The sequence below is a fragment of the Lynx rufus genome, unplaced genomic scaffold (assembly GCF_022079265.1).
Source record: "Lynx rufus isolate CCGP_SWC_20201006 ecotype Redwood Valley unplaced genomic scaffold, mLynRuf1.p SCAF_9, whole genome shotgun sequence".
NCBI classification, from domain to species: domain Eukaryota; kingdom Metazoa; phylum Chordata; class Mammalia; order Carnivora; family Felidae; genus Lynx; species Lynx rufus.
Window position 1 is genome coordinate 113739841 of NW_025814897.1, and position 417062 is coordinate 114156902.

The 417062-nt window shown below is 61.9% G+C and overlaps 4 protein-coding genes across 12 annotated transcripts; 2 read left to right on the plus strand and 2 right to left on the minus strand.

The window, feature by feature from the left end:
- The first annotated feature begins 10008 nt into the window (after positions 1-10008).
- PHLDA2 (pleckstrin homology like domain family A member 2) lies at positions 10009-10883 on the plus strand. Its single transcript, XM_047071615.1, has 2 exons — positions 10009-10427; positions 10611-10883. The coding sequence occupies exon 1, from the start codon at positions 10015-10017 to the stop codon at positions 10408-10410; it is 396 nt and encodes a 131-aa protein (XP_046927571.1). The 5' UTR covers positions 10009-10014; the 3' UTR covers positions 10411-10427; positions 10611-10883.
- A 1943-nt stretch (positions 10884-12826) lies between these two features.
- SLC22A18 (solute carrier family 22 member 18) lies at positions 12827-30395 on the minus strand. Of its 2 annotated transcripts, XM_047072239.1 has the most exons (10): positions 30252-30395; positions 27830-27927; positions 26909-27069; positions 26431-26563; positions 19156-19264; positions 18359-18485; positions 17480-17580; positions 15236-15337; positions 14914-15034; positions 12827-13005 (listed from the first exon to the last, which is right to left on the minus strand). In XM_047072239.1, the coding sequence occupies exons 1-10, from the start codon at positions 30393-30395 to the stop codon at positions 12827-12829; spliced, it is 1275 nt and encodes a 424-aa protein (XP_046928195.1). The 2 variants fall into 2 exon arrangements, with proteins under 2 accessions (XP_046928195.1, XP_046928196.1); XM_047072240.1 differs by lacking the exons at positions 26431-26563; positions 26909-27069.
- Positions 30396-44413: 14018 nt separating this feature from the next.
- Positions 44414-46127, plus strand: CDKN1C (cyclin dependent kinase inhibitor 1C). The gene is made up of 3 exons (XM_047072105.1): positions 44414-44540; positions 44764-45443; positions 45994-46127. Exons 2-3 carry the CDS (start codon positions 44774-44776, stop codon positions 46125-46127), a joined length of 804 nt encoding a protein of 267 aa, XP_046928061.1. The 5' UTR covers positions 44414-44540; positions 44764-44773.
- A 32931-nt stretch (positions 46128-79058) lies between these two features.
- Positions 79059-401166, minus strand: KCNQ1 (potassium voltage-gated channel subfamily Q member 1). Of its 8 annotated transcripts, XM_047070503.1 has the most exons (17): positions 400739-401160; positions 356151-356241; positions 321598-321724; positions 321281-321359; positions 320735-320831; positions 320141-320279; positions 316299-316300; positions 311720-311830; positions 310934-311029; positions 308713-308835; positions 307751-307895; positions 260814-260931; positions 159223-159298; positions 154490-154584; positions 153522-153568; positions 152424-152485; positions 79059-80197 (listed from the first exon to the last, which is right to left on the minus strand). In XM_047070503.1, the coding sequence occupies exons 1-17, from the start codon at positions 401104-401106 to the stop codon at positions 79976-79978; spliced, it is 1998 nt and encodes a 665-aa protein (XP_046926459.1). In that variant the 5' UTR covers positions 401107-401160; the 3' UTR covers positions 79059-79975. The 8 variants fall into 8 exon arrangements, with proteins under 8 accessions (XP_046926459.1, XP_046926453.1, XP_046926452.1 ...); XM_047070496.1 differs by lacking the exon at positions 316299-316300 and having other exon boundaries at positions 79901-80197; positions 320138-320279; positions 400739-401159; XM_047070497.1 differs by lacking the exons at positions 260814-260931; positions 316299-316300 and having other exon boundaries at positions 320138-320279; positions 400739-401161.
- Between the last annotated feature and the right edge of the window lie 15896 nt (positions 401167-417062).

The window sequence follows — 417062 nt, forward strand, 5'->3', positions numbered from 1 at the left end:
GGGCCCCGGCTGGGAGCGCCCCTGGAGGTCGGGCCCCGGCTGGGAGCGCCCCTGGAGATCGGGCCCACGGCTGGGAGCGCCCCTGGAGGACGGGGCCCTGGCTGGGAGCGCCCCTGGAGGACGGGGCCCCGGCTGGGAGAGCCCCTGGGGGACGGGCCCCGGCTGGGAGAACCCCTGGGGGACGGGCCCCGGCTGGGAGAACCCCTGGAGGACGGGCCCCGGCTGGGAGAGCCCCTGGGGGACGGGGCCCTGGCTGGGAGCGCCCCTGGGGGACGGGCCCCTGGCTGGGAGCGCCCCTGGGGGACGGGCCCCGGCTGGGAGCGCCCCTGGAGGACGGGGCCCCGGCTGGGAGAGCCCATGGAGGACGGGGCCCCGGCTGGGAGCGCCCCTGGGGGACGGGGCCCTGGCTGGGAGCGCCCCTGGGGGACGGGCACCCCGCTGGGAGCGCCCCTGGAGGACGGGGCCCCGGCTGGGAGCGCCCCTGGAGGACGGGGCCCCGGCTGGGAGCGCCCCTGGAGGACGGGGCCCCGGCTGGGAGCGCCCCTGGAGGACGGGCCCCCGGCTGGGAGCGCCCCTGGAGGACGGGCCCCGGCTGGGAGAGCCCCTGGAGGACGGACCCCGGCTGGGAGAGCCCCTGGAGGTCGGGGCCCTGGCTGGGAGCGCCCCTGGGGGACAGGCACCCCGCTGGGAGAGCCCATGGAGGACGGGGCCCCGGCTGGGAGAGCCCATGGAGGACGGGGCCCCGGCTGGGAGTGCCCCTGGGGGACAGGCCCCCGGCTGGGAGCGCCCCTGGAGGACGGGCCCCGGCTGGGAGCGCCCCTGCGGGACGGGCCCCTGGCTGGGAGCGCCCCTGGAGGACGGGCCCCGGCTGGGAGCGCCCCTGGAGGACGGGGCCCTGGCTGGGAGCGCCCCTGGAGGTCAGGCCCCAGCTGGGAGCGCCCCTGGAGATCGGGCCCCCGGCTGGGAGCGCCCCTGGAGGACGGGGCCCTGGCTGGGAGCGCCCCTGGAGGACGGGGCCCCGGCTGGGAGAACCCCTGGGGGACGGGCCCCAGCTGGGAGAACCCCTGGGGGACGGGCCCCGGCTGGGAGAACCCCTGGAGGACGGGCCCCGGCTGGGAGAGCCCCTGGGGGACAGGCCGCCCCTGGAGGTCGGGCTCCCGGCTGAGAGCACCCCCTGCGGGACGGGCCCCCGGCTGGGAGCGCCCCTGGAGGACGGGCCCCCGGCTGGGAGCGCCCCTGGGGGACGGGCCCCCGGCTGGGAGAGCCCCTGGGGGACAGGCCGCCCCTGGAGGTCGGGCTCCCGGCTGAGAGCACCCCTGCGGGACGGGCCCCCGGCTGGGAGAACCCCTGGAAGACGGGCCCCCGGCTGGGAGCGCCCCTGCGGGACGGGCCCCGGCTGGGAACGCCCCTGGAGGACAGGGCCCCGGACCTCTGCGGCAGCTGCTGTCCCCGCAGATCCCGCCTGGCACATTCCCCTGGAGCATTCAGAATGAACCCGTTTACAAACCTGTGGCTTCGAGTAACCGCGGGATCAGGAACGACCGTGTGCCCGGGTGATGTGCAGGAGGTTCACAGGGACGGACACGGCTCTGTGAGCATTGGTCCCACTGGCCCAGGGCTCACTGCGAGCGTGACCTTTCAGAGGGGAAGCCTCCCTCCTGCCGGCCCCTGGCGGACCCACGCCCGCTAGGAGCCGCAGCACCGCTCAGCCTGGCGGCTGCCGGGCCTCACTGAAGAAACGCAGGTCACGTGGGAAGGGTCTTCGAAGGGCACAGCTCCGCGGGCGGGGGGCGGCCCCGTCCGAGGACCCCCCCGCCCGGCGGTTCCGAGGCCTTCAAAAAAGTAGGTGTGCGTCACGGGCGGGAGTCCGCACCCGGCGTGTGTGCAGAGCGCGTGTGTGCAGAGCTCCGTCCCTTCGGAGACCGGCCGAGTCCACGCGTGGCCACCAAGAACGGACGTCCGTGTGGGTGCACGCCTGTGCGTGCGTGTTCACAGGGGTTACCTTCGGGGTCTGAGCTGAACGGGGAGCTGGAGAGGGCGGCTGGGCCCCGGGCGCGGTGGGACGGGACTCCGGGCCTGCTGGCTGGCCGTGGTGAGTCGCGGTGCGGGCCGTAGCGGGCGTGGGTGTCAGAGTTTGTGCCCGGTGCACGGACGGGCAGCGGGAGGGACGTTTGGATGCCGGCCGTCCCCGGAGACGCTGGCTTTCATTTCCCTGCGGGAAGAAGAGTGCGCGAGCTCCACGGAGCTGGGTCCCCGCGGCCTCAGGCTGGCGCTGGTTGTTCCAAACATATTCGGACGGCAAGATGCAGCTCGAAGCCCCGAGAAGCCGTGCCTTCCCCAACCGTCCACGGCGGCCCTGCCTCCTGGCCTGTCGGCGCAGCTGCTCCCTGACCTCACCCCTGCACGGTCACAGGAAGGGGAAGGCGGGGCCTCTGCCGGCCGGCCCTCAGCACCTCGGGGAACCTGCAGACGCTCCCTTGCCGCTTGCTCCCGAAAGTTCCAGAGCAGCCGGGAGACAGCAGCTCTGGGGGCTGGCCGGCTCTGCAGGGGCTGGGCTGCCGCCGCCTCGGGGCCCCAGGGCTGCCCGCCTGTCTGCTCTTTGACCTCTGTCTCCACTGACCCCCTGAACCGCTTGGAGCCGGGCCCACCCGGCCCCTCTTTGGGACCCTCACGGGCGGGGCCGTCACGATGCTTCTTTGAGAGGGTCCTCACGGCCTCTGCTGCCCACGCCCTGCCTCCCTCCCTAGACCGTTCCCTTTGAGGCCACGGGGCCGGAGTCTCAGAATCGAGTGGCTGCCGTCTCTGAGCTCCGTCCTGCCCCGGCCTCTGTGTCCCGGCCCCTGGGCGGCTCGGCTCTGCCCTGGGCCGTTCCAGGGTTTCCACAGACGCCTGGAGTTCAAGGTGGGGTCCCAGCGGGGGGGCCTTGGAAGCAGGGACTGAGCGAAGCCAGCCAGACACAAGGGAGGGCGTGCAGGTGACGCGGTGGCCTCTGGAGGCTGTGCGCGGACTGTGGTCACTGGGGAGCGGGCGCGGGGGCGGCCAGGGTACCTCCGGGCGGTGGAAACTCGTGGAAACCCCTCAGTGAGCGCGCTCGGCTGTGTGTGCAAACCGTACCTCGGGGAACCCGCGTTGTCAGAAGTGCTCCCAAGTCGGGGTCCGTCCACTTGAAATCCTGGTTCTCCCCCATGATGGGTTGGGAATTGTGGCCACCCGGGGCGGGGGCGGGGGCGGGTCGCCCACGCCCCTGTCCACGCCTACGGGTGAGGGCTCCACAGCGTGCCCGCAGCGCCCGCAGCTCTGTGGCGGCCAGTCTGCCGGATGGGCTCCTGGCCCTGTCCCGTGGGGCCGGGGGCCGAGCAGAGGCCTGACGCACCCCCTCCGGAGCCAGGCCGAGTCGGCCGGATGGCTCCCGCTCCCACTCCCGCTCCCGGAGGGCTCCTTGGCCCCGGCCCAGCCTTCAGGCACCCCTGGACTTTGGCCCCTGGACACATCCTTCCCGCTCCGGCCTCAGCGCCTGGCCACCTGGACACAGGGGCCGACCAGCCGTTCGGTCTCCCGTCCGCCGGGAGGTAGTGGCAGGCAGAACCCCCCGACAGCAGGGGCCCCAGGACCGTCCTCCGCTGGCCCCGGCCGAACCCTCCGTTCTTCAGAATTTGCAGGCACCTCGTCTGCCTGGGACCCTCCTGGGAGCCCCTGAGGCTCGGAGGGCAGGAGCCGGCACCCCCGAGGGCACGGTGGCCGGCAGAAGCTTGCATTCCCACCAAATACTGACCCCGGCCACCGGGAGGGTGAGGCCCGGGCACACCCTGAGGCCAAGTCCTCTCGGGGCACCTGGGCGGGGCCCCTGCCCGCCCCCAAGATGCCAGGCTGACTCAGCGCAGGGAGGGCGGCGGCCGGATGTTACTTTCCCTGACGACCAGACAGGCGTGCCTGGCCCAGCCGGGGCTCCGGGCCTCTTGGGGTCTGCGACCCGGGACCTTGTGCGGCAGGCCCCACACACACGTCCTGCACCGGCTGCTTCCTCCCCCGCCGGGCCGGGCTGGGGGCTTCCGGAAGGCTGGCTTGGCGGAAATGTCCATCAGGTCTCTGAACCTCCTTGGGTCTCAGCCCGCCCCCGTTTCTGGGGGGTCTGGAAGGTACCAGTAGGGCTGCCCTCCCTGAGGGGTTGCACCAGCTCTGCGGTGGGGGTGGGGGTGGGGGTGGGGGAGGGGGGCCGTGAGAGGCGTCCCAGGCCAGGGGAGCACAGAACACCGAATGTCCCTCTCCCGTGCCCTTGCCTTGGGACGGCCTTGTGATGTGGAGAACCGCTCGTCCTCGAAACCCCAGCTCAGAAGTCACCAGCTAATGCCATCACTCTGGTCCTCATCTGCCACCGGACTGTGTGGCAGGCCAAGGAAGGGCTGACACCAGACCACCTGGGGGCTGCATTCCGGTCCAGGGTGGTTGTGACGAATGACCACCGACTGGGAGGCTTCGCACGGAAGTCTGTGCCTATTTGGGTTCCGGAGGCCAGGTGTGGGCGGGGCCGGGCTCAGGGGGAGGGTCCCTCCTGCCTCCATTTCCGGGGCCCCCAGCATCCCCTCAACCTCTGCCTCCGTGGTCATGTGCCCCCACCCCTCCCCGTGTGTCTGGGAAGGACACCGTGATGGCATTCAGGCCCACCGGGGTGACCCGGGATGCCACGAGCTCCAAGTCCTGAATCGCATCTTTTGTCGTGTTAGGTGACACTCTCACCACATAAAGTCACATTCGCTGACCCCATGGAGACGACACCCCGGGTTTTGGTCCCCGGACTGGGGAAAAGGGACACAAATGCAGACTGCCCGTTGGAGGGCCAGCTGTAGGGGCACGGGCGCCCGGCACGCGCAGGTGGGACTGCAAACCGGCCGGCAGACGGTCTTGCCAGAGCTCTCACGCCCTTAACACGACAGTTCTGCATCCAGCCGTGAGTCCCAGTGAAGTTCAGGGACGTTCACACGACATCGCGATAATCGCAGCAGCCTGAGTGTTATGGGAGGTGATGAAATCCCAGAGTCCTTCCCGGGAAGGGAGGCAGATGCGTGGGGAACACCCAGGACACACAGAACAATGCACATGCACACATTGTGTTTCTCTTCTGCGAAACCCAGAAGGTCCTATCTGGACCTGCGTGTGTGTGCGTGTGTGTGTGTGTGTGCGCGCGTGTGTGTGTGGATACAGTTCTTACATTGTGGCAAAGTACACGTGACATTACGTTACCATCAACCATTTTCAGGTGCACAGCTCGGTGGCATGGAACACATTCACAGTTCACACCGTTGTGCGCCCATCCCCACCCTCCGTCTCCAGAGCTTTCCATCTTCCCAAATGGAAACCGTCCCTGTGAAACACTGACCCCTACCAGCCCGGGCGCCCACCGTCCGCTCTCCGTCTCCGGGAACCTGGAGACTCCAGGGGCCTCGTGTGAGGGGATCACACGTGAGCATCACGGTCCCCGGGTCCATCCACGTGGTGGCAGGTGTCAGAACGTCCGTCCTCGTCAGGCTGAGGGACCGTCCAGGGAGCGGACGGACCACATCCATCCATCCGTCCGTCGGTGGACACGGGGTCGCTTCCCGATCGCAGGACCAGTCCTTCTGCCTGGGGGCAGGTGGGGGCGTCCCCCAGGCAGGCTCCGCGTGAATCCTGGATGCAACCCTCGGGTCAGCATCAGTCCACCTCTGGGCGGCTTTCACGTTTGGGGATGGACCCAGACGTGGGACTCCTGGGTCACATGGTAATTCGATTTTTAATTTTGGGGGAAATGCCTCTTTTTTTCAATTTTTTTTTAACGTTTATCTTTTGAGACAGAGACAGAGCATGAATAGGGGAGGGGCAGAGAGAGAGGGAGACACAGAATCCGAAGCAGGTTCCAGGCTCTGAGCTGTCAGCACAGAGCCCGACGCGGGGCTCGAACTCATACCGCGAGATCATGACCTGAGCCGAAGTCGCACGCTTAACCGACTGAGCCACCCAGGCGCCCCGGGAAATGCCTCTTAACAAGGATGAAAGTTCACTCAAGACAGCAAGAGTGGCCCAGGGTGGCAACATAAGGACACTCTGGAATCGTTTCAGCCTTTATTACTTTTATGCCAACAACTGGTTACTATGTTGGCAATTTTTTCTTTTTTAAAGTTTACGTATTTTTTACTTTGAGAGAGAAAGATAGAGAGTGAGCAGGGGAGGGGCAGGGGGGGGGGGGAGAGAGAGAATTCCAAGCAGGCTCCACGCCGTCAGCGCGGAGCCCGACGCGGGCTCGAACCCACGAACCGTGAGATCACGACGGGAGCCGAAACCCAGAGTGGGACGTGTAGCTGACTGAACCACCCAGGCGCCCTAATTTTGGAAAATTTTTAAAGTAGGAAGGGGCTTGATCAAAATGTGCACGACGGGGCCCTGCCCCGCACCCGCTGCGTGAGAGGCGCGGGACGTGGGGGGGGCAGCCCGGCCCCCCATGTGTCCCCGTGCGGACACCGCCCGGGGGCTGCGAGGACTGACCGCCGTCCACAGGGTGGCAGCCAAGCCTCGCCCACCTCGTCTCCCTCCGTTCCCTTCATATTCATGCTTTCATTCAGGCCTCCGGAGACGTCCCGTGTCCCGGGGGCTGAGCCCTGGGCCGTCTTCGGCCACGTGACATGACGGGAATGCCCAGGGGCTCCCCCTCCCCGCTCCCACCCCAGACCCCGCGCCTGCCCTTCTGGTTCTGCGGCCTCCACACAGGCGGATGCTCTAATCGCATCTCTTGGTCGGTGAGGCAGGTGCCTTTTCGGGCCACTGGTTTCCAAAAACATTCCCCAAGGGCCTGGGCTGGGCCCTGGCGGCCCCGACACTGAGACACTGTCCCTGCATTCCAGGAGCTGATAGTGACCTCTGAACAAGGTAGTGCGGGCTGGATAGGGAGCTCGCCAGGGGCCAAGGGGGAGAAAGGCGTTCTGGGCCCTTTCTCTTTGGATCCTTGGTGTCTTAGGAGGCAGGCCCCCCACCTGTGAGACTCCAGCCAAGGGGCTCAGAGGACCAGACGGGGGGACGAGAGACACAGGTCCCAGGGGCCGAAGCCAGGCTGGCGGTGCAAGCCTGAAACAGCCTCCTGCCCTGGGGCCTCTCGATTTTCCCAGGCTGGAGCAGTAAGGAGAGGGACGCAGGGCAGGGCTGAGTCAGTCACAGGCCGCGACCTCTGGTGCCGTGACTCCAGGCAGCGTGGGCCTCCCCGCCCTCCTGAGGTTCGCGCCGGAGCATCTGCGGGACCCCCGAGGCCCAGCAGTCACAAAGCTGGTGGGAGCAGTCCTGAGGGCATGCCCCTCCCGGCAACCCGGGGGGCTTCCCGGAGGAGGCCAGAGGAGCGGAGGAGAGGGTCTCCCGGGCAAGGGAAGCAGGGAACCCCATGCCGGGCTGTCCCTGAGCACGGCCTCCCACAGGAAGAGGGTAGTATCGAGCCCCAGGCACATGGGCCAGCTGTGACGCACGGCTTCCTCACACACAGGCTGCTGTTCCCAGGGCTGGTTGGGCAAGAGCGTCCGGGCCCAGCCTCTCACCGCTGTGGGCATGACCTCACGAGGGGCCTTTCAGAGAGGTGCCCTCATTCCGTCTGGGCCCAGCCGGACAGGACAGCCAGTGGCCTGGGCCGGAAGTTTGGAGACCAGTCTGTCTGCCCCCGGGGGAAGAAGGGGGTGTCCCCCCGGGGCAGGCCCTGCGTGAATCCCAGAGGCGACCCTTGGATAAACATTAGTAAACTTGGCTCTGACCCACAGTCTGACGCCACAGACAGAGGCGAGGCCCAGCACGGCCCCACCCCCTTCACTTGGGCGGGGCCGCTTCCTGCCCCCAGGCCTTGGGGCGCAGGAGGAGGGACTGGGTGTGAACCCCTCCGGCTGGCAGTGTGACCTCAGCCGAGTCCCTAACTTCTCTGAGACCCCCACTCCGCTCCCCGCGGATCCAAGAGAGCAACCCCAACAGCCCCCACCTCGTCGAGGGACCATCAGGGACATAGAGGGCACTGGGGCCCCGTCTCTCCAGCCTGCGGCACCCGCCCGGCCTAGAAGCCTGGGGAGGCCCCAGCGCCCCTGAGGTGCAGCCCAAATCCACACCGGGGTCCCCAGTGCCCGGCGGGAAGCCGTCCTGGTGGCTGTCCGATGGCCCAAAGCAGGCTCCCCCTGAAAGGTCTTCCCTTGGGGGTGTTGGCTCAGTGTTTTGCTCCCTGGTCATCCCTCCCAGCCCCCTTCCCCAGCGGCTCCCCCAGATGGGCCTGTTGGGGGTGGGGGGGGCACAGGGCCCCCTCCCGGCTCCAGGCTTAAGCTGCGGGGAGGGTAGCAGAGGCCGGCAGGCTCCCCACGGGGCGTCTGGGGGCTGCGGGTCTCAGGCCCCAGGCCAGGGGCTGTTGGCGGTGGAGATGCCTGGGTGGGCCGGGCCCCCGGCCCCCAACCCTCCGGAATCCCCAGCCTGATTCCCACCCACCCAGGCTGTCCCGCCCCAGGTCTCCCTGCCAAGGTCGGAGCCAGGACTCTCCACCTGCCCTCCCAGCTCTGCCTGACGCACACCTGTCAGAGCACCCCCCCCCACCCCGGGGTCCCTGACCCGTCAACGCTCCCCAGAGAGCCCCCCCCCCAGTGGCGGCCAAAGACAGGAGCGCTGGACCGGCGGGAGGCGGCCTTACCCGGCCTCACCTACTCCCTCTCACTCGCCCTGCCCTTCCGCACCCCCGGCCACACCGGTGGGGACCGCTGGGCAGCTGACACCTGACGCCATTTGCACAGGCCTGGCCCAAGCCCTCGTGTGAGCTGGCGGTGTCCTCCTTCCTCGCCGGGAGCCTGAAGGGCCGCCCTCTGAGAGCTTAGGGGACTTGCCAAGGCCACAGAGCCGGGGGTGGGGGGTGGGGGCAGCCTCACAGACCTGCACCTAGAAGGTCCTGCCTTCGGTTCTATGCTCCACTGTCATTGGCTTGAAACCTGGGAACCTGGTTTTCATTTGTACCGCCCCACAGGTGTGCCGCCTGGAGTGCTGGTCACCGCCCCCAGGGGGCTCCGTCCCTCCCTGTTCTGTGCGCAGTCTCCGCCCCTCCCGCCCCGCCCCGCCCCCACAGCTGGGTTGGGGGGCTGGGGGGCGCCGGAAGGTGGGTGCTCTGGAGCGGTCCCCGCCCCCAGAGACCCCTTCTGAGGAGCCTGGAGCGGGCACCGTCACTCCTGCTCCCGTAAACCCTTTAGAGGAAGGGAGGACATACCCATGACTCAGCCGCCCCGCCGCCCCTCTCCAGGCCGACCCTCCAGCACCCACAGCGCCTAGGGCCGAGCCCCATGGGGCTGTGCAGGCGATGGGAGTCCTCTGCCCAGACGCCAGGAGGACTCAGGGAGGAGGACAGGCCCCCTCGGGGTGCTGTTCCAGCACTTGCCACGTGCTCCCCAATCTAACGAAAGTGTTACTGTCCCCATGTCACAGAAGAGAAAGCCGGCCCGGAGCACCTGCTCTCCGGGTAGGCCCGGCCCAGGTGGGCGAGCGAAGGTTCCCGCCAGGCGCGGCCCGCAGGAGGGTGGGGGGTGAGGGGCAGGTGGGAGACAAGGCCGGCCGGGCAGGGCCATCGGACGGTGTCCCCAGGAAGGGTCCCCAAGGCGCGGGGGGCGTCCGCCGCGAGCCCTCGAGCGGCGGGACTAGCCGCCGGAGCGCCGGGAGGGTGGGCGTCCTGGGCCGGCTCCGTCCCCGGGTGCTTCCCGGGGCTCCGGGCCGTGAGTCACCGCGGGCAGGGCCGGCCGCAGCGCATTCCTCCGCGGGGCCGGCGTCCGGGGCGGGGTTGGCGGGGCGGGGGGCGAGACCACAAGTCACCCCACGGGGCCGGGGGGCCGGGGCGGCCGGCACCGGCGAGCTGACAGCCCCCGGCGGTCCTGGACGGCAGGGGGCGTGGCCTCCGGTGGGGCGGGGCCCGGGGGCGGGGCCGGGCGCAGGCGGGGCCGCCTTAAAGCGTCGCCGGGCCGGCCGGGGCGCATCGCCAGCGCCGCCGCCGCCGCCGCCATGAGGACGCCCGGCGAGGTGCTGCGCGAGGGCGAGCTGGAGAAGCGCAGCGACAGCCTGTTCCAGCTGTGGAAGAAGAAGCGCGGCGTGCTCACCCCCGACCGCCTGCGCCTGTTCCCCGCCGGGCCGGGCGCGCGCGCCAAGGAGCTGCGCTTCCACTCCATCCTCAAGGTGGACTGCGTGGAGCGCACCGGCAAGTACGTCTACTTCACCATCGTCACCACCGACCGCAAGGAGATCGACTTCCGCTGCGCGGGCGAGAGCTGCTGGAACGCGGCCATCACGCTGGCGCTCATCGACTTCCAGAACCGCCGCGCCCTGCAGGACTTCCGCAGCCGCCAGGAGCGCGCCGCGCCCTCCGCGCCCCCCGAGTCCCGGCCGGCCCGCGCGCCCTGAGCGCCGCCGCCGCCGCGGTGAGTGCGGGGACGCCGTCCGGGGGGGCGCCGCGCCGTCGAGGGGTCCCTGGGGCGCGCGGGCCGGGGCTGTCGCTCGCTCCTCCCGCGTCTGGGGCCTGCGGGGGGGGGCGGGGAGAAGGGGGGCCCACAGGCCGGACGCCGAGCCGCCAGCTCCCTAACCCTCCTCCTTCCCCCCTACAGGAGCCACTCACTCGACGACGAGTCGGGGGCCGCCCTCCCGCCGCCCACAGTGAGGACAGAGGCCGAGAGCCATGTCCCTGTCCCACAGAGAAGGACCTTCCCGTGCGGAGCCGCCGAGCCTCGGCCCGCTGAGCGGGCGCGTTAAATTATCAGACTATCTATGTATTTATTTTGATGGTTATTCGTCGTGGAACCGTCTGTCTTCATATGTAGTGTTTGCATCAGTATGTTCATTCCAAATAAACCGCCTGACCCGTTCCCTTTTCTACCAGCCGCTGTGGTGCCGTGTGACCTTACTGCGGGAGGGTTGGCGGCCCTTTCGGTGGGGGTGGGGGTGGGGAGAGCTGCCACCCTGGCGTCGGAAGGGCCGGGAAGCCAGGGCACTTTGAATGAACGCAGTGTCATCCGCTGGGCCGGGTCCACACCCTCCTTGCCAAGCAGCCTCTCCAGAGGCTGGGAAGTGCCCTGAGGTTTGGCCCTGGCTGACTTCTGCTCCTGGGCGTGTGTCCGGAAGGACGGGGCCTGGTTTCGCTCAGGGAGGTCACTCCCAAACTGCCCCGCTGAGGTCAGGGCACCCCCTGCACCTGAGCTGCCCCTGCTCGCAGCGGGTGCCGGCCCCACCTGCCCCCCACCGCCCACATGCCACCTGTGCCCCCAGCCCCCCCCCCCCCGTTAGGGAGCCCTCAGCCCTCCGGCCGCGCGCCCCCTGTGCTCCCCTTGACCCCAGCCCTGCTGGGGCCGGGGCAGCTCCCTGCAGCCCCCACCAGGCCCCGCTGGCCCGCACCCACGGTGCTGGAGCGGGGAGGCGGCGGGGCCTCCGGGCAAGTGGGGGGAGGCCGGGGCCTCATACTCCTGAGGGTTGGCAGCTGGCGAGCCCTCCCTGTCCGGCCGGGTCCCCGTCCTCCGGAAGTCAGGCCGGCCGCCACCGTCAGTCCAGCACCGCCCGATGGGAGGACACCGGAGGCGCGTTCCCGCGAGGAAAGGTGCGCTGGCAGTGACCAAGCCGGAGCGCGGAGGGGGACCCTGATCGCCGGCCGTTGAGGGGGCCTGCATTTCGGGGACCCTTCTGGCTGGAAGGGCGATGCCACGTGGGGGAGGCAGCGGCGTCGGGAGCGAACGACCAAACATCGGGCCCTGATGTCTGTCCCTCACACCCTCACATGGGACCGGCGGAGCCTCCGCGCCGGGTCCCAGGGCTCAGACTGGGGAGGGGCTGTCCCTTTGCTGCGAAGCCCAAGGAAACCATTTCCTGCAAGGAATTTTCTCCCGAAGGGAACAGCACTCCTTACGACGTCCCTGAGCCAGTGGGGGACTGCACTGGCCCCCGACGGACCCCTGTCCTGCCCCTCCCTGGAGACCTGCCCAGACCCTCATTGGGACAAAGGGTGAAAGTCAAGGTGAGACCCCGCCCCCCCCCTCCCCAGTGAGGTTCACAAGCAAGCTGGTCTGGTCTGAGCTCTCGGGCCGGAGGGTGGACGGACCTCTGCTCTCTGAGGCCCTGCTGGTTGGACCATGGAATTCTGGGGTTGGGGGTCCCGAGTTGTGAACTAGCTTCTTTTACAGGCAGCCCGTGGAGAGGTGGGGAGTGGCCTTCATGGTCTCAGGGTCACCTGCCGACCCCACTGGCATTGTTGTGTCCACACTGGTCACGCTGGCCCCCCTGTGCCCCGGTGCCTTTCTCCCTACAGCTGGGTTGAGGGCTGGGGAGGGGGAGGGGGTGGGGCTCCCCGGGCCTGGGTCCGCTGGCGGGCCATTTCCCCGGGCCTCTCTGCAAGCCTCAAACTCCTCATCTTTGAAAACAACCTGTTTCCATTCACGTGAGGTGACTGACAAGGGCAAACAAGCAGGCAGCGCGCTCGGCCCCGAGGCCAAGCCGTGGAGGACTGGGGGCGGGTGGACAGCTCCGGTCTCGGGGGGTTTGAGCAGAGCTGTCTGGGCGGCAACAGGGGGGCCTCCTAGCTGGGGACGGGCTCCTCGTGGGACGGGCTCCAGGCGGGGGAGGGCCTGCTGCACAAGGACAACTTGGGTGATCAGGCTCTCTCCAGAGCCCTGGGGCCCGGCTGCACGCCCCCTCTTCCAGGAAGCTCTCCGGCATCTGACCCTCCGTCCCTCCGTGGCTCACCCCCAGGTCCCCTGTTTAACCAATGGGAATTTGCAGGACTCGGGCTGGAAGAGTTTATTGCCAGTCTGTGCCCTGGGGCCACTGGTCACCGGACTCAGTCCTTCTTCCGGGGCACAGGCTGTCTCCAGAGCACGAGGAGGACAAGGAGGTTGATGGCAAACTGCACGTGGCCGAAGACGGGGACCCCAAAGCTGCGGTACAGGAGGCCGCCCAGGGTGGGCCCCAGGGTCTGAGTCAACGGCTGCACGGTGGCACAGAGGCCCAGCACGGTCCCTGAGGGGTGGGGGTGGGCAGCAAGTCAGGCTGCCCTGGCCACCCGCTTCCCAGACGCAGCCCAGGCCTCCCGTGTTCACTGCCCCCAACCCTGTCCGCTCTCTGCTTCCCCAGGTCCCTCCACCCAGACTGCGCTTTTCGCTTTTCGGACCACCCAGCCACTCAGGGGCCACACGGGTGCCTGCACCCTGCCCCGGAAAGTTCCCAAGCCCAGGAGGAGCCCCGGAGTGGAGCCACAGGTCACGGGCCAGGCCCCGCCCTCTCAGGCCGGTTGAGCCCGGAGAGAGCCTCCCTGACCTGGGGACGGCGGGCTTGGGGGGAGCTCCTCCTGAGCCACAGAGTGAGGGCTGGGGCTGGGGTGCAAGGCAGGGTCCCCACAGCCGCCACCACCCTCGTACCGACTGGAAGATGCCCTCCGAAGGACCGGGGCGGGGTCCTGGGGGCCCTCGCGGGGCGGCCCGCCCGCCCGCCTCTCTGCACCCACGTCCTCCCCGGGCTCACCTGGCCGCCTCTGCCCCCAGCTACCTGACTCCCCCGTCACTAGGCCCCTCCGGGCAGCTGTGTCCTGTGTGTGCGTGCGTGTATTGTCAAGACATGTGCCCAGAGGGTCCCCAGCTCCAGGGGCTCAGGGCCCCGCTCCGCTCGGGTTGCTGGAGAGCCCGCCCGCCGGGTGAGCTGGGAGCGGCCTGGTCCGGCCCCGCCTGGGCCCAGGGCCCGGCGTGGGGGAAATTTAAGAGCGGCTTCTCCCATCGCCCACACGCCCCGCAGACACCGGGAGCAATTACCGCCCCCTCTGTGGTCTCGGGTTCCCAGGCTGGCTCTGGGAACCAGCTCCCCGGTCCCTCCGAGCCTAGGGGCAGGGCCTCAGGTGCGGCCCCGCCCCCCTCCCTGCCGGGCCCTGCCCCCATCTCTCCACGCTTCGTCCCCGGCGTCCTCCTGGCCGCTCCTGGGGGCCGGTCCAGCGCTCCAGGCAGCCCTCCGGGCCCTGCCTGGCCTCCCCGGACCAGAAGCAGCCCTGAGATGCGACCTTGCAACCATCGGCCATCGGGTTCCCATCCCGGCCTCTAGAGCTCAGCCTGCCCCTCCGCCCTTGGCAGACAGGCGGCTAGAGCTGGAGCGAGGGGTGGAGGGGTGGCCGGTCGGGTGGGCGCTCTAGCCTGCTGGGATGTTCTTCAACCCCAAGCGGCCACAGGAGCCCATGGGGCCACCTGCACCATTGTCCCCGGGGGCAGGGCAGGGGCAGGGAGCTGAGTCTGGACAGGAGGCTTGTAGGCCTCTGGAAGGAACGCTGGGCGCAGAGTGAGGGCTGGGGGATCCCCTGTCTGGGGACACCCGTGTCCTACGGGAGGGGGGGCGCTGGGGGCTTTCTGGGTTTAACCGGCTGCGTGCCTTCCCCCGCTCGCTCAGGGAGCACGTGCACCCCCGACCCACCCCGTGCTGGAGGGGGGACCCCGCCTCCCGGCCTGGCAGCCCCCTGTGCTGACCACGCTCGGCCCCACTGGGCTGTCTTCCTAACTGGCCTCTTCAGGAGCCTTTCAGTTCCAACCCCCTCCACACCTCGCCGAGCCGGGTCCCGGCCTGGAATGTTCCAATCTTCCCCTTCCCCTTTTATAGGGAAATCCTGCCCCTGCTTCAGAGCCCAGCCAGACAGCAGCTCCGAGCAGCCCCCTTTCCACCCCCCAGGCCCAGCCCAGCCTGGTGGCGGCCAGAATTCTCACCTGAGCCATCTTGCAGCCCCCCCCCCCTCCCGCCACTTGGACCCCGCGCCACCCACCCCACTCAGTACTCACTGGGTCTGGGCAGACCCAGCCTGAAATCGGGGAGGCGGGGGAGCTGCTCCATCCGAAACTGCCCAGAGAGCTTCCCAGAGAGGAGGCCCCGGGGGTCCCCTGCCCCTCACTGGCTCACCCGTGTCTGCGGCTGACACGGCCTTAGTCAGCATGCTGTCGGTGACCACGTTGAGGGCACACAGGCTGAAGACCAGGCCAGGCATCAGGACGCAGAAGTGGAGGACGTCGGACATCGGTGCCTGGCACGGGACAGGGAGGCCACGGGATTGCGGGGGCCACGCAGGACCAGGGTGGAAGGGCCCATCCCCGGAGCCCCATAGAGCCGGCCCCGGGGGGAGGGGGCCCTGGGGCTCACAAGCAGCCTGGGATGTGCAGACGGCTGGGGTGATGGGCCCGGGACCCCGCAGTCAGTGGGGTGCGGCCCCGAGGAAAGTGCTCACCATGGCCAGTCCCACCAGGACGAAGCCCAGCACGCTGGCCCGGAGCAGCGCCCTCTCCGAGAAGCGACGGCTCAGCCGCCCGATGACCAGGCCCTGAATGACCTGGGGAGACAGAGCGAGAGGCCGGCTGGGAGGGGTCTGGCCGGGGGCGGCCCCCCCACAGCTGGGGACCCCCTCCCAGCCCTAGCAGCCACCCGGCCGGAGGAGAAGGGCGGGTCCCGAAGCGGCCAGGTCCTCGGGAGGCGGGGTGGCCTGGGCACCGCACGTCGGCACCCATACACCCGGACAGTCATCTCCAAAACGAACCCCGTGTCCTTTATTTCCAGCGTGGTGAACACATTTTCATCAAGCGAAGGCCGACTAACTGCTCACAGGCGGCTTCGGGGGAGGGCAACGGCTTCCTCTGCGTGGACCCTCTCCACAGCCCCCACCCCAGTCTGAGTAAATCCAGGTCCTTCCTGGCCCTGCGGACCCCCCGACATGTCCTCCGAGCCCAGTCTGCTGCCTCAGCCAGCTCGGCAGCTGGCGTGCTCCCCACCCCAGGGCCTTTGCACTTGCAGCCCCTCCGACCCCCACCCCCCCAACCGACTGTCCCATCTAAAATTGCACCTCTGCCCTTCTGAGGACCCTTATTCTCCTCTGACAGCTCATCATGCCTGCTACATGAGATGAGGGTGGTCGGGGGCTTATCTCTGTCTCCCCCCAGCCCTGTACGATGGACGCTTCCCACCACTGTGGTGGCACCGTGCCTGGGGCGGACGTGAGGGCCACGTGGGGGCTCTCGCAGGACGGCCTGCGACAGACGGGGGTCTGCAAGTCCGCTGGGGTGGTGACGCCATCCCTCAGGACCGTCTGGGCTGCCACTCCCCCCCCCCCCGCCCCCAACCCCGACGCCCCCCACGGGGAGGGGGATGCCGTGGTCCCCTTGGGGTCAGGCTGCAGCCGACACGCTTCGGGGTGGGGCAGGAAATGGTTTGCGGAGGGAGGCAGCAGGTGGGAGCCCAGCTGTGGGGGCGCCCAGGCTGCCTCTTGAGACCCTCGGTGACGGGCCCTACCCCGTGGGGCTGGGGGCTGGGAGGTGACTGGCAGAGGGGGCCTCAGGCCTCTCCCTGTAGACACAGAACCCCACCCTCTGCCCGCAGAGGTTGCAGACGCAGCTGGGGCCTCAGCTGCCCCCGGGGGTCGCCCGCCATCCTTAGGGGTGCTGGAGCCCCAGGCCCGTCTCGGGCGGGGTCGCCATCGGGCACCTTGCCCCGGGCCAGGCCGGAACTACCCGCGTCTGTCCCTGAGGGTCTTAGGGGGTCTCTTGGCTTTCGCAGAGGTGCATGCCTGGTCTCCTGGGTCTGGGGGTCTCCAGGGCAGGGCCCAGGCGGGCTGGAGCGGCCATTTAGAACCCACGGCCCCCAGCTCTGGAGAATTATCATTGTTTCCAGTCTGTGGCCCGCCAGCCGGGCGGCAGCAGCCCCGAGGCCTTCCTGCCCTTGTGGCTGCTATTCTCGCACCGGGGGTGAGACCCGTCCTGGGCCCAGAGGCGTGGGGAGCAGATGCCCAGGAGGAGCTGGGAATGTCACACGCTTCCCTCCCCTTCAGACGGTCCCAGAATAGCCCCTCCCGCACTCCGGCTGTCGCCACCTGTCCCTGCGCCCCGGGCCCTGGTGCAGATGCCCAGGAGGAGCTGGGGCCTGGAGACGGGCCGCCCCGTACCACCGGAAGGCGGCTGCCCGTCTCAGGGCGCCTCGCAAGGACCTAGTGACCGTCACTTGGGTGGGGCTTCCTCCTCTTCTAAGAGCTTTGCCGGGTTAGCTCACCTCATCTGCCCAGCCACCCCACAAGGGTCACTCGCTTGATGGGCAAGGAGACCGGGGCTCCAAGGGCCCGAGGAACTTGCCCGCATCTTGTCATGTGCCCTACCACCGGCTCTCTCCCGCCCTGTCCTTCTGCTGGGGGCGCCCGGCTGCACACTCGGAGGACCGTGCACCCTCGCGTGCTTCCAGACAGGAGGCCGGGGGCTCGCCGGCCTCCTCTGGGTACCAGCTCCCTCCCTCCCCTCTCCGGGGCAGACGAGTGTGCAAACCTGGCGCAGGCCCGTTGGTGGCTGCCTCGGGCAGGGAGGGCACACTCCCCCGGGGACAGGAGGGCAGCCGGAAGCTAACGGTACAGAACAGCGATGGCAGGCGCTCAGGGCAGCGCCCTGCAGGGCCCGTTGCGTCCGACACGCGCCCCGCGAGCCCGGCACCCACTCACCATCTGGAGAAGCCCGAAGAAGGACATGAGGTAGCCGGCCTGGGCGGCATCCAGCTGGAAGAAGTCCATGGAGATGATGGGGAACATGACCATGAAGAGCCCTGGGAGGGGGGTTCAGGGAGGGCGGGTGACTGTGGGGCCCTGGCGGCCTTCCCTGCGATTTGGTGGCTCTCTGGCACGGGAAGCGGGGCCCCAGGGACCGATGTAGCCCGTGCGCAGGAAGGTGCCGGAAGCTACCCCGTGGCTGGGCGGGAGCCCAGGGCATCCTGTGCGAAGGCGGTCGGGAGGTGGGGGGCCCGGGGCTGACCGTGTGAGAGGATTTGACCCCGGACCCACTGGTGGCCCCCGAAGGCCCCTTCGACTGAAGTCGGACCGGAGTCTCCAGGCGCTGGCCCAGCCAGGCGGTCCCCTGACTCAGCCTTCAACCCCGCTGCCCCGACCCCGAGATTTGCAGCACAGTTTTGCAAGAAGCCCCTGCGGGTGAGGGATTAGCCCTGGAGCACCAGCACGAAGCCTCGCTAGTTTGTTCTCTGCGCTGCCCCCAAGGAGAGGACCCCGGACGGGGGCTGGAGGTGGGTGCTGGGCACCCCTGAGGGTTCGTCTCAGACGCACCGCCTCCCCTGCTCTCGGACGGACCCCGGGGGGCTTGCCAAGCACAGGGCACTTCGGACCGTGCGTGAGGGGGGCCTTGCGGGGCTGCAGGGAATGGGGCACTGCTTTCCCCTCCTCCCTCCCTCCACTCGGGCCGCCCCTTCTCCAGGACATGTGTGAAGGGGAAAGCGTGCGGCCCGGGATACAGGGCGGAGAAGGGGGACGCCCTGACCGCAGGCCCCCTCCCCACGGCCCCGAGCTCTCAGCTGCACCGGGTCTGGGACTCACCGAAGGGGAGGCTGGACGCCACCTTGATGAGGAACACGGGCAGGACCCCCGATTGCAGCAGCAGGCGGGTGATGGCCTTCAGGTCAAACACGTTGGCCTGGGGTCCGCCTGGGGGGACCCGGAGAGGCTGGGCAGGCCTCAGCCCATTTCCGGCTCCCTGACCCGGTCTCGGCCGGGCTGCAGGGTCCGGGAAAGCACCCCGCACCCATGCCGGCACCTGCTCTCAGCAGATACTCCTCCCTCTGGCCGTGGCACCTGCTCGTGGGCTCGGGAGCCCACAGGCCCCGGCACCCCCCTTCGCTGGCCCCTTTGGGGGCACCGGGCAGCTCGTCACGCTCCTAGGGCTGAGCCCTCTGCCCCCACTGACCCTGGAGCCCCCGAATTCTAGGAGGCGCTCCGGAAACACAGTGCCTCTGCTGTCGGGTGACCTGGCCTGGCCCTGGCTCCCCCAGCCCATGTGACCCAGGCAGTGGCTCGTGGGCACCATGGCACCTGGCGATTTGGGACTCAGGATCCTGGCTAACCCTGCCCCGTGGTCCTTCCCGTCCTCCCCGGGCCTCCCCTACATCTCTCCTGCCTTCAGCCTCTCTGATGCCCCTCCCTCCCCCCCCACCGCCAGCAGACAGGATGCCGCTGTCGTGCATCTTGGCCTTGGCCGACTCTCCCTGCAGGGAGGCCCGGGGTGCTGGCTGGGGAGGCGGAGGGCTCAGGCCTCATACCCGCCCGGCGTCCAGGTACCGCGTCCCTGAGGGGGCCGGCCTGGCGGGGCGTCCCAGGCGGGGCTTACCTGCGGGGACCGCCCGGTCGTGGGCACTGGCCCCTTTCGTGCTAACGGGGATAAAGGTGAAGCTGAGGACGGCTCCCACGAGGTTGGCCACCAGAGCCACAGTCGCGGGGCACTGCATCCTGGGGGCGACAGTAGTGGTCACACAGGACGCGGGTCCCAGACTGTGGGCACCACACGCGGCCCTACCGGCCCCTTCAGCCACAATGAGGTCTCAGCGGCTGAGAACCGCTCAAAGCCCCCCAGCCATGTCCCCACGGCCTGTGACCTGGAGGGAGGGGACGGGACCCTCAGGGCGCATTCTTTAGGTGACAGAATGACGGGGCCGACGAAGCCGTCACCGTGTCCGACGGTCACACTGCAGCGGCAGCTTTCGGCAGCCACAGCACGTGGGCCCCGGTCCCCGAGCGCGAGCCCGGGAGGTGAGCCCCGGAGGGCTGGGCGGGGGTTCTCCCAGGAGGTGTCGAGGGGTGGGAAGACCCCCAGGGGCCGACCCGGTGCACCTGCTGCGCCCAGCCGGGGCAGGGGCGTTGGACACCCGGGGGCCCGCGCCTCAGCCCCGGGCGGTGTCTGGACGGGGATCTCCCTGCACAGCCCTGGACGGAGGAGCAAACGGGTTCCCAGAGGAAGGGCCCTGCCTCCCTCTGCGGGGACTGGACGGGCCTCCCGGGGTGGGGGACGGCTCGACTGTCCCTGTAGGTGACGCTTCTCTGTCCCTGGGGGCTGATGATGAGACACACGCCAGGCGGCACTGGGGCCGGGGCGCCGGGAGGGGGTGCCGGCGACCCCGAGGTGCAGGGGCGGGCCGGGGCTCGGGTCTGCATCTCAGCCCCACCTGCACGAAGACCACGGGACCCCGCGCGGCCTCCTCTGTGTCGTGGAGACCGGCACGCCTCCTTCCCTTCCCTCCTGGGGAGCGCTCCTGTTCCCCCTCGACCTGGGGGGCGGGACATTCCGGGCTGGGGGAGGGGCTTTGGGCACCACCCTCAGGATGCCCTCCCTCCTGCCCGCCCGCACCGAGGACCCGGACTCGGGAGGGCCCCTCAGCTTCCGAGAAAACCCTTCCGGGCTGTGGGTCATCAGGTGGAAACTCAGGCCCTGACCCCTCCGGTGACCCCACATCACCTGACAACGCTGGCCCCGGGGCCAGCCCTGGTGACCGTCCCCGTTTCCTCCTGCGGGCCAACCGCCCCCTCCGGGGTGGGGGACGGAGGGAGGAACACGTGGGAGCCTCTTACTGAGCAAGGCTGCTCGGCCCTTCCAGACTGGTGCCTGGCCAGAGAGCCCTTCCCCTCAGCGGCAGCGGGAGCTCCTATGCACCCTGCAGGAGCCCTTCTCCGTGCGCCCCGGCAGTCCTCCCCAGGGGCACTCTGTCCTCTGAGAGGGGCTCGCTCCTTCAGACACACGGTGCCTGGCCCTGAGGACGACTGAGCCTGGGCGGGACCCCGAGCCAAGACCGCGGAACAGGTGAGAGCCGTTCACCCGCACGCAGCCCTGACGCCCACCTGAGCGGAGCTCCCGCTCAGGGCCGCACAGCATGGGACGAGAGGGGGGTGGGTGTCCCCTGCCTCTCCGAGCGAGGCCAGCCACAAGCTGAGTGCCCCCGCCCCGCCCCCCACGGCTGCACGTGTGCACACGCAGACGAGCAAGTCACACACACACACACACACACACACACACAGGGGTGCACACACACAGGGCTCCTGTGGGCAACCACAGCCAGGAGAGGCCCTGTTCCCCGTGGGGTCAGCGAGGCGTGGGGGCGGGGCCGCCCCGTGTCCCCGGCCGGGACCTGCCCAGGCGCACACGGTTGGTCCAGCCTGCACGTGCTGTGGACCCCCCCCCCAATGGCCCACGTCAGGGCCCCCGGCCGACTCCCAGTGCCGGGGATGGTGGGCGCTCGGGCTTTCTGGGCACCAGGCTTCCAAATGAACGGGCATTCCCACGGACTGACGCCCCGGGGAGGGACGAGGCCAGCACGGACCAAAGCCCCCTCCTCCGCTGGCAGGAACTGATCTGTGACGTGGGCAGGGACACCCCGGGCCCGGTGGCTGTCCCCAGAGAGAAGGGCCCTTTCTTCAGGACCCGCATGTCACTGCGCAGGGCCTGGGGGGCAGGGACAGAGCCTGCTTTCTTTGCCAGATGCCCCGGAAATTCGTGGGAGCAGAGGCGGCCACTTAGGTGGCTATTCTGGGAGACTGGTGACAAGTGTGGGCTGGGTGGCAAGGAGCCAGGCCCCTTCTTGTGGGCTCTCACCCCCCCCACCACCCCGGCGTGCTAGCTGGTAAACCGAAGGAAACACAAGGACTCTGGAGGCCCAGGAGGGAGTCGAGGGGCCACAGCTCCCCAGGGGACGTCGGAGGGAGGGAGTGTCCTTCCTCCACCCACCCCCGCCACAGGCCCCCTTCCAGCTCCCCCAGGACAAAATGCCGGAAAGACCTCATGCCTCTGAGTGGAGGGACTTCTCAGCCCTTTCTGGCCTTGTGCCCCCACCGGGTAGGCGGGCGGGCACTGCTCTGCCCTCCCGGACGAGACTCGACGCCCCTCCCCAGGGACCTTCGGGTCAGTGCGCCCCTGAGCACGAGGCAGAATCAGCTCCCTTGCTGGGGGCCTCCTGCTTCCTTTGTGCAGGATCACGTGGGGCGTCTGCGAGCCGTGGTTGTTGGCTCATTGGACGGACGGGAGGCTGGAGGGATGAAGGCCGGGAAAGGACTCCGGGCAGGACTCTGGGCACCAGTCTTTTGTCCCTTTGCCCTTCCCGGTGGCGACCTTGCTGGGTGACTTCCTTTCCTCAGATGCAAATGAGGGCCACCCTCCCCGGGGACACCCTGTCCCCATCCCCCACGGGCTGCACGGGTCCCCGGGGGCCGCCTGGCCGTCCTGGAGCCCAGCCCACCGGCCTCCGTTCGTCACGGCTGGTTGCCCGCGCTGGTCAAACGGTGCAGGCTGCAAACGCCACCTCTCACCTCTATCTCGAGGGCCTGGAGTTTGCCAAGCCGACAGAATCAGGAGGGCGGTCGGCTGGGCCATTGGCCCACCCTATGTGGACTGGCCACAGGGTGACGGTACTCGGGAAGCCTGGGCCACCCTCCCTCCTGCTCTGTGGCTGCCCTGGCCCAGGGGACGCAGGGCCTCCCGGGTGGCACCGCCCTCTCCTATCCAACCTGGACGGCAGGCTGGGGTCAGCTGGGGCCCAGCCTCATGTGACACTTGGCTGTGAGGGTCTCCAGAGAGTCACTGGACGTCCAGCCTGGGGCTTGGGGTGAAGTCCCCCTGCCGTGCCCCATCCACATCCCATGATGTTGTGGCAAGAACAATGTCTGAAAATGGGAGTCTTTGTGGGGCCACTCCTGATTCAGCCTCCCTCTGGCTTCTGGGTCCCAGAAAAAAGGCCTAAAAGCCTTGTCTGGCCTAACACTTTGTAGCCCTCTGTGTTCCCAGAGCACCTGATCCCTCCAGTCCCAGCCACACAGGCCTCCGAACAAGCCCCAGGCCTTTTCCTGCCCCAGGGCCTTTGCACAGGCTCCCCCTCTGCCTGGAACACTGTCTGTGCCAGCCCCACCTTCAGTAGCTGCCTTCTCTCTCACTTCTCGGGTCTAAGCTGAGCTCGCTCTTGGCCAGGTGGGCCCTGTGCTGTGTGTACTTCCCGCTGCCCGGAAAACCCAGGGTCTCTGGGTCAGGTCTCTGTGTCCCCCTGCAGTGGGGAGGCCGCACACCGGGCTGGCCCCGCACGGCCTCAATGAGCCATCGTGAGCACCGAGTGGGGCAGGCCGCCTGGCTGACCCATGAGTCACTCCTGTCCCAGTGTGTTTACTCATTAACTTCCAGGGGAAGCGGCCGTGTCACCCGGGCAGAAACCCTCTGTCAGCAGGATGAGGGCTTCCTATTCCCCGGCCAGAACAAAGGCTGAGACGGAGTCCCCAGTCTTCAGGGCTGCAGATAAGGAGTATAATAAATCCCCTCGGAGTCGCCGAGCGCCCCTGGGCAAAGCTCGCCCTGGGGCCAGAGCGGGGCCCCTCTCCCGCGTTAGCGCCCAGGAGGGCCTCCAGTGACGGTGACACCATTGGCACCATGTCAGTTTGCCTGACCCAGCCCCCAGCCGGGCCCAAATCCCCCCCGAGCCGAAAGGAATTGCTACCCTCGGGGGCATCTGTCCAAATCCCGACCCCTTCCAGGGGACGGAGCCCAAGCCTCGCACTCGGCGGGGGAAGCCTGTCCACGCTGACTCCAGCCATCAGGCCTGGGGGCTGGCTCGACGTCCGACGGGGACCCCCGGACCCCCCCCCCCCCCACCCCGGGGACCTGACTCAGCTGGGCTCTGCGGGCTGGTGCTGCCTACCGCCGAGGCCCAGGGCGCACTTGTGGGAAGGGCGTGATAGAGGCCTCCCCAGGCTGTGAGGCGCTGGGCTCAGGGCCATGAGTCACTGAGCGGCCCCCACCTGCTAAGTGACTCAGGGCCTGGGCCCTGGGTAGGAGAGCTCCAGGCTGAGCCGAAACCAGTTCTACTGGTGCCCGCCCCACACCCGCAGGCTGCCAAGGGCACTTCCTCTCCCCTCACCTGCTCCCGGAGGTGGGGGACACGGCTGATGCCTTTTGGGGGAGGGGTCACCGGGGCACGGGAGGCAGGAAGATGGCAGCCAGGGAGCCCTCACAAGGAAGGCGGGATGTGGCCCTCGCCACGGGGCTTCGGGGTCCGGGAGCCCGCCTCCCCCGAGCCTTGGATGGGGAGGCTCGCTCTCTCCGGGGCCTCCGTTTTCCCATCAAAGGATGCATAGGGTTATAAAGCACCTTCGATCTCGGGATGAAAGAAGGCAGGGAATTGAATGGATATTTCCGGAACACGAGGGCAGGGGCGCAGGCAATCTTGGGGGAGGCCCAGGGGAGAGGACAGTGAGTGGTGTCTTCTGGGTCAGCAGCTGGGACGGAAAAAAGGAAGGTGACGACAAGAGGGGATGTGGGGGGGGGACTGGGGGGGTGGTCCTAGGCAGGGCACAGTGGCAGGCCCCACAGCAAGCGAGGGTGGGCCCATTTCACGGGTGAGAGCACCTGTCAAGGTGACCACGGTAACAGGCGCCTGGTTGTGAGTCCAGGTGGGTGGGGCAGCGTGGGGGCGGGGAGGCTCCTCCCGGCCCTGCCTCTGCCTCTCCCGCACACTCTTCACGCCCTGACGTCCCCCCCCCACCCCGCCGGTACACCCTCCCGACCCTCCTCCTTTTCTCCCCGGAGTGCAGAGGCTCTCCTCCTCTCGCTCCTGGTCTAGCGACTGAGGCTCCCATCACCCCCAGCGGCTCATGCACAGGCAGAACCCATGGTCACTGCCGCCCCTCGGAGCGCCAAGGGTCCTCCCCTCCTTGACCTGCACACCTCTCGGCTTCCGGACGTTCTCCTGGATCTCCTTCCCTTCTTGCCCTCACTGTACCTCCTCCTTGACCCCCGCTTCTAACGTGAAGTGCCGGGTTGGGGCTCGGGGCTTGGGGCTCAACCTGAACCCGTTCCTGGGGCTTAAAAACCACCCGCCTGAGGACACAGCCCTGCTCTGCTCACTATAGGTCCCCTCACTCAGCTGCCCGATCCATAGCTGCCTGGAGGGCCTAATGGGCACCAGACTCAGCCCAACGGAGACCCAGCTGCCACGGGCATGGCGGATGGCTCAGACCTCAGCAAGGTTCACGGCTCCCCCCAAGGCCGGCCCCAGAGTCCAGGCGTGGCCTTGAGTTCACATCTACATCCCAGCCTTCAGCAAATCCGAGGCAGACCCCGCCTCCCGCCCACCTCTGCTCCCTGCCCTCCCTGCTCCCCACTCCATCCACACCGGCCTCCCCGGTCGTCCTGCCGCCCCCCTCACCTCCTGCAGGTGACACCCTGGTGACCACCCGTCTGTCTGGCCCCCGATCGCGCTGTATTACTTCTCACACCAGGCAGTTCACCCCGACACTTTAGAAATACGTATCATTTTCATTTCATCCGAGGACCCGGCCTGTCCTAGCCACCACGGTATCCCAGAACCTGGAATCCCAGGGCACCTAGTAGCTGCTCAATAAATCCCGGTGAGGAAGCAGATGAAAGGAATTCTGCCTTCCCCCCCTGCAGCCTCCTGGCTGAGGTGCTCCGTGGAGACAGACATCTGCACCCCAGACTCTGATGAAAATCCTGGGGTGGGGAGCTGGTGGAGCCGGTCACGGTACCCTCCCCTTCCCCCGTCCCTGCGGATCAGCCATCACCCGCTGCATCTACCACTGTTGGGGGCTGTCTGGGGGCACTGGGGGAGCCTGGGGAGACCGATGCCCCCAGAGGCCCAGGGGCCAGCACAGGCTCATCCGAGATCAGAAGGAGGGCTGTCAACAGAGGTGCCTGTGTGTGTTCCTCTGTGTGCGTGTGTGACTTCAGAGACCAGCAAGGTTCCTGTCCTGAATAACGCCCCAGGGCAACTCCCTAAGGCCGGCAACGGGTGGGTCCCCAGCTGGCACAGGGCCTCCCATCCACAGCTGGGCACCCACATTCCAGACCAAAAGCAAAGACTTGAGTCGAAGGAAGGCAAGGAGCAAGGTCCACTCCTATGAAAGAAGCCGATTTTGAGTGGGTGTTGGGGCTGCTGGGGAGAGGGAGGAGGAATGGGGGTGGGGCAGCGGAAGTGACATTCCCCGCCCACGCCTGGCAGGGCCTGTCCAGGGCTCGGTGTCCCGGGTTCAAGGTTCCTCTCTTCTCCCGGGGGGCACTCCAAGGACTGCTGGTGCAGACGGCTCTGTGCAGTTACGGAACCGCCCACACGCTGCCCTCGAGTCCTCCTGCCCGCAGCACCCCCATCGCAGGATGCCCGCTGGTCGTCCGGGGACCCCGCCTCCAGGGCCTGCCGTCCAATTTCTTCAGGTCCGGCCTGGTTTTCATGTGACCCGGGCCAGCCGCGTGCGTCCCCCTAGCCTGGGACCTCCTGGTGCCCTCCGTGCTGCCCTGGCGCGCACCCTGCGGGACTGCACGGGCCGCGCCACCTGCTTGGGTCGGCTCCCGTCCCTGCCCTGTTCATCCTGCCAGCCCCGCCCACCCGCTCGCCGCGCCCCTCCGGCCCCGCCCGCTCACTAGCCACGCCCCCTCCAGCCCCGCCCACCGCGTGGGTCCCTGCTGACCGTCCCACACCGGACCCAAGGCGTTCAACGTGCAGACGGAGAAACCGAGGCCCGGCGAGGTGGTCGGCCTGGGCCCACCCAGTGTCGGCCATCCCGACCAGCACCCGCACCCCGCTTCCTGGCCCGCCCCCCCACCTCCCGGCCTGGTTCCAGCCTCGGCCACTCACCCGCACGTGGCGCTCAGGGTCCCGCCGAGCAGTGAGCCAAAGATCATGCCGACCCCGAAACACAGGCCGAGGCGGCCCAGGGCCTCGGGCAGCTCCTGGGGCTCAGACAGGTCCGCGATGGTCATCTGCGCGACTGGGTGCGGGGCGGGGACTGAGCCGTGAGGCCCCCTCGCGGAGCCCCGAGCGGCCTAGGCCCGGACCGCGCCCCACCCCGCACCCTGAGGGTGCCCCGCGCAAGGCCGCCTCGTCCACACCCCCCAGGACCTACTCCGCACCTGCACAGGCCACGCCCCCCACCCTCAGCCACCTGCCCCCCAGGCCACGTCCCCAGTCACCCCCCCCACCTCGGTCCTGCTCTCTGGCCTAGACTGGTACCCAGTGGAGACCCGCGCCCCGCACCTCCCTCAGGTCGTGACCTCAGCCCCCACCCCCACCCGCAGTCCTCCCGCAGCCCCAGCGGGCCCCCGCCTGGCCCTACCTGGCATCCCCTGCATGAACGCGACAGGCAAGGGCGTGGCGTAGAGCAAGGCCACGCCGGGCAGGGCCGGGCTGCAGGCGGCCGCCAGGAGCAGGTAGAAGGCAGAGGACGCCAGGAAGGTGAGCGTGAACGCAGCGCGGGCGCCGCGCCGGTCGGCGAACCTGGGGGAACCGAACCTGTGATCCTCACAGATACCAAGCGGGCCCTGCCAGCTCTGCCCCTGACGCCCGCCCCCTGGGGCTGCCGAGGAGCTAGGCCGCAGGGGTCTCGTCTCGGAGCCTCAGTGTCGCCATCCTTCCAGTGGGTCAGCTTCCGGCGACCTGGGGGTGTCTGGCCCGGCAGGGCCCTCCTGCTCCCTCTGAGAACACCTTGCGGGCTCCAAAGGGAGCAAGGTGCGTGTGTGTTGTGCAGAAAGCGTCTCCAGGCTCCTGCCCTGTCTCCACCCGGCCTCCGAGCAGGGCCGTGAAACCCTGGGGAGCCCTGCTCGGTCCGACTTTACCGCCTCTGGAGCCCCTTTTCTGGACAGTTCCCCCGAAATCTGACGCCTGCCACGTGGATCTCCACCCCAGGGTTTGCGGGAGGAGGATGTCTGCCCTCACGTCCCTGAGCCCGAGGCCCCAGCAGCGCTGAGGCCGGTGGAGGTGTGGGGGTCCAGGGGCGTCGCTGGTGGGACCCCCAGCTCGGCAATGCTGGACGTTTCCAGCCACGACAGCCCTGCCAGGACAATCCCCTCTTTGGCCACAAACCAGAATTTGTGGAAGAGGCGGGCAGGGCCCCGGGGAGCAGGGGTCCCCGGCATGAAAGGGGCTATTGTGCCCAGTGTCGGTCTGAGAGGCTGGCACGACCCAGCCCCTGACCTCCGAGGGGCAGGCCCGGGTCATCGTTGGGGGGAGGGCCCCCAGACTCCCTGCCCCACGGTACCTGCCCAACACGGGCCCGCCCAGCAGCTGAAGCGCGCCAAAGGTGGTCTGCAGGTGGCCGAAGGCGACGGAGTCCAGGCCCAGCCTCCGGGTCAGGTACTGCAGACACAGGGGGGCCCATGGGAAGGGTCAGGGTCTGGATCCAGGGTCCCCGGAGGGTGAGGAGGGGGAGAGGTGGCCCCGGGCTGGGCGGGAGGGAGCTGCTCTGACCAGTCTGCGGTGGGTCTGGGAGGGGCCTGGGGCCTGGGACTCAGCTGCGTCTCCCACAGCGAGGAGACCACGGGGCCTCTGGGGCCAGGCTCTAACAGGCAGCGGCTGGCCCTCCTTCCCCTCTGCGGGGCGCACCTCAGACAGGTGGGGGGGCCCCCAGCCCCCACCGGTTTAGCCTCGTTCGCTCAAAGCTGCCCCGTGGACTGCAGTATCTTCCCTGAACGACACAGGCCTCCTCTCTGTGGGTTCCAGCCTCTCCTGGCCCCTCTGGAGCCATGCCCACCTGGGGAGGTAAAGGCAGCGACCAGTGTCTCTCCAGAGCCCTGGAGGCGCTCGCCCTCCTGCCTGAGCCTTCCTGCTGCTCTGCGCCTGTCACTCCAGGGAGCCTCGCTCGGTCCCCAGGACAGCTGCTGTCCCGGGACCTCTCTCCTGAACTGCCCCCGGCTCTCCACTCGATGTCCAGAAGCATCTGGAATGCAGCACATCCAGAACGGACTCCCCATGGCCTCCCCCCAGGACCGGCCCCTCTGCTCCCCTGCTGACACCCCCCCCCCCCCGCACCCCGGCAAGGGTTCAGGTCCAAACCCCGGTGTCTTCCCTGAACCCCTCTTTTCTTGCACCGCCACATTCTTTTTTTTTAAAAAAATGTTTATTTATTTTTGAGAGAGAGAAAGTGGGGGAGGGGCAGAGAGCGAGGGAGACGGAGAATCCCCAGCAGGCTCCACGCTGTCAGCACAGAGCCTGATGCGGGGCTCGAAATCACGAACCGTTGCACAGCCACATTCAATACTCGGCAGCTCCTGGGCTCACCCTTCACAGACCTTGAGGGCAGCGGGGCCTTCCCCGCGGCCAGCCTCCTCCTGGAGTGCTGGCAGCCTCTCTCTCTGGCCTTCCCTCCTTCTCCCCTCCGCTCACTCCTCTCTAGCTGCACTGTTCTCACTACTGCCCCAGGGCCTTTGCACTAGCCAGGCTTGCTCTTTGTTTCCTTTAAGCCCGCCTTCTCAGGAAGGCTTTCCTGATCCCAAAGCCGCCACACGTCTGTGGGCAGCCCCAGCACCCCCCGCACGCCTCATGATCTTACGCACAGCACAGTCTAAGGATGGTTTAGTCCCTGCCCGCTCTATTCCAAGCTCTGAGAACAGGGTGCACACAGTAGGTGCTCGATGGGCATTTGTTGAACGATACGTACAACATCCACGGGAGAGCCGCCCTTGCTCTGTGCCTTTAACTGTTCTCTCGTCGCTCCCTGCACCAACCCTTCCAGGGAGGGACATCGTGACCCATTTCATGATGGGACCTCAAGGCGTCCGCCCCGGCCACCTGGCCGCTAAGGAAGGGAGTCAGGGCTTGGACCGGGCTGTCTGGTAGAAGTGAAATGGGCTTTGGGGCAGGGGTTAGGGTTCGCCACCTGGCTGGGGGCTCCTGCCATGCCCACAGCGGCCCCCTCCCAGCCAGATCCCCAGGCACAAGTCCGCTCACGGGAATCCCCTGGGGGGCTTTAGTGGCTGTGCCATGGCCCCGCCCAGACCAGACAGAGAAGGGGCGCTGGGACGTTTCAAGCCCCCCGGGTGCTGCTGCCCTGAGAGGGTGGGAGCCCGGCCAGCCCCACACGGGTCTGTTGAATGAATTAAGCAAGGGTGCAAAGGTGGGATCAATGAAAAGTGGGCGGGCGGGCCCTGAGTGCTGACCATGGCGCTTAACCAACCGCCTGCCCGCTCCAGGCAGCGCTCCAGGCCGGGGGGTGGGGGCAGCAGAGGAGGTGATGCGTCAAGCCCCGCCCTCTCGGTCCTGGTCGGGGAGACATGCGGCAGGATGTGGGGTGCGGACATCGGGCAGGAGGGCCGGCCAAGCAGGACCTGGACAGAGGGTCCGGGCAGGGGTTGGGAGGGGAGGCTCGCTGCGGAGAAGGCCTGAGCGGAGGCCCGAGCACAGGAAGGACGGGAGCCGAGCAGGTGTCCCGGCGGGTGGATCTATAGGGCAATGGGGCCGGAGCCAGGCCGGCCGGGGGGAGGGGCACTGCCACGGGGCAGGGCTGGCTGTGCACCAGGGCACGGGAAGCACGGTCCCCGGGTCCCTCAACCTGTTCAGCTCCGTGTGGTGGGTGGCTCGGGCAGCACCGGCCCCACCCCCGGGGCCCCGCTGTTGCGCCGACGGAAGCCGAGGGGGACAGTGCGGCCGTGCTGGCGGCCAGGCTGCTGAGGGCGGGCACTCACCGGCATGATGGAAAACCGCATGAAGAGGCAGGCGAGCCCCAGGGTCACCAGCGCGTAGGTGAGTAGTATGACCCCGGGACGGCCCAGAGCGCCCATCTCCCCGGAGTAGGGGCCCCGGCGCCTGGGGGCTCCGGCTCCCTGCATCCTGGGCAGGTGCGGCGGGAGAGCCTGGACGGATCGGGACAGGAGGCCGGCACGGTGCGCAGGGGGCAAAGGTCCTGTGGTGCCCGGCGAGGGTGCTGAGTCACGGGGCGGGAGGCGGGCGGCGCTCACCTCTGGGACAGGGCCTGTGGGAGAGGCCAGTGCTGCAGGACCCCCGGGGAGGGCTTCCGGCCGCTTGCCGTGTGACCTTAGGCGCCTCCCCAGCCAGCTCTGGGGCTCTGGGCACGCAGCTCCCCGGAACCTAGCCTGAGTCAAGCTGGGGGACCCACGTGCCGCACGCAGGAAGGCACCAGCACCCCATTTTAAGAGGGAGGCCCCATTTTAGAGGCCCGGACGGGTGCTGACTGCAGTTCAGGTAGGTGCCCCCTGCATGTAGGGGGCTGATGGTTTTGGGTCCCCGTCGTCGGGCGAGGGGCGCCTCAGGCCCACGGTGGACCCCTCACCACTAGGGGCGGCGTCCAGAGGCAGGCTTGACACCCTTCGCCCAGCCCAAGGGGGCTTCTGGGGTGGCCGGAGGGTGGGGCGGGGCACAGAGCGAGGCCTCGTGTGCCCTCTGGCCCCCGACTGGCAGAAACTAGACTTTGTAGGGCCAGGGAGGCCTCTACAAAGTGTCACCAAATTAACACCCGCCTGTCAGCTGGGCCCCGGGGGTGGCCCTCAGAGCCTGGGGCCCAGGGGTGGGGGTGGGCTGGGCGGCAGCAGGAGGAAACCCGGGGTGGCCCTTCCGGCACCCGCCCCCGCCCGCTTCGGGGAGGCTGGGGGGTGGAGGCTGGAGGCCGAGAGCCGCGGCTCAGGCTCCACACCGCAAGGGGTCCTGGTCAGGGGCGTCCCCTCCACAGTGAGCTCCGGTGCCTGCCCGGCCCTAGGGCACCGCTCCAGCGGGGTGAGCCCTCCGGGGGAAGCTCCGGCCTGGCCCTTCCAGTGCTGGGCTCGGGCACCTGAGGTGTCCCGGTGACCTGAGGCCCTGGCCTTCCTGGGGTGACCCGGGGCACCCACCCTCCCTGGGGAGCCCCAGCCTCACCTCCACTTACAGGCCCAGGGGCGTAGCAGCCTGCCCCCCGCCCCGCCACTTCCCACACAGCCCCTGCTCTCACTCGGGTGGGGCGGCAGGAACTCTGACTTTTAGAGCAGTCGGGGCATGGGGTGGGCAGAGGGACGGGAGCCAGGGGCTGGAAAGGAGAGGAGGGGAGAGGGGTGGAGGGAGGGAAAGGAACGCAGGGCTCATTGTCTGGCCTGCCCCCTCCCTGGGGTCGGCACAGAGACCCAGAGGAGGGCTGGGGGCGGGGGGGGGGACAGGAACATTTCTGGAAACGGCTCCTGGGCCGTCTCCCCACCTCCCCTGCAGATCAGGGGACGCTGGTCCTCGTTTCGCACCTGCAGCAACTGTACCCCCTTGGCCGGGCCGCCAGAGACCCGGATGCAGGTACGCCTGGCTCCGAGCCGTCTGACTGTGGGGCTTGCAGGGGGGCTTACGGTCCCCAGGATTCCCTGCTGGAATCCTCGGGAGCACACGCACTCGGCCTCGGGGTCAGACACAGTACCCCAGGTAAGGCACCGGGCCAGGACTGTGCTTCTTGTCCCCCAGAGCCAGACCATAGGCCCAGGTGTGAAGTCCCCTCTGCCTGCGTTAACTGTAGCTGAGCAGAGCGGGAAGCCGCCGGGCACCAGGCTCTTGGGCCAGGTCCTCCCGCGGTGCCCGGCGAGGGCTGGGAGGCGGGGACCAAAGTCCGGCTGTTCGGGGCAGAGCCGGGGAGCCCGCGGCCTGCGGTCGGGGCCTTGCAGGGCAGAGGCTAGTGGGGCCCGGGGCAGCGGGGGGAGCGGCTCACCCCCCCCCCCCACAGTGGGCCTGGGTTTGAGGAAGAGCTCAGTCCGGACAGTGCAAACGGGGGGGGGGGGGGACGTGTTTGTATCTGAGGACAGTGTCCCCTGTTCTCTGTCAGGCTCAGGAGTTGTGCTGAGAGCCCCGAGCTGGGGCAGGTGCACCCGCAGGGCTTTTCCGCAAGAAATGCACAGAAAGGCCGGCCTGGGAAGTAGGGGGACGCGGTGTCTTAGACTCAACAGCCCTGGGAAGAGGACTGGAGTTCAGGTGGTTCTGTGCTCTGTGGGGGTGGGGGTGGGGGGTGGGACTGTCCCCAGGAGGTTCACCTGCCCCTCCCAACCCCAGGGCGGAATTGTGGGTAAAGAGGCAGGAGAGGGTGGGGTGGGAGTCCCCACTCTGCCCCAGGGCAGGTCGGGGAGGCTGAGGGGACCGAGCAGCACGCGGGGTGGGCAGGAAGGGGCTGGTTACTCACCCCTCCCTTCCTCCTGCTTCTGGCAGGACGTTTGGAGGCTGGGAACTGGTCGGGGCCGAAGGGATCGGGGCTGCCGGAGGGTCTGTCGTGAGCTGGCTCAGTGTGGGCGGGGCGCTTCCTGGTCCCGGAGTGTGGGAAAACTGCCCTCTGGGCTGGGCGAGGAGAGAGGAGCACCCGTAACCCTGGAATCCCCGGCCCAGTCGTCCTTCTCCAGAGCAGCCAACCCCCCTCGCTTAGCCACTCAACAAACGCTCTGCACTTCCCCCCGGGACACACTCCGGCCCCGGGGCCAACCCTCTCCCAGAAACAGGCTGCAGGGTGAGGCTGATCCAGGCCCACTGGAGGAATCAGGGCTGGGGTTAGGGAGGAGGGCTTCTCGGAGGAGGTGATGCCTCCAAGGAGTCTTAAGGATGAGCGAAGATGGGCCAGGGGCGGGCAGGGCCAGCCAGGCTGAACAGAGGCAGAGGGGTGAGCCAGGCTCGGGGTGTATACTGAGAGCCCGTGTCAGCGTGTGTGGGGCAAGAGTAGATTCTGGAGAGCAGGGGTGAGGCCAGCTCTCGGTAGAGGGGGGTCCCTGGGGAGCTCCAGAGGGCTGGGCGGGGGAGGCACAGGGTGAGGGGGCCGCGGACTTGGGGTGGGGGGTGGGGAGCTGCTCACCCCCGGGGGGCGGTCCTGATGGACTGGGCGTGGCCGGGGGAGCGCCCTTAGTGAGAGCCCCGGGAGCCGAGAGGGTTTCTCAAGGGAGAACGTGCTGGAACTCTGCGCTCGGGTGGGCGGAAACGTGGGTCAGCGGGCAGGTGCAGGAGAGTGTGGTCCGGGGCTGTGGCCCGAGCCGGGGCTTTGACAGGGGGCTTCGTCCTGGGCGGATGAGCCCCTTCGTGGGTTGAGTGTTTCTTACTCTATTTCCCGAGGGCCCACCTCAAACGTTACCTCTTCGGGGATGCCCACAGGGTTTTGGGCAGTTTAGGACCAAGACCAGGGGGCGGGGTGGGGGGGGGGTCTCCACCGAGGCGCAGCTTTGGGCCTCGACCAGCAGGGCGCCCAGACCCCCACAGCGGCGTCCGTGCTGGGGACTCAGGGGGCCCCTCCCAGCCGGGAGAGGGTGCCGGATGCCGACTCCCACTTGGTGACTTGTTGGAGTCATAGCCTTACAAGGGGCACCCCGGCCGGCTGTGGTCATCGGGGGCCCGGCCGCGGCTTGTCAGCTCCATCCCAGAGGCCACCTGGTTAAGGGTCTCAGAGGGCCAAGTCCCTCTGCAGGTGCCATAGGAGGGGCTGGGCTGGCAGGTGCCACGGAATGTTCTAGAGCTGGAGTCTGTGAGTAGGCTCCTGGGGTTGGGGCCTGGGAGGGGCTGGCCCGTGTCCAAAGCGGGGTCTCTTGAGCTGAGAGCCAGGTCAGTTTTGACTCACCCTGCGCGTGGGTTCAGGGGACTGAGCCTTGGGTTAAAGGGGAGGTTCTGCCAGCTACCGGGGGCTTCTCCACGGGCCTCTAGTGATGCAGGGACCGCAGAGTCAGGGGGAAGGAGGGAGTAGCTTGCTCGGGGGCAGAGGCCTGGGATGGACGAGCTCACGCCTTGCATGCACTGAGCCCTGCTCTGCCCCTGGCTGTGTGCTGGGACGCAGGGTCCCTCATGCTGCGGCGGGGGTCCCTCATGACAGCCAGTGGAGGATGCTGGAGGCGCCCATGGCAGGAGGCTCGCAGACTGGAGACCTGGGGTCCCCCCGTGACGGGTGGGATACAGTCTGGGAAGGTTATGTCCCCTTCCTCCCGCCAGAGCAGAGGAGGAACAGGGGACCCTGTCTGGGGAAACTCAGGCTCGGCGTGAGGCACCCGCTGCCCCAGCTTGCCCGGGACTGAGGCGCTTCTGGGACATGGGGCTTTCCAGGGAAAAACCCGGAGAGTTCTAGACAAACCAGGATGGCTGGCCACTCTCCCTTTATGGGTCCCTGCAGGCCAGACAGACTCATGCTGGAGGTTGGCCCAGAGGAAGGAGGGAAGGCGCTGGGGTAGGGGTAGCGGCATGGAGATGGGAACACAGGGTCATGGGCGCCCTACCTCCAGCCCCCCAGAGGGACGCCTTGCCCTGACCTCCGTGCTCAGGAGAAAAACAGCTTCGAAGGAGGGCTGTCCAACCAGGGGAGGCTGGAGCGGAAGTGGCCAGGAGCTGTGGTCTGGCCTGGCAAGGGCCTCCGAGGGGGTGTGAGAGGGCAGAAGGGCAGCCTGGAATCAGGGAGAGGCAGGCCTCTGAACCGTCCAGGAGAGCAGGACTCAGAGCAGCTGGGGCTGGGGCCCCACACCTGCTCACCAGGCTGCGGTGGGGAAACTGAGGCAGAATAAGTGGCCGGAACACGCTCCTGTTCGTGTGCTCCCGGTGCTCTGCCCCCCCCCCGCCCCCCCCACAGGCACAAGCCCGAGGGGCCTGGAGTGTGCCCGCCTCTTAGGTCCCCCCGGCACGGCCTCCTCTGTCCTGCTGCCTCGTCCCCCGGCTGGAGGGAACGATGCCATGTTCTGACCATCCTGTGTCTTCCAGAACCTCTGCCCGCTGGGAACTTCATGGAGAAGCCATCCAGGAGGAAGCAGGAAGGACCTCCAGGGAGCCAGAAGAGAAGTCACTAACCCACACAGCCTCCTACCCTAGAGAGCCCCCCGGCTGTCCCGCGGTCACTTCCGCCTGCCTGGATGGCGCTTAGGGAGCCTGGGTATTTGGTCTGTGCTGGGGACGGCCACACACAGTAGCCTGTCTTCCGTGCTCTGGGAGCCCTGGAACCTGGCTGGGCCGGACTCTAGGGGTCCCCTGCTCAGCTCCAGTGACAGCTGGGCATTGCACACGTTTGATAAACTGCAGATGAGCGAGACCCCAGCATCTCAGCCCCTTCCCCCCACGGGACTCACCCTGAGAACCCTCCCTGGAGCCGGTTTCATCAGGCCGTGGACCCCGCCCTGGTTTATTCACCTATTTCTGACTCCACCCACCAGCCTGGAAGCCCCTGGAGGGGAGGCCCCCCGCCCCCCCCCCAGGCCCCAGGGAAACACTCCCGGTCTGGATCCCGACTGGACGTTCGGGGAGGAGGGCCTGTTCAAGGACCCACGGCCAACAGTGGGCTTTCAGGCTACCGTGGCTGATGTCCAACCCAAGGCGGCCACTCGCTCCACTGTTTGCCCCAAGTCAGAATCCAGAGCATCTGGGGGAGGGGCTCAGCAGGGAGGCCCCATCTGTAGGACCCAGCAGCCAGTGCGCTCAGGATGGATGGAGCCCGGGGGGGGGGGCTGCAGTCAGCCCCAGCAGGCTGGCATCTCCGGGACTTACCAGCTCTTGACAAGGGGCTCGTCCTCTTGACAGAGTTTCCCCATCTGTGAAATGGTCTGGGCGGATTCGGTGAGATAACGCACGGGGCTGCCTGGCACAGAGAGGGTGTGCCGACGGCAGCTGCGTACCGACCAGCGTCCAGCCGGGGCTGGCCGAGGACATTGCTGAGCGCCGGGCAGAGTCGCGGGGACCTGTGCCCCACGGACCCCCAGGGCTCTGGAGGGCTTGGTGGCACTGTCCACGCTGCCCAGCGTGTGAACACTATTCCACCGTGCCCTACGGGTTATTAGGGAACGGCACGTGATGGGGGTGTCGGGGTCTGAGTCTCCCCACCAGCCCACGGCCCTGCACTCAGAGCAAATGTCCAGCCTACGTGACAGTGGCAGCTGGAGGGGCCGCTGGTGTTGCGCCGTGCTCGGCCACCCCTCTAGGCGTGCGGAGACAGTGGCCACGGGGAGGGTGCTGGCCACCGCGCCAGGCACGTGTGGACACGGCCCCCGAGACTCTTCAGGAGCCTTGCAGGGGAGAAAGCAGAGGCACGGAGAGGTTAAGCGACTTGTCCGTGGTCACACAGCTCCAGTAAGAGGCAGTTGCCGTGCCTGACTCCAAAGCCCAAAGCTTCGTGGCTTAGCCAGGCAGTGCCCCCTACCTTGTCCCCTGCCCCAACCCCTGTGCATGCTGCCGGCATTAGAGTGGCCAGACAGGGAAGAGCCACCAAGTGGCCACCAGCAGGAACCGGAGGTGGGGGGGTTGCCGTGGACTGTGGCCACGCCCCCCATCTGCCCAGCAAAGGCCTGCTGCCCCCTTCATCACGCCCCCCACATCCCAGGGTCCCAGCGCCCTCTGGCCTCATCCCTCCGGGGTCCCCAGCCCCTGCCCTGGCCTGGGACACCATCGTTTCCCAGCCGCCTGACTTCAGCCATTCCTCAGCCCCCCTCCCAGCCTCTGCTCGAGGCCCCTGCGTCCTCCGTTAAACCTCAGGACCCCGGACCCTCAGCTGGAAGCCTCCGAGGCTCCTCGGTGCCTTCTCGAGGTCGCCGGCTCCTGGGCTGGACTCCAGGCCCTGCACACCGGGCCCCTGAAGTCCTCTCCGGAAATCTGGTTCGCTCTGGGCTCACTCTCGGTACCAGCCGTGACGGGCGAGGGCCTGGGACTGGCCCCGTCCCCGCCTGGGACCCCCACCCTTGCCGGGATCCCCCTCCTCATCCCAGACCTGGGGGGGGGCTCTGCTGGGGGTTCCCGCTGTACCCCACGTCCCGCCATCCTGGCACGGACCGCCCCTGTAGTGGAGGACGCTCAGGGCTTGGTGGGGGCAGCTTGGAGGTAGGCCCAGGCCTTCCCTGGCAGCCCCCAGGGTCCCCTTTAGTCGCAGGCTCATCTCTGGGGGGCCAGCAGACGTTGTGGGGCGCTCGCTCTGCAGGCCTGCTTTCTTGGATGCCGCTCCCCTGGCAGGGCCCCAGCTCCCAGCGCAGAGGTGCACTTAGGGTTACTGGTTTGGTGGGTGTTGTGAGAGGTGGACGGACTCGTGACAGCGTCCACAGGCAGCCGGCAGGCCCCGAGGCAGGGACAGGCCTAACCGGTGGGGGGGCCCGGGCCTGTCACAGAGCCCTGCACTGCCCGGGGCTTCGATCAGCAGCACTAGTGGAGGGAGAGGAGGCAGAGGGTGAAGGGGCGATGGGGGCGGAGGAGATGGGGGGGCAGGAAGAGGAGGAGCTGAGGGTGGGGGGCACGGGGAGGGGGCTGAGGGGCACCAGAGGGAATGGCCAGCTCTCAACGTTGCGTCTTTAGCCTGGCTGACCCTCCCCTTCCTCTCCCTGCTCCTTGGCCCCCTGGCTCCCTGCCCCCCTACCCATGTGTAGGGAGAAAGGAGAAGGCCATGTGTTATTTCCCAGTGATGTGTGAGTGACAGCCCCCCCCATCCCGCCCAAACATCTAGGGGTGATGGGGTACTTTTTGAAAACGAGGCTTCCCCCCTGCACGGCCCTGGCGGGCCACGTTAGGCCGACCCCCCCATTTAGACTCGAGGAGACTTGTGGGCCCAGGGAGCCAGGCCCTTGCCCAGATTCCCCACCAGGTGAGGGATGACTACGGCACCCCCCCCCCCCCCACCCCAGGGCTGCGCTGGGGTCCACCTGGGCTCTCCTTCCCAGTCGCCAGTGCGCGGGCAGGTGGGCGGGCCCGGGGGGGCGGGCTCCTGCCCGCAGTGCCATCGGCGGACACCAGGGGGCAGCAAGCGCCCAGCTTTGGGCCTCAGGGCGGGCGGCCCGCAGCCCCGGGTCTCGGGAGCTGTCACCTCCGGCACCTCAGCAGCTTTCCAAACTGTGTCCGGGCCCTCGAGGGAGGGAGGGGACGGGCACCCATTCTGCTGAGCCCCTACTCCGTGCGGCCTGCGGGGCTCCCGGCCTCTGTCCTGACCTCCCACCGCTCACCTTTGAGACCCAGCTGGGTGCCGGGGGTTAGGAAATGTAGTGAAAAACTGCACAGATGAGATGCTGAGGGCCTCCCCCTCCCCTGGCCTTGGGGGGCCCGACTTGCTCTGGGAGCCTGCTCAGGGTGTCACGGGAGCAGGGAGCTTACACGCTGCCCGGCCCAGTACGTGCTCCGTGGCCCCGGGGCCCGGGTGGGCTCGCTCCTCTGCGGGGCCGGGGCAGGGCTGGGGCCCTCAGGTCTCCTCCGCGGCTTTCGGGCTTCTCTGAGCGCCGCCTGGGTGTGCTGGAAGCAGGGTGGGGGCTGGCGGCCCTGGTGAACCCTCTGGACAGAAGATTCTGACTCCTAGGGGTCCCCTCTAGCTCAAGAAGACCGGACAGGAAGCCGGGGGCTCGGCGGAACGAGACCCAGGACGGGGCATCTGCTCACCCAGATTCGTTTTTCCTGCTCTTTCCAGGCGGGAGGCCTGGTGGGGCTCAGGGCCAGCCGCAGACCCTCCTCCTTGCCTGCCCCCGACCCTGGGAGCCCTCCCCAGCCCCGCAGAGGTCTGTGGGGGGCTAGGATAAGCAGTGTTCCAGGGCCTCCCGGGATGGCCAGTGCGGAGCCCGGAGCAGTAGTGGGCCAGCTGGGCACTCGGAGAGGAAGCCGTGCCTGGCCCGCCTGGCCGGCCGTGCGGATGGGGCAAGGGAGCCCTCACGTCCAGGGCTGCTCCGGCTTCCTCCACACCTCCCCCCACGGCCCGCCCAGCCCCTCCTGCTAATTCCCGGGGAGCGAGGACCCCCGGCCCAGCCGGGGCCGGAGCACAAGGCAGCCCCTGTAATCCGAGCTTCGGATTCGCGTTGTGCGGCATGTGGACGCGTCACCGGAGGGAGGCCGGCACCTGTGGAGGACGTGCCTGGCAGCCGCCCCGAGAACAGCCCGTCCTGGGGGGGCTGGGGGCGGGGCCGGCAGAGCGCGGGAAGTCGGTGCGGGGAGGAAGGTTCTGGCTGTGCCGGCGCTGGGCCCCGGGCCAAGTGTGCTAGGAAACCCCCCTCCCCGCCAGCCCCAGCTCCGAGCTGGGCTGGCTGCCTGTCGCTGGAGGCTAGCTAGTTAATCTGTAACTCTCCATACTCCTCGGGGCCTCCAGGCCTCATCTTGTGGAGGAGAAGGTGAGGCTGCGAGGGGCAGCGTCCTCCCCGAGGGGTCTGGCCAGGCCGGTTCAGGGCCACTGCTGGGTGAAGTGGCTCGGGGCCAAAGGTCTGGCCCTTCCCGGGGGCTGTGGGCAGGGGGGCGGGGACGGACGGGGCCGTGGGGCTCTGCCCCGGTGGGCCCCGTCTGAGCCAGGCAAGAGCTGGCTCACCTCCCTGGTGGGAGGCACACGGGGGAGGCTCAGTCCCCCCAGGACAGGGCCACAGCCCGCCTCCCCCAGCCCGGATGCCCAGCTCCGGCTCTAGGCTTGGGCGGGGGGCGGGGGGGGGCAGTCAGGGGGTTCTTGCTTTCTTTCCTCTCCTGCTTTCGTGCTCGCCAGCCCCTCATAGAAGTCCCGGGAGGGGCTCCGGGCTGGAGAAAGGCACGCATCTGTGGCCACAGAGCTCTGAGTAGGTTGCTTAACCTCTCTGGGCGTCTGGTTCCTCCCTTGCAAAAACAGGCATCAAAATGCCTCCCTGTCCAGGTTCTTGGAAGGATTAAAGGAGGCCAGGGGCCGAGCCTGGGTGCAGGGCAGGCTCCTGGAATCTGGTGCTGTCATCATTTGTAACATCCCTCCGCGCCCCTCACGCCGCCGTCTGTCCGGGAGAAGTTGTCTTCTCACACACACACACACACACACACCCCTCGCAGGGGCCTGGGGAGCACACTGGGGGCGGGCCCTCCTGGGCTTCCAGAAACAGGTCCGTGTGGCTCCCCAGGAGGCGGGAGCTCGGGGACGCGGGCGGGGAGTCAGCCAGCAGGCGGCAGCATGTGGCCAAAGACGGCGCTCCCCGGCCCGCCCAGCTCTGCCGCTCGCGCGCGTGCAAGAGTGGCTCCCTCCGAGCCTCAGTTTCCTCAGCTGCAAAAGGGGCCCACTCCCTGGGCCGACCACGGCGGGCGCCGTGGGGAGAAATAGCCCCATGAGGTCTTGGGTTAGTGGGTTAGCTGCCGTAACCACTCGAGCGGGGCCGAGTAAGTCCTTCGATCTGCCCGGGCCTGTCTCCTCCTCCAGAAAAGTGACACCTCAAACAGGCCGGTGCCACACAGGTGACTCCAGCTGGGGAGGGCTGGCTGCTCTAACAGACACCCCCCCTCCCCCCCCACCAGCTCTTACCGGCTTAAAACACGATAAACCTTTATTTTTCACTCCTATCTCGGTCAGGTCGCTGTGCAGAGGGTGCTGTGGGGGTGGTGGCTCTGCTCCCTGGGTCATTCAGGGCTGCAGTCCCCCCCCCCCGCCCCCCAATCTGGCTGGCAGAGCGGTGGGGGGGGGGTGGCAGAGGGCAGAAGAGCTAGGTTGGTCTGGACGGGCCTCGGCCTGGAGGCAGCGTAGGCCATTTCTGCTCCTGTCTGTGGCCCAAACTGGTGGCGTGCCCCCCCCCCACCCCCCCAGCTGCAGAGGGGCTGGGGACGTGGTCCTTGCTCTGTTCGTTTGGAGGAGGAAGAGGCGAACAGGGCTGGGCCGGGTAAGAAGGACAGAGATGCGCACTGGAGATGCCAGCGGGGGCCCCGGTGCTTACGACCCCCTCACCCTGCACACGGGCTCCCCCACTATCACGTGTGCAGGATTTAGGGGTGCTGGAGCGTCCCGGGAGCCTGTCCTTGCTGTTCCCCAGGGGCCAGCACCCCCCCCCCCCCCTCTGGTTCTGTTATCTGCAGCCACCCAGAGTACAAACATTGTTCCTTTTGTTTTCTTTTCTCCTTCGGATACACTTTTAATTGCAAAAGTGGAGCTTGGTTATTGTACTCAGGCAGATGTTTGCAAGCTTGGGGGCCCCTCGGGGTGGAGGACTGGGCCTTCTCTCAGACTTCCAGGCCCCCAGCTGTCCTCCCCCAGGTCTGTCCCTGGCTCGGGGGAAGGGCCCCAGCCCCGCTCTTGGGACTGGCAGGTCAGTGAGCCAATGGGTACCCCCCTTGACCAAATTCAGAGTCACATACTCAGAGGAGGTCACCTCCCTGCCCTAACAAAGCCAAGAGGGGAGATGTCCCCATGGCCTTTGGAGAATGCAAGGAAGGACGGGAAGCCCAGAGGGAAAGCAAAGAGAAAGGCCGGCAGCTGGAGGAGGGGCAGCCCGACTCCGCTCCCGCCCCATGGTGCTCCCGCTAGAGTTCCATTCCCACAACAGGTGAGGCCCCACCAAGGGGAGGCATAAAGCCATCAGGACGGCCCTTGGCGCGAGCGAAGGGTGGCCACTGTTGCCGCACCGCGTGATGTGAGTTGTGTGGGACCGCCACTCCCAGTGCTCGGAGGCAGGACTCGATGTCACATGCTGTCAGTCTTGTCACGGAGACAGGGGGGTGGGGTGCCGGGACCCAACTGTCTGAACTCAGCTGGCACCGAAGGCAGTGGGAACGGCCCTCTAAGCCCACCCCAGCCCAGGACAGTGCGTGGGGAGGACTGGGTCATTTACTCCTGCTCATTTACTGAGCACCTACTAGGTCCCCTGCCCTTAGGGGGCCGAGGGCAGACAGCTATTCATAGCACCCGGCAGTTCCCGCTGGGGAGGAGAGCTCAGGCCCCCTGAGTGTCCAGAGCGGGGCTGGGCGCGGGATGCCTTCCTTCCTGGAGGAAGGGAGACCACCTGGAGGCTGAATCCGGGGTCGGGTGGGCTACTTCCCAGCCTGCCCTCCAGGACAGCTGGAGCCAGGGCATCTGGACCTCTTGGGAAATCCAAGAGGAATCCACCCGGTTCCACATTTTGTGGTCACTACCCGCTGTGGCACTGGGGAAGCCAGTGTGACCAGGGCACCAGGGCTGGGCAAGGCCCTGCCTCCTTTTAGCCCCAGGCCAGGTGATGACCCCGTATAAGCGGTCCACAGAGCTTCAGAAAACTTCAGCAGCTTTTTTTTTATTTTCCTGAAGATAAAAAATTGTAGCATCTACGCCTGTGGGAATTTTGGGATACAGTATACAGAACAGAATAAAAACTAACCGCGAGTCACCGCCTTTGGTCCGTCTTTCAAGAGCCCAGCACCTCGCCCTGTCCCTCACCCCGCGCCGATGCCCTCTCCTGTTCGTCTCATGCCCTCACTTCAAACTTGGCCTCCCTGCGACCCGGGGCCCAGGATACCTCCTCCGGGACACATCGGCACGTTATCACAGCATCCCATCCCTGGGGTGTCCTGGAGCCCACCTGACCCTGTGGCGGAGGGGCAGGGGGGGAGTCTGGTCGCGGTTGGGTCAGCCTTAATTCTCTCGCTGGGCTTCCGGGCTCACCGGGGACAGGGGCTGACAGCTCAGGCCTCTGCCGGATCCTCCTGCAGGTGCCTGACCCTCCCCACCCCCAGCCCAGGGCGGCTCTTATCTCGTGGACTGGTCTGGAGGCATTTCCTGGGCTCCCAGCCCCCAAACAGGCTGCACCAAAGGGAAAGCAGCAGAAAGTAATGGTCTCCCATGGCCTGGCCCAGCTGGGACGAGAGCCACCTGGGAGAACCTGGGGCCGTACCAAGGCACGGCGGGTCGGGGAGAAGGGGTTTGGGCCCTGGCAGGCCTCCTCCCCGACGCCTCTAGGAGGGGCCCTCTGGCTCGCCTGCCCAGTCACTCTTAGGGCTGTCGTTTCTCCGCAGCCATCAATATTTACTGGGCACAGTGAGGGGTGCTAACCTTCCGGGACAGTGGGACAGGTACTCCAGCTAGAGCAGGGCTGCCTGGGCACCTGCTGCCCACCGGTGGCCCCACCTCCCACCTCCCACCTGGGGGTTCCCTGTGTGATGGGGGGGATAAAGCTGGTTCAGAGAACCAATGTACACAGTCAAGGGCCCCAGGGAGGCAGGGCCAGGCCCACCCCAGTGGAGGAGGCTCCCGCACCCCGTCCAGGACCCCAGCCAGAGCAACGACCCCAGCCGCTCTGGACAGCGGGACCTTGTGTGGCCCAAGCCCAGAGTGGCCCGGCCAAAGCCTGAGAGGTGCTGGGCACCTGGTCCATGACATGGTGGGCATAGCCTAGGAGGGGCTCCGGTCTCCCGCCCGCTGAGCAGGGCTGGGCAAGGGGCTAAAGGGTCGGCTCTCAAGGTGCCCCTTCCGGGGAAAGAGTGGAGCTGCCTGCCCTCTCGCTCCGAGGGCCCTAGGGCCAGCAGGTGTGTTAGGGCGCCAGGTGCGCGGAACCCTGCCAGGGACGCAGCCCCGGGCACAGCAGGCCGCGCGGGGGCAGCCGAAGACCCCGCCTCGCTAGGGACGAGACGCCCTCGGCGGGTTCAAGCCCCGTCAGCCGGCGCTGGAGGCCCAATGGTGAGCGCGGGCGGCTGGGCCGGCGCCCCCGGGGGGCGAGTCGGAACTGGCCGGACGCCGGGCCCCGCCGCGCCGAGGAGGGCGCGCCGGCCGAGGGGGCGCCCGCGCCACCGCCGCCGCCGCCGCCGCCGCCGCCGCCTCGCAGCCCCCGCCGGCAGACAAAGGAGCCGGAGGGGGGCGGGAGTGGGGGTGGCGGTGGTGCTGGTGGGGGGGGGGGGATGGGGCGAGGGGGCGGGGCGCCGCGGTGTCACGTTACCGCCCGCAGCGCCCTTTAACTCGGGCCCCGCCCCTCTCACCGCCCCCCGCCCGCCGCCGCGCGCGGCCCGCGCCCCGCCAATCGGCCCGCGCGCCCCGCCCCGCCCTCGGGTGGGTGTGTGCACGCGGCCAATGGGCGGCACGCGGGGGCCGGGCCCGCCAGCGGGGCGGGGGCAGAGCGGCGCGGGCCAATCGCCGCCGTGTTGTTGAAACTGAAAATACTACATTATGCTAATCGCGGCGGGGCCCCCGCGCGGGGGGGGTTGGGACCCTCGCGTATAAAGGGGCGCGCGAGGGCTGGGCGTTCCACAGGCCAAGTGCTCTGCGCTCGGTGGGTGCCAGCCAGGCCCGAGCGAGCCGAGCGGGCGAGGACAGGCACCGAGGGGGCGCGGCCGCCGGCCGGACGACACCGCAAGCGACACGCAGGAGCAGCCCGAGGCCCGACCGCCAGGTAGCCGCCGCGCCCGCCCTCCCGCCGCGTCCCTTTGCAAATGCAGACTCCGACTGCGCGGGGTCTCACTTGCGCCCGGCCTCCGCCCTCCTCTCCTTCTCCTTCTCCTCCTCCTCCTCCTCCTCCTCCTCCTCCTCCTCCTCCTCCTCCTCTTCCTCTCCTCTCCTCTCCCGCGGCCCCGGCCCGCGCAGCCCCGGGCCAGGCTCGACGTGTGTCTCTGCAGCACATTGGCAATGGAGCGCCTGGTCGCCCGCCGCACCTTCCCCCTGTTCGCGCGCACTAGCGCCTGCCGCAGCCTCTTCGGGCCGGTGGACCACGAGGAGCTGAGCCGCGAGCTGCAGATCCGCCTGGCCGAGCTGAGCGCCGAGGACCAGCGCCGCTGGGACTACAACTTCCAGCAGGACGTGCCGCTGCGGGGCCCCGGGCGCCTGCAGTGGACCGAGGTGGACAGCGACTCCGTGCCCGCCTTCTACCGCGAGACGGTGCAGGTGGGGCGCTGCCGCCTGCTCCTGGCGCCCCGGCCCCGCCCGGAGGGCGCAGGCGATAGCCCGCCCCCCGCGCCGCCGGCCGATGAGCCCCTCGACGGCCTCGGGGAGGCGCCGGCGCCGCCGTCCGGCGGCCCGGCGGTGGCTCCCGCCCCGGCCCCAGCCGCGGCGCCGCAGGAGAGCGATGAGCAGGAGGCGGTCCCGCCGCCGCGCAGCCAGGAGCCCCTAGCCGAGCCGCTGCACTCAGGGATTTCGGGGCGCCCCGCGCCGGGCACTGCCGCTGCCGCTGGCGCCGCCGCCGCCGCCGCCGCCGCCACCAATGCCGCCGCCGCCGCCGCCGCCGCCGCCGCGGCTGTTGCCACCACCGCTGCCGCGGGAGGCGCCGCGATCAAGAAGCTGCCGGGGCCTCTCATCTCCGGTGAGTCCCGCGCGGCCCCGCCCCGGCCCGGCCCGGCCCTGCTTTGTCCGGCCGGCCGGGCTCCCCCGGCCTCGGGGGCCTCACTCGGTCCCCGCCTCCTCCCGTGGCATTAAAGGGCCAGCGGCGCGCAGGGCGCGGCTGCGCCCGCACCCCGGCCCGCCCCGCTGTTGTGCTCGCGAGCGGCGGGGCGCGGGAGGGATGGGAGAGCGCGCGCCTGGCCTCCCCCCGCCCCCCGCCCCCGGGCGCGCCGTCCCCGCTCCGGCCGCCGGAGCCCCTCCCCGGGCGCGGCGGGCGCGGCGATCGCGGCGCGGAGGGGGTTAAGCGCGGCGGCGGCCCCGGGGGGCTTGGCCGCGGGACAAGGAGAAATGCTTACACAGCACATTGCGCGGCGACGTAAACAAAGCTGACCCGCCGCGGACCTCGGCGCGGGCGGGGACGGCGCCCCCACCCTGGCCGGCCGGCCGCCCGCCCGCTCCCCCGTCCCGGCCCCCGCTCGGGTTCCCCGGCCGACCCCGCCCTGACCGGCTGCGCGCGCGCCTGCCGCCCGCAGATTTCTTCGCCAAGCGCAAGAGACCCGCGCCCGAGGCCAAGGCGTCGAACGAGGTCCCCGCGGGATGCGCCGCCCCTGGCGCCGCTCCGGCCGTGGGCTCGGCGGAGCAGACCCCGCGCAAGCGGCTGCGATGAGGTGGGCGCGGCAGGGGCGCGCGGGGCGGGGAGGGCCGGCCCCGCGGGGTCGTGGCGGTCGCCCTGTGTGCTGTCGCTCACCGAGCCTCTCTCCCCCGCAGCCTCGCGCCCAAAGAGCCCCGAGGGAGCCCGCTGGGCAGCGGACAGGACAGGAGCGCTGGGCCTCGGCTGGGACCGTCCATGTAGCAGCAACCGGCCGGCAGCTGCCACCGAGCAGCGTTCGGTTTTATGTTTAAAATTTAAAAAAAAAAAACAACTGTGCAATGTATTAATAACGTCTTTTATATCTAAATGTATTCTGCACGAGGAGTACACTGGTCCCAAGGTGTAAAGCTTTAAGAGTCATTTATATAAAGTGTTTAATCTCTGCTGAAACTCAGTGCAAAAAAAAAAAAAATGAAAAAAGAAAAAAAAAGGAAAAAAGAAAAAACATGTATATTTGTACAAAAAGTTTTTAAAGTTATACTAACTTATATTTTCTATTTATGCCGAGGCGCGGGCCGCTTTGCCGCGCGATAGCTCGGTTACTGGTTCCGCCAAAGGCACGTCACCCGCATCTGGTTATCGACAAATGTAAATTTATTTTTATAGCGGACTCTGGGGGGGGAGGGGTCGCTCACAAGCTGTAGCTGCCGAACAAGCCCAGCTAGTTAGCAGTTCTCTTCGCGCTTTCTCTGTCTCTTTTATTATTATGGCTATTTTAAACTGGAAGACAAATCTGTTAACATGGTTCCTGAGCCGTCTGCAGCACCGCCCCGGCCCCTCGTCCGCCGGGTTCCAAATAAAGAGGCCGAAAAACGCCGCAGGTCAGCTCCGTGTGTCCTTGTACCCTGCCTCCCAGTTTTCTTCTCTGGCGCCCCCACAAGTTAGGGAGATAGGACACTGGACAGAGGGGGCGGCCAGGCTACGCTGTAGGCCATCCACTCCAAAGGGAGAGGGACTTTCTCCTGGCAGGACTGGCTAAAGGCCACCTGCTCTAGGCCCCTAACTTAGGGATGAGCGGCCCCGCCCTCGCTCTGCTACACACAACCCCCCCCCCACCGCCCCCCGCCGCCCCTCGAGGCGCGCGGGGCTGTGCGCCGAGACTCTCTGGGGCTCCGTGCGTCCCTTGCTCCAAGGAAACCACCCACACCCCAGCCGCGCTGGGCTGAGCCCCCATGGGGCTCAGGTGGGCACTCGCAGGGGCTGGGCCATGGCCCATCCCCCCTCCTGACTACTGCGGCGCCGGCACGGCACTCGGGGTGGAGCCCCGACGGCTCCCGGGTCCCCAGCTTGGTGGGGCCGGGGTCCCCCACGGGTCGGGCCAGGGGAGCCCTGACATGTTGCTGGCCGGTACGCGCCAGCAGTGGGGGAGGGGCGGCCTGAAGGCCTGCGGGGGGGGGGGGGGACTGGGGAAGGGGAGGCGCCTGGGGCCAGGTGGGGGTGGGGAGGGGTGCGGAGGGGTGGGCTGCCGCCGTGGAGCAACTCGGAGTCGAGGAACTCGAAGTCGGATACACCCGCGTGCACCCACCAGTCTTCTGGTTTCCAAGTACTCTCTTTTAGTCGAAAAGAGGAGGTTTATTTTATTTAATTTTTTTATAGCTGACCTATAAACCTCTGAAAATTATGGCTTACAATGGAAAGGGTGACGTAAAGCGGCACAAACCGACGGCTGGCAGGATTTGTGCTGGTGCCCTGGACCCGGAAAAGCGGAACCGGCGGTGTATTTAAGTTAACCGTTTTGGGGCCGGGTGCGGCACCGACGTCCCCCACGGGTCAGGGACAAAGGCTGGGCCCAACCTTCCATTTGGAAGATGCATCTAGACTCATAATTAACCTGCCCCCAAGTGCCTAAACGGGCCTGGAGGAGGGAGATGGGGCTGGCCGGAGCACTCCGAGATGCGCGGGCAGTGAAAGCAGGGGGGCCCCCCCCGCGACGTTCAGCTGATGGCATCATGGGCCCGATCGCAACCTGGGAATCAGGCCTGCGGGGGCCCGGCTTCGAGGGGGCCTTCCCCACACCCACCCGTGTGACCACAGCCTGGTGGAGGAGACGTCCATGGGGGCTGCTGGGTCGCGCACCTGGCGGAGAGCATCCCCCCACCGATCTACCCATGACCGAATCTGGTGGGGGAGGGACCCCTGGAAGCCCCCAAGCAGACTGCTTCGGAGACCTGCCACCCTGCTCCGCACGCAGCCCTGGCCTGCTACCCAGGAGTGCGGCCCACCTGACCCCCGCTCCCGCTCCCTGGCTTTCTCAAACGCATGGTGCTGGGAGGACCAACAATAATACTGTTTCTGGGGACGGTCCCCCACCACCTCCGGGGGAGATGGTAACGGATACCTGGAGGTTGTCCTCCACGGGGAGCAAGCATGGGATTTTGAGCCACACGCGTGACCCTGGGCACACGTGGCCGGAGGCAAGCCCTTCCATCCCTCGGTGGGCCTCAGTTTCCTGCCTTTGGCGCCCTGTGACCCTCATGTGAGGATCTTAGGGAAACAATAGCATTGGATGGTTGGCCCCAGATCTCTTTTCTCATCTGTGCTCCTGACGGGGAGCATGAGTATGTACCCTACTCTCAGGATGGGCCCTTTCCTCTCCGGACCCCCAGGCCCTGCCCAAGCCCAGAGCACCCGGGGAGCGGGTCGGCGGTCAGCACACATGTGGGATGGGTCTGTCCTCAGTCAGGGCCTGATCCCAGTTCCCCTGGGGATCCCTGATAATAACAATAATAATCCTAACAGCCACCACTCATGACGTCGGTCTCGGGGCCCTAATGGCAGGGGCTGAGCACGGTTCTTCCTCAGCGAGACCCTCCCAATGTGGCCCCACCCCACTGTCTGTTTGTCGAAGGAGGAAACCGAGGCACGGGGCAACCTGCGGGAGGACAGATCACTGACCTCGGCGGGGCTGAGGGACTTGGGACTGCTCCGTTGTCCTGTCCTGTGCCTTGGAAGGCAGGCGCACGGCGGGGAGGGGAGCCAGGCCCCAGGACCGCAGGAGAGGAGTTCGGGCTCACACACGCAAAGCGTGCCGTGCCGTGGCGTGCGCCGTGCCCGGCACACGCAGTCGGTGTGCAGTGCGTGTAGGGGCTCGGACCGTGCGTCTCCTGCAGGCTCCCACTGGTCCTGCCTGACTCTAGCCACACGGTAGCTTCCTACAGACCAGGCCGGGAAGACAGGCTGTGGAGCTTTAAGCTGGAGGCCCACCGGGCAGAGGCTGAGAAGGGACTGGCCCGGGCAGTGGCGGGCAGGGAGCGTCAGCCGCACACTCAGGGAAGCTGAAGGGGGGGGGGGGCGCCGTGTGCTCAGCTGGGACGGGGTCTGGAGGCCAGGGGAGGACAGAGGTCGTGAAGAAGGCCCGGTGAGCGTGTGTCAGCCGGAGGGTCCGGATGAGGCGGGAGAGCGGGGCCTGGAGGCGGTGTGGGGGTCTCTGGCCTGGGCCGGCCTGGCCTGCTGCTGGGTGTTGGGCCCACACATGGGTCAGACGTTATTCCGCGTAAGAGTGCCTTCTGGGGCGTGCCTGCCAGGCCTCCCCACTCCCTGTCCTTTTCCTCTGGTCTTCGGGGCCTTCCTGGGTCTGCTGGGCTGGGGTCAAAGGTTAGGTTTGTCTGTGGGCAGTGGAGGGCCCTGGGCTGACAACAGCGGAGGCAATATATTATATTAATTATTTTATTTCATTTTATTTCATATATATGGGGCAGGCAGGGAGAGGGGCAGAGGGGGAGGGAGGGAGGGAGAGAGAGAGAGAGAGAGAGAGAGAGAGAGAGAGAATCTTAAGCAGCCTCCACGCCTGGACTCAGGCTCTATCTCACGACCCTGGGATCCTGACCTGAGCTGAAATCAACAGTCAGTCGCTCATCTGACTGAACCACCCAGACGCCCCCAAGGCAATTTTATTATTTTATTATTTTATTATTTTATTTTATTTTATTTTATCATTTTATTAAATAAATAAATAAATGAGAGAGAGAGAGAGAGAGAGAGAGAGAGAGGGGCAGAGGGGACAAAGAGAGAATCTCAAGCAGGTGTCGTGCCCAGTGCGAACCAGACACGGACTCTGACCTGAGCCGAAATCCAGAGTCGGTGACTCAACCTCAGCTGTGCCACCCCTGGGGGCAGTTTTGTGAGGCCTGCGGAGGCCGCTGGGGGGAGAGGCAAGCGGGGGTGGGGGAGGGGCTACCGCGGCCATCCGGGCAGAGGTACTGGGTGGGCAGGCGCCCCAAGTCCCCCCAGCCTGCTACACACCGCTCGGGGCCCCAGCCCCACAGCAGTGACTGGGAGGGACAGAGGCCCTGCTGGCGGGAGCTGCCTCTGCAGGGGGAGGCCGTGTGCTCAGACGCGGTAGGTGAGCCACAGTGGAGGCGGTTAGGGCCACCAGCAGGTGAGGCTGGGCCCGTGTGCCAGGGCAGAGGGCAAGGGGCTACCGTTCGGTTGTTTGTTTTAACGGAGCATTTTATTTTTTATGCAATGTAAGATGGAATCTTCACTTTTCCTTCCTTTTTAACATTTCAATGTTAGTTAACGCACAGAGCGTTAGGGTTTCAGGAGAATTCCGTGATTCATCACTTACCGTTTAAAGCAGGCCGTGCCAGGAAGCCCCCCTGCGGCCCCCCAGCAGGTGATGTCTGAGCTTGACAGAGGTGAGGGGCACGAGCCGTGAGGATTAACTGGGAGAGGAGTTCCAGGCAGAGGGAACGGCCAGGGCAAAGGCCCAGAGGCCTGGAGTGGTGATGGAATAATGGGCCGCAGGGGCTGGGGTGCGAGGGTGGGGTCGAGAGAGCGGAGCTGGACTGGCAGGGAGGGACGGCGGGTGGGCAAGGGGGACACAGGTGGGGGAGGCGTCTGTGGTTTCCGGTTCCTGTAAGTGCACACGTGGGTCATTCTCAGAGCTGAGGAAGCCTCTTCAGAGAAGGGGGAGCAGAGTCTGTCATTCCCTGCCCTGATTCCCGGTCTCAGCCAGGCCCCGCGGACACGGGTTTGGTTTTCTCAACAGCCCTGCCAAGGGGGTGTTAGCACTCACGTGACAGGTGAAGACGGCAGGTTCAGAGAAGCGAAGCAAAGGGCCTGGGGTCACCAGCCAGGATGCGGCTCAGCACTGGCGACCCCACAGCCCCGGCCGCTCGCCCCCATGCTTGAGAGGACTGATTCTTTCTTGTGGGTTTGTTTTTAAACTTTTTAATGTTTATTTATTTTTTGAGAGACAGAAACAGAGGAAGAGCGGGGGGGGGCAGAGAGAGAGGGAGACACAATCCGAAGCGGGCTCCAGGCTCCGAGCTGTCAGCACAGAGCCCGACATGGGGCTCGAACCCATGAACCGTGAGATCATGACCTGAGCCAAAGTCGGACGCCCAACTGAGTCCCCAAGGCGCCCCAAGAGCACTGTTTCTTAAAAAAAAAAAAAGGTATATGTCATTATTAACTAAAGTCTATGTTTTTCTATGACTTCACTCTCGGGGGTGCGCGTTCTGTGGGTTCGGACAAACGCGTGACCACGCATACCCACCACTGCGGTGTCACGAGGAGTCGTTTCCCTGCCCCCAAATCCTCTGGGCTCAGCCTGCTTATGCCTCCCTTCCGTCCAAACCCCGACAGCCACCGATCCCTGTACTGCCTCCCCAGCTCTGCCTTTTCCGGAACGTCACAGAGTCGGAATCCTACGTTGTTGTGTAGCCTTTTCAGACCAGCTTCTGTCACTTGGTAACACGCGTTTGCGTTTCGTCCGGGTCTTCTCGCGTCTTGGGAGCCCACCTCTTTTCAGCGCTGAATAACATTCCGCTGTCCGGATGGACCACACTCCATTTGCCCACACGCCTCCTAAAACTTCTTGGTTGCTTCCGACTTTGGACAGTTATGCGTGACGCCGTGCAGGTTTTTGGCGTGGACCTCAATTCTTAGCTCCACCGGGGACATACCAAGGAGCGTGGCTCCTGGATGGTGCGGCGAGAGTGTGTGGAGTTTTGCACGGAACGGACGAACTGTCTTCCAGAGTGGCTGCACCGTCTTGCATTCCCACCAGCAGCGAAGGGTCTCTGTCCCGGACCCCGTTTTAAAACCTTCTTCCCCGTGTGGACCACAGTTTTTAGGTGAATTAAAAAAAACAAACAAACGTAAAACTTTGCTACAATTTAGATGCAGCGAGGACGAAGCATAGTGGAAAATGAACACGGACGGCCGTGGCTGGAAGCGGGCCCCTCGCTGGCTTGACCTGGCTGGGTTGGGGAGCCTGAGCTCGGTCAGTTCCTCATCCGGTCGGCTCTGGTGGATTACGTTCTTGTCCAAATATTTGCTGCCCTGCCTCGCGGGGGGATTTGACTTTTCCCGCAGGTTGAGACCAGGCGTGGCCGTGTGACTTGCCGTGGCCAGTGCGACGCCACCGTTTTCTCTCTCCACCGGGAGACCTGCGGGGCCCCGACAGAGGACGTGCGGCCCAGCCACAGCCACCAGGGTGGGACTGTCACGGCGAGAGAGAAATTCTCTCTGCAGGCGGTGAAAGCCGCCGAGACGTTCGTTACGCAGCGTGAAGTGCCCCGCGCTGACAGAGACAGTTCTTTTGAAGACCCCAGTGCCCTGTTCTAGGACTCCGGGAAGGACACGAGGGCCTGGTGGCATCGTGTCAGGTTGTCCGGTGGTTCTGCAGACTCCTCTCCGGGCACCGCATTCGGTGTCCCCCGGGGGCTGGCCCGGTACTGTCTCATTTAAGGGCTGGGAGTCTGGGTCTTTCAGCAAGGCAAGGTCCCTGTCCTCTCCGGTCTTCTGTTCGGTGGCCTGTGTGCTTCGAAAGGCATCCGCTGGTGAGGCAGGGAGCATCCGGGCAGGTGGGCGAGCGGCACAGAGCAGTGGAAGACCCCGGGGCCAGACGGAGCCCTTCCGCGTGGCTAGCCTGACAGCGACCCAGCTGCTGACTGCATCATTGCACGTGACGGCCATGTGTTCATCCCCACCGTGGGGATCGGTCACCCTGAGCTTTCTTGAGGCAGGAGAACCGATACCGAGCTTCTCAAGAACGAGCCCCATGCAGCTTCCTCGGCCCCTCCCCCCCTCCCCCCCCCCCCCCCCCCCCGCCACTGTCTGGGGCCCGGGCTCTGGAAGCAAGGCTCACGTCCACGAGCCACAGCGTGGACCGCACGTGCACGTGGTGGGACGAAGGCATCGACCGACCTCTGTAGGAGGCTTGGCGGCTGATGGCTCAGATGGGCGTGTCTCCGGGGCTCGCTCTCAGCGGCCAGAGTCACGATCCCTTCCCACAGGTGGCCCCCCTCCAGTGACCGGTGGGCGCGGGGGACAAAGCCCGGCCCCTTGCCTTGAACAGAGCGCTCTGAGGGGCCGTCCCAGCTCCAGGGCTTCTGGGGCGATGGGCTGAGAAGTGTGTCTGAGTTGCACCTTAGCTCCCCTTCCCATCCTCCCAACCTGTCCCTTCCCTCCAGAAGGGTGTGTCCAGGAGCTTCCTTGATGAGGCATCGCACACGCGCGCGCGCGCACACACACACACACGGACACGCAGGGACGTGCACGCGGATAGAGACGCCCACGCACGCACGCAGGGACACGCAGGGACGCGCACGCGGACAGAGACGCCCGCGCACGCACGCAGGGACACGCAGGGACGCGCACGCGGACAGAGACGCCCGCGCACGCACGCAGGGACACGCAGGGACGCGCACGCGGACAGAGACGCCCACGCACGCACGCAGGGACACGCAGGGACGCGCACGCGGATAGAGACGCCCACGCACGCACGCAGGGACACGCAGGGACGCGCACGCGGACAGAGACGCCCGCGCACGCACGCAGGGACACGCAGGGACGCGCACGCGGACAGAGACGCACACAGACGCGCAGAGGGACACATGTAGACAGACACACGTGTCTGGCAATTCTTAATTTTGTCGTTGACGGTGGAGGACACACGTCAAGACTGGGGGACCCGTCTCAGACTCCAGGGCTGAGCCGCGTGCCCGCACACCTACGAAGGCCCGGTCGCTTATTCCGAAAATGAAAGACGGCGTTATTTAGGCCTTGAAGTGAGTGGTCCGGGGGAAGTCGAGACCAGATTTTATGGCTGAGATGCGCTCTCTGAGATACGGGATAGAAAGGCCCCCGGTGGCCCGAGTGGCGTCTGCTGTGACCTCAGCTGTCGTCCGCAGGCCCTCGCGGCGGGCTCCTCCTCGGGGCCGGCGGCTTCAGCGTGTTTGCCTCCCAGCCCCGGAGCGTGACCGCGAGCGCGCCGTGCGGTGCCAGGGGCGTGAAGTCAGGTGAGCGCCGAGAACACCTGTTCCAACGACCTCCTGCCAAGTAAAACCCATCCCGGCGCTTTGTGGTTCGAAACAACGGTTTTGTTTACCCCTGTGATGAGTCAGGAATTTGGGAAGTGCCGGCGGGTAGTTTGGCTCCGTTTTATGGGGCGTCAGCGGGGGTGGCGGGATGGGGGTTGGGGGCCGGGTGGCTCCCGTGCCCGGCCTCGCGGACCGCCGGCCGCCGGCTGGGGGCCTCTGTGCCTGCCCCTCGGGCTTCCCCACGGTGTGGCCGCCGGATTCTGCCACCCGCCGGGCGGGAGCGTGGCCTGCACCAGCCCAGCCTGCCGTCGCTTCTGCCTCATCCAGTTGAGCGGCCCGGGATGCGAGGGCGGGTGCCCCAGCCCTGCTTCTCCAGAGAGCTGTGGCCGCCTTGGCCGCAGCACCCTTCCTAGAGCCACTGGTGCTCGGTCCGTACCCAGCACGTGCTGGGGGCTTTACTCCAGGACTCAGGACACAGGGACTGCTTAGCTTGAGAGCAACGCCGTCTTCCTTCGGCGTGGGTTTCCAGTAACACGCAGAAAAACGGGTCGTTGGGTACGCCTGGTTTTGAACACACAGCACACCAGCAGTGGGGTTTTGCTCGGACCCCAGAGCTGGGGCTAGTCCCGAGGCAGAGCTGGGAGCGCTTGCACGGGACAGCGTGGACCCCTCCTCTCCAAGACCCCTGAGATGGTCCCACGACGACGCCTGAGAAGTCCTTGCCGCCTTCCTCTATTGGACGTGCGCGCGTTTACGCAAGTGTGCGTATATATATAAATACACGTACGTAGTATTCGTGATGAACGCATACATAGAGGTGGCGTGTTTATATGGCGCACAGAACACACACGTACATTTACATAATTTCTCTTTTTCGTGAACTGTGTAGCCGGTTGAAAATGTTTTTAAGAAGTCATTTATTGGGGCGCCTCGGTGGCTCAGTTGGCTAAGCGTCCGACTTCGGCTCAGGTCGTGATCCCACAGCTTGTGAGTTCGATCCCCACGTCGGGCTCTGTGCGGACAGCTCGGAGCCTGGAGCTGCTTCGGATTCTGCGTCTCCCTCTCTCTCTGCCCCTCCCCCGCTCATGCTCTGTGTCTCTCTGTCTTTCAAAAGTGAATACACATAAAAAAAAAAAAAAAAAGAGTTGCGTGCTCTTGCGACTGAGTCAGCCAGGTGCCCCTGGATCTTTTGTGTTTGCACGGGGTCCCGGAGCCCGTGTCCCCCCACGGGCAAACCGCTCCTTGTAATGGGAGCAGCGTCGTTCCTGCAGGTACGGCGGGGACCCACGGTGCCGAGGCGGAGGCGGACCCTTCCCTGCCAGCTTCATCTCAGACGCGTGCCTTTCCCCTCCTTCCAGAAGGACACTGTTGGCTTCCGAGGAAGGCCCTTACCGCTGACCTCACGCGTGCCGGGTGTCCCGAGACCCTCCCTGCGCAGGGGACCCGTCCAGTGACGTCACCACCACCCGGAGGGCCTCACGCCTCTCTGCTGCTTCTGTGGCACATGGCGGACAGTCCACGCTAGAGGTCATCCCGCGGCTGCCCTGGGCTCTCGGCCTGGCACCACGTTGCTGCTTTTCTGAACCTCTTTTGAGCCACCGGTCCGTTTTTGGTGACCGCACTCGTAGTAAACAATGGAACGGCCACACAGGCCGTCACACGCAGACGGCGGGAGGCACGTCCGCGGACAACTGGTGGCCGACGGCTCGGCCACGCCAGTGGGCCCTCAGGAGCACAGTGGGGTCGTGTTAGCGGTCCGTGTGTGGACACAGATCGTCCCTGTGCCCACTTCCCACAGGAGCTCGTGGGGGGCACCGAGGCATCGTCAGGTGGCCTTGAGGACCCGTGGACAGGGCTGGGGTCACGGCGGCTGGCTCCTGGCTGATGTGGAGAACAGGCCCCGAGTTTTCTAACCCCACCTCAGGGACCCCAGGGGCCCAGCCCGACTCACTGGGGGTGGGGAGTGGGGGCAGGGAAGCAGCAGGGGTGGGGTGGGGTCGTGCCCAGCACTGGGCCGTCTTCCTGACTATTTTCCGTGCCGGGCTTCCCCCTCTCTGCTGGTCTTTCCCTGGGGTGGGGCCCCTCCATGGTGAGGGAAGCAAGACACGAGCCCCCTCCCCGTTCTGAGCCTCGGTCTCCCCTCTAGGAGAGAAGAGTGAGGCTCCTGAGGGCCTGTCTGGCTCGACGTTCCTTGGGTCTGTGGAGCCCAAGGTGGTTTGGAATCTCCATCCCTTGGCTGCTGGTGCTGACCCCACCCGGTGGCCCTCCCGGACCCAGGCTCGGGAGACCTAACCGGCCCCTCTGGTGGGAGGGACCCCCCCCCCTCACGGCTTGGGGGTTTCTGCTTTGATGGTCACGTGGGTTTTATTACCCGACCCGGCCCTTCACTCTGGTCCTGAAAACTGGTGGTGGTGTCAGAGCCAGGACTCCGGGGGCCAGAGGGCGTCCACCTGTCAGCTGCCGGCCTGGGACTGCGTCGGGTGGGTCAGGTGTCCTCCCGGGAAGCGCTCCCCGCAGGCAGGGACTCTGGCAGGCCGGCCCACGGGTTGCCTGGCTCCAGTCCCCGTGGGAGTCTAGCCGTGGGCTGAGACAAAGGCCAGTGTCTGTCCCCTCTGTCTTCCTGCGCACACCTCCCTCAGCCATTGCCCTCCTGAGCCAGGAGATCCCTTTTCGGTCTCTCACACCCCGAAGGGGCACGGGCAGTGACCTGCGTGACAGCACCTGGTTCCCGGCCTGACCTGAAAAATATTGTCATTTGTTCTGACGGTGCTTTGGGTCCAGAGCCGTGTGCCTGAGCAAGGAGGGAGGGAAGGAAGGGGGGAGAGAGAAAGGAAGGAGGGAAGGAAGGGGGGAGGGAGGAAGAAAGGAAAGGAGGAGGAAGGGAGGGAGGTGGGGAGGGAGAAAGGAAGGAGGGAAGGCAGGGAGGGGGAAAGAGGGAGGAGGAAGGAAATAAGGAAGGGAGGGAGGAGGAAGAAGGAAGGAAGGAGGGAAGGGAGGGAGGGAGGAGGAAGGAAAGAAGGAGGGAGGACAGAGGGATGGAGGGAGGATGGAGGGAGGAGGAAAGGAAGGAGGGAGGGGGAGGGGGACGGAGGGGAGGAGGGATGAGGAAGAATGGGAGGGGGAGGCAGGAGGGAAGGAGAGGAGGAGGAGGGAGGAGGGAGGGATGTGGGAAGGAGGAGGGAGGGAGGTAAGAAGGAGGAGGAGGGGAGGTAGGAGAGAGGAGGGAGGGAAGGAGGGAAGGAGGGAGGGAGAGGGAGGGGAGGAGGGAGGGGAGGAGGGAGGGAAGAGGAAAGGGAAGAGGAAAGGAGGAGGGAGGGAGGTAGGAGAGAGGAGGGAGAGAGGAGGGAAGGAAGGAGGGAGGAGGAGGGGGAGGGAGAAGGAGGGGAGGGAAGGGAGGAAGGAGGAGGGAGGGAAGAGGGAAGGAGGAGGGAAGAGGGAAGGAGGAGGGAGGGAGGTAGGAGAGAGGAGGGAGGGAGGAGGAGGGAGGAGGAGGGAGAGGGAAGGGGAGGGAGAGGAGGAGAGGGAGGGGAGGGAGGGAGGAGGGAAGGAGGAGGGAGGGAGGTGGGAGAGGGAAGGGAGGGAGGAGGAGGGAGAGGGAGGGGAGGAGGGAGAGGGAGGGGAGGGAGGAGGAGGGAGGGAAGAGGGAAGGAGGAGGGAAGAGGGAAGGAGGAGGGAGGGAGGTAGGAGAGAGGAGGGAGGGAGGAGGAGGGAGGAGGAGGGAGAGGGAAGGGAGGGAGGAGGAGGGAGAGGAGGGGAGGGAGGGAGGAGGGAAGGAGGAGGGAGGGAGGTGGGAGAGGGAAGGGAGGGAGGAGGAGGGAGAGGGAGGGGAGGGAGGAGGAGGGAGGGAAGAGGGAAGGAGGAGGGAGGGAGGTGGGAGAGAGGAGGGAGGGAGGAGGAGGGAGAGAGAGGAAGGAGGGAGGGAGGAGGGAGGGAGGTGGGAGAGAGGAGGGTGGGAGAGAGGAGGGAGGGAGGAGGAGGGAGAGGGAGGAAGGAGGGAGGGAGGAGGGAGAGGGAGGGGAGGGAGGGAAGAGGGAAGGAGGAGGGAGGGAGGGAGGAGAGAGGAGGGAGGGAAGGAGGGAGGAAGGAGGGAGGGAGGAGGGAGAGGGAGGGGAGGGAGGAGGGAGAGGGAGGGGAGGGAGGGAAGAGGGAAGGAGGAGGGAGGGAGGGAGGAGAGAGGAGGGAGGGAAGGAGGGAGGGAGGAGGGAGGGAAGGAGGGAGGGAGGAGGGAGGGAAGGAGGGAGGGAAGGAGGGAGAGGGAGGGGGAGGGAGGGAAGAGGGAAGGAGGAGGGAGGGAGGGAGGAGGGAGGAGGGAGGGAAGGAGGGAGGGAGGAGGGAGGGAAGGAGGGAGGAGGAGGAGAGGAGGGAGGAGGAGCAGGAGGAGGGAAGGAAGAGGGAAGGAAGGAGAGGAGGAGGGAGAGGGAGGGGAGGAAGGAGGGAAGAGGAGGGAGAGGGAAGGGAGGGAGGAGGAGGGAGAAGGAGGGGAGGAAGAGGAGGGGAGGAGGGAGGAGGGAGGGAAGGAAGGAGGGAGGGAGGAGGGAGGGAGGAGGAGGAAGGAAGGAGGGAGGGAGGAGGGAGAGGGAAGGAGGTGGGAGGGTGGAGGGAGAGAGAGGGGAGGGAGGGAAGAGGGAAGGAGGAGGGGAGGGAGGTGGGAGAGAGGAGGGAGGGGAGGAGGGGAGAGGGAGGGGAGGGAGGAGCAGGGAGGAGGAAGGGAAGAGGGAAGGAGGAGAGAGGGAGGTGGGAGAGAGGAGGGAGGGAGGAGGGAGGGAGGAGGGAGGAAGGAGAAAGGCACGCTTCAGTTGTTTGTTTTTTCGTCTTTGTTTTTCTCTTGGTGGCTCCTTTCGGGGATATTCGTTGTCAGTTGTCACCTGCCGCTCTGGGGGCTCACGGAGCCCCTTAGGGAACCCCTCCGGCCCCCCACCCGCCGGCTCCCCGGGCTCCCCTCTGGTGCCCAGCAGCCCGCCCTGCGAGGGAGGCGAGACGTGAGCGGGAGCAGGTGGCCCAAAGGGGAAGAAGGTCGCCCAGACGAGGCACGTGGGTCTCGGGGAAGCGAATCTGTGGGAGACTCTGGGGGCAGACAGGCGTCCCGGGGACCCCCCCCCCCGGGGCTGGGGCCTGGAGGCCCTGGGAGAAGGTGGGGAAGGTGGGGGGACGCCCGAGCCTCAGCCTGGCCGCGCACGGGAGGAAGGAGAGCCGGCGTCGGGGGCGGGGCGCGCGCGGCGACCAAGCAGCAGCCGGGCCGGTTGAAGTCACTCGAGGTCAGAAATGCCCCAAGCAGAAATGAGATGCAACTTGTAAGAGACATCAAAGGAAATGGAGAAACGTTCTCCTGACGCGTCCTGGAGAAGGGAGGGATGGGGAGGACGTGGCCCTTCACTGGGGAGGGGACGGCCTCACAGGATGAAAAGGCGCCGAGCCGGGCGCCCGACCTGCGCGGCGGCAGCGAGCGCCTCCCCGCAGCCGGGCGGCCCTCGCGATGCGCGGGCCGCCCGGCTGCCCGAGCCACCTCCGCCCGCGACTCCAGGGCGGGGACGCTTCACGGCTGGGGGCGCGCACTTGCCGGCCACCCGCAGCGCGGGGCTGGCGCTGCCACAGACCCGGTAGCTGAACGCACGCCCCTTCCTGGAAGGAAGCACCGGCTGGTCTCGTGCGCCAAGAGCACTGTGGTGCCCAGACGCGTCCGGGAGCCCTCGCCCAGCCCCCTCCGTGGAGAGAGAGGGGCAGCGCCCGTCCACCCGGGGGGAGGCGGGGGGGGGGGGCAGAGCCGCCACAGAGGGAGTCCACAGCCAGGAGGTACCCCTGCCTCTCCCCCCACCCCTCCCGACATGCCGGTGGCGGCCCATCTCCGTGACCGCCTGAGGCTGGCCGTCTGGAGCAGGGCCCGGCTCCCGGGCCCTGTGGACTGTGACCCAGGTGAGCCTGCGCTGCTGCCCCGTCTGGGTGCACTCCAGGTGGGAACAGGGCCCCTGTAGTAACCCTTGGCCCCTTTCTGCCTACCCTGGCCGTGGCTTCCGCCTCCCAAGGGAAGAGATTTGCGGCCGCCACAGATATTTAATGGATCATGGGGGGAGATACGAGGCTGCGTCAGGTTAAGGGGAGGAATCGATGCTCAAAGCCCCCACCCCCGAGGCCTGGGCTCCACGAGTGTGTGTTTTGGAAAAAGCTTGCCCCACCTCCCCTTTGCTCGGGGGTCCACGCAGGTGACCAGGGGCTACAAGCCGATCGTCTTCCTTGTCCCGGGGAGTTGATGGCGGGCTCACACAAGCGGCGGGAGGCAGGAGCTGTGAAGTCAGGTTCCCCAGCGTGGAGCCCTCAGCCCCATCTCTGAAAGCGGAGGCGGCCAGGAGGCGCGGGGGGCGGGGGCCTGGCCCCCAGGACGTGGCTGCTGGGTGCGGCAGGCCCTGGGAGAGTGTCAGTCCCTGCGTTTAAGGGCTGGTAGGTCCCGGACCGGCTGGGCCTCATTTGGCGAAGTGGGGCTGAGAACGGCAGCCCGGCAGGAGTGGGGGGGGGGGCAGCGAGGAGCCTGGCGCTCCCCAGAAGGTGCTTTCCTGGGCGCCGACGCTACGAACAGACTGCGGGGGTTCAAAAGGTCAAGGATTTGGTTCCAAGGCACCCTGAGCCGGGCGGGCCAGCAGCCGTCTGGCGGGCGCGCGGATGCCTGGGAGCCCTGCAGGCGGGGACCGGGCGGGAGGGTGCCGGCCACCTGAGGGGCCGGCGGCCCTGGGACGCAGGTCTCTACGGAGGGGCCGGAGGGAGCGCCGCGGGGCCGGGCTGACGGCGGACGCGGAGCGGCAGGCGGAGCCTCCCCCTCCGGCCGCGGCCGCTCGGCTCGCGGGGTCCGCGGGGAGGGGCGGGAAGGCAGCTGGACGCGGCGACGATTTATGGGCCTTTCAGGCGAGCAGGTGCCTCCTCAGGCCGCCCATTGTCTCGCCGGCCTCACAATGGGGCCGCCGCAGCCGCAGAGCCGGCCCCCGCCGCGGCCCGAGCCCTGCACGGGCGCGATGGTACCCGGCGCCGCGGGCCGGCGGTCCGTGCGCCGTCGGTGCGTCCGTCCGCGCGCCCGCCGCGCGCCTGGCGTTGGGAGCCCGGCCCGTGCGCCCCGGCGGCGGCGTCTGTGCGGGCGCACGACCCGCCTGCCAGGCCCGCCGGGACCCCGCGCGCCGACGGTGCGCCCTTGGCCGTGGCGCCCGCTCCTCCTGCGCCGTCGGGCACCCGGCTCGCCTGGCTGGCACGGCCCGCGCCGCCGCGTCCCGGGCGCACACACAGGGGCCCATTCTTCCCGGCTCCGCGCAACCATATGGCAAATCCGCGTCGACACAGCAGCACCCGCTCATTCAGGCGCAGAATGTCCCGCAACAGGGAACAATCACAACTCTGTTCGCGTCTATTATGGATGCGAACGGGCGAGAAAAAAAAAAATCATTTAACTCCAAGAGATAGCCAGCTAATTACCAACCATATGTGAGCCCGGATTCAAAGCGATGCCGAGGAGTTCATTCTGAATCGGGGCGACTTTATTAGGTACAGAAGACAGATGTCCGGACAGCACACGCATCACAGAAAATCGTGTCAGGGAGTTCTTGAAATGTCCGGGAGAGCTCTTTAAATATTAAAGACCCAGCCTTGCTGATGGGCTGGGCCGGGGTCCTCTGGGAGCCCTGGGCCCGGGAACGGGACTTAGCAGCAGCTACTGTGGCAGACGCTGGCCCCGCCGGCCCGGGGAGGGGTCTGTCCTCCTCTGCCCCCTCCGCTGCGTGTCTGAGGCCTGGTCTCAGGTGCTCGGGGTGGGGGGGGGGGGCCCAGGGGAGTGCAAAGGGACTGAACTTGCCGCGACGCCCATCTTTTTTGGATGGTACCTCCAAGGGCCAAGGGCTGGCTCTGTGGGGACGCGGGCTCCCCACCCCCCCCAGGGAGCTAGAAGGAAGCTGCGCTTGGGGTGTCTGGTCACCCCAGCCCAGCCAGAGCCTGGAGGACACGGTAGGTCTTCCCCTGGAGATTACTGAGCAAGTGAATGAATGAATCAATGAGCCCGTGGCAGCCAAGACAGCCATGAAAATCCCTTGGGGAGGGGTGGGCGTGGGGACAATCCCGGAGGAAAAACCTCCTGATTTCTTCACCAAGAAAATAGCCTGTGGTCATGAGCCTTGTCCTTTGAGGAAGGAAAGGAGAAAGGGCATTTGAGAGAGAGAGGGAGAGAGAGGGAGAAATCTTTCTCTGTTTTCCATGCAATGCAATTATGTTCCAGCTTTTCCTCCTTGTTATTCTTTTAAGCCAAATGTCTGAATGAAAGGATTATTCCCCCGCCCCCCCAGGGCCGTGGGGGCCACTGCTGGCTAGATTAACCGCCCCCACGGCTTCCGCATTTCTTCTATGAAAGTAAGTGAGGTCAGCTGCCATTCAATGTTGCAGCATATATATTTGAAAATTTAAATATTTGAATCAAAGGAAAAAGGGGGATTTGCATTTCTACCCAATGCGACAAGCCCGTTCTGCGCACCCCGGACAATGGAAACGTTTCAATCGGAATGAATTGTCTCCTCGCAGGAGGATTCTGGATAAAGGCAGCTAGTGCTTTTCCCTTTGTTTCTTCTGCTTTTGTTTTGTGTTGTGTTTTTCTTTCCTCTTACCCACTCCAGTCCAGGGGGCTGTTTTCTGAAACTTGGTGGCTGACTTTGGTTTCGAGGACATAAAGAAGCATGGAAAACTCCCAAGAAACGTGCACATCAGAGGCCTCGCTGGCACAAAAGCGAAATTTAATTGAACATGTGCGGGTGGAAAAAGAGATATGGGGGGCTCCCAGGACCGCTCCGATGCGCTAATCGGCTGACTCCAGCTGGACTGGACGCTGCGGTTAATGAGCCCCCGGCGAGCTGGAGGGAGGGCGCCGTCCTGCGTCCCCCAGCCGGGCCCTGATTCTCTGGGGCGCCAAGCCTCCCAGCCGGCCGGCCAGACCCCAGTTCCCACTGTCCCCAGTTAGCGGTAGGGGCACACGGCCGTCGGCTCCGCACGTGGCTTTTTTTTTTTTCTTTTTTTGTCTTGGCCTTGGAAGATGGCATTTTGGGGGGACTCCCCCGTTTCCTGATGCGTCCCTGGGTGTTGAGACGGGGCTTCTGAAGTAAAGCAGCCCGAGACGCGGCGTAAGGCCCTGAGTCAGGAAAGGTGCGGAAGCGGGGTGGGGGTGGGGGTTTCTGCGGGAGGCCCGGGGTGTGGTCTCTTTGTCCCCCCCCACTGGCCGCATGGGTCGGACTGGTGTCGTCCCCTCTGCCCGGCTGGGGTTCTGTGGACGCTGGATCGATTCGTGTCGCTGCTACGACGAAGTCCCACGCGCCAGGTGGCTTCCAGAGCAGACCGGAGGCTGGAGCCCCAGGTCCAGGCGTGGGCAGGGCCGGGGCCTCCCGAGACCTCTCGCCTGCGTGCGGACGGCCGTCCTCCCTCTGTGTCCTCACCGGTCGCCCCTCTGTGCGTGTCTGTGTCTTGATCCCCACTTCTTACAAGGACCCCGGTCACACGGGATGAGGGCCCACCCCGGTGACCACATTTTAACCTAATTTGCTCTTTAAAGGCCCTCTCTCTAAATAAGGTCACATCCTGAGACATGGCTGGTAGGACCCCAACACAGAACCCTGGGGGGACACCTCCCGTGTGCAACACTGGGCCTCCACGTTGGGCCTCCTGCCCCGAGACCGGGGGCGCCCAGTGGTGAGCTGCTCTGTCCGGCGGCCTGCTTCCGTCCGAGAGCCGGGGCGGGGGTTGGCCTGGTGATTGGGGCTCAGGACTAATGCGGGCTCCAAGTATTCCTGCATTTCAGAGAGGCCTCGAGTGGCATCTGGGGCCGCCCCTCCTCTCAGGTCCCTCCCCCCCTGCCCTGGACCGGATATTCTCCTTCAGGTGCCGTCTCACCACCCCCCCGTGCCCCCGTGCCCCCACGCACACTGAGAATCGGGGCCCAGGGCTCCTTTGGAACCCAGGCCTGGCCCCCTGCGCGGCCGCCCTGCCAGGCCCGTACCCGGGGAGTCGGCCCTCCTCGCTTCTAGCTCTTGTGCATGGCTCTGCTTCTCCTCTCCTTTTTCCGTTACCGCACTCCTGCTTTTTCTTCTCTTTCCCCACTCCACCTCTGCCATCCCTAAATCCAAATAAAAGCCCAGCGGGGCCAGAGCTCACAGCTCTGCAAGATGACCTGGTCCTGTGGCCCCGGTCAGCCTCCCTTCCCTCCCTGCCCCCGCCGCTTTGTGGCTCTGTGTTGCTGTGTGACCCGGCGGGTTTTTTGGACCTCTCTGAGCCTTGGCCAGTCTGCTTCACGGCAAGCAAAATGCCGGCCTGTCTCGCAGGCCGAGGGGCAGGGAGCTAATGAAAATGGCTGAAAAAACACTCCAGGCATTTAAAAAATGTCACGTAATTGCAAAATAGTCCCTGACAACAACAATATACTTTGGAATTTTGCTGGAACCGAGGGCAGGCCCGAGTGGGATGTGGCACATAGTGGGCCTGCCCTGGTGTCTGTCCAAGGGGCTTTAGTTACTGAGGCGCCCCCCAGGACTCAGGTGGTCCTGCCGCCGGACCCCCGTGCAGGGCTGGGGCTCCCCCACTGGTGGGGCCAGCCCGCAGCCTGGTGCTTTTTACTTTTTCAACTTCCAAAATGAAAATAGCTTTGTGTTTTCCCTGATTGTAGAAATACACGTTCATTGTAAAAAAACAACAAAAAAAACAACAAAAACCCCAATATGGAAACAATATTGTATATTGTATATAAAAAAGTAAAGTTTCCTTCAGACAGATTCTCCCACCTGAAGAGAACCGTGGAGGAGACAGTTTGGGGCTTGACCCAAGTTTGGGACCCCCATTCACTCTTTAGGTCCCACGTATGTATTTTAGCACATATTTTAAAGCTTTAGAGTGAATCTAGGTGGGCACCCGTATTTTATTTTAATTTCAAAATATGAACCATGATGAGAGGTTACAGAGACCCATAATATGACTGGGGGGAGCGCAGGGGCAGATGAACTTTCCGGAGAAGGGCTTCCTTGCGGCTGGTGACTGTCCAAGACTGGCTTACGTCTCAGCAAGTGAGGAGAGGGCTGCATGCGTCCAGGTTCCGGGTTTGGGGGGATGCTGCTGTTGCACACTGGCAGCAGGAACTGGGAACAGGAGGCCCCAGAGTGCAGACTGAGCGAGCAAAGGCCGTGGGTCCCAGTGGCTGGTGAGCGGGGCAGGCTGCAGGTCCCAGGACACTGCCGGGGGGGGGGGGGGGGCTCAGCCGGCCAGGCTCTTGCTGGATCCCAGGAGCAAGATGGAAGTCTCTGGTTAATGACGGGACTACAGGGGGTTAGGACCAAACCATGTTTGTCTGGAAGGGTTATTAAAATCCTGTTTGAACTGTTTCCTGGAAAGAAAATAGAGGGGAAGTCTGAGGAGGGCAGCTGTTATTTCCACACTGGTAGGAAACGGTTTCCATCTCATGACCATGGAAACTTCCACGGTGCATCCTGGCTGTGCGTTTCCCACGGCCCGCCCCCTGCCCACGGCTCATCATTGTGTTGGCACAGATCCTTGGCCGTCGGGACAGATATCAAGGGGCAGGGGGTGAGCCCTCTGGCCCCAGCCTGTCAGCAGGAGACCTTGTAACGTCCCCCAGAGGGCCAGACCCTGTGCAGGTGAAGCGGGCGGGGTGGGGGTGGGCCTCCCCTGAGGAGCCAGGTGTGGAAGATGCCTGGGGACGGTTTGGGAAGAGAAGCCCCTGAGAAGCCCGAGGCATCTAGGAGGGAGTGCAGGTGGAGGAGGGCTGGGGGGAAGGGACTCCGGGCAGGGGCCTCAGCGGGGGGGGGGGGGGGGGGAGCGCTAGGAATGGGCCGGTGGCAGCTGGACCAGCTCACCGTGCTGGCCGGCTGCGGACCCGGCCGACAGAGCGTCCCTTGGCCTGAACAGGTTACAAAAACCCAACAGCAAAGCGGAGGAACAAACGGGAGTCGTTTCTCTCTGATGGTGGCTCTGGGTCCACTTTGTTTCATGGCTGCCGGTGGGGCAAACCCATCGCCCGCCGAAGCACAGGCTTTTTCTGGTTGTGGTTAAAACACTAGAAGGTCACAAAGGGACCTGCCCCATCATCCTGTCATTCATTCATTCTCTCACTGGCCGGTTCATTCTGTCCACTCTCCCAAGTCCCAGAGTCCCGCTGGGCTCTGTGTAGTCAGGCCAGAGCTGGCTCTGGGCACAGAGGTGCCCGGTGTGGGGAGCTGGGCATCCAAGGGGTCTCCGGCCTGCACACGGGGGTGGAGACAGTGCAGGAGGCCAGGCTGACCCCCAGCGGGTGTGTGGGGCCATGGCCTGCCCGGATCTTGGGTCCTGCCGGCCCTTTTCTGGCTTGAAACCCAGGGAGGGGCGTCCCTGGCTTTCCGGTTGCTCGAAGTGGGCCTGGGAGCCGTGGCTGCAGCGAAGAGTCCCCGTGTCTGCCCGGACTTCCCAGGCCGCCCCCAAGTGCCCCCTGGGGGCCGGGGCCCTGGGGAGGGACGGCCCTCCCGCGGGCAGGGGTCCCGCTGCCACCCCGCCGGCCCCTCCCCCGCGCCGGCAGCCCCCACCGCCCCCGCGCGTCTGTTTGGAGAAGAAAGCGGACCAATTTGTTTTCATTCAGAATCACTTAAGATCCCATTTTGGAGAAATGAAAAGGGAAAAGCGCGCTCCCCGCGCCCGGCCCGCTGGGTGCCCCGCTCGTGCCCGGCTGCGCGCTGGGGGGGGGGGGCCGCCCCTCCCCCTCTTCCTCGGGCCCCCTCCCCCTCCTGCCTCCCCCCCCTCCCCCGCACCCGGGCCGCGGCTCCCGGCCCCAGGGCAGCCGGCCTGCAGGCCCCCGGCGGCCAGGCCGCGCTCATCTGCATGGAGCGCACACTCGCGGCCCATCTGCAAAGGCGCAATTAAACGCGGGGGGCGGGGGGCGCCCGAAATTAGCATTTCCGCGGCCATCTGGCGCGAGGAGCGGGCGCGGCCGGACAAAGGGCGCCGGGCGAGGGGAGAGGCGAGTGTGCCGCGGCATTGACCTGCAAATGAGGCTTTGTCAACGCATTAAAGCTGGCCGGACCCCCGACCCCGCTCCCGCCCCCGCCGCCCGGCCCGCGCGGCCCCTCGCGGCCCAGGCCTCGGCCTGGCACCGGGAGGCTTGGGGCGGCCTGGGCCGCTCTGGGTCTGCGCGGGAGGCAGGCTGGGCGCCCCGGAGCCCCCCTGTCCGGGCCGGGCCCTACCGCCACGAGCCCCGGAGACCCCGCGCTTGCCCCCATAATTGCCCCTCAGGCCTTTTATTGCTGAGTCTACCGCCCGGGCAGGGTTTTCTGGGAATTCTGCTAGATCCTTTCTAGAATCCCGGCCGGTGGGCTGGGTGGGCGTGGATGGTGGGGGCCAGGTGTGGGAAGTTCTACATTGCAGAGATACTAAAAGCTGGCCTAGTGGCCACCTGGACAAGTTTTTGGAATTTTCCCCATGGTATTTAATGCCTGGAATATTTTTTTTAATGTTTATTTGGTGGGGGGGGGGGGGGGAGAGGCAGAGGGGCAGAGAGAGAGAGAGAGAGAGAGAGAGAGAATCCCAAGCAGGCTCCAGCGCGGCATGGAGACTGACGCGGGTCTCGATCCCTCCACAGCAAGGTCATGACCTAAGCCGGTGCCAAGAGTTGGATGCTTAAGGGACCGAGCCACCCAGGCGCCCCAATGCCCCGAATCTCTGATAAGCGTGACTTACAGATGCTTTACAGGCCTTAAAAGTCAGGGGCCACCTTTGGCAATGACTCGTTGCTTTCGAAATTGGGGATCTGGGGTCCGGAGGCCAGCCACTGCTCATAATCTTTCTTTCCTTGCCCCGACCAAACCCTCAGGAACTCAGAAATGTGTGAGAGGGTGCCTGAGGGGCATGGGCAGAGAGACGAGGTGGGCGCCCCGTGGCCCGAGGGAGCCTGCAGAGAGGCCCGGGTCACCTGGTGCCCCTCGAGGTCTCTTGTGCTTTGACAGCATTGCTCAGACTCTGGTACCCCCAGAGGCCCAGGGATGGGATGAGGCACAGAGGACACTGTGTGGCTGTCTCTGGGCCTCGGTTTCCCCAGGCGGACCAACAGAATTCTTGGTGATCCTGTCCATCTGGGACTACTGTCCTTCTTCCCCATCGGCACCTGCTCCCAGCGTGTGGAGGGGGCCCCTGGCCCAGCCTGAGGGTGGTGGGGGGGCATCCTGAAGGAGGCAGGACTGGGGCCGAGGGAGGGGGGAGAGGGGCGCTTGTCCATCCTGGGGTCAGCTGGGCGGGGCTCGGGCCTAGGATCCTGGTCGGGGTGTATGAGGAAGACGCTGGGAAGGGCTGGGTCCTAACGCTGTGAGTACTAGATGGCATCATGACTTTGGGGGACCCTCACGTATCTCCCTTAGTGGCCGGAATGTCCTTAACCCCAGGGTCAGATCCGGTCTCCTTCAGACCTTCCTGCTGGGGCGCCAACACCAGCTTAAAAGCGCAAGCTTTAAGTCGAGCGGCCAGCGACACTCCAGAGGAAATTAGTCTGCCGACACCTTTTCTTGGAAACTGGGGGTCCAGGGACCAGTGTTGGAACACTGAGTCTCTTAGACGGGGCAGGCAGACTGGGAGGGTGTGGGTGTGCAGGGGCATCCCGCGTCGTACATCCCGCTGCCAGGCGGCAGGAGTGGGGGCTCTGGCTGACATCCGCCCCGAGGACCAGGGGTTCTCCCATCTGCGATGTGACTGAGTGACCCTCGTCCTGGTCTGTGGGCCACACAGGTGGGGGGGGGGGAGGCACAGGTCCCTGGGAGTGTGGGCGTGTGAGACTGGGTGGGGCATTTCTACACCCGGGTCTTGCATTTTTGCCGTGAAAATGGGCTAGGGTAACCCCTTCCTGCCCTCATCACGAGGGTGCCGGGAGGTACGATGCCTGGGACGTGGTAGCACCCGGCATTCAGATCTTCTTCGGAAGCTGGAACAAGGCTCATCGGACAAGGTGCGAGGTGCCCCACAAAGCAAAGTCAAGTCAGTCATGATGATGGTGAGGACGGGGCCCCGTCTGTGCTGGGTCTGTGCCTGGGGCCTGGGGCACAGTGCCTTGTTCCCCCAAATCTCTGGGGGCGTGTCCATGGAGGATGGGGGTAGAGAGAATTTAAGAAATCGCTCTCCTGATGCTGCCTTCAAAATTCTCCGGATGTGGGAGGTGAGTAGGGGGGCTTTTGGGGCTGGGGAGGCACATGGGGTGGAACCCTAGGGGCTCCGGGTATGGTTCCTAATGGGCGTCTTCCATTCTCCGAGGTCAGGTCCGAGCCATCAGCAAACACTGGAGCCTGGCACCCAACGTTGTGAATGGCCACATTCCCTGCTCTTGTCCTCAGGAGCTCCCGGGCCCAGCTGAGCTGGCCTCCTGCGAATTGGAAGTTTCTAGACAAATGCCCGACGACCCTCTCGGTTATGTCATGCAACCCCCACCCCCCCACCCCCCAGAACTCACTGAGGGGGCGCTGCTGTCTGTAGGGGACACAGAAGCAGTGCTCACCGGGAGCTATGAGGGGGAGCCCGGGCCACGTTTGGTTGGCCCTTCAGAAAGGCTTCATGGAGGAGGGGCCCCAGACCCTGGGCTGTGTCGAGTGAGTAGGAGTTTGGTAAATGGAGAAGGGGAGGAGGGGCCGATCCGGAGGGTAGTGGAGGTGGTGGTGGCCGCACCGGGGGCACGTGGGAGCAGCTGGGACAGCGGTGCATAGATGGGGGGGGGGGAGAATGGGGCTCCTCCTGCCCTGGGCTTCTAGTCTCTGCTTCCTGCAATGGGTTGAGCCGATATTCATGCCTCTAGCTACAGGACGCTCTTTTCAGCGTGACCAGCCGGGCGGAAGAGCTGAGAGGCAACTCGTGGCCCTGCGTCCGGAGAGCGGGACTGTCTCTGGGCCGAGCCCTGGCCGGGACTGGATGCCGGAGCGGGAACCCGGGCGGCCTGGGGGGCGTGCTGGAACCCGGGTCCTCGCCGTGGAACCTGAGTGCCCCCAGCGGCTGTGCGGCCCGGCCGCCCGGGAGGGCAGGACGCACGGGTATGGCTCCGTTTCCCTGCTCGCTCGGTCCCTCGCTTCCTTCCTGGCCCACACGCGGCCGACCGGACAGAAGACAGAGCTGCTGGAGACCCTTACTGGAAGAGAGACGACCTCCTTCTGCTTGGGGGTCAGCCGGGCCTGGGGCCGGCACCTGCGAGGTCGCAGGCCGCACCCAAACGCAGGGGCCAGGGCTGAGGGTGGGGAGAAGGCGATAAGAGACAGACCCCAAGTCACGCTGGGCCTGTCCCGCAGCAGAGGGAGGGCAGGGGTGAGCGCCTTCTCTCCTTGACGCAGCTTGTGTGTTGACCTTCTGCCCGGACTGCCCGTCCCCCCGCCGCTGGCCCACGTGTGACGCGGGCACGGGAGTCTGTGTCCAGGGCGGCAGGCCGGGTCCCGCAGCCCTTGGCCCTCTCCCGCCCACCCACCCACACCGTTCCCTCCAGCGTCTCACCCTCCCGTAGCGGCTGCTCGGGCCGGTCCCCTTCAGGCCGCCGCCTCCTGCCGCTCGTCCACGGGGGACCCCGAGGCAGGGCGAGGGCGGGGGGCGGGTCTGGGGAGTCAGACACACCCCGTGCCACCCAGTCCTCTCCTCACCTGGGCAGAAACCTGGGCAGGCAGGTCACGTGTCTTGGCCTCAGGCTCCTCATCTATAAAATGGGGGCAGGAAGACTTGCCTGTTGTGTTGGGCCCAGGCAGGAGGCCCGTGTCCTTTAACGGTCAGCGTGGAGGGTCCCCGGGGTCGCTCTGGGCTGCCCGCTCTGTGTGAGGCCCCAGAGGTGGGCAGGGTCTTGCCTGCTCGTCCACCTGCCCTCACACCTACCCTGGGTCCCCGTGTCCCCAGGCGTGGTCCCCTGAGCAGGCAGTCTGAGCAGCACCGGCTCCTGGAGGCCGGGGCCTGGGCGTGGGAGGGCCCAGGCGGGGGTGGCGGCCACCAGGTCGGGCCAGGCGGGCTCGGCACGGGCTGAATGGCGCTCTGTCCTGCCGCCCGCGCCTGTCGTCTGCCGCGGGCATTCGCTTTCCTGGAGCTAGTCCTGCTGCAGGTAAGTGCTGTGAGGCCGGGTGACCTCGGGGCCCGGAGCGCGGGCGTCTCGGAGCCAGGCGGGGGTTGGGGGGGGGGGTAAACAATGAGGCCTTTTCCCAGGGGAACAGGGGGAAAGCAATCTGCCCGCGCCCCCGGCCTCGAGGGCTGCTGGCAGGGAGAGGGGCTGCTGGGGTGGTGCCGCCAGGCCTTGGCAGGGCTGGAGGGAGGCTGGGCCAGCCGGGCGCCGGGTAACCGAAGCCGCTCGGACGCACGCGGGGTATTGTGGAGCGTTCTCAGGGCATGGCTCCGCCTGCTTCACCTTGAGGCTGGTGGCAGGGGGACGGCCGGGGGGGGGGGGCGGAGGAGAGGACTCTGCTGGCGCGTGCCGGGGGGGGCGGGGGGGGGGGGCTGTGACCGGCCACCTGCTGGCCTCTGGCCTCCCCTGGCAGCTGGAGTTCCGCGGGAGGTGAGGGCAGGGCTGGCTCTTTCTTGCTCGCTTCGTGGGAGGCAGGGTGGCGAGGAGGTTCAGGGCTGCCTGGCGGTAATGAGTCAGGACGGGGGTGCCTGCTTCCCCCAACAGGGGGCCCGCGTTCAGAAGTGTCTCCAGCCGACTCACGCGATCGTTTGCTCATTCGGCCGTCCCACAGCCACCCACTGCGCGTGCCCACCTGGCCGCCTGCTGGCCCAGCCAGCTGGGTCCGACCCCGACAGGAGGTGCCCTGTGCGTTGCAGCTGCTTCCTGTGAGCCTGCAGCGTCTTTTGGGGGCACCAGGGCTGCCCCGCCCCGCGGGCCGACCAGGAGCTGAGCCAGGACTGCCGGGTGGCGCTCGGGAGAGCGAGTCCGGCTCCCGCGGGCCGGGTGGGCCCGGGCGCCCCCAGTCGTGCCCTGTAGTGGGGGGTGCGGGCTGGGTTCGGGCAGGTGCACCATGGAGGCTCCCCGGTGGCCCCATGGCCGAGGGGTGGTGACCCGGGGCCCCAGGTACACGTGAGCTTGGACACGGGGGCTGCACCTGCTGCACACCTGCCTGGAGGAGTGTGCCGCCCCGTGGCCTCCTGGCGGGAAGAGGGAGGTGGGGTGATGGCTGAGGGGACTGTCCCTTTCCAGACTGTGGACTCGGGGTGTTTGGAGACACGCGGTGACAATGTGTGTGTGTCTTTACCTCGAGCAGAGGGTCAAAGGGAAAACGGGGGGTTCTGAAAGACGCTGACGGGACCTCAGGGCGCTGTGGGCCTGAGAAGCCACCACAGAACATTCAGGAAGCACCTACCCTGTGGCCTCGCTCACAGCCGATGCAACTCCGTGGGATGGGACGTGGTCTCACGCACACGTGACCGATGGGGAAACTGAGGTACGGAGGCCTTGTGCTCCTGGCCCGCGTTCACAGGCTTCAGAAGCTCTGAAACCGTTCCCCCAACATTGGACAAGGGCCTGAGCCTCGGTTTCCCTTTTGGTAAGTGGTGGTTCTCAGTGGCTGTGGTGTCTCTGAGGTCTCTCCCGGGGGTGGTGGGGAGGGAGCCGTGCCCCCACGGACCTGTCCCTGAACGGGGCTGCTTGGGATCGCCCCGAGGCCCAGGGAGCCCAGCCTCGGGTCAGGCGCTGAGGCGTAGGTGGGGCAGGAGCCCACAGGCCCCGCGCGCAGGGCCGGCCAGTCAAGTGGAAGGCCCAAGTTGATTGTTGCGGCCTCCTTTTCCTTTCCAAAGGCCTTTTGACGCGGTCCTGTGGACGGGAGAGGGGATTTGATTAAGACCCTTTGAAATTACTTAATGACATTACCCACCGTCCCGACAACTCCCCTCAGAAAGCCTTTCTCGAACGGCCTCCCGCCCGCCCCCCCCCCCCCCCTTCCAGGATGGCCCTTCTCGCAGGCAATGCTGTGGTCCCCGCGGCCGGCCCAGGACCCAGCCCATCATCGGCCAGGGCCTCTGCATCACCTCCCGCTCAAGTGCCTGGGGCAGCCCTACCCCAGCCGGCCTCTCCCAGCACGAGCCTCCTCTCCCTGAGCCCGCGATCCATCTCCGACCTGTCACCCCCATTGTCCTTGGCAGAGGGGCCGCGGCCCCGCCTTCTCGGGAGTGGGCTTAGGGCTCCCTGTGCGCCTGCCCCAGGCCCCTGGGGCCGGTCCTCTGGCCTCAGGGGGTGTCCCGTGAGCAGTCACCTGAGGCTTTTGAGGCCAGCGCTGGCCTTGCCGCGAGGGGCTGCTCCTCCCTGGGCCCCTGCCGGCTTCCTTTGGCCGTTCCAGAAGAACCCGGGTGGAGAGTAATGAGGCCCTTGCCTAGCATTAGGCCAGGTGCCGCCCCACAGCTTTCCTGCTCAAGGAAAGTGTGCTGCGGACGCTTCTGTCCAGCGATGGTTCCGTGTCACTGCGGTTCGGGGACACGCGCCCCCCCCCGAGCTCCACGGGCTCTGTCGCCGGCGCCTGGTCGTGAGGCCACTGTGGCTTTTGTGCCGCCTTACTTTTCTGCCTGGCATCCTGCCGGCCGCTCTGTGGGGCTGGGGCCACCGCGGCCAGCTGAAGTCCCCGGACGCTGGGTGCCCTGCCCAAGGACGCGTGGCGAGAGAGTGCGGAGCTAGGATGGGAACAGGACGATCCCCGGCTTCTACCCCTAGTTTCTCCCGCATCCCCGCTGCCTTCCCTCACGTTCCCAGGGGAGGCCATTCTTGCGCCGTGTGCCTGTGTTTAGGGGGTGGTGGGGGAGGAATAAAAGTGAGGAATAACCAAAATGAATTCAGTGGGGGTTGGTCGATTGAATCAGCAGTTAGGCCTGCACCAGTGTCTTGAGGCTCTGTGGGGGAGCTTGGGATGTTCTTGCGTGGCAGGAGCAATGGCAGCCTTGTTGGAACCGGTGAGCATGCCTCGACGGACCACCGGCACTTGGCCGTTGGGCGGGTGGTAGTGCTTCCTGGCTTCTTGGCCGACGCGGACCAGCAGAGAAGCTGTGTTCAACCCACGCGCAAACTGGGAATTTTCTACATCTTGTCCTCGGATCTGGTCTCTCTGGTCTTTTAATCTCATCTGAGAAGGTCAGCCCCTGCTTTCGCTGCCCTCCAGCTTCCTAGCCTGGCCACAGACTTCTGTACCACTGAAGTCCTGTCTCTTCTCTGAGGCTTTTCCGGTGCAGATTCACGCAGACAAGTGCCACGTGGGGCCGGCTGTGCCCTGGGCCTCGGTTTCCCCAGCTGCCCCAGGTGGGGTGGGCCCGTGTGCCCGGAGGCTTCTCTGTTCCAAGTGTCTCCCTCCCCCAGCACGGTCCGTGCTCCCCCCGAGCACCCCGGGTGTGGTGTTCCCTCGCGGTGTGTTTTACCGTTTCCTACCCGCTTCCTGGGGCAGCGGGCCCGGCAGGAAGATGGGGCCGCGGGCGTGATTGATCCAAGCGGCTCTCGTCTCCTGCTTTGATGTTACTCACAAAGATCACACGCTTCCTAGAGGCTAGAGACCAGGGGGAAGTTTTCGCCGAGCAGGGTAGGGAGGGGGCGGGGGCGGGAGAGGAGGTGGGGGCGGGGGTTTCAGAGTCGTGGGCAGGTGGGGGTCCTGGACACGGTGCTGTCCGAGCAACAGGCTCTCAGCTCAGTCTCCACACCCCTGCTCCTGCAACCTGGGTCCCCACGCAGGAAGCAGGAGGAGGCCAGGCTCCCGACAGACACGGGGGTGGGCCCTCCTCAGGGTGAGGGGCCACTGCCCAGACACGTGTGAACCTGGGCCTGGGGACAGGTGGGGGGGCGGGTGGGTGTAGCTGTGCCTGCAGGGCGGGCTCGGGGACAGAGGCTCCGAGTGAGAGGAAGGGAGGGTCTGAGCATTCTCTGGTGTCCCTCACCTTCTGCCTCACTAAGGTGCCTGGGGTGCTGGGGACTGCTGGAGGGGGTAAGGATGTGGGGAGACCTCAAGCACCCCCACAGCACCCCTGGTGCCTCACAGGGGTGCTGCCGGGAGGGCCGAACGACAGAATCAAGCCCAGGAGGTCATGGAAGGACCCGCTGAGAGAGCAGGATCCTGGGTTCAGAGTGGACCCCTCCCCCTTGCCACACAGCTGGCACCTGAGGAACGGGCAGGGAAGGGTGGTGCCCTGGCCGCAGGGACCTTGGGATGGGGCAGGACGGTGGCCCCTGCTCTGGTGCTAGAGAAGATCCTTTTTCAGGCCGCTGACTCTGCCCCCCACCCCACCCCCGTCCCAGGAGCCCCGGCCACATCTGCCTCTAGCCACCCATCCCCCGCCCCAGCTGTCCGGCCACGTCAGTCAAAACACCTGCCTGATCCCCTCCTTCAGGGCACAGGGCGGCGGACTCCCCAGATGGCACGGCCCGGTGGAGCCGTGCCCACGTCCGGGCATGTCTGCAGCCCCCTGGTGCCACCAGCCTCTTTCCAAACCCTCATTGTATCCCTTAATTTAACTGGCACTTCCTGAGTACCCAGCGCCCGGCCATCATCCTTGTGGTCTCAAAGTCCCAGGAAAGCCTCTTCTCCAGTGGCACGTCGTGGGCACGGCTCCTGACCCCAGCCCGGCGGGGGTGCTGTGCCCGCTGGCGGCTCGGGGCCCGGTACAGGGATAAGTGGGGGCCGGCCTGGCCGGAGACTCGGGGGCTCCGGGGCGGGGGGGGGGGGGAAGTGCCATGTGGCTCACAGGGCCTCTGGGGCTGGCTTGGGCAGGACGGGAGCGGCCTGGGGCATAGGACGGCTCTCTCTGGCTTCCGCCAGCGGCCTGGGGGGGTGAGGCTGGATGCGGGAGGGGCCGAGACATTGCTCCGGGGGGTCACGCGGGCCTGGCAGGAGGGGTGCATCCAGGAGGTCGAGCCCAGCACCCAGGAATCTCCCGGGCAGTCTGTCTGGCTGCCTTTATTAAGCACCGACTGTGTGCCAGATGTGGGCCCAGTGCCTACATGTCTTTGCTCCATCAGCCCCTCCCCCCCACCCTTTTGAGGGGCACCTTCACGGTTCCCATTTCACAGACACTCGGTGGCAGGCCAACCCTCCCCCCCACCCCGCCCCCAGACTGGGCGACCCTCGGGTGGGGCCCGCACGGGCCTCGGAGCCCGGCCCCCGTGGCCGAGCCCAGCGTCTGCGAGGTGCCACCCGCCCGGCTCCAGAGGGCACACCGTGGGGGAGGGGGACCCAGCCCGGGGACGGGGGGCCCCGGGGAGCGGCCGCCCCCACCCTGCCACCCCAGCAGATGCTCCCAGCACCCATCGGACGCTGAGGGGCTCGAGAAGGGAGCCCAATTTGGAGACAAAGGCCGGGGGCTGCGGACGAATATCCGTGGGCATTGTCGGCGGCGAGAGCCAGGCAGCCGCGTGCTCGAGGTCCACAAAGGGGTGGGGGAGGGGCCGCCGGTGGGCCTGGGCTGCACATGCCACCGTTGCCCGGGCGACGGCCCTCTCCCGGAGAGGTCTGCTGGGCCATTGTCCGGGGCACACAGGATGTGTCACACACCAGATGGCCGTGTGCTGTCTAAGTCAGTTATCGGGGGACAGAGTGAAGGAATGCGGCCGGCGCGGCGGGCCGGGGCGCCATCTGTTCCCCCAGACCGCGGGCACCGGGCGGGCATTGAGCGCCCGGCCGGCCGGGCCCAGCCTCCACCGCGGGCTTTAATTAGCTAATTCCATAATTGGGCTTTATTTCAGGTAAATTGCATTTCACACCCGAGAGGGCCGCAATGGCCCGTCCAGGAGTGAAGCACTCAGGCACTTTGTGTTCAGTCGATAATACGGAAAACAAAGCCGGGCTGGGTGCAGGGGCCGTGCCCTGCCCAGATGGGCGGCCCCGCCACAGCACACCGAGGGCCGGGGGGCCGGGGGGCCGGGGGGCCGGGGTGCCGGGGGGCCTGGGGCGCCGCGGAGGGCCCTGCTCTCCAGCCGGCCGCTTCCTGGGGTTTCCACAAATGTTTACCCAACAAGGAAACAACAGCTTTTGCCTTTCCAGTAATTGTTGTTCCCGCCCCTCCCCCGGTGGGTGCAGGGGTTGGGGGGGGCGGAGGACACGGGCCCTGCGCCGCCCCTCCTGTCCTCCCCCGCCCTGGCCCGCGCTGGTCAGGCCAGATGCCGAGTCCCCACGGTGGGAGCCCCCCAGGGGGCACCGGCCCATTGGGGCGCAGCAAGGCGGGGACCCGGGGCCCTCCCTTCCCACAGGGGCCCGAGCTTCCCCTCCATCGGAAGCCTGGGCCGCCTGTCCCGACACTGGCCTCCAGCGGCTTCCAGAGACCCGACTCTCAGCCGCCCCCAGCCCGCTGGCCTGGGAACGTGGGTGGGCTCTGGAAGGAGAACAGGAGGGCACAGCCGTCCCAGACGATGGAGGAACAGGTGTGTGGAGCGGACTCACCCCCCACCCCGGCCGAGGGTGACCGCTTGGGGGGCCACGCAGAGTGCCGTGGGCGCCCCTGGGGTGGGGCGAGGGCGGGCTGGGGCTCCCCTGGCACATGCCCCCAGCCTGCTTGACTCTGGACAGGCCCGAGGGAGCCCCTTGTTACTGATGGGGAAGTCAAGGCCTAGAGGGGGATAGGCATGTCTGTGCAGGGGCCCTGCACCCCGCCCCCTGCCGTGGGGATCCAGTCTCTGCTCCTTGACCTCCTTAAAGGGAGGGTGGGCCCAGACGTGCCCACTGCCGTGGTGGAGCTCGGCCCAGGGCCGGCCTGCCTGGGGCGGACAGACGAGTGTTCCCCTGGGTGGCTCTGCCCCCCTCACCCCGCATCCACAGCTCCGACCAGGCCTGGATTGAGTGTTGGGTCCTACCAAGGTGCCTGCCTTCCCCAGGGGCTCAGGGGCTGCTGGGAGACAGGCCGTGACCACATCTTGGCCACGCCAGGCGCCCACAACAGCCCCAGTCAGGAGCCATGCCAACCAAGGCTGCAGCCTTTGACGGGATCCACAGCTTCTGGGAGCTCTCTCAACACCGGCCCCCTCCTCTGTGACACAGACCGTGAGTTCCTATTTAGCAGTCACCTGGGCACCTACCTGTAAGGGGACTGGGGGGATCCTGTCCACCGGGCAGGAGGCGAAGACAGCTGGGCCGGGAGGTGGGGTGGCCCAGGTAGGCGCGCAGGGGAGGGCTGGGCGCTGTCCTGTCCACACCAAGCCTTGTGGCCCGAGAAATGACAGTGCGGCTGGTGTGTGGGCCGTGGGCCTGGAGGACACGGTCCCTGAGCTCCAACCCTGTGCGTGTCTGAGGACAATGACCTCACCCATCACCCCTGTCCCTTGGAGGAGTCACAAGGCCTGGAGGGGCTGCTTCCCATGAGGGGCTTCCAGAGAGAGCAGGAGGGGGCTCTGAGCTGGGCCCCGGACCGAAGAAGCGATTTCAATACAAGGAGGTGAGGGTGGGAAGAACATTCCGGCAAAGGTGCCAACAGGGGCAAGGCCTGGATGGCAGGCCATGTTTCCTTCCCTCTGCTCAGCTCGTGTGGACAAAGCTGGCCTCGGTGCTGGCTACGGGGACGGGGCAGCAATGGCCTGGCCTCAAGGTGCCTGTGGGTCACTGGGAGGGGCCCTCCTGCCAGCGGGCTGGCTCCGGGCCTCTTCTCCTGCCCTGGGGCAGGGCAGACGGGCCCAGGGTGCTCCCCAGGAGGACAGGCGTGTTCCAAGGATGGGTCGCTCCCTCGGGAATCCAGGCGAGCGCAGGGCCCAGACAGATTTCGTGAGTCCACGTTTATTAGGAAAAGCGTCACAATTAAGAGTCAAAATCATACTGTGAAACTCATTAAAACACAGATTCCAAATCACCTTAAATTATTCTGATTTCTGTGAGACGTGACGCCCGGGAGGAGCCCCCTGTCCCATGCAGGGACCGTGACAGCCTCACGCAACTCCTTGCCCAGCAGCCGTCCAGGGGACACGACGGCTCTGTGCCTCTTTCCAGCTGATCGGACCTGGCGGGGAGCTGAGGCGGGGGCCGCACGCGGGGCGGGGAGTGAGCGGGAGAAGCTGCCAGTCCAAAGTGGGGGACATTCCACCCCCAGGGGAGCACTCTGGGGACCGCGGTGGGCTGGTCCCTCCTGCCGGAAGCCGTGGCCCAGGCCTGGGGCCTGCTGAGCGGGGCTCCGGGGCCTCCGTCATGGGCATCCTTGAGTTGGCACGGGCTGGGCCTGCCCTGCCCTGCCTGCCTTCTCCAGGGGTCCTGGGTTCGAGTCTGAGGGTGTGGTACCCCCAGACCCTGTCCAGGCTGCCCCTCTGTCTCCTCTCAGGAAGCCCCCTAGGGCCTACCAGGGTGGGCCTGCACTCCCTGTGCTGTCTCTTGGCCGTACGTGGGACGGACCAAGTGCCTCGGGTGTCCAGCCTGCGCCCTGCCACCGTGTCCCAACTGCCACACGAGTGATGTGGGGTCCACGGTGTGGTCTCAGAGCCGAGAGGGGCCCCCGAACCCAGCCGAGTTCTAGTACCCGCCGGCTGGGGAGAGGCGGCCTCAGGGACCCTTTGAGAGCAGGCTCTCAGGGCAGCATGGCTCACGGGGGGGTCTGGGGCCTGGGAGGGAGGGGCCAGTGACCCAGGGGGCCCGGCCGCCCGGGGCTCCTCCGGGCCTTCCCTCGAGGGCCTGGGGCCCCGAGCCCCCATCAGGACCCCTCCTCGGGGCCCCTGCGGGGCACAGTCAGCTGCTCGTAGGTGGGCAGGGCGTTGCCTGGCAGGAGGAGCTCAGGGTTGGTGGGGCCGCAGGGCTGCACCTGAGCCCCGCCCCCGCTGGGGGGGCGGCTCCCCGGGGGGCCGCCGTGGTGCAGGGACAGCAGCTGCTGAAGCATGTCCGTGATGAGCACCAGCCTCTGGTCCAGCTGCACCACCTGCGGAGACGGGAGCAGAGGTGAGGCCGGCGGGGGCAGCCCAGGTGTGCACGTGGCCTCGGGGGCCCCGGGGCTCCGAGAAGCCCGGGGGCGGGAGGTGCCTTCGTGCAAATGCGAGCCGCGCCCGGCCCCGGTCATGCCTGTGTGCGCGCGGAACGAGCACACGTGTGTCCGGCCCCCCCCCCCCCCCCCCGCCCCGTGTGTCCGCACTTGTGCGAGAGGCCCCTCCCGCCCCTTCTCCCGAAAGTGGAGCCCTGGGAAGGGCTCGAGGGTCACGGGGTGGGGTCTGCCCTCTGCCTGACCCCTCTGCCCCCCTACCAGCGGCACCACCGTCTTCCCGCTGAGCCAGAAAATCAGGACCCCGTGTGCACCGACCCCCCCAGGGGTCAGGCCAGGGTCCCCGGCGCTCTCTCTGGCCACGTGGCCCGACACTCTGTTTCAACAGTCTGTCCTGCTCTGGGCACTGGGGCTGCCCCTGGTGGACAAGACAGGGCCACCCCGTGAAACGCGAAGCAAATGCGGGCGCAGCACGGCCCGGGGCCAGCGAGCGCTTCCCCGCCAGGGGCTGCTGGGTAGCCAGCCAGGAGTGCAGGGTCGGGGGCCAGCCTGGGGCGGCGCAGGGAGTCCCGGTGGGCCCTGGGTTGGGTCCTGCCCGCAGGGAGGAGGCCAGGAGGCGTGCCGAGCCGGTGAGCCGTGGGCCCGTGGGGTCCGGGTGTGGGCCAGGGTCTGGGGTCGCGGTGCCCTTGAGGGTGATTCCTTCCCGGTGCTCCATCAGAGAAGAAATCAGGCCTTCCTTCCGCTGCCTGGGGTACCGGGAGCCCCGGAAGGACTGGGAGCGGTGGGGACGGGAGAGGAGGAGCGCAGTTCTACCTGAGGGCTCCGTCCTGGGCCGCCCCGGGGCCCACTTCCCCGGGACCAGGCAGAGCCGGGTGCTGGCTGGCCGGCCCCGGGGAAGATGGCTGCGGGGCGAAGTGGCCTTAAACCCCCGAGGGCTGGAGACCCAGGAGCCGGTCCCCAGGGCGGCCGGCTTCCGAGGTGGTGTGGCCGCCCGCCCCCCTCCTGCCCACCCTAGACCCGGAGCTGGAGGGGAGGCGGGGGGAGGGAGGGGCCGGTCGAAACAAGATGCAGAGGGGGTCCCTCCTGAGGAGCTGAAGCAGTCCCTTCACCTGAGACCCTGTACCAGGTAGGCCAAGATGGGGGCCAGAAGGAGAAACCCCCGTCCCAGCAGCGGCCCCCCTCCATCAGAAGGCTGTGCGAGGGGCCCTGCCCCTTCCCCAGAGGCAAAACCCAGGCGCCCCGTCTCCCAGCTCTGTGGGGCTGAGGCCGGTGCCTCCCTCAGATGGAGCTGGGTCTGAGACGTAACCTGTGTAAGGTCCCCGGACAGGGGCCTGATCCTCTCTTCTCCCGGATAAATCTGGTGCAGCAGCCCCGGCTGTAGAGGGAAGGGGAAGGGGAAGGGGAGTGGGCTTCTCTGGCTCAGCTGGGGTGGGGCCTGGGGCCGCTCCGCTCATCCACCCCCTGAACACCCCCCAGATGACTGTCCAACACCCTCGTTCTCTGTAGAGCCGTTTGGAGGCCACTGACCGAGGCCCCAAGAAGAGGACTTGCTCACGGCCACCGGCCGGGACCCCCGCCTCTCCCATTTCACCCCTGCGGCCCCCACCCCTGGGCTTCTGTGCTGGGAAGACACGCATGTCAGGCAGGGAGGGGTCAGGGCAGAAGCAGCCGGTCCTGGGAAGGGGTGACAGCAGGGGTCTGGGCTGAGCTCAGAAGGCTGAGTGGACACTCACAGTGACCGGGACAGAAGGCGACGCGGCGGGGGGGCTTGCTCGCCGTCACAGCCAAACCCCACCTCCCTCCCTGGCCCGAGACTCCCGGGGCCCCTCAGTTCCACTTCCTGCGGGCGCCCTGGGAGGCCCAGCGGAAGTCACCTGGGCTCCCCGAGGCCTGCACACCAGTGGCTTTGAACAAGGCACATCCGGGCGTGGCCCAGTGGCACTTAACTGGCCGCAGCTCGGGTATCGATCGGTTTGGCATTAATTAAAGCACCAAGTACATTACAGAAGAGGATCTGTGGTTTCATAAGCTTTCACCCTGCGGCACGTGCACATCTGTCGAAGCCCCCGGGTGCGCATGTGGGTGTGGAAGCCTTTACAGGGTGTTCTGGGGCAAAGAGGAAACAGAGGTGTGGCAGGGATGCGGGAGGGGCGGGGGAGGCCGGGGCCTCTCCTGGCCGCCTGGGCACCGTCCTGCGGTCCGTGCTGGGGCCGGCAGGGGTGCGGTGAACGGTGGGGGGGGGGTGGTGGGTGGGCCAAGCCTTCCAGAGCCCTCCCGGCCCCTTCCCCCGGAGCCGTGCCCCTCCTGGAGCTCAGTGGCTGGCCTTGGTGCCACTCCCTGCCCCCAGGGCTACCTTGCGCTCAGCTGCTGGCTCTGAGCACCCCAAGTCTGCCCTGTACTCCCCAGCCCCTAGGCCCTGCCCCTCAAGGCTGATGGAGTCCGACACTCTTGTGCTTGGGGGCAGGGCATCAGGGTGGTCCCGGGACTCATGCAGCAGCCCCTTGGCAGGGGCCTTACTCGCCCGGGCCGGTGGGCTCCGGAGGGCCCGAGCTGGGGTGACGGGCGGGTAGCTCCTGTCTGGCCCTGGGCCTGACTCTGTCACTTCCCAGAGGGATGGTCCCTGAGGTGGCCTTGTCCTGCGCTCTGTCTTCTCCACTTGGGCACAGGTGACTTTGTCCCGCTTACACGGTGGAAGGTGACGCGATGAGCACTCAGAGGGCCGGGGTAGCTGCCATGGGCCACAGAGGTGCGTCCACCTGGCGGGTGCCCAGGGGAAGGCTGCCGCGCTCGGGCCCCGGAGCCGCTGGGGCAGATGGGTTTTGGGGATCTGGGACCTCATCCTTCCTTGCAATCTGATAGGGACTGAAAGACTAAGGCCGACAAAAGCGCCCTTGTTCCTGGTCTCAACTCAGCAGACGATGCACGCGGCCCTCGCAGGAGAAAAAAGCAGTTAGAGTAACAGCTAGCGAGAGGGCCCCGGGCGGCTGGTGATCAAACCCGAGGCGACAGGGTTCCTGTGTGATGTGGTTATGAATTTGTTTTCAAAAGAAAATCTTGAAAAAGAGTCTTTCAAGGGAAATTTTTGCAGAACCTGCCTGGCCTTGATCCCAGCCCCAGATCTGCTGATGGCCCTGGCCGCACTGGTGGGAGACAGCCAAGGGGTGGTGGTGGGGGGGGGGGGGACACCAAGGCCTGGGGCTCGAGGGAGGGAGCCCCCTGCTCTGGGAGGCAGCTCGCGGTGCCCTGGGGCCACGGGCGGTCAGGGTCTCAAGGTGGGACAGGACCTGCTCTCGGGACATCTGAGAGCCGTCTGTAGGGTCCCGGGACGAAGGTCACTTGGGCCCTCCTGTTTGCAGACTGTCCAGGACCCGTGTGGGCTGCAGGGAGTTGGGGGTCCGAGGCTCAAGGCACGCAGGAGTCTGGGGCCCCGGCTGGCTCCACGCTGGCTCGCGCGCCAGGGACACGCACGGGGACGTGGCTGCCATGACTCAGCCCGTCTGCATAACCTCGCCTTTCACCTGCCCTCCATCCGTCCTGCAGGCCCCCAGCTCTTCCCCTCCCATGTCACAGATACCAGGGAGGTGCGGGAGTGAAGGCCCAAGGAACGTGGGGGCCCTGGGGCTGCCGCCGGCCGTCTTCTCCCCCGCCCCTCCCCCCCCCCCCGGCTGCAGACCTGAGACACCTGCACGGTCCCCGTTCTCCCGGCCCCACGACTGCCGAGCCCATTAGACGGCGAAGCGGCTGCGGTCCAGGTGCACCTCCAGTCCCTGGAGGCTTCCTGGAGGAAGGGGTGTGGCTGGCCCACAGCTGGGGGCAGGGCTAGGAGGGACTCGGGGTAGGGGTACCTTCCCCCAGCCAGGAGGGAGCCCTGTGCTGGAAAGCTCAGGGCAGAAGCCCGCCTTGCCTGTCCAGGGCCCCAGGGCCCCAGCAGCACCCCAAAGTCTCACCCCAAAGTCTCCCGCCACCCTTTCCAAACACACAGGGCTCATGCGAAGCCCCCAACACAGGGTGGGACACGGGGTCTGAGGAGTGAATTCCGACCGGCCCGCCCCATGACACAGCCCGGCCACGCCGAGCGGGACCACGGGCCCTGCTGGACGCAGGAAGGACCGAGGGGGTGACACCCCACCTGGGGCCGTGGGGCCACCGAGCAGGTGGTCCCGTCCCCACTCCGGGACTTTTGGGGCCTCTATCCCTGTAGACTGCCACGCCTGTGCCCTGCTCCTGTGGGCGTGGCCCCTGGCCCTCGCTCAGAAAGCCGCTGCATGGTCAGGGAGGGCGGCGGGGGTCACGGGGACCTATGACTTTTGCCCCCTGTGCCCTCCCGCACATGCCGGGCACCCGTGTCCACGCGGAGGTGTTGGCTCCATCTGGGGTCTGCCTGCCCAGAGCTCTCCCCACTGACTGTGCCAGCAGGAGGGCCCCCTGATGCGACAGCCGTGGTCCGCTGCCCTCTGGATCTGGAGCGCGCCAGGCTCGGGCGGGGGACACACACCGGCACGTGCACACTGCGAGCACACGGCGTCCTGCACTCCCATCTAGGCCTTTCCACCTCTCTGGGCCCGGCCCGTCCCTTCCGCGGTTTCCTCGCCTCAGGAGAAGGTTGCAAATCTCGGCGTCAGGCCCAGCATCGTGTCTGTCGGTGGAGCCGAGGAGAGCCCTGCCCCCCCCCCCCCCCCGGCACGGCCCAGCCCAGGCTAGGCCGCCATGCTCCCTGGCTGGGACGGTTGCAGTAGCCTGTCAGCCAGCTTTCCCCTGCAACGAGCTCCACCTCAGTCCCAGAAGCCGCGTCCCTGCTGTGGTCCCCTGGCACGTCCCCCTTGGCTTTCTGGCCTCCCCTCCTTCTTCCCTCTTTATTCACTCCACTCCAGACCTCCGGGCCGGTCCGTAAACATGGTGGCCTGTGTCGGGGACGCTCGTGCTGTCGGCACCAGCCACTCCCACCCTTAGGTCTTACCAACATCACCGACCCAGCTCGCCGCCCTCCCGATCCCCCTGAGCAGCGCCAAACCTCTTTCCCCCGAGACGCCCAGTGTGGGTTTGTGTCGCTCATCAGAATTAGGCTCCACGCGCCCGGGACCCCTGCCCTTCCTCGCCAGCGCTGGGGGGCTCCGGGGAACGCTGGCAGAATCAACGTAGCGGGTGCTACGGGGCCCAGCCCCCCGGGGACCCTCGGGCCAAGGGGAAGGGGGGAGGCGCGAGGTGTCCCAGCCCGGCGGGCGGCCCGGCCGGCCCCGAGCGCGCATGTGGCCTGCGCTGGGCCCCCGACTCCTCGGGGCTCGGGAGCCCCCTCCCCCACGGCAAGCCGTTGACAACAGCACCCGTAAATCACCCTCTCGGGAGGGCCCGTGGGGCCGGGCCGTCTTACAGAGCTGGGTATGAGTGGGAATAGATCACAGCACTTCGTAGCGTCCTAATTTATGGCAGGAGACGGTGTAATTGCGTTTATGGCTTTGTTTTAGTGCTTTCGCTCTTGGAGGAAGACCGACCGTGTTTCTAGCTGCTGGGGTTTACTGCCAGTCCCCGGGGCAGCCGCTCGGCTGGGCCTTTCCGCCCTGCGGCCAGCGGGCGTGCACCCAGCCGCCCCGGGGGGCGTGCAGGGGAGCCGCGGGAGGCTGGGAGGGGGTGGCTGTGTGCCTACAGGTGTGCCGCAAAAGCGCGGGGTCCGGGTGCGAGGGGAGGGCTGGGCACCGGACAGGCCGCCTGGGTTCGGGTCCCAGCGGGGTGGGCTGGGGTGGGTCGCTGCCTGAGCCCGCTTCTCCGGGCGATGGCACGAGCCCCCTCGGCGGGAAGCTGCAGGGATTGAAAGGGTTCACGCTCGGGACCCCGGAACCAGGGCCCGGCACCCGCTGAACTCCGACGAAGGGTCCCGCTGGCTCGAGACCAGTGATTCCTGAGAGCGCGTGTTCAGGCGTGCACGTGTGCTGTGCGGACTGAGGCTGAGCCAGGATTCCGGCGCAGGCCGGTCGGCGCGTGTGTGGGCACACGCGTGTGCACGCACACCCACACCGGGCTTTACAGAGCACGGGAGACTGTGTCGGGGGATGCGTGGGCCGCTCGGGTGTGATTTTACACAGTTTGCCGCCCACCAAATCGTCCCCTGAGCTGCCGAGGGTGTGAGTGTGTCTAGCGGGACCTCGAGGCCCCTGGGCCTTTGCACGTGCCAAGGAGGTGAGCGCCGGTCCACAGCCGGCGGTGCTGCTGGGACAGCGCGACACAGGCGGTGAACAGCAGGGGCCCCACTCGGCGGGGGGCTCTGCGAGGTGCCAGGTGTCTTCCAACAGGGACTCGTGGCCACCAACACGCGTCGTGTCCTTCCGCCGTCTCCCAGGCCTTCTGCTTGGGTGAACACCGGCCCAGAGAGGCAGGAGACACGGCAGCCACTGCGTCTCGGCCCCAGCACCGGTGTCACGGGGGGCTCGATGGGTGGGCACTTTGCTAAGGTGAGTGTTTTGGAGGCCGCGGACCAGGGCCCCTGCCCCAGCCCCCGTCCCTTGCGTCGCCTGCTGTGCCGTTCGCGCTGCAGGGCGGATGGAGGAGGCCGCGCACATGGAGGAGGCAGGTGGCCTGAGCCGGGTCTCGGCCGGGTCCTTGGCGTACCGTGACCGGACGGCTGAGGGCCTGGTCAGTGCCACTCCCCAGGCCCCTTCCGGAGGCCTGCCTGGGCCTGGCTGGCCCTCGCTGAGCACGCCGCAGGAGCACGGGTCGCCTGCCTCTGAGAAAGTCCTTCTCCCCGCCCACAGACACGTGCTTGCCTGGGGGCGGGAGAAGGGGGGACCCCCAGCACCGCCGGGCTCCGGGCCGTGCGCCGACGGGGGCCTCAGGATCATGGCGCAACCCTGCACACCCAGCCCCAGGGCATCCCTCTGCACAGACACCCCCAACTCCAGGCCCCAGCTCCGTGCTCCCCGCAGGGACTCCAGGACCTCGCCTCCGCCGGCACACGGGTCTCACGGGGTCTCGGCCCAGCAGGTCCCAGAGGGCACTCGGGCTCCAGCCTGCCCCCAGCCCTGTCCTCCCAGCTCAGACATTCACACAGTACAGGACTCAGTACCTCCCACCCGCTGGGGCCCTGAATCCAACCCCTGGCCTCTCCTTCTCCCACACCCCAGCCTGGCCGGCCGCGTCGCTGGATGGGACTGTCATAGCCACTTGTCACCCACGGGCTGGGCCGTCTCCCTTTCGCCCTAGACAGCTGCCAGGCCGAGCTTCCCCCCGCGGACCTGCGCTACCGCCCCCCACGGAATTCCCGGAGTGAAAGCGAATCTTCTGCAGCCCCCTCACCCAGTCCTCCCTGATCCTCTTCTCTCAGACCCTGAGCACATACGCCCCTGTTGGTCCTGCCCCAGGGCCTTTGAACGTGCTATTCGCTCTGCCACCACGTCGTATAACCTCAGCTCCAATGTTGAGAGCAGACTTCCCCGACCTTTCCAGCCAGGAGCCTCCTGATCTCACTGCTCACAGTTCCGTTTGCACCTCTCCCCGCTCCGCAAAATGTCCTAGTGTGTTGATTTACGTGCTCGTGGCCCCTTCCACCAACCGAAGGCTCCTGAGGCCAGGCCTTCGACCACGCTGTCACTGTTGTATCCCCAGAGGGCCTCCCAGAGCCTGGCATGTAGTAGGTGCCGGGTAGATACACGTGGGATAAAGTTGGTGCCTCACAAATACTGCTGGCTGAGCAAACGAGGCCCCCTGACATTCTCTGGGGGCCCCAGTGCCAGGCAGGAGGGACAGAGGTCCCCCAAACCCAGGGCTTGCCCTGTCTCTGGAGCAGGGGCCAGGAGCACTGCCGCCACTGCTCTCAGGCCTTTTCATTGTCATTGATTTACAAGGGCTCTTTGTATATTAAGGAAGTCTGTCCTTTGACACGTACATCCCGACCGGTTTTCCCTAGTGTGCTATTTGCGTCGTGAATCAGTTTGTGGCAATCGTGAATATTATGTTTTGTCTTGCCGTACAAAAGTCTTATTTACCTGTTTGCTTTTTCACGCAGTGGGCGTTATCCCTCTTCCCCTTTCTGGCTTCTAGATTTCTGTGCACACTTGGGTGGCCCTTTCTTCCTGGCGCTTTTTTGGATGTGTGCTTTACCCGCAAATCTTTGATTTGCACGGGACTTAGTTTGAACTAGGGTTTCGGCGCCGATCCTATCGATGCACCCAACTTTACTGAGTGGCCTCCCTTTTCCCCTCTGCACGCGAAGGCCCTTTTTACACACGACGTTCGGTACGCCCCAACCTACCTTGCCATCTGCGCGAAGACCCTAATAATGGCGGCCTAACGACGCGCTTCGCTCTGGGTCCTTCCTACACGGCAGGGCTGTTCTTTCTGGAGGTGGGGAGCCTCGGTAGCTCCGTCCCCGGGCCCAGCGGAAGAGGCCTCGAGGGGAGCGGGGACCAGCTCACCGGGACAAGGCCAGTGCGCTCTGCCCTTGGCCCCCGCGGCCCGAGGGATGCGTTCTTCTGCTCCCACCCGGGCGAAGCCTGTCCTCTGTCCCACTGTGTGGTCCGAGCCCATCGCCCGCCCTGCCGGCCCCGGCCTCGGAGCCCCCTGTCTGGCCCCGCTCCCGCCCCCTCCCCCCGGCCGTGAAGAACATTCTCCTGGGACCCCACGTGGCTCGCGCCCTCAGCTCGTCCACGTTCTGCCATCTCCTCCACGAAGCCTCCCTGGGTTCTGTCCTGCATGCAGAGAACGGCCCCCCAGGCCCCGGCCCCCGTCTACCTTTCCTTTCCTCCAGAACTCATGCCCACACCACCGGCCTGTTTCTCATGGGTTTTACTTCCTGTCCCCCCCCGCCCCCCCCCCCCCCGGATGAAAAGCCCTGCAGAGTCTGTGGGCGCTGTGTTGTTCGTGGACACAGTCCGTCCTCCCGGACACGCAGTCCCCTGCCCTCCCCCGCGCCTTCGTCGGGGACGACACGTCCACGGCCCCAGCAAGCCCCACTGAGGCCTCCGCGACCGGCTTACAGCAACGCTTCAGGGAGGAGAAGGAAGGCTCCCGGCACAGAGGGGGTCGGGGCAGAGTCAGGGGGACCCGGAAGGGGGGCCTGGGCGGTGGGCTGGGGGACACCCCGGGTGGGGCTCGGGCCTCCCTGCCGGGCCGGCCAGCCCCCAGCGGGGCCTCCGGGGGGTCCCGGCAGCGGAGGCCAAGCAGGGGCCGCCGCCCGCCCTGCCCACGTCCGGCAGCCCTGGGCCGGGCCGACGGAGCCGCCCTGCTCGGGGGCCGGGCAAGCGGGAATGTAGGGCAGGCTGGAAACGGGGGCTGGAAGCGAGAGGCCGTGTTTATGTTGGCGGTGCAAACGCCCCACCTGCGTTTGATTCTCCCCCGCCTCCCCCCTGCGCTGCCCCTCTGACGAGCCTCAGAGTCCAAGAAGCCAGGGGGACGCCGGGCAGGACACTTTGTACCTGGAGCCAGCGGCGGGGCGGGGGGGGGTGCCTCGGCCGAACCCCAGGCCGGCGGGAGGGTGATACCCCGCCCGGCGACGGCTGGCAGGTGGGCAGGGGCTGCCGGTGGCTCTGCTGGCCGTGTGCTTTCTGCCACCGGCTGCTTCTGGTCAGGCCCGGCCACCCCCACGCCCCCACCCGGGGGGGGCCCTCGGCCGGGGCCTGGCGACGGGAGCCCTAAGCCCGCCAGCCTCCGGGCCACCTAGCGGTGCCCCCTCCAGGCTCGGCTCACCCTCCCTGCAGGTCTCCATGGCCAACAGACCTCGCCTCCGTCCTCACAGCCCATCTTGGCCCTAAGCGCAGCCCCTGGAGGTCTCCCTACTGCCCTCGGAATGGAGACACGGCCCCGCCTTGGCCACAGGGCCCCTCACGGTCTGGGCCCTGTACCCACCTCAGTCCCTGCCCCTTCATGCCCCAGGCTGGCTTCTTCCGGTTCCTTGGATGCGCCACAACCCTCCCTGCCTCAGGACCTTTGCACCAGCCGGTCCCACTTCCTGGAATAGTCCACCCCTCCGCAGAGCCCACGGATCCTTCTCCTTCTTCTGCCCCGGGCACCGCTGGCATTGTTTGCTTCCTCAACATCTGCCTCCCCGAAAGCAGGGACAGGCCATCCCTGACCCCTCACCGGCCGGCTGACTCTGGGCCCAACGGGGAGGGGACAGCTGCGTGGGGCAGCTGAAGGGGCCCGTCTGACAATGGAGGTCCCGCGTATGTGGTTGGGTCTCCTGGGGGGCAGGGTCTGGCTCCCCTGGACAGTCCCTCAGGCCCATGAAAGAAGGAGAAGGCCCCAGCGTGTCCCCCAGGTTCCCAGCACCTCACAGCTGCCTCTGACCAGTTCCCTGTCCCCCAGCTCCGGCCACACCCACGGCCCGGAGCGTTTTCTCTGCACCCCTCTCTCAGGCCGCGCTCTCTGTCCCACAGGCTGGGGCCCGTGCACCCAACCCCACCTGCCCGGCCCCGCCGGCCGAGCCCCCTCCCCAGTCCACGGCCCGGCCCGGCTGGGGGTTCTCGTGGTCTCGTTTTCCGGCCGGCCCGCTCGCAAGGTGCGCGTGGTCTAAGTGCTGCCCCCAAACGCGAAGACGTTTCAGAGAGTTGTCCCCTTGGACCGGCCGCCTCACCCGGCTCCTGTCCCCTCCCAGGTCGCCTGGCTTTTCCCCCTGCGGCTGTACTCGAAGGCACCGACGTCTGCACGTGGACAGACTCCCTCCGCGGCAGGTCTTAGCATAAATGGTAACGGGAGACGCTGCGGCTCTCCAGTGGCTTGTTTTTATTCCACACAGGTCTTGGGGTTGTCTTGTGGAAACATGTCCACGGAGCCTGCTCCTGGGGGCGGCCGCGCAGGGAGCCTGTTCGTGGGGCTCTGGGAGAGTCACGTGGCCGGTGGCGGGGAGGCTGAGGGCTCAGAGGACAACCCCCCCCCCCGCCTCCATCCCCCAGCCGTGCAGGCTCCGAGGGACTCAGGGGAGGGGGCTCTGCTCCGGGAAGTGGCCTTCTGGGGGCCGTGGCCAAGGCTGTGCTCTGCAGTGGCCCTTCCACGTGGCCCCTGCACCTGCCTTTCTGCTCCCACTGGCCCCTCCTTGGCCCGGGGCTCACAGTCAAGCCTTGAGGACGACCCTCCCCTCTTGCTAAAGGGTTCTTCCTCCTTTATTCTGGGGACTGGGCTGCCCCGCAGGTGGGGTGGGCCTCCTGTGACCCCGCCTCCGACATGCCCTCGACCCCAGAGACCACTGGCCCCCGACAGAGCACTTTGTGTCCTTCGGCCGTCTCTCACCTTCCCCACCCCCTTGCCACCAGGAAGGATCGCTTCTGCCCGACGCCTGTCCCCCTGGCCGCTTGGCTAAGCCACACGCTGTGTCCCCTGCTCCCCGGCCGCTGCAGACCCGGGACGGTCCGCCCGCATCCGGCCCGGGGGTCCCCCAGAACGCTGCCGGCTTGCACCCTGCTGGCCCACTCACCTCCCACGGTCTGCCGCCTCCCCCAGAGCTCTGCGCGCCCTTCTCCGTCTGCACCTCGAGGACCCGGGGGAGAGGGGTCCTCTGCCCTGGCCTGTCCTCGGGCTGTCCAGCCGCTGTCCGAGGCCGCCCCGCGGAGAACACCAGCCAGCTTAGCTCTCTCCCCTCTCCCCAGGTCACCGGCATGCCCCTCCCTCCACCAGCAGACTCCCCATCACGAACAAGCAAAACGAACGAAGCCCTCCCTTGACTTCGCCCCGTGGCCACAGCCCCCCCGTCTCTCCTGGGAGGTGCTGTCCCCTGTCCTCTGGGCCCAGGCCGGGCAGCACCTGCGTCCAGCACCACGCACGGGCCTCCTGCCTGCTGGGCCGCCTCTGCCAGGCGTCAAGGCGTCCGGGACTCAGTGAGTCCTCTCTGGGCCCGACGTCTCTCCCAGCCTGCTCCTGTCCGAGATCCCTGCTTAGGTAAGGGGTCAGGTCAGAAATCCCGGGGCCTCCCGGCTCTTTGCTCTCGGATCTCTCATGTGAACCAACCCCAGAGGCACCAGCATGGTCAAGGCTGGACACATTCGGGGCCCAGCAAATCGATCTCGAATCTGAGCCTCCCTCCTGCCCGCCATAGCCGTTGCCCTGGGCTGAGCCACCAGCAACCCACCGCGTGCCACGGCCGCCTCTCACCTGCGGCCCCATAGCCACTCTTAGACCTCAGGAGAAGGGCTTAATATAAGGGCTCCCCGCGCCCTCAGCGCCAAGGCCAGGGTCACCGTCATGGCCCTGATGCCCATCACAATCCGGTCACGTCTTCCTTGCTGCCCCTGCTTGATCGGCTCTGTCTTATGGGCCTTCTGTGCAGGCTCAGTCCTGCCACGGGGCCTTTGCACCTGCTGCCTGTGAGGCAGGCTCTCCGCTCTGTGAGCTTCAGGCTGCCTCTGCCGTCCTTAAGCATTTACATAAGTGCCCTTCTCAGGTACCACCCCCATCCCGGCATGCCTGTGACCTATCCGCTGCCCTGTCCTCGGTCCCTATCACCGTTTTGCGTCTCTGTCCACTGCAGATGGTCAGCTCCTTGAGGGTGGGGCTCGTCGCAGCCGCTAGGCCAGGGCCGGGCGCATAGTAGGTGCTTCGTGAAGACTCGCGCAGAAGGGGCCACCAGAGGCCGGAACTGTTCAGGTCGGCTCCAGGGAGGGCGACCAGCAGAGGGGCTGAGGGGCTCGGCCCGCGTGTGTGCTCGTGCACGCGCGCGTGCACGGGTGCACACACACGAGCTTCCGCCAGAGCTGTGCCGAGGGCCACGCCGGCTGCGGGTGAAAGCTGGGAGCTGGCGCCGGCGGGACTCAGGGGTGGCGGCCGGGACGGGGGTGCGGGAGGGCTAAGGTACAGGCCGGCCCCCCGCGGTCCCCGGGGGCCCTGCCTGCTCTCGAGGTGCCGGGGTGTCGGGTCTCACTGCCTCTCCCGCCTTGGTCCTGGCCCGGAGACAGCAGCCCCATGACTCAGCAGCCCGGCGCAGGCTGCAGCTGTGGCTGAACTAGACGGGCAGGCAGCCCCCGGCCCCCCGGCCCCCCGGCCCCCCGGCCCCCGGGCCCCTGGGCTGGGACCCAGCCCGCGGCTGCTCCCCCACCCCCCACTTCCTGCTCAAGCTCCTAGGACAGGATTCCCTGAATTCGCCGCCCCCTGAGGCTGGAACCAGGTTGCAGGCTGGGCCCGAGGGCTCTGGGCTGGGGTCCCAGAGGGGGGCCGGGGTGGCCGGGCCTGGAGTCTGGCATCCAGCCCCTTTCCTGGCACCTGCAAGAGCCTGTGGGGAGGGAGGCGTGGGACGTGCCCGACGGCAGGGCCGGAGCCCCCTTCCGGAACCTGCCTTCCTAGGGAAGTCGCAGGGGTTTCCTCCCCTGTGGGCTCAAGCCCAGTGTCCTGCCTGGAATGTGAGGCCTTGCTGGGAGCTTGGGGTGTGCCTTCCCCACGTCGTGGAAGTAACAACGCCCTCCCAAGGCTGTTCCCTCGTGGCTCGTGAGGCCCAGGGCCCTGAGCCAGAAGCCCCCCCAGCCTGTCCTTCCTCTGCCCGACACTGTCTGCCTCTTACACAGCCCTCGGGACGGGGAGCTCAGTATCTCATGGGTAAGCCCAGCATGCTCGCTCTGTCTGGGTGTTGGGGCAGACCCCTCCACGAAGCACGAACCCCAGCCCCGGCAGAACGGGCAGATGGGCCTCCGGGAGGCTCGGGCTGGGGCGGGAGCGCACAGGCAGCTCTCAGAGGCCTCCCACAGCAACTTCTGGTCCTCCGGCCATCAGAACAGCGAGGGGCCCTCCAGGCTCGCCTGTCCTCTCCGCCCCCCCCAACCGCCCCCTCCCTGGCACCTCGGTGCTGCGCCCGGCACCCTGCCCTGTGCCTTGCCCGCGCTCTGCCCACTGCCCCCCTCCAAGTCCCTCGCGCTTCACGGCTCAGCTTGGGGTGGTTCCCACCTCGCCGGGTCTGGGCGCCTCCCCGGGACCCACCTCCCGGGGACGTGTGGCCCCGGGGAGGCCTGTGCTCTCACCTGGCCACGGCCAGGCACAGCAGGTGCTCGGTGTCATGTGTGGGGGCGGACCCGAGCCTCTGTCCCCCCGCCGCCCCGGCCCGGGTGCCCAGGCCCTGGCCACGCTCCCCGTGGCTAAACAGGGCGTTGCTGCAACCCCTCCCCCCACCCCCCCCACCCTCCCACCCCCCACCGAGACCGACTCTCTGGGAAGCGGGTGAGGGGGTGGGGGAGCAGGGTGGGCGGGCAGGAAGTTGCCGGGGCTCCAGGCCAGGCCCCGAGTGCTCCAGCCCCATCTGGACAGAATTGGCCGGTCCCGCGCCCTCTCTGCTCCCAGCACCCCTCCTTCCCAGGCAGGCGGACGTTCCCGGCCCCTGCCCTCCGTCCCCGTTCCCTGGCCCACCTTCCCTACTGTTGCCTGAGGTCCCTCCCTGGGGCCCCTGCCCTTGGGGTTCTCGCTGGCTCCCCCGTTCTGCTGGCTGGGTGTGGCCGACCGCCTGGTCAACAGCCCGACCCCCACCACCTGCCAGCACGGGCCCTGGCCTTCGGTCACCTCTCCTGGCTTTTGTCGTGGCCTCTGTTAGCCACGCGTGGGAGGGGCGCTCTGAGAGGCGGTGGCGGGGTGGGTCTGCCCGTCCGGGGCCTGGGCCAGTCTCTCGACCCCCTGCCCTGCAGTCTCGTCCCGGTCACGGGGGCAGGTGGTGGTCAAGTCATTCACAGTCACTGACGGATGACAAAGTGCCATGGCCGGGGAGGGCAGGGGCCCAGGGCAGACCCGGAAGGTCGTGGCCGTGCCCGGGGGCCCATCCTGCGGCACGGGTGACCCACGGATCAAGGTGGTCTTTACACAGGTGCCGGGAGAGGGCACAAATCCCCAGAGTTCCGGGCTCCTGGTTGGGGCGGTGTCCCGGGAGGGGAGCCCGGGGGGCAGGTGGGGGGCCTGGCTCTCAGGCTCTGCCTCGCCCCTCCTCCCCCAGCCTGGACGGACACCGGGAGGGCTGCGGCGAAGGTGGGGCCCCCCAGGCCAAGAGAGACCGTCTCTGGACACAGGGGCCTCCCCTAGTCGAGTTCCCCGGGGTTCCGGGGTCCCACCCTACCCGGGGCGGGCACTGCAAGGCACTGGCCCCGGTTCCGTCACTTTTGGGCCTCGATCCGCTGGCTTCTCCGGAAGCCCACGGGCCGCCCGCCATTTGGGGAAGGGAGGAGGGGCCGGGGCCGGTGGCAGGCCCTCCACATGCCACCTGCCCGCGGCGGGGAAGGGAGGCCTGTGCTACCCCAGGGCGTCCACCCACCCTCGGCAGAGGAGTCTGCATGGGGGCCGGGTCAAAACGGAAAAGAAAGGGACTTCTCCGCATCCTCACGGCCCCCTGGCCGGGCCACCCACGGCCCCTGTGAAAGTGACAGAGCCACTTTTGTCCCCCTGCACTCTTGTCCCCACCTCAGTCCAGTCTCCACACCAAAGCTGTGACCTCAGGAAGCCCGGCTCTGACCCTGAAGTGTGTGGCCACAGGGCCGGGGGCACTGGCGGGGAGAGATTCGGGGTGTCCTCGGGAGGCCGGAGCGGAGTGGCGGGGGTTCCCAGGAAAGCCCACAATGCTCGGAAGGTGAGTGGAAGGGTGGGGGAGGCGTCCACCCAGGAGGGAGGTGGGGGGGCTGGCCGGGGGCCCGTCTGGCCTAGGCTGACCTGGGAGCTGATGAGAAATTCAGGCCCCAGCCTGCGGCTCCCAGCCCGCCCTTCCTGCTCCTGAGGCCGGAAGGAAGAGCTCTTGGGGACACCGGGGCTGGGTGGGGGGGACCCACACTGGCCAGACCGGGTGTGGTCTGCAGGCCTCTGGGAGGACGTGGGTGGCCCACTGTCACAGCCTGCAGGTTCCCCATTCGTGCCCAGATCCAGGGGCCTTGGAGACCATCCTTGGTATCACTTGGGTCACATCTCAGCAGAAGCCCCGTGCCTCTGTCAGCCTGAGTTAAAGGCGGGGAGGGCGTCCCCATTAGTGAGCCCTTCTCTCTCATTGCTGTCCCCTCCCACCGAGCCCCAGCCCCCGGCTCCCGTCCAGGGACCTGTCAGCTCCAAGTCTGCACATGTGGCTTGAAGTGCCTGCCTCCTTACCTGCTCTCCTGCTCTTCTCAGACCTGGCAACACACCCTCACCTTCCCCCTCTGAGCCCCTGCCCTCTGCTGACCAAGCCCTCTTCCTCCTCCTTCCCCTCCTCCCCAGGAGGAGATCGTCAGGTCTTCCAGTCTCCCGCACCATCGCTCCCTGCCTCCGTTAGGGAGTTTTCTCACCGTCAGCAAGCGAGGCCACTTGATGAGCTCCTGAGGGTGCTATATCCCCCATCCCTAATTCGACCCCAGACGCAGCCCTTCAGCCTTCTCAGCTGTCTCGTCACTTGACCCTGGTATTTCTAAATCAATGCTTATATTACGATTCCTTGCTTTTGCAGTTTTAGATGTTATCTAGCAACTGCCTAACATGGAAGACGAGAGATCACGATTTCATTTTCACAACCACTGCTCCTACCACTCCCCTATCCTCTCAATAGAGTTATATTGCAGTTCCAGGCTAAGTAAGTATTTACTGTTTGTGTTTTATGTAAAAATCATGCAACTTTATATGCCTACATAAATGAGGTTTTTACTTGAGTCATGTGGTCTTCTATGATTACGACTTTTTGTTTTGCCTGGGGTTAAGAGTTGCCTTCATGTTTTGTTTAACATTTTTAAAAAGATTTTAAGTAATCTCTACATCCAACATGGGATTCAGACCTACAACCCCAAGATCAAGAGTTGCGTGCTCTACTGACTGAGCCACACAGGTGCCCCTGTTTTGCTGAATTTTTAATGCATCTGTCACTAATTCATTCTTAAACTTTCTGCCAGAATCGTAAAGCTTCTATTCATTCAGTTGAGAACACTAGCAATCTATCAGCTTCATAATGTTTTTTTCCTGGAAGTTTCTTCCTGGAGTCCTTGAAAGACTGGTTGTTCTCCAGGCCTGCTGAACAACTGTAATATCTAGAACTTCTTTCCCTCTCATGTTGGGAATTTCCTTGGCCAGTTGGTCTATCTTTAATTATCTATCTATCTATCTATCTATCAATCAATCATCATCTATTTTTTGGTGTTGGATTCTCCTGGTTCTTGGAGCCTATGCCTTTCTTTTTTGGTTTTCTCTTCATTTTGCTGGAGCATATCCTCAAGTGACTTTCTGAGAAAAGGCACGTGGTAGGTAAAACTTTTGACTGTGCGTGTCTGAAAACGTCTTTAATCTACTTTCATACCTGAGACTTTGAGTGTAGAATTCTAGATTGGAAATATTTTTGCCCTCAGAAGTTTAAAGGCATTTCTGCATTATGTGCTAGTTTTCCACATTGCTGTTGAAAAGTCTGATGACACTGTGATTCACTACACTGTGTATGTGACCCACGTCTTCTCTCTGGAAACCTAGGACGTCCACTTTATTGCCGGTGTCAATGAAATCACAACCTGGGGCCCTGATGAGGACACTTGGGGAATTAAGGAGGAAAGAGTAGAAGTCTTACTTCTCAGCATAAAAGCGTTCACTGAGTCCCGCTTGTCTTTATCGCGATGGCTCACTCTCCACCCCACCTGCTCCTGGTGTCCCCATATTCAGAACCTCTCAGAGCCAGCTTCTCCAGGGGCTAAGCCTCCTGTCTCTGGCTGGACTGGGGGACAGGCAGTACCCGGCTTCACGGGCTGGGAGCATGTATGGCCGGGGCAGTGTCTGCTGCTCGGACCATCTCCAGTAAACATCCTGTCTTCAGTCCCCTCTGGCAGTTTGGAGGCTCCCTGGGGCACCTGACCGCGAGCCGGCCCGGGGTTCTGGGCTGGGAGCCTGTCCACTCTCGGTGGCTCTTACTCCTGCAGGGCATAGTGCCAACACTCCGGGTCTCCAGAGGTCCTTCTGCCTCCCCATCTCTACACTTTTGTCTCTCTTTTCTTCCCTTCTGATCACGTAAGCCCTGTTGATTTATATTTTAGAACACTTAAATGTCTTTACTGTCGTTTTAATGGGGTTTGGAGGGAGCAGAAATAAACACACGTGTTAATTTGCTGCATTTAACCAGAGGGTGTAGAGTGACTTCTCGGCCGTCTTCATCTGGCTTGTGGTCCCTGGCACCCACCGCTCTGGTTACCAGTGGCCTCCCAGTGGCCAACTCACCCTGTCTTCTGCCCTGACTTCTCAGAGTTTTCCTCTGGGGGAGGGCGGGTCCCCCCACTGAAGCCCTCCAGCTCCCGGGACGCCACTCCCCTGGGTTCTCTCTTCCAAGCCCCCCCCCGGGGCCCCCTTTCTCTGCTGGCCATCGCCCAGTGGCTGCCTCACTCTGCCCCTGTCTCCGGCCTCCCCACGTCCGCACGTTGGTGGTTCCTGGTTCCTCAGGGCCAACCACGCCGTGGAGCCCCAGCCCTGGCCTCGCCACTTTGGTGTCTCGGGGGCATCCCGAACCGATACGTCCTGTCCTCCTTGTTCTCTTCATCCTAGGAGGTGGCGGTGCCACACAGCCGTCTGCTCCACTGCCGTGTCCCCTCCCCTTTCCTCACCGGCAACGTCCGGTTCCCACCTGAGTTCCGTCTGGGCTCCAGACACATGTAGGATTTGTCCTGGACAGAGATGTCAAGCGGTCCCCACGGCCGTTCTCTCTCTCTCCCTCTCTCTCTCCCTCTCTCACTTTCTCACTCTTTCTCTCTTTACTAACAGAACCAGGAATTAAAGTCGTTGTATGCCCGCCTGGAGTAGAGGTTTGGTTTCTCAGGGGCCCTTGTAGCGACTTGAGGCGTATGTTACATCCCGGTCAGTGGACGTAAGAGAAGCTCATATAGGTGGCCTCTGTGCAGGGTCTTGTCCCTCCTTCCTGCTGCTGGAATGCAGATGTGATGGCGACTGTGGGAGCAGCCACTGGGGGCCATGAGGCGGAAGATGTGTGTTCTGGACCAGGAAGCAGGCAGAGAGCAGAGTCCTGGGCTTCCTGTGGTGCGACCCCGGGGGTGGCAGCGTGCTCTCTGGATTAGGTTACCACTGGTGTTGTTGTCTTAGTGACAGCCGGGACCAGTCCCCTGCCCTGAACCCGGTCGGTCCCCTCTGGTGTCCCCGCCCCATTCAGCACAGAGCTCAGCAGCATGTAAGCCAGCGCAGGTCCCCTCCGGTCTTACAGCTTCAAACCGTCCTGCGACTTCCCACCAAAGTCCGAACTCCTTACGGGGGTGCTGCCGGACCCCGATCCGTGCTGCCAGCGCTCCGCCCTCCCCCGTCCCACTGGCCTGGGTGCCACCGTCCCCTGAACGACCAGGCTCTCACCCCAGGACCTCAGGACTGATGTCCCTGGCCCCCGAGTAAAGGTTGGTTGAACGACGTAGGGAAGAGTTGAGCAAGTGACATAGTGCAGCCTCTGCTCTCAGAAAGCGCAGGAAGCTTCCAGGGCTCTGGCTGGGGTCAGAGCCTGGCCGTCAGCACCACGAGGTGCCGTCAGGGCCAAGGGCGGCTGTGGCAGCCCTGCCTCGCTCCTGGATGCCTGTGCGGCTCACGGGCCCCTCATCTCGTGTCTGCCACAAGCACCCCGCTGCTCACTCGCTGTGCGCCCCTCTCCCTCCCCCGGTCCTCGCTGCTCCGCAACCTTGCGCCTACCGGGGCGCCTGCGGGCTCCTTGCCCGTTTCTCCCTGGACCGAGCTTCCCGAGACGCGGTTTTGTGCAGCCCCCCCCCCCAGCACCTGGCACCGCGCCTGGCACGCGGGAGGCGCCCGACTCATGGGTCGGTGGACCCGGGGTGGATACAGTTGCCCTGCACCCCTCTCCGTTCTCCCGGGGACCCGCTGGTGGCGGGCCGGGCGGGCCCCCCGCCCCCCGCCCCCCCCCGCCATCTGCACCCTGTGGGCACCTGGCCGCAGATCGTGGGAGCAGAGGCAGGAAGGGCTCAGAGGCCAGGCCTGGCTCAGCCTCCAACACGGCCGTCCTCCGGAGTTTCCGTGACTGTCTGTGCGTAACCGCACGGCGGTTTCCATCCACGTTGCCAAGTGGCAGCCGCCGGGCCTGGCCACGGGTTCTGATCCCCAACAAGCCTGCTCTCCGTCAGGCGGCCCTGGGAAGCTGGGGAGCACCGGGGGCCCGAAGGGTTAAGCCGCCCTCCACCACCCCGGTCTCGAAGGCCGGGCCCTCTTTCCTTCCAAGTCACAGCTGACGTGAAATGGAGCCTTAAAATGCAGCTGACACGGAAAACAATAGCGCTCCCTCGGAGAGGTTCTGCTGTGGGCTGGATGGCCCCCCGCCCCCCAATAATTACTCAAGACATTGGCATGAGCCAGGCCTGGTTAGGTAACAGGCTGCTTGCTCTGGAGACTTATAACTCACAGACAGTACACATGATCTCCGCAGACAACAAAATCGTTTCCAGGATGGCGGGGAGGGCGAGGCCTCAGGGAGAGGGTATGGGGGCAGGAGGAGCCCAGACCGGGCCCGGTGGGGGTGGGCCCGAGGGAGGGCCTCCGGGGGGCCCCAGGGATGCAGCCTGGGAACTTGGGAGCTGGGGAAGCTTCTGTGGGGAAGGCACCGCCCTGACCCTCGCCGCTCTGACCCCCCGCCTGCACCCCAGTCCCTGGGGCGTGAGGCCACCCCGGTCCGGTCCTCTACCCAGCAAAGCGCGGGGGACGCTCATTCATACTGAAGTGTGAAGGTCCAACTGTGTTGGGAGAATTCCCTCCTTCTCTGCAGAAGATCGTTAATTGTCCGTCTACTGTCCGCGGCCCCCATGCACATTACTCCCTCAAGGGCAGGTCCACATACTTTCCCCCGGGTTCCCAGCGCCTAGTACATAGCAGACATTCAGAAAATATTTGTCGAAGACGACATCTAACCCGAAGAAGGAAGGGCCAATGGCGTAACTTCAGGCACATGGGGAGGGGCCTCCTGGCAGCAAGTGCCAAAGGGACTCTGGCAAGCGGATGCCTGTGGACGCTCCTGCTGCCCTCAGCGCCTCTTTCGGACACCTGGGCCTCCGGAGTGCTCCCGCAGGAAATGCCCGTTTCCCTGGAAGGATGCTGGGCCGCGGCGGGCGGAGGACTCAGAACGTGTGGGCTGGGAAGGCCCTGCCTCGGCCTCCCCTCCCCGCCGTCCAGGTCTGCCCAGCAGCCCGGCCGCAGGCCCACGCCTGGGGACCCATGTCCGGGGCTGCGGACGGAGGGAGGCTCCTGCGCGGGCCGGGCCTCGGACGCGGCTTGGGGGAGCAGCGCCTCCCGCCCTCTCCGGACCCGTTTTCCCCTGCGACCGGCTCTGGGCCCTAGGACACCCCTCCCCAGGTCCCTCTGACCTCCGCTCGGGCCCAGGCTGGGGTCCGGCCCGCCACCCCTCCTGCACTGTCCCCAGCCAACGTGTGGACGCGGCACGGACCCACGGCTCCCCTCGCCGGGCCCCTCTGCCGGGCAGAGCCGGCCTCTGTGGACTCCGGCTGTCCCCGCCCCGAGCGCCTGCCACCTCGCTCCGACACTCGGGCCCCAAGAATTTAGGGGGCGCCTACGATGCAGCAGCAGGGGGGGGCTGGTCACCCCGGTGATGTGATTTACATCCCTGACCAGCGCAGTGTCCAGAGAGGTCAGACTGGAGTCAGACCAAATGTGGATCCCGCGGCTCTGTGTGGCCCGGGCCCGGCTTGCTCTCCTCCCCTGCAGTCCCCTTGCAATCCCCTGGCTGGCGACCTCGTCCAGAAGGGTGACAGCCTTCTTCAGGTACCAGCCCTACGCTCGCCCCTCTCCAGCATCTGATTTCAGCTCGGACCTCTCTGGGCCTCACACGCTGACTGCCGCAGGCAGGTGCCCCCAGGCAGCAGCTGAGGGACGTCACGTCCTCCTCTCTCAGGCCGTGGCCCTGCCTGGGAATCACAGCCTCCTCCTCTCTCGGGCTGTGTGGCCAACCGGAGCCTGGTGGGGGGCGGGGGGTGCCTTTCCTGCTGACGGCCCTGCCCCACCCCCTGACCCAACCCCTCCCCAGGAATGTGTTTGCCATGAGGTTTCTTCATTTAATTGACTTTAGACACGTTTCCTTGTTGGGGAGTGACGACTGAGCTCTCACACCATTTACGATTCTCGAGCCTCTGATTTTCCGGTACAGCTTCACCATTATTTTGATTCGGTCCACAGCGGTCTGTGCCCAAGGCTTAGTCCCCTTAGAGCCAAAAGGTCCGTGGTTCCCCACCCTGTGTTCTGGTAAAACCTTTATCAGCGTGACCCTCAGCTGTCAGATGCCCCGAGGCCCCAGGTCACCTTCTGAGCTCACCCCACTCATTCTCCTGGGAGGCCTCCCCAGCCGCCGCTGTCCCCCGTTCGCACCCAGGCTGGGGCCACCCCACCTTCTCCCTGCCCACCTCCGGGGCCTCCTCTGTCCTGGTTTCTCCCACATTTTGCTGGGGCACACTCTCCATAAATTCGTTATTTTTAAAAAATGTGCATTTATTTTTGAGACAGAGAGAGACAGAGCATGAGCAGAGGAGGGGCAGAGAGAGAGGGAGACACAGAATCGGAAGCAGGCTCCAGGCTCTGAGCTGTCAGCACAGAGCCCGACGCGGGGCCTGAACCCGCGAACCACGAGATCATGACCTGAGCCAAAATCGGACGCTTAACCGACTGAGACACCTAAGTGCTTCCATTCTCCGTCACTTTCTGAAACAAGGTGCAGGAAGTAAATTTTATGAACTCTCGGGGCCTGAAAACGCCTTCATGGGATGTCGCCCTTAATGGATACTTTGGCTGGGTATAGAATGGTATTTTCCTTCACAAGTTTGAAAGCGTTTCTGTAAGTCTCTACTGAAGACCAGCCTGCAGTTTGGTAGGTCGCCCACCCGCTGGTTCTTTAAGAAGATTTCCGGGAGTTCCAGGGTGGAAGGGGGTGAGCACACCACAGCTCCCCCCAGGTTCTAGGTGCGTTCCTCCTCCCATTCACATTTCCCCCCTCGGCCGTCTCCCACCCCTTCCTGGAAGGTCTGGGAGTTGGGTGGTAGGCAGCCTTGGATTGAGTCGCCGTGCTTCCTGGCTATTCCCACATCTCTGTCTTTATTTCACTTTCTGGGACATTTAATTCAACCATTTACCAAGCTTTTAAATATTTTCATTAATTTTTTTTAAAGTTTATTTACTTGAGGGAGGGAGAGCAAGAGAGCAAGCAGGGGAGGGGCAGAGAGAGAGGGAGAGAGAGGGAATCCCAAGCAGGCTCCACAAGTCAGCGCAGAGCCCAGCATAGGGCTCAGCCACACGAACCGTGAGATCGTGACCAGAGTCAGATGCTTAGTGGACTGAGCTACTCCGGTGCCCTCATTTGCCAGGTTTTTAAAAAGTCCAACAGCATCTTTTACATTTCCAAGAGCTCTTTCTGGTTTCTATCTGTTTCTCTTTCATAGCATCCTGTTCTGGATTCATGATTACATTATCTTCGGGTATTTCAGAGAGATCTCATAAATGCAGATGTGTTTCATATAGCTTCACTGCCTTACGTCCTTTGGGGTGCCCTGCCGTCCTCACTCTGAGTGGCCCCCCCCCCAGGGTGTAGCCCCATCTGGCGCCTCATCTCCCTCACCCCACTCTCTCCTTTGGCCTGTGCTCAGCCCTCTACTTCCACTCAGATCCACAAGTCAGGCTTGTTGCCTCTGCCTCGGGGCCTTTGCACATGCCACCCCCCATCTGCATCCCCCTGTGTAGTCTCATTTCTGCACACGCTTTGTGTTTAGATCACAGGGTGCTTCTGAGACAGGTTGTGTGCCCCACCCCCAGCCCTCTTTACAGCACTCAGCATGGTTCTAAAGACATGGCCGTCCCCACCCTCCCCCACCTCCTGGAGGACAATGCTCACGGAGGCAGGGTCTGGTCCACCTTGTCTGCTGCTCGTGTCAGCGTCCTATTGCTGCTGTGATGAGTCACCACACACTTCGGGGGCACACACCGGCTATCTTGCAGCTCTGGAGGCCAGGAGCTCACGGGGCCAAAGCCAAGGGGTCACCGGAGCTGTCCAGGGGCCAACCTGTTTCCTGTCTTTTCCAGTTTCTAGAGGTGCCGCTTCCTTGGCTCCCAGCCCCGTCCTCTGCCTTCACAGCCAGCAGCCTGTCATCTTATTTCCTCTCGGACCTTTGCCTCCGTCATCACACCCCCTCCTGTGACCTGACTCTGACCTGCGTCCCTCTTGTAAGGACCCCTGTGATGCCTCTGGGCCCACCTGGATAAGCCCAGGTAATTCCCAGCTCGAGATCCCTTCCTCGGTTGCATCTGCAAAGTCTCTTTGCCATTCGAGGTGCCAGGGAGGACAGGGACATCCTGGGGGCCGTCATGTGACCACAGTGGTCATATGCACTCACAGAGAAAGGACACGGTGCCAGTGTAAGGTAACAGATCTCCTGGAGGGGACACCTCCAGGATCAGCCAGGTAAGTGGGGGAGAGATTAAGGTGAGCAAGAAGGCGGCACCGGGGGGACATTGAGAGGAGGGGGTCAGGGCCCACCTCAAAGCCCCAGAGGCCCTGTGAAGAGGCCAGAACTAACAGGAAGGGCAGGGGACACGGTTGGTGGCCATGGGGCTCAGCGTGATCCTGCCCTCACAGGGCTCTTCTGCTGGCCACTCCTCCTAGGTGTCCTGAGGTTCTCCACCTGTCCTTTCCTCTGGCCCGGCTCTGATCACCTCCCATCCCCTCTGAGCCAGCCTGGCCAGCCCCACAGGGGTGAGCTCACGTCCGAGGAGGGCAAGCCGAATCAGGCTTCAGATTAGAGCTGATGTCCTCGGGGAGGCTGAGGGACTGGGCGTCTGCGGCCGGCACAGAATCAAAGCCCCGGCAGTGGAGGTGGCCGCAGAGCAGGGGGAGGACCCCAAGGCTGAGGTTCCAGAGGGAGACAGGGTGAGGGGCAGAGCTGGTGGGGAGCAGGGCGCGTTGTACAGATCTGCGGGAGGGCACACGTGTGCGCAGAGTGCGGAGCAGGAAAGACCAAACAGAACCAACACGTCCAGGAACCCGCGACACCGTTGGCGACTTCAGCACCTCGTCAGAGGCTGACGTATCACAGTGGGAAAAACCAACCAACAGAGTAAGGGTGTAGAGGAAGCAAACAGCTCCGCTAACAAGTTTAAGTCGATCGGCAGAACAGCCTTGGCTGCCTCCACACGTGCACAGAAAGGTCACAGAGGCAACCTCCTCAGACCCCAAAGGAAAAGTCCACGCATTCTCAAAAGGCCGTGCCCTGAAGTAAAATGGGAAATCAGCAACAAAAAGGGAGAGACGAAACCGATACACAGGGAGGCTTACAAAATACAGCTCTAAACGACGCTTTGGTTAAAGAGGAAACAAAAAAGCAATTCGATTCAACTAGAAAGATCCGCGATGGGAGTTATAACATATAGAAACCCCGGGGGATGCTTCCAAAGGCGTATTCAGAGGAACAGTGATAGCAGCTTTGGAAAATCAGAAAGGTTAAGGATAAACGTGCCAAGCGTTCAACTCAAGAAGCCAGAGGAAGTACGTGAAAATAAAGGCAAAGAATGAGCAGGAAAGGATAAAGGAAGTTATTAGCGGAACAGAAACATTTTTACGAAAGCAGAGTTGACCGAAAAACCGAATGCTGGCTGTTTGTGAAGCGTCGGTGACACACGTAAGCTTTAAGCAAGGAGCAGAGGAAGAATGGGGAACGGGAGGGAGGAACGGTTACAGGTGCAGACTGAACTGAGGATGTTATGGCCCACAAAACTAAAAACTTGATGCGGTGATAACCTCTTAAGGGAAAAATGACCCAAAGTGGCTCACGAAGGAGAAAATCTCATTACACAAAAGCCCGTTGGAAGAGTTGAAATGATAGTCACGTGCACTCCTCCAGCCAGTTTCACGCCCGGTGTTTTGGGGGTGATTTCTACCATATCTCCGAGGAGCGGGAAACCACGATCCCACACAAAGCGTCCCGGTGCCCAGGAAAGATGGGGGGCGTCGCCTAATGTACGAGGCAAAACCAGGCACCAAACCCAGGCAAAGCCAGCTGCCCACATAGAACCTCACCCTGCCCCGTGACCCCGGGATGCAAGGGACAGACGGACGGGTGCACGGAATGTGGCAGACGGGACCGGTCTCCCCGCTCCAGTCAGCTCTTGTTGATGGGAGCTGGGGGTCCCCAGGATCTGGAGGCCCAGGGGTCTGGGTGTTCCCGAGTTGAGCCAGCCAGACACAGGTTTGTGTTCAGGTGGGTTCTTGGGCCTCTCAGGGCACAGAGAACCCAGGCCTCTGGCAAAAGAAGGCCGGAGCCGCTTCACTGGGAGCCCCCGCCAAATGCCTTCCCCACGTACCCAAGCATCTGCTGGCCCAGCGGGACCCACAGCCCCAAGCACCCCTGGGCCGTGCCCCCTGCAGCAGCAGTCCTGTGCGGGCACCCGGCCGGCCCTCAGGGAAGATGCTTGGAGCGAGGCCGGAAAGAGGCATGTTCCACAAGGAGCTGGGGGCTTCTCTGGGGAAAGGCCCCGGGCCCCGCGTTCCTACCCAGGGCTTTTGAACTGGCTCTTTCCTCTGCTCTCCGCCAGGCCGTCTGCCTCTTGCCATCTGGGTCTCAGCCGCTGAGAGACCCCCTCTGGCCCCCGCAGGGCCCTCTGTCACAGCCCCCACGTTCTTCCTGTTGTCACAAGGCCGTCCTGCTCACTTTTGTTTCCCTGATTCCTGCATGTCTCCCCGACGGGTCACGGCCCCTGGGGGGCCAGGATGGCACCCACCACTGCGGCCTGGAGCACAGGAGCATGTGGTACACGCTCGTCGAATGAACGAGTGAGTACGTGAACGAGTGACCCTCCTGGACCCGCTGGGCAGAAACTCCCTGGCTGGTCTTCTGGAATGGGCGGGAGAGGCCCGACCCAGTCCAGGCCGGAATGGGGAGCCTCACAAGGTGGGGGTCCCGCGGGGCTGGGGCAGGGGCTACGGGCTCTGCCGAAGGCTGGGCCCCTCCTGCCTCCTGAAGTGCCAAGCGGCCTGCCCCCACCCCCACCCCCACCCCCACGGTCCTGCTGGCCTGGCAGCCGTGGGGGGAGATGTCTGTCGGGGAGGGTGTGGCGGGGGCCGTGCTGGCAGCTGAGAGCAGGGCCTGGCGGGCTGGGGGGAAGGCCTGGGGAGGGGGACCGTGGGCAGCTGGCGCGGAGGGCCGGTGGCCTGACAGGTGAGCCGGGGTGGGGGCCAGGCAGCTGGGCTGGCGACAGCTGGAGCCAGGGTGGGCCCCCCCCCCCGGGGCCGCGTCACGGTGCCTGAGCTATGTGTGCATGGGGGGGGGGGCACCCAGTGCAGGAGCACAGACGGTGGGGGTCCGTCTGGGCCCCTCGCCACAGTGGCGACGTCCTGTGACGGCCCCCAGCCTCGGGCTCAGACGTGCCTCAGGTGTCTCCATCGGAGAAAGGCCTCCGTTCACCTTTCTGAGCACTTCTTAGCGGCCCTGGGAGGTGCGCTGAGGGATGTGCGAGTGAGTCAGGCGAAAGCAAGTCTGGGGGCCCCGAGAGGCTGGGTTCCTTCCGCGTGGGACACGTGGGGTGGCGATGGGGACGGGTGACCGCGTGTTTTGGGGGACAGTCCTGCAACTTCCCTGACAAGATAATCGCTTAGTTGTTAATGTGTATGCGCCAGAAAAAACCCACAGGTTTTGTAGATAATATAGTTGGGGAACAGCCGGGTTACACAAAATTAGCTTCTTTACCAGCAGGCCTTCTCAGGGCCTTTAATACGCAGATAAGCCTCCTCTGCACAAAGCCGAGGGAGTGGAGTGGAAGGGAAGGTGTCTCTGGAAGGTTCCTGAAACTCTTCCGACCGCGAACCCAGGACCCACGGTCAGAACTCTGAGCAGTGCATCCCGAGGACTCGAGTCTCCTTCAGTCCAGCCCCAGACCCTGTGTGGGAAGGGCCGGCCCTGAGCCTGGCCGTGCCACCGTGTCCCCACCAGCGGTGGCTCCCGTGGGCTTTGTGGAGCTGGGACAGCCCCGAGTTGATGCCCTGGGCTCTGCCCCGCACCCACCCACCCCTGGCTGAGCCTTCTGAAGGCACCGGGAAGTCAAACTGGGGAGCGTGTTCTTCCCTGGGGGGCGGAGGGAGCGCAGGGAGGGCCGGTGGGCCCAGCTCAGGCCCCTCAAGGGCCCCGCCGGCCCGGCCAGCTTCACTCCGGGGCCACCGAAGTCTGTGCAGAGCTGGGGGCGCCGACACGGCCCTGGTCCTGGGGTATGACGGGGGTTCAAGGTAGCGCTCAGAAACTGGCCGAAGCCACGGAAAGAGGCGTCGTGGGTTCTGTCCAATGTAGTTAAAAACATCTGACTGTGACCACAAAAATGCTGGCATCCGGGCCTGCTGCAAAAACATTTTCATGTGAAATGCAAACGGGCCGGTGCCTGAGGAGCCCCCGCGTTAACCCTTGGAAGGGAACGCGCTCGGCCGGGGCCGCGGCCTGGGTCCTCCCCGGAGGGACCTCCGGGCGCAGGCTCAGGACGCGCGGGACGCTGCCGGCCTCCACTGTCCGAGGGCGCGTCCTCGTCCTCCCGGGCTGGGGGCATCTAGGTCTTGGGGGCCACCTCCCGGGGGTCAGGCTGTGGCTCCCGGACACGCGGGGACCCTGAGGGGGCACCAGTGTGTGGGGGTCTGCACGCGGGTGCCAGGCCGGCAGGGAAAACCACGTGGCATTCAGCGGCCGGCTTGTGGTCGGGGGCAGAGACGTGACGAGCAGGCACCCAGAATGGCAGGTGGCAGGTGGCAGGTGGGGGTCCCTGGAGGCCTCTGTGAGCCGGGCACGCTGGAGGGAGGTGCGCTCCGGGCCAAGGCCCTTCCGTGGCCGAGGGCAGCGTGTGCCCCGAGCCACAGAGCTCCCCCCGCCGCGTGAAGCTCCCCTCCGCGTGAAGCCCCCCCCCCCCCCAGCAATGCCTCTTCCCCGTCACCAACACACCGGCCAGCGCCCCACAGTGGTCGCATGGCCCCGGGGCCCGCCGGTCACCCGGGTCTCGCACTCTGGGACGGATTCTCTGAGGGGTGATCACGGGGCCAAGGAGCACCACGTCCGTGCTGCTGGCCGGCCCTTTGCCAACGGCCGGAGACACTGTCCCCGGGCAGGTAGGACAGCCCCGTGTCCCCTCATCGTCACCAGCACTGAGCACCATTCTCCTCGTCAATTTTCTCCACTCCGCCTCTTACAGCCCGCCTTCCCAGACCCGGATCCCCAGGCTTGAGGCCTGCCGTCTGGCTCGGTCGCAGTGGGACCTTCTCGGGCCGCGGCGAGGTCAGCGTATGCCCGCGCCGCGTCCGGTAACCCTTTCCCGCCACGCACGGGACGGAGAGCCTCCCCCACCCAGGGAGACTTCGTCCCATCCACAGAAACAGGACACGAAGGCCTTTGGGCCTCCAGTTTCTGTCCTTTCCTCAGGGGCTTCTCGCTATCTCGGGGCCGGGCGGCCAGCTGTCCGTATTCATCTCGCGTAGGCGACCCTCACCCAGGGCTGTGTGCACACCCGGGGCCCCCGGTGCCAGGGGCCGCCTGCCAGGGAATGCATCCAGCTGGTCCGGCCCCCCGGTCCCACCACCCCCCGCCCCCAACAGGTGCGGGGTGACTCAGCAGTGCCCAATTTCTCGGCACAGGCAGCTGTTGGGTGCAGTCTGGAGACCCCTGAGCGCCTGCCCGGGCTGAGGGTGGGGCCCCCGAGTTCCGGGGGGTTCTGGCAGGAAGGGGTGGGGGTGGCTCAGCTCAGCGCCTCTGGTGCCCCTTCTCGTCCCTGTGCTCGTCCCCCCAGCACCTCCCACTCATCTTCTGCTTGCACAGGGGTAGGGGGGCTCTCCAGGGGGGGTCTCGGGCCTCCCTTTGGTTTGTGCCAGCCTGGGGCTGAGGGTGGTGACGGTGCCAGTGCCACGTGGCTCTACCGTCAGGCCAGGTGTCCTGGGCGCCCTGCCTCTCTTGGGCTTGGCAACGGTAACGGGATTCTCTGTCCCCGCTCCCAAAGGCTCTGGAAGGGGTGGGGACCGGAGTCGGCACCAGCTGTCTGGACGCCCAGAGAAGTAGGGGCTCTAGGACCTCCTTTGACTCCATGGGGCAGGACAGGGGCCCCAGCATGTCCCTTCAGAGCCCAGAGATGCCCACAGAGCCCCCTCCCTGAGCCCAGGGCCCCAGGCGCCCCTACGTGGGTGTGTGCGAGGCCTGCGTGGGCCTCTAGGGAAGAGAGTGGATGTAGCTGCAGACTAGACACACACTTTCTCACAAGCCCCCCGGCCAGCCCCGGAGGCAGGGGGCCAGGCAGGCCAGGAAGCAGATGGGGAGCACTCCTCATAAGCAGGGAAGAGTCCCAAAGGGAAATGCCTCCATACTCAGGGCTTGGCAGTGTGACAGACTTGTTTGCTCGGAGGCAAATGGAACAGGAAGGGACGCCAGCCCTGAGAGCTTGGGGCCCACGCGTTCCTTCTCTGAGGAGTCCTTGCTGAGGTCCTTCCTCTACTCCACCTTCGCTTGTGAGCTCACTCTCTACCTCCTTTCCACCTGTCCATCGGCCACTCCGTCCATCCACCATTCTTTCATCCACCCATCACCCACCATCTATCCATCCATCCATCCATCCACTCATCCATCTATCCACCCACCCAACTACACCCATCATCCATCCATCCACCATTCATTCATTCATTCATTCATTCATACATTCATCCACCCATCTATCCATCCATCTACCCATCCATCAACCCATCCACCCATCCATCCACCATTCATTCATTCATTCACCCATCCATCCACCCACCCACCCTACACCCATCATCCATCCATCCACCATTCATTCACCCATCCATCCATCCATTCATCCATCCACCCACCCAACTACACCCATCATCCATCCATCCACTATTCACTTATTCACTCATTCATCCACCTATCCATCCATCCATCCATCCATCCATCCATCCATCCACCATTCATTCATTCACCCATCCATCCATCCATCCACCCACCCAACTACACCCATCATCCATCCATCCACCATTCATTCATTCATTCATTCATCCACCCATCCATCCATCCATCAACCCATCCATCAACCCATCCACCCATCCATCCACCATTCATTCATTCATTCACCCATCCATCCACCCACCCACCCAACTACACCCATCATCCATCCATCCATTCATTCATTCATTCATCCACCCATCCATCCATCCATCTACCCATCCACCCATCTATCCATCCACCATTCATTCATTCACCCATCCATCCATCACCCATCATCTACCCATCCATCCATCTACCCACTCGTCCATCTACCCACCCACCCAACTACACCCATCATCCATCCATCCACTATTCATTCATTCATTCATTCATCCACCCACCCATCCACCCATCTATCCATCCACAATTCATTCATTCATTCATTCATTCATTCACTCACCATCCATCCATCACCCATCATTTATCCATCCATTCACCCATCCATCCATCTACCCATTCACACATCTATCCATCCACCATTCACTCATGCATCCATCCACCCACCACCCATCACCCATCCATCCATCTACCTATCCACTATCTATCCACTATTCATTCATTCATTCATTCATTCGTCCATCTACCACCCATCATCCATCTATCCATCCATCCATCCATCCATCTATCCATCCATCCATCCACCCATCTATCCATCCACCATTCTTTAATTCATCCATCCATTCACCTACCCACCCAACCACTCATTCATCCTTCCACCCACTATCCATCATCCATCTATCCAGCTACCCACCCGTCCATCCATCCATCCACCCATTCATCTATCCACCCATCCACCCATCCCTCCATCCTTCCACCATCCATTTCCCCATCCATCCATCCACCCATCCTCCATCCATCCACCATTCCATTCCGTATATAGCCACCATCCATCTCTCCCTCCCTTTTCTTCATTCCCTTCCTTTTCCTTTTCACCCTTCCATCCAGCCCTCTCTCCATCTCTCCGCCCACCCACTGCCCACCCATATTTATTCACACCGCCCCGCCTCCGCCCCCACCCCAGGCCTGTGGGCCTGCTTTCATTCTCTCCACAAGCGTTAGCAGCTGCCTCCTGTGTATCTTGCAGCAATGACAAGAAGATCAAAAGGCATTGATGACGCAGTCACTGGCCTCTGGAGTGACAGCCTGCCACCAACTAAAAATAGACCAGGATCAAGATGCTGGCCTTCTCTCTATTCCTTCTCTGTCTCTTGAGTCCCTGCCCCTCTCAACAGGGGACGCGCTCCATGTAGCCGAGTGGTCCCGGATCAAAGGGGATCATGGGCACAGGCACTGGGGCGCTGTCAGGGCTTGGTTACCTGGTGTGGGCTTGATGAAGGGGGTGGCTGTCAGGGTTTTGGCTGATGTTGTGGATGGGAGCCGTTGCTGAGACAGCAAGCACCCACGGAAGTCAGGCTTGGGGGAGCAAGAGGAGGTCCCAGCTGAGTGTGCCACACAGGGACACACGGGTGTGGGCTGGGCCAGCGTTGGGGTCCTGGGACCATGTGGCCTTGAAATGGACCCTGGGCACTTACGTGGCCATCAGAGCACCCATCGAACTGCCCCGGCACTCGGGAGCTGGGACAGACGCCCTCCGACTCCTGCCTGTCCCTTTGACATGCGCCAAGAGGGAGGTGAAGGCTCAGCTTGGCCTTTGTTCACGGCTAATTTGTTCGGGCAGCCCGGCCACCGCAGGGCTTGTCGGGCACTTACTCCATGCCAGGCTGTGTTCCAGGCACAGGGCTTTGGTGGGGACAGCCCCTGACCAGCCATTCCTGTGGGGGAGCCAGACACCCCAGCCAGCTTTACAGTCGGATGGTGATGAGGGACTGGGGGCACTGGAGGCTTCCCAGCTAGGGCTCTGGGGGCAGAGACCCGAAGGCCTGTCAGGTGGGGGAGGAGCAGGAGCGGCCCCGGGGGTGGCCGTGCGGCTGGCCCCCGGCTCCGGGCCACCCTTCACACAGGCCCAGAGGCTCTGACGAGGGACCCCAGGAAGGCTGGCGGGCCAAACAGAAGCTTCAGGCAGGTAAGGCTAGGAGGGAGGCGTGGGGTTGCAGGGCCCACGGGCCGACGAAGGGCGCCTGGACTGCATTCCAGGGAAAGGGGCTTTAGGCAGGGAGCTCGTGGTCTGGTTTATGTTTGAAACATCCCTCTGGCCACTGTGTGGAGACAGGAATGTAGTGGGGAGAGGGAAAGCCGGGCGCCCCTTGGGACGGGCTGGCCTTCATCTTTAGGAAGGAACGCTGCGTGCTTGCATGCTGTTCCCGTCTGCGGAAATGCCCTTCCGCCCCTGGCAGAAGCTGCGGAGGAGAGAGGCTGTGTTTCTAGTCCGTCTCCCCGTTACTCACGCCCCGTGCCCTGGGCGCACTGCTCCCCTCTCTCCACACCTCGGTTTTCTCAGCTACAAACGGCCTTAGTAAACATACCCGTGGGGCCGATTGGCCTCGGGGCCCACCCCTTCTGGGCAGCCCTCCCTGAGTGCCCACGGCTCAGGTGGTTTCCTCCTCCTGGAAGTCTCGGGAGCACCGGGCACGCCGTAGCCCCTCACCTGTGCGGACGGCTAGCCCGAGACACGAGGAGATCCCTGTGTGGGGGCGCTAGGCCTCGGCTCCTGCCGGGTCCCCCAGCTGAGCAGAAGGCCGGATGCCTGCGGGCCACTCCACAGGACACTGACAGTGGTGGCCCGGGACAGAGCCCCCCAGTGCCCCGGCCTCGCCAGTCAGGGACTCCGGACCCCTCTGGGTGTGTGTGGGGTCTTCGGTCTGACAGTCCGAGCCCCGTGAGCCAGCGGGGCCCGTGTCTGCTGATGGGACGGTGGCATATGTCCCACTGTGCCATCCAGCCAGGCAGGCAGCAAGGAGCTGGGGCCTGGTCCTGCTGGCAGGGTGGGGCTGGGAACAGAATCCTCCTCCCTGTTCCAGATCACCAGGAGGGAAAAGGAGAAGGAGGGAGGGAGGGAGGGGGAAGGAAGTCGGTTCACGCTCATTCAGACGTCGGCAGACGGCCCACCCTCCAGCATCCCAGCGTACGATGTATGGTATGGTCCTCTCTGCTCTAGTCCTGGGAGGTGGGGACACCAGAGGCAGGGACAAGGCTCAGAGGGGTTTGGAGACCCTCTCGAATAGGGGTGATGGAGAACTGCAGGATGCCCAGCGAAAAATCACAATTTTAGATAAACAGGCTTTTTTTTTTTTTTAGCATAAAATGTCATATGAAATATTTGGGACAGACTGACACCCAAAAAGTCTTCATTTTAGGCATCCTGTGCTGTTTTTTCTTTTTTTTTTTGCTAAAACTGGCGACCTTCTGGAAGCCTTGCGGCTTGGGAGCGGCTTCCAGATGTAGGAGTCCCCAGCTCGCCCTGGGCTGTGAGGCCGGCTTCTGGGGTACGGCCCCGTCTCCCTGCTGGTGGGAGTCGCCTGGCCTTTGGGCCCCCTGCCAGCGCTGCCCCGGGACGGCGGCTCCACGGCCGTCCCGGGGAAGCTGGCCCGGCAGAGGTGAGCTGAGGCTCCTCGCTGCCCTCTGCCATTCTCAGGTCCCACAGAGCCCACTGGGTCAGAAAGTTGCAGCCCCTCGGCCCCCACTGGTGGCCGGCAAGGTGGGCCTTCTGTCCCGTCTTGGGCAGGCACGCCCCAGGGAGGAATTCTCACTGCACCCCTCCTGCCTGCGACCCTGGAAGTCATGCACAGCCCCGCTCAGGAAGCAGCCCAGCGGATCGGGCCTGCCACCCAATGTGACCCGTGGGAGGGGGTACGTCTGGGCTGTCGAGAGCCATTTGCCCCCTCCCGGACGGAGGGCACCCAACCCGGAGCAGGGGGACGCCGCTCCTGCCCTCCGGGCCCTGAATCCAGGCGTTCCTGAAGCTGCCTCCTCTCGGACTTTACGGGAGTCAACACGTTTCCTTCTTTGTGCAGGCGGTTCTGGGGGGAGTTTCTCTTTCTTGAAATGGAAAGTGGGATTTCAAGACCTGATTTCTGGGGGCCTGCTGGATAAAGCTGGGGCTGAGGGCTCAGTGCAGGGGTGTGGCTTCCCAGAGAAGGGGCCCCGAGGGGCAGGCTGAGGGGCAGCAGGGAGGGCAGAGCCGGGGAAGGAGCTCGGTGGGCTCGTGGTGCCGGCGGGGTGGGGGGGTCTGCCCGGGGCAGGGCCTGTGCGGCTGCTGGGCCTTGCGCAGCGAGGGCTCCGAGGGGCCATCCACACCCGCCGTCGCCCACGGGAAGGCACGCACAGGCCCTTCCCACCCCCGCCCCCGCCACAACCGCGGAGCAGAGACTTGGAACCGCTCGTCCCCACTCTGCTAAGGAAGTCGAGGCTCAGAAACCCCCACCCGCCTGGGGTCACACCGCAGGTCAGGGGCAGGGCTGGGGCCTGAACCCACGCGTGTCGCCGGCTGACGGCCCTCCGGAGTCGGGCCTGGGAGCTTCGGGGCGGGGCTGGGGTCTGAGAGGCGGGAGGGGCAGCGAGACGGAGGAATGACTCTGAGCCCCTGGGGGAAGGAGTGGACGTCTCGGCCACCGTTCTGAGAATGCGCCGGGCCCGCCCTCTGGCCCGCAGGGACGAGGCGCTGACCCGCTGGACGTCCACACTGCCCGGCCGACCCCCGGTATGCCGTAGGCGCCCGAGTGAACCGCGGCGTAAGGTGTCGAGACGGGATGGTTGCCCGGCCCAGCTGGCTTCCGCCCGGGCGCGGGCCCCGAACAGCCGTGCCCTCTGTTCCCCCAGCTACCTTAAACGCGGAATTACGCTCCCAGTGACGCGACTTCCCCACACTGCAGGCCGTGGGGTGCCGGTGCTCCGACGGCCTGCTGCCCGTCTCGCTGGGCAGGGCACCCCTGCACCCGTCACCCTGCTCCACCTGCCGGGGCTGGAGGGAGGCGGCGGCCCAGGGACGGCTGTCAGCCCCGCGGCAGGAGGTCCCGTGCTGGTCCCGCTCGCCCACCGTGAGGCGGGAAGCTGGCAGTCAGGCTCAGTGAGGCCCGGGGCCGGGGGAGGGGACACAGGTGCCCCTCCTGGTCCTCAAAGGAGACCTGCCGGTCCAGTTAGCAGAAGGGGAGACTGGTACTCAGGGAGGTGTAACGCCTGTGTGGCCCCGCGGACGACGACAATACTGGAGGTGGCCGCCTGAGCTCAGACTCTGTTGGAAGGGCTTTGCCAAGGAGTCTCCTTACTCCTCGCTGCCCCGCTGGCGTCTGGGCAGGTGTCCCCGGGACCAGATCCTGCCAGCTGTCCAGACTACTGAGCCCGGGGCGGCCGGAGGCCACTTCGATGGGGATCCTTGGGACGGTGGGGTGAGTGCCTCGGGCTGACTCCCCCGGAGGGAGGAGGGGCCAGGATCTTGCCTGCCACCCCTCCCCAGCGGCTCTTCTGGCCCTGGGGAGGGGGGCTGAGGCAGCTGCCCCCCTGCAGGGAGGGATCTGCACCCTGGGGAAGGGAGGGCCATCAAGCTCAGGCCAGAGACGGAGGCCCCCTCCCCTCCCCCTCCCCTGGCGAATTCATGCTCTCATGGCTGCTGGACGGAGAGCCCGCCCCACCTCGAGAGACCAGTGGGGGAGTGCTGCTTGCTGGTATCCATTTCCGGGGCCAGCGCTGGCCTGCAACGGGGCTGTCCCTGGGCCCCTTCCTTGCTGGCCTCTGCCCTTCCCACCTGGGCTTGCTCAGCGGCCAAGCCCCCACCACCATGCCATCCCTCGCGATGTCCATCCTGCCCACACCACCTGCTGTCCTCTGGACGGCGGTCCGTCAACCCCCTGGCACTGCACTTGTCCAGGACACCCCCACACCATGACCCTTCACCCCTCTGCTCAGCCGGTGGGTCCGCCTGGGCAGCTCTGACCCTCCGTGTCCCTGTTCCCTACCTGGTGGCACTAGAAGCCATGTGCCTCAGAGTGGCCCTGGGGGCCGTAGGCACAACCTCACGCCCGCCCTTCTAGGCCTTATGGAAAGCTCAGCTATTGCTTAACTGACTTGCATACAGGTTCAGGAGGACATTCCGGAAACACGCACGGAGCAGCAACAGTACCAAGGAGCTGCGCTTGGGGACGCAGAGAGGGACCCAGATGACTCCCAACCTCGAGAGGGTTCAGTCTTGGGGGCTCCAACCAGATGGAATGCGGGGAGTTTGGGCTCTGGTGCAGACAGTGAGCCAGGGCGCCAGGAAGAGTGCAGGGGCTTCATGAGGGAGGACACCGTGGCAGGCTGTGCAGGAGGGTGGCCGGGCGTGACAGCAAGGGGCTCCCCTGCCCGGGATGGGGCACCACCAAAACGTGCAGTATGGGAGTGGAGATGTGCCGGGGACCGTGCCTGTCCTGGTGACCTGGGGCTGTGACAGTACTGAGGCCAGCCCGGCTGAATGCCATGCCAGGAAGTTGCCCACAGCACCAAGAGGGTAGAGTGGATGGAGGGCCGGGCATGAGGATCTCATCCTGTCCCTCTGCCACACCGGCGTTTCCTCCTGGTGGGCTCCCAGCCACCAGCCCTGTGCCTCCAGGCAACACTTGGAAGCAATGCCCTAAGCACTCTGACATGTGGGGACCCTCCGTGCTGTGACTGGCACCCCACCCAATCCCGGCCAACAGCAACCTAAATGCCAGCAAGCCCATCCATACTTAGATCCCAAGCAAATATCTAAAAATGTTTGGAACCTGAAAGAGAGGCCAGGCTGACCAAACAGAAACAGAAGATCAGGAAGCGAGGTAATCTCCAGATATGAAAATGTATCTGGAGTTCCCAGAAAGACTCCAGGGGCTGTTACACCCATCAGGGAAGGGCAGGACATCGCCACAGATGCTAGAAAACAAGGAGACAGGAAGTTGAAGGCAGGGTTGCTAGTAGAATTTCATGGAAGGGGATAAAGTCGATGACATAATCCTACAAATCAAATAGAGAGAAAAGAGACATTGAAGTTTCATTTAAAATGTCTTGAATCTGATTAAAAGGAGTTCTAGAGAGAGGCAACAGAGATGATGTCATGAAAGGAATGGTCAGAAATAATAAAGATAACTTTCCAGAGCTCAAGGACTCAAGTCTCCAAATCTCCAAGTCTCCCTACCAGATATTCAGCACTATCAATGAACGAAGTCAGCCGCAAAGGAACCTGACCAGGAACCCCCTCCAAGGCTAGAATGTAGATACCAAAAAATTCCAGGAAACAAAAAAAGGGGAGAGCGCTAAGGAAGGCTTGAGGTTAAGGCAAGCATGAGATTTCCCCTCAGCAAGTCAGGAGGAGGCCAGAAGACCTCGGGACAGGCCTGCACGATTCTGAAGGAAAACCTGAAATTCTATACCCAGTTAAACTATCACCAGGGCATGACGGTTGAATGAAAACATTTTAAGATGTTCTGAGGGCTCAGAATGCTTACCTTCCACGCACCTCTTCCTAGGAAGGCACTGGAGGTTTTTCCAAAAAACAGAGGAAACAAAAAGTAAAGACAAGGACAGTAAGTCCAACCTAGATAATCATAACAGCAAGTTCTAGAATGATGCTAGGCTGGGGGCCTCAAGGGAAAAAAAAATCCAGATTGGAGCAGGAAGAAGGAGGGTTCCAGAGGGACTGTGGGCAGGACACAGGGGTTTGAGAGACAAGGCACCAGCCTGGATCTGGGCAGGTGGAGGGGTTAATGATGGAAGACAGCACATGGGAGGAAGGACAGCATGAAGGGGCAAGAACTACAGGACCTTCCAGAAGCAGTCGCTTGAGGAAGAAGTTCATCTAATCAGCAGATAAGTAACCCAAATAGAACTGAAGAAGTGAGAAGTGGGAAGCAAGGTGAGCCCTAAGTCTACCTTAATGCAGAACCAAGGTAAACAGACAATGGGAAATAGGGCCTCCGATCTGCTTGCACATGCTAGAGGCCTGACCAACATCAGAACAACACCAACAGGACTAACTCTTACTGGGAGGCAGAAAGGAGGGTGGGCAGGATTGCAGCACCATTCAGTGCCACATGAAGTTGAAAGAAGACCGCGAAAACCCACAATGACCCCAACTTCCCAATTTCACAATATTTTCTCCCCCTGAACCTGAAAGTGACATTTAGAAATGAACTTCTCCTTTGGTGAAGAAATGTTATCTAAATTCAGCATTTTTTGTTCCACTTTTTTTTGTTAAGAAAAATTAATAAGTCTAAAGTAGCCTTATCATATTAATAATAATTTCTGGTGGTATGTCTGTTTATTTGTCCATCCATCTGTCCGTCTGTCTGTCCGTCCATCCATCCATCCATCCATCCAACCTTCCACCCACCCATCTATCCATCTATCCATCCATTCATCCATCCATCCATCCATCCATCCATCCATCCATCCAACCTTCCACCCACCCATCTATCCATCTATCCATCCATTCATCCATCCATCCATCCATCCATCCATCCATTCTTCTGCTAGCCACTCATCTACCCATCCATCCACTCAGTCATTCATCCATCCATCCATACACCCACTCATCTATCCATCCATCCATCCACCCACCCACCCAGCCACCCACTCATCCACCCATCCATCCACTCAGTCATCCATCCATTCATCCATCCATCCATCCATCCTTCCACCCACCCATCTATCCATCCATCCATCCACCCATCCATCCACTCACCCATCTGTCCATCCATCCATCCATCCATCCATCCACCCACCCACCCACCCAGGCACTCACTCATTCACCCATCCATCCACTTAGTCATTCATCCATTCATTGATCCATCCATCCTTCCACCCACCCACCCATCCATCCACCCGCCCAGCCACCCACTCATCCACCCATCCATCCACTCAGTCATCCATCCATCCATCCATCCATCCATCCATCCTTCCACCCACCCATCTATCCATCCATCCATCCATCCATCCATCCACCCACCCACTCATCCACCCATCCATCCACCCACCCAGGCACTCACTCATTCACCCATCCATCCACTTAGTCATTCATCCATTCATTGATCCATCCATCCTTCCACCCACCCACCCATCCATCCACCCACCCAGCCACCCACTCATCCACCCATCCATCCACTCAGTCATCCATCCATCCATCCATCCATCCATCCATCCATCCTTCCACCCACCCATCTATCCATCCATCCATCCATCCATCCATCCATCCATCCATCCACCCACCCACTCATCCATCCATCCACCCACCCACCCAGCCACTCACTCATCTACCCATCCATCCACTTAGTCATTCATCCATTCATTGATCCATCCATCCTTCCACCCACTCACCCATCCATCCATCCACCCAGCCAACCACCCACCCAGTCATCCACCCATCCATCCAGTCAGCCAGCCATCCATCCATCCATCCATCCATCCATCCATCCACCCACCCACCTACCCACCCACTCAGTCATCTATCCGTCCACCCATCCCACAACCCCATTTATCTCTTCACTTATCCGCCTGTCTATCCACTCGTCCTTTTTTCCGTGCAACAAGCAGTGCAATGTCCAGAATGTTCTCACATTAAAGATGGGTATTTCTGGGATAATAAGGGAGATCCCTGGGGAGAGAAGGGAAGCCCTGGAGGCTTTTACTTTTGTTTTCCAACCTTTCTGTACTGCTTGAGTTTTCTAGAAGTTCAAGCAGAACGAAAACATCTATCTAAACACTTCCACTGAAAAGCATTAATGACAGCCATCTATGGAGAAATTAGAGTCCTCTGTTTGTTTTCTCCTCTGGACAGCTCAGCTCCGCACCAAAGCCTATTAATAGCACCCTGAGGGCTATTTTCAGATACCCCTCCTTCGGAGGTCTTCCCTCGCCCTCGGGTCCCCTCTGTCACAGTGCGCTGCTCTGCTCCTGCACAGCCACCGTCCAGCTCTGCGATTACACGGTGTACTTTTGATCGGGGCCAGCTCCGTAATGCCAGCAGCGCTATCTTGTCCCTGCGGCACCCCCAGTACATGCCCGCTGTCTGGGACATGGTAGGAGCTCGGGCGGGTGCTGTGGGGAGTGGACGCGGGGTCAGCCCGGTGGCATTTACTTCGAGCCGCAGCCCACCGGGCTCTCGGTGCCCCGGGCAGATGGTGTCAAATCCCCGTCTGGTGCTTGGCAGTGGGCGGGGAAGACAAACCCACAGCAGTGCCCACAGTGGTGCCCACAAGAGGGGGTGGGAACCAAGAACTTCCACCTTGCCACGCGCCGGGCGCCAGGCCAGGTGCTCAACAGACAGGGCTCCAGGTAATCCTGGCCAGGGGCCCAGAGTTAGTGTCCCTGACTCCTCCTTACGGACGCAGAAACCGAGCCTCCCAGGGGCCGGGAGGGGTGCCTGGGGTGGCACAGCCAGGAAGTGGGAAGGCAAGGGTCCGAGCTCAGCTTTCCCCGCCGTCAATGCTACTCCTGTCACTGACAGGAGAGACCACAGGAGCTGTGGGGAGCCGGTGAGGCAAGGGAAGGGGGGCTTCTGGAGGGTGACAGGGGAGGTGCTGGGCTGGGGCAGAGGCGAGGCGGGGAAGGAGAGAAGTGGGTGGCGGCCGGGCAGAGAGTCAGGGTTAAGGCAGGCTCCCGAGAGGGCGCAGAGGAGCAAGGAGGGGGTGACGGCAGGGGGACAGAGCCGGGCCCAGAGTGCCACGCCATCTGCCTGTCCCTCCGCGTGGGCCGGACCACCCCGTATATCCCTCGGCTGCTGGCTCCCGGGGTCTGCCTGGGATGGGCAGGGTGCCGGCCTCAGTCCCCCGTCCTGGCCAAGATAGCTCTGGAGCGGAGCCGGCGCCTCCCGCACAGGATGCTGTGACCCCGGACAGGCCCTGGGCAGGCCAGGCTGAGCTGCCTTCTGGGCTCCCGACGGCAGGGCCACCGTCCCCCGGGCCTACGGGAGGCAGGCGGTCGCACAGAGACAGAGCCGGGCGGGACGGTGGGGGTGGTCTGTCCGCCCGCGGCCCGAGATGTGAGCTGCAGACTGGTTACCCCCAACCCTGGTGTGCCCCCACCCCAGCTGGGCGCCCCCTGAGGACCAAGCTCGGAGGCAGGGAAAGGGGGCGGAGAGAGGTCACTGAGGCCAGCATGTGGGGATGTCGGGGAAGAGGGCAGGGGAGGGAGGGGTGGGGCGGCCGGCACAGAGGCGGGTCTGGGCCGCGCTGGACCGCGTGGTGCCTACCTCGAGGCACAGGACCCCGTGCCCGGTGCCGAGCAGGGAGGCCCCGCCAGGCAGTGGCCGGCCCAAGGAGAGCCGCGGGCCCGCGGGGAGTGTTCCAAGGAGAGATTTATTAGTGAAACAAAGGCATATTTTTTCAGGCAGGACTGTTTGTGCAGCTACCTCATGACATCGCCTTGGCCTGGGGCCCAGAGCGGGCGGCGGGGAGGCCTCGCGGGCAGACCCACTCCCCGCGCCGGTCCCCGCCGACGTCCTTATCTGGTCCCGGACATCAAAGCGGGGGCTTTTCATAAGCGAATTAAAACAGCACACAAACAGCACAGGGCCAGGCAGACCCCGGGCCAATTAGCTGCGAGGCGGGCAGGAGGCCTTTCAGAGGGAGGCCACCGTCTTCAGGAGCCACCGCAGTGTCGCATTTGATGAAATATTTTGCCCAAAGCTCATTATAATAATGAACCTGCATTTCTTTCCCCAAGAGAATAATTAGCAGACTTCCAAATGGCTTAAAGCGGCAATTTAAAATCTGCACCCCCCCCCCGCCCTTAACTGTCCCATTGACTTCATTTTGTGACAAGGAAATGTTGGCGCCTTTGGAAAGAGCCGAGACTCTCCCGCGCCCGCCCCGAGCGGCCACTCGGCTCTGTCCCTCTGGCCCTGGGCCCCTTGCCCCATCGAAACGGGGGACCAGTATGGAGGCTGGAGGCACCTGAGGCCTGGGGGGGGGTTGGGGCAGGGGCCCGGCCCTACTTCAGGGGAGGGTGTCAGTCTCTGGGGCCGCAGGGTGGGTCCCACCCACTACACAGACCCCCAGTCGGGGGAGTCACCTCAAACGGGGACCTGATTCTCGATGTCCTCATGGCAGCCACCTGATGATGGCCGCCCCGTGGAGGGAGTGGGCTGGGGCACGCGGCTGGCAGGTGGGGAGCAGGTCGGGCGGGCGAGCCCGGGAAGGTGCCCGCCCCACCCTACACAAGGCCCCAGGTGACCCCAATGGCTCTCAGCGAGCAGAGCAGAGAGGTCCCCGGGCCTGGCCCGTTGGCCCAACCTGGGCGTGGCCCAGCTTGCGGTCCCCCCCGCCGCTCCCAGACCAGGCGCTTCTGCAGGGGAGCCCCTCAAAGCCTCCTCCCCTCCACATTTATTGCTCACTGTTTCCCACTCGTTGAAACCAAAACGGCTCAGGACAAAATTTTGGAAAGTACAGGAAAAGCTCTTCATGCGTGCATCTGGGAGCCCACCCTCCAGAGACAGAGAGCGGGAACAGCCCACTTTCCTGTAAGGCGCTGTTTTCTACACACACACACACACACACACACACACACACGCCCTCGCCAGCTCGGGTCACGCTGCTCCCCGTCCGTCTCCGAGTCACCTTGTACACTAGGCATTTTCCCAGGTCACTAGAAGCTACATAACGATCCCCGGTGCTCAAATGTTGGCCGTGCTGTGTCTAATTTCTCGCTGTTAAAACTAAGACTGCCATTAGCTGGTTTGCACGTTACTCTTGGGGGCACCCCTGACTCGTTCTTCAGGGTCGATTGCCGGAAGGGGGACGAAAGGGCCACAGGGAGAGGAGCAGGTTTTCATGGTCTTGACACATTTCCTCGAGGCACTTTCTGGAAGGGGAGACCAGTTTCCAGGCCCAATTCATCCCTGCGTTGCCAGCACAGAATTTACATCCAGTCTTGTGTCTCCCCATCTAAGTTCTTAGGACAAGGGTTTGCAAATTTCTCTGTAAAGGGTCAGGGGGTAGATATTTTAGGCGTCGAGGTCCGCGTGGTCTCTGTTACAACCCCTCAACTCTGCCATTGCAACGAGAGGGCGGTCAGACATCCATCCTACACGAGTGGGCGTGGCTGTGTTCTAATAAAACTTTATTTACAGGAACAGGCTGAGGGCCGGATCAGACCCCTGGGCCGTGGCTGACCAGCCCTGTCTCTGAGGACAGAAGGGGTGAGGCATCTTTTCAGTCTCCGTGACCCTTCTTTTGTGAACTGTCTTTCCAGTTCCTTGCCCACCCTTAGTGCCTTTCTACTAAGGAGTGTCTCTCTCCATTGTCACCTGCGGTTTTCTCCCCGGCCCGCCGCCCGGCGGGGAGGGGGCCTCGTGAGACCGCAGCCCCGCTCCCCGTTTCCAGCTCTCAGCCCTGCCGCAGAGGCTGGCTCAGCCTGAGCCACCGAGGTGGAGGTCACCTCTGCCTGCTGCCTGCGGCTGGCTACTCACACACCCTTCCTGGTTGTGCCTTTTAAATGGCTTCAAGGTGACATCCATGGCCCTACACCTACAGTGTCTGTAAGCTGGCAGGGACACACTAGCTTAACTTTCCCCCTCCACAGCTGGTGCTCTCGACGTACTGTCCGGTTTGTGATGCTCCTGCCTCTCCCCTACCAGAAACGTTATCCTGGGTCCCGGGGGATGGGCAGTGGGTTGGAGACGAGTCCCTCCCGAGCCTCGAGGCTGTGCGCCCAGGCCTCCGCCTCCTCAAACACGCGTAAGGCCAGCAGCGCCCGCCGCACGGGAGGCAGCACGCGCTGGGGCGTGGACCGCGGGGCTGGTCTTTCACGCCTACGAGCCGTGCACGTGTCAGACGGTGGCCTGTCCCTCGGCACTGGGAAGACAAACCCCAAGCACTGGTTGTTTCCCCCCCCCCCCCCGAAACACGCTTTCCGTCCTACTCTTAAGCGAGCGCTCGGCACCATTTCGTCAGGTCACAAATGCCCCCCGTGCTTTGGTTCGGGGTGGCCCGAGGCTGCGCCCCGACCTTCTGCCGGGGGCACGCCCACCCTGCCGTGCCTGCCAGCGCGTTCTGCTTCTGCTCCGGGCAGCGGTGCGCTGGTCAGCCCACGGGCCGCTAACGAGCTGGGTGACCAGTGGTGCCTGAGTGCTCTGAGCCTCCGTTTCCCTCTTGCAAAGTGACATCATGGGGGCCCGCGCCTGAGAGGAGGCGCATCTGGGTGGCGAGCCGGCGCTAGGCATGCTGGGAACAGGGCACTCCCCACCCCCCATTACCCTCTAACTGGCCACTGGCTTTCCCGGAGGACTGTGTGATCCCCTGACACACCTCGAATTTAAGATGCGGAAACAGCTCCTGGTTCTTTCCACACTCGAGAGCACACGCACTCCCACGGAGGGCACGACGCCGGCCCCCTCTGCACAGCCCTGTGGCCCTGCCCAGCTCCACGGGCTACCGCCATGCACTTCTCCGGGCTTGGCATGAACGGGACCCGCCAGGTGGCTGCAGAGGTGACCCGAGGTGGCTCCACCCCCTGGGCTGGGCTGAACTCCACTGACGTCGGGGCTGTGGGATTGGCAGCCAGCGTGGGGCACAGAGCGGCCAGCGTGCGCACGGCAAGGTAGCCAGCAGGGTGGGAGCTGGTGGGGCTGGGCTGGGGGCCAGAGGGCATGAGAGAGGCCAGGAGAGGAGCAGGGACCGCGGCCTAGAGGACAGGAGAAAGGAGGGCCCTGGGAGTTCCCCGGGCAGGCCTGGGCAGGTGGCAGCCCCGGGCATTTGGGGGGCAGGCTGCGGGCGGGCACCGGCCCCCGAGCTGCGTTCTGGGCAGGTTGGAGCAGGCAGGGAGGAAGGGGCCGGCAGCAGAGCTCCAGAGGGCACAGGCCCAGGCAGGCTGCTCTGAAACCCCTCCCCGAACCCGGCGCGCGGACCCTCCCCCCGCATGCCCACCCCCTCCCCAGCCCTGCCCGGGATCAGCACGCCTGCAGGGGTGAGGTCAGGTGGCGCACCAGCTCTGGCTCCCAACCACAGCACGGGACACCTCAAGAGTTCCCGGGGACGTAGATGCATCCTCCAGGGTAGGGGGGACAGCGTCCCCCCCCACTCTGGCTCGGGGACATATTTTTATCTGCGCCCCAAGACCTCCGCAGACAACCCCCCAAGCACACAGTTGGGCTCCCCTCTCCCCGCCCTGCCTTCAGGGCTTTCAGGCCAGGCTCCCACCCCGGCCCATCCCTGCCTTGGCTGGGGCTGACCCTTGGCCGGGAGCATCTTTCCCTCGCCAAGCCCTAGCTCCGTGCAGGCGAACGCGGCCCCTCGGAGGCCCTGCTGGACTCGCGGACACCATTCATTTCTCTGCGATCGGCTCAGACAAGCCCGGAATCCTCCTACAAGGCCACGCTGGTCCCTGGGTGTGTCCAGTGCGGGGCCCTGGCTGGGGTCCTGAGCTGCCGGGCCCCCCGGCCTTCTTACCCTCCAGGTTTACGGGTGCCACACCGGCAGGTGCCCCAGTGCCTGGCTGACGCTGGGATTTGCGCTGCCTGCCTGTCTTCTGCTCGTGGGGAGTGGCCGGGGCAGGCCTTGTCCCGGGGGTCTCATGGTGGGGGGGGGGGGCCCAGGGGTCGTTTCATGGAGCAGACGAGCCCAGAGCGCGGCCTAACCCACCCGCCGGTCGCATCCACGGGCAGCCGGGCGGACACAGGCAGTGCTGAGGGACTGGTGGGATGGCTGGGGACCCCTGGCCCTGCTGCCCGGGCCCAAGGGCGTGGGCTTGGGTGACGGTGGCTCCCTGGCCTAGGGCGTGAAGCGCTGGGGGACTGGCAGCGGCTTTGCTGTTTCCAGCCCGTGGTGTCGAGCGGACGACCCCCTCCCTGCCCCCCTCCCTCTGTGATCCCCGACTCCCTGGACCCGGAGCCTCCAACGTGGCCATGCAGGAGGTGCCCGGTGCCCCTCTGTCCTCTGCAAAGTGCCAGGCGGGGGGCTGGCCGGGTGAAGTAGCTTCTGCCAGGCCTGTCCTCATTCCTGGGGACTCTGGGGGCATAGGGCTGCCCTACGGGAGTGGCCACCAGAGCCACCGTCGAGGCCTGAAAGAGAGAGCACTGAGCTGAGCCGCGAGCCCTGAAGGGGTGGTGAGGCCGGGGTAAACTGTGACCCTGCTCTGCCGTGGCCGGGGTCTCTGGCGGGATTAACGAACGGGTCTTAGGGGGTCCATCAAGAGGCCGCCAGCGTCCAAGGGGGAGCACATTCCAGGGCCGGCCCCTCGAGATGATGGTCGGTATTGACACGGTCTGGGAGGCTGCGCCGTGTCCCTAGTCCCACTGGCCAGGGACAGGGAAAGGGCCAGGATCTGAGTCCACTGTCTTGCTGTCCTCCCCCTCAGCAGACTAGGCAGTCTAGAAGGTTCCACACAGCCTTCTCCACGGCCAGGGAGTGGTTTAGCTGACCTCTTGGGTCCCTGGTCACAGGGCCACCCCCCAGTCCCAGCTGAACTCCTCCCTTGTGGCAGTAATGGCAAAAACCCTCCCCGAGGGAGCCCGCCCTACAGCGGAATTCCTCCTCAATCTCCTGCTTCTTCTGAGTTGGGGCCTCTCGTCATCCCCGTCGTACAGGTGGGAAAATGGAGGCTCAGAGCAGACGCGTGAACTGTCCACGTCACCAGGCTACCCCTGGGCCTGTCTGGGGGTCTGGAGATGGCAGGAAGGAGGAGCTGAGAGCTAAGACACCAACCCCCCCCCCCCCCCCCGCCCAGGCCCCAGTGCTGAACAGGGCTCTGGGGGCTCTGCCCCACCCCTCCCCGAGAGGGGCGGAGGTCGGGCCCGTGCTGGTGTGAAGCTAGGTAGGGCGCGGGACGTCTGTGCTGTTTGCGGTGGCCTCGTGTGGCATTCCTTCCTTGCAAAGCCTGAGCTTCCTCCCCAACGGGAAGGATGTGTGGGCTGCGTGGGCAGCAGGGGACCCTCAGGGGCTCGGCAGAGTGGCCTGTAGGCTTTGACACGGCAGGGCGTGGGCGGCTGGGCGGCTCTGGCGTTCCAGGGTCTGGAGCGGGGCAGTGCCACGCACACCTTCGCTTCAGAGTTTACACGGCACTGGGGCGCCCTGTCCAGGCTACGCGACAGGCTTTGTGTGCCCGGCACGTCCCCAGCGGCTCTCGCGGTCCCCGCACGGTCAGCACACAGACCTCAGGGCAGCGGGGCGGGGCGGGGCCATCCTGGGTCTCCAGCGAGGACGAGCGGGCTCAGGGAGGCCAGCCGGGCCCGAGGCCCCGCAGCTCGTACGCAGTAGGTCGGGGTCCGACGCCCGACCCCGAAGCCGCCCGCTTCCTGACCACCGAGGCAGAACCAGGGCCTGCACCCTGCCGCGGGCTCCTCTGTTACCCGCGTGGGGCCCGGGGCCCGTGCTGCTGGGGGAGGTGGCGGTCACGAGGAGCCCCACGGACCCGGGTCCCCTCACCGCGCAGAGGGGCTGCGCTGTGCTACCCTGACCTGGCCAATGGGTGTGGCCCTAAGAGGCAAGGGCTCTCTCCCTCTCCAGCTTCCCGCTTGGTGCCCCTACACTTCGCTTGTGGGGGGGGGAGGGGAGGAGCCTGGGGCGACCCTGGGCTCCCCCTCGGGCCCTCCGGCGGCGGACGGGTGTTATGGACACCCGATTCTGTCCTCTACCCCTTGGGTCCGGTCCCACGGTCAGAGTCTCGTGAGCACCGGCCGAGCCGCCCTCTCCTCCCGTTCTGCCTCCGCCCCTTCTCTGCTGCCCACCACAGCCGAATGACTCCGTAACCTGGAAAACCACGCTCGCCCGTCCTCCCTGGGGAGCGCTACGTGCCAGCTCTGGGTGTGCGACACGGCACATCCCCAATCCCCAAACAGCCTGGTGGCTGTTCCCGTCCGTCCCCCACATCAGGGCTCAGGAAACTGAGGCACACAGAAGCCGTGCAACGTGCCTAGTTGCACGAATGCTAAGCAGGGTGTTGGTTCCAGCAGCCCTCACCCTGCACCTGCCTGCCCCACCAGCCTCCACCATAGGCGGTGGGGGGGGGGGCAGTGGGCACGTCCACCGCGGCCCCTCCTCGCCACCTTGCTGGGCCAAAGATGGCCGCTGAGCACTGGTCGCACTCCTCCCTCCTAACTTGCCCTCCAGCCGCCTTGGGCAGGGCACCTGCACACCTTCGCACACAAGGCTCCCGGCGACCACCCCTTGTCTGAGGGCTTCTCTCCTGCACGGCCCCTCTCTCGCTTTGCTGCAGCCCCTTCGGCCTCCTGTCTGTCCCAGACTCAGCCCTGCCCCAGGACCTTTGGTCATACCGCCCTCTGCGTGGAGCCCTCCTCCCAGTTACCTGAGGGCCCAGTATAGGCTGTGAGGTCAGGGAAGGGCGGTCCCCTCCGCCATCGGCTCCTTCATCTGGGTCTCCTCCTCCCTCCCTCCTCTCCTCGTCCCTGCCCCGCTCTCGGTCCCTCTGATCCCTCCCCTACCGCCACCCCAATAATCGCCCAAACCGGCCCCAGATCAGGCAAACGCAAGCTCGCACGCTCACCCAGCCCCCGGCGGCCACAGAGGCGAGAGTTCAGACAACGCGACCAATTTACAAACAATTTTCTCCGTGACGATTAAGTTACATTTTCCCCAATAGCTGCTTAATTTTCTTGTCAAAAATGCACAGTTCTCACATTTGTCTTGCTGCAAGGCTAATTAATTTCCAGACCATAAGTAAGAACTTAATATGATACCTGCAAGGATTATAAACTATTTCAAGCTGTTGTTTACATGAAATCAAGAAAGATTCGTTCTGTTTGCAATTATGTTAATGAGGAAATAGAGCGGGTCTTTCCCTTTCTTTCTTTCTTTCTTTCTTTCTTTCTTTCTTTCTTTCTCTCTTTCTTTCTTTCGGAACTCGGCGTCATTTTGCTGTTACCAATAAATTAGTCTGAAAGGGTCCCCTGCCACCGCAGACCCCCCCCCCCCACCCCACGGCTGTTTTTAAGGTGACCCTGGCTGGCATCGGGGCCGGGTGGGCGCTGGGGACTGGCCTGTCCCCAGGTTGTCTGGCCTGCAGGTGGGACTGAGGAGCCTTCTCCAGGCCCCTTTCTGACGGAAGTAGGAAAGACGGAGGGTGGGCAGGGCACGTGCCCCAGCCCCCTTGGGTGTCTGTGTCCCCCTCCCCCCGCCCCCTGCCATTCGCGCCGTGCGCGCCCACAGAGGCGGTCTGGGATGGGGCACAGCACAGGCAGAGGCTGGGTGTGAAAGGGCCCCACGGCCCAGGAACGGGGCTGGAGCAGGGGAAGCATGGAGGGGGGGCGAGGAGGATATGGAGCTGAGCCCCACAGAGAAGGAGAGGAGAGCCTTCGAGACACGGCCAAGGGCGGTCAGATGTGCGCAGGGGAGGATGCCGGGGACCCGGAGCGAGGGCTGAGGGGGGCGGGCGGGGAGGAGTCTGCAGGGCCCTGGGTGCTCTGGGGGGCTTTGGGGGACACAGAAGGCAGGAGCTGGCGTCGGATGTCGGGGAAGCCCAGGGAAGATGGTCCCCGGAGCGCAGCGTGCTCTGCCCCCTGCCTGCCAGTGGGGGACGGGGACACAGGTGAAGGGGGACGTCACTAGGGAGGTACCCGGCTTCCGGCTCCGTCCTCTTCCTCGCGGGGCCTCCTGCCTGGCACCGCCTGTCTCGGGGCTGTGGGCACAGTCCTCTTAAGTCCCAGGATGCTGTGCCCCCAGCCACGGGTGGCACTCTCTCCTGTGGGTCCGGCTTGACCTCAACGGCCCTTTAGGGCGAGGTCCGGGACAGGCACAGGCTCCCTCTGCACAGAAACCAGCCGTGACCGGATGAAAGTCAGCTGTGTCAGCACCTGCCCGACGTCCCGCTACCATCACACCTGTCGGGTGCTGCGGGCAGGGACGGTGTAGCAACGGGCTCGGGTGGGGACAAGGACAGGCCCTCAACAGGGAGAACAGCACAAAGCGTCTGGCTCTGTGGGGGAACCCGAGGGGCCTCCCTGCTGCCCTGGGCCTCCGTGTGCCCATGACGGGGGTCCCAGCACTGAGGCCGGGGGCCGTGCGGCTCCCGCCAGGTTTACGGGGCTGAAAAACAAGCTGGTTTTCCTCGCAAAGGGGCTCTGGGGCTGGCGGGTGGGGGGTTGCCGGGCGTCGCTGTGCTGAGGTAACGGAAAGCCTAGGGCCAGCAGGAGCGGCGAGGGGACGAGACGGACTCCGGATGGCCGAACCGCAGGTGAGCGCAGGGGTGGCGGCCAAGGGTCTGCCTGAGGCAGGGAGGGAGCCGGCCTGGCGCAAAAGCAGTTCAGCGGTGCCCACCCGTGCCCACAGGTCACCGTTCCGTCAGCTCCGGCCGGCCCTGGGTGGGGGGCGCGGGCAGGCTGTTTGGGGGCGCCGCTCCAGTCTTAGGAACGGAGGGGGATGGGGTTGCGGGTGGGGTCCCCAGACAGGGGTGCCCCCCGACAGCTGCTGGCCCAGGAACGGCAGGACCTCCCTGCTGGGAAGGACACGGAGCCTCCCCAGCTGTTCCGGGTGCTTCCGCCCGACCCACGCAGCACCCACGGGGCAGGGAGACGAGGCAGGGAGACCGAGGCAGAGAACGGTAAGCTGACTTGCGTGCCGGTGAGCTGAGCGGACTTGGGAACGGGGAGTGACCGCAAACTCGCGTCCTGGGACCTGCCTGGGACCTGCCTGGCCCTGCCCTCCTGCCCTCTGCGACTTTGCAGGGTGTGATGAGCCACATCCTCCCAGGGCCTTCTGCCCGCCCACGGGCATCTTTTTGTCCTCAAAGGACAGCGATCCGTGGGCTTCCCCATTTCCACCTACCAGGAGAGAGGAGCCTGGAAGGGACAGGCACGGGACAGGGGGTGGCGGCCGCAGAACCGTCTCACTTGCCTGCTCTCAGCCTCAGATGGCTTTGCCCCCCTTCCGCCTGTGCCCCAGGGCCTTTGCACAGGCTGCTGACCCGGATACTCCTCCACCCCACGACAGCCTCCGCCTCATTCCTTCCCGGCTGGCCCCAGGCCCCCGCCCGCCCCGTGCACCCTCTTTTCCATACTGGGAACTAGGGAGTTACGGGTCACTGGGTGCATCCCCTCTCCTGCCTCTCGGACCGTGTGTTCCGAGGGAGAGAGACCAGCCCGTCCCATTCCTGGGGCGACCCCCGCGTGTGGTTGGTACTCGACGGACATAAGATGACTGAATGCTTGTGCGCACGCGGGCAGTACTTTAGGGGAACCCTTTCCTGGTCGCTTTACTTTCCGCTCCCATGACTTGTGGTCCCTCTGCCGAGACCAGAGGGGCCTCAATTTCTAGGACACCCGTGGGTTCTGGAGAAGTATGGGGTTGAGACGAGACTCTCAGGTCCCTGCCAACGCAGTTTCCACCCTATGGGTACGTGGGACACGACACCTCTTATAAAAAGGTGGTGTCATGAAGCCGCAAAGCCGAGACCCCACCCAGGACGGGACCACAGACACCCTGCCGGGCCCCATGGCTCGGCCAGGTGACAGGGGTCGCCCGGATGTCAGGACCTCGGGCCAGGGCCTCACGGCACCCTGAGGATCTTCTGCCAAGGGGGTGGGTGCCGGTGGTCCAACAGGGTGTCCACAGGCCCCTCCGGGGAGGCCCCGCTGGATAGAGTGTCCCTGTGCGGGCGGCAGGCTGGCCGGCCACCTCACTGCCCACACAGATGGCTCTTTATGTGAGAGGCCTGACCTGTGGCTCCTGGCCGGCTGGGAACAGAGTGGGGCTGTGCACGCTGACCAGCCTGCGTCGCGGGGTGGGGGTGGGGGCAGTGGGCGCGGGGCACGGGCAGGAGGGGTACACGCTGGCCCCGCGAGGTCCCCCCTGCGGCCGTACCTCCCTGCATTCCGTCGGTTCTCAACCTGCCAGTGTAGCGCGGTCAGATCTCTGCCCTCCTCGGCCCTGAAGATCCCCACCTCTGTCCAGCGAAGCCTCCAGCTTCCGGTGGCCCTACAAGGCCTGATGCTCTGCCCGGCCCTTTACCCGTCTGCCCCTGACCTCCAGGCTCCTCCTCAGCCCGTGGCTCCCGCCACGCTGCCGCCTGCCCGCCGCTCACGTGAGCCCGGCCCGGCCCCGCCTCAGGGCCTTTGCACCGGCTGTGCCCTCTGCCCGGGGACATCATCCTCGCAGATATCCACAGGCCTTGCTCCCCTGCCCCTAGAGACGTCTCCTGCAGACCAGCGGACCCTCCGGTCCTGCCGAGACACAGAGGGCTTCTTCTGAGTGGGAGGGCGCGCCCCTCACGCTCCCCCGGTGCCTGTGGGCCTGCCTGCGAGCAGGACCTGTGACGGGCCTCGTGTCCCCAGCGTTTTCCTGGAGCTGCACCCACAGGCACGCCCCACACACTGCTTGCCTTGTCTGTACAATGGCTCCCGTTTCACAGACGAGGATCCGGAGGTCAGAGGGGGCCCCGGCCTGCAAAGGGCCCCAAGGAGCAGGCCGTCCCACTCGGTCTCCCCTCGTCCTGCGGCCTCTCCCAAACTTGGGGAGGGGTCCGAGGCTACCTCCTCTGGGCCAGCAGGGCCGGCCCCCGCCCGGCCCGGGGAAGCGAGGGAGGGCACGGAGGGCTGGGGGGGGGGAAGGGGGAGGGCACCCCGAGCGGAGGCATGAATGGATGCTCCGGTGACGAGGGCGGGGGCAGCGGATGAGGGACGGGGTGGGGAGGGAGCCCGCTGCCAACCCAAACAGCCCAGCGCGCCTCAGCTCCGTGTTCAATCCACAAAAATTTCCATCTGCCTCTGGAGCGCTCGGAACCCGGGCAACGAAAAGGCCGTGCGCTCGGCAAAATAAACAGCAGGTCCGCACGGCGACTCCCCTGCGTGCGCCGCCCCAGCCCGGACGACGGCGTCAGCCATTTTGTGGACGCAGGCGGCCCAGGAGGAGGACGGTCCCCGGCCTGCGGATCTGGAGGCCCCGGGCAGGGTGGGGGCCGCCCGCGGCTTTGCGGGCGGGGACCTGCCGGCATCCACCTGCCACGCGCCACGGACAGGCAGGGGCTGCGCTCGGGCCCCCCCCCCCCCAGTCGGGCCTGGGCCGCCAAGGCCGCCACCCCCGTTCCCGGCCCCAGAGGCTCCCGGACGTTCGGATCCTGTCCCTGGCCTGGCTCTGGGGACCCCGGGGGAGGCGGCCCCCCGCGTGGCCGGGCCACGGGCTCCCCGCTGCCCACCTTCGGGGGCCGCTCGGCCAGGGCCTGGGCCGGTGGCCCCCTCCCCGGGGGGGTGGGACGGCCCGGCCTCGGGGCCGGGACGTCTATTTTTGGAGGTGACCAAGCCACTGCTTAATATGCAGGACTGGCCGGGGGCGGGCTGTGCCCTGACCCGCAGGGTGACAAGTTTAAAAAAGGGCCCATTTTGATCAAAATACATGTTTTCCTGAGGTCGGCCAAGGCGGCTGGGCAGGGTTCGCCTCAAAGACAAGGCTCCGGGCCGCCCTCATGCCTGGGCCCCCGCAGCCGGCCTGCCCGCTGCGGCTCTCCCGGTCCAGGCCGCCGATCGCGCACCGGCCTTGGCGCACCGCGGAGGACCCACGGCTACGGTGCTCTGCACGCCCGCCGGGCACGCGCCCTCGCCTGCCGCCATTCTCCGCTCCTGCGTCTCTCGGTCGACCCACAGAAGTTCACATGGACTTGAGCTACATTTTTCAAAAAATGTAAATTTCCTTTCTGGCCAGTATTTGCAGCCTATAAATAGAGTCATTCAGGGAGGCCTAGCTGGGCGGGGGTTGGGGGGGGGGGTATCGTCTCTGGGCAGACCGAAAGGGAAACGCCCAGGAAAGGGGAAGGGAGGCGCGGGGGTGCAGGGAGGGGGCGGGAAGAACAATTCTCTGGGACTGTCGAAGGCACGAGAAGCGGGAGGCCATGGTGCGGCTGGGGAAACTGAGGCTCAGGCTTGGAAGGCCTGTCCGTGGCCACGCAGCGAGTGGGGTCAGGGCAGCGCTTGAACTTCCCGGCTAGTCCCTGAACCCCACCCCCGGCCCAGTGGCCAGCCCACCCTCGCGACTCCTTCTGAGCTCTGCAATCAGAAACCCAGGTAGGTCTCTTGGCTCTGGAGCTTGCTGTATCTCTCCGTGCCACAGGGCCTTTGCATGTGAGGTCCCTCGGGCCTGGATGTGGATCAGCTCAGGAATTCTCCACAGCATTCGGCCCAGTAGCACTACCGTCACCCTCAGTGACTCACGGGGTCACTGAGGCCCCGAGGTGACTCATGGGTTCTCATGGCTAGCGAGCCAAGGGGGCGGGGCTTGAACCCAGCTGTTGGCTGCACAAAGGCAAAGGGAAGGCTGGCTTTTGTCTTCTGTAAAATGGGAAGGGGCGACAGGAAGGCCCCTTGGGAGCCACGTATGAGCGGGAGGCCTAGAAGCCACACGTGTGCAACCTGAGAACACACGGGCACGGGAGCCACGATGCCCAGGGCCCAGATCCTGGCCCTGCCTCCACCGAGGCACGACCTCAGGAAGGGACGAGGCTCCGGGCCCATAAGTTGGGTGAAAAGGGTCGGCCCTGGAGGCACCTGTGGGCCCAGCTGTTGGCAACCCTCTGGGCAGGCTCTGGTCCTGCTGGGCATCGGGGGCCACGGGATACCGGGCCAGCTTGAGTGGCCCCGAACGCACACGCACACCTCTCTCCTTCCCACCTCCCTGCCTGGGTTACAGGGGACACTGAGGCTCAGAGAGCGGGGAGCACTGGCTGTCTCCCCACGGGCTCCCCCAGGCCCCGCTCAGCCACAGCGGCTCAAGGTCCCAGAGGTGGGGGCCCACTGCCGGGTGGGGTGCTATCCTCAGGATCGGTGCCATTCACCAAACAGCCCCAGCCCCGGGGCCCGGGCCAGAAGGTGGCTCGGAGGGACCTGCAGACCTTCTAGGCCTTTCCACCCCATCAAGGGAGAGCCTCTCAGGCCCCCGTGGGGCCCTTCAGGCCAGAAACAGGCTGCAAAAACTGGCACTCACACTCCCTCCTGGGAAGGCGAGCGGGTGGTGCCACTAAGCGGCGAGGCCGTCACCATGGGGCACCTGTTGCGTCTGGCCAGGAGGGAGTGGGCTGGGCAGCGGTAAAGGGCAAGCCACGAGGTCAGCCTCTGCCCTCGCACGTGGAGAGGCCCGGGACTGCGCTCCGGCCAGCAGGCTGCCCCCGGGCGTCAGCCCGGCTAGAGGCTCCAGCTCTCAGCTCTGGGCCAGCCGTGGCTCTGACTTCCATCCCACAACCGTGGCCTCTTGGTGGCCAACCCCTCTAGATGCCACAGGGACCTAAGGGTCTCACCTTTGATGGGACGGAAAGGTCTGGAACACCTACAGGTCCCTCAAAGGCCCCCTGACCAACGCTCTCATGTCAGTGAGGGACACGGACTCTCTGGACTGGGAGGGACTGTATCACCTCCCGCAGGAACTCAGACCCACAGAGGTGATTGGGCCTCTCTGCCGCTGGGCCACCCCGGTACCCCCAGGCGTGACGGGTCGCTGACTTCTTGGACCTCAGCACAGGGGCTCCTGACACGTGTGGTTCAGCCCCTCAGGCGGGGATTCCTGCTCTGGCCCCGTCACCCGGACCACGGGGGACAAGGGCGAAGGGAGGAGGGCTCGGACGGCGGATGGACCCCACAGCTGACCACAGCCCCTCCCGCCGCCCTCTCTTGTCCCTTCCACGCAAGTGTGCACGACTGCTGGGTGCCGGCCTGTGCTGGACGGACGGATGGCCAGACACGGGCGCTCCTCCCAGGCCTCCCCCCCGGGGGCACCCGACCAATAGAACCAAGCCCGGCACGGAGGCCCCTCGGGCGCCAACGGGGAATGATGCGTGTGTCACTTCTGGGAAGGGGCCTGGCCCCCACAGACAGCACCCCCCGTCTTTGCACGGACAGGGGAAGGAGGCTCAGACCTTCCCGAGCCCTAGACAGGGTGCTGGGTGAGCTGAGAACCCCGCAGAGGGGCCCCCGGGGGAGTGACCGCAGGGCGGGGGCCAGTCCCAGTCCCGGTGGGAGCGGTCCTGGTGGGAGAGCAGCCCCAGCTGACCGAGGGCCACGCACCAGAGCAGGAGGCTGGCGGGGAAGGGCGGCTGCCTGGCCTCTGACGTACCTGTCACACCTGGGAACGCGCGTACGGACTGTGAGGGGCGTCTCGACCCGAGACCAACAAGAACCAGGTGTCTCCAAGGCGTGCGGTCCCCGCGTCACGGCCCTCCCCGCGCCCGCCTTGGGCCGCACGCCTTCCTTACCCGCTTCTGGACAGCTTGGGGTCCCTACTCCCCAGGAAGCTGCCCTCCTGCAGCCGCGGGCTCCTCCCCAACCCCAAGCGGGCGGCTCCGCTTTCTTGCTCCTACAGACGGGGTGCGGCCAGCGCCCCCCCTGTGCATGCCCCACCCCCGTACTTTGCTGTCGTGGGAGTGGAGACGTTAGAGCCGAGGGCACGTGTTTTTCACCATCCGCACACGCTGCTAGACCCCGTCCCGGAGCTCGTCCCACCAGCGAGGCACGAGCGCGTCCGTCTCCCCGCGTGCGTGCCAGCCCCGGGTATTGTGTCTTCTTACATTCTGACGTCCGTGTGTGCCCCCCGCCCCCCCGGCCACCGCTGGGGGTGGGCATCTTGCCACAGGAGACCGTTGGCCGGAGCTGGTGTTCTACCGAAGGAAGCCTCCCGAGACCGGTTCCGGGCACAGCCTGCGGGGGCTGCCCCGGCCGCGAGGATGCTGGGCCCGGCTTCCCCGGGGCCCCACGCGGCCCCGGCTCGGAGTGCCCGTTCTCCTGGGCTCGTGGGGCCTGGGGACTCCCCGGCAGGCCCGCCCACCTCTGCCCAGGAATGGGGGCGGTGGCACTCAGCGTCAACTGATGCTTTCATTACAGGTTTATCTTTGAGACCCCAGACAAAACAGGGCTTGTGTGGTTTGACTGAAGAGCCAAGACCTCAGGACCTCGCCATCCACTAAGACGGCTCCTCAGGAAAGAAAAAATACACTAACCTTAAAATAACCAGTTCCCAGAATAGCAGCTAATGAAGGCTTCTGAAGGGGGCCCTTTGATCAACCAGAGCCCACGCCTTCGCCTATTTACGGCCACGTCACTCAAGAACAGCTCACCAGCACAGAGAGCGGTGTCGGGGGAAGGCCAGAGGCGGGGGGGGGGTGGTGGCAGGGCTGTCCTTGGAGCCCCCCACCCCTGCCCGACTTCCTGATGGGACCAGCCTGAGCCGCTGGCGAGGGACAGGACGGAACCAAGGTAGCGTGGACCCTGGAAACGCAGCCTCGCGCAGGGAGCGCTGCTCCTGACCGACTCCTGAGAGCAGAAGTGGGGGGAAGCCTGGCCGGTGGGAGACGGAGGAGGCGGAAGAACCAGGATCCCAGGCAGACGGTGGGCAGAGAGGCGTGGGTCGTGGGCTCTGGGGGCTCGAGGGAGGGAATCCGGGGAAGATTCTGTGCGGCGGGGGCCGAGGAGGGGTCTGCAGAGACAAGCCCCCTGTGGGGGCGTCAGAGCTTCTAAGAAGCCGCTCTCCTGCCCGCCGCCCCGCGTCCGCCCCGCGTCAGGCACCCTCTCCGCACGTCGCTGTCCACCGGGCCCCTCCCTGGGTCCAGCCTGGGTTGGATGCCGGGGGAAGGCACCAGAGCGGCCTTGCCCAATCACCTCAGCCCCACTTGGAGGTGCTTGAATGTGGCTCACGAAACGGGGGAAGTGAATTTGACTTGGATTTAGATTGAGCACATTCACCTTTAAGTTTAAACACAGGTCCCCGATTCAGCTACTGGAAAACTTTACGCTTAGAATGACCTAGGTGGGAGAATCAATCTCCTTTTTAACTGTACATTTTATGTCTAAGTGCAGACCACGTAGTTCTTACGAAAACACACCCTCTTCCCTTTCCCCGTTGGTATTGTAAACGTCAAACGTACGTCAGCTTTTGAAGAGTGTTGATCGCCCCAGTAAGTTTTTGCATTTATTGTCTACTGAAGCGATAATATTCTCAATCTATTGGGTTAAATAAAAAAAATTATTACAATGAATTTAATCCGTCTCTTTTTGTCTCTTAAAACATGGCTATTAGAGGGGCTCCCGGGTGGCTCAGTCCGTTAAGCATCCGACTTCGGCTCAGGTCATGATCTCACAGTTTGTGGGTTCGAGCCCCGCGTTGGGCTGCGTGCTGACAGCTCAGAGCCAGGAGCCTGCTTCGGATTCTGCATCTCCCTCTCTCTCTCTGCCCCTTCCCTGCTCGTGCTCTGCTTCTCAAAAACGAATAAACGTTAAGAAAAAAAAAACCTTTAAAATATGGCTATTGGAAAAATTTAAGTTATATCTGTGGCTCCTGATTCGATTTCTCTTGGACAACACTGGCCTCGGCTTGGGGTCAGCCAAGTTCTTGAAAGAGGCCAGACAGCAAATGTCCTAAGTGTTGTGGATCACATTCTGTCTCTGTCTTCTGTTTTAAATGTGCAACATTCGTTATTACTTGTTATTATTATTGTTTTAAACGTGAAAATAGGACAGGACTGAGATTTGGAGGCTGAATTAGGCCAGGAGGTCTCTGTACAAGTCAGTGGAGATTCCTTCCTCTCTGAGGCGAAGAGAGACTGCAGGAGTGTGTCCCTCTCTGTCCAGCCTGCTGAAGGCTGGTGGACCAACCCAGACCCCCTGGGGTTCCAGCATGAGACCCACTTATGACTAAGACCCCAGGGGCTGGCACGAACCGCACTTATCACCACTGCCCAGCAGCTCCCAGGATCGTGGGGGAATAGAAATTAGCAGAGTCAGGAAGCGGTACAGGGACCTGGGACACAGCAGGCGTGAGGCCCAGGCTTCCCAGAAAAATCCCATCTTCAAAATCCCGATTCTGTCCCCTGTACGAGGACAAGAGCTTGTCTGATCACGTGTCGGAGCGAGACTCACTGGCCTTGATGAGCTCGCCGGGAAGTAAGGGAGGTCAGAGTCTGAAAGTGCAGACAGTAGAACCCACAGAGGCAAGAGTTGCCCTGAAGGCGCCTGATGAGCCAAGCAAACATGAGCTCCAGCGGTGACGGATGGCATCCAAGCCCAGGCCTGCCCCAGGTGGGGAGTCTCGCGGCATGGCCCTACACGTCGACTTTCAAAGGATTCGACGCTCAGTGTGAGGGTCAATGAGAAATAACCCACTTCCCAGAAAGACTGTAAAGAAGGTTGCCTTGCTGCTAAGGGGAGTGGAATAGCATTTGCTCTGAGACATCACATCCACACTCAGCTCGGAGGCCCAAATGCACGCTACCTGGGTGGGCTGGAGAACTTGAGCCTAGAATTCAAAGTCCAGGGTGGCGGCACTCCCACCTGTATAGCAGAGGAAGAGGTAACCGTGGAACCTCCCTGAGACCCTCAACTCCCCTAGGCCTCAAAAATTCCCACAGATAAACTTTAAGATGTAGGAAGCGAAGACTTAAAAAGAAGAAAACCCTCAAAGGGACTGAAATGCCATGGATGAGAACCAGCAAGGAAAAAATAAAAAATCAAAAAATGAAAAAGACTGGAGAAGCAGACTCACAAAGATTTGAGATACCAGAATTAAGAGAAACTAAATACGACACGGCCACATTCGATACACTCCAAGATTTTTTAAAGTTTGGAAGTTCAAGTGAAGAAAAAGAGACTCTAAACATGATCTATCAAGCATGCATAAGAGCCACGTAGAGTTTTCTCATAAATAGAAAAAGAATCGGGAAATTACTGGAAAGATTCATCGGACGGGTTTAACAGCAGATTAGACGCAGTTGAAGAAACAGTTGGTGAATCGGAAGACGTTATCCAGAATACAATATAGGGAAACAATCTGATTTTAGAACAAGGGAGAGTAAGAAGCCTGGTGGGGAGTGAGATGGTCTGCCCACGTCTAATGAAATCTGAAGACGTAATGACTGAGAGCAATCCAGAAAGGATGCCTGACACCATTGAGGAAACTCACCGAATTCCAAGACGGACAAACAGAAGAGACTCCACGAAGATACTGCAGTGAAAATGCAGAACACTAGAACCACAGCAGTGACCTCTGAGGACGCCACAGAGAAGAGACGCTCTGTCTTCCAAGGAGCAAGATCTCGTCCTCACCTTTGTCCTCAAGACTGACCACGGAAGCCAGAGAATAGTTGGATAATATTTTCAAGGTGCCGAGAGAAAACCATTTTGGCAACGGGGGGCCTAGAATTTTCTTCCCAGTGGAAATATATATATATTTTTAAGAAGAACAGTAAAAGAAGTCGTTAAAAAGTAAAATAAAATCTGGCAGGTTCTGATTTTCACTGAAGGAAATCCTCATAAATACTTCACGTGGTAAAAAGTGATCCCAGATGTACGATCTGAGATGAAAAATAAATGATGAATGACAGAAGAGACAGATAGGTGGGTAAACTTAAATACATATCGATATTGGAAAACACTGTTATTTGTGAACCATTGGGTTAAAAGATAAACATGGCTGAACTAAAATACACGACAACAAAGAATATGAATCAGCAGGAGAATGATTGAATCAAAAGTGTTCTAATGTCCTTCTATTTTGCAGATGTGGGTAAAAGTAGCAATTAGCCCTGCTACAGATCCATTTAAAATATCCTAGGTTAACATCTACAAGAATGACAATAGAATATATAACTTCAAAGCCAACAGAAGGAAAAGCAGAACAAGAAATGGCCATCAATCCGACCAAAGGAGCAAAATAAGCATGAAAAGTGTAGTAAAGGGAACATTAAAAATTTAGTACAGGGGCGCCCGGGTGGCGCAGTCGGTTAAGCGTCCGACTACAGCCAGGTCACGATCTCGCGGTCCGTGAGTTCGAGCCCCGCATCGGGCTCTGGGCTGATGGCTCAGAGCCTGGAGCCTGTTTCCGACTCTGTGTCTCCCTCTCTCTCTGCCCCTCCCCCGTTCATGCTCTGTCTCTCTCTGTCCCAAAAATAAATAAACGTTGAAAAAAAATTTAAAAAAAATAAAAATTTAGTACAAATGGAAAGCACAAAATACATTGCTCAACCCAATCTATTAGAACTCAACCCAAATCTATTAGAAATTACATTAAGTATAAATGTGCTAAATGATTAAAAAAAAAAACCACGAACTCTCAGCCAAAGGGGTGCCTGGGTAGCTCAGTCTGTTGAGTGTCTAACTTCTGACTTCAGCTGGGGTCATCATCACACGGTTCATGAGTTTGAGCCCCACATAGGGCCCTGCACCGACAGTGTGGAGCCTGCTTGGGATTCTCTCCGCCCCCCCCCCCTCCGACTTGTGCTCTCTCTCCTTCTCAAAATAAATAAATAAAACAAAAAACCCTCAGCTATTAAGTTTACCAAAAGCATCCAAAATGTGTATGTAGGATTAAAAAGAAAAGAATTTAAACACCTGACACCAAAATTAGAAAAAATCACAAGAAAACTGCAGATCAATATCCTTTATGAATACAGATACATTCTTAACAAAATTTAACCCACTAAATATGGCAACATACAAAAGAGATTATGAACCGTGACCAAGTGGGAAATGCAAGGTTGGTTCAACACGCCAAAAGTGATTAATATATCACACCGTATTAATAGCGTGAGGGATAAAAACCATGTGACCATCTCAAAAGGTGCGGAATGGACGTTTGAGAAAATCCAACACCCATTCATGATAAGAGCTCTGAACATGCTGCTAGGAATAGAAGGAAAAACCCTCAAGATGGTAAAGAGCATCTATGGAAAACCTCCAGCTAACATCACACTTCATAGTGAACAACTGAATGCTGTACTTGATCGATTTTATCAGGCTACTTCTAGTCAACATTTTACTGGAAGTTCAAATCGGTGTAAAGAGGCAAAAAGAGAAATTAAAGGCATACCGATTGGAAGGAAGTAAAACTGCCTTTATTCGCATGGCATGATCCTATATGTAGGAAATCCCAAGGAACCAACAACAATAACAATAACCTTGACTAAAGTTAATAACAACAAAGTCACAGTTTATAAGTTTGATATAAAAAGCTAATGGTATTTTTATACACTAGTAATACACGATTCAAAAATGAAATGAAGGAAGCAATTCCATTGACAATAGCACCAAAAATAATAAAATATTCAGAGGTAAGTTTAACAAAAGATGTGTAAGAATTGTACACCCAAAATGACATCACTGGAAGAAACTAGAGTAGATCAAATGAGTGGAAGGATATACCATGCTCCTGAATTAGGAGACACTATATTAAGATGATAGTTTTTACCAAATGGGTCCACAGATTCGACAATCCCTATCAAAATGCCAGTGGGCTTGCTTTCTTGCTTTCTTTCTTTCTTTCTCTCTCTCTCTTTCTCTCTTTCTCTTTCTTTCTTTCTTTCTTTCTTTCTTTCTTTCTTTTTCTTTCTTTCTCTCTCTCTCTCTTTCTCTCTTTCTTTCTCTCTCTCTTTCTCTTTCTCTCTCTCTCTCTTTCTTTCTCTCTCTCTCTCTCTTTCTCTTTCTTTCTTTCTTTCTTTCTTTCTTTCTTTCTTTCTTTTTCTTTCTTTCTCTCTCTCTCTCTTTCTCTCTTTCTTTCTCTCTCTCTCTCTTTCTCTTTCTCTCTCTTTCTTTCTTTCTTCTCTTTCTTTCTTTCTCTCTCTCTTTCTCTCTTTCTCTTTCTTTCTTTCTTTCTTTCTTTCTTTTTCTTTCTTTCTCTCTCTCTCTCTTTCTCTCTTTCTTTCTCTCTCTCTCTCTTTCTCTCTTTTTCTTTCTTTCTTTCTTTCTTTCTTTCTTTCTTTCTTTCTTTCTTTCTTTCTTTCATTAATGTGGTAGAAACTGACAAGCTGATTCTAAAATTTGTAGAAAAATTCGTAGAGCTTAGAATGGGCAAAACAATTTGAGGGAGAAGAAAAAACTTGGAGGAATTATGCTATCTGGGTTCAAAACATACTGCAAAGCTACAATAACCAAGACAGTGGGATGTGGATTTAAGGACAGGCATATGGATCAAGAGAACAGAATTGAGAATCCAGAAATAAGCCCACATGTTTATGCTCAATTGATTTCTGACAATATAATTTCTGTCTGACAACACAGTAGGAAAAACAGTCTTTTCAATAAAAGAGGCTGAGGTAATTGGATTTCTATAAGGGAAAAAAAAGAAATAAAAAGAGGAACTTAACTTAGACTTGACCTCACACCACACCCCAAAATTAACTGAAAATAAATTATAGACCTGAATGTAACAGTTAAACCCATACAACTTCGAGAAGAAAACAGAAGAAAATGTTCATGGCCTTGGGTACACCACCAAAATCATGAGCTCTGCAAGAAACATACATTGGACTTCATTAAAATTTACAACTTTTGTTTTTAAAAGAAATGATTAGAAAAGCCGCAGAGGGGAGAAAATATTTGTAAGTCATATATCTCATAGAGTACTTGTATCTGGAACATATAAACCACTCTTACAACTCAATAACAGAATAAACTGCTTAGTTAGAAAACAGGCAGGAGAGTTGAATAAACATTTCACCAAACACGACTATGAATGTCCAACAGGCCCATGAAAGGTTGCTCGACGTCATTAGTGATTAGGGAAATGCAAATCAAACCCGCAATGGGATACAATTACATACTCACCAGGTTGGCTAAAATAAAAAAGACCAACCCTACGGTGTATTTGTAAGGATACAGGGAAAGTGCAACCTCTGGACATTACTCGTGGGAAATCAAAATGGTCCAGACCCCTTTGGGAAACAGGTTAGAAGTTTGTTAGAAAGGTGAAAAGAGTCTTACCATAAAAGCCATCAGTTCCGCTCTTACGAACCTAACTAAGAGAAAGGACAACATGTGTCCATACAAAGACTTACAGATAACGGTTCACGGCAGCATTACATATAATACCCCCAAACTGGAAACTATTCACATGTCCATCAACTGGCAAAAGGATAAACAAAATGCGGTCTAGCCATACAACGGAATACTAGTGAGCATTAACAAGGAAAGAAATAGACGGCACGACACAGAGGAATCTCAGGAACGTTACGTTATGTAAAAAAAGCCACACTCAGAACACCACAAGTTGGATGGCTCCGTTTGTATGAGACACTTACAAAAGGCACATTTCTAGCCGTATGGAAACTTAAGGATACGAAGACCGAAAGCTGATCAGGTTTTGACTATGGTTGGGGTGGGAAATGGCAATGATTGCAAATGGAATTGGGAGAATTGGGGAGATGTTGAAAATGTTCTCAAGCTTAATTTTTGTTCTTTAGAGGAAATCTTTTTTGTTTTAATATGAAATTTATTGTCAAATTGGTTTCCATACAATAGCCAGTGCTCATCCCAACAGATGCCCTCCTCAATGCCCATCACCCACCCCCCCCACCCCCCATCAACCCTCAGTTTATTCTCAGTTTTTAAGAGTCTCTTACGGTTTGCCTCCCTCCCTCTCTAACTTTTTTTTTCCCTCCCTTCCCCTCCCCCATGGTCTTCCATTAAGTTTCTCAGGGTTAAGAGTGAAAACATATGGTATCTGTCTTTCTCTGCCTGACTTATTTCACTTAGCATAATACCCTCCAGTTCCATCCACGTTGCTGCAAATGGCCAGATTTCATTCTTTCTCGTTGCCACGTAGTATTCCATTGTGTATATAAACCACAATTTCTTTATTCATTCAGCAGTTGGTGGACATTTAGGCTCTTTCCATAATTTGGCTATTGTTGAAAGTGCCGCTATAAACATTGGGGTACGATTGCCCCTATGCATCGGCACTCCTGTATCCCGTGGGTAAATTCCTAGCAGTGCTATTGCCGGGTCATAGGGTGGATCTATTTTTAATTTTTTGAGGAACCTCCACACTGCTTTCCAGGGCGGCTGCACCAGTTTGCGTTCCCACCAACAGTGCAATATGGCCAGCTAATCTTTGACAAAGCAGGAAAGAATATCCAATGGAAAAAAGACAGTCTCTTTAACAAATGTGCTGGGAGAACTGGACAGCAACACGCAGAAGGATGAAATTAGACCACTTTCTTACACCATTCACAAAAACAAACTCAAAATGGATAAAGGACCTGAATGTGAGACAGGAAACCATCAAAACCCTAGAGGAGAAAGCAGGAAAAAACCTCTCTGACCTCAGCCGCAGCAATTTCTTACTCGACACCTCTCCAAAGGCAAGGGAATTAAAAGCAAAAATGAACTACTGGGACCTCATGAAGATAAAAACCTTCTGCACGGCAAAGGAGACAATCAACACAACTAAAAGGCAAATTTTAGGAATGGGAAAAGGTATTTGCAAATGACATATCAGACAAAGGGCTAGTATCCAAAATCTATAAAGAACTCGCCAAACTCCACACCCGAAAAACAAATAATCCAGTGAAGAAATGGGCAGAAAACATGAATAGACACTTCTCTAAAGAAGACATCCGGATGGCCAACAGGCACACGAGAAGATGCTCAACGTCGCTCCTCATCAGGGAAATACAAATCAAAACCACACTCAGATATCACCTCACGCCGGTCAGAGTGGCCAAAATGAACAAATCAGGAGACTCTAGATGCTGGCGAGGATGTGGAGGAAATCTTTTTTAAAAAACTTTTTGTTATTATTTTTGAGAAAGAGAGAGAGAAGGGGGGAAGGGCAGAGAGAGAGGAGACAGAGGATCAAAGCAGGTTTCACACTGAGAGCAGAGAGCTGGATGTGGGGCTCGAACCCATGAACCATGAGATCATGGCCTGAGCCCAAGTTGGATGCTTAACCGACTGAGCCACGCACGCGCTCCTCAAGCTGAGTTTTGACAATGGCTGCACATCGAACAAGAAGTTTACTAAAATTTGTTGTGCATTTACACTGCATGAATTTTATGGCATGCAAATTACACCTCAATTAAAGCTCCAAAAAAAAAAAGATGTGCAAATAAAAGTAAGTTTGTATAGCAATGATAATATACTTCAAGGGCAAGCAAAACACTACTTGATATAAAGAGGATGCTATGTGAGTATAAAACACTGAATCCAACAGTGACCATATAAAAAGTTGGATATATGCATCTAATCATAAGATCTAAAAACATATAAAGCAAAAGCTGACAGAAATGTAAGGAACACTAAATTCTCCACAACAGTCGGAATTTTGTTGTATTTCTTGGGAGTGATGGATTGGGTAGATAACAATATTCCAGTGAGAATATAGATTTCAAGAAAACGATTAGCCGGCTTGTCCTAATGGACATAAATATAACCCTGCACCCGACAACGTCAGGAGACACATGGCATTCAAGTACAGAAGGTCCAGTTAGAAGAATGGGCGACTTATTGTACCACAAAACACGTGTCACAGTATTTCAAAGGACTGATGTCACCCAATCACTTTCTCTGACAAGTGAGATTAGAAAGCTCCCACAATTCTACCAATGACAAAGGTCAGGCTGTAAATAGCTGCTGGGGCAGATAAGGGGTCATGATGGAGATCAGAAAAACATAAGGGAATGAACATTAAATTTAAACGCTATATATCAAAATTGGTTGATGCACTTTAAGTGGTATTCAGAGGAAAATGTATAACCTTAAATTCACATCTTAGAAATCTAGAAAGCCTGAAAATTAGTAACTATCCACCTAAGAAGAGAATGAGCCATGTTAAGGCCATGTAAATAGGAGGAAGCAAATGAAACGAAATGGAAACCTACAATAGTAAGGATCAACAAGGTCAAAAGTTTTTTATTTTTTTCACTAATATTAATGAATTTATTATCGACAAATAGTTGGCAAGCTCAACCAATGGGAAAAAACGTGAAGGCAAAATAAACGATATTGGCAATTAAGAAAGGTTCCTAGTTACTGAGGATACAGGCATTAGCATGATAATGCCAGGGGGCACCTGGGGGGCTCAGTCGGTCAAGCTTCCGACTCTTGATTTCAGCTCAGGTCACGATCTCACGGTTCGTGAGTCTGAGCCCCGTGTCGGGCTCTGCACCGACAGAGCGGAGCCTCCTTGGGATTCTCTCTCTCCCTCTCTTTGCTCCTCCCCCACTCACACACTCTCTCTCTCAAAATAATTAAGTAAAAAGTCAAAAAATAAAACGATAATGGCAGTAAGTTGGAAAACTGAGAAGAAATGTACACATTTCTAGAACGTACAACTCAACAAAACTGACACAAGAAGAGATGGAAAACCTGTGTCCTACAACCGTTGAGGCCACTGACTTAGAACGTGAGGTCTTCCCGCAAAGAAAGCACCAGGCCTAGCTGGCTTTACCTTTAAACGTCACTAAACATTCAAGGGAGAAAAAAAAATCCTAATTCTAAGTAAAATATTCTAGAATACAGGAAAAGAGGGAACACCTCTCGGCCCACTCAGCGAGGCTCACGTAAATTTCATACCAGAACCTGCCGAAGACAGCACAGATAAAGGACAGTTAGGTTGTGTGTGTATCTCGCACATAAATGCCAACGCACAACTCCTGAAGCAAATGCTAGCCAGCGGGTTTCAGCAGCGCCTGGGAAATGATGCACAATGTGAGGTGGGGGTGGGTGAGGCCGGAGACCAAACGGCCGGCCGGACGATCACCTAGTGGGAGAGGACAAACACCTAGAGGCTGTGGGGAGGCCGTGGTGAGCAGCAGGGCAGGGCATCAAGGCGGCTCCTGGAGGTGAGCGGGGAGGGGGTTGCTGGGAGGACGGGGCCTCAGGCCAGCTGGCGGCTGGGGGGATTAGGCCAGAGCAAGGGAGCCGAGTCTGGTGCAGACTTCAAGGCCTGGGTAGCCGGGCTTATCTGATCCGAGGGGAGGGGGCCAGGGCAGCTGTGGCGGGGGGCTTTCGTGTCCAGGAGAAAGGTATGCCTGGCCAGGGCCTGGGACGGGAGCCTGCGGAAGGAGGGTCAGGTGTTGGGGGGCCCCTTCCCACCCACACCCTCTGAACCGGGGCCTGCAAACCCAGGCCTTCCAGGCTTTAAGCCATGGACGTTTCCGGCAGAAACAGAGAAGAAAGAAATGCTCCCGGCCCCAGCCCACCGTGTTCCTCGTATCAGCAAAAGCAGCACGAACTGAACTTGCAAAATAAACAGGGCTCAACATAAACGGTGCGGCGGGTCCTGAGGACCGAGCTAAGAATACACACGGGGAGGAAGGTTGGAGCAGTCTTCCCCAGGGAGTCCCCAGGGAGCCAAGGGCACGCCTGTCCTCTGAGCAGCCCTGGAAGAGCCAGGAGCCGGGGGCCGGGCAGGGGCCGTGTTCTCAGGACTCGTGTTCCGGGGCCTGTCTGAATCTGTGCCGCTCCCCTGGGCGGCTCGGCCTCCGGACCTTACTGCTTGCCCCCCGCTCCCCAGCCCCAGCCTGCCCCCCGCTTGGCCCTCCACGCTTATACCCGGCCTCTCCTCCAACAGACCCCTCATATTTCCGTGTTTCTGAAGCACTTTCTGGCTCCCTCTGTCTCTGCACCTCAGCTCCCCGACCCCTCTGTGGCCTCCGCTGGGACCGGTTCTTCACCTAGCCAGCTGTGTGACCCTGGGCAAGCGCTCCACCTCTCCGGGCCTCAGTTTCCCCACCCGTAAGAAAGGATTGGCTTGGCCACATACAAGTCCTTTCCGGAATACAGGCAGCACGGAGGAGCACGGGGTGGCTTTTTAAACAGAAGCGGGCAAAGAGCGGTTCACACCGTTTGCTTTCACTACTGAAGGGAGGCCGGGATGGGGGGCAGGTTCCCGGCCGTCTGCAGGGGGAGGCCCATGGGGGCACAGGCCGTGGGGTGGGAATGCTCGGCAGCCAGGGGCGGGAACAGACGGGTGGGGGCTCTGAGCTGGGGGAAGCCTCCACTGCCACGCACGAGCCGTGACGAGGGCTCGGGCAGTGAGTACATGGGCCCTTCTGTCCCATGTGGCCCCCTGGCCTGGACATAAGGAAAGGGGGCTCTTTGCAGGGAAATTGAGCCCCCCCCCCCGCCCCGGACAAGCTGAGCTAGCTTTCCCTGCAAGTGGACACCCCAGACCCCTGGTCTTTGGAACCGATCCGTTCCCGAGAATGGGGGCCAGCAGCCGTGCAGCCCAGACGCCCCTCTCCCCCTCCTCCTCCAGCCTCTGGCCTGCAGCTCCGAGAGCCCGCCCGGGACGGGGCACCCGGACCGCTGAGGCCCGAGGGCCGGCCCGGTGGCGGTGGGGTTAGGGAAGGCCCAGGGATTTCCTGCCCCCGGCTTCCTGCAGTCAGCAGGATTGCTCGGGGGGGTTGTTTATAGTCCCGATGGGCCCAGTGATAACTGTGATAATGCGGGGCCCGGGACGTGCCACTCTGCCCTCTGGACCTGGCGAGGCCCTTTCCCAGGGCCTGTCCCCCGAGGGGGCGTGGGCCGGCGGTGGGGGAGGGCCGGGGCAGGCCGAGGGGTGGCCTCTGCCCAGGGCAGCCCATCTCCAGCAGCGCCTTGAGGGATGACAGTGGGGCTGAGGCTGGGCGGGGAGCACGGCCTGCCCGGGACTGTGGCGACCCCGAGCAGATGAGGCCACCTCTCAGCCCGAGCCGGTCCCCACAGCAGGAGGGGGTGGAGACCGCCCAGAACCGGCCTCCCGAATCGCCGCCCGTGTGGACGTCCGAGTCTTACCGCCCAGCCACGGCCCCTCTCCCGGGCGCCGAGGCCGCTGGGGGCGTTGTTCGCAAACCTTGTCGCCAGGGATCAGGGACTCCGGAAAACACTTCTTTGTTGTTCAGATCTGAAGAAACGCGGGCACGTAGCTCTGTTTCCCCAAGGCCAGCGCTGGCTGCACCTCAGCCAACCACGGTTCTGCGTCCTGGTCCTCAGGCCCCGCAGACTGCTGGATGCCGTTGCTCCAGCCTGGGGAGGGGGCGCTGCTCCCCGAGACCCTGTCTCCTACCCACTGTCGCCCCCAGAGGACACCCGGCTCAGTCTGAGTTTAAAGGGGTGGCCTGTCCTGAGACCTGGCGGGCAGAGCTGTGAGAAAGGCCGAGAACAGCAGGGCAGAGGGTCAAGGAGAGGCGAGCACATCTGGAAGCTGGCGGAACAGGGGCCACTCCCGGGGCCGTCGGGGGCAGGAAGGCTCACGCACCCACGGGCCGCCATAATTCCTGTCGGCTGTGGGGGCCGGGGTTCCAGGGCTGGGTGCGGAGGTCGGGGAGAGGGGCCTGGGTCTATCCCTTGCTCGAGCTCTGCTTCCTTGGGCGTCTAGAAGCCCCCACACAGATGCCTGGCCTGCTGCACTGAGTGTGGCCACCAGCTGCTTCTAGAAGGGCATGGCAGCCCCGAGCCCCTGGCCCCACGCACAAAGAAGAGAGAGTGCCAAGGATACACCTTGTTCACTGCAGTGGCGAAGCCCAGGGTCCCTGGGCCTCTGGTACCTCCCGACTGGTCCCGTCCTGCCAGGCAGGGCTGTCTGCCACCGGGTGAGAGCAGGCCAGGTACCCGCCCGCCTCGGGCCTGCACTGGCCAGAGGGCCAGGCCCCGCGGCAGGGTCAAATGTGTCAGCTGGCCAGGCCCGGAGTGAGGGTCCCTGTGGCACCTGGACAGTGCTCCCCCCCGGCCCCCGCCTGGTCCCACACTGTGTCACGGCCCAGCTGCCAGCCCGGGCCGGGGGCAGATGGAGCAGGTGGGGAGGTGGTGACGCTGCGGACCGGCGCCCGGGTGGGAACACGGAGCTGCACCCCTGCCCGCCCACTCAGCTGCGGCGGGCTGAAAGCGGGCCAGAGCCCGGCGTTGCCGGGGAAACCGAGCGGCAGACACAGGCCCTGCCCAGCAGAAATTCCTCTATTTTTAGCCTCCCAGCTACTTTCAGATAAAGCCCGTGTAGACGGACGAGCTGTCGGGCAAGATAACAGCCCGCTCCAGACCACAGAGATTTCACAGGGTGGGCCTGAGCCTGAGAAAGGCCCTCCCACTCCCCAGAGCCTCCCTCGGCCCCCAGGGCACCCCGGGAAGAGGCCCCCCGGGCTGAGAGGCCCGCAAGGCTGCTGGGGGAGTGGGGGCATCCTGGGGGGCCGAGCGCCCTGTGCCTGGGGCAGAGGGAGCACGGGTTTTGCGGCACAGAATTGGAATCCCGGGCCCGGGGTCCCACCTGGCCGCCCAGCAGGGCCTTGGCCGGCCCGGCCACCATCTCCGTCAGAACCCTACAGCCGCGGGTCCTCGAGCGCGCCGCCCTTCCTCCCTGCCCACGCACGATGATGCCCCTGCGAGCCACGGTCAGCACCTCTGATGTTCCCCCAGACGGCACTGCCCGCCCCCCGCGCGCATCGGGAGGGGCCCGTGGGCACCGGCTGCCGCTGGTCAGTAAAGAAGCCCCTTGCCAGAGGTCTACAAACCAGGCGCCAGGGGACCGACGCCCAGCTTCATCCAGGGGGGGTGGATGTGAGCCGGATCTCGGGGAGCTCCCGGGGCCGTGCGAACCGCACTGAGCACAGGAGGAGGGGGCAGGGAGGCCCGCAGCCCCCTAGCACCCCCGGAATCCCGCACGGCAGCTCAGGACGGATGTGGGAGAGCGAACGGCCACCGCGGGTGCCAGCCCCCGGGGCGGTGACCGGCAGAGCCGGTGGGGGGCCGGGCCCCTCCCGCCTACCTTGTCTTCTACCCGGTTGAGGCGGGCCCCAATGGTGTTGCTGCCCCGGTCCTTGCTCTTTTCTGTGGGGTAGAGCACCAGAATCAGGGACGCGTGTTGGCACCGGGGCAGGGCCTCAGAGAGCAGGGTGACGGGGGTGGGGGGCTCACCTGGGAGGACATCTCTGCGAGCTCTTCCCTGCTGGGAGCCCCAGACGTGGGCTGGGCAGGGAGCCCCGTGGCCGACTGCCTCTTCAGGTCTGTGGCCACCCAGGCGCCCCCACAACTCAGTCATTCTTGCACTATTTCAAACGTTTTTTTTATTACTCTTACATTTGTTTTGGTTTTGGTGATCTGTCATCAGTGACGGGACTCGCTGAGAGCCCAGATGACGGTTTGCACTTCTGAGCAACAAAGTTCTTTTTAATTAAGGCGTGCACGTTGGTTTTGCAGACCTATGCCGTCGCACACAGTAGACTACAATATGATGTAAACGTAACTTTTACGTGCACTGCGAAACCCTAAAATCCTTCGGCTCACTTTATTGCGATATTTGCTTTATCGCCGTGGTCTGGGAACGTACGTGGACCTTCTGTGCCCCCTGTCCCCCGCCCCAGGCTGCACTAGCTCTGCCCAGGCCGAGCTGCCCTGCCTTCTGGCCCCTGTGTGAGCCACGGCTCCCGCTTGAACTTGGGCTAGGCCGATCCCAAGGAACTTCCTAGTGTGACCGTAGCCCCGCTCCAGAGGACACGAGGAGTCAGAGCTGGAGAATGGCATCCCCCTCACTGCTGCTGATGGTCCCTCGGGCTCTGGGTTGGCTACTCACCCCCCGAGCCCCCTTCCCCGGGGCTCCTCCTTCATAGGATACGGGTCACGTTTCTACCTCTAGATCTTTGATGGCCCAGGAGGCCTGCTGTTTAAAGGGACCCACGTGGTTCCTTGCACTAACTGAAACTTTCTTTGTAGGGCGCGAAATTCCGGGGCACTTGGCTCAGGGTTGGGTCCACCTGGTCCCCTCTGGCGTGTTGAGTGTCCTGTACCTCTGAGGCCCTGGTGGCCTATTCTGGTGGGGAGAGGCAGGTGAAGGTGCTGGCCACCCTACGTTGACGTGGGAACCCACCTGAGACAGAGATGAAAAGGGACGGCTTCCCGATGGACTGGTCCAGCCTGGGAGGGAGACAGACGGGGACGAGCTCGTGCTGGGCCTGGGCACCGCGCATGCACTCAGCCCACTGGTGGGTGGACAGGCAAGGTGCCCAGCAGCGCGACAAGCCACCCACCCCTTTCGGGGGCACCCACAAAGCTGCCGGGGGCTTTCCAGGCCCCAGAGGCTGTACTACTAGGGGCAGGGGGCTCAGAGGTGGGGAGCAGTGGCTGGAAAGCCCCTTAGACGTACCCCCTGGGCAGCGCAGGGCCTCAGGACTGCCCAGTGTCCTGTCATTGTCTTGTAAGCGGCCCAGGCCAGGTGCCTCAGCCACACTCAGAGAGAACGTCCCGCGAGTGAGCCCTTCCAGAGCGAGGCCAGGTTGCCGAGATGGGTGGGCTTCATATCCCTAGGGCGGGTTAGCCATGGGGCTGGGCGGGGTGGGGAGCAGCCCGAGGACAGGCACGGTGTCCCAGCCATACCCTGTGACACAGGCCGTTGGGTTCCCAGGCTAGCCCGCGGTAGAGGCACAGCCGGCCTGAGCCTGCGCAGGGCCCAAGGACCATGCTGCCTCCATGGGAACGAGGGCTCCGGGCTCGAAGCCAGAGCCTGGAACACGGTGGCCCCCAGTACTTAGGGTTCGCGGCTCCAGGTCTAGGACTGGGACAGCCCAGGGTGCAGACCCGGGGGGGCGGGGCTTTGCCCCTGGCAGTCTCCCAGGCTGTGGGCGTGTCCTGGGGCGGGGCCTGGCCCTTGCCTGCAAGTGGGGGGTAGGGGGCCCGTGCTGTGGGTCGGGCGGTGGGAAGGGCTGCCCAGGGTCGCGCGGGGGAGCGGTGGGGGGGGGGGGTGTGGAGCAGGGGCCGCCAGGCCGGTGCGGGCGGGAGGGGGCCCCACCCCCCACCCCGCCGACCTCCCTGTCCTGCGATCCCGGCAGCAGCGCCCACCTTCTCTGCAGCTCTTTGATGCGCACCATGAGGTTGAGGTGGCCCTGGGAGTACTGCTCGATGACGTCCCGCACGTCGTAGGGCTTCCGTGCTTGCTGCAGGGCGGAAAGATGCGTCACCCCGGGGCCCTGCGGGCAACTCGCAGAGAAGCCGCCCGCCTCCAGGGGCCCCTTGTGGGTTTAAGGAGGTTACCCCTGGGGCCCAACAGGGCAGTGCTGGCCCAGCACGCCCTCTCCAGTGGCTCGGCTGCTCCAGTCTTGGTCACTGGGGCTGGGTGATCCTGGGCCGGCGCTTGGCCTCTCTGGGCCTTAGCTTCCGGCTCACTCACCGCAGGGGCCTCCCTGCTTTCCCTTTCCTGGTTACCAGCCTCTTCTTGGGAAGAGCTGGTCCTGCTGATGGGCACACACAGCTCTGTGCAGCCACTGTCCCCCTGGCCCCAAGCTGAGCCTGGACACACTCGCGGACAGGTGCGCCCACCGTTCTCAGGGAGGCGGCGGGGGGGGGGGCGCTCTGCCCTCTTCCCAGGTAGTCTCCGCGGCAGGTGGAGGTGGCCTCAGGTGACAGCCTCAGCCAGCCGTGCCTGCTCTCTGGCACAGGCCGCCTGCCGGGCTTCTGAGGCCGCCAGGGCGGAGGGGCTGTTTGCACAGCAAGCCTGGGGCCGCGCAGGGCAGGGCAGCTGACCCCAAGGCACCTGGGCTTGGTGCCAGCTCTGAGCCCGTAAATGCACGTGGGGCTCAGGTGAAATCACCAGAAACCACAACAGAGAGAATGAGGCTTCTTATGATGCCAGTGAAACCTCAAGCCGCATTTATGGCCCCGTTCCCAGGAGCCCGTGGGCTGAGGGTCTCCCCCAGGTAGCAGCAGGCCGGCTGGATGGGGGTTCGACGGCCCAGGAGGCCCTTCACCCACACAAGCCAGCCAGAGCCGCGTGGGGACATAGAGCCCGCCTACCCAAGGGCCCAGGGTCCTCGTTAGCACTGAAGAATCCACGTTAGCAATGAGTTTGGGGGTGCTGCCTCTTGCTGAGGAGGGCAAAGGCCCGGACATCTTGGTGCAGCAGGCCGGCTGGGTCAGAGGCCAAGAAGGAATGAGGTGCAGATACCCCACCCGATGTCAGGGCCGGCTCTCGAGCCTGGGGGCCCCTGGGGACATGTCCCCCTGCCCACCTGAGGCCTCCCCTCCTTGGGGTGCCCTCTCCCCCCGAGACTGGGGCTACCCTAGTCTGAGGGCGTGGCCACCCCTGCTTTCCCAGAAAGACGGGCCCCCCTGAGGGCACCTCCTTCAGATCCCTGGGTACCCTTCTGACATGCCCAGGGGCCCTGCACTCAACACGGGCACCCTGGCATTATGCTTGCCAGGTCCAAGGAGGTCCAAGGAGAGGTCCAAGGCAGAGGCCTCCCCCTCCCAGGGGCCCAGGGGGTTCCTGCGCCCCACACGATCTACCGGGGGGGCCCTCACAGGCAACATACAGTCCTTCTCCGGGCCCCGAGTCAGGACCCTGAGATTGGCGGGACTGGGATTGCCCTGATCTTCTCCAAACCAAAGCTGTGCCCCCAACAGAAGGACCTGCAACCGTGCGGGGCCCCAGAACTACCCGTGTCACCTTGTGGGCCGCATGCCAGGCCTGTCCCGACATCACAGGGTCGGTCACGGGCTGGGACCCCAGGCCATCCACACTGAGCTGAGTGACGGTCATCAAAACAACACTTGGGTACGGGCTAGTGCTAATGTCCCCAGATCTTGGTTTTTCCTTCTGTGCGATGGGGGATGCTGATCCCTGACCGTCCCTCCTGCAAGATGGGAATGGGAATGTCTGCTCGTCCCTTCTGTAAGAGTCTGAGCTCTTCCTTGGTGCACGCTGAAGGCGGCCCTGAGTCACGACAGCCTGCTGTGGGCCAAAACGCTTTGTGAGGCATGTGGCACCTACAGGCATGCGGTGAGGTCTGGGGCAGGCTGGGGCACCGGCTGGCTTCAGAGTTCAAGGCGGTGCAGGCCTGGCCTGGGGTGGGGCACATCCCTGTGCCGGGCTCCCAGACAGGCTGGAGGTCGTGGAGGGTGGCGTGTAGGGAGACCTGGGCACCTGAGCGTGTTGGGACTTTGGTGGGCACAAATGTGCCTTTGGGCAGGCACGGGAGTGCGGGAGCGTGTACGCCCGCAGAGGAGGGGGCGGCTCTCTGGGCGTGGCTCGGGGTGAGGCTGCTGGGCACGGCCCCGCCCACCTCACCTTGGTCAGAGCGTAGACCACAGAGGGGTCAGTGACGCCGGCTGAGACCCAGGGCCCGTGGCCCAGTGGGGCCCCAGGCCCTCTGAGACTTCTCTTAGTACGGATGAGCCCCCCAGGGTCTGGTCCCCACCCCTGGAGGCCTCTGTCAAAGGGGCTGCCTGGGGCCCAGCTGCAGAAACCATCTCAGCTTTCTCTCCAGAGCTAGTTTCCTCCAGCCGCAGCAGCCGGAGCCTGAGATGAGCTGAGATAATGCAGGGCCGACCAGACTGACCGACGGTGGACACGGGAGTTCAAGGCAAACTCGGAGGCCTACGAGGCTCTGGCTCCTCTGGCCAGACACAGGGGCGGCCCGCCGGGCACTTATCGGCCAGCCAGCGAGGCAGGCGGGGGGCCACCGGCCACGTCTGCGGCCCCTGAGGCTGGGGGCGGGGCGGGGTGCGGGCGCAGGCAGACAGACAGACAGGCTGTTGTGGGGGGAAGGGAAGGCATCCCTGACAGCTGGGCCTGGGCCGGAGCCCTGCAGAGCTCCTCCCTGCCAGGGGCTCCCCCCTCCCCCCCACCGCTACCTTGTGGGTCCCTTCCCCCCGTCCCTGTCCCTCCCTGGCAACAAGGGCCAGCTGGTGAGGCTGAGGCCGCCCCTGTCCCCGCCTTGCCTGAGAGCCCGTGTACCCCGCAAGAACAAATCGCGAGGCTCTCAGAGCCTCTCCATTCAAAGGGCCCCACCTGCTTTACTCGAGGCCCCCAAGGGTCCTGTGCACAGGGGTGCGTCAGAGAGCAGGGAAGGTGGGGCTGCCCGGCCTGCTTCTGGGGGCCTCCCAGGCCACTTGCAGGGCCCTGGCCCGTGTCGTGCGGCAGGCAAGGGGAACCCCAGCCTGGAAGGAAGTACAGGGCCCCTACTGCCCCTACTGATGCGAGCGGGTAGTTTTCTCGCCTGCATGTCAGGGACAGGGTGCTCCCCGAGTCAGCTCCAGCCCCTGAACCCCGTCTGCCAGGGACAAACTTTGTCCTGAGCGGGAAGCTGCCCGCGTTACCCCCGACCGGGGCCTGCCAGAAACCCCCAGTTTCTGCCTGCCGTGCTGGGTGTGCTTAAATCCTGGCAACAGCACCCCCCCCCCGGAAGCCCGCTGTCCACCCTGGCACAGCCGACCCCCACCACTGTTCCTGCTGTGCTCAGGCGGTAGGCCCGGCCCTGGAGCCTCAGGGGCCTGGCTTCTCGGGCTGGGGGCCATCCCCATCCTGGAAGATGCCCCACGGAGCCCTCTGCTCCACCAGGCTGATGTCTGGTGTTCCCGGGGTCCCCTTGGTCCTGCCCAGACCGGACCCCTGGAGGGGGTTCCCGCAGCTGCACGCCGCTCGTTAGTGGGGGGCGGGAGGCTCGCCGAGGGGCGCTCCTGGGGCTCGGATCAGTGGTGGTCGTCTCTGGGGAAGATGCTCCCCAAAAGCCGGCCGCGTGTGACGGCCGTGTGCGGGACGTGAGGACGCCGTCTCACGCCAATCTCTTGGGCTCTTGGTTCCCGTTACGGACGGGGAAGAACCGCCGTGGACCTGCCTCCAGAACCCCCCACCGAGTCGGGCTCCGTGGCCCAGGTGGGTGTGGGCTCTGCCGAAGGGGCCGCGTGGAATCCGCAGCCGGGAGCCGGACACAGGGGCGCGGGTTCTCGCCCCAGCCCTGCGGGGTCCGCGCTGGGGGAAGTGAGCAGGTCGGCCCCCGCCCTTCCCTGCTTGGGGCTCTGGACGCTGCCACTGCTCTGGGTGGCCCCCAACCCCCATTCCAGCGGGCAGTCACTTTTTAAAGGCGCTGGTGGCCAAGCCTTCTGGAAAGAGAATGAGCAGCCCCGCGGGTCCCCGTGTCTGAAGTCTACATGCTCTCAGAGTGAGGGCTGAGCCCGAGACCTCCTCAGACCAAGGACTGTCCCCACAGCAGGAGGAAGGAGCTGTGCCTGCTACCAGCTGGCTTTCTTCTGGGGGCCCCGGAAGACCCAGCCCTGGACGGACAGCTGATGGGGGACGGGAGCCCTCGGGCTCCAGCCCCACCAGCCGAGGAGCCCCCCACCTCTCCCTGTAAAGGTGGGCCACCCCCCTGGGGCAGGCAGGGCCGGGCTTCCCTTCCGTTCTCCTGACTCACGTGGGGGGTGGTGGAGAAGAGGGCCAGGAGCACTGACTGCGTGGGATGGGGCTCCAGGGTCTAGGGGACCCCACTTCCTGCCCAGGTGACGTGGGGCGGGCTTGGCACACTGTATGTCATTGCCATCATCAGTCAGTCACCTAGGGGAGGGCTGCGTGAGCCCTGAGGCTCTGTGTGCATCCGGCTCTAGGCTGGACCCTAGGGCAGTGTCCTCCCAGGGGCCCGCTGTCTTAGGGGTGGAGAATGACATTGTTTCAGGGTATCTGATGGGTGAAGGGTCAGGTCTAGGCTGTGGTAGGTATGGAGGCCTCGTAGTCTTGGCCGAGGGTGGACGAGCGGCTGCCGGGGCTGGCCAAGGGCAGGAGGGCTGAGCGTAGGACTCACCTGGAATTTCTTCTTGGCCACAAAATACTGCATACGCCGGATGACCTTGATGGTGGCCCGATGGTGCTCCCGCAGCCTGTGGCAGAGAATGGAGAAGAGGCATGAGTGGCCCCCCTGGGACGGTCATCCTGCGCCCGGCGCTCTCAGCGTCTCGGCGTCTTCCCAAGTGCCTCCTGCGTGCAGGCTGGGCCCTTCCAGAAACGCGGAGGATGTTCACCCCACGGGATGGAGGTCTTCGAGACTCCATCCTGGCAGGGGAAGAGGGCAGGCCAGAGGCGAGAAGCTTTTAGCCAGCAGGATGAGCCCAGAGGGACCCTTGCCTCGTCTGTTGCTTGGAAATGGTGCGGGAGTCAGAGCCCTGGGTTCATACGGGCTGTGCCCCTAACTCACAGCAGAACCACAGAAGCTTCTTTCCACCCTTGGGCCTTCAGGCTCCTCACCAGTATAATGGGGAAGGAGTACAGCGGGTGCCTGAAGCCCCTCTCCGCTGGGACGTTCCCTGTCGCCACACATGGGCACGTGCTCGGAAAATGTAAGGGCTACAGGAGGAACAAGCCAGAGGCAGTCACTGCCTGAGCCACTGTGTCAGGAGATTGTATTGTCTCCCCTGTCAAGTCCCTTCTAGAAACAAAGATCCTTCCAGAAACATGGCTGATGGTGTGCATAGAAAGACGTCTAGAAGGAAATACACCTGCACGGAAGCCGTGCGGCTTCGGCCACGCAGCCCGCGTGTGACCCGACCTCTGCCAAGAACCCCCACGAGATGAAGGAACAAACCAGCACAGTGGTGTGACGGCTGTGGGGCGACACAGCGATGTGAAGGGTTGAGATCCCGGAAAAGAGACCGACCACACGGGCCGTGCGTGTGGCCGCACGTCTCCTCCTTTGAGCACTGATGCATTTGTCGTGTAGCACACAGAGCTAGGCTCGTCGGGCTGGGGAGACAGACAGGGGAGTCCAGGGCCACAAAGACACCCAGGACTTGGGGGGGACGGGAGCCCCTGAGCCGTGAGCTCCCTTTCACAGGATGTCCCCTTGAAGCATTTGTGGATTAAGCTGCACAGGTGTGGGGTAAGATTCTAGGAGGGTAAAAAGCTAAGCAGACAACTTGCAGGCTTATGTCACTGCGGAGAGGAGCACTGGGGTTCAGGGTCTACCCAGGAGATGGGACCCTGGGACTCCCCAAGCTTTCAGTCGAGACCCCTATGGCCTCAAATCATTTCAGTCTCCACCCGGAGCAAAGCGCCCTGCCCTGTGCCCTTTCCACACTGGAGGAAGACCAGATCATCTGCGGGGAGACAGCAGGGAGCCTGTACGTGGTTTTTTACGCTCAAAAGACCGACAACCAAGGGAGAAAACAGACCACAGAAACAGATCTAAGGATGTGGCACAGGCTCTGCTCTTCCCACTCTGTGAGTTTGGGGGAACCTGATGCCTGTTCTGACAAAAAAATGCTGGGAAGCCACGCTGTGTAAAGCTGATGCGTTCCTGGAACGCGGCCGCGTGAACCCGTCTGAGCCGGCTGGCCGGGGCAGCCGCACGGAGGAGAGCGGGGACCCCCAGTCAAGAGCCAGCATCAAGTGACACACACACGAGCGAGGCCGCCCCTGACCATCCAGCCGCGGTTAAGCCGCCAGATGGCCGCACCCGCACGAACACGCACACGAAGCCGGCGGAACGACCGCCCAGCCGAGCTGACCCCAAATTGCTGAGCCACAGAATCGTGAGCAAGAAAACGGGTGTGGTCTTTTTAAATTTTTTATTTTTATTTATCTTATTTTCTATTTTGAGAGAGAGAGTGAGCAAGCATGTGCACGCACAAGCGGGGTCGGGGGGTGGAGAGAGGGAGAGAGAGAACCCCAAGCAGGCTCCGCACGCAGTGCGGAGCCCCATGCGGGGCTGGACCCCACGACCCTGGGATCATGACCCGAGCCGAAATCAAGAGTCAGACGCTCTACCGAGTGAGCCACGCAGGTGCCCCGAGACCCTCAAACACACGGTTCTGGTTTGGGGACCGGGCATTGGACAAAGGCAGGAAACAAGGGCGGATGCCGTCACTCATCACATGAGACTCTGACGTGTCCTGTAGGGGTGAGTGAACCTTGTGCTGGGACTTATGGCCCGACGACAGCCTGTTGCGGACTGAAGACGGGTCAAGATCTTCTGTAGTTCTCCCAAGCAAGAGGTGAGGTCCCCCGTGGTGGGAGAGGGCCGTGAGTCTGAGCCGTGATCTCGAGACCTCGCAGCTCCCACCGTCATCCCGTTGGAACGCTGCTGCCCCACGGATGTGTCTGAGCGAGGCTGCTGCCGGGCTGCCAGCCGGGCAGCTCCGGACACGTGTGGCTGGAGGAGACCACCCAGTCCTGCCCAGCCGAGCCCAAGGGAGACCACCGGATGAGCAGCCCAAATGCTGACCCACGGACGCATGAGCAAACAGACAGCTATGGTTTGCTTCAGAGCTTTTAGATGAGGACTTTAACCACGGCAGGGGCACCTGGGTGGCTCAGTCGGTTAGATGTCCGACGCTCGATCTCACCACTGGTGGGATCGAACCCCGAGTCAGGCTCTGCGCTGACAGGAAGGAGCCTGCGTGGGATTCTCTCTCTCTCTGCCCCTCCGCTGCTTGTGCGCACATGCACGCGCCCTGCCTCTCTCTCAAAATAAATAAATAAGCTTAAAAAAAATCAAGATCATGGGTTCAAGAAGATAGAAGGAGAATTTCACCAGACTGCCTCTCTCTCAAAATAAATAAATAAGCTTAAAAAAAAATCAAGATCATGGGTTCAAGAAGATAGAAGGGGAATTTCACCAGAGAGATGAAACCTGCGGTGAAAATAATAGAGTGGAAATTCTAGAACCGGAAGGACAAGGAAGGAGGGGAAGAATGCAGCAGATGAATTTGACGGCAGCGTGGGCACGCGAGAACTGGAAGGGCACAGGCAGGTGGGAGCACGGGGACACAGCAGAATTAAGCACACACAAAAAGGTAAGACGAGGGACAGCTGGTTACAAGTTCGTGTACGTGTGGAGTCCCAGAAGGAGAGGGGACAAGTGGAGACTCGGCGGCTGAGAATTTTCCAGAAACGATGGAACACATCAGGCCGCAGATTCAGACAGCTCTTTAGATCCTTGGGCTTATGAGAGCGATGCCACTGAGCAACAGGGAAGGTCACGGGAGCAGTGGAGGAGGGGATGGCCCATTATCCCGATGACTGGACGAAAGTTGGGTGACATCTTTAAAGTGCACAGGGAAGCATTCGAGACCCATCAAATATACCCTGAAATATGAAGATGAAAGTTGGGGCGCCTGAGTGTTAGGCGTCCGGCTTCGGCTCAGGTCATGATGTCGTGGGTTCGAGCCCCGCGTCGGGCTCTGTGCTGACGGCTCGGAGCCTGGAGCCTGCTTCGGATCCTGTGTCTCCCTCTCTCTCTGCCCCTCCCCTGCTCACGCTCTGTCTCTCTGTCTCTGTCTCTCTCTCTCTCTCTCTCTCTATCTCTCTCCCAATCTGCTCCCCCACCAAGGGCTTGCTCACTCTCTCTCTTTCAAACAAATAAATAAGTAAATGCATATCCTAAATATATAAAGGATATTTACAAAACAAATATCTATTTAGAAAGTAACAGAAATCATCATGGGGCGCCTGGGTGGCTCAGTAGGTTGGGCATCTGACTTCAGCTCAGGTCATGATCTCGCGGTCTGTGAGTTCGAGCCCCGCGTCGGGCTCTGTGCTGACAGCTCGGAGCCTGGAGCCTGCTTCGGATCCTGTGTCTCCCTCTCTCTCTGCCCCTCCCCTGCTCACGCTCTGTCTCTCTGTCTCTCTGTCTCTCTCTCTCTCTCTCTCTCAGAAGTAAATAAACATTTTAAAAAATTAAAAAAATATGAAGACAAAAGTAAAGTAAGCAAATCCTATAGGATTCTACTCAGATGAGGTCCCTAGAGGAGTCAGATTCATAGAGACAGACAGCAGGACGGTGGGATCCAGGGGCTAGGGGAGACGGATGACAGTTGGTGTTTAATGGGGACAGAGTTTCCATTTCACAACATGAAAAAGTCCTGGAGATGGATGGTGAGGACAACTGCATGACACGTGAATGTGCTCAATGCCCCTGAGCTGTACACAAAAATGGTTAAGATGCCACATTTTATGTTATGTATATTTTACTACCAAAAAGAAAAAGAAAAAAAGAAAGAAAGGAAGAAAGAAAGAAGAAAGGGAGGAGAGAAGGAAGGAAGGAAGGAAGGAAGGAAGGAAGGAAGGAAGGAAGGAAGGAGAGAAGGAAGGAAGGAAGAAGAAGGAAGGAAGGAAGGAAGGAAGGAAGGAAGGAAGGAAGGAAGGAAGGAAAACCAAAACCAAGAGAATTCACTGCTAGGAGACCCGCATTGGAAGAATGACTCAGGGGACTCCCCGGGCAGAGCAAAATGATCCCAGAAGGAAGCATGGGAATACAGGAAGGAATCAAGGACACAAAAAGTCAGATTTATGAGAAAGTTTAAATTTGTATTGACTTAAATAGTGAGGTTTCATGAGGTTTAAACATCACTAGAGATCAAGAGGGATATTTTATAATTGAAGAAAAAAAAAGGTCAGTTTGGTAGAAAGATATCAATCCTAAATCTGCATGCAGTTAAAAATGGGATACACACATGTATCTGTATAGCATAGCTGAAATGTGTGATAAAAATAGCATAAAAGGCAGAGGGTGTTGATGGAGTCACACAGCTGTGAGCACCTTGTGCTGTCAGGGAAGTGGCAAAAGTGCTAATTTGAGGTCAACCCTGATGAGTCAAGATGTCGACCACTGATGGAATAATACAAATGTGTAAATGCAACAAGCTAACAGAGAATACAAATTAAATAGTATCAATATTTGATTAACCCAGAAGCAGGAAAGGAGATGAGAAAGAAGTGAGGGGACAAAGGGGGGATGAGTGGAAGGCAGCAGAGTGCGTGCACTGCAACAGGACAAAGCATTCCAATTAAAGGACCAACACTGGCAGACGGGGCTAAAAATATAAAGATGTAGAAAGCGTGACAGCAAAAGGACAGAAAAAGAGATGTCGTGGTGTAGCCAAAAGGGAGCTGGTATAGGTAAACTCTATCACACAAAGTAAACTTTAAATATAACCAGAGATAAAGAGGGATATTTCATAATTTAAAAGGTCATCACTCTGGTAAGAAGATATCAATTCTAAATCTGTATGCACCTAAAAACATAATCTTAAAATACATAAAGCAAAACTGGCAGAACTAAAAGGTAAAAGAGAACATGCACCATCATGGGGGGAGATTTGAATACACCTCTGTCGGCAACTGATAAAAAGCAGTCAAACCATAGACAGAGAGATGAATTTAGACAACATGAGTGGCAACCTGACCTAGTCAATATTTACAGAGCACTGCTCTCAATGGCTGAACAGCACATAAGCTTTCCAAGTGCACACGGAACACTTACCCAGACTATATACACGGCTCTAAAAGCATGTTCTAACAAATTTCAAAAAAAAATTCAATCACACAGGTGGGTTCTCTGACCACAGTGAAATTAAGTTAAAATCAATAAGGAAAAGATAACCAGAAATTCTGAAGTGTCTTAGAAATTAAATGATACAAGGTCAAATAAAAAAATCTACTAAGAATCAGAAAGTATTTTGAACTGAATAATGATAAAAATGCCACATATCACAGCTAAATGAATGGCTGAGGTACCATGAATAAGTCTTAGAGAAAAACTGATGACCTTTAATGTATATATTAGAGAAGAGGGAGGCTGACCTCTGTTTTAAGAAGTTTAAAAAAAAATTAAACCCAAAGAAAGTTGATAGAAAGAGAGAATACAGAGTATAACTCAATGAAATAAAAAATGAACCTTACGTTAAAAACATCAGCAAAGCCAAATTTTGATTCCCTGAAGAAACTAATGACATTGACAAACTTTTGGCAAGAGTGACCGGGGAACCTGGGGCTGCAAATCACCAACGGATCAAAAATTGAACATCTTTATAGACCTCGAGGATCAAAAACTCTACTCAGAGGATATTATGTACAAACATAATTTTGATAGCTTAGTTAAAATATATCAATTCCTTAAACATAATATATAAAAACAGACACAAGACATAAAAACTTCAAAGTTCCCAGTATGAATTACATAAGTTACATTTGGAATTTTAATCATCTTTGCACAAAATAAACAAACAAGGGACACCTGGGTGGCTCAGTCGGTGAAGCATCCGACTTGGGCTCAGGTCATGATCTCGCGGTTCGTGAGTTCGAGCCCCGCATCAGGCTCTGTGCTGACAGCTCGGAGCCTGGAGTCTGCTTCAGATTCTGTGTCTCCCTCTCTCTGTCCCTCCCCTGCTTGCACTCTGTCTGTCTGTCTGTCTCTCTCTCTCTCAAAAATAAACATTAAAAATTTAAAAAAATAAACAAAACTTTAAATCTAGGTGATTTTATTAGTAGATTCTTCTAAACATTTAAGGAAGAAATAACACCAGTTTTATACAAACCTTTTGGAGGATTTTTATGAAGCAGAAGGCAGATCACAGGCCAATCTTTCCTAACTGTAGGTGCAAATGTCCTGCCCATAATAGCAAGAATCTGAACCCAACGCTGTCTATAAAGACATACGCTAGATGAGGTCTGATCCACTCATCCAAGGTTGCATTAGCATCCAAAAACCAACCCACAGAATAAGCCACAGAATGAGTAAGAATAAATTACATTTATTTTATAATCACAGAATAAAATCAACAATCAACAGAATAAGCGTAAGAAAAGACATGTGATCAATTCAAAAGATCAGAGAAACATTTGATGAAACTCAAGACCCACTCACAGTCAGAAACGTGACTGAGAAGCAACCAGGAACAGAGGGAAGCTGTGTTATGTAGAAAGCAAATCCATGCGGGAAACCGGACAAAACCCGGTAGAGTGAACATCATACTCCACAGTGAGACATTAGACACCTTCCTTCTGAGACAGCGAGCCAGGCAGGGTCGTCCGCTCTCACCATTTCTACTCGACATCATCCTGAAAGCCTCGGCCAGCGCGTCAAGGGAAGAAAAAGGAAACAAAAGACAGAAGAACAGGATGGGAAAAAAAGTAAAACCGTCATTACTTGCAAATGATGTAATCAGAGATGTTTAAAAAAAAATCTCCAGAATCTTCAGACAAACCATTCTATTGCCCAATGAATTTAGCAAGAGCACTGGTTTTAAAGACAACATGCAAAAACCAAGGGCATTTCTATATGCTAGTGGCAATCAGAAAAAAAAAATAAAGAGGTTCCAATTACAGCGGCATCTAAACCATAAAATGCCTCAGAATAAATCTATCGGAGATGAGCGAGGTCTCTACACAGAAACATTAGTGAAAAACAGGAAAGAAGCCATGAATTAATTCAGGATACAAGGTTTACGAGCTGGAAGATACCGTATCTGTAAGGTGCTAATTTTGAGGTACAGATTCGATGTGACTCCAATCAGTCTCTGAATGCTTTTATTTGTTAATATTTTGGGGGGAAATTTCAAGCAGATTCTAAAATATTTACAGAGACGCAAGGAGCCCCAAGCAGGCAAAACAGTTTTGAAGAACAACGAGCTCGGCAGATTCACACGACGGAGCTCAAGCCTCACCGCCAAGCGTCAGGGAGGAACGGAGGGTATCGGTGGAGGCAGTCTTAGGTCGCACTGTTAGGTAGCATTAGATTCGATCGACGACTATCTCAGCGGAACAGCCCGGAGCATACAGAGGTACAAACACACCCATGCGATCACTTGGCTTGGAACCAAGGCACGGTTTCAGTCCAGCGGGGAAAGAATGTTCTTTTCGATAAATGGTCCCGGGACAAAGCGGGTATCCACATGGAAAAGCGCGAGTCGTGCTTCCTGCTACACAGTTATAAAAGTAATTCTGGCGAGGCTGGACACCTGAACGGGACGGCGAAGACCATCCCGGAGAACACGACAGCAGGATGTGGCTGCGGGACCTCGGGAACGGCCGAGATCTAACCCAACACAAAAGCACCGACAATAAAAGGCAAATATTTGACCACTCGGGCTTCCTTAAAGTCAAGAGCTTCTCTATACGGAAAGACATCATCGAGAGAATGAACAGACCGTGTAAGGCTGGTGGAGGACTTGTATCCAGAAAGTATCAAGAATGCCTACAGGTCGGTGAGGAAAAGACCGCATGATTTAAAAAAAAAAAACAGACCAAAGGTTGGAACGGGAGCTTCCCCGACGCAGGCGTCCACCTGCCAACGCGCCCACGAACCGGCGCTCGACGCCACGACTGGTCGGGGGAACACTGATCGACGCCCCAATGAGGTGTCTCGTGCACTGCTAAAATGGCCGGAACGAGGAAGACGGACGACGTCAGGCGTCAGCGACGACGTGGCGCGACAGGCCCGCGGGTGCTGCCACCCGGGGACAGTGGCGCACACGTCCCCCGAAAAGCACCATCGGAACCGAAGGCGGCTTCACTCGGCGTCCGTGAAGCTCCGAGTGACAAACGTCGACCTGCAGCAGCACAGGTAGCCAGAGGGTGTCGTGTGCCTCCAGGGACACCAAAGAACGCGCTGCTGACAGCTCGGGGCGCCGTGCGAGACGGCCACGCGCGGAAGAGGCAAGTGGCGCACGCGGCCGCGGGACAAATCTCAGAAACGTGGTGTTCCCAGAAGGGAGCCGGCCACACAGTGTGTGTGTGTGTGTGTGTGTGTGTGTGTGTGTGTCCGTCCATGCAGGCTCGGGACAGGCAAGGCTGGCCGCGGCGAGGGACGTCGGAGCACCTGTGAACTCTGGGAGGGGGCGGGGCTCACCGGGACGGGGAGGGAGGGGGCTCCCGGTGTGACAGAAACGCCCCACGTCTTGATCCGGCTGTTTCCGGGTAGTGTCTACGTTTGTAGAACTAAGCTGATCTGTTCATTTCAGATCTGCGTGCTTTGTTTATTACAAAGCGTATATATTATATATTATTATATTATACTAAGCTTTATAATAAATACATCACACCACGTTTTTTTTTTTTTAAATTTTTTTTTTCAACGTTTATTCATTTTTGGGACAGAGAGAGACAGAGCATGAACGGGGGAGGGGCAGAGAGAGAGGGAGACACAGAATCGGAAACAGGCTCCAGGCTCCGAGCCATCAGCCCAGAGCCTGATGCGGGGCTCGAACTCCCGGACTGTGAGATCATGACCTGGCTGAAGTCGGATGCTCAACCGACTGCGCCACCCAGGCGCCCCCACGTTTTTTTTTTTTAAAGGCTTTCAAGAGGGGCAGCTTTCGGGGAGCCTGAGTGGCTTGGTCGGTTACCCGGCAGACTCTTGATTTCAGCCCGGGTCACGGTCTTGCAGTTCGTGGGATCGAGCCCCGTGCCGGGCTCTGCGCTGACAGTGCACAGAGACTGCTTCTGATTCTCTCTCTCCATTCCCTGCTCGTGCTCACTCTCTCTCAAAATAAATGAGTAAACTCAGAAAAAAAATTACAAAACAAAAATAAAGTTCTCGGGGAGAAGCAGATTCCGCTTGGCTCAGGGTCGCTGCCGGAAGAGGGCAGTCAGGTCAGCTCCCCCACACCTGAGCCTCCCTGAGCACGTCCTCTCGTGTGAGCACCTGCGGCCCCTGCATGCAGCTCGCAGACCTGAGCCCACCTGCTCACCCGTGCGTGCCGTGCTCACGCCTGTGCGTGACAGCCATGGCCATTCTCTGCCCGACGCTCGTCCGTTCCTGGCCCCCCGCCAGACACACAGAACCCCGCCCTGGCCACCTGAGCTAGCCTGTAAGCACCTGGGGGGGGGGGTGCACGCCTGGTGACGGCCAAGGGCACATGTGGCCGGGGAAGGACCCGCCACGGGCGCCAGCTGGGAAAGGAGCCCTGCAGTCGTGTGCCCTCGGCAGAGAGAAGGCGTCACCGCACGGGCAGGAGAGGACGCCCGGCTGAGGGCTCGGCCCAGGCTCTCAGCTCCACCCTGGCCGTCAGGCTGGCCAGCCCCCAGCCAGGCCCGCGGGTGGCTCCAGTTCCAAAATGGGGGACCTCAGGGCAACAGAAGGCCTCACTGCTCCAGGGAGGCTGGGGCGATGCAGGGATGAGGGTGAGGAGGGGCGCCTGGGTGGCGCAGCCGGTTAAGCGTCCGACTTCAGCCAGGTCACGATCTCGCGGTCCGTGAGTTCGAGCCCCTGTTTCCGATTCTGTGTCTCCCTCTCTCTCTGCCCCTCCCCCGTTCATGCTCTGTCTCTCTCTGTCCCAAAAATAAATAAACGTTGGGATGAGGGTGAGGAATCTCCCTGGAGGCACGGGAGAAGGCTGGCCATTTCCTAGGGCAGTTCAGGTGCGGGCCCTGTGGAGACTGAGGGCGGCTCAGATGCACGCGGGGACTCTGTCCCTCCCTCTCTCCTCCTGGAGCGTCTTCCAGCCCCTACAGGGCGCAGGGCCCATGCTCAGCTGCCCAGCCAGCAGGTGGAGGGACCAGCCGACCAGGCCAGCGGGCGATGTCTCCTCCTCCGTGCTGCTGATGAGACAGTAGGGAGAGGACAGGCGTGGGGCCGCTCCGGGGGACCTTTGGGATCCGAGGGGACCCCAGCCTCACCTGGGCATGTGGGCAGACAGGTGGAGCGTGAGCGAGGTACTCCCAGCCGCCAGCTCCCCACCCCACCCCTCGCCCCCCCGCCCAGGGCAAGACAGCTGCCCTGACGGAGGCTACAATAGGACACTGGGGTGGCATAGGCTTGGGTGCGGGGCCAGCCGGGGCTGAGCCCAGATACGGACGCCCCGGCCTCCCCGGCTTCCGGCCCAGGCCACCGAGGGAGCTCTCCATGACAGAGCGGGAGAACCCGGAGGCAGCGGGACAGGGAGGGGAGGACGCAGGGGCCGGGGTCCAGAGCACACCCCGCGCAGGAGGGGGACGCCGCACACGAACTCACATGCGCACTGACACGCGCACACATTCCCCATCGGGGGACCGGAGGCGGAGCTGGGAGCAGACCGGGGAGGCCCCACGACGCAGAGATCGCTCTTCTAGGGTGGGATCTCAGCCCCTCAGCCAGGCCAGAGACACGGGAGGGGTCGCCACCCCGGCCTCCCGTCCCCGACTTTCTAATCACCTCCAATGACGTGGGAGCAGGCGGAAGGCTGGGGCTTTCTGGACACCTTGGTGTGAAGGGCCCCCCTCCGGCCGTGATGGCCCAGCCTGGACACGGCCTGAGGTCCGGGGAGAAGAATGCTCAGAGCTCCCGAGATCCTGCCTTGCTCAAACAAAGGACCACGGCCGGCGACCACGTCAGTGGCTTCTCGAAGCTGCCGCCTGACGCCCTCACTAGCTCTGTAGAACAAAGCCTTGGCCTTTGCCAACAGGCAGCACCGGCCAGGCTGACAGAAAGCCGGGGCTGGGACGTCAGGACCTGGCCCAGCTCCGCTCGGGCCTACCGTGGGGACAGCCCTGCCCGCCGGCCCCCCTCTGCTGCGGGCAAAGGACTCCGCGGTCTGCAAGGAAAGGGCCCGTCTGGCTCCGTTCCAGGTGGGGTTTCTCTTCTCTCTGGGCTGGGTTTGGCCTGGGAAGGTGGTGGCCCAGTGCCCTTTTCTGGTGGCTCTGACACAGGAACAGGCAGGTGGGACGGGTGACAGGATGGAGGCCTGGGGCACGCTGACCCCTGCAGGAGACCCCTGGAGCCTGACCACCTTGAGGTGCTGAGGCTGGAGGGTGGGTGGCCACCCTGCCTGGGCGAGGCCACCCTCCGGGTCTTCCCCATCTGCTGACGGGGAGGGTGGACCCACCAGGCCACCCCCCCCCCCCGCCCCCCGGCTTGGGGAAGGCAAGAAGGGCTGGGCCTTGCAGGGGTAGTGATGCCACACATCTGCTCCTCGCGGCCCGGAGAAAGGGGACCCCCCGCCCCCGTGAGACAAGGGTTGGGTGGGTGCTGGATTTTGTCAAATTTTGCAGTATTTGACAGGGTACGATGCTTCTTCTTTCCCCCACCGATGTGACGGCTTATGTTAATTTGTTTTGAGAGAGAGACAGCATGAGCAGGGGAGAGGGGCAGAGGGAGAGAGAACGAATCCCAAGCAGGCCCCACCCTCAGCACAGAGCCTGACGTGGGTCTCGATCCCACGACCCTGGGATCATGGATGACCTGAGCCGAAATCAAGCAGATGTTCAAGTGACTGAGCCCCCCCAGGCACCCCCATTAGTTGACTTTTGAATGTCGAATGGGCTTGACTTCTCCAGAATAAACCTCATTTGGCTGTGGAGTTTCATTTTTCACACACTGTTGCATACTTAGTTGGGGTTTGTTAATAATATTGAAAAGACCCAGGAAACCCACCACGCCAAAGAAAAGCTTGGCCCCGACAGCCCTCACCCCTACCGTCCTCCAGCTTCCCCACCCTGGGTGACCACCACCCCAAACCCGTGTTGCTCACATCCTTGCTTTCCTCTTGACTCATCTTATCCCATCTATACGTAGCCCCCCGCCCAAGGCACGTAGTTTTTTATTTTAGTGATTTAGACTTTACAAAAGCGCGTAATGGTTTTCCTGGGTGTTTCGTTGCCCAGACCTACCCAGACGGTCATGTGCCGCTCTGGTTCGTTTGTTTTGACGGGTAGAAAATACTCCTTTGTGTAGATACTCCCAGTCCCTCCCTCTCTTCCTGCGACGCGCGTGTGGCCGACAGCCAGAGGACGCCACGGCGTTCTGCTGCCTGCTTGGGCGTCCCCCCCCCCCCCCGGGCCCCTGACGGCTGCGTCACTGGGTGTGTGAGTTCGAACCTCGGCCGAGATGCTGCGCTGCCCTCCAGAGCGGTGGTCTGGCCGTGCCCGCCCCCCAGCAGTGCGGGAGACCCCGGGCCCCACAGCCCCGCCTGCACGCCCACAAAGTGAGTGTGAACTGTGCCTTCACACTCCAAGTGGCCCCAGATGCTTCCTCCGCTGGGGAGGCTGAGCGAGTCTCTGGGCCATTGTTCTGTTTGGCTACTTGGGCTCTTGCTGTCTCTCTAACATCTACCTAACCCACCTGGCTCCCCGTTCTTGGTCGGTTTGTGTTGGGCGCCCCGGAAGATGCCCTAATCCCAGAACCCGTGAATATGTCACCTTAGAAGGCAAAGGGGACTTTACACGTGTGATTAAGATCATGCACCCTGAGATGGGGTGATTTCCCTGGATTCTCTGGGCAGGCCCGAGTAGACACCGGAGTCCTTAAAGGCGAAGAAGCCTCCCCAGCTGTGGTCAGAGGGAGCTGTGACTGCGGGGGAAAGGCCGGAGAGTGACAGCGTCCCGGCTGTGAGCGTCCCCTCCCGACAGTGTCCCTGAGGCCAGGGCGGCGAGCCGATGGCGTCCCCAAAGCCAGAAGAGGCCAGGCAGCGAATGGTTTCCTTGCTCGAGCCTGCGGGGGGAACCAGCCCCGTGCCCCCTTGCAGACCCGTCAGACCGCGTCACATTTAATCTGCGGGACCCAGAGATAATCAGTGTGTGTTGTTCTAAGCCACTCGGTTTGAGGTAATTTGTTGCAGCAAACACCAGAAAATGAATGAATATCCCAGCGTGCAAATCACCTCCCTTTCCTTCAGGTGCCTTTTGAGGAACAGGAACTCTAATTTTATAGAAACAACTCTATCAGTGTTTCTCGGTCACAGTCGATGCTTTCGGGTCTTGTATAAGAAATAGTTCCAGATGCTAAGGTTCAAAAGATACTAACTAACCCACGTGGTTCTTTTTTTTTTTTAATTTTAATTTTAATTTTAATTTTAATTTTAATTAAGTTTAATTTTAAACTTTTTTATTTAAGAGAGAAAGAGAGGGAGAGAAAGAGAGAGAACTCGAGCAGGAGAGCTGCAGACAGACAGGGAGAGAGAGAGAATCCCAGCACAGAGCCTAATGTGGGACTCGAACTCATAAACCCTGAGATCATGACCTGAGCTGAAATCAAGAGTCAGATGTTTCAACGATTGAGCCACCCAGGTGCCCCTAACCCCCCTAACCCGTGTGTTCAAAGAGTTGTAAGGATCGTATCTGACATTTAATTCCTCGTCCCAGTGCTGTCAGCACACCCCAGAGCCTCCCACTTGGGCTCCCCGCTCTACGCCCTGGCTGAGTGTTGACCTCATAACCCCAAATCAGCCTCACACCAAGCCCTGATACCTGCCTTCTTTTTAAAAAAAAAAAAATTTAATGTTTATTTTTATTTTTGAGAGAGAGAGAGAGAGAGAGAGAGTGTGTGTGAGTGGGGGAGGGATAGACAGTGAGGGAGACACAGAATCGGAAGCAGGCTCCAGGGTCTGAGCTGTCAGCACAGAGCCTGACATGGGGCTTAAACCCACAAACTGGGAGTTCATGACCTGAGCCGAAGTCAGACTCTTAACTGACTGAGCCACCCAGGCACCTCCTCCTCCCCCCCGCCCCCACTGACATCTGTGTTCTAGAGAAGGTCTTTGCTAGTCTCAACTCTGTTCTCGCCACAGACATTTTAGACTCAGGATAGTAGGTCTTATGAAAAAAACCTGTTGGTTTTTTTTCTCTGGAATTACAGTAAATCTATTTCTCAACCAGGAAGAAATGAATTGACATCTTTAGAATGTGGAATGTCTTATCTAGAGTACAGTATCTCTTTGCCCTTCACGAAAGTCTTACTTGAAAATCTCTAAATAAAGTAAAACTTGGTTCTTTAAAAAAGCCAACAAAACAGACAAGGCTCTGGCAAGACTGAGACAAGATGCGAATAAAAATATTACAAAAGAAAATTAGGAAATACTACAAATCGGGATAAAACGGACAACAGAAGAACATTCTCAACAACTATATGCCAACAACTTTGGAAAACCTAGACAGAATTGGGCACATTCTTAGAAAAAATGCTAACTCCCTGCAACTGACTGAGGAGTGGACAAACTTTCTGAATAAGCTTGCACCTCCTAAAGGTATCAAAGGGGTGTTAAAGATCTTCCCACAAGAACACACCAGGCCCAGGTGGCCTTACCCCAAATTCTACCACACTTTGGTGGGGCAGTTAATCCCTGCTGTACGCAGACATCTGAAACAACAAAAAATGAAAACACAGTACAGCCAAAGTTAAGGGATGCAGCTAACGCGGTTCTCAGAGGGAAATTTATAGCATTCCATGATTACACTAACAGAAAGGGAAGGCCTCAAACCAATGGTCTCAGTTTCGACCCCAAGAAACTAGAAAAAGAAGACCAAATTAAACCCAAAGTAAGTGGGTGTGCGGGAGGAACAGCACCATAAGCAGAAATGATTGGAACAGAGGGCAGAGGACCACCCTAATCTTGAGACGGGGCTGCTGTTCTTAGTGTGGCCTGAGACCCAGCCCCATGACACCTGTCCCTGAAGGTCCGCACCCTGAGACCCAGCCCCGTGACACCCGTCCCCGAAGGTCCGCACCCTGAGACCCAGCCCCGTGACACCCGTCCCCGAAGGTCCGCACCCTGAGACCCAGCCCCGTGACACCCGTCCCCGAAGGTCCGCACCCTGAGACCCAGCCCCGTGACACCCGTCCCCGAAGGTCCGCACCCTGAGACCCAGCCCCGTGACACCCGTCCCCGAAGGTCTGCGCCCTGAGACCCAGCCCCGTGACACCCATCCCCGAAGGTCTGCACCCTGAGACCCAGCCCTGTGACACCCGTCCCCGAAGGTCCGCTCCCTGAAACCCAGCCCCGTGACACCCGTCCCCGAAGGTCTGCACCCTGAGACCTACCCCTGTGACACCCATCCCCAAAGGTCCACTCCCTGAGACCCAGCCCCGTGACACCCATCCCCAAAGGTCCGCACCCTGAGACCCACCCCCGTGACACCCGTCCCCGAAGGTCTGCACCCTGAGACCCACCCCCGTGACACCCGTCCCCAAAGGTCCGCTCCCTGAGACCCAGCCCCGTGACACCCGTCCCCGAAGGTCCGTGCCCTGAGACCCAGCCCCATGACACCTGTCCCCGAAGTCTGCACCCAGGACCCCTCCCTGAGGCCGTGGGAGTGTCTCCCAGGATCCTTGCTCTCCCACTCCCAAAAAGTGGCTGACTCCAGGGACTCCCTCTTTTAGGTCTGTCCAAAGGAAGCGGTTTGGGAATGGTGTGGGGAGACCCAGGCTGCTGTCACCTCCCCTCCAGAGGCCTGAGGGGTGTGGGAGGAGGACCCCTCAGTTCAAGCTCTAAAACCACCTGCCTCGCTGGTCAGTAACGTCTGGCACCGTGTTTGCTCCCGGGTGCCAGCTCTGATGGGAAGGCAGGGTGTCCCCGCCTGGCCCGGGGAGGTGGGCGGAGCCTCGTGTCCCAGCCTCCCTGCGGGACTGAAGGCAGGGCCTGTGGGTCCCGGGGGCACGTCCCTGGAACCACCCGGAGGCTGGTGGTGCCAGATCACTGACGGAAACGTCCCACACGAGCCTGGGGACGGGACTCGGAGGGACAGTTCTCTCTATTCTCTCTACGTCCCATTATCCCCATTTCTAACACGTTCCGGTCGGCCCAAAGGAGTTTCCTTCTTCAGGAAATAACGCCTGGGCATCCGGCTTCGCCTGTCCCCCTCAGTCCCCCGCCCTCCACGGCCTGCCTCTCGTTCCCAGGCCAGAAGGCCTCCCACCATCTGGGACTCCCAGGGGAGCCCCCATCACAGCTCAGGCTGCTGGGGGAACCTGTCCCCATGAGAGGTCACCCTCCAGCCTGGGCTCAGGTTCCCATCAGTGTGTGTGTGTGTGTGTGTGTGTGTGTGCAGGGGGGGGGCGGTCTCCAGGCCTCCCCCCGCCCGTGCTGGGCTCCACGTCTACATCCTGCCCAGTGGGCCCCACAGTCCCCCCCCCCACCCCCACCCCAGCCTCGAGTTGCCTCCCGGGGCCGCTCCAGCTCCGGCCTGCGGCTCCAGGTACATTTGGGAAAGTCCACAGCCGAGTCAGGCAACTTCGCAAATGGTGCCCCGCGGGCCCGCGTTGCGAAATCCCAGTAATTGGAACCAGCACCCTCCCCCGCACGGCCCCGCCTAGGTCAGAGAAGCCACTGTGCTCTGAGGTCAGGTGAAACAGGGGGCAATGGTGACCCTGCACCTGTCTCCTGCTGCCCCTGAGCTGACCCGTGGTGGCTGCGGGCTAGAGCGGCTGGAGGAGAGGCCCCGCCAGGTGGAGGCTGGCTGCTGAGCTCTCTCTCTGCAGACCCCTTCCCACAGACCCCTGCCGGGCCAGGGGCCGTGTGGGTGCCCCTCACCCTCCTCCTGGCCCGAGCCCACCGCGTGTTCACGTCACAGCACAGCCCGCAGCACCGGGCGCCGACTGCAAATGTCACCGCGTGTGATTCGCCTCCGGTGCTGGGGCCGAGGCTGTGTGGCCCATACTCTTCCCCACGTCCGGCTCGGCGCGGGCCCAGAGGCAGAGCCTGGGGGCGGAAGCAGGTGACGAGCGTCCGGTCTGAGAGCCCTCGGAGCCCCCGCGGCCCCCGCGGCCGGGGTGGAAAAACCTAAAGACGTGCCTCACCTCCCCACAGGCCGAGGAAGCCTGGCGTAGGGCTCTGGCCCGGAAACTCGGGTCCAGATCGGGAGCGGGGACCCGCAGGGATTAGGACCCTCCCTGTCACGGTCCCCGAACGACCGCGGGGATGGGGTCGTCAAGCTGGGACGCAGGCTCGGCCCACAGCCTTGGGACAGAGCCGCATCTCTCCGAGCAGGGGTGGCTCGCCGTTGCCGGCCGTGCTGGCTTTGGGACTGCGGTTGGTTTCATGTCACCTCCTCTCCTGCCCACGGCCCTATTCCTTTGGCGGGAGGCACAGTCAGTCCCCCGCCACGGCCCGGTTCATGCCACCACACAGGTGGCCTCAGAACCGTCTCACTAAGTGAAAGGAGCCAGAAAGGACACATATTGCGTGATTCCATTCAGAATATGCGAAACCATGGAGACAGGAAGCAGATGAATGTTTTCTCCCCGGGGGCTGAGGGAGCAGGGAGGGGGCGGTGACTGCTCGGGGGTGCAGGGCTGCGTCCGGGGGTGCCGGGAATGTTCTAAAACCAGGTAGTGTTGGTGGGCGCTCAGGTGGCTCCTGAGAGCGGGAGCTGGGAGAGAGGCACGCGAGGTGTTGGGTGGTGCTTTGGGACACAGGGCAGGCTTTGGAGGACAGGGAAGGAGGGGGACACCCGGGCCCTCCCAGCTCTGCCCAGGGCACAGGCATCTTGGGGGAAGAACCCTTTCCTCGGGCAGGGGAGGGTGCTCAGGGACCTGGGCAGGTAGAGGGGACTCCCCACTCCCCGGTGTGGCCCAGCCTCCCCCTTCCAACACACCCACCACAGCGTGGCTGCCGGAGGGGGCTTTCTGGGCCAAGAGACAAACCGTGGATCCACGACCCTCCCTCCCCCCACCCACAAATCCCGCCATGGCTCCCTATTGCCTGCCCAGTGACATCCAGACTCTGAGGGTGGCCTGCTCGGCCCTTCACAACGTGCCCGAACAAATAAAACATGAGCGGCAGGTGCTCGGGGCGGGGCCTGACGTGACACACGTTCCCTTCCCCTCAAACTGGCGTGTCACGTGTCACATTAAATGTGTATGGCTCTGAGGTCTTTGTAAGATTTTTTTCATACCAACGATCCATAAATCAGAGCCATCCCGTGCTGGCCCCCCGAGCCTGGGCCAGCCGGAGCAGACCTCCCTGGTTGGCAGCGAAATTCTTTGAGGACCTCGGGACAGGTGACCGAAACAGATAGGAACTCGTTTCAGCATATCCCAGAACCAAGGGAAAGGAACGAATTCTCTCTGTTTTCCCAAGACGGGGGGGTCCCCGTAGGGAGCCCCCGGACACAGGTCAGACCAACAAGCTACTCACTGCAACCCCCCAAGTTCAAGTTGACCTGGCTCAACGTCACTTACATCACGTCCACTCCGCTCGCACAGCTTGCTTCACACGACCCCAGTTGGGCCAGACGGGAAACTCGGTTCCCTCTGGTTCTGTTCAGGCAACCACGGCAACTCAACGCACCTCCGCTCAGGTGCCCACACTCCTGCTAAGAGCACGGCCTTGCGGTAGAAGCAGGGGTGAGTAAGGAAGACCAGGCCCTCCTTACATGGCCTCTCAGCTCGTGGGGAGGGCGGTGCAGTATACGGTGCCCCAGGGAGGTGCCGTGGTGGCAGTCGCGTCCGAGGAACAGAGTAGCCCCAGAGCAGCACGAAACCCCCACGTGAGCGCCGTCCTGGGCCACCCACCTCGTCCCCGGGGGTGCTAAGAAGGGAGGCGAGTGGGGGCGGCGGTCGTGGGGAGAAGCTGGCACCGGAGGGCTTTCTGGGGAGCTGAAACCAGCTGGGCAGGGGAGTGACCGCTGCGGGGGACGGGGCCCCTGGCCCAAGCCACCTTTGCCAGACAAGCCACGGGGATGGAGAGTCCAGTGTGGCGATCCCCGAGACAGTGAGGAGAGACACAGCCGGGGAAGGCCTCCCGGGAAGTGGCATCACGCAGGGGTGAGGAGAGGAGGAGGGTGGCGGCCAGCAAGGAGGCCCGCACGCACAAGGCCTGGGCAGGGGAGGCAGTAACAGACAGCTCGGTGTGGCTGGTGGCCCGAGTGAGGGCAGCAAAGGACGCACGGGGGTGGCTAGGACGCGGACAGTGCTGTCCGTGGTCCCTCCAAAAAGGGGCACCATCAGACCTCAGTGATGACCGTGACTGCGGCTGGCGGCCACCGGCGGAGCCAGGAACTGAGCCTAAGGTTCCGCGAACCAGCCTCACGCTGGCGTTGTGACCGGTCTCGTTCGCGGGGGAGGAACTAAGCTCCGCGGGGCTCAGTGCTTTGCCGTGGTGACCTTCGTCCTCACCCGCAGTCACCCCTGCCTCCCCCAGCTCTCCGCTCCTGCTCTCCCTCTGCCCGGCCGGCTCCACGGGGGAGCGGCACACAGAGGCGGCTTCTACTCAGACGCTGCGGGTGACCCCGGCCGGGGGCGGCCAGGCGCCATGTCCCCCGTGCAAGGGCCCGTGAGCTGTGAGAGGGGCCGCGCCGACCGTGACCCTGGACGAGCGGCCCTGGCAGTGTGTGTGCTGCCCCTCCCCCACCGCCCCCCAAGACAACGGGCGAGACCCCAGTCCCTTCATGGGGAAGGGCTTCCTGGCGGTGGGACCCTCGACTGCCGCCCACGTTGGCCATCTGGCTCAGTGCTCCCTTCTCCTCTGCCCATGGAGACCCCTGCTCCGGGACCCGGTCCTCTCCCGAATGTTGGGGTCCACTTCCTCCCGAGCGCCTGGGGCTCCCCTTGGAAGCAGGGGACAGGAGATGCGAGCTTGGGCAAGGGCTTGAGAGAACCCCAGGTGGATTCCCGTGCTGGGGCCTCAGGTGGTTCCAGAAAACCCCCCAGAGCTTTGGAGGCCTCAGGAGCTGGAGGCCCTGCAAAGACAGAGTGGACCAGGTCCCGTCACAACAAGGACGTGGCCTCGGAGGCACGCAGGGCCCCGGGGCCAGCACAGCCACACGGCTCGCGGCTTTGGTGGCTCTGAGCCTCAAGAAGGCGGCGTGGCCAGGCTCTGGCCTCTCTGGGGTGGGGAGAGGCGTCCTTGTGCCCCGAACGGGACGACGGCCTGAAAGCCTGAGGCAAGAAACGCACGTCTGTGCCGCCTCTGTCCCCGGGAGGGGCTGGGCGCGCAGACAGAGGGGAGGTTGGGTGTGCGCAGGCGGCCGGGAGGACCCCATTTAAATCCCGGGGAGATTATGAGGACAGTAGTTGCAGCCTGTCAGCCCTCATTAAGTTAATGGAACTGGCGAGTTGGCATGCTTCCAGCGCGCTGGAGAAAGAAAACAAGAAAAGTGTTTTCAGCGAAAGAGCCAGGGGTCCCGTTTTGCCCGCAGCCCCGGGAGATTATGGGCCGTCGGTAATGGCCTCGCTGGAATGACTTACTGGGGACTCGTTGATTACAACAAGGGGAGGAAACCCCTGGTGTCTAAGAAGAATTACATGGGCTTCTCACTGATTTTCTTCTAGAAAAGCGACTCGTGCGCACTTCCTTCCAAAAGCCTTGTCCCCGGCCAGCGCCTCTACGGCCACCTGGGTTCCCGGCAGGACGGAAAGGCGCAAAAGTAAAGCGAGGGATGGATGGCGGGCTAGGTGAGCCCCGGGGGTCAGAAGCCAGGCCCCCTGGGGCACGTCAGGAGGGGCAGGGGAGGCCCCCGCCCTTTGCTCTCAGGAGCAGAAAGCAAGCAGAGTCACCCCCGAGGGCGTGTGGTCCTCGCAGGGCCCGCGGATGCCCTTCCCAGCCCGTCAGCGCCGTGACAGCGGGCTCGGGGGGTCTGCCGCGGGGCTCTGGTGGTGGCAGTCCTGTGTCTGGAGGCAGAGCCTTTTCCGGAAGGCCCTGTTAAGTGTCCCTCCACCCCTCTCCTCCACCCTGAGATTCCCCGACGTGCCAGGCCACCCGCAAGCCCCACACTGCACCCCGACCTCCCATGACCACGGTCCTGGGCCGAGGGCCCCACCCTTCCCCAGAGACCCGGAGCCTGGACCCACCAAACCTTGGGGAGGGCCCCCAGCATCCCAGCAAGATGCCCGACACCAGGCATGCATCAACCCTTCCTGCCAGGGCGCTCAGCATTTGGGCCCCCACCTCGGGGGTGAAGCAGATAGGCTGGGGGTCTCCGCACCGCCCGGCTGGGCCCCGAGCCTGCTTCCTCCCAGAGCCCCCTTCGTGCCAACTGGGCAGCCATGGGGTTGCTCTGGATCCCGGGAGGGGCAGCGGGGACCTGCTTGGCACGGCCCACGCCCCTCTCCCTGCCCTGGGGGCCTCCCCCCACCGCCTGGCCAAAGAGCTGGGGCCTGAGGCAGCACAGAGGGCCGAGGGCCGGCCCTTCAGCCCACAGCTGACCTCGGGGACAGAGCGACAGCTGTAAAGAGAGGTGGTGGGTGCTCCGGGGGCCGGGGGTGCGATGCGTACGCAGCCCCCAGACAAGAGGCACGGACTCCGGCCAGAGCTCGGCCCCCTGAAGCTCACCGCCAAGGCGAGGAAGGCCTAGTGTGTCCTTCTCACGTGACAGGTGACCTGTAGGCCCAGACAGCGACGTACCGGCCGGGGCTTCGGGTGATGCAGGGACAGACGGTGGCCCCCAGACCCGTGAGGCCTCCAGTCCAGCCCCCGACTCACCTGGGCTCATTCCCTCCAGGATGCCGCAGGGCCCACTTGGGGAAGGCCCCTGGGGCGGGGGGGCGCCCAGCCCTGCCCGCCACACCCCCTCCACACACACACAAACCCTCTCCCTGGACGAACAGGGCAGGGAAATCCCCGGGATCCGCACCCAGAAGCAGGCTTCGTGGGGCCGGTCGTGGGGGCCGGCGCTGGCTCAGCCTGCGTCCCAAGGGGCACTTTCTTCTCCCCTCCCTGCTGGTCTAGGGACACGAGGAGGCCGCCCCCCATCCTGCTTTCCTCGGGGGGCTGGGGGTCGGGGCCAGGGCCTTCCCTGTCTAGTTCCGCAACCACCGCCCCCCCGACCCGGGGGCCGAGTGTGGGGCGGGGGTGGGGGTGGGGTGGGGTGCAGATTTCTGCAGATCAGATACTGTGTTCAGTGCCCCAGGCCGGAGTGGCCTTCCTGGAGAGCCCTCCTGTCGGGGCGGGGAAGCAGCCGGTCCGGTTCTGAGAGGGCTGGCTGGGAGCTGAGGGACTGTTTTGGAATGTGAACTGTTATCACTGTTATCTGCTGAAGCCTGGGGTGGCCGCCTCCCCGGGTGGGGAGCCTCACCTGCCTGCGGCCCGGCCCCGGCCTGCACTCTCTGGTCCCGGGGCCTCCACCAAGCCCACCGGCCTGGACACTGTGCCCCCCCCCCCCCAGGTCCCCGTGTCCTTCTGCCGGTCCTGCCCTCTCCGGCCTCTTGCCCTCACCTCCCCGGAGCTCTGCCCCTTTCTGCCGGGGCACCCCCGTGGGGCCCTGTTTTTCTCATGGCTACATTCCCGGCGCCTGACACATGGCCAGTGCCCGGCCCACGAGAACGAGGCCACGGGTGCCGGGCCGCTCCAGCCCAGGCCGGCAGGGACAGGGTGCCGCCGCCCGGGAGGGGGGGCTGGGCTGCCGCCGGTCAGGCGTGCTGGGCCGGTCTCTCCCGGGGCCACCACTCGGCCCTCCGCCTTTCCCTCCCCCCAAAGGAAAGGAGAGGTTAATAAACCAATTACTTTGGGCAACGAAGCAAAATAAGTCCCATTAAAGTAATTAACGTCCTTTGCACAGCCCCCATTGGAGAAGACTAATAAATTGGGGCTTTGTCACCATCCGGTAATTTCTTGCTAGGGCGTTTCTTCATCCCCATCCAACAGCACAGTTTAAGGCTCTGTTAATACTTTTAAGACGGGCTCGATGCCAGGCTAATTAGGTTTGCATTTCCACCATGGGCCAGGCGAGGCTCGGATGTGCCCAATGAAAGAGGCCCGAGGACCCCGCAGGGGCCCCAGGGACAGCACCCGCCTTTGAGAAGGGGCCATGTGCGGATTCCCACGTCTGGCCTGACACTCCGTCTGCCCGGCCAGCCTCCCCGCCCCCGCACACCAGGGCACGGCTCCGATCCGAGCCAAGGCCAGGCCTCCTTCTCCAGAGGGTCCCTTCCCGAGTCTGCCCACCCCGGGGCTCACAGGGGCCAACCGGACGACCCAGGACCCCACGGCCAAACCCCGGCGGGTCCGAACGGGCAACAGGAGAGAGGGAAGAGCTCGAGCAGGTAGCGGAGACACCCGAGGGGCGCCACCCCGGCCAGGCGGTCAAGCTCAGCGTCACAGGGACGGGACATGTCATGACACGTTGTTCACATTTCATGTCGATAGCACGTGCCCTTGTCATGAGGGACGAGGAGGACAGTTCCCCTGGGTCCCCCTCCCAAACCCCAGTTTAACCGTGAGAAAAGCCGCAGACCAGCCTGTCGAGGGACGTCCCGCAAAACACCCAACATGTCCTCAAAACCGCTGAGGTCATCAAGCATCAGGAGAGTCTGAAAGTGGCAGAGCCCACAGGAGCCCAAGAAGACGAGACAACGAGACGTCAGGTGGCGTCTTGGACGGGGTCCCGGGACAGGACGGCAGGGGGACAGGAGCTCTGAATGAAGTATGGACTTTGGTTAACGACGGCCGGTTTGTTCGCCGTGACAAACGCACAGTCCTCACGTGAGATGTTAACGGTGGGGAGCTGTGGGTGAGGGGCGGGGGGCACATGGGAGCTCTCTGCACACGTTCCTGACAATTCCGTGATTCCCAAACCGTTCTAAATCTCCCCCCACCTCTGCCTCCCCCTCCCCCTCTGCGTGGGGGCACTGTCACCTGGTCTGGAGGCTACCGCAGGACCGCCATGAGCTCAGGGGGCACCACGACCAGGCCGGGCTGGGAGAGACGTGCGGGGGAGACGGTGCGAGCCACCGAGGGCCAAGGGCTGGCGTCCTGACCGCGTCAGCTGGGATCTGTCTGGGCGCTGTATAGATGCCAGGCCTCCAAGCAGGTCACGGCCCAAAGTGGGGGGGATGGCGAGGTGCCGGGGAGGGGGGTGTTGGGGGAGGTGGAAATGGCCGATAGATGGGCTCTGAGAGCCGGGACGGGGCCTTGGGACGAGAGCGTGCACGCCCCGCACGCTGCGGCTGGGGTCGGAAGGGGTGAGGACGGGGGCTGGGGGCCGGCGACCGGGGCTTGGAACATTACAACTCGGACCTCGGACGGCTTTTTAGTGCCTCAGCCCTAAAAGCCCGAGCTCAACGGGCCGTACGAAAATAGGAGGCAGGTCATGGTTTACAACCCCTGTTGGTACACAAAGCATTTGGCCAAGTTCAAACGTTCTTAGAGCAAAAAGTTACATTAAAATTTCTGTTAAATGGGACTGGAAAGGAGCTTCCCTCACTTGGTAAGGTTAGCCAAGAGCGAGAGCCAACAGTCCCAGGAGCGCAGGAAACATTTCTATCGGTGCCATTAATCTGTTAATTGATGGAGAACGCATTTCTACGAAGTGCTGACATAAGACAAGAACGGCCGGGACCCCACGCTCTCATAGTCACGCAGATCCCGCTTAATGCAAAAGGAAAGAGAGAACTAGGCGCGAAGGTTGGGAGAGAGGAAAGGGTCGTTATTTGCAGCTGATAAGATCATCTACTTAAGAAATTATCAAGGCTAATGACAAGCGACGAGAGGCCACCAGGGACGCCAGACAGAGGACCGAGCCGTGTAGGTCCATGGTGCTTTCTACCCCAGCAAGAGGCCCCCAGCTCTAGGGAGGGTGCCTTGTCGGGCGTAATAAAGTCACCCCTCCCCCCATGAGAGGAGTCCCCTAAGAATGCTCCCAGACCCCAGGGGGGGACTCCGAAGACGGCCCGAGGCGCTCAGAGAGAGCCCTCGCTCTTGGACGAGACGGCCTAAGTCAGAATTTCCATTTCCCCCAAAGCCAGCCGGCAAATCCAGTGCACCCCCAAGCAAGCTTCCCATTACAATTAAGAAACTTAATAAGGTTGACGTGGAAAAACAAATGTCCCGAAGAGGTAAGTCAAACTTTAACAGAGATCACCTGCGGGGCAGAGAGGGGGTGAGCGTGTGCCCGCGTTAGCACCTATTTGCAAAGCGGGTCTGCGTCGTGCTGGTGGATCCTCCTGAGAGCAGATCCCCGGTGAGGAGGAGGGACCCAGGCCACACGCCTTGTGCACTTGGGGACAGGGCTGACCACAAAGGATGACACTGGCGCCTGGCAGGGGCGGGCTGGGGAGGCGGGAGGCAAGGCCCCCCTCCTGCGCGGAGGAAAACGAGGCCGGACCCCGGGCTGTCCCCTGGAAGCGATAAAGGCCTACGTGAGGGGCAAACTGTAACTGATGGAAGGAAATGCAGGGTGGTATCTCCCGGAGCCACGCGTGACGAGGCCACAGGAGCACGCATTTGGTGGGTCAGAGCTTAGAACTCCCGCTCACGGAGGGACACTGGGCCGGCGGGGCTGTTCAGCTCCTCTCCGGGGCCCTGTCCTTGCCCCCATCCGTTGCCCCGCCAAAACCCCACTTCTCTTTACGGACATTCCTTCTTCCCTGCCGCCTCCCCGGAAAAATCCTACGCTCTGTGGGCGGGACTTTGTCTCTCTTGTTGACTTTCATATCTCCGGGGTCTAGGACCACGTCTGGCACACAGGGGTTCAGGGAACAGCGGTGATAGGCTGGCACAGTGGCAGAGGGACGACCGCAGGCACACGGGCTCCACACCGGCCAGCTCTGTACCCAGGAGCGGCTCCCGCAGAGTCTCCACTCTGCCCGGCCTGGGCCCCCTCTGGAGCGCCCCGAACAGGTGCACCGCGTCCCCTGCAGGTGTCAGATGCTCTTTGGGACTGGAGTGGGCAAGAGACGCATCCTCGGCTCCTAGGGTCCAGAGGCGTGAGCAGCTCCCCAGCTGATGGTCCGGCTTGGTGTCTGCCTGGCCCAGAAACCTCTCTCGAGTCCTATGTTCACACGTCTGGAGGAAACACGCACGTGGACCCACGGCGTCCCAAGCAGGCGGTGGCGGCCTGGAGACCCTCCTTGCTGGCTGCACCAGGTGCCGTGAAAATGCATGGTGACAGACCCGTCCCCCACACACCCTTGAGCAAAGAGCTTGGATCTCGATCCCTCAGTTTCCCATTCCTTGTCCCCCCTGCCCGACCCCAGGGCTCCAAAGAGAAGCCTTCCGTGAGCAGTGAGCACGGTGGGGGATGCACTCAACAGCCTTAGGCTCCCCGGCGGGTGAGGGCGGGGCAGCTGGGGAAGGTGTGACCCTAGGGGCCCCAGAAGTGCCCCCCACACACCGGGCTCAAGGCTTGGGGGAGCGGTAGTGTGTCCCAGGAGGGGATCAACAAAGGTGCTTCAGGCACCGGCAACAGGGTGGCTGACGTCCCCAGCCACATGGAGGTGGGTGGTCACCGGGGCCTGGAGCCCAGGCTTGGGCTCAGGGGAGCCCGGATCGGGTGAGAACACACACAAGTGGGCCCGCAGGCCGGCACCCCTGCCCCCTGGCCTACCTGATGTCTTGTGAGGACGCCTGCGTGATTTCCCCCTAAAACATCCTGCCCTGCTGGGAGGACCGGCCAGGGGTAACATTCCTTCCCCGAGGCGGTTCGTAGCCTGCACTGGTGTCCCGTGCCATTGCTGGGGGCCACGGGCCTGTAAAGCCGTGCACTTGGGCAGTCGGTGGCAGATGGTCGAAAAGGCCGGTTGCAAAACCCGAAGTGGTGAGTTTGATACACGGCCACCTCCGACATGTTGTCCTAACCCCAGACTCCCTAACCCTGCAAAGCAGACCAAAGTCCTGTCTGCACCACCACACCCGAGAGTATCCAGGTTTTCTAGGCTTTTTCTTTCCAGTGGAAAGAGAACATAAAGGCACTTACGGGGCAAGCTGAGCACGAAACTCTCGCGGAATCTCCTACGACACTCTTCTGTTCTGTTTTGTTTTCTTTTAGCTGTTTGACCCGACACACCTCAACAGAATCTTCCTGAACTTTCCTGTTATGTTTTCACAGAAATCTGAAATCCGTGTCTGTGCACACGCACTGGGGCACATGAACTTTAACCATTCACGACCACACAACCCACCGGGCTGAGTCAGCAGGTGCCCCGATGGGGGCACGGGTGGGCTCCAACAGGGCATCCAGGCCACAAGTCGTGATAGTTTTCTAATGTGGCTAAACTAATAACATTATTGTATTACACATTTTACTTACGATGTATTTTCCTATGAACTTACAATGAGTTATTACAAACACTGTTTAGTATCATCAATAAAATGAAATTGTTTAAAACAGAATAGAATCAACTAGAATGGGATATATTACAACGCCGTGGTGGGGGGGGGGGCCCCACGTTTGTGTATACTTGTGTGTGTCTGGTCCACCAGGAAGAAGCGCGTCTGGGCTGTGGCCTAGTGTGCTGGGCACGCTCGCCCAGGGCATCAGGGAGAGGGCCTCTGGGTGAACATGTGGGCAGGGGGATGTCGGGTATGAGTACTCCAGGTCTGTCCCCCTCCGGCACCACGGGCACACGCAGAGCCCTGTGGCCCAGCCATGCAGGCGGCAAAAGAGGGCCAGGTAAGGCTGCTCTCCTCTGGGTCCGTCCCTCCCCTCCCTGCTGACACCTTCTCTGGGAGCCAAGAGAGGGGAGTCGGGGGGCGGCTGCGACAGAAATGACAGCAAGGGCCCCGACATCTCAGGCCTGAGCCGGGTTATTTCCAGCCCCAAAGTCCACCCCCGACAGAGGATGAGAGAGGGCAGGTGCTGGAGGGAAGGGGCTGGAATAACACTTCAAAAGGAGGGAAGGAAGGTGACCCGTGGCCCCAGACCTCCCCCACTTGAGGAGCACAGAGTCCTGGGGCGGGGAGACCCTTGGCGACAAAGATCGGTCCCCACACGGCGAGCATGGCCCTGGGGAAGCACAGGGGGTCGTTAGGGTGCCTGTGAGTCCCAGTTCGCTGGGGCGTCCGGGCCACACCAGCAGCCCCCGAGTCACTGTTAAAAACGTCTGCCTCCCTCCCAAACCTCATAGCCGGGGTCTCCTGGTTCAGGTTCGATTCACAGAGAATCTGTTTCCGTGCTACAGAGGGCTGTGTGGCCCCCCTGAGAATTCGAGAACCCCACCTGCAGGTCTGGGAGAGGAGGAAGGAACACCCACCCCTGGGCGCCTGAGGGCCGGCCTGTCACGGTGGCCCGTCAAGCGTCTTCTGTCTGGCCTTGCTGGGTGGCTTCCACACCCAAACCCAGAGGTCTCGGACCTCTGGGCTTCCTGCACCCACCCCCTCGGGGCCCCTAGGCTTTTTGCTTGCATTGACTCAGACGGGAGGCCCCGATGGCCCCCTGGAGGGGAGGCCTCCTTCCCTCCCGGGGCTCTTGTTTGCAAAGCTCCCAGAGGACCCGGCAGGACAGAGCCTGGACAAACACAGAGCATCGTTGGCCACAGAAAAGCCAAATCAGTAAACACCCCCCCACCATGGCGTTTCTGCCTCTGATTGATTCAGCTGCAAAGTGCAAACTGCCCCCTAGAAAGGGCGGGGTGGGGGCCTGAGCCCCCTGGACCCGCATTCAAGCGAATCCTTCGTGTGAGGCAGTACAGCTGGGCGGGCAGGCGCCCTACTGGACAGAGGGCCCCCGCCGCAGCACCCGAGTTCAGTGGCCAGATGGCCCTGGGCTCCGAGACAGGCGGCAAACGGGCGCCACCAGGCCCAGCCCCTCGGCGGGAACCGTCGGGCCCCAAGGCCACCGGCCACCTCCCGTGGCAGCCACCTCCCGCGGCGTCTACACTCCAGGCACCAGGCAGCCCCTGGATCCGGACCCTTCCGCCCATCTCGTACGGCTGCTTCCAGCCAGTGTGAGTCCTGTCTGGGGTCCAAGCCACCTCCTGGGGGAGGGGGGCGGCCAGAGAGGACAGCCCCTCTGCGCAAAGCCTCTGCAGGCCAGGGCAGGAGAGCCTGGCGTGTTTTTACAACTTAATTTTCTTCCTTTCACCTTTTAATGTAGAAAGATCTTACGACGGCACATGCCCGGCAGAGTGACCTACAACAACCAATACCACTGAACAAACTGGAGACCCGAGAGTGCGGGGGGCGGGGGCCTCTGGGGGCTCCTGCAGGCGTTCACCCAGCCTGGACCTGCCTGGGGAGCTGACGAGAGGGGCTCGGCAGGCAGGCGGGATGGGTCACTGGAAGAGGACCCGGCCCCAGCTGCTGGTGTGCCCAAAGCTAGCTGCCCCTTCGAGGAGCCTGGAGTGTTCTACGGCCCAGGACCTCCACTCACAGTGACGGGGTGACGACTGCCGGCAAAGCGCAGCAGAATGTTCTAGAACGTTGCATGGCTAACAGATGAAGCTAAAGGGAGGAGGTCGGGGACCAGCATAAAGGAAGGCACGCTGGGAGGGCTAGGACATGGCAGGGAGCAGCCCCGTCCCCCTTAGCTCCCAGGGGACCTGGCCGATGTCTGAGTCCTGCCCTCACACGCCCTGGTCCCCAGCCTCCCAAGACACCCTTCGGTTCCCATTTGAGGCAGGATAGCCCAAGGCGTCCCATGGGGGGCTGCAGTGGGACCCAGGGCACCGTGGTGAGCAGAACAATGGCCCCCAAAGACACCCATGTCCTGTCCCCTGGAGCCCAGGGACAAATTCCGCTCTGCAGCAGAGGGGGAAAGGCTGTGGATGGAATGAAGTTTGCCAAGCAGGTGACCTCGCCGTGGGAGATTGCCCTGGATTATCTGTGGTCACGAGGATCCTCGCAGGGCAAGAGGCAGGAGGGGCAGAGTCAGAGGGGGAGAGGTGGCTCCGCAGAAGGTCAGATGGGTGCTGGGTGAGGAGGGTCCGCCGGCCGTGGCTGCCTGTGCAGCCAGCGAACGTGGGTGGCTTCCTTCCGGAAGCCCCCAGAGCTGGCAGAAAGGAACCCCGCCCGGCCACACCTTGATTTTAGTCCAGGGAGACTGTTCCAACCTCCAGGACTGTAAGATGAAAAATCTGTATTGTTTCCAGCTACCGAAGTCAGGTCATGTGCCACTGGGGACCGGCCCGGGCCTCCAACAGGACCGCAGGGTGGAAATAGCCTGTGTCGGGAGCCAGAACCGCTGGGTTTAATCCCACGTAACCTTGGGTGACCTTGGGCCCGCCACCCACCTCCCAGAGCCTCAGCAGGAAGGCGTGTGCAGCATGGGCGCCCAGCACGTCGCACCACGGAGGCTGGGGCAGCCCGTCCAGCCTGGGGAGGCGCCCTGCTGTGCCCGTGGCCTGTCCCTCCACCCTGGGCGTGCACGAGGTGCCAGCCTGACATCCTCACGGTCCCCCCCCCCACCCCCACCCGGGGGTCGGGCCAGCGTCCTCCCTGCTTCTCAGGGAAATGGAGGCTGCGGGGAAGCCCTTGCTGGAGGTTGCGTGCCGGGCCGGCTCGTGAGTGACAGGCGGTGCTGTGCCCGCCCACCTGGCCGTGGGCGCCCACACTGCACCTGCAACAACAGAGGTGGCCTGGCGTCCGATTACAGCCCACTGAGCGGGCTGCTCCGAATTCCTGCGGCAGATCCGAGTGCAGAAGCCAGGCCGGGGGGGAGGGCGGTCCCGTCCGACGTGTGTGCCTGGTGCCCAGCGTGCGGTCTGCCAAGAGGACCCTGGCCCAGCCGGGGCCGCCGCCCCCCCCCCGGGAAAGTCAGACACCCGCACGCACACCTGGAGGCCACAGAGGCCCCTTCCAGGCCAAGCCCCGCGGCCTCCCGAGCGACCTGGGGACCCTGCTGGGCTGGGGTGAGCGTAGGCTGGCCTCCTCTGGCCCCCAAAGGTACCCGGCTCCGGGCCCACCCCGCGGCTCTGGCTGGGTCTCTGCCCCCAGGAGGGTGAGCAGAGGCCCGGGGAACACCCAGAGCAGACAGGCTGGGCGTCAGGGGCCCCGCCTCCTACCACATTTCACTCTGCTCTTCAGGCTGCAAGCAGGGACTCTCTGCCCCTCTTGTCACACTCAGTCAAATGTCACCTCCTCAGGGCGTCCTCCCTGATCACCCTGGCCTCGTGACCACGCTGCTGCCCACCCCTTGGCCTAGGAGCCTATCGTGACCCACCCTGCATGGGGGGGCTCACTCCTTCCCGCTGTCTGCAGGTTTCCTTGTTCACCTTCTCCAAATTGCGTTTCCCCTACTGACCACGGGCCATTGGTCATGGCCAGGCCAGGATGCTCTCCCCTGTCATCGGTTCTCCCCGAACCCCAAGAAGGGTCCAGAACGTCCTTCCTCTGGATGCTGAGTGCTGACCCCGCCCCCAGGCAGCTCCCACGTGGCCCCACTTGTGCATACCTATGTCGGCCCAGCCGGTCCTCATATCTGACACCCACCGGCTCCCCTCGAGGCCCGGCCTCTGCCCCCGGGTGGTGAGGGGGACGCAGAGCAGGAGAGGCTTCCCGGTGACTGGAGCCCTCCAGCTCTGACCCTCTGGCTGCGTTTCGCGGTCTGTGAGGGCTGAGTCAGGACGAGGGCTTCCCGGCCTCTTACACAAAGGTTTTTCACCAGAGCGGAGTCGAATGGATTCACGTTGGGATCATAAACATAATTGGGATATTTTTATTTTCAAGTAGCACTTCTGAAATCTATAAAGTTAAGCTAATATACTGATTTTTAAAACCAGAACTTTATGGCTCTGTGAGTCGGTTTGCCAGGCCACACGGCTGGGAGTCAGCTCCTGGTTCTCAGGCGCCCAGCAGCCCCCCGGGAGGCCGAGCGGTGGAGACGCTGGGCGAGCGGTGACCTCTTCTTCCCTTTCCCACCTCCACCCACGTGGTGGCCGGCTCGGGGGCCAACTGCTCCCCTTCACGCCTCACCTGGACTCACCCCCTGCGCCCCGCCTGGGGGCCAGAGACCCTGCCTGGGGACCTGCCTCCAGCATCTCGTTTCCACCCAGTTCCCATCCTATGGCCCCACCCCACCCGGTGCCTGCACACAGCCCGGAGGGCCGGGCTCACGAGCCCACCAAGGCAGCCTCCCGCTCTTTGCTCCCTGCCACGCCCGCGTCGGGCAGCAGCCCTTGCCGCACTGGGTTTGCCCTGGAGGAGGTCACAAAGGGACACCTGGAAGGGGCTGGGGTGGGGGCCAGGAGACAGCCTGAGCCCACCCCCCGTGGCTGGGACTTTACGCTGACCCCTCCCTCCCGGGGCCAAGCCAGGGGCCTCCTCTCCGGGGAACTGGCTCCCACCGTCCCCACCCCGGAACCCACGCTGCCCCCGCACCCCCAGTACAGCAGGCGGCCTCTGACCCCCGAGGCTCCCCAGGCCCATCATTCTCGCGGGCCCCAGTGACTCCACGGACCCCCGAGGCCTCTCAGGCTCCGACGCTCACAGGCCCCGGATCTGGGCTGTCCAACCCTAGATGCTCAGGGATCTTGCGACTCAGGGCCCAGATACTATCCAGGTTCCCAATACTCACAAGTACCCAGTACCCTCCAAACTCAGTGCTCCTCAATCCCATGTCTTCTCAAGACTAGAATGGAGTGTAGACCTGTCCCAATCCCAGCAGCCCTAGGACAGTGGTCGGGGCACTGGAGAAGCCCCGAGGGCAGGCGGGCCGGCCGGGCCGGCCAGTGGGGGGCGGCCCTCCGGCATCTCAGGCAGCCCCCCTTCCCTGCGCCTCCTTGCCTCCGGTTGTCCTTTAGACGCTGAAGAAATCGGGGAGGCCTCGTCCCACTCACGCCATCCTGCCTCAGAAGGTGACTGTATCTGGCGATGGGCTTTTAGAGAGAAAATTAAGGTAACACGGGGTCACCGGGGTGGGCCTTGATCCCGTGTGACCGGGGTCCTTGTAAGAAGAGGGGATCGGGACACAGACACGCACGGAGGGACGACCCCGCGAGGACACAGGGGGAGGACGGCCGGCCACACACAGGAGAGGGGCCTCGGGAGCCCCGGCCCCGCCCACGCCCGGACCTCGGGCTCCGGCCTCAGGGACCGGGAGACGGTGACCGCCTATGGTGTTTGTTACAAAAGCCCTCCCTGGTGGGCACAGCCATCGAGCTCCCCAGAAGCGCTGAGAGGAAACTCACGAGGAGGGAGGGCAGGACAGGCCAGCCCTTGGAACGCAGGTGGGATCACCAGGCCCTCCTCGGCCGCCCCTGCCCAGCACGTCTCGCACCGGGGCTCAGGCCTGACTGAGTCACTTGCAGGTTCTGAAACTCACCAGCCGTCTCTTGCTCAGGCCTGCGTGAGTTTTCATTCATTTGCTCCGCACGTGTCTTAAGCACCTTTCGCACACACATCCGGGGCCACCAGGACCAGAGCAGTGACGTCCCTTGCCAGGCACCCGAGCTCCCAACCTTCAGGGAGAGACAGGCAGGCCCCCTGCCTCCGTCCTCTGCCTCCGGCGGGTTTGTGGGTGGGGCTAACCGAGCTGCCACCGGTCAGGGGAGAGACAGCAGCACCCATCCCTGCCCCTCCCCACGGGGCTCCCGCACCCCGTGTCCCTTCCCTGCCGCGCCCCCCTCCCCCGCCAAGGTCTCCGGGCTCTCCTTCCCAGGGGTGCTGCCTGGAAGCTGGGATACTGCCCTGCCCTGTGCGGGCCTGATGGCCCGCCCACGCCCTTGAACCAGTACGGATCCGCTGACCTGGGGGTCAGCCACAATCTCCGGGCACGGGGGAAGGAGCCTGGATCTGCCTGCCAGGTGGAGGAAGGAGGCAAGCGAACTGATGGGGGCTGAGGGAGAGCAAGGGTCAGGGGGCCACAGAGTTGCGGGGGGGGGGGCGTGCACCAGAGAGGCCCCTGTGCTGAGCACGGCTGGGAGTGCCCGCCACTCGGGGCGTCCCCAGGGAGGGGCCGGGAAGCCCCAGGCGTCCAGGCCATCCCTTCCCTCCTGGTACTTATTGCAGGATTGGGGGACAAGCAGCCCAGAGCAGCACCGGGAGCAGAGACCCGGGCGGGCAGGAGGGCGCTCCCCAGGCCGGCCGGAGCCATGCTGGTGACACTCCCCATCTCACCGAGGAGGGACCTGAGCCCAGGGAGGTGAGGGCTGGCTCAGGTGTGGCTGTCCCTGAGGCCCCTCCTCCCACGTCACAGGCTCCCGGAGGGATTGCCAGCAGCCACTGGGGGCTGGTGGGGGTGGGGGGGTGGGTGGAGACTGGAGCCACCCCGCCTGGGGCATGACGGGGCTGGGGCCTGCAGGGCAGGGGACCCGGGGGGGGGGGGAAGACCGCCGGGGCAGGGGTCCCCTCCCTGGGCCCCGGTGGGTGGGACAGAGGCCCCCGGGCTCCGGCTGTGAGGCGAGGCCCTCCGTGGCGGCCACAATAAATATGTTTGTTCAAGGGAAGCCAGGCTGGGAGCTGTGTGCGCTGGCCTGGTGAGGAAGAAAAGGCCGCTTGTGCCTTGCACACTGGGGCGATTGTTCACGCTCACGCAACTGCTGCCCCGTGGCCGGAAAGGTCAGACGCCCCTCGGGCCCCGTCGGAAGCAACTGGGGCCTCGGGCCCCTCTGCTCGCTCTCAGCTGTAACAGCCGTCCATCCACATCACCTCTGGGCCCTGGCACGGGAGTGAAGGTGCCAGACAAGGTCTGCAAGGCGGCCCCCGCGGAGGCAGAGGGAAGAGGAGCTAGGAGTCCGCCTGGCCGGCCGGGGCAGGCGTCCTGAGCCAGGCACAGAGCCCGGGAGGCACTCTGGGCACGAGGGGCTTCACTGTGGGGGCAGTGCCGGCCCGAGTCTGATGTCAGGGAGCGCCAGGGCGAGGCTATGGAGAGACCCGGAAGCCGGCGGATGGCAGCCGTGACCCCCCCCTCCCCAGCAGAATCCCTGCCGGAGGCTTCTAGAAAGGTGCCGGGACACACAGCTGTGGCCAGACATCTTTGGGGTGAGCGCACCCCAGACTCTTGGCTTGCCCTGATCTCGAAACCCTAAAGGGAAACCATCCCGAAGCCAAGCCTGGTCTCCGTTCCCGCGATGGGGGAGGAGGAATACAGAGCCCACAACGTGCCAGCCTCAGGGGCCGAACCCCGAGTCACCTCCCCACGGTAGCCCTCTGGATGCTTCCAGTTCTCTCCCGGGGGGGGGGGTAAGCCCCCCAGAGACAGTGCTGTGCGGGGGGTGGGGCCTCGGCCACGAGCCAGAGGCAGGGAGAGGGGCCCGCTTCCCCCCCCCCCCCACGCACACGCACACACTCCCGAGGGCCAGACGGCTGAGGAAGGGACATTCGAGGGAAGGTGCTGCAGGCTGACCTCCCAGCTCTGGCGCTGAGGGGTCGAGGCAAACTGCCAACCTGGGGGTAGGAGCTAGGCAAAAGAGGTGACTCACCATCCGTGACAGGTTGTCACAGTGGCCCAGGAACCTACTTTTGCTGAGTGAGTCCCCCCAAAACCGCACTTCCATCAGAGGACCCGGGACTGAGAGGTGGCCAAGAGAGGCCCATGGGAAGAGCTTCTAGAAGGTTCCAAAGAGATGGCGCCTCTGTAGGGCACCCGGGCTCGCAAGCCAGCCCTCTGCCCCAGCTTGTTACAGAGACACTCCTGTGGTCCGCCCTCTGTGCACTGCCCAGGGCCAGCCGAGGACCCTGACAACCAGGACTGCTCATCCCCGGGCAGCCGGGCTGCCTGGGCCTTGACAAGGCCCTGTTTGGGTTGTTGAGGGGTTTGCCTAGAGCTGAGGACGGGACCAGGACGAGGGAGGACAAGCATTTAGTGCCGCACATCCCGCCGGGGGACGTGGCCTCGCTGGACGTCCTGGGTCCTCGTGCCCAGCCCCGAGGTGGGTGTGGTGGGAGGCCGTTCCAGGGACTCTCCCGCTGACACACAGCTGGAATGTGCTGGACTCACCCGGGCCTGATTCCCGAGGGGCCGGGCATTCCGACTGGAGGACGAGGGCATCTGGTTATTGTCCTCTCCACGCGACCCTGGGGACCACGGGTGACGACATCCCACAGAACCGACCCCGGCCTCGGGGAGCTCGGCCGCCTTCAAGCTGGGGAGCCGTGGGCTTCCCCTCGGGGAGGCCCCCGCCCTCTGCCCGGCTGGGCCTCGTACGGGGCTGAGGTTCTGGCAGGGGGAGTCCAGGCAGTGGGGGGGCGGCTCCACCAGGCCCCAGGACCTCCGTCTGGCTCTATATATGGCCGTGAGCCCAGTGGTAGGCGTTCGCTCACAACACAAGGTAACAACGCCTCTTCCCTTTTCCGTGAGCGAGACTGACCTTCCGGAGCCACGAGGGACCTGGCCCAGGTCCCACCGGGGCGAGCGCTGGTCCGTCCGGCCGAGAGCCCAGCCCAGCTCCTGTCCACGGCCTCCTAGGCCTGGCCCCGGCCCCCTCTCCCTCTCCTCTGCCCGTTCGAGCCACCACGGCCGCACGCCTGCAGCCGGGGCCCTGATCCGCCTCCACCGCAGACAAGGGCAGGGGCAGGGAGGCTGTGGCCATAGCAAGACTCATCCCTGCACGCACTGCCCGGGGCCTTCCAGACCCTGCCCCGCCTCGCTGCCTCCCTTCCGGCTTTTCCAACGCATCCTCACGGGGAAAGAGGGAGACAGGAGCAGGAGAGAAGAGGTAGGCGAAGTCTGAGCACCATGAGGAAGGGGCCACGAGCCAGGGAACGCGGGCACCTCCAGCAGCTGGGAAGGGCAAGGAAAGGAACGGATCCCCCTAGAGCCTCCGGAAAGGAACGCAGCCTGCTGGCACCTTGACCTTAGCCCTGTGAGACCCACTGTGGACTTAGGACCTGCAGAACCAGTAGGCAATAAATCCGTGCTGTTTAAAGCCACTAAGTCTGTGGTCATTTGTTATAGCAGCCGCAGGACACGGCCACCTCCCTTCCCCGGGCCCGGCCCGGCCCAGCCACCGCCCCCTCTCGCCTGCACACCCAGGTCTCCCAGGCCCGCCCCGGCCCCTCAGTGGTTGCAGCCTGCTCAGAGTGAAAGCCGGTGTCCCCGTGAGACTCCTGGAGTCCGGCTACATCGCCTCCTCCGGCGGGCCCTCGTCCGCAGCCTTGTTTGCCCTGATGACCAGAAGCTCACCATCCCCAGGCTTTGACCTAGCACCCTCCCTGTGAGACGTCCGCCCCCCGCCCCGACCTAGGACGGGCCCCTTCCGTGCACCAGCCTCGTCTGCCTTCTCAGTGCGTTTGCTTACGGGTCCCGTGACTGTCCGTCCCCCCCCCGCCCCCCACTTTGGAACGTCGGCCCCTCCGCTCTGCACTGGCTTTGAGTCAGGTTGTGTCAATTCTGCAACCCCACGTGGTCGTGGCCGCCCCACACCTGGAGCAGGTGTTCTGTGGAATAAATGCACACCTGTCTCTCCTTGAGGGCTTTGCTACTTGGTCTAACTTCACGGGCCGGCGGCCCCCTGGGGTGGACGCTGCAGTATCCCATTTTGCAGGTACAGCTACTGAGGCCGGGCGGGGGGGCGGTGTCACCCGCAGTGTGCCCCCACCCCCCCCGGGGGGAGCCCGAGGGAGGAGGAGCACAGGGGGCCCTGGGCGGCCTCCCCGCAGAGAATGGGCTCCCGGGTTCCGGCCCGCGCGCCCTCTCCGCCCGTCCGCGGCGGGCGGGGGGCGGGCGGGGCGCTGGATAAACGGGCTATTGTTGGGCGAGCACATTGCCAGCCCGGCCGCACAGCAGCCCCTGTGTCTGCAGCGGCTCCCAGAACCAATCAACACCTTATCGCCAGCATTAATCACCCCGCTATCGGCCCCGAATCAGGCAAACACTTCTGGGGAGTTCAAACCCCTGACTTCACAGAAGTTTCTGTGTAATAATAGATTAAGTTTCTGGCGGTTCAACAGCATCCACGGAGGCCAGCCCTCTGGGGTGGCGAGGGGTCTGCCAAGGGCAGACAGACACTGCTCCACAGGGCCCTCCTGGATGCCCCCCGCCGGCCTGAGCCCTCGGGGACCGGACTGGCCATCTTACTGGCCATCCGTCTGCCCCGGGCCGGGCTCTGGGACGATGCCGCGTGTCCTGCTCTCGTCCTTTCCAAGGCCCGGCTCTGCAGATGGGCGGCCTCAGGGTGGTTTTAGAACCTCTGGGAGCAAGAGTCCTGCCCCAGGCTCAGAGGTGGGAGGAGGCACCATGCCCTGGGGGGAGGGGCTGTGAGGAGCCACGGTCAGAGTCAAAGCAGAAAAGAGGAGGAGGAGGGGACAGGAGAGGCTGGGAGAAGGGCAGTGCCATCGTGAGACCTGGAGGGGATCCTGTGCAAAGGTCCTGGGGCAGGCACGTGCTGGAAGGGGCTGAGGAACAGGGAGAAGCCAGAGCGCCTGGGTGCAACGAGGGGCTGTGGGGAGCGGGAACTGGCCATGTCACGTCGGCTGTGCGAGAGTCATGAGAGGGTGGGGCAGGACCCATGTCAGACATGCCCGTGTCCCCGCCCCTTCACGGCGTGGGCGCACGAGTGCATGCTTCCCGCTGGTGCTGTCCGTTCACCCTCCAGACCACGCAGCCCTCCCCCACCGGCCCCCACTTCGGGTCTGTGCTCCTCTGCTCAAGGCCGGCTGCAGCCTTCCCTCTCCAGGGCTCTGGGGCCACGCGCACCCCCGTCCTCCGGGTCCAGGCTGGATCTGCCGGGACAGTGGCCGCAGGTTCCCGAGGGGAGCCTGGCTGCTCCCAGTACCTCACCCACACGCAGATGGTCCCCAGGAGCTACCTGCTGTCTGTAGGGTCCTGCCCCACACGCTGAGCTTTCCTTTATTATCTGTTTTACAGACAAGGAGACGGGACCTTGGAGAGGCTGTGAGCTGTCCCCGATCTCGGCAGGCCAGGATTTGGGTCCCCGTGTGTCTGCCCCAGAACGCCCACTAAGCTGCATGCTTGTCGCTGGAAAGTGCTGCTGCTCCCCCAGAACCCCCCCCCTCTGCTCCCACCCCAATCTGGGGCTGTGCTTCCCAGACTGCAGGGTGCATCTCGCTCCAACTGTGCGGTCGTGGGACCGGAGCTCAGGAGCTGAAGGACACTGATGCCGAAAGCAGGCATAGACTTTCCTGCCGGGATACATCAGGGGCGGTTCCGGGTCCCCAAGACCCTTTTGGGGGTGGGGAGCTAGGAATGGGGCTCCAAAGTCCTCTGACCCCTGCTGACCTCCTCGCCCAGGGCCTCAAGCAGGGGGGCAGAGCGAGAGGGGCCCCTGCACAGGGGCGAACGGAACAGGTTCCGTCTCTCTTTTTTTTTTTTTTTTTTTCAACGTTTATTTTTTGGGACAGAGAGAGACAGAGCATGAACGGGGGAGGGGCAGAGAGAGAGGGAGACACAGAATCGGAAACATGCTCCAGGCTCTGAGCCATCAGCCCAGAGCCCGACGCGGGGCTCGAACTCACGGACCGCGAGATCGGGACCTGGCCGAAGTCGGACGCCTAACCGACTGCGCCACCCAGGCGCCCCAGGTTCCGTCTCTCTTTAAGGAGATGGCCGTCCGCTGGAAGCTGCTGGGCAAGGGCCTGAGTGTGTTTCCCGAGCCTCTGGAAGGGCACGTCCCCTCCCTGTCGGGAATGGGCCTTGCCCACCTCTGTGGCCTCAGTGTCCTGGCTTGTCACCGCAGTCCCGCACCCTCTGGGCTCCTGGCCGCTGCCCCGTCACATACACCACGGTGGGCAAGGGTGCGGAGATCCAGGACCTCGAGGGGGTCACTTCTCCACCCTGGGCCTCAGTTTCCCCAGCTCCTGGAGCGCAGCTATTGCCCCCGCGTTACGTCTGGGCCCTTGGCCCTCTGAAACCCTGAGGCTTGCCTCCAGGAAGGCCCTGTCTCTCGCTCAGAGGCACTGCCGTCCCTGGCCCGAGGACACTGGCAGATCCCTGCAACTCCATCCGGGGACCCCAGGGTCGCCAGGCCAGGAGCCTGGGCCCGTGAGCCTCCGCACGAACCCCGCCCAAGCTGGCCACGTCTGCATACACGTCACGTGAGCAGGCACAGCCTGGTCTGAGCCGCCGCCCGGGGCCCGCCCTCGGCCTTTGCTGCCCAGGCCAGCTGGAAGCAATCTCTGAGGAGCGGGCAGGTGGTCGTCCAGAGCGGCCCCTGCGAGGCCGTCCCCGGCCCCGCACCCACGGCTGCCTCGGGCCCCTTCCCTGCCGGAATGAACCAAGCGCTCTGGAATTCGTGAAGAAATCAGGGGTCTTCGGCCTGCTGTTTTTCTTGGCGAGACCTTATCACAAATTAGTGGGGAAGCCCGAAGGTTAGGGTTTCGGTTAGTTCAGCAGAATCTGAGAAGCAGGGAGTTGGCCTCCTGCCTCTCCTTGACCTGCAGGGCCCCGGGATGATTAACCAGGCAGGTGACCCGCGCTCCGGGCAGGGGGGAGACAGCGTTTGCACAAGCTGGCAGGTTTCAGAAAGCCCAGCACCCCTGCCTTCCTTAGGTCCCCGACAGCTGGAAAGGGAGCCTTGGCCGCGGAGCCGGTCCTGAGCCAGGGGCTCCGGGCGCTGCAGGGACAGGGGCACTCGGCCTGTGTGATGGGCTTGTCCAGGCCAGCCGGACTGGGGTTCTGGGGCGCAAGCCCGTGTTCGCGGGGAGCCTCTGGTGAAGCTGCTTGCTCAACCACAGGTAAACGCGAGGCCTCAACTTTGACCCAGGGAGGTCAGGGACCCCCCGCAGACGAACGGCAGGGCGTCTCAGCCGTGAAAGCCATTCTGTGGACACAAAGGTGGGTTGAGCGGCCTCTCCTGCCCGCGCGGCGCAGGGCTGGGGGTGCCCGGAGCCCCGAGCGCCAAGGACTGCCTCCCGCCATCGCGCCAGGAAGGGGAGACCCCTGTGTCCCCCGGGGGCGGCCTTCGCCCCAGGGCACTTCGCTCCTGTCTCCGGTTCACAACCTCCGACTGCCCTGCCTGGGGGGCTCCCCAGAGCTGAAATGAGGGCAGCGGACGGGTCTAGCCCCGGTTCAAGGCGTGTATTCAGAGCCACGTCGGTCGGTCTCGGGCAAATTGCACACCTGACCGCCGGGCTCGGGCTGTGCGCGAGCAGACCGGGCGCCTGGTGACGTTGGGCTCAGTGTGCTGGTTCCCGATGGACGGCCCCTGAGCCCTGGTGCTGCCCTTGGTATCTGGTTAGGGTTACTGGATCAGGTGTGACAGAAACCACTGTGCCCCCACTTGACAGCTAAGGACACTGAGGCCCAGGCCCGTAAGGGTCTTGTTCAAGACCACACGGCTGGAGAGCAGCAGGGCAACATAAAGCCGGCTCTGTGCTGAGGCCAAAGCTTGATCCTAGAGGCCCCCCTCCGGGTGGGGCAGGTGATCCGAAGCCCTATCCTGACTCCTGGCTCTACTGGCCCCTCTGTCTCCCCAGGCAAGTCCCCACGTCCTCGTCTAGGAGCCCGGGATAGTCATGGCATCGCCTCCTGGGGGTGTGAGGGGGGAGGGCAGAGCACGAGGCTGGCACTCACCCCCCCACCCCACCCCGGCTCCTCTGCCCTCCTCCTCCAGGCCTGCCAAGGGTGCCGCGTGCAGGTGCAGGGGGGCCACCGATGTGCACCCCACCCGTGGGTGACGAGGCTCCAGCCCCGCAGGGCATCCTGACCCTCCTGCTCACTCCCCACCTTCCCTGCTCTGAGGGCGACCGTAGCCCCGGTCCCCAGTCCCCGACGGGCACCTGCCGGGGCCCCTGGCGGCCAGTGTTGGCCCGTCCCGCACGACGCAGTCCGGGCGGGGCGACGGCTGCTGCTCCCGAGGATGTAGGCCCGTCACCTGGCAGAGCGAGGACTGTCCGCCCTGACAGAGTGAGTGGCTCCACGCGGAAAGGTGACCCCACGAAGCGATCCTGAGCCGGCGGGAGACTGTGGGTTATCTGAGCCTGTCTTTCCTTCCCGGGCTCCTTCTCGGGGGCTCCCTGGTGACCCTACTGGAGGGCCCAGGTCCAGATGTGGTTTTCTGTCGGGAGGTTGGGGCCCCTTGGCCGGGCCCCAGGGGTCAGGGTGCAGAGGTGGTGGTGGAGGGGGCAGGTGGATGGAGGGCGGGCTCCGGGTCAGGAGCGGGGAGCCAGGCTTGCGTTTCTGCTCTGCCTGGTGAAGAGAGCAAACTCCTTCACACCTGCAGCTGCTCCCGAAGGCCACCACCCTCTCCCCTCCCCACCCCCTGCCCGTGACGTGCCCTGGCCACCGAGTCAGGAGCACGGCTGAACTTGTGCATTGGGCCGTCCTCTCTTACTGCCGGGAACCCTGGGGCCGCCACCGTGTGAACCACCCCAGCGAGCTGGCTGGAGAGGCCCCAGGCACCGGCCGAGGGCCTGACCTGCGAGTGAGGCCATCCGAGACCACCCAGCCCCCGCTCGTACCAGTCCGCCCGCTCGACAGACCCATGGAAGTGTGAGCCGCTCGGTTCGGGGAAGGTTTGCTGCTTCGAGCTGCTAGGTTTGGGGACGGTTTGTTTCAGAGCAAAGCTAACGGACACGTTGCTGTTTCGAGCCTCAGCATCGTCCTTGACTAGCTGTCCCTGCTTCCAGGCACCGCTGTCACAGCAGGGACACGTCCACGGACCGGACCTGGCCTGGGACTGTCTTCACGGGGCCTCGACATGCCGGGAACGTAGAAAGTACCACACGGCCTCACCTACGTGCCTCTCCCCGCCTCGCCCCAAATCCACCGAGGAGGGTACCATACTCCCCCGACAGACGAGGACACCGAGGCACAGAGAGGGAGGGGCTTGCTGGGGGTCTCGAGGGCCCCAGCCAGGATCCTGGTCTGCATGGGTTCGCGTAACTTCTAGTGCACCATGAGGCCCACATGCCCGGTGTCCCTAGGGAGGCTACCCAGAGAGGTTACCCTACAGAGTCTGTGACCCCCCCCCCATTTGTCCCATGGTAAATGGGGACAGTACTGCTAGCTCCACAACCCTGGGGCGGGGACGTCCTGTGTCACAGGCACACGGGGCTCCAAGCTCGGCCGGAGGCCGCGTCTGCCCCTGGCAGGATGGGACGGGGGTGCACCCGGAGCCCGGCTCTGCCTACCGTCACCCCCTCTCTCACGGCCTCCGAGGGCACCGTGGCCCTCAGACCCTGGCCCCAGGACCCCCCCAGACTGCACTCGCATCCCCGCACGGCCGGCCGCCCTCAGTCCCGCCCGACTGTCACCCCCTTGGGGAAGCCATCACCCCGGGCCGAAGAATCACACCCAGCCCCACCCCAGCCGCCCGCACCCGTTCCCGCCCTCACCCAGCCTGTGTTTCTTCACCTGTCAGCCTGATGTGATGTCACGTCACCTGTGAGCTCCAGGGACAGGGTGTGCTGGCTCTGTGGCTCCCCGCCACCCCTCCCCCCCACGCCCTGACTCGCCCTGGCCGGCCCACAAGGGGATCTCGGGAATCAGCCCTGTTACGAGGGGGTGTGGGGCTTCCTTGCGACCTGTGCCAGGCGGGACCCCGGCAGGCCGTCTGTGTGCTCCCTGCACGCGGCAAGGCGGTCCACGCGAGACGCTGGCCCCGTGGGGGCCCGTGGAAGCTGGAAGTGACGGGAAGCTTGGTGCACGTGTCCCGGGGGGGCGGGTGGTGACAAGGACACAGCAGGACCTTCTGGGCTGAGAGTGACGGTGTCCCGAGGGGCGGACAGAGGAACGACTCCGGGTGAGTGGTGCTGCCGGCCGGGCCGGGGGCGGCCACCCGGCCACTTTGGGGGAGGGGGTGGCAAACAGCCACACAGTGGCCGCCTCACGCCGTTCGCTGCATCCCGACCTGCCGAGTGGAGTGGTCCTCCTAAAGGCTCCGTGGGATGGAGGAGGGTGACCCCCCAAGGCCCGCCCCTGCCTCCCCCTGGCCAGCTCTGCGGGGCGCCTCCCACCCCTGCACGCAGGAGAAAAGCCACGAGAAGGCTCTTGACCACCGGAATGTAAATCCCTAGAAATATTTCTTGATAGTCTGCTAATTCCACTCACACCATGGACGGGGGAAATGCTGGGCACACCCCCGGCTGCTGGGGCTGGAGCGCTGGAAAAGGGGCAGCCGCCGGGCTGGGACTGGAGGCCTCAGGCCCTCAAAGCGCCCAGCAGGAGTCAGCTTATTAGCGGCCTCGAACAAAAGCTGTGGAGGCTTGGGGTCCCCTTGCACGCAGACCCCTGCAGGGAGCCTTTCAACCCCCAAAGCACTGCCTTTTAACTCAGCCTCCTCTGCAGGACAAACAGGGGAAGAAATTAGTCGTGGATGCTGCTGGATGTTTTGTAACTTGTCTCCCTGGAGTTGGTCTGGCCCAGGCAGCTCGTCTCTTGACATTCAGAAAGGGTAACCTGAAGCAGCCCCTGCCGGCCCCCTCGCTGCCTTTTTAACTCTTCACAAGAGTCCACAGACAAAACCCCTTTCTTGCATCCGGGCCGGGCCTCCGCGAGTGCCAGGGGCCCTCGTGCCTGGAAAGCTGGGGAGGACAGGATGGCAGTGCCCGGCGTGGCCCCTGGGATGCGGAAACCCGGGAGAACCTCTCCCTTCTCCCTCGGGACCGAGCCCCGGCGGCCTTGGGGTCTGTGCTGGCCTCCGGCTCCCAGCAAGGCCGCTCCCCCGCCGCACCCTGCTTAACGGGGCAAATGAGGGACAATCCCGCCGGTGCTCCGAGGGCCTGACTTCCCGTGGGCCGCGGGAGACACAGCGAGAACTCCCCAGGAGGCACGGGGCCGCCAGCTTCTGGAAGCCCAGCCCGCCAAAATGGGGCGGCTATGGCCCTGCTTGAGCTTCAACTCCCGTCTTCCGCGGCCAAGGAGAAGTCACTCTTGGGCCCCCGGCACCCAGGGCGGGGTCCCCAACGTAGGGCGCTCCGAGAAGGCCCCCGCAGGCGCCTGGAGCTCCGGCAGGCAGGGGTTAACCAGACACTGCCGGTGCTGGCCAGCCCTGGGTCCCACTCCCCTTGCAGGGAACGGCCCGGTGACCTTCGAGGGGGCTGCCTCTGCTCTGGGAGCCTCTCCCAAGGCCAGTGGCCTCCTCCTGGCCTTCAGCTGTCCCCGCACAAGGCCAGCGTGGGCTTGGCCTGAAGGAGGCCTGACCTCAGCCTGGCCCCGGAAGGCAACTGAGCCAGGGAGCGCGTGCCTGCGTGTGCACATCACCGGCCGCGGCCGGCCGCCGACGCACGCGAGCCTTTCGGGATATCGTCGATACTTTGCAGGATAATAAATGGCGGGGACGGCGGCTCTGTCCTGAGCCTCTAAACCTCACACATGTGATCAATTTGGAAGCGCCCTGTGCCATCTAAGGTCCTAGGAGTGTCTCCTCACCAGCCTCCGCCAGCCCCACGGCTCTCGGCGGGAGCCACGCCACGGTGGAGGGACGCAGGGAGTTTCCGGAGCCGGTCCTGGAAGACCGTGAGGGTCCGCGTGTTGGTGACGGAGTGCCCCCCCCATCCCCGCTCCGAGGGGCGCAAGAGGGGTCAGGCACGTGTATGTGGCACACATGTGCGACCTGGTCACACATTTACAATAGGAGAGTTTGACCTGGGCTCCTCTCTGTCTTTCCGGAAGTGAAGGTTAGAGAAAATTAGGATGTGCCTCCGGAGGTCACGGCTGAGGCGGGGCCGTTTCTCTGAGACCACACGACGTACGGCCTGAGGTGCTGTCCCTGGCCGCCCCGGTTACCAGTGGGCCCCGGGCACTGAGGTCACCAGACACGGCTTGCCACGCTGCAGGCCACGTCTGGGCCGAGGGCCGGCGAAGCTGTGACAATCCTCCAGACTCACCCCTCACCCCGGCCCGTGTTCTCTAAGCGCTGGGGACCCGTGTGCCGGGCGTGTCGCCTCTCGAGAAGGTAAATCTGTGTGTTCCTAACCTCGCGTGTGGGATCACGAAGCCCAGGGATGCACGTCCACCCCGGGAGGCACGGACCTGGAGACCCTCTGCGTGCCTGAGAGCCCTCAGCTGGAGGGGCCGTGACGAAGCCCGCAGCCACGGGGCCTCCCGCCCCCGGCATGTACCCAGGGAGCGGTGACGAGGCAGACGGCACCTACAGATGACCCTACCGGGTGGGCGTCAACACCTTAGCGTGCTCCGAGCTGCAGCCGTCCTTCCCGTGACAAATTACGGTGGCACCGAACGGGGCCCCCGCCGTGCTCGTGCTGCAAGGAGCTTCGGTTTGGGGTCCTAGCTCTCCTTGACGGCTCCTAATTGTCGGCCTCGCGGTCGCTGGAGGCCAGCTCCTGGAGCCAGCACCTACCCCCCTTGCTTCCTTTGCATCCACACCCCGGGAGCTGCACCCCAGAGAGCTTGTGGTGGCCGTAGGTCCGTGCGTGGAACCTCAGAGACGGGGAGGGGGCCCCTCCCGGAGGCAGGGAGGCTAAGCGTGGGGTCGGCCAGGGGCTCGGGCAGCTGGTGCCCGGCTCCAGACTGCACGCGTGAGGCTGGGGGCATGTGAGAGGGGGGCGGCGGTCAGAAGGGGCTGGGGGCTGGACCCCTGTCCTGAAACTCGACCCTGTAGGCTGGGGCAGTCCTCAAGGGGTTTATCCAGGCCAGGCGTGTCAGCCTGTCGACCTAGAGCCCGGAGGAAGGGATCAGCCTCAAGCCAGGAACTGCCAGGGCACCAGACTACACCCTTCCAACACAACACAACACAACACAACACAGCACAACACAACACAACACAACACAGCACGAAATGCTTGAACAGCAGCCTTCCCGGCCCCAGGGGGGCAGAGTTTAGTTCTTTCCCTGTGACCCTAGAAGTACCCTGATGGGGAGTTACTACTCTGGGGTACTCAGGCCCTGAGGTCCTGGGGTGGGGTCCTCTGGCCCCAAGCCTGCAGACAGGCTCTCCTTCCCTCTCCCTGGCTCTCAAGGGCAGTTTTCCTGCTCCCCGCCTCCTCCCGCACCCCCTCCCCCCCCAGTGCTGTCCCCAGGGACCTTTGCTTCTGCTCTCCTGAGAGCTTGCGGTTAGAACAAAATAAGAAGCCAGCGAGCGGGGCCTGCGGAACTTTCCTGAATACAGGGTGGGGGGAGGGCCGTGACTTCCTGGAGCTCCCCTCCCCCAGCACCAGTCTCCTCCTAGCCCAGGCGGTGGGGCCCGGTGGGGCTGTGGGGCCCAGAGGGGGCTGGTGGGGCCCAGAGGGGGCCGGCATAGGTAATGGCTCTCGAGAGGGACAAGGAAAAGGCCGGAAAGCCTGGAGGGAGGGAGAACTCTACCGTGGCCACCTCAAAGTCTCCTTTCTGTTGGCTTTTGAATACTGAGTGTTTTGGAGAAACTGTGAGTGGCGTTCAGGGCCAGCTGCTGACCCTCCCGCTCTGGGCGATCCACAAGGTGATTTCCAACCCCCTCCCCCCAGACGGCCTTGAATATTGCCAAGGGCGGGGGCGGGGTGCCGCAGGGGAGCAACCCCACCACCTCACCCCTGCGTGTTCGCCTTGTTGGGGGTGAGAGGGAAGGGAGGGCACGCCGCTCAGGACCCCTCCTCCCCGCCCCTGCAGGACCGCCTGTGCGGGGTGGGGGGGGACCCGGCTGACCGTTAATTTTCCAGGCCCAGGTGCTGGAGTATGCGCACCTGGCGGCCGAGTGCACTTGGCACCTGGATGATAACACAACCCCCACGGTGCGTATTTCTCACTTGCTGGGAACAGCGGTAGCACCTGACGGGCGTGAGTCTCAGTGAAGTTCACACGCAGCCCCGCAAGGAGGATCTCGTGCCCCCCAAGCTGCCCCTCGGCGAGACGAAGCGTCCGGCCTGTGGGTCGGGGGGCAGGAGGAGAACCCAGGGCTCTCCACAGGGAGCGGCGTGTAAAAGGGGTCCGGGCTGGAGGCCGGCTCCGTGTCGTGCCGGGGCCCCGATGGTCAGGGCTAGCGCGCTTCTAGAAAGCCAGCCTCAGTCCTGATCAGGACTGCTCCCTGATCCCCAAACTCTGATGAGAGAAGAGACCCCCCCCCCAAACACTCCTCCCCTCAGCCCTCCTTTTCCTGCTGGTGCCGTAAGCAGGCCTCTTGTGCAGACCCCCTGGCCGGCCCGAGTGGGACAGCAGCTCGAGAGGGAAGGAAAGCTGCGGGGCTGTCTGTTACTCAGCAGGTCCTTGGTCATCCTGACTGGTCCAGGGCTCACGGACTACCGTGCACCTGACATCAGACCGGGGCCCCTCCGGCAGCTGTGTGTTGATCTCCTCCTGAGCTCCCGGCCTGAGGCCGGGAGTGATCCCTGTAAGTTCCTATCCAGGACCCCGTTCCCACGGGCTCCTGGCTGCCCACAGCTCCCCCCAGAAGCAGAAACAGAAATAACGCTGTGGAGCCAATACACCCGTGCGCTGCCCCGTTTGATGTCGGCCGCCCGATCCCCGCCACCCCCCCCCCACTGCCCCCCGGGAGAAGCGCCACACCGCCCACGCCTTCTCAGCTCCCTTTCTCGGCGGGACTCTTGCGTCTCGGGCCAGCTGTGGCCCGGCCGTGGCTGGGAGGCGGGGAGTGGAAATCCGGCAGGCCTCGCAGAACGGAGACCGTGTGTGTGTGGACGCCACGAGGCAGGCCAAGCCCTGGAAGCCGGGCGGGCAGGCACGTGCCCAGGAAGCCCGAGGTCCACGCTGGAGGCCGGGGACAAGGCTGTCGGAGGAGGAGACACAGCAGTGCTCCTAGGCGGCTGCCACGTGGGCACGTGTCTGACCACGGGGCTGCCTCCTTCCACGGTGGCTGCGCCCGCTAGCCAGTAGCTCCGGCCCCTGAGACCGTCCCTTCGGGGGACCCAGAGGAGCCCTGGCCTGTCTGAGGATGCTGAGGGGCCCCTGGCTTCTCTCCGTGGCCCCGAGTGGGTACGCACTGCCGTGAGGCCACTTATGACCACAAATGTGGAAAATGTGAAAAACTGTAAGTGATACAAATAGCAATTAACATGGGCCCAGCAACCAAGGCGAACGAGGTGGATGAGAGACAGGGGGTCTGGCCTCCCCGTCGGAGCCTGTCCTGCCACTCCCAGAGCAGCCGAGGTCAAAGGCAGGGCACAGCCCCTGGGTGGCTCACGCCCTCTGGAACGGGCTTTTACGGGAGGGAATTCATCCGAAAGCTGCAGGTCTGAGGTTGTCAGGAAATCCCTGTTTTATCTCAGGTAGTCAGGTCCAAAATTTGTCCCCTGGGCGGAGGGCGGCCTCTCCCTGCCGTCCGTCACAGCGGGCCAGCCGGGGGCGGGGGGTTGACGGAGACCCCGGGGGATGGTTTTATGGCTTGCGTCAGCATGGTTTCCGACCTGGCTGCCCCCTGCCCGCTCAGTCACCAGAGCTCAGGCTCACATGGCCGTTCCCCCGCCCCAGAAGGCCAGGTGGCACGCAGGTCGACACGGGGCTCCCGAGAGCAGGAGGCCACGCTGGCCGGTCCACCCTCACAGGCACGGCCAGGGACAGACGGGAGTCTCCTCCGAGAGAACCTGGACGGTGGGAGGGAGGAGACCTGGGCTTTCTCAGGTGTGGTGGTCCCCATCCACCCCCATCCACTCCTACAGCTGGAAACCAAGGCCCCTGGCCATCCCCCCCTCCCTGGGCCGTCACAGTCCCCAGGGCTCTGGTCTCCTCCTCTCTGTCACATGAGCCCTGCCTCGGCCTGGTCACGGCACCTTCTGCCTGGGCGGCTGCAGGAGGGTCCTCCCTGGACCCCCTCCCTCCCCTGCTGGCCACCAAGGGGACCTGGGCGACAGGCACAGGCCGCCCCGCCCCACCTCCCTGGCTCCTCTGGGATACGACCTTTAAGACATGGGCTCCCCTGAGAGCTCAGACCCAAGAGAGGCACAGGTCCAAGCTGCTGGCTGCTTTCCGGGCTGGGAATACAGGTGTGTATGTGGGGGGGGGGGGGGCGGTGAATGTCTCTGTAAGTCGGGGCTGGTGCCCTGGAGTGCCCTTGCCGACAGCTCCCCAGGATATCCCTGAGCGCTGGGCTGGCCCAGCCACCCCACGACCTCTCCCCTGCGGCAACGATGGGTGCGGCCACGGTCTGCTACGCCTCGCGGCCGGACGTGCAGCACCGCCCCGGGGTCCCCGCTGCGGCATCCGGGCCAGGCACTGACAAGCTGGAGACACGCGTGTGAGGGGCCAGGACTCAGGTCCCAGGACCTGGACTTCGGGGAACGAGAGCCCATCTGTCCGCATCGCCTCCTTGCTCAAGAAGGGAATGCTTCCGTTTGAGCGATGGCGGTGGGGCTCCATAGCTGGCCTCTGAGGTCTCCTCCCACCTGACGGTGCCCTGGCCTTGATCCCTGTGCCGTCTTTCGCCCGCCACGCCTCTGCCTGTGCGGGGTCCGCCCGGCGTGCCGTCTCCTCCTCGAGGGATCGGACTTTACGAAGCCTCGGCCGACCCTCCGCCCCCCACCTTTCTGCCAAACACCACCCCACGTGGGGTCGGGGCCCCGTGCCCAGCCCGGCAGAGGCACAGACCAGGTCTCTGATGACTGCCCCACCCAGAGCGCGCTCAGGCCGACCAGAGGAGCGAAAGGAGGAGGCCTAGAGTCCACGGTCCGGCAGAAGGCACAGTCAGAGCTCACGCACTGCCTCACTGGGGCCGGGCGGGGCCTTGGGGGGCGGGGTGGGCTGTGCGAGGGGAGTGGGCCGAGAGGGCGAGGGGATCTGACCCACGCCAGTCGGGTGTAGAATGCTAGAAGGCTCCTGTCTGAGCCAGCCCCGACGTGAGGGCAGACAAGCGGGACTCTGCCAGCCCAGGCACCGGTGGGGCCGGGACCTTGCCACGGCGGCAACAGGCCCCGGGAAGAGGCCTTGGCGGCCCACGGCTCGGGCCTGGAGACGCTCGGTTTCCCGCGCCCTTCTCTCTCTCCAGAGACTCTTGTGGGGCTGGGGACCACAGGCCTGGCACCCCCCCCCCCCCGAGTGATCGGGGACAGAACAAAGGCACGGTGGCGGGCAGCACGCTGGGCCGTAGCTTTGGCGAGGGCCGGGATCTGAGTGGGTGTTTGCCCATCTGGAAGCAATATTGCAGTAATGTAAGACGGCCAGAGTACGGGATATTCTCTGAATACGTGAACTCAGTGAGGAATATGGATTTAATGGGTAATCTTACCAGCAGCCAAAAGAACCCAGATTCCTCCCCAGGCCTTCACCCTGCACTTGGCTCCCACCGCAGCCCAGCCCGGCCAGGGGCCAGCAGCGCCTGTGGCCGTGGCCTCCAGAAACAGGGCTGACCCGGGATCTGAGCTCACTTTTTTCTCGCCCTGGATGGGAGTGGGGGTTGGGGGGGAAGCAGAGACCTGTTCCAGCTCCCGTCCTTGAGACGCCCATTTACAGTGAGAAGGACAACGCTGGAGAAAACGCAAGTGTGTATGTGTGTGTGTGTGGTGGGGGGGGGGGAGGGGGCGGGGAGGAAGGCAGGGAGGGTGATGAATTAAAATCTACCATGGCTACGACTTGTTCTGGAATCTGGGGGAGAAAAAACCATTTCTGTAGCTCTTGCCGACTTAATATAGCTGGAATAATAAAATAAAACAATAAAAACCACAGCGGAAAAGATGACCGGAGCGTTTTTATGGCAAACAGCAGAGGAAGAGCCCAGAAGGCCCGACCGAGCGCAGCGAACAATGTGATTCAGGGAACGCTTCCAGAAGGCGGGAGGAGGAGTGGAATGCAGGTCCGGCTGGCCTGGGGCGCCGGGAGGAGTGGGGGCTCCCCACGCTCAATCCACGGAAGCTGCGTCTCAGGCAGGGTCCTGGCTACTCTCGGATCTCATTTCGGAGGCTCGTCAATCCCTCCCTAACGTAAAATCCCCAAACGCTTCGTGACGTGGTTAATATCACAGGGGGCTTCAGCTGGCTGCACCCCGGGTGCTCTTGTGTCGGTGGGGGGACCGCGCCGGTGGGGCCTCCGGTTCCTCATCCCTACCAGGATCCCCCAGCCCACCCCCATTTACAACCAGGGGGCTGGCCTCACTCTGATAACAGGCTCGCGGGGGTGCAGGGGCGGGCATCCTTCCGTGTCGCCCACAACCTCCTCCCCACGGCCAGCCGAAGCCTGTCCAGGGGACAACGTGCGCACCCCACGCCAGGAGGCTGCAAGGGAGTCATGTGCATAGAAGGCACGGGAGCTCAGCCCCTCCGGCTTCCTGGCCACAGGGTACGGCTGCTGAGGGCACAGAAGGCCTCAGGCTGTGCTGGCCATGGGGCGGGGGGGGGCTCCCACTAAAGGCCTCTGTCTAACCCATTTGCACATTCCAAGAGGGACAGAAGCCCTCAGAGCTCCTTGACCTACCGCCATCTTCTGAGGTGGGGGCGAGCCTCCGAGAGTCTGGCAGCCAGCCCTCCGGACTCCGTGCAGTGTGCTTTTGGCTGGCCCGTAATCCGGCCTAGCACCCTGGGGGAGGCCGGTGGGAAGGGAGGAGCCCTTTTCTCTGCCCCACAACACCTCGCTGTGACTACGGGGGGCCCGGCTCTGAGCCTCTCTACGGCTCTGGGGTGCTGCCATCCCCCTTCCGGCCTGGGCCCTGGTGAGCCTGTAATGATATCCCTGAGGCCAGGCAGCCCGGACCTCTCTGGCATCAGCGAACGTGCAACCATACCACACTGCAGCCGTCACACCTAGCCGAGGGCTGGTGCGCAGAGGTGCTCCATAAACGCACAGTCCATGGGTGAGTGGGAAGGAGCCATACTCGGACTTTGAATGAGATGATGCCTGCACAAAGCCCCTCCCCAGGACCCCAAAGGACATAAGCCACCACCTCCTTGGACCTGGTCCCCTCTCTGGCTTTCTGGGGGAGGGGGGCAGGGAATACAGGGAGCATTTCCCTCTTTCCCCAACGGGGAGGGAGACCCAGTGAGCCTGGGGCGTACCAGCTGTCAGTGATCCAACCTGCTCCAGACGGTCTGACCCAGCCCTGACCAAAGGCCCCACACAGGTGAGCAGTGGAACAGCCCCAGCCACCTGTCACTGGCTCCAGGTGAGCTCACCACGAGCCGATTCTGCCTCCCCTCAAAGGCACCCTCCCCAGAAGCAGTGCCAGGACCCTTCCCTCAAGGACTACGCGCCAGATCTGGGACCCTGGAGTTGAAAGGAAATCCAAAAACTCAAATTCCTTTTGCAAGCTGTCAAAGTCCTGTTTCCCTGGTGGTGAGGCCCTAAGATGCCTCGCTTGGTATTAAGGACTCTCTCTCGATTGGGGCAGGCACTGCCATAAAGCTACTCGTCCGGGAAACAGTTTAGTTATTCCTATAGACCTTCCTGGGGTTTCCACACCTCGTACGTAGTCTTGGGGTGAGAGTAGGTGAGACCGTAGAGCCATCCTAGCTTCCGGGAGCCACAGTCTGGGGGTAGTGATCACACTCAGGGAGGGACAACCAAGCCATGAGTAGAGGCGTGAGAGGGTATGAGGGGCAACTTGTGAGCCCACTGGGACACGAGGATACTCCCAGAGAGGGGAGGGGAGGGTATGTGCCCCAGGCAGGGGTGTGAAAAGATCTGGGTCAGAGCAACACTTTGTGCTGTGCACTAAGCTGGGCCCAACGAGGCATCGCCAGAGCCCGGAGGAAGGGGCTCAGGGCTGGGAGGAGCGTGGAGACCCTGGGGAGTTATGGGTCTGGAGGCTGGGCAGGACCAGTGGGTGGGAAGGAAGGACAGCTGCTGGTCCCTGCTGCCCCGAACCCCACAGCATCAGGTCCATAAACACACAGTAGCCCCTCCCCAGGACCTAAGACGATCTAAACCGAACGGAAAGATGGCTCACGTTCACGGACGGAAGACTTCACATTGTTGAGATGCCGATACTCCCCAAAACGATCCACAGGTTGATGGCAATCCCTCTTAGAATTCCACCTGGCTTCTTTGCAGAAATGGACGAGCGGCTCCAAAATTTGTATGGACGCTCGAGGGACCCGGGACAGCGAAACAATCTTGAAAAAAGAACAAAGCTGGAAGACCCAGTCTGGTTCGCGTGGTTTGGCCCAGCCCGGCTGCGGGGACAGACACAGGTGAGCAGCTCACCTGTCAAGGCTGCAGGACTCACACTTCCTAATTTCAAAAGTTGCTGCAAAGCTACCGTAACCAAGACGGTGGGGTGCTGGCATAAGGACAGACGTACAGATCAATGGAATAGAATGGAAAACCCAGAAACAAGCCCTCACATTTACCGTCAGTCGGTTTTTGACATGGGTGCCGAGAGCGTTCAGTGGGGAAAAGACGGTCTCTTCAGTAAGTGGTGCGAGGGTAACTGGATCTTTGTATCCAGAGAACGAAGCCAGGCTCCTGCCTCACTCCGTCCACAAAAGTTAACTCGAATGGATCAAAAATCGAGATGTAAGAGCTGAGGCTAACTTAGAAGAAACACTTAGAAGAAAACAGGAATACATCTTTGTGGCCTCGGATTTGCACGATGCTTCTTAGTTTACAACACTAAACGCACAACCATCAAGAGAACACAGTAGTTTGCTTGGGCTTCATCAAAATTAAGAATTATCGTGAGCCAGAGGAAACCATCAAAGAAAGTGAAAAGACAACCCACAAAACGGAGGGGGACACGTCTGAGAGAGGACTGGCATCCAAAATATATAAAGAACTCGAACCGCTCAATAATAACATGATACGTAATAGACACTGGGCGGAGGGGCTAACTAGACATTCCGTAAAGATGAAGAACAAATAGCCAATGAACACACGAAAAAGACGCCCGACCTCGTCAGCCATCAGGGAGATGCAAGTCAAAACCGCAACGAGGTATTTCTTCACCCCCACCAGGATCCCTAACGTGAAAACGACCCAGGGCAGCAGGTGTGGGCGAGGACGTGGCGGCGTCGGAGGCGTCACATGAAGCCGGGAGGAAGGCAAGGAGCTGCAGCCACCTTGGGAAACCCGTCGGGTGGTTCCTTACGAGGTTAGACGTCAAGCTCCCCCGTGACCCGCCGATTCTGCGACTTGGGGCAGACCCCAGACGAATGAAAATACGTGTTCACAAAAAGCTCGCACGGTAACGTTCACGGCAACATGCTTCGCAAGCGCTGAAAAGGGGAAACAGCCCCAGATATCCATCCACGGACGAAAGGACAGACCAAACGGGGTGTAGCCACACGGCGGGGTACCGCTTGGCAGTGATGCCCCCACAAGGGATGGGGGGACCTTGAGGACAACCGTGGCAAGCGAGGAGGCAGCCACAAGAGGCCACGTGCTGTGTGATTCTCCGTCTATGAGATGTCCACAGCAGGCAAATCCATCCAGACAGAGAGCAGATTTGTGGCTTCCTGGGATTGGGAGGTGGGAGGGGGAGTGAGAAGCGACTGCACCCGGGCACAGGGTTTCTTTTAGGGGTGCTGAAAACGTTCTGGAACCAGACAGCGGTGGCGGTTGCACAACGCCGAAACACTGAAAGCCATCGGCTCGCACACTTTCAATGGGTGAATTGTACGGTATGCGAGTGATATCTGAATAAAGCTATTGCGAAAACAAAAACAAGAACTGAAAAGCACAGAACAAACAGACCTGCGGGACCAGGGCGCCCCGGCCGGCCCCGAGGGCAGCCCCCGACTCTGGGCTGCCCCTGCTGAGCGTGGGGGCCCGGAGGGCCGAGCTCCTACCCACGTCTTGCTACGCGGCCCCCAGGCTGGACGTTTCTCGCCCAGCAACAGGGAGACCAGAAGTCCTCTGCAGCTGGGGTGGGGGGGGGGGGCCCTGGGGGGGGCCTGGGAGCCGTGCAGCAGACATGGAAGCTCCCACGCTCCGGGGCCAAGCTGACGTGGCTAACGCTAAACAGACCCCATGCCACAACGGGGTGACAGCTAATTCTGGGCAGCGCGCTGAGCCCCTCGCCAGGGATGGCAGCCGCGGGGAGGGGCGGCGGGGCAGGCAGCCCCAAAGGTAATTTGCACACGGAGTTTATAAGGCCCCTCAGCTCTTTTAAACATATGCTTCTCTGATTATAAACAGCTGATGGCTCACAAGATTCAGATTTTCCAGCAAGGCTTCCAAAAAAAGATTACACTCCAAGCAGAGAAAGGTGACGGGGTGCTTTGCTGTGGACGTAAATCCAACCACGTTCTCCAGCAGCTGGAGCCGCCCCTGTTGCCAGGCTCGGAGCATGTCACATCTGTAAAATGTTTGCTGCCATCGACATGTCCCGAGGAGGACTCTGGCCCCAGCCCCGTGGGCCTGGGGAGGGAACGGGGTGAAGGAGGCTGACCCGCCCCCCCCCCATCGGACACCGAATCCCTGCCTCCCTCGAGCCGAGGCTTTGTAAAGCCCTCGCCTCCCGCATGTAGAAGCGGGTCGAGGGCTGAGGTTTGGGGCCACTGCGCACCCCCGGAGGCCTCGCCTATGCTGACTCCCTGTCCCACCTCCCCACGCTCCTCAGAGATTTGGGGTGCACCAAAGGGAAGCTACAAAGAAAGAGGAGGAACGTGGGCAAATTAGAGACAATGGCAAGGGCCCACGGCACAAACGAAACCCTGGTTCACCGCCTTGCCCAGTCCTGCCTGGCCGTGCTGGGGGTCGGGGGCCGGGCTGCAGACCCCAGAAAGGAGGGGACTCTGCCAAGAAGGTGTTCAAGTCCGCCATGCGGCTGCCGCGGAGCGAGTTTGGGCCGGGGGGAGTCGCGCTCTCCCTGCTGAGGGGACCCTCCGAGGCGTCCCCGGCCACGTTAGAGAGGAACGTCACGTTCACGTGGAACGATTCGGGAGCAGGGGTCCCCGCCTGTTTGTCTGCTGGAGGCGACCTGAGGAGCAGGGGCACACCCCGAGGGGCCTGGTACGTCTGGGGGTGCGGCTGCCCGCACGTCCTCCCCCGCTGGGCACACAAACTCTAGGGAAGGCGGGCTGGTGCTCGCGGGGTCTCCGCCCTCCCCGGCAAATGTGGGCAAGAGTCACCAGTGAACCCTGTGTCCGCACCGGGACCTCCCAGGCAAGTGGCAGGGCTGCTGTGTGAGCAGAGCCCGTGTCCCTCACACCGAGGCCGCGTGGCAGAGGGAAGGACGGACAGACGGAGCCTGGTCCTGGGACGCCCATGAGCAAAGCCCGGCTTTAGTACCTGCTGGTCATGTGATGCCTGGCGTTACCGGCCTCAGTCTCCCCATCGCCACGGCAGGTTACGATGGGAGGAAAGGAATTACCGTAACAAAGCCCTTGGGACCGGGTGGCATACAGAGGCCACTACGCTCCATTGGTTACGTAAAACAGGCCGTGCCTCCCCACTTGGGGTCCCCGTGCCACCGTCTGCCCACACAGGACAGGCCGTCACCCCATGGGCCTGCTCCCCGTTCCCTGTGGCTAACCCATGAGAGGGCCCGTCAGTGTTCCCAGGGCACAGAAGGCGAACCGGGCCAGAGCTGGCTGGGGAGGCCCCCGGTCCCAGAAGAACCATCCAGGTGGGAGCTCAAGGTCAGCCCTCGGACCCTCAGGCCACACCTGAGGAACAGGAAGCTGCACGGACGGGAGGCAAAAGCACGGACGTGCAAGTCTGCCGGCAGCCCCCGAGGGCAGGGTGCTAGGAAAGGAGGAGGGAAGGGGCAGTCGCCACAGCTTTGCGCCCTGCAAGGCGGGCTGGGGGACGGACCGGTGGGCACCCGGTCAGAGACAGACGAAGAGGCACCCTGGCGACCCAGCCCCCGACCCTGAGGCCCGGGGTGTCCTGGAGACTACCTGGCGGTGCGGGGTCCCTGGTCACCAGTCCCAGGAGCGGCGAGCATTGCCTGTCGTCCTACCCGCGTGTTTAAGAGCTGGAGTTGGATGTTCTCGGCGAGAAAGCAATCGCCTGTTCCGGCTGCCGGGTTGCATGCCAGCCGGTAGCTTCTCCCAACCAGAAGCACGTCGCCACAGAGTCGCCCCTCTGCTCAAACCCCCCAGGGACCACCCGCTGAGTCCAAAGCACTCATCTCTGAGTGGGGCCCGCGCGGGGCTGTGGTTCTCACGGGCACCTCAGGTGGACGGCCCCTGGCCTGGAAGACGGAATTCAAATCCCGGAAGAGCAGAGGCACGGCGTGTACGTCTGGGGCAGACACTGCCGTGTGGCCGTCGCACTCTCTCTCCCGTGCCCAGGTGCCACCGACCACCGGCAAAAGCCGACGGGCAGGCCAAGCCCTCTTTGCTGCCCCTGTCAAGGGTCAGACTGAACCTGGCATATATCAGCCGGCTACTGCCGGGTAACAAATTAGCCTACAACTTCGCAGCTTAAGGCAATGAATGTTTATTATATCACGTGGCTTCTGTGGGTCAGAATCCAGGAGTGGCTGGGTGGTTCTGGCCCCGGGTCTCTTGGGGGGCTGCAGCTGGGATGTGGGCTGGGGCTGTGGCCTTCTGATGTCTAGACTTGGGACTGGAGAATCCCCCACCATGATGATGTGCTCAGGAGGCCATCGGTGGGAGGCCTCAGTTTCTCACCACACGGACCTCTCCACAGGACTGCTTGGGTGCCCTCACAACATGGCGGCCAGCTTCTTCCAGAGCCAGGGATCTCAGTGGGAGAGCAAGAAGGAAACAGCAGTGCCTTTTGTGACCGGTTTTGGAAGGTGCATTCAAACACCGCCATCATATTCTATTTATCAGAGGCAAATCACTAAGTCCACACCAAAATCAAGGCATTGGCGGGGGGGCGGGGGGGATTAAGCTCTATCGTTTGAAGGAAGGAGTCTCAGAGACCTCACGGACAGATCTGAAAACCACGTGGCCACGTGGTATCCCAGACGGATCACCTTTTCTCCACATTCTTGTCTTTTTGTCCAAATTCCACCCATCCTCTGAGCCTGTCTGGCTTGATCAGAACATTCTCAGTCGGTTCCCCGAAGCCCCCCATAGCCAATCATCTGGTGCCCACTGCCCACCAGAGGCCTGGTGGGTTTCACGGCAGTGGGCTTGCCCTCTACGGGCACAGAGCCCAGGACGTAGCGGGTTCTCTACAAGTGTTTGTTTTCACCACACATGTAGACCGAGGGCCCTTCAACATTTAAAAACAATCTACAACCACCAGGGCAACGGGGACGGGGCTTCCTATCAGCACTTTCTCCCAGGACGGCAGAGATCATCCAAAGTCCTTTCTGGGTTGATCCTGGCAATGCCAATGTCCTCAAAGGCCTGGGCCCATCCAGCCCCGAGGGCCGGGGCGGTGGGGGATCGTAGCTGGGTTGTGGCTGTGCCAACGGCCGGCCTAGGCAGGAAGCGGGGGGGGGGGGCAGACATGCCCTCGGGGGACGCGCTGTGGGAAGAACTGGCCTCTGGAAGGTGATGATGCAAAAGGCTCTTTAGGCGGCGGGTCTGGCAGGGCCCAGCTCGCTTTGCTTTCCCACCCCCCACGCCTGGCATCCAACCAGGACCCAAGCAGGTGCTCACGAGACAGCTGCTGAGTTAACCCGCGTCGAAGCGGGGGCTCTGGGAGGATCGGGGTCGGCTAATCAAGGCTTGGCTGTGCAATGCCTAAACGTACATGCACACAGCACAGCTGCCCTCTTGATGGGAAGGAAGTGACCCACACCCCACACTGCCGCTCATCGGACTGCCTGGACTCGAGACCCCCCCCCCCCATCCCAGTGCAGGACAGCAAATCTGCTCATGAGGCTGGCGCCGACCCCCACGCAGAACCGTCTAATGGCATTCCCCCATGATTCCCTTCCCATGTTGCTCTTGGAGAAGGGTACCGTGGGGGCCCAAGGTTATCCTGGAATGGGGCCACCTGCAGCCCTCCTTGCCCTGGGCCACAGGGTCCCACCAAAGCCACCCCTCGTGAGAGCCCCGCCTGGCTGCTCTCACCCCACCCCCCAACAGGTGCCACCTTCCCCCAGGCCTCCTGCCTCCACCACGGGGTGATGGCAAGTCTCCCCACAAGGCAAGACCCCCCTCCATCTCCCCTCCCACCCCCCTTCCCCAATTCTCCCTCCATTCAGCGGCCACAGTGATCTTTCTAGAAGGGGGGCCTGATCCTCACCACCACTCTCCCCAAACTGCCCAGAGACATCCCCCCGTGCTTCATCCCTCCCGTGGCCTGCAAAGCCCAGGATGGTGCGGAGTCTACTCATCCTCACTGGGGGTGTGAAGGTCCAAAGCGGAGAGCACGAGGCAGGGAGGCTTGGCAGACGAGGGCTCTGCCCGGGGATGGGAGGCCATGCCACCTCTGGGCACGGGGCAGCTCGGGGGCGAGGACGGTGAGACATGAGTGCCAGGGCAGAGCGGGAGCGGGGAGTCAGCTGCAGGTCAACACACCCCAAGGTCTCGGGGCGGAGGGGAGGCCCAGGTGGAACCTGGGCGCGCGAGGCGCACAGAGGCCACAGGAGAAGGAAGGCTCTGGAAGGAGTGTGTGGGAAGCAGGGTCAGAGAGACCTTGGATCAGTGAAGAGCCACCTGATGGGGGGTCACGGGGGTCACAGGGACCCCCCCCCCGGGATAGCCGCAGGGGTGCGTGTGCGAGTGCCCGTCTCACCGAGGGGGACTGAGCGGTGGCCGCTGCTTCGGGGGACGTGGGAGCCGATGGCGGGCACCCGGTGCGCCAGCCGACCTGAAGAGCAGGCTTCTTGGCGCCTGCATCGGCCCCCGGGGGTACACTGGGCTCCTCACGCCCCCCTCCCCCCCTGCCGAGTTCCCGTCCGCTTCCCAGAGCAGCTGGGGTGGGGCCTTCCCTGGAAGATGCTGCAGAGGTGGCCACGTGGCCCTGGGCCTCTCCGCTTCAGGGGGAAGCAGCTCTCTGGGAACCTGCCTGCGCCGGAGGCCCGTCCCACCCTTAGCCTCTGGGGGTGGGATCGTGGTGGCGGGGGGCTGAGCCGCGAACCCGAGACGCCCCGGGCCAGGGCCTGCCCTTGTCCCGGCTCTGGGGTGCGGGGCTCCCACCAGCCCTTCCCTCCTGCCCTGCCCCGTGGGAGGAGGGCTGGTGTCCCCCCCACCCCCACCCCCCGGGGACGCCCGGGGCTCTGGGCCCCATCTACACTTCTGTGCTGGCAAACGCGGGGGAATTAGCTTAGCAACTTCCTCTCCTAATCCCCCACCCCCATTCTAAATACCTCGGAATCAAGAGAAAAGCCGAGTGGACGTTTTGAGCCTAATTCTCTTCAGCTGTGTGTGCGTGTACGCGTGCGTGCGCTCGGGTGCAGGGGCTGCGAGGGAACCTTCTGAACCCCGAACATCAGCGCTGGAGGGAGCGCGAGGGACATTCGGTCAGCGCCCCCCCCCCCATCCCCACGCACAGATGAGACACAGCAGATACCCTCTGTCACACGGGAAGCGGGCGTCGAGGCCACCGGGTGCCCGGGCGCTCTGCCCTGCACCCGCCCTGCTTAAGAAGGTGACGAGGAGCAGGCATCACAGCCCAGGGCCCCCGGGGTCACAGAGCCCTCAGGCTGGCCATGCCCGCCAGCCCTCCCCACATTCTGATGTGCCCAAGCCGGCTCCAGGCCCCCTTCCCAGCACGCCCGGCCCGGGGTCCGCCCAGCCCTACATGCCTCTGCAGCCAATTCCCACGTGTCTCTTGTCTCCGACGAGACAACAAACCCCTCTCAGTCTTGGAATGTTTTCCTCTCTGTCTCCCCCAAAGGACTAGCGAAGAGGAGGGGGGGTGGCGTGGGCACATAACAGGTGCACCGGGGCCGGCAGGCAGCGACACCCCCACGCACAGCCAGGGGCTGAGGGCTGAGGACGGGCCTGCGCGTGACCCGGAACCATCCTCCCTGACCACTGTGTCACAGCCAACGGCAGCAGCCTCCTTGGCCTGGCTCGAAGCACAGTCCCAAGAAGACGGTCACTCGAGCACAAAAGAGCGCGGTGCCCACGACTTTCTGCGCGAGGGAGTCTGTTGGGAGGAAATCCAAGCGTTCGGGGTCTCAGGGTCTGAGGTTGGAGGGTTCGGTGGGGCCGGCACCACCACGAGGAAACATACACAAGTGAAACGGGCCGCGCGAGAGGCGTGCCCCCATCCAGTCATGTCATCAGAACCCAACTTGGGTTAACATCAAGTCAACTCGGTGTTCACGATCTTAAACACCAGGTTTCAAGACGAAATCCCAGTCAACACCCTGTCACTCTTATGAAAGGGGGATCACCATTTTTTTTTCAACGTTTATTTATTTTTGGGACAGAGAGAGACAAAGCATGAACGGGGGAGGGGCAGAGAGAGAGGGAGACACAGAATCAGAAACAGGCTCCAGGCTCTGGGCCATCAGCCCAGAGCCCGACGCGGGGCTCGAACTCACGGACCGCGAGATCGTGACCTGGCTGAAGTCGGACGCTTAACCGACTGCGCCACCCAGGCGCCCCGGGGGATCACCATTTTAAGCGGACTTGCCCGAGGTGGCTTTGCATCCCGCGCTCAAGATCTGTGGATGACAGACAAGAGCGAAACCAAGACGTTGGGGAAAAGCTCGCGTTCCCGAGCAAAGACTAGAGGCATCAGATACTGGGGCCAAGACCCAGCTAACAAAACAACAGAGGGGGCTGTAGGCGATGACAAAGAACGTCCAGAGCACCTTGAGAATTTCTTGTCCGTCTTTCCTGCTGTACTGGAAACCCCACCCAGGCAGGAGGTCTGAGACATCCCCCTGAGGACCCTAGGGAGGTGGAAGTGGACGTGGCAGGAGGGTGTCCGGGAAGGGTCTTTGCCTCCCACGGGAGGGTGCGGGAGGCCAGGAGAGGCAGAGGAGGGGGGCTTGTCCCACCCGCTCCGGGCAGTAAGAAGCAGGCAGTGCCCCCTGTGTCGCTCTCTTGCTCTCGTGTCAACAGCTCCACAAGGCCGGCAAGGTCACCTCTACCTGCCAGGTAGGAATCCCAGTGTTGCACAGTGTGGCCGTGACCCCAGTCCCTCCCTGCCATTCTCAGCCAGGGCAGGGGGGACAGTGGCCACTTGGTGGGAGCAGGGAGAGGGAGGCAGGAAGGCGGCGGGACGACACGTGAACCTAGGCTCCCAGCCCCTGGAGCATACTCCATGGCCCCACTGGACTTCACTTACAAAACACAAGTTCAAAGATAAAATTATTGAGAATTTCAAGGTGGTGGCTCCAGAGCATTAAAGCCCTACGTGTGGGGGGCCCTTCTGAGTGCAGGGCCCCATGCGATGGTATTGGTTACAATCTGCCACTGGAATTGGTAGGTGCCCCCAAAACACCTGCCCATGTGGTGAGGGCTGGCTGACCCTCTGACTCAGACGCCCCAGGCTAGGCTTGCTGTACAGCCTTCCTGTGGACTGGTCGGGAGACACAGAGATGACCAAGCTGGGCATGGGCATTGCTCCTGAAAGTCAGAGGACAAGCTGTTGACGTGTAAAAAGATGACGCCATTTTCCCTTTCTCCTCCAGGCTGCACCACAAAGAAGAAAGTGACTCTCACCCTTGGGGAGATTCCTGGCTCTTTCTGGAGACACATATTTCAGGCAAAAGCAGTTGAGATGAATGGGCTCACGGCTTGTTTTCAGTAAGGGATGGCTGCTTGCTCGGCTGGTTCCAGCCTCCCCCTCACTCCCTTAAAGTCAATCCTGGTTGGGGTGGAGTGGGGCTACCAACTTCTGAGAACAGACTGAGGGTTCACATAAGGTCTAAACTGCCCCAGATTTGCTGCTAAGACCTGCATGGAGCAAGAGCCCTGCGAGGACAGATTCCTGACTGCTGTTTGCCACCAATTGCCAGTGTTTACTGCAGCGCCCAGTACCCAGGAGGAGCTCTGCAGATGTGATGGGAGGATGGATGGATGGATGGATGGATGGATGGATGGATGGTGGGTGGACAGATGATGAATATAGGGGTGGGTGGGTGGGTAAATAGATGGATGGACAGCTGGGAGGGTGGATGGATGGTTGGTTGCTTGGATGGGTGAGTGGGTCAGTGGATGGATGGATGGATGGATGGATGGATGGATGGATGGATGGTTGGATGGATGGATGTTTGGATGGGCAGATGTGTGGATGGATGATGGATGTAGAGAAGGTAGGATGGGTGGTTGGATGGGTGGGTGGTTGGATGGATGGATGTTTGGTTGGATGGGTGGGTAGACGATGGATAGCTGGGTGGATGGGTGGATGGTTGGCTGGCTGGCTGGACACTTGGATGGGCAGGTGGGTGGATGGATGATGGGTGTAGGGATGGTTGGGTGGGTAGGTGGGTAGATGGATGGATAGCTGGTTGGGTGAGTGGTTGGATGGATGGATACTTGGATGGGTAGGTGGGTAGATGGATAGATAGCCGGGTGGGTGGGTGGGTGGATGGTTGGTTGGAGAGATGGGTGTTTGGATGGGCAGGTGTGTGGATGGATGATGAATATAGGGATGGTTGGATGGGTGGGTGGGTAGACTGATGGATGGATAGCTGGGTGGGTGGATGGATGGTTGGATGGATGGGTGAGTGGGTGGGTGGATGGGTGGGTGGGTGGATGGATAGATGGGTGGATGGATGGATGGATGGATGGATGGATGGATGGATGGATAGGTAGGTGGGTGGATGATTGGGTGGGTGCATGGGAAGATGGATGGTTGGTTGGCAGGTGGGTGGGTGGATGATGGATGGATGGAGGGGCAGATGGGTGGGTATATGGTTGGATGGGCAGATGGTTGGATGGACGGGTGGGTGGGTGGATAGTAGCCAAGTGACAGGACCCAGCGTTTAGGCACAGGTGGATAAGGAGAAGGTTGCACCCAGAGTTGTAGTGATTCAGTCAGGAAGCTGAGCACCTGGGTTACTTCCCTTGGAATGACCTGGTTAGGTTTTGGAGCCTCCTTCAGGAGCCCACCTGACAGAGTCTGGGTATCCCCACCACGAGGTCTCCTGATGAGTGAACACCAGGACACCCCTTAGTAGAGCCCCTGACAGCACGAATATACCCTACAAGGTCCCCAGAGGGAGGTGGGAGGCCGTCTGCCTGCCTTTGTGGACTCATGGGGCAAGGGTCTGCAGCAGTGCGTTTGTGTGCCAAGTGCCACAAGCGTCCCATGGGGTGCCAAGAAGGGTGTGAACGCGCAGAGGTGACCGGGACCTGGGGTGGACATTCGGACCCCAGGCGGGGGCGGCGCACGGCACGTGGCACTGTAGTCGTCCCACCAATCCAAGCCCAGGTGGCATCGGCACTGGTCCGTCTCAGCCAATGGCAGAGCGCGGCACACTGCTTTCCGCACCCAGCCAATCTGCGCGGCAGCGCGCGGCAACCCACCCCTCGGGCTCGTCCAATCAACGGCCGGGAGGCTGCCACGTCAGCGGGGGTCCGGGTGCCGCAGCAGCCTCTCTGAGCAGACTGCCGTCCGGCTGCTCAGTCTGCGCGCTGCTCTCGGCGGGGCCGTCCTGTTGGTGGGGCTCTCCTCACGCTGGGGCTCCCCTCTTGGCCGCGCCCTGCTCTCGGCTGCGGGGCTCGGCTCGCAGCAGGGCCCCCCTCTTGGCCGCGCCCTGCTCTCGGCCGCGCCAGTTCCACAGCTTGCACTCCTCCGGCCCGCGAGCGCTGCGGGCGCGGTCTGACCTGGCGGCACAGGACGGGAGATCGCCGGCGCACCGAGGTGAGCCCTATGTCCTGCGAGCAGAGGTCGGCGCTCTGCTCTGCGCCTCCAGGAGCGCTGGCCCGGGTCGGGGGTCCTGGCTCGGTTGCAGAGTCCGCGTCGGGGATCCGAGTCTGGAGATCGGAGCCAGGGTCTGGAGTCCACCATGCGATCCTGCGTTGATCTGTCCGGGTCGGGTTCCGCGCTTGGAGTCTGCCATGCGGTCCAGCCTCGTGATTCCGAGTTGGGGGTCAGAGCCGTGGTCTGGAGTCCGCCGCGCGGTCCTGCGTCACAGTTCCGAGTCGGGGTCGGAGCCGGGGTCTGGAGTCCGCCACGCGGTCCTGCGTCACGGTTCCGAGTCGGGGTCGGAGCCGGGGTCTGGAGTCCGCCGCGCGGTCCTGCGTCACGGTTCCGCGTCCGGGTCAGAGCCGGGGTCTGGAGTCCGCCACGCGGTCCTGCATCATGGTTCCAAGTACAGGGATCAGAGCCGGGATCCGCGGTCCTGCGTCGGGAATCTGAGTCCGGGTTAGAGCTGGGGTTTGAGTATGCCACGCGGCCCAGTGTCATGGTTCCGGGTCTGGGTTGGATTTCGCTCCTGGAGTCTGCTTCGGGGTCCTGCATCGGGGATCTGAGTCCGGGGATCGGAGCCGGGGTCTGGAGTCCGCTTCGCGATCCTGTGTCGGGGATCTGAGTCTGGGTCAGATTCCGCGCCTGGAGTTTGGCTGGTGGTTCAGTGCCGTGGTTCCGAGTCCGGGTTGGATTCCGCGTTTGGAGTCCACCACGTGATCCAGCCTCTTGGTTCCGAGCCCGGGGGTCAGAGCCGGGGTCTGGAGTCTGCCGCGCATTCCTGCGTCATGGTTCCGAGTTCGGGTCGGATTCCATGCTTCGAGTCCACCACGTGGTCCAGTGTCGTGGTTCCGAGTCTGGTCTGGATTCTGCGCCTGGAGTCCGCCTCACGGTCCTGCGTTGGGGGTTCTAATCCGCGTTGGAGCCCGGGTTTCGAGTCCCCCTCGCGGTCCTGCATCGGGGATCCCAGTCTGGGTCAGAGCGTCTGGAGTCCGCCTTGTGGTCTAGTGCGGGGGTTTCAAGTCCGGGGAACGGAGCCGGGGTCTGGAATCCGCCTTGCGATCCTGCGTTGGGGATCCGAGTCCGGGGATCAGAGTTGGGTTTGGAGTCCGCGTTGCGGTCCTGCATCGGGGTTCTGAGTCTGGGGATTGGAGCCGGGTTTGGAGTCCGCGTTGCAGTTCTGCGCGGGGGATCCGAGTCCGGGGATCGGAGCCGGGTTTGGAGTCCGCGTCGCGTCCTGCGCGGAGGGTCCGAGTCCGGGGATCGGAGCCGGGTTTGGAGTCCGCGTCGCGTCCTGCGCGGAGGGTCCGAGTCCGGGGATCGGAGCCGGGTTTGGAGTCCGCGTCGCGTCCTGCGCGGAGGGTCCGAGTCCGGGGATCGGAGCCGGGTTTGGAGTCCGCGTCGCGGTCCTGCGCGGGGGGGTCCGAGTCCGGGGATCGGAGCCGGGTTTGGAGTCCGCGTCGCGGTCCTGCGCGGGGGGTCCGAGTCCGGGGATCCGAGTCCGGGGATCGGAGCCGGGCTTGGAGTCCGCGTCGCAGTCCTGCGCGGGGGGTCCGAGTCCGGGGATCGGAGCCGGGTTTGGAGTCCGCGTCGCGGTCCTGCGCGGGGGGTCCGAGTCCGGGGATCGGAGCCGGGCTTGGAGTCCGCGTCGCGGTCCTGCGCGGGGGGTCCGAGTCCGGGGATCCGAGCCGGGTTTGGAGTCCGCGTCGCGGTCCTGCGCGGAGGGTCCGAGTCCGGGGATCGGAGCCGGGCTTGGAGTCCGCGTCGCGGTCCTCCGCGGGGGATCCGAGTCCGGGGATCGAATCTGGGTTTGGAGTCCGTGTGGCGGTCCCGTGTGGGGGATCCAAGTCCAGGTTCCCGGTTCTGGTAGGCACTCAGGGTTCCAAGTTGGGGGTCAGGGCAGAGTCTGTTGGAGTTAAGACGAGAATTCTGAGTCGGAGATCAGAGTTCATGTCGTGGTTCTGAGTCCGGGGTCCCAGACTGTGTCTGAAATCCGCCCCCTGGCCTGCACGCGGGACCAAGGGCCAGGGGTTCTGGCCTGTCTGCGGCGGTCCCGGTGGAGGACCAGAGTCTCGGTCCGGGGTCTGTGTTGGGGCTCTGTGTCAAGGGTCGGGAGTGCTCGTGGGGTGTCTAGAGTGCAAGTTAGAGTCAGAGTTCTGAGCAGGGGATCCAGGTCGGGGTTGGGGTCCAAGTGCGGACTGGAGCCAGGGTGGTGCTTCTGAGTCAGGGTCCAGAGACTGTGTGTGGAAGCTGTCCGGTTGTGGGTCAGCTGCGGGGCGGGGGGGGGGCAAGTTGGGGTTAGGGGTCCTGAGTTGGGGATCACAGAAAGTGAAGTCGAGGCTTGAGTCAGGGTGGGGATTCTGAGTGCAAGGTCCACTCGGGGTTGGGGCTTGGAATGCTGGGGCCAGGTGGGGGATGGGATAGGGCCCGGGACTCTTGGTCGTGTCCGGTACTGGAGTTGGTGACCGAGGTCACGGTCTGGACAGTGGCAGGGGATAGACAGCCTGGGAGTTCAGTTCCCCTCCCCCCACCACCTAGTGCTCCCAGAGCAGGTCAAATTGCCTTTTCTGTAAAATGGGGATGAGTGCCTTCCCACAGGACTGGGGTGGTTATGAAAGGGATGAATTCATCTCCACACAATAGCTCTGTCCTAGATGGAGGGTGACCAGGCACAAAGGCGTTGCTAGAACAAGAATATCTGCGTGTTAGGTGCATTTACGGGTCCCTTTGCTTCCTGCTGCGCCTGCGCTGGGCGGAGAGCTCCCAGGAGGGGCTGTTCTGTTCTCTGCTGCCTGCCCCACCCCCAGCCCAGAGCCTGATACGCAGCCTTGCCCGGGCAATACTCGCCGGAGGAGAGCCGGCAGGCAGGATTAACCAGATTTCTATGGTGTCTCCAATGCTCCATCTCTGCACCTGTTTTCCAGATACTCGCTGGGACAAAAACTGAAGGATTGGGTTGCTTGATTACGGTTCTATTTTAATGTGTTTCCAAACATGCTGAAGAGAAAAGTGGGCCTGTTTCGGGATTTACGCTCCAGCTAAGAGGGATCTTTGTAAATCGGGAGTCAGAGCATGTCCAAATTCAAGTAAGGAGAGCACAAGAAAATTATGAACTAGTTCCCTCACGCATGCTGAAGCCCCATAGCTGGAGAAGTCCCACGGACTGCATTAGCTAACCGAGTCCAAAAGTATACGCAACGACCCCTAAACGAGTGGGATTTCTCCTAGGACCGCAAAGATGATCCAGCATGAGAAACTCTATCCGTGTAATTTGCCACATTGAGAGACTAGAGGAGAAAAGCCATATGGTTCTCTCCATAGAGGCAGAAAAATTACACGATATAGTTTAATGCCTACGCATGATTTTAGGGAGGGGGGTGGATACCACAGAGCCGGCCAGGACCAGAAGGGAACTGCCCTGACTTGACGCAGCTTCTGTAGCAACACTTGACCTTGCAGCGAGCCTGCCAGAGTCCCAAAGTGTATCCGTCCCTTTAAGGCGAGGCGTAGGCGTAGGGGGCCGTGGTACAAGGAAAGGGGACGGAGGTGGAGGAGAGGCCCGAGAGAGGGGGAGCAGACCGTCTGGAGGTGTGTCGCCCATAAGGGGGTTCTCAGGCAGTGCGGCCTCAGGACCTTTGTCCTCTGAAAAAGTAGGGAGGCCCCCAAAGAACTCGTGTTAATAGGGGCTGTATCTGTTGAGAGTTACCTTCCTGGAAGTTCAAACTGAGGAACACGGGAAAACCCAAGCACATGTTCCAGGAGGGTCATGCTGCCTTTGGAAAACTCCTTAACTCTGTGAGAGCGAGAGCAGAAAAGGCAGTAATGTCTGAGTAGTTAGTATGATGAAAATGGTTTTGACCTTGTGTGAGAGGGCCTCAGGGGCTCTCTGGGGTCCTCAGACCATACTCGGAAATCTGCTGAGCTGCACGAAAAACAGTCAGCTTTTAGAATCAGGAAGACACTTCAGCAAAGGTTTTGGGTAGGAGATCGATGTGCCCCTTCTCCCCCCCCACCCCCCCCCCCCGGGCCCTACTCCCCGAGGCACCTAGGCCGGTAGCGAGGCACCGAAAAGCAGAATGGAAGTTAGAGCAACAATTGGAATAGCAGCAACGTTTATATCAGGTCTGCGAATCAACAAAGAAGACTTTTGTGGAGCAAATTTGAAACTGCTAGTGAAGATGTTTTGATACGGAGACACATTCCGTTCTCCCGGATGGGAAAGTTTCGCCTTAGGAGAGGGGTCACGTTCTCCCGAACCTGTGCGTTGACTACACCCCTGCTCCAACTTCTAGCTGGAGTTTTTGAGGAACTTGACACACATTTTCTAAAACGCACAAGAAAAAGATCTACAAACGCCAAGTGCACGTTGAAAAAGGAGAACAGAGAAGGCCTTGTACCAGCAGATCCCGGGGCACGCTCCAAGCCTCAGGAACGGTGGGGGACACTGGCTTTGCTTCTAGAGGAAGGTGGCAGGACGTAAAGGTGGCACGGCCTGTTGGTGGGGGGCCGTGAAACGGATGATCCGGGGGAAAGCAGCCCCGAGTGGCGCGGTCTGAATGTGCATTCCTGCCCAACCCGGAAGAAGCAGGCTCCAAATGGATGAAAGAGTTAAAAGGAAAGGTCCTCGATGTTTGTTTAGGAGGAGAAGGCCGTGAAGAGTAATTTCATGGCCCAGGTAGCCTGGGGGTCGTACACGGGGACCTGGAAAAGCACAAACTTCGAGACTGAAATTTATGAACTCGAATGCGGGCAAATAAAGCATTTCTGTTCGATAAATCCGTCGTGGCAAAGGTCAAAACTGTTTTCGTCAACACCCGTGAGACGGGACTTGCCATTTTCACTCTCGCTCGTGTGACTTTGCCCAGGTTACAGATGACAAATGACAAGATATTTGACGCAAAACCGCTAAGGGGACAATCACCAAGACAGCCCGCAAAGTCCGGCGAGCCAACGAGAAAAACGGAGGAAGCCGGTGAGGCCGGCGGGCGGACGAGGGACGAGGCCGGCGGGCGGACGAGGGACAGGGACTGGCAGTTCACAGGGGGTGGGGGCTCACAAACTTCTGGAAAGAGCCTGAAGTTCATCGGCCGTCCCGTCGAAAACGCGGATGAGCGCGAGAGGCCGCCTTCATCGGGGAAGGATTAGAAAGTAGGGTAATGCCAAGTGTTGGCAGAAACGCGGGACACGAGCCTCCCCTGCGTGTTGCAGGTGGGACTGTCGGGCAGGCACAGACCTTCTGGAGAGCCTTCCAGCCCTTCTTCCTCAAATAAAACGTTTCACACCTGCAGCCCAGCGGTTCCCCTTCTGGGGAGGCGGCCAGGGCAGCGCTCGGCAGAACAACGAGGGGCTGTGTGCGCGCAAGCTCGTCGGGGCCCTGCCTGTGGGGGCGGGGGGCTGGAGCCCGGCGCTGCGGTGAGGACTGAGGACTAGACGTACGCTTCGCAGACCGGAGGCGTGCGCAGACAGGGCACCGGGTGACGCCGCTGCCAAACGGAGCGGGGGCCTCGGCCCGCGACGCTGTATTGCAATTAAAACCACGCACCGTGCAGAGACCTGCTGAAAGATGCTCCGAGCATCAGCGGGGCCGGGCGCACGACAGAAATAAACGACGCGGGAGCCACCGTCTCTGGCGGGGGGGGGGGTGGAGAAAGGACCAGGGCGCTGCCTCCCCCAGGCCCTCGCCCGGTGACAGTGTTCCGTGGGCTTCGAGCTGTGAGTCACCCCACAGCCAAGAAGGAGTGAACGGGTGCGTGCGGGTCCCGTCACCCTCCTGCCAGGTACCCTCTAGTGGTTTCTATTTCTAGGAAACAATATCCAAATTCCATCAGGTTTTACAAGATCTGCCCTGCCCGCTGTCTGTCCTTGTCCTGAGTTCCCGGCACGCCTGCCTCTGTCTCAAGCCAGCCAAGCGCCTCAGGGGCCCGTGCGCCAGCCCCCTCCGCCCGCCCGCCTGCCTGGCCCGTCCCCGTCCCCCTGGACTTCCTGTGAGGATTCCTCCTCCCCTTTCAGGTCCCACCTGAAGTGCTGCTTGTCAGGGAGCCGTTCCCCCAGCAGCCACCACGGTCGGCCCCTTGAGCCGCCCGCGGGGTCAGCCCTCCGTTTCACGCCTCTGCAAGCACAGGCCGCACATTTTCTAGCTCCTTAGTCACCTTCGCGCTCTGTGCCCGCCCGTGTCCTCCACCCAGAGGGAGGCCTCACGAGAGCACGGTCGTCCCTTCCACAGGCTCGGCCCGCTGGGTGCGTCGGGCATGGCTCCTGAAGGAAGGAAGGGGCCGGGCTGGGCAAGCTGAGTCCATTTTCAGAGCAGCGCACGGGGGTCCTGGCTCCTCGGACCAGGACTTCCCGGCCACCGTGCTGGGGACATTTGAGGCCTGCGCATTGTGTCACCGGGGGCTGTCTTTTGTGTCATAGGGTGGTTAGCGGCTCACCCGGCCTCTGCCCAGCCCCTCAGTTGTGATCATGACACTGTGCACAGGGCGCCTGCGACCGACTTCGGCTCAGGTCATGATGTCGCCGTCTGTGGGTTCGAGCCCCGCGTCGGGCTCTGTGCTGACGGTGCGGAGCCCGGCGCCTGCTTTGGATTCTGGGTCTCCCTCTCTGCCCCTCCCCCACTCACACTCTTTCTCTCTCTGTCTCAGAAATAAATAAACATAAAAAACCCAAAACTGTGTGCAGACATTGCCACGTGTCCCCTTGGGATACCGGGATGGTCTCTGCTCCTTTAAATGAAACGAGCCCTGGCCTCTGCACACACTGCCCCACCTCACCCTCGCAGAGAGAGAGACCCCAACGCAGGCACCCCCTTCCCTGGCCAGGGGTGTGACTCAAGTTTGGCGGGTGCCTCGAGTCCTATGGCCCTTGGGCTGCCACCCGGAACTGTCTCGGCTGCAGACTCTAAGCCATTTGGGGCACGGGCATCTGTGGCCCGGATGGAGGCTGGGAGGGCCCTCTCCCCTCCTGCAGGTTCGCGGACTGGTGAGAGAGTGGCTCTCAGTGGACAGCAGATCCGGAAGGTCCGCCGCCCGCAAGCAGGCCCGGGGCAGGGCAGGGGGAGCCTCCACCACTGTCCTTCCTTCCCTCGTGCCCCCTTCCCCCCCCACCCGCTTCCCCCCCCCCCCCGCCCTTTGGCCAGGCCCCGGCAGGACCGGGCCACTCCTGGAGGACCCCCGTTCCCATCGGATCAGCCAGGAGAGCTCACGGAGCCGTGCAGGCACCCACTCCCCAGCCATTTCGTCCGCCAAACTGAAGCCTTTCTCTGGGAGCCTTTCCTTGGGCTGGGCGAGGCCCTTGTTTGCAATTTAAATGTGGCCTCATTTGTGGAAGGGTCCTTGCTCCCCCGAAAAGCCTTGGGCTTGGGCCGGCCCTCCCCAGCAGCCAGGCCTCAGCCAGGAGAAGAAACTGATCTAATAGGCCTTTCTCCTGCTAATTGTAGCAATTAGTGTCACAGAATGGGGACTCCCTGGGGGGCCAGTGCCCGGCACACAGGGCTGTCCCCAGCTCCTCGGGCTGCAGAGGGGCCCCCACCGCCGCCGTCCTGGCCAAGCTTCAAGGTGGGGGTGGGGTGGGAGAGCAGCAGGGCTGCCGCCGCTCAGGGCTGGGGCGGGGGGGGGGGGCAGGTGGGTGCTACAGCAGTGGGGGCCAGAGGCCACCCAGGCGACCCTGGGCCCTGACGTGTGGCCCTCCCGGAGGGGGCCTGACTGGAGCCAGGGCCAGGCCACGTTTCTGCCTGAGTGTGTGTTCGGGAGGGCAGAGGCACGGAGCATCCAACGGTGTGACAGGAAGTCGTCTAGGAGCCAATTAACTCCAGACAGGAGGGAGCCATTTCCCAGCGTAGTCAAGTGGAACCCTTCCTCTGCCCCTTCATTCTGCGCGCGTCCAGAGCCCCCGTATGCCGGAACCCACCTGGGGGGCTGCCGTGGACCCTCGCCGCGCGCACCTGCTGGTGACACAGGCCGCGGCGTAGCCGACTTCGAGCTTTCCCAGGCGGTGAACTATGTCGGAGAGGCAGGGCGGCGGTCGGCGCCCCCTTTGACAGAGTTGGTCCTTGAACAAATCTTTGTGGCAACCTTGCCAGGCCCTCCTGGGGCTGGTGGTCCGGAGGGGAGGGCCCCCCAGCCCCCCACCCCGGTGTGAGGGCGTGGGGGAGCCACCCGGAACAGGGCCTACACCCGGAATCAGCCTAGGGTCCTAGACGCTCCCATGGGGAAGGCGGGGAGGGGGGCACAGGACAAGGGCTGTAGGCAAGGGGCCCTCTGGTGGAGGCAGCCCACGAGCCCAAGGGTTAGAAGGAGGCTGCAGGATAGGCCGGGGAGAAGCTGCAGGCGGAGGCCAGACCCAAGAGCCGTGCTGCTGAGTCTGACCCCACCGAGGGCACCGCAGCCACTGAAAGGTCCCACTCAGGGAGGGACCCCCTTGGATCTCTGTCAGCCCCGCCTTCGGAACGGACCTCCCAGTATCCAGTCACCTGCCCCCTGGTCACAGTCTCTGGAACCAACGCCCCGGTCCTCGGACTCCGGGCAGCGGGTGGCCAGTGGCTTAACGGTGGCCCCCTGGGACGCGCCTGCCCCACGGCTCCCTACCGGCCACCTCTCCCCGGGGCCGCCAGGGAGAGGCCCCTTCCCCACACTGCCCTCCCTCCGCTCCGCTCCCACTTTGCCCTTGGAATTGGGGCAGCAAAGAGGCGCTCCCTGCCGCACGTGCAGCAGGAAGCCGGGTCGACTCCCGCGGGGAGGCCTCGTCCTTGCTGTTTCATAACCTCACGAGGGTGGAAAATCCCCCCAATCTTAACGGAAAGCCAGCAAGCTGAAAAACGGCCTTGAATAGGCTGAGAGGAGAAAACAAAGAGGCTGTCAACATGGGAGTTGGGGAGGGGGAAGGGCGCCCGGGGGACCCCACGCAGACAGCAGTCCCCCCGCAGTTTCTTGGGCTCGGATGCCCGGCTCAGCCTTCCCGATTAGCAGTTCAGACGGGCCTCCGAGGCTCTAAAGGGGTTAACTGCAGGACCTCAGACTCCTCTGCTCGCTAATTTTTAAACACAGCTGAGCTGGGAGCGCCCCTCCCAGAAGGCCCTGAGAGGGACTCTGCACAGCCCCCACCCCCGCATCGCCAGGAGTCCTCAAGCATCCAGAACAAAGGCTCCCCGTTCCCTCCGCCGGCCAGCGCAGTCTGCCTCCTGAGACAGGACTTCTCTCCCGAAGCTTCTGCCTTCCACCCACACCTGGTGGGCTTTCACGCGCGGCCCTGACTCGCCAGTGAACCCCGGAGGGAGGAGCGGCTCAGACTCCCGCGCCCCTGCAACCGGCTCCCAGGGGGGTGAGGGCTCCGGGGCACCCTCTCCAGCCTCAGCCCCCGGGATGGGATGGAACCCCCTCCCCTTGCACCCACGCTCCTGACACACGCCCGTAACTTGTGCGCTAAAATAACACGCGCGGCCCCCCCCCACCCGAGCCCCCCCAGCGCCCACGGTTCTCTCCCCTCGAGTCACTTCCTGCTCAAACCCCAGCCCCTTCAGCACCTTCACGATGGAGGTGGAGACGTTGCCGGGCCCCGGGGCCGTTCCCGAGGCCCCCGCCCTGGCCTCTGCTCTCACACTGGTCCCACTCTTGGCCGCGGGACGTTCTCGAGAGAGGGAGACTGTCACCCGCCAGGACAGTCAGCCCAGCGGCAACGGCGCTCCCGGACCACCCAGTGCCTCAGCTTCCTCGAGTTCGCTGCTTATCCTCCGAACAGCCCTACAGGCAGGGGGCGCTGTCTGCACGGGTGGGCGCAGCAAAGAACAGCCCGGCCCCACGGAACGGAGTGTCTCACCTGAGACCGCTGGGCGGCGACGGTGCAGGATTTAGCCCAGTCTCTGGGGAGACCGGCCTGCCGAGTCCTCTCACGCCTGGGGTGGGCCACAGGGCCCCCTATCCCAACCTTGGAAGAGACAGAAAGTCACCGGTGCAGAACCAGGAGAGGGAGGAGACACGGGGCTCACCCGGCCCTTCGCGGCCCTTGCGGGGGCCATGGCTGCCCAAGTAGCCTGTCCCCATGGGCCACGTGGCCCGCCACCGTCCCCGTCGTCGGAGAAGGCGGCCCGGAAGCCCAAGAGGGACGCCTGAGGCCACGGCTGCACACCTGGGAGGGCCAGCCGCCACCCCGAGGAGGCAGCCTTCCCCCTGCACAGGCTGCTAGGGCGCAGATGCCCCCCCACCCAGCTTCGCGAAGAGCCACGGAGGGTGGCAGTCCCCGGAGGCCACTCGTCGGCGCTGCCCTCCCCAACCGCTGTTTGCCTGCTGCCCCTCCCCCTCCCACCGCCGGGGCCACGGGCCACTGGTCGGCTTCTGTTTTGGTCCTGAAATGTTTGGATGTTTGGGAATCCAGAAGATAGCCCGCTAGCAGATTGCTACTTTGTGGATTCATCGATCGTGCTGTCCCTCCTGCGCAGGCCCAGTGGTGGGAAACCGGGACCGTCGGACGGGGCCCTCTGTGAGCTCCTAGGCCGGCAGACGAGGCAAGGGAGGAAATCTGGGACTGCGGCGGGACACGGTGGGGGTCACGCCAGCCTGCCGGGGCCAGGCGCCAGGGCTAAGGAGACTGGGTGGTTCTCCGGACACCCCCCCCCCCCACATCTAGGGCTCGGCTGAGGAAGCTGGTGCCTGGAGGGAGGCAGAGTACGGGACAGGGGTCTCTGGGGGCATGCATCCTGGCGGGCAGGGCCGCCCCCTCCTCCACTCTCCACTTCCCAAGGTGGGGCTCTTCCCAAGGCCACCAAAAAGGCCTCAGGCTTGAAGGTGGGGGGGCACCCCAAGACTGGCATTGAGTTCCAGGGTCGGGTGGGAGATTATCTGTGCAGGGGCTGATTGGAACATCCCGCAGGGCTGGCTTCAAAGCTGCTGCCCCTGACCCCCTGCACCAGAGTCATTAAAAGGGGAGGGCCCTGGCCCTCCCCGGTCACCTGTGCCTCACGGCTCTTCTCCTCGGGTCTCAAAGGCCCACCTTTGCAGGCAGGTGGGGGCCGGACTGCTCAGCTCCCACGCCATCCGGCACAACGGGAGGGGGTGGTAACTGCTCCTCAAAATGCTGCAGAAGGTACACCCGCCTCCCAGGCCTCCAGGGATCCTGTCATGGGCCCTGCGGCCCCCACTACCCTGGTCATCCTTTGCCGTTTTCCGGGGCTTGTCCGGGCAGAGCCAGCCTGCTCTCCAGCACCCCCCGCCCCAGTTAGTTGGAGGCGGGAGCAGAGAACACAGCCCCTTCCCCCAGGTCAGCTTCAGCCTTGCTGCATGACCCTCAGCCTGCCCTGTCACCCTCGGGCACCTGTGCAGGAGGGCCAAGCCTGGCGGGGGGCGGGGGGGGCGGCGGCTGAGCCTGCAGGTGTGGGGTGGTGGGAGCCCACGGTGCCACGAAACAGCAGCTCCGGGCCACCCGGTTTGGATCCCGGCTCTAGTGCAGACGGGTGGGGGTGTCAGTGGGGCGGGGCGGGTCACCTCCTCTCTCTGCCTCACTTTCCTCTTCCGCACACTGATTAAAACCAGCAGGTACCTCTTGGGATTCCTGGACCGGTTTTAAGGGGCCGACTTGGGCCCAGCGTTCAGGAGAGCGCCTGGCTTGGCCGGCACCAGGGCCACCAGGCCTGTCTGCCCGGCTCCTGCGACTTAGGAGGGCACACGTGGAGCCTGGGACCCAGCGCCCGCACCGAGGGCCGGTGAAACGGCAGCGGCCACCGAAGCCTCTTGGGAAGTTTCCCATGCACAAGAGCAAGGCCCCCAGGAGTCCATGCGAGTGACCTGCCGGGACCGTCCAGAGGCCTCAGTTTCCCCATCTAGACAGAGGCTCGTTACGGTGCCTCCCTCCCAGATCAGACCGCGTAGGCGGGAGGGCCCCCGAGCAAGCCGACGTGCCCTCTGGGGGGGCTCGGGGCAGACCCTCCCTCGCCCTCGGGAGGGCTCTGCGAAGGCTGGGGTTTTTCCGCCCGGCCTCCCTCTCAACCCCGCCGGGCCCCCTGCCTGACCCCAGCACACCCAGGCCCCATAAGCGCAGACTCCCCGTTGCAGTCGAGCGAGCGAGCGAGCGAGCGAGCAAGTGTGCCCGCACCCAGGGGGGTGCCGACCCCTCCCTCACACGCAGACATCAAAGGGAAGCAGGAAGCAGTGGGCCCGGCTGACCCCAGCAGGCGGGAGAAGTCAGTGTCACGGCTCAGCCCGGGGCCCGACTGCTGGGGATTTTCCATCCCGTCAGGATGTCCGCAGGACACCCCGACTCTGGCCTTTGAGTCTCCTCAGGAACCAGGGTTTGGGCAGGGGCCGGGCTGGGTGGCTGGGGAGCATGGCCGGGATGCCGGAAGACCCCTGTCCTCTGTGTCCCCAAGCCTTGCTGGCTACCGGCCCAGGCACCTCAGCGCCCGGGCTCTGGGACCTGGCGGGGGAGGGATGGCCACCGATTCAGCAGAGGGCCCCTCCGCCAGCAGCCACAGCGCCTCCCAGGGGTGAGGGGACCGCACAGGGAACAGTCCCAAGTCCCAGGTTCCCAGAATGGCTCCTGTGCAGGCGGGGACGCCGCCTGGACAGCTGGGTGCAGGGGTGGCATCCGTGGGCCGGAGGCTTCCACGGAGGCCAGCCCGTCCCGGCCTTCGTCCCGAGGCCATCAGGTCTGGGAGCCCAACGCTGTCACAGACCCTGCGGGCGGTGGGCGAGGCCAGTGTCAGATCTCTCCGGAGGGGTTCGTGGACTGCTGTCCATTTGATACGCCCCCCGTCCAGGCCCGCTGTGTCCCTCCCTGGGGCCCCTCTCCGCCAGGGCTGAGACTGCTCCGTGGGGGTGGGCAGAGGGCTACTTCCTGCCGAGGGGGTGTGGTTTCACAGCTGCAGGCCAGCGGGCCGCGGCTGACAACGGGGTGCTCGTCCCCACCTCAGACACAGGTTTGCCGCCCAGGTGGGGACCCGTGTTCGGTCCAGCAGCCGTGCTCGGCACAGTCCGGGGCTCAGCCTGAGAGCAGACTCGCTCATGTGGAAAGTGCTGGCAGCCAGGCTCCGAGATCTGCTCACAGCAGCTGTGCCTTCGCCGGGGCTCTTGTTCCGGCTGTGCAGGCGACTGCCCCGGGGGGCGGGCGGGGGTGTCTGCTGGTGGGAAATGTTTCAGAACAATCACAGAGACTTGGCAGGCAGGGGCTTTGGGCGCAGGGATCTGGGTCTCCTGATGGGGGGGGGGGGGGCGCTGGGGGGTGACGCCCCGCGAAGCCCAGCCGAGCACGTTCCTCCCCTGGCCAGGCACGGAGCACTGGGGTCTGGGGTCCGGCCTCCCAGGCCAGCGGCGTTTACTGGGACGGGGACGTTGCTCTGTGTGTCACGGGGCCTGAGGGTCACACGGCCAGGCTGGAGCCAGTGGGGTTGGAGGGACACGGGATGGGCGGGCACAGCTGTGTTCTCAGGAAGGCATGGGAGACCCAGAAGTGAGGAGTCGAGAGACCGCGAGGGCCCGCACTTGGCCATCGACTCAGACCTGCTGGGGGGCCGGCCTGGCACCCTCCTCCGCCCCGCCGTCCCCCACGGGGGCCAGAGGGGGCTACGGCAAGCCCCCCCCCCCGACTCTCCCAGAGCGTGCAGGCCTCACCGGTGGTGCTCGGGACGTCCCCAGGCTCGTCCTCCCCGAGCCCAGGTGATGGCTGAGGCCCTGGTGAGCCAGGAGGCTGCCTGCTCCCAGATTGTGCCCACTGCGTGGGCCCTTTGGGCAGATCGAGTCAGGGCCCCCGGGGCGGGGGCCTGCCTGCACAAGCCCCGGACCCCAGACCCACTCGGGGCCTCTAGCGTCTGCGTGGGCCCGTGTCTCTACCCCGCCTGGGGTGACTGCCCCACCTTGCAGCTACAAGCTGTTACTCCTGTGGGTAGTCCCACTGCGCAGCGGGGCCAGGGTCCCACGCTTAGGTGTGGCCTGCCTGGTGGGAGGCGCGCTGGGCTTCTGGCGACCCTGAGGGCTTCCCCTTCAGGGTGCAGGTCTGGGTGAACAGAGGTCCGCTGACCCGTGTCCAACCCCAGTGACGCAGTGGGGCCCCATGTGACGTGGCTAGGGCCTCGAAGTGGGAAACCCATGGTGATGCATGTCACAGGTCACAGGTCACGGTGTGTACGCCGTGGGGGTTTGAGAACCATCGAGAAGGAGACGGAAGCCATGTTCCCGTGGGCCGAACTCGCCAGCCCCACGCAGGGGCCGTTCTGCCTAGATGGGGGGGGAGGGGCTGGGCGGGCAGCCCCTCCCTGTCCGACCGTCAGACCACCTGCACCAGTGGGGAGCACGGTCCCCCAATCTGTCACGCCCACGGGTTGTCCAAGAGGCGCACATTTTAAAGCCAGGAAGCAGGAGTACCTGAGGCAGGGCGGGAGGAGATCGGGGATGAATAGGGCAGGACTTTAAAAGCCGAAGGCATCTCACCTCTTCCTCCGTCCCCTGGAGCAGCCACAATGTCCCGGGTAGATCAGGAACACAAATCTACCCTTCCATAGAGAGAAGAGTCTGTGCAAAGCCCCGATCTACCTCTTGGGAACTCTCTGGAGGAGGCAGCAAGGGCACGCGGGGAGGCAACCCCCACTGCAAGGGAGAGACCGAGGCAGAGCCTGCCCCCCACCCCCGGGCGGGCACGGCAGCCGCGGGGCTCCTCCTGGGTCCCTCAGCTGAAGCAAGTCCTCGGTCTCAGTTGCCAGCTCCCAGCCAGGCCAGCGAGCCTCTCCTCCCCCCCGCCCCGCCCCACCCCCCCCCCAGAAAAGGGGAGCCTCAACCTCGGCGCCACAGACAAGGGAAAAACTTTCTCCTCTGCCAGAGGGTCCTTCAGGGACACCAAGAAAGCAAATCTGGTGCTTTCTCTGACACCTAACAGTGGAAACGGAGGAAGAGAGGAGAGGTCAGCTAGAAAGTTCTGGAACGTCGTCTCTTTGCCAGAGGAGCATGTTTCCCAGTGAGAGAGGATGCTGCGGGAGTCTGTGAGGACCGAGCCCCCGGGGCCCCCCGGGAGCGGCCACACGGATAGACACAGGGTAGGTCACTCCAGCCACATCAGCTCCCCTTTTGTTAGGTTCCTTAATCCAGTCGGAGGGTAGTGGGCACGGTGGATAAATGGACAGCTGCCTGTCTCCCGGCCGAGACCAGACAGCCCCCACGGCACCGCTCTCCACCGGCCCGGCGTGCCTGTTCTCAGGGGAAAGGCCTCTTGAGAGCCGGTGTGAAAGGGTTCCCAAGTTGCGGGACCAGTTAATGAATGAGTTATTTGCTCTAAACAATGTCTTGATAAAGGGGACGGATGAAGTTAGCTGGTGTTGACTAAGGAGAGACAGGGTTGCCAGGGAAATGCTTCTAAGTGGAAGGAATCAAAAGGCTCTCGTCGGGTTTTGTCTGTCTCGGAAAAATGCCGTGGAGAGTGTACCTCTGGCCATCTTTTGTGCTTATGGTTTAGAAGAGAGAGGCAGCCGTGAGCGTGGGGCCAGGGAGAGGACGCTAACAAAGCTGGTGTGTGAGGCGGAGGCTGAGGTCCGGGCTGCGTCCCGGAGCCCAGGCCGTCTGGGCCGACCTGGCGCTCAACCTGGGAGCGGGCGCGGAGGCCCCGAGGCCCCGGCCAGGCTCCGGGCCCTTCCAAGCCGCCAGTACCCAGACGGGAACGTGACACAGGCTCCCGGGAGCAGAGACGAGGAGCAGATCGGACGGAGCGGTGTTTCAGGGCAGGATTCACGGATTCCGTCCGGGTATATATAGGGGGCTTTTGTTTCTTTAATTCTTGCTCTGCGTTATAAACCTCTGCTTCTCCTCAGCAGTTAGAAATGTTTACTCAGAGGGGCGCCTGGGTGGCTCAGTCGGTTGAGCAACCGACTTCGGCTCAGGTCATCATCTCACGGTGCGTGGGTTCGAGCCCCGCGTCGGGCTCTGTGCGGACAGCCTGGAGCCTGCCTCGGCTTCTGTGTCTCCTTCTCTCTCTGCCCCTCCCCCACTCACGCTCTGTCTCTCTCTGTCTCAGAAATAAATATTAAAAGAAAAAAAAGAAATGTTTACTCAGAACTAAGCCCTGTGTTTTAACGAGTCCTGTTTTCATAGGAAAACCATCCTTGATGGAATCATCACGCGATTCCTCCTTTTTCTCGGCCACCCAGAGCCCCCAGGACCAGGCTTCGTAGGTGGTGGTGACAGGCACAGCGGCCTAACGGGAAACCCGGCCTCCACGTGGCTTATCTTGCAAACTAAACGCCACTGCCCATCCCCAGGCCTGCAGGGGAGCGCCGGGACCCCCCACCCTGTCCCTCCGTCCCTGTCCCTCCTCCGCTCTCTCAGCCTCGGTGGGAGCCTTCAGGCAGGTGTTGGCCTCATTCCTGACACCGGCCGTCCCCACACCTCCCTGGCTGGTGAGCGTTAGCCTGGGAACAGGAAGATGTAACGGCTCCTGGTTCCCAGGAGGGGACTCCATTAAGAGGCGGGGGCAGACTTCCTGCCTGGGGAGGACAGGACTCGGGCCACCAGGCACCGCCGGCGTCGGAGCGCAGCCCGTGGCAGGGAGACTCCTGGCCTCAGCACGGGCAGCTCTCTGAGCACCTCCCTGGGCGCCCCCGCCTGCTCTCCGGGAGCACCTGCCTTCCCCGAGCCACTGTCTCTTGATGTATAAAAACCCAAGTAGCCTCTTGTACGAGGCCCCTGGAGGGTCATCTCACTTCGTGCATTTGATTTCTCCCCACGTGTAGAATGGCGACAGAGGGGAGTGGGCCTCGGGGAAGAGATCCTTTGTGATTAGAGACCTTGGGCAGACCCCGGGCTCCCAGCTGCCATGGCCTTGTAGGATGAGCCATGAGCCCTGGAGGAAAAGGGGGGCTGAGGGGGGCTCCGAAAAGAGTTCTGAGGCCTCGTGGCTGCTCCGAGACCCGCCGCAGGCGACGTGGGCTCCAGCAGGCCCCCCTCCCCCCCGGGATGACGGACGGACCACAGCCGGGGTCCCGTACCTGACGGCCTGGGCACAAATCCCCCTCGCTTATTCATTTACCGATTTATTCATCAAACATTCACAGAGGGGCCGTGATGGGCTCCACGCGGATTAAGCACTAAAGATAACGACGCTGAACAGAAAGGCTGGTTTCTGCCTCCACCGGCCTCTCGCAGTTGCAGGAGACAGCCAGGAAACCCGTGAGCGCAAGTACACACGCGGTTACACATTAAGAATGGGGGGCAGGGTGCGGGGTTCTCGGAGGCCTGGTCTGAGGTGGGGACATCTGAGCCAGGACCCATAGGGTGAGTCTTTCCCAGCCTGGGGAAGGGGAGTGGCGGCGGGGGGGGGGGGGGGAGAGGGCTCGGCATGCTTAAAAGGCTACCAAGGGAATGTCCGAGGAGGCACGGTGACTTCATTAGACCTACCACTCCAGGGTCACTACGAGCGTTGTGACCCTGGGCCCTAGACTTAACCTTTCAAGCCTCAGGTTGATTATGTATAAAGCAAGGGTGATAATGTTCTTACGTCAAGAGCTGCTCTGATGTGGCAGATTAGTGAAATCATGTTTATAAAGCGCTTAGCGCAGTGCCTGGCTAAGGGGAAGTACGAGTCCTCTGACTCTTTGAAGATTATTCTTGAGCCCAGAGTGTGTGCAGGGCTGGGGAGTTTTCTCTTCACCTAAACGGCACTGGCGGGCCTCTGAGAGGACAGGGCTGCCCCCGGCTGGTCCCCTGGGGCCTGCACAGGGCCTGGCACGCTCGCATCTCCCTCGTGGGAGAACGCACACACGGGAGAGGCAGCACCCTCTCCTCCATCTGCCTTCAGGGTACTGCAGAATCTTCTAGATGCCTGCAGCTCTGAGAGCCCGGACCCTGCACGTATCCACCCTGGGGGAGCCCACGGGAGTTCCAGACCCGAGCTGCCCCTTTCCCGTCTTAGCTCAGGGTGTGTGTTGGGGGGCGGGGGTACAGTTAGAAACCTCCAGAGAAGCGGAAGGCAAGCCCCTTCCAGGCTTCACAGGCTGGCCCAGCCTGGACCAGGTGGGGGCCTTTGGGAAGCCCCGTTTCCTATCAAGGGAGCCTGACGCCATGAAGGTCGGCTGACTGCACCCCTCCGCCAGAACTCTCGTGGGGACCGGTGCAGTCACCCCAGCTCCAAGAGCCATCCTTTCCATGCGGGTGAGCAGGGAGCTTCAAGACGACGACTAGGGGTCCCATAGCAGGGGGGGACAGGGGCAGACGTTGCTGAGCGGGCTGGTGGGGAGACAGGAGGTACCAGGAGAGAGTGAGGCCCTCTCTGGGGGGAGCACTCAAGGCAGGAATGCCCCCCTCCCCGCCCCCACAGGACGGCCCCAGGGCTCCCCGGCCCCCCGTCTTCCCACAGGGAGCTGGCTTGCTTCCTTCTAGCCCACCCCTTCACCCAGCACCAGCGACGCGGAAGGACTCTCTGGTGTCCTGCTGACGTTCAGAAATGGAGCCGTGGTCCAAGAATGTTTTCACCAGAAGGAAATCCTACCATTTGTGACGACAGGGGCAACCGTGGGGGACACGGAAGTAAGCCAGGTGCAGAAGGACACATGCTTGGTGATGCCGGTCGGCCAGACCCCGGGGAGTGGAGGACCGGTGGCCGTGGCGGGCGGGGCTGTGACCAGCCCCAGGGCGCAGGGCCCTCGCAGTTAGCCCCGCTGCCTTCACAGCCTGCTAGGAGGGCGGGTTTTGTGTGGAGCACCCTTCTGAAATAACAATAATACAGACGATAAAGCGGGCGAGAGCTGATGGAGCGTTTAGGTCTCGGCGATGGTCTCGGGCGTGTACCTCCCTCCAGACCCCTCGTGCCGCACTGTTCATCACGTACAGATTTGGTATGCCAGTCATATCTCAACCAAGGGGCTAAAAAAAGGAGATTAAAAGCAAAACAAAAACATTTTTCACTGGATCTTTTTTTTGAGCATCTATTTAAAATAATCACATTCTTGACGAAATCATCTGGAGCCTCGCTAACGGAGCCCGGACTCCACCGGTGTCGGCATCTGGCGAGGCTGGCATTACACGGGAACGCGCCCCTGTTTCATCCATGGTGATGCAAACCAGCCTAAAGAAAATACTAGTGACTGGGGTCCACCGGCTCTAAAAGTCCAAGCCTGGGTGGGGCCAGGCCGAGGATGCACGGAGACGGGGCAGCCCTGGTGGGTCTCCAGGGAGTGGTGTCGATTTCACAAGGTCTCATGTCGTCCGTCCCACCCACAGAGCATTCTCATAAGGACAGACTCGAAGGACAGAATGGAGGGGTGGTTGCCGGCGGCTGAGGACGTGGTGGGGTCGAGGGAGTGCGTATGGCCCTGAGGGGTGACAGAAGGGACCCTGTGGGGGACAGGAGCTCCTCCGGATCAGTGTCTGCGTCCTGCCAGCGATCTTACCCTACAGTTTTCAAGATGTCACTGAGGGGGAAACTGGGCGAAGGACACACGCAAGCGATTATTTCCTACAACTGCATGTGAATCCGCGATTCTCTCAGAATGAAGGTTAATTAAAAAAATCATGATGCCCGTACTAAAAAAAATCAACGGGCCTAAAAGTACCCACTGATGAATTTTTAAATGCACAAACCCTGCCCAAAGCGCCAAGAAATGCTGAGGGACGTTACGGCTCCTTTGAACACACAGATAAACCTCTTCTATCTGTGGCTAGAACGGCTGTTTCTGTGAAGAGAATTCTCAGTTAATCTAAATAGATCCCAGCTTCAGCAGAAAACGCCAGCGGACTACAGAGGGTCACGAAACACACACACGCTCCTTTCCTGATCACACAGGCTGGTCCCGAAGTCTCTGCGAACACAGGGCACACGTCTGTGTGTCTTGAGAACTTCTGAGAAAGCGTCATCTGGAGCTCTCTGGCGGCAGCCGGCCCTGTGATCTAGAAGGCAGCGGATTTTGGAGTGCCTGTGGTCGTAAACAGGCTTGTGAGTGTGCACTGCCTTTTTTCCTGAGGCCGATTTGACTCATGCAAACCCCCCTCCCCGTGGCCTGGCCAGGCACCCACCGCGGCGAAGGCGCGCACGGCCTGGCCCGCACCGTCGCCCTCCCGCGTGTCGGTGACGGTGTCGAGGCTTCACGCAGGAGTCCGTTCAACCCTCCCGGCGGCCCTCTGGAAGGCACGCCTTCCTATTATCCCCATTTTACAGATGGGGAGACCGAGACCCCGGCTCCACTCCTCCCTCGAGGTCCACCCAGTAGCGGGTGGTGCGGTCGGGGTTGGAACTTGGGCCGTGGGCTCCAAAACCTGCCCTTAACCACGCACGACTCTTTGCTCCCAAGTCGGGAACACAGAACACCAAGCAAAAGGGGGCAGCGGGCCAGGGCCCCGGGGTAGCACTCGTCTGGGTCGGTTTTATGAGGACAGAGGTAACCAGGGCAAGACACAGAGACAGTCCCTGCTCTCTGGGGTGGGACGTGGGGCCGTTTTGACTCCGGCCAGAAAGCGTATGGGGTCAGGGCCTTCCTTCTGGTGATGGCATTGTTGGGGGGGAGGGGTGGCGGTTGCACGGCCTAGATTTCGTGTCTGTTGCCGTTTTCTCCTGAGTTCACTTTTCCTAAGGTGCCCTTTAGCGTGCACGGGAAACAGGCCCTGGGTCAGCCCCACACCCCGCGAGCGGCTGGGTCCCCTGTGCGAGCGCTCCTGGTCCCTGACATGCCCCGCTGCCGAGGTGAGGGCTCGGTCCCCAACCCTCTAGCGTGTCCCGTTCCACTAATCCCGTGTCTGCCTCTGAAGGGCGTTTTGATCTGCGGCCGTGCCGTGGACTCCCTGGTTGACCGCACCGTGTGAAACGCGGCTTCCTCGCGCTGGCCCTGAAGTAACGGAGATGAGGGGGCCCCGCCACGCCGCTGAGGACGTCGTAAAGCTCCCGAGTGAGACCATCGCGTCCGGCCTATCACCAGGCCCGTCGGCCGCCCAGAAGCCGGTCTAGCGGTGGACACGGATTACGGGAAGAGCCTGAGGCACAACAAAGGCGACAGCTGACGTCAGCGGAGAGAAGACGGGCGCCCTGCAACCGATCGTGTCGGGACAGCTACTTAGACGTGCAGGGGACACATCGGATGCGATGATTTCTTACCCCAACATCCAGATGAAGCACCATTAAATGTGAAAAGACGGAATAAAGATGGAAGAATCGTGACAGCGATCTCAGAATGAAGAAGTCTTCAGAATTCACAGCGAGGACCCCAAGTCACAAAAGACCGCCAAAGTCGATGTCAGAATTTAAAAGTAGGATAGAAGTTAGAAGACCGAGGAAGAACTGGGATGAGACATTTTCAACGCACATGACTTCCTATAAGTCAGTAAGGAGAGGTGTTAGAAAACAATGAGAGGGGCGCCTGGGTGCCTCAGTCGGTTAAGCGTCCGACTTCGGCTCGGGTCACGATCTCGCGGTCCGTGAGTTCGAGCCCCGCGTCGGGCTCTGTGCTGACGGCTCAGAGCCTGGAGCCTGTTTCAGATTCTGTGTCTCCCTCTCTCTCTGCCCCTCCCCCGTTCATGCTCTGTCTCTCTCTGTCTCAAAAATAAATAAACGTTAAAAAAAAATAAAAAAAAACAATGAGAGTTTGGGGAGACGGCACACAAAGAGAAAAGGAAATGCTCTTAAATACTTGAAGGGCTAAAGTCCTCGCTTATAATAAAAGGAACAGATGCCAGGACACCTGCGCTCACCCATCAGCTGAATGAAGAGAAAATCGGGGACCACTCACTTGCTGGGGAGGGCGCGGGCAGACGGGCGCACTCGGCCATGTTCACTGCGTGGGCAGGTGCGGCCCTCGTGTGGCAGCAGGGGTCAAAATGTGTAGATGGGAGGAAATGGACCTTTTGAAAGGAATCCGCTTAAGAGGGAGACATTACATGAAAAAGGGGTGTGACTGGATGTGACTTTACCTTGAGAGATAACAACAGTAGCTATGGAAACAGTGGGAAGTAGGGCTCCATCACTTTGCCTGGGGGCCACGCTCAATCTCGTATCGTTTCATTTGCTCTCCTTTGAAATGCTTATCTAGGCATCAGCCTTGATTTTCTCCTCCGTGCTGTGTCTAACTCTGCTTAATCTGTGAGAGAGAGTCTTCAATTTCACTTCCCTTAACGTCGCGAAATCTCCTATCTTGGCAAGATTTATAGTTCTCCTCCGTAACCGATTTACTTTGTATTGTCCCCCTTTGATAAGGGACAGCCTAGAAAGAGCCTCCGTCAGCAGAGAGAGAGCGCGAGCAGGGGTGAGCGCGGTGGGCACCCACGGTAGTGTTCAGTGGGGAGGGAGGGACTGATTTCGCCACGGGCAGCTCCTTAGTTTGTGCGAGTGGCTGATGGCTGCCTTTGGCTGCCCCGTGCATCCATCCAAGGAGGACGTGTTGTGTACAATGCTCTGCAAATGTTAATAGAAAGGAGATGCGCTAGATGTCCTGATCTAGATCCTTCTCCAGAACGCCCAGGCATCTTCCCTGGAACACCGCGCACCAGGGCCACGCTGCGCGCTCGCGGAGAAATGCGTGGGCTCCCTCGGTGACAGCTGGGAGGTGCCCGTACAGCAGGACGCCTGCTGTTCTCTTCAGATGCCCCGCACTTGCTTCCCGCCCAGACCGTCCTGCCTGCGGGTCACTGCGTGGGCCACTGCCGGCCCCGCCCCGCCAACTGCACTTAAGTCCTGTGGCCCTCGGTCCCTGTGTCCACTGACGGAAAGCCCGCCGACTCGCCCCGAGCAGGGCCCTCCCAGCCCGCCACGTCTGGGTCCCCGTGTTTATGGAAGCAGTGCCATCAAGCCCAGAGCTACCCCAAGCACGGTCCCACCTGGGGACCGCCGGGACACGGGCCAGGAGCCCGCAAGCATCGCGGAAGCAGCACTTGAACCCTGCTGCGCGGAGCGGTCTCCAGTTCGTGCGTGGGCGCGTCCCCGTGCACACGGGTCCTCGGCAACGGTGCTTCTCTGAGGCAGTGCCCCCTATGATTACAATCGGTGTCCCCCGGGTGGCTCAGAGGTGTGGCACGCCTACACATTCAGTCCCGCAAAAAACCGCAAGCAGTATGTGTAACACGTGACTACTTACGGAGAAAGGCGGTATACGTTGGGAGAATACACGCACGGACGTATCCGCTCATACGAAACGCTCAGGAAAATAGGATCGGAAACCGGTCACGGTGCTCACCTTCAGGGAAGGAGACTTTGGGGGTGGGGGTGGGGGTCGGGGTGGGGACAGCCTGAGTTTCCCCCTGTGTTCCCTGTGGTGCTCTGAATTTGTTCTGCCGTGTGCGTGTAAGGCCTGCTTTATCCTTGTTATTATTTTGTAGCGCTGCAGTGGGTCAAGTGTCCTTCCAGGCTGTTCCGGGGGCAGTCTCGGGGGGGGTGCTGGCGGCTGGTGTGGGGGCAGCCCTGGGTGGGAGGCGGGGGGGGGAGCTCGGCCACACGGTGCCACGGGCTCTGGTTCGTGTCACCCGGAGGGGCAGGGCCTACTCCGGCACAAAGGGGGTTTTGACAGCGCAAGGCAGAAGCGGAGTGAGAGTAGACCCCGGGCAGGCTCCCAGCGAGCCCACCCCCGCCCCGGTGGGAAGGGTGCCCTCCACCCATCTGCCGAGCCGCGAACTCTCCTCGGAAACGAAACGTCACGTCTGTCCGGTCGTCACGGAACCTGGAGGCCCGTGATTCTGTAAAGGGAGGACCGTGCACGCCCGTGGTCTGTTCTGACCGCCGTGTCTCATTAAATATTTTAGTTGCGTAACTCCCTCCCCTCCCATTTTCAGGTAATCCTTGATTCTGATTAACAAGACGATGTATTTTTCAATGCATCTGCCTCCCGTCTGTGTCCGCTGAAATATCTGCTAACGCGTGCTCACGGTCTAAGCTTGAAAAAGTACTAGAACCCGGACCCTGTTTCACGACCAGGCGTTGTGTGTGGCCAAAAACTCGGGGCTGGGGAGGAGCAAGTTATCTGCACTTGTGACACAGCACCGCCTGGACGCTGGGCATCCGGGGGTGGGGGGGGGCGCACGGTGTTGGCCGAGCAGGGGGCCCCCGGTCTGTCCCCACTGGGGCACTGCCCCCCGCCCCAGCCACCGGGCGAAGGGAACGGAGGGGACACAGAGGCTGACGAGCCCCTCGGGACGTATCCACACTTAGCCTGTTGGGGGGGGCTCTGCCCAGGCGTGGGGAGGCTGGGACACAGCGCTGGCGAAGCTGGGCGGGAAGAGGGCAGCCGGGCACCCAGCAGTGTAAGGCCGCGGACAGCAGCAGCCTGTCAGCCCCAGAAGCGAGGCCTGGAAAACTGCTCTGGAGGAAACACAAAGGACTCTCAGACCCTGCAGCCAAGGTGCCCAGCGAGCGTTTTTTTTTTTTTTTTTTTTTAACAGCTATTAGGGTGACAAGCCTTTCCAAAGGCCAGCAGTTGGCGAGGGTTTCCAGGAAGCTGGTCTGGCACCAGCCTGGGATTGGAGCAGCTTTAACGAGTTAACTTCAGAAGGAAGGACTCATCAGGGAAGGGTTAAGGTTCAACAAACTTTTTGAATTATTTTGCAAAAAGTCCTGGCTTTCAAATTCAAAGGCTGTTTAGCCGGGACTGTTTTAAGCCTGAGATTATTCCAAAGGCAACGCGGCCGCACGTTTCTGATTCATTCCTCCAGGGTTTGTCTTAAGTCCTCGGGACAGGCTTTGCGAGTGCCATCCGGTGCCGGGAAGCACACGGGGGTCGCCTCCCCCGTCTCATCAAACACCCCTCCACCCACGCGCCTCGCCCCTGCCAGCGCCCGTGGCCGTGTGTGCACACGCACGCACACGCACACACCTTCCCCAGGCAGGAAGCCGCTCTTTGCCAAGAGCGAATGGAATTCAGATTTCCAGAGGGTGTCCTTGGCCTCCAGCTCCGTAGCCACACGCCGAAGAAAGGTCCTAGTGTGTGTGGCGGGGGCTGCGAGAGAGGGCCCCTCCATCTTTGCTCACGTCTATCTGGGCCCCAAGAAGAACCCACAACTGGCTGTGCTCTCCTCAGCCACACCCGGCCTCGGTCACATTCCTTCCCTTCCTGAGCCCACACTGGGTGGCCCCACAACCCAACTTGTACACCTCCCTCCCCACCAGCGGGGAGACCTAGGCCAGGCCCTCACGGGGCAGCCAGCAAGTACGGGCGAGGGGGCCGCGCCCCAAGCCCCGAAGCAGCCGGAAACCACGGAGGGGCCCTCGGGGCTGGGCATCCCACCCGTGGCCGCCTCTCGGCTGTGGGGGGAGAAGATGGGGCTTCCTTCCCTGACCGGCACACCCTGGGGCTGAGCTCCCCGCGGGAAGTCCCTCCTCTTATCCCACCTGTGCCCCCCCTGCTGCAGCACTGGGGTGCCGGCTGCAGATGATCTCCCCCGCCCCCCCCACACACACACCCACATACCAGTGAGAAGCACTGCCCCCTCCCCCCACCCAGGCTGGGCCTTCAGGCCCTGGGATCTGGCATCCTCGGGAGTTAAACATTTACAGACGGAGACCCACACCAGCCCAGTCAATGAGACAAGCCCATGATCAGCCACACACGGTGGACAGGCTGGTCACGCTTCGCTTCTCTCTGACCCAAGTCACGGGGACCTTGCCACCTGTGCGGCCAGGTAGCGACAGGTGGACGGTGTGGTCCTTCTGTAGGTCACGGGCGCCGACGAGGGCTGTGAGCAGCGGGAAGGAGCCTCTGCGGTGTTCCGGGTGCGCGGCGCCCAGGGAGGCCTGGCGCCCAGGCAGTGGCGGCTCTGAGTCCAGGCCAAGCCTCGCTCCGCTCGGACAGGCCCTTTGTTTGCTCCGGAGACTGTTTCCAAAAGCGGCAGACTCCCGGGGGCTCGCATTTCTGCCTGGGGAGAGGCTGCAGCTCTGCAGCCCGGGCTTCTGGCCCCGCTCAGGGCTTCGCTGGTGCTCCTGAGACAGGAGTGGGGGCGCCTCTGCCCCGGTCTTGCCGCTGGGGCCTCTGGCTGGGCACCGTGAGGTCCCGCCGTGGCCCGCGAGGCCACCTTCACTGTTCCTTCTGGCCAGCTCAGACGTCACGGGTTAGCACCGGCCTCTGCTCCCCAGCCTGGCCTGCGGTGGACCCGCCTGGGGGACACTGTTCCCCATCCCTTGGGGGAGGGCCTGCGGGTGGGAGAATCAGCAGGGTAAGGAGCAGGCGCGGGGCACGGAGGGGCACGGGATCTAGAGGCTGGAGCCCAGGGCCCGGCCCCGGCTCTGTCGACAGCTGGCATATTCTCTGGGCAGGGACCCCTCAGGGACTGGTCCCTGGGACTCTGGGGCTCCCGGGACCGGGAGCTCCCCGGGACCCCCATTTCCCAGTTTGTCCATCTCCTGACACGTACAGAGATATTTTCCCACCCCCGAGTCCCGGCCACGTGGTCTGAAGAAGTCCACTCCCCAGGGCAGGAGACGGCTGGGTGGTGGCGAGGCCCATAAGCACGGAGCTGCCGTGGACCGTGGGGTCATCGGGGAGGACGTCTCCAGGGAAGTCCCTCTGAGTCTCCCGGGCGGTTCGCCCCCGGCCCCTACACACACAGCCGGCACTCCATCCTACTGGAAGCCCGTTTTCCTGATCCCGACGCCACCCCATCTCACGAGCCTGCCCCCTGCTCCTGCTGCGGACCCTCTGGGGGGGAGCCCACACACTTGGCTGGGGGGGTCGCAGGGCAGTTCAAAAAGAACAGCAGAAAAAAAAGCATTCAAGGGTTTCAAAGTGGAAAAGATTCTGTTCGATGTGACAAATCCTGAAACTCTGAGACACAAGCCTACCCCCAGAAGGCCTGAGAGCAAGGACGGGCAGGGGAAGAAAGGCGCCCTTGGGCCACCGAGTGGCAGGCACTGGGCCCCAGAGCCGCCCGGGGCTGGGCGGGGAGACAAGCCTAGGGCACGTTCAAAGGCTTGAAGCCAGAGGTACAGAGCCTGGCTGACTGACGAATCAAGAGGGGGCCACTCTGCAGGGAGCTGCCCACCTCCTCTCGGGGGGGCCTGGCTCTCGGGGGGACAGCAGGCCAGGTAACCGTGGGGAAGGACCGCCCCTGAGTGTGTGTGTGTGTGTGTGTGTGTGTGTGTGTGTGTGCATAGCTGTGCGCTCTCTACAAGGCCTTACCTCCCACCCATCTTCCAGCAGTCTCCCCCCGCCCCGGGAAGTCACCCCACTCCCTGCCTCAGTTTCCCCAGCAGGGCACTGTTGAGGCAGGTATCCTGCTTCGGCTGCCGGCCAGTCTGATATCTCGCCCACGATTCAGTTCCCGAGTCTTGGAAGGCAATTCCGGTAGAGTCCAAGTTGCCTTTGAAAATCCCTTGAATTGCCCCTAAAAAGAAAAAAACCCAGCGCTCGGGGCTCTGCGCACACCCCCGCTCCGCTGCCCTCGTGCCCACGGAGGCGGGGGGCCCTGAGTGCAGACATCCAGGACCCTCCCAGGGCTGTCCTTAAAGGAAGCCTCCAGAGCTGCGGCCCATGTGAAGAGATTACTTATCGAGATCAAAGCAAAAGCGGGGTCAGGGCTAAGGGTGTGGGGATGACGCGGACGCCAGACTCTGCGGCTGGATCCGGACTCCTCCACTTGTCTTTCCCCTTTCCGCCATGAGGACTTCCTTCCCAGCTGGTGCCCCAGGCCTCCCGTGGGCCATCCAGACCTCACAGATTTACAGCCGGACCTCCGCCCTGTGGCCCGCCCCTGCCCAGGATGCCTGCCTTGTCCCAAAAGGGCCGGCACGTCTCGAGAATGGATGCCTCTGGGGGGCTCTGGGCCCGCGGCAGGAGCCGTGACCCTGGGCCTGTCACTCCGCGTCCCGGGAAGGCGGCTCGGCCTTGCCCAAGCCATCCGGGAGCCCCCCGGGTAGCCTTAGGTCTGCGAGGCCCCTTGCCCGTCTTGCCTGGTGGTGCCTGGGCCGTGGCGTGTGGAGACGCTGACCGTGCAGGATTCTCCCTGGAGGAGGCGGCCGCAGAGACCGCCAGCCGGCACGCAGACTGGCCTCCGCGCGCCGTTCCCTCCCGCCGGCGGAGAGAGGGGCACGGGCCGACGCCACGCCCCCTGTCGCCTCTCTCCCCCTGCCGGCCCTCAGGCTACCGGCCCGGGTTCCACCTCACAGACCTGGGCTCCCATAGAGACGGTGTGTCTGCATGAGCCCCGGCTCTGCCCCTGCCTCACGGGGACGCTGGCAGGGCCGGGCGCTGTGAACGGGCGCACCGACCCACAAGGACACAAGCTGTGCGTCTCGGCTAAGGGCAGCCTCCCCTCCCGACCCTGACGCAAGAGCTGGACACGCAGAGCAGGGCTCCGTCGGTGTGGGCTCTAAGCACCTGGACGCCAGCAAGCCTGGGAGCACGGCCGCCGCGTTCCGGCCGTCGCCCTGCGGGGCACCACTGGGCACCAGTGAGCTGCCCGGAGAATGAGGGCTAGACCTCCCATCCCCGCCTCGCACAGGGCCCAGGGAGGGCGGGACACACGGCCCACGCCGCCCCTCGCTCTGCCGCAAGCCTGTGCTGTCCTCGGCAGGTGGGCCCGGCCGTGACGGGCGTGAACGGCCCAAGCATGTTGGGGCACGTGTGGCCGCTCCGGGGCACGGTCCTCCGGCCCCCCTCGCCCCACCCCTGAGCAGCAGGACGGCGGGCCCAGGCCTCTCCCTGCACCTCCACGGGAGCCAGGGGCCCCGACGGTCCCGGACCCCCTTTCCCAGCTACTAGAGGCTACTAGAGGTTGTGAGCTTGCCTCCAGCCCATCTCGAGGCCCGGGGCTCAATGGCCTCCGGGTACATCTTGTTAAGGACAGTCCCCGATATCCCCATGGATACGTGGCGGTTTCAGAAGCTCTCGGGTGAAGGAAGGGATGTCCCCGTGGGCTCTTCCGTCCCAGGGGGACGTTTTATACTGGCTGACATTTATCAGGCATGTTCCTGAATTAGGTGCAAGGCCAGACTCCCGACCACGTGTCCTCAAGGGCTCATACCAGCACCGTGAGAACCCACCTCCGGTGTCTACAAGAGGGCGCCAGGGCCCAGGGAGGCCAGCAGACTGCCCCGGTGTCCTGCAGGCAGGACATGATCCACGCTGGCCAGGGCTCCCGCGAATGCAGCGTCTCTGGGCTTGGTGGACGTACAAACATCAGCTGACGAGGAATAAATCTCAGACACACCGCTCACCATCGCTGCACGGAAAACTACAGGCCACGAAAAGAGAAGTAAGTCCTAAGCAAACGAGGGACGCGTCGGGGCCACAGTCGTCTAGAGAGCCCCCCTCCCCCACCTACAGGAGGTTTTCTGGGGCGACCGGCTGTGGGTGGAGGGGTGGACCAAACGGACACAGGCCAGCGACGAAGCAGGGGACCTGGCCGGAGCCTTCCCCACCGGCTGTCAAGACCCGGGATCGGAGCACGGGGACCGTGAGGCATGGCCCTGGGGAACTACAGTCTGACCAGCGGGACCAGATGGGGTTCCGAAGCCGAGGTCCGCGCAGACAGCGAGCCGGAGGGTGACGGGGTGGGCCTGGCGGGGCAGCGGGGGAAGGATGGGCTTTCCCGTGAAGGGTGCTGAGCCCGCCTGCACAGCCCGGTGGGGGAGAATGCACCTTGACCTCGGCCTCACATTGGACGCAGAAATGGATTCCAGATGCCCTGCAGATCGACACGGGGAAGGTGAGCTAATAAAGCTTCAGAAAAAACCAGAGTATCTTTATGACCTTGGAGCAGTCAACGTGTCTCTAATAGGACACAAACGGCACTATCCGGAGAGGAAATGTTTGATTAACTGAATCACACTAGGAGTTCACTTAAAGTTCTGTTCGTCAAAAGACACCCTCAGGAGAAGGGAAGACGACGGAAGAGGGGGAGGCGGCCCTTACGTGCCGTGTACGTACGCGGGCGTGGGCACACGCGTTTCTGACGCCCGTCCTAGCCAGGCGACGTAAAGGCAGAAAGAACGAAGTGCTGAAAATGGATGAGAAAAGGCCACCCGAAACGAAGCGGGCCGGAGACACGAGCACGTTCCTGGAGGACAGTACACGCGGAATAAAAGACAACAGAACAGGCTCACCTGCACCAGCCCCCAGATCCCAGGGCGCTGCTGCGAGCCCTGCCCCCTGCCCCCGCTTCCCCAGCGTGGCCGAAAGGGGCCGTGAAAAAGGCCCGGTGCTGGTGACGCTGCGGAACGGGCCCGCCGCCCCGCCGCCGCCGTGGGGCGCAGCAGCTAGGCGGTGTTGTTGAACCCGAGCCTAGCAGCCCCACGCCTGGGCGTATTCTCACCAGACGTACAGCCTGCTCTCGCCCCAGGAAGCCCGTGCGGGGCGCTCTTAGCACCGACGGTAACAGCCCGGCGCTGGAAACCGTCCACGTGGCCGCCGGCAACGGGATGGACGAACCCCGCGGAGGGCCGGCCGGCAGGCACCGCTCTCTGCGGCCGCGCGGCCCGGCTCCGGGAAGGCAGACGTGCCGGTGGGTGTGCGCCCTGTGCGAGTCTGTCTGCGGAAGGTTCCGGAACGGGCGCGGCTGAGCGGTGCCGCTGGCAGCCGGGACGGTGGCTACCCTCCGAAGGCATGGCGGGGACTGGGGACACGGGGGCTTCCTGGGAACCTGCCTGCTAGTCACATGGGGCCCGGGGTGAACGGAGCCGAGTCCCGTGGAGACCTGCGTGCTCGTCTCCTTCAACTAGAAAGTGGAAAACGCTCTCTATGCAAGGACTGTCCTTTCTGAGCCGGCCAGGCCCCCAACCCCTTCCGCCCCCCACGCAGGCCTCCCGACCGGGCTGCCTTAGGGCTCAGTCTCCCCTCGCAGGTTTAGGCAGAGCACATAGAGGAGCCGTGGGGTACCCGCAGCCACCGCAGATGTCTCCGTAGCAACACCAGCGTGACCTCTGGAGTCACTGCAGTCCTCCAGCCGCCTCTAGCAAGTGGATGCCCTCCTGTCCCTGACCTCCTCCAGCACTGCCTGCCTGGCCGGGGCCGGCCTCACCAAAGCCCTGCCCTTGGAGAGCGCGGAGCCCCGCCATGGGAGTGGCCCGGGGCCAGGAGTTCACTGTCACGGTCCCCAAAGGACGTAAGAAGCCTTCCGCTTTCCTCTGGGCCTTCCACCTAGAAGAGGGCCCACTCCCCGGAGCAGGGGCCTCAGGGGCCGGCCTGCAGCTGGGCCGGTGCAGGCTGGGAGCCAGATCGAGGGCATCTGATTCCTAGTCCCGTCCCTTTCCCACTGAGCCACTCCGCCTCGCTTTTAATTTAATTAGGAGAACATTTAATCCCCCCGTGCATTTCAGAGACGGGTCTGAGCTGGCCGGGGCTGGGAGGCTCTGACTCAGGCAGCTCCACACGGCACTCCCGGGCCGGCTCCCACGGGGTTTCCTTGGCACCTCGCGCGGACGGAGGTGGTCTGGAGCTCCGAGAAGACAGGACACGGGTCCGGAAAGAGACCGGTCTCTGATGTGCCTGGAAGGCCCCCTCCCTCTTCCCCCTGTTCTCTGGCCCCGAAGCAGCCTCGTCGTCCTTCCCCACCAAGGTTTGCAGAACAAGGAGGTGGCCACTCACACAGTGCCTGGGCCTCCACCAGGGTCCGCGGGAGCGAGCCGCAGCTGGCCCTGGGGTCCCTGAAATGCCCTTGGCAACCCTGGTCCCATCCAAAGAGCTAGCCCCGCCGTCCCTGGAGCTGAGTACAGGGCCGAGCCTTGTGACACTTGCCCCGTTTCCAGAAGGCGTGGGGCTGGCCCTGGCCTCCCTGGCAAACGCAGAATTCAGGTGACCTTAGTAGTGACGTGGGGGAAAGCCGGGCCGCGGGGGCCTTGCTGGAAAAGAGAGATCGAGCGTCTCGGCATGAGACCGCAGGGCCCAGGAGAAAGCCGGAGACACGGAAATTCTAATTAAGGCACACGGGGCTGGTTTTGCTCAAGGACCTACAGGCTGTCCTGTCACAGGACGGCCCACAAGCACACAGTTGCTCGTGGCCACCTGGTAGGGGCCCCGCAGTGCCCCAGCCTCAGCTCTGCCTTCCCTGGAAGGCCCTCCCCGTGCCCATCTGTGCCCAGGGTGTCCCGCTATACTGTCCCTGGCGGAGCAGGACGGGCTGGGGGCGACTGGTAGACAGGAGCTGAGCCTCGCCTGTCCAGGATGCTGTGACACAAGACATGGAGGGGGCCGGGGGTCACCACTTCCGGAGGAACCCGTCGGGGGTGGGGGGGGGCGCAGGCGGCAGCGGTCCTGGTGGGCCTGGCCTCTCACACAACCTGCCTTGGGTGTCCGCGTGCAGCCAGTGGACTCCTGGCCGTGCTTGGCTGGCTTGGCCGCAGGGGTGGAGGGGGCTTCGTGGAGATGGCTGCCGTGTCCCAAGGCCCCTGGGAGAGGGGCACCCAGGCCACACCCGTACGCGGTCCCAGTCGGGGCCTCATGCTGAGGCCAGTTCGGGCCTAGCTGCCCACTCAGGTGTGCTAACAGGCATGCCGAGGCACCCACACCCCTCACCACCTCATCTCAGGTGAGGCCGGCCTGGCCCCGGTGCGGGTCCTGCCTGCCGGGGGGTCGGAGCCGCGTCTTGGAGCCCCTCCCAGCCTGGGGCTTCAGGACTCCCAGGGAGAGAGAGAGCCTGAGAGGAGACAGAGCCCCAGAAGGGTCCCAGGCCCCGTACTTGGGGCTCAGGGAGCTGGCGTGGAGGCCTCGACACCCAGAGGGCTTGGCTGCCTGGGCCTCCCCGGGGTGAGGTTGGCCGAGCAGATGTTGGGAAGACGGGTGGGAATCTGATGGCTGCAGATGGGGACGCACAAGGATGCACACAGAGGTGTCCCCCCAACCCCGCCACTGTCCTGTCAGTGGCCGTCAGTGGCCACAAGGCAGTAGATGGGGCAGGAGCCCAGGAACTCCTCCCGGCTCCTGTTGGGGGCAGGGCTCCCCTCCTCTCTCAGAGTTGGGGAGGGGGCTTTCCCGCCCCCCCCCATTGTCCTAGATGCCCCACCTCTACCTTACGCCGGCCCCTCGGAAACCCTGCGGCAAGGCTCTGGGTGGGGGACGCAGGTGCGCACGGGGCTCCCTTCCTCTGGCCCTGGAAGCCGGTCTGCCTGGAGGGGGTGCTTCAGGCTGTAGCCCGGCTCCCTAGAGCTGGGGGCGGGGCGGGGCTCGCGTGGGGGGCTGGGGTGGCCGAGAGCACTCTGTCTCCCTAACGCGGTACGCCCCGGCGACTCCCTAGACCGCACCAGGGCTGCTCAGGGCCCCCAGCTCCCCGCCCCTCATCCCGGCCAGAGGCCCCGGAAAGAGGAGCTTCGCCCAGCCCCAGGGACCTTCCCGTAATCAAGGCTGCAGTGACCTCACCTCCCTGGGGCCCAACGGGTGGGGAGAGCTTGAGATGGAAACAAAATGTGTCTTTATTTATGCTTTTAATTTGAATCCTGGATCCGGCCCAACGTGGTAATACATTGAACATCAGTAAAATGCTGGAGAAGGACGAATCTGTCTGTCAGCAACTGCTTCCCACCCTCTCTGCCCCCTGTGAGACCCCCGTGCACACCCCTGCCCCTCTCACACACACCAAGGCAGGTGCCCGCGGGGCCGGGCTGCCTGCAGCGGCCTTGACGTGTCCCCAAGCAGCCGGAGCTGTTCAGTTGGGGGCATCGTCAGGAGGAGTGCCAGGCAGGAGGTGAAGACACTGAGGGCAGTCGTGGCGCCCCCAGAGCCACCTGTGCCAGCCGTGGGGCGGGGGGGGGCCTCTGCCCAGCCTGCAGCCTCGGGGGCGTCTAGGTTCTGAGGCCCCCCCACCTCTCCCTGGGCCCGCATCACACGCCCTTCGCCGGGGCTCCCCAGGGCACAGCACCCTGTACTAAGGACACATTCACACAGATGCCCTGCGGTCTCCACCTTGACCCTGACCTGATGGGACAGCGATGCCTTGAGGTGGCCCCTCTACTGACACCTCGGCTCCCTTCTCCCAGCACTCACCACTGACCAAGTGTGGTGGACAGATCTGCTGGGAGAAGCCCTTATAGCTTCTAGCATGGGGACCTGGCTGGGCAAGGACTGGGGTGTAGGCCCGGACAGCACCGGGGGTGACAGGAGACACCCCCCCACCCCACCCCCCAGCCAACCTGCCACACTGGGAGTGCTGGCCCGAGAAGGCCCACGGCGGGCGTTTGGGACGGCGAAGCACCCAATCCGCAGCAAGCATCCGGGCCGCTCCGGTCTGACAGCCGCAGTTTTAGAAGAGAAGTGGCCCAGTGCCCCTGATGACACTGCCTCTGCTGGCTTGGATCGCCTCCCGGGGCTCCCCGGGCAGGTGGGCAGGCCGTGGCCCCGGGAAGCTTGGTGCATGCTGACGGCCCTCACCCCGAAGGGGTGACTGTTGCGGGCTTGGCTGTGGGCCCCCTGGATCCCCAGTCCTTTATCACCCTCACCCTGGGCCTCCCTGTGGGGATCTCGCAGGGCCAGGGAGCTGGTGAGGCAGCCCTGTCCTTCCAGGGTGGGACTCCTCGTGTGTGTCGAGGGGCTGGGCCACAGCTGGGAGAATGAACGGGCTGACGGGAGAGAGCGGCGAGAAGGGGCAGCGGGAACCGTGACGCCCGCGTGGAATCCACCTGCCTGAGGGTCATGGCTGTCCCTGCCCCGAGTAGCCACTGCCACCGGAGTCGCACACAGCACCAGCCACGGAACGCCGGCTTTTAGCACCCTGCGGTCTCTCTTGTGCCCTGGGCTCTGAAAAACGCCTCGGCCCGAGTGCCTAAGTCCGCACTCTGCCTTCGGGCCCCGGCCTGGACCCGCACGGCCTGGCTTCCCTGGCTGTTCACACCTCTGCCCTGGCGCATTCGCCCAGCAAGCCTGTCTGGTCATCTCCAGGGCGGATGGGGGCCCAGAAGCCCCCTCCGCTGCCGGGTCCGTGAGGAGTAGTCGCCCCTGCTTCCCAGGGCCCCAGCGGGCTCACGCGAGTCCGGTAAACAGGTCCTGCGCACACTGCCCTCCCCCACCACCACCGGGTGAGGCCTGACCCCCTCCCCCCGTGAGCCTGGGGGGAGGGGGTGCTGCGCAGGGAAAGACGGCAGGCGGGTCCTGTCCTGTCTGATCACGGTACCATCGTGAGACAGTCCTGCCTTCCTCTTTCGCTGGCCACCCGACTCCGCCAGTCCCGCGTGGGCGGCCAGGAGGCCCTGCCATTTGGGTCCCGGCTGTCTCAGTCCCCGGTCACCTGCCGGGCAGAGGCGGCAGGCCTAGGGCCTCGCTCTGACAGAGGCGCACACGGCTCACGACAACCCTGAGACCCTGGGAGAACGGACACACCCTCCAGAGAAACGTCCGTGGAGAGGACACCGTGTCAGCAAGTGACTCTGGGAAGGGCTGAGGGGAGCACGCGCGTCCCAACACAGAAGGACTCCTCCGGGGAGTCCCCGACGGGGCGGCGGCCAGACAGCGCCCGAGTGCCCCACTGACCCCACCACGTGCTGTCACCACTGGGTGCCCCTGCCGGGAGCACTGAGTCATACATCGCAAGGGAATCACACCATGGCCGGGCCCTGGGGATTGGCCTGGCCATGCCGGCATGGCGGGGGAGGACGGGCGTGCGTCCCAGGCCAGCTGTGCCTCGGGGGAAGGCCAAGTGGAAGGCGTGGAAAATCAGCCATTTCCTCCACCTGAAGGAGCCCCTGAGGACAGCCGCGGCATCTGCCCCTTGGCTCTGGCCAGGGTTCTACGGGGAAACGCTGCTGAAAAACAAAGTCGTCTCTCTTTTGGGGGGCGGGGGAGGGGGCGAGGGGAGAGAAAAACAATCTTCTCAGACGCTCAGAGCACAAAAACGAGTGGAAAATGATCAGTTTGGTTTTCCATAAGTCCAAACAAGAGGATCGCGTTCCCAGACTTGGCGGGAGGCGTCCCCGCTCTCCTCCCCGCTCGGTGCCTGGGCGCTGGAGCCGGCCCCTGGCCGCCGGTGGCCCCCAGGTTGCCGAGGGCGGGCGGCAAGCGGCGGGCTCCGGGAGAGCAGGCCTGGGCCCCGGAGCGGCACCGAGGCGGCCCTCTTGAGCCCCGCGCCCCTCCAGCCCGTTCTCCGCGGGCGAGCGGCCACTCACTGTGACACGTGCGTGATGGGGACCAGCGGCGTCTCCCCCTCCAGATCCAGGTCCTCGGCCACGCTGTTGGTTCTCAAAAAGTGGGTCGTGCTCACTTCCAGCAGCATGGGGCTTTTCACTGTGGGCAAAGGTGTGGGGCAGCACGTTAGGCCTCCACGCCAGGCTCGCCGGGGAAGGGCCCGGGGCTGGCCAGAGCCGGGCTCGCGTGTCCGTCCCCTGCCCCCCACCCCGCCGCGGGGCAGACTTGCACGCCCCGAGCCCTCCCACAGACTGACAGGACATGCGCCTGCAGGGATGCGCGAGGGACGGGGACGGTACACGGGGCCTCCGCACGGGGATCCGGTGTGGGGGTTGAGGCGGCCCCCCCCCCCCCGAGCCCGAGGCTGGGGACCAGTGGAGGGCCCCCGACACCCGGGCAGGGCGAGGGCTCAGCCCGGGCGTCTAGGTCTGTCTCTGGGTTCACCCTGAACGTTCAGGCACAACAATAAAACACGGCCGACAGGCACAGGTCCGGTGAGGGACCCGGACCCCCGCCACCATGCCGTCCCCGTCACGCAGACGGAGGGCCTCACGTCAGCGGAGACCCAGGGCAGTCGCGCTCCTGCCCGCAAGGAGTGGCAAGCCTGGGAGAGAGGGGCAGCCGGTGAGCTCCCGGCCCCTCGCTCGGTTCACAGCGTCACATCTGCGACCCATACCCGCCACGAAGGGTCAGCGTAACGTTCAGGCTCCCGGGCCCACCCCCTACAGTCTGGTGCTGGTGCTCAGCGCTGCTGAGAATACATTATCCGTCCCCTGATTCTCAGTGTGGATTGATTTTTTTTCCCTTCAGTTGACGTTTTTATTATAAAAGAAATTAAGTACTCATTGTAGAAAGTGACACAGTTCAAAGGTCCATGAAGGCTCTCCTCCAAGGTCAACCACCGACGGGATTCCTAGCTCATCTCTCTCTGCTCAGCGGCCGCTGACACCAGGTAAGACCTCTTTTTTTTTTTTTAACCCACATGGGACAGTGCTGTCCCTGTCACTCTGAGACACGCTCATCTCATTTTTCTGCAGGTATACAGACGTGGGGCTGCGTTTTGGTAGTTGGATAATAGTCTGTGGTTCACGCCTGCCACGGTTAACTCAACCATTCGGTGTTTGATAGCTCCTTAGGCTCTCTTAGCTTTAAGCCATTACTTTGAGTCGATGCTGAGCCACCCGTTTGTATGGAAACCTGACACTGGGGCTGGGTGAGAGGGTACTCCCTAGGTAATTTTAATAGATGTTGCTGGATTGCTTTCCCAAGAAACTAGCAATTCAGACTCCACCAGCAAGCGGTGTGTGAATATGACAGCTCCCCCACATCCAGGCGCGAACCAGCCGTTGGCACCCTTCCCCGGGGCGTGCCACGCGTGGATGAAGACCGGATCTGGTTTTCCTTTTGTGCTGAATGCCTTTTGTGGCTTGGAGGCCATTTGCATTTCCTTTTGCAGAATTGCCTGTTCATATCTCTTGCCCATTTTTGCTTGTCAATCTGTAGGAAGTGTTTATATATTAAAGATGTTAACTTTTTGTTACATCAGGCATGGATATCTCCCCCCGTCAATCTTTGGTCTTTCAGCCCTTAGGATGGTTGTTTTTATCATAGAGAGTGTTTTATGTGTTTAAGGTGATAACACCTATCTTTTGTTTTGTGAAAAAGGAAGATCTTCCCACTTCAGAGTAATACGGCTGCCTCCTAAATTATTTGTAATATAAACGTACGAATGTTGTGTGTGTGTAAGTTTTAACACATTTGGCATTTCTGCCTAACGTTACGGGTGATCGTCAACAATCTGAAAACGTAAAGGTATTGGATACACTCCTAAGAGACTAAAGCATAAACTAAAATTTCTCGAGAAAAATCACAAAAGAATATCTCCGGACCTCGGGTTTGGCGCTGAGTTTTGAAGCACAAGACTACAGGCTCAATCTGTGAGGGGCAGAAATGGAAATGTTGGACTTGATCAAAATCCCAGGCATTTGCTGTGCAAAAGACGGCACTAAGGGACGCAGAGATAAGCCACGGACTTGAAGAAAGCGTTTCCACATCAGCTGTTTGGGCAAGGGCTTGTATCTAGAATATACAAAGAACTCGTGCAAGCAGATAGCAGGAAAGCCCCCGACCCGATTTATGAAGTGAGTTACAAGCAAGTACCTAAAAAGATGCCCAGCTCAGTCGACACCGGCAGCTGTTAGGGAAATGCAAGTTAAAACCACAGCAAGATGGGGCGCCTGGGTGGCGCAGTCGGTTAAGCGTCCGACTTCAGCCAGGTCACGATCTCGCGGTCCGTGAGTTCGAGCCCCGCGTCGGGCTCTGGGCTGATGGCTCAGAGCCTGGAGCCTGTTTCCGATTCTGTGTCTCCCTCTCTCTCTGCCCCTCCCCCGTTCATGCTCTGTCTCTCTCTCTGTCCCCAAAATAAAAATAAACGCTGAAAAAAAAACAAAAAACCACAGCGAGATGCCACGGCACCCTCACCAGAATGGCTGAAATCAAAAAACAGAAACCGAAGCCTGACGTTGCCACGCAAGCAGGAGGACACGGAGCGCCTGGAACTCTCTAGCCGCTGGCGGAAGTGCAGAACGATGCAGCCACCTTGGAAAAGACTTGGGCGGTCTCTTACAGAGTTGACCGTGCACTTGCCATGTGATCCAGGAGTCCTTCTCCCAGGGATTTACCCAAGCGAGTCGGAAATCCACGTTCACAAACACCTGTACTAAGCGTGCGCAGCAATTTCGCTCACAGTCGCCAAAACCCGGAAACAGCCGAGATGTCCTTCAGTCGGCGAAGGGACATACCGCCACGTCCGTACAGTGCAACAGCACCCAGGACCCGAAGGAAATGAACTAAGAGGTCCTGCGGCAACGTGGGGGACGCTCGGATGCATTTTGCTCAGCAGTGAGAGAAGCCAGATGTAAAAGGCCGCACATTATATGATTCCATTTATATGACATTCTGGAAAAGGCAAAACTACAAGGACATAAACCAGATCAATGGTTGCTAGTGTTTGGGAGGGGGGAGTATCTGACTTCCAAAGGCACGCTCAAGGAAACTCCTAGAGCTGTCGAACTCCTTCGTAGGGTGCTATGGTGGGGGACACACGATTCCAGGCATCTGTCAAAACCCACAGGGCTGCAGATCTCCAGGAATGAATTTTACTGTATACAAAGAAAAAAAAAAAGCCCCAGCCAGCCTGTTGGAGGGTCCTAGGAATGAAAGCAGACCGTGAAAAAAGTGAGTTCCGTGTTAGGAACGTATGACAGTACCTACCACACGGCACAGACAGGAAGGGAAAGAGGAGGCGGCCTACGAAGCCTTGGGAAACAGTCTCTTGACTGCCATAACCGTTAGCGCTCCGGCCGGTACTTACGCTTCTGGGGGGGGGGGGGGAGGGGGGGACCGCACATACATGGGTTAAACAAATAAGTAAAGAAAGTAACACACCGAGTGTGTGTGTGGAGTGGGTGGGCGGGGCAGGAAGGAGTCCTGTGGCCGGAAATGTTGGTATGAACTCCTACTTCGCTAAATATACCACACGTGTGTACTCGGGCTGCGTGCACACACCCCCTGGCCCTGCCCACTGGGAAGTCCAGAAGCAGTGACGGCCCAGGAGCAGCGGTCACACCCTGTACCAGACCTGGTGCCTAAAAGTCACTCGCTTCCCGGTAAAAGGAACCAGGGCTCTCTGGCCAAGTGAGGATTCTGGGGCAAGGCACATACACGACGAGCCTCAAGCGCTGTTCAGCGCCAGAAAGGAAGGGGACATGCAAAACACAAATGGAAGGGACGGGAGACATGTCAGACGGACGCAGGAGCTAACCCAAAAGGACTGTCAATCCAATGGCCAAAGCTAGAACATTTTGAGTGACACAAATAAATAATAGTATTGAATTCCGGCCCAAAAAAGAGGTAGGCCTGAGTCCGTACGGATACAAATCAACAAACAAACGACCGGGAGACAGGGACAAATCTTCCTCCACGGATGCACGGTCAAATTGGCAGGTGAAGCTTCAAGGAGAAACTTCAGAGTGTCTCGCCTCAGATATTTCCTTGCCGCTGTGGTGGCTGTGACAGCTGCGGTGGCACGAGCCCCCTCCCCCAGAGTACAGCCGACTCAGGACTCGCTCCAACCACCAGGCTATGGAAACGGGAAACCGGTGCCCGGGCAGCGGAGGGACCTGTCTGACACCATCTCAACCGCACGGGTCATGGTTAGCAACACCAGTGACAGACCATGCTGATGTCGTGGACCCTGATACGACGCGGTGGGCAAAGCTGACTTCCGTGGCATTCTCCCCCCAAACCTGTACCCCCAGGCTCCCGAGATGCCAGACAAACCCGGACGTATTCCTCAAGCGTCAAGGTCGACGAAAACCAAGGGAGGACCGAGGAGGCGTTTTTGCAGATCGGAAGAGACCTGCTGGATAGGAGCACACTCGGTAACTGTACTCGGTGGGTCTTGGGACGGAAAAAGGACATTAGTAGTTGAACTGGGAAAATCCGCACGAGTGAGCTGGACTGTGCCTCATAATAGTGTTGCAACTTCTTAGTTTTAATAACGGTGCAATGATTACGGAAGGCGGGGGCATTAGGGGAGGCTGGTAAAAGTGGGGGTGGGGACTGCTAGTTTTGCCTTTCATGTAAATAAAAAAAAGCATTCTGAAAGCTGAAGCAAAAAAATAAAAAACCCCCTGAAGTCAAAAGATAAGCAAATCCTGTATACGATAGTACGGAAAATTCTTCGGTATTAATGAAGGACGTACAAGCACTCTAAGGGGGAAATTACCAAACCTTTGTGAGAGGCATTCAGGAAGATAGAACTGAATTCGGAAATACGCTTTTGCCCCGTTGTCGAGAAGGCTCCGTAGCGAAGAGTCTCCTCAGACCTTCACAGCCCTGGCACCCGATTCTACAATTGGTCTGGAAAAGCAAAAAGCTAAATCGACCACGTTGTTGAAGAGCAGCGGGGTAGGAGCGCTCGCTCCACCAGGCACCGGCGTTTCTCGAAAAGCCGTGGTCATCGAGACGGCGTGTTGTGGATACGGAGCGTGGCAGCCGGGCCAGCAGGACGGGGCCGAGTGTCCAGAAATAGCCCACCTGCACAGGGACGCTTAGCTGTGTACCCCAGGCGGCCTCACGCGGCAGGCAGAGGATGTCTGGGGACAGTTGGCCATCCACGTGGGAGAGACGTCCCATCGGACCCTCATGCCTCACACCAAAACTTCATTCTTAGCATTCCAGGCGACTGAAGACCTAACGAAGACAAGCAAAGCTCTGAAGCCTGTGGAACCGAATCTAGAATAGAGTCATGACCTCAGGCTTTGGAAGGGCTTCCTGAAAGCTACAATATCCACGCGGGGAAAGACCGGTGGGTTCTGTGACACTAAAACTGAGACCTGGTCATCAAGCACCACCTTCCAGGTTGAAAAGACGGCTACAGAGGAATGGTGCCCTTGAAATACAAAGAACTCATGCAGATCTGTAAGAAAAAGACAAACAATCTAAGGAAAAATGGGCAACAGGCACGTCACCAAGGAGGGATCAGAATGTCCTGAGAGCACGTGCAAAGGTGCTGTGCCTTGACTAGCACTCAGAGAGCTGTAAATAAACTCGGAGCTCACGGCCCGTGGGGGTGAGGGGCAGACTTCCAGCAGGAAACCGCACAGACATGACTTAGTCACACCCGGGAGAAGGGCTGAGTGAAGGGATCTCTGCCCGTGACATTCCCAGAGAGCACAGGAAAGTGACCGGTAAGCCTCGAAGAATGTGTCTACATTCAGAGGCTCGCAGGCCTGGGACCTGGCGAGAGCACTGGCTGCCCCATCTCAGAGGCTCGGGGCTGAGATTCAAGTGCCCTGGGTTATATTATACAGTTGTCAAGTGACAGGGCTGAAGCTTCGTCCAGGATTCAAATGTTCTTTCAAAAAAAAAAAAAAAAAAAAGGAAAGGAAAAAGAACACAAATACATATTTTCATGTCTGCATCACTTGTATACAGAAGGCGAGAGCGGCGGAACGGTGGCTGGAAAGCGGGGCTGCTTTCTGAGCACCCGAGGTGACAAGTGCCATCTCCAAAGCCCCGCGGGCCAAGGGTGAGCCACCTGACCCCTGAGAAGCACCCGGCCCTGGTGTTGTAGGAAATTGAAATGTGCACGTCGGTTGGCTGTCCAGGGCGGGTGGGGCCTGCGCCTGCCAGAGAAGAATGTGCACTGTTTGGTTTAATCCTGGGAACAGCACAGGGGCCCCGCAGCGAGGGGCAGCGAGGGGTTCCACAGGTGTGTTTTTCCAAACCGAAAGGGAGGGCGCTGCTCTCCCCGTTTCTGTGTCACAGACCGCGGGCTCTGCCTCCCCCACCACGGGCAGGCAGGGGCCAGGGCCCTAGACCACCTCCCTGGTCCCCAGCTGCAGCGGCTGGGGGGAGGGGAAGCGGGTTCTCCGCAGGTACGGCGACACACTGCCCCCTTCAGGCGAGGGCCCCTGGGAGGGCAAGTGCCGGTCCCGAGAGGCACGCAACCCCTACCTCCGAGGGGCCGGAGATGAGGACAGACAAGGGACGGCCAGGCCTGGCCGGGCCCGGGGCGGAGCCCACAGGGCAGCTCATCCGGACCCCGGGCTCCCGGGAGGGCTGGACCCTGGGGAGGAGAGGGCTGTGCCCTGCTCCCGGCGACAGTGAAGTCATACTTGCATTAAGACCGTCCCAGTTCTCCGATGCTTTAATTCCTTGGCCGCCTTTGCCTGGTCTAGGCCAGAATCTGGGCCTCAGTTTTCAGGGCAGAACAATTGTGTTTTCTAGGAAAATGGGAGGTCTGGGATGGCGAGCAGAGCCTCTGGCTTGGCGACCAGCACAGCTGGCCATGCGGGCTGCCAAGGCTCACCCTCCCCCCAGAGGACGGAACCCAGCAGTGCAGCAGCTCCCTTCCCGGCCAGCAGCCCTGCTCAGGAGGGCGATTTAAAGTTCCTTTAAAAAGAAACATGGGCACAGAAAAAAGACTGGAAGGAAATACACCAAAATGCTAGCTGTGTCCGTGTTTGGGTGAAGAGACGGGTGGGCGATTTTCGTCTCCTAACTTCTTGTGTCCGTGTGTCTTACTCTGGGCGTGCGGCACGTTTCCCACGGCGGGAGGCGGCAATTTGTGGGTGTCCCTGCGTGCGTGCCCTGCCCTCCCTCCCCCGGCCCCGCACTCCCCATCCTCCACCCGGAGCCCCAACCGGCCACACGCGTGCCCGAGGCCTTCGGTCCCCGCCGCACACCAGGTCTTGTGTCCTTTGACCCCACGCAGCCCCCACACCCACACGGCCAGGCCGGCTGAACCCCGACTCGGGGGCATGCCTGGCTCCCCCGAGATGCAGGAGGGGGCTCCCATCTCCCCATCTGATGCTCGGGTATGACCTCGTTCTACTGCCCCAGCAGCCCCACGGGATCACAGCTCCCATCTCTGTATCTAGATGAGCAGGAAGGTTCCGAGAGGCTACAAATTGTGCCTCAGGTCACGAAGACCAGGCCGGGCCTCCAGCACCAAGTCGGACTCCAGCCCCTCCCCTTCCCCCAGCACTCCACCCCCGCCCCCCACCCCCACCCCCGCCCGCCCTCTGCCCTCCACCCCGGGGAGAATCTGCCTGGTAAAGTCACCCGCCCTGCCTCGTGACTGATTAAAATCCTGCATAATCTCCCAGGTGTAACCCAAGTCCTCGGTCCCCAAAGCTCTCCCGCCCCCGCCCCTGCACGGGCCCTCAGGTCTGGGCCAGGACCTCGCCTGTCACCTCCCGTCTTCCCTCCAGGCCTCAGGCACAGGCGCGTTCCCGGGGCGGCTTGTCCCACAGGGGTAGACACAAGCTGCCCCTGTCCTTCCCCAGTCCAAGCCCCCTCCCTACCCCCCTCCCCCGAAATCCACCCCCCCCACCCCCGGCGGATTTGCCAAAGCCCTGTAGATCTGCACCGTGAACGCACACCCCCTCCCCAGGGCATCCGGACAGCTGCAGCCAGGCCCTGCGTGACATCGCTGAGCCGCGGCCCCGGGCCTGTGCCAGCTGCCTGTGCCCGGCTCACAGACCCCGAGCCAGCACGGCCGTGCCGCCACCTGTGTCTCCACTCAGAGGCGAGAAGTAAGGGACATGGGCAGAAAGTGTAAAAGCCGTTCCCACAACAGCTGCCAGGAACGGGCGAGGAGCGGAGCGAAAATGTATATTCACAGTTGGCACCCGGTCCCGCTAGGAAAATACCTTGCTCGAGTGGACACCTGTTGTTTTCGCCTGCCCGGCAGCCAGGCCCGGCTTTGGGAACAGCTTCTCGAATCTTCCCTTAGGGAGCGGCCCCTTCCCCGCCCCCAGGTGCCCACTGGCTGTCCCCAGAGGGGGCCTGTGGCCCAGGTCTTGGCCTTCAGAGGCAGGCCTGAGGATGGCCTGTACCCTGGCTCTCGCTGGGCCCAGACTCTGGCAGGAAGCACGGGGAAAGAGACGGCCTCTGTCCGCTGGGTTTGCTGAGCTGGCGGCCATCTTGTCCCCCTGGGAAGCGGCTGCCCGAGGCCAACCCGTCCCAGGGGCCAGAGCACAGAGGGAGCAGGGCGGGTGGGGGAGAGTGGGAACGAGCAAGGCCGATCATCCCAGCCCCGGGGTCCAGCTGTGTCTGAAACAGCTGGGTCCAGATGTACGAGCCAAAAAATGTCCCTTTTGTGCTTCAGCTCGGTTGAGTTTGGGGTTCCATCGTTTGTTACCGACAGAGTCCTCAGGAATGTGTGTGACCGACAGGGCTGAGGCGTGGGCCCCAAGGGATGGATCTGGGGAGTCCAGATCGCAGGAGAACTTGGGAGGCCCTGGGCAGAGGGGACGAAGGCGGGCCTGGGGACCCCTTGGGAAGGGGCTCCCGCAAGCTGGTGGCTGGCTCTCTCCCGCTGGGGTGCGAGCCCCGTCTCTCCACCCCTTCGGTGGGAGAGGACGGGTGTCCCTGACGGTGGAACGGGCCGGGTTTCCTGTCCAGTCGAGGACACGTGCGTGGACGTGTCACAGCGGCGGTGTGGGAGACGGGGGCGGCCTTGGCAGCCCCGGCCAGCCCCGGGGACCCCGGGCTTCCCACAGGCCCGGCGTGGAGGGCGCCGAGGACCCTCCCAGCGGCCCCCCTCCCCGCAGAGCCTGCAGGCCCCAGCACACTCAGCTCCGACAGGGACCAGAGACGCCTGTGCGCCCAAGGGTGGGGTCTGCAGAGCGGGGGCGCCGGGGAGGCCAGGCCAGGGTCGGCAGAAAGGGAGCAGCACCGCCACCCACACAACCCTGCGACCCTCTGGGGTCTCCGTGCTCCGGGAAGTCACTGTCCGAGCCTCCCCAGACACGGTTTCAGGGGGACGGTTCCCGGCAGCGAGAGCGGCCCCGGGAAACGTTAATATACAATGGAATCTGGGCTGAGCACTGTCTTCTCCAAGAGTTGAGCTCACAGGACATTCCCAAGAAACCTCTGGAGAGGTGGGGAGGAAAGTTTCTGGAGGTCTTTGGATGAAGAAAACAAAAAAGTGGCCTTGATTTTCAAGGCAAAATTACAGAGGGAGAAAAAAATGTTTTTAATCTAATTAAGAGCGATGTTTTCACCTTCCTCACCACAGCACGGAAACATGCCAGCTCCTCACTTCACACAATAATCACGGCAATTAGTGAGGGAGAAGCCTTGGAAGCCGGTGCAGATGTTCTCAGAATGTTTAATGGGGAAATGAGTTGCAGGCCTCGTTCTCAGCATCCGGCTCCAAGCCCTGGCTACCAACTCCAGACATCTGCTCGGGCCCCACCCCCAGGCCCCGAGGGCGCGGGCTTGAGAAACACAGGTCCCTTCCCAGGCCGCCTCCCAGCCAGGCCAGAGCCGGGGCCGAGAGGCTCCCCACGGCTCCCCAGGCCGGAGCCTGGACAGTCAGAGGCACCCCAGAGCCGGGGGTGGGGGGCGTGGGGGGGGGGAGGCTCCACGTCAAAATCATGTTAACAACCCATGTCAGAAATCATCAACTCGGCCCGGCTCCCCCGCCCCGACCCCGCTGGCTGCAGGAGGGCTGGGGGGACTGGGAGAGGGCAAGGGGGCCCCGAGGGGAGCGCAGCCACGCACCCCACGTCGGGGCACGGAAAGGCACGGGGGCGTCGGGCCGGCATGGCCGCACGGGCCCCCTTCCGACGCTGCCGGCCTCTTGGCGGGCCCAGGAGTCAGAGTGGTCAAGCGTGAGGAATTTCCAGTCATTGGAGAAAACGTGGAGAAGCGAGGAGGACGCTTCCTTGAGGACCAGTCGGTTCCAGATGGCGAGGGGCACGTGGCTGGCCTCATCTGGCTGCGGGAGCGACTCAGCCCCGTGTGGGTCGGGCGGCCCAACCAAGCCTCCCAGAGGGGACACGGCGGCAGATGCCACACGGCCCCTGCTCCCCGGGACGCTTGGGCAGCGCCGGGCCCCGCCCGTGCGCCCTCAGCACGCCCGTTCCAGACCCGCCAAACCTGCCACATGCTTTTGCGAGCACCGTCTCTGACCCTGGGGCCCGCTCGGCCGCACACGGGCTGGGCCAGAGGCGGCGAGGGGCAGCCCCCCCGCAGGCAGACAGACACCCCGGCCGCCTTAGCCGCTGGTGGGGGCAGCTCTGGGTGCTCTGTGCAGCTCCCCGGCCGCCCACCATGGAGCTCTCCTCAATAAGCGTCCCGCGTGAGGGTTCCTGAATTGGGCTCTGTATCCGGTGGAACTGACCCAAGACACTGTGACAGGAAGCCACTGGAGCATTTTAAGCAGGACAGCGGCAAGGTCCACTTCGTATTTAAGGAATTCCCTCGGGTCGCTGTGTGAAGAATGGGGGGCGGGCGGGTGGGAGGCAGGGCCGGAGACGGAGTGACCGGCGAAGAGGGCAGGGCAGCAGCCTGGACCAGGAGGGTGGCCGGAGAGGAGACGAGGCACGGGGTGGGCACGGCCCAGGAAGTCGACAAGACGTGGTGACGGGTCGGACAGACGCCCTAAGAAGGAGGCACGGGTCCGGACGACCTCCGGCCAGGTCTGCGGAGCAGAGGCTCCCTGCTCCCTTCAGGCCTCTGAACCGACCCTCCGCCGGGGCAGGGGACCAAGACGTGCCGATGAAAGCAGACCCGAGTGTGCCTCCAGCCGCGCTAGGAGCCCGCGCACGAGGGCCTCGGGTCTCCTGCGGGTGGACAGACGAGCCCGCCTCGAGCGGTGCTCCCGCCGTCGTGAGCCTGTGGACGCAGACGCGGGAGGTGAAGGCTAAGGCGCTCAGTCAAGAACGGGAACGTTGAGAGGCCTCGGCAAGGATAGAGGAGTGTGTACCTTCAAGGACCCTTCCCTTCGGAGGCCTTGGAAAGTCAAGCAAAAGCTTCCAGAGTCAACGTGGCAGAGTCACAGAAGGCAGTGACTTGGAAGTGGGCGGGACCAACTGTGGCGTTTCCACCTGCCCTTGCCAACCTCCCCCCACCCCGCCCCCGGCTCGGTGGCATCTTGAGGGCAAGTTCACATTCCCAGTGTCGGGGGCCCTGATCCTCGGTTCTGGAAGGAGCAGAGTAGTGAAAGTGGGCGGAGGGAGTCCAGCAACTTTCAGCCACCGGGACAGGTTACAGTTGAGGGACACAACAGAGCATAGAAAGCCTGGGGGCAAAGCTGGACAAAACAGTGTCTTTTGGAAATGAGGCCGCTCAGAAAGCACCGCGGCTACTGAGAGATCGAGAAAATCCAAGCTCACGCCCAGGGCAGGACGCATGCTTTGGAGAGTCCCGAGAACATGCCAAGCTTTCGCCGCCGGCTGAGCTCTGTGCTCGCCCCAAACGAGAGGTGAAGGCTAAGGCAGAGTTGAAGAGCCTGGACATTTGGACGCAGAAGCACCCCCGCACAAAGCAAACCTGCAAAGATGGGAAGAGTCTTTTATTTCTCCCTGTCCCCAGTTCTCCCTCTGTTTTTCTGACCCCTGGAAACCAAGGAAAAGCTTTGTGAGAATACAAACTGGGCACGAACTAAAGGAACTTCAGAGACCAAACACAACAGAGTTTACAGATCTCACAAAAATGCGTTAGAAGTCACTAAGCAGCTACAGCCCACGGCAAAAAAAAAAAAAAGTCTTAAGGGAAAGAATCTGCTATCTAGCGTTGCTGCATATAATATTTAGAATACCCAGTTTTCAACAAAAAGTTACGAAACATGTAAAGAAACAGAGTATGGCCCATTTACAGGAAAGACAAGCAGCTAGTGTTCCTGAGGAAGCACAGACATCAAACATACTAGACAGGCTTTTAATCCACTTTCTTAGAAAGGCTCAAAGAACTAAAAGAAATCATAGACAGAAGTCAAGGGAACCAGGAGAACAACACATGAACAAATACCTAATGTAAATGAAGATAAAGTATAAAAAGAAATGAAACAAATTCTGGAACCGCAAAGCATAATAGCTGAAATGAAAAACGTGGTACAGGGTTTCACTAGCCTGTTTGAACAGACGGAAGAGTCAGTGAAGACAAAGATAGGTCAGTTGAAATTATCCAGTCTAAGGAACAGAAGGAAAAAATGCGAAGGAATAAGGAACGGCCCCTAAGGACCTGTGAGACACCATCAAGCATACCAAAATTATCCATCCTGAGACTCCTGGAAGGAGAGGTGAAAGTGAGCACATCATAACCAAACTGCTAAAAGACAAAGAACCACGAAAAGAGTGAGAGGTGATGTATCGTGTATGGAAACACACAATAAAGTCAATGTCAGATGTCCCCTCAGGAAGCATGGAGGCCAGAAGGGAATGGGATGACACTTCTCCAGCGGTGAGAGAAAAAGGAGTCGAGGATTCTGTATCTGGTAAAATTACCTTTCAACAATGAGGGGACACTGTCTTGTACACTTGAACACTGTTATGTTAACTGTACTGGAATTATAATAAAATTAAGATTAAATAAAATATAAAGTAAAATAAAGTAAAATAAAACCATGAAGGGGGGGCACCTGGGTGTCTCAGTTGATTGAGTGTCTGACTCTTGATTTCGGCTCAGGTCATGATCTCATAGTTCTTGGGACTCAGCCCCGCATTGGGCTCTGTGCTGAATGTGGAGCCTGCTTGGGATTCTCTCTCTCTCTGCCCCTCCCCCTTGCTCCCACGTGCTGTCTAAAAAATAAATAAATAGAAATAAACAAGGGAAAATTAAGATATTCCCAGAGAAACTAAGGCTGAGGGAGGTCAGCACTAGTAGACCTGCCCTACAGAAAATGCTAAAGAAAGTTCTTCAGGCTGAAGTGAGAGGACACTAGACGGTAACTCAAAGCTGTACAACAAAAGAATTCTGGGAGAGGGAACTGCATGGGTGAACATAACAGCCAATATCATCATACTTTTAGTTCGTAATTCTTTTTTTCCTATGTGACTTACAAAACAAATACATAAAACAGGAACTACACATCTATGTTATTGGGAACATAACGTATAACAACATAATTTGTGACAATCACAAGAGGGTGATGAAACTGTACAGAAGCTGTGTGTTATATGCTATTGAAGCCAAGTTGGTATCAGTTCAAACTAGAGCTTTAGGAATTTAGGATGTTCAACGTAATTCTCATGGTATCTACTGAGAAAGCATCTAAATATACATGGCAGGATTGAGAAGAGAATAATTGTAAACTACCCCAAATCAGTTAAACACAAAAGGCAGTAAAAGAGGAATGAGAAACAAAAAAGGTATAAGGCATACAAAAAAAACCCCAGCAAACTGGCAGTCCTTCCTGATCAGGAGTTACATTACGTGTAAATGGATTACATTCTTCAATCAAAAGACAGAGACTGGCAGAATGGATAAAAAGAAATTCTACATGCTTACACTGTCTACAAGACATTCGTTTTAGATCTAAAGAGACCAACAGATTGGAAGTGAAAGAATGGGAAACTATATTCTATGCAAACAGTATCCAACAGAGACGTGGAGTGGGTATCCTAATGCCAAGGAAAATAGACTTTAAGTTAAAAATTGTTAACGGAGACAAAGGAGGACATTATATATTGAGGAAGGAGTCAACTGGTCAAGAAGACATAGCAATTACAAATATATGTACCTCGAAGAACAGAGCCCCAATACATATGAAGCAAGCATTGACAGAATTTGGGGAAGACGCTGACAGTTCTGTAATTATTGTTGGGGACTTCAATACCTCAGACTCCATAATGCATAGAACAGCCAGACAGAAGATCAACAAGGAAAGAGAAGATACGAACAACACTACAAACCCGTGGGACTTAACATCTAGAGGACACTTGACCCAACAACAGCAGAATATATGTTCTTCTCACGTTCTCATGTTCACATGGGAGAGTCTCCAAGGTAGATTGCATGCTAGGCCACAAAGCAGTCTCAGTACATTTTAACAGCCTAAGTCATACAGAGATTCTTCTTTAACCAACATGGGAGGAGGCTAGAAATCAATAATAGAAGGAAAACTTGAAAATTAACAAATGGGTAGAAATTAAGCAGACACTCTTTAAATTAACGGGTCAAAGGAGATGTCATCAGGGAAATTAGAAAGTACTTTGAGATGAATGAAAATGAAAATATAACATACCCAAATATGGGTGCGATGAAAGCAGTGCTCAGAGAAAATTATACCTGCAAATTTCCACTTTAAGATAGAAAAAAGATCTTCACCAACCTAACTTTATAGCTTAAAGAACTAGAAAAAGTAAAGTAAACCCAAAGTTAGAAGGAAAGAAGTAAATAATAAACATGACACTGGTGAGAGGTGCAAGAAGATAGAAAAACAGCAGAATTAACAGAATAAAAAGTTGGCTGAGTTTGAAAGGATCAACCAAACTGACAGACTTTTAGCATTCTAGAATGACTAAGAAAGAATTCGAGACCGTGAACATAAATAAAATAGTAAATGAAAGTGGGATGTTACACATAGCCTTACAGAAATAAAAAGGATTAGAAGACAACACTATGCACAGTCATACTTCAACAAATTATATAACTTGGATAAAATGGACAAATTCTTAGAAACACACAAACTACAAAAACTGACTCAAGAAGAAACAAATTCTGATCAGATCAGTATCAGGGAAAAGGCTTGAATCAGTTGTCAACAAACTCCTAAGGAAGAAACTCTAGGAACTGATGAGTTCACTGGTGAAGGATGACACCAAACATTTAAGGAGGAATTAAAACCAGTCAAACTCTAACAAAAAAGAGGAGGTCACGGTGTGGGGGGTGGGGGGGAGGACACTTGGCTATACATCCTGTAAAGTTAGTATTACCCTGATGTCAAAACCAAACAAATACAACACAAGAAAGCTAGATACCGATGTCTTTATAGATGCAAAACCCCTCAACAAAATACTAGTAAGCCAAATCCAGCAGCATATTAAAAAGATTATATACCATGACCAAGTGGGACTTAACTCAGGAATGGAGTGGTTCAACATAAGAAAAATCAATGTCATACATCACGTTATTAGGAAGAGGAAAAAAACCCACACGAGCACCTCAATGGCAGAAGTCAGTGTCCAACGATCTTTCAGAATAAAAATTCTTAGGGAAATAGGAATAGAAGATAACTTCCTGAATATGATAAAGAACATTTATGGAAAACCCACAGTTAACATCATACTCACTGGTGAAAAGACTGAAAACTTTCCCCCTCAAATCAAGGATTGGACAAGAATGCCTGTTTTTACCACTGCTTCTCTAATGGGCTGGAAGTTTCAGCCATAGCAGTTAGGCAAAATAATAATAATAATAATAATAATAATAATAATAATAGTAATAATAATAATAAATGACACCCATGTTGGAAAAGAAGAAGTAAAATTACTTTTATTCATAGATGACATAATCCTACATCTAGAAAATGCCAAAAAATCCTCAAAAGAAGAAAAAAGAAAAGAAAAACATCTACTAGAGCTACTAAATATGTTCAGGAAAGTTGCAGGGCACATAGTTAACCCACAATGAATCATTTATGTTTCTATACAGGCAGTGAACAACCTGAGGAGGAAAACTTGAAGTTTCATTTATAATAGCATCCATGTTCATGGATTGGAAGACAGTACTGTTAAGATAACAGTATTACTCCATGATCTATAGATTCAGTGTATTCCCTATCAAAGTTTAATGGCCCCCCTATTTTTTTAAGCAGAGATGGAGAAAGTGTTCCCGTAATGTTTATGGAATTGCAGGGAGCCCTGACTTACTAAACTGGTGTTGAAAAAGAAAGTTGGAAGACTCACACTTTCCAATTTCAAAACCTACACAGAGCTACAGTGCTCAAAAGAAAGTGGTGCTGCCGTGAGGACAGACGTAGAAACCAACGGAATAAAACAGAACATAGCAATAAACCTTCACATATATGTTCAACTGATTTCCAGCAGGGTGTCAAGACTATTCAGTGGGAAAGAGTAGTCTCCTCAACAAATGGTGCTGGGACAACTGGACAGCCCAGGCACAAGAATGAAGTCGGACCCCTTCCTCACACCATTTACGAGAGCTAAATATGCAGGTATAAGAACTAAAAACCATAAATGTCTTAGAAGACACAGCGGTAAGTCACATGACCTTGGATCTGGCAATCAATTGCTAGATACGCCATAAGTGACAAAGACAACATTGTGAATCTGCTAAATGCCACTGAATTGTTGGACTTGAAAGTAATTAATTCACGTTATGTGACTATTACCGCATTGAAAAACATAAGGGGGTGCGGAAGACTTCAACGAAGCAGAGACGTAAAGAAAGTAACAAATACAACGGTGAGTATGGTTAAGGGCGGCCCCAAATGCAGATCACTGGACGTCTCTGAGGAAGAAAATAAAAATAATACAGCAGAAAACGTACTTAAGCCCTTACCTAAGAAAATTCCTGTAAATAGTAAAATCTGACTCTTGCACTTCTGGTACCACATGGGTAGCAGGGAGTTTATCTAGAATAATCGATCCTGAGACATTTTCCAGTAAACTGCAAGACTTTGCAAATAAAGGAGATGGCCTCCGAGCAGAAAGATGAAGTAATTTACAAAGGCAAGAGAAGCATGCTGGCGAGAGACTTCTCACCAACGGTGGGACGGCAGTTTCAGAACCCTTAAGCCAGTGGAAGCCAAGGATCCTACATTCAGCCAGGCTGACCTTCCTATATCAGGGTGACGGAGAACCTGTCGTACGTGTGTATGGATGTTGCACACGGCGTCCTGGCTCAGGGACTCACACCAGAGGGGGAGCGACGTGCAACCACTGGGAGAATGGACAGGCTGTGGCAAGAGAGGGGACGGTGAACGCTTTGTGTATTTCACTTTGGATGGGGACCCAGATAGAGTCTTGGCTGGATGATAACGTGAACGTCCTATGTTCTGACACAAGAGGAAGAATACCAGTCTGAGAGGACAAAGAGAGAGTAGACAGTATGTACCCGATGTAGGGTACAGATAGTAGGACTTGGAAACATCACAGATAGGAATCCAGAGATACAGTTAAAACGGCACATCAAACAATATAGGGCCGAGTGAGAAAAAGGGGTATTAAGCCAGAAGGAAACCAGTAATGCAAAGGAAACCGCTAGGGAAAAGCATATGTAAACGTTCTTAAACCCCCAAGTGATTAATGAAAAAGCAGAGCACACACACAGAACAGAGCAACGAAATCAGTATGACAGAACACAGGAGATAATTTCAATAGGAGATAATACAAATGCATCAGTTCTACTAATAAGTGACAGTAAAAAACATGCCTCTCAAAAGAAAAATCTATTTAGATCGGCTCAGAAAGCAAAACCCCACTCTATGCAGTTAAATAAAAAAAAAAAAAAGACATCTAAAATTCGGTGACTGAAATGGCTGAAAAAATACAGGAATGGGTCAAGATTTATCAGGTAAACGTAAACACCAACAGGGCAGGGGGCGTGACTCCGATATCGACGAAAGCATCATTAATGCTAAAAAAAAATCATTAAACAAGACCAGTAAGGATACTTTTAATACTAGAAGCTGTATGTCTTGATGAAGTTATAACAATTATGTGAAACTCTCTAGTAAACAGCCCAGCAACCATGTATATAAAATAGAAGCTACCCGATGTGCCGGGGGAAATACAAACACATTAGATGTGGGAGAGGCTAACATTCCACATTCATATGACAAATTAAATGAACAACAAGGAAAGATATAAAAAATCTGAAGAAGGTAATTCATAAGTTACGTTTTTCGTGAATATATATGTTATATACGTATATGCACATATAAATAACACGACACCATGACCATAGCGAATGTCCTTTTTTGAGCACACATTTATTGGCGTAAATACAAAGATCAGTAAAAATAAAAATACACACACGACCACCGAAAAAGCCAGGGAAAAAAAGGACAGTAAGTCAACAGAAAGCTCAAGGAAGGAAGTAACAAAGATAAAAGGAATTAATGAGGCAGAAAACACTAAAATAATAGAGCAAATTAATATAATAAAGATCCTGGTTCCATGAGAAAAAATAGGCCAACTACTATTGAATTAGGGATAAAAGAGAGCAAAACATACAAAACAAACCAGAGAAAGTGCTGTGAAGGACATTTTTCAAATGATAGACTTCTTGGTACACTTCTATGCAAAGAATTTGCAAAACTCAGATGAAATGGATAACTTCCTTGCAAAATACAGTTTATCTAAAATTGATCTCAGCAGAAATAGAAAGCTTACGCACACTGATTTTCAAAAAAGAAAGAAAAAAGAAAAAAAAATACCAAGGAACTGCCTTGAAAGAAAGTGCCACATCTTTCCCTTGTGAAAGAAAGTTTCACAGGGGAATTCTCCCAAAACCTTTTAGAGACTGGAGCCTTAGTGCTACGTATATTGTTTCAGAGCACAGAAAATGAAGGAAAGCTTCTGAATACTTTTTATAAGCAAGTGTAACATTGAAATATAAACCTGATAAAAGTGGAACATGGAAATAAAAGACCAACATTATTTGTGAAGGCTGGTACAAAAACTTCACGTATTTCCCCACACGAATAGGTTTAAGATGAAACGTGATGATGCGTAAGAATTTATCAACCTATCCGTCCTATTAAAAACTCGCGAAGATACAAATGGATGGACGCCTCCTTGATCAAACTGCCCAAAAACTAAAATGACACCATGAATTCCTCTATAAACCAAGCCCGGTAGAAGACCTTCCTGCCTCTAAAAATCTACATTTGATTACAAGTACATTGAGACAAACCTTTGCATAGGAAAAAAAAAAAAAAAAACCTGAAGCCAAATTAAAAGATGACAAAATGGAAGGAAATCTTTGCAACATGTGTCACCGACAGAAGGCTGATGGCAGTGATCCACACCAAACCTAAAACTGGAAGGAGTAAAGAGCCAACGTGGTCGTAGAAAAATAGACAAAATATATGAACAGTTCAGGAAATAGGTGAAAATGGCCCTGACGCTTAGGAAAAGATTGCGGTTTCCCCGGTAACGCGAAGGACGCAAGCTACAGCTGACTGAAGATACCATGCGTTACCTATCAGAGGGATACAAATTCAGTATCGATGCCCTACTCCTTTGGTGAAGCCACATGGGAACAGCCTCCCACTGCTGCTGGGGGTGCAAAACGGCACGATCCCCGTGCTGGGGGGTTCAGCAACATCTAACCAATCTGAACGCACATTTGTATTCCAACCTAGTGATCCCACTTCTCGGAATTTACCTTAAGGATACACCTCCAACGACGTGCAAAGGGCGCCATTACGTGCAATTACAGAATGCTAGAAACGACCAAGATGCTGGCCGCAGGATGGTGAGCAAGGCCGCCTTCCAGAAACTACCCACGTCTCCCAGCTTCAGAAACCTCTGAAGCTTAACAAAAAAACCTCTGAGTTTAACAAAAAAAAGTTAAACTACATTAAATTGGTGACATGTAGCACACCTCTGGAAATGTGCAATGGGGACTTGGACAAAATTTGTCCCTAAAAGGCAACGGTAGAACTGGACAAAATTGTCAGAAACAACCGCGTAAGGACTCCAGAAATGAACCGAAGGCACACGTCAGGTTGAAGAGTGCTTATTCAAGAAAGAGCTCTTGAACCTCAGTAAGAACAGCACGGCCTGTGGCAATTTCACTCGGGGCTGCTCCCAAGCCCCCCACCTCCGGCCCCCAGCTCGGTGGCGCAGTGGCCTCGAGGATCTTCGGTCTTTGTGCCAACAGAGAGGGCCAGCCGGACTGGGAGCCTCGTGGGAGACCCCACGGACCACGTCCAACCACAGTGATCCCAGGGGCAAATTGGTAGATAACTGGGGAATGCTGATTCCACAGCTACCAGAGGCTGCAGTGCTGGTTGGGACAAGCTACGGCCCCGCAAGAATTTTTCAAGGGATTCCTGAGATCTGGCAGATGGCACGCACCCTCAAGAGAGACGAGCGAGGACACCTGTTATCTGCTTATCCCTGGCTGACCGTGGGGCTCCATGCGGGCGCAGAGGAGCCACCATGAAAGACTTGTAAACTGCCTGAACTTTGAATGTCTCAACTCACACGCAGATCACCTCGGCGAACGGAGGGGCGCCTCATTGGCTCCGGTGGCTCGAACAACGCTTCTGACCAATCGCGGCCTGACCGCTGGGCTATGCTGATCCAGGGGTGACATGAAGAAAGCCAGGCTTAAAAAAAGCACAGTAAGGAAAGAAAGAAGGAAGAAAAACCCCAAGCAGAGATACCAGTGACTATGTGTTGCAGGAGGTCACGAGCTGCAGAATTTCTGAAGGCTGCACCCCGGATTAGGGGGGGCGGGGGAGAGAAGCAGAATCCGGAGTTCCTATAGTCATGGAAAAATGAAAAAAAAAATTAACGAAAAGTTGTAAGACATACAAAGAAACCAGGAGTGTAACCCTTAAGCAGGAATAAAGAGCAGTCAACAGAAGTGATCTCGGGGGTGGGGCACTAACATGTTGGCCTTCACAGGCCAACACTTCAAAGCAGCCATCATAAACGCGGTCAAAAGATGAAAAGAAACCACATGTGAAGAATCCGAGGGAAGGGTGATGGCAGGGACTCATCAGATGGAGGCTATCAATGAATAGATAACGGTTTATGAAACAAACCAAATGGAAGTTGTGGGGCTGCGGGGTACAGTAACTTAGATGAAAACCCAGAGGGGCTGCACAGCAGAGGTGTGCTGGTAGGAGAAAGAAAGGATCAATAAACCTGAAGATAGATTGGGAAAGATGGCTCGTCCTGAAGAACATAAAAGAAAAACCAAACGCAGCCTGAAGCCTGTTGGACGCATTAGGAGTAGCAACGTCTGTACAATTCGAGTCTCGAATGGGAGAGGAGGGAGGGCCAGACAAAGACATTTGAAGACATATTCAGTATTGACCTGAAGCAGGTGGTTTCCAGTTGAGATGCTTACTATAATCCCCAGGCTGTACTGCTAAGAAAACAACTTGAAAACAGGACAAAGATCCTAGCAAAGGACTTAGACTGGCTCCCTAAAACATATCTGTTCAATACAACAGGAGGCAGTAAGGGAGGAAGAGTGGAATAAAGGAGACAGGACACGTACAGAAGACAAGTAGCAAATGGCAGATGTAAGTCCTACTATATCGGTAATTATATTAACTATAAGCGGATTAAACTCTCAATAAAGAAGCAGAGATGGCCAGACTGCCTGGAACAGGAACCAAGTATATACTGCCTACAACAGATACATTATATGTTCAAAGACACAAATAGGTTCAAAGTAAATGGATGGAGAAAAATGACATGCAACCATTAAACACGAGAAAGCCGGGGTTGCTACTAAATGTCAGGCAAAACTGACTTAAAATTTTTTTTCAATCTTTATTTATTTTTGAGAGAGAGAGAGAGACAGAGCGTGAGCAGGGGAGGAACCGAGAGAGAAGGAGACACAGAATCCGAAGCAGGCTCCAGGCTCTGAGCTGTCAGAGCCTGACGCGGGGCTAGAACCCATGAACTGGGAGATCGTGACCTGAGCCAAAGTCAGGCGCTTAACCAACTGAGCCACCCAGGCGCCCCAGGCAAAACTGACTTTTTAAAAACAAACTCTTGCTGGAGCCAACAAGGGACGTTTATAATGATAAAAGGGTCACTTCATCGGCAAGAAATAAAAGTCATGTACTGTGAAAGTTATAAAGAAATAAAAATCATATATGCAGCTAACGGAGTCCTAAAATCCATTAAGCAAGAGCTGACAGAATGGACTAGGCAATTCGGCAATGACAGACAATTCAAGAGTAAAATAACGGTATTCGTGTCTGCGGTGTCCCTGTTGATTCTCTGCCTCGTTTTGTCAATTGTGAAGAGTGGAGTGTTGAACGGCTATTGCCGAACGAAGTCACGTGCCCATGTGACGAAGCCGTGCGGCAGTCTGCTTAATGCCTCGCCCTGTTCTGGTGTCAGGGGATCCATTAGGGAGCCCATCTTATGTGTCACCCAGGCAACGTGACAGTGTGAGCTGGCGAGAAGGTGTTTGCGGGCTAAAGGGAACCGAACTTTTATTCACCCCCTTATAATGAAGTAGCGAAAGGCAGTGCCTTACGTTTTCTGCAGTGGGATTGGGTGGGAGGTCCCGGGGGGAGGCTCAACATTCGTGTCTACCTGGCCCTCTTGCTACACCTCAACAGGGGAACAGTCTGCAAAAAATAGCTATGTTTTTATACACATGCACATATGTATGTATGATCCAGAGTCTCATAATATAATCTCTAAAATTTTCAGGGTACAAACAAAAATCACTTGTCATGCCAAGAATCAAGATAGTCACAACATGAAGGAAAAGAGATAGTCAAGAAATGCTGTCACCAAAACAAGTCAAGTGTCAGAATTACTGGAGAAGGTTTAAAGACATCATTATAAAAGTGCTTTAAGAAGCAATTACAAATGTTGTTGACACAAATGAAAAAAAAAAAAACAACCCCGAAGATCACAGCAAAGAAATAGAAGCTATTAAAATGTAAATATTGAAAAATACAATAACAAAATCAACCTCACTGAGGGGACTCCAGTGTGGAGTAGGGATGACAGAGGATACAATCAGTGAACTTGGGGCTAGGGCTAGATCGATAGAATTGACTTAATCTGAATAACAGAAAATCGACTGAGAATAAAAAGCAAAATCTCAGGGACCTGTTTGACAATAACAAAAGAGCTACCATTTCTGTCCTTGGAGCCCCAAAGGGGAGGAGAAAGTGAGACAAAAATTATTCTCGAAGAAATAACGGTTGAAAACTCCCTAAATTTGGTGAAAGATACAGTCCTCCAGATTCAAGAAGCCAAGTGAATACAGAGCATAAATCCAAACAAACGTATGCCAAGACACATTATAAACTGCTGAAAACTAAAGACAAAATCTTACAGGAGAAGAAAACTGGCACACTAATTCCAGAGAAACACTGATTTGAATGGCAGTGCATTTGTCATCCAAAACCATGGGGACAAGAGGGAGTGAATGTGGAGGAGGGTACATTTGCAAACTCATTCTACACGGCCAGTGTTACTTGGGACCAAAACCAGATAAAGACATCACATCCAAAGAAAACTATAGACTAATATCTCTGATGAATATAGATGCAAAAGTTCTCAACAAACTATTAACAAATCGAATTCAAGAACACGTTAAAAACATTAAACACTGTGACCAAGTGAGATTTTACCCCTTGGGATGCAAGCATGGTTCAACGTACACAAATCAATAAACATCCTATGTCACCCAGCAATTAAATGGAAGATAAAAGTCGCACGACCATCTCCATAGGTGCATTTGACAAGGTGCAACATCCTTTCATGATAAACACCCTTAACAGACTGGGTTTAGAAGGAACGTACAATATAATACAATAAAGGCCACACATGACAAACCCACAGCTAACATTATACTCAATGGAGAGAAATCGAAAGCGTATCCCTTGAGGCCAGGAACAAAGCAAGGATGCCCACTCTCACGACTCCTATCCAGTAAAGTACTAGAAGTCCCAACTAGAGCAATCAGGCAAGACAAAGAAACAAAAGGAATCCGAATTGGAAAGGAAGACGTAAAATTGTCATTATTGCTGGTATATAGGAAATCCCAAAGAATTAGTCAAAAAAAGTGCAATTGATCAGTGATTTCATCAACGTGGCAGGAGACAAAAATCAACATACAAAAATCAATCGCATTCCTTCACACTAATGAGGAAGCATCTGAGAAATAAAACTGTCCCGTTCCAAATTGTGTAAAAAATGAAAATAGGAATACATTTAACCAAAGAAGTAAAAGGTCTATACAAAGAAACCTACATACCTTTGCTGAAAAAAAAAAAAAAAAAAGAACACACAAACAAATGGGAAGACATCCTATGTTCAGGATCAGAAGACTTACTACCGTTAAAATGGCCATCCTACTCCAAGCCATCCACATATTAAGCACAATCCCCATCAAAATACCAAAGACATTATTCACAAAAATAGAAGAAACACTCCTAAAATTGTTGTGGAATCACAAAGGCCCCCAATAGCCAAAGCGATCCTGAGAAAAAACAACAAAGCTGGAGGTATCACTATAAACTAGTTTATAATGTCACCGTGTGTGTGTGTATGTGTGATCAAAACTATAACTAGTTTGAACTAGTTCAAAGCCATAGTAATAAAAGCTGTATGGTACTGGCACAAAAATAGACACATCGGCCAATGGAACAGAACAGAGAGCCCAGAATTAAATGCCAGCATATATGGTCAACTAATATTGAACAAGGGAGCCAAGAGTACTCAATGGGTAAAGGGCAATCTCTTTAGCAAATGGTGTTGGGAAAACTGGAGAAACACGTGTAGAACAATGAAACTAGATCCCTATCTCCCGCCACTCACACAAATTAACTTGAAATGGATCCAAGACTTAAACAGTAGACCTGATAACAAAAAGCTCCAAGGAGAAAACATAGGGAAGAAGATCACCCATATTGGTTGTGGCAATAATTTGGGAGACACGATGCCAAAATATACAAAGAACCCAGTCAACTCAATAAAATAAAACCCCAAGCAATTTGACTAAAAAACAGACTGAACTAAATTAGACATTTCTTTAAAGAGGACATAAAAATGACCAGCAGGGGCACCTGGGTGGCCCAGTCAGTTAAGCATCTGACTCTTGATCTCAGCTCAGGTCTTGATCTCAGGGTTGTGAGTCCAAGCCCCGTGGTGGGCTCCATGCTGGGTGTGGAGCCTACTTTTAAGAAAACTGACGAGCAGACACATGAAAAGATGCTCAACATTGCTAATCATCAGGGAAATACAAAATCAAAACCAAAATGAGCCATCGCCTCACACCTGTTCGAATGGCTATCATCAAGAAGAGACAACAGGTACTTACAAGGATGTGATGAAAAAGGAAGCCTTATACATTGTTGGTGCTGATTTAAATTGGTCCAGCCACCACGGAAAGCAGTATGAGGGTTCCTCAAAAATTTAAAAGTAGATAATACAATCCAAGAATTCCACTCCTAAGTATATATCCAAAGGAGATGAAAATAGGATTTCAAGGAGATATATTCACTTCTATGTGTATCACAGCATTATTCACAGTAGCCAAAATATGGAAACAACCCAAATGCCCATCAATGGATGAGTGGATTAAAAAGATACATATACAGAGTGGAATATTATTCAGCCACGAGGAAGGAAAGATATCCTGCCATTTTGCAATGACGTGGATGGACCTTGGGCACATTATGCTAATTGAGATAAGTCAAAGACAAGTACTGTATGATATCACTTATGTGTGGAATCTAAAAAAAAAAAAAAAAAAAGCCAAATCTGTAAAAGACAGGAACATGGTGATTACCAGGGAATGGGGTGGGGGCTCAGGGAGGGATAAGAGTGATGGTTTAAGGGACAAAATTATAATGAATAGTATATAAGCTGTAGAGATCTAAGGCACAGTATAATGAGCATAATGTCGTATTATAGTTACACACGGTGATAGATACATCAGCAACCATATTACAGTACATAAGTATACCGTAGGAATGCTGTACACCTTACACTTCCACAATACTGCACATACAATTTGTTCAATAAATTTTCGAAAAGGTAACAGGAACTAACAGGAAGTAAGGTTTCAACTCTTCACTTAAAGAGGCAAAGCACTGATACCAGAATATGATAAATGACATATTTATATTGTAATACCTAGGGCGACTACGAAGAGAACTCTACAAAACTACTCCCTCAGAAACACTGAAGACATCAAAAGGATATCAAGAGAATATTTCAGAACAACTCCACACACATATGTACGACCACTTAGATGAAATGGATCAATTCCGCAAAAGCACACATTACAACTTACCCAGTAGGAAATAGGTCATTTTTATAGCCCTATAACTTCAGGAGATTAAATTTTTTTCAGGAGATTAAAATTTTAATTTAAAAATTCAGAAGAAGGGATTCCCAGGTACGGATGGCTTCACTGGAGATTTCGCCCAAATTTTTAAGAAAGAATTAATTGTGGGGCGCCTGGGTGGCGCAGTCGGTTAAGCGTCCGACTTCAGCCAGGTCACGATCTCGCGGTCCGTGAGTTCGAGCCCCGCGTCAGGCTCTGGGCTGATGGCTCGGAGCCTGGAGCCTGCTTCCGATTCCGTGTCTCCCTCTCTCTCTGCCCCTCCCCCGTTCATGCTCTGTCTCTCGCTGTCCCAAAAATAAATAAACGTTGAAAAAAAAATTTTTTTTAAAAAAAGAAAGAATTAATTGTAATGCCACACAATTTCTTCCAAAAAAACAGACTAGGAGGGACTACTTTTCAATTCATTTTATATAGAATTTCCCTGATAACAAAACCAAAGATAGTACCAAAGCAGGAAAGTACAAACAAATATCCCTCATGAATATAGATGGAAAAGTCCCTTTAAAATGTTAGCAAACAGAATTCAGCAATATATGAAAAGCAATATCCGCCATGACCAGTGGGATCTGTTCTAGGAATGCAAAGTTGTTTCAGTATTCAAAATCATGCAATGTAATGTACGATATCAATAGGTAAATAATAAAAATCACATGGTCATATCAGCTGATGCATAAAGAGCATTTGACAAAAATCCAACATCTTTTCATGACAAAAACACTCAGAAAAAAATAGAAAAGGGAACATCTTCAATTTGATAAACACTGTCTACCGAAAAACAAAACAAAACAAAAAAACCTGTACCTAACATTATACTCAATGGTGAAAGACCGATTTCCTCTTAAGATCAAGAACAAGGCAAAGATGTTCACGCATCATTCTTATTCAACAGAGTACTGGAAGTTATAGCCACTGCAATAACACAAGAAAAGTCAATAAAAGACATACATATCGGGAAAAAAAGAAAACTGTGTAATATCCAGAATATATAAAGGTCTCCTACAACTCAACAACAACCAAAACAAAACAAAAACTCAAAACTGGGCAGAGGACTTGAATAGACATTTGTCCCAGCAGAATAAACAGATGGTCAGTAAGCACTTGAGAAAATGGTCAAATCACGAGTCATTAAGCAAATGCTAATCAAAACCACAACAAGATACCACTTCACACCCACGGGGATTGCTACTATAAGAATAATATTTTTTTAATGAACAGAGAAAGACAAGTGGTCGTGAGGAAGTGGGGAAGTTGTTATGTGCTGCTGGGAGGGATGTGAAATGGTGCAGCCTCTACGGAAAATGCTACAGTGGTTCCTCAAAACATTAAAATTAGAATTACCATATGATCCAGCAATTCCACGTCTGGGTATAATCTCAAAAGAATTGAAAGCAGGGACTTGTATCATCGTGGCTGTAGCAGCGTTATGCACAACTGTGTTAGGGAAGCACCCCCCCCCAAAGAAATACAATTTAAAAAAAAAGGAACAAAGGAAACTGTCACTATTTGAAGATGACATCATAGTCAGAGCGCCGAAACCCAAAGACAAGGAGAAAAATCGTGAAAGCGGGAATAGGAAAAAGGGAGCGCTCCAACAAAAATTAACGGGTGACTTTTCATCAGAAACAATGGTGCCCAGAAAGCAGTGAGGTAACATATCTAGAGGAAAAAAAAATTAAAAGAATCTTGCATCCAGAAAGATTATCTTTTACAAGGAAAACAGAATACAGACATTCCCAGATAGATAAAAACAGAGAATTCCTTGTTAGTCAACCAGTTTACAAGAACTGTGGAAAGGACATTTTTCAGGCAGGGAGTGACTCCACATAGGAAATCGAATTCGCAGAGAGAAAATGAAAAGTATCCATAAAGGTAATTATGTAATAACATGGGAAAATATAAATGCGTGTTTCTTCCCATTTCTCAGAACTAATTTAGAGAGCATATGTATAAAACGTGTATTTAGTTGTATTGTTGGCTTGTACCATAGAGAATGTAATATATTTGTCAATTTCAACTCAAAGCAGGTTGGTTGTTGCAAAGCTGTATTGAGCTAAGGAAAGGCCACCCGTGGGTAATTCGAATCCACGGGAAGAAATGAAAAGGATCAAAAATGTTCATTAAGAAGGTTAATAGGACAAACACTGTATACACCTTTGGGCTTGTAACAAAAATAGACATAAATATATTTAACGATAATATCACAGAAATGGGTAAAACGGAATAAAGGAATATTGGGGCAACTTCTGTATCTAACCAGGCTTAGGTGAGTGTAAATCTGAAGTTAAGATGTAGATGATGAATATAAGAACAACCACTAAGGAAATAGTGAAGAACTATTTAGAAAAATCTTAAAAACTATATTAGAAAATATTCACTAAATGCATAAGAAAGCAGTAAAGGAGAAAGAGAGGAACAAAAAAAAATACAGCAGATAGAAAACAAAACGTAAGGGGCAGACATCAATCCAACTGTATCAGTAACATTGAACATGGGTGGATCAAACCATCAAAAGGCACAGCTAATCAGACTGGATTAAAAAATAAAGTCCAATGAGACGCTGTCTATAGCAGGCATACTTTAGGTTCAAGTACACAAACAGATTGAAAGCAAAGGGATGGAAAAAGACAGATCATGTGAACAGCAACCACACATACGGGGGGTGTTACGCTGAAATCACAGTGGCCACAGAAACAGCCCGTGTGACAACTGTTTGAGACTTCAGTATGCCACTTGCAATGATGCATAGAACAAAAAAGGGGAATATCAATAAGGAAAGAGAAGATATGAACAATAAATCCACTATACCCAATGGATGACTGCAGAACACGAACAACAACCAAAGAATATTTGGTCTTTTCAAGTGCCCATGGAGCATTCTCCAAGAGGGACCATATTGCTGTCCCAGAAGACAAACTTCAATACATTTTAGAGGATTATAATACTGATTGTTTTCTAACACAATGGAATAAAAGTAGAAATATGTGGCATTTAAACAACGTACTCTTTAAAAAAATTTTTTTTAATTTATTTTCAAGGGAGAGAGACAGAGCGTGAGCAGGGGAGGGGCAGAGAAAGACAGAGACACAGATTCTGAAGCAGGCTCCAGGCTCTGAGGTGTCAGCCGAGAGCCCAACGTGGGGCTCGAACCCACAAGCCGTGAGATCATGACCTGAGCTGAAATCAGACACTCAACCGACTGAGCCACCCAGCGCCCCTAAACAACGTACTCTTAACTGACCAATATATCAAAAAAGAATTCATAAGAAAAATTAGAAAATACCTTGAGATGAATGAAAATGAAGCCACGAAATACCAGAACTTCTGGGATACAGTTACAACAGTGCTAAAAGGGAAATTTATGGCTGTAGATGCCCACATTAAAAAAGAAAAGAGAACTCGCATCATTCACCTAACTCTCCACTGGAGGAAACTAGAAGAAAAAAAAGAAAAAAAACCTAACCCTAAAGCGAGAATAAGAAATTAAATAATAAAGATTATAGTGGGAATTAATGAAATAGGGGACAGGAAAATAATAGAGTCAATGAAACCAAACATTCATTATTTGAGAGATCAACAAAATTGGGAAACCTCTGGCTAGGCTAATGAGGGAGAGAAAACTCAGATTGCTACAATTAGAAATGGCTTTGCAGAAAGAAAAAAGATTTAAATGAATGCTACACACAATTTCATAACAATAAATTATACAACTTTGATAAAATGGACAAATTCCTAGAAAGTAAAAAGAAAAAAAAAACTACTAAACCCGATCAGAAATAAGTAGAAAATCTGAACGCATCTATAACAAATAAAGAGATTGAATTAGTAATCAAGACACTACCCACAAACAAAAGCCCACAAGGCCCAGATGGTTTCACTGATAAATTCTACCAAGAACTTAAAGAATAAAAATTCTTTACAAACTCTTCCAAAAAAGAGAGTAGAACGGGAGGAGGAAACGCCCCCAACACACTCTGCAAGGGTGACATTACCCTGCTACCAAACCAGGAAAAAATGTGGCAAGAACAGAGAACTGCCGAACAGCAACTCCTATCAAAATAGATGCAAAATGCTCAACAAAATACCAGCAAATACAATCCAGCACTAGAAAGAAAGGATTATACACTATGACCAAGTGGGATTTGTTCCAGGAATGCAAGGTTGGATTAACATCTCAACGTCAATGAATCTAATGCACCGTATCAGTAAAATAAAGGGCAAAAACTACATGATTATCGGTCGAAGAAAAGACACAGAAAAAGCATTTGGTAAAATTCAATACTCTTCCGTGATGATAAAACAGGGCTTTAGTATACCAGGAACAGAAAGGAACTTCCTCAGTCTGATAAAGGGCATATAGTAAAAAACCAGAGCTAACATGGTACTTAGTGGTGAGAGACTAAGTGCTTTCCCCTTAAGATCTGTAACAAGACAAAGACGTCTGTTCCCACCACATCTATTCACTATGTTGGAGGTTCGATACAGGACAATTAGGCAAGAAAAATAAATGCATCCGGTTTGGAAAGAAAGAAGTAAAAGTATTTCTATTCACAGATAACATGATTCTATATATAGAAAATCCCAAGAAATCCACCAAAACTTATTATAAGGAGCAAGTTCAGCAAGATGGCAAGATATGTTAGTACACAAAAATCAATTGTAGGTCTACATACTTTCAATAAACAATCAGAAAATGAAATCAAGAAAAAAGTTTCATGTACAAAAATATCAAAAAAGAATAAAGCACAACAATGTAAATGTGCTTCCTGCCACAGACTTAGAAACTTAAAAATGGTTAAAATGGTAAATGTTATTTTAGATATACTTTACCACAATAAAGAAAGAAAAAAATACTCAGAAATAAACTGAGCAGAAGAAATGCAAAACTTGTACTCTGAAAACCACAAAATATTATTGAAATGAAAGATCTAAATAAGTGAAAGACATCCCATGTTCATGGATTGGAAGACAATATTGCCGTGTTGTCAGGACTCCTCCAACCTGATCTACGGACTGAGCACAATACTCACCAGAAGCCCAGCTGAATTCTTTGTACAAATTGACAAGCTGATTCTAAAATTCATATGGAAGTTCCAGTGACCTAGAATAGCCAAAGTCATCTTGAGAAAGAAGAAAGTTGGGGGGGTGGGGTGGGGTGGTTAGACTTCTCAATTTAAAAACTTGCTACAGAGTAATAGCATTCAAAACAGTGTGGTACTGGCTTAAGGTAAGACATTTAGACCAATAGGATAGGATGAGAGTCTAAAAAACAAAGCCTTATATCCATCATCAAGTGATTTTTGTCTTGGGTGCTGAAAGTATTCATGGGGGAAAGAATCACCTCGGGGACAAATGGTGTGCTGGAACAATATGAAAAGAATTAAGTTGGACCACTCCCTTATACCGGGTACAAAAATTAACTCAAACTGGATCAAAGACGAAGATGTAACAAAGCTCTTAGAAGGAAACATTGGGATAGATCTTCACGAACAGATTTGGCCGTGTTTTTTAAGACCTAACACCAAAGGCGTGGGCAACGAGAAAAGATACACTGGACATTATCAAGATCAAAGCTTCGTGCTTTAAAGGACATTCTAAAGAAAGCAACAAGAAACCCACAGATGGGAGAAAATATTTGCAAATCACGTATCTGATAAGGGATTGTGGCTAGAATCTACGAAGAACTCCTACAACTCAAAAATAAAAGGACAAATATTCTCATTTGTAGAAAAGGATGGAGGAGCTGAACAGACGTTTCTTCAAAACAAGATACACAAACGATCAACGGGCACAAGAAAAGATGCTCAACATCGTGAGCCATCAGGGAGATGCAAATCAAAGCCTCAACGAGATGCTCCTTCACCCCTACCCGAATGGCTACGATAAAGATGACAAGGGGTGAGAAATACTAACAAGGGTACGGACAAACAGAAATCCTCACAGGTTGTGGGTTGGAATATAAAATGGCCCATCTGTTTTGGAAAACGGTCTGGCAATCCCTCAAAAACTTAAACATGAGGTTACCACTTGAGGGGCGTCTGGGGGGCTCCGTCGGTTGAGCGTCTGACTTCGGCTCAGGTCATGATCTCACAGCTCGTGGGACTGAGCCCCAAGTCAGGCTCTGTGCTGACAGCTCAGAGCCTGGAGCCTGCTTCAAGTTCTGTGTCTCCCTCTCTTTCTGCCCCTGCCCTGCTCATGCTCGCGCGCGCGCGCGCGCTCTCTCTCTCTCTCTCTCTCTCTCTCTCTCTCTCTCTCAAAAATAAATATAAAAAGGAAGTTACCACCTGAGCAATTCCACTGCTAGGTCTCCCTCCAGGAGACGTGTGAGCCTGTGAACACACAATTCACAACCACATTACGTATAATCGCCAAAAGGTGGAAACGATACAAATGTCCCTCAACCGTGCACGGATGAACAAAATGTGTTTTATCCACATAATGAATACTTTTTACTTTTTAACAACAAAATGGAACGGGGGCACCTCGGTGGCCCAGTCGGTTGAGCGTCCGACTTTGACTCAGGTCATGATCTTGCAGTCCGTGAGTTTGAGCCCCGCGTCGGGCTCGCTGCCGTCAGCCTGTCAGCGCGGAACCCACTTCAGATCCTCTGTCCCCCTCTCTCTGCCTCTCCCCTGCTTGTGTTCTCCCCCACTAAAAAAATTTTAAAAAGACACAATAAAATGGAATACTTTTATGTGCTATAATTTGGGTGAACGAAGATTACATTTTATACAATTCCATTTATTTTTTTAATGTCTATTTTTACTTATTTATTTTTTCTTTTGAGAGAGAGAGAGAATGCATGAGTGAGCAGAAGGGGCACAGAGAGAGGGAGAGAAAGAGAGTCCCAAGCAGGCTCTGTGCTGACACTGGGGCTCCAACTCATGAACCGTGAGATCATGAGTTGGGCTGAAATCAAGGGTCAGACGCTTAACCAACTGAGCCCCCAGGCTCCCTTTATACGATTCCACTTAAACAAATTCTCCAGAGGAGGTAAATCCACGGCCACCACCAGGAAGTAGATGAGAGGGTGTGGGGGCTGGACGTGGGAACAGGGATTAACTCTAAGCGGGCACAGTGGGTCTTACAGTGGGTGGCGGATATTCTAGAAATTTTTTTAATGTTTATTCATTCTTGAGACAGAGACAGAGCATGAACGGGGGAGGGTCAGAGAGAGGGAGACACAGAATCCGAAGCAGGCTCCAGGTTCCAAGCCGTCAGCACGGAGCCCGACACGGGGCTTGAACTCACGGACTGTGAGATCACGACCTGAGCCGAAGTCAGATGCTCAACCAACTGAGTGGGTAGCGGATATTCTAAACCTAAATGGTGGCGATGATTGCGTAAGTCAGTAAGTTTACTGAAATTACATTGCAAATGGGTGAATTTTAGGTACGTAAATTGTACTTCGATAGAGTGGCGTTTTAAAAAGCAAGTTAGAAAAAAGAAATGTGCCGAACTCATTTTCAAATGAGCGAAAAAAACCACATCGAAAGGAGAGAGGAGAACATCACTAATCCAAGCGCTTGGAGACGACAGTATTTGATCAAACGCCCGTGATCTTGAGTGGGAGGAGGCGGGGAATGACAGGCGAACCCTCACCCTCCTCAGCAGGTTTGATGTTACAGCCCACGGACGAGGCAACCAGAACATCCCGGCTTCTCCGCAGGCTGTGCAGGGCCCAGAGTTTGGTTTCCAGTCATTTCCTCCCCTGGGGAAAAGGGGCTCCTTGGAAAATTGGCCGACTCTGGGGCTGGAGCACAGGGTGTATGAAATTAGCCTGACTCTTCTTATACCAGAACATAAAGAAATGCTAAAAAAAAAAAAAGGGGGGGCACCTGGGTGGCTCATTTAAGTGTCCCACTTCAGCTCAGGTCAGGATGTCGTGGTTTGTGGGTTCTAGCCCCGCGTCGGGCTCTGTGCGGATGGCTCGGAGCCTGGAGCTTCTTCACATTCTGTGTCTCCCTCTCTCTTTCTGCCCCTCCCCAGCTCACTCTCTCTCTGTCTCTCTCAAAAATAAATAAACGTTTAAAAAATAAAACAAAACAAAACAGGGGCGCCTGGGTGGCGCAGTCGGTTAAGCGTCCGACTTCAGCCAGGTCACGATCTCGCGGTCCGTGAGTTCGAGCCCCGCATTGGGCTCTGGGCTGATGGCTCAGAGCCTGGAGCCTGTTTCTGATTCTGTGTCTCCCTCTCTCTCTGCCCCTCCCCCGTTCATGCTCTGTCTCTCTCTGTCCCAAAAATAAATAAAAAACGTTGAAAGAAAAAAAAAATAAAACAAAACAAAATAAAATAAAAATAACAATAAAAAGTTGAACTATTGGGGCACCTGGGTGGCTCAGTTGGTTGAGTGTCTAACTTCAGCTCAGGTCATGATCTCACTGTTCGTGCGTTCGAGCCCCGCAACGGGCTCTGTGCCGACAGCTCGGAGCCTGGAGTCTGCTTCAGAGTCTGTGCCTCCCCCTCTCTCTCTGCCCCTCCCCCGCTCACGCTCTGTCTTTCTCTGTCTCTAAAAATAAACATAAAAAAAATGCTAAAAAAAATGTGAGCATGTCCCAAGGACACAGAAGCCAGCTTGAAAAGGCTTCTGTTGGCCAAATCTGGGACAATTTGAATATCAAAATAATTAAGGACACTAAAGAATTATAATAAAAAAATCCACGAGCCCATGCATATAGATAATAAGTCCCAGAAACAGACAGATGGGGGAGAAGGGAGGTTTTCCCACAGAACGACCCGGAGATGTCTTCTCTTGGAATAAATACCATTCTGGCTGGAAGGCAGCTCCTAGGACTTCTGTGGGAGGTGTGCTAGAGCTGAGAGGGCATCAGACAGCATAATCAAGACGGTTCCAGAAAATCTCTGCATCTGAGAGACGTTTTAAAATAGGGAACAGGAAGGGCGCCTGGGTGGCTCAGTCGGTTAAGCGACCGGCTTCGGCTCAGGTCACGATCTCGCGGTCCGTGGGTTTGAGCCCCATGTTGGGCTCTGTGCTGACAGCTCAGAGCCTGGAGCCTGCTTCAGATTCTGTGTCACCCTTTCTGCCCCTTCCCTGCTTGCACTGTCTGTCTCAAAAATAAAATACACATTTAAAAAAAAACTTAAAATAAGGGACCAGATGTGCTCATAGCCTTGCACAGTTTCCCTGTCACTTATCGGTTACAAAGCAAAGTAGGACAAATCTTCGGCGGGTGATTAAAGTCACACCCCATTTCGGGGCAGAGAGAATCAAATGTCCTGGGGTGGGTCACCCCAAGAAGGACACCATGTCGCTGATGGAATGTTCCAGCTGGAAGGCACAACCTGAATCTAACTACAAGGGAAACATCCTGCAAATCCCCAAGAAGCGGCAGGACTGTGGCCCGCAGAAACGCGGACGCCGTAAAAGGCGGAAACTGGAAATGTTCCAGGTTCAAGAAGGCTCCGGAGACAGGACAGCTGATGGCAACATTCACCGCGAACAGCTATGAAGGGCAGGGTCACGTCCACTGGCACCACGGAACGCAGGTGGGTTTGGAGAGAGGGCTGGACCCACGTTTCATGTGCAGGGCGCTGTAAAAGGGGGACTTTTGTTTTTAGGAAAAACACGGCAAACATTTCGGGGCCACGGTCTCCAGAGTGGCCAGCTTACTGTCAAAGGACTCAGAGAACCAGGTACATCAAGGTCCCTACAGAAAGGGGTACGAACGGCAAAACGAATGCGGCAAAATGAACCCTGAGGTATCCCCTTGGCCTAGTGGTCTTCAACTGGAAGCGGTTTTGCCCAGGGGAGACCTTTCTCTGGTCACCACGCTGGCCCCAGAAGAGGCCAGGGAAGCTGAGCCCTCGACAAAGCACGGTCTGGCCCCTGACGTCACTGGTGCTGCAGGGGAGAAAACCCGCTTCGCTCGGCTGACAAGACAGAGCCCTGCCCGGGTGGCCGGTGATAGCCCGCAGGGGTGCCAGGAAGGGAGCCCTCGAAAGTGACCCGGCAACGCCCACGATGTTAATAATGCACCTGATCCTGGGTCAGGGGCTGAGCTGAGTCCCTGCAACTCACACACCGGCACTGTCGACCCCAGAACCTCAGACGTTTGGAGAAGGGCCTTAAAGAGGTCAGTTCCGGGGCGCCTGGGTGGCGCAGTCGGTTAAGCGTCCGACTTCAGCCAGGTCACGATCTCGCGGTCCATGAGTTCGAGCCCCGCGTCGGGCTCTGGGCTGATGGCTCGGAGCCTGGAGCCTGTTTCCGATTCTGTGTCTCCCTCTCTCTCTGCCCCTCCCCCGTTCATGCTCTGTCTCTCTCTCTGTCCCAAAAATAAATAAAACGTTGAAAAAAAAAATTTTTTTAAAAAAAAGAGGTCAGTTCCGACAAGGCTGCTGGTGTGGATCCCACTGCACTATGGCGGGTGTCCCTATACAGGAAACTTGGACAAACGGGGACGCAGAGGAAGGACGGGGGAGGACGTGGCGAGAAGGTGGCCGTCGGCAAGCCCAGGAAAGACGACAGCGTGACCCGAAACCTTTCCGCCTGCAGGATGGGCGAGATGCGTTTCTGTTGCCCAAGCCACCCAGTCTGCAGTCTTTTGTTATGGAAGTTTCTAGCAAACTAATGCATCCTGGAACGAAGGAGAGACTTCAGGCTGCAGGCTGAATGCCCCAGCAAGGAGGTGCACCGCGTACAGCTGAGCGGGAAAGGCGAGACAGCATGTGGGACGTGATCCCGTGAGTTCGGAAATCCGTGACGAGCCCGTTTACAGCACGAGCCCTGGGAGGGCAATACAACCTTAAAAGAAAAACCAGCCCCAGGATCTGTGGGGTGAGAAGCTGGGTGGAGAGAGAGTGGGCGCCCGGGAGAGGGGTTCCGGGTGGGAGGCCAGAGGCACCAGGAAGCTGGCCACACACAGGCCCCGGGGCGGGTGGCGGGGTGGGGCACTCGCGTGTTCTAACTCGCTTGGTCAACACAACAACCCCGCAAGGGTCCCCATTTCGCGGATTCAGAAACCGAGGCTGGGAGAAGGCAGTGGTCACCTGCCTTCTCAGGGTCACCCAAGAGAAAATGGCAGAACTTCCTTCGGCCCCAGGAAGGCCGGCCGTCAGGTTGTACTCAGAGCCACTCCCCGAATCTGCCACTCGACTTTTAAGGACAAAACTGTTAAAGGAAGGATTAATTTTCCTGCCGCGGAATTTGGCACTGGATTTAAAAATAATAATGCTAGGGGCACCCGGGTGCCCGGGTGGCTCAGTGGGTTAAGCATCCGACTCTTGACTTCAGCTCAGGTCGTGACCTCACGGTTTGTGAGTCTGAGCCCCACACGGGGCCCTGTGCTGATGGAGCGGAGCCGGCTTGGGATCCTCTCTCTCTCTCTGCCCCTCCCCTGCTCATGCTATCGCTTTCAAAATAAATAAACTTAAAAAATAGTAGTGATAATAAGGAAAGGTGGGGCAGATCTGAACGATGCTATGGACACATCCACGCGCGTGTGTGCGCGCGATCCATCGCAACGTACGTGTTATCTGTCTGAGCACACAAATAAAACTCTGTTTTACAAACAGAGCATATAACCTTAACAAGTCCAAGGAACATTTACAAAAGCAATGCTTTTATGTTTGCCCTTGGACACAAAGAGAATCTTCACTTAGTAAAAGCAAATACTTTGCAGCCCACGTCCTCTCACTGTAAGGCTGTTAAGTTAGAAATAACAGAGATAAAACGTGTTCTGCTTCAAAAGCAGGAAAACATTTCTTTAGACCAAAGAGAAAGTCAAAACGTAAAGGCGACCAAGAACGCGACGAAAAGGAACGCATTTCACAGTAAGATCTACGTCACAGCTAACGCTGCCATCAGAGAAAATATATGTAACTTCTAAAACGCCTCGTAGAAGAAAGACTTTAGATACACTAGGTGCGAGTCTCACTCAAGTTTTTAAAAAAGTGAATAATCAGGGGCGCCTGGGTGGCTCAGTCGGTTAAGCGGCCGACTTCGGCTCAGGTCACGATCTTGCACTCTGTGAGTTCGAGCCCCATGTCGGGCTCTGTGCTGACAGCTCAGAGCCTGGAGCCTGTTTCAGATTCTGTGTCTCCCTCTCTCTGACCCTCCCCCGTTCATGCTCTGTCTCTCCCTGTCTCAAAAATAAATAAACGTTAAAAAAAAAAAAAAAAAAAAAAGTGAATAATCAGGAAGAGGGGATACATAGATATAGAAGCCCAAGTTGGGGAACGAGAAAACAAAAACAGTGAAATGGTAGTTTTCGGCTAAGAAAGTAAATATTATATATTATATATATTAAATATTATATTATTATTATAAAGATTAATAATAGAATATAAACAATACATGTTATAAATATATTCTATATGATACATGCTGTTGTGTATAAATATGTATAATATGAATAATGTATAACAAATATAATGTTAAATATATAATTAAATATTATATACATAATATAAAAAATATATATATATATGCATATATATATACACACACATAAAGCAGATAAATGTCTCATGAGCTTAGAGGGGAAAAAAGGCAAAACTCAAAGCTCAGGCAAGAAACAAAGAGCTGATAGAGACAGAAGAACTCAACTCACTAGAAGTAACTCGCCACCAAGAGGCAACATAATTGAAACCCTTGAGGATTAAAGAGCAATGAATAAATTACCTCCAAAGAGGCAGCACATTTATTTAGAACAAATTACCATAAAGCAGACTTTTAAAAAGAAATTAAAGATCTCCTTGAGCACACGTACCAGCCCAGATGGTTTTACAACTTCGCTGCGCTGCTGAGCCCCTGGAGAAGGGGACTCCGGCGCTGTTTTCCGACGGGTGTGGGACGCGCGACAAGGTGGGCGGGTCTCCCCGGTGCAGACACTGCGTCCGCACAGACGTGGTGGCAGACGGCCTCCCCTTCTGAGCCTGAGGTACAGTCGCCCCCCGCGATCAGCCGTCGGGGGAGGGGGGCACGCCGCGTACACGTCTCGAATTTTCACGGCAGTGGCCCTTTTTGTCCCCGTAGAGCCTCTATCCGTTTATCCGCCCAACGTGGTGACTCAGCTTGAGGGTTCGCGCGTGCCTGGCCCACGAGGCTCCTCACTCTTCAAAGGCTCGATAGATGAATACAGCTCCCGTCGCGTCAATTTACATTTCTGTGATCGCCACTGAGGTTACTGGCATCTGTTCATTGGTAAGAATCTCGGGATCCCTCTTCTCCAGACCTGTTTTTATAGCTTTTATCCTTTCGTCTTCATGACCCACAGAGCTTCCTGGTATCTGGGTGAAATTAGCCCCACGTGTACAATATGAGCCGCAACTATTTTCTCCAGATCATCATTGAAGAAATGGTTTTGGATTTTGTTTTTGCTCTGCACCACATTTTTATTTTACGTTTTCACTGAAGCGTGCCGGACACACAACAAAGTGGCCGTGTTTAGAGCGTGCCGCTCGGTGACTTTTGACACGCGACAACGTCATCACAGTCGAGATCGTGAACACACCCATCGGCCCCAGGCCTCCCTGTGCCCTTCTCCTCCTCCCAACCCAATCGCGCCCACACACACCTGCTGGCCTCGTGGTCCCAGACCAGTCTGCCCTTCCCGGGCCTTCACACAGACAGAATAAGCAACATGTACTCTTTCCTTTTCTTCCTTCCTCTCTTTCTCTCTCTCTCTCTCTCTTTCTCTCTCCCTGCCCCCCCTTCCCCTTGCCCTTCCTTCCTTCCTTCTTTCCTTCCCCTTCCTTCCTTCCTTCCTTCCTTCCTTCCTTCCTTCCTTCCTTCCTTCCTTCTTTCCTTCCCCTTCCTTCCTTCCTCTTCCTTCCTCCCTTCCTTCCTCTTCCTTCCTTCCTCTTCCTTCCTTCCTCTTCCTTCCTTCCTCTTCCTTCCTTCCTTCCTTCCTTCCTTCCTTCCTCTTCCTTCCTCTTCCTTCCTTCCTTCCTTCCCCTTCCTTCCTTCCCCTTCCTTCCTTCCTCTTCCTTCCTTCCTCTTCCTTCCTTCCTTCCTCCTTCCTTCCTTCCTCTTCCTTCCTTCCTCTTCCTTCCTTCCTCTTCCTTCCTTCCTTCCTCTTCCTTCCTTCCTTCCTTCCTTCCTCTTCCTTCCTTCCTTTCTCTTCCTTCCTTCCTTCCTCTTCCTTCCTTCCTTCCCCTTCCTTCCTTCCTTCCTTCCTCTTCCTTCCTTCCTTCCTCTTCCTTCCTTCCTTCCTCTTCCTTCCTTCCTCTTCCTTCCTTCCTTCCTTCCTTCCTTCCTTCCTTCCTCTTCTTTCCTTCCTTCCTTCCTTCCTTCCTTCCTTCCTTCCTCTTCTTTCCTTCCTTCCTTCCTCTTCCTTCCTTCCTTTCTCTTCCTTCCTTCCTTCCTTCCTTCCTTCCTTCCCCTTCCTTCCTTCCTTCCTTCCCCTTCCTTCCTTCCCCTTCCTTCCTTCCCCTTCCTTCCTTCCTTCCTTCCTTCCTCTTCCTTCCTTCCTCTTCCTTCCTTCCTTCCTTCCTTCCTTCCTTCCTTCCTCTTCTTTCCTTCCTTCCTTCCTTCCTTCCTTCCTTCCTTCCTTCCTTCCTTCCTCTTCTTTCCTTCCTTCCTTCCTCTTCCTTCCTTCCTTTCTCTTCCTTCCTTCCTTCCTTCCTTCCTTCCTTCCTTCCTTCCCCTTCCTTCCTTCCTTCCTTCCCCTTCCTTCCTTCCCCTTCCTTCCTTCCCCTTCCTTCCTTCCTTCCTTCCTTCCTCTTCCTTCCTTCCTCTTCCTTCCTTCCTCTTCCTTCCTTCCTTCCTCTTCCTTCCTTCCTTCCTCCTTCCTTCCTTCGTCTTCCTTCCTTCCTTCCTCCTTCCTTCCTTCCTCTTCCTTCCTTCCTTCCTTCCTTCCTTCCTTCCTTCCTCTTCCTTCCTTCCTTTCTCTTCCTTCCTTCCTTCCTTCCTTCCTTCCTTCCTTCCTTCCTCTTCCTTCCTTCCTCTTCCTTCCTTCCTTTCTCTTCCTTCCTTCCTTCCTTCCTTCCTCTTCTTTCCTTCCTTCCTTCCTTCCTTCCTCTTCTTTCCTTCCTTCCTTCCTCTTCCTTCCTTCCTTTCTCTTCCTTCCTTCCTTCCTTCCTTCCTTCCTTCCTTCCCCTTCCTTCCTTCCCCTTCCTTCCTTCCTTCCCCTTCCTTCCTTCCCCTTCCTTCCTTCCTTCCTTCCTTCCTTCCTTCCTTCCTCTTCCTTCCTTCCTCTTCCTTCCTTCCTTCCCCTTCCTTCCTTCCTTCCTCTTCCTTCCTTCCTCTTCCTTCCTTCCTTCCTTCCTCCTTCCTTCCTTCCTTCCTTCCTTCCCCTTCCTTCCTTCCTTCCTTCCTTCCTTCCTTCCCCTTCCTTCCTTCCTTCCCCTTCCTTCCTTCCCCTTCCTTCCTTCCTTCCTTCCTTCCTCTTCCTTCCTTCCTCTTCCTTCCTTCCTTCCCCTTCCTTCCTTCCTTCCTTCCTTCCTCTTCCTTCCTTCCTCTTCCTTCCTTCCTTCCTTCCTCCTTCCTTCCTTCCTTCCTTCCTTCCTTCCCCTTCCTTCCTTCCTTCCTTCCTTCCTTCCTTCCTTCCTTCCAGTCTGGCTTCTTTCACTCACCATCATTATTCTGGCATTTATCCAGGCCGGTGTGTATACTCATGGCTCGTTCTTTCTGATTTCTGAGGACTACTTCACTGTGTGGGCTAAACCACGAGGGGTATCTGCACTGGTGATATTCCACGTCCAAGCGTCCGTATGCACATCTGCTCTCTGTTCTTTTTCCTCCTGGATGCTCATTCAGGAACGGAATGGCTGGATAATACGGCAGGTGCACACATAATGTTCTCAGAAACTTGCAGCCTGTTCTCTAGAGCAGCTGTGCCGTTCGAGTGTCCAGCGGGAGCGCGTGAAGGGCTCGGTGCCCGCGTCCTGGGCAGCACTCGTGTGAGTGATGGAAGCTTCCCTCGTGAAACCACGACACGCGGTAAAACGTTCTTAATTGTAGCCAATATAATTGCGTAGTAACACCTCATTGTGGTTTTAGTTTGCGTTTCCCTAATAACTGATGGTGCTGAATATAGCCTCACGTGCTTATCTGTACATCTTCTTGGTGAATGTTCAAACCCAACCTGCTTTTCATATAAATCTTGAAATTTGTTTAGATGTTTATTTATTTATTTTGAGAGACAGAGCGTGAGTGGGGGGGGGCAGACAGAGAGGGAGACACAGAATCCGAAGCGGGCTCCAGGCTCCGAGCCGTCAGCACAGGGCCCGACGCGGGGCTCGAACTCGTCAACCGCGAGATCGTGACCTGAGCCGACGTCGGACGCTCCACCGACTGAGCCACCCAGGCGCCCCAGGATGCCATGTTTTCGATGTTACCATAAATGCTGTCGACCTCAGATTACGGGCTGCCGGAACACAGATGTAGACGTGACGTTTGAGTGTTGACCCGGCTCCACTCACGTGCTCCTTCCCAGCCTGGGCGCCCGGGGTTTCCGCCTCTGGACCGTCCGCCCGGGATTTCTGCTTCTGGACCGTCCTGCAGGCTAGAACCTCCAGGCTGAGGCGGAGCAGAACTGATAAGAGCAGGCATCCTCGCCCAGATCCCGACTGCAGGGGACAGCAGCCCGTCTTTCCTCGCTACGTGTGTCAGCTGCAGCTGACTCGGGGTGGTCTTTACCGAGACCCTCCCTCTCTTCTATCGACAGAGAGCCATTATAGTGAACGGCCAACCCGAACCCCGGTGCGGGGGCCAGGAGGGGGCCCCAAACGAGGACCTTCTCCTCCAACCCAGGTGAGGCCGCCCCGGAAGCCACAGAAGCCCGGTGCCCGGCCTCATCCTCAGGCTCACAGGGACAGCGCCCAGAGTAACCTGGGGACTCGTTACGGACACGCCCCCCGGGCCTCCCCGCACACCCTGCGACCTGAAATCTCAGTGGGGGCAGCCCAGGTCTGTGTTAAAACTCTCCTCGTGACTCAAGGGACCCCCCAGGGAAGTTCCAACCCAGAGTGTCACCGTCCAGCCCTCTGCTGTTGAGGAGCTCAGGGCTTCCCTTGCTGGGGACACTCTGTCGCCAGGACGAGGACCTGGATTTCGGCAACGAGTAGACCTGGTTTTGTCAAAGACCTCTCTCTACGAACTCCCAAACGAGCTTGCTGGAACGAGCAAACGTCTGCTATGGGCTCCACGGGGGGCGTCCCCAAGGGCCAGGAGTGAAGCCGCCTCTGGAACGGTGGCCGTGTGCGGGCAGCACGGCGTCCGCTCACGCCAGGAGCCACGGTGTGGACTGGATGAGGGACGGGGGGAGGGTGCACTCAAATGACACGCACAAAGCGTGTGACAGAAGCCAGCGAACCAGCCCGCGCACTGGCAAATGTGGAGAAAAATGAAAATTCGTTGGTGTTGGCCTGTTTTCTCGGAATAAAAGTAAAAAGCCTCCCCCTGATACGTGGGGACAGGCTCGTTCTGACAAGAGGCTGGGTTTGCATTGACCCCTCACGGTCGTCTAGAAAACCCCGTGCCTATAAACCCGCACCACAAACGTTCTGCACAGGTTCACGGGGTCACCCTGCGCAAGGGACAGCTTCTCCAGAGAGGCGTCCCCTCAACAGGGTGCACGGGGGGGGCCCCACGAGAAGGAGCCCACGCTTACAGACCCACAGGGAAACAAGCCATCGTGAGAAAAAGTTGGGGGAGCCACAGGGAGCAGAGTTAGACTCTCCGAGAACCGCGGATGGTGACGTGACGTCACCCTGGTGACGGAATGAGTGTGTTCAAATGACTCGGAAATTCCAAGTTGTAAGTCATGAGGAAGACACAGGCCAAGCAGATGACGCCCTCACCCGCGGAGGCGCAGAAGTAACGGAAACTAACATCTCGGCGGGTGGATTAACCCGTGGGTTAGACACAGCGGCACAGTTAGCAAACTGGAAGGAAGCTGCTAGAATGTGGTGCAGGGAGACTGAGCAGGAAAATAGCAGAGACGGCCCGGGAGGCCAGGACGCGGGGGTCAGGCAGGCGTTTCGGGGGCAGGTCAGAGCACTTAGGAGAGGCGGTAACCTGTGACGGGACCGTGCTAACTTTCCACACCGGATGAAAGACACAAACCCGCAGGTTTGTCACAGCAGCAAACCACAGCGGGACGAACAGAGATAATGCGCCGCCCCGGGTCACCGTCCTGGAACTACCCAGCACCGACGTCCAAGGGAAGGCCCTCGAAGTCTCCAGAGGGGGCCGGGCCACTCCCGAGGGCGGCCGCACAGCTGGACAACGCGCCTGCCGAGCGTTCACGGAGAATACGTATCTCAACCCGGAACCTTCCCCCAGCTAGACCCCCATCCGACAGCAAAGTCGGAACACGGAGGCTCGGGGCAAAGACCGGGTTGACCCCCAACAGACGGTCACTGAAGGAACCGCCGAAGGGCCTTCAGGAAGAAGGATGCTAAACCCCGAGACGGAATCCAGCGGATGTGCTGGTAAATATCGGCAAGTGTCCACGAACCCAGCAAGCGACGGATTCAGGGGATTCACAAGGCAACAAGGGCAACACACGGGGCAGGGGCGGCGTGTGAGGGGGGTGCCGACTGCGTCCCCCGAATTGGGCTCGTGAGCGGCAGGCCCCACGCAGGCTGGGGACTCGGTCGGCTCTGACCACCTTGAGACGGAAGTGAGGGTGCCCCCAGGCTGCCCGGGTCTACGGGAGCTCCTCCCGCTGGCCTTGACTCCTCTGACCCCCGGCCCCCCAGCCACCACGTCACTCCAGGCGCTGGCCCGGCCCGAGGCTTGTCCTGCCCTGTCCCCATCCGTGCCATTCCTGGGCGAGCCTCAGAGGGCACAGGGCTGCCCGCAGCCACGCCTGCCCCGTGGACTCCCAGCGCCCGTCCGACACCCGCAGGCTCCTGGGCACCGCTCCCGTCTTAGGAAGGAGGGTCAGCACGGCAGGAGCCCACGTGGGCCTCTCCACAGGAGGGAGGCCCCACACCCACCACACCTGAGGTGTGCAGGTGGCGGGCCGGGGGCGGGGGTGGGGGTGTGACGACGTGATCCCGCCCAGAAGCGCGACTGTCCCCCCCACAGCAACTCCATCACAGCCGCTGGTCCTTCCTTCCCTTCCCCGGCCAGCCGTACTCAGCATTAACACCACCTCCTCCAGGAAGCCTGCGGGCCCAACCAGGCCGAGCGGGGGGCTCGTGCCCCAGACGCCCGCGCGTCTTCCTCCCTGATGCCAAGGCCCGCCTCGCCCCGGGGCCTCACCCTCACGCGCACGGAGCAGGGTCCTGACGACCAGGACAGCGTGAGCAGCCGGGGGCTGGAACCTGCATGAGAAATGCGGACGGGAGCCTGGAGGGCGGGGTGTGCAGGGGTGCGGCACGAGGCTCGGGCGCCAGGCCTCGGTGCGGCCGGTGGGGGAGGGTGGGGTACTCAGCGTGGCTGCTTGCGCCCTGCCATGTGGGGGCTGGGGCTGCGGGCCCTGGCCGGGATGAGGCCCCCTCTCCCCCGACCAGGGCTCTCGAGAGCCCCGGGTACCGCCCGGAGGCTGGGGGCCACTCGGGGCCCACAGCGGAGGCCCCAGAAACACAGCGGCTCCGGGCTGGGCTGACTCGTGCTGGCGGGAAAGGAAAACTCCCTGCAAAAGCACCCCACAAAGGGTGCCTGACTGTCCCTGCACTCGTGCCTCATTAACATTCTGCAGGCGGCACTGGGCACTTATTAACAGCAAGAAGGCTGAATGGACAGTTCCACACTCAGCAAACAGCACGAGAGGCTTCTACCCACCCCGACCTGCCCATTAGCATTTGCAGAGAGCCCCCATTTGCATCGCGACAATGGTCCTGCCCCTGAATCCGGAGTTGGGGGGGCCGCCGGGCACTCGTTGGCACAATTGTTCCTTGTGCCCACTCCGGGGGGGCGGCGGGGAGCGCGTCCCGGGGGCTCACCAGCGATGTGGCCAAATTCAGGCCAGAGCGGAATCTCAACCGCCTGCGACGGGGCCACGGTGGCCCGGTGCCCGGAGGGGTGGGTGCCCCTGCCCGGTCCACCGACAGCCCCAAGGAGCAGGCAGCAGCCGCAGCCCTTTTCCGGAACATTCTCTGCCCTTCTTCCAGGGGACTGTGACCAAATGTGGGAGGAAACACCGGGGGTCAGCCGCCCGAGAACCAAGCACTTGGTGGGCCAGGCGCCCGTAAGCACAAAGGGTCAGGAACAATATACGCTTGTCCCCCTTCTGCCACATCTAAGACAGTGACACTGCCCTCCCGACTACCAATGTGCCAGCACGTTCTGGTGGGTGCCGGGAAGAGGTCCAAGGAGGGAGAGACCCACACGGCGGTGACGCACGAGCAGAGGCATGCGGTGTCGAGGACAGACGCGGGCACGCAGCGCTGGCTCGGGACGCCCGGCCCCACCCACTCCACCAAGACCGGGGGGTCCGCACGCATGGGCCACCTCCCTTCTGCCCGGCATGGGGCGCCGGCCGCACAGTGGGACCGAGGCGGGGCCCGGCACCCGCAGCCCAGAGTCCGCAACAGAGCCGGAGGAAGGGTCCCTCCGGGGTGGGGTCTGTGGGGGGAGGGCAGGGCCTTGGCGGGCAGAGGCCGGGTCAGTGGGAGCTGAGCGCCCGTCCCCGTCCCCACACCGCCACCCTGGGCGAAGGCTCCTCACCAGAGCTGTCGCAGGTGTCCACGGAGAAGTGGTCTGGCCTCCGCTTTTCTGACGCGGGCTCGCATGTGATGTGGGGGACCGTGAGCGTCTTCTCTCCGGGACTCACCCCGTTGTCCTTGTCCAGTTTGAACTTCTTCTTCTTTACCTAAGACCACGAGCAGTAAGCTGGCGCTTCCCGGGGGTCCCCAGCCCCAGAACCCCTTAGCAGCCCCCAAGGGCACCAGCCAGGGAGCCAGGCCTCAGGGCCAGCAGACAGGGGTGCTGTGGGGGGGCTCGGCACAGGCGCTGCCTGGGGGCTCGGGCTGAAGGGGCCGGCGGACGGGAAACCGGACAGGTAAACATACAAGCAGGCACGTGGGGACTAGGGCTGTGGCCACCGGGAGTTCCGGCACGCGGTGGGGGCCATCGGGGGGACAGCCTGGGGCCGGCAGAGGTGATGTGGAGGAGGAGGTGCGGGAGCCGGTGAGGGCGTTTGGCAAGGGAACAGCGAGTGCAGAGGCGTCAGGCAACGGGAGGCCTGGGTGCCCCCCTCAGTCCCCACACCGGCCCCATCGTGACACTCTTGCTCAGAGCCTGCCCGAGCCCCCTGCACCACGACCCGAAGACCGACTTCCCCGAGCTGGGGAGAGACCTCCGTCCTGACCGGCACCCGCTGTCCCCGGCACAGAAAGCCTGACATCAGGGCCCTCTCAAGAGCCTTGTTCCCAACCTCTGGCCAGAACCCAGCCCATCCTGTTCCCAGGGGCGCCCCCTGCGGGCCTCCCACAGTCCTGCCCTGGGAGCACCAGCCCTATGTGGCCCCGAGCCAGGGGGACCCCCGGGTCGCAGGACCCAGCACAGGCGCCCACCCCCAGGGCCCAGAGTGGCACCAGTGCCCTGATGTGGCGCCGCTGAAATGCCAGGGCCTCCCCCCGCCCCCCGCTCACGAGGGATCCCTGCAGGAAGCAGGTGGGGGCTGTTACCATGACGGACTTCTTGGGCTTGGGGCTGGGGGACAGCAGCGTGTGGCTCCGGGTGGGTTTCCGGACGTAGATGTTCCAGGTGGAGGACTCGGGGTTCTCGGCCGCATAGCACCTCCACGCCGTCTGAACAAACGCAGGGGAGACGCCATCAGCCGCCGGGCCCGCCCGCACCCTGGCCTGCGTGCCAGCCCCCCACCTCCCGGGGCTGCTCCCGCGCCAGGCGGCTCACGGCCTAACCCACGGGCCGGTACCCACGGCTCGGGCGCCACGGAGGCCCCACGCGCAGACGCAGACACCCTCCGGCTGCCTCTCCCCGGGGCACGCACGGCGGGTGCAGGGACGGACACAGACACTGAGGACACCCGGGGCCTGTGGGACACCAGGCAGTGGGGCAGGGGGCGTGGGGGGGCGTGGGGGGGTGTGGGGGGGCGGGCCCCTCCCAGAGGCCCACACATGGGGTCCCGGAGCCCAGGCACGGCCTGCCACCGTGGGGAGCCTTGGACCCGCATCCTAGAGAGATGCCCGTGGCGACCGCCACACAGGAACGACCCAGAGGAGGGGACACCACTGCACGGGATCCGAGTGGAGGACACACCGTGTCCGGGTAGGCAGCAGGGGACGGACAGCAGGGAGCAGACAGGGGAGCTGGCAGGGTTCGTGGGAGGCCGTGACACCACCCAGGACGGGGACCTGGACAGGCACAGCAGCCCTCCCTGCCCGGGACGCTCAGGGGACGGCCACAGGCCTGGCCCCTCCACGGCCACGTGCCACCTCTGTGTCCCACCATCCCCACAAACGTAAGGCCGCCGCCCGCTTCCCGCCCGGGTCCGGTCCGCGTTCCCTCCTCCGGGCCCCAGTCCTGCCGTGGCGGACATGTCCGCACCCCTCGGGCTCAGCACCCGAGCCTGGGCTTCGCAGGGGTGCTCACCCCCAAGCACCGGCTCCGCCAGGACCCCGCCGTGCCCCCCTCCCGCCGGCAGCCTGCCCACGGCGGCCTGGGCTGGTTTTACGGGCCTGATTTATGGTCTCCCCGAAAGGAGAAGCTGTGGGCCGTAAAACCAGGCCTGAGGGGGCCCGGCCCCTCGGCTTTATGGCTGCGGCTGCTACTTCCTTCCCGTCCTGGTCCACCGTCCAGGCCCCAGACGGTGGGTTCCGGAAGGGTCCGGAAGGGCTTCAGAGGAATGAGGGGGCGCCCCTGGCTGAGCGAAACCTGGTGGCTGCTGCCTGTGCAGGGGGCCCTGCCCGGGGCGGATGGCGAAGGAGACCAGGGCCCCGGGGGTGACCCCAGGACCGTCCCTGAGGGGCATTCGGCACTGGGTGTGGCTGTCCCGCTGGGCAGAGGGCCCCACATCTACGGCTGGACACCCACAGGGCCTGGGCCCCAGGACCCCTGCCCAGCCACGCCCCGGGCGAGACCTGGGCCCGCTCATCCCTGCTCTGCCCCCGGGCGGGGGCTGGTAACCGTCTGGGACCCGGTTTTCGGCCTAAGTCTTTGTTGCGCTAAGTTGAGAGCCAGCCGTTCTCTGGTGTATCTGGGAGCCTGGGGTCACGGAACTGAGCGTCCAAGGGCTCCAGGCCACCCCCCTTACCCTGCCGCTCTCAGCCTCTGTCTCCTCCAGCACCCAGGCCTTGTCACAGCGGCCTCGGGGTCCCCATTGGGTACTGAGGGGCCTGTGAACCCAGAGCGTGGCTGTGCTGTCGGCTCGCCAGGCCTCACCTGCTGTCACCTGGGAGTCCCTAGCCCCGTGGGATGTGGGGAACACCCCGGAGGTACCCCTGCTGCACAAGCAGGGCCCTGGACCCTTGGGGTTTCCCTCCCAGACTCGCCCTGTGCTGAGCAGGGGGGGTGACCACGAAAGGAGGCCACTGTGGCTGGAAGGTGAGGGGCCCGCAGAAAGTTCGCCCCAACCCGGGACGGGCCAGGGCACGTCCCTGTCCCCTGGCCCGCCCCCCCCAGGACCCACTCTTCCAACAGGACCTCTAGGGAGGGAGGTGGGCGCCCCGCGTTCCCGTGCCCACCCCGTCGGCATCGCCCACGCTCCCCAGAAGGCCCGAGCACGTCTGTGTGGTAGCACGGGCTCATCTGTGTTCCAGAGGGACCCGTAGCAAGAAGGTCTCGTGAGCTTTGTGGCCGAGGGTAGTTCCTGGTTCCCAGAAGGGACACCAGCGGCGCTTAACCCGCCGGCGCCAGGCCGGACGTCAAGGACGGCAGGCGCGTCACCTGAATGAGGGAGGCTGCGGCCGGGATCTGCCTGTTGAAGTGTTTCTGCCTCTGCTTCTGCTGGACCTTCAGGGCGAAGCCGGAGCCGAGAATCCCCTGGGAAGGAGCAGAGACGGGGGCTCGCGTCCACGCAGGCAGCCACCGCCCGGCCCGGCCTGTGGGGCACAGGTGCTGGGGACACGGGGCGGCACCGGGGCGCTGGCTCGGGCAGGAGGCGGCCCCGTCCGAGGGGGACCGCGGCCGCCTCCCCAGGATCGCCAACGGGATGGATGGGGCCGGCTCGTCAGGGAGGGAGCTCCCCGTCCACAGAGGGGATCAATCACGCACACACACAGATGCACACGTGCTCCGTGGGACACACGCAGGTGACCACAGAGTACACACGCAACCCACGCACGCTCACCACACACAGCAGGCGCACCCAACACACGTGACATGCACACCTCCATGCGCTCGGGGAGCTAGAAGGTGTGGCCCTCGGGATCTGTGATTTCTCGGAAGGACATGGGTCAAAGCGGGGCCCGGGCCACCGCGCAAGGGAACCAGCGCCCCCACCAGGCGGACAGACTCCGCCTCTGCCCTCGCCTGGCGGCTGCTGTCGGTGTCTCCCCGAGACCCCTTGGGCCGAATGCGTCGGCCGCACCCCACCGGCCTCCACCCACACCTGCTGCAAAGCACCCTCCAGGAGCAGCGGGGACAGGGGACTCCCAGGGGCCTCTGTGAGTGGGCTTGCTCCCGGGGGGAACCCTGCCCGCCCGGGAGCCAGGAGGAGGCGGGAGCACCTACCGCCGGGAGCGCGAAGAAGGATATGGCGAACACAGAGAAGCAGGAGGCAATGGTCTTCCCGACCCACGTCTGGGGCACCTTGTCCCCGTAGCCGATGGTGGTGACCGTGACCTGCGGGAGGCGCAGGGGGGGCGGCGGTCAGGTCCAGAGCCCCGGGACGGGTGACCGTCGGGCCCGAACCCGCCACTCTGCCGACACAGACGCGGAGCTCCAGCCGCCACCACCGGGACGGCCGAGGCTCAGCCCATGCCGGTGCGAGCCCTGCAGACGGCCGGGGCCCCCCAGACCCGGTGCCTCACGGGAAGCGGGTCCCCGGGCGTGCGCAGGGGGCCTGCCACCAGACGCGCGGCCAGGGGGCCCACCCCACGGGCCACCGACGTCGCCGTGCCGCAGCCCCCGGGAGGCCGGAAGTGCGCACTGAGGCTGGTCCTGCACCAGGAGCCCGGACGGGGATGATGCTTCGCTTCCTGACGCCGCCCCGGGCGCCAGATGTTCCAGTCGCCCTTCTTCCGAGAGGACCAGACGCAGCTCGAGCCTTCTTCTCGGTGGGGGAGCCGACCGGCAGAGCCTGCGGTGGGCCCACGGGCCCAGGGCCGCCCCCGCCCCCGCCCCCCAGGCTTGCGTCCTGCTTGCCTCTGAGGTTTGTCCCCCGGGGCCTCCGGCGTGAGCCTGAATAGACATCCTGCAGGACGTGAGCACGCGCCCTGGCTGCACCACTCAGCCCCGACATGCCCGGCCCCCGCCTGCCCGGCGTCTGGGGCCTGGGGCCGCCCGTGGGCTTTGCAGGAGCCTGGCCCGGGGACCTGGGGCCTCACACCCGCACGGCACGGCACGGCAGCAGGCTCGGTGGCCCAGGGTGGCCACGTGGCCTTCTGCCTTTGAGGTCCTCCTGTGCCGGCCCTGTGGTCACGGCCAGTCCGTTCTGGGAAGCCCGGCCTCTCCCCTCTGGAGCCTCCAGGCCAGGCCCAGGGCAGGACCAGGAAGGTCTGCGTGGAGCCCTCACTTGACATCCTGCCCGGAGGAGTCCCAGAGGAAGGCGGGACGCAGGGCCGGGGCCCGGGAGGCCCGTTTAACAAATTCCGACTGAGAGCAAGGCCCAGGCGGGAAGTGGCGAGGTCCGCCTCATCGCCGTCCGTCCCGGGACCCCGGTGGGCGCCTTCCACCAGCCACGGGGCACGGAGGGAGGAACCCCGGGGCCACAGGCAGGCAGGGACACACGTGTCCGCTCGCAGCAAGAGGGGCCACGGCGCAGGAGGCCCGGTGGCACCAGCGAGCGCATCAGCACGCGGCGGGTCCAGACAAGCGCTGGGCGTCCACGAGGGGGCCGGCCGCTGTGGAGTCTGGCCCGGGGCGCCTGCCGTGGTCCTGGGCCTCCCGCGACGTCACCGTCCCTCAAAACCACACATCTCGCCGCGAGCGCCCAGCGCACTGAGCCGCCTACTGCCCGGCCCCTCGAAGGGACCAGCCGAGCCCGTGGAGGTGGGTGCGTGCCCACAAACGTGCCCCCCACGCAGGCGGCACGGCACACACGCGTGTGAGCATCTCCCGCACGCTCGGAACGAGCGAGGGCCCGTAAGGAGGGGCCGGTGCCCACGCCGAGCCCTCCACGCTCCGGGACTTGCACGCGGGCCGCGCACGCCTGGGCCTCGGCGTGGGTACCGGCGGGGCAGAGCCAGGGGCAAGCCTGACGGTCAGCTGGCAGGTACGGGGGCCGCCCCTCGGCTGCGGGCCGTCCTCCCCGGAAGGCCTGCGCCCCATGTGTGAGGCCTGGCCCACAGCTGTCGGCTCCGAGGGCCCGGGTGCTCGGAGCGAAGGCAGAGCTGGGGCTGCGGACGGGGTGAGGGCATCTGAGACGCCGCGCCAGCCCTCTCTCAGAAAATACAGTTTTTCACAAAATTACTTTATGTATAAGAACACGGGATGGGCCTTACATTGCGATGGATTCATATGGACACGTTTTTAGAACCCCGTCGCGTTTGCCTGCGTGCTGAGTGTCGTATAACCCGGCTCCTCAGTGATTGTCGGGAGCGTAAGGCAGTCCCGAGACCAACAAACTTGGGAATGGCTGCAGGGCAGGGAGGGGTGGGGAGAGGCAGGGGGAGGCAGGGGCCGCCAGCAAGGCACCGCCCACTCAGGGGCAAGGGGGCACCGGAAAACTCAGGCATCAAGACCATCGATACGAAGGTTATAAAAATACAAACAAAATGCACGCTGACTGGGAAGCAAACGGGGGGGGGGGGACAGGGCAGGGGCGGCCTGGACGGCCCTGGGGGCTAGTGGGGCAGGGTCCCCGGAGACCCTCTCCCCCAGCAGACAGACCCGCGCCCCGCAAGGCGGCCCCCTCGTGCCATTCCCTGGCCCTGCGCCGTCTGGGGTGCTGGGGCTCCTGGGGACCGGTGGAGATCAGGAGTGCCCGACCAGGCATCCCCCACCCCGGGGAGGGCACACGCCTCTCAGACCCCATCACAGACTTGCTTTGTCAAGTTAACGACGTCCTTCGGCTCTTGGAGGAAACGGCCCATCCCCACAGAGCTGTTTGTTTTTCCCGAATTCAGAGACACGGGCAGCTGCGGGAGGGTGCTAACTGCCCAGCGCTTGCCACGCACCCCTGACCGGGGCGCGCCAGGGGGGGACGTGCACGCCCGGGCCCGCAAACGTGAGGGGACCCAGAATGACCGCCGGGGACAAGGCCGTGTGGCCTCGGGGACAGGCCCGTGGGGGCAGGCGACCGAGCTGTCCCCGGCCTCTGGAAGCCGCCGCGGGGGCGCGTGCTGGCCTCTGCGTCCCCGCTCACACGAGGAGGCACCTGGAAGCTTCCCCTCACACACACTCCGCCCTGGCGCGGGAGGCCCTGTGGGCCCCCAGCGAGATGGGAGGGCCAGCCCAGAAACCCCGAGCTGCCGGGGAGGCGGGTGGCCCGCGGCCACCCCACGGGCCTTGCCTGCCGGAGACGTCATGGCTGTCCGTCCGCGAGCAGGCGTGAGGACCACGCTGGCGGGTACACTCAGGGGCTCGCACCGCAGGCCGACTGTGACAGTGTCCTGAGGTAGGGACCATCCCACCGAGGGGGAGACTGAGGCTGAGAGGGCAGCCACGGTGCGCGAGGCCTCACCGCTGGTAAGTGACTGAGCGGGCGCGTTCCCACGACCCCGGGAAGGCTGCAGAGCAAACCCCGGGCCGGACGCTGTGCCACCAGCCTGCCCCGAGGAGGCTGCAAGGACACGGCCGGGGATGGGAGAGTCACAGACCGAGCGGGGGGCCGGGTGGATGGCGGGACACCTCGGGCAGCAGGCTTCTCGGGCGCTTGTCCTGAGGGTGCGCCCGGCACCAGCCCCCGTGGGGCCCCAGCCTGGCTGGCGGGAAGCGGTCGTGGAGGGGACAGACGCACGCGGGGGCCAGGGAACCACCTGGCCAGGCTTCCTTTCCGTGGGAAGGACTCAATAAACAAACCCAGACCCACGCAGATCAGAGCCTCTCAGTGAGCGTATCTTCCCATTCACGGAAACCCTGGCGCTCCGGGCCACAGACACATCTGCTGCCCTCCTGGGCTTGCAGCCCCCGCGGAGAGCCCCACGTCAGTCCTCGGAGCCACTCTGCTGCCCCTCCATCTTACGGACGGGGAAACTGAGGACCGGACCAGTCACGTGCTCGCTGGCCCCGGACCCAGTTCATCGGTGCAGCCGAGCAGGCATCCGCGGACTCCGTGGCCCGCCCTCCTTGTCTCCGCCACCAGGCCTGATGAAGGGCGTCATTCATTCCCGAGCCCCTTCCCTGCGGCGGGCCTGGCCCAGGGCCTGGGATGGGGATCAGAAGCGTGGGGGTCCTTGGGGTTCCGGGAGGCCAAAACACATGCACGGAAAGGGGCCATCCTGTGAGGAAGGTGCTGGAGGTGGGGAGCCGGTCAGGGGCAGAGCAGGACTCTCAAAGGCAGAAGGGCTAAGGGGCGTGAACGGGGCATCACGGCAGCCATGAACACCGTAGCGTGAGTTGGCTTGCTAAGGGTCTGTCACAAGCGTCTGGCTTTGGGGAAAGCCTAGAGAACACGGGCTGGTGACAGACCCCCACAAGGTGCAGCCCGCCTCCGCTGCCTCCTCGCCGGGCGCCTGGGGCCCCAGACCTCCCGTGTCCTCGCTGATTTGACTCCTCCCACAGTTTGTGGGCAGAGGCCCGCATTTTGTACCCAGTTTGCAGATGGGCTCACGGAGGTTGGGCGACCTGTACCAGGACGCACACGCGGTCCGCGGTGCGGCTGAGATGCAGTTCCACGGGTGGCTCTGCCCCCCGCTCCTGACCACGGCTTCCTATCTTCCTGTTTCCTGAGGCTGACCACGTGTCTCTCCCTGGGGCCGAAGCTGGAAAGCTCCTACCCTCAGTGACATGAGCTGAACCCCCCCGCCCCAAGAAGAAATCAATCCCGTGTACCACCCTCACTGGGCCCACCAGGTCACCTGAGAACTCCTCCCCGGGAATCAGCCAGTGCACAGCGAGTACAAGAAGATGCGCTCACCCTGCGCACTCCTACGCATCCTGCAAAACCCACTGTCCGGGTCCTTCCCTGGGGAAGGCTCCCAGAGCCCACCACTCTCACCCCTACCTGATGTCTAACGGGCACAAGACTGTGCCTGGGGTCCCGCGGACCTCGCTTCCCAGCTGCACAGCACTCTCAGGCTTTGCAGAGAGCTCCAGCAGAGAACGAGGCCTGGAACGGGTGGGGTCTGAGCGCTGGGCTGGGGGCCCAGGGCCTCGGTTTTTCCAGCTTCAGATGAGGTGCACGTGGACGTCTGGGGGGGTCCTGTCCTCACGCAGGCCCTTCCTCAGCCCCCAGACCCCTGTGACCTCACACTACCAGGATGTAGGAGCCCCGGAGCCCGGACCCCTCTGGAGCCGCCAGCTGCCGAGACTGGCAAGGGTCGGGCTGGAACGCAGGGACGGGCTTCCAGCGTTTTTGCGCTAAATTCTAAATTTAGACGCGGGGGGTAAACAGAGCCCAGCAGCCTCCCGATTTTAGAGACCCCCGGGCGCTAAACAGAGGAGCCCGTGTTTGCAAAAACGGCTTTTCCCTCCACTCAAACTTTAACACAAACAAACGCATTTTGTTCCAAGGGCACAGAAAAAGGTCTTAAATCCTCCCCAAACACCTCAGCAGCCAGGCACGGGGCGCCACACCTGGGGGAACAGGGGGCTTGCACACCAGAGCCGGGCGTCCCTACGTGGCGTGGGGGCACGGGGGCGGGGGGAGACACGCAGCCTTTGAGCTGTCACCCTCGCTGGACAACCTAGGGACTGGGGCTGGGGGAGGCGAGGGGACTTCTCGTGAAGTCTGGCCGGCACACGGCGGTCCCGGGCTGCGGAATAGCGTCCCCCCAACATTCGTGTCCGCGAGACCCTCGGAACGGGAGTGCCTTGGGAAACAGGGCCTCTGTCGAGGTGGTCACGTTAAGATCCCGAGCTGAGATCGTCCTGCTTCATTCATCCAGGCAGGTCCCAAGCCAACGACAAGTGTCCTTACAAGAGGCAGGAGATGCGGCCACCAGCGCGGGGACGCCCGAAACCCCCGGAAACTAGCACGGGCAGGAAGGACCCTCCCCGAGAGCCTCCGCGGCGGGCGCAGCCCTGCCCAGGCTTTGATCTCGGACTTCTGGTCTCCAGACTGGGGGAGGACACGTTTCTCACGCTTTGAGCGCCTCGGTCTGCGGGACTCGGTTACAGCCACCCCGGGAGCCCGGCACAGCCACTGTCCTCGGGGCCACGGACGGAACCGCTCCACGGGCCCGTCCGTGCTTCGTTCGTACCACGGACACCGCTGGACCTCCGTGCTGAGGACACCCGGGGCCGCCCCCGTGGCACCCACAGCCCTTCTCCCACCCACCCGCCGGACTCCCGCGGCCCAGACGCCCCCTCGCGGGCTCTGGCCCGCGACACGCTGAGAAGCGGGTCTGGCTTCTGGCCAGCCCCCGGCCCGGCCGTGGGGAGTGAGGCGGACCCGGTGTGGGGACCGGAACCCCCCCCCGCCCCAGCACGGCCAGCAGCCTTCGCCCTCCCCCCTCCGCCCCCCCGGGGTGGCCCCTGGCGGCACCCCCCTCCTCTGCCCGTCCCGGACGGGGCGCCTCGGGGCCCCAGGCCGGCGCCCCCCCCCCCTCCCCGGAGAGGCGAGCGGGGCCGGGCCTCGGGAGCGGGTCGGGAGCGACTGCCGGGCGCAGTCACAGGCCGCCACACTGGCTTCAAAGCCCCAGTCGGGGCCGGCCCCGTCTCGCTTTCCTTGAGCTCTGTTTGTCCGCGACGCGCCAGGAACACAGCCCATAACTCAAGGCTCGGGGGCCGCTCCCGCCCGGACAGCTGCAGGGGCAGCCGCGGCGATGAATGGGAGCCGTTTGCCCCGGAGCCCCGGGGGGCGGGGGGCCCGGGGCGGCCCAGAGGCGCAGGGCCCGGCGGGAACAATGGCCGGGCCAGGGCCCGCGGTGGCCGAGGCTGGGGCTGCAGCTGACGGCGAGGGCTGGGGCACCGGTGCCAAGCTGGGCACAAAGGGGCCGTTTTCCCGGCCGGCGGGCGGATGTTTGCACAGGTGTGGGAGTGGGGGCGCTGCTCCGCCAGGGGGGGGGGCAGGGGAGCAGCCTCGGCGGCCCCGGGAAGGCGGGGAGGCCGGTGCCAAGGCTGGGCACCGCTTATCAGCCGGGCCCCGGGCGCTCACCCACACACCTCCTCCCGGCTCCGGACAGCCTGTGCCCGCACGGGCCCGGCACCGGGACCCGCCCCTCCCCGCCCCTCCCCGCCCCTCCCCGCCCCCAGACCTGCCGGGGCCCGCCTCGCCTGGGCCTACGGGGGCACGGGCGCACGGGCAGACGGAGGCGGGAACCCGGGCTTTCCTCAGCCCCGAGTCGGGTCCCTCGAGCGGCCTGGCACGCTGGAAGCTTCCAGAAAGCACACAGACTCGCCCACGTCGGGAGCCCCCTCTGTGTACTCGGCCTCACGGGCGTGGAACACGGACACGGCAGGGGCATGTGTCCGCCCGGGGGGGCCGCCGGGTGGCTTCCTGCCGCACCTGGACGGACTGGGAAGGGCCTCCTTTCTGGAGGAGGGCAGGGAGCCCCAGAGGAGAGCAAGGCCCGCTTTTTCCGGAAGGAAGAGGCTGGGGACGGACACGGCCGGGGACGGCGCTGGCCCCGAGGCATCACCACACCCCGTGAAGGCCAGGACCCTCTCCTCAGCCCCTCCCCGATCAGCCCGGACATCGGCCGCCCCGCCCCCAGCTCCAAGGGGCTCCCCTCCCCACGCAGCCGCACTCAGCCTGAAGCAGGGGTCGGTGTCCACTGCTGTCTCCCTGACCCCCGCTCCTGGCCCCGTGGGAGGCCCTCCCGGGCACTAGCTGCTCACACCCCAGAGCACTTTGAAGGAGGGAGCACCGTACCCCACGGAAAGCTGGGGAGTGTGGGGGCCCGGCCCGTGGCCCGCGCCCCTGTCTCTCCCCACAGCACGCGTCCGCCCCGGGCCGCCTCGGGGCCTTGTGCGTGCTGATCCCGGGCCCGGGTCCACCTGCAGTCAAGTGCCCGGAACCCCCCTCCCCTCGAAGCCAGGCTGTGGGTGGAGGGTGTGGTCAGGGGCGCCCTTCATGCCCTGAACAGTCTCCCCACGGCCCGCACGGCGAGGACGCGGCCAGGACTCAGGGCGCACGTGGCTGGCTGAGGCCTCACCTGGCTGTCCACAGCAATGACTGGTCCTCAGCGGAATGTCCCCTTGGCCCCCTGCAAGGCTGACCCGCCAGGACCCCTGCCCGCCCCCCACCCCGTGGGGCCCTCTCCCTTGTGACCCGCCTCTCCTGCAGCCTCGCAGCCCACGGAGCCGAGAGCTGCCCAGCCCAGCAGGGCCACTTACAGGTGGAACTGGGGCGCCGGGCCCTGCCCTCCGTGCACCCAAGGAGCCCATCTCCACAGCCAGGAGAGCCTGGGGGCCCTGTGGGGGGGGAACCGGCACCTCTCCGGGCCGGGCCCAGCTACGGCACCCGCAGGCAGGCCTGGTGCCCGGCCAGAACAGGGGAGCACTTCTTCCTCGGGAGGTCCCCCCGCCCTCATGTCACGGTGCTGTCTGCCGTTTAACGTGGTGCTCCTTGGTGCAGGGATAGTCCTGGGGCCAGCGCAAACCCTCCCAGACGGCAGGGCACACGCCTGACCCCGCCCTCCCTCCCCACCAGGGTGAAGGGCAGCAGAGGGCCCGGCCCCGGCACGTGCCCGGAGACGAAGGGTCGACTGTGGGTCCCCCCCCTCGGAGCGAGGGCCCCCGCGCCGCCGGCTCCCAGCGCAAACCTTCCCGCGGGCACCCTTTCCCACGTTCACGTGAGGAGCCCGTGGCCCGAGCCCGCAGTGCCCTCGGCCCCCGTGGTGGCTTCCCTCCCCTCCGCTGCCCGGGACGCCTGTCTCTACTTACCACCCCCCCACCACAGAGCATCCGCGTAGCTGCCAAACTCCACTTGACCTGACTCGTTCACGGCGTCCTTCTCGGCCAGGTACACGAAGTACGAGGAGAAGATGAGACCCAGGAAGCCGATGTACAAGGTGGTGATGAGCTCCTGGGGGCAGTGCGGGCACAGGGGTGTGGGTCAGCGGAGCACTCACGGCCGCCCAGGCCTCTGTGACCTTCCCGGCAGGCGGCACAGGCCGGGGGCCTGCCCGGTGCGAGCTCGGCCTGTCCCAGACGGTTCCACGTGGATCCCACGTGGTCCACATGGCCACGCGGGGCCCGTCTCCACCCGTCTCCCCACTGGCCAGGGTCGGGCCCCGGCCGCCACATGGACAGACGGGCCGGCTTACACAGGCTCGCCGGCCGCCCGGCTCTGCCCCGAGACCCGTGGTGACGCGCCCGTCTTCAGTCGGGGGACTGTTCCCGCCTGCCGCTTTCACATTCTCTCTCCACCCTGCACGTCTGCCCTTAGCTCTGCCCCCAGCCTCTTGTCCCCCAGCTGGAAGGAACCCGGGCACATCGTCCGGCCAGCCAGGATGCGGGCGCCCCAGCCAGACCACCCACCTGGCGATGGATGAACACCACAGAACCCAGCAGCCTCCAGGTGCCTCCCTGGCGATCAACGTGCAGCATCCTCAGGATCTGGAGGAAGCGGATGCCCCTGCGGGGGAGACACCTCTGTGCCCCTGCCCCCGACTCACCGGCCCAGGCGCCTCGCAACAGCCCCGGGCCCCCGCTCGGCCCCTCAAAGCCTGGCTCTGGGTCTGCCCGCTCACCGCCGCGCCAGCCTCCCCGCCCCCCCCCCCCAAGCACAGGGTCAGGGCTGGGTGGGGGGGGCACGCCAGGCCCCAGCTGGACCTGTCCACCTCCAAATCCCTTTGGTCCCCAGACCACCTTCTGGGCACGGCCCTGGGATCATCCCGGTTTACAGATGGGCAAACTGAGGCCCCCAGATGGGGGAGGTCATAGCCCCAGGCCCAGAGGTGCTCTCGCTGGGTCTCAAACCCGGGCGGCCGACCTCGCTGTGGCGCCTGAGCGCGTGCCCCCACCCAGCACGCTGCCCCGCGGCCCTCGCACCCCCAGCCGGGAGAGCTTGTGGCCCAGGTGTACCTGATGGCCGAGGTGGCGAACACCTGCCCTTTGGAGCCCACGCAGAGGACAACCATGGAGGCCAGGACCACGATGAGGTCTGGGGGGGGAAGGGCGGCGTGTCAACAGCCAGGCCGCTGGCTCGGGGGAAGGGGCCTGGCGGTCAGGAGGACAGGGCCACTCGGACGGGAGAGCGGCCCTCCGTCTCAGGCACACGGGCCCACCCGGCCCACCTCCCAGCCCCGCTCCCAGGCTGCCGGGTCCCCCTTTCTGGGGAGGGTGCCAGCCCGCGCCCCGAAACCTCGCGCGAAGCTCCCCTGGGTGCACGCACAACTCACCGATGATGGAGATGGGCTTCCGGGCAAAGCGCAGCCGCCCCCAGACGCCCACGTACTTGCTGCGGCAGCCTGCCGACCAGAGGCGGACCACGTACTCCGTCCCAAAGAACACCACCAGCACTATCTCCTGCGGGGCAGAGGGGCGTGAGCCGGGGCCTCCACCCAGAGACCCCCAAGAGCGGCCGGCCTGGGTCCTGGCCTGGGTCTGGCGGGGGGGAAGCACGCAGCCCAGCGGAACGGGCCAGTGGCCCAAGGCCGGACCCCCCCCCCCCCCCAGCAGACACCTGCTGCTCTTCAGACCGGGGCCCAGCCGGGCCACATCCACACCCGGGCTCAGCAGCGGCTCAGGTCTCGCGTCCTCGCCTGGCCCTGAGGCACGTGACGACCTGGGCTCGCGTCCTCCAGCCGCACTCGTTTAAGCCACCGAGCCCCCAGAGCTCAGGCCGTGCATCCTAATTTGCACGTCAGAGAGCATCCATCCTCGTGAGATGGTCCCCCGTTCACCTCACAGCCACCACGCCACCAAGGACACAGCATCCGGGGACACTTGCCAGCTCTGCTGGGGCCCGGGGGCCAGAGCGCCCCAGGGCAGGGGAGGGAGGTGGGTGGCAGGAGGAGGAGGAGGAGGAGGAGGAGGGCAGAGGCCTCGAGGACACCTCTGGCGGAGCCGCTCCACGGCCAGGGCTCAGTCTGCAGTCAGCGCATCTCGAGGAGCGGACGCCGGGACCCCGAGGGCTAACACCCAGGCTACCGAGGACGGGTGATGGGCGGGTGGCTAGGCGGACAAGCGAAGAGAGACGGTATGAAAACCACGTTCAAAGGGAAACAAACGACAATGTAGTGAAATGGACAGATGGATGAGGAGGGGCGGGAAATCCTGACGGATCCAGAACTAGCGAGGAGACTGCACCGGTGAGCACAACTCTCCCAACAGAGACAAGCCGCGGACCCGACGGCTTCGCTGGTGAAACCTACCAAACATCTGGAGAAGAAGTAACCCCGATCGCTCCCAAGTTTTTCCAAAACACTGAAGAGGGGAACACTTCCTGACTTGTCCTGCGAGGCCAGAATGAAGCCAGACAAGGACGCTACACGTAAGGAAAGGAGCCCAGATCGGCCTCCATTGTGAGCACCGGTGCAGAAATGCCCGAGAAAATACTAGCAGCCGGCTCAGTAGCCTGTCGGAAAGATCACACACTGTGACCGAATGGAATTGACGTCGGAAGGGGGGCCCGGCGTATGGAGACCGATCAGCTACAACCCGTCACGTCAACAGAACGGGGTAAAAACGCACGACCTGAGTCGCTGCGAGAAAAGCATGTGACAGAATTGCCCACCTTTTCCTGCTAAAACCAGTGAAATCAGGAACGCAGGGATAGTGCCTGCACGTAATAAAAGCCACACCAGCAAACCCCACAGCACACACTACATCGACGGGAGCTTTTCCTTCATCGCGTTCGACGCTGTGCTAAACGACGCAGCCAGAGCGGCTGGGCGCGGAAGAGAGATAAAAGCCATCGCAATCGGAAAGGACAAGCAAAACCATCTCTGCTCGCAGGGAATGTGAACTTACGTGTAGAAAACTGCAAAGATCACACAGGCACACACAACACGCCGGGTAGATGGTTGCAGAATTCAGCAAGGCGGGTGCGAGTCAAGAAGCACGAAGCAACTGCATTTCTGTGTCGCTTGTATCGTTTCCACCAACCGCGAACGATCTTTAAAAGAAACGACTAAAACAATTCCGTTTACAGGCGCATCAGAAGGAATCCGGGAGTTGTGAGTTAACAGTGTATCGTTTCTACCAACAGCGAATGATCTTTAAAAGAAAAGACTAAAACAATTCCGTTTACAGGCGTATCAGAAGGAATCCGGGAGTTGTGAGTTAACAAAGGAGGCAAAAGCCGGGTGCGGTGAACCCTGAAGATATCATGCCAAGAAATGAAAGGAGGGAGGCACAGCCCCCGTCCTGGACCGCAGAGAAGCTGCCGGCACCAGAGTGACGTAGAGATTCAGCGCTGTCCCCCCAAACCCTGATGGGGGCCATCTGTACGAGGGAATATCACTCAGCCTTATAAAGGAAGGAGGTTCTGACACCTGCCCCAGCAGGGATGGGCCCTGGGGTGGCCCAAAAACCTGCCCCTTGGAGCCCACGCGGAGGACGACCGTGGAGGCCAGGACCACGATGGGGTCTGGGGGGAAGGCGTGACGTGTCAGTGGCCAGACCGCCGGCTCAGGGGAAGGAGCCGGACGAAGACGGCAATGCTGATCCTCCTGCCCCTGGAGTCCGGCCCTGGCAGGGGGCCTCACGGGGTGACAGGGCAGGTCCTAGTCCGTAGCGCACCCCTGCCCTCCCCGCCACGAGGGGGTGGCGGGACACTGCCCCCAGTGTTGGGGGCAAGCTCAGTGGATACGGGGGGAAGCCTAGGAGAGTTTACCTCTTTCCTGTTGCAAAAAAGTTGTGTTCATAACACTGAATCCTTCGGTGGGGGGGGGTCATGCGTGCCCTGGAGGGGGCAGGGGGCGTGTGACCTCACGGGGGCAGTGGCCACGTGCACCGCCCATCCCCCGCTCCGCAGCCCCACAACCCAGGGCCTGCCCCGGTTGGCACTCAGTGTGGACCCACCGGGCAAACGAGAGAGCGGGGCCGACGGCCCCCCCGCTCGCAAGGCTCCGTCCTGTTCACGTGTCCCCCAAGAACCCGGCCCTGCCGGGTCCCGGCAGGCGGGAGGAGCCCGTGATGGGCGAGGTCTGAATGCACCACGGGCCTCCAGGGTTTGGCCGTCACCTCCGCGTTCCCCAAGTGGAGACACGGGCACCGGCATCTTTGTGGAGGAGGGGTCACCTGGCCACTAGGGGGTCCCCAGAAGAGCCGTCCTCGGGGCCTCCCTCCCCGCTCTGTCTGCACATCCACACACCATCCGGCTTATCAGTCATTTCATAGTTTTCGTTCTTGTTTTCACGCAATTCTTACCATTTAAATCCCTTCCTCAGCTGTGCCCCGCGTAGACTCAAAGCACAAGAAACGTCTTCTGAAAGACCTCAAGATAACGAACTATCAGGGATTGCTGATTGCGGAGACCCGAATCATCTTCGTCTCACTCGTGGGGAGAACCTGGTCCGGAGCTACCCCCGCTCTCCCAGGGCCGGCTGCCTGAGAACACGGACTCCCCCCTGGAGGGGTGAGGTGTAGGAATAATTTAAAGCAATGCTAATCCTCAAATCCTGTTTGAGTTTGGAATGCAGCGCGAGGCCCGGCGGGCCGCATGGGGCGCTCACCGTGTGTAAGCGAGGCCCAGGCCCCGGGCGGGGCTGAGCTCGAGGTGCCATGCTGCCCGCACGCTGGGAGGGGACGGGGACGGGGCATGAGGCGGTGGGACGGATGTTTGCCTGGAGTGCTGGGTGGGGTGGCACTCAGGGTCAAGGCCACAGCCAGGCCCTCAGAGCTGGGTGCTGCGTGCTGGGGCTGCGGGGGGCTCGCCGTGGCTCAAGCACCCCACGGGCAGGCTTGCTGGCCAGCCCGGCCCACTGCTCTCTCTTGAAGCCACCTGTCCACTGGCCTGGGCTCCGGCGGGGGCTGTGGCCCAGCAGGGGCCTTGGAATGTTTTCACAGGAGGGCTGGAGGCTGCGACTGGCCTTGACCGTCCACTTGCAGAGACCGGTGGCAGGGAGACTGCAGGAGGACTGACCTCTGTCATCCCGTGGTGTCACCCCTGATTCAGGTATGACATCCCCCGGACCACAGCAAGCTCATTAGTTCCGGGCTAAGGGAGGCCAGCTTCCAGCCCCAGTGGCCCAGACCCGGGAAGGGTGACCCCCCCACCCTGGCCACCCTCTGTGCCCTGAGTTTTCTCCACCCTGGCAGGAGCAAGCCCCAGACTCTTCTGTCTTTGTTTTCCAGGCCCTAAGCAAGCCCCAAAGGTGAACTACAGGGCGCCCAGAGCCTGCCAACAGCTGTCACCTCCCCCCAGGCTCACTGCTCAAGCCTCTGCTGTCGCTCCCCACTTTCCATACCAGAGGGTCGGGGTCTGTGGCCCCCTTCCCAGGGCCCCACCCCCCTACCCTAACCTGAGAGCCTCCCATTGGCCCGCGGCAGGCCCACACCCCAGGTGCTCCCCTCCCCCCAGCTCCCCGCTCTGGGTCCTTACCCTTCCTCGGTCCAGCTCAATACCCCCCACCCCCTGTGGGCCGCACCCACCACCCCTGTGGAAGCCACGTGGCTCCCCCGCCGATAGCACAGCCAGCCCAGGGGCCCTCTCGGCCAGCTCCACGTGGTGCCTGCGTGACCCCAGGTGTGCAGCAGGTCAAGGATGCAGGCCGGGAGGCCGGGACGCTGAGGGAGTGCGGCCCTGAGCTCTGCCCTGCAGATACAAGGACAGAGGCTGTCCTCCGAGAGGAGCTCTCGGAGACCACAGTCAAACCAGAGGGACGGGGGGACCCCTCCCACCCCGGCCGGTGTCAGCTTCATGGCCGAGGGGCCGGTGGGCCAGGGCGGGTGCTGAGACCAGAGGACAGACCCAAGCATTTGCCATCTGTCAAAAGCTGAGACACGGGCCTCACGGGTCCAAGCGTCCAACTAGCCCCCCACCCTGACCCGCGTCATTCCGCGAGTTTCGGGCCGGACTGGGGCCCTTCCTGTGGGTCTCCCCGGTGCTGGGTGTTAGGGGTGGCTCTCAGCGGTGTTACTGGTGTGATCCGGCATCATCCTACAAACAAGTTCTAACAAAGAACCCAATTGGAAAATAGGTGAGGAATTTGAGCAAACATTTCTCTAGAGAAGACGTGACGGCCAACAGACACCCAGAAGGGTGCTCGCCATCAGGGCGACGCGGATCGGAACCGCGGTGAGATAGCGCCGCGCGCCTGTCACGAAGGCTCGAGTAAGAAAAGATAAGAAACCACAAGTGTCGGCGAGGACGTGGAGAAAGGGAGCCCTCGCGCGCCGCTGGAGGGAACGCAACCTGGTGTGGCCACCACGGCTGGAGCCCAGGTGGAGGTGCCTCGGAAAGTGAAAGTTCCTGTAAGACCCAGGAACTCCAGTCCTGGGGATTTATCCAGGGAAAATGAAGACGCTAATTCAAAAAGATACCTGCACCCCCACGTTCACTGCAGCGTTACTGACGACAGCCAAGGCAGGGCGGCGGCCGGAGGCTGCCCACGGAAGGAGAAGGAAACCCTGCCGTCCGCAACGACAGCTGGATCTCGAGGGCACCACGGCAAATGGCAAATGCCCCGAGATTTCACTCGTGTGGAAACCGCACATACACGCAAAACCAAGCTTGTGGGTTCGGAGAACAGACTGACGGTTGCTGGGGGGGGCGCAGTGAGAAATGAGTGAACTGCTTTGCTTTTTCAAATAAATTGAAATAAAACAAATTTCTTTTAATGTCTATTTGTTTTTGAGGGAGAGAGAGAGAGAGAGAGAGAGACAGCACGCGAGCAGGGGAGGGACAGAGAGGAAGAGGGAGACACAGAATCCGAAGCAGGCTCCGGGCTCCCAGCTGTCGGCACAGGGCCCGACGCGGGGCTGGAACTCAGGAACTGTGAGATCGTGACCTGAGCCGAAGTCGGACGCTCAACCGACGGAGCCACCCGGGCGCCCCTGGGTTTTTTCTTAAAAAAGAGAGTGGCACGGGGGGCGCCGGGGCTGGGGGTCTGTGCTTCATGGGGACGGAGTTTCTATTTGGGAAGACGGAAAGTTCTGGAGACGGAGGGTGGGGACGGCTGCATAACAGCATGAACGTGCTCAGCGCCCAGAGCTCTGCATGCACCTCGACACAGATATGATAAAGTGCATAGTATGCGTATTTCACCACGATTTTATGAAAAGAAAGATTAGTGGATGCCAGGGGCTGGAGGAGGGAGGAGTGGGGAGCGGCTGCCCCCGGTTAGGGGCTTTCCTCCGGGGGGGACGGGAGAGTTCTGGAACGACACGGGCGTGGTGGTTGCACAACTCCGTGAATGCACTGAATGCCACTGACTGCGCCCTTGGAAATGGCGAACGTGGTGCTCTGTGTGCTTGACCACAACAGACACACCGCGGGCCCCGCAGCGGACCTTCGGGGTGGCCCCACGGGGTGGAAAGATGGGCCCCGAACGTCACCCCGCTTGGGGCTGGGAGAGTCACTGCGTGGTCGGCCTGGGGCACAAGCTCCCGTCTTCACGGACCCGCTGCTAGCCCGGTGTCAGGGGAGCTCATGGAACGATGCCAGGCACCCCGCCAGGTCCCCTTCTGCGGGGACAGCAGAGGAGGCAGCGTGCAAAGGGTCCACCTGGGGAGGGGGCTGGCAGTGAGCACGGAGTCTCTGAACGCTCCCTCGCCCCGTTTCATCGCGGTGTTGACAGGGCACGTGGGGCCCTGCACAAGCTTGGGGTCCCTCCCCGGGAGGCTCTGGGCCCTGCCTCGGACACCCCACGGCACGGGCTCGCTGCCCCCGGGACTGGGCCGTGGGGTCCTCGCCTGGAGTCCTGTCATTTTGCTGACAGACTCCCCGGCTGTTTTGGGGGAACTGTCGTGACAGCAGTTCTGCAAATCCCAAGAGTGGAGATAAAGGTTCAGAAACGCAGGGGCTTATCTGGTTTCTCCCGCTGCGAGCGCACACGGGGAAAAGGTTGGCGATTACTCAAGCCTTTCGTAACCGTGTAGAACGACGAGAAGGATGAAGGTCGCTGCTGGGCTAATCTGTTGTTCCTTATCAGCTACTCTGCATCCTCATCAGCGGGAAGACCGTCTAAGGCCCCGCGTGTTTTCAGGCTCAGTGCTGCTGGCATCGCATGACTTAGGAGTGCCGGGAACGTCCCCGCCACGAACCACTCACATGTGACAGAGAGCAAGACGGCCTGAAGGTTAAACCCGCTTAGATTAGCCGACCTCACATCCCGACTCTTGGGACGGAAAATATTTCTTCTTTTGCTAAACAGAAAGGCAGCCTCCCAGATCCTTATCCTTGTGATCCCTGCGGTCTCTGATGTGACTGTTCTATTATCTCGATGATGAAAAATTTCGGAGAGAGATAGAGACTGAACCACAAAGGATTAAGCGCCGGGGACTGTGGGGTGCAGGGGCCCGCGGGTTGTCAGGTGAGAAATGACAAAGAGCAGGAATGAGGGTCAAGGACGAATAGCATAGCTGCCTCCCCGGTGGCCCTGTGGGCGCTGGATGTGGCCCACTAGGGGTGCAGCCCCGGGGTGGGGGTGGGGGCCGCTCTGCAGGAGCTCCTGCCCCCACCACCACCGCCCCGCACCGAGGGCCGCCACAGGGGGCAGGATGCCCGTACTTCCCGGGGTCAACGGGATTTCGCCGGCGGAGAAGCGGTCCCGGAGACCTGGAACGGGGCGGGGGGGACACGGGGACCCGACCAGGCCACCCATCAGGGCGGGGCCGTGAGCAACCAGCGTGAGGGTCTTCCTCTCCTCCCACGAGCCGGGAGGCGTCCCCACGGGGGGGGGGGGGGGCTGTGGTCCCTACAGCACAGGGGCCAGCCCAGCTGTTCTGACTCCAAGCGAGACCCCATGAGCCGCAGGGGGAGCTGGCCCGCGCATTCCCGGGACAGTCAGCTGGCTGCAGAGTGCAGAGCAGGCGTGCAGGCCGCTCAAAGCACCCTTTGTTCAGGAGCTGCCCGTGGCCAGCTGCTCCCAGCCGCGCGCCCGCGGTGAGGGCTCTGGGGCCTCCCGGTGACATGTGCTGGGCACAGCTGGGGCCCTCGGCCCACACTCGCGCCCACCAGCCCCACCCGCGCCCGCCAGCGCTGCCCCACCTCGGCCCGTGCTGGGGCGGGGGCCCGTGTGCCTGGACCCCTTTGCTCCCTGGTCCACACGGCCCGTGGGCCAGGCCCCGGGTCAGCCACTGGGGGTACAGGGAAGGGGTTCTGCTGCCCGAGGGGAGCCCTGCGCCGGGACAGAGGCCACTGAGGGCCCCTCTCCCCCACAGGACGGCAGGATACGGCATCCCCAACACGCAGGCGGTGACCCCGGTGGGCCCCACAACCGTGCCAATGTCCGAGTGTCCTCGTCTGTAGAGTGGGGGTCCTGGGGTGCCTACTTCCCAGGGCTGTGGGGAGGGCTGACGTTAGGCCGCTTGGGCCTGTGGAAAGACCCAGAAGACAGGGTGGCACTGAAGGGCCTCAAGACAGAAGCGACCTCCCGGGGGCAGGCAAGCAGGTGGGAGGGGGGGCTCGGCACAGAGGCGTGCAGAACCCTGACCCGGTCTGGGGCTCGCACGCCGCCCCCGGACGCCCGAGTCCACCCCGGATCTGTGTCGGAACCCCCACTCTGCCCGCAGCACAGAGGGCCCCTCCTGATCTGACCCCTGACCCCGTGTGATGCACCCCAAGCCTTTGACGCCTCCACCTGGACCTCACCTGTGTCTCCCTGGCCCGACCTCCCTCCTGCCGAGGCAGTGGGACTCATCCCAGCCCAGGGGACCCCTCCCCACCTCCTCAGCTGTCTCCCGAGCTGGGGGTCTGTCTTCACATTGGAAGCACGGTCCACACCGAGCCCCAGCAGGGCGCCCACCTGGTGCTCTAAGGGCCACACGGGAAACTCTAGGTGGGGGACATGCCTGCTTCTTCCCCCGCGCCCCCTCACCCGGGGTGGGTGCTGCCTTCCGGGGGGGCTGGGGGACCCAGGAAGACCCAGTGTCCCCAGGCCAGGCGATACTTCCCTGTTGTTGGGACATGGACCCCCACCTCCCCCCCAGCACGGGTCTGGGACCCACCTGCCTGAAGTCACCGGTGGTTTGGGGCCCCACAGCCTCTCCCCAATAGGCTAGCCACCCTGAATTCCCGGGAGGGCCCCGCGAGCCATCAGACAGCAAGGAGACAGGAGCCCCCCGCCTGGAGGCCGACGGCCTGGACGGGCCTTGGGTGCTGCCCCACCCCTTAAACACAGTCACGGGTTTGGGGCGACTCAGGAGACACCGGTCCGCGTTCTCCCGAGAAGCAGCCCTACCTGCCAGCTGTCTGGGGTGGCCATTCTGCGGGCCAAGCAGGCCAGGCCATGAGCCTCGATCCATCACCATGGGGACGGATATTCCCATCTACCCAGCAGCCGGGGCCTGCAAGTGGGCAACAGCGGCCGTCCGGTCCCCTGGCCTGGTGAGGGGCCGCGGACGCTGCCCGGGCAGGCCGCTCGAGGAAGGCCCACCGTCCAGGCTGCTGGGGGGCTGGCTGCCTCCCTCACCCCTGTTCCGCACCCCAGCAGGCACCTGGGGGTGCGGTGAGGCTCCAGGGCTCCCCCCCACTCCTGACGCCCTGGCTGCGGTCAGTCCCCGGGGCTCACCTTGTGCCACCCCCCACCCCCACCCCGGCCTCACGGGAGCCGCGATCAGACCTGCCAGTACAGCTGTGCAGGCTCAGTGGCCAACGGGGCGAGGCACAGATGTCCCGACTCTCCACGCGTGGGCTTCCCGGGAAACCCCTCTGCAGGGCCAGACGGGCTTTTAGGGAGCAAGGAAAGCAGAGGACAGCTTTTGAGCAATCGTCCCTGCGGCCAACAGCTCACTGCCCACCCAGAGGAGCCTCAGTGGCTCCGGTCAGGCGTCCAGCCTGGCCCCCTCCTCTGTAGCACCTTCAGACTCCAGGGCCCGGGCCCCACGGCTGTGTGTGTATAAAGGGGGCGCAGAGCGTAAAAGCAAGACCAGAAACTCGACCACACCCACGGCCGTGGCGCATCCTCAGGTCCGTAATCCTCGGATCCCAGGCCTCCTAGTTCAGCCTTGAGAGAACCCCGCCCCCCCCCCCCCCCGGAGGGGAAGAGTGACTCTCTCTGCCACGGTCACTTTGCACATGTTACCAGTGCCAGGACCCAGCTTCCTGCCCCAGACAGTGTGCCCGCACCGCAGGGCACGTCAGCGCAGCCCGCCTCCTCCCCACCCGGGTGCTCCCGAGGTCGGGAGGTGGGCCAGGGCCCCACCGCTACAGACACCTGACTGGGGGCGGGGGGGAGAGGCAGACACAGCCAGGAAGTGGGCCCCGGGCAGCTGTCTTCTCCCAGATTCTGGTGAAGTGGCTATACAGCCCGTGGCCGCCCCCCGGAGCACCCGGCGAAGGGCGCTCGGTAGACACGCGGTACGTGCGACCATCTAATGTGTGTGTTTTACTCGTTAGTTGCTTTCAATGAGTGAATTTCAATGCACATGGGGAGGCGACACTTACAACACAAGGAAGCCACTACCAACCAACTGTGGATGATGGGATGAAAATTACATGTCCGTGGTCGGTGTCGGGGTGCAGTCCCGGAAGGTGCCTCCCACGGCGCAGAGGGAGCCTTTCCGTGTCCCTGCCTGGCAGGCGTGCCCGACATTCACCTCTTCATCCTGGGGGTTATTCACGAGAGCATTCGCTGCTTAATTCCCAAATAGCTGAGCCTTTTTGGTAACCTCGTTATCCTTTATTTCTAACTGTATTGCGTTTTGATCACAGCCAATTTCATCCCAATTTTTCAAAGTGTGTTGGGTTCCCACCCACCCCCCCCCCCAGCCGAGTGAAATGACTGGTTTTACAAATGTTCGTGGGCGTAAGGAACTAGGTCCCGGTCAGGAAGACCCATAGTTACAGTGCTGGTTTGTGGGTTGGGGGATGCTTGTTACACAGCTGTAAGCAGCAGGGACCACAGGTTACCGTTAGAATCCATTGCAACATAAGCCGTCCACACCCTCACGTATTCTGCGTCTGCCAGAATCATCCTATTCTGAGAGGTACAATTAAGCTGCCTGCAGTGATCACATCTAACCCACTTTGCCCCACATTTCCAATAGCTTTTGCTTTATGGAGCTCTTACGCTGTTTGACACGTCAGAGTTTACAACCCCATCTCCTCCAGAAGTGGTGCCTTGCCTGGGCCTGTCGAGTGCCGACGTGGACACCATTCACCCCGCGTCTGTGTGTACGCGCTCAGCATGGCTCGGCCGTTCCTTCGTTTTCCACCATCCGTTATTAGTTTCCTTTACTGAATTCCTCTGAACGACGTATTTGTTAAAAATGAAATTAAAAACCTTTCTGAGAGTCCCTGCTTTTTAACAGAGGTTCTCAGGCCATTCACATTTAGTGTAAAACTGGGTACATCCGATTCGATTTACTTACTGTTTGCTGTGTGATGTTGTCTCCTTCATTTTCCTTCGAGTTGGAGGGGTGATCAGCAGAGTATCCCTTCCCTTCTCATTCCTGAGAGGAGAAGTCTCACTGGACTATATCCTCTTCCATCGCTGTGCCCTCACCCCTGAAGCTTGGAACAGCCCCTGCTCCCGTCGGAAGAGCTTATACTGTAGCCCCCCAGTGGCTGCCTCCCCCGTGACTTCATCTCCCCCCGTCCCTTCTCCCCCATCGATGGCACTGGGGGTGGACAAAGCAGTTTCCAACATCACTTCTGTGGACTCAATGACACCCCGCATCTTTTTCAAGAATTCCTGAGCACAGGGGCCTCTCCTGTCTCCGTCTGACCAAGTCCCTGGCTCCGAGCACAATGCCACCCCCAGGGTGCTGGCCGGGTGGCAATAGTCCCCAAGGGCTACCTGCCTCCCACACCAGAGCAGGACAGGTCCTGAGTGATCCCGAGTGTCTCCTGCTCCACAGACCCACTCCTCACCCCTCACCCAGGCACCGTTTGGGGTTGAAGGGTCTCCCCCCAAACCTCGTATGCTAAAGTCCTGACCCATGGACGGCGAATGGGACCTTGTTTGGAAACAGCGTCTTTGCAGGTGTAATTAGTTAAGCCAGGTCACTAGGCTGGGCCCTGATCCCATATGACTGGTGTCCTGACAAAAGGGGGAGATACGGACACGAGCAGGGAGAATGCCGTGTGCAGAGACAGCAGAGGTGGGGGGGCACATCTACGAGCCACGGAACCACGGGACGCTGGGACAGATCCCCCCTCCCCTCCCAGCCTCAGAGGAAATCCACATGGCGACCCCTTGATCACGGGCTTCTGGCCCGAAGGGAACAGCAGTCACATCCGGGGGCTCGGGGTCGTCGTCCAGGTCAGACCAAGAGCTGGACGGAGGTCCCTGTGGACGTCCAGGTCACAGGCCCCAAAGCTTTCTCCTCCTGGGAAGGGGTCCTGTCCTGTAGGCCTTGGTGAGACAGCGCCATTCTGTGCGTGGGCAAACGCTGGCCTGTGTGCCTTCCCTGCTCCACGGGAAAACCTGGGCTCTGGAGACAGACCCCGAAAGGCTGGAAGAGTTATCCCAGGCTTAAGGCCAGCAGAAACAAAGGCCCAGGGGCAGGAAAGGTTGGGTGTGTGTGTGTGTCGGGGTGGGGGGTGCCGTGTTCCAGGACACTAAACAGTCAGAGAGGCGGCGGGGGGCGGGGGGGGGGCTTTCCACCTCGTGGCCTGGGGGCCAAGAGCCCCGTGAATCACGCTCGGGGCCTCGCGCACACGGGAGTAGCCGGGCGGGCCGCCCTGTAATTTGCGGTGGGGGCGCGGGAGGCCCCGGGACCGCCCGTGCCCAGCTGTAGACACCATCAGGCGCCCCGGCAGCCAGCTTTACACGTATTTAAAGCAAATCCCTCGTCTTCCCCAGGCACGGCTATTTCCGTCTCCAGGCCGGCTAAATGGGGTTTATTTTCAGCCCCGGAACCTCGCTGCTGAGGGCCGTTAACCCCAAAGAAGTTCCACCCCTGCGACGGCCACCTTAGCCGGCAGGGCTGGGGGAGAGAGGGCGGCGGCCGAGTCTCTATTTGCCGAGGGCCCGAGCTGCTAAAAACGTCTCATTTAAGAATTCACCCAGAACGAGAAGTTGACCAAACCGAGAGCGACTTGGGGACGAAAACCCTTTCTAATTATCTGGTTGAGGCGTTGAAAGGCTCTGCCTTGGTTTGAATGGTGTTTGCTTTAGCGGAGGCGGCGGGGGGCTGCCGGCCGGGGGAGGACGGGCCCGCGTGGGCTTCGGGTCCCCGCGGGGCGCGCGTGTGCGGAGGCCCCGCTCCTCGGTGTCCTGACGGCTGGGTGCCTCGCCCGGCTCGGCACATCCAGAGGTTTTCATGACAGGCGGTGAATTTCAACAGTTTTTTTTTCCTTCTTCTTCTTTCAGGAATGTTTTAAGGGATTGAGAGGAAATTGTGCACGGATTTTGCTGTTTTAAGAGCTAATATGTGAACAGCTTCAGAAGGATGTGTGTTGTTTTAGGGCTGGAGTTTACAGAGTAAAAGTGTAAGAGAAAAGCAGACTTGCCGTGGTCTCCGAGGGCCGTCTGCTTGAGTTTCATTCCTCCGAGAAGGGGTGGCCTTCCAGGGAGCGGGGCTGGGAGGCAACAGAGAAGGTCTGACCTTCAGTCCCCGCTCAACCCCCACCACCGTCACCAGAGTGGGGGGCGCCCGGCCGGGTGGCCAGCTTGGGCGGGGGCCTGGAGCGGCTCTGAGATACAAGCCTCCAGCCCGTGCCCCCCCGCCAGGGCACCGAGGAGGGTCCCCGGTGTCTGGACAGCCCCGGGTCCCCCCGTTCCCACAGAGGGGACTGACCCTGGTCCTAGGATGGGGAGGGGGGCTGGCTCCTTGGGGACAAACGTCAAAGATACCAACTACCAAAAGTTACTCGGGAAGGAATCGATAAACTGAACGGCCCTAAGCCTGTGAAAAGAATTGAATTTCTAACCAAAAACCTTCCCACGAAGAAAACCCCAGGCCCGATGGCTTTGCATGTCCTATCAAACGCTGAAGAAAACAGCATTTCTGCCCTAAATCTTCCGGAACCAAAAAGCAGGAACGGTTCCCAACTGATTACCTAATGCCAAAAGCGAAGACGCTGAGAGCAAAGAAACCTCGGACGCGATCCCTCGTGAGCACAGATGTGAAAACTCTCTGTTACGTTGGCCAAATGAAAGCCAACAATGTATTTTTTAAAAAACGCACCATGGCCAAGTAGGCTTTATACTAAGAATTCAGGGTCGGTTCACGATTTGAAAATCACTCGGTGTAGTTCACCGTATTAATAAAGTAAGGAGAAAAACACACATATATAATCAATAGATACAGGAAAAGCGTCTGACGAAATCCAGCAGCCACACTCCATAGCCACTCTCCCCAGAACAGTGGAAAGAGGGGGGCTTCTCAGCTGCTAAGGGGCATGTCCAGAAGCCACAGCTAGCATTGCGCTTCCCGGCGAGAGACCAAGCGTCCCCCCGGGATCAGGACGCAGAAGCGGGGGGGTCTGGTCTCTCCTCACCATTTACTGAACGTCACCGTGGAGGCCCAGCCCGCGATCAGGCAAGAACAAGGGACAAAAAGCAACAGAGATTGAAACGGAAAAAAAATAAATAAATAAAACTGACTCTGTTTGGGACAACACTATCATCTCCATAGAAAATCCTAAAAAATCTACCAAAAAAAAAAAAAAAAAAAAAAAAAAAGAAGCTTCCAGAACTAATAAGGTTAGCAAAGCCACAGGACACCAGGTCAACATGCTAGGAAGAAGCCATCCAAAAGCGAAATTAAGAAAAGTACACCGTTTGGGTAATGTCAGAAACACGACACAGCAAATCGCACAAATCACGTAGGAGATCTGTGCACTCACAACCAGAAAACACGGATGAGCGATACGGAAAAATATCTAAAAAAGCATAGAGACACGGCACGTCCGTGAGGCAGAAAACACAATGTTACTGAGATCCGCGGGGACACTCAGGTTCACTGACCCACCACCGGCTCACCACGGCGCAAATCAACGCTTTGACGGGGTTTTTTTTTTTTTTTTTTGGTAGAAATTAACAAAGTGATCCTAAGATTTACATGGAAATGCAAAGACTAGAATCGCCAACATACTTTTGAAAATGAACAAAATTGAGGGATTAACACAGCCTGATTTCAAGGCTTACTACAAAAGTCACATTAATCAAGACAGTGTGGTAATGGCAAAACAGATTAGAAAGTCCAGAAGCAGAGCCACGCATATGGTCAACTGATTTTCATCAAAGGTGTCAAACTAATTCGATGGAAAAACGGCGCTGGATAGCCACATGCAAGAAAGATTTAATACCTGTCACTGCACATAAAATTAAACTTGAAACGGATCGCAGATATAAACACGGAATGTAAAACTATAAAATTTCTGCAGAAATAGAGGAGAGAAGTCTCCGTAACCCTGGATTAGGCAAATATTTCTTAGACAGGACACAAAAAACATGAGCCTTTAAAGAAAAAAACAACCTGAAAAATTGGACTTGGTCAAAATTAAGAACTTGTGCTCTCCCATAAGACGGTGTTAAGAGGAAAGAGAAACCACAGATCGGGGGGCGGTGGGGGGGCGGGGAAGGCTGGCCGAACACACACTTGATCGTCCCAATGTAATGTCTCGACTTGGATCCAGAATGTACCAGCTGTTACAACCCACTGGTTGTCCCACCGGCAGGACGGAGGCCCCGATCGTGAAGGTAGGCAGAGAACGGAGCCCTCTGCCAGAGAAGGTACAGCGCGGGGAGCGGGCCCCGGGAGAGATGCGCAGGGCCGCGGGTCACCGGGGAGACGCAGTCAGAACCGTGAGCGGTGGCCGCACGGACGGGGACCCAGAGCAGCCGTGCGTGGACGACGGAAAGAACGTGCACGCGGAGCAAACGTGGGAGCCGGCGTGGGGTCTCTCGGCAGGGCCGGCGTGCTGGCCCGGCCGTCCGCTCCGAGGGCTTTCCCCGGGAGGAATGAGGACACAGGGCCTACTCGAAACCTGTATGCAATAATCAGGGCGGCTTTAATCATAACAGCAGAAAACTGGAAACGGCTCAAGTGTCCATCAGCCTGCGAACGGATAAACAAACTGTGGTACATTTTATCCTCTCCAATTAAGAGGAAACCAAGTCGCGAACGCCGCAACGGGGATGAAGCTCACGTGTATTCTGGTCCGTGAAAGAAGCCAGACACCATGGCTCCGCGGTGCAGGATGCCGTTCGTATGACGTTCTGGAAAAGGCACGACCGCGGGGACAGGAAACATCCGTGATTACCAGGTGCTGGGGGCGCGGGGGCGCGAGGGCGGGGTGAGCTGCCAAGGGGCACCAGGGACTTTTGGGGGTGATGGGAATGTTCCAGATCGTGATTTCACGACGGCAGACATTTGCCAGGACTCGCTGGCCTGCGCACCTACGAGGCGTGGTTTCGCTGCTGGGGAGTGAGCGCCCCACGGGCCTAAGGAGAAAAGAGGAGGAAGAAATCAGACGAATAATGCAACCAGCCCGAGAGATGCACGAACGAGTCAACGGACCCTTCTGCAAGAAACAAGCTAATTCAGTAAAAACAGAGATGCGCCGAATCAAAGACCTGGTTTTTGGAGATTAAAAAAAACAAACACAAAAACACTCTGAGTCAGAAATCGCCCCCTTCCCGCGTGCCCAGAGTGGATGACGGGCCCTCACCAGGCCCACCGAGCTCCTGTCACCGGGGAGTTGGGCTGCGGTCCCCGATCGCCCCCCAGGAGGTCTCCCCCCAACCCCTGTCCTCCTCGGTGACTCCCCTGGGCACCTCGCACAGCAAGCCATCACCTCGCGTCTTGGTGACCGCCTGGGGCCGCCAGTCTCCCTCTCCGTCAAGAGCTCCCGAGGGTGCCTCACACCCCCTCTGGCTCACGTCCTCGTGCGGGGCAGAGGGTACAAGAAATGCCCAGGAAACAAGTGCCGAGATGCCCCAGCACCAGCCTGTGTCCACACCTCACACCTGGGACCCCAACCCCATCCGCAGCCGGGTTCTGGGTTGAGTCCAGGGGACCCGAAGCGCACCCTGCGGCCACCGGGGTCATCCAGGCTCCTCCCAGAAGCCCCTGAGCCGTCCCCCACCCAGAAAGCCACGTCCACCAGCCCCAGACTCACTGCCCACGTCCCATCTGCCTTCGGGGGACCTGGGCTCAGGCGCTAACTTGGGGCCCCACCCTCGCACTCCGGCCTTAGGAGGTGTGTCCCCGGCCCCTCGCTCGCGGGCGCCCAGCTCACTTCAGGCGGCTTTCCGGCCCCCCGCCCCGCCCCCCGCGTGCACTCGGAGCTGCTCAGTAGGGAATGTGCAGAGTTCTGAGCTTTCTGTGACCTTCGAGTTATGTTGGCTTCTTCCGCCTGCCGCCCACATCATTGCGCCGCATCCCCAGAGCGACCTGACGCGGGGGCGGTGGGGTGACAGTGAGGGTACCCCACACGGAAGAAAGCCAACCGCCGGTCACGGGGCTCCTCCCCTGCAGAGACCCCCGGCACCGTGACCAAAAAGGCTCATTCTCGGGGGGACCCAACTGCTGATGAGGAGTGAGGGCAGAGGGACGGGGACAGGGGAAGGCAGGCCTCCCCGGGGAGTGACCACCCAGCCGCAGCCTGCAGGACTGGAGGGTCACGCGTGGCGAAGGCCAGACGTCGGGGAGGTCGAGTCCAGGAGGCGGGGCCCCGAGGGGCTTTGTGGGTCACAGGGAGGGGCGTGGCTGTCCCTTCACAGCCGTGGGAAGCTTCCGGAGAGTTCTAAACAAGGCAGTGACTAGATCTGATTCCCTTTGTGAGGAGGTCTGTCCTGACCGCCATGTTGTGGGTGCCGGTGAGGCCTGGCCGAGGGAGGGAGCCGGGCGGGCGGCCAGCACGCTCCGGACAAGGGACAGCAGATTTTGGGCCAGGGCAAAGGGAGGCCTGGGCCCAGGTGCGACAGGGTACACGTGGGCCGGGGGCCTCCCAGACACACAGCTGCCTGGGACCACGTCCGAGCCCTGTGGCCCCGGATCAGAGAGCGACCTCTAGCCTCAACACGGCCAAGCCCAGACCTGCCCCCGAGGGCACAGGGACGCCCTCACCCTGTGGATGCTCAGAGCACGGCCCAGTTCGGAGCCAAGGAGCGTGGACGCTTACGGAAGAGAAAACGAGCAAGAGAGGCGCTAGCTGTAGGCCACAGTGGTCAGGGCTCACCCCGCCTCCGAGGCCGACACGGGGCCAGGACCCCACTTTGGGACACGCCCGCCGAGGAGTCAGCACAGTTCCACACAGCGGAAGACCGGTGGCTGCAGCGGAGCAGGGGAGGGAGGATGCACACAGGTGGCACAGAGGACCGTTGGGCGGGGACGCTCCTCTGCACGACACAGGACGCCCTCACACATCGGTCGACACCCACAGAAAAGACACCAAGGGTGACCCCCCATGGAAAGGGTGGGCTCGGGCGAACGGTAACAGATCCGCGTCGGCCCATCGATTGTGACGAACGGCCCGCGCTGAGGAGAGAAGGGCACGGTCAGGGTGCTGGCGGGGGGCACACGGGGACTTTGTGCACTTTCTGCGCAATTTCTCGTAAGCTTAAAAATGCTGTGAAAAATAGTCTGTCCGTTTTGTAAAATAAATCTTAAAGAAGTGTTTTTGGTACACACCCCACCCGTGTGCGCCCACGCTGTCCGGCCCCTCGCGCTGTCCCTGGGGGGCTGCGTGTGCCCCCCGCCCCGCCACGGGAAACGCTGGCACCTTCGTGCTGCTGGTTTGCTCCGTCCTTCCCCAGGCCTAACCGCCTTCCTGTCCTGAGGCCAGCGAGCCCCCTGCGTCCGACCCACGAGCCCTGGGGTCCCTGACACCCCACAGCCAGAGACAGAGGCTCCCGTGGTGGCGGGGGCGTCACAGGCAGGTGGCCGAGGCCCCATCCAGCTCCAGCACAGAAGGGCCAGCCAGGCCGGGGCTGGCGCAGGGCAGGGGACAGGACCACATGCCGTCCCCTCTGCTGGGAGCACTCGTGACCAAAATATTTGTGCGACTCTGTCCTTCCCCTGCTCGCACAGCCACACTGCCCAGCGAGGCCACTGGGGACCCCTCGACTGAGAACCACAACCGCACGTGTCACTGTCTCTCCCTTGGGCACCCGGCTGTCCACCGGGTTCCGGAGCCTGAAACCCAGGAGGCCGGAGGGTCACGTGTGGTGCGTGAGGGAGGCGGGCGGGCGTGAGGGGGTGTGGACGAGTGTCAGCGTGCCAGGTGGTGATGGGACGGTGACGGTCTTCCTAAGGACTGGAGAGACGTCACAGCGTGACTGCACAGGCAGCTGTCGAGACAGAAGGGAACCTTCCGGAACATCACGGTGTTTCTACGGAACAGAGAACACGCATCCTGCAGACAGCACCGCCACGGCGGCTACGACAAAATACACACGATTATGGAAACACTGTGACAGCTGACACCAGGCATCTCAGTCACGCTAATAAGTGCACACGAGCTTAAGCGACGCATTAAGAGGAAAACATTTTGATTCAGGTAAGACTCAGCATGAACTTCACACGAGAAGCCCACTTTAAGTATAAAGACGCACGCACGTTAAAAGCCAGAGACGTGGAAAACGTACACTATGGGCACACGGAGGAAAAGAAAGCTGGAGTTAGTAGCGGACAAGGTAGAATTCAGAGCAAAGCACGTGACTCGGGATAAAGAAGGGAGCTTCGTGGTGATAAGGGGGCCCATTCATCAGAGGACACACGGCCCCAAATACTGACACACCAGTAACAAAGCCTCGCAACACACTCTGAGAGTGACCAGCTCTGGAAGAACCAGCCCACAGCCCCTTCCTTAGAGCTGGAGGTCTCAGTGCCCGGCAATCACCACGACAGCAGACCCCGCCGCCGGCCGCAGCCACCTGGTCGACGTCCACGGGACGGTCCTCCCGGCAGCAGGACACGTACCGTTTTCCCACGCCCGGTGTGATATTTACCAACACAAACCATATGCTGGGGCCATAAAACAAGTCTTAATACATTTAAAAAGAATCCAATCATATTAAGTATTTTCTCTGACCACAAATGGATTACAGTAGAAATCAATATCAGAAAGGTATCTCGAAAATCCTCACATGTTTGGGCAGTAAGTCCTATGCTCCTAAATAATCCAGGCATCAAAGAAGAAAACAAAAAGGAAATTAGAAAATATTTTGAATGCAAGGAAAATAACATAATGCGTCAGGATCTGTGGGATGCAAGTGAAGTCGTCAGGGGGAGTGCATACCGCCCAACTCTGTATCAGAGGGACTCTAATGACGTCTTCAGCTTCTGCCTTAACAAACTAGAAGGGACGCCTGGGTGGCTCAGTCGGTCGAGCGTCCGACTTCGGCTCAGGTCACGATCTCATGTTTCTTGAGTTTGAGTCCTGCGTTGGGCTCTGTGCTGACAGCTCTGAGCCCGGAGCCTGCTTCGGATTCTGTGTCTCCCTCTCTCTCTGACCCTCCCCTGCTTTGTGCTCTCTCTCTCTCTCTCTCTCAAAAATAAACAAACGTTACATTTTTTTTCTGAAAACTTAGAAAAAGGACAACCAAGTGACACCAAGTAAGTGCTTTTAAGAATAAAAATCAGTGCAGAAACGAATGAAATCACAAAACAGAAACACTGAAACCCCAAATCAAAAGTGGGTTCTTTGAGATCAATAAAATCAAGGCTCTAGCCAGACCCATCGCACACAAAAAAGACACATTACCAATATCAAGAGCGAGAGAAGAGACATCACTACATGTCCCACGGCTGTTAAGGGAAAACGTAACATCATGAACAACTTTGTGCCACTAAGCTTAACACCTTGGGTGAAACGTACAACTTCCTTCAAACACACAGAATACCAAAGCTTACTCGAGAAGAAATAAGTCGCCTGGATATTTGATTAAGTATGTTCAGAATCTAGCTAACAACCTTCCTAGAAAGAGAAGTCCAGGCCCAGACAGCTTGACCAATGAGTTCCACCATGCGTGTAGGGAAGAAATAAAACCAATTCTGCACAAAGTTCTTCTCCCGTATGAAGAGAACACAGCCCAGCTCACTCAACCACGACAGCATCACTCTGGTACCAAATCCGAAATGTTATAAGAAACCTGTAGAAAATATTCCTCATGAACTCAGATGCAAAAAAGTTCCTAGCAGGATTAGAGCAAATGAAGTCCAAAAGTATATACAAAGGGTAATAAACACAACACAAAAAGTAGGGTTTATCCAGGAACGCAGGCTTAGTTTAACGTTCGAAAATCAATCAACGCGATTCTCCGTGAGTACCTCAAGAGATGTAGAAAAAACATTCGGCAAAATTCAACATCCACCTGTGTTAACAAACCTCTCAAGCATCGGTATTAGGAGGGATATTCTTTGATCTGGCAAAGGAGGTCCACAGACACCTGCCGTAGACATCACACTCGGCGGCAAGGGGCTCAGCGCGCTTCTCCTACCACGAGTGGGAAGGTGAGGGCGCCTGCTCTGCCCGCCTCTGTGAGGCGGCGTGCAGTTGGGCAAGAAAGACAGGCGGGCGTCCAGACTGCAAAGCAAGAGCTAAGACAGCCTTTACTTGAAGGCATGATTATCAGTGTAAGAAATCCACAGAACCCACTAAAAAAGCCACTAGAAGAAAGAATCGAATTAGGAAAGATTCAAGACATGAGATACCAAAATTACAGTTGGGAATACCAGCAGCGAATAATCAGAAACCAAACGTAACAAAGAAATACCATAGGCGACAGCATAAAAAATAGGAAATACTTAGGTGTCTGACAAAAGATGCGTAGCACCTTTACTCTGGAAAGTACAACACAGCCCGGCAGACATTAAAAATCTAAATAAATGGGGGATGTACAACGTCCAAGGGCCAGAAGCTTTGATCTCCGTAGACCCAGCCTCCCCCTGCTGATCTCTGGGTTCAGTACCATCCCAGACAAAATCCCACCAGGCTGCCTTGGAAAAGCTTCTAAAATGTATGTAGAAATGCAAAGGACCGTGGGGCGCCTGGGTGGCTCAGTCGGTCGAGCGTCCGACTTCGGCTCAGGCCATGATCTCGCGGTCCGTGAGTTCGAGCCCCACGTCGGGCTCTGTGCTGACGGCTCGGAGCCTGGAGCCCGCTTCCGATTGTCTCCCTCTTTCTGCCCCTCCCCCACTCATGCTCTGTCTCTCTCTCTCTGTGTCAAAAATAGACATTAAAAAAAATTTTTAAAAAAAAGAAACGCAAAGGACCTGGGGAAATCAGAGGAACTTAAAAGAGAGGAACAAGGTTGGGTGGTTGTCTTAATTTATTTCAAGCCTTCTTGTAAAGCTACAGTAATCAAGGCACAGACACAGATTTGCTGACCAATGCATTGGGATAAACAGTCCAAAAGTAAGCCCACGTTCTCCTCAGTTGACTTTTCCAAAGGTGTCAGTGGGGTTCGATGGGTCGAGGACAACCTTTTCAACAATCAGCACTGTAGCAACTGGGCACTCACATAACAGATTGTGAATCTCAACCCATGATTTACACGACACGTGAAAATTAACTCGCGGACCTAAAGACGAGCACTGAAACTACCAGAAGAAAGTAGAGAAGAAAATCTTAGTAATCGTGTGTTTGGGGCAGAGTAAGAGTCCTTAAATACAGAAAGCGTAAAAAAAGGAAGAAGCAATAAACCTGACTTCATTAAAATTGAGAACTTTTAGTCTTTAAGAGACACTGTTCCGTAAATGAGAAGGGCGGCCGTAGACAGGGGAGAAATGCTTGTGAGCACGGAGCCTCGTGTCCACGATATACAAAGAGCTTTTACAACGGAGCAACGAGACAAACCCCCGAATCTTAAAACGGAAGATCTGAAAAGATACTTCACCGAAAAGGTCATACGAGCGGGAACGGAGATGAGGTCAGCATCCCTAGTCACCAGGGAATAAAGGTTAAAACCTGAGCTACCACCGCCCACGCGTGCTGGGTGAAGGAAAAGACAGACCACACCAGGTGGCGGCGGGTCCGTGGCGCAGCCAGATGTCCCCACGTGGCCGTGGGGCCACGAGCAGAAACCCGCTTGCCGGTGTCTTTGGCACTCGAATGAACACCTACCGTACGATGCGGCCGCTCGGTCCCTAGGTGTTTACCCAAGAAAACAGGAAATACAGGTCCGTGCCACAACCTGGACACGAGTCCCCACCACAGCTCGTGACCGGAAGCCGCCTAGATGCTCAGCAACGTGCGATCGATCAACAGACGGCGGGACACCCACGTGGCGGAACGCGACGTGGCATCAAGAAGAAAGGGCGCCCAACACACGCGGCCACCTGGACGAGCCTCAGGACAACGGTGCCAAGTAAAAGGAGCCAGGCAGGAGGGCGCGGGCGTAGGCGCCCATTTGAAGAAAGCTCTAGAAAATGCAAACGGGTCGGTACTGATGGAAACCGGCCGCGGGTGCCTCCCGAGTGGGCGGGGGGGGGGGGACGAGGGGCCTCAAGGGCACAAGGACACTTGGGAGGATCGTGTCTGCTGTCCTGATGGCGGGGACTGTCTCCCCGTGTCTACACGTGTCAAACCTAGCTGCGCGCTTGAGACGCGGCACCTACCACGCGTCAGGCAGAGCCCGACACGGCTGGCTTCCGTCAGAGGCAGAGGATACAAAGCAGTGGCGTGGTGCCTCGTGTAGACCTGTGCCCGCACTGCCACCGCACAGCGAGGTCACCGGCTCTCGACCAGGGCACCTTTGGTGGCACAGACGGCCTTCCTGCCCCTTCCCCGGCACGCCCACCCTGCCACCCCACACCTGCCCACATGGGGAGGCCACTGTGCACCTCATCCACCATGTCCCTTTGGCCCTCTGGACCGAGAACCTTCACGCCACACGTGCCCAACCCCAACGGCCCTTGGGGTCAGAGCTGCCAACGTCACTCAACGTATACATGTGAGAAAACCAAGGCCCAGCAGGGTCAGGTCTCGGGTGGTCTCGACCCTGACTACCTCCTGCAGGTTCCCTGCCGAGGCCCAGGGTCTGGGCACCTCGGAGGGCCACGCCCAATAGCCAGTCTTTCCCAGACCAGCTGTCCCACAGCCCCCTCCCGCTGCCCCTCGCCGTCTGTCTACGCAGGGGCCGGCGACGGCCCTTAGGAAGGGGGTCTTAGCACTGGGAGCTAGTGCTCCCGGACCCCTAGGAGGAGAGGTGTTTCCCGATGTCCCAGAGCCACCAAATGGTCTCACAGATGCCTTCGTTTCCGAGAAAATCACCTTGAACCTGACACCGAGACAGAGACCACGAGCAGATGAGAGGTGTCTCGGGGAAAGTTCAGGGATCCCAATGATGGGACGGAGCCCAGCTCCCCGGAGACTGCAGGGCCACCGGCTTCCCCGGCAACCGCCGGGCCCAGGGACGTCACAGGGTAGGCAACACTGAGAAGTGAGTCACGTGCGGACCCCAGCCCGGCCTCCACCGCCGAGGACAGCAGGGCTCGGCCCCGACCCTCCTCGGTGGGTGCAGGGAGCGGCCGGGAGAAGAGACTCAGGGCAGCCCGAGAAACTAGAAGTAAAAGAAAGAGTCCTGCCCTTCCCCCAGGTCTCCCCGCGAACCCTGCTCTGAATGCACAAATTATTCTCAGCTCATCGTGCTCGGAAACTGACCAGATCATCGCCCGCCAGGAAAGGGGGCAGGCTGCGCCTCTCAGCACACACTTGACATTCTGTTCTCCTCCAGGCTTCCGCGCTGACAGTTTCTGGATTAAATGTGCAAATGGAACGCGGCCCCGAGGGGTCTCGCTCCCTGCCGGCCCGAAGCTCCAGGACTGAGCGTGCTTGTGCACACGTGTGTGTAGTTGTGTGTGCTGTCCCCGTGTGCACGTGGGGGGGGGGGCCTCTGCACGCCTGCCTCTCCACCAGGCACCTCTCCATCAGGCCCGTCCTTCTCGACCTGCTCCCTCCACTGCCCTCGATCCCAACCAAGCCAGGAATACGGTACCGTTGGCCACGGCCGCCCCAGCCTGGCTTTCGGCACAAGGAACTTTTCTCAGTGCAGCGGCGGTGGGTCCGGCGTGGCCTCCCTCGCCCTGGGCTCGGGCTGGGGGTCTGTGCCCCGCAGCTGCCACCCAAGGGGAGGCCTGGACCTCGCCTTCCCAGGTGGCCAGCAGCCACAGCCTGGGGTGCAGAGCATCACCCCCAGCTCCCATGAGCCTGAAGAAGCTCCTCGGAACCTACGGGTGTCATCGGGCCCTCCTGGCCCGGCGGGGGCCGCCCGAGAACCCGGAGAGAGCTGACAGGTGGTGATCTGGGCACACCGGACCGGCTCCTGGCCAAGGGCCTTTCCCACCCCGTTCTTAAAAAGGGCTGTCAGCAGCCACCGGCCCTGGGGGTCACCCACGGCCCCCCTCTCCACTTGCCCCACCCAACGTGCCCATCACATGACTTTACAGCCGGAAAACAAAGCACACACTAGAGGAGCTGCTACACCCCAACTCCGAGGTCGGGGGAGGCAGGGGGCCGGGGGCGGGGGCGGGGTGAGCGGGCGGCGGCTCCCGACCCCACCGAGCGGCCCTGAGCCCCCTTCTTCCTGCCTGCAAAGACCCACAATCACACACTTCAATGGCTGCACGGCCGGGGCTCTGGTTTTCATTCTGTGTGACCTGGGGAGGCAAAGAACGTGATTATAACCCGTCTGAATGCAGTACCCTGGGGCGATCACTCCGGCACCTGCACAGGCCCGTGGCCCCCGCCCGGCGACCAGCCACTCGGGCAGCCCGCTCACCCGGGCGGCGACAGCTGGCAAACACGGCCGGCAGCACCGCACCCCACGGCCACGAGGCCCCTCCGGGCTCATCCCATTACCCCGGACGACCTCCCCGGGGCAGCCCCCCGGGAGCCCCCCGCCGAGTGCCAGTGCCAGGCCCGCCTGCGCCCGGCGACACGCTGCCTGTTCAGCCCGGTCCCCGTTATGTTATGTCAGCTGTTGCCCCGTGCTTAAAACAAGGCTCTCCAGCTGGCCGGGGTCAGATGTGAAAACAAGGCCCTCCAGCTACCCCGAGCCGGGGACCCCCACTGAATGTGGCACTTAATGACGAGCGTCTCTCCAGCCCTCGGGCACAGCATAAAGGAAACACCTGTCCCGCGGACGGCACACTCTAATCCCGCTAAATCCCGAATGGGGGAGCCTGCGGGGCCGCGGCGAGGGGCCCCCACCCCAGTGTCTGACTTTTGTCCTGGGCCTCAGGGAGACGCTCGCAACGGGTTTCGGCGGGCCAGGCGGGAGAGAAAACACGGGAGCCGGCCTGGGAGCCCCGGGCAGCCCAGGCCTCCGTCGCGGGCTGGCGCCTTCCGGGCCGACCCAAAGTGCCATGCGGGGACCCTCCTCCCCGGGGGGGGGGGGGGCGGCCGATGGGAGACCCGAGGGCACGCAAACACGCCCCGCCGACGGCCGTCACCTTCCAGGCGGGCAGGAGGGACTCCTGCGTCCTCCCCGACACCAGAGGCTGAGCTGAGCCCCCCCACCCGCCCAGAGCGCCCCGCTCGTCCCCGCCACCCCTGCCTGCGCCCCAACCCGGGGCCGCTCCGTCTCCGGTTACCAACCCGGAGCTGAATCAGCACGATTTCTGAAAGCAGGCAAGAAAAGACAGCGGGGTACGGTGGGGAACCTGAGACCACCCAGACGCCTGGCCACTACGGGGGGAGAAGCCTGGAAACCACGCACACGCGTGCACCCCAGGTGCCCGGAGAGGCCGCTCGGCCTGCTGGGCAACCAGCCGGGCCGTCCCCCTACCTGGCTCTTCCCGCCCCGGTGCCCCTGCTCCCGACAGGCGGCCGTCATGTCCGCCCCAGGGGGGACGGGGGCTGGGGGGGGGGGTCCGTGCACGGGGCCGACAGCCTCCCAGGGAGGAGGGTCGGTCGAGGAGGCCCGCACAGCCCAGGGCGGCCGGGGTGCCGGCCGGGGCTCGCACCAGGGCCCCCAGCACAGATGCCAGCACATGCCTCGCATCACAGAGTTTAACAGCCTGAAAACAGGAAATGCTATGGAGACACACAGCCAGGCCCAGGCCCCGGCGGTTTGTAGAGCAGGGGAGGCCGGCACCGGCCAGGCCCGGCTGGTCTTGGGGCCCCGGGGCCTCCACTTGGCCATCACAGAGTCGCCCCAGGACCACGGGGATCCGGCACTCGGCACAAGCCGAGGGCCACCTCCCTTTTCCTTTAGGAGTCCAGTTGGAACCAAGATCGGGGCGGCATCTGGGGGGGACTCGGGGTGCAGGGGCCAGAGGGAACAGGTGCCCCGCTTCGCGGGTGACCCGGGGGCAGCAGGGGACGCCCCTGTCCCCACCCAGGCAGGGAGAACTGCGGGCTGAGCAGCCCCGAAGGACCGGGCCGGCCCGGCCGGCCGGGGCCAGGAGCGTGGGCCCAGCTCAGACCCTCCCGCAGGACGGGGTGCGGCGTTCTTCAGGAAAGTTCCGGATGCTTGTGGCAGTTTCGGCCACCTCCCACCCAGGCCCCCCACCTCGCTGTGAACAGACTTGATCGATACGACAGTTCTGGTGACAGATAACGGGGCCCAGCGGTGGGCCTCACGGAGGGTGTCTTCGTCACAGAAAGCGAGCCACTGACCCTCCAACACAGGGCCCCGGTGTACCACCGGAAGGTTCCAGTTACAGCCGAGGACTCCTGCTTTCACACACCTGGGCTGAGTGCAGACCCCTCACGAGGGAATGTCCCCTCAGGGACAGGAACGCAGCCGGCCCAAACCCTGTAACCCTCACCAGGAGCGGGGTCCTGGGTGGGGCGGAAACTATGTCCCCAGTGGCGGGACGGCCTAGCTGCTGCCCTGGGCCCCTCAAGCCTCGAGCCCTCCGCTTCCTCCTGCTCAGACGTCCTCGGGGGGCCAGGGCACTGTCCCCTTTCTGAAGCAGGCACCGGCCCCTCGAAACTCAGGAGGAGGAAGACCACGAACGAATGGCCGCCGTGCCCAGTCACGGGGGTCACGACCCATGACAACCCCACTCGTTCGACAAAATCTGGGACGAGGCATAGAGCCCCGAGTGTGGGGTGTGGTCAGGCAGAGCCAGGGCTGAAGCCCAGCAAGCAGGTGTCAAAGCACCAGGGTCTTAGAGGTGGCTCAGGCCGCCAAGGGGGAGGGGTATCATTCTCAGGGGTCCCTGACCGCCAGCATGGGGCTCTGGTGAGCCGGCTAAGTCCCCTGGAGGGCACTGGTTTCCAATTCTGCGGACATGTACGGGGGCATCAGGGGCTGACCTGGACTGAGGGGCACCTGGGGGGGCCCGCCAGGGCCTCCCTGCCCCACCCGGCATAGGAGAGATGGCCCCCAAGCAGCCTGCCCCCACCAGACGAGCACCGTGCCCATCAGGCCCCTGCTCACAGGCCCTGGGCTCCTGCCCCGCCCGCCAGCGTCCCGGCGTCCCTCCACGCTGTCACCTTGGGTCGGCACCTGGATTTAGGGCACGTGAGCAGGACACTGAGCAGGGCCACGGGCCACTCCACACCACGGGCCGCGCAGTGGGCACCCCAGGCCGACTGTCTTCACACAGCACGACTCACACCTCTGCCTGCCAGACCCGGGAGAAGAGGTCCCCTGCCCTTCTTCGACAGGCACAGAAACATCCAGAATGCAGACCGCAGCCATTCGGGGCTCTTTACATCTATCTCAGTGCTTCTGTCGAAACTAGCAAAGGTCTGGTTTGCCCGTGGAAGTCGGGCCACCCAGGGTCAGCGGACAGCCCCCACCCTGCAGAGGGACAATCTGAACATGTCTGCCAGCAACAGCCCAAGTGTGACCTATCAGGGTACACGTGCACACAGACACGGACACACACGCACGCACACGCACACATGCTTCGGGGATCATGGATGGACATACACACACACACACACACACACACACACACACACTCTTTGGGGACTACAGACATGCACACACTCTCTTCGGGGATCGAGGGGTCGCCCCTGCCCTGCACTTGGGCACCGGCCGCTCTCAGGCAGGGCCCACAGGGTGCAGACGTGAAGCCCGTGTCCTGTCCCCGAGAGCCCACACCTATCTGCATGCGAGCCCTGCTGGGGAAAGGGGGACACGTGAGCTCAAGGCTGTGAAGCAGGGAGATGCGGTCTGCCCAGGGCACCCTGGGCTCCAGTGGACGAAGCAGGTGACGCCACAGGGCTAGCAGAAAGGGGCCCCGGAGGCAACTGTGAAGTGGGGCTTTGTCGCATGTGTAGGAGTTCACCAAGCAGAGACGTGAGGCCTGAGCAGGAAGGGCCCTCCCAGGAGGAGACTGCCCGGAGCGAACGAGACCTCGGGGTTTCTTGGTGCAAAACCTTGGCCACAAGCGACTTAGGCTCCGGGAGCTGCGTCCCCTCCGTGCGAGCAAAGGGCACGGCAGAGAGCGTTCGCACAGCGGGCTCCCGACCACGGGAGCCGCCGGCCCTGAAGTTAGCCCAGCCGTCTTCCCTGGCATCTGAAGGGCGTGGAGCGCGAAAGCTGGAAACGCGCAGGTCTGCAGGGGCCGCGGGACCGGGAACAGAACCCGGACCTCGTTCCGAGAAACGGGGACCCACGGACGGCCGTCGAGGGCGCCCACGGTCCCGGGGGGCCTCGCGCTGCAGCTCGCAACGCGAGGCCGGGAGAGCAGGAGGGTGTCGCGCTGCGCCGCGGGGAAGCAGGAACCCCAGGGGGGCCAGCCAGCTGGCAGGAGGGCTGGGTCACCGCGGCGGCGGGGCTGAGGGAGCCTCCGGCAGCAAGGGAGGAAGCCGCGAGCGATGACCTCATCCCCCAGGCCTTCGGGCCGCGGCTCACGGGGTTTCTAACCACAGCATCGCGGGACAATCCCCTGGTATGCTCAGCGCCAGAAGGCACGGAACCCGCTGTTTGTGCCGGGCCTTTGAGGGCCTCTCTTTGTGTGCGAGTCGAGAAGACGCAAAACCCAAACCCGGCCCCTCACCTGGGCCCGGGCTCTCACTGCCCAGGGCGGGGGGGCTCTGCCCCCGCAGCAGAGGCAGAAACAAAGGGCCACCGACAGGCCTGGGGCCAGTTCACGGTCACGTTCACGGCCGCACGGGGACGCGGGCGGACAGCGCGCTCACGCGGGCGGACACGCAGGGGCGCCGCGCGCTCCGCGCGTGCAACGGACAGGGCGCGCGCACACGCGTGCCCGCGCCGTGGCGGGAAGGGCCCCTCCCCGGGAAGCGGCCGGCGGGGCTCGGGTCGCACGTGTGCCCGCTCACGGCCCCGGGGCCGGACCCGCAGCGCCGAGATCCCTCCCCAAATGGCTTTTGCAGGCCCTCGAATATGCCTGCTTCAGCAGAACGCTTAATCCCCCGGAGGCCGCCCTGGGGCTTCCTCGCTCCGCCGAGATAACAGCTCGGCCTCCCAACGCCAGGCTTGGGAAAGGGGACGGGGGCAAATGGGCTCCCTGGGAAAGCCCAGCTTCGGGGGGCTTTTTTCCACCGTGTCCGCGGCGCGCGGGTCGCCGGGCCCCTCGCACGGAGCCCACGCTCGGCCCCTCCTGGGCTCTCGCCTGCGGTCTGGCTCCCGCTCGCACTCTGGGCCCCGGCCAGCGGTGCCCGCATTTCGCGGACGACAGCGCCACCTGGTGGCCCGCGGCCCCGCCCTCTGTCCTCCACCACCGCTCAGGCCCACTCCCCCCCGCCCGTCAGGGGGCTCTTCCTCGGCCCGGGCCGGGGTCAGCTCCGACCTCACCCCTGCCGACTGCCGCCTCCCCAGGAAGTCCCCCTCCCGTCCTCCCGCCCGCAGGGGCCCGGCGGCTGTAGGCTGCGGGGGCGGGGGTCCCTGCCTGTCCCAGCCCCCAGTACCTGTTGGTCTCCCCTGCCCTTCTCAGAGGGCCCCCTCCCTGGAGAAGCCCTCGGCACCTGTGCGGACACATCCCACCCGGCCCCGCTTCACCGTGCCCCTCCTTCCCGGCCCCGCCAGGGACACGACTCCTATCCGTCCCTGGAGGCTGGGACCGGCCTGCCTCGTTCCCTGGTATATCTCCGGTGCCCGCCACCCCCCGTGGTCAGGGCTCTCCAGTGGCAGCCGGACACAGCCAGCTCAATCCCCCCCCCCCCCCCCCCCCCGGCCCGAAGCAATCCGGCTGCATTCGGCCACAGAGCCGGGACGTCCTTGGAAACCCAGCAAGGCCACCAGCGGACTAAGTCTGAAGCTGCCCTGACCACCCCCTCTATTCCACCAGTGGGGGCGGGGGACGAGGGGGGGGGTGCTGAGGCCCAGGACCACACGGCCACTTGCGGGTGTCCTGTGGGGGGGGCTCAAAGGAGGGATGTCCAAATTCTGGGAGCACCATGCCGGGCATGTGGGAGAGTACCAACACCGGACCCCTGCCCTCAGGCAGTGCACAATGACGGAAAGCTGCAAACCCACCCGCAGATCCCCTGGCACGCTCAGACTGCTGGGAAAAAGCAGGTGCGCCAGGAGAGAGGAGCAGGGAACCCCCAGGTGGCAGGTTCAGGAAGAGTGACAGCCAGCCTGAGGCCCAAAGCTGGACAAGAAGCCGGTCATGTGGCATGCCAGAGAAATAGCAGGCCAAGAGCAGAGCGTGTGCAAAGGCCCCGAGGCAGCAGTGGGGAGAGTCCGAGGGTCAGCACACAGCGCACTGGGGTAGAGGGAGAGAGTGAAGTGGAGGCAGGGGGAGAGGGCCTGAATGTGTGGCACTTTGGAGGCCCAGACAGAGGGGCCAGGTTTCTCCTAAATGCAACAGGGAGCTTTGGGAACGGTGAGGCTTGTTTTAGAAGGCCCCGCCCACCCCAGAGAAGGCTGCGTGCGGAGAGGGCCCCTGCTGGGACACGAGGGTGGCAGGAGGCAGCGGACACGAGAGGGTGGGGGACAAGGGAGGCCGCAGGGGTCTCTGCCTTCAAACGGGTGGAGGGAAGGCGGGACGCAGTGGGAGTGGGCTCTCCGCTTGGGGGCAGGGCGGCTGCTCGCTGACACACCCGACCTGGGGCCCCGCAGGAAGGAGTACCCTCAAGCCTCCCCCTTCCCAGCCCCTGCTGAGCCCCCGTCCGCAGCCGGGGCATTGCGCATGCAGTTCACACAACGGCCACCAGGTGGCACGCGGGCCTCAAAGATGCTGTGACTGAGGGCGGGCAGGCAGAGGAGATGCCCAGGAGAAATGGAGATGGGGGGGCTGCCGGGATGCGGGGGGGGGGGCAGGTGGGATTCTGGAGGGGCTGCCGGGATGCTGGGGGGCAGCCGAGATGGTGGCGGGCAGCCGGGATGCTGGGGGACAGGTGGGATTCTGGAGGGGCTGCCGGGATGCTGGGGGGGGGCAGGTGGGATTCTGGAGGGGCTGCTGGGGGGGCAGGTGGGATGCTCTGAGCAGCCCTGTGCCATGGAATGAACTATGTGCTCCGAACGGGACAAGCCTTGTCTGGCAGGGAGGTGTTCCTGGGCAAGAGGAGAGTGGAGGCCAGACCACACAGGGCCTGAGGTTGCCAGGGGCTGCCCCCACCCTGGGGCCGTCGTCCGTGGGTCTGGTTTCCACGGACAGCGCAGGGCCTGGGGTCCCAGTGACACATCGGGGTGCCGGCCATGACTGCCAGGGTCCCGGTCGGCAGGGCCTGGCAGCTTCGGCAGCCTCCGTCCTGTCCCCCCGCCCCCGCCCCCAGCTGCGCCTGGAGGCCCTGCCTGAGCTCTCGAGGACGGGGCAAGTCGCCACCTGAACTCAGGGCCCCCAGTTCACACAGCCCGCTGCGTGCAGGGACACCCGGCGTGCCTTCCGCCCACCCAGACTCCAGATGTCATCGGGGCCTCTCAAAACCCAAGAGCCAAGCTCCCGGTACCAGAGTGACCACCCCAAGCCACTCGGGGGGCTTCATGGGCCGAACTGTTTGCCCCCCAAGTTCACACGTGGGAGCCCCAACCCCCAATCACCTTGGAATGTGACTACATTTGGAGATGGGCTCGTTAAGGAGACAATTGGGTAAACTGAGGTAACTGGGATGAGGCCCTGGTTCTGTAAGGTCAGTGTCCTTGTAAGAAGAGACGCCAGAGAGCCCCCACCCCCCGCGTGAGGACACAGAGAGGGCACGCTTGCAAGGGGGAAGGGGGTCCTCGCTGAAGAGACCACCCCGGCCCCTCATCTCCGACTTCCGGGCTCTGGGCCGTGGGGGATAAATGCTGTTTAAGCCACACGTCTGGGTGACTTTGCTGCGGCCGCCCCAGGACACTCGGACGTGCTCCGTGCGGCCCAGGACTCATCATGTGATACCCTCAAACACAGAGACATGTCCCACGCTCCCTGCTTTTCCCCAGCTGCTGGCCGCTGGGACCTGAGGCCACCCAGCGGGAAGGACGGTCCCCACCCTGGGAAGCAGGTGCAGGTGAGAAGCATCACCCATGTCTCACCTGCAGAGGAGGTGGACCCCCTCCCCAGCCTGTATCGGGGCCACTGGTGCAGGGCTTCGGGGACATTCCTCGCCAGGACAGTGGCGGCTGACACACTGCCCGGGTGCAGGAGGAACCTTCTCCGGGCTGCAGCCCCCAGGGCCTCGGCACGGGCCAGGCCGGCACCTTCGGCTGCTCCCGTGGGCGCCCAGGACCGGGGGAGAGTTCTGTCACCCAAAGGCTGTCAGCGTCACCATCCTGCTTTTGGACGGTGAGCACGTCCCTGCTTTTACACGAGAAAGCGTAGCCTATCAGGACGATGAAAGCGATATGCTGGGCCAGCGAGCGGTTCCACGGTGCGACCATCTCCACGGACGCGGGAGAGAGCTGCCCGCAGTCGACACCCTCACGTCAGACTCGGAGAATGCCGCCGGCCAAGAGAAGACCCACCACCCGCCAGCCCGAGGCCGGCACCTTCCTCACGAGAAGCCCCGGGAGCGCGCCCAGCCCGCAAGGCCGGGGGCCCGGCAGCCGCGACGGCCCCCACGCCGACCCCCGCTGGGCCCCGCGAGCCACACACGCCTCTGCCGGCCGCGACCCCACGTCCAGACAGAGCGCCACCAACAGCTTTCGTACGTACAAGGGGGCCGCGAGCGAGCACGACCTCCAGGAAACACGGAGGAGGAGGCGGCTGTGCCCTGTGCGGTCCGAGCACCCGTCTGTGACGGTAGCCGACAATGACCACTGTCGCCGTCACCAGGGACAGCCGTCACCGCCGCGGTCGGAAGCCCCCATCGCGAACCTGTGCGCTCGGCAGACGGGTGCGCGACGGTCGTGGACGGGAGACCTCACCAGACCAGACCGAGGACAGTCTCCCCACGCTCGTCCCCCAGCTGCCCCCAGACTTCTCCAAACGCTAGGCAGCTGGGCGGCAGAGGTCGCTGGGAAGACCACACGAGCGAGGACGGTCGGCCGCGCGGACGCTACGTCGTGAGATAGGACAGACCTCGGCACACAGTCACGGAAGCTGCGCGGCCCTGGGGGAGAAGTCGGACCAGGGGGACAGAGCAGCAGAGCCTCCACAAGAGTCTACGCGCCCCCGGGCTCTGGTTTACCATGAAAACGGCACCTCGAGGCAGGGCGGGAAGACACAGGTCCGTGGACGGGGCCAAGCAGGTGGCCAGAGGCGCGGGGTGGGGCGAGACCCCCACGGGGTCGGCGTACCGGCCTCAACCCAGGTCAGGAGTCACCCCCCCCCCACCCAGGCCACCGGGCAGGCTTGGCGAGCCGTGCGGACAGGTCCTCCTGTCCTCCTTTTCCAGCCCAGCTCGGAGCCCCCTCCTCCAGGAAGCCCTCCCGGACCACCAGTCCCAGCCTGACGGCGGTCTTCCCGGCAAGCGTGGGGGTCTCTACGCCTCCGGTCCCCGGCTGCTGGCTGGCAGGGTGGGAAGGACATCGGTCCGGGGTCACCGTGCGGGCGGGAGAGGCCCAGGGCAGCTCACTCCATGCCACGGCCCGCTCACCCGGCAGACCGGAGCCCCGGCGGCTGGGGCAGCGGTCCAGCCCCTCGCGCGGCTACGTACCATCCAGAAGAGGGTCCCTGTGGCCAGGGCGACGTACTGCTCGATGGTGGACAGCACGCTGAAGATGAGGCAGACCAGGACGATGAGGAAGCTGCAGGGCGGGAAGACACGGCGGTCAGCTCCGCGGCCAGCCCGCCCGCTCGCTCCCCCCAGACACAAGCCCAGGCCCGGGGACCGGAGGGGCTGCCCACCACCCCCCGCCCAGTGGGCCACGCCCCTTCCCTCCCCCCGTCTCAGAACTCCAAGTGCCACCCAGCCCGAGGCCCACCGGCCGGGGACCAGGCGCACGGAGCGGGGCGCGGTCAGCCGGCCGTAAAGGACGAGGCCCGGGCCCCCGCTACAGCGGGACAGACCCCGAAACACGGGCGTTGAGAAGCCACGCTTACAGACCACGTATCGCGTGACTCCGTTTATGTGAAGCGTCCACCATGGGAGGCCCACGGGCACGGAAGGACGACTGGGGCCAAGTCCCATCTGCGCACGGACCCCGCCGGCCCCCAGGAGGGGACGTCAGGAGGGGCTCACCCCCGAGCTCCTGGGCAGAGGTCACGGGGAAGCCCCTGTGCAGACAGAGCTGCGGCGGAGACTGGGCCGGGGGGTGGGAGCCCGCCTGAGGAGCCCCTCCTGGGACGGCCACCGGGGGTTCTCCACCGAGGGCGGGGGGACGGGGGACGCCCCCCCAAGTGTCGTGCTTCCCCAGCCCCGCTGCGTCCTGAAAGCTAAACGGTCAGTCAGGTGTCGTGACACACACAGTGTGCTTCGTGTCTACTCTGTCCTGTCCCGGGTGGGCCTGCGGGCCCCAGAGACGCTGAGGCGGGGTCCCTGCCCTCGGGGGGCTCAGGACCTCCTGCCTCCACGGGGCTGAGACCACGGCTCCGGCCCAGCCCGCCGCCTATGCGTCCCGAGAGCTGGGACACGAGGACCAGGAAGAGAAGGGATCTGACCCGTTTTCTGGGTCAGGGTGCGGGAGCAGGGCGGGGTACAGAAGAGGCGCCGGCCCCCCGAGGCCACGTCGGCCCCGAGGGACAGTGCCCTGCTTGTGCCGCTGGCCAGGGGCCGGGACCGCAAGCACCAGGGACGTCCTGAATCTTATCGGTCATCATCCCTGTACCTGCGGCGGCCAGGTGCCCTGGGAACACGGAAGAATGCGGGCGGCGTGCCAGGGCCGCCGTCCAAGACAGCGGGAGGGCACTCCAGGGCGCGGGGGCAGGACGCAGGCGGGGAGCTGAGTCGGGGGTGTGCCCAGACTCCCGGGAGGCGCTGTGAACCCACGGCGAGGTCTCTCCAGCCCACCCCGAGGCACCTTTCCACCCTGGGATGCTTCCGGTGAAGGTCAGAATCGTTCACGCGGACCACACTCGTGCAGAAAGCACGGGCTGTTCCCGGAGCCCTCGGAGCCCCAACACCAAAGAGCGTGGCCGTCGGGCTTACCCTGGGGTCTAAGCTAGAATTCGGGGAGGCTGAAACATAGCGGTAGACCACAGAGAGCAGAGCACGGGCGCCGGGGCTGGGGGGGGGGGCGTGGGGGTCCGTGTTTCACAGGGACAGAGTTTCTGTTTGGGAAGACGGAAAGTTCTGGAGATGGAATGTGCGTCATGTCCCTGAGCTGTGTACCTGACACGGTTAAGATGATAAATTTTGTGTGTATTTTACCACAATTTTCAAAAAGGAAAGGGAATGACGTTCGTGGGCAGCAGCTGACGGAGGGAGCCTAACAAAGGCTGGCGGTGAGGCACGACAGGGGTCCGGACCCCCCCCCCCCCGCCCCCGCCAGGACAGGACCTTCCAGGCAGATAAACCAAGGGCTCGTCAAGGGACCTCCAGCCCGGGGCCAGACGGGGTTTTGAACGTGTGATTCAACAGATTAGGTGCTGACGTTTTAAACCCCAAATCGTATCAGAGAGGCTTCAGTTTGTATAAAAGTCGCCCTGGAAGGTTCCAAAGGCCCTGGAACACACGAGGGCAGGTGCCCTGCCGTGGAGCCGATGAGCTCGGCGCCCCGGGCCACGACACCCACCCGACATCGGACTCCTACGGCGGCGGCCTCCGGTCCTGCATGGCTGTGCCCCGGGTCCCCTTGTGGGCCCAGCCCTTGCGTGGCACTGTTCCCTCTAAACCCCGCGCGGAAGGTGACCCGTCATCCCACGTGAGGAGGCAGGCCTTGGGGCGCGGTTCAACGGGCCCTCCAAGGGCTTCCAGGCTGTGGAGCTGGCCCTCCGCCCCGGGACGCCCTGGACATCCCGGAGGGGAGTCACAGCCACTGATGGGACCCCCGAGGCTATGAGCCAGCAGGAGCACGTCAAAGGCCACAGCGACCGTGAGCCCAAGCTGGCCGACCCCAGGATCCCCCCCAGCCCCGGCTTCAGGCCAAGACTGAACCCCCCACTGGGGCATATGGCAGCCACAGACCCCGGGGCAGGAATGCCACATTGTGCGCGGACGCAGCTCAGCCGTGGTGGGGGCTCACCCTGGGCAGGGAGGGGTGGGGTGAGGGGGGCCGTATCCTTTCCCGGCTTCTGGGGCCCCAGGCATCGCCCTGGGCTGGTGGCTGTGCGGTCGCGTGGCCCCTGCTGTTAGTTTGTCGTGCGTGAGGACGCCCGTCACCGCGTGCAGGGCCCGCCCAGGCACGCGGGATGGCCACGGCCTCTCAGGACACTGAGCTCCGTCCCACCTGCAAAGGTGCTTCTGTGTGAGGTCTCATCCTTATGCTCCAAGGGACCGGACATCTGTGAGGGCCCCCAGCTCGGCCCCTGCACTCGTAATGGCCGTTTGCCAGGCCAACAAGTTACTCGTGAGGATAATGACTACGAAACCTCCGTGAGTTTCTAAAAACTGGCATTCGTACTGGGTACAAACACTGGTAGCGGTTTTTAAAACATAATTCGAAATACTTCCTTTTCGTCTTTTCCTTTTTTGTTACCGAACTGCGCCCGCGAAGGCCCTCTCTCCACGTGAGGTCACGTTCTCGGGTCCCGGGTCGGGACGTGGACACGTCTCCTCGGGGTCCCCCTCGGGCACGCTGCACCGTACGACCCCCTCAGGTCCGGGAGACAAATGAGCAGGAGGGGCAGAGGACAGCCCCCAGGGGAGACTGAGTCCCTCCCTCCCGCCCAGCCCCCCAGGGACACCCGGGCAGCCCTGCCTGTGTCCCCCCCGCCCCCGCCCGCTGGCTGCCACACCCCAACGTGCGCCAGCACGCAGCCACGCCTCCCCGCACCCCCACACGGCCCCGACCCTGCCACCAGGGACTGTCCGGAGGCTCGTCTCCTTAAAAGGTTTGCCCCGGGGACTCGACCCACAACCCCAAGGACCGCACGACAGGCGGCTGGGCCCGCGGAGGTGTGGCTCCTGGGTCATCGTCTCCCCAAAGGCCCCACTGCCCAGACTCCAGACCCCCAGGCAAGAAGCTTACCAGAAGATTAAAACCTGTGTCCCCATCGCTGGGGACCCCAGACGCATGGACCCTCCCACCTCGCGTTCCAGCCGGGCCCTCACAGGGCGCCTATGCACGCGGCACCGGCCCGGGGTCACCGCGGCCAGAACCCGCAGCCCAGCCCCCGCCGGTCTCCCCACCTCAGCGGTTCAGTCCCCGCTGGGGAGCCGAGGGCCCTGGGGAGATGCAAACCTGCCAGCCCCCTCCCAACTGAAGACCCTCCAGATGAAGCCTGAACTCCAGGCCCATCTTCCTGGGCCACCCCCTGCCCCACAGGCCTGAGCTCCCCTGCAGGGAGGCCTCCAGACACCCCCGCCGGGCCCGCGGCCCCTGCCGCACCCCCATCACAGCACTGACCGCCCCCTGCCTCCCCAGGCGGGGCCCCATCTGAAGGCACACAAGCGTCTGTTGAACCGACCGAACGCAGCTTTAGGTTCAGGTCAGGGGCTCAGTGAACAGAATTCTCAGGGCCGCCTCCTCCACGCAGGCCTCCAGGGTGTGTCAAGACGTGAGGTCCTCGTGCTCCATTCCGTCCCTCCTTGCCCCACCCCCACAGGCTCAGCAGGGCCCTACAGGGCCCCCCGGTGGACCAGGGCGCCGCACGGAGGCAGCTCTCCACACACCCAGCCTGCATGTCAACGGTGCCAGGCACGGAGGGGCCTGGGGGTGGGCAGGGGGTGGCTCTGGCATGAGCCCGGAGCAGGCAGGGCCGCCCCAGCTGCTGGACGCGCACGTGGGCAGGAGTTGCGGGGCAAGGGTCCCGAGGCGGCAGGGAGGGCCGCCCCCGGGGACCACAGGAGACACCAGGCCAGCCCAGCACCCATGCTGCCAGCCCCCCGGCCTTCTCAGAGCCGGACGAGGCACTGCCCCGTGCCCGCTATTCCTGGTGCCCGCGGAGGCTCGGCAAAGCCACCGCGCAGGCAGTGGCAGGCTGGGGTTCGGCCCGCACCCTCTCCTCCCGGCCTCTCCCCGAAACAGGGACGTCACAGGCACACGGGGACACCTGGAGCCCAGGGATGGGGTCGCGCTCTTCTGGGAAGGCCCATGACAGCTCCGTGCCACAAGGACAGAGAATCTGTCCCCCTTGAGATGGGGACGAAGAGGGGCTACTCACCCTGCTGGCCCCGCTCAGAACCCCGACCACCAGGTACAGAAACGGGGCTCCCTGGCCGGAGGCACTCCAGGCCTATCTTGGCCGACCCCCAGACACGCCGCTGCACCCCCGGAGGTGGTGATGGTGGGAGACCCAGCTGCCCCTACACCGGCCGTGTGTCCGGACGGCCCCGCGGGGCCGTGAGGACCCGAGCCGACGGCTGTGCTCATGTCCCTTCGCTGCCCACACCCGCCGCAGCGCAGAGACCTCGAGTGTGCGAGGGGGGCATGGGGTCTCCCACTGTCACCCCGTGAAGGGCCACGCCGACTGGGGGTGGCTTGGGGGCAGAGACTCTGGCTGTGAGCTTAACCGTGCCACCCAAGCTGTCATTCCAAAGCCTTCGGGGGGCCCTAGAGGGGCTGCTCAGGGGTCTCCCCGGTGTGCGTGCGTGTGCACGCGTGACTCGGAGGCACGTACACGACCAGGGCACACGGCAGGCACGTCCCAACGTCGGGCCGCGGGTGACTGAGCTGGGAGCCTCCAGCCCCGGGCCGGCGCCCATCAGACAACAGGGACACCCACCCACGGAGCTGAGACCCATATCCTCTCCCCTGTCAGGCCCCCCCAGCAGCCCCCCAAGTGCCCGGTGGGTCTGAGGCCCCAGCATGGAGGGCGGGCGGCCATGAGCTGCATAAAGCCTGCTTCCTCCTGTCCACTCCAGTCCTCACGGGAAGCCTGAGAAGCAGGGCTATCTCTCATCACAGGAGGAGGGAAGCTCAGAGAGGGCAAGAAATGGCCCACAGTCACACAGCACCAAAGCCAGCGAGAACAGGACTCCAGCGCAGGCCTCCTTCCACCCAGCCTCAGGGGTCAGCCAGCGGTGGGAACCCTAGGCCCTCCTCAGTCCACCTTCCGGGAGCTGCGTGTGGCCCGGGCAGAGGGAGGACAGACCCCGGATGGTAAGTCACAGCCGTCGCCGCAGCCACACCGGGCACACGGCACGGGGTAGGTGGGGAGCTGGGAGGCGCTCAGCCCTGGACACCCACCTGAGTCAGCCACCCGCGGGGCGGGAGGGCCGTCCGGGGCCCAGGGAGGCACAGGCACTGAGCCTGGCCGGCCTGTGATGGAAACCCCTCTTTAAACCTTTTTTTTTTTTTTTTTTTTAACTGTTTATTCATTTTTGAAACAGAGAGACAGAGCACGAGCGGGGGAGGGGCAGAGAGCGAGGGAGACACAGAATCTGACGCGGGCTCCAGACTCCGAGCTGTCAGCACAGAGCCCCGCGCGGGGCTCGAACCCACGAACCGCGAGATCATGACCCCAGCCGAAGTCAGACGCTCAACCGACTGAGCCCCCCAGGCGCCCTGATAAGAAGCCCCTCTCAGCACCTATTTAGAAGGTGTGGGGAGAGTAAACCCAAGCGAGCTCACCCACAGGGGCCGCGTCTGCTCCCATGAGCTCACTCACCATCTTCCCCAGGGAGGGGTCTCATCCTGGACTCACCTGTGCCCACTCTGCACCCCAGCCACCCCCTGTCTCGGGAGGTCCTTGGCCTGGGGACGGCCAGCCCCTGCAGGCCTCCCAGGGCAGGGGGGACCTCCCCTCCTCCCATCTGGGGCGAGAAGGGCAATGAGGGGCGCTGGCCTGGGGCAGCGTGCGGACGATGGCACCCCAGAGCGAGCGCGTAAGGGGCCCTGCCCTCCTTCCAGCAGTCGAGGCCGTGCCCAGGACTCCCAGGATGCCTCAGCCCAGGTTCAAGAAACAGAAAGGTGGGGCAGAAGGAGGGACGTTGATCCTAGGGCTTCGGACGGCCAGGTCAACACGACCCCACCGTTGCCAGGAGGGCATGGGATTCCCAGGCTCCTTCCTGCTGGGGAAGTCCCTCCTTGTGTCCAGCCTAAGTCTTTCTTGCTGTAATTTCGTTTCCAGATGAAGGAACCTCCAACCACACTGTGGAGGCTTTGGTCCCGCTCCAGGGGACACGCGGGGCCCGCGGAAACAGCCACGTGTGACCTGAGCCTCAGTTTCCCCACTGGGAAGTAGGGAAGGGACGCATCAAGGATGCCCCCTGCACATACTCAGTAAAGGGTTTCCTGGGCCATGACTGCCATCAGATTGGCCTGTACCCTGTCGGCCTGAGCCCCAGGAGCCGGGACCGTGGGGGTGCAGGGGGATGCTGCCCGGCCTCACAAGGGAGTCAAGAACCACCAGCAGACCCTGAAGGGGAAGGAGGCTTTCCCAGGTGTCGCCAAGGGGCCGGGGCACTGCCCTCCTTTCGCATCAGCTGGCCGGGCACACACTCCCCGGGGGGCAGGGACCTCGCTGGACTTGACGTGGGCAGGTGGGGCTTCCTTCCAGCCGGGCACCCCTTTCTCCCCGAAACCCCTCCCTCTCTCATTCCCCTTGGAAGGGGTGATCGGGGAGGGCTTCTCCGAGGCAGGGACCTGGTCCTGGCAGAGGTAGGGAGCGGCAGGTGCCAGGCCAGAGGAGAACACGACCCCCAGGGAGACAGTAAAGAATCCAGAAAGCGGGCAGGGTGAGGCCAGGAAGCGGCCCCAGATTCCGGGTCCTGGAGAAGGCCCCCCAGGATTCGCTGTCTCTTCCGAAACAGATGCCTGCGGACCCCTGAATCCGACAGGGGGGCCTCGGGCCGGGGCACCTGGGCCACGCCCTGGGGAGCGGTCCCAGACCACCAGGGCTCTGTGGCTCCGAGGAGCTGCCCGGCACTTTGAGGAGAGGGTGGGTGGATGCCCTCACTCACTGCCAGGTCCTGTCTGCAGCTGGCACCACCGTCCGCCCCTCAGAAGGGCCCTGCCTTCCCGCCTGGGCCCGTGCAGTCCAGGAACCTCTCCGGGCCGAGGCCCTCATTGGTCATGTGGACACCAGAGGGTGACCCGGCAGGCGCAGACCAGGAACCTTGCCAGAACGAGGCCCCTCGTCCGTCGTGCAGACACCAGGGGGTGACCCGGCAGGGGGCAGCAGCCTACGGTCACTGATGAGAAGGACAGCGGTCAGAGCCGGGGGGTTCCTGTGCGGCCGACCCGGCTCCATCAACGACACCAGAGTGTTTCCTGGACCCCCGACTGAGGCAGCGAGTTAGGTATTAGGACGCTCATCTCTCAGGTGGGAAAACAGAGGCTTAGAAATGCCGAAGCCTGGGGTTCCCCCAAAAGGAGCAAAGGCAGTGCGGGGGAGGGGGTAGCCCCGCGCTCCCTCTGGGGCCGTGGCTCCGTCCTGTGAAAGGCCTGAACGCGGGGTCTGGGAGAGAATCCCAGCGGGCCCTGCTTCTCTAGAGGAGGAATCAGGCCCAGCGAGGTCAGGCCGGCCCAGACCACACAGCGAAATCCCTTCACGGGGAACGGCCCAGGGGCCCCTCTCCGTAGAGGGGCACCATGTGCCGGGGACGGGCCAGCTCACCGCGCACAGGGCCGGAACGACCCCGTGTCATGCTTCACCCTCCAGCCCTGGCCCCCCAGCCCAGACCCCAGTAGTCCAAGGGCAGCTCTTGAGGGGTCACCCATACTGTCCTCGGGGCCAAGCCCCCCACCCTCCTTCCCCGCCCTCCCCAAAGCCCTGACCCCGTGTCTTAGAGACAGAGGTCCTCCGAGAGGCCGGAAAGCCCTCGTGGGCAGCCTGTAACCCAAGGTGGGGCCCACCCAACCCCTGGGCTGGCCCACCCGATCCCTCGAGGCCAGAGACGGCCAGCTGCGTGACCCCCACCCCCCCCACCCCACAGACACGGGACGCCCACACGCCCACTGGCCTCAGCGCACACCCCACCCGCACGCCCTTTGGGGTCCCCCTAATCCCAGTCGGCTGGCACCGGGGAGGCCCTGGCCTGGTGGGCAGGGTCCCCCGGAGTCCTCCCGTCCCGCGGGACCCGCCCGCGGCCCAGGTTCCCCGGACAGGACAGGACGCTGACTCCTCAGAAGGCCCGGGGGTGGGCAGGGCCAGGGCGACCCCGCTTCAGGGAGGGAGCAGGGTGAGGGCCCTGGAGCCCGGCCACAGCCTCCTCCTTCCCCGAGAGGCCCCCAGGGGGGCCCGTCCCCTGCACCTGCAGAGCAGGAAAGCCTCTGCTGACAAAACAAGACAGGACTGCCCATGGGGAGCGGGAGCCCGGCCCACACAGCCCGGGGCGGGCCTCCTGAATGGGGCCCTTCACCCGGGCCTCCCCGGGCGGCCCTGCCCCCACACGAAGCTCTCAGCCGGGCACAGCGCCTCGCCAGCCTGCCGCTGTGGTGTGGGAGGTGCCGGGGAGGAACGGGCCGGACCCCAGAGGGCACCCCCGGGGACCCGGGCATGGCCCAGCCCCAGGCCCCGGGAGAGAGACCGGTCGGGCAAGGCTGCGCGCAAGCTCTCCTACAGAGCGCCCAGAAGCCTGTGGGAGGCGGGGACGAGGGGGGTGAGGTAGGCATGGGGGGGTGAGGCAGGCATGGGGGGGTGAGGCAAGGATGCGGGGTGAGTTCAGCAGGAAGGTGGTGGGGTGGGGGAGACCGGGAAGTTGATGGGGTGAGGCAGGGATGTGTGTGGAGGGGAGGCAGGGACGCAGGGGGAGGGGGCGCGAGGCGGGGACGCGTGGTAGGGGGGAAGCAGGGATTCAGGGGCAGGGAGGTTGGGGGTGGGAGACAGACGCGGTTTCCCTGACTGCCCATCATGGGGACCTCCCTGCTGCGGACACATCTGCCCGGCCGGCGTCCGCACCCCCGGCCAAGGCACGGTGGGAACAGGTGGTCACCGAGGACCGCGGGCCCCCTGACCGACAGCCGCGGTCCTGAGCCCACCCCGTGCCCTCCCCAGCACAGGGCCCCAGCCCATCGCTCGGGGGATGGCGTCCACACCGCATCCGAGGGTCCGGGGCGCGCCGTTCACAGAGCCCACCCCCCGCCTGTCGTGGGCCCGGCCCGGCCCTCCAGGCTGGCCCCAGGGGACGCTGCAGCAGGCGGGCCCGGAGGGTGAGCGTGTGCCCGGGGCCCTGGGCACGGCAGGGGCAGGGGGGCGGCACGGCCGGCCGCACCTCCAGCCCCTCAGCTGCTCCTGTCCCAGGGGCAGGGGCCCCGCGTGGGCTCAGCAAGGGGGACACGAGTCCCGTGTCACCCGGCAACCACCCAGGGCCCAGCCGCGAGGGGCAGGGGTGAGGCGCGTGGCAGGGTGCCTCCCGCCGCCTCCCCGGACGAGATGAGGTCTCGCCCTCCGGAGCCGGCCTCGCGGGGGGTGTGACCTCCGGGCAGTGCCCGCTTCCTCTTTGTCCAGCTGGCCTCAGACTTCCTCCCGCCCCCGCCCCCGCCCCGCCAGCGAGCGCACGGCGCCGGGCTCCTGGGCGTCAGAAGGGCCCCACGCAGATGGGGGCCCACGCCCCGCACGCGGTCAAGGTGCCCCCATGCCCCGCGGGCCGGGCATCGTGGCACTGTCCACCGGGTCCCGCCCTCGCCGAGGCGGGAGCCGCTCCCAGCACGGAGGGGGGAGGCGGCCAGCTGTGCGGCGGGCGGGTCGGGGGCCTTGGCGTTCCTCTCTCACCGTCGGGCGTGGGTTACTCAACGGCCGGATGCAAACAGCAGCTTTATTTCTGTGTCAGCATCCCCGGCCCCCGGAAAGAGCCCGCTGGCCAAGGCTGGGGGACAAGAGACACGTTCCTCCGTCACCCTCCCCAGCCACCGGCCACGGAGGGCGAGTCCCCAGGCCGAGGAGTGAGTGGGACTTGGCTGAGCCAGGTCCCTGCCACGTGGAGGCTGACCACGGAGGACGCCCGGGCCCGCAAGGCCACTCTGGTCCCTCTGGAGTTTCAGGGGCAGGAATCCTCTGGTGCCAGCCGGCGCCCCCAGGAAGCCCTCCTGTGGTTCCCCAGGGGCTCAACACAAATGCACCCTCCTTGTCCTGCCTGCACGGCCCGGCGGGGCCTCCCGCCCTCCCCGCCCCGATCCCGGCCCCGACGGAAAGCCCGGTCTGCGCGCCTGGCACCAGGCCAGCTTCCAGGAGTGAGGCAGGCTTGGGAAAAAGAGACAATAACCTAGAAAACAAATCTACAAATCAAAGGGAACAGTGACAGCCACCCCAAGGAGACAGAAAGGGGCCGTCACAGTGCTGGGGCTGGGGGGTGGGGGGGGCTGCTCTAGGAGCTGGGGACATGCAGCTAGGCCTGGGAGAGGACTGTCATGCAAAGGCCCTGAGGCAAAGTTTGGAAGGCCTGAGGCCAGAACAGGAGGGTCAGGGAAGGCCCGGGAGGGCCACCTGTGACAGGCGCTCAGGGGAAGGCCTGGCTCAGGAGTGGAAGAGGCATCGAGCTGTGCCAGGCCTCCCAGGATCAGTGGGCACAGGCTCTGGGCTGGCATTAGCTATTTGCCAGCTGAGCACCTGGCCGGGGCCCCAGAGACCCTGACTGGAAGGATGGGGGGGAGGGTGGGGTGACGGCAGCCGTGCTCTGCTCTCTTGCGCAGCAACCGGAAGCAGGAGGAAAACGCCAGGAGCCTCTGAACACCAGGGAACAGGCCATGCCGGGACACGTTCAGACAGACGCGGTGGGAGCTGCTCACCTCTGCGGGCATGCCCCAAACGGGGCCGCCCCCCGACCGTCCCCCCCGAGAGCCCCTCTTCCCTCTCAGTCCGGGGACTGTCTCCCGGCCGTGGCCGAGGAGGGAACAAAGCAGAGGAAGGGAAGAGCCAGCTGGGACGGAGCACCGACGTGGGCACCGGAGATGCCCACAGCTGGCTCCCACCTCTCCGCAGCCGCCCGGAGCACGGCCGCTTCCTGCCTGCCGCCCAGAATAGCCTGCACATCCTCTGAGCCGCCGGCCCAGACCTCAGCCCGCCGCTGCCCTGCCTCCCCCGACCTCTGCCCGCGGACAGACTTCTCCCCGGGACACTGAGCACGCCCCACGCTGCGCCGACCAGCCTTCCAGAAACCCGTCACAACAGAGCAGAGAGCCCCTGCAGGCCTCGGACGGGGGGGGGGGGGGGGGGGGGGGCAGGGCTTGCCAGGTATGTGGGCCCTGGCATCCCGTCTGCCGCACAGCCACCTCTCACGACATGTTGCAGGACGTCAAAGCCTGAAATTCTCTGTCTCGTGAATCAGCAGATAAAAACCATTAGATGTCTGCTGTTCCCTAATCTGTGCCGTGTGCCACACTCCTTCCTCGTCACGCAGACCGGCTCTTTCCCCGGGGCCCCCCTTACAGGGCGGGTGTTGCAGTGATCTGGAAGCTTCGATTTCACCCTGAGCGACACCTCCTCCGGGAAGCCTTCCTGGACTGTTCAGGCAAGTGCCTCACACAAACCACACGCAGGTGCCCGGTGATGCACACCTGCCTGCTTCTCTGCTTGGTGTGATCCAGCGCCCACGGGGGCAGGGACAGGGTCTGCGGGCCCGGCCCAACCCCCACGTCCTGGGGCACACTGGTGCGGAGGCGGCGTGAATTAAACACTCAGGCCCGGTGAGCCAGGAGAAAAGCAGCGCTAATCTGACAGCTCCTGCCTGTCCCTCCTGTCCAGTGAGCTGCTGTCACAGAAGCCAGGGCGGTCACCGAGGTCATCACAGGTTGGGGGGGACGGCGGAGGATGGGGCAGGGGCAGAACTCAGAAGGGCCGTGTCCCCCGCAGCTTCTGCTCCAAGGGCCCCCCTGGCCCCGTGAGGCCAGTCCCCGGGGTCCCAGCTTGGAGCCAGGTGGGAACCCCAATCCCTGGGTCTCACCACCCCCGGACGCTCAATCAGGATCCACAGGCTTTCGGGGAGGACGTGGCGTTAGGGCGGCTCCCAGGGGCAGCCAGGCCTCCGGGGCCCCCGAAGGCCGGTCCGAGACCCTTTAGGACCCCCGGGTGCTTTGCCCTGTTTTTCTGCACCCACTCACCTTGCTGTCAGGGCACCCGCCCTCCTGGGCTCCCCCTTCCTCACTGTCACCTGAGGTGCCATCTGGCCCCTGCTCCCCTGTCACCTATCCAGACCCAGGAGCCCAGCCAGGCCCTCCCCTGAGCTCCCACCAGCTCCCTGACCTCCTACCCGGCTGCCCGGCAAAGGCCTGCAACAGGACACATCCCACACGGGGCTCCGCGTCCCCGCCTGACCCCGGCGCCTTCCCCGACTCAGAAACAGACCCCACGTGCCCAGGTGCTGAGGCAAAGCTTCGGGTCCTGCCCCCACTGTCCCCTCTCCCGGAAAACACTCCTAGCTTCGGTGGTAGACCCTTCCCTTCTCGCTCTCATCCCAATCTGAGCCAAGTGGCCCCCAGCCCTTCCCAGCGTCAGCCTTCTGGTCTCCCTGCCCCCGCTGCTCCCAGAGGCCAGAGGGCCGGTGAGCAGGCCGGACGGCTAAGGAAGGGCCCTGGACGGCCACCGGAAAAAGGTGACCTTAGATCGCACACGCTAACTCCACGTGGACACGGCGTGGCATGCAGGGGACGAAGCCCCCATCTTCTAGAAGAACACACGGTGAACCGCTCTTGCACGCGGCGTGGGGAAACGGCTCTCCACCGCGACTCACGAACCAGCGGCAACGGAACGCAGGACCGGCGGACCTGAAGCTTTCTTCCTGACCGAAAGCACCAGAAACAAAGGCAGAAGACAAATGGCCAACTGAGAGAAGAAATCCCCAACACGGGCCACAAAGGACTAATGTTCCCCGAATATAAAGGACTTAAAAATGAAGAGACCGGGGCGCCTGGGAGGCTCAGCCAGTTGAGTGTCCGACTTTTGGTTTCAGCTCAGGTCACGGTTCGTGGGTTCGAGGCCCCATCGGATTCTATGCCGACAGTGCTCAGAGCCTGCTTGGGAGGCTCTCTCTGCCCCTCTCCCACTCATGCTCACTCGCTCACTCTCAAAATAAATAAATAAGCTTAAAAAAAAATTAAGAGACCAAGGACCAAAAACTCAATAGAAAAAAATTTGAAAAAGACACGAATCCAAAAATACACACTCACGTGACCTCCAGGCGTATGAAAAATGTCCAAAGCATAATTATAATCATAGAAACGCAGATGAAAACAAAGCCATCAGAGGCACCTGGGTCGCTCAGTCGGTTGAGCATCTGACTCTTGACTTTGGCTCAGGTCACGATCACATGGTTCACGGATTTGAGCCCCGCGTCGGGCTCTGCACTAAATGTGGAATTTGCTTTGGTCTCTCTCTCTCTCTCTCTCTCTCTCTCTCTGCCCCTACCCTGCTCATGCTCTCTCTATCTAAAAAATAAAAAAATAACAAATTAAAAGAATCGTTAAAAAACCACAAAGCTATCAGGCTGGCCAGAAACAAGAGTGTGAAAACACCCCATGAGTAAGCTGGCACTCTCCTCTCGTCTGTGGCTGGGGGTGCACGGGGCCCAGGCTCTCTGCAGGGACACTTGGTCGTCGTGCCTCACAACATGACCTGCTTATTCTGCCCCCCAGCACCCTGCTTCCAGGCATCTCCCCGAAAACACACCTCCGACATTGCAAAAATATGAGCTTACGAGGTTATTCACCGCAACGGCGTCCGCAGTCGCCAAACATCGGAAACGACCTAAACGCCCGTAAAGGAGCCGCGGGCGCGTCGCACAGCGAGGTCCCAGGCAGCCGTGACAGACAACGCGGAAGGTGTGGATGAGCGGAGACAGGGTGATTTCCAGGATACACGGTCACAAACGAGTGTCCACGGTCTTTCCAACAAAGGGTGCAGGGAAAACTGGACGTTCACACACAGAAGAACGAAGCTAGGCCCTAACCTTGCACCAGACGCTAAAATCAACTCAGGATGAACTTAGGCCCGTACGTAGGACCCTACACTGAAAACCCTTAGAAGAAGGCATAAGGGAAAAGCTTTCTGCCACTGGGCTTGGGAGTGATTTCTCGGACGTGACCCCAAAAGTATAGGAAAGAAAAGCAAAAATAGATCAGTTGGACCGCGTGAAAATGAAAAATTTCTGTGCAGCCAAAGACATCAACAGTAAAGTGGAAAGGCACCGCCTAGACCGGGAGAGGGTACACGTAAATAAATCCTCGAGCTCCTCAAGTCAACACCGCCACCACCTAATTTAAAGTTGGCACGATCCAACTCTGCGCTGCCCGCAACAGACGCACTTCGGCCGTGAGGACACACGTAGACTGAAGGTGCAGGGATGGAGAGGTAAAGCCCGTGCAAACGGAAGCCACGAGAGGGCAGGGGCAGCCGGACTCACATCGGGCAGGATAGGCTTCAAGCCCAAGGTTGCATTAAGCTATAAAGAAGGCCATCAAAGGGCCAACTCACAAGAGAACGTAAGATATTTACGCACCCCACCGGCAGATATTTACGCACCCCACACAGAAGCACCTAGATACATTAGGCAAACGCAAACAGATCTGAAAGGAGACGGATGCGTATGCTATGCAATCACAGCCCAGAACTCAATCCCCCGCTCGTAACAATGGGCAAATCGTCCCGATAGACAGTCGGTGAGGAAACACTGGATGCAAACCACACGGGAGCCCAGGCGGACCCACAGGCACACACACGACGTCCCCACCAGCAGCAGCGGGACACGTGTGCGCTCTTCTCGAGCGCACGGGGGACACGCTCCAGGACGGGTCGCATGCTGGGCCACAAAACAAGTCTTCCTAAGCGTGAGAAGGCTGAAATCATACCACACATCTTTTCTGACCACAGTGGTACGAAATTAGAAATCCGTTACAGGAAGAACACTGTGAAATTCACACGTGTGCGTGTTGATTAAACCACACGCTCTTGGACAACCGTGGGCCAAGAAGCAATCAGGGCGGGAATTAAAACAAAAGGCCTTGAGACCGGTGAAAATGGAGACCCGGGGCACCAGGGTGGCTCAGTTGGTTGAGCGTCCGACTTCGGCTCAGGTCATGATCTCGCGGTCCATAAGTTCGAGCCCCGCGTCGGGCTCTGTGCTGACAGCTCAGAGCCTGGAGCCTGCTTCGGATTCTGTGTCTCCCTCTCTCTGACCCTCTGTCAGAGGGTCTCTGTCTCAAGAGATTCATGCTCTGTCTCTGTCTCAAAAATAAATAAATGTTAAAAAAAAAAAAAGAAAATGGATACCCAACACACCACACCTTACAAGATGCAGCAAAATCAGTGCAGAGGGAAAAGTCTGTCCTGAGAAACATCGACATTAAAAAGAACCCACTTTACACTCAAGGAACTGAAAAAAGAACTACGCCTGGTGTGAACAGAAGGAAGGAAGTGACCAAGATTGCAGCAGGGAGAAATGAAACACAGTCTGAAATGATAAAACAAAGAGGAAGAAAACTCAGACCTGGGCTCTGGGGGAAGACATCCAAGACAGACAAACCTTTTGCCAAACTCACCAAGAGAAAGGGAAAAAGCACTCAAATAAATAAAAGCATAAATAAAGAGGAGACATAATAACTAATTACACAGAAGTCCAAAGGGTCACAAGAAATGGATGAGTTCCTGGGAACCGCAATCCACCAAGACTGAATCGTCAGGCAACAAAATCTGGACGGACCAGTTACGAGTAAGGAGATTGAAGCCGTAATCAAAAATTTCCCAAAGAAACGCCCAGGGCCAGATGGCTTCCCTGGGGAATTCACCAAACGTTTCAAGAGCTAACGCCAATCCTTCTTGAACCCTTCCAGGAAAACAGAAGAGGAGGGAACTCTCGCACCCTGGTTCCCTGAGGTCAGCATTACTCTGACACCAACACCAGACAAGGACATTACAAGGAAGGAGGAGAGTCACGGGCCAGCATCCCTGATGAACACAGATGCAAAAACCTTCAACAGAACGTCAGCAAACGAAGTTCAACCATACACAAAAGCGGTCGCACGCCATGAGCAAGTGGGGTTTATTCCAGGGATGCAAGGATGGCTCGACATCCCTAAATCAGTGCACGTGATGCACCACATTAACAAAACGTGTGCCTGGGTGGCTCAGTGAGTTAAGCATCAGACTTCGGCTCGGGTCATGATCTCACGGTTCATGGGATCCAGCCCCGTGTCAGGCTCTGTGCTGCCAGCTCAGAGCCTGGAACCTGCTTCAGATTCTGTGTCTCCCTCTCTCTCTGCCCCTCCCCTGCTCATGCTCTGTCTCTCAATAATAAATAAACGTTAAAAAATTTTTTTAAAAATGCAGGATAAAGTTAACAATCAGCTCTACAGATGCAGAGAAAGCATCTGACAAAACTCACAGACAGATCCTTTCATGGTAAAGACTCTCAACAAATCGGGTATGGAGGGAACGTACTCCAACATCATAAAGGCCACATAGGACGAGCCCAGAGCTGACATCCTCCTGAATGGTGAACAGCTAAACGCTTTTCCTCTAAGATCAGGAGCAGGGCAACGATGCCCACCCACACCACTCATATTCCACATGGGACTAGAAGTCCCAGCCTGAGCAATTAGGCAAGAAAAATAAAAGGCATCCAAACCAGAGGCAGTAAAACTGTTTCCATTTGCAACAACATGATATGAGGGGCAGAAAACCCTAGACCCCACCAAACAACTGTTAAACAAATTCAGTCAAGTCGCAGGATATAAAACTAACATACAAAACCCAGCTATGTCTCTACACACGAATAATGACGTACCAGAACAAGAAATCAAGAAGATAATCCCAGGACACCGGGGTGGTTTAGTCTCTTAAGCATCTGACTCTTGGTTTCGGCTCAGGTCACGACCTCACGATTGGTGAGTTCGAGCCCCATGTCAGGCTCTGTGCTGACAGTGTGGAGCCTGCTTGGGGTTCTCTCTCTCCCTCTCTCTCTGCCCCTTCCTTGCTCATACTCTCTCTCTTTCTCAAAATAAATAAATATTTTTTAAAAATAAAAGAATAGAGGGGCACCTGGGTGGCGCAGTCAGTTAAACATCCGACTTATGCTCAGGTCACGATCTCACAGTTCATGGGTTCGAGCCCCGCATCGTGCCCTGTGCTGACAGCTCAGGGCCTGGAGCCTGCTTCGGATTCTGTGTCTCCCTCTCCCCGACTCGTGCTCTGTCTGTCTCTCTCGCTCTCAAAAATAAACATCAGAAAGAAAAGAATAAAATACTTAGGAATACTTTTAAGCAAGGAGGTAAGAGAGCCGTGCACTGAGAAGTAGAAGACATTGGTGAAAGAAATTAAAGAGAAATAACTAGAAAGACGTCCCACACTCATGGGTTGGAGGAATTGATATCGTTAAAATGGCCATGCTCCCCAAAGCGATCTACAGAGTTAACGGAATCCCTGCCAAAATCCCAATGTCATTTTTCACAGAAACAGAAAAAACGATCCTCAACGGTGCGTGGAACCACCACAGACCCCAAAGCTGGAGACATCACGCTTCCTGACTTCAGACTCTGAGACAAAACTTCAGGTGAGCAGAGCAGTTTGGTGCTGCCGTAAAAACAGACACAGAGATGGACAGAACAGAGAGCCCAGAAATCAATCCACGCCTATGGTTAATTAATTTGTCACAAAGGCGTCAAGAACACACAAGAGGGAAAGAACCGTCTCTTCAACAAACGGTGCTGGGGACACAGGACAGCCATGTGCAGAACAATGACACTGGACCCCTATCTCACACCACACACAAAAATCAACTCAGGATGGATTAAAGATGTGAGTGTGCAACGTGAAGCCGTAAAACCCCTAGAACAAAACACAGCGAGTGAGCTCCTTGACATCGGTCTTGGAGATGATTTTTTGGATCTGAGACCAAAGGCAAAGGCAATAAAAGCCAAAATAAACGAACAGGACCGCATCAAACTAAAAAGCTTCCGCGTGGCCAAGGAAACCAGCAATGAGATGAACGGGCAACCTTGGGAATGGGAGCTAACATCTGCAAACCACACATCCAATAAGGGGTTAACATCTAAACCAGACAAGGAACCCACACGACTCAACAGCAAAAAACTCAAGAACCTGACTTCAAAATGAGCCAAGGACCCACACAGACATTTTTCCAAAGAAGACAGCAGATGGCCAACAGGGGGCACTCAACATCACTGACCATCGGGAAATACACATCCGAACCACGAGGAGACGTCGCCTCTCGCCTGTCACAAGGGCCATCATCAGAAGACGAGAGAGACCAGGTGTCGATAAGACTGCGGGGAAACCAACCCTCGTGCTCTGATGGTGGGAAGGGGACGGGGCGCGGCCGCTGTGGAAGGTAGTATGACGATCCCTCAAAAAAATTACAAACAGAGTCACCATTGATCCAGCCACCCCACTTCGGGGTACGTCCCCAAAAGAATTAAAAGTAGGGTCTCGAAGAGGTAATTGTGCGTTCATGATCCCAGCAGCAGGATTCGTAACAGTCAAACACGGAGGCCACCTGCGTCCACCGACAGACAAATGGATGGACGTGGCCCGTCCACACACAGGACTGTCACTCAGCCCTGACAAGGAGGGACACCGTGACACCTGCCACAACGTGGATGGACCAGACAAGGGACAAGGCAAGAGAAGCCTGGAGCGTGCCCGGGGGCGGGGGGGGGGGGTGGGCACAGGGACACCCAGTGCTCCACCGAGACGGGGCGTGCTGGAAGGCTCAGAAGCTGACCCGAAGGGGCTCCCGGTGCCCAGCGCTGGACGAGTCGAGCCACGAAGTCAGTAGTGATCGTATTGGACGATCACCCATAAATCAAATCAATGTCCACGAGGCCACACGGATATAAACAAACCTCCAAACAAATGAGCGGAGGAGAAGAGACGCTCGCCCTAGGGACAAATTCCAGTCACTAAGCAGGGAGGGGAGAGCAGGGATAGGAAATCCCCGTCAGACAGATGCCACGGAAGGAGCCACGCTCACCAGAGCTGCTGACAGACGCTGGACTCGGAGGGCAGAGTTTGGGGAGGAAAGAGCTACCTGCCACGTCTCCGAGCGTCTTCCTCGAAATATTCGTTAACGACAGAAGGGAAGAATAGGAGTTTCCGGCACAGAAGCCTGAAGGACACACGTCTACCCCAGCGATCAAGGTCAAAGTCTCCAGGAATAAGACGTACCCGTGTCACATACCCTTGGCACGAGGCGCCGCTCAGGGCCCAGCGGTGTTCCCGGCTGCTCTCGCCAAAAGGCACAACCTCGGTCCAATCACCACACGCATCAGACAAACCAGATGGAGGGACCGACCCCAGAACAGCTGACTGGTGCTTATCAAAAACGCGCAGGTCACAAAACCAGGGGACGCCAGGGGAGCCGCCAGGGGCCGCGGGAGACCCCTGAATGCAGCGTGGGGATCTCGGAGCAGAAAAAGGACATGAGCGGGAAAACCCCACGGGATTCGAACACGGCCTGTAGCCTTGTTGGCAGGAACACACCAGCGTCAGTGGCCTGTTTTTCGTCCACGTGTCTGGCTCACGAGGGTGTTCCCACCAGGGGAGGCTGAGGCAGGAGCCTACGGGGCGCTCTGTACCATTGGGAAGCTTTTCTGAAAAATCTGCGCTTATCTCCAAACAAAAGGCCGAAACCAGAAAGTACAAAAGTTGAGAGGACAGATCTCAGCACCCGTCACTCAGGCCCCGTGGTGTCCCCAGTGCTCCCAGAGTCACAGCCCGGGCCCACCCTCGTGACCCGGCCCCCCTCCGGCCCCCAAGCCTTGCTGCTCCTCACGTGCGCCAAGCACACTGTACCACAGGGCCTTTGCACACGCCGTCTCCTCTGGCCGCACCCTCCTCCTTCACCAGTGGGCACGGCCCGCTTCCTCGGGTCTCTGCTCAACCACCACCCAGTCTGAGGGGCTGCCCTGGACCACCCCCAGGAAAGGGCACCAGAGCCACCGTGCTCTCTTCCCCGTTCCCCGCTTCACGTCTTCTCAAGCTCTTGCCACCTCATGCCCTTGTTGTTTGCCCGAGCCCCTGTCTACTCTCTGGGGCGTCATGTCCTGGAGGACAGCGATCCCGTCTCACTAACTCAGTCCTCCCGGAACCTGGAAGTCAGCCCCGTGCATCACAGGTGCACCGCGGGCGGCTGACTCAACCACTAACATACGATCCACATGAAAGTGCTCCCCCCGCTACAAACAACAACACGCTATTTTTGCCTCATCAAAAGGGCAAAGTGCTTTTACGATAATACCCAGCTTTAGAGAGGGTAGAAAAAAACGCCAGGGCCGTCCAGCCTCAGGGAGGGAGGCTAAATTAGGAAAAGCTTCCCGGAAGGCAGTTTGGAGGAAGGTGTCAGAGCCATAAAAACGTGGGAACCCTTTGATCCCGCCGGGGAATCTCCTGCGAGGAAATAATCCAGGTTCCGGGCAAAAATGAACGTACAAGGATGTGCATCAGAATCTTAGAAGAGTAAAGTGGGAAATCAGCCGGCTGTCAACGGGGGGACCGGAGGCAGGATCCGTTCTGTTGGGTCCCCCAGCAGAACCGCTAGGCAGCCTTGAAACGTCACGTGTGAAAAAAGAACGTGGGAAACACTTGCCCCGAGTCAAGTGATGCAAGATCAGCAACGAGTGGTTTCGCATCGTCCCCATTTTATCAGGTATTTACGTAAATACGCACGTGCAGATACACGTGGTGACAGGTGCCGAGGGCCTCCTCTGAGCTGCCGCGAATCGGAGTGTGTTCCAAAGGGGCTGCCTCGCCTCCAGCAGCCGCGTAGGGCAAGGGCCTGCCTCGTCCCCATTTCGTGGAGGAAGAAACTGAGGCACAAACAGCAAACAGCCCACGGCCACACAGCTCAGGGGGCGAGCTGGCCGGGGCCCTTCCGCTCACCACGGACGCACCACGGGCACGCACTCTTTCGTGCACCCCAGGAGCGCATGTGGGCACACACACACACGCACGCACACCCACCGAGCTGGGGAAGGACTGGGAGGGAGTCCACAGCAGGCGTCGCCGGGTGAGGGTTCAATAAGCAATTGTAATTACTTCGTTCAAGTTTCCGAATGGTCTACGTTCAACGTGTCTGAGTTTTATGATCAGAAAAGGTGATCCTCTAAAAAAAAACGCGTCCTTATGTTTTTGAGGAGATAACCAGAAGCTTTCCAGCAGCTACTGAAATGATCACGTGCTTTCGACGGGCACCAGTGACTCAACATGTCCTATCAGCACATTTCGGAAGAGTAAGCCGCCCACGCCCGTGGTCAGTAGAGAAACCCAGGGTGGTCGTGGCAATTTCTGGTAACTCTTTACTTATACGGTTTAATCGCAAACTTACAGGATAGAATGGCATGAGAAACCCCCAAATACCCTTGGCCCAGATTCCCCAGCGCTCACGACGCCCCTTTTCCTGCCCTGCGCCCTCCCTCTCCCCCGCCTCCTCCTTCCCTCCGTCAGGTTTTCCGGAAGCATCTGGGGGTAGGTCTGCTTTCTGCCAAATACTTCCTTGCCCGTATCTCAGGAACAAGGACATTCCGGTCGGTAACCACAGGACCGGCGTGAGAATCGGGAACAGGCCACACACACGCCACCGCTCAGCCCCGTGGGCCAGCGCCCCGCGGCCGGGCCCCATCCTGTCGTAACTCACACTCCTGTAATCCGAACGCTTCTGTAGCTTCTCCCTACGGTTTCTTGACCTTGACATTTGCAAAGAGTTCAGGCCAGCTACTGCGCAGAGCGCCCTTCACCCCGGTCCACCTGATGTGTCCTCACGATCAGGTTCAGGTTCTGGGTCTTTGGCAAGAACTCGGCTGGCTGAGGACGTCCACTTGGGGGCTCCTGTGGTCGGTCTGGCCCCTCCTGGGGATGTTAACTTTGATCAGTTGGGCACGGTGGCACCAGCACATTTCATCCCGCAAGGACGAACCTTCTGCTCGTCACCACCGAGGGAGACGCTTTGAGGCCGGGTACCGAGCCCTCCCGTTGCTCTGGCTTTGCCCACCAGGGTGGGGTCCCCACCGATGACCGACCACAGGCAGCCAACCTTCCCGGCCTTCTCCCCTGAGCTCCACGCATCGCCCGCACGTTGTGTGATGGCCTCTCCTACCGCACTTCGGGATTTAGCGTGCTGTTGTTTTAAGCCAAATTCTCCACCTCCGCCTGCGCCCAGGGCCGGTCTGTAGTCGCCTCTTTGGGGGTCCTCGCCAGGCCTGGAGGTCAGCACTGTGCTCCGAGTGGAAGCGGGTGGGTGGCTGCTTGGTGGCCACGGTGTCGTCCTGGACGGGGAAGGACCTGGAGGCGTAGGTCGCCCGGCCACAGGCTCCCCAGGAGAGAAGCGCCTTCTCTCTCGTGCTCCCCACCCCGCACTCGGAAACGTTCAAGCACACAGAACGGAGGCTGTGCCGTGACCGGCCTCGCAGTCACCGGGGCCACCTCGTGGAGGGTCCCGATCGCGCCTCACCCTGCACGCATCATACCTCCCGGGGCCCCTCGGTGGCCTTTCCGGCTTGTTCCGTATCTACTGAGACACCTCCTACTGGCTGGGCTCTGACTTAATGTCTTTTCCCAAATAAGCGACCGTCTCGAGAAGTTTCTCCGATCCGTTGGAACACAAGTTTACAAGTCAGAACCTATCTTGGCTTTGGCATAAAATCCGCTTTTGTGGCTGTCCCGGGAACATCGTAAAGGGCAGCTCTCTTGCTCACAGGGTACAACCCGTGCGTCCAATGATTGAACCATATACCAGCAACGGAAATGACCCTCTTTGCCCCAACTCTCTGTCCCAGATGCAGGCCGCGCCTCTGTTCTCTCCTGGTGCAGTTACTTGAAAACCTTCAGCCTTGGGGCGCCTGGGTGGCTCAGTCGGTTAAGCGTCCGACTTCAGCTCAGGTCACGATCTCACGGTCCGGGAGTTCGAGCCCCGCGTCGGGCTCTGTGCTGACAGCTCAGAGCCTGGAGCCTGCTTCCGATTCTGTGTCTCCCTCTCTCTCTGCCCCTCCCCCGTTCATGCTCTGTCTCTCTCTGTCTCAAAAATAAATAAACGTTAAAAAAAATTTTTTTTAAAAAAGAAAACCTTCAGCCGTTCTTTTATTTCCACGACGCCACTCCCAGCTCCGTGATATTTTTATAGGCAGCACATATTTGAGTTTGTTTTCAATCCATTCTAAAATGCAGGCCTTTAGGAAGCGGCTCTCAGCACGGTTTACATGCACAGAGATGTCTGGCCCTTTGGGGCAGGGGAGAAAAGCCAGTCTGAGGTGGGGGTGGGGGGTGGGGGCCGCAGAGCTGGGGAAGGGGGTGCAGGTTCAGTTGTGCTCTGTCTGGGGCAGAGGTGATGCTGCGGGAGAACCAGTAGAGAGCACGAGCTGAGTCAGGAAGGACGGGCACCCTGTGCCCTGTGAGGACCTCTAGGGGAACCCAGCCCCGCGGGGAGGGGAGGGGAGGGGAGGGGAGGAAGGATGTGGGGCTGCCGGTGAGGGATTCTGAAGTTCAGAGCCCCTGCCCCCCAGCTGTGGGAGGCCCGAGGGGGGGGATGCTCTCCCCCACTGGGGGAGGGGAGGCGGAGGGGGCGGGGTCTCCTGCCGTCTTCCAGGAGGCTGGCTCCTCCCCAGGTCTAGGTCTGGAAGACATTCTCTCCTGGACTCGGCCTTCCGGGGCTGCACCTCATCACAGGTGGACACTGGGGGCCTGACATCCACGGGCACCACAAACAGGGGGGCCCACGAGCAGTTTCACGGATGGAAGTGTAGGCTCTCCAGGCAGGGTGGGGACGGGTCCCGGGAGAGCCTGGGCGCCCAGCACGATGGGGTCCAGGTGGGCGAGGAGGGGACGGCAGAAGGGACTCCAGCCGGGGCCTGAGCGTGGGAGTCGGAGGGCAGGCAGCGGGGAGGCTGGGGGGAGCCGAGGCCACCCGAAACCCAGACCCGCTGGGGGCGGCCCCCGCAAGTGGAAGCTGTGGGCGGGGCCCTGCTGTGGGCGGGGCCCGACGGGCAGCTTGGCCCAGCAGCCACGTGACCCGGCAAGCCCGCCCCCCCGGGTGTAGACGCCAAAGAAAGAGAAACTCGCGCGTTCAGCGCGGCTGTACTCAAGGCAGCCCAAGCGCCCGCGGACGGAAGGACGCATCCACAAAACATCTCCCGTCCTCACAACGGAACACCACGCAGCTTGAACAGCCCTGACCTGCAGACACCTGTCACGGCCAGCTGAAGCTGGAAACACGATGGTAAGTGGAGGCAGCCGGGGCCGCGCCCTGCACGGTTCCACTCACGCCGAGTGCCCGGAACAGGCCAGTCCAGAGGGACAGACAGCGCGCGGGGGCCGCCCGGGGCCCCAGGGAGAAGGCTCGCTGCTGCCGGGTTAGGGGTTTCCTGTGCGGGCCACGGAGACGCTGGGGAATTCGGAACACTGAGCTGTATGCCAGGATGGCCCATTTTGGGTGACCACAATAAACGCGCTCTGAAGCACACACGTACGTGGAGGTCGCCTCTGAGGTCCAACCCCGGGTTCCCATCTGGCTCTGCCCCTCGCCAGCCAGCCGGGGCGCCCGGGCCTGGCTTTCCGCGTCTGTGACAAGGCTCGTGTGGGGCCGTGGGGAGGCTCCGGGTGGGGAGCCCACATAAGTGCCCGGCACTCGTCTGGGGTCCACGCGCGGTCAGGCTGACCACCACCGCCGCGATGGAGCACGATCCACCGGGGCCATGATGGGCCTCCCGCCAGCACATCCTTCCTCGTAGTGAACCTGAGCCCCAGCAGCTGCAAGGAGCCACCAGCACCGGCTGGGACGAGCCCCTCCGTCCCAGGAGCATGTCTCCGGCCGCCCCGCCCCCCCCCCCCCACACCTGAGGCCGGCGCCTTTTGTCAGGGCAGGGGCAGAGGCGCCAGCAGGCGCATCCGTCGCACCACGGAAGGTCCAGAGACCTCAGCCTGGCTGCCCGGCCTCCCCGAGGGCACCCCCACCAGGCAAACAGACGCCCCGACCTCTGGCGGTGCTCTGGGACCTGGCCCCGGGAGCCTCCTTTGCTCAGCCGCAGGGTGGGGCGCGTCCCACAGACAAGGTGCTGGGGGCTCCCGATCAGGGGGTGCCGGTGCCTACCACGCCCAAGCCAAGAGCACGGGGTTCAGCCACTGCCCTGTGACCTTGGCCGCCCACCCCACCCCCTGTGCCTCCTGGCAGGTTTGGGGCAGGAGGACGTCCAGTCCAGGAGACACGAAGGTGCTGCTGTCCCCAGGCTTCCCGGGGGCAGGTCACCCTGCCCTGCCAGAGGGCTCTCGGGTGACGCCCGCCAGGCGAGGGGCATCTTGGCAAGCTGGCCCTCCCTGGCATCAGGGCCTCAGGAATCTGAAGGCTCTCGATGGGTTCAGAGCGACACCAGGCCACGCACGCCGGCTCGTCCCAACCAACCATCCGTCCCACGCCAGGCACCTGGCCACCACTGGGGACACAAGTCCAGACCCGATGGGAAACGGCCCTGCCTCTTGGGGCCCCCGGCACAGACCCCTCCCCAGCCCTGTCCCCGGGGCCCTTGCCAGGACACCTCGCCACCCCCACCCAGGCTCCCTCCCTGATGAGGCCCCCAACGCTCTCTGAGTCCCGGACGCCACGGGCTCCCAACTTCCGTCCCCGTTTGTTGGTTACTATACAAATACTGGAGAAAAATAACAGAATTGCCCTGGCCTGCCCCCAACATGTTGCCTGCTCTCCTTGGCCCACACCAGCCACTCCCTCGGCCACACACGGAACATCCCGGAGTCAAACCCACAGGTGGGAGCCTCCCCTGGGGCAAACGGGGGGCTTGAGACGCCTGGGACTCTGTGCCCACTCCGCGTGGAAGGTCCTCCCCACCAGGGGCCAAGACTGGGGGGAGGGGCAGGAAGCTCTTCCCCCAAAGTCATCCCCGCCCCAGCCCACACCCACCCCCTCACCAAGAGGCCCTCTCTTCATGGCCACCTGGGTACCCTGGGGTGTTGGGGGGGGGGCTGTGGGGTCAGAGGAGCCCAGGGTCGAGTCCTGGCCCAGAGCTGGGAGTCCTGTCGCCCCACAGCGGCCCCGGGAATGTCAGGTGTCCTCCCAATGCCCTTGAGGACGGTGTGGAAAGGGTACACAGAGCACTATCACATGCGCTCCTCGAACAAGCGGGGGACGTGGCAGGAGAGGCCCGGTCTCCTGGGTACCCCAGACAGGGAAGGGGCCCGGCGAGCGACCTGGCCAAGCACACGCGGCAGGCAGGAACCTGAGCTGGCCACCCCCACCCACACACTGACATCACAGGGACCCAAAACCCACAGCACGACAGCCTCCCCTCCATCAGGGGCAGAGGCCAGCACCCCGAGCCCCAGGCCAGAGCCCTCAATGTTCCCTCTCTGCGTGCAGGCGCCTAACCCCGGGATGCACAGGCTGCCCTGTGTGATGAGGGACACACACACACACACACACACACACACACACAGCCACGGTGTTGCCATGGTCAAAACCCAGGGCCAGGACCATCAGGGCCACCGGGCCCTCCAAGTCCTGGGGGCTCATGGTGTATAGAGTGACACGGAGACTTCTGCTGGGTCTGCTGACCCTCCAGTGACCCACAGGTGCGCGGAGGGAGTCAAGGCTTGTTCGCACCAGGGGCTCCAGGACCCTGTCCCCGGTGCTGCGGTCGCTGTGAGGGCCGTGCCCCTGAGGGCAGGGGCGGACAGACATTCGGGGACTCGCGTTCACAAGAAGCCTCAGGCCACAGCTCACGCCTGACACGGAAACGGAGTCCACACGGGCCCCGGCCTAAAGCCGCAGCCGAAACCGCCAAGGTCTGGAAGAAAGCGCAGATCTGGGCCTCAGGCTGCTCGGGGGTTTCTCAGACTTCACCCAGAGTTCAATCTTGTCGCCCCCGCCAGACGGCTCCGGGCACGAGACGGGCCCACCAAGTGCAGTCTTTGCCCGGCACGGCGGTGACGGAGGACTCGCGTCCAGAACGCAACCCAAGCTCGCCATCGGGAGACAGACCACCCACGTGCTCCCGACGGAGGAAAGGGGAGACGCGGGAGAGACGCGGCCGGCAAACGACACCCGGAAAGACGCTCAGCGTGTCAGTCACAGGGACGCGCCAACCCAACCATGGCAGGGAGCCCCTGCGCACCTGCCAGACGGGCCCAACCCCAGGACGACACTTCGCCCCTGCATGCCTGCCACGTGGTCCAACTCCAGGACCACGATGCCTCACCCCTCCACGCCTGTTAGATGGGCCCAACGCCTCACCCCCGCACACCCATCCAGCCGCTCTGAAGAAAGCCTTGCTAAGGAGGGGTCCGTGCACAAGAAAGGTTATTACCAGGCCGAGTGCAAGGGACCATTTGCCCATATCACTCTGTCCCCCTCGGTTCTGAGGCCGGCTTCCCCTGCCCCCCCACGCCTCGATGTCATCTCGATGGCTCCGCAGACCCCGTGTCCAAGAGCCACTTCCTGAGGCCGTATCTGCCTTCCCGTGGCTCCTCAGCTGACCCTCGTGGCCACACCACATCCTCTGCGAGAGCACCCTGGCCCTGCTGACCCAGGCCGAGGGGTGGGAACAGGCAGAGCAGACACGGGGCCAGCGCTGACCTCTCCAGGGTACCCACCTCCTGCCGGGCACTGGGGCGCCACGGGGGTACCCACAGCTCAGCCCCACCCCCGGGAGCCATGGGGGGACGAACCCACCGGCCCTGCAGGGGCCTCCCCACCCCCACCCCCCAGGATACCCATTCCGCAGGCCCGCGGACCGACCCTGCCTGCCTCTCAGCCCCCTGAGGAGGCCCCCCTCCTGCCTCTATCTGAAGCGTCCCACTCAAGCCCAGCCTCCCGTGAGAGCCCACCTCGGGCTCCTGTACCCCTGAGCACCCTGCATACGCACGGGGCCCCAACTAGGTCTCGCTCAGCACCGCGACCGGGCCCTGGCCCCGGGGTTGGGGGCGGGGCAGGTCCCCGGGCAGGTGGGCAGTGAACAGTGCGGGAACAGGGTGATCCCACCCCCCGTGACCTGTCCAGAACACGTGGGCGGGGCCCCTCGGCCCCCTGAGCCTTGCAGACCACGGAGCCTAATCTCAGCAGGCCCCCTGGCCTCCGCCTGGCAGACTGGGCGCAGAAGGCGCAGGCGGGCCGTGGGGCCCGGGGCAGGATGCGCGGGGTATCGGCACGGGTCCTCGGGGGCCCCCTGCCTGCTGGGCGCTCCCGGACACAGGCCCGTCCCCCAGCGTGGACAGATGAGTTGGGCCCCACGTGGCACGAAACCATAGACACAGAACACCAGCAAGGAAGGGGGCTGGGGCCCCGGGGGGCAGGGCTGGGAGGACCAAGGCCCGGGGGGGGGCAGGGCTGGGAGGACCAAGGCCCAGGCGGGCAGGGCCGGCTCCAGGCACATACCCAAGTCCCACCCCAGGGCTGGGACCCCCTGGAGGCTTCAGAATGGGCCAACGACCGGGGGCATCAACCCTGTAAGACCGGGGGGTCTGACCTGGATGTCGCTGGGTCCTGAGCTAGGCACGGTGCAGGGGCCACTCAGCCTTTGGTCAGCGGTCCCCACAGGCCGAGAGCTCCCAAACGGCCGCATCTCGCCCCTTCCCTCTTCTCCCGGGAGCACCAGGGGCCTCTCCTGGGGTGGCGGCACCCACAGAAGGCAGTAGCCCCACCAGCCTCGGAGAGCCAGGGGAACAGGCCGCCGGCTCAGCTGACTGCCCTGGGCCCGTCCTCCCAGCTGACCACAGCCTTCCCCCTGACGGTAGCCGCTGTGCCCAGCAGGGCCACCCACAGGGGCAGCCGGGGCCAGGCTGGGGCTTCTCCCCGCCAGGTGCTCTCGCGGCCTGAGGGTGCTCACCTCTTCCACCATCACCACCCACCCACCCCCCCGCCCCCCACTTACTGCCCAAGCCCAGGTTCTCAACCCCACGCTCTGCCTCCCGGGGACATTGGGCAACGTTTGGAGAAGGTTCTATTGCCACAACTCGGAGGCAGAGACTAATGGCGTGTGGTGGGCACCGAGGCCACAGGGGGGCTGACACCACAGCCCACAGCAGCCCCCAACCCCAGGACCGTCCGGAGCAAACGTCAACAGTGCGGAGGTGGGGGAGCCCTGCCCCCTAAACCGAAAACGATCGCGATCGCTGTCTCCAGATAAGACAGCTGAGGCCTCGAGGTCACGCAAGCCCCGGGCCAGAGGGCTGCCGGGGCTGGGGCCCCCCCGGGCCCCCCACCCCGAGGGCAGGAAGCCTCTCTCCCTACGCCCACCTGGCAGGAGCCCCGGGCAACCCTGACCGGCATTCCTGCGGCCCAGCCACAGGGGACATCTGACAGCAGTAAGGTCCCCAAAGGACTTTCTGGCTCCTGGGGACCCCATCTCCCCGGGCAAGGCCAGCACCCCCGAGGCCAGGCAGGCGTCCGTGACGCCATCGTCACTCCCACTCCAGGACAAGTGGAGCCGAGCAGGGAGGCCCCAACCACCACACGGACAACACTGGCCAGACCTTCAGCCCTCGGCAGACAGCAGCCCCAGGACCGGGAAGGAAGACCCCAGCCCTCCGTCTCCTCCGTGACTCTCACCTGGTGAGCCCTCCTCCTGCAAGCGGGAAGGGCACCAGGGAACCACGGGGTACAGAGGGGGCGCTGGGGCGGGAGGGAGGGTGCTCCCCACCAGCAGGCGGCAGGAGGCCCCTTCTCCAACCTGGCCTGGGTTCCCCAGGCCGCCGTGTGGGGCAGCACGGCCACAGCGCTCCTCCATCTCCTTAACAAGGAAGGTCACTGTCCAGGCTTGCAGGTGATTTGGCCTGAGCAGACACCTCTGGAAAAGTCAAATGCATCCCTGATGGCCTGGGGCACCTCTAGACGGCTGGTGTCGGTGCCCTCCCCGCCTCCCCACCGGGAGACAAGCCGAGGCAGTCACCGGCTCCCCCAAGGACGAGTCAGGTTACAAGGCAGGCATGTGCCACCAGGAACCATCTGGATCTAGACCTGCTCAGCCCCTGCCATGGCATGCCAGGCCGACGATGACCTTCCCAGCTTCCGGGAGGCACAGCTGGTGAGGAGCTAGGCTGTGCCGTCCTTCCAGGGACCACCCAGGCTCCGGACCCGATGGCACGCTGTCCCGACCCACACGATAAGCATCAGGGGCGCGTGTTGGTCTCTGCCCACACAGCCACCCCCTCCCAAAGCCTCTCCCCAGTTCAGACGCCACCGGCTGGGAAGTTCCCCAGAGGAGCACAGCACTGGGAGGCAGATCGCTGAGCCAGCAGGTCTCCTGCATCTCTGTCCCCACCGTCCTGCCCCGCCCCCCTGGCAGGCTGGGCCAGTCTCCCCAAGAAGAGGCTGGGCACCCGCCAAGAGGGTCCCTGGCTCAGTCTGAGCTACCCTGGGGACATCCAGGTGGGAGGGCGAGGTCTCCCCCGGCCTGGGGAGGGACTCCAGTCGGGGCCCAACACCCAGCATGCCCCAGCCCACGGCCCCCCGGGGACCGCTTGTCCAGCGCCCGTGCCGTGAGCAGGACCAGAGCGAGGGGCTGGCGTGGGGTAAGACGCTGTGCAGAACAAGTCAGGGGGACGCCGGACAGAGTCACGTGATGGGGTCCGATGCCAGCCTGCCACCCGCCAGCTGTGTGACGCTGAGTAGTGTCTGTGCCCTCTCAGGCCGTGACCCGCTTTGATGGCCAGCAGAGGAGACAGGTGCCCACCCCCACCGGCCAGGCGGTCTCGGGCCCTGTGGCTGGACACACGGCAACCCCCACCCCCCCCACCATCACGGTGTCCTACCCCGAACCCTGGGCCTCACAGGTCTGTCCCATAGGGAAGGGCCACAGCGCTGGCCATGAGCCTGCCATCCAGGCCCCCTTTCCCTCCCCCCGCCACGGAGCCGGCTCCCTTCGTCTCTGGGCACAACCCCCCCCCCCCCAGCCCAGACGGGTGTCCAACCTCCATGTCGAGCCCACCTGCGAGGGGTCGGCCAGACTGTCCTTTCACTCGGCAGGAAGCCCACTCCAGACCTGGGCTGAGCAGGGCCCCCAACACGGGCCGTGGGCTTCCGACCCCACGAGAGAGGTTGGGGCCCCCTCTGCAGCAGCCCGGCCCGCCCCATCCAACTGCCAACCCCCCGGGCTCCCCAAAGGCAGGACCCAGGCCTGTCTGGGGCCCAATCGGCAGGCGACGCTCCGCGCCCACCAGTGCACGGCCCCAGGTCACCCTCCTGGCCCCGTATCTTGCTCAACCTGACCCGGGAGAGCCAGAAAACACTCCGGGGGCCTTCTCGCTGCCTATCCTAACAACCAATGTTTTCAAAGTAGACCTGGACCCAGGATCCACGCCCAGCGCGGCCACGAGGAACCCCTCACGATCCACCCACGCAGCCGTGCCCGCCATCTGCCGTCAAGAGAGCACCGCCTTCCCGCGTGGGTCAAGCCCAGGCCACGCTCTACTTGTCGCAAGGTGTCCTGCCCCTGCCCTACCCAGACCCGGTCCATCCTGCTGCAGAGACGGGGCCCGTTGTCCCGGGCCCGCCTTTAATAGACCAACTCTAGTGCCCAGCAAGGAGGCCCCGGGACACAGGGCCCCTCGGTGCCGGCTCCCGTGTTCCCTGTGACGGGTCTGCCGAGCAATTCCTGGGCACATGGCCGCCCGTGGGGAAGGACGCCTGCAGCCGCTGAGTGGCAGCCAGGCACCCACGGACCCCTCCCAGGCAACGTCCTGGGGTCTCAGGAAGCAGGGAGGCCCCCGCTCGGAGCCTTGGGTCTTTCAAACCCGGTTCAGACCTCGGCTGGCCGCTCCCGGAGCTCCGAGTGCCTGCGCTGTCTGGGCATGGGGTGGGGGAGTGGGGACAAAGACTGCCACCCCACACCCCACCCCTGCCCCAGAAGAGGCTGGAAAGGCCTGTGGATGCTCCGGGCGCCTGGCAGAGGCCTGATAAGAGCGGGGAGGCGGGGCCTACCCCTGGGGACAAGGCCAGCCAGCCTGCAGAGCCCCCAGCCTGCCCATCCCCCTTCATGCCAAGGGCAGCCAGAACATTCCAGGGCTGCCCGGGAGGTGCTGCGTCTCCAGGGAGCTGCACGCCAGGACCTTGAGCGGGCCCCGATCCAGGGGGAAACACAGGGACTCACCTTCAGGGACCGCAGGGGCTTTTCAGAGCCCCCCATTTCGTCCCCTGCCCGGTGAGGAATGATGGGCCCTCCAGGGACACAGGGAGGACAACTGGTCACCCAAGGGCACACAGCCGGTCAGGGATGAGCCGAGAGCAGACAATGTCAGGACTCCCCACTGGGGTCACCTGCAAACCGGGGCCTCCTGGAATCTGCCCCGCTCCCCACATCTCCTAAGGCCCCCTGCCCTCTGCTCTCCCGCCCCTGCCCCCAAGGCCCCCTGCCCTCTGCTCTCCTGCCCCCGCCCCCTCCTCAGCAGCTGGAGAGGCTCAGACCAGGTCGGGACCCTCATTGCAAAGACGCTGCGTGGCTGCTGGACACACTGGGCAGGCCTCGGTGTCCCCTCCACCTCTGGGCGCCTCTGACCACTGCAGCCGCCGCTCCACAAGCAGGGGCCACCCTCCCACCGGCCCTACTCGCCCCCTTGCCCTCGGGCCACCCTGAGCCATGTGGTTCTCGGGTGGGGTCACTGGGTCCTAAGCCCCGCGACACCCAGGGCACGGATGGTCGCGTGCGTGAGCGCTGGCTCACCGCTGGTAACAGGGGGCCTTCGTGGGACCTGATGGGGCTGTGACAGCGGCCTCCCCGATCAGAGCTGATTCTGCTCTGAGGAAGAGGAAGCAGGAAGTACGTTCTAGAAACTGAGGCCTTTGCAGGGAGCCCCATGGCAGGTGCTCAGCTCACAATGAGGCCAGTCAGGAGGAGGAGGCAAGTCAGGACTCAGCACCAGAGATCACAGCCCAACACTGACCCCACCGACCACCCACACACATGCACGGTGCCAGTGGCCCCAGGGACAGCTGCCCACCCACACGCCCATTTATCTGGAACCTGGGCCACCAGCTGGCTTCCCGTGGCTCCCACAGCAACGTCCCCAAAGACAGCCACGGGCCCAGGGGTCGTGAAGGGGCCGTGGAGCTCGTGTCCTCCCAGGACCAAGGACGTTCTACCACCTTCCGCGTCCCGGACCGTGGCTAAAGTGGCCCAGGACGGCCGACGGGGCATCAATCTACCCCAAGCACAGTGGGCACAAGGCTGGCCAAGGCCACATCCACCTACAGACCCTCTCAGGACAGCAGACGCCCGCGCCTGTCTGTCCATTTGTACATCCGTCTGCCCACCCGTCCGCCCATCTGTCCAGCCGCCCGCCGTCTCTCCGTCTGTCCGTCCCTGGATTCACCCTCCCATCCCTCAGCGGCCCCCGCTCCTTGCTGGGCCCCGCACCCGGGCTTACCCCACGGCAGGTGCGCTCTCACATCAGGAGGGTTGTGAGCACTTGTGCCCCAGAGCTGAGAGCTCAGACAGGGGCCGGCGGGTTGGAGCAACAGGGGGCCGGCCTGCCGCCGTGAGGGACACTGCACGGCACATCAGACTGTCACGTGCTCGCACACCAGCCGCGTGCCTCTCTCCTGCCCCCCCCCCCGCATTCTAAGCACGGGGGACACCGTGGACAAAAGGACAGCGACTCAGCCCTGGTGCGGACATCTGAGCATTTCCCCCGCTCGTTTGCGACCGGCCTCGAATCTCCCACGTGCTTCCCAGCCTGTGAACATCTGCGCTCTGAACAGCGAACAGCGGTATGGTGCGCGCCCCCTCACACCGCAGACCACCCACCCACCCACCCCCGCGGTCCCAGGTGCAGAGACGCCCTCCGGGAGGCGCCCTGGGAGACCACCGCGCCCGGCGCTGCAGGGCGTGAGAGCCTCGGGGATCGCCTTAAACGTGAACCGCAGGCTAATTCCGCGTCCAAACAGTCTGCAACCTGTTGAGACAGAAAGTCCCGAGCACTGCAGAAAGACGCTGCGGCCTGTACGGAGGGGACACACGTCTGCCGTCCAGCACCCGCACACCCAGGGGGCAGACGGGGCGTCGTGGGGACAGCATGGGGGGCGGGGGGAGGGCGCCGTGTGCCATCTGGGACCTGTCAACATTGTGATACGTGAGCCAGGCAGGACACGGGTCTGGGGTTCCGGGGCGGGGCCCAAGCTGGACAGCTCGACAGCCATGAGGGCAGGTGGCCTTTTAGAGACACACATGTGGCCGTGGCCTCCCGTGGCCCTCAGGTGAGCCCGGCCAACTCCGCCTGTGTTCCCGGCCCCCAACAACGCCTCCAGCTCACCTGCCCAGACCCCAGAGCCCACCCACCCCAGCACGCCGGGTCTCCCACCACCCTCTCCCCAGCGCACATCTCCAGGAGGCCTGCTCTGACTCCTTGTCACGTGCGTCTCCGTCCCCAGCCCCAGGCCTGCCGCGCGAGCCCCTGACATCACGGCAGCAGGCACCACGGTGCAGCTATGAGAGGCCACGAGTCCCTGCCACTGGACAGCAAGGAAGCCTGGGTCTCCCGGCAAACAGCTGAGGGGCCGCAGGGAGTTGGGAGCCGTGTGTGGACGCAGACCTCCTACCCCAGGGACCCCTGGCCCAGGGACGGGAGGGAGCCACTCGCAAAAGGGTCCCGACAGCCCCACACCTTCCCGACGGGGCCGGCGCACCAGGAGGCAGCGACGACCGGACAGCAGGGGGCTGGGAGCATCAGCGGGAACAGGCATGCGTTCCACTGGAGGGGACGGGGTTTACTCAGGGCCCGGGTGAGGTCACGCGTCACGGTCCGTCCCTGCACGATCCTCTCCGAAGGGTCCCGTTCCCTCTTATTTCTTGGTCTCTTATCTGTGGACAGAATGGGGCATCTGGCCTGCAGAGGGTCCCCCTGGTGGGATTTTGCAGGGGCGCCCGTGTGTCATTTATTGTGCTCTTGGGGCCCTGGTGCCTCCACTCGGCTCGCATGTGGACCTAGAGGCTTCGTCCTACTCGCTCACCCGTCTACACTGGCGAGAAAGCGTCACGGGCGGGCACACGTCTGGATCTGCCGCGACGCTCGGTGCCAGACCCACGGCCTCGAGCCCCCGGGCCACCTGCTCAGGCCGCAGGCAGGACCCCGAAGAGGCAGGACCTCACCGGCTCTTGGGTTTCCCCGAGCCACATTCGTCAGGGTACAAGATGACGAGCTGTCTCCACAGGGACCTGCCGGCTTAGCCCCTGACCGGCAGGTGAGCACCAGGGTGCAAAGTCCTCCTGGTGCATCTCGGTCCGCGCAGCGTCCCCCCCCCCCCCCGCACCTGCCACGCCTCCAGCGGGGAGCACACCTTCAAGCTGTCACCGAGGCCTGGTGACGCGCCCTGGTGGCCTCTGATGGCCGTCCTGCTCCAGCGTGGGCTCCGCCACTACCACTCCTGCCCCAGGCCCAGATGGCTGGGATCGTCCAGGGAAGATGGTGCAGAGAGGCCACGCTCTGCGGGCTGGGGGTGCTCACGGCTAAGGGGGCGCTCCTCCCTTCTGGCCTTTTCCAGCAAACAGAAAAGCATTTTCTTCAACAAAATCATCATGAACACCTGACACTTTCAGGTGCGGGCGGGAGGGTTTTCGCTTCACCAACTTACGTTGGAATTTTCCTCCTGCCAGGAGTCTCAGCTCTCGAGGACGCCGACATAATTACTCATTTGCTTCACCCGCAGACCCCGTGCGAAGGCCTGGGACTAATCAGGTGAGGGTCATCAAAGTGTGCGGGGGGACACTGAAAATCGCAGAGACGACGTGGTCTCCAGGCCAGGTCTGCACAACAAAGTACCCACAGAGCTGCGCGGGTTCCGTGGGCCCCTCCTGCTCCCCGGAGGTGCCTTTGTGGAGACTTTGGGTTGTCCCGCTGCCTTCGCCTTTCTAACGTAAAGCAAGCACGCGGGCGCCTGTGACTCTCCCTCTACTAGGTGCCCAGTGGCTTGTTAGACTTTTACCCTTGGCAATCACTCCCTGAGAGTGTGCGGGGATCACAGGTCCCTTTCCCACACCTGCACGAGGCCCTGCACAGGGCAGACCCGGCCGGTCCCCACCACGGCCACCGGAAGTTCCGTCCTTTTTTGCTGTTCTGAGGAGCTCTTCAACAGACAGCCTCGCGCGCGCAGATTTTCCTGTTGGGTCGTGTTGGGGGTTTTTGTGGCCAACATTTTTGAGATAGACTCCAGGACTCGGGGTTGCTGGGGCAGGGAGGACACGCACGCACACCCCCCGCCCCACAGAGCCTACCGTCCGGCAGGCTGTCCTGCCAGACGAGTGCTGTCTGCCTCACCAGCCGCCAGCGAGGCTGTCTACGCAGGCTGGCGGGTTCCTGCCTGTCCAATGGGACCTGGCGGTGTCCGTGCCACCCCGACCCCCAGTGGGCTCGTACCTTCTCTCTTAGGACCCCTTGAGCTGTGCTCACCTCTCGCTCACCTTCCGCGGGGTCAGTGGGGTTTTGCTTGTTTGCAGGAGTTCCCTCCCTCCCTACCAGAGAGATCGAGCCTCCGTGATAAGACGCAACCTCTCTCCAGGTTTTGTCCTGTTCTTACGGTGCTGGTGTCGCAGAAGGGTTTTTTCTCACACATGCGCCCTTCGTCTTAACGTGCTAGAGCCGCACAGGAGCCCCGGGCTGCCTTCGGCCCACGCGGAATCCACCTGCCGCGGCGTGACCCGCGGTCCAGCCTGGCCCTCTTCCTCGGGGCCCTCCCCTCCCCCGCACCGCGTGCTTCCCCCACTGGCCCGTCGCGCCGACTAGATTTCCGGCCATGCGTTCACACGCGGTTGAGTCCATACGCGGATTTTCCATTCTGTTCCACTGTCCATCCGCCTGTCCACGTGCCGGTACCACACCGTCCTAACTACCCGAGCTCTACGGTTTATGACCTGTCGAGCCGTCCTAGCCAAGAACGCAGATGTGACTTTTACAAGCGACCCACTGGAGACGTCATGGAGCAGAAAGTCACCACAAGACCTATCCACATCACACGTTCAAGGCGCGTGGTTCCCCGGGCACCCCCTGAAGCTCTCCTGGGCTCCCCCAGGGGCCCCCTGCTGCACCCCCTGCCATGCGGGACACTTCTGGGAGGCGGGGGCCTGTCCCCCTGGGTCGGGGTTCCTCCTGCAGGTAAAGGCGCAGCCCCCCGCGGGACTGGGTGGGGTGGGGGTCCCGGTGTGGCCGGCCGTCTCCGGGGCTGCAGGGAGGGCTCCTGTCCGGCCGGCCTGGCCGTAGTTGCTGTGTTCAGTCTCCCTGTAGACCTCCGCGTGGCACTTGGCGGCAAATCCAGCGGGAAGAGGCAAGGGAGCCACTGTTGGGAGCATCTAAGAGGCGGCCGCCAGCTGCTTTGTGGAGTGGGAGCCTCTACAGCCTGGGGGTGAGGGCCAGAGGGCGTACGGGTGCCCCTGGGCGCGCACCGGGCACGATGCCGGGAAAGGGGCTTCGCCCTGATCGAGGACGTTCACGTGCCACACACTTCCAGGCGGACGTGGAATAGGCTTCCAGGGGCTGCGTGAGCCAAGGGGCCAGTCCTCAGTTTCCCCATCTGCAAGTGGCTGAACAGTAAAGGCAGGTCCAGAGTCCCGGGTGGGCAGGGGCAGGCCCTCCGACCCAGGCGGGGTGGACGGGCACGCAGATCAGGGGGCCCGTTCAGAGAGTCCTGCCCCGGGCCGGGCCGGCTCCGCAGATCAGGGCGGGTGGCGGCAGGGAGGGGTCAGACACCGGGGCCTCACCCGCCGTCAGGCGCTGCGTGGCCCTGGGCCGTCGCCCCCAGCCGCTCCGGCCCTCGGCCTCCCGCTCCGAGCCCACCCCCAGCCAGGGCTGCCGGGCACAGAGAAGTCCCTGAGGTAAGTGCTCTGAAAAGCACCCCCCACGGCCTCCCACACACCCCGGGGCCTGCAGGGCTCTCGGGCACACCGCTTTCCCAAGCTCAGGAATGCCGCTGGATAAAAATACCCACAGACGGATATCATCAGGCCCGGCCTGTCTGTGGGCTCGGAGCTGCTGGGCAACAGGCCTAGCGCCTCGGCCCAGGCCTCTCGGGGCCCCGGCTGCTGAGGCCGGATGCCAGGTGACCCTGTCGTGAGCGCCTGCCCTGCGGGGTGCCAGGAGGGGGAGGACCCGGGCAGCCCCCCCCACCCCATCAGCATCACCCACTCAGATCTTCTAACACCCGAGAGCTGCTGAGCCACCAGGGTCCCAGCTCGGCGGTAGAGGTGGCAGAAAGGCCGTCGGCTCCGCGGGGAGGAGCGGCCTGCGGCTCTGGGAGGCAGAGCTCCAAGGCAGAGGCCTCTGAAGGCCAGTCACCACCCCCCGACCCAGGGTGGGCAGACCTAGGACGCGCTGACGGTCAGCTCACCGGCCAGTGGCACCTCCAGGCTGGGCCTGGCTCCCACCTGCCCGGGGCCACTGCCCCTCTCCGTCCCTGACGAACGAACGGGTCAACACCACACTCCCCACTGCCCCACGGGGCCTCCGCAGGGCTGCCCGGGCTCCGGCCCAGATCGCAGGAGGCGCTGCGGGCTTTCCAGCCAAACAGCCCTGGGCACGCCTGGCTGTGTGGCCTTGGGCACATCACCTGCCCTCTCTGAGCCCCAGGGTTTGTACCCAGCACCACTCATCGCCTCCACTCCCATGGGGGCAGGGGGCAGGGGGGGGAGCCAGGCCCCTGTGCCCCAGCACGGTCACCACAGCGGGTGCCCACACAGGCTCAGAGAAGGGCCCGCGTTTCCCGGGCTCCACGGCAAAGGACAACCAGCGCAGAGGGCGGGTCCTCTCACAGGTTGGAAGGTCTCGCGTAAAGATGGCTCCTGGGGCTCGGGTCACGTAGTGTCCCCGGTGGTCACCGAGCCCCCACACCTGCTGCCAGCCAGGACCACCCTGCCCTCATGGCATCCGGGCTTGCTCACAGCCCCTGGGGAGGCCTCGGGACGGAAAGTGGTGGCCCTCGCTGGTGGAGGAGGTGTGGACGGTCGCCCGAGGTGCCCTGGGGACCCGGGGCCTCCTCCACACTCAGTGGTTTCCCCGCAGAGAGGGAGCCCAGACCCAGCTGACCCTCCAGATCCGTGGGGTCTGAGCTCAATGCGTGCGGAAATTCTCACTTCTCCTCCAGCCACAGCGGCCGGGGGCACAGGAGCTTCCAGGAGCTTCTGTGTGGCGTCACCTCAGGGCCCACGTGATGCCCCCCCGGGTCCTCGCAGACAGCTGTCCTCGGATACCGTCTCCTGCTTCCCAGCAGCCAGACGTGAGCTCGTCCCGGCCACGTCACCCCTGCCAGAGCACAGGCTCTCGAGCCACACGCCACGCCACGCCATGCCACGCCAGCCAAAAGCTGGTTCCGAACGTGGGTCTGAGAAGGGCCAGGGGGCTTCCCCGAGCGGCCACCCCGGCACAGGACCCGCGCGTCCGCGCCTCGCTATCCAGAACGTGCTCCCAGGGCAGCACGGCCTGTCACCAGGGAGCTGGTGAACCAGGACCCTCGGGCCCCACGCCTGCCGGACCACACCTGCCTTCGGCGGCTTCCCCGGGGCACGAGGGCCTGGCCGCCCCCCGTGCGTGCCAGCAAAGAGGCCCAGCACCAGAGCAGTGAACCTGGGAACCGGCTCTTGCAGCAGGAGGGAGATTCCGGGCACTCGAGTCCCCGAGAAGCAGCACACCAGGTGCCCGGCTGGACCCCGATCCCTGGTGGACGCGACCCTCCAGGCCCTCAGCTGCTTAGCTCCACGTGACCGGTTCCTTGCTCTGCAGCTGCTCCCGTTTCCTGGACGGCACACAGCAGGGACCTGCCAGGTCCTGGGCCCCAGTCACCCTGACCACGGGCAGCGCAGCCCTGCCGGGCAGGGAGGCACGGGAGTTTCCTGCGGTGGCCGCGACAGAGCACCACGGACGGGGCAGCTTAAACCACAGACAGTCACTGTCCCGTCCCCTGGTCCTGGAGGCCGGAGCCCGAGGTCCAGGCGTGGGCAGGGCCGGGTCCCCCCGAGGCCTCTCTCCTTGTGTGCGAACGGCCGTCCTCTCCCTGTGTCCTCACGGGGTGGTCCCTCCGTGCGTGTCTGGGTCCCGATCCCCTCTTCTTACAAGGACCCCGGTCACACGGGATCAGGACCCACCCCGGTGACCCCGTGTCACCTTAACCACCTCTTTAGAGGCCCTCTCTCTAAATACAGCCACATTTGCCAGTCTCGGGGTTCAGGGCGGTGATGTAACCTTTCAACCCAAACGGGAGCACCCGTGTGCCCATGCCAGCACTCCTACCACACACAGCCAGGCCCCGGGACCCCGGTGTCCCCCCCCTCACCGCCCCAGTCACAGGCAGGTTATCCCACGGGCACCCAGCAGCCCTGAGACGTCTCATGTCCATCCTCCCCAGGACAGCCCCCCAGCCCTCGCCCAGCCCCTGTGACACCCTGTTGCATGTTAAGGTCCAGTGTGTGGGGACAGCGAGTGCAAAGGGGTCCCTCCTAGAGCACCCCGGCACCCGCAGAGGGACAGGCAGAGCCCACAGGGAGCCACCGACTCGGGGCCAGGCCCAGGAGAACATTCTCTCTCGTCTGAGCAATGCTCCCAGGTGGTGCCAGCAGCCCATCGAGGCCGCCACAGAGGAGGGGACGCACAGAGAGCGAAGGAACCTGGCAAGGCTGCCCAGCCACGGACGTGCTCAGACGTGAGGCCCCATCCCCGCCCCCTGGCCACGCTCCCTGCATCCCGCACCCCATGGCCTCCGGACCCCCGGACCTTGGCATGTGCTCGGAGGTCCTTCTGGCCCGGGCTCCAAATTCATCCACCCCTGGACCGTCCCTCTTCTCCTCCCACCTTCCTCGTGGCCTCGAGGAAGGCCTCCCCGCCTGCCCCCCATCTCGGGCTCGTGGCCTGGGATCCCCAACTAAGCCGGGCCACGACCAGAGGACCGGGCCCCAGAGAAGGAGACACGGGGAAAGGCACTAAAAGGAATTCCCAGCTTCACCAAGCACTGGGGCAGAGGAACGCGTCGGGGAGGCTCAAAGGGGCGGTGGGAAGAGACCTGACAGCTGTCCTCGGTACCCCGCCCCCCACGCAGCCCAAGAAACCGCCGGGCCGACTTCCAGCACGTCAATGATTAACACACACTCGCCGTGAGGTGTTGCCAAAGCCTCCTTGGGAGCCCAGGAAAGGCAGGGTGGCAGGGGGACGGCGACAGGAGCGCCCCGCGGAGTCTGAGAGCCAGGACCCCCTCCACGCGCCCTGAGGCCCTCCCTCAAACCTCTCAGCCCCACCTGCTCTCAACGTCAGGGCAGCCGGAGTCGATGCTGCCTGTGGGGGGCGCTGCGGACCTGGCCGGCACCGGGGAGCCACCGTGGTGGGAGGGTAGGAGGCGGGAAGGGACAAGAGTCAGCACACATCACGCTGCAGCTCCCCGAGAGCTGGAGGGGAGAGGGGAGAGGACGAAGGAGGAGGGAAGAGGGGGGAAGAGGGGAGGCGGGGTTCCCGGAGGCTCACCACTCAGGGGAAGGACACGGACCCCTGGGGGTCTACAGAGGGAGGTGGGGGCCCGGCCCAGCACCCAGGGTAGGGTGGCTAGGGGAACCTCTCCCCTGCCCAGCCGGCTCCACTGTGGCCCATCAGCGGGGAGACCGGGACCCCCGCGCCTTCGGCAGACTGGGAACCACCACACGGTGGGGGTACAAAGGGCCTCGGAAGGCCGGGGGGCCAGAGGGCAGGAAGCCCAAGTGGACAGAGTCCTGCTCCCTGACCCCAGCGGCCCAGGGAAGGCCGGGGGCACACAGGAAAGGCCGCTCTCCTCGGGGCTGGCCGGAGCAGGGGTTCCCCGAAAAGGGAGGGGCGGGGGGACAGGATATCCTGGCTAATTTCCCCAGCTGCCCCCGGAAGAGTGTGCCCAGGCTCGCGGGAACCGCCGGGACAGTGGCTCCCACAGCCGCCCGCCCGGGGCCCCGGCCCTCGAGGCCAGGAAACCGAGCCCGGCCGCCGTGGCGTTGTCCTGCCCTTGCACGAGCTAGCCCAGCAAGGCCAGGGCTTTCTCTGCCGCCATCTCGGCCACTCCTTCCAGCCACACCGGGGCCGGAGCGGACGCCGTGGCCCCCTCTCACGGGGCTCTGTCTGGGCTCAGGCCACCCAGCCCCAGGCCCCTGCTGCAATCCCAGCTCGAAGGCCAGGTCCCCTCAAGTCACTGGCCAATTCGGAGAGTGACCAGGGCCTGCTGACCTCCTGGAGACACCGGGGGTGACGGAGGCAAGCTTCCCAGGCCCCAGACAAGCCACACGCCCTGCCCGGCCAGGGTCACCTCCAGCCCTGGCCCACGCGGGGTGGGGAGCCGCAGCGGGGGTCCACCCCCCCCCCCTCGCAGGGCCACGGCATACCTCCTCCAGGGCAGGGCCCAGAGCAGGAAATGACTGACCCAAGGTCACACAGCCACTCCAGGAGCATCCCTTCCTGGCCCGCCCCGTGGGGAAGCCACTCAGCCACCGTCCCCAGCAGCCACCCCTGCCCGCCAGCTCCCGGAGAGGCCGGGCAAAGGCGCTGTGCTGAGCACACTTCCGAGGGCTAAACAATCAGAATCAGGAAGAAAACACAAGTGTAAGCAGAGACTTCCTCTGGGGCGCGGCGAGCCCTCTTCCTCCACACGGCACGGCCAGGGAGCCCGGGGGACGCGCGCCCCCAGGCCTGCATCCCCAGGATGCGCATCGGGGGTCTTCCGGAGGCCCCTAGTCCTGGCGGCGCTCCAGGGGCACGGAGCCGCTGCCACGCCACCGGGAAGACCCCCGGGCGTGCCTCCCCGCCTTTGCTGGGAGCTGGCACGTGGGGCTCCGGGACGGAGAGGCTGCGGGGCAGGGTTTTCTCCGGGGCCTGGCTGTGGGGTCCGCCCCACCCCTGGGCGCCTCAGGTCAGGGCCAGGAGACAGGCAGCCCGTGGGAACCGTGGCACCCACAGCCGGTGTCTGACTCGCGGGGTCCCTCGGGGCGGAGGCACACGACCGTTCCCTAAGCCCCAAACAAGCCACTGCTGCAACCACGGGCAGGGCCACCCGCTCTCTCCCACAGACGGGCCACCGACACGGTTCGGGCACCCTCTGACTCTTTGGCAGGTGGGGGCGGGGTGGGGAAGAGGCTCCCATGCCTCTGGGGACACCGTCCCGGAGACTGGTCAGCCGACAAGACCCTCGGTGGGGTCGGCAGCAGCCCAGGTACCACCTGCACTCACAGAGGAGCCGGAGTGCGAAGCTGAGGCCGCCCCACCCCCACCCCGCCTCACCTTCCCCACCCGATGCTCCAAGCCAGCCGGAGCCCAGTTCCCGCTGCACCCCTGGGGCCCGAGGGTCTCTCGGCGGGAGAATGAAGGGCCCTGACGCCCGCCCCCCCCCCAACCAGGTCTCTCCCGGCCACAGGCCAGCCAAGGCTGCTGAGACGAGCACCTGTCACTAGAGGGAGGCTAACCCACGTGCCCCCCGGCAGAGCCCCCCCCCCAGCCCCCGTGAAGGCTCACGGGCCCGAGGCTGGCACCATACCAAGCAGCGGCCGGCTGAACAGCCAGGAAGTAGGACCAGGCGGGCAGCGAGGAGGGTGGCCCCGAGGAGGGAACTTCCTTGTACCCCCACCCCCGAGAAAGGAGGGCCCTGCCCCACACAGGCACGCCACAGCGCGAATCAGAAGCACCTGGCTCACAGCAGGGCCAGGTGCCGCCTGTAGGGCCCTGCGTTCCCCGGTGCCCGGCCTCCTCTGATTGAGGGCTGGAACCCCGGGGAACATTCCCGCCCCGCCCCGCCCCTCCCCTCCCCTCCTCCTCCAGGCTGCTTCACCAGCTCGCATCTCTGAAGGCGGTTTGGGCCCTCCCCGCGGCCAGGGGGACCCCTCAGGGACACCCCGCTGCCTGTCACCCTGGGAGGCAGCCCTGCACCCCTGGCCGGGAGACCCCCCCCCCACCACCACCACACGTGGACTGCCTTGAACTGGGAGGGTCTGAGACGCTGCCGGCATCTTGGGTCCCAGCGACCCGGAGGAATTCTCTCCTCGGCACCCAAGGGCAAGCGCCCCGGCCCGAGGTCTTTCCCAGAAGGATTAACACCTGGACCGTCCTTCCAGGGAGGCACGGAGCCAACTGCTGGGCTCGGGCCACCTCCCCCCACACGCCTGGGCAGAGCCAGCAGGAAGCTTCCCACCCCACAGGGTCAGACCCACACGTCCCTGAAGTCCAAGGGACGGGCTTCTCAGAGTCGCCGTTTTCCCCATGAAGCCCTCCCTGCCCTCCCGGCCGCTCTGGGTCGCACGCAGCTGGCACCGTCCCTGCGGCAGCAGGTGGCAGGAGACAGGGGGACCCGCACGCCCCTCGGCAGCCCGCGGGGAGCCCCGGTGCCCGCCGGCCGAGGCCCGCGGCGCTACTCACACTGCGAAGTGGTACACGAAGCACTTCCAGCCGGTGGGGCGCTCGAGGAAGTTGTAGACGCGGCCCTGGATGTGGGTGCGCGCGAGGAGCGGGCGGCGCGCGCTGTAGATGGAGACGCGCGGGTCGAGGCTCACGGGCGGCCGCGGGGCAAGGTCGGCGGCGGCCGGGGACGCGAGGGGCGCGGGCCCCGGGGCGCCCGGCGGCGCGATGGGTGCGTAGAGCGCGCCGCCCCCCGGGCCGCCCTCCGCCAGCTCTAACGAGAAGGGACACTTCTTGGCCAGGCCCGTGCTGCCCCGCCGGGAGCCCGGCAGGCGGCCGCAGCCCCAGCGCTTCTTGTCGGGCCTGGGCGGGGAGGAGGCCGCGGCCATGGCCAGGCAGCGCCCGCGGGGGGCCGGCCGGGCGGCGGCACCCGGAGCTGCAGCGAGGGCGGGCGCCTGGGCGCAGTGCGGGCGGCCGCTGCCGCCAGCCCCGCCGCGGGGGACCGCTGCCCGCCCCGCCCGGCCGCGGGGGGCGGGGCCGGAGGGGGTGGCGGCCGAGGGCCGGTCCCCGGGGAAGGCGCGCCCCGCCCCCCGGCCAGACGCCCCGCCCCGGACCGTCGGCGCTCCGGGGCTGCCCCGGCCCCGCGCCTGCCACCGCTCGCCCGCTCGGTCCCTCCCGCGCCGCGCGCCCCCACCTGTTCCTCCCGCCCCGTCTCATTCACCGGCTCCGCCCGCCCCCTCCCGCGCGCCTCTGCTCTGCCCCCCGTCGCGCCCACGCGCGCGCCCCGCCCCCCACGCCCACCTGCCGCGGGGAAGGCGCTCCCAGCTGAGCCCCGGGAAGGCAGGCGCAGGGCGGCAGGTGCAGCGACCTCGATCGAGCCGGGCGGCCGGGCAGGCCAGTCGGGTGGGGCTCGGGCACCCGCGTTACCGGACGGAGGGTGGGGATACAGAGGTAAAGAGGGGCGCCCTAGGGCACGCCCGGACTGACCCTCTCGGTGCCCGGAGGGCGGCCTGTTAGCTCTTCCTCCAACACTTTGCGCGCCCCCCCCCCTTTGCCCCCCCTTTGGCTCTGTGAGTGGAGAAATATGGGTGGGCTCCGTGCCCACCAGGGCCATCGGACCCGGGAGGCAAGCCGGTCAGGACCGCCCAGCGGGAGCCCGGTGGAGGCTGCCGGAAGTGTCTGTCAGGGGTCGTCGGTGGGGTTGGCCGCTGGGCGGGTCATGGCAAGGTGTTTTCAAGGGCCGTGCAGGATGGGCGTCTTGTCCTTCTGGCCCTCTGCCCCAGGCTGCGGCTGGGCCTGTGGATTTCCCTGGGTGCGGGTGGGTGTCGGGTTTGCAAGGTCCTCTGCACTGCCCCTGGCGTCCGGTTCCCTGCACCCTGGGGTGCAGAAGTGGAGCATTGGGGGAGGAACAGAAAAAAATAGCCTCTCTTGGGACCTTGCCCAGGGCAGACGGATAACTGCCTGCTAGCCATGTCAGGGACAGGTCACTTACAAGACGCCTCCCAGGTCTTCACTGAGCACCCCGGGCTGATTTATTTCATGTACCCCCCGCCCCGCCCCCACCAGAAAGCCACCTGTGTTGGTGGATACAGTGCGGTTCTGGCCCTTCGCCCCTGACTCCCCACCCCTGGGTGCTGCCCGCACACAGCCAGCAGTTTGTATTTGCAGAAAAATGAATGAAGTGGGTCCCAGCCTGTGCCGGGCACTTCGGAGACTCCAGGCTGGCACTAGGGAGCCTCTCTGGAAGTACAACGCTTCGGCAGACAGCCAGAGGGAGGCGGAGAGAGAGCCACCACGGGGCCCCAGGGGACAGGCCAGGGCACACAGCAGGCACTCAGTCAATCCTTTCTGAATGAACGCGTGAATGAGCGAGCTGCGTCCGCACATCCACATCCCAAGCCGAAGGAGAAAGATGGTCTTTTAATGGTGGAAGAACTGAGGAGGGAGGGCCGTAGAGAAGGAAGGAAAAAAGTGAGTTCGGATCCGTCTCACACACAGCAGACGGGAGTAGTGTTTGAGTGGGTCGGAGGCTTAAATATAAACGCTGAAGTGAAGTCACGCGGATCCTGTAGAAAGTCTCATACCGCAACCACCTGTAAGCAGGGAAAACATGTCTAATTGTGCTTGAAATCGAGACGATGCCTGAAATTAGCAAGGTCAAAAAGACAACCGAGCAGCTGGAAGGAGAATTTACGACTCCCATCGCAGGCGGAGGATTGATACAGCACCCACTCGTAAAGGACATGTGATGTGGGACAGAGAATGACAGACGGCCTCCGGGAGAGTGGGCCCAAGACGGGAAGGGTTCACAGGAAAAGGGGCTCGTGGTCTTTGCACTTAGAGAAAATGACCGACGTCACTCGTGGCAGGAAAAATACAAGCGAAGAGTACATTCTGATGCCCCGTTCACCTATCTGATTGGCGAAAATCCAGACGTCTGACGGGGCCCCCATGCCGCGGGTGAGGAGGCAGGGCTCCCGCACATCGGGAACTGACCCAGAGACCCGGGGCGGGAGTGGGGGTGGGCATGGAAAATGGTGCACACACGGGCCACGCAGCGGTGTGCTGGTTGTATCAGCCAAACGCCGGAAACAACATCCTTCAGTTAGTCGAATGCGATATGGCACCGCGCCACAGTGTCGCCCACGATCGGTGTTTTCACCGGCACGCGAAGGCCCAGGGCACCCAGAGACCACGTTGTTCCTGATAGGAGTATTGCCACTTTGGGATTAGGTATAGGATGTTAAATTCCGGGACTTTGGGTATAAGAAATAGAAGCATAGCCATCAAGGAAATACGGATCAATCCTTGGATCGGAATCGGGAATCCTGGCATTATCTGCTGTGCCCGTTTATCTGAAAACAAAATTACTTTCGAGCCCATCCCGCCGAAAAGGTTCAGGAGGGGCCCGTTGGCAGCAGGACAACTTGAGCATGAAAAAGACTCGTGGAGCAAACGACCTCATGGCTTAAACCATTGATTCAGAGCGAGGCTAAAAAAAAAAAAAAAAAAAAAAATCCTCGCTGAGCCTGTGCTGGTAGCGGGCCCGCTGTTCCGGAACCGAGTACAGAAGGACAGCGGCGTGTGTATCCCGCCCGCCCTCTTCTGAACCAGACTTCAGGGGCGAGAGGCCCAGGTGCTGGAGGTGTGCCCTGCTCTACTTCCCGATAACGATTGTGCCGGGTCGGGAGTCACTTTGAAGCAGTCGGCAGGGAGGGGTGGGGGTCAGAGTACAGATTAGGCCAAACCGCCTCTGAATTGGCCATTGTTGGGCTGGCCGCCGGGCAAGGTCATGACACTACCAAGTTTACGTTTTGTGGACGTTTCCATACTTTTTAAGTTGTAACATGTTGCCACCCAGGCACCCGGGGAGGCTTCCCGGAGGGCCACGTGCTGGCCTGGGGCTGCGGGCCGGAGGGCAAGGGGCTGGTGGGCGTGCCCTGAGCCGTGCCGGAGTCTGCTCTGGGGGTCCTGGGCGGTGGCACAGGGACACTGGGGGGCACGGGAGGCTGGCCACGAGGTTGCAGAGAGCTCCCTGCGAGCCCCACCCTGGGGGAGAACCCGGGACCGAGGACCTAGGACCCAGGACCAAAGACCCAGGACCCAGGACCCAGGACTGAGAACTGAGGACCTTCCTTCCGGGGGGCCACGGGCCAGCTGCCGTGGGAGGAGCCTAGGCTCATCGAAGACACTTGGGTAAACTGAGGCTGGTGAAGGGTGGGGTGCGTGGCTGCCACGGGGTCTGTGGCCTAGGGCACGCACCACCAGAGGCTTCCCAGCTGGTGGCCTTCAGCTTGACTTTCACTCCAGCCTCACTGAGCACGGGGCACAGCGTTCACGCAGGGGCCACGAGCTGTGTGCAGGAGGCTCTGCCCTCCCGGGGACTGACGTGAGCGGGCAGTGCAGACGCAGGAGACAGAGCGGCCGGGGAGGGGGAGGGCGGGTTGCTGAGGGGGACCCCCAGAGAGGGTCTAGGGGGGACACATTTACAAAGACCTTTTCCAGGCCCTTCAGCTGATTGGAGAGGTATCTGCATACAGTGGGCAGTTAGTGCAGAGCGGACGGATGCGGGGTGGAGGGGGGGGGACCGAGGGGGGTGCTGCCACAGCTCTGTCTTCCTCAAGCTAACCAGGCTCTCCAAAGAGGGTCCTGTGCTGGCTGGCGCGTGTCCCTGGGGGCGTGGCAGCGGTGCCGGGGAATGTGGCTTTGCCCCGCCCAGCCGGACACTTAGGCTCTTCTCCATCCCGGCCACTGGCGGCTCTGGTCGCACCTGAGCCCTAGACGCTTGCCCCGCACGGACTCCCGTCCGCGCGGGCCGGTGGGCACAGCACCCCCGAGGCAGGGGTCTCCGGCCGCTGGACACCGAGTCGCCTGGGACTCCCAGTGTAGACGCAGACGCAGTGGGTCTAGGGAGGGCCCAGGAATCGGCATTTCGGTGGGTTCCCCGCCCTCCCTGGCAGGGGACACTGAGGACCCCCAAGTTTTGGGCACCGCACTCGGACAGAGGCCAGAGGGGGGTCCTTCCTGAGTTGCCCACGTCTGTGTCCCTCGTGGGCCGTGTGAACGTCACTCCACAGAGGTGACCGGTTCCCACTGTGTGCCCGGCTTGGCGAGCGAGAGGCCTTGCCTTGGCGGGTCCCAGAGCCGAGCCGGACAGACGGAGCTGGACGCACCGTCAGCGCACGGGCACCGCGGAGGCAGGAGACGGACGGCCCCCCGCCCTTCTCCTCCACTTGCCGCCTGTGCTCTCTGCCCCTCTCCCTTCCGAGGCGCGAGGCTGGAGCCGTGTGCATGCACGTGTGTACGTGCATGTATGTGCACGCGAGTGTGCAAGCACATTGTGGGGCGCGTGGGCACGCCTATGTGTTCTGCCTGTCTGCGTGCGTGTCTGGCACACGCGTGTGTCCGGGCTGTGCTGGACCACGAAGGGACCGGAGATACCCCGTCCGCCCTCCTGGGAGGGCAGCCTGGAAGCAACAACCAGACCTGGCGGGGTCGGAGGAAAGAAGGGCTCAGAAGGGAGACCGGCACGGTCAGAGCTGGGGGCAGGGAGCCCCCCGCAGGCCCAGACCTGGACCCCAGCCGGCCGCCCACGCGGTCGCCTGCCTGCGGCTGAGCCCTGCCGGCAGAATCAGACGCCCACACGCACCCCTCCCAGCCGGGACGCCGGGTCCTGCCCGGCATCCCGTGGGCGAGCGGGGAGCTCCCCGAGTGTTTTCTCTGGTCCGAGGTCAGGTCACCAGGCATCACCGCCTTCCCGAGCTCCTCTCCCGCTCCCCGTTCTGGGGCCGGGGCCCAGGTCGCTGGGGCTCAGCCGCAGTTCTCCTGACGGAGCAAACGTTTCGCGTGAGTTTGGGGCCCCGGCACTGGCTTCGTGCTGGGGGTTCAGCTTCAGAAGGGTGTTGTGACTGTACCGCAAGAACCCTGGGACCCCCCCCCCGGCTCCCCCCCCCCACCAGCCTTCGAGCCTCCTTCCCCTTCGGAGAGGATGTCCTCGGGACCAGCCCCGAGAATCCAAAGTCCCGGTGACGAGGGTCCAGGGCGGCTGGAGCCTGGCGTGGTCTCCCTCGCAGGGGCCCCGGACAGCACTCGCTCTGGGCAGAAAAGTCAGCTTTGGGATTTGGCGCCAGCGTCCAGCTGGCAGGGCCGTGTAATAATACCTTTGCTGGGAATTTGCACCAACTACTTGCAAAATCGAGATTTGATTTTATGCTAAACCATCCATCCAACCGTTGCGAGGATGTGCGGTCTGGTGCCCTTTGGTGACATCACCCCGAACACGTGCTCCTCGGGCTCTCGCCCTCATCCTTTGCTTTCCAGTGTGACCTGACAGGGGACAGTCAGGGGCTCTCCGAGCCAGGTCGGGCCCTGGGGGCAGCCCCCCCGCCCACGCCCACTGCACACGGCCTCAGCTGACCCTGCTCCGTCAGCAGGCTGCTGTGCCCCCTCGAGGTTTATGCAGGGCCTGCTCCTGGGGCATCTGGTGAGCTGTCAGGCCCCTCCTTGCTGGAGACTCAGGTGGGCGCCCCTGGCCATTTGGAGAATGGAGGGCAGGAAGCCCGGACTAGGTGGTCTGTCCCCAGTCCTCTGAGGCCACGGCAGGCGGTTTCCTGGCCAGGGTCCTTGTCCACTTGGCTGGTGCTGCTGGCTTGGCACTCCAGCCAACAGGCGGGCCCTCTGAAGCTGCCCCTGGGGCCGGTCTCGGAGCCAGAACCAGACTGGGCCTCAGCCAGGAGCGGGGCAGGTGAGCAGGTTCGGGCCACAGACTGGCAGGGAGGCCAGGTGGCGGAGCCAACAGCAAAACGGGATGAATGGAGGAAGGAGAAGCAGGGATGACTCAGTCGCCCAGCCAGTATTTATTGGGCGCCTACTGAGTTCCCAGCCTTGCTTGGCTACGGTGTGGGGAAGACCAGATGAGCGGAAGGCCAGGCCTTGCCCCGGGGTGGGGGGGGGGGATGGTGATTTTGTCTGTGAGATACACAGACCAAGGGAGAAACCACATGAGAACCTGACACGCTATACACAGTGCCTTGCCCGGCCCCTCCCCTGCTCCCCCCACAGCTGCCCAGCGCCTGTGAAAGAGCCGTTCTCACCGGCCATGTGGGCACCCTGAGGGCTGGGACTGACTCATTCATTCCTGTGAGTCCAGGTGTCCAAGAGAAGGCAGTGAATGCTGAGTGGGTGGCCGGAGAGACGAATGGGTGCATGGGGGGGGGGTGGGTGGACTGAGGAAAGGACAGACGGATGGACTGATGCCTGGTGATGGGAGGGTAGATGGACTGAAGGGTTAGTGGAAAAGTGGGCAGGTGGATGGATGGATGGATGGATGGATGGATGGACAGACAGAGGGATGAGTAGGTAGAGGGATAAATGGATGGATTGATGGATGGATGGATGGATGGATGGATAGATGGATGGAGGGATGGATGGACAGAGAAATGGATGGATAGATGAATGAGTGGATGGATGGTTGGATGGATGGATGGAGGGATGGATGGACAGAGAAATGGACAGATAGATGAATGAGTGGATGGATGGATGGATGAGTCATGATGGGTGAGTATATGGATCAGTTAGATGGATGGATAAACAGATAGATGGGTGGTGGGACAGATGGATGGACACATGGACTAGTGGACGGATGGACGGATGGACAGAGAAATGGACGGATAGATGAATGAGTGGATGGACGGATGGATGGACGGACGGGTGGATGGATGGGTGGATGGATGGACAGAGAAATGGATGGATAGATGAATGAGTGGATGGATGGTTGGATGGACAGATGGATGGATGGATGAATGGACAGATAGAGGGATGAGTAGGTAGAAGGATAAATGGATGGATAAATGGATGGATGGATGGATGGATGGATGGAGGAGTCATGACAGGTGGGTTGATGGGTCCGTTAGATGGATGCATGAACAGACAGATGGGTGGTGGGACAGATGGATGGACAGATGGACTGGTGGATGGATGGGAGAGGGTAAGCGAATGAATGACAGGCAGATGGACCACCCTTCCTTCAGTCGTTTGCAAAATGTTACCTTCTCAATGGGTCATCCTTCATAGACAGACCTGCTCAAATAAATCCTATAATCACCTTTTCCACAGCTATTTTCGGTGTTTCTTTTACTTTTACCTTATTTTATTTTATCTTATTTTGTCTTATCTTATTTTAATGTTTGAGAGAGACAGAGTGAGCCAGCAGGGAGAGGGGCAGAGGGAGACAGAGTCCGAAGCAGACCCCATGCTCAACAAAACCTTGGGATCGCGACCTGAGCCGAAATCGAGAGCTGGGCACCCAAGAGCCCCTCTCTCTTTTCTTTAGTTCCGATGCGTCTCATTGTTCATTGTCTGTGTCTCGCCTCACACCCGGCACAGTGCTGACGTGTCTGGTGACAGAAGGGGTGCGGGGTGGTGTGTGGGTGGGAGCGCCACGGGGCCAAGAGGCGGGGAGTCCACAGAGGCCCGTGTGTGACAACCCTCACAGAGCCCGGTGAGGGGGACTGGTTTCTTGGAGGCCACGAGGAAGGATGGGGGCAGCTGAGGACTGGCGGGGCTGTGGTCCTCGGGCCCGATGACGCATTCCGCAGCTCCAGCTGCCCCTGTAGGACAAGACCTGTGTGGCCGAAGACACCTGGCGGGTGCACAGCACACCCTCTGGTCCCTGGACGCTCACCTCCCTGGGGCCCTGGGGCGCGGGGCGCGGGGGAGGGAGCTCCAGCGATTCCAAGGACGCAGGGCTCTGCTCAGGACACTGTCCCCCACCCCCTCCCCCACACACACCACAGCCCACGGGCAGTGGAGTCACGTCCGTGTTTCGCACGGGGACCCGGTTGTTAGGGAGCGTTACCCGGCAGCCCTGCCCCCTCACGGGGGTGTGTGTGCACGTGCGGGACACAGCACCCCTTCCCTGGGCCCAGCCCTCCACACCTCTGCACGGGCGCCTGCTGCGGGAGGCACTCCTTTATTTGCAGGTCTGCCTTTGACCGCCAAGCGCCTTGGAGGGGACGGGTGGGCGTGTCTCCTTCGTGCCGCTCCAGAAAGCCGGGGGAAGAGACCCCGGTTCTGCTTCACGGCAGGGTGCGAGTCTGGGCTGCGCCGCACGGGTGGCCCTTAAACTGGGCGTTCGGCCTCCACTGTGGGCACCCGGGTCAGCCCAGAGGCTGCGGTCAGGGGTCCTGGCCCCCAGAGCCTGCCCTCTCCTGCTGGGAGCAGCCGGAGGGGGCATCCCTCATGAGCACCAGGGCAGTGACCCTTCCTGTCTGAGGGTCCCTGAGTCGGGCCTCATGCAGACCCAAGGGAGGCCTGGGGAAGGAGGAGACCCGGGGCCGGGGGGCCCTCTCTGGGTCGTGGCTTTCGTGCTACGACTCAGAGCAAAGGTGGTGCAGAGGCCGAGAGTCTCCCCGCAGACGAGAGCCCGGTGTGGCAGCCAGCACCCCGGGGAGGGCCGCCCCTCTAGGGCCACACCCTCCGCCCCTGCGTCCCTCCCGGGCCGCGGCTGTGCCTCTGTGGGTCCCTGGGGGGCCTGCTCCTGGGGCGGGGTCTGAGGGCCTAGGGGCGCTGGTCCCCTCTCTGACCTGGTCTCTCCCCCAAAAGCAGGCGTCGTGTGAACCCAATCCCGTCCGGGGCCAACTGTGGTGAGGGTGAGGGAGGCCCACTCGGACCGGTCCCGGGGCCAGCGGGTCCCAGGGCCCGGAGGCGCCCCAGCCTGAGCCGAGCCTGGCCACACCCTGCCTGTCCCAGGCACTAAGACCTGCCGGCTGTCCTGTCTTGGCCCCACGGTGGCTCGCGCCCAGACACAGCCCCCCACTCATTCCTTTGTTCCCCCGACGGCTTTGGTTCTGAGCCCGGGGTGGGGACGGCGGCGGACTGAGCGGCTGACAGGTCTGACCAGGAAGCAGACCCGAGGCAAACAAGTACGCCGACAGGTCACTTCAGAGGGCCAGGCTCCCCGGAGAAGAACACCGGGAAATGTGGGAGGAGAGACCCGGGGCAGGACCCAGTGCTGGCCGGGTAGAGGCAGGGGGACGGCAGAAGGGAGGGGAGACAGGGAGCAAAGCAGAGCCCGGATGGCTGGAGAGAGGCAGGTGGGGGATGGGCAGGGGTGGGGAGGCGAGGACGAGGGAGGGCGGGGGATGGGCAGGGGCAGGGCAGGGGCCACGGGCGGGTTAAGGTTCTACTTCAACAATAGGAGCCATGGAAGGCTGCAGGCAGGAAAGGAGCATGGCCCGATACGGGGCTGGGGTGGCTGGGGCAGGGTGCCCGGGAGGCAGAGACAGAGGGGCAGGACAGGGACAGAGGAAGTGAGGGGCAGACCGTGTGCCCCACGAGCTCGAGGGGCTGGGGGGAGGACCGCCTCACTGTGCATTCCCCCCCGACACCGGCAGGACCCCCAGCCGGCCCAGGCCCCAGGCTGGCAGGGGTGGGCGTGAGCCCAGTTGGTCATTCGGAGTTGGGGAGTGGCCCAGCAGACCCCCCCCCCATCTTACCGGGGCTGTAGTCTGACCCGGTGCACACAGCCGCTCCCCTTCAGAATCTGGCCCACGGGGTCTCAGGCCCGGAGGGCTTGTGGGTTCCACTTACCTGGGGCCCCTTATTTTCCCTGAGGGACCTCAGAAAGCCCCATCCTCCCCGGGCAGGCTCCCAGCAAGGCTAGGGGATGGGCCCCGGCCGTGATCCTTTGTGTGTCCGGGGGCAAAGCCGGCTTCCACTGCCCGGACCTCCTCGGCATCCCGACTCTGCTCGCGGTCCTGGGGCGCCCTCTGGTGGCGACGGGTCAGGACTGGAGAGGCCCGGGTGGGCGGGGAGGGCAGAGGGCAGGGCCTGGACGCTGTCCCCCCACCCGTCCCCCAGCTCAGGGAATGAGTCATCCCTGGGAGGCGGTTTGGGGAGGGGGGGTCCTGGGGGTCTCTTTGGGGAAGGGGCCTACAGAAGTGTTGTCCAGGCTCTGTTCTCATGTGTGACCCACAAACTCTCAGAAGCCGGGCTTTTCAGGTTCCCATTTTTCAGAGAAAACAGAGGCCCAGAGCGGATGGGGAGCCTGACAGATACGCAGGGTGCGAGCCCAGGAGGGGAGGGGCAGTCCCCGGCCGCCGGTCCCCCACGACACGGCTGGGCTGCGCACCCTGGGGTCAGCCACCCCCCTTGTTGGACAGAGAGACCCAGTGCGTCCGGCGTGACACAGACGGGACTTGCCCCAGGCCCCAGGCCGCCCCGGGGGCATAGCCCGTGGGGGGGGCGTGACCGCAAGCAAGGTGGCCTGGCAGCGACCCCCACGTGGGGCCCCCTGTAGCTGTGCCCGAGGTCAGGCCGGGAAAGGCTGGCCCTCAGTGCCGGGGCCGGGGGGTGGGCCTTTGGCCGCGGCAGGCGTGTGGGTCCGCTGTGCAGAGATCAGGTGGTGCCCGTGCCGGGCACGGCATTGGCTGCCCGGGTGCCAGGCGGAAGAGGAGGAGCAGAGAGCTGGCGGGCGGGCGCCCCGATGGGTGGCCCTGCACTCTGCACCTCGGCCGGGCAGCCGCATGCCAGGGCGCCGGGGAGAAGGCAGGGCAGGTGGGTGCCCAGGGCTGCCAGCCTCCAGGGGGGACGGGGTGGGGGCCCCGGCCACATCCCTCACGCTGGTCCCCGTCCCCTGGTCTGCAGCCTGGAGAGGATTCTGCCTTCCCGGGTGGTGGAGGACAGCCTCTCTGTCCGAGGCAGGGGGGTGGGAAGGGGGTGCCCGAAAGCCAGTGCTCGGGGCGGGGTCCGGGCTGGCTGGTGGCCCCGAGGCCCCGGGCCCTGGAGTTTGGGGCAGCGTCTGCCCAAGCAGTCGGGAGAGGAGGCAGGGGGCTCCCAGCGGCGCCTGTCTGGGCGGGGAGGCTCACCCACGCTGCCCTCCCCCCCGACCCACCCCCTCCACGCTTGGCCTCACGCGGGGGACAGAGGGGCCACAGCACTGACCGCTGGCCTGCTGAGCTGGGGCGGGGTCTGTCTGGCGCCTTCTCTTTTGCTGGTCTCTCCCTGCTACTCGTGGGGGAGGGGTTGGGCCCACAGAGTCTGAGGGGCTTGCCCGCGGTCACGCGGCGGGGGGAGGGGCTGGGCTGGGACCCCTGGGGCCTGGGTACCAGGCTGCGTCCACGCTGGGGCCGTCTTCCTGATGGCCTCTGGGAAGGGGTGGCCCTTTGCCCCCCAAGCGAGAGCCCCCAGGTCCCTTGCTGCCAGGGTTGGAGATTTTGCCTCCGTTTCCCCCAACCAGGCATGGGGTGAGATTCCGACCAGGGGTTGTACATACAGGACCCCCCTCCAGCTTCCCCGAACCCCCACACCCCTCTGGAAACAAGGACAGCTGCTCATGCAAATCTGGCCTCTTTGCATAGCCTTCCCTCTTGGAGGCCCGTTTGCCTGGAGCCCGGCACGGCCCCCAGGCTGGGGTGCGGGGTGCGGGGAGGTGGGTGTGGTCACAGCGAGGCAAGGCTGGCGTCCCACACTCCTGCTCAGGACCGCCTGTCCCATCGGGAGGACAGAGGGCCCGGGGAGGGAGGGAGGAGGAGCTCCAGAACGCTGCCTGCTGCCGTCCCACCGGGTCCCCTCCCCGGGACTGCAAGCCCGAGGCTCACGGGGTTTGAGCACACCCAAGTTGTCCAGGCCCCACGCCCCCCAAACGCTCACACACCCCTGGGCTGTGTGCGTCCTGCTTACAGGGCACACACCCAGATGCGGCCAGAGGGGACCCTACCGGGCGGCCGGCACCCCCAGGCCCCTGGTGGGAGGGAGGTCTGTGCCCAGACGGCATTCCCGAGGTCCCTGTCCTGCCCCCCACCCTCCCAGCGAGGCACACACACTCTGCACCTCGACACCTGCACTTGGGGGTTGAGGAACGTCCCCCGGAAACCCAAAATGTGACTCATCTGGAAATCGTGTCTTTGCAGGTGTAATTAGTTAAGGTGAGGTCACAGGGGTAAGGTGGGCCCCTATCCAGTGACTGGTGTCCCCTGCGAGATGAGGGACATTTGGACGCAGAGACACAGGACAGAGGCTGAGGCTGGAGGGACGTGGCCACAGCCCCAGGGACACCTGGAGCCCCCGGGAGCCGGAGGGGAGGGGGGGACCCTCCCTAAAGCCTCGGGGGAGCGCGGCCCTGCCCACACTTCAGTGTGGCCCTCGGGCTCCTGAGCAGGGGGCACGCAGATCTAAGGGCAGCTCTAAGCCACCAGGTCTGTTGGACTTGGTCACAGCTGCCCCGGTAATACCCGCACACGGCCGGGCCTTGTCCCCAGACGCCAGCCTCCTATTAAAAGTCCATAATCCCCAGCTTGGAAAGGCCACATTCAAATCCAGCCCGGGTTCCTGCTCTGGGGGGTGGGAAGCCAGGAGGATTTGCATCCCACCCGCCCCCAGGACACGGGCCCTGCCCAGACACAGGGCGGCCCCGGCCTGGGGTCTGGCTCCAGCAAGGCTCGCCCCGGCTCTGCGGGCCTCCGTGTCCGAGGCGGCCGGAACAGAGGAGCTCACGGTGTGCATCTCCCAAATCGGGGGCGTCAGGGGGCCCGCACGCCCCTCTGAAGCGTCGAGAGGGGGCCCTGCCTCGCTTCTTCCAGCGTCTGGGGCTCCGGGTATTCCTGGGCTTGTGACCTCATCGCTCCAGCCTCTGCCTGCGGTCGCTGGGCTCCTCCCTTTCCTCTTATGAGGACACCAGTCACCGGGTCAGGGGCCACCTTAATGTCCTCTCTTAACGTGACCACGTTTGCAAAGACCTTATTGCCCGGAGGGCCCCATTCATGGGGGCCGGGAGTTAGGACTTGGGCCTGGGTTTCTGGGGCACACGGCGGGGGTGGGGGAGGGTGTGAGGCTGTAGGTCCCTGTCAAGCCTGCGGGGCCGTGACCGCCACCGCTGCCCCCTTCCTCTGTATGCCGGTGGCCCCTCTCCAAGACACAAAGGGTGGCCTGGCCGGGGAGCTGCCCTTTTACCAAAGGACGCCTCCCGGGGATAGAGGGCCGGTGGGGCCACCGTGGACAGGCTGGGGAACTGACTCAGCGGCAGGGGGTCTGCCGATGCCCCTACTTGGACAGGTGGCCGTGGACCCGAGGGTGGGGGAGACTGGCCAGGGCGGCTCACCTGTCCTGGAACCCAGGGCCCTTGGGCAGGGGCAGAGAAAACCAGGGAGATGTGCGCTGGGGGTGGGGGAGACACTGGGGGTGCCGGCAGTCAGGCAGGCCGTTGGGACCCAGCTCCTGGTCACATGGGCCAGTCCTGGGCCCCCAGCCTTCAGTCCCTGCCGAGTGGGGTGGAGCTGCTGGCCGCAGGGACATGGTCCGGATGCAGCGAGGGGCGCCTGGCCTGGGGGCGGGCCAGGAACGTGGGGGGAAGAGCTTGGGGCAGGGGCCTTCCCCGCCCGGGCCTCCTGGCAAGGAGAGGTGGTCCGTCACTCCCCCCGCGCCATCTTCCCCGGCCCTCCTCTCCCCGGGGCCCCTGCACCTGAGCCGTGTGCACCAGCCTGACCCTCTCACCCCGCATCCCCCCTCTGCCCAGGCACACCAGGGTGTCCATTCCCCGTCCGGGGGCCAACGGGGGTGCGGGGGACAGGCTTCTTGTCCAGAAGCCCAAGAGACTGTTGGGGTTTCTAGGACACCCCCCACCAAAGCCTGTGCAGAAGTGCTGACGGGAGAGGCCGGCCCGAGGCGCCCCGGGGTGGGGGGTGAGTAGCAGGGCCCGGAGCCGGGTGGAGGGGCTAAGATGCACCCCCACGCCCCACCCCCACTGGGAAGGGGGCGCGTGGGAGGCTCCAGTAGCTGAAGCCGGGTTGCGAGGGGGCCTTGTGGACGTCGTGGCGCGGCCCCGGCCACTGGGCGGGGGGGGGGGGGGGGGGGGGGGGGGGGGGGAGGGGGGGATGACCTCCCCAGTGAGGCCGCCGCTGGCGTCCTGCAGGGAGGGGGACAGGGTTTGCCTCTCACGCCCTCGGAGGTCGGCTCTGTCCCCTGCCAGAGAGGTCCTCATGTGGGGTGCCGGGGGTCCCTGCCGGGGAAGCCCCAGGGGCTGCCGGACGTGGGTGGGCGCGAGACCTGTGCCGGGGCGAGATCGAATTCGGAGGGTCTGGGAAGAAGCGAGGCAAGGTAAGGGGCTGCCCCCCCCCCGCCCCCGCCGTGCTAAGGCTCGCCACCCCCCCCCCCCACCGCCCCACGCTGAGCTCCAGTCTCTCCCCAAACACTGAGCGCTGGGTGCCTGCTGCCCTCCAGAGCCTGGCTGATGTCAGAGCCTCCAGGACCCCGACTCCAGCCCTCTGGCCCCCCGCCTCCCACCCCCATGCACAGCACATCCAGGGCCCCTCCTCTGTGCGCCCGCCCCGCCCCGCCCCACCACGGAGAGGGAAGGGAGGCCTAGACGGGAGTCAGGTGAAGGGCCGGACCCACCTGCGCCCTGGCCTCCTGCTGCCACCCCTGCATCTAAACGGGGGTCGGCCTCTCTCCTGATGCTGGTTGCTCCCCACGCCCCCAATGCCCAGCGCCCCATACCCAGTGCCCCTGGTGCCCCCATACCCAGCACCCCCATGCCCAGTGCCCCTGGTGCCCCCATACCCAGTGTCCCTGGTGCCCCCATGCCCAGTACCCCTAGTTGCCCCCATACCCAGCGCTCCACACCCAGCACCCCCCATACCCAGTGCCCCTGGCGCCCCATGCCCAGTGCGCCATACCCAGTGCCCCTGGAGCCCCCATACCCAGTGCCCCTGGTGCCCCCATGCCCAGCGCCCCATACCCAGTGTCCCCTGGTGCCCCCATGCCCAGTGCCCCTGTACCCCCCACACCCAGCGCCCCATACCCAGTGTCCCTGGTGTCCCCTTACCCAGCACCCCCATACCCAGTGCCCCTGGCGCCCCATGCCCAGTGCCCCTGGCGCCCCCATACCCAGTGCCCCTGGTGCCCTCAAACCCTATGCCCCCATACCCAGTGCCCCCATTACCCAGTGCCCCCCATACCCAGCGCCCCATACCCAGTGCCCCTGGTGCCCCCATACCCAGTGCCCCCTGGTGCCCCCATACCCAGTGCCCCTGGCACCCCATGCCCAGTGCGCCATACCCAGTGCCCCTGGAGCCCCCCATGCCCAGTGCCCCTGGTGCCTCCATACCCAGCGCCCCCATGCCAGCGCCCCATACCCAGTGTCCCTGGTGCCCCCCATGCCCAGTGCCCCTGTACCCCCCACACCCAGCGCCCCATACCCAGTGCCCCTGTGTCCCCTTACCCAGCACCCCCATACCCAGTGCCCCTGGCGCCCCATGCCCAGTGCGCCATACCCAGTGCCCCTGGAGCCCCCATACCCAGTGCCCCTGGTGCCCCATGCCCAGTGCCCCCTGGTGCCCCCATGCCCAGTGCCCCTGGTGCCCCCATGCCCAATGCCCCATACCCAGTGCCCCTGGTGCCTCCATACCCAGCGCCCCCATGCCCAGCGCCCCCATTCCCAGTGCCCCTGGTGCCCTCATACCCAGCACCCCATACCCAGTGCCCCTGGTACCCTCAAACCCTATGCCCCCCATTCCCAGTGCCCCCCATACCCAGCGCCCCATACCCAGTGCCCCTGGTGCCCCCATACCCAGCGCCCCTGGTGCCCCCAAACCATGTGCCCCCATGCCCAGTGCCCCTGGCACCCCCATGCCCAGCGCCCCACAACCAGCACCCCATACCCAGTGCCCCTGGCGCCCCCATGCCCAGTGCCCCCATACCCAGCACCCCATACCCAGTGCCCCTGGCGCCCCCATGCCCAGCACCCTCATGCCCACCCCCACACACACGCCCTGAGGCTGCAGGCCACCCTGCCCTGCAGTTCGTGAAGGTTCCGAGCGGCGTGGCCCCCTCCGTGCTCTTTGACCTCCTT

Bases quoted from the DNA above. Each gene is read 5' to 3' on its own strand.
- CDKN1C (XM_047072105.1), top strand. From the start codon at position 44,774: ATGGAGCGCCTGGTCGCCCGCCGCACCTTCCCCCTGTTCGCGCGCACT. The intron at 45,444-45,993 runs GTGAGTCCCGCG...TGCCGCCCGCAG, and splicing joins GCCGGGGCCTCTCATCTCCG to ATTTCTTCGCCAAGCGCAAG.
- SLC22A18 (XM_047072239.1), bottom strand. From the start codon at position 30,395: ATGCAGGGAGCCGGAGCCCCCAGGCGCCGGGGCCCCTACTCCGGGGAG. The intron at 27,070-27,829 runs GTACCGTGGGGC...CGGTTCCCCCAG, and splicing joins GGCGGGCCCGTGTTGGGCAG to GTTCGCCGACCGGCGCGGCG. The intron at 19,265-26,430 runs GTGAGTGGCCGA...TGTCGCCCCCAG, and splicing joins ACCCTGAGCGCCACGTGCGG to GATGCAGTGCCCCGCGACTG.
- KCNQ1 (XM_047070503.1), bottom strand. From the start codon at position 401,106: ATGGCCGCGGCCTCCTCCCCGCCCAGGCCCGACAAGAAGCGCTGGGGC. The intron at 152,486-153,521 runs GTGGGTTCCCAC...TCTACCCCACAG, and splicing joins CCTTTTCATCTCTGTCTCAG to AAAAGAGCAAGGACCGGGGC. The intron at 80,198-152,423 runs GTAGGCGGGAGG...CCGTCTCCGCAG, and splicing joins TCAACCGGGTAGAAGACAAG to GTGGTGCAGCTGGACCAGAG.
- PHLDA2 (XM_047071615.1), top strand. From the start codon at position 10,015: ATGAGGACGCCCGGCGAGGTGCTGCGCGAGGGCGAGCTGGAGAAGCGC.